At 43.4% G+C, this 543,583-nt stretch overlaps 2 protein-coding genes and 1 non-coding gene across 7 annotated transcripts in view; all 3 read right to left on the bottom strand.

Annotated features, from left to right (window-relative positions):
• The window catches only part of HGFAC (HGF activator), a 139,016-nt gene extending 105,701 nt beyond the window's left edge, over window positions 1-33,315 (bottom strand). The window contains exons 1-2 of the mRNA XM_073610866.1: window positions 33,025-33,315; window positions 549-630 (exon numbers count right to left, since the gene is read on the bottom strand). Coding sequence (XP_073466967.1) covers window positions 549-630; window positions 33,025-33,096 — 154 coding nt within the window. The 5' untranslated portion in view covers window positions 33,097-33,315. The remainder of the gene's footprint in view (window positions 1-548; window positions 631-33,024) is intronic.
• A 112,405-nt stretch (window positions 33,316-145,720) lies between these two features.
• RGS12 (regulator of G protein signaling 12) lies at window positions 145,721-465,453 on the bottom strand. Of its 5 annotated transcripts, none has more exons than XM_073610871.1 (18): window positions 465,306-465,453; window positions 419,357-421,272; window positions 383,551-383,667; window positions 250,788-250,809; window positions 219,204-219,373; window positions 215,559-215,651; window positions 212,756-212,899; window positions 209,578-209,718; window positions 204,772-204,928; window positions 202,934-203,046; window positions 200,664-200,852; window positions 197,670-197,743; window positions 191,555-191,681; window positions 190,664-190,760; window positions 189,386-189,453; window positions 186,472-186,625; window positions 183,354-183,968; window positions 145,721-150,664 (listed from the first exon to the last, which is right to left on the bottom strand). In XM_073610871.1, the coding sequence occupies exons 2-18, from the start codon at window positions 421,196-421,198 to the stop codon at window positions 150,318-150,320; spliced, it is 4,470 nt and encodes a 1,489-aa protein (XP_073466972.1). In that variant the 5' UTR covers window positions 421,199-421,272; window positions 465,306-465,453; the 3' UTR covers window positions 145,721-150,317. The 5 variants fall into 5 exon arrangements, with proteins under 5 accessions (XP_073466972.1, XP_073466970.1, XP_073466969.1 ...); XM_073610869.1 differs by having other exon boundaries at window positions 204,772-204,931; XM_073610868.1 differs by having other exon boundaries at window positions 209,539-209,718.
• A 57,422-nt stretch (window positions 465,454-522,875) lies between these two features.
• Window positions 522,876-523,066, bottom strand: LOC141124312 (U2 spliceosomal RNA). Its single transcript, XR_012240875.1, has one exon. It is a non-coding gene; the product is annotated as a U2 spliceosomal RNA (small nuclear RNA).
• Window positions 523,067-543,583: the final 20,517 nt, after the last annotated feature.

Genomic DNA, 543,583 nt, shown 5'->3' on the forward strand with positions numbered 1-543,583 from the left:
TCTCACAGGTATAGTATATGCATAGTTAAGCTGGATCAATGCAACTATAAAAATATCGATTACTTGGAATTCTTTATACCTTTAAAGCAGGCCATACATGGTCGAATTTCGAACAAATTTTCTTTTCAAAATCAGAAAGTTGTTTTTTTTTTGTGATCCGATGATGCCACCATTGATTTTCAAAATTCAGCCGACCAAGCCTTCAAATTTCACCTCATGTTGCTACAGAAAAGAATTTGTGGCTGGGAATATTCTTTTTACATTTCTCGCACGATTCTCCCATCATTGATTAGAAAATCGTTCGTTTTTCGAAAAAATTTCCAACATGTCCGATTCCTCAAATTTGATTGCCGCACGAAAATCGACCATTGCTGCAGCCCACTAATGGTGCGAAATTCGTACGGAAATTCTTAGATACGATTTTCGAAAGAAAAGGCCAGCCATACAATCAGAATTTCAGTATTTTTTGGCTAAAACAGGAAGTAACTGAAGAAATGTAAAAAAAAAAAAAAAAAAAAAAAAAAAAAAAAAAAAAGGGGGAGCCGTACCTATTCTTCTTTCTCCGACACTGAACAGTCTTCGAGAAACAATTCCTCCATCGTGTCTGATGTTAGAGCTCGCTGATTTGTGCTAAAATAAAATGTAAATATATTACTTACACAAGATACAATAACATCCCTTACAGGTTTTTTTGTTAAAATTCATCATAGTCATAGCTTACAACAAGACGTCACAAAATGTACTTATGTGCATTATCCAGTTTTCAGTCGCAGCTCATTTCCTGTCACTGTGAATAGCTGCATCCAAAAAGCCCTTGATAGGAGTATCTGGGGCTGATTGATGTCCTCCGCCAGGCAGGGAGGCTAAATCCTACATTTCTGTGCAAGTGCAACTGCTACTTACTTGTAAATCTTTAATGCCCAATACAAGAAAACCTAAATATTTGGGCAAAGCTTTAAAGCAGGGCTGTCCAAACGCTTTTCAAAGAGGGCCAGATTTGATGAAGTGAACATGCGTGGAGGGCCGAACATTTTGCCTGGCATTCTTTGAACCATTAAAATTCGGTCTAAGTGTGTTTGTTCGAGCACTAATATACACTGCCCAACAAGAATTCTCTTGCCTTTGTGGCTGTGTGTGAGTAAAGAGAGGAGCTTGGGCGTGTTATTTGGATATACCATATTTATTGGCGTATAACACGCACCTTTACTTTAAGAGGGAAGTTTCAGGGGAAAAAAAATGAAATTTTAAATAAAGAACCCTGAAGCAAAATAAGGGTCAGTGCCCATCTGCAGCCTCACAAGTGCCTATCTGCAGACCCACCATTGCCATGAATGCACTCACGAGCGCCAAAGATTACCTACAGGAGAAACTCCTGTTTACACGGCGGCCTCTTTAATAGAAAGTCCCGCCTCCTTTGATGGACAGAACAGTCGTCCAATGGCAGCGCCGGAGACGGGACCCCCTTAAACAGGAAATTTGTGTGTGGGGTGTGTGTGTGTGTGTGTGTGTTGCTCGTCCCGCCTCCTCCCTGTCCTCTCCAAGGCATATACATCTTGTGGCCCTGGCGCTGGGAGAGCGTCGGGGGCCACAAAACATATATATGTCCAAATAACCAGGAAGGCCATCGTGTCAGCACTAGGGATGAACTGGGGTTTGATCCAAACTTGGTAGTTAGTCATTGCTGGGATTATGCAGATGGAAGCCCCCCCCAACTGCATGTATACAAAGTGGAGGGATGCTCATAACATTGTGGACCTAATATTACCATGTGCTCATACAAGGTCAGTTATGTCAAAAGAATCCCTGACCCTTTGTACACATCAGCTCCAGGGCAGGGAGTCTCCTGCTCCCAGCTCTTTCACCCAGCAGTGACTTCCACCTTCAGACTAAACCCAAGCCCAAACCTAAGCTCATCACCAGTCAGCACTACAGCCCAACAATCATCATCGCTGGGTGGTGCAATAAAGTGTAGAGAGGTGTCACACTCTAAGGCCTAATGACCACGGGACACTGAGGCAACCTCTTCTGAACGATATTTTTGACAGTTTGAAACCGGCATTTAAAAAACGCCTCTTTAGCCACGTTTAGCAGCGTTTTGCCGCGTTCATGTCTAGGAGAGTTTATTTAAGATATCATAAGACCCTCCCAAAGCGCAAAAAAAAAAAAAAAAAAATGTAACCATTTCAGCCATTCTTCGAGACCAGAGTGAGTAGCAGCAGCAGCTGGAACATGCAGACATCACATCTCTGGAGGTGAGCATTTGTGAATTCTAGCTCGATTTTAAAGCCCAACCAAATTGTTTCTTAAAACTGGCAACAAAAAACACCCTTAGAACCTCAGCCAAGTTTTAATGCTGTGTCCTGTTGACTCCCCTTTTCTCTTACAGGGGTGTCACTGAGTGGAAATCTGTCACAGGCTAAATAAAAACCTGATAGGAGGATCTTTCGCCACCTATTTACAGTATAAACTACAAAGTAAAAATCCTGGCTGAAAGACATCAAATATTTTTCACAGTATAGATTTTTCTTCAAGCTGCAGCAGTTTTATGGTAAGTGTCCATTTTCCAGACAGTTATTTTGTCATTTAAAAAAAACATTTGATCACTTCAAGTGCATTTACTTATTCTCCATAAGTTACATAGTAGGTGAGGTTGAAAATAAGACACAAGTCCATAAAATCCAACCTATGTGTGATTATGTGTCAGTATTACATTGTATATCCCTGTATGTTGCAGTCATTCAGGTGCTTATCTAATAGTTTCTTGAAGCTATCGATGCTCCCCGCTGAGACCACTGCCTGTGGAAGGGAATTCCACATCCTTGCCACTCTTACAGTAAAGAACCCTCTACGTAGTTTAAGGTTAAACCTCTTTTCTTCTAATTTTAATGAGTGGCCATGAGTCTTGTTAAACTCTCTTCTGCGAAAAAGTTTTATTTCTATTGTGGGGTCACCAGTACGGTATTTGTATATTGAAATCATAGCCCCTCTCAAGCGTCTTCTCCAGAGAGAATAAGTTCAGTGCTTGCAACCTTTCTTCATAACTAAGATCCTCCAGACCCTTTATTAGCTTTGTTGCCCTTCTTTGTACTTGCTCCATTTCCAGTACATCCTTCCTGAGGACTGGTGCCCAGAACTGGACAGCATACTCTAGGTGCGGCCGGACCAGAGTCTTGTAGAGTGGGAGAATTATCGTTTTATCTCTGGAGTTGATCCCCTTTTTAATGCATGCCAATATTCTGTTTGCTTTGTTAGCAGCAGCTTGGCATTGCATGTCATTGCTGAGCCTATCTACTAGGACCCCCAGAGGTTCTCCCCCCAGTGTATAGATTGCATTCATATTTTTGCCACCTAACTGCATTATTTTACATTTTTCTACATTGAACCTCATTTGCCATGTAGTTGCTCACCCTATTAATTTGTTCAGATCTTTTTGCAAGGTTTTCACATCCTGTGGAGAAGTTATTGCCCTGCTTAGCTTAGTATCGTCTGCAAATACAGAGATTGAACTGTTTATCCCATCCTCCAGGTCGTTTATGAACAAATTAAATAGGATTGGTCCGAGCACAGAACCCTGGGGAACCCCACTACCCTCCCCTGACCATTCCGAGTACTCCCCATTTATCACCACCCTCTGAACTCGCCCTTGTAGTCAGTTTTCAATCCATGTACTCACCCTATGGTCCATACCAACGGACCTTATTTTGTACAGTAAACGTTTATGGGGAACTGTGTCAAATGCTTTTGCAAAATCCAGATACACTATGTCTACAGGCTTTCCTTTATCTAAGTGGCAACTCACCTCATCATAGAAGGTTAGTAGATTCGTTCTTGCCAAACAATTCTTCATGAATCCATGCCGATTACTGCTAATGATACCATTTTCATCACTAAAATCTTGTATATAGTCCCTTATCATCCCCTCCAAGAGTTTACATACTATTGATGTTAGGCTAACTGGTCTAATTCCCAGGGATGTATTTTGGGCCCTTTTTAAAAATTGGTGCTACATTCGCTTTTCTCCAATCAGCTGGTATCATTCCAGTCAGTAGACTGTCTGTAAAAATTAGGAACAATGGTCTGGCAATCACTTTACTGAGTTCCCCCAAGTACCCTCGGATGCAAGCCATCTGGTCCCGGTGATTTATTAATGTTAAGTTTCTCAAGTCTAATTTTAATTCTGTCCTCTGCTAACCATGGAGGTGCTTCCTGTGTTGTGTCATGAGGATAAACACTGCAGTTTTGGTTACTGAAGCCCCCCGATTCACTCGTGAAGACTGAGGAGAAGAATAAATGCAATACCTTTGCCATCTCCCCATCCTTTGTAACCAGATGTCCTTCCTCATTCTTTATGGGGCCAATATGGTCTGTCCTTCCTTTTTTACTGTTTACATACTTAAAGAATTTTTTGAGATTTTTTTTTGCTCTCCTCTGCTATGTGTCTTTCATGTTCTATCTTAGTCGTCCTAATTGCACCCTTACATTTCTTGTTGCATTCTTTATAAAGTCTGAATGCTGAGGATGATCCCTCAACCTTGTATTTTTTGAAGGCCTTCTCCTTTGCCTTTATATGCATTCTTACATTGGAGTTAAGCCATCCAGGACTTTTGTTCGCTCGTTTAAAATGTATTACCCAATGGGATGCATTGGTTAATGCCCTTATTTAATATGCTCTTAAAGCAAACCCATCTCTCCGTGTTCTTTGTTCCTAATATTTTATCCCAATTTATGCCTTTTAGCAAAGGTTTGTAGTTTAGGGAAGTTGGCTCTTTTGAAATTCAGTGTCTTTGTATTCCCTTTATGTTTCCTATTTGTGTGATTTGTGAAACTAATTGACCTGAGATTGCTGTTACCTAAATTGCCCCGTATTTCCACATCCATGATCAGGTCTGTATTGTTGGTAATCAGTAGATCCAGTATTCTAGTTGGTGCATCTACCCCATAAAACTGTCCTGCAAGACATTAAGGAACTGGCGAGCCTTAAATGAATGCGCGGTTCCCTTTGCCCAATCTATGTAGCAGAATTGTTTGGAAAGCAGAAATGTAATTCAGGCAGGATTCCGGTAGAGCTAAACAATACCCTTGTGGTTGAATGCCATAGATCAGGGGTCTCCAAACCCTGGCCCGCGGGTGTGTTTTGTCCGGCCTGCAGCCTACCCAGACTCTGCCAACACAGCACTGCCGATCTGCTGGCTTTTAAGAGCAGCTGCTGTTATCGGCAGTATGTCTGGCAGGTCCTGGACACAAAGCCCCCCCATAACCTCCCGTGCTGCCAGAGGATTGGCTGCTGTGCTGCGGATTGGCTGCTAGTAGGTGACACCATCAGCATGGCACCTCCTGGCTTCCCACCCGCTGTTTACATTATAAATCTTTCCACCTTACAGCCTTCATGTGTAGCAATGGGCAGGAGTCGGGAGGTGCAGGAGAGCCGAGGTCGGCTCGAACAGCAACAAGAGGCAAATGGGCATAAATAATATGCATATGTACATGTACAGGAGACTCTGCTGGGGACACTGATGATGGGAAAACTCTGCTGGGGACACTGATGATTCATTCATTTTTACATAACTGATTACAACGTGGCCCTTCTTTTGAAAAGTTTGGAGACCCTTGCCATAGATCATCATATTTTTATTATGAAGTTCTACAGAAGTAGAACAAGAAAATAATTGAAACACTCAGAGGGAAGAGTAAACTTGCGTTTCATTGGGTCACTCTTTAGACTGTTATGTACAGTAGAACTAAAGGCCACCCCCCTCCATCTTGGATAGAGTAAGCAAGAGTTATTACCCTGGTCAGTTTTATTTTTTCCCATGTGTGGCCTTTTAGAAAGATTTCCCTTCACTTCCTGTCCCATAGCTGAAACAGAAAGTGAAAGGAAGTCCCTCCAAAGTGACAGAATCCCTGGTTGTCACCAGAACTAGTGTCCCCATTGGAAGGTTTGCCCTCTATTCCTGTTCTGGTGAAAACACAAAATTTGGAAAATAAATTTTGTGCCCGACCGCCTGTCACCCAGCCTGGGTGCCACCATAAAGATACAGCTCCCTCAACTCTGAAACCAGAAACCAGGTATTATAGCTGAATATTGCACCCAAGAATTGGGAATTATACCATGACAGAAAGACACCTTAATAAACAAATTATAGCAGGAGACCCCAGCATCAGGTTGTTTTGAGTTGATGTTAACATCTGCTCCAAGTCTGGGGGGGGGGGGGGTGAAGCAGTCAAGGCTGGTTTGGGCATACAGGCCCCAAATCTTTATCCAGTTCCTCCAGTTCTCAGAGTCTGTGCTTCAGGGATGTCAGAACTATTGGGGTTAAAATTTCTAAGGCCTCTGCATATCATATTTTTCATATGTATAAATGAGCATATTTTAAAGGTGAATACGAGTTCATGATTTTAAACAAGGTTTCTTACAAGGAGACTTTGAGAGTCTTGTCTTAGTTTCTCCCAGATCATAAATTCCTGACCACCAGACAAGATACCAAACTAGCCATTAGGCCAGTGTTTATGTTATAGGAAGACTAATGACTCATGTTTCAAGTGAACAATGAACAGAAACATATATATTTTTCTTTTCATGACTGAGAAAATGGGGCTTATTCAAAAGCTGTTTTATAAAAAAACAAACCTTATTCAGTACAAATAATTGTATTAGCAATCAAATCTATTATTACATTATACTGGAGAGATTATATGCTTACTTCATTGAATAATTTTACATATATCTTTGGTTTATGTATTTTTTTAATATTCATATCTATTGTTGAATATTAATCATTGAACTATATTAGTCTATATTATTGATATGAAGGGTTTATGCTTAAAGTCCTAGGTATAAGGATAACTATACAAGAGAACATTATCAGTGGTAATATTTATGAATAGCCAGTGTGTTTCTCGTAACCATAACTTTACTTTCAAGGTATGTGAGAAGTTAATGGCCTTATCCAAACGTTCTCAAAACCAAATATTTTAAGGAGAGACAAAAGTCTGACATATGTGTCATGATAGAGACATCTTATCATAGTTTATTGTTAATTCTTTAAAACTTACGTCAAAGGTTATTTGGCAAGATTTTTGACATGTTAAGAAACATTCCAAAATTTTTACTACTACATTACCCCCTTGTGGTAATTATATCAAAAGTCCAATATGGCCCTATAGAAAATGGTGCTATGGTAACATCATAAACAAAATGTCATTTGACATCATTGAAAGGAAAGGAGAACGAGGAAAGAATGGAAAAATCAAGGAAGGGTAGCAAGATCCCTTGGGATATACAGCTGATCTCTCAGACAAAAGACTTCTATTTCTGGTAAAGTATAATTTTCTTCTGCCTATTGGTAATTTAATTATTTTGAACATGTATATCTCTAAATCATTTGATCTTTGTAGCATTAGTGTTGGAATTGTTTTATTTCTAACTGCAGTATGAGATACTTCTGTTCCAAATAAAGAGAAATATACATTTTGGTATATCTCAACAAAGCTGAGTTCAAAGTCTTATCAGTGGTTTAGTTGTGATGTATGCTTAAACATAAAATTCATCAGTGATTTATTTTCACCTTAAATATAAGTCTTGGTTAAATTACCACATTTGTATATGGTATAACAAATTTGTCCACATGCCATTAAAGTGGATGGAGACCCCCCAATTTTTTTTTTATCATACTGTAGAGTATAAGATTGCCTATCATTTGAGCCCAGTCTTGCCACACAGAGTTAATCCATCTCTGAGCAATCCTCTTTTATTGTTCAGTGAGACAATTCTTGACAAACTGAGAAAAACTGTCAAATACTCCCCCTTGCTGTGAGTGACAGGCGATTTACATATCTCGTGCATTAGCCTGAGACATGCAGTATTTTTAAATTCCCTCCCCCACTCCTTTCTTCAGCAGCTCTGCAAGGATTGGCTGTTCCACACCTCAGCATGATTTGGCATGCTGAAGTCATGTGGTTACTTTCCTGTCTTTTCATTGGATGTTAGAGATCATAGCAGAAGTTCAGTGTAAGAAATACACAGAGAAAATGCATATTGACAAGGGGAGTGTAGAGGTGGGCGGGGAGTCTACTGACATCACGACTCCACCCACCGAGCTCCAGACAACAGACCCACCCACAGAATCTGCAGTTTTTCGGGTCTCATAACAGACAGAGGGGAGACATTTGACAGGTAAAGATACATGCAGGAGGCATGTATATCCTTATAGATAACCCCTATGGCAGTAGTTTAGAAAGGATGACATTGGGTTTACATCCACTTTAAGAGAAGTTTGAGCTTGCAAGATATGTTTGTTTGAGAGAAGTCATGTGTCAAAAATCAACACAAATGTTTGTTTTTTTTAATCTGCGGAGCCACTGAGAATCTATTAACTATTTACAAAGCAGTTACCAAGTTTTAAGACGTTGGTATTTTAAGACTAGAGCTTGTGATTGTCTCATCTGTATATCACCCATATTGTGATATTTGGAATTATAGTTTGTGTTTGTTTTTTTACACTCACTAGATATTTTTTTTGAAAGCGATCTGTATCTCTGGAGGTGTGTGGCCCCTGGCATTAAGCCAGTTGCTGAACCTGTCTTTGCAAGTCTAACTTTATATTGTTGCCTTTGTTTTTTGACGTCATGAAGGATATTCCATCTTACCTTCAGATATTAAAAGGCATTGTCTCCTTTCCATTCTCTAGTTGGTCTTTTTTACCATCTATGGTCACCTTCAGTGCATGTTTTCTTTGGTACAGTAGAAGCATCTAGTCCTGGCAGTTTTAACATTCCTCCCCCCCCCCCCTTTTAGGAGATATAGGTAAGCAGCTGCACCATGACAGTGGAGACGCATATGCATGAGAATTATGTCAAATGTAAATGATTATATAAAACTTGTGATCTAATTTATTCAATTGTGTGTTTTTTTGATAGAAAGCACTGTAGTCTGTATGTGACCAGCATCCCCTGAGGAAGCCTGACATGTGCAAAATGTGTTGGGAAGTCCATCTTACAGTATATTGCTGTGACTGTAATTAACTGTACTTGCCATTTTATATCTACCCCCTTTCCTGATTTTTTTTAATGTGTAAATTCTTATTTTGCTCCTCAAAATAAAATAATAATTTTTTATAGATTTATATTTCTACAATTGATTTGCACGTAAAAAGTCCCAATTTCGTTTCAATGTTATTTTGCACTGATTTTAGAGAGCTAGAGAGAAAATTTATAATATATATATTATATATATATATATATATATATATATATATATATATATATATATATATATATATATATATATATATATATATATATATATATATATATTTCCTTTCTGTCTTCAGCGCAGATAAACTAATTCAAGTTATTGGGTTGATACGTGGAAATCATAGATTCTCACTTATTTCCATAAATATATAACTGTCAAATATTTCATATATCAATACCCTGACAGGGAGATATGGACCTTAATCTGAAGCAAAACCACTCCAAAAGGTCCCCCCAGGCACCCCCCTCCCAAAGAATAGAGCCCCCTCCAAAGCCAGGGTCCATAGTCAGTAAGGGGGCAAAAGGCTACCACTCAAAAAGCCCCCCCATCCCAGTTGGGTCTGTCACACTAGAACACAGACAGCAATTAAAACCCGACAGGTGTTGTAATCTTTCTCCATCCTATCCATGACTAGAAATAAGTTTTGCTGAACAGAAACAAAAAATAAAAAAGTTAAAGGGTACAAGCTGTTAAATTTTAGTTTTTCATTTACAAAAGTAACATATCTAGATATATTATATAACAAAAACAAATATTCAAGGATGGCTATACAGCTGAACGGATGCTGTACAACAAGCAAGGACATACAAGTGTGTACATAACAAGGTTAGTACAGATGTAGCATTGTCCCTCACAAGTTGAGTGGCTATGCATGTAAGCATGGGTATAGAGTGTTTGGACTTAAATGTCCTTAACATGTCACCTTTGATTATACAGATTCTGCAGACAGGTAAAGTGTACTGTCCTCCATACAAATTAGTAACTTTGTTGAGTGAGCCCACCTTCAGTACTTTAGGAACTGGTGACATTTGTGAAATAATGGCCTGTTCACATCCTGCACTATAACATTTTGTGGCCAGGTGCAGAAAGAGTTGGTTTACTAAAGGCAAATAGGATGTGCACTTTGCAAAGTGCAGTTGCACCCGGGAAGTGCAGTTTCTCCAGAGCTTAATAAATGTGGTTAAGCTTCACTTTGCAAGGAATACCCAATCATGTGCAAGGAAAATACAAAAGCAGAATTTTTATTTGCACTTGATTGGATGATAAAAGTCCGCAGAGCTTTCCCTTATTTACTAAGTTTTGGAGAAACTGCTCTTTCAGGAGTGCAACTGCACTTTGCAAAGTGCATAGTCTGTTTGCCTTTAGTAAATCAACCCAATTGCCTTTTATTCTTGTAGCGCTGGTAGATTTGCGATCTACCATATGTTAGGTAAATTTAGTAACTTGTTCGTTAAATAGGTTTAAGTTTGCCTCTGTTCCAGCTTGGCTGACGTTGTGTGTGTTTCCAGACTGACCGTAGGGTTTCGCTGTTATCACTGGTCAGTGTTGGAAGGGCAACGTGTTGAAGCGTATGGATGCTCTTCTGTCCCGGAGACAACTCGGAGGTGGTCCTCCGAGTTGCATTCTGGGCGAGGGTATTTATGGGACAGACGCCATATTGTGGGGTTAGTTTTACAGCCACCTGCTGGCCCTCCTGGCCGACAGGTATGCGTTAGAGAGCAATCTCCGTTCCGGAGGCCCACGCTGCTGCGGCGCAGGGGTGGGCCCAGAAGCTTGTCTGGGGCCTACCACAGCAGCCAAGGAATGGTCCTGAGCTGTCTATCCAGAAGGGAAGAAGCTGGACAGCCAAGGAGATCCCAGGGGAGGACCCGTCATGGAAGGATCACGCGGCGTGCTGGTCTGGAGAGGGGCCTGGTGACTCGGTTGGAGGACGTATCCTAAAAGTAACTATACAGCATGGTGTTGCCGGGTTGGCTTAAAGGTTCAAGCACTGTGACTGACGTTCATTGCAGAAAACTGATACATCCTGTGGCAGAGGATCGTACAGGTTTATCCCAAACAAGTTTGTGGCAGAGACTTTTGTTCGTGCTGCGTACTGGCTGCTAGGCAAGTGAGAGAGGCCTATCCAGGCGAGCAAAGAGTGTGTCCCACGAGGGGAGCGCATTCTATTATAAATATCCAAATTCTACCAGGACATTTGTTAAGAACCTTACAAGAAGATATTTGAGTTTCTTCTGCAGTTTCCCCTTCTGCCTCTTTCCTGCTACTTCCTTAGTAAATAGTTTAATAAAGCATTGAAAACGTATTAAAGTGTTGGTGCGTGTATCGTGCAGAGGTATACTCAGCGGAGCCCTAGACCCGGTGCCGGTAAAACAGAGGGAAGGAGAGAGAAGGTAACAAGCCCGCTTAAACCAGCCGCTTCACCGAGAGTTAGTGCTACATTCTCTTCTCCCACTACTAAGATACTGACGTTATGCTGCACTATTCTCCTCCAGTCAGCAGAGGGAGCGCTTAAGCCAAGCAAGCCTATAGACTTCTATGCAGAGCACTGAGAATCTGAGGAGATGAAGTTTGAGATGCCAGCTATATAATGAGACAAATAGACTCCCTACACTACAGATCCCAATAGGCACTGTGCAGTATGAGGAGTGCAGAGATTATTATTTTTTCAAACTGTTCAGGAAAGTTCTTCCACTGGCATAGAGAGGGCACTTTTGTCTGCCTTTTTGCCCGCCAGCGGGAGACCACTCCAACCGACATCTGAAACTGGGAGTGAGGACACCCAGGGGCAGTGTGGCATCGCCCACATCACAGCACCCACACCACTGCTGCAGGGAGACTAAAGCATCCACTTACCCTCTGCTTCCCACTGTTTATCACCGCAGGCTTTCAGGGAGAGACGGAGGCCCTCCTTTTCTGCAGCGAGATGGCCATTTGCCCATTGCCGATACTTCTAGCAGGCATTGAGAGCAGGACACCAAGTGTACCCATACTGCACTTATTCCAAACCTAGACTGCACCTATACCAACCCTATACCACATCCCAATATATTAAGTTTGCCTTTACTACCTGGTTTTATATAGCACTATTATTGGGTACTACTGTAAGTGAATTCCTGTGAGATTATATGTTTGTACCTGGTGTGTCAGAGGGGCTGAGGTTCTTAAAAAGGTTGAGGCAAAAACAGAGGACATATCCTATACAGGGGCTCCTACTGGGGTAGCGCTTCAATTCCATTCTTTTCTATGTGGTCTGTTCATAGTTTTGCACTTCCACACATAGAAAACAATCTGATCTGCCGTGTAATGGCCAACAAAAATAGTAAACACACCGAAACAATTATATTGTATGCTTTTGGCCATTTGCAGAATCAATTCTCTATTCTTGAATGTCCCCCTGTATAGTACAATGTGCCAATTGACACTGAACTGAAATGCTAAATACTGTACTATGTGAGATAGGAACTCAATTATCAAGCCTGTGGCATTGGGACATATTGGACGTCTCCAATTGTCAGTATGCTCTTGCTGGGCTTCAAATGTGTCTCTGCGCCTTCAGAGAAATATGCTCCCTCCTGGTATACCTGCCCTTATTTTATCCACTGCTAGATTTGCTCCAACTTGGATCCTCAAAAATAAGAGTAGGACTGCACTATACAGAGGAAGGCTCCTTTCTAAACAAACTTGCATCTTTCAATTACCCTTTTCTCTCCAACTCCCTCAATCTACTTGCTATTACCGAAACCTGGCTCCAAGAATCAGACACTGCCTCTCCAGCTGCCCTCTCCCACAGTGGCCTCCTCTGGACTCTCACCCAGACCCAGTGGATGAAAAGGAGGCGGAGTTGGACTTCTCTCCCCAGAAAGCACCTTCCAAGTTCCTCCTACACCTTCCTCGTTTTCTTTTAAAGTGCACTGCATTCATCTTTTTTCTCCACGACTTCTCCAAATGGCTACCCTACTTTCTCTCCTCTGAAGTACCCACTATTATCCTCGGTGACTTTAACATATCAATGTAAACACCTCAGCCACTTCTCAACTACTCATCTTAACCTCCTCTTAACATAATACAATGGAAACAAACCACCACAATGTCAACACTTTCAACCTCATTCTCTCACCTCTGCACTCCCTGCATTCTCTCTAACACCCCCTTTCCTCTGTATATCTTGAAAATGCAGCGCTAAATAAAATTACCATGTGCACAGCACCATATATGACAGTGCAAAACCTTTGAAGTGAACAAAAAATCCAATCAAAATATTATTCAATCCAAAAATTTCCTTATGCAAAAGTGCAAAATATATTACATTCATAAAGTGCAAAGTTCCTTAAATTGATCACTAAAGTGCTCCTGTGCAAACAGTTCATGCATGCCAGTGTCCCACACTGGATAGATCGATCCTGATGGCGCAGTGCTCAGACATTCACCGTTGACACCTTTACCATAAATCAGTTGGGGTCTTACCAAACCACCAGCGATCTTACTCAGGAAGATCATTCAGCACTTATTGGGATCTCCGATCCTCAGATGAAAATCTGGAAGTGTTCCCCCACCAACCTCACTGTGTTCCCCTTATGGTGACAAGATGATTCAGCTCACTGTCTCAGATGGAATGGATGGATAAATCCTCAGTTAAAATGGGTGAAAGACGTTACATATAACGAAACGATCATAGGGATGATGCACACACGCTGCTGCACAGATGCTTTTTGAAATAATGACTGTTTGAAGGATAGCACTGCCTATAGTGGAGAGATTCACAGCCAGCGTCATTTTTGTTTTATATGAAAGTGCACCGATTTTAAAATAAAACTGTTTAACTCTAAGGATTCATTCATCTATTCCATCTGAGACGATAAGCTGGATCATCTTGTCATCATAAGGGGAACACAGTGAGGTTGGCGGGGGAACACTTACGGATTTAAATCTGAGGATCAGAGATCCCAATAAGCGCTGAATAATCTTCCTGAGTAAAGAAGATCGCTGGTGGTCTAGTAAGCCCCCCATCCAATTTATGATGAAGGTGTCACAATGGTGAATGTCTGAGCACTGCACCGTCAGGACTGATCTATCCAGTGTGGGACACTGGCATGCATGAACTGTTTGCACAGTTTAGTGATCAATTTATGAACTTTGCACTTTATGAATGTAATATATATTTTGCACTTTTGCATAAGGACATTTTTGGATTGTATAATATTTTGATTGGATTTCTTATTCACTTGAAAGGTTTTGCACATGTCATATGGTGTTTTGCACATGGTAATTTTATTTAGCACTGCACTTTTAGGATATACATATTTGATTAACCTGGTATTTAGGTTTTAGTGCACAGCTGCTGTATTTACTTTTGATAAACACTAGCATGGATTTTTTTTCTATATAGTACGCACTTTTCCTCTCTCCAATCACAAGCCTTATCCCTTTCACACTCTCCCTGTCTCCTACCTCCCATGCTGCCAACCTGCAAACAGTTATCCGCAGGAACCTTTGCCACCTCAAGCCTTCCCTTTTTCATTCTGCTACTGACTGCCTTTATGATAAAATCGCACCCCTGTCCAGTCCTGACCACTTCTGTCTCCAACAACATACTGTCATCCTCCCTGGATACACTTGCTCCTCTTTCTACATGCAGAATCAGGCCTCGCCTGCTACAACCCTGGCAAACAGACACCAGAAGTCTCAAGAGACGCAGCTGTGATTTTGAGCAAGCAAGGTATAAAAACGAAATCCCTGCAAGACTTCACCCTCTAGAAATCTGCCTGTCTCAAATGCAACTCCTGCCTCCACACTGCTAAACAAACCTACTACACCTTTTTCATCAAAACCCTCTCATCCAAACCTTGTCAACTCTTTTGTACCTTTAAAGGATAAGTTCACCTTTTGAAACGTTACACCCATATTCAGGATGTAACAGGTCCCCGCTCCCCCCGAAGCCCCAGTCTAACAGCTAGCTGGGCATGGCTCTGCCAACCATCTGCATCATCCATTCACAGTGTTCTGTGAATCAGGAAACTACGAGGTCCGACATCCTTTGTGGCTGTCGGCTTGTAGTTTTTAATGAACTACCACGGCACTGTGGAGCGCTGTGGTAGTTCATTGATGCTTTCTGCTACTGTATAACTGTTTGGCTGTACGATGTATGGCCAAACAGCTTACACACAGTCTGCAAGAGCCCTGCATAGCACCCACGATCTGCTGACTGTGGGTGCAATGCTTTCCAGGCACCCAAGAAATTTTTTTTTAGAAATGCATTTTTTTTTTTACCTGCAAAAATGTGCATTTATTATTTTTTTTTTGTAAAGGTGCTTGCTTACTGCCTAGGAGATTGCCAATCATTTAAAAAACAAAATAAACACAACTTGTGCTGAGGTATCCAGCGCACAGCTTCCTCCCTAAACCAACACACTAGGTCCAACACCACACTCAATACTTTCCTCCTTCAGCCCTGTTACCACTGAGGAAGCTGCCAAACTCCTTTCCCCGACCCATCTCACCACCTGTCCCCTGGACCCAGTCCCCTCACAATTACTGCGATCACCTTCCTGCTCTAACCTAAGCTCTCTAACCCACATCTTCAACCTCTCCCTCGCCTGGTACCTTTCCCTCCCCGCTCAAAGTATGGTTACCCCATACTTAAAAACACAAACACACACACACACACACACACACACACACACACACACACACACACACCTGAACCCCACCTGTTTGAATATCTGAAGACCCAACTCCCTGATCCCATTTACCTCCAAGCTTCTTTAACACCTTGTTCACAACCATATGAACTCCTATCCCACTGGCAACAACCTTCTCAATCATCTACAGTCCAGCTTCCGCGCACGACATTCCACTGAAACTTCCCTACTAAAATTCACCAACGACCTACTAACGGCTAAAACCAACAGCCAGTACTCCATGCTCGTTTTCTTGGACCTTTCCGCCCCCTTAGACAAAGTAGACCACCCACTCCTCAACAAACTCCACTCCCTTGGGCTCCGTGATTGTGCTCTTTCCTAGTTCTACCCATTTCAGCACACTTTCAGTGTCACATACAACACCATCTCCTCCGCTCCTCTTCCTGTTGGGGTACACCACGGCTCTGTCCATGGGCCCCTCAAAATTCTCTCTACCTCTTCCCTGGGCCAGGTGAGAACCTTCCATGGCTTCCAATACCACCTCTATGCCGACGATGGATCCCATGGTCGTGATGATGCAGAGCCTGGACCGACTTCTGGGATGTCAGTAGAGAGTGGACTTCAGCCCGCTCTCTGCTGAAAACAGGTCACAGGAGTGCAGAATGAACTGCATTCCTGTGATCCACAGAAGTACAACCAAATGAGCTTTGGCTGTACTTCTCCTTTAAACCCAAAATTTTAATATATTGTTGCTTACCAATCATATGTGATGGCTGCATTTTTATTTTTTTATTTTTTTCCCCCCTCTTTTTTCACCTGGTGATCTGTGGGGGAAGGGGAGTGTCAAATGTACTAGCATATTTAGATACACTAACACATTGAAGCCAAACTCCAACTCACACTTTCTAATCAGTTACAGCAAACTTTCTTTTCCATTTTATTAGGAGGGGGCTGTACATCCCTTTGTATGATGATTCTTACTGTATCCTTTGACTTGTAAGCATCATCCTTTTGTGTCGGCACATCTGAAAATAAAATGGTTTGCTTTTCAATACATCTGGAGTTTGATCACAGGAGAAAAATAATCCTAACATTTTTGGTCCTTCGAGCCGGAACAAGTGCATTTCAGGTCGGACGGTCCTGACAAAAACTTCAGCGAGTATCAGACTTCAAAGCTCACTGAGAATTAAAAGTCCCCCCACTCAACGTTAGTGGTGAAATAGGGCGGGGGCCTGAGACCCAGATCCACTGTCTGGTTTCGAACCTACGTGATCTAGTCCTCCTATGTTTGAGAGGTAAGATAATTTAAATTATTCTTAAGTCTAAGAGTCTCTTCTTTTCTGTTTGATTCTGGTTTAATGAATTGTAATTGCCGACATTGGGACTGACTGTAAAAAATCTCAATAGTTCTGGTCATAGGCGTGCGCAGCCTGTTGCATTAGGGTGTGCACCCTTAACCGAAGCTTAAACACACATGCGTGTGTGTACGCATAATATATATATATATATATATATATATATATATATATATATATATATATATATATATATATACATACATATACACACACACACACATATACACACACACTTTTTATTTTTTTTATACATTTACATGCCGCAGATTCAATTACACCCTCTGTTGGTTTTAGTAGGTGTAGTACCCACTGACAGTGACAAATTTAAATGAATGCCGGTGCTCTGCAAGCACTGTTCCAGTGTGCAGTATGAGCTGAACACACAGCTTACACCTAGGGTGGGGCACAGGAACTCAAGTGACTCTTTGCTAGGACACAGATGGCACCTTTGCATTGTAATTGGAGAGGGGGACCTAGAATTGTGATAGGAGGCGGGCATTGTGACAGGGGGAGGGTACCTGGGCAGTGTGACAGGAGAGGGGGTACCTGGGCAATATTACAGGAGGGGGGTACCTGGGCAGTATTACAGGAGTGGGGGGGCACCTGGGCAGTGTGACAGGAGGGGGGTACCTGGGCAGTATTACAGGAGTGGGGGGGCACCTGGGCAGTGTGACAGGAGGGGGGGTATCTGGGCAGTATTACAGGAGAGGGTTTACCTGGGCAGTATTACAGGAGTAGGGGGTACCTGGGCAATGTGACAGAAGGGGGGTATCTGGGCAGTATTACAGGAGGGGTGTACCTGGGCAGTATTACAGGAGGGGTGTACCTGGGCAGTATTACAGGAGGGGTGTACCTGGGCAGTATTACAGGAGGGGGGTATCTGGGCAGTATTACAGGAGTGGGGGGGCACCTGGGCAGTGTGACAGGAGGGGGGTATCTGGGCAGTATTACAGGAGAGGGTTTACCTGGGCAGTATTACAGGAGAGGGTTTACCTGGGCAGTATTACAGGAGGGGGGTACCTGGGCAGTATTACAGGAGGGGGGTACCTGGGCAGTATTACAGGAGGGGGGTACCTGGGCAGTATTACAGGAGGGGGGTACCTGGGCAGTATTACAGGAGGGGGGTACCTGGGCAGTATTACAGGAGGGGGGTACCTGGGCAGTATTACAGGAGGGGGGTACCTGGGCAGTATTACAGGAGGGGGGTACCTGGGCAGTATTACAGGAGGGGGGTACCTGGGCAGTATTACAGGAGGGGGGTACCTGGGCAGTATGACAGGAGGGGGGGTACCTGGGCAGTGTGACAGGAGATTGGCAGGATAACAAGAGTAGGGGGCAGACTAACATAAGGAGGACAGACAGTGTGACAGGAGGACACGTGGAGGGGACACACTATTCTCTCTCACTGTGTCTTATGCTGGCACCGGCCCTCACTCAATCAACACACAGTCACAAAGAATGATAACAATTCCCCCTCAACCCCCCCTCCTCCTGCTCTGAAGGGGAGGGGGCAGGGCTGGACCGAGTTGGTTGCCAGAATCTCTCTTCTTCAGCAGAAACTCTCAGAGAGAACTTCTCTTCTTCTCCCCCCTGCAGGATACTGGCTCTGCCGATATCCAGGCTTAGGCTCCGCTGCTTCTTCCAAGGGAGAGAGAAGAGGCTGTGGGTGGGCGGAGTGCAGATGTATATCACTCCGCCACCACCTGTGGAACCTGCAGCCGGAACTACAGAAGACCCATCGGGAAATGCGGCTGGATTACTCCGCGGCCGTGGTCCCGGCGACTCCCTAGTCCCTGCTTAATCACATCCCACTCGCAGCACACAGATGTTTTTGCTTGCCCAGTGGTGACATGAGCTACACAGACAATGTCGCAGGCTCGCAGCAGTCACAACTAGCACTAGCAGTGAGAGCACAGGGATGATTAGGGTGTGCCTGGGCACATCCGGCACACCCCGTGGGCACGCCTATGGTTCTGGTGTTCGTAGACAAAGGCATTTGGAAACGTTGCCCAAGGTAAAAATTTACGTCACCCGCTGTCCGGACAGACAAAAAAAAAGGATCTGTTGAAAGGTATACCAAACGTCAGAGGTTGATTGCCTGATGATTTAAACGCCATTTAGCTAAGTGATCTAGAAAGATCGCAAGGCTAACTTTCTTCTGTGTGTTTAGTTTCTCCTTTCTCATGTTTAACCTTTCTGTTGACGCTGTAAACTTATTGAACAACAGTACTGCAGAGAGAAGTTTTAATTATTATTTGATTCTCCCTATAGTGTGGGGAGTGCTGATGTTTATACTCTTCTTGTATTCCTATTGTTACCGTGAGCCGAGGGTCACTATCACAGTGTTTTATAGGTTAATGAGAGACCTGACTAACACTGACAATGGGGAATAGTCTCTGTAAAAGAAGGTCTTGTGCTTATGTTACTGCTGTGTCCCTAATGTGCCGTTAGAAGGAGATAGGAAATTTATGCATAGCAAAGACCCTAAGTCCATTCAGTATTGTGCCAAGTTAGAGAGGACGTTTGGATTCAGTGGTAAACTAAAAAGAAGTGAAAGAGTATCAGGAGTTGGTGGATAAGCTTAAATTGTTAGGACCCAAAGATCAAAAAAGGCATGGGTTGAAAATGGCATAGTACTGGCTTCAGCATGCTAGAATTAGAGTAGAAGGAAGGAGAACAAAAAAGAAATGCCAAGCCCAACTGCCCCTAGTGGACAAAGAGGATGATCTCATTTGTTATACCCAGAGACCACTTCCTTATAATGGTCCTCCCCCTCAGGTGCAAGCCAATGCCCAGAGTACCACCCTCCCTGTTACATCCAACCCTATAAAGGAAACCACCTCTGAACAAAACCCCAACTCCACTTCCCCAATCTCTCCAGACAGTAGTACAGTCCCGGAGATGGACAGATCGATCCTTGAAACCTTAACTGACGCCATAACCCATGCACTAGGTGCCCCAGCAGGAGCCAAGAGACCAAGTAAACCTCCTATTATTAGGTATGGTGTAGATGATGGTGAGGAATACCCCTTAATAGAAGTTCTGAACCCAAGAGGACAGAATAATGCACTTGGCCAGCCATATCCCTTGACTATGACTGTTTTTTCGACCATGGACAGACAGTGACCTACAAAAGGCTACAGAACACATAAAACATCCAAAATTAGGTCCAGCTGAATTCACTGAAAACAGAGGGATTACGGAACAGTTATAAGTTGAATAGGGTGGAGGTAGAAAGAGCCCTGAGGAGAGTACTAGGATCATATTGGGCCTCGGTAAAGGGGGACTGGGACCCCTGCGCCCTAGCAAACGGACAGGGGCGAGGGGATCCATTGCCTCCAGATAGCCCAGACTTAGGAAACAGGTTGACTGCCTTACTGAACAGATGCCAGCTTAGATGGGTACAAGGGACTGATTGGCAAAAAATAAATATGACAGTACAGGAAGACAAGGAGAGTGTCAGTGACTACCTAAATAAACTACGAGAGATTTTTAAAGTGTTCTCCGGGCTCCCTGAAGCGGAGGATGTGAATAGTGCATATCAGCAACAGCTAAAGATAACTTTTGTTAATGGATTGAAACAGGATCAGAAGGAATACATTGCTAAAAATATGGTTACTTACCGAACTGCATCGGTTTTAGAAGTTTTACAATATGCTAAGCATTCTGAGAAGTATTTGAAAACGAGGGCAAAAAAGAACATGAAAGGTTTTTGTGCAAGGTGATGAAGAAGAGGAGGATGCAGAAGAGTACACTGCCGAGGCAGAACCAGAGGAGTCTCAGAGGACGAGGCAAAAGTGGTTTTAGAGGAAGGAACAAGTTGAGAGGAAGGGGTAGAGGACAAAATCGAGGAATAAAAGAATGGGTAGAAAGAAGGGAATGTTGGGATTGTGGAAAACCCGGGCATTTGGCCAGGCCCTCACAAATCGTATTGACTAGAAACGGTATGTGTGAGCCACCTGGAAAAGATAAGGCAAGTTGAAAACTTACCACAGGTGGAGATAATGGTTGAGAGAAAACGTGTAGTTTTTGGAGGACTCCGGGGGCTTTAGGACCTTAATCCACCTTGCAGATGTGCCCCATATTGATCAATCTACAAAATCTATTTTGGTACAAGGAGTAAGTGGAAAATTGGTGAGGGAATCACTGTCCGATTATGTCACCATTGAGGAGCCAGAGACAGGGGTCAAGACCACAACCATGATCATGTCTACTGTCTGTCCTGTGAATCTCTTGGGTAGAGACCTAATGTCAGCCATGTGCATGTCAGTTAGTGCACAAAATAATGTGTTTGCAGTCCAGGTAGGACAGGGACCCATGAACCCAATAGAACAAACACATTATTATTACTCCTTAGATGTGTATAAGACAGACATGAAACAGTTGATACTGTTGACAAAATGATTAATTATGCTGAAACCGTGACGGAAGGTAGGACAGTGGATTTACAGGGCTCACTGCACCATGTATTTTAAGAGAAAACCAGGGCCTGATAGGTATTACGCCTGCAGATTTTTCTCAAAGAAGGAAGTTACCCTGCAATTAACCAATGCTTACTGGAGTGTTGAGGGATTTTGTGCATCGGCATGTTGTACCCCCCCGAGGAACAAGTTCTGTTTAGGGAAATCACCCCACATCTATCCTTGGCTAAACCCAAAAGCTGAGATTGGAAGGATGTGGGAGGGTTTGTGAAGGAATGCCAAGACCTAAGAGATTGGGCTCCTGTGGGCCTACCTGATCTATACAAAAGTAAGTCGACAGGTTATTTCTGTCACAAATCCTTGGGACACAAAATTATTACAACAGCCTCGGCACACATGAGGGCTGCAGGAACTGAATGATACTTGACACAAGAGGGTCACCTGTTAGATGGGCTCCCAGACACACTGTGGACTAGAGGTCCAGCAGATGTGGGACTCATGAAAGGAGTCCAACCAGTAACCATCACTCCAAAATCACATCACAGACCCCACCTAAGACAATACCCCCTTAAGAAGGAAGCAGAGGAGGGCATAGCCCCTGTAGTAGACAAACTTTTAAAAATATGGGTGATTATTCCATGTCCTGACAGCCCTTGCAATACCCCCCTTTTTCCTGTTAAGGCTCTGCCTTCCACAGACTGGAGCATGGTACAAGATCTACAAGCTGTTAACCAGGCAGTTATAAGAAGAGCTCCTGTGGTAACACACACACACACACACACACACACACACACACACACTACTGAACGATTTAGATCCAGGGAATGAATTATTTTCTGTGATTGATATCAGTAACGCCTTCTTTAGCATCCCAGTGCACCCCGACCATCAATTTTGGTTTGCCTTCACCTACCGGGGAAAAAGGTATACCTTCACCAGGTTGCCCCAGGGCTATTGTGAGTTCCCTACCATCTTTTCACAAGCTATGTCCTCAAGCTTGGCTCAATTTGTACCCCCAGGGGGAAGCCAGCTCCTCCTCTATGTAGACGACATCTTAGCGGCGTCTCCCTCAGGAGGAGGTTTGTAGGGCTTACACAATGGCTCTGTTGTATTTCCTCCATGACCAAGGGCATAAGGTAAATAGAACTAAACTCCAGTTGTGGCAACAGTGGGTCAAATACTTGGGGTACATCTCAAAAGAAGGTTGGCACCTGGATGAGGAGAGAATTCGAGCTCTCCTCCAGGTGCCGAAACCAAAAAAAAACACAAAGAAACAAATGATGTCCTTCCTGGGTATGACAAATTTTTGTAGAGCCTGGATTCCCGGGTATTCCATGCAATACATGGGAGACCTATGGACCCCCAAGATGCTATAAAATGGAGTGAGGAAACAGACAGCCTTTACTGACCTAAAACAAGTCCTTTCAAGTTCATCAGTGCTAGCCTTACCAAACTATGACATCAGTACACAGAGTCACATGGCGGGCGCCAGAGGCAGATTTCTACAAAATTAGACAGTGTAACTAGAGCACTTCCACCCTGTGTACAGGCAGTGGTAGCTGCAGCAGTTAAGGCCTCGACATCTATAGTGCCATATCACCCGCTGACACTCAAAGTACCACATGCAGTATCGGTTATCCTTTTACAACAAAAGATATCACATTTGAGCCCAGCACAACACCTTTCCTGTATGACAATACTCTTGACACAACCTCACTTAACAATACAGAGGTGTACTACATTAAACCCATTCACACTAATATCACTTCCTACTGATGGTCATAAACATGACTGCACTACTGCCATCGCTGAAAAGGTACTGCCACAAAGTGATTTAAAAGATGTACCGTTTTCTAACCCTGACATGACACTTTTTGGTGATGGTTCCAGCAAGAAAAATCCAGATGGCACAAATGCAACTCTATATAATAGTGACACAGGATGAAATTTTGGAAGCTAGGCCATTACCAAAACATTATTCAACACAAGTAGCAGAACTTGTAGCACTGACAAGAGCATGCATACTATCAAAAGGAAAATCCGTAACCATATACACTGACAGTTAATATGCCTTTTCAACAGTACATGTTTTTGCACAAAAATGGAAAAACAGGGGGATGGTCACCTCCAGTGGTAAACCAATTTCACACAGACTTCATTCTAGAACTCCTAGATGCAACAGAGTTACCAAAAGAGCTTGCAATCTGCAAATGTGAAGCACACACAAAATATACAGACTCCATCTCAAAAGGGAAATAAAAAAGGGCAGATGAATCAGCCAAAATAGCGGCACAAGAAACACATCAAATGACAGAACAGGAAATCCTAGAGATGGATCATACAGTCCTTACTAATATGTAGCAGAATGCACCCCCCGGGGAAAAACAATATTGGAAAATAAAGGGTTGCACAATAATAGATAACATTTACACATCACCTGAAGGAAAAAATCAGTATTGCCAAAATTTTTTATTTTTTTTGGTATGCAGCAGTATTGACACATGGAGTAAATTCATGTGTCAAACAGGGGTATGATTGAGATGTTAAATAAGGTATGTACAGCCTATGGTTTCACAAACTACTCAAAAATGTTTTGCTCTCAATGTATTATATGCGCAAGACAATGCTCAGGGAGGCATAAGACCACGGAAAGGGAAGTTCCCCACACCGCAATAACCATTCCAACACATTTGCATGGATTTTATTGAATTAGACAAATGTGAAAGGAAGAAATATTGTTTGGCAATCTTAGACGCCCTGACCAAATGGGTGGAGGTATTCCCAACAGGTAGTGCAGATGCACAGACTGTGGCCAAAGCATTACTAAGAGATATAACTCCAAGGTTTTGAATCCCTGAAAAGATCTACAGCGATAATGGACCCCATTTTGTAAATAAAACTATACAACATTTGACAGAAGTGATGGGTATCCAAGTAAAAAAACCATTGCGCCTATCACGATTATGCACCCCCATGGCAACTAGCTAACTGCAACGTGCGTTCCATGACTGGAGTATATGAGGGAACTAAGGGAATAAGGGGGAACTTATACTGAGCATGCAAGACTGGTTGTGGTACTTTCACAGCCTGCACTACCTTTGGCCACCACTAGAGGGAGACTCCACTCCAATCCAGCTAGCTGACCACACAGTCAGATACGAATCTTACATACAATCTGGTGCATTATAAGGGTTGGGGAGCAGTCTAGCAATTAGCACACGCTTCTAGGGTTCCTCCAGCTATCCTGCAAGCCTGAACCCCAGTGTTAATCACTCTTCCCACTGTCCCCACACAGACAATAGCCTGCCACCACACAACAATTTGTCCGCAGACTGGTCTGCTGAGCCACCACACACACAGATCTCCATCTGGCAGATCTGTTAGCGTACAATCTGCCAACACGCAGTGCAATTGCATACTGACTGGCACATAACTTAGACCGAGTACTTAGGCACTCAAATACAACAACCTCTCCAAAGATATGAGTTCTAGCTTAGTACACAGAAGTCACTTATTAATTTTATCATTTAATATCCTGAAAGTGGGCAGTGCATATAAAAAAAAATACAAAAAAAAAAAAAAAAAAAAAAAAAAAACAGAAATTGGCAATTTGCTATGAAAATTAAAAGGGATAAAAACAGAAATAAACTTTACCGAAGATTATCCTCTTGTAGAAGCATACTGGAACATGTGGGATCTCCTAGTTTCGAACTGGCTTTGTAGAAGAACGAATTATAGCAAAATGTAAAAAATAATGCGTTTTTTTCAAAATCGTCGCTCTTATTTTGTTTATAGCGCAAAAAATAAAAATCGCAGCGGAGCTGAAGCGGTTAAAGGATACATCATAAATGAACATTACCGAAAGATAGCATACTTTGAAGAAAATAAGAATACAAAAACAAAAAAAAAAAAAAAAAAAAAAAAAAAAACACACACCACACAAATTAAAGTAAGATACATAAAAGTAATTAGGTATGCTCAGGTCCCAGGAATGCCAGTAGCGCATTGTCTAATATTAAAACAGACATTTGAAAATTCTTTATTAACGAGAGCCTAACTGTGAACAGTATCAACATTAATGAACAAGATGGGCCCAAAATTGGTGCAAGACGAGTGGTCACGGTCGGGTTTGGGAATCATCACTATGATGGCGGTTAAGAGGTTTGAGGTGAAGGCACGACCATCTTTCACCGTATTGAACAATTTTCTATAATAGTGCCGTAAAGCCATCCGGGCCTGGTCTTTTGACTACTTTCAGCTCTTTTATACATTGCAGAACTTTTAACTGTATATCCCGGTCCATTAACGACGTATGAGTTTCAGACAATTTGGGCATTGTCAATCCTGTCAGACAGGAGTCCAAGCCCTGATTAGAGGGCCGAGTAGGGGCAGAATAAAGAGTGGTAAGGCGATGATGGAATTCTTCTAGAACCCTCAGCGGGTTACCTGCAAGAACATTGTGTCTAGTACGTAAAATGATAAGAGTGTGTTTTGGGGTGAAGGTGCGCAACCTGTTGGCCAGCATTGAGTTAGGTCTGTTCACTTTGGCATACCATTTCTGGCATGCCCAGCGTAGTGTACGTTCTGCCTCATCAGTTAGACATAGATCAAGTTCTGTGTGAGCCTTGTCTAACAGTATGCGGTTAGCCGGGGTAGGAGATGGTTTAAAAATTGTAAATAGGGAGTCTAGGTGTGTTTCTAAAGGTGCGCCGTACTGATAGACATTCTCAGTTTACGTTTCACCGCCAGTTGAATTACATGTCCCCTACGAACCGCTTTGCATGCTTTCCAGAGGGTCACTAGGGAAGACACATTTTAAGTGTTAAGACTGAAGTAATTCGCTGAGGCCTGATTGAGATCAGTGAGGATTTCTTTAAAAGACAAGGGCGAATCATTCATAATCCAAGGGGAATATTCTGGTTTACAAAGTAGTGAGTGACATACAACCAAAACAAGGTCGTGGTCTGACCAAGGTGCTGCCAGGATAGAGCTCGACACTACTAAAGGGAGATGCTGCCGCAGAACAAACATATGGTCAATTCTGGAATGGGAATGGTGGGGGTGGGGGTAATGGGTATAGTCTCTGACTATGGGATGAAGCTCTCTTCAGATATCTACCAAGTCATGACTTTGTAGAGAATATTACTTTTTTAGCATCAGGTGATGGAGCTGTGTGTTCTGAGGGGTACTTATCCAAAGCAGGATTCAGCGTGTCATTGGAGTCACCCTCTAGGAGGGTGCCCCTCTGGCGGGACTTCAACAAGGAGCAGATATGAGTGGGAAAAGGTCCTGGGTTGATATTTGGAGCATAATAAAATTAGGATAGTAACCTCAGTGTCCTGAATAGTACCTTGTAGTAAAAGGTATCTACCATTTGGATCTGCAATCTCCTTACTGCATCTGAAGGGAACCGATTTGCGTATGGCTATTAGCACACCTCTCTGTTTAGTCGGACCAATAGCCAGAAAAAAACTTGAGGATACAGGGCATCGAAGTATTTGGGTCAAGAGGGTGATTAAAAATGGGTCTCTTGTAGGCATGCTATATCCACTTTTTGTTTTTTTTAACCACTTAAGGACCAGCCTCGTTTTGGATTTTAGGTGTTTACATGTTTAAAACAGGTTTTTCTGCTAGAAAATTACTTAGAACCCCCAAACATTATATATGGTTTTTCTTCTAACACCCTAGAGAATACAATGGTGGTCATTGCAATACTTTTTTTTGCACCATATTTGCACAGCGGTCTTATAAGCGCACTTTTTTTGGAAAAAATTCACTTTTTTGAAAAAAAAAAATAAAACAGTAAAGTTATCCCAATTTTTTTTTATATTGTGAAATATAATGTTACGCCAAGTAAATTGATACCCAACATGTCATGCTTGAAAATTGCGCCCGCTCGTGGAATGGCGTCAAACTTTTACCCTCAAAAATCTCCATAGGCGACGTTTAAAAAATTCTACAGGTTGCATATTTTGCGCTACAGAGGAGGTCTACGGCTAAAATTATTGCTCTCGCTCTACCGGTCGCTGTGATACCTCACATGTGTGGTTTGACCACCGTTTTCATATGCGGGCGCTACTCGCGTATGCGTTCGCTTCTGCGCGCGAGCTCGTCGGGACAGGGGGGTTTTAAAAAATTTTTTTTTTTATTATTTATTTTAAAATATTTTATTTATTTTTACACTGTTTAAAAAAAAAAAAAAAAAAAATTGTGTCACTTTTATTCCTATTACAAGGAATGTAAACATCCCTTGTAATAGAAAAAAGCATGGCAGGACCTCTTAAATATGAGATCTGGGGTCAAAAAGACCTCAGATCTCATATTTACACTAAAATGCAATAAAAAAAAAAAAAAAGTCATTTAGAATAATGACATTTAAAAAAATATGCCTTTAAGAGGCGTGGACGGAAGTGACGTTTTGACGTCGCTTCCGCCCAGCAGTGTCATGGAGACGAGTGAGCGCCATCTTGGCCTCACTCGTCTCCAGACACACCACGCAGAAGGACGCGATCGCCTCCGCCGCTACCAACGGCTCCGGTAAGCGGCGGAGGGCACCGGATCGCGGCGGGAGGGGTGGGGCCCCTCTCCCGCCACCGATAAAAGTGATCTCGCGGCGAATCCGCCGCAGGGACCACTTTTATCTGAAAGCCGGCCGCCGCACGAAAACGGGGATACCGGGGTTATGGCAGCTAGCTGCTGCCATAACAACGATATCCCCGTTCAAACTTAGGACGTATATAGTCGTGCGGCGGTCGGGAAGTGGTTAAGATATTTAGAAACCTTCACCCTTTTTTTGGGGGGGGGTGGGGGTTCATTCCCTGAACATTCAGGGACAACCAGTTAAGTGTCATGGTACATTGGAAGTTAACCATAAAGCGACTGTTCACCCACCGCGAGGACCTAGAGAAAGAAAAAGGAGTAGAGAGGAAAAGAAAGGAAGGGAGATAAGTGAAAAGGCATAAAAGGCATAAAAGGGCCAAGAAAAACTTGTAGCATGTTGTACTGAAAAAGCATGAGTACTACTGGTTGTGAGACAAAAGGCCCACAATGGGGTCAGAAGTTGGTCAAACCCTTCTTGGTTGACGTCTTAGCCAACTGCCAATGCATGGGGTTTAGCAGTGGTCCGTTGGAACCACTCGGTATCATTTTTTAGTAAAATTAACTGTATAACTATAAACACAAAACTTGGTGCACCATTTAAGGCACTAAAGAGGAACACAAATGTCATAAGGTATGTAGTTGCATATAGAAATAGGTCTCTCTGCCACCCCGGGCCTCCCTCCACTGTCGAGGCAGCCCAGGGTGAACAAGCGACCGAAACACCAAGGTAACCTTATAAAACTTATAAACCTAAAAAAGGAGAAATATACAATCGTCATAAGGATGTTAGTAATTTCACAAATAGGGTAAGAAAGTGACAACACAGTTTGGAACCACCCTACCCCCTTATGGGGGTAAGGGACCACTGTCAGCAATACATAGGCAACTGCGAGAGAGCCGAGACAACCAGCATGTATATAACAAATTAATAGAACCTGTCGTGGAGTGTCTAGTGGCTCCACTGACTTGCAAGGTATGGCAGCTCCCTGTTGCAATGACAGCATGCGGCCAGGTGAGTACACTTCGGCCACCTTGCAGAATTGTTTCAGGGGAGGCCATAATGTTGTGCTAAAATGGGCACCCAGCACATATTGTTATTCGGGCCCCTACCACCCGGGGTCACCATCTCACAGTAGGGGTGGCCCAAGGAGGGGCACTGTTCTCTTGTCTCTCTTCGATGAATAGAGTGTAGGTTCTACCAAGCATCAGTGAGGTCAGTTCGGTCTATTTCAAACTCAATGACAGCATGCTGGTCATCAACAAATGCATCACAGGGTGTGCGTCTGGGAGCAATAAAAAGGCACGCGTGGGGTTCCTTGGTTTCATCACACCAAGTCTCATTAGCCCTTAGGACCACCTTTGAATCTTTGGGCCTGCGAGCCAGGTTGGAATCTGAAGGAGCTGGGACGATTGGCGAAGGGGCTGGGATGATCTGGGCCGAGAGGATGAAGCTTCCCCATGGGAAGATGGTAGGTCCAGCTGCAATTCTTGGAAGGGACTTCGGAGGGAGAAGCGTGGGACTGGCGACCCAGATGCGAGAATGAGCGTTTAAAGAGGAACCCCCACCTATACTTTATTCCTTGAGCTTGCAGGACCTGGAGATAGGGTTTCCGACCCCGCCGTCTAGCAATCGTTACAGGAGAGAAGTCCGCAAATAGCTGAAGGCGGTTACCTTGGAAGGAGAGATCTTGCTGTTCCCTTGCAGATTGGAGGAGTCTCTCTTTAGTGCAATAATAATGATGATATCTGTCGGGGGGCCCTCTGATGGCTTAGGGGCGAGAGATCTGTGGATGAGGTCAAATTCCAGTCGCTCTAAAGGTATCTCAGGTGCCAGCATGCGGTGTTTGCGCAGCAATTTTTTTTTAAACGTGTTTTTTTGGGGGGGGGGAAGAAACGGTTTCATGAACGAAAAAAAAAAAAAAAAACACTAACAGCCCGATTTTTTTGTATAATGTGAAAGATGATGTTACACCGAGTAAATAGATACCCAACATGTCACACTTTAAAATTGCGCACACTTGTGGCATGGAGCCAAACTTCAGTACTTATAAATCTCCATAGGAGACGCTTTAAAAATTTTTACAGGTTACATGTTTAGAGTTACAGAGGAGATCTGGTGCTAGAATTATTGCTCTTGCTCTAACGATTGTGGCGTATGTAACCTGTGTGTATCTGGCTCTGATACTAGCCAGTGCCTCACCAGCCACTGACCTCACCACATGTGCATGATCTACACCAGTGGCGGCTGGTGCTCAATTTTTTTTTTTGGGGGGTGACACAAACAAACAAACAAAAAAAAAAAAAAAAAACCACCACACACACACACACCACATCAATTGCAGCCACTGTGCCCATCAAATGCAGCCACTGTGACCCCCCGCCCACTTTCTGATTGGCACTTACCCCATTTTGGTTGCGGGTCAGGCAGCGGCCAGCTGTGTCCTCCATGTGTCTCTTCTTGCTTCAGCCAATCAGGTGATGGGTATCAGACCCACGCTACCTGGTTGGCGGAGAGGCGGCTCAGTGTTAGAAAGGCAAATGAATATTTGCTTTTCTAACACACCTGGGTGGGCTCCGAGCACAATGCTCTGCGCTCCAAGTCCAACTTTTTGAAGCCTATTAGAGCCTATGGCTCTAATCAGGTGCTTCAAAAATACACCGCCGCCGCTGTATTTCAGGTGCCGGCATCCTAAAAGGGGCCAGATGCCTGAAGATGGGGTGGCGGTGGCGGCCATGGATAGATTCATGCAATGCATGAATCTATTCATTCTACATGGAGGGGATGGCCCCCGTGCACCCTTAATGGACAGGCCGCCCAATCTGCACTATACTACCAAAGTATTGGGACGCCTGCCTTTACACGCGCATGAACTTGGTCTCCCGTAGGGTTCCATATTGAGTTGGCCCACCATTTGCAGCTATAACAGCTTCAACTCTTCCAGGAAGGCTGTCCACAAGGTTTAGGAGTGTGTCTATGGGAACGTTTGACCATTCTTCCAGAAGCACATTTGTGAGGTCAGGCACTGATGTGGACGAGAAGACCTTGCTGCGAGCCAGGCCTTCTCGTCCACATCAGTGCTTGACCTCACAAATGCTCTTCTGGAAGAATGGTCAGATATTCCCATAGACACACTCCTAAACCTTGTGGACAGCCTTCCTGGAAGAGTTGAAGCTGTTATAGCTGCAAAGGGTGGGCCAACTCAATATTGAACCCTACGGAATAAGACTGGGATGCCATTAAAGTTCATGTGCGTGTAAAGGCAGGCATCCCAATATATTTGAGAGAGATAGAGAAAATTATATATATATATATATATATATATATATATATATATATATATATATATATATATATATATATATATATCTACAAAAATGTGAGGGGGTGTGTATATATATATATATACACACATATACACACACACACACACATACACACACATACATACACACACACACACACACACACACCCCCCCTCACATTTTTGTAGATATTTTATTATATCATTTAATGTAAAGTAGTGAGTGTATATCTTGTATAATAACATTGTAAATTTTTTGTCCCCTCAAAATAACTGAGGATCTGAAAAAAAAAAAAAAGAATTGTTGCTCTACATAAAGATGGTCTAGGCTATAAGATTGCCAAGACCCTGAAACTGAGGTGCAGCACGGTGGACAAGACGATACAGCGGTTTAACAGGACATGTTCCACTCAGAACAGGCCTCGCCATGGTCCACCAAAGAAGTTGAGTGCACGTGCTCAGCATCATATCCAGAGGTTGTCTTTGGTAAATAGACTTATGAGTGCTGCCAGCATTGCTGCAGAGGTTGAAGGGGGTCAGCTTGTGAGTGCTCAGACCATACGCCGCACACTGCATCAAATTGGTCTGTATGTCTGTCATCCCAGAAGGAAGCCTCTTCTAAAAGGTGATGCACAAGAAACCCCACAGTTTGCTGAAGACAAGCAGACTAAGGACATGGATTACTGGAAACATGTCCTGTGGTCTGATGAGACCGAGATAAACTTATTTGGTTCAAATGGTGTCAAGAGTGTGTGGCAGCAACCAGGTGAGGAGTGCAAAGACAAGTGTGTCTTGCCTACAGTCAAGCATGGTGGTGGGGGTGTCATGGTCTGGGGCTGCATGAGTGATGCTGGCACTGGGGAGCTACAGTTCATTGAGGGAACCATGAATGCCAACATGTACTGTGACATACTGAAGCCGAGCATGATTCCCCCTCCCTTCCGAGACTGGGCCACAGGGCAGTATTCCAACATGATAACGACCCAAAACACCTCCTAGAAGACCACTGCCTTGCTAAAAAAAAAGCGGAGGATAAAGGTGATGGACTGGCCAAGCCTGTCTCCAGACCTTGTAGGGCATCCTCAAATGGAAGGTGGAGGAGCGCAAGGTCTCTAACATCCACCAGCTCTGTGATGTCATCATGGAGGAGTGGAAGAGAACTCGAGTGGCAACCTGTGAAACTCTGGTGAACTCCATGCCCAAGAGGGTTAAGGCAGTGCTGGAGAATAATGGTGGCCACACAAAATATTGACACTTTGGGCCTAATTTGGACATTTTCACTTAGGGGTTTACTCACTTTTGTTGCCAGCGGTTTAGACATTAATAGCTGTGTGTTGAGTTATTTTGGAGGGGACAGCAAATTTACACTGATATACAAGCTGTACACTCACTACTTTACATTGTAGCAAAGTGTCATTTCTTCAGTGTTGTGACATGAAAAGATAGAATAAAATATTTACAAAAATGTGAGGGGTGTACTCACTTTTGTGAGATACTGTATATCACACACACTCAGTATGTATGTCCTTTTAGGTAACTGCCCACAAGTGGTGGTTAAATCTGTCAGTAACAAGAGAACAAAATCCCTTGTGCTTCTTAAGCATGCAATCATTTTGAAAAACAATATACCACGATAAGGCCAGTATATTAAAAGAAAAATAAACTCACCAGTATTCCAGAGATCTGGCAAAAGTTGAAGAACAAAAGAAAGGAAAATGTAAAAAGGCGTCCGGTGGCCATGCTGCGTCCTCAACTCCCACGTGTGACAATGTTTGCTGAAGGGCTCAGCTTATGTCAATAAGACCCTGGTGGTCAAATGGTCAGTCTAATGTTTTGCAAGCAGCTGTGACTTCCTGTGCAGCCATCAGCCTCCTTCAATACTTCAGGATTCAGTTGAAAAATGAGCATTTAATTATTAACCACTTGTCAAAGATGATCCTGTGGGCGAAACTGGGAGCTTAGCCGGCAGATGAGAGCTGTCTGCAATTATTGCATTTTATGGAAGATCGCACTGAGCTGCTGGAACTTCTAAATAAGCTGCACAATTGTTGTTAACAGGTTTTTTTTTTTTGTGCCAAAATTGTCAGAATAATTACCCACTGAGGATCCCAGTAATACTTGATCAGCCTCAGTGCGGAGGAGCAATTCGCTGCTACTAACACAAATAGGATTTGTCAGGCAGTAAGGGCCTTCTGTCCAATATATTATCTTCATGAACTCAATCAGTAATTCAATTAGGAAAGGATTCTCTTACCTTTCATTCACCTGAATGTTAACCCATCCTCCTCAATCCTGAAAATGGCTATGCTGGAAACTGTAGCATAGCCACTAGCCAATGTTCTGAAAAGCGATCAGTGGTGGATAGCTTTTTAGAGTGCTGCTGTCATTCAGGAGGCGATCCTGGTGCCTCCTGAAAGCCTTTTTTTTTTGGTTTTCTTTTTTTATTTTGTGTAACAGCAATTTATGATAGAGCTAATTAACCGCAGTTGTGGCTTATCCCTATTGACTTAAATGTCCGACCTTACCAGGTGGTGCCTCCTGCCAACTCGACATGCCACGTTAATTTTGAACAATCTCCTCCTGCTGTATTTTAGACTTTAGTTGGTTGGGTGGCCAGATTCAGGCAGAGAGCAGTAAAAATTTGGCTCAGCTAGCCGTATGGTTGACACGAACACATATGAATTACACAGGTTCTGTGGCTGATTAAGGTGGTAATTAAACTCACTTGTGCCTTATCTGCATTTAATTAGCCTCAGAACCTGTGTAATTCAAAGGTGTTCGGGTTTAAAGGGATGAGGTGGCAACACTAGCTAGCCGCATGAAAGAAGCCATAAAGGGAAGAGTCAACTACTTATACCTTGTACTAGCTGTGGTAAAAATATATATATTTTTTTTATATTATTTTTCGTGCACTGCAGTAATAGTACATTTTGGACTGGGCCAAATTTTACATTTCCACTGTAGGACTATTTATTTGGTGATAATTTTATTTAAAAAAATACATCCGTTTTTCTTTTTCTTGGGGGGGGGGGGGGGGGAATATTGTTTTGCAAATATTTTATTTTCTATGGACTCTATAAACAGAAAAATGTGAAAGACATTTTTGTGACCAGGGTTAATTTCAACTAAGTAGTTTTACTGTAAATAAAAAGCATACATTTTGTTGTATGATTTATCCTGTTTAAAATGGTACTAAAAGTATGTTTCTGGTACAAAGTGTGGCAAAGTTATTTGCAAATAAATAAAATCTCTTTTTCTTTTTTTTTTTTTTGTTTCTATAATTTTCCTTACATTCTTGTTATGCAGAGATAAAAAAAAAAAATAACAAACAAAGTGAATAAAAACAAAAAAAATAAGACGAAAACATTGATTATTGTTAATAAAGGGTTAAAGTGTTAATAAAGGATTAAATAGGAATTCATATTATTAAAAAAAACTAGAGCTGCGGAAATTTACAATTAATTCCTCGATTAATCTTTAATTTTTTTGATCGGTAGGCTGCCTGCCCTGGGGCCACTTTGGGCCAAGCTGTGGCTGCAGCGCAGCGCTCCGCTCCCTCCTCCACTATATGTCATACACAGTCTGCGGGCATCTGCCACTGTGTGTCTCGGAGCTGAGTGTGAAAACTTTGGCCGCGCTGTGAGAAAAGTCCCGCCCTCCTCCTAGATCAGCTTTTGTGATAGACGCAGTGTTCTGTCTATCACACGAGCTGATCTAGGAGGAGGGCGGAACTTTTTTCACAGCGCGGCCAAAGTTTTCACACTCAGCTCCGAGACACACAGCGGGAGATGCCCGCAGACTGTGTAATCCAGGCACAGGCACTAACTACAGTGAGGCTGCGATTGTGGGCACGGTGAGACTGCATTATGGGCACGGCGAGGCTGCAATTATGGGCACAGTAAGGCTGCGACTTTGGGCACGATGAGGCTGCATTATGGGCGCGGTAAGTCTGAGATTATGGGCACGGTGAGACTGCATTATGGTCACGGTAAGGCTGCGATTATGGTCGCGGTGAGGCTGCGATTATGGGCACGGTGAGGCTGCGATTATGGGCACAGTGAGGCTGCGATTATGACGTGTGACATCCTAGCCATGCCCCGCTATGTCCGGCTTCAGCCGTTGCCATAACAACGGTGCTAAATCAGCTAAAATTAATTCGATCTGTATGTGCGTTCAATTAATCGAAATTAGTCGATTAATCAATTAAAAAAAAATTAATCGATTAATCCCACACGAAAATGTTAATCAGTAACAGCCCTAAAAAAATTAACATCTAAGGTTTCTTTAACCGATGAAAATTAACTTGTAAGGTTTCTTTAACCACTTGCTTACTGGGCACTTAAACCCCCTTCCTGTCCAGACCAATTTTCAGCTTTCAGCGCTGATGCACTTTGAATGACAATTGCGCGGTCATACAACACTGTACCCAAATGAAATTTTTATCATTTTTTTTCCCACAAATAGAGATTTCTTTTGGTGGTATTTGATCACCTCTGCAGTTTTTATTTTTTGTTAAAAAAAAATTTAAAAAGACTTTTTAAAAAAAAAGTTTATTTTTTTATATTTTGTTATAAAATTTTGCAAACAGGTCATTTTTCTCCTTCATTGATGTACGTGATGAGGCGGCAGTGATGGGCACCGATAGGCGGCAGTGATGGGCACTGATGGGTGGCAGTGATGAGCACTGATGGGTAGCAATAATGGGCACTGATCGGCACTGGTTGTTTACACTGATAGGCAAGCACTGCTAGGTGGCACTGATTGGCACCACTGGTGGGCATTGATAGGTGGCACTTGTGGGCATTGATAGGTGGCACTCATGGGCATTGATAGGTGGCACTGGTGGGCATGGCAGGTGGCACTGGCAGGGGGTACTGGTGGCACAGATGAGGCAGAATTGCCTCTTCCTCTTCCTCTTCAGGACCGATGTCCCTTGCAGATAAGCCAGTGACCAGCTTTTTTTTCTCTTCACGCTGTCAGCGTGAGGCGAAAGAAAGAACGATTACAGAGCTTTTGTTTAGATCATGTGATCAGCTGTCGTTGGCTGACAGCTGATCACGTGGTAAGGGCCCGGGACCGGCCCCTTACTTGGATCTGTGATCAGCCGAGTCTCAGTGACAGGGCGCGCGGGGCGCATGCACAGGGGAGGCCCGGCATATGCCGGCTATAGGCCTCCCGGAAATTCAGGTCCGCGCTGTGACCGTCATTCGGCTATAGTGCGGACGGCAAGAGGTTAACCGATGTCTTTTGCAGATCAAAAGGTCACTAATCTTTTATTATGATACTTGAAGAAGACTAATTGTCTAGATGTCCCATAAAACCCATGCCATTGATGACATCATAATCATCTGGACTGCAAGTGGACCTACTACAATTCTACCTTCTACAATTCCACAGTAAGTAAAACAATGTCCGACTTGCATACCTAAAAAATTACAGCTTCCACCCCTGACACATAAAAGAATTTATAATCTATAATCAGGCCACAAGGTTCAACCAGGTATGTTCTGACACTGCGGACAAGAACTAAGAAGCTGGCCATAGACAGGTTTTTTTTTTTTTATTTTTTTTTTTTTACGTTCGACCAGCAAATTGTAAAAAGACATTTTCTCCATCCACACAAATGAGGTGGATGAAAGGATCCCCCCATTCCCCACCTGCATATTGTATTTTGACAGCGGGACCCTTTGCTGTCAGAATACACTGATCAGCAGCTGCAGCCACCAATCGACAAAAGTTTTCTAAGGCTCGGTTCACATAGGGGCGACTTGTCAGGCGACCTAGTCGCCTGACAAGTCGCCTCCCGTTCTGTGCTACGGAACCGTTCTAATAGGAGCGACGCAAGTCGCTCCGACTTAGAAAAAGGTTCCTGTACTACTTTGGGGGCGACTTGCATAGACTTCTATACAGAAGTCGTTTTGCAAGTCGCCTCAGAAGTCGTTTGCAGGTCGCCTCGCTGAGGCGACCTGCAAGTCGTGCCGCCCCTGTGTGAACCGGCACTAACTTGTCCATTCCACAGAAGTTGATCTACCAATTGGCTTCTGTTGAACAGGGAATACCATAAGTGTAGTGGTACCCTTGTAGGGGCTGCTAAGTGATGTGGCCCACCTGTCACCCTGCCCAGCCCGGAAATCACTTCCCAGACACTCCAAGACAATGAACAGCCCGTTGGCTTTGTTTTGTTGTTTTATTGAGGGAATTTAACTTGGATGGGGTATGGGAAATATGGGATGCCCAGTAGAATAATGGCAAAGTTGCTAGGGACAACTAAGTACATTCTTTGTACACTTCTCCAGACTCCTCCAGCACAACTCTTGATCTCCCAGGAGGAGCTAGCACATGGTTAAACCTAACACTGGATCAGCGAGGACTATGTAACTTGCCCTTTGCAGGCAGGTAATGCGGGCCCCTATGGTGTAGCAGAAAGTAGAAAGTCTTTTGTACTAGCTATCCTATTAGGGGGACTCCTGCTCCTAGTGAGTCCTCTTAAGGCCCTGTCAGCCCTCCAGCTGCCCGACTTCACTGCCTGTGACATTGCAATCCTCCCTACTGGCTCCACACCTAGCTCCGACTGTTTTCTCTCAGTCCTCTCTGGCATGCCTCTCCAGTCATCCCGACTGCACATGTCACTCACCAGCCCTCCTGGCTGCAACTGGTGGTTCCTTCCTGAAGACTTGCCGACAGTACTAGCTCCTGCTGTCCTCTCTCGCTCCTCCTGTGCCTCCTGTTCAAAGCCTCCATGATTTCCTGGAGGGCTCTGTCCTGCACCCGAACCCAGGCCCAAGGTCACCCCCCCCTAGACTGGGGAGCTTCCTCCAAGGCCCAGATAGCCTAGTACTCCATCCTCAGTTCTTCCACCCGACAACTCCTCCCCAGCTGGGCTGACCCTGGGTATTTCAAGGAGGCCTGTCCCCTGCCAATCCTAGTTGGGGATTGGTCAGGGCTCCGGGAGACACCCCAGACAGCTCCTCCTCTCTTCCCCTCCTCTTCTTCTAGAATCCTCTAGAAGAAAGAGGGAGGTAACAGTGAGGTGATGCTGTCTACGAGTCATAACTGCTACTATAAGCCACTCCCAGGCCACACAAATCAAAACAAACAGGCCTAGCTTCCAGCTTCAATTTGTCTGCACTACCAAAAATCCTGACCTTTAGCACCTACCTATGTGAAGGGTGCTACATATGCTAATTGAAATTCAGCCAGCCCATGCTGAACCAGACACATTTTGATCCATTGAACCAGCTTTGGAACACCTCAAGGGTGACTTTTTAAATCGAAGATACAACCTTGCAACAACTGACATTCAGGAAAGAAGAGCAGTCAGTATCCCCGGAACTGATCTTTTGAGTTAACAGACCCAAAAGGAAAACTGTGTTCCACTCATGGTTACATACAACCCACTTCTGGAAGTCCCATAGCAAAAAAACTGTAGCCCCTTCTTCACAGAGATCTTAGACTATCAGAAATATTTCCAAAGCTACCTCTCCTTGTATATCCACAGCCATCAAACCTAAACCTACTTATTATGAGAAGATCACTGGACACATGAGAGAAAAATGGCACAACTCCAAAGGTGTGAAACCTTCACACTTATACAGTATATTACACTGACAGGGTACCTATACCAGGCTTGCAGGAACAATACAAAATACGAGGGCGCCTTCTCTGGCAAACCTTCTAATTTGATATACCTACTGTAATTATTTACGGGTCTCTATGTCGGTGGAACTGGATAATTGTTATCTGAATCTACACAGATCCATGACTGCTGAGGCGCAATGAGCCCAGGTACATTAACTGTAACATAGATGTATAGACAAACATTCCCCCTTGCCCCCTCACCCCATTAAATAAACACGCTTACAACCATTAGGTTGGAAAGGGCAAGGCCACAGCTTTATTAAATCCACATAACATGTAAACACTTTTCAACCAGTGCCAGTCACAGTTGTACTGTGAGCACACAATTCCAAAAGGGGGGAAGGGGGGCCTGTCCTTACCATAAGTTCTGGACAGGCCGCCTACTTCCGATTTCTATCAAGGGCATAGCCCATTACAGCCATTTTATGCTGGCAAGGTGAAGAAACCGTAGCAAGCTGTGACATACCATAGAAAAAAGGGGCGGGAGGGTGGGCAGCTCTTCCAACCACGTTTGTTGAAAAGACCCAGAATCCTCTGGGGCATAACTTTTAGAGAGCTCAGGCCCAGCCCATCCCCCCTAACAACCAATCCTTGGTGACCACTCAGCCACCTTAACCAGCACCTGGCCATGCCCCCATCAGTCAAGGCTCTCTTTCACTAAGGGGCTCAAGAGGCCTTCACTATTAATAACAACAAAACGGATTTTCCCATTGCAATACATTTCTGCATCCGAGGCCATTGAGTACTGTCCGTGATACTTTTTTTATTTGCACTAACATACAATTTTTCAGGACAAGCTTTCGGGGTATGTCCCCTTCATCAAGGTCCAAGCAGTACATCCGAGGTCGCAACTTAAACGACCTCTGTGTTATGATTCTTAAAGGGAATTTTAAATTACACAAGGAAAAATTGGAGTGGGAGTGCAAATTTGTAAGAAAATTCTGAACTCTGGACATGGCCTTACCAGTGACAAGAATTTCATGTGTTATTATGATTTCCTGTAAACCACCTTCCTTGGACATCTCCACATCAAATGACTTTACAAGACACATACCATTCCCACTTCTCACTTAGGTGTGAAGTGTGACTGGAAGGCTCCTCTGTCTCACAGAAACACTAATCCCTATCTACATATGTATTACTTTTTCAGAACCCTTTGTCACTCATCTGCATCTCTTTGTTGGTTAATGTATGGAATGTATGTGTCTACCACCAGTTCCCATGCCTGAAGTAGAGGCCTATGTGCCTTGCACTACAACCTATTTAGTTAACCAATAAATAGTATCACCCTAAATCCAATATTCCAATCTTGTCAATGGCCAATATCATCCAACACTCTCCATATTCTATATATAAATGAAATAGCAAATATGATAAAACAATGCCTTGTTTTATTGCATTTATTTGATGACAATTTCAGACTATCTGCAGTTGTCCTTTTACATAGGAATAGCTGTGTTATGACAGCTGGTAATTGACAGTAATAGCAACTAAGGGAGCGGAAGCAGGGGAAGAGGAGCTGGACATTTTTTACTTTTTTTTAGGATATATGTCTAGCATTATAAATCCAAAACAAATGTAAGACTGGATGAAATGGTGATCTTTTATCAGCTTGGTTTTCAGCTTTAATTGGGATGGTGGGGACCTAAAATCACTAAAATCTCATTTGTAGTCAGTCTTCACTTGGAAATGCAAAGAACTGAGGTGTGCCCTGGTTTAGCTGGTCAGTATGCCTAAAAGAGAGCATACACTGAATAAATGTATATGAAATGTGTATGATGTATTTGAAATAATGAAAGTTGGGGGAAATGGTAGGGTGGGAGCCAGGAAGACGAGCCGACACGGGACCCAACGGCCTTTTTTACATAACTTGTCTAATTATTTAAAATAGTTTTCAGTCATATTAAATCTTCAGCTTTCATTAATATGATACCTGGTGATCATCCCATGAAGGTCCTTGTGCAGGCACTTCCTGTTATGGGGTGACAACGCACTGTCCCTGTCTTACAATTGTGCTCCTGCCTTGTCACCCTGTCACATAGGCTTCCCATGAAGACTACAGGCAGTCATCTCTACACATATTACACAATCATGGTCCACTGTTGTCACCAGCAGACAACTCTTAGAAGCCAGGGGCTGACCCAACTCACCAGGCTCCAGCTATAACTTAATTCTTACTTTTAGGTGGGCCAGTCCTTAAAAAAAAAAGAGGGGGGCGTGGCCGGGATGTGAGCCGGGAAAGACGTGTCTCTCTGGAGCTCCGTGCACATCCGTTTCAAACATCCCTTTCTCCCACTGTCACAGGCCGGGACCGCAGCACAATACCTCCGGAGGGGCTCTGGACATTGCCGGGAAGATAGCCATGTCCTCAAAAGGTCGGGGTAAGTCCCTGAAAGACCCGAAATTACAGCGCTCGGGGAAGGGGGCGGGCCGCAGATTCCCCCGGCGCCATCTTGCCCAAGGCGTCCGGAGCTCAGCACGAACGGGAGCAGGGACAGAGCCCGCGCACAGTGCCTGCAGCTATGCAATCTCCTGCTGGGGAACAAGAAGTGTCCCTCCATGATAATTTCGTGGCCGCAGCACCTGACACAATAACAAAACCCATCCTGGAAGCCATAGAAGGCTTTAAAACCATGCTGATGGTGCGGGTGGAGCATATGGCATCAGAATGCACACTGATCCGCCATGATCTGGACAAAATTAGAGGACAGCTAACGGAGGCAGAGAATAGGATCGGAGAGGTGGAAGATCAGCAAGGGTCGCAAGCTGCTCAGATAGCGGACCTACACGCTGCAATGAGATCCCTGGTTCATAAAGTGGACGACGCCGAAAATAGACAAAGACGCAATAATATCCGGGTGGTAGGCCTCCCGGAGGGAGCCGAGGGCACGCGCCCTGCCACATTTGCTGAAACGCTGTTCAAAACCCTGCTGGGCCTGCCTGACATGCCTCCAACATATGTTGTTGAAAGGGCTCATAGAGTCCCCACCGGCCGCCGCCCAGAGGGTGCCCATCCTCGACCTTTTCTGGTGAGATTCTTAAATTTCCGAGACAGAGATATGATATTAGCAGAGGCCCGGAAACATCCAGAGCTGCCGTATGAAAATACCAAAGTAATGCTTTTTCCAGACTTTTCGGCTGAGGTGCAGAAACGTCGCAGATCCTTCAACGAGGTGAGACGCAGGTTGAGAGAGAAGGATATCAAGTATAGTATGTTATACCCCAGCAAGTTGCGGGTACCGCACAAAGGCTCGGTTCATTTCTTTGACACCCCAATGGAGGCCAACGACTGGATTGATGGACTATGACTTGATGAGATTCCTTAACATGCACCACCTGCTATCCATCTTACATAAATGCAAGAAGGGGGGGTTTTAAATGCCTTATTGCTTGTGGTCCCTCCATACTCCGCTTACTTTTTCTTTTTCATTTTTCATTTTTGTAAGGAGGGGTAAGAAGGAGGAGGGGGGGGAATTCAAATTCAAATTCAAATCCCTATCATAATCTGGGATGAATGTTGCACAACCTACTCCACGTATTTTGTCGCCTTTGACTGGTTTCGGGAGTTTGTTGCTGCCTTGATAGTAATAAAAACTCCTACCTGTGCAAGAGGGGGGAAAGATACTGTCTCCGGCATGAAGGCACGGAGCACAAGAGACATGAACATGAAGTTTTTCTAGACTGACGGACTCAGGTTTTTTTCTAATTTTGTTTTTCTGGTTGTTTTTGACCTTTTTTTTTACGGTCACGCTTCCTACCTGATCAGAAACAAGTTACGGGTAAATGCTCGGTGTATAGTTCTTATTGTTTTTCGTTTTTCACCGCAGCAAGGGGTTATGCAGGGTATGAGTTGTTTCTTTTAGTAATGTGCAGCGATCCAAGTGGGGTGTTGAGTGATGGTACCAAACTTATGTACAGACAGGGTGATGACATAGCCTGGTCGCGCCTAAGAAATGTTATGCTCCATGGTAGTTTTTGTGATGTGATAATCTATAAATATGGCGGGGTCAATGGTTAACATAGTGTCTTGGAACGTCAGGGGCCTCAACGATAAATTCCGCAGGGCCCTGATGTTTCAATACTTGAAGCCACTTAAACCACAATTAGTATTTTTGCAGGAGACGCACCTAAATGGGAACAGGATTCTGTCGCTTCGCAGACCCTGGATTCAGCGAGCACTCCATGCAACTTACTCTACGTATGCTAGAGGGGTGGCTATCTTAATTAGTAAGTCATTACCATGCACAATCCATAATGTTATATCTGACCCAGGAGGTCGGTATCTAATTATTGTGGCTGATCTCTATACACACAAAATGGTATTGGTCAATGTATATGTCCCTCCTCCTTTTCAGATTCAGATATTGTATGATCTGCTGGGTAGGCTGGCCCCCTTTATGCATCTCCCCCTGCTGATAGCAGGTGATTTCAATGCCATTCTGTGTGCCGCGATGGATTCATCTAATGCATCTAGGGCGGCATCGATTGATTTGGCCACATGGGCAGATACGGCATCCCTGACAGAGGTATGGCGCTGGAAGAACCCAATTACAAAGAGTTTTTCATATCTATCTAAAACACATAAGTCTTCTTCCCGGATAGACTTAGCATTTGCTAATTCACTCATGTTGCAGCTGATAAAGGGTGCAAACTCTCTGGCCGGGGGGCTATCAGATCATACACCACTATCTGTACACATGAGTCTGCCTTCCAGACTTAGAGGAGGAGCTTGGAGATTGAACCCGGGCTGGATAGAGGTAGAGTCAGTGGCATCGCAGGTGACACCTTATATTTCTAGTTACTGGGAGGACAACCTGGGTTCAGCGTCTTTGCCCATTGTATGGGATGCCTTTAAGGCGTGCATGCGGGGGCAATACATCTCGGCCATCAAACAAGCAAGGAAAAACTTAATAAAACTTTAATAAAAAAACGCAAGAGTTACAGGAGGCGGAGAGGGCACGTGAAGCAACACATGCCAAAGATCATTCAGAGGTCACATACTCGGAGCTCTTGGAGGCGCGACGGGTGTTGGCGTTGCACTTCACAGAGTTGACACATACTTCCTGGACAAGGAGGGCGGAATCCATTTTTGAAAAGGGGGACAAAAATGGGAAACTATTGGCCATCTTGACTGCGGAGCAGAGACTTCAGACAAATATACCATGCATTAGGAACAGACAGGGTAATCTCCTTACAGATCCCAATGACATTTTAGAAACATTTGTAGATTACTATAGAACCTTATATACTCCCATACCTACTTATAGTTCACAGGATTTGGAAACATTGCTAACTTCTCTAGAAATTCCTATGCTCTCAGAATCTGATAGGGCTGACCTAGAGGCTGAGATCACTGAAAAAGAGATCGAAACTGCCATCAAATCATTCCCACCGCACAAATCACCAGGGCCTGACGGTCTATGTATTGAATGGTACAGGGCAAATATAGAGACCTTGGTCCCACGACTCAAAACTATATATCTTTTCTGTCTTAAAAACGAGATCTTGCCGGAGTCACTGTTGGAGGCTCAGGTTATCCTATTACCTAAACCAGGGAAGGATCTGTTGGAGTGCTCTTCATATAGACCCATAGCATTATTGAATCAAGACCTTAAGATCTTAACCAAAATTCTGGCCACTAGACTTTCTAAAGTCATCACTAGCTTAGTATCCATAGATCAAACAGGATTTATCCCACAGAAATCCACAGACACAAACCTACGCAGGCTATTTACAAACCTGCAGATTGATCATGTCAATAAAGGGACTAGGGTGGTCTTATCCCTAGATATGGCTAAGGCCTTTGATTCTGTGGATTGGAACTATATGTCAGCAGTGTTATGTCACATGGGGTTTGGGGCAACATTTAGGACATGGATATCACTACTTTACAGTAAGCCAAAGGCAGCAATTAAGTTGGGAGTCTCTGTTTCGCAGCCATTCGAGGTGGGCAGGGGAACGCGGCAGGGTTGTCCCCTGTCGCCGTCCCTGTTCGCTCTAGCAATAGAGCCACTGGCTATAGCGCTTCGTAAATCCCAGGATGTACAGGCATTAAGGGTGGGGGGCATTCGCGAGTGTACTGCCCTGTACGCAGACGACATGCTTCTCTTCCTACAAGACCCAGGTCTGTCTCTGGAGGGAGTATTCAAAATACTGGAGGAATTTTCGAAATTCTCAGGGTTGTGTGTGAACTGGGAGAAATCTAGTGGGATGGCCATTGATCCTGGGGCAAGGGCAGTGGCAACACAAAAGGTCCCCATAACCTGGGTAACACAGTTCAAATACCTAGGCATCAATATAACGCCTAAAGTGGCAAAAACTAAAATACAGCTGGAAGCATGGAAGCACTTACCACTCTCGCTTATAGGGAAAGTCAACCTCATTAAAATGAAGGTGTTGCCGGTTTTCTTGTACTTTCTAAGGAACTCCCCAGTCTGGGTCCCGGCAAAGTTTTTCAAAAAGATAAACAGTATATTTGGGTCTTTTATTTGGTCCGAAAAACACCCCAGAATAGGCCTTAGGACACTGCAGGAGCCCTGGGGGCAGGGGGGGCTTGCTCTCCCAGACTTATTTAAATATTTCATAGCTGGACAAATGGTTGTGGCCAGAAGATGGTTGGTGTGGGATGATGGGGACGCGGCAAATGTGTTGGAAGCAGCCCATTTGGGGTCCTTTGAGAGCCTTTCATTTTTGCTATATAGAGAAACATCGGCTATGTCATCTCCGACTAACTCAATGCGAGTAACAATCCGTGTATGGGTCAGAGTGAGGGCGTTGATGAAGTCTCAATCTGATGTGTGGTCCCCAGACACTCCCCTGTGGTTCAACCCCAAACTCCCGCACTTGAACACAATTCCCGATCCAATCATATGGGCCAGAGTTGGTATGAAACAATTGAAACATATAGTGGGTGGTAATAAACTTCTTACTTTTAACCAGCTGAAAGACAGGCACAAATTGCCTAACTGGTACTTTTTCCGCTATTTGCAACTTAGCCACGCGTTTAAGTCGCAATTTGGATCAGATTCTCTAGTTATAGGTACACCTCCCATTGAATCATTATTGAGTGAGGAAAATTTAAAGAAACCTTTATCGGAGGTATACAAAGGGCTATTTGTTGACACACCAAAAATGCTTAATAAGTGCAGAGACACTTGGAGTGCGCTAGTCCCGGATTTTGGGAGAGACGACTGGGATGATATGTGGGACCACACATTCGGAGTTTTGGTATCAACTAGAGACAGACTTATCCAATTCAAGCTGTTGCATAGGATTTATTATACTCCGGCGAAGCTGGCGGGCATATATGGCACTGGTACAAGTGAGTGCTGGCGTTGTGCGCACAGCCCAGCGGACTTTGACCACATTTTTTGGCATTGTCAAGAGATCAGGAAGTTCTGGACGGGGGTAACTAGCACTGTCCAGTCCTTGCTGAAAATGCCTGTTCCTCTCACGGTGTCGGTTTGCCTGCTGGGCTTGCTGGAAGGTATTGCACCACGGAGAGCTCAGAGGACATTGATTTCTATTGTTTTGTTTTATGCACGTAAAGCCATAGTAAGCTATTGGAAGAAGCCCGAGCCACCAACGGTACCCTTTTGGAAAGATATGATAAATAAGGTTCTCCCATTATACAAAGCTACATATTTAAGCAGGGGCTGTCCTACGAAATTTGAGAAGGCGTGGCAGTGTTGGATTGATGCTAATGAGACCCTAGCATAATGACTAAATGTATTACGAAGTGAGGGACATTATGGTAATAATTGAAATATAGGCGTGATTAGGTAGAAGATTCTTCTTTTTGTGAGTATGTTACAGTGAAATATTGTATTAATAAGAATATAAGGTTACTATCTCAAACACCATGATATAAGAATATGTTCCTGTAACCGGTAGGGTCGCTACACGGGATAGGGGGAGAGGGGAGGGGGGGGGTTAAGGGAGGGAGGGTTGGGATTGCAAGTATGTTATGTTTGTATGTATGTTTTTAAAAAACTGTGAATAAACATAATTTTTCAAAAAAAAAAAAAAAGAGAGCCAAGCTGACCCTCCTTATATACCAGCTTATTTTCTCCAGCAATGTAGGAGGCTAAGTGGTACAAGTGTACAGCAGTTCTGCTATTTCAGCTCGTTCATTTGGGGCTGCCAGGTGGGTTGTGACACCACGTCCCATTAATTCTTCAATGGTACTTTGCATAAAAAGGCAATTGTGTTTAACAGGATAAACACTTGTATCAACCTACCCGAGAATGTTTACACAGCACAGTTTGTGCAATAACAGACATTGCTTTTCCTGAGTACAATCACTTGCTGTAACATGCTGGGAAAACAAATATAGCAACATTATTCACAAAATCTCTTCCAAATAGTCTTAGAAATTGTTAAAGCTGAACACTCAGGAAAAGCAAAAACTTCCCTTGTAGTAGGCTTACATCTGCAATGCAAGAGTTAAAGTGTTATTAAAGCTTCTTTTTTTTTTTTTAATTAAAATAATAAACATGTTATACTTATGTAGCATTACCCCCACAGGGACCACTGGTAACTGGTTCCCTACTCCTGCACAGCCAGGCAACACTCATTCTCCACTTGCATCCAAACACAAGAAGTCAGTCCCTTGGCTTTGTTTTGATATTGTATTAGGGGTAACAACTTGCATGGATTGAAGGGATTTATGGGATGCCCAACTTGAATCAAAGAACAACAAGAAAAAGGGGACAACTTCCTTTCTCTGTTCAAAAAGATCCTGAACTGCTTTCTTTCCTTTCCTCACATAGTCTTTAGTAGATCAGTAGTAAATGTAAGTTACAGACTAGGAGCTATCAGTCCCTCTTGGAAATAGCACAAACATTGAGGCAAACTACATGCAGGAGTGTATCCTCTCCTTGTGTAGATCTGCTCCAAGCTACACTGCTTGCAGACACTACCAGCCCTCCTGGCTGTTCTGAAGATCTTCAGGCAAGGATAAAGGGGTTAAGCAAATCGCTCTGCTGAATGGATCTTCTTAAGCCAGCCTGAACCCAGCCTGGGGATGGGGTCTCCCCTAGACCTAGAAGACCCCTCCTAGGCCACCGAAAACCTCCTAAGCACTCCATCTTTCACCTGACTCCCCTGCTAGCATGACTAATCCATACTTAAAGTGGGGTTCCACCCAAAAAAACAAAAATACCTGAAAAATTCTAAAAAAAAAAAACCCAAAAAATTTGGATATTTTTTTTTTTTTACTTACCTCTAAATGCCTGTTGCTAGGTGGTCCCTCGTAGTCTGCCTCTTCCTTTGCCTGGGCTGGTGACATCACTTCCCCCTCGGCACAGGAAGGGCTCGGCTCTGCTCCCTCCCTCCTGTCAATCATCTGGGACCCATTACAGGTCCCAGGTGATTGAGCGGCCAATTACGGCGCGCGGCGCCGCTCGCGCATGCACAGTGGGTGCCAGGCTGTGAAGCCACAGCCCAGCGCCCACAGTTGAAATGCCAGCGCCGACGAGCGGAGGGGGGGGACGAGCGGGGCTTCGATCCCCCGCATCTCTGGACCCAGGGACAGGTAAGTGTCCAATTAAAAGTCAGCAGCTGCAGTATTTGTAGCTGCTCACTTTTAATTTTTTTTTTTTTTAATGGACCCCCTGGGTGGAACTCCTCTTTAAGGGCAGGCCCAGCCACCCTGCCAGGACAGCATGCCTGGGGATTGGCAAGGTTCCCCTAAGTATGCAGATCAACCCTCCTGCCCTCCGCCCACTAACTTCTAGAAGTTTCTTCAAACTTCCAGAACCAGGGGGAGGCCTGCCTCTATAAGTCATCCAGCCTGACCTGCATTAAACCCTGACCCAGATTCCATACCATGAGTCAATAAATTTGCCAGTACTAAACTAATAGCACACCAAAGGGTGCTACACTTATGTGCTTTGTCCACTGGTATTTCACAAAGCAGCCCCAATCCTCTTCTTCTTGGGTTCCCTGCCAATGCTCCTGGCTCCTCCTCTTCAGTGAGTGCTCCCATAAAAAGCTGCTTTTTATGGGAGCACTCGTTCAGGCTTGCTCCCAAGCTGCCATTTCTGCGTCTATTCAGTATTACGGGATTTTTTTGACAGCATCAGTAGCCAAGGACACCCGCTGCTATCAATATGCCCAGTGAGGATGGACCAAACCAGGAGAGCCTCTGCTTTCATGCACATCAATGGATCAAGTTGGAGCTCAGGTAAGTATAAGGGGGTGCTAGGGGGGATACCAACGTTAATCCCTCCATAGAGATCTGTATACCTCCACCGCTACATGAGGGGTCCCCTGGACGCGCCATTGTGTAGCAGTGGACATATACAGATCTCTAAGGGGGAATTAACTTTGGTATTTTCTCTGTGTGGATACCTGTTTTGGCAGACCCCCGGGTTGGTAAAAGTGGTTATAAATTAATGTATTGGTCGCTTGTATACAGCCTTTGCAGTAATGGCTGTATTGATGGCTTGCTTGAAGTAAACATATGAAGCCTATCTTAGGGTGATCTATATGAGGGGACTGACTCAATAATATTTGCCCTATTTTTGCAGATTTGTGGGACTTTCTAAGAGCTCATTCTGCTTCCTGTGGTGTGCCGCCATTGGGCTATTCCCTCCAGATTACGTTGTTTGTAGCATTTCTACTTGTGCAACTTCTGCTGATGAAGAAGTGGAATAATGCAAGCCATGTCGAGCTTTATGTTTATGTGAATGGATGGTGGCATCCCCTGTTGTCAGCAAATTACAGGTTGATGATTGTGTACCTTTAAGCAGGACATTGTAAACTTCCTTTATTGTGTGGGGCCACCAACCCAATCGACATAGGGTGTATGATGCTACTAAGCTTTGTCTTCTAATGTAGTTTTAATTATTTTTAACTTTAATAAGTGCATAAAGATTGTATATTTATTTTATATATAAAAAATGTGTGTGGGGCCTATGAAGTCGATGCACTGTGGTTCAATGGCCTTTTGGTTGTATGTGCTAAGTTAACTTAACAATGTGGCACTTTTTTGTATCTGCATTACCACCCAGAGATATCTCATTTGAATTTGTTTTGCTAAATTAGCTGAGGCTATGAGCAGATCACTGCACCTGAGAGAAGGAGAAATACAGTGGCAGCCATTCTAGAACTTTGAAGGACATCCTGGATGCTGGTGGAACCCAGGGCCAGACTGGGAATTAAAACCAGCCCAGGAAATAATTTTATACCAGCTCCATAGCATTATTATGCCAGCCCAACAGTAGAACATCATTATTTTCTTGTTCATAAAAGGGAAAACCATGTATTTTAAAGCACATTTGGAGAGTGTATTATATATAGATGTAGCAAGATGGACTACAATCATAAAGCACCATACCTTCCAGTATCTCAAAGCATCGCCTGTCCCTCTAGTGATCAGGTGACATCCTATTTGTGTGCCAAACAACAGGATTGTGGGATGAATAGTCCACCCATCAGATAATTGCTTTGCACGATTATGTGCCAGGACTACATATCCCAGGGATCTTTGTTGCCATTGGGGAGATTGCTGGGAGTAGCTATAAAAGAATCAAAAGCCTGCGCAGAGCTCTCTTCCTTCTGGGCCTGACGCAAGATGGACCTCTCTGTGCCAGGAGAGAGGGGTCGCGGCCTACCATGCAGAGTACCACCTTCTAACCTATACCTGAGGGGGCCTAGCTCTGCCGTTTGTCATCGGACATCCTTCCAGCACCACTCCGGTCACCTGCTAGTCAGTGTATCAAGCTTCACATCGGGAGACAGAGACAGCGGATCCACTGCACGAGTGTCGCTACATGAGTTACTGTCCGGAAGACATCGTATCAATCTGGTCGTTGGTGAGAGGGCAATCGCCCAACCTTTACCCATCCTTCCTTTGTCACAGCTACACTGGGACACTTTGCACAGATATCTCTACTCTAAGAATACTTCACTGAATCTGAACACTGTGCTTAGACACCTTTAGCTTTCCTCACTACAAGAAACCTATTGTTTTCCCGCTACACTTAATTGGATTACAGTTAACAAGCTCCTACGCACCGAATATCAGATCAGATCAGAATATCAGATCTGCAACGTGGAGTGTATTGCCATTACTGTTAGAAAGGCCTCTATACTATCATTTTAGATCTGCTCTCTCTCTCCTTAGGATAGCAGCATAGGCTAGCCAGGTTCCATCTTCTACAGAGTGTCAGTAGCATTAGTTAGCTGAAATATGTTATTAGGGGGTAACATTATTTCTTAAGGAAGCGTGTATATAATACTGTCATTGTTAATGTTTGTCTCGTGTCTTTTTTGCTGAGTTGGCACTGTTGCCTAGAACTCAGCAGATCTATTACCTCCTTTTTTGACAACATCTCCTTTAATTGATTCAAGTAAATATTCTCAGAACATAAATACACAGAGTTGTCTGATGTATTGCTCTACAGTAATACAAGGATGTCTGAACCCAGAGTGTCAGGTGGGTTGGAATGTTCACCAGGTCATGGCCGTGCAGATGAGAAGGTAATTCCAAGCAGTCCCTTAGGGGACTACATATACATAAGACAGATATGAAAGCACAAAGGGCTATATATATATATATATATATATATATATATATATATATATATATATATATATATATATATATATATATACAGTGGGGCAAAAAAGTATTTAGTCAGCCACCAATTGTGCAAGTTCTCCCACTTAAAAAGATGAGAGAGGCCTGTAATTGTCATCATAGGTATACCTCAACTATGAGAGACAAAATGTGGAAACAAATCCAGACAATCACATTGTCTGATTTTTGAAATAATTTATTTGCAAATTATGGTGGAAAATAAGTATTCTCCCAATCTTCTTCTGGATCATCCAAATGCTCTCTAGCAAACCTCAGAAGGGCCCTAACATGTACTGGCTTAAGCAGGGGGACACGTCTGGCACTGCAGGATCTGAGCCCCTGGCGGCGTAGTGTGTTACTGATGGTAGCCTTTGTTACATTGGTCTCAGCTCTCTTCAGGTCATTCACTAGGTCCCTCTTACTGATGGTAGCCTTTGTTACATTGGTCTCAGCTCTCTTCAGGTCATTCACTAGGTCCCCCCATGTGGTTCTGGGATTTTTGCTCACCGTTCTTGTGATCATTTTGACCCCATGGGGTGAGATCTTGCGTGGAGCCCCAGGTCGAGGGAGATTATCAGTGGTCTTGTATGTCTTCCATTTTCTAATTATTGCTCCCACAGTTGATTTCTTCACACAAGCTGCTTGCCTATTGCAGATTCAGTCTTCCCAGCCTGGTGCAGGTCTACAATTTTGTTTCTGGTGTCCTTCGACAGCTCTTTGGTCTTCACCATAGTGGAGTTTGGAGTGTGACTGTTTGAGGTTGTGGACAGGTGTCTTTTATACTGATAACAAGTTCAAACAGGTGCCATTAATACAGGTAATGAGTGGAGGACAGAGGAGCCTCTTAAAGAAGAAAATACAGGTCTGTGAGAGCCAGAAATCTTGCTTGTTTGTAGGTGACCAAATACTTATTTTCCACCATAATTTGCAAATAAATTCTTTCAAAAATCAGATGTGATTGTCTGGATTTGTTTCCACATTTTGTCTCTCATAGTTGAGGTATAACTATATACATATATCATATATATATATACACAGTATCTCACACAAGTGAGTACACCCCTCACATTTTTGTAAATATTTTATTATATCTTTTCATGTGACAACACTGAAGAAATTACACTTTGCTACAATGTAATGTAGTGAGTGTACAGCTTTTATAACAGTGTAAATTTTCTGTCCCCTCAAAATAACTCAATACACACCCATTAATGTCTAAACCGCTGGCAACAAAAGTGAGTACACCCCTAAGTAAAAATATCCAAATTGGGCCCAAAGTGTCAATATTTTGTGTGACCACCATTATTTTCCAACACTGCCTTAACCCTCTTAGGCATGGAGTTCAACAGAGCTTCACAGGTTGCCACTGGAGTCCTCTTCCACTCCTCCATGATGACATCACGGAGCTGGTGGATGTTAGAGACCTTGCGCTCCTCCACCTTCCATTTGAGGATGCCCCACAGATACTCAATAGGGTTTAGGTCTGAAGACATGCTTGGCCACCTATACCCTCAGCTTCTTTAGCAAGGCAGTGGTCGTCTTGGAGGTGTGTTTGGGGTCGTTATCATGTTGGAATACTGGCCTGCGGCCCAGTCTCCGAAGGGAGGGGATCATGTTCTGCTTCAGTATGTCACAGTACATGTTCCCTCAATGAACTGTAGCTTCCCAGTGCCAGCAGCATTCATGCAGCCCCAGACCATAACACTCCCACCACCATGCTTGACTGTAGGCAAGACACACTTGTCTTTGTACTCCTCACCTGGTTGCCGTCACACACACTTGACACCATCTGAATCAAATAAGCTTATCTTGGTCTCATCAGACCACAGGACATGGTTCCAATAATCCATGTCCTTAGTCTACTTGTCGTCAGCAAACTGTTTGCGTGCTTTCTTGTGCATCATCTTTAGAATAGGCTTCCTTCTGGGATGACAGCCATGCAGACCAATTTGATGCAGTGTGCGGCATATGGTCTGAGCACTGACAGGCTGACCCCCCACCCCTTCAACCTCTGCAGCAATGCTGGCAGCACTCATAAGTCTATTTCCCAAAGACAACCTCTGGATAGGATGCTGAACACGTGCACGCAACTTCTTTGGTCGACCATGGCAGGGCCTGTTCTGAATGGAACCTGTCTTGTTAAACGGCTGTATGGTCCTGGCAATCGTGCTGCAGCTCTGTTTCAGGGTCTTGGCAATCTTCTTATACCCTAGGCCATCTTTATATAGAGCAACATTTCTTTTTTTCAGATCCTCAGAGAGTTCTTTGCCATGAGGTGCCATGTTGAACTTCCAGTGACCAGTATGAGAGAGTGAGCGCAGTAACGCCAAATTTAACACACCTGAGACCTTGTAGCACTAACGAGTCATATGACACTAGGGAGGGAAAATGGCTAATTGGGCCCAACTTGAACATTTTTACTTAGGGGTGTACTCACTTTTGTTGCCAGCGGTTTAGACATTAATGGCTGTATGTTGAGTTATTTTGAGGGGACAGCAAATTTACACTGTTATACAAGCTGTACACTCACTACTTTACATTGTAGCAAAGTGTAATTTTTTCAGTGTCATCACATGAAAAAATATAATAAAATATTTACAAAAATGTGAGGGGTGTACTCACTTTTGTGAGATACTGTATATATGAGCCAATTCTGGTTAAAAGTGGTTAAAGTGTGGACATGGTACAGGAGCTGCCTGTGTGGACATGGTACAGGAGGTGGTCATAGGCTGTGCGGACATGGTACAGGTGGTGGTCATAGGCTATGCGGACATGGTATAGGAGATGTCATAGGTTGTGTGGACATGGTATAGAAGATGGTCATAGGCTGTGCAGACATGGTACAGGAGATGTCAGAGGCTGTGCGGACATGGTACAGAAGATGTCAGAGACTGCGATGACATGGTACAGGAGATGTCAGAGGCTGTGCAGACATGGTACAGGAGGTGGTCATAGGCTGTGAGGACATGATATAGATGGTGGTCATAGGCTGTGGGGACATGGTACAGGAGGTGGTCATAGGCTGTGCGGACTGGTACAGGAGATGTCAGAGGCTGTGCAGACATGGTACAGGAGATGTCAGAGGCTGTGTGGACATGGTACAGGAGATGTCAGAGGCTGTGCGGACATGTTACAGGAGGTAGTCATAGGCTGTGCGGACATGGTACAGGAGGTGGTCATAGGCTGTGCAGACATGGTACAGGAGGTGGTCATAGCCTGTGCAAACATGGTATAGGAGATGTCAGAGGCTGTGCGGACATGGTACAGGAGATTCAGAGGCTGTGGACATGGTACAGGAGATGTCAGAGGCTGTGGACATGGTACAGGAGGAGATGTCAGAGGCTGTGGACATGGTACAGGAGGAGATGTCAGAGGCTGTGGACATGGTACAGGAGATGTCAGAGGCTGCAAACATGGTACAGGAGAGTAATAACAGGAGGTGGTCAGAGGCTGCAGAGGGGTCCGGTCTTACCCGGCCGTGATGAGAGGTGCACGCCACTGCTGAGACCTCACTGAGACGAATGCCACTGCTGCCTTACATTTAAAAATGGCGCCATTACATCACTGCGCATTCGCCCACCTGCCGAGCATGTACGGGTTTTCCTGAGCCCAGCTAGCTTCAGGACAGTGATGGTGGAAGCGCAGTTGACATGTCAGCCTGGGCCCGCAGCCATATTTTTTACGGGCGCCGCTGCCCTCAAAGCGCCCCCAGGGCAGGGGTCCTTGCCGGCCTACCGAGAAACTTCCCGCTATCCCGGAACTTTTCTCAGTAAGCAGAAGGTGTTGTCTTGCCGACACAGAGCGGTGAGAGGCCACTGGCCAACACTGCACTACACCTTGACGAAATAGGGACAGAGTTGTCTGCAAGAAACACAGTGTCAGTCCCTGCATCATGCTTAAAAAAACTTAACCTTGACTGCTCCACCATAACAATTGACCCCCAACAAGCTGGCCAGCAGAAGAAAGAAAAAATAGTATATTATTGAATACTGAACTATTATTGTGTTTATTCAATACAATATATTTTTTCTTTTGCTTACATTATTGCAGTATACTTCCTGCTATTACTTAATCAGTTGCTGATGGGGTGTATATACATATATCTGCAGTAAACATTCCCTGCCCAGCCAGGTGTGTCAGAGTGTGTGGTGCTACATACAGAGTCGTGGGCACACGATAGGGGACCCAGCACATCAAGTGGATCCTTCAGGGGAAAACACTACATAAAGGAATGTGTATTTTCTTCAGACACTTGTTTGTATTCTTCTAAAGGTATTTTAGACATTTTTAGAATATCGATCCTGCTACTAAAACTCCTAGGAGTAGCAATTGATTATTAAACAGATTGGACACAAGGCCTCCATTGTGTAGATTACACAAATAGCATGTGGCAGTGATCAATGTTGAATCATTGCACTATTCTCCAATCGTGAGCTATTGATTTCTACAAGATGCTAATGCACGCTATTCCATAGGTAGGCATTTTGTCCAATATTTAGAGATTTATTGCTAATCACTAGTGCAGGGGTTCCTAAACTTCTAATCGAAGGACCCAAATAAGAAAATTATTACGATATTAGGACCCAATAGAAAAAAAAAGCTAGTGCTACATAGCTAGATTGTTTCCACACAAGTTTATATTTCTAGGTCTTCTAATTTGTAAAACAAAAAAGTAAAAACTAACACATTAATGATTCCAAAAATAGAATTCAAAATAAATAATAGAATCCTGAGAGTCATTCCAGTGTGGATTGTAAACTATAACGAGCAGGGCCCTCTGATTCCTCCTGTATTGAATTTTATTGTAATTGTACTGTCTGCCTTCACATTGTAATGAGCTGCACAAACTGTTGGTGCTATATAAATCCTGTATAATAATAATAACAATAAATGCTCATACAGATAAAAAACGATTAAAAGCCCAACTTTGGGGAACTTTAACCACTTCCCGCCCGCCAGCCATCAAATGACGGCTGGGCGGCGCGGCTCTCGTTCTGGGTGGACGTCATATGATGGCCCTCCAGAGCGACCGCTCTCGTGCGCCCGTGGGGGCGCGCATCGTGGCGATTGGTGGTGCACCGATCTCAGTAAAGAGCCTCTGACGGAGGCTCTTTACCACATGATCAGCTATGTCCAATCACGGCTGATCACGATGTAAACAGGAAGAGCCAGTGATCGGCTTTTCCTCACTCAAGTCTGAAAGACACGAGTAGAGGAGAGCCGATCAGCTGCTCTCCTGACAGGGGGGGGTCTGTGCTGATTGTTTATCAGCGCAGCCCCCCCTCGGATGCCCACCCAGGACCACCAGGATGCCGCCAGGACCACCAGAGATTGTCACCACACTGGACCACCAGATATGCCACAATAGACCACCAGGGAAATGCCAATCAGTGCCCAGGCAGCTGCCAATCAGTGCCCATCCCCAATTCCTGTCAGTGCCATCAGTGATGCCTATCAATGCCATCTATCACTGCTGCATATCAGTGCCCATCAGTGCCGCCTATCAGTGCCCAGCAGTGCCACCTATCAGTGCCACCCATAAGTACCCATCAATGCAGCATTTCAGTGACCATCAGTGCCCACCAGTGCCACCCATGAGTGGCCATCAGTGCCGCCTATCAATGCCCATCAGTGCCGCCTATCAGTGCCCATCGTCAGTGCCCATCAGTGCCATCTCATTGGTGCCACCTCATCGCTGCCGCCTTATCAGTGCCCGTCAGTGCAGCTTTATCAGTGCCCATCAGTGAAGGAGAAAACTTACTTATTTACAAAATTTTATAACAGAAACAAAAGAAAAACTTTTTTCAAAATTTTAGGTCTTTTTTTATTTGTTTAGCAAACAATAAAAACCGCAGAGGTGATCAAATGCCACGAAAAGAAAGCTCTATTTGTGGGAACAAAATTATAAAAATTCTGTTTGGGTACAGTGTTGTATGGCCGCACAATTGTCATTTAAACAGCGACAGCGCTGAAAGCTGAAAATTGGCTTGGGCAGGAAGGGGGTATAAGTGCCCTGCATTGAAGTAGTTAAAATGATCCCTTTAATTGCTCGTTTAGGTCTAGGGGACACATAAAAAAAAAATTTACCTACCAGATCCTCCGCTCCTCCCTGTTACTAACCTGTCCCCGCAGCTCCTTCTCTCCTTCAATCCAGTTGTCTAGGGTCCTGACGTCATGAAGACCAATGCTCGGAGCAATTATTGTGTCTACTGACACAATGCTATGGATTATTGTACTCCAACTTCTTCAGTGAGCATTGTGATATACTGCACAAAATGCTGCAAGACCAAAATTTTGGTGGGGGGGGGGCGGGGGGTTGATAAGCAAAAATGTGCTGCTACTGTGTGGCCCTCTGTAGGTGTTGGAGGCCACGCTTTAGATCCTCTATATTTTTCCAGTTGACCACCACTGCTCCAAAGCATTTTGTGGGGAGGAAGGTAAGACACCTTTATTGCAAAAGAGACATAAATCAATTCAAATCATTCCCATTCACATAATTTTTCAGGAATAAGTTAGTTTTTGATGAAGGGTTTCATTTCTAACCCCACTAGTAACCTAATGTTTGTACTGTCTCATTACTCCATAAGTCCAACTGCTCAGAAGCCATGGTTCCTGCACTGATGAAAGCTAACAAGCAAGGAACAGGTGTGTGCAGGCTGGACCCCTGGCTCTATAGTTAGCTGGTTTCCCTGCTATAAACGTGCAGCAGCTGGATGCACAGGGGCTTAAAGGAATGATTTGCAGGGTTCTCTCTACCTACAGTTCATAAATGATACAAACTCATTTTTTAAATAAAACTAGTAATTCTTGGAAAGTATAACACCAAACTCTATATATAATTATATAAAAAAATCAATAATGTTAAAAAACATTAATGTGGCAAATCTTACTCTCACACACAATGGGTATCAGAATGACCCTTAACAGCAGAAAGGTATTTTAACACGCTATCAGATATCATAAAAAGTCAATGACCCATACAAGGTCACATCATTAGGATTCATAGAAAAGTGTGATATTGTTAGACATTAGAAGCAAATAATGACCGAGCGGTATTGATTCACTGTGGGCTGAAAAAACCTTTTCATGTCTATGAATAATCCCAAACATAATGATTTTGTGCAGAGCATACAGTACTTGGAAACAGTGGCGTAGCGTGGGTTGTCAGCACCCGGGGCAAGGCAAGTAATTTGCGCCCCCCCCCCCCCCAACCTGCGGACTTTTAGCTATCCCTAAGTCCCTTCAAATACAATAGTACTGACCTACCTGATTCCTATACTGACCACTACACTGAGAACTACACTGTCCACTACACTGACCACTATACTATACTCGCCACCATACTACACTGACCACTATACTAAACTGTCCACTATACTGACCACTATACTACACTGTCCACTATACTACATTACACTGTCCACTATACTACACTACACTTGACCACCATACTACACTGACCACTATACTAAACTGTCCACTATACTACACTACACTGTCCACTATACTACACTGTCCACTATACTACACTATACTGACCACCATACTACACTGTCCACTATACTAGACTACACTGTCCACCATACTACACTGTCCACCATACTACACTGTCCACCATACTACACTGTCCACCATACTAGGTGGGCACTGCACAGCAATTTATATGATGGGCACTGCACATGACATGGTGGGCACTGTATGACACAGCACATTACATGGTGGGTACAGCGCATTACATGGCACAGCACATGACGTGGTGGGCACAGCACATTACATGGTGGGCACTGAATGGCACATAACATTACATGGTGGGCACAACACATTACATGGTGGGCACTGCATGGCATAGCACGTTTCATGGTGGGAAATGCAACTGCACATTACATGTTAGGAACTGCACATGACATGGTGGGCACTGTTGAACAGCACAGCACATTACACAGTGGGCACAACACACTACATGCTGGGCACAGCACATGGCAGGGTGGGCACAGCATAGCACATGACATGGTGGGAAGTGCACATGACATGGTGGGCGCTGCACATTACACGGTGGGCACTGCACATTACATGGTGGGATCACTGTATGGCACAGCACATGACATGGTGGACACTGCAAATTACATAGCGGGCATTGCAAGGCACAGCCATGACATGGTGGGCATTGCACATGACATGGTTGGCACTGGATGGCACATCACATGACATGGTGGGCACTGCACATTACATGGTGGGCAATGCAAGGCACAGCATGACATAGTGGGCACTGCACATCACATGAAGGGCAATGTAATGCACAGCACATGACATGGTCAGCACAGCGCATTACATGGTGGGCACTGCAATGTACAGCAAATGACATACTGGACACAGCACATTACATGGGGGGCACTGCAAGGCACATGACATGGTGGGCACAGCGCATTACATGGTGGGCACTGAATGGCACATAACATTACATGGTGGGCACAACACATTACATGGTGGGCACTGCATGGCATAGCACGTTTCATGGTGGGAAATGCAACTGCACATTACATGTTAGGAACTGCACATGACATGGTGGGCACTGCAAGGCACAGCATGACATAGTGGGCACTGCACATCACATGAAGGGCAATGCAATGCACAGCACATGACATTGTTCAGCACAGCGCATTACATGGTGGGCACTGCAACGTACAGCAAATGACATACTGGACAAAGCACATTACATGGGGGGCACTGCAAGGCACATGACATGGTGGGCACAGCACATTACATGGGGGCACTGCAAGGCACATGACATGACATGGTGGGCACAGCACATTACATGGGGGCACTGCAAGGCACATGACATGACATTGTGGGCACAGCACATTACATGGGGACACTGCAAGGCACATGACATGGTGGGCACAGCACATTACATGGGGGGGCACTGCAAGGCACATGACATGACATGGTGGGCACAGAACATTACATGGGGACACTGCAAGGCACATGACATGACATGACATGGTGGGCACAGCACATTACATGGGGGGCACTGCAATGCACATGACATGGTGTGCACAGAACTTTACATAGTGGGCACTGCAATGCACATGACATGGTGGGCACAGCACATTACATAGGGGCACTACAATGCACATGACAGGACATGGTGGGCACAGCACATTACATGGGGGGCACTGCAAGGCACATGACATGACATGGTGGGCACAGCACATTACATGGGGGGCACTGCAAGGCACATGACATGACATGGTGGGCACAGCACATTACATGGGGGGCACTGCAAGGCACATGACATGCGGGGCACAGCACTTTACATAGTGGGCACTGCAATGCACATGACATGACATGACATGGTGGGCACAGCACATTACATGGGGGCACTGCAATGCACATGACATGGTGGGCACAGCACATTACATGGGGGCACTGCAATGCACATGACATGGTGGGCACAGCACATTACATGGGGGCACTGCAAGGCACATGACATGACATAGTGGGCACAGCACATTACATGGGGGGGCACTGCAAGGTACATGACATGCGGGGCACAGCACTTTACATAGTGGGCACTGCAATGCACATGACATGGTGGGCACAGAACATTACATGGGGGCACTGCAATGCACATGACATGGTGGGCACAGAACATTACATGGGGGGCACTGCAAGGCACATGACACGGTGGGCACTGGGCACAAGAGAGCACATTACATGGGGGAAGCAGCAGTCTGTCCCCTAGCACAATAATTACACAACATCCCCCTAACAAATGTACTGACCTTATCATAACAGCATGGGAGATGTCCTTCCTCCCGGGCTCCTGCTGGTTAGGAGAACATCAGCGCCCCTCCCCCAGACACTGAGGATCTGTGTGTGTGTAACAGATCCTGTGATAGGGGTCAGTCATCGGCAGAGACAGGACTTGGCTGCACTGACTTGTCTCCTCCAATACTGTCCACTACACTGCCCCCCATAGTGACACTACACTGCCCCCCATAGTGACACTACACTGCCCCCCATAGTGACACTACACTGACCTCCCATAGTGACACTACACTGACCTCCCATAGTGACACTACACTGCCCTCCATAGTGACACTACACTGCCCTCCATAGTGACACTACACTGACCTCCATAGTGACACTACACTGACCTTCCATAGTGACACTACACTGACCTCCATAGTGACACTACACTGACCTCCATAGTGACACTACACTGACCCCCATAGTGACACTACACTGCCCCCCATAGTGACACTACACTGACCTCCATACTGACACTACACTGCCCTCCATAGTGACACTACACTGACCTCCCATAGTGACACTACACTGACCTCCATAGTGACACTACACTGACCTCCATAGTGACACTACACTGACCTCCCATAGTGACACTACACTGCCCCCCATAGTGACACTACACTGACCTCCATAGTGACACTACACTGACCTCCATAGTGACACTACACTGACCCCCATAGTGACACTACACTGCCCTCCATAGTGACACTACACTGACCTCCATAGTGACACTACACTGACCCCCATAGTGACACTACACTGACCTCCATAGTGACACTACACTGACCCCCATAGTGACACTACACTGCCCTCCATAGTGACACTACACTGACCTCCATAGTGACACTACACTGACCTCCATAGTGACACTACACTGACCCCCATAGTGACACTACACTGACCTCCATAGTGACACTACACTGACCTCCATAGTGACACTACACTGCCCCCCATAGTGACACTACACTGACCCCCATAGTGACACTACACTGCCCCCCATAGTGACACTACACTGACCTCCATAGTGACACTACACTGACCTCCATAGTGACACTACACTGACCTCCATAGTGACACTACACTGCCCTCCATAGTGACACTACACTGCCCTCCATAGTGACACTACACTGACCTCCATAGTGACACTACACTGACCTCCCATAGTGACACTACACTGACCTCCATAGTGACACTACACTGACCTCCATAGTGACACTACACTGACCTCCCATAGTGACACTACACTGTCCCCCATAGTGACACTACACTGACCTCCATAGTGACACTACACTGACCTCCATAGTGACACTACACTGCCCTCCATAGTGACACTACACTGACCTCCATAGTGACACTACACTGACCCCCATAGTGACACTACACTGCCCTCCATAGTGACACTACACTGACCTCCATAGTGACACTACACTGACCTCCATAGTGACACTACACTGACCCCCATAGTGACACTACACTGACCTCCATAGTGACACTACACTGACCTCCATAGTGACACTACACTGACCTCCCATAGTGACACTACACTGCCCCCCATAGTGACACTACACTGACCTCCATAGTGACACTACACTGACCTCCATAGTGACACTACACTGACCCCCCATAGTGACACTACACTGACCTCCATACTGACACTACACTGACCTCCATAGTGACACTACACTGACCCCCATAGTGACACTACACTGACCTCCATAGTGACACTACACTGACCTCCATAGTGACACTACACTGACCTCCCATAGTGACACTACACTGCCCCCCATAGTGACACTACACTGACCTCCATAGTGACACTACACTGACCTCCATAGTGACACTACACTGACCTCCATAGTGACACTACACTGACCTCCCATAGTGACACTACACTGACCCCCATAGTGACACTACACTGACCTCCATAGTGACACTACACTGACCTCCATAGTGACACTACACTGACCTCCCATAGTGACACTACACTGCCCCCCATAGTGACACTACACTGACCTCCATAGTGACACTACACTGACCTCCATAGTGACACTACACTGACCCCCATAGTGACACTACACTGCCCTCCATAGTGACACTACACTGACCTCCCATAGTGACACTACACTGACCTCCATAGTGACACTACACTGACCTCCATAGTGACACTACACTGACCCCCATAGTGACACTACACTGACCCCCATAGTGACACTACACTGACCTTCCATAGTGACACTACACTGACCTCCATACTGACACTACACTGACCTCCATAGTGACACTACACTGACCCCCATAGTGACACTACACTGCCCTCCATAGTGACACTACACTGACCTCCCATAGTGACACTACACTGCCCTCCATAGTGACACTACACTGCCCTCCATAGTGACACTACACTGACCCCCATAGTGACACTACACTGCCCTCCATAGTGACACTACACTGACCTCCATAGTGACACTACACTGACCTCCATAGTGACACTACACTGACCTCCATAGTGACACTACACTGACCTCCATAGTGACACTACACTGACCTCCATAGTGACACTACACTGCCCCCCATAGTGACACTACACTGCCCCCCATAGTGACACTACACTGCCCCCCATAGTGACACTACACTGACCTCCATAGTGACACTACACTGACCTCCATAGTGACACTACACTGACCTCCATAGTGACACTACACTGCCCCCCATAGTGACACTACACTGCCCCCCATAGTGACACTACACTGACCTCCATAGTGACACTACACTGACCTCCATAGTGACACTACACTGACCTCTATAGTGACACTACACTGCCCCCCATAGTGACACTACACTGACCTCCATAGTGACACTACACTGCCCCCCATAGTGACACTACACTGACCTCCATAGTGACACTACACTGACCTCCATAGTGACACTACACTGACCTCCCATAGTGACACTACACTGCCCCCCATAGTGACACTACACTGACCTCCATAGTGACACTACACTGACCTCCATAGTGACACTACACTGACCCCCCATAGTGACACTACACTGACCTCCATAGTGACACTACACTGACCTCCATACTATACTAAACTACATTGTCCTGCCTACAGTCTCTCTCTCTCTTGCCCCCCTCCCCCTCCCAGTAACAAGACTCTCACTTACCTTCTTCTCCTGGCTGCATCGATCCGGATGAGGAGGAGAACACAGCGGCGGATCACTTTCTTCTCTCCCCCGCGCTCTGCTTGCTGCCATGTTCAGTATCCAGCGCCCTGTGATTGGGTGTATGGGGGTCATGTGCGGAGGCGGGGCGCCTCACATGACCCCCATACACCCAATCACAGGGCGCCGGACACTTAACATGGCGGCCGGAGCCCAGGGACACAAAATTAGAAATTAGGAGGAGGCAGCCAGTGACACATACTGGCGCCCCCCTAAATATCGCGCCCGGGGCCACGGCACCCCCTGCACCCCCCACGCTACGCCACTGCTTGGAAATGGAGGGCAGACATACATAGCTCGACTTTCTCTTAAATCGCTAGTAATAATCAAGCCTGTTAAGGAAGAAGCAGCAAAAAGCACGAAGGTTGCCACAGGGATTTTCAAATAATTACATTCCTATTTCCCATTTAAAAGAACGAGCTTTACCCAACTTACTAACTGCGGATTGGTGGATGTACATTTAGAAAATGGTGCTTTGCTTACTACTTGGTGCATGTGCAAGGCAAAATGCATAGAGCCATTTATAATGGCTCTGTGCCTTGTGATCACTGTGATAGCTAATCACAGAACTTACATATGTACACTGCAGGCGTTTACATTTGACAGTCCTCCACTTCCTCTCACAACAATGGTATCTGTGTATGACCTGTACAATAAAAGAGAAGTATGTTTTTGCTTTTTTTTTTAAGAATCATACTTACTGTACCTTCTGTCCCCCAGCACCTTGATAAGGTCAGGGATTTAATTTAGAGTTCTCACTTAATATAATGCCTACGTGTAAATCTGTTATGAATGTAACTTTTGGCTGTTGAACTCAGTTGAAGCTGCTTTTGTTTTCTTGTAACTGTATTGCCGTGGTGTTGAAGCTTGTGTTCGTAGCCCAGGTGACTCCTGTTGTTGTTTACCCTTACCCTTTGTGGGGGTTGTGCTAATGCTATTGTTTGTATAATTGCCTATAAAAGGCCTTTGAAAGAGTAAAGACAGCAGTCCATTATGCTCAAGAACTGATACACGGATTTCTGACTCTGTGTCTTAATTCCTATAGAAGCAATAATTTGACAAAGCAATATAAACTTAAAGCAACTTATTTAAAAGTTGAACCTAACATTTGGCGCCCGAACAGGGACCCACCAAGTTGCTACAAGAGGTGGCTGAGCTACGCTGACGGAACGAAAGGACAGGCATTCCGGGAACCACAGATCAAAAAACCTGGCCAGGTAAGAAAAAGCTTTATTTTTCTTATATTCTGTGCTCCCCTGATTTGTGCCTATCCGTTCTGTCAGTTACGGTTCTCCTGGTTTTAAAACACCAGCCTCTGTAGTGGTGAGTCTAGAATTACTGCATATTTTAGTTTATATTGCTGGAATTATTTGTTTGTTTTGTTGTCTGTGTCTGTCTTGTCTGTCTTGTTGAGAAAGTGAATGAGCCTTGTCAAGGATGGTATGAGTTAGAAGGGGATTGCCGAACTAAGCAACGGAATGCGCCTTACCTCACATGATTGGGAACTTGAGGGCTTGTGAGCTTGGGGGTCTGATGCTTATGCTTAACCTCACATCTAACTCATAAACCATAGACGGGTTGAGAGTATAAGCCCTGTCTGCTCCATAAAGCAGGGATAAGAGTGTATGAGAGGGATCCCAGATACGGGGAGGGAATAAGGTCTCCATAAGCCCGGAGATCTAGTCGGATACCTGGCCACTTAAAGGAATGCTTGTATATGTTGTAGCCGCATTTTTGTATATGTTGTAGCCGCATTCTGGTTTGTTATTGGGCTAGCATATAAAGTAATTATTTGTTATTGGGCTAGCATATAAAGTAATTCGATTTCAGAAATCTCATTCCGGAACAGGTTTCTAGTATTCTAGCACCCTAGGAGGAAGGCAACGAGGAACTAGTGTAACTTAGCTGGTTTGTTATTGGGCTAGCATATAAAGTAATTATTCATTCTTGTATATGTTGTAGCCGCATTATATTGTACACTAAGTGTCCCACACGCTACCTAGGCAGGACTGTTAGAATGGGCCAGAGGAACACAAAACCCCGTCAGGGAATTGTGGCGCAGTGTACGGTGCCACAGATAATTAAAAACATTTATGGGAAAACCGAAGCACAAGACTTAAAGGATGTCCTTCGTAAATTTAAGGTGAAAGGAGCAGCGGGCTTAGACCCGTATGTATGGAGTGAAATAAAAAGGGACAGACAAGGAGAGGTGTTAGAGAAGCAATGGATGCGTCAGGTTCAATGCTTAATTAAGGTCTCAAATAGAGCGAAAGAAGAGGGGTGGAAGTATAATCCAGATTGTGATGGTTGGGATATGAAAGATGGAAGAACAAAAAAATGTCGAGGCTCCCAGCTCAGCCATCCCACCCCCATACACTGACGTAGAACGCAAACCACACAAGATATATCCGGTACTTGAGGGGAGAGGATGGGTTTGTCAGGATTGTGGAGCACAAAACCCAGAATGGGCAGCAGAATGTGTGCATTGTGGGGCACAAAAACCTCATCCAGAAACTGTAGCTCCTGTACGCTCTGATACACGCATTGTTCAGGTAAACAATCCAGAATTTGGACAAGCAGCCCATCCAAATGCCCCACCTACTGTCACTCGTAGAATGCAAATAAGGACTTGGGCACCATGGTCGGCAGACACCCTTATGGCATTAATACAGAGCGCCCCAGACCCGGTAGCAAAGCCAGCTGCTTTTTGTAGATTTGTGACACAGTTAATGAATACACATGAAGCGACCTGGCAGGATGGGGAGGATCTATGCAGACACAAAATGACTCTGACCCTGTTTAACCAGTTTATGACAGAAATAGGTCCACACAGACCTGCAGGACAAGTTGATGGGGAGGACAACCTGGAGGCAGGACATGTCAGACATATAGACTCAAGGGCCCCTTTTATTGCTAGATTAGAAGCTTTTTGTCAGGCAAAACAACAGGAGAGGGGGTCCATATCACCCATGAAGCAAATGCCAGGACAGACTGTATCGGAATTTTACTTATCTATGGAAAGTATGATGGCAGATGAGGGATTGGACTTGGCCCTGCCAGTCACAATCCGAGCCTTCAATAGACAATTTATGGAGGGATTAATTCCACAGATAAGTGAGAGACTGAAAGCCTGCACACCAGAGTGGAGGGCAACTAGAGATAGAGGGACGTTGTTACAAAAAGCGCAAGGCATAGAGGCGGACTTAGCAGAAACCAAAGGGAGGAAATCTCATGCTATCAACGCACTCGGGGGTCCCCAAGAGCAAGGTAGAGGTTCCTTTCGCAAACCCCTTACCTGTCACTACTGTAACAAGATTGGTCACATCAGACGCAACTGTAGGAAAAGAATAAGGGATGAAGGAGAGGAAGGTGTTGATTCTCCAGTTAATCAGAGAAGGAACCAGCCCAGGGACAACAAAAATAGTCATATCAGGCAGCAGGGAGATGGTCCACAAGCATGACTCACCCCGGTTTTAGAAAAATCCAAAACAACAATGCTTAAGACAAATATAACGGTTGGTAATAAGAAAATCTCTTGGTTAGTCGATACAGGAGCTTCACGCTCGTTACTTTCTGACTCTGAACTACTCCCTGGCCAAAAATCACCTGACACTTTACTAATAACTGGATATGATGGCATTTTAGCCGACGCCCCGCTTACAAAACCTCTGAAAGTTAAAGTAGGAAACCACATGTTCCTTTCACGCTTTCTGGTATCCAGAGGAGCCCCCACTAATTTGTTAGGAGCTGACATTTTGCAGAAAATAGGAGCTAACATTACCTATCACCCAGATGGCACTGTCACCTTAGCTATAGGGGATAATCAAGAACACATGGAGATGTGTAACCTGATACAATACCTAGAGGAGGAATCGGAATTGTCCGGCCCACCTCCTTCAGACTTAGATCAGATTTTGTCATCCCTTCCAGGAGAACTATGGGAGAAACATCCAGCTGATGTTGGACTTTTGCCCATACCTCCGGTTACCCTACAGCTGATTCCAGGAGCAGTGCTTCCCCAACAAAAGCAGTATCCACTTAGTGCACCTCAAGAGGCGGCCATAGAAATGCAGGTCCAATCCTTCTTAAAAAGTGGAGTTCTAAAAGAGGTAAAATCACCGGCAAACACTCCCTTGTACCCGGTTAAAAAGAAATTAGTAGCCGGTAGTCCGGTTAAGTATAGAATGGTCCAAGACCTTAGAGCGGTCAACAAAATACTAGCCCCGATGACACCTTTAGTACCCAATCCACATACATTACTGTCACAAATACCATCAACCAGTATGTACTTTACGGTTATAGATTTAGCGAATGCTTTCTTTTCCGTCCCGCTTGCTGAAGAATGCCAACTTTGGTTCGCATTTTCAATCAAAAATCGGCAACTAACCTGGACACGCCTACCTCAGGGTATGGCGCATTCACCTACCTTGTATTCGTAAGCATTGCAAACGGTGTTGGGAGAATGGGTACCACCAGATTCCTGTGTATTGTTACAATATGTGGATGATTTATTGTAATGCTGCCCTGACAAGGAAACTTGTTTGGCCACCACCCTTAATTTGTTGCGATTTTTGGCAGAAAAAGGTTGCAAGGTTAATAAGAAAAAGTTACAAGTGTGTCAGGAAAAAGTTATCTTTTTGGGACATTGTATATCACAGGGTACGAGACATCTCACTGAGGAGAGGGTTCAAGTGATAAAGGGAATGTTACCCCCACGGAATTTCAAACAATTGCGTATGTTTTTAGGTATCGTGTCATATTGTAGACAGTGGATACCACATGCTAGCGCTTTGATGAGGCCATTATACGATTGTTTGAAAATTGTACCGTATGTGCTTACAGAAGTAGCATATGAGTCGTTTGTCACTTTGAAAAAGCTATTAATTTCTGCCCCGGCTATTGGTATACCAGATTACACCAAGATATTTAATCTGTACATTGCTGAGATCACTGGACATGCCACAGGTGTTCTGACACAGGCACATGTAAAACAAAGACCAGTCGCTTACTTTTCAGCAGCATTAGATCCAGTATCTAGAGGTTCACCGTCCTGTGTACGGGCGGTAGCTGCAGTGTCAATTATCATAGATAAGTCATCAGAGATTGTTCTAGACAATCCAGTTGTAGTGCATACCACACATGACATACATGCAATCTTGTCTCAGGTACAGCCCAAACACATTTCAATGGCTAGGCAATTAAGATTACAGTGTACTTTACTCTTACCTCCAAATGTTACTTTTCAGCGCTGTACAACCTTAAATTTGGCCACCTTTTTGCCTCTTCAGTCACCAGATTTGGCAAGGGGGAATGACAGTACTAATAGTACTAGTGAGAAAGGAAATGAGGAAACTGACACTCTCTTGTTTAAAGAAGTAAATGAGCACGATTGTTTTCAGCTCATGGAACAGGAGACAATGGGATTCCCACATGTTACAGATACATCTATTTTAAATGCTGAGCACACTTTGTACATAGATGGCAGTAGGTTTGCTGATGACAAGGGTAAATATCACACAGGGTATGCTGTAGTGACTGATACGCAGGTAATTGAAGCACAGGCCTTACCAGCCCACATGTCAGCACAAGAAGCAGAATTAAAAGCTTTAGAACAAGCCCTAGAATACTTAAAAGAACGAGAAGGGAATATTTACACTGACTCTGCCTACGCTTATGGTGTAGCGCACGATTATGGCCACATATGGAGGGCTAGAGGTTATCTGACAGCAGCAGGTACACCTGTAAAACATGGAGAAGGGATTAAGAGAGTCCTGAACAATCTTCAAAAGGTTAAACGAGTGGCCATCATGAAGATGGCGGCACACACGAGCGCAAAAACAATTGAGGCAAAAGGAAATGCATTTGCAGATTTGACTGCAAAACAGGCAGCTCTAGGGGAAGGAAGCCCTGAGACCTTAGCAGCGGTAGAGGTGAGTATCCCAGAACCAACATGGCAGCAGCTGAGTAAATTACAGGAGCAAGCAGGGGAGAGCGAGAAAGATAAGTGGGTCAGAATGGGAGCAGCACCAGACCTTGACAATGTATGGAGGGAAGGGGGCAAAATATGCCTACCTGCCTCTCTGTACCCAGCAATGGCAGCGGAAGTTCACCTACCCACACACGTCAGTTCCAATTCCATGTATAGGATTGTGAACCAAGGATGGCTCGCCCCTGGATTCAGTAGTACTGCGAGAAACTACTGTGCAGCCTGCCAAATCTGTCTCCTGAATAACCCAGGACAGAGAGTAAAAACCCCACGAAAACACCAGGTCCGGGCCCAATACTCCTTCCAGAGACTGCAAATTGATTACATACAAATGCCTAAGAGCGGCCCCTTTGAATTTGTCCTCGTGTGTATCGATTTATTCTCAGGTTGGCCCGAAAGTTATCCAGTAAAATCAGCTACAGCTAAAGCCACAGCTAAGAAACTGATCACTGAGTTAATACCTAGGTTTGGTCTTCCTGAAACCATAGAATCAGATAGGGGGACACACTTTACAGGAGAAATCATGCAGAATGTGATGACCATGTTAGGGGTTCAACAAAGTTTTCACACCCCTTACCACCCACAGAGTTCGGGATCAGTGGAGAGAGTAAATGGGACAATAAAGTTAAAAATACAAAAAGCCATGCAAGAGTTAAACAAGCCATGGCCTGAATGTCTGCCTTTGGCTTTATTCTCTATAAGGTACACTCCAACAGGAAAAACAGGATTATCCCCATACGAAATACTTTTTGGGAATGCACCTAGATTAGGTCTATACTTTCCACAGAGTATGCAATTGCAATGTGATAGTTTGACTGCATATGTGATACAATTACAACAACGTCTAACTAAGATCCACAAAAGTGTGTATTCTCTTCCAGACCCTAATTCAATAACAGGTACACATACGCTGCTACCAGGGGATTATGTATATGTAAAGAAACACACCAGAAAGACATTGGAACCCAGGTTTGAAGGTCCTTACCAAGTACTCTTGACCACAGCCACCTCAGTAAAGCTGGAAGGAAAACCTACCTGGATACACGCATCACATTGCAAGAAACAACCCGAGAAAACAACATGATGAAATATCTACTTACATATTTTTTGTTGAAGATTGTTGTTTTACAAATATATGCATGGATTCCTGGTATTAATGTACTTGAAGTAGAGGAAACAATGACTTTCGAATGGAGCATAGATGACCCTAAAGTGGCAAATGTATCAGGATATGAGATAAATAAGGATTACACTGTGGGTAATTATACTGTTGAAGGACATAGGCGACCGTTTCATGTAGATGTAGGTATAGCATGGATACAGGCAGACCCCCTCTCAGAAGTAACTGTAACTTTCCAGTGGAACGATAATATGGGTTTCCCCTTTAACAATAGTAAGAACCATAGGTGTCATAAAATATCCCTTTCACAGACATGGAAACAAGCCGGGGAACGGGTAGTGGGACAAATGTACCAAATATTAACAGTCATGGCAGAAGGAGGGAATATAACCGAAGGGATGTGTAATCTGACAGATATTACCGTTAATCAATCCAGTACTTTCCTCTGTGCATCTTGGTGGAGGGAAGAGAGAAATGATGGGTGGTATTGGAATGCAGAGGCCTATGGATTTCACATACAAATGGAGGAAGAAGTAACGCCAATAATTGAATCTTCCATATTAACACCCGTACCAAACACTTGCATAAATGTATCGACATCACAACAGAAAACAAAAATAAAATTCAATATCACCTTTCCCCCAATACCAGAGTGTAGGTATAAGCGGGAATGGTATGATACTCTATTGGGATTAACAGGTACAGGAATGGGAGTTTTAAACTCGGTCGAAATAGAAGAAATGAACAACAGATGGAAGCATGCAGGGGGACACATAGCTGACAGTTTGACTATTACAAGCAAATGGTTACCCACCGCTTTTGAAACCCAATTGCAAGAAATACCCCTATTACAATTTTTGGGAGGGTTAATAAATCACACGATAGGAGCAGAGCTCCAGCTGTGGAATCAAAATCAACAGTTTGTAAATTTCACACAGTGCTCTTTTAACCTCTTATCCTATCATATACAAATAAATAGGGCCAGGACTGAACTACAGTTGGGAAATTATCATACCTGGATGAAATATTTTAAGGGTTTAACTGACGATGGTGTATGGTTCCAAGTAAAAGGGGATAAGATAGAATGTGAGGAGAAATGGTGTGTAGGAAGGTTTGAAGCATACCGGGTAGCAGATGTAATGGAAATGTGTAAAATAGTGGTCATGCCACTAGTAATTAAAGACGAGTTTTGGTATCCAGAAATATATGGGAAATATGTAGATAAAGGAAACAGAACCCATGATTTAACTCTATGTGAAGGAACCAATAAGGGAATGGTATGTGGCAGAAGTTCCCCAGTATATGAACCTTGCTTGTTAAAATACCAAACTAGCATATGCAAAATGCAAAGAACACAGATAAATGTGAACAATAGATTCATAGAAATAGGACCCCAGCATATTTGTATCATTACTAATGATAACCGCACCATGTCAGCATTAAATAAATCGGCGCCGTTTGCGGGATGTATAAAAAAGATTAAAATATTACAATGGGGTAACGACACCTATCTTTTTGAACCAGACGCCGATAAGATATTCTCTTCAGTCTATGAGGTACATAATCTCACTGACACTACACCCTTTATAATTTCTTTAGACCCACTAAAACAGGTTTTGGAACAATCAGAGTTGTTAAGACAACACATAGAAACACTAGAACATACCCTACAGAATAACCTTGTATCTGCAATTATTGACAAAGGTAGACTAGTACATCTTTCCTCACAGATACAACAGGATACTGCACCACATTGGTGGGATATATTTAGTGGAATGTCTTCTACAGCAACCAATACCTTTCACTGGTTGTTAAGTCCAATGGTAATTATTATTCTAATATTAATATCACTTACAATCACGAATATATGTGTATACAGGAAAATAAATAGGAAAATTAGGAGAATAGACAGGGCATACCAATAATTGTGTATTGACATCACCCTACTCCTATAAAACTCCTCTTCTTGAATTTTAAGATGTTGGTAATACCTAGGGGGATGGGTTCTACCCCTCTGACAACTCGCGGTCAGGGAAAGGACTCTGGGGAAAAACTGACTAGAACTTATTCATGAGGACCCAGGGGGAAGGAGAGGATGATGTCAAAGGGGGAAATTGATAAGGTCAGGGATTTAATTTAGAGTTCTCACTTAATATAATGCCTACGTGTAAATCTGTTATGAATGTAACTTTTGGCTGTTGAACTCAGTTGAAGCTGCTTTTGTTTTCTTGTAACTGTATTGCCATGGTGTTGAAGCTTGTGTTCGTAGCCCAGGTGACTCCTGTTGTTGTTTACCCTTACCCTTTGTGGGGGTTGTGCTAATGCTATTGTTTGTATAATTGTCTATAAAAGGCCTTTGAAAGAGTAAAGACAGCAGTCCATTATGCTCAAGAACTGATACACGGATTTCTGACTCTGTGTCTTAATTCCTATAGAAGCAATAATTTGACAAAGCAATATAAACTTAAAGCAACTTATTTAAAAGTTGAACCTAACAACCTCTAACACTGAGAACCGAGCGATCAAACACCGCCGATCGCTCGGTTCTCAGAACTCCGTGAGCAGAGAGCTGCTGTCAGTCAGCAGCTCTCTGCTCCGCCCCCCTCCTCGCTCACTGGAGTGCTGGGCTGTGGAGGGGGTGGGGGTGGCCGACTTAGGCTCTCAGCGGCTTGCCGGTCCAGGCATGTTGGCGGATCCCGACTCCATTGTCACGATCTTGCCCGAGCCTGGACCGGCTCTGTGACATCAGCGTACAGTGGGCTTCGGCCCGCTGTTTGCTGAAAACGAGTCACGGGAGTGCAGAATGACACAGGAGAAGTACAGCCACACTAACTGCCCCTCACCCCCCCGTCCCTAAACACCTGACACCTCTCACAATCCAGCACTGTCCTGGCATACTCTCTTTCTGGTCTCAAGGGAGTCACAGGCAGCAGCATGCAGGCAAGTGCATTCTGTTGTCTTAACTGCAGGTGGTGCTCAACCGCAGCAGCAATGCAAATGGAGAGGAAGTCAGGATCAACATGGTTCTTCTATGGTTCCCTGAGTCACTGGGGCAGTGATCCGATTGGATGCTGGTCACGCATGTGACTCTGGCAGCCATCTTTGGTGTGGCTGAGTCTATTAAAGACTCTGGCCCTTGGGTTTGGCAGGGGTTCACGCGTGGGTAGGGTAGGGACAGGCCACCTTTCTGTTGGGGACAGTATTAGTGGCAGAGAAAGGCTCCAGTCGAGTAGAGAAAGTTTAGGGCTTCACTCTCTTCTTGGACACCTTCCCGTTTGGGCTCAGAATGACCAGGCCACATTCCACCCTTCCATACAGATGCTGTCAATTTGGCTGAAGCCTGCTGCACTACATGCTGTTGGTATCCGTGAGTGTTCCCGGTTGGGCTTCTTCCCACCGGGTTGTTGTGAACTGTTTGCCTTACTTCAATACAAGTTCTACTATTTGCACCTGGATTGTGCGTGTTATTGCTGCCATACAACGCTGCACCCACCCACAAGCCGGAGGGAGTGGGGGAGTGACTACCCAGCACTGTATGTGTCTATGGACTCACACAGCCTAGATCAAGAGTGCACACCCACAGGTGTCTCCTTGGCACACAGTTTGCTGAGGGGACACCTAGAGGAAGGAGGATTGGACAGCACCAGCAAGGAACTCCAGAAGAGGAGGTAAGGGACCACTCTGTGCAATACCATTATACTATTGTACCATTACTAAGCTCCATGATTTGCCACCTCAATACTAGCATCTTTCTTAATTTCCAAAAACTTGTAGCAAAAATGAGATCAACTCGGGGTGTCTACTTTACAAAAAGGGGTAATTTTCAGAGTGTTTGTACTGTCCTAGCTTTTTTATTGGGTATGTTTTATAACGAAAACTAATGAAAATGTTTTTTCTTAAATATTTTGGTCTTTTTTTCTTTAGATAGTAAAAGAAAAAAAAAAAAAAAAAAAACAGTGGTTGTTGAACCCCTTCCCACTGATAGTATGCATATATGCGGCCTCACTTGACTGAGCTTTTTTCTGTGGGGCCGCATATATGCATATCTGTCTTTGTGCTGGGGAGAGTGCCGCACAAAGTGCTCCCGGCACAGACACCGGGGTCTCACCAGGAGCCCAGGGACTAACAGTGGGGGCCCGGAACTCTTGGTTCCGGGTCACCTGACCACTGTGATTGCCTCTGATTGGCTATCACAGTGATCAGTCACTGTGAAGCCCGCACCTGTGTTTTCTCTCTCTGAATGGATAGGAGGGATACATTGTATCTCTCTCTCCTTGCAGAGAGAAAAAAGAAATAAAACTGTGTGTAAAAAAATAAAATAAGCATAAAAAAATTCCTAGATCAAGGTTTGATCTAGGTCAGTGCCAGGGTTAGTGTTAGGGTCAAGGTCAGGGTCAAAAGTCATGGTCAGTATATTTTGTATTTTGGGCAGGATTTTTTTTTTTTTTAAAAGCACTTTTTATGCCTTCACGGACGTAACACATATATGCTGCCTCACTGCACTGGGATTTTTTTATGTGGGGCCGCATATATGTTTTTCTCCCTTTGTGCTGGGAGTGCACTGCACAGCACGCTCCCAGCACAGAGCCGAGAACCCGTGTCTCGTACTACCGATCGGGACCCAGATCTCCCGGGTTCCCGGTTACCTGATTGCTGTGGTAGCCTCTGATTGGCTACCACAGTGATCAGTCACTGTGAAGCCCGCCCCTGTGTTTTTTTCCTTACTGTGAATTGAGAAGGATACAATGTATCTTTCTCGTTCCTTGCAGAAAGAAAAAAAAAGGTTTTGTTAAAAAAAAAAATGAAATAATAAAAAAAAAAAAAAAAAAGAAAAATACCTAGGTTTGATCTAGGTCAGTGCCATGGTGAGTGTTTGGGTCAAGTAAGGGTCAATGGTCAAAGTCTGGGTCAAAGGTCAGGGTCAGTATATTTTGGACAGGATTCTTCTGTTTTTTCTTTTTTTTTTTTTTTTTTTTTTTTATTTGGATCAGTGTCAATTAGTGTCAGTGTGTTTTAGGTTGGACAAAAAAAAAAGCAAAATGTACACTATTGCTGCTGGGCTGTACTATGGGTACAAATAAAAAAATAAAATACACATTTATGGTATTGTTGCGATCGTCAGGAAAATTAATTTTAGGTTGTTCTTTGATTGTAGGTTATGGTAGTTACAAGAAATATACAGCTAAATTAAAAAAAAAAAAAAGACATTTCTTTGGGACAGTTTTCCTTTGATAATAAAAAAAAATCAGGAGATATCCATAACTATTTACTAACAAATGAAAGTCCAGTTTGTCCTAGAAAAAGCAAGGTATAATCCACCTGGATGCACAAAGTAGTTTACGATTTTACTAACACATGTCAAAATTGCTAAATTGGGCTTTGGCATTTAGATTTGTTTTACAACTAGGTGTGAAGGAGTTACATTTGTGTCAGTTAGTTTCAGTGTGTTTTAGGTTGGATAAAAAAAAAAAGAAGCAAAATGCGCACTATTGTTTCTGGGCTGCGGGTACATACAACAACTAACAAGGGAATTCATTTTGGGTTGTTCTTTGGTGGTAGGCTATGGTAGTAGCAAGATATATAAAGCTAAATTTAAAAATAAAATTGTACTATTTTGGCACTGCGTCACTTTAACTGACATTTGCGCGGTCGTGCGACGTTGCACCCAAACAAAATTGACGTCCTTTTTTTTCCCACAAATAGAGATTTCTTTTGGTGGTATTTGATTGCCTCTGTGGTTTTTACTTTTTGTGCTATAAACAGAAAAAGAGCAACAATTTTGATAAAAAAGCAAAATGTTTTACTTTTTGCTATAATATACATCCCCCAAAAATACATAAAAAACTATTTTTTTTCCCTTAGTTTAGGTCGATATGTATTCTACATATTTTTGGTAAAAAAAAATCGCAATAAGCATATATTGATTGGTTTGCGCAAAATGTACAGCGTCTACAAAATAGATAGTTTTATGGCATTTTTATTATTATTTTTTTTAATTAGTAATGGCGGTGATCTGCGGTTTTTATCAGGACTGCGACATTATGGTGGACACATCGGACATTTTTGACACTATTTTGGGACCATTGTCATTTATACAGTGATCAGTACTATAAAAATGCATTGATTACTGTGTAAATGACACTGGCAGTGAAGGGGTTAACCACTAGGGGGGCGATGAAGGGGTTAAGTGTGTCCTAGGGAGTGATTCTAACTGTTAGTGGGGCTGGGCTTCAACACACAGGACAGTGATCACTGCTCTCGATGACAGAGAGCAGATCACTGTCCTGTCACTAGGCAGAACGGGGAAATGCTGTGTTTACAAAAGCATCTCCCCGTTCTTTCTCTCCATGACACGATCGCAGGCACTTGGTGGACATCGAATCCGTGGGACCCGCAGTCACGGTCAGGGAGATCGCGGCGAGCACGCGCCTGCGAGACCACTTCTTAAAGGGGTCGTACCTATACACCCTTTTGCATACCAGTGGCATTCTGCCGACGTATATCGGTGTGCGCTGGTCAAGCGGTAATAAAAATATATATATACAGTGGATATAAAAAGCCTACAAACCCCTGTTAAAATATCAGGTTTCTGTGATGTAAAAAATGGAGACAAAGATAAATCATTTCAGAACTTTTTCCACCTTTGTGACCTATAAACTGTACAACTCAATTGAAAAACAAACTGAAATGTTTTAAGGGGGGTCAGTAAAAATAAAAAAATAAAATAATGTGGTTGCATAAGTGTGCACACCCTCTTATAACTGGGGATGTTGCTGTGTTCAGAATTAAGCAATCACATTCAAATTCATGTTACATAGGAGTCAGTGTCAGTTAAAGTGCCTCTGATAAACCCCAAATATAGTTCAGCCGTTCTAGTAGGTTTTTCCTGACATTTTCTTAATCGCATCCTACAGCAAAAGCCATGGTCTGCAGAGAGCTTCCAAAGCATCAGAGGGATCTCATTGTTAAAAGTTATCAGTCGGGAGAAGGGTACTAAAGAATTTCCGGGGCATTAGATATACCATGGAACACAGTGAAGACAGTCATCATCAAGTGGAGAAAATATGGCCCAACAGTGACATTTCCAAGAGCTGGACAGTGATGAAAAGACAAGAAGAAAACTGGTCAAGAGGCCTACGGCAATATAAAAGGAGCTGCAGGAATATCTGGCAAGTGCTAGCTGTGTGGTACATGTAACAACAATCTCCCGTATTCTTCATATGTCTGGGCTTTGGGGTAGAGTGGCAAGACAGAAGCTTTTTCTTACGAAGAAAACCATGCACGCCTGGCCAAATTTTGCAAAAAACACATCTGAAATCTCCCAAAAGCATGTGGGAAAATGTGTTATTGTCTGATGAAACCAAGGTTGAACTTTTTGGCCATAATTCCAAAAGATATGTTTGGTGCAAAAAACAACACTGCACATCACCAAAAGAACACCATACCCACAGTGAAGCATGGTGGTGGCAGCATCATGCTTTGGGGCTGTTTTTCTTCAGCCGGAACAGGGGCCTTAGTCAAGGTAGAGGGAATTATGAATAGTTCCAAATACCAATCAATATTGGCACAAAACCTTCGGGCTTCTGCTAGAAAGCTGAACATGAAGAGGAACTTCATCTTTCAGAATGACAACGACCCAAAGCAAACATCCAAATCAACAAAGGAATGGCTTCACCAAAAGAAGATTAAAGTTTTGGAATGGCCCAGCCAGAGCCCAGACCTGAATCCCATTGAAAATCTGTGGGGTGATATGAAGAGGGATGTGCACAGGAGATGCCCTCGCAATCTGACAGATTTGGAGTGTTTTTGCAAAGAGTGGGCAAATATTGCCAAGTCAAGATGTGCCATGCTGATACCCAAAACGACAGAGTGCTGTAATATAATCAGAAGGTGCTTCAACAAAGTAATAGTTTAAGGGTGTGCACACTTATGCAACCATATTATTATGTTATTATTTTTACTTCCCTACACCTAAAAGATTTCAGTTTGTTGTTCAACTGCGTTGTACAGTTTATAGGTCACATTAAAGGTGAAAAAAGTTCTGAAATTATTTATCTTTGTCTCATTTTTTTACATCACAGAAACCTGACATTTTAACAGGGGGGTGTAGACTTTTTATATCCACTGTATATCAGGAGATATCCATTAGCATGTATCAGCAAATCAAAGCCCAGCGTGTCCTGAAACCTAACAAGGTACAATCCAACTGTAGCTGTGATGAGATGATATGTACGGTTTTGCTAACATGTCAAAGTTGCAAAATTGTGCTTAGGCATTGACATTTGTTTACACCCTTAGCGGGAAGGGGTTTATTTCACCAGATCTGCCTCAGAGAATGATATAAAATTAATTTAGGTCAGGTGTACTGTGTGGATATAATATACACGCACACTGCATACATACTTATACCGTGTTTCTCCAAAAATAAGCCTGGGTCTTATATTCATTTTGGCAACCAAAAACACAGTAGGGCTTATTTTCGGGGTAGGGCTTGCCATTATGTGTCTTCTCTCCCCCTCTCCCTCCCTGCCTGTCAGTTATCCCCAGTGTGAACATAGTAAAAGTGGTTGTAAAATGCTAGAATCCTCACTATTACAGTAGTATTTAATGTAAAAGGTGTCTGTTTCTGTAATCTGATTGTGTCACATACCTTCTTATAGTGCCGCTCGGCGCTTCTGTGACCCGCCTAAGTGGCCTTCCCAGCCACGAGCCATGCAGAGGAAGGGGGGCCAGAAATCCCCCGCTGTAATACTGTAATAAAGAGGATTCTAGCAGTTTACAACCACTTTAAACTAGGGATTATTTTTGGGGTTGGGCTTATATTGCAGCCTTTCCCGAAAATCACAGTAGGTCTTATTTTCAGGGTAGGTCTTACTTTCGTGGAAACAAGGTACACACCTGTCCAGTTAGCTCCCATGCAACTTTTCCTCTCCTGGCAATCGGTAAGTTAATCAGAGGAACTACATCCAGTTTTCTACACATTACCGGTAAGTCTAAAATATCTCATTTTGCTAATAATTGGGGTGTCTGCAGTCATATATTCCAATAAGACCAAAACACATCACTGTGTGGAATTACTGAACCGGAAGCATGATTCTAGTACCTAGATAAGTATAGATAAGTATATAATGTATATAGGTTTTTAAAATATCATTAAAAACTTACTTCTCTGCGTTACTGCAACACATGTTACATGTGTAGACTTATTGCATTGCCATTTATTTTTAATAGCACCCCAATGCACATACATTGCAATGTAGAGTGTTGCAGCAAAATTTTGGTGTCATGTCTGGACATTTTTGTGTGTTGGAAGCCCAATGATCGGGCTGCCTTAATACAATGCACAGTAATGCCCTGTACACACAATAGGATTTTCCGACGGAAAATGTGTGATAGGACCTTGTTGTCGGACATTCCGACCGTGTGTGGGCTCCATCACACATTTTCCATAGGAATTTCCGACACACAAAGTTTGAGAGCTTGCTATAAAAATTTCCGACAACAAAATCCGTTGTCGGAAATTCCAATCGTGTGTACACAAATCCGACGCACAAAGTGCCACGCATGCTCAGAATAAATTAAGAGACGAAAGCTATTGGCTACTGCCCCGTTTATAGTCCAGACGTACGTGTTTTACGTCACCGCGCTCAGAACGATCGGATTTTCCGACAACTTTGTGTGACCGTGTGTATAAAAGACAAGTTTGAGCCAACATCCGTCGGAAAAAATCCATGGATTTTGTTGTCGGAATGGCCGATCAATGTCCGACCGTGTGTACGGGGCATAATGCATGTATTAGCAATAATGCACCTCACAAATGTATATGGGCCCTAACACTTATATTAGTTACATTATTCATCATACATATTATGTATAAAAACTTAAAAAAATGCTATATTAAGCCACAAAAGGTTAGCTGACAAATATTTGGCCTGTAAAATAAAACATTTAGCAGATATTAACATAGTACAAACACTGCAGTGTTCGTCGGTTAATTACAACTGCACCACTTGATTTGTCCAGTAGATGGCGCCACTTCAGTAGTGATCCAGCCTCCTCAATAAGATCACAAGAGTCCCTTGTCTCAAGCCAAAACTTTTTTTTTTTTTTTAGTTTTTGGAGATAGTGATGAAGCATACTGTACACTGAGCAAATTTCGTCTGGTTCCCAATGAACTGGCCAAAAAGCAACCAGTGGGATCAGTTTCAGAATACGATAGCCACAAATAGAGTTTTCAAAAACAAACAGAAAAAATTCCCAGCGCTGCCCTAGCTTGTCTGGTGTAAAATGTCCAAAATATGAAGATAAAATTTGCACCTGGGATGACAATAAAATAAAAATATCAAAAATCAATAAGAAATGTCTTCGGTTTCTATTGGAAACCGGCAGCCTGCACTGGGGTCAGGAAACCCACACTGAAGAAGGAAGGGCAAGAGAGTCGCCAGGTGACCAATAGTGTAACAAGGTTTAATAAGTATATATTAAAACACAGTGACAGATTTGAACTCACAGGATGGCCATAGGTATGTGTGTGCCCAGGTGGGCTGAGCAAAGGACCCTGCCTGGGATCGTAGAGTGGTCCTAGCGGCAGCGGGTGGCTCTGTGGAGACAGGAGAGAAGGTGATTGAACCACGGGCTGGAGGGAGCCGAATGATACCTGTCAAACCTCGAGGGGAACCGACCAATCGGAACACGATTCAGAGGCCAGTCACACCTCCTTCCTCAGTTGATGGAGAATGGAGGTTTGCCCAACGACACTGTGGTAGCAGTGCATGCTAGCACATTAACCTGCTGGGGGACCGTATTATTACTTTTTAATTATTATTATTATACAGGATTTATATAGCGCCGACAGTTTACGCAGCGCTTTTTAATATAGACTTTACTACTGCCATTAAAGGGCAACTCCCCTTTTGTGGAAAAAATATAGCCAATAAAAAAATAATATAGCACATACAATTGCTGCAGAAGCCATTTTGAAATTTAATGTTATTAAAAATTAACTTTCTTTTTCAATTTGCAGTGCTGAAATTGTCTTTAGAATTTAATACAGTATGGCAACCTGGAGGTATTATGTACACCATCAGTGTACAGGACTCCCCTAGTGATGTACTTTCCTGCTTGTGTGATTGGCTCACTGATTTTTCCAGAAGTCTGCGATAATATACAAGTCAGATTTTATTCACCCCCTGTAATAAAAATTTCAGTTTTAGTGAGATATTCTTCAACGGTTAGACATTTCTGGAGGTGCGCAGCCCCTTTCTCTTTAAAACACTGAAAGTGTACCAGGTGATTATAATGAACCAGACCCTTCAATTCTGAAAAATACATGGTGAAACAAGGAGCTACAAAAGGTAGGAATCTGCTACACAGTTTCTTAAAATCCCTGCAGTGTACATAGATCAACCAGAGGGGATTGTTTTTTTTTTTCTCAATAAAAGTGGAGTTACTTTCTGGGTTTCATGAAGCTGAGCAAAAAGGCAATGAAATATAATTATTTATCTAGACTCTCAAACTAGCTAGACCACAGAGGAACAATCATTTCCTCTGTAAGTTTGACTGGTTTATTTGGAACAACATATACAGCTTTTATTGGAGACACTTTAATTGATAAAAAAGGCCCTCCAACACGACTCACTCGAAAAGGTACAGAATATTCTGCTCCTGGGCTTCTCTTTACCTTTCTGGTGTCCATCAGTTGAGGGATAGAGCTTGGGTCCATTGGCATTTGTTATGTCAGAACTGCCATCTTCCTCATACAAGTCAATAGGAATGTAAAACCAATTTGACACAGGTCAGAAAGAGATTAAATACTTCATGAAAACTTCAGAAGCTTCTCAAACCGTTTCCAAGTGAAAAGTGAACACAGCTGAAAGCACGCTGCATTTGGCCATCAACGCAAACCCTTAATATGTGAGTAGGAGTTAACTGAGATGTTCAATCAGCTAACAGTTACATGGACTCCTTTCAAAATTTAATTGAGAGAGGTTCAGGGGCCAGATCTATTACAACCTGATTTTACTCTCTCCATTATAAAGTGCCATAAAAAAGTATTCATACCCCTTAAAATTTTCCACATTTTGTCATGTTACAACCAAAAACATAAATGTATTTTATTGGGATTTTATGTGATAAACCAACACAAAGTGGCACATAATTGTGAAGTGGAAGGAAAATGATAAATGGTTTTCAATATTTTTTACTAATAAATATCTAAAAAGTGTGGCGTGCATTTGTATTCAGCCAGTGCTCTGTGAGATGTTCAAAGCTTGGGATACTTTTTTATAACCTAACCCTGCTTTAAACTTTTCCACAACTTTATCCCTGACCTGTCTGGTGTGTTCCTTGGCCTTCATAATGCTGTTTGTTCACCAAGGTTCCCAAAAAAACATCTGAGAGCTTCACAGAACAGCTGTATTTATACTGAGATTAAATTAAACACAGGTGGACTCTATTAATTAGATAACTTCTGAAGGCAATTGGTTCCACTAGATTTTAGTTTCAGAGGGGTTTCAGAGTAAAGGGGGCTGGATACAAATGCACTCCACACTTTTCAGATTTTTATTGGTAAAAAAAAAATTGAAAACCATTTATCATTTTCCTTCCACTTCACAATCGCAATAAAATACATTTACTTTTTTGGTTGTAACATGACAAAATGTGGAAAATTTCAAGGGGTATGAATACTTTTTCAAGGCACTGTATTTACCAACAGTAGAGGGCCTTCAATACCTCTGAAATGGCAGGCTTTATGGAGTGGGTATTGTTAGAGGGTTCAAATGGGGCCAGTTATGTTTATCCTAAAGCTCTTGCCAACAACCATTATTTTTACTTTTCAGCCTGTAATTATCCAGCACAGGGTGGGTTGTATTGTCTCATATTGAGGTGTAAAAGTTTATTATTATTATTTTTTTTTTTTTAAGAATAAAGATTTATTGATTTTTTTGAAAGTAGTCACAGAATAGTGTTCCATTAACCAACACATTGTTAGAGATAGAGCGGAGACACAATGGCATCAGACAATACATCTGTCAACATCTTCAGCTTCATGTGATAAGATAGTGTGGACAGGTGTCGCCCTCGAGATCGCCACAATAATGCATAAGAACATCTCATTCAGGTTACTAGAAAGGCAGTTGTTTGAGAACTTGGAATCCTAAAGCCTCATACACACGATCGGATTGTTGGCCAACAAAAGCGTGGAAATTTTGTCCGAAGGGCATTGGCCCATACGTGTCTTGCATACACACGGCCACACAATTGTTGGCCAACAATCACGAACGTAGTGACGTACTAGACGTACTATGTTGTTTTTCAGCTCTTTAGCGCCACCCTTTGGGCTCCTTCTGCTAATTTTGTGTTAGTAGAAGTTTGGTGAGTGTTGATTTGCGCTATTCATTTTGCACTTTTCATTTCGCACTTTTCAGTTCTTTTCTGAACGGCCGTTCGTCAACCAGCCATGTTGCGGAATCAGAGGAGATAACGTGTTATTTATTATTAGCCTTGGAGTTATTGCTTTGACATTATTATTTTGTCTGAATAATAATTTGATTTGGTATATTTTCTATATTTTTGGATGCATAGAATGGACTTTTTGGTTAAGTTCTCTTGGCAGATAGCATGTCTAATTTTAATTGTTTTCTTTTTTTAATGCACAATAAAAAAATTGTGGAGAATAATACTTGGCTATGTGTTTTCTTCAAATGACAGTTTGGGAGTAGGTAATTACATTTTAAAAAATACAATGTAAAATTGACAAGGGACACCAACATAGTTGTATCTTTGAACTTAAAAACTACAGGATAATGGTGTTGTGGTAACTTGTCCAAAAAAAAAAAAAAAAAAGCAATAATAATATTATTCTTGATATCACTATAAAAAAAGCCTTTGAAAATCTGCTTGCAATAACTCCATCAGTATCACCAGCAAAGCAGCTTCATTATTATCCCATTAAAGAAGAAGAGAATTGTGCGCTGCATTTGGAGATTTCATAATTTGCCACGTCAAGAATGTTAATTCTCCATTGCGAACGCTAGTTTACAAGACCGACCGCTTCTGCTTCCGAGCATGCGTGTTTGTACTTTGGACTTTTGTCTGACGGACTTGTGTACACGCGCTCGGAAAATCCGACAACACACGGAAAATTTGAAAACCTGCTAGCCAACATTTGTTGGCGGAAAGTCCGACAACAATTGTCCGATGGAGCTTACACGTGGTCGGATTTACCGCCAACAGCCTCTCATCGAACATTTCCCATCGGAAAGTCCGATCTTGTGTACGGGCCTTTATACAAACCCATCTGCGGACCCTGTGCAGTGATGGAAGAAAGGGAAAGGAGAGATAAAGAAAAAGAGTTCAGGAGGGGAGAGGGAAGGGGAGCCAGCAGGGTCAGAGAGGACGGCAAGCATGGGTGAGATGTTTGGTGATGGGGTCAGAGAGGCGCACCATCATTTTCCAAGTTTAGTTTAGACACCCAAGTAAGATTGGCTTTGAATTTTTCTGACCCCAAGAAAACAATCCAGATAGTCTAGATGGCAATGTAGGTAGACTGTCTCTCATGGTGTTGTGCTGTCATGTCCTCTAAGCATTGCAAACGGTTGAATTCAGCACTCCACTCCTTTATTGTAGGAGGCGTTTAGAAGATGTTTGCTATTTTTTATGACTTGCATAGAGGTCAGCAAGGCTAGGACAAGGAAGGGTAGCTGTCCAGGATACACAAATGTTGAGGGGGGAGCACACTGTGACCTGCCATCACTCACAGACATTGCTATTCTGAACTCTTGAAGTTTAGCCCTGGGCTTGTGCTCAGCAGGCAAAGTGGGACAGGGCACCCTGCAGAGTGGCATCAGGTTGCTGAATGCTGAGACACTTTCTGCATTCCTGCACCTGGCACTGGAATGAAGCCACACTACTATCAGGTGGCATGATTTCTTCCCAATAGTAGAAGCATAGTTCCGGCTCTTATGATGTCACCTGGGGGGGGGGGGGTGACATCCTTCTGGAGCAGGTTAGCAGTTGGGTAAATAAATACTGCAAAGCCAGGTTTTTATTTCACTTCACACTTCACGTCTCAGAGCATCATTACCTGGTGTGTGGCTAGTGCAACTTAGATGAGGGGGTCACAAGTTGAATTTGTCCAGATGTTGTTGGTTGCACCACCACCGTGGCTTGGGTGCTAAAATGCTTTGCAGTACATTTCAAAAAACACAGAAGGACCAGAATTTCCAGTGCATTATAGCCCATTCATTTTTAATAGGCTGCCTAACTAATGTAGTGCACGGTCCTCAATGCAAAACATGCTATTGTGCAGCTCTCTGGTGGTATCAGGAGGCACGCTTGAGGACTTCTATCATTTTCACAGTGACCACCAGTGCTCTAAATGTTCAGTTGTTTTGTGCTCTAGTGAAACCACATTGTTGCTCTGCTTTTTCCATCCTGCATTCCATCTGCAGATAATAAACCGGGGTGGGGTGGTATGCAGTTTGGCATCTTCACCCTGGGCACCGGATGACCCTGTCCTTGCACTGGTGGTCAGGCTACGTTGGGTGTATGGTGGTCTATGCCATTATAGCATACATTAGAACTGTATTTTGATTATGTCCTGTGCTAAGCTCATTTTAGAGCTTTAGTGTTCTTTAATGACAGTTCATATCATGAATATGCTCTTGCTGGAAGGTGCAATGTCAATACAGAATATAATAGAATTGTATTACGATCATGTCTAGTTCACGTTGGGAGGCCAACCGTCCATGTATATATAAAATATGATAGAACCATATAATGTTCACATCAAGCAGTCAGGTGTACTGCAGTGATGAGAAAATTTGGCTTTACAACCTGGCATGATGGATTTTTTTTATTTTCTAATATATATTCATGGATATTTGTCCATCCTGCAGTGATGCAGATCACAGTTGCTTGGATCCATAAATTGTGAATCTTTGCGGAATATACAGATTTACATACTTCTACTAGGTAGAATATAAATGTGAATCAATGATTCTCCTAATTCAATCATCCCAAGTATAAGTTCTGTATTTGTGTGTAGTGTAATAGTTCTATAACTGTGTCCTGGGTCAGGTCAGAAAGAGCCGAGAGAATGAGTATCTCTCACGAGGGAGAAAAGATTATCCAGAACAATGACAAAAAGCAAAACAAATTTTATTGTACAAAATATTACACCACACAGTTAAATACTACAAAAATTACACAAGACGGGCTATGGTAGGTGACTATCACAAACCCTATAAAAATAAATGACAACGTTGTTGTTAAAAACAAGGGAACCGCGGCAGTACATACCACATTCAGACACCATTCACCACTCATGAATACTAGGGATAGATATTCAGGCTTTAGGCAGCTAATATGTTCGATTTGGTAACTCGCTTTTCAGATGCGTGGTATAACGGGGATGTGGGTATGTGTGGATGGGGAGAATTATTGGTAATGGAAGTCCATATATGGAACTGATTCAGTCTAAAGGTATACTAGAACAAAGCGGGACCAGCAGTTGTAACATCAAAGGAACAGTAGATGTGACTAGCAGGTGAGGCTAGAAAAGGTTGGCATAGAAGCAGCGGTATAAGTGGCAAAAGCAGGCATGTGGAGTCAAAGCAGCAAGGGGAGACATATCAAGCAAGCATTAGAGCGATACATATCTCACCACTCAGTCGGCATCCAGCATCCGCAGACCGCCGTGCTTAGCTCCAAGGAATGGCTTGGGGAGTGAGTCCGTGTGGAGCCATCCTCCTGCCTGTGATTCACCGTCCTCGCTGTGTATTGTGCACCGCTAGTCACAGGGCATGTGTATCGAGAAACGCCGGTCATCAGCTGTTGGATACCGGCTGATCGTCCATCCACAACATGCACGTGGTTCCGGGAAGACATGCTGACGTCAAGTGTTGACGCGTTTCACCAGCCAATGAACGCTGGTTTCTTCAGAGCAGGGAGGAGTCCGTGGAGTCGGTTTAAATAAGCAGGGCAATATGGTGAAATTACCAAACATTACCACCAGATGTCATCTAAGATCACCTCACATTGCAAACATTCAGCAAGGGAAATTCAGATAAAACCCCACAGATGGCTATACATGATCGATCAAAGTTGGTTATAAACATGGATAGAATCTGGGAGATAAATAAATAAATGAATAGCGGCCACCTAGAGGATCAGGGATACCAGGAAGATATGAATAGGAGAGCAAATTAACATATTCACATACTAGATAAAGGCAACAGAAAGGACAGTTTACTTCTCCAAAAAGGGCTGTAAGCTGCACTCTGTATTTAACCCTTTTGGGACCATAGAGTCAAGGTAATATGTCCACATTTTTTCTTTCTGGAGAAGAATGGTATCAAAATCACCACGTCTGGCAGGCAGATTTAATCTATAAATTCCCTTCACAGTTAGTCCTTTTGGGTCACGGTTGTGGAACTTAGCAAAATGCTGAGGAATCGGACGTTCATCATCCTTCTTTTTAATGCCAGCAATGTGTTCGCCAATCCTAATGCGGAGAGAACGTTTTGTTTTGCCTATATAGTTTTTATTACATGGGCATGTAAGCATGTAAAAAACCCGAGTTATTTTTACTTTGAAAGTCTTTTCCATGGATTGGCGAACACATTGGTCTGGTGTACATATTTAGAGATTTTGCAATGTTCACAGGCATGCATACCAGGAGGGGGCTTTGAACCAGTGAGCCAATGTTTGCTAGTTGTCCGTGTGTACTCAGAATGAACCAGGAGGTCACCAAGATTCCGTGATCTCCTGGCTGTCATGAGTGGTCTAGGGCTCACCAGATTGGTAATCAGTGGCGCGGATTTAAGGCTATGCCAGTGCTTCTCAAGAATTCCATGTACCACTTTCCACTGAGAACCATACCTGGTGATGATCCTAGGATAATTCTGCTCGCTGCTTTCCTGACGTGAGGGTTTAGAGATGGTGAGGAGCTCATCACGTTTTTTGGAGAGGGCTTTTTTCTGAGCCTTTTTAAGAAAGCTGTGAGAGTAACCTCTCTGTCTAAACCTCTGGTACATTTCCTCTTTGTGAAAATCCTCCTCCTCAGAGCAGTTCCGTCTAATTCGTAGGAAATGTCCTGTGGGTATCCCGTTAATTAAGGACTTTGGGTGATGGCTTTGAGCCAAAAGTAAGGTGTTGGCAGCTGTATTTTTACGAAAGGTGCTTGTAATAATTTTGTTTCCAGATCTACCAATTAGTAAGTCAAGGAAGGGAAGCATCTCAGTATGGTGTGAGTAGGTCAGGCGTATGTTCCTATCATTAGCATTTAATTCGGACATAAATTCCGTGAGTTGTTCCACTGATCCCATCCACACCATAAAGACGTCATCGATGTACCTTAGCCACAGCAAGGAGTGGCCAAAGTACATCGAGGACTTATTGACCACTTCCTCTTCCCAGAGGCCCAAATGGAGGCACGCATAGGAGGGAGCCCAAGGTGCCCCCATACTTGTGCCTCTCACCTGTTGATAGTAATTACCCATGAATTGGAAAAAGTTGTTGTTTAGCATGAAGTCCAAAAGTTCTCCAATAAATTTGTTCTGGGCTCCCTGTAAAGGATGGTGATGGTCCAGGAAGAAAATAGTGGCATCAAGGCCCCATTGATGGGGTATTGACGTGTATAAACTCTCCACATCGATCCCCACCAACAGGGCATCCGCCAGGAGTTCAAATTGCGCCAACCTAGTGAGAACATCTCGACTATCACGGACAAAGGAGGGAAGTTTATTGACGAGATGCTTAATCATAGAGTCCACATATTTACCAGTTTTCTCCAAGGGTCCTTTGATGGCAGAAACAATTGGTCTGCCTGGTGGACGGGTGAGAGATTTGTGGAGTTTAGGTATTATATAGAAAGTGGGGATGGTCATTTCATCCACTTTGAGGAAAGAATGTTACCTTCTAGTGAGCAGACCAGCTTCCATTCCCAGCTTTAGTTTCTCATTAAGAGATTTGACCAGGTGAACGGTGTAGGAATTACAACAGTTTGTATATGTGCCTCCCACTTTTTAGAGCCAAAAAGATTAGAATTGTGTTGATGTCCCAATATTTATGGACCTGACTGTATATGGGGTGACAGATTATATTGGGTCTTATAGTGTTTAATGTCTGTATGTAGTATAATACAATTGTATTTTGATCGTGTCCAGCAAACGGGTCATGTTAGATGATGTACAAATCTATGAATTATAAATTAAATTCATTGAATGAATTAGATTATCATACAAGGGTGTACCCATAGCCATAGCAGACCATGGTACTGCCTAGAGCTAAGAAGCAATTTGTGTTGTACTGAACTGCTTCAGGTTATTATATTGTTTTGTAGTATGCTGACATCTAGTGGTGGTTTAGTGCCACTGCAACTTGTTTACTATATGATTTTGGTTATCTTCGTCTGTCCTCCCCTCCTGTTTGGTTTAAAGCAGAGCTCCACCCAAAAGGGGTAGCTACGCTTGTTCGCACCCTCACCCCCCCTCCACTGCCACATTTGGCACTTTTTGGGAGGGGAGGGGGTACCTGGTTCGGACAGGTACCTGCTCCCACTTCTGGGTAAGATCACTGATCGGCGATCTACGACATATCCAGCCCCTCCTCCTTCTCCCGCTGGCTTCTGGGATCTGTGTGTGTACCAGAAGATGGCAGGACCATTCAGGAAGCGCAGCGCAACTTGCGCATGCGCAGTAGGAAACCCTTACTTACAATGCCGGGATCCCAGAACAGTTAAGTGTACTTATATATTAAAAGTCAGCAGCTACAGTATTTGTAGCTGCTGACTTTAAATTTTTTTTTTTTTCAGACGGAGCTACGTTTTAAGTTTAGTCCTAGCTAGAGTCTCCCTGTTTCTTCCATGTTCTCTCAGCCAGTGTTAAGCCGACCATAAATGGATCGAATATCAGCCAGTCCAGCAGGGAGCAGCTGAGATCCGATCCATCTATGGGCAGGATCGACTTTGGTACATCCAGCCAGTCGTTTTGGGGGTTTTTGTCTGCTAGCAGAACACAATAGCGCCATGGGAGGGAATCCAGCAATTTTTTTTTTAAATTTGCATAATCTAAAAGATGCTATAGATTATGTTATTCACAGAAACAGGTAAAGGAAAGTCATAAGTCATTGTCTTCTGACACTTCAAAAGAATGTAAAAAAAAAAAAAATCTGCCCGTACACACGATCTGACTTTTTTACAACAAACATGCAAATTAGCTGTTTTAAGGCAACATCCGACCGTGTGTACGCTCCATCGGACAAACTTTTTCGGTTTTCATCGGACAAATGTTGGCTGTGCGAACAGACAAACTTGGCGGCAACAAAAGTCCTACGTCGGCTAGTCCGATCGTGTGTACACAAAAACCATCAGACTTTAGTCCAAAGTACAAACAGACATGCTCAGAACCAATGCAAAAGATCAGACAACAATACAGAAGTTGACCAAAGGGTGGCGCCGGAGAATTCAACGTCCTCTTTTGAAGTGTCGTCAGTATGTTGAAACGTCACTACGTTCGTGTTTGTTGCCTAAAAAGTCCTGCCGTGTGTATGCAATACAAGTTCACGGCCAACGCCCTTTGGACAGAAATCCACGGAAAAGTTTGTTTAAAGTCCGATCCTGTGTACGAGGCTTTAGGTCTAGCCATACATTATACAATTTTCTTTCATTTAACCATGGAGCAGTTATTGTCTTCTATTCTATTGTGTTCTTCTGGTGGAATCACTGCACCGCCAGCAGTGATTGCAAGAAGAAAACCTGACAGGTCGTTTGTATTGAAGTCAATCGATAGAACAACTACAGTACAACCAGCCTGCCCAGAGATGGATCAGAATGTCAGCAGGTGATGATACTGTCTGGACAGAATGGGTCTATGGAGATATCTCAATGCACAAAGCGGCATTTGAAACAGAATAGTGGTGTTGCTATGGGGTTCAATCAAACTTGTTACAGCTCAGTTATCAATCATACATCCTAATTTTGCCTAGCATTTCATGTTCAGATGTGTAGCAAGTCCAGCTGAGGGGAACCAACAAAATTAATGGATGCAGGAATGTCAAAGCCAGCAATTTCTACAGGTAGCATTTACAGCAAGTAGAGTGTTCCGGGCATATATAGAGTGTATTATGTCCAGAGATTAGAATGTGTTGGGCAGTACAGTGTTCTAGGTATAGATAGAGTGTAATACAGTAATGTTCAGTGATTAGGACATGTTGGGACGTATAGTGTTCCAGGTGTATATAAAATGTAATATCACACCAATCGAGAAACATGATTATAATCATTGGTTTCTATCAGCTGTTTGATATGGTTATTATAACCATAATACAAATAATGTACATTAAGCGTGACATCGACTATGAGAGCATAAGGTGTAATTTGTGTTTTTGTTTTACTTTTTCTATTTTATTACTAACCATATTCTGTATTCTCTTTAAACCAATAAAGATTTTTGAAAAGTAAAAAAAAAAAAAAATGTAATATAATTATGTCCATTGATTAGGACATGTTAGGAGGTATAGTGTTTTAGGTATATATATATAGAACATAACATGATTATGTCCAGTGATTAGGACAGGTTGGGTGCTATCATGTCCTAGGTGTACATAGAGTGTAATATAATTATCTCCAGTGATTAGGACATGGTGGGAGGTACAGTGTTCTAGGTGTATATAGAACATAACGTAGATAGGTCCAGTGATTAGGACATGCTGTGTGCTGTTGTGTTCTAGGTATATATAGAGTGTAATATAACCACTTACGGACCGCCCGTCGTTGTTATATGGCAGCTGTTTGAACAAGGATATCGTTGTTATGGCAGCAGCTAGCTGCTATAACCCCGGTATCCTAGTTTTCAGCGGGCGGTCCGCTACAAGATAAAAGTGGTCTCTGCGGCAGATTTGCCGTGAGATCACTTTTATCGGTGGCGGGAGAGGGAGAGATCGCGTCCTCTTACTTGCTGTGCATGGAGACGAGTGAGGGTAAGATGGCCCCCACCCGTCTCCATACAGTTGCTAAGCGGAAGCGACGTCAAAACGTCACTTCCGCCCATACGTTTTAAAGGCACATTTTTTTGTTGTCATTTTTTCAAAATGACAAATTTATTTATTTATTTATTTATTTTTATTGCATTTAAGTCCAAATATGAGATCTGAGGACTTTTTGACCCCAGATCTCATATTTAAGAGGTCCTGTCATGCTTTTTTCTATTACAAGGGATCTTTACATTCCTTGTAATAGGAATAAAAGTGAAAATTTTTTTAAAAAAAACAGTGTCAAAATAAAAAATAAAAGGTAAATAAATAATAATAAAAAAAAAAAATTTTAAACACGCCCGTCCCGAAGAGCTCGCGTGCAGAAGCGAACGCATACGTGAGTAGCGCCCGCATATGCAGTGTTCAAACCACACATGTGAGGTATCGCCGCGATCAGTAGAGCGAGAGCAATAATTCTAGCCCTAGATCTCCTCTGTAACTTAAAACATGCAACCTGTAGAATTTTTTAAACGTCGCCTATGGAGATTTTTAAGGGTAAAAGTTTGTCACCATTTCACAAGCGGGCGCAATTTTGAAGCATGACATGTTGGGTATCAATTTACTCGGCGTAACATTGTCTTTCACGATATAAAAAAAAAAATTGGGCTAACTTTACTGTTGTCTTATATTTTAATTTAAAAAAGTGTATTTTTTACAAAAAAAGTGCGCTTGTAAGACCGCTGCGAAAATACAGAGTGACAGAAAGTATTGCAACGACCACCAGTTTATTCTCTAGGGTGTTAGAAAAAAAATGTATAATGTTTGGGGGTTCTAAGTAATTTTCTAGCAAAAAAAAAATGTTTTTAACTTGTAAACACCACCATCAAAAAAAGAGGCCCGGTCTTAAAGTGGTTAATTATGTCTAGTGATTAGGACACGTTGGGAGGTATAATATTGTAGATGTGTATAGAATCTAGTAGTATTGTATTATGATTGCAGCCATGTAATTTGGTCTTTTTGGAGGTGTATTGCGCCCTGTATGCATTGTATTATGATCCATGTTGGCCATGTCTGGGAAGTAATCCTCCACTTCTATATTTAGATATTTCCAAACACAAACTGCAGAGATGAGATATAACTCAGCATCTGAAGACTACAAAACAGAAACAAAAAAACTAAAATAAACCAGCAGTAAATTTATACAGTAGTATAATTCATGGTTTGACTTTTGGCTCTCACATTATATACAGCACAGTGCATGACGTACACCATTACTATTAAAGGAGCAGTGTTCAGGCCGGAGTCTGAAAATCCACTCAAAGGAAAACAGAGTCCAGCAATCAAGCATGACATTTGTATCCCTCTTCTGACAGTTTTTCAGCCCCGGCTTATGTTGCTAAGCGGTAAAAGAAATATTACTTCTGGAAGTCTGGCAGAGCCAGAGAAAATAGAGCGCAACGTGGAGGCTGTTATTGCTGGCTTCTCACTTTCCGAATGCTAGTTGCCGGACTGGTATGCTTAATCTCTGGCTTCAGCATTTCGAGGCATGGACCCAGAACAGTGATATATTTAGGGAGTTCTGACTTCCTTGATATGCATACGTCTTCCTGGTCAGTGACTCAGAAAGCAACCAGAGGGCTAGCATAATAGCCAGGCAACTTCTATTTTTTGAAGGTCAGAAATAGCTTGTTTCCCATTTCACACAAGAAAGGTTTATTTTAACACAAGCAACAGGTTCTCTTTAATGCCCCCCTTCCCAGCCATACAAAAGCAGCATTCCTTTGTCATATTCAGCTGCTCTAGTCCAAGCCCTTATAGAACTGAGGACTCTCTCTGCCTCCATGTGACATCCCCACATGGGCAATTACCAACCCCCAGCATTATATGAGAGGAATGGGAGTGAGTTATATGTGCCTCCATCCCAGAAATGACCACTCCTAATGCCGTGTACACACGGGCAGACTTTTCGGCATCAAAGGTCCGACGGTCTTTCCGACGGTCTTTCGACGGACTTGCGACGGACTTTCGAACGAACGGACTTGGCTACACACGATCACACCAAAGTCCGATGGATTCGTACGTGATGACGTACAACCGGACTAAAATAAGGAAGTTAGCCAGAAGCCAATAGCTGCCCTAGCGTCGGTTTTTATCCGGACTAACATACAGACGAGCGGATTTTTTGACTGGACTAGAGTCCGTCGGAAAGATTTGAAAAATGTTCCAAATCTAAAGTCCGTCTGATTTTCGACCGAAAAAGTCCGCTGCAGGTCCGATGGAGCCCACACACGGTTGGATTGTCCGACGGATTTGTCCCGTCGGACCAGTCCGGTCGAAAAGTCCGTATGCGTGTACACAGCATTACAGCAGAAAAGACTATGAGGGTGGATTTACTAAACCTAGAGAGTGCAAAATCTGGTGCAGCTCTGCATAGTAATCAGCTTCCAGGTTTTATTGCCAAAGCTTAACCACTTGCCGACCGCCTAACGTAGATATACGTCAGCAGAATGGCACGGGCAGGCAGAATCACTTACCTGTACGTGATCTGCCTCCCGCGGGCGGGGGGTCCCATCGGACCCCCCCCCCGGTGCCAGCGGCGGTCGGCTTGTGACTGGGAGCGTTGGGAGGCGAGGGGGAGACCATCCGATCGTGGCCCCCCCCCCTCGCGATCGCTCCCAGCCAATCGGAATCCTCCCCTGCCTGTGTGTAGTTTCACACAGGCAGAGGATGTGATGTCATCTCTCCTCGGCTCGGCAGTTTCCGTTCCAGCGCCGAGGAGAGAAGACATGTAAGTGCACAACACTACACACAACACAGTAGAACATGCCAGGCATACTTTACACCCCCGATCCCCCCCCCGATCGCCCCCCGATCCCCCCCCAACCACCCCCCCCCCCTGTCACAAACTGACACCAAGCAGTATTTGTTTTTTTTTTTTTTTTCTGATTACTGCATGGTGTCAGTTTGTGACAGTTACAGTGTTAGGGCAGTGAGTGTTAGGCCCCCTTTAGGTCTAGGGTACCCCCCTAACCCCCCCTAATAAAGTTTTAACCCCTTGATCACCCCCTGTCATCAGTGTCACTAAGCGATCATTTTTCTGATCGCTGTATTAGTGTCGCTGGTGATGCTAGTTAGGGACGTAAATATTTAGGTTCGCCGTCAGCGTTTTATAGCGTCAGGGACCCCCATATACTATCTAATAAATGTTTTAACCCCTTGATTGCCCCCAGTTAACCCTTTCACCACTGATCACCGTATAAGTGTTACGGGTGACGCTGGTTAGTTCGTTTATTTTTTATAGTGTCAGGGCACCCGCCGTTTATTACCGAATAAAGGTTTAGCCCCCTGATCGCCCGGCGGTGATATGCGTCGCCCCAGGCAGCGTCAGATTACGCCAGTACCGCTAACACCCACGCACGCAGCATACGCCTCCCTTAGTGATATAGTATCTGAACGCATCAATATCTGATCCGATCAGATCTATACTAGCGTCCCCAGCAGTTTAGGGTTCCCAAAAACGCAGTGTTAGCGGGATCAGCCCAGATACCTGCTAGCACCTGCGTTTTTCCCCTCCGCCCGGCCCAGCCCAGCCCACCCAAGTGCAGTATCGATCGATCACTGTCACTTACAAAACACTAAACAAATAACTGCAGCGTTCGCAGAGTCAGGCCTGATCCCTGCGATCGCTAACAGTTTTCTTGGTAGCGTTTTGGTGAACTGGCAAGCACCAGCCCCAGGCAGCGTCAGGTTAGCGCCAGTACCGCTAACACCCACGCACGCACCGTACACCTCCCTTAGTGGTATAGTATCTGAACGGATCAATATCTGATCCGATCAGATCTATACTGGCGTCCCCAGCAGTTTAGGGTTCCCAAAAACGCAGTGTTAGCGGGATCAGCCCAGATACCCGCTAGCACCTGCGTTTTTCCCCTCTGCCCGGCCCAGCCCAGCCCACCCAAGTGCAGTATCGATCGATCCCTGTCACTTACAAAACACTAAACAAATAACTGCAGCGTTCGCAGAGTCAGGCCTGATCCCTGCGATCGTTAACAGTTTTTTTGGTAGCGTTTTGGTGAACTGGCAAGCACCAGCGGCCTAGTACACCCCGGTCGTAGTCAAACCCGCACTGCAGTAACACTTGGTGACGTGGCGAGTCCCATAAGTGCAGTTCAAGCTGGTGAGGTGGCAAGCACAAGTAGTGTCCCGCTGCCACCAAGAAGACAAACACAGGCCCGTCGTGCCCATAATGCCCTTCCTGCTGCATTCGCCAATCCTAATTGGGAACCCACCACTTCTGCAGCGCCCGTACTTCCCCCATTCACATCCCCAACCAAATGCAGTCGGCTGCATGAGAGGCATTTTCTTTATGTCCTCCCGAGTACCCCTACCCAGCGAACCCCCCCAAAAAAGATGTCGTGTCTGCAGCAAGCGCGGATATAGGCGTGACACCCGCTATTATTGTCCCTCCTGTCCTGACAATCCTGGTCTTTGCATTGGTGAATGTTTTGAACGCTACCATACACTAGTTGAGTATTAGCGTAGGGTACAGCATTGCACAGACTAGGCACACTTTCACAGGGTCTCCCAAGATGCCATCGCATTTTGAGAGACCCGAACCTGGAACCGGTTACAGTTATAAAAGTTAGTTACAAAAAAAAGTGTAAAAAAAAAAAAAAAAAAAACACAAGCAAAAATATAAAATAAAAAATAATAGTTGTCGTTTTATTGTTCTCTCTCTCTCTATTCTCTCTCTATTGTTCTGCTCTTTTTTACTGTATTCTATTCTGCAATGTTTTATTGTTATTATGTTTTATCATGTTTGCTTTTCAGGTATGCAATTTTTTATACTTTACCGTTTACTGTGCTTTATTGTTAACCATTTTTTTGTCTTCAGGTACGCCATTCACGACTTTGAGTGGTTATACCAGAATGATGCCTGCAGGTTTAGGTATCATCTTGGTATCATTCTTTTCAGCCAGCGGTCGGCTTTCATGTAAAAGCAATCCTAGCGGCTAATTAGCAGTGGGAGGGAATGCCCCCCCCAACGTCTTCCGTGTTTTTCTCTGGCTCTCCTGTCTCAACAGGGAACCTGAGAATGCAGCCGGTGATTCAGCCAGCTGACCATAGAGCTGATCAGAGACCAGAGTGGCTCCAAACATCTCTATGGCCTAAGAAACCGGAAGCTACGAGCATTTTATGACTTAGATTTCGCCGGATGTAAACAGCGCCATTGGGAAATTGGGAAAGCATTTTATCACACCGATCTTGGTGTGGTCAGATGCTTTGAGGGCAGAGGAGAAATCTAGGGTCTAATAGACCCCAATTTTTTCAAAAAAGAGTACCTGTCACTACCTATTGCTATGATAGGGGATATTTACATTCCCTGAGATAACAATAAAAATGATTTAAAAAAAAAAAAAATGAAAGGAACAGTTTTAAAATAAGATAAAAAAAATAATAATAATAAAGAAAAAAAAAAAAAGAAAAAAAAAAAAGCACCCCTGTCCCCCCTGCTCTCGCGCTAAGGCGAACGCAAGCGTCGGTCTGGCGTCAAATGTAAACAGCAATTGCACCATGCATGTGAGGTATCACCGCGAACGTCAGATCGAGGGCAGTAATTTTAGCAGTAGACCTCCTCTGTAAATCTAAAGTGGTAACCTGTAAAGGCTTTTAAAGGCTTTTAAAAATGTATTTAGTTTGTCGCCACTGCACGTTTGTGCGCAATTTTAAAGCATGTCATGTTTGGTATCCATGTACTCGGCCTAAGATCATCTTTTTTATTTCATCAAACATTTGGGCAATATAGTGTGTTTTAGTGCATTAAAATTGAAAAAAGTGTGTTTTTTCCCCAAAAAATGCGTTTGAAAAATCGCTGCGCAAATACTGTGTGAAAAAAAAAAATGAAACACCCACCATTTTAATCTGTAGGGTATTTGCTTTAAAAAAATATATAATGTTTGGGGGTTCAAAGTAATTTTCTTGCAAAAAAAAATTATTTTTTTATGTAATCAAAAAGTGTCAGAAAGGGCTTTGTCTTCAAGTGGTTAGAAGAGTGGGTGATGTGTGACATAAGCTTCTAAATGTTGTGCATAAAATGCCAGGACAGTTCAAAACCCCCCCAAATGACCCCATTTTGGAAAGTAGACACCCCAAGCTATTTGCTGAGAGGCATGTCGAGTCCATGGAATATTTTATATTGTGACACAAGTTGCGGGAAAGAGACAATTTTTTATTTTTTTTATTTTTTTTTGCGCAAAGTTGTCACTAAATGATATATTGCTCAAACATGCCATGGGAATATGTGAAATTACACCCCAAAATGCATTCTGTTGCTTCTCCTGAGTACGGGGATACCACATGTGTGAGACTTTTTGGGAGCCTAGCCGCGTACGGGACCCCAAAAACCAAGCACCGCCTTCAGGCTTTCTAAGGCCGTAAATTTTTGATTTCACTCTTCACTGCCTATCACAGTTTCGGAGGCCATGGAATGCCCAGGTGGCAAAACCCCCCCCCCAAATGACCCCATTTTGGAAAGTAGACACCCCAAGCTATTTGATGAGAGGTATAGTGAGTATTTTGCAGACCTCACTTTTTGTCACAAAGTTTTGAAAATTGAAAAAAGAAAAAAAAAAATGTTTTTTCTCGTCTTTCTTTATTTTCAAAAACAAATGAGAGCTGCAAAATACTCACCATGCCTCTCAGCAAATAGCTTGGGGTGTCTACTTTCCAAAATGGGGTCATTTGGGGGGGGTTTGTGCCACCTGGGCATTCCATGGCCTCCGAAACTGTGATAGGCAGTGAAGAGTGAAATCAAAAATTTACACCCTTAGAAATCCTGAAGGCGGTGCTTGGTTTTCGGGGCCCCGTACGCGGCTAGGCTCCCTAAAAGTCCCACACATGTGGTATCCCCGTACTCAGGAGAAGTAGCTAAATGTATTTTGGGGTGCAATTCCACATATGCCCATGGCCTGTGTGAGCAATATATCATTTAGTGACAACTTTTTGTAATTTTTTTTGTTTTGTTTTTTTTTTGTCATTATTCAATCACTTGGGACAAAAAAAATGAATATTCAATGGGCTCAACATGCCTCTCAGCAATTTCCTTGGGGTGTCTACTTTCCAAAATGGGGTCATTTGTGGGGGTTTTGTACTGCCCTGCCATTTTAGCACCTCAAGAAACGACATAGGCAGTCATAAATTAAAGGCTGTGTAAATTCCAGAAAATGTACCCTAGTTTGTAGGCACTATAACTTTTGCGCAAACCAATAAATATACACTTATTGACATTTTTTTACCAAAGACATGTGGCTGAATACATTTTGGCCTAAATGTATGACTAAAATTGAGTTTATTGGATTTTTTTTAGAACAAAAAGTAGAAAATATCATTTTTTTTCAAAATTTTCGGTCTTTTTCCGTGTATAGCGCAAAAAATAAAAACGGCAGAGGTGATCAAATACCATCAAAAGAAAGCTCTATTTGTGGGAAGAAAAGGACGCACATTTCGTTTGGGTACAGCATTGCACGACCGCGCAATTAGCAGTTAAAGCGACGCAGTGCCGAATTGTAAAAAGTGCTCTGGTCAGGAAGGGGGTAAAACCTTCCGGGGCTGAAGTGGTTAAAGGGGTTGTAAACCCTTGAGGATTTTCACCTTAATGCATTCTATGCCAAAAACCTTCTGTGAGGCAGCTACCCCCCCAGAGCCCCCGTTTTACCTACCTGAACCCGGTCTTTCCAGCGACGGGGACAAGCACACCAGCTCCAGCCGGTGTCTCAGGTCCTGATTGGATGGATTGATAGCAGCACAGCCATTGGCTCCCACTGCCATCAATCAAATCCAATGACGAGGGAGCCGAGTCCTGCTGTCTGTGTCAATAGACGCAGCAGCAGGACACCGGAGCACTCCCCCACACGAGTGCCCCGAGGGAGAGCGTCTCTCCAAAGGGGCATTAGAGAAGAGGAGGAGCCAGGACCGCCGATGAGGAACCCCAGAAGAGGAGAATTTGTTTTTTGTTTGTTTTTTAAAACGAACCTTTAGATATCCTTTAATTGGACAAGCTGAAGTTAGAAGCCAATTGGATACCATGCGCATCCCTGATTTGAAGCAATGTCCCTCTGTCCCTCATTCCTCCTCATTTGTCCCTCATTTTGGTCTGATCTATATAGTTGTATATAAAATGCACTTTTTATCTTTCAAAAAGGGTTTCCCAGTGCTAAACCTTTCATCCAAATTCTAAATTGCTGCAATATAAATTTTAAAAGCCAATATAAAGGAATAGTAGTGGTTAAAAAAAAATCCCTTGTAGATTTAATTAACCTTTTTTTTTTTTTTTTTTTTTTGGTTAATTCGTCTTTAAGGGGGTGTGGCAGGGGGCGTGTCCTATGCCTACATACGTTTGCTAGTAGGTGTCCCTCATTCCCATCTCAAAATGTTGGGAGGTTTGCATGCGCAGCTGCACCAGATTCCGAATGCATCCGTTTTATATCCTCCTATAAGTGCTGCATTGGTGTGTGCTGGAAAAGGAAGAACATTTAGCATGTTTCTTCTGATGCATTACAGCGTGCTGCCAAGAGTTAAATGTACTGCACCGTTCAATAAAGTTTAATGCAGGTCTATTGGTGTAAATGGGCCCCTTAAAACAAACCATCTCTGACCTCTCTAGCTGCTTGTAATTTTAATTTGTTCTCAAAGATCACAACAAAGACTCTAAGACTCGGTTCACACAGGGACGACTTGTCAGGCGACCTAGTCGCCTGACAAGTCGCCTCCTGTTCTGTACAATGGAACCGTTCTAATCGGAGCGACGCAAGTCGCTCCGACTTAGAAAAAGGTTCCTGTACGACTTTGGGGGCGACTTGGGGCGACTTGCATAGACTTCTATACAGAAGTCGTTTTGCAAGTCGCCGCGGACGACGTTTGCAGGTCGCCTCACTGAGGTGACCTGCAAGTCATGCCGCCCGTGTGTGAACCGGGTCTAAAGCCCCATACATACTATCAGATTTTCTGCTGAGTTTTTCCTTCAGATTTACCAAAACCATGTCGTGCAAGGGCCTGCCTGATTGCTTACACATTGAAACTCCTAAGTTATATTATATGATTTTGGTAAATCTGAAGGAAAAACTCAGCAGAAAATCTGTAAAGCCTTGTACACACGATCAGATTATTGGACAAATTTTTGTCAGTTTTTTGTTGGATGCTAGTCTCAAATCGAAAGTGAAGAGGGTACTCGCCATCTGAAAATTTTCTGATGACAGAATTCAACGTCAGAAGTGACATAATGTGTTGAATTGTTTTGTATGTGTTCTTTCATCTCTGAGCATGCCTAGTCTTGCTCTTCAGATTTTTTTTGGCAGATAACCGTACTAATGAAAAGAAAATCAGACGTTGTGGTCACATCAGACAAAAATTTTCAAGCCTGCACATCCAGTTTTTGTCTGCTGAAAATTCGTGATTGGCTGTCAAATGCAGCATACTAACGATCAGAAAATCGTCAGATCGTTCATCGGATGAAATTTATCTTCAGATTTTCTGACCGTGGTCAGGTGGTTCCAGTCAGCTTCTGACAGCTCAGAAAAATCTGCTGTATATTTACATTAAAGGGCTGGCAGTACTAAGAGATTCTTTAATAGAGGACAAAAATAGATTTTTGTGCCCATGTTTTGAACGTTGAAGATTCACGTTTCCGCAATGTCTATAGCTATAGAGGTACAGTAAATGAGAGTTTGTTTTAAAGTGCTTCTATTGCTTCTTCAGAATGTCTAAATACTTTAGCATCGGTCTGGACAAAGGTTCATTTTAGCCTCTTCCCACCATGTTTGCATTAATGCAGCTGTTGGGTTGGTGGGTCTTAAAGAGGAGCTCCAGCCCCCCCAGCAAAAAATTAAAAGTCAGCAGCTACAAATACTGTAGCTGCTGACTTTTAATATTAGGACGCTTACCTGTCCACGGATCCCGCAATGTCGGCACCCCAGCTGATTTTTCAATTGGCTCTCGGGTGCAGCCGCCGACATTCCTTGTAAGGGAAACCAGCAGTGAAGCATTGAGGCTTCACAGCCGGATCCCTACTGCGCATGCGCAAAGCGTGCTGTGCTTTGAGAATGGCCCAGTGGTGGGGGAAGGAGGGGGGTTGAACTTCCGGGGGATGAGGTCACCCGCTACACCCCGCCCCCCCGAAAAGGTGCCAAATGTGGCAACGGAGGGGGAAGGAAGCAAACAAGCAGAGCTTCCCCTTTTGGGTGAAGATCCGCTTTAATGATTAGTGGCCACATAAATGCATTTGTAACACTACCCCCGTAGGAGTCGCTGAAGTAAGGCTTCCCCACTACTGCACAGCTAGTCACATAGCATTTTCCTTCATTCACTTGAAATGAAGGAAAACTTGAAAATGTTCAAACACATAACTAGGGACAACTTCCTCCCTATTTACAAAAGTCCTCTTCTTCCTTCTCCTGCACAAGCTTGATTTTCAATGTACAGCACCTACTGCACACTCCGGTTGGAACTAGCAGATTTATTGCTAGTTCAAAAAAATCCCATTACAGGCAGGAACACTCAATCCCTTGGCAAAAGTAGGACAATTAAAGTGAACAGCATGACATCTCTCCTTCTGCTTCTCTGTGGCCACTGATCCCAGCTCCACATTCTTGAAAAAGTGCTAGCCCACCGGGCTGCCACTAGCCACACCTGGCTGATCTTCCTCCCAGTCTTCCCGACTGACTTTCTGCCCCAGACCTGCTCGACTCGCACACACACATGGAGACCTCCCAGGGTAAGGTTGGATGAAGACTTGGCACTATGCGATCTTCAAGAAAACACTGTAACATCTGATAGTCTTTCCCCTTGTCTTGTCCCTGCACCGTGCTGTCACTCACTGTCTCTGCATGCTTCTTCCCGCTGCCTCTTCGGCTTGAATCCTTCCACTGCCTCCTATGCTAAGATCCTTCCAGGCCAGCTTTCCTGAGCTCCCAGCCCAAGGTAAACCCCCCCCCCCTCGGTAAGGGGGCCCTCAAGGGCCACCGACAGCCTTCCTCCACTGCTTCACCATCTTCCACCCGACTCCCCCTGGTGTCATGGCTCAGGTCTATTTATGAGTTACCTCAGCTCCCTGCCAGCAAACTGCTGGGGATTGGCTGAGAGCCCATAAATATTCAAGGCAGCCCCTCCAAACCTCTGCCCTCTATTTCTAGAAGGTTCTCCAACCTTTCAGATACCAGGGGGAGACACCAGAGAGCTGCCAGGATGAGTCAACCAGCCCTGGCCTCTGGTAACCCTGACCCTATTCAATGACTCATGTTTATTCCTGGCCAGAAATGCTTTTACCTACTCTCACTTCAAGTAGCACGCAGTAGAGCAGTGGTTCTCAACCCTTCTAGTGCTGTGAGGCCCTCGATAAAATTTCCCAAGTTGTGGGGGCCCCTGAAAGTAAAATTATTTTCGTAGTGTGGGTTGTCAGCGCCCAAGGCAAGACAAGCAATTTGCGCCCCTAACCTATGGACATTTAGCGCTCCCTGAGTCCCTTCCACTAGTACAGTATTATAACCCCTTATGGTACATTTTAGGATGTACCACTCTTTCTCTTTGTTCTCCTTTCTTTCCCTTTTATCTCTCTCTATCCCAATTTAGTTTTTTTTTCCCCATCCCTCTCACTAGCCGTCTTTCTTCTTTCTCTTATTCTTTCTCTCCCTTTTTCTTTGTTCCTCCCCCTCTTTTCCTCTCCCTTCCATGTATTCCTTATTTTGATTCCATCTCTTACTCTTTGGTTGAGGGGTGGGGGGAGTTGGGATAGGTGGCAGTGCTGGTGGGGGGTGGGATCGGTGGCAGTGCTGGGGGGAGTTCTGATCAGCCAACTTTGGTGCTCTTGATCAAGGTCATCTGCTGATCTGAGAACTGTAGTCGGGACTTTTAATGGCAACTATAATCACAGGTAGTGTTACTCACTGTGTCTCCGGCTTCACAGTGTCTCCGACTTTGTGGTGTCTCGTAGCAGTGACACCTATGCCGAAATCAGGGGATAGGGTCTCCTCCAGCCCCTCCCACTTCACATTCCTCACCAGTCAGCTGACCTCTAGTCTCTGCCCCCAGCCATGCCATGAACTGAATGTGCAGCTACGAAGAGGCTGAGCCCAGATGGGTGGCCACAGGCTCCAGGGATGGCCCTGCTAGGCGGCCGCGAAAAGGCTGGGACAGCAGTGCGGGCTTCAGGAACAGCCCAGGATTCGGTGACCCCTGGAAAATCGTCATTCGACCCCCAGGTTGAGAACCAATGCACTAGACGGTGCTGCACATCTATACGAAATTGTTGATGTGCTGAGAGCACACTCACTGTGACAGCCAATCAGATTGGTCACATGATCGGAATCCCCACCTCTACCTCTCAGGACTTAGATGCTCTGAAAGGAGGAAGCTGTGGAAAGGCGTTAACTACTTGTCACACTGTTTATAAATGGTGGCTGTAGCAGCCTGGACTTTGTTTAAATTTGCAGAGAGGGCGTTGGGCTTTCAGGGGGAAGTTTACAGCCACCTAACCACTTCCACAGCATGTCAAAGATACCAATACTCCACCATCTCCCTGACACCAGCACAAGGGACATTTCTCATTAAATGTAAGTACTGTTCCTTGTGCTGATTTTTTTTTTTTTTGTTAATTTCACTGAAACTTAGGCTTTAATTGTTTTATTTTATAGTTGCCTAATCTCAGTTTGCTATTATTTACCCTTCAGAAGGGCCATGATTGGCCCATATTCACAGTTGATTTAGATGACGTTCCAGAAAAGCAGAGTCCTCCTTTTCATTTTTCTTTCCATTCATCATCTCAAACAATCCGCAGCTGCTGTAATGACGATGACTCCATGTGGGTGTTTCTCATACATTGTTGGAGAAGAACAGATCACAGACGTAGGAAATTTGCTGGCCCGCTCTTCCAGAAATAGAGTTTTTGTTACTTGTTGCATAACAATGTCCTCCCGATAACGTATTTCCCCCTGGAATAGAGAAAAGTTTCCTTTTTGAGATAAAGAATTTGTAGTGTCTGCAAAAGCAAGATCTATGAAGTCAGATGAATGTACATGTGTTTATTTATGTGAATATAGGGGGGGGGGGGGTTGACAAGCAGCTATAGAACATTTTTTTTATATTTATTTGCCTAAAAACCAATACCATACAGACAGCTAAATACATTCCAGCTGTGCTATGTGAGTGCGTAATCTTGTTATTATTTTAGGTATTTATATAGCAATGACAATTTACACAGCACTTTACATATTGTACATGCACTCTTACAATCTAAGGTCTCTATCTCACTTGCATGTGTACAGTATCTCACAAAAGTGAGTACACCCCTCACATTTTTGGAAATATTATTTATTATATCTTTTCACGTGACAACACTGAAGAAATTACACTTTGCTACAATGTAAAGTAGTGAGTGTACAGCTTGTATAACAGTGTAAATTTGCTGTCCCCTCAAAATAACTCAACACACAGCCATTAATGTCTAAACTGCTGGCAACAAAAGTGAGTACACCCCTAAGTGAAAATGTCCAAATTGGACCAAAAGTGTCAATATTTTGTGTGGCCACTATTATTTTCCAGCACTGCCTTAACCCTCTTGGGTATGGAGTTCACCAGAGCTTCACAGGTTGCCACTGGAGTCCTCTTCCACTCCTCCATGACGACATCACGGAGCTGGTGGATGTTAGAGACCTTGTGCTCCTCCACCTTCCATTTGAGGATGCCCTACAGATGCTCTGGAGACAAGCTTGGCCAGTCCATCACCTTTACCCTCAGCTTCTTTAGCAAAGCAGTGGTCGTCTTGGAGGCGTGTTTGGGGTCATTATCATGTTGGAATACTGCCCTGCGGCCCAGTCTCGGAGGGGAGGGGATCATGCTCTGCTTCAGTATGTCACAGTACATGTTGGCATTTATGGTTCCCTCAATTCACTGTAGCTCCCCAGTGCTGGCAGCACTCATGCAGCCTCAGACCATGACACTCCTACCACCATGCTTGACTGTAGGCAAAACACACTTATCTTTATACTCCTTACCTGGTTGCCATCACACACGCTTAACACCATCTGAACCAAATAAGTTTATCTTGATCTCATCAGACCACAGGACATGGTTCCAGTAATCCATGTCCTTAGTCTGCTTGTCTTCAGCGGGCTTTCTTGTGCATCATCTTTAGAAGAAGCTTCCTTCTGGGATGACAGCCATGCAGACTAATTTGATGCAGTGTGTGGCGTATGGTCTGAGCACTGACAAGCTGACCCCCCACCCCTTAAACCTCTGCAGCAATGCTGACAGCACTCATACGACTATTTCCTAAAGAAAACTTCTGGATATGATGCTGAGCACATGCACTCAACTTCTTTGGTCAACCATGGTGGGGCCTGTTCTGAGTGGAACCTGTCCTGTTAAACCGCTGTATGGTCTTGGTCACCGTGCTGCAGCTCAGTTTCAGGGTCTTGGCAATCTTCTTATAGTCTAGGCCATCTTTATGTAGAGCAACAATTCTGTTGTATAGAATGTATAGCGATTCCGCCACTACTCCTCACTGGATCAATGTATATACACCAAATAAATGAACATACATGAACCATAATAAAAGTATAAAATCATTTAGACATGTATAAACTATATTTTAACCCCATACTTATTAATCAATTATACAGCATAGGAACCCATTCTTCAATGATGATGATAGACCCATGAACTAAATTAAAAATTATTATCAGTATAACAATTGAGATCCAGCTCAATGTTTAACCCTCTAGGAGCAAGGCTCTTCAATAAAGATATCCACTTGGTTTCTCTTTGTGATAAATCCCGTACACGATTAGACCCACTCCATGATTGAAACACCCAATCAATTCCACGGAATTGTATTAGTGTGGGATCTTGATTGTGCTTTTCCTTAAAATGAAGTGAAACACTGTGATGTTTGAATACCTTTTTGATATTAGCATGGTGTTCAGCAACACAGATTTTAAGTCGTTTTGTCCTCCCCATATAGAATAACCCACATGAGCACCATAGCAAATAGACCACATGCGAAGTGTTACATGTGATGAATTCATCTATAACAAAAGATTCATCTTCACTATTCGTGACACTCTGCATGCCCCTATTACTCGTTTTAACAGTCCTACAACAAATACACTTTCTGCATGAAAAAAAACCTTTTAAATCAATATAAATCAATATAAATCAATATAAATCAATACGCCCCCTAAAACGTCACAGTCCCAGCATGCCCAGGGACTGTGACATCATATGGGGGCGGGGTCTCCGCCTATATAAGTCACAACGCAGCCCTCAGAGACCAGTCCAGCCGGAGAGAGCGTCGTGTCAACATCTGGGGGAAGAGAAGAGAAGCCAAGAAGCCCAGAAGCCCAGAAGTCCGGACCTCCGCTCGCAATAGAGCTACATGAAGAGAGCGGAGGGGCCGGCCGAAGACCTGCGACACCGGGAGAAGAGGCCGGAGAGCGGAGAAGAACCAACCGGACGCCGGGAGAAGATGAAGCGGAGGGACCCCCGAAGCCGGAAGAAGACCCCCGAAGCCGGAGGAAGATCCCCCCCCCGGAGCTGTTTAATAAAATATTTTAAAAACCTGTGTAGTGTGTTTTATTACTTACACTTTTTTCCTAGGTAAATGGGTAGGGGTACCATGTACCCCATACTCATTTACATAGGGTGGGGGGCCGGGATCTGGGGGCCCCCTTATTAAAGGGGGCTCCCAGATTCCGATAAGCCCCCGCCCGCAGACCCCAAAGGGCGCCCCCCTCCCCCAAAGCACCCACCCCCCATGTTGAGGGCATGCGGCCTGGTACGGTTCAGGAGGGGGGGGGGCGCTCGCTCGTCCCCACCCCCTTTCCTGACCGGCCAGGCTGCGTGCTCGGATCGGGGTCTGGTATGGATTTTAGGGGGACCCCACGCCGTTTTTTCGGCGTAGCGGGGTTCCCCTTTATAATCCATACCAGACCTAAGGGCCTGGTATGCCCCGCGCTCGCCGCAATAGGAAGATTTGTTTTTCCTATTGCAGCGAGCGCGAGATGCAATACCATCCCCTCGTGTCGTATTTGGTCTGTCGGACCAGCCTACACACGAGCGGGCTTTCCGTCGGACCAGCACACACACGAGCGGACTTTCCGCCCGAAACTGAGTCCGACGGAAAGATTTCAAACATGTTTAAAATCTAGGTCCGGCGGGCTTTTGGGAAGAAGTCCGCCGGAAAAGTCCGCCGCCGCCCACACACGGGCGGATTGTCCGGCACACTCTGGTCCGCCGGACCAAGTATGCCGGAAAGTCCGACCGTGTGTACGCGGCATTAGGGATATATCTGATCCATGCTGGGTGATGTCCACTCCTAATAGATAAGTAGCTGTTACGATCAGTTGGCTTAACCACTTGCCGACCGGCTCACGCCGAAATATACATCGGCAGAATGGCATGGCCTAACAGTATTTAGGACGGCGCCACACTCACTCCTCATCTTATACTTTTCACAGATTCCCTGGTCGTAGCGCTGTATTATTCTTTGGACTTATATGTGAGTGTATTTCCTTACAGTTATTATTAAAATCTTATAATCGGATTTAAACTATGTGGCCCTTCCTTTCTTTTTTCCACATTAACATCATCACCTAAACCCAATGAATGCTGGTTTGAGGGATCCATCCACGGAGCACTTCATCCCCCCCCCCCCTGGATCCATAGAACCATCTACATTCTTGGGACTCCTCACACCTTCCAGGACCCGGGCACCAGTTGGAGGAATCCAGTAATCTGCGATACCACAGATATCCACAGCCTCTTACCACCCAAGCCTTATCTGACCCAATTCGGCGTATGCCCTGTCGGGTCCACCACATCTGGTAAGCCTTTTTTTCTCTCGGTGGTAGTGAGCTGATCTGCCATTTTGGGACACTGGATTCACCTGTTTATAATATGTTTACCTAAGGACTAAACATTGTCATCTTTAGTCATAACACTTATATCAGGACTTCCTATCCATGAATGGGTCTTTGTACTGGTGATCCCCTTCACTGTATACCTACTTATTTATGATATGGTTTAGCGCTACACTTTTTGTTGTTTCTTTGCATATACACTTTGTTGGTTGTGTTAGCTGCTTTTTTTCTCCCTTATGAGCAGCGCAGAATTATTTTGCATATATTGAGAGGAGTCATATCGTTTGTTCCTAAGTAGGAACAGCGATATGTCTCCTCCACCAGTCAGTCCCATCCCCATACAGTTAGAAACACTAACTAGGGAACACAGTTAACCCCTTGATCGCCCCTAGTGTTAACCCCTTCCCTGCCACTGACATTTACACAGTAATCGGTGCATTTTTATAGCGCTGATCGCTGTATAAATGTCAATGGTCCCAAAAATGTGTCAAAAGTGTCTGATCTGTCCGCTGCAATGTCTCAATACTGCTAAAAATTGCAGATCACCGTTATTACTAGTAAAAAAAAAATTATAAAAATGCCATAAATCTTTCCCATAGTTTGTAGACGCTATAACTTTTGCGCATACCAATTAAGATGCGCTTATTGCAATTTTTTTTTACCAAAAATATGTGGAAGAATATATATTGGCCTAAACTGATGAAGAAATTTGTTTTTTAGAAACATTTTTGGGAATATTTATTATAGCAAAAAGTAAAAAATATTGAAAAAAAAGGACGCAAATTTTGTTTGGGTACAGCATTGCGTGATAGCGCAATTGTCAGTTTAAGCGACGCAGTGCCAAATTGTAAAAAGTGCTTTAGTCAGGAAGGGGGTAAAATCTTCCGGGGCTGAAGCGGTTAAAAAACACCCTAGTGGTCAATTCATTATTACTTTTGTCAATAGTGACAAACAAAAAATTAACTGTATGATCACTGAATTGATAATCTAGTTTAATGTTATTGCCATTATTATTTAAATGAGATATGAATTCCAATGTGTATTTGGAATTCATATCCCATTTAAACCATAACCATAAATCATTTAGATGTTTATACACGTCTAAATGATTTTATATATTTATTATGGTTCATGTATGTTCATTTATTTGGTGTATATACATTGATCCAGTGAGGAGTAGTGGCAGAATCGCCTATACATTGTATTTTGTAAGTTTTATATACTAATGCGCTAATTGTGTTTGAGGTTGTCCAGTTCTTAACGCTGGACGCTACACTGGAATTGAGGTTCCGAGGAGTACGATCTCTCATTGGTGAGGTTCAGTTTTCACATGCTGTGTCTGCTGTGACCACACTACGCTAGTACTTTCTGCTGCAAGTGGATGTATTTATGCTTTACTTGATCTTAGCTCATGTGAGTGCAATTTTTGAAACTTTTTAATAGAAATACATTTTTCACAACGATACTGCACTATTGGAGCACTTTTGTTTTATTATATATGGAGAGTCCATGATATTGAGTATCATGTCTGGATATCGTTGGATATTTAACCCTTTTATGGTTGATGTTGTTTGACCGAGCATGAGAGTGCAGGGCATCGCTACTTTGTGAGTGCATAACCAAAGGGGAGTGGAAACACTGATTGCACGTGGTGTGGAGAAAGCTTTGAAGATCTCACATCAGGATTTATATAATTCTTTCCAGTCATTTTTTATGGGACCGTAGGCGATATGCAAAAAACAACCAATCAAACATGCATATGAGAACTAAAAACACCACGCCATTATTTATTTATTTATTTTATTTTATTGGATTACATTTTGGCCACGGACCGGTTTATTGGTTTTAATAAATACATAAATAAATATTTTAAATAAATACAACTTATTTCATCAATTAACTTCATCAACCAAATACTGATAAATTAAACCACTCTCAGCTCAGCCACTGAGACTCAAGCTGACTCAACCTTTAATTTAACATTTCCTTACAAATCCCCTTTAGCTAGTCTAACTAAAGGGATCAACCACATAAACCGGCCGCAACGAGGGGGGGGGGGGGTTAGGAAGGGAGCTCCTTGCGGAATCCGCTTCTCTGGCGACTGGCCAGGAATCCTGTCAGCTGATTCCTTTTATAGCACCTGACCTCCTGCTTCTAGAAAATTCTATTATCACCTGACTAAACTGACCAATCCTAACCCTTAAATAATATTCCAACCTTGCCAGCCTTAATCTGCAAATGGGACCACCATAATACTAAAAACCCCCTAAATTGATTAAATTGCCATCGCCACAGCCCCATAGTGCATTAGGGGCCATATAAGGCTAACCCCCCTTTTCCCTCATGGGACCGTAGGTGATATGCAAAAAACAACAAATCAAACATTCATATGAGAAATAAAAACACCACACCATTATTTTTTTAAATTTTATTTTATTGGATTAAATTTTGGCCACGGACCGGTTTATTGGTTTTAATAAATACATAAATAAATATTTTAAATAAATACTTTAAATTAATACTTTAATTTAACATTTCCTTACAAATCCCAAACGACAGGAGAGGTGACACTAACAGACCTCCTGTCCATACCAACCCAACCCGCGGCCGTCTCAATGCATGTTTGAAGGTCACAATTGAAAATATCTAAACCCACGTCTGATAGATGCACTCCATCATGCCTATAAATTCCTGTAATACCCCCTTCCAGCTCCAAATGGCGAAAAGAAAACCCCAATTAAGGAAATAAAAATTTTTCTAAAGCTTTATTGATTCTCTTAGGAACCTTTTCAAGTGGCTTAAAAGTAACCGATTGTAACCAACATAACCTTGGGACAATTTCGGAAAATATTAATACTGTATTAGGAGATTGTAAGTGAAGAAAATTAAAAGTATCCTTCATGCTTGAAATTAAATCAAATGTTTTTAATTTCCCTATGTCATTTCCTCCTAGATGGAGTATTAGGATATTAGGAGGGGGGAGCTAGCATAAAGCCCACCTAATTCAAAAATTAAATCACACCAAACCATACCCCTAAGTCCATGCCATTTAATGCAGAATAAAGATGGATCCATGCCCAGATTCTCCAAGTATATCCCATCTGCTGCTCTTTTCTGAGCCCAGAAAATATATGAGTGGCCCACAATCCATACCATAAGCCAGGTACCTGAAACCAAAATCTATGTTAATAAGGACGAATATATAGTTTATATGAATCTGAACGCCATCTACCTATTCTCTTAATTTCACTCCCTTCTAAACCCATCCAAGCAGCTTCCATAGCCGCTCCGATGCGAAAAGAATGCGTAGTTATCTTTAAATGACCTAGCTTTAAGAAACACATACATCTTTTTAAAACCATTGAGAATTGATAACTCGTTAACGGTGAACCATTATGATGTATAAATAATAAACTTTGAAAATTTGGCCTAATCTTCAAATAGGCCTTCAAAGCCCTAACCGGGCATATGTCAGCTTCCTCACATTCTCGCAAAGTTATCCAGGACCCCAAACCTAAAGGGTCTGACTTACTGAATGGAAGAAAAATTCGTAAACTATTTCCTAATATATAAACATTGGAAAATAAAGTACCAGACTGTTTCTTTTTTGAAGGCGGCAATAATTCTGAGATTCTAAAAGCCGCAAAGAACGCCAGTGTAAAAACTGAATTAAACAGAACAGATTCAAACATAGAACAACACATCCAAGGAGTAACCTTACACAATTTAGATAATAATTCCGGGGTGACAGGACAGCTATCATCCTTATGAACTCCACTTCTTTTGTACCCTTTTAAAACTTGTCTGACTGAAAAGAAACTTTGACATGACGGAAACCCATAAAGCTTCAAGAAAAAGCAAACACCTGATACCACTTTTTTAACATGCCACCAAGAATTACCTTTTTCTAATATCGAATGAAGGAAAAGCAATACCAAACTCTGAGTATGCAGACACATCAGTGTGTAAAGAGGACAAAAAGTGGACCATAATAACCATGAAGCTGTATAATTTTTCCAAGTGGAATTAGCCACTGAGCTTTGAATGTTCTTATAAATTAAATTAGATCCCATAAATGGGATGGGCAACGCTCCCCGACTACATCCGCTTCTGGCATTAACAAGAAAAAACGGTCCATCTGTTGACGAGAGATAGAATTGGCAATTATATTAAACTTACCTCTAATATACTTTGCCTTGATCCAGATGTTCTATTTTAGGCACAGAAAAACCAAATGCCGCAAGAAAACCACAACTTTAGGAAATTTGGCAGATAGGCAGTTTACTGCAAAAGCTACTCCCTGATTATCAGTGCCAACCAAAATCCTTCTATTTGCAAAATACTCAACCCATATATCTCAAGCTACAATAACTGGAAACGATTCTAGTAAAACAATATTTTTACAAAAACCCTTACTTACCCACCTGGAAGGCCATGCCAAAAAACACCAGTGAGTTTTCTAAATAAGCCCGAAGCCTATAGAACCCGCTGCATCTGTGGCTAGACAAAATTCTGAATCTAGAATAAAATCCTGCCATAAAGTCTTACCATTAAATGTCTCAAGAAAATTTAGCCATACCAGAAGATCTGCCTTCATCTCGGAATTCACCCTAACATGGGATGATGGGTTTTTTAAACCTGAAATTGAGCTATATAGCCTCCTAGAAAAAACCCTACCCATCGGCAGGACTCTCGCTGCAAAAGCTAACTGACCCAATAATGATTGCATTTCTTTTAATGTAACTTTTTTTCTTCTGATAAATTTTAACAAAACCTGAGTCAACCTATATACTTTATCGTTAGGGAGACTAAATTCCATGTCTATAGTATTCAAACCTATACCAAGAAATTCAATGTTAGTTGTTGGAAAAAAAGTTTTTTCTTCTGCCAAAGGGATGCCGAAAAAATTACACACTAAAAAGAAAGACCGAAGTAAATGAATACAATCTTGTGTTCCTGAAGCTCCCAAAAATAAAAAATCATCTAAATAATGAATGGAAAATTGAGACTTAGCTACCGTATTCACTACCCATTCACTGAAGGATGAAAAAGCTTCAAAATAGAAACAGGAAATCGAGCATCCCATTGGCAGACATTTGTTCAAAATAGAATTTATCTTCTAAAGCAATTCCTAAAGAATTAAAACAGGCTGGGTTCAGCGGTAATAATCTGATTTTCTAAGCAGATTTAATATTCGCCTTAGCCATTAATGCGTTAGGACCTAAAATGCGCAATTTATTAACTGCTGACTCAAAAGACGCATACGTCACTGCCGTCGAGTTGGAGTCTATCTGATCGTTCAATGAGTCTCCAAACAGGAATGACAAGTGATGTATTAGTCGGAATTCCCCTGGCTCTTTTTTTGGCACTAATCCTAATGGAGAAACTCTAAAGACTACGAATGGAGGGGAAACGAAAGGACCTTCAATTCTACCTCCATCCACTTCTTTTAAAAGTTTTTTTCTGACTATATCAGGAAATTCTTGTACAGATTTTAAATTATGATTTATTGAGCAACCTGCACCATTGAAGGAAGGTAGACTGAAACCATCTACAAAATCCTCAATTAGCAGCAAAGCCTTCTGTTTGTTTTGGTAAACCTGCAACCAAGGTAGCATTCTTTGTATATTCACTGGGGTTGCCGCTTTTTGGAAAATTGTTCTTTTGTCCGGCCTGAAGCTTACGAAAACATTTTGCGATAGGATGAGACCCAGAGCAAAAAGCACATTCGTGCTTATATCTACACGCATTCGCCCATTTACATTGGCTGTCATTGAAAGCGAAACACAACCCTTTTTTATATGTATTCACTGATTGATTGATATTGGTAACATTGGGTTGGCGGGCAAAAGGTTGTCTTTGAGGCAAAAATAAATTAAGCTATAAGCTAACATCCTTGGAACCCCATTGTAGAGAAGGCTCTACAGCTAATTTCTGGCGGAAAGCCTCATCATATGTCAGCCAAGAGAAACCACTAAAGCTTCTGTAAGCCTCAAGAATGATATCTATATGTTGAAATAATGCTGGGCTCCTTTCGGGGAATCTCTCACACAAAACACTTAAATAAATAACAAAAGCTTGTAACCATGAATAAAAAGATTTCAAGACTGGTTTACGTCTCTCATCCTCACTCTTATCATCCTTTTTGTCATATTTGTGTGAAAACTCCCTAGAAGGAGGAAGCATCAAACTTAAATCAATATATTCCTCTCTCTATATTTTTTCCTTAATAGAGGCGGATAGATAAAAACCTAGTGGAGAGAGAACACGCTACATACATTCCTTACTGCTGTTTTCCTGACTTTTATCCTGTGACAATGCAGATTCTTTATTCTGCGATGCCACTGGATGCTTGTCTGCTAAAACGGAGGACCATACTCCTATAACACCTTCTAAAACTATCATTGGACTGAGTGCGCATAATTTGTATCAACTGTTCCAAAGAAGAAGAAATGACAGACAATTTATCCATAGTGTTACACTTACCAATATCAGAATTGTTGCCACTAACAGTAGCCAACAAAGGGGGAGCACACCGCACAGGAATAGCACTGCCGGCTTGCTCAACCCCGACTTGCTGAGAAAACCCAGCTTGCTAACTAGAAATAGCTGCATTAAGCCCATGCTCGTTCTGAGGCGCTGGCATGGCTGACATTACTCTCTGTTCATGAGGCGATTCCTCCGCTGAAGACGCCCGAGCATTCCTCATCTGACTCTGACCTGCGGCTTCACTGACATATTGGTGTCTGCTTAATGAAGATACCGACCTCCCTCTACGGCTTCCATAACTAGCGGGCGGGACCGGGCTTACACTCCTCCGCTGCTGGCGCTTTCTCTTGCTCCTTCTCTGGCTTACTTCACCTCCATCACGGCCGACATTCTCCTGCTGTGAGACTGAATTAGCGGCGTCCGCATGAACATGCGCTGCCATTTGCTGCCTTGTCTGAGGTAAATTCTCCCCAACTCCCAACTCCAGAGCTCCGCTGTGAACACGCGCCGCTATTTGGCTTTCAGGTAATGATAAACAGAAACTAATCCATTCCTCCCTTCCAGCTGTTTCCACTCTTTCTAATAATTGACGGAGAAAAGTCTTCATTATGCCACAGCTAACTGGTGTTATTATATTATTATTATCATTATTCGCGATTTATATAGCGCCAACAGTTTACGCAGCGCTTTACAATGTATAGGGGGGACAACACAATTACAGTACAGTTCAATACAAAAGGTATAGGAGGGCCCAGCTCGTAGGGCTTACATTCTAAAGAGAGGGGGTGGTGATACAAAAGGTAATAGCTGCAGAGAATGATTTGATGGGGGTGGCTCGGGGACAGTTATGTGGGTGTGGGATAGGCTTCCCTGAATAAATTAGTTTTCAGGGATCTCCTTAAGGTGGACAGGGTAGAGGCTGATCGGACATACTGGGGCAGGGAGTTCCAGAGAATGGGAGAGGCTCTGGAGAAGTCCTGAAGGCGGGCATGGGAGAAGGTAACAGGGAGCTAGAGAGCAGGAGGTCCTGGGAGGAGCGGAGGGGGCGATTTGGGCAATATCTGCAGATGAGTTTAGTGATGTAGCTGGGGGCGATGTTGTGAATGGCCTTGTATGTTATGGTTAGCGTTTTGAATTTTACACAGTGGGGTAGGGGAAGCCAGTGAAGGGATTGACAGAGAGGGGCAGCAGTCACGGATCGATTAGTGAGGTGTATTAGTCTAGCAGCAGCATTCATAATAGACTGAAGTGGGGATAGCCTGCTTAAGGGTAGGCCATTAAGGAGATCTCCCGCTCAGAGCTCCTTGTGGAATCATCTTTCTTTTCTACTCCTTTCCCCTTATTCTTTTCTTTTTTTCCTTCCCATGCGGTCTGGTTAATGTGGGATCCCTGGCGGTCCTTTGGTGGACAGACTTAAATTAATGCAATTAATATGTTTACTAAAGCTGTTTTATGATTTAATGTCAAATGTCACTTTATTGTTATGCATATGACAGGCCTCTGCTGTGGTGTTACTGCCCCTGTTTCGTCACATATGGCGACCCATCACATTTGGCTTCCCGCTGGAATGCGCATGCGCGACGCCGCCATATGCGTTCCAACACTGTTGTTTCATCAGTTTAGGCGACCCGTTAGAATGTGTAACAGAAGTGACGTTCCGTCGCCGCCATCTTGCTACATCCTGCACTCTTCAATAGTAAGGATACACTGAGAAGGGGAAAGCGGACATCTTGTTACACCCACCGGAGTTTTGCATTTTCCCCTTATTTGTAACAGTAAACTGAGTTTATATAGTGAAATACAGTACTTAGAACTACGTCTGACTGGTTAGATGTTGAATTTTGAAAGCAGTGAACTTCTGTCAGATTAGCAAAACTATGACATAAGCAGGCTTGATGCTGCTTTTAAAATTCAACATCTAACGAGTCAGATGGAATTGTAAGTACTGTATTTCACTAGATAAACTCACTTTACTGCTAAAAATAAGTGTAAAATGCAAGACTCCGATGGGTGTAAGAAGATGTCCGCTTTCCCCCCTTCTCAGTGTATCCTTACTATGGAGAAGTGCGGGGTGTAACAAGATGGCGGTGACGGAACATCACTTCCGTGACGGTTTTAGTGTGCTCTTTTGTCCTAAAACTGTTGGAACGCATATGGCGTCGTCGCGCATGCGCACTCCAGTGGGTAACCAAATGTGATGGGTCGCCATATGTGACAAAACACATCCTCTTTGGGTCCTTTTGACATTTTGGGACATTGGAACATTTGGACATTTGGAACATTATTTTTTGACCCACTAGGGGTCCGATCTGTTTTCTCACTGTTTAAGTCAAGGGCATGCCCTTTTTCATCATGGCTGCCCCTGACTCACTGCCTTAGAGCACGGGGTTACACGGTGGCTCAATGTGATGATTCTCCCGGTGGGTATGCGGTCCTGAAGGGGAGACCGAGCAGCCCCATGGCCTCGCTCGGTGCCCCGCTGTCTTAATGGCAATGTCCTCACGGCTGTGTTGTGCAGCCAGACTATATATCTTTTGTGGACCCGGCGCTGGGAGATCGTTGGGGGCCACAAAAGATATATATGTTTAGATAATCAGGCTGGCCATTCAAAACTGGACCGTGGGCCGCACTTTGGACATGCCTGATGTAGAGCAACCAATATACAGATAGTATTCATGTTCCAGTTGTCACAATGTGGTGTGTCTATAGAACACAATGTCGGGTTTCGATTATCACCATTGGTTTTAATATGTAAAGGTCGAATGTTATATTTACCTTTGTAATAAAAATTCTTTCTGAATTTTTATTTGCGACTGTCTTTTGTCAGTTGATATACGGTACCACCAAAGTCTATTAAAGCCTCCCCCTCTCCAATTTGCTAGAGCCAATTTAGACAGGAGCCAATGATCCTGCAGCATGTCTTTCTGCCCTTACCTTTTCCTTGTCAATAAGGCCAACCCCAGAAAACTTTAAAATGCTCCTTTTAATGGGGTTGCACCAACACTGTAAGGGTTAGCTGCTCGTTTGGGTCCAGGTGGCATAGAAAAAAAGATTTACTTCTTTTGCCCAGTTCCTCTGCGCTACTAGGCTGGCCCCACTGCAATAGAGGATTTAAAGTTGGGCTTTAAAGATTTTTGGAGGATTTGTTTTACTTACTGTAGCCATATGTTTTTCATATTCTGTTTTAGCTGCTATGGGCTCAAAGGAAGTGGGTTGTACAATGTTGGCAGACAGAGGACATCTAGGAGCAGAGAAAATACTGCGAGGGACATAATTTGGACAATATCTGCTGGATATTGCAGCCAAAGCTGGCTTGGTTATTTTATTTTTTTGGCTATTCAGTTCTCCCTTGATTTTGGCCAGAGTTCTGCCTTAAAGGAAACCTCTGCATTGGCCATTCTGGGCAAAGAAACATATACTTAGCTTTCCTTCATTCCCCCTACATCCAGCACCAGATATGGAGGACCATTCGAATGCTCCCCTTCCTAACAGTTGAACAGAGCATTGAGGAAAAGTAAGTGTATGCTGCTGGGAAAGTGTGTGTGTGTGTGGGGGGGGGTAATATCGGGGCATAGTGCACCCACCTTTCTTAGACAAGAGCAAATCATGTTGACAAAAGACAGACCTTTGTCACGCCTCCTACACAATATTCATGAAGAGTATGCAAAAAACCTATTGGTTAAAGTGAAACTAATCTCTTTTAATCAACAATAACTATTTTTCATTCTTATACTGCTAGCTTTAGTAAATGGAAAGGAAAATATATTATATTTATTTGTTTTAAACCATTTTTTCACATTTCTTCAGTTGCTTCCTGGTTTCTGTCCCAGACCAAAATGATGTCATACATCCCATGAGTCCTCTTGGGCATTTTTTTCTTCTTTCATTTGGAGGCGGGGGGAGGGCTTTCTAAGCTAAACATGCCCTCCCGCCTGCATGCCCGAGCCAGGGGCAGGTGGATTCCAGGAAGTAAATGCTACATGAATCACCTGCCCTTACTCAAGATGACCACAGCTAGAAATGCTAGGGGGTGGGGGTGTTTTTCAAAGTGATTTCTCGACAAAATAAAGCTTGGAGACTTGGATGGACAGGTGAGTTTGCTTTTAATATAAAAAAAATAATGAAATAGCTTTTTCAGTTTGTGGTGCTCCGATAAAGTGTAGCTTAGCTTTAAATACCCAGGTGCTTTTTTAAACATTACTTTTCCTTTATTTACTTTTTTAAATGACCAATTCAATAATGTATAAGATGCATGATTGATTTAGCATAGTATAACATTTTTGGTAGTTGAAAAAAATACATTTTTCTATTAGAGCAAAAAGAAGGACAATATAGAAATAGGACAGACAGAGGCATTAGGTTCCAAAAGTGATTGTGGTGATGGGGATGGCGGTGAATAAGGTAGTTAAGATTCAAAGAGTAAAAAATAGCCTTGGCAAACACAGCACACTAAACCATATCTGTGTATATCACAAGTCACAGCTAAGCCTAAGGAAACAGTAACAGTTACATTTACTCCCACAGCCAACACATTACTGTTACAATATTCCTGAAAACAAGGTTGATGGAAGAGCAGCCCATGGCTGGAGATGACACAGCCCATAAAATACCCACAGCCCGGCTGGCATGTATGAGAGTTGCTAAATTGTTGGCCTAATGAATGGTGAGATGTGCCATGGAACAAAAGGAATATGGAAACCTGGCACTGTAGACACAACATACTGTAGGCCTGTAAGACTGTGGCCAAGTCATTTTCAGAACAGGGTACACACAATGATGAACCAACATGATAAGCATTAAAGGAAACTGCAAATGGATTCATTCCTTGAGAACCCTCTAGCCTTCACTCAACTCCAGAAACTGAAAGAGGCTTTTTGTAGGGATTGTAGATACAAATTCGGTAAAGAGGGTTGGGTTGCAGGTACAAACAACTACAGCGAATAAGTTGTGATGGGGTCATGGGTTTGGTGTAGGTCTACGGGTGTACTCAGAGAGGTCTTTAACGCAAAGCTAATTATATTAGATACTTGTCTTATTGTCTTATTGTAGTTAGTGATGAGCAACTAGTTTTCATAAACTGGGATTAGTCATCAATCTGGTGAACTGCTGAAGAGAAAAGGATGAGCGAATCTGGCCTGGTTTGGTTCGGTTCCAAAACAGTATGCAAATCTTGCTCAAAGTTCACAAACTTTGCCGCAAAAGTCCTGGATGGAGATAGGCTTTTGTTATGAGAATGTCCATTCTGGCTGATTGTTAGTCTAATAAATAGGCTACTGTCAAACTAAAACATTACAATCAACTGTCCTAGGGGACATGTACCAATGCCACAGCTAAAAGCACATTAGGCTAGGTTCACACATGTCTGGAGTCGAGTGCAGTTTTGTTCACCGTTTCAGGTGCAAATTTTTATTTGAATATACACCTAAACCAGACGCAAAATTGCAGAAGGCCCTTTTCGAAAATGGACTGCGGCTACCCCAGACATTTGGGAACTGGCTCCATTGAAAGCCGGTTCAGTTCATATGTTATGTGAATTAGATGAGGTTAACCGGCTCCCACCTGGCCTACAGCAGATTGACAGCCGGAAGGGGGCTTAAATGTTCTGAGTGGATGACATATGACTACCTTCAGAACGACTGCTCAAGCACTCCCCCGGTGGTGTGCAGTGTGGCGATCCGTGGAGCGGTGTGTTGCTTGGACACACCGCATTACCGATCACGGTAAAGAGCCTATGACGTAGGCTATTTACCATGTAATAAGCTGTGTCCAATTACAGCCGATCACAGTGTAAATAGGAAGTGCTAGTTATCGGCATTCACTGACAGCGTGGAGAGTTGATAAGTGGCTTTCCTCACAGCGATCCGTGATGCCCATCAGTGATGCCTGTCAGTGCCCACCAGTGGTGCTCACCAGTGTCCACCAGTGATGCCAATCAGTGCCCATCAGTGATGCCTTTCAGTGCCCATCAGTGATGTCTGTCAGTGCCCATCAATGCCTCTTCAGCAGTGCCGTCTATCAGTGCCCCCTATCACTGCCCATCAGTGCCCATCATTGCCGCCTATCAGTGCTCATCAGTGCTGCATATCACTGCCGTCTATCAGTGCCCATCAGTGCTGCATATAAGTGCCTCCTCATCAGTGCCACCTCATCAGTGCTGCCTTATCAGTGCCCATCAGTGCTGCATATAAGTGCCTCCTCATCAAGGCTCATCAGTGCCACCTCATCAGTGCTGCCTTATCAGTGCCCATAAGTGCCGCCACATCAGTGCAGCCTATCAGTGCCGTCAGTGTAGCCTCATCAGCGTACATCAGTGAAGGAGGAAAATCACTTACTTACAAAATTTTATAATCATTTTTGGTCTTTTTTTGTTTAGCAAAAAATTAAAAGCCCATTGGTGATTAAATACTACCAAAAGAAAGCTCTGTCTCAAAAAAATGATAAAATATGTTGTTTGGGTACATCGTTGTATGACCATGCAATTGTCATTCAAAGTGCGACAGCGCTAAAAGCTGAAAATTGGGCAGGAAGGGGGTGAAAGTGCCCATTATTCAAGTGGTTATTCGCATACATACATGTGAACGGAGCCTTATAGTACAGTATTATTTTTCCCTATGCATAACTGTCAACTCTCCCTAATAACAACAACACACAATATGGCTATTGTGAGCCCACCCTTTTATACTGAGGGGTCTGGGTTATCTATTCCTGCAGATTATTGGATCTCGTGATTCAGCTGACCAGGGACAAAGCCTATGGACTGCACGATTGTTCTTATTTTCAGCATCAAACCTATGAAGAAGAACAACAGTTTGTGATTTGCAAACCCATAATTGTGGTGAATCCTAACCTCATCCCTACAAAGGGGTTCTTTGTTCCCCACTAAAAAATTCCTGTTGCAAGGCATTGACATACTGCGAATGATTCAGTAGATTTGCATCTATTTTCTGAAACCCTAGTTTTCTACAATATTATCATAGCAGTGAATTATCTGACCCGTGAAGCAGACCACAGGGAAAATTCGGGCCCTACCTTCTATACATATGCACAGCTCTATAAAACAGAAATGGAAAAGGACAAGGTGCGCCAGACTCAGTGCAGTATTAAAGAACTTCTGTTTAATTGGACAAGACAAAATAGCCAAATGGCTACTCGCAAAAGTAGATAATATATAAGCGTATAAGTGGGGGATACTGTACTGGTATTCGTCCTGGGTCCACGATTAATAAAAGTAATAAAAATGGATAAAATGATAATTACCGTATTTATCGGCGTATAACACGCACCCCAAGTTTAGGAGGGAATTTTAAGGAAAAAAACTTTTAAGAGGGAAGTTTAAGGAAAAAACTTACATTTAAATGCCCATCAATGCAGCCTCATCAGTGTCCATCTGCAGCCTTGTCAGTGTCATTGCAACCTTGTCAGTGTAGCCTGATCATTTGCAACCTTGTCAGTGTAGCCTGATCATTTGCAACCTTGTCAGTGTAGCCTGGCCATTTGCAGCCTTGTCAGTGTCAGTGTAGCCTTGTCAGTGTAGCCTGGTCATTTGCAACCTTGTCAGTGTCAGTGTAGCCTTGTCAGTGTCAGTGTAGCCTTGTCAGTGTCAGTGTAGCCTTGTCAGTGTCAGTGTAGCCTTGCCCCAGTGTCATTTGCAGACTTGTCAGTGTAGGATTGATCCAGTGTCATTGCTGCCTTGTCATTGCAGCCTTTCAGTTTAAAAATGGCGCTGCTGAGATACAGAGCCGGCTTTCAGCCGATCTCGTCGGCTCTCTTCGGCTTTAGGTGGCTTTCGGCTGCTCTCGGTGGCTTTCAGAACGGGCGGGGCCGGCAGGGCCCTCTATAGGCCCGGGGCCCATGGGCTTGAGCCCCGTCAAGCCCAATGGAAAGTCCGGCCCTGTCCACTGAAGAAAATGGGAAGTTTGGGACTTTGAGTGAGGCCATAGACGTGGGGGAGATGGATAAAATAAAAGTACACATTTATTGTCATAAAAGTCATAAAACATGTCAATGACAGAAACCACATAGGTGAGAAAACATTATAATAAATGTAATTTCATGTTTGTTCACACACACTATTGAAAGTGTGTGTGCAATAAAGGCAACTAGGGTACATCTAGGTATGGTAGCCAAGTGCCCCACAGTGGTCTGGATTGATCAGTAAATGCATTCTAATGAGTTCATAATGGTACACAAAGTATATAACAACACTTGCAAAAGAGACAGTGAGACCATAGTAAATTACAAAATCAAATTGAAAAATAAAACGTGGAATGATTGAGGTGTAAGAACACATCCCAGAATGCCCAGAGTAGATGATTATTTGAATAGGGGCTAGTATATGCATCCCAAACAATGCCCAACGCATTTCGTGTGTATCACACTCATCAGGGGCGGGTGCTAATGGTATATCTACAAAATATGATAAATTAACCCCTTCCCGCCAACTGTACGCACATCTGCGTACTCGGCTTTCCGGGGTTATACCGGGATGATGCCCGCAGCTGTAGGCATCATCCTGGTACCGTTGTTTCGAGCCGGCGATCGGCTAACCGTATATAACAACCGATGCGGCTAAAAGCCACTCTGCTGTTATACCGGAGGAGCGGGAGGGGACACCCCCCCTCCCGCCGCCTCCCGCCGCTCTTATATCTTATCCTATATGTGCCTCATATAAAGTCCCACCACTCTCTCCATTGTTTCCTCGTATTAGGGATTTAGGGATGGAGGTCCATAGACTGGATTGACAGCCCCTCTTTTTTCCTGTCACCCAGGTGTGATATGATCAAGCCCTTGACATTTATTCATTCCGGATTTGTGTTCTAGAGACAGAGATTTCCTTCTATGTCTGTGAGATGTTTCAGCACAGACATTTCAGTTTGGAGTTTCCACACTGAGGTTGGTATGTCCTAGGCTTTTTCTGTCTATTGCCGGGAGCTGTGATGCGCTCTGCGTGCCCCCCGCCCCCTTCACCCTCCTTCCCACCCCCCTTGGGCGGCGGGGGATAGGTGTGTGTGGGGGGGAGGGCGGTTTCACAGCGCATCGGCGCCACGCATCCTGCTTCTCGTGTGCCGTCATCACCTGACGCTATCACGTCAAGCATGTGACTTTGCCATCTGAGCCAGCATAGCTGGGGAAACAAGCGTCTGTCGTGGGTGGTGTTCACCGCCAGCGTCGGAGCTCCTCCCCGTTCTTGTGTGACGCTGGTGGGAGTCAGCGTGCACGTGTGCAGGGCTGTTATATCTGGCTTCCCCAGGCGCAGTTCCCTGTTGTCATCCAACATTTGATGCTGCAGTCCATCTTATTACTATTGCTTTGTGCAGTGAAATTGCCCTTACCTCCTCTTTTGGAAGTCCCCCACCGGCAATGTCCACTTCTCCCTCCTTCTCCTGAACATGCCTCACAGTACTCAGACTCAAAGGAATTTGACTGACAGCAGCCTATAACTCTGCTGTCCGTGGATTCTACTGTGAGAGCAGGAAGTGAGGGGAGTGCTGCTGCAGTTAGGTTATAAGAGTCATGTGTTTGCGGAGGGGGGTAGACAGAACAGGTAGTGGCATATTTTTTTTTTACCTTAACCAATTCTGCGCTATAAAAAAAAGACTGACAACTTTTTTTTAAAAAAAGCGTTTTGAACGATAGAGGCTTCCAGTATAACATTAGTATACATCTAGATAACTCTATTCAAGTAAGTTATCACTATAACTATATCCTGGTCCAAATAAGTGTGTCATTTTATGATGTGTTATGAAGTACTAATATAAAATATATATATATATATATATATATATATATATATATATGTGTGTTTATTGGCAGGATATTTATATCAGACTAGGTGACTATTCACCCCTCCCTACGGGTGATCTGGCATTATTCGTGGGTGTCTGGACAGTGTTTGCGGTATCTTGTTGGATTCCATTCTTTCACCTTAAATCAATTTTGTGTGGGCCAATAAACTCACAACATGAGGTAGGGCACTTCGGTTTTTGTTTTAGGGAATGTTTCTTGCCTTTCTTATTCAATGCAGCCATAGATGTATATAAGATGTAAAAAAAAATTGATATTTGATGTATTAATGGGTATTTTTCTCTCTGTTTTCATTGCACAATCAAAGCTGTTGAAGCATAGGTCTTGATATTCAAAGAATCTTCACGTTCTTTCCTGAAGAAGCCATACGGTGAAACATGTGGAAAACTTGACGTTTCTACAATAAACCATTGTCATTCATAGGATGTCTTGCACTCATCCTTGTCCATAAGTATACTGAATATACTGTTTTTATTGATGTAATTTGTTTAATAAAAATTGTATATATTTTCCTTTTATATTTTGTCGCTTTGTGTATTTTTGCACCTTGAAAGTACCATATCCTCTTTATGTTTTTTCTTTCATCTAAAAACGAGATGTTGGTGCCATATTTTTGTAAACCTTAACATTGATCGCTGAGCACACAATTTACCATGTTTTACTATACTGTGGGAGGTGCTTTTACTAGGAGAAGAGATGGAATTTATTCCCTGCTTTGCAGAGACACAAATTCCATCCCTTCCCACCTGTCCGAACAGCGATCTGCCTTGTTTACATAGGCAGATCGCAGTTCTGTGTGTCTGCCTGACGATCGGCAGATGCCAGAGGATATTGGGTACCCGGTACCTGCCGATCGGTTCAGAGGCAGGAGAACTCCGGGGAGTGGTGGGAGGACCAGTGCCCAAGAAGATGACAAGGAAAAAAACTGTTCCCTAGGGCAGGATATTTGTTTTTCTCATAAAGGGAAAGTGTGACTTTGATTCGTTAACTGCAGGATGGCTTAGGAAGAAGTGTTTGGAATCAAGACTGCCAAGTAAGATGATTGAGGCATAATGCACTATTTAAATTTAATTTTTGCCTGGAGTTGGGCTTTAACATTACATGTATTTGGAAGAACGAGCTGGAGTGATGCAAACAGAGGAAAATGTCAGTATTGTGGGGAATCTGGAAAGGAGACACAGGCCAGGAGATAGATCATGTTCCTCCTCCCAAATAGTTTTATATTCATTATCATGGACAATAGCGTCATCAGCCACATTACTGTCATCGCCTTCATACAAAACAGCTCGCAGCTGCCTCATATTTTCCATTATTGAAATAAACTTTGCCGGAGATAATTGCAGAGTAAGAGCAGTTTGCAGGTGAACTTCAAACAGCAAAGTACTTATTTCCAAGGATCTTTGTCAGGCAAACACTCCAGCTCCACTGAACCCATTGTCAGACGTGATTATTAATCATTGCTCTGCACTCTGTATCCTCTCTGTTCTAAATTCTGCATTTCTAGGAAGGGGCCTTAACTATGGATGAGCAGCATCAATATACAGTATATCTCCTGCTGTCCTTTATTGGGAGACACATACCCCACTCTTCTTTGCTCCACTACTGTCCTTCTGTTACATCTGGTCTATAGATCTATAAAAATACATGTATTATTTAAAGCCAAACTGTAGCGAAACCTCTATTTTTATTGTAACACCCTCTAGTTAGTGAGGTGCTAGAGTGAGGCTTTTCTATGGCAGTGTAGGTAAGTTTAGGCAGGCCTAGACTGTTTGTTTGCATTTTGGGCTGGGAGTGGATCAGGACAGCAGCTGATGACTCACAGGCAGTGTCACTTCTCGGTTACCTCCCTCTTCCTTCTGGCATTTTCTAGAAGGAGAGGAGGGGAAGAGAGGTGGAGCTGCCTGTGGTATCTTAAGGAGCCCTGACCAATCCCCAACTTGGCAGGGGGCAGGCCTCCTTAAATACCTGGGGTCAGCCCAGCTGGGGAGGAGTTGGAGTGAGAGGGGTGTGGAAGCTGTAGGGGCCCACGGGGAGATACTATTTCTTGTATTATGTCTGCAGTCTCTGATCATCTCTTGTATCATATCTGCAGTCTCTGACCATCTCTTGTATCATGTCTGCAGTCTCTGACCATCTCTTGTATCATGTCTGCAGTCTCTGACCATCTCTTGTATCATGTTTGCAGTCTCTGACCATCTCTTGTATTATGTCTGCAGTCTCTGACCATCTCTTGTATCATGTCTGCAGTCTCTGACCATCTCTTGTATCATGTCTGCAGTCTCTGACCATCTCTTGTATCATGTCTGCAGTCTCTGACCATCTCTTGTATCATGTCTGCAGTCTCTGACCATCTCTTGTATCATGTTTGCAGTCTCTGACCATCTCTTGTATCATGTCTGCAGTCTCTGACCATCTCTTGTATCATGTCCGCACACTCTCTGACCATCTCCCTTTCTCGCTTTTTCTCCCTTCTCTTTCCCTCTTTCTCCCTATCTCTCTTTTTCTCTCTGCCTCTTTCTCCCTTTCTCTCCCTTTCTCCCTTTTTCTCTCTCCCTCTTTCTCTCTCCCCCTCTTTGCTCCTTCCGCCGCATTTTTTTCTCTCTGCTAAGCCACACCTACAAATAAATGCCCTGCCCCTCATTTAAAATAAAACTCTGCCTATATACAAAAAAAGTGTCCCTATTAATTTTTTCATAATGTTGGTAACTTTGGAACAATGGTCTCTTTTTTTGTCTGTGTTCCCACTGGGGAGATTTCCCTTTGCTTCCTGATCTGTCTGAAACTTGTCAAGTAGAATAGAAGTGAGGGAAAATCTCCCCAAACAAAAACATAGCATTAACCACTTCAGCCCCGGAAGGTTTTACCCCCTTAATGACCAGGCCTTTTTTTGCGATATGGCTCTGCGTTACTTTAACCACTTAAAGAACAGCTGCCATCATTGTACTGCAGCAAGTTGGCTCTCCTGGGCAAAATGCCATCATTGTTCGTCGGCCGCTTTAAGACCACTAGGGGGCAGCGCGAAGACGAAGCCGATGCGCATGGTCAGCAGCCTCGATGTCTGCCGGCCACCCGCGATCGCTCCTGAGAGAGACAGAACGGGAATCTGTCAATGTAACACCAACAGAAAAAAAGTAGTGCAGGACCTACTTTGAAGTCGGCACGACTTAAAGTCGTGCCAATATGAATGGTAGTCATTCAAAATCATGGAGAATGACTTGTCATGCGATTTTGCAGTCCAAAATCGTGAGACAAGTCGTATAAGTGTGAAAGGGGGCTAACAGAGAGAAGTGATTGATGCGTGAGATCTGCTGAGTGCGCTCTGATATGATCATTCATGCTGTCTTGGAGAATTTCACACTGATTCTATAGTGATGAATCATATTGGACAGTGGGAGGAAACTTAGCAGGTGAAAGCATGGATGTAGATACAGCCCTGGCCAATTAGAAGGGGATGTGTCCTATGGAATGCTGGGTGCCTGTATTTAAGTCCTGAGGAGCACATGGGCTCGGGGTTCCAGTGCAGCCCACCTCTGAAGAGAGAGGTTCTGGTGGGGGAGGAGGCAGCTGCCTCTCCCCAGCGTAGAAGGCCATGATTGCAGATCTGAGGGCCTGAAGCCTGCAAGCTACAACCCAGGGTTCCTGTGCAAGCTGACTGAAGGAGAAAGTCTATGGATCTGGTCATGTGTCACTGGTATAGAGTGTCCCTTGGAAGGAGGCTACCAGCTGTCCCTGGACATTTTGTGAATACAGAGCCCTGAAGCGATCCTTGACACTGTGCGTTGCTGAAATCTCCCTCTGGTCCCAGAAGTCAGCATACTGGGTGCATGAGCTAAAGAAGGCACTGGCTAGTGTCTTGAAGACTGGAGTCTAATGACAAAGTCCACTGAGTCTTTTCTGCTATAGAGGGACTTATCTTCCATACAGACCCTGTATGGTTCAGCAGATCATCTGCTTCCACAGTAGTAACGTGTGAATAGGTAATTTGGAGTATCCTACCAATTCCCTTCCCCTATCCAAGTCCCCCAAATAAAACCTAAATACAAATCCCCTAGACTGGTCATTGGAGAAAACGAGCGGAAGAGTGTGTGCACCTGGCTGTGTGAAATACCGTGTAACTGGCTGCAGGATAATCAGTGGGAAGCCCTTAGCAGGAACACAACATCTCCATCTTCATTCCTGTCAGAACGGTGATCTGCCTTCATAAGCAGAATGGCCGTTCCACCTCTCTGGGGAACGATTGCAGGTGGCTGGCGGACATTGGGTTTGCTGAACCCGCTGATTGGCATTCCCTGTGTCCAATCAGCGAGCAATCACGCCTCTGGCTGCACGCGCGCGACCACCTAGAGGCTATTGCATGAAATGACGTACAGGTAAGTGATTTTGCGCAATAGAGCCGACCTGCCACGGTAAATAGGCGGTGGGCAAGTGGTTAAAGTGAAGCTCCGGGGAAACAAACCTCAACCCTCACAGTCAGTCCCACTCTTTACTGCAAGGGTTAAATGCCCATTTTGCCTAGGGGAATTAGAAAAGGTTAACAACTTACCTTTTTACCTTACTCCTGCAAGCTTTTTCCTCATCATACAACCAGTCCCTGAAGCTGTTCCTCAACCACTCGCGGCCTCCCTGACATCATTACCTACAATGGTCCTGCATTTTACATGAAGCTGTTGAGGGCCCACCCACATCCTGGAGCTTCATAGAGTAGGGAAGAGCATCAGCTTCCAGGGGGATCAAAGAACGAGGTAAGTATTTTTGGTTATTCCTCCTCCCCTAGACTAAATGAGTATTTAACCTTGAAGTGCTCGGGGAGACCGACTGGAAGGGTCATTTTTTTTTTATTTCCCTGGGGTTCTGATTTAACCCATTCCTGTCCAGCTCCAGCATCCCTTTTAAGAGTAAATTCTCCAAATTAAGAATTTCACATATAGACAAAAATATATAAAAAGTGTAAAAAAGATAAATGCAAAAGTACAAACCAGTAGCAAAGTACACAAGTACTGTACTAAATAGGGCCTTACAGGACCCAGCTGCAAGAAAATGCAAAAGTAGTAAAGAAAAGTCTTCTACCCCCCCCCCCCCTACTCCCTTCTGCCATCACCCCCCATGCAGTACCATCCCTACCAGAACCTTCAGAAATATACTTCTATTCATAGGTCCACATCAGCATGGTATACAAACACAAAGGAGGCCATAACCAAGGTTTTTTTATAAATGCTAGAAGACACAGACTCCACAAATCTGAATGCCAGCTGAGCGGTTCTGAGGGTCAAATGAGCACCAGTGCATGGTAAGTCCACTCTGTTGGACCAAAGCTGTCATAAGTAAAACTCAAATATTGGTGGAAGGTGCAAATAGCCAGCATTGCCAGACTTTGTCAAACTTTTTTGAACACCCCCTATTTAAATAGGTAGCTTTATAGAACAGTAACATTGAATTGACCAACCCTTTCCAGAAACTCAGTGTGGGGGATGATGCCTTTTTCCAGTACAGTATGATTGCCTTATGTGCATAAAATAAGTGAACATCCAGCTACGTTCTGTGTACCCAGCATCCTTTTAAATGCCTCTTTATGCCCAGGGGCTGGACAGACGTTCTGGTCATGTGACCACTGTGTTTGGTTGCCAAAGTGTTCACATAATTGAGAGACCATCCCACCAGCTCCTGATCATGATTAGGGACTGAGAGCTGTCTATGACAGCTCGGTGATTGTGGTGGCTTAGCTTAGAAACCTCCGCCATCCATGTAGGGTGTATGGACATTAAAGCCCAGCTTCTTTGTCGCTGCACATATGTGTTATGTGGGTGGCAAAAGGTAAAAACTGACAGGCTTTACCCCAGACATGGTAATCTGGTGTTATTTTTTGGGGGGCGGAGCCCATTGTGGCCCTTTCACTTCTTGGCTGTGGTCCCCAGCTGGTTGAAGTCTTTAAACTGTCTTTAAAGGTCCTGAGTATCTTTCAGCTGATGATGACCATTGCTTTATTTAGGCTTAACATGCTTGTAGTAACCTTTGCACGCTCTACCCAAAATAAAGCTGGCCATAAACTGGAAGATTTCTTGTGAGCTGAACTAGGGAAATTGATTCGTTTCCAGATACACAGATAAACAGTGCAGACGAAGGAATCTCCCCTGCCAGCTATTAAATTCTGAGAGCTGGCATCCGCGGCTGTCAGAATACCCGAACGGTGAATGGATCTGATTGGAGCAATAGGGTGCTGACAGGGCCAAACTGAACAAAATTTACTCTGTGTATGGGCAATCTAAAAATACCTTCTCTCTATTTGGCCTATAAAATCCTTCTTTTTCTTTTCCCCTTCCCCTTTCCCGTCTTCCTGCCCCTGAGAACATCAACACTCCATGCATGCAACTCTCCAAGAATTGACAGGCCGCAGTCTGATAACATCACGGCTGTAAAGGCTTTACTACAAAATCTTGCTAGCTGTCAAAACATTCACTGTAGTTACTGCTCTGCCCTAACATGTTTCACCCCAAAACAAGCTTAAACATTAGAGCCTATTGTTGTTTTGAAAAGTGTTATGCCCCGTACACACGGTCAGATTTTCCGACGGAAAATGTGTGATAGGACCTTGTTGTCGGAAATTCCGACCGTGTGTAGGCTCCATCACACATTTTCCATCGGATTTTCTGACACACAAAGTTGGAGAGCAGGAGATAAAATTTTCCGACAACAAAATCAGTTGTCGGAAATTCCGATCGTGTGTACACAAATCCGACGGACAAAGTGCCACGCATGCTCAGAATAAATAAAGAGATGAAAGCTATTGGCCACTGCCCCGTTTATAGTCCCGACGTACTTGTTTTACATCACCGCGTTTAGAACGATCAGATTTTCCGACAACTTTGTGTGACCGTGTGTATGCAAGACAAGTTTGAGCCAACATCCGTCGGAAAAAAACCTAGGATTTTGTTGTCGGAATGTCCGAACAAAGTCCGACCGTGTGTATGGGGCATTAGAGTGTAGCGGTATCAGTGGATGTTTTGACAGCTAGCAAGATTTTGTAATAAAGCTTTTACTGACGTTTTAATGACGTTATCAGAGTGCGGCCTGTTATTTCATACCAAATATACAGTGCCTTAAAAAAGTATTCATACCCCTTGAAATTTTCCACATTTTGTCATGTTATAACGAAAAACGTAAATGTATTTAATTGGGATTTTATGTGATAGACCAACACAAAGTGGCACATAATTGTGAAGTAGAAGGAAAATGATAAATGGTTTTCAACATTTTTTACAAATAAATATCTGAAAAGTGTAGCATGCATTTGTATTCAGCCCCCCTGAGTCAATACTTTGTAGAACCAACTTTTGCTGCAATTACAGCTGCGTCTTTTTAGTAGGCTTGTGCGATTCGTTTTGTAACGAATCGAAATTCGGCCGAATTTAGCATTTTTCGGACACTCGGATGCATCCGAATGTCCGAATAAAAAAATAACAAATTTCAACAAATACGAAAGAAATTATAGCGGATATAACAAATTAATTCGACATGATTCGGTAATTTGTTAAAGGTCTAATGAAACAAAAGGCCAACTCAAAGTAAATCTTACAGTCCAATCAGCTGATTAATTTTGTGCTGGAGGTTGGATTACTGGCAAAGTGCATTCCTGAGAACTGAGTGAGAAGGGTGTTGTATTGTATTTGAGCAGAGGAGAAGAGATATTGTCATTGGGTGTGTTAGAAGATTCAATAAACAAACGACTTTCCAAACTACGAATCATTATCACGAATATATATATACATACATAAATATCGAATTTCAACAAATACAAACAAAATTATAGCTCATATAACGAATGGATTCAGCATGATTTGAGATTCAGTATAACGAATATCGACACTCTACGAATAATAACGAATTATACAAAAACGCATTAACATAACATAACGAATATAACAGAACGAAATTATGTATTTTACAAATGACAACAAAACGAAACTAAACGAATTTTTCCGTTGTGCACAAGTCTACTTTTTAGGTATGTCTCTACCAGCTTTGCACATCTAGAGAGAGTAACATTTTTGCCCATTCTTCTTTGCAAAATAGCTCAAGCTCTCTCAGGTTGGATGCAGAACGTCTGAACAGCAAATTTCAAGTCTTGCCACAGATTCTCAATTGGACTTAGGTCTCGACTTCGTCTGGGCCATTCTAACACATGAATATGCTTTGATCTAAATCATTCCATTGTAGCTCTGTCTGAATGTTTAGGGTCGTTCTCCTGCTGGAAGGTGAATACAAATGCACGCCAGACTTTTCTAATATTTATTTGTAAAAAATGTTGAAAACTATTTATCATTTTCCTAACACTTTGTGTTGGTCTATCACATAAAATCCCAATAAAGTACATTTACATTTAGGTTGTAACATGAAAAAATGTGGAAAATTTCAAGGGGTATACAGTAAATACTTTTTCAAGACACTGTAACAGTGGGGTCCCTAGTGACTCCTTGTATACTTCTTACAACCTCAATTGTTGAACAACATTTGCACTGCACAGTGATATGGAGTTCTGGCACTTTTGTACTGTTTGAAAACAACAAAGTGTAAATTTCTCGACTTCTAGAAGTGTTTATATTGCTGTGACCGTTATGTTAGAGTTCAGCTTGTAAATTATTGTGCAGCTTATTTTCAAACATGAAATAAAGAAAACCAATTGGCATTGATCGTGGCATTGCCCGCAGCAGGCTGCCAAATGTTTGTGTTCATTTTCCCACTTCAGAAATGTGGACAGCACCTATTTATTATAGAAAAGCACCAGGATAAGAGAATTACAGTGCTTAGAGGAGCCCCTATTGCTGTTTTTCTGTAATGTTGTAGTTGTGATTGTAAATGTTACTATTGCACGACGGCCTTAAGCCGGTCATAGACAAGGCAACTTAAACCACATTCCATCAAGCTGGTGCTGTGTCCTCCAAAGATCCCAGAGAAAAGGCTTTTACAGTGAGTACAAAAACATTCAGTTTTCTCTTTCTTTCATTGAAGGACACAGCTTCCGCTTTAGATCACCACTAACTGGGATGTCCTAAAACAGTGCCATGACAGGGTGGGCAAAAATAAAATAGAAAGCCAAACTAACTGTCTCAAAAGAAAATCAAACAGATTAGTCACACTGCCACCTGCAAAACTGTACACCCAAAACTAGAATAAGCTGATGCTTCCACATCCACCAGGTAAAACTTGGTGAACGTATGAACTGACGACTGAGTGGCCACCTTACAAACCTGAGACATTAATGCTTGATGGGGAAAGCCCAGGATTCACTTACTTCTTTTGTTGAATGTGCTCCAAACAGAAAAATTGGTTATCAATGCATGTCAGCATATGCTTAGACAATAGTTTGCCAGATCCAGCTTGATATAGTAGCAGTCAACGCTACAAAGCCCTTACATGGGCCCTCTACAACCAGAAACTGACTTATAAAAACCAGACGTTGCAGTCAAATACACCCTTGTTGTCCTAATATCCAAAGAATGTACTTTCTTAGTGTGACCCAAATTTCCTTAGGGTGAACTAAATTTACTGGTGCCGCTCAACGCTCCACCAGGTCCTCTTATGTAGCAACTGCTTGGAGTGCAGACAAGGACAGGGCTCGAACCAGCTCTAGACATCTAATGGAAAAGGGAAAAGTCCTGGAAGTCACACATCTCTGCAAAACTATGTAAGAAGGTAAATGACAGCCTCAGCCCGGGCTCCAACCAAGCCATGCCCCAACGTGTTTCACTCCGCCCGCGGAGCTTAGCCATGGGGTTGCCCATGACTAAGCTCTGTAGGGGAAGTGAAACGCATTGTTGGCGTGCCCTGGTTGGAGCCCGGGCTAAGGTTGTCATTCACCTCATTCATAAATATATTTTATACCATACAGCAAGGGGAATTTTATATTTCTCCTTGCAGATTTTCCAATAACTTCAGTTATGACACGCTCTATCGATGCAGGCCAAAATAACAAACATGGGATTGATCTCCACCCACCTCATTGATTCCCTGGCTAATGTGGTGCATAAGAGGGGTCTTATCTCTTCTCTTTATAAGATGCAGTTGGATAAATCCTTGGCTAACATTCGAATCCCTGGTAGGATAGGATGGGAAAAAGATATTGGGGAAATAGATAATGAGATGTGGCGATACTAGATCAGGTTCAAATGGTCTCCCTCTCGCCCACGCTGAGGTTATCCCAACTCTGTGTAATCCATAGATCATATAGAAGACCCACACAGCTCCATCAATGTAATCGAAAGGTGGATTCTGATTGCCCACGTTGCCACAGCACTTCAGCAGATCTGTTACATCTGCTCTGTTACATCTCCACTGCAAATGCTACAGTGGACACCATGCCAACATGGGGCATAAAAACACAAGGTGGGGGAAGAGCTACTAGACCTTGTGTCTTTATGCCCCATGTTGGCATTGTGTCCACTGTAGCATTTGCAGTGGCAAAGCAGTGCAGGACTGGCCAAAGGAGGGATTACATTGACGCAGATGGCCTGCTTAAGCATGTAGTGCAATATGGGTGAACTAAAAATCCCTGTGTTTCATTGCATAGTTTGCTGGAAAGGGTTTATAGCAGTGTACAGAGGGTCCATCCAGAATTTGTAGTGTTAATATGCGGACACACCCCTTTAGCACCTGATAATTTAAATACATTTACAAGCTATTGGCATTTGAGCACAGGTATATCTTTTCTCATGTTGGCATGGTGTCCATCATAGCATTTGCAGTGACAAAGCAGTGTAGGACTGGCCAAAAGAGATTACTCTGGCTGTCGGGTATGCGGATCAGCAGTCAGGTCAGTAAGTGGCTGGCAAGTGAGCAGAGCGGGCGAGCAGGCCAGTGGGTGAGCAGAGTGGGCGGGCAGTCATGCCAGAAAGCGGGGCCGGTGGGTAAACGGGAAGGCAGTACAGTGAGCAGGCGAGCGAGCAGAGAGATGTCATCATCCCTCATCGCCCGCCCTGCATCACCGCAGTTCCACCCTCACTGTGCAGCTGCGGGCAGCAAAGAGATTACATCATGTCTCACTGCCCGCTCTCACATGTGCTGAAAAGCTGGGGAGAGAAGCCTGTTTCTCTGCTGTCACTGTTGTTTCAGGATAGTGACAAGCTGCCTCTGGTGGCAATTAACGTAGCAAGTGACAAGCTGCATTTGGTGGCAGGCAATGTGGCAAGTGACAGTCCGCATCTGGTGGCAAGTAACATGGCAAGTGACAAGCTGCATCTGGTGACAGGCAATGGTGGCAAGTGACAATCTGCATCTGGTGACAGGCAATGGTGGCAAGTGACAATCTGCATCTGGTGGCAAGTAACGTAGCAAGTGACAACCTGCATTTGGTGGCAGGCAATGTGGCAAGTGACAGTCCGCATCTGGTGGCAAGTAACATGGCAAGTGACAAGCTGCATCTGGTGACAGGCAATGGTGGCAAGTGACAATCTGCACCTGGTGGCAGGTGACGTGGCAAGTGACAATCTGCATCTGGTGGCAAGGGAAAATCCGCATCTAGTGCAGGTGATGTGGCAAGTGACAAGCTGCATCTGATGACGGGTAATGGTGGCAAGTGACAAGCTGCATCTGGTGGCAGGTGACGCGGCAAATGACAAGCTGCATCTGGTGGCAGGCGATGGTGGCACGTGACAAGCTGCATCTGGTGGCAGGCGACAATGACAAGCTGCATCTGGTGGCAGGCAATGGTGGCAAGTGACAAGCTGCATCTAGTGGCAGGTGACGGTGGCAACTGACACACTCAGGGTACCCACTGATTCTGCATTATGGTGAGTTGAACTATTTCATTTTATTTTACAATGTAATATAAGAAATCATGCTCTTCAATCATCCTGAAACCATATTAACCATGGTGCCGTGATAATCGAAGTGCCAACACCAGCCACTGCCCCGACAAATTGCCCGTGAAAAACCTTATTTTCTGGCAGTACCCCTCCAGAGACTAGACTCTGGATCCGCCCCTGATGCAGAGACTGCATTTTGATTTACTAATCATATTTCTTAAAGCGATCTGTATGTCAGAACTGCTCAGCATTATGATGCTGCTGTCCATTTTACTATACATTTCTTTTCATTTTGCATTTTTTTGTGTTTTTCTTTTTGTGTGTATACTTTTTGTAAAACTTACAAAACTTTCAATAAAAATATTTGATCAAGAATGATCACATCACAATAGACAAAGTGCAATGTTTCGGGGGCATGCAGGACCCCTTCGTCAAGCATGTCTGTTGTAATGTGATCATTCTACAATAAATCTTTCAGATGGTATAGGTTGATTTGTGGTCTGCTAGCAAAGATGTACATTGACTTGTGATGCCTCTGGTCTTCAGCTGGTTGTTGCTGCAGGACCCATTACTTCTAAGCCTAATCCAGGAACGTGTGCAATGAGAATATTGACATTATCCGACAGAGCTGAAGTGATGTAGCAGCCCACTCTGTTAGACTATGAGGCAGGGATTTAATGTGAGTGGAGCAATGTACATTGTTGCATAATATGTTGCACAGTATAATGATGCGACATATAATTATACCAACTGCATTGAAAAAGGGCAGATAGAGAAGAAGCAGGCAATGTAAGTGCGATCTAAATAAAACATCTCCTAACTTCTTTTCCTCCAGTACACATCCATACAAGCTGTTTAAAATGTAAATAACTCTCAACTCTATAAATACTTGGTTGCCATGGAAACCCACGCAACATTATATAAGGCTAATTTTATCAGCCTTGATCTGCAGTATATTATATAAAAAAAAAGTTGGAAGTTTGCTTTAAACTTTTGGAGCAAATTACATTTCTTGATTGTCCATAAATTGCTTAGACCTTTTTCACCACATCTCTTCACTGCTTTGTAATATTTACTGAATTCAAAAGAAGAGCTTCATTAAAAGGGAAAATGTGATCCATGGTAGCATACCAGCAAGTACAGAGAACGCCAGTTGATTTTGCCAAAAATGCAATGTCCTTTCACCAGGAGTGAGTTCAGGCATGTTCAGATCCTAGTCTGGACCCACCTGAGCTATCCCGCCAGGAAGCTGTCACAGCACACTGCCAATCATAAGCAGCTAAGGCATTCCCTGCTTCATATTTGCATGTATACATGCCCCTTTTATACACTATATTACCAAAAGTATTGGGACACCTGCCTTTACACGCACATGAACTTTAATGGCAACCCAGTCTTCCTCCGTAGGGTTCAATATTGCACTCTTTGCAGCTATAACATCTTCAACTCTTCTGGGAAGGCTGTCCACAAGGTTGAGGAGTGTGTCTATGGGAATGTTTGCCCATTCTTCCAGAAGCTAATTTGTGAGGTCAGGCACTGATGTGGGCGAGAAGGCCTGGTACGCAGGCTCCGCTCTAATTCATCCCAAAGGTGTTCCATCAGAACTCTGTGCAGGTCAGTCAAGTTCCTCCACCCCAAACTCGCTCATCCACGTCTTTATGGACCTTGCTTTGTGCACTGGTGCGTAGTCCTGTTGGAACAGGAAGGGGCCATACCCAAACTGTTCCCACAAAGTTGGGAGCATGAAATTGTCTTGGTATGCTGATGCCTTAAGCATTCCCTTCACTGGAACTAAGGGGCCAAGCCCAACCCCTGTAGAACAACCCCACACCATAATCCCCCCTTCACCAAATGATTTGGACCAGTGCACAAAGCAAGTTCAATAATGATAGGGATGAGCGAGTTTGAAGTGGAGGAACTTGACTGGTCTGCAAAGAGTCCTGACCTCACCCCGATAGAACACCTTTGGGATGAATTAGAGCACAGACTGTGAGCCAGGCATTCTCGTTCAACATCAGTGCCTGACCTCACAAATGCAATTCTGGAAGAATGGTCAAACATTCCCATAGACACATTCCTAAACCTTGTGGACAGCCTTCCCAGAAGAGTTGAAGCTGTTATAGCTGCAAAGGGTGGGCCAACTCATTATTGAACCCTAGGGACTAAGACTGGGATGCCAATAAAGTTCATATGCTTGTAGAGCAGGCCCCCCCAATACGTTTGGGAATATAGTGTATATGTGGCTGAGGGGTGGGGAATGCCTGACCGATTATGAATGATGATGCGGACTGACAGCTCTCTGGTGGGATAGCTCAGGTGGGTCCAGATCTGCCTGAACTCATCCCTGATTATCACTTCCTGTGCGGCTGACCTAAAAGCATAAAACAAAGTTATCTTTCTTCTGTAAACTACTAATTACTCCCACTAACAATGTGATGGAGATGGAGAGAGGAAGATGCAATTCTGGATGCCCAGCAGTATACAGGCATACCCCACTTTTAATTTCACAATGGGGTTTATTTACTAAAGCTGGAAAGTGCAAAATCAGGCTCACTTCTGCGTAGAAACCAATGAGCTTCTAACCTTGTTCAATTAAGTTTTGGTAATAAAACCTAGAAGCCTGGAGACCTGGAAGTGAGCCTGATTTTGCACTTTCCAGCTTTAGTAAATAAACACCATTGTGTACTTAAAAGTGGGGTATGCCTGTATATCACAATTACCAGTGGTGTAACATCACTCCATTATTCTGCACACAATGGCGGTGATATGCAAAAGAAGTGGGGTGAGGAAATTTACCCCTGAGCTTAGTGAATGTGGTGGAATTTCACTTTGCAAAGAATACATAATCATGTGTAAGAATAGTAAAAAAGCTGAATTTTGGTTGCAAATGACTGGATGATGAAAGTTAGCAGAGATTCACCTCATTCATTAAACTCTAGGGGAAATTCCATTAAAAAGTGCAACATCTCTTGCAAATTTAATTTCATTTGCCTTTAGTAAATCAACCCCAATGACTGCACCATCTCTCATCTTCAAAGATACCTACACCCAAGAGCAAAAATGTAATAGATTGCAGCTTACTAGTCCTTAGATGTGGTGGCTGCATTCGTTTACTTTTTTTTCAGGCTAAAAATATTTTCAGCAAGTACAGAAAGTGAGTATGTCTGAATGGCAGAACTTCCAGGGCCCTGAGTCAAGGTAAGGTGAGATGGAGGCTTGACAGTAAGTTTTAACCCCTTCACCTGTTGATCTTACCAGAAATGCAGCATCCTTGTCGCTTCCTGTGAGAGGAGCTGACAGCAAAAAGAATCTTCTCTTTCTACTAAAACTACTAGCATAAACTACTAATCTACTATGTTTGGGTTGAGATATGCTTTCATTTGAGACCTCTTGGCTTTAGCTCTGTTGAAATGGTGGGGAATATTCCCATAAAGGAATAATACATGGATTATCTTATTTCTTCAAACAAAATACACCAGCTTCATGGCCTGAAATCTGCAGCTACCATTGTGTGTTGCTATTACTATTTTAGCTATTTTTATAGTATAAAAATGGAATCGTATTTTTAAGACCATGCATTGTTTTATAAAAGCTAGGCTTTCTCATGCATATGCTAATGAACTTGTTGGACTGATGCACAAGCTTAGGACAGGAAGTAATGCTACAGGAAGGGGAGGGGTGAGGACTTGAACACAGCCATGTGCTGAGGAAAATAAGGAACTGGTGTTTTTTTGCAGGACTCCAAGAAGTAGCCTGGAGAGATCCTGAAACCTGGAAGAAGACTCCATCACCAGGAAGAACCAAGTTAAGTAACTGTTTAGTGTATACCAGGGATCTGCAATTAGCGGACCTCCAGCTGTTGCAAAACTACAAGTCCCATCATGCCTCTGCCTCTGGGCGTCATGCTTGTGGCTTTCAGAGTCTTGCTATGCCTCATGAGACTTGTAGTTCTGCAACAGCTGGAGGTCCGCTAATTGCATATCCCTGATGTATACCTATTGCATACATTGCCCATGCTAATTTGCCGGGAAGGATAGATAGTTTGAGCATATGTATATTGTATGCATATTTTGTGATACTCTGTTGTGTATTGTTTTTCCTACAAGAGTACAGCATTTTTGTTTGGTAAATTAATATACACTATAGAGGTTTTTATGCTTCCTTGCTTTTACTGCAAAGAACCTTAAAAGACAAAGCAAAATACATTGTGACTCTACCACTGTTATCGTTATATTTCTCTCCTGTTGACAATCAACTCCTTCTGAATATAGAGAAATCCAGACACTATAAGGCCCCTCTCACATGGGCTGGATCCGGTTGTGCTTAGCAAGGGATCTGTTCGCTGATCCCCTGCTGAACTAAGCTGGGTGGAGCAGCCAGATGACAGGTCCGTGTCCGCTCCTCTTATACAGGCTGTCTGTTTATATCCGACTGCCCAATAGAGGAGAATGGAGGGTCCGATCATGTCCAGCTGAAAAATGGATAGCTAGGCCCGATCAAATCTCTCATGTGAAGGGGGCCTTTGACTTCATTCACATGGCCATACAGGGGCCGTACAGTGGGTAGAGCCTGCATAATGACATTCCTGGGATCCACTGCTGCAGCCTACAGCCTCCCATTGAGATGCATTAAACGAGGCAGCTGTACATGGTTGTGCGCCGGGGTTTGAGTAAAGCACTGACATGCTCCAATTGCACACTATCTATGCTTAGAGCATACGTTCGTGCTCGGGCGGGTGCTTTGCACAACCCTTGACTGACAGCCACATACAACCGCCTCTTCTAATGCATCTTAATGGGCAGCTGTACACAGTGGCAAAGGTTCCTAAGAATGCCATTAGGCAGGCTCTACACACTGTATTGCTCCTGTATGGCCTGAATCCTAACTGGCAAACGTAAGATAATATTAAAAAAATTAAATAAAGAAAATTAAACTTTTTTAATACATTCAGTATGTCTTAGTAGGGAATAGCATTGCAGCTAGGTTGCAGTTGAAAATAATTTAATTCAATCCAGCCACTGACGTGATACAAGGGTGGCCATCTCATCGTCAATACAAAGCATCAATTACACGTACACGGAATTTATTTACAGCGCAATGCAAGATGGAGTTCATAACAAAGGAAAACATTTACAGTGACAGGACATAAAAGTGCATAAACCTTCCACAAACACCACGTGTATAAAAAAATCAGTATATTCAACAATATTTACAAGCATATAAAAATAGCCGGACTCTAAATTTCTTATAATCGGATGCCTTTTGGAACATTTAATTAGTAACACTCTGCTTCATCATCGCACTGTATAAAATGGGCCGGGTTGTATTTACTATTATATAATCACAAACCAGTGCCTGGAGTAGCAGGAAAAAGGGAGCATTAAAGAGGAGAAATCCCCCCGAATCTCTTACAGCACTGGATAGTTCTCAAAACGGCAAAGACCACACTCCTGCTGGATGGACAGTGCTAGTTATGACTCAGGGCATGTCAGACCTCTGCAGAGAGACCACTGCTTCTACTCAGAGAGCAAGGGCTCGTCTCTTTAGTATTCTGGCAGGGGGAAGGCTTTTCTAGTCAAGCTGTGGCTGGTTTCCAAAGTAAACAAAGCACACCTTTAGCACACAACAAAGTGGGTGTAAAGTCTGATCGGCTGAGATGCAGGAGCCATTGAGGAGGGATGGGGCTAAGATGCGCTCTCTGTGTCTTATGGACGCAGAGAGCTGGCTCGGGAGTGAGCACGCATAAGTGCCTTCACAGCAAGCGGCTTGCTATGGGGGCACTCGGCAAGGACGGGGAACCCGAGAAGAGGAGGATAGGGACTGCTCTGTGCAAAACCCCTGCAGAGCAGGTAAGTATAACATGTTTTATTTATTTTTCTCCCTTTACAATCACTTTAAAGCTAAAGTTCAATTGAGCTTTATGAAACAAGTGGATTTTGTTTTCTATCAGGGGGACTGTAAGCCTGGTCATACATTATGCGTCTTTTTTTTTTTCCTTCAACCACAGGTTGAAGGACAGAAAATCGATTGATTTTGTTGCGTTGATGGAGGAATCTCCCCACTGCGCTAATGTATTCTGATAGTGAGAGGTTTCCCTGCCATAATACAATGATCACTGCTGCCAGCTATAGCTAGTGGCAGTGATCATAGGTATAAAACCCGACAGGCTGGTAGTACTAAAGTCGATAGATCGACTTCAGTACAACCAGCCTGCCTGCCCATAGAGGTATCAAAATTTGGCAGGTTGCTGCTGAACCTGCCAAATTCTGATTCCTCTATGGCTGACTTAAGAGAGATAGAATATACTCATTTGCTAGAACAGAGAGTTATTCTAAATATGTTGAAACCAACAGCAAGCTTGGGTTCATGTTATCTCTTCTGTACTGGAAAAATACCCCAAGACTGGACTTATATTTTATGATACCTCCTCAACACTAGACTAGGTTATCTGCTCCGGACAGACTAAAGTCAAATACAGCTATTTTTTTTTTCTTATTTAACCAGCAGGCTAACAGCATGGACAAAGTAATCTCCACTGCCAGCTTTGTATTCAGGCAGCTACAGCTCCCGCCTGAATATATCGGCGCTGATGAATAATGACTACAAATGATAGAATGCAGTCACTGATTGGCCGATCGTTTTCATCAGGCTCAGTTCTTTTTAAATCAAATTAAGTTGAGTCGGGTGGTGCTTACAGGGCCATTCGCAGCTCAAATGTCACCCTATTCAGTGGGAATCAAACAAAATTCAAGCCCTCAGTGGCCAGCTATGTAAAACAAGACCCTTCCTTAGAACACATGCAAATTAAATGGCTTTTGTAGATAGATGTAGGAAAAAATGATCCGCACTCCGGTTGTTGCTCTTAAAATGTCTTCATTTTATTGAATAGCCACAGTGAAGAAACGCAGATTAAGTCAGTTGACGCATTTCAGCCTATAAGGCCTTAGTCATAAGACCTTATAGGCTGAAATGACTAAGGCCTTATAGGCTGAAATGCGTCAACTGACTTAATCTGTGTTTGTTCACTGTGGCTATTCAATAAAATGAAGACATTTTAAGAGCAACAACCGGAGTGCGGATCATTCTCTACTCCAGTGACTGTGGATCGAGCACCTGGGAGCTCTGCTATCTATGTGGTGTATGGGTAGTAGCACTGACTTTTCTGTTTATACTTTTGTAGATAGACCTAAGCTTTTGTCAAAGTGGAACTTTTGGTCAGAAAATGAAGTCCTGCTAGATCACTTCAGGCTGGCCCCTTTTTCAGGTATAGTTATGTAAAACCTTAAAAATAAGTGATACTGTTTAACCGCTTCCCGACCGCCGCACGCTGATGTACGTCGGCAGAATGGCCATAATCCCGGGTTAGCGGGAACATGAACGCCGCATGCCCGTGGGTCCTGCAGACTCGATGTCCGCCGGTGGCCGGCGATCGCAAGGAGGAGAGGCAGGAAAATGGGGAAATACCTATGTAAACAAGGCATTTCCCTGTTCTGCCTAGTGACATGACAGGGATCTACTGCTCCCTGTCATCGGGAGCGGTGATCTCTGTCATGTCCTAGGTAGCCCATCCCCCTTACAGTTAGAACACGCTGAGAGAACACATTTAACCCCTTGATTGCCCCCTAGTGTTTAACCCTTTTCCTGCCAGTGATATTTACACAGTAATCAGTGGCTATTTTTAGTTCTGATCGCTGTATAAATGCCAATGGTCCCAAAATAGTGTCAATAGTGTCCGATCTGTCCGCCCCAATTCCGATAAAAATCGCAGATCACCGCCATTACTAAACAAAAATCTACCCCCTATTTTGTAGACGCTATAACTTTTGCGCAAACCAATCAATACACACTTATTATGATTTTTTTTTACCAAAAATATGTAGAAGAATATATATTGGCCTAAACTGAGATAGAAATTAGTTTTTTTATATATTTTTGGGGATATTTATTATAGCAAAATGTAACAAATATTGCTTTTCTTTTCAACATTGCCGCTCTTTTTTTGTTTATAGCGCAAAAAATAAAAAACGCAGAGGTGATAAAATACCACCAAAAGAAAGCTCTATTTGTGGAAAAAAAAGGACATCAATTTTGTATGGGTACAACATCCAGCGCAATTGTCAGTTAAAGCGACGCAGTGCCGAATCGCAAAAAATGAGGTGGTTAAAATCCAGTAATACACTGTCTCACTCTGCTCTGCACATGCTCAGCTGCTCTCCCATTTTAGGCACTGCTGAATTTGTAGAGGCCGATCTGCTGACAGCCTTGAGGTGAAATTAAACCCCCCTATCCTTTACAGCCAAGGAAGATGCTTCTGTTTAAACTGCAACTGCCATGGTGCTGCATATGTGATCAGGTATGACACCAGCCATTTGCTGGTTTGACAGTTTGGTTGAGGACACAAGTAAATGTGAGTTAGAAATCCTGGCATTTCAGGAATTTAACAGTTTTTTTGAGACAGTTAAATTGATGGGTTTATTTCCACTTTATGATTTACTGCTGTTTGGGGCTTCTGGGCTTCAGCAAAATGGCAGCCTCCAGCAAGAAGCAAGTTGTTATGGGTGAAGTTCCGCTTTAAATATAAAAGGAGGTAAGGCTCAATTCACAAGGCTTTAACTTCAGCACAGCTACTGTATTTTCAGCCATTTGACTGTAATTTTCAAATTTCATTAGACTCAACTGAAAAAAAACTGTCACTTTTTTGGCTTGTATAGGTATAGGATAGTAAAAAAAACAGACTGTCATGTGATGGGAATGTAACTGTCACATTTGTTGTGCTCTCAACCAAACTGTCAAACCATCCAATGGCTGGTGTCATAACTGATCACATGTGTAGCATCATGGCAGTTGAAGATCATACAGAGGCCAAGATGGCAGCTTCCTTGGCTAAAAATTATAGAAGGGTTTAGTTCCGCTTTAACTCCAGGGCAAGGCACTTTATTTTTAACCATGTAAGCGCAATTTTTAGATTTAATTGGACTCAACTGAAAATAACTCACTTTTTTGGCTTGTATAGGTAGACGTAAGCTAAATATCATAGAGCTCAGGCTCAAGACACAAAGCTTTAAAGTGGAACTAAACCCATTAATTTTAAAATGTAGGGGCTCATTTACACTTGCTTCGGCTTCAACACACATTAACGGCTAGTTTACACTTGCTTCAAAACAAGGCTTCGGACAGGCTTTGTTAAAGGTCTCTGAACGCTAATCAAAGCCCCTGTCACTAAATAAAATGGTTAGCTTACAGTCCTGTTTACACCTTGGTTTTGCTTTGCTTCAAAAATTATACCCCATGTCGCTTTAGTGGTGCTTCAAAGCGTCTTCAAAGCCTCCATAGAAGTCTATGGCAAAGCTCGCTTGAAGCCCCACCGAAGCACCAACGAAGCCTCACCAAAGCCTCATCGAAGCTCCACCGAAGCCTCATCAAAGCCTCATCGAAGCACCAAGCAAATACAAGGTGTAAACATGACTCTAAGCTAACCATTTTATTTAGTGACAGGGGCTTTGACTGGCATTAAAGTGGAGTTCCACCCACTTTTACAACTCTTCAGCAACCCTCACTAAACTGTGCACTGTAAACAAATTGGATATTTTTTAATTATTTTTCTCAGCACCTACTGTATATCTGCTGTATTCATTTTTCACTTCCTCCTCCCTGGCCGCGGCCCATCGCATCATTTCCTGTTTGCAATGCCTTCTGGGAAGGGGCAGCAACTTCCTCTGAAACTGCCGTTGCTATGGAAACCTTATCTGAAACCTATTACACTGCTTGTGCTGCACTGAGCATGTGCGAGATCTGCAAGGATGAGATCCAGGAAGAAATACAGTCTGGTTTCAGATGCCCACACTTAAGATGGCCACGGCCTGCTGTAAGTTTATAAAATAACAAACTACTGCTATAAACTAAAAAAACAGACCTTAGTTTACAGACTAACTTTACTAGAATACATTAAGCTTGTGTATTATAGGGGTATTTTTATTTAAAAAGTATAATTTCGGCCGGAACACCACTTTAGGAGAGCTTTAACAAAGCCTGTCCGAAGCCATGTTTTGAAGCAAGTGTAAACTAGCCCTAACTGTCACATTGGTTGTGCTCTCAACCAAACTGTCAAGCCATCCAATGGCTGGTGTCATAACTGATCACATGTGCAGCATAATGGCAGTTGAAGATCATACAGAGGCCAAGATGGCAGCTTCCTTGGCTGAAAATGGTAGGAGGGTTTAGTTCTGCTTTAACTCCAGCCCAAGGTACTTTATTTTCTGCCATGTAACTGTAATTTTCAGACTTCATTGGACTGCACTGAAAATAATGGTCACTTTTTTCAAAACAAGCATAATTATGCTGGTGTGTTAGCTTTGTGAATTGAGCTTATTGCATGGAGCATTAGAAGCTCAGTTGGGTTTTTCTGCTGTCTTTGTGCCTGCTGGGAGATACACCCTCTTTATTTTCTCTAAATCTGGAGAGATCCCCTTATAATTCCTATTGTATCTCTAGGACAGGAAATGTAGGGAATTGTCCCAGTGGGACATAGACAGAAAACATTTTGGCTAGACATATACAACATACAGATACAGAACATGGGTAAAACTTCCTGATGCTCCTTGGAGTTGACAATATAAGGGATCTGAGATATTCATGTCATCATGCTATGTCTACAATGTTCTCATCTAACCTCCGGGCCAGCAGAAATTTGGGATATATCCTATAAAAGATCTGATTGGTTGTCTGGGAAGTGCTACTATTTTTCCGTTGCACTAGCATCTGACAGTGAGAAACATTGGCAAAACAATTACCAAAATGAAAATGGACCTAATTTGAAATAATGGACCAAACCAAAGTGTATCCAAATTATATTCTGGTGATGGTTTCATACAACATACACTGATATTAGCTATGGCAGTGTTTTACCCCAAAGAGTATCTAGAGGCAAGGATTTTTTTCTTTCTTTAGTATACAGTGCGGAAGGGCCTAGAATCCCTGTTCTCTTTCCATATTTTTGTCAGAGGCCTCAGTGGGGAGATTCACATGTCTGTGTCCTGGTGACCATTGTCACCAACAGTGATTAGGCTAAATGAAGGTAAATCCAAAAATTCAGCTGGAACAGGAATAAAGGCAAATCCTCCAAAGAGGAACCTCTGTTATGGTGACAACCAGGGCTTTTTTCAGCGGGAACGCAGTTCCGGCACCTTCAGCGCTGACTGTATGTAATGGTAAGTGGTGCTGGAGGGTCTATTGATACTGGCTGCTGGGGGATCTATTCTAGCTGGAGGGGATCTATTTTTGCAGGGTGTCGGGGGGACTATTGTTGCTGGGGGTGGGTCTTATATTGCTGGGGGGGTCAGTTATTGCTAGGAGAGATCTACTGTTGAGGGGGAGGTCTATTGTTGTTGGCTGCTGGAAAGTCTACTGATACTATCTGTGGGGAGATCTGTTGTTGCTGCCGAGGGTCTATTGTTGCTGCAGGGGGTGAAATTTTGTTTCAGGTGGTCCATTGTTGTTGGGGGGATCTTTCCTTTTCTTTATGTAAAAAAAAAGCTTTGGCTTTAGAAATACTTTTAACTAAGGCATCCTATGGATGGCATTCCACCAACTGTAAATCTACGAGTCACAGAGTTTCCTGCTTTCCTCCATCCTACACAAAGGTGGCTTTATATTTTGTGTCTGGTTCTTTGTTCCTGTCAGTCTTTGCAGTCACCATCGCTGGCAAGTCAGATGTCTTGTACACACCAGTCCGCATTCGGCCCTTGCAAGTCTTTAGCTCGGAAATGTACCCCTCAAAGCTTAGATTGCCCACATCGTCCCCAGAGTCTTTCCTCCTTGTACTCGGCTTCACCCCATCTACGTCAATGACTCTTCCGGCTGGCAGAAGACAGGTTGAAGGGTTACGTTGGTTGGCAATTTTCTCCTTTGAACTATCCGGAGATTGCTCCCAGAAGCTCTCTGTGCTCCGTGATAGACTCTTCTTTTTGTCCCTGGGGCCTAACAATGAATAGAAAAACATGTTACATAAATTGTCATAATCTCTAACACAATTAAATGTAATATTTCAAATTAGTATTGCAGTGTTTGCAAGTGATTTACAAGCTTATTTTTCCTTAATTTTGTTAGGCCGGTTCAGCAAGAACTGGACGAAATTCGAACCGTTAACGGGCAGGCTGAATGTACCAAGTTGATCGATGAACTTGTGTACAACCAGCCTAACAGATTCTTTCGCGGTTTTCGCTAGTGGGTGCTAGAGCCTCTAGCAATAATCACTGTCTTCTCCCTACTTCCCTGCTGGGAGAAGACAATGGCCAGGCAGGAGGGATTCCTGCATCAACACTGTCTGTGTTGATGGGGAAGTTGAGTGAAGTTCTTTCCTGCAACCCGTGGTTGCAGGAAAGACATTTGCTCCGTGTATGGAGCATTTAATGTAGAAAAATGTAAAATAATGCATTTGGGTGGCAAAATTATGAATGTATACACTGGGGGGAGAACCTCTGGAGGAATCTAGGATGGAAAAGGACCTGGGGGTCCTAGTAGATGATAGGCTCAGCAATGGCATGCAATGCCAAGCTGCTGCTAACAAAGCAAACAGAATATTGGCATGCATTAAAAAGGGGGTCTGGAGGATATTAGTTATGAGGAAAGGTTGAGAGCACTGAACTTATTCTCTCTGGAGAAGAGACGCTTGAGAGGGGATATGATTTCAATTTATAAATACCGTACTGGTGACCCCGCAATAGGAATAAAACTTTTTTGCAGAAGGGAGTTTAACAAGACTCGTGGCCACTCATTAAAATTAGAAGAAAAGAGGTTTAACCTTAAACTACGTAGAGGGTTCTTTACTGTAAGAGTGGCAAGGATGTGGAATTCCCTTCCACAGGTGGTGGTCTCAGCGGGGGGCATCGATAGTTTCAAGAAACTATTAGATAAGCACCTGAACGACCACAACATACAGGGATATGTAATGTAATACTGACATCTAATCACACACATGGGTTGGACTTGATGGACTTGTGTGTTTTTTCAACCTCACCTACTCTGTAACTATGGCCAGCCTTACTGTATATAGTAGATTAGCCACTAGAGGGAGATCTCATTGGCTCAATGCAATCTCTGTGCCTCTCTCTCTCTACAGCTATTGATAAGATAGCAGCCATGAAGAGAATGTGCTGTTTTCAGAAACTCAGCTAACTTGCTTTGTGAGAAAATACAATAAAACACAACAATTTTGTAGCAATGCAAATCAAGAAACAAAGCCTGAGTATGTAATAAGCAAATATGGTAGACTTTACATATGACAAAGGGGTTATGTACAGCAAACTGATGCATTACCTGTTTATTTAAAACATTTGAAAATACTTTACATTCCCTTAAAAAGCAGTCTTGCAAGATATATTACAGCCCAACTGCAGGCTCAGCCTTCTGCCGGATGATCATCCCTCTCAGTTTGTTATTCTAATTTTTCTTTCTTTTTTTGTTTAAAATACTCACCTTTTGTCTACAGGCTGGTCACATGATATGCAATGTCCTCATGTTCTCTCTGCATCAATACACTGTGCTACTCTGCACTCACTGTCTTTCCTCAGTCTTCCAGGTTGAATGATGCTGGGCATTATTCAACCTAGAAGACTGAGGACATCTTGTGTCAGAAAATAAGTACTGCAGGGGGCAAATATAAAGAAGTTGGGAGCCTGGTCCCCAGTCAGGCCACCAAAAGAACATGAGGGCATTTGGACTATTACGGTACAGTAAAAAATAATACATAAGAATAGATAATCAGCAATAATGTAAAATTAGTACAGTTGATTTTATTGATGCAGAACTAACCTTCAATATGTTTATCCTTTATTTACCATAGAGGCTATTCATTTCCTATACTGCAGGGGGCAGTTATAGATCAAAGGTTTGTATTGAACCTTGAGCTGCTTTTTTGTTTTTTTATGCAAAATGGAACATTATTCAGAGAATTAAGTCCTGCTAGATCATTTCAGGCTGGCCACTTTTGCAGGTATAGCTATGTAAAACATAAAATAAGTGCCTATACTGTTTAACTTCCTCCCGCCCGGTCAATTGTAATATGATGTCCTCCCAGGATCGGGCCACGCTCCAGGGCGATCCACTGGACACAGCGGATGACAGATTATTGTACCTGCCCGCTGCCGGTACCATGTGATCACTGTGGTCAATCACAGCAGATCACAAGACATTTGTACACAATGAAAGGTGTCTATTCATGCTTTTCATTGTGTACTACTGGGATGAGCTTTGTGATTGATCACAGTGAGCACATGGTACAGACAGGGCCAATCACAGCCCAACTGTACCATGTGGCCAATCACAGCTAATCAAAATAGTAATGGTTGCTTATAACTGTAAAATTCAGTTATAAGCAATTATAGTGTGTAAAAAAAAATCCTGAACACCTCCCCAGAGTAGTACAATGTACTATGTAGTACTATGGTAACACTATATTGCTCTGGTCACTGTATATAAAAAAAAATTGCAAAAAAAAGAAAAAACATGTAATAAAAAAGAAAGTATTTTTAAAAATTGCTAAAAATTATTATAATGATTTTACATACTGTCACTGGTCTGTGTCCCTGATCACCAATACACTGGTTATATGATGATGCTGTACTGCACTAGTGACAGTATGTAAAAAAAAATGGAAAAAATTGTAAAAAAAAAATAAAAAAAAAAAAAATAATTTAATTTCTTAATTTTCCAAAAAATGGTGACAAAAAATTACAACTTCAAAAAACTTGCCATGCCTCTTACTACCCTGTTTCCCCGAAAATAAGACCTAGCGTTATTGTCAGTGATGGCTGCAATATAAGCCCTACCTCCCAAATAAGCCCTAGTTAAAGTCCTTGTAGGTCTTATTTTCAGGGTAGAGCTTATTTTCGGGGGAAAACAGGGTAGGGCTTATGTGGGGGGTAGGGCTTATATTGCAGCCATCACCGACAATCACGCTAGGTCTTATTTTCGGGGAAACAGGGTATATACCTTGAACTGTGTACTTTCCAAAAAGAGGTAATTTGGGGGATATTTGTCCTGGAATTTTCAGGCCTCAAGAAATGAGACTCTATAACTTTCCTACAGAATACATAATATACACTAAATTTGGGTTATTTTCACCAAAGAAATTTACCAGAATACATTTTGCCCTAAATTTATGAAAAAAGATTATTTATTTGCAAAATGTAATAACAGAAACAAAGAAAAAACTGTTTGTTTTTCAATATTTTTAGTCTTTTTTCATTTATTTAGCAAAAAAATGAAAAAACCCAGTGATGATCAAATACCAAAAGAAAACTCTATTTGTGTGAAAACAATTATGCAAATTTCATATGGGTGCAATGTTGCATGACCTCGCAATTGTCATTTAAAGTGTGGCAGCATTGAAAGCTAAAAATTGGCCTGGGCAGGATAAAAGTGTTCGGTGTTGAAGTGGTTAAAATCCAGTAAATAACTGTCCCACTCTGCTCTGCTCTGAAAATCAGAGCCACTAGAGGACGATCTGCTAACAGCCTAAAGATTTACCGCTGCTCAGGACTCTAGGCTTCAGCAAAATGGCAGCGTCAATCAAGAAGAAACAGGAGCAATGCTGGAGGCAATTTACAACACACACTAATTTGGTAGCATAACTATTAATGTGGAATGTATGTTCCTTGCTAAGGAACATTATATCAAGTTGTGTGTAAAATTCTTCTTCAAGTCAGCTGACCATAGGATAACAAAATATTTAGCCTGGAGTTGGGTTTTAAAATTTGGCTTACATGTGAATGTGACTGGAGGAAGAAGAGATTTAATTGTCCATTCTTTATTTTAAACAGAACATCCCCACTTTCGCCAAACCTCTCTCAGGCTCATTGCCTGGAATTCATAATTCACTGGTTCAGACAGATTTTGGGAAAGTGACTCAAGTGCATTCTAGAAGTGGTACAGCGTGCACTGAATTCACATACTTGTCTAGAACCTGTAGTGAATTTGGTGCACAATGCACCACTTTTAGAATGTATGTGGGATGCTTTAGCAAAATCTTTTTGCACCAGGGTCTGTATGCCAAAAGAGAGTTGGTCTTAATTAGCTCCACAGTTGTAAGATATGGACTGTCAGTATTTTATTTTGAATTTGGTACATTCATTGCACTACAGTGTAAAAATGGCACATTTTAGAACTACCTATAATTTGGTACAAAAGTGTTGCAGATGCTAAATGGGATTAATGCCAGAAAAGTAGCACAGCAGCTTTATTGAATTCTACCCGTGGTATTTATTGATTACAGGTGTTTATATACAGTGGAACCTTGGATTACAAGCACAATCCGTTCTAGGAGAATGCTTGTAATCCAAAGCACTCGCATATCAAAACGAGTTTCCCCATAGTCAATGGAAAGGAAGATAATTCGTTTCGCATCGACTTCTATTGCATGCAATACCGCATGTGGCCAGAGGGGGGGGGGGGGGGCGCCGGAGAGCCTCAGAAACACTCGGGGACAGCTCGGCTGAACTCGGAAACCCTCGGAAAGGCTCGGGAATGGAGTGTTTCTGAGTGTTTGCGAGTATTTCCGAGTGGTTCTGAATATTTCCGAACAGCTCTGAACCGTTCCGAGTGTCACCAGTGCCCCCACACCTCTGACCAAATGCGGTACTGCACACCCCATTAGCTTGAATCCTGCTCGTTTTGCGAGACAACACTCGCAAACCGAGTCAGGATTAAAAAAAAAAAAAAGCTGCTCGTCTTTCAAAACGCTCGTTAACCACATTACTTGTAAACCAAGGTTCCACTGTAGTGCCAAAAATTTACGCTACCCTTCACATATTGTACAGCCACATCAGTCCCTGCCCTCATAGAGCTTACACTGTAAGGTCACTATCTTGCATACATACACATACTAGGGCCAATTTAGACAGGAGGCAATTTAGCAACCAGGAAGGCAGTTTTTAAGAAGTTTACAATCTAAGGTCCCTACCTCAAATACACACATGCACATACTAGGGCCACCTTTAATAGGAAAAAGGGCCCCAAAGCCTTGTACCCACCCCATTTGTTTCATTTTGTTCAAACTAGTGGGTTGAATGGAAAAAAACCTGACAGCTCCAGTTGGAGCCGCTGTACTAACGATCCAAACGTTAGTACATCGATCACCCCCGCTGAGCTGTTGTGTTTTGACAGGGGGAACGGCCCCCTGCCAAAACACTCCGTTCAGCGCTCTCTACCATTGGCTGAGAGTGCCGATTGGCCACTGGTTTTCCAGCATGCACATCTGAGAGAAGCCGGTCAAACGCCCGGCTTCTGTCAGACCGGCTGCCATACACACGGGCCGAATGTCAGCTGGTTTTTATTTATACGAATGACATCGGCCCCTGTGTACGGAGCTTTAGAGATCAAATTAAATGTTTAAAGTAGTGTTGCACCGATACTAAGCATTTACATGAGTACTTGGACTCATGTAAATGCTCCGATACCAAAACTGATAACTTCAGGTGCAAATTGTTAAACTGTACGACATTGGAATTCGCACCTGAAAATCGTACCAGACTCTTTTTGAAACCATACTACAGGTGGGTCGCATATATGAACCAGCTCCATAGAAACGTCTTTTGGTTCACGTCATGTAAATCGGATGCGGTTCAAAACGTGTTCAATTTGCATCTATGTGAACCAGGATTGACAATAGGTATCGGTAATTGGGATTGGCGAGTACATGAGAAAAAGTATCCTGTCCTAACCCGCACCATACCGAGGCTTGGAACGCACACCGGCATCTATAGATGGAACGGCACCTAACAAACCCTAAGAGTATTTCTGGAAAGACCCAGTGCCGGTCTAAAGGCACCTTATTTGTGAGTGCAAAATTCTTATACTATTTTTATTGATGAAATAAATTTTATACATGTTGTGCAATGATGGCCGTTTGCTTTTTATGAGATCCTGAGATCACCTAATGTGGAGATGTATGGAGTGATTACTGGCATATCGTTTGGAAATCCCCAGTTATAGTCTCATGAGTGGAGTGGTTAACCCAGGCATAAACCAAGGCGCTTTTTTTATTTGATTTTGGTGAGTGTTCACTCTAGAAGGTGGTGGTGTAAAAATCACAGATTGTGAGATTTCTTCAATTACGGATGCAGATCTGTGCACGTGGGATCTGGATACCCATTTTCTGAAGAGAAACACTGGGACTTTTCTTTGTTTAACCACTTCCCGCCCGCCGTCATATGATGTCCTTGATTAAGTGTGGGTATAAATGAATAATGCCTGCAGCTACAGGCATCATTCAGATATCAGCCTTTTGACCTGGCGATTCCCTACACCGTCGCTTGATCATTCTTACGGGCGGTGAGAGGGGACCCCCCCCCCTCCTTCTACTGACTCACCGATTCCATCGGTGAGTCAGAGACAGGATCCCCTGGCCCCGTATGGTTACCATAGAGATTTCCGGCAGACCAGATGGTCCCCGGAGCCTCTATGATCATTCAGAGGCCGGGCGCGATGTTATGGCGTCATGCCCGGCCTCTGCATTCAAACAAATGACTCCGCCTCGGCTGGGAAGACGAGATCATTTCTTTTTTTTTTTTTTTTCAGCTGTCCCAGCCTAGAGGTGAGATGTGGGGTCTTATTGACCCCATATCTCACTGTAAAGGGGACTGATCATTAAAAAAAAAAAAAGTAAAGCGCCCCTGTCCCCGTACGCAGAAATGAACGCATACGTAAGTCCCGCCCACATATGAAAACGGTGTTCAAACCACAATACCACATGTGAGGTATCGCTTTGAACGTTAGAGCGAGAGCAATAATTCTAGCCCTAGACCTCCTCTGTAACTCAAAACATGTAACCAGTAAAAAATTTTAAAGCGTCACCTATGGGGATTTTTAAGTACCGAAGTTTGGTGCCATGCCACGAGCGTGTGCAATTTTGAAGCATGACATGTTAGGTATCTATTTACTTGGCGTACCTTCATTTATCATATTGTGCAAAAAAATTGGGCTAACTTTTCTGTTTTTTTTTTTTTTTAAAGCAAAAAATTGCTGCGCAAATACCGTGCGAGATAAAAAAAAAGTTTCAACGACCGCCATCGTATTCTCTAGGGTCTTTTCTAAAAAAAAAAAACATGTTATATAATGTTATAATATACAGTGCCTTGCAAAAGTATTCACCCCCTTGGCATTTTTCGTGTTTTGTTGCCTCACAACCTGGAATAACCATGGATTGTTTGAGGATTTGCATCATTTCACTTACAGAACATGCCCACAACTTGGAAGATTTTTTTTTTTTTTTTTTATTGTGAAGGAAACAACAAATAGGACAAAATAACATAAAAAGTCAATGTGCATAACTATTCACCCCCCTAAAGTCAATACTTTGTAGAGCCGCCTTTTGCGGCTATCACAGCTCCAGGTCACTTTGTATAAGTCTCTATGAGCTTGCCACATCTTACCACTGGGATTTCTGCCCATTCCTCCTTGCAAAACTGCTCCAGCTCCTTCAAGTTGGATGGTTTGCGCTTGTGAACAGCAATCTTTAAGTCTGACCACAGATTTTCTATTGGATTGAGGTCTGGGCTTTGATTAGGCCATTCCAACACATTTACATGTTTCCCCTTAAACCACTCAAGTGTTTGTTTAGCAGTGTGTTTGGGGTCATTGTCCTGCTGGAAGGTGAACCTCCGTCCTAGCCTCAAATCACACACAGAGTGGTACAGGTTTTGCTCAAGAATATCCCTGTATTTAGCACCATCCATCTTTCTCTCAACTCTGACCAGTTTCCCAGTCCTGAGTGCTGAAAAACATCCCCACAGCATCATGCTGCCACCACCATGTGGTCACAGTGGGGATGGTGTTCTTTGGGTGATGTGATGTGTTGGGTTTGCGCCAGACATAGCGTTTTCTTTGATGGATAAAAAGTTCAATTTTAGTCTCATCAGACCAGAGCACCTTCCTCCATACATTTTGGGAGTCTCCCACATGCCTTTTCCCAAACTCAAAACTTGCCATTTTGTTTTTTGCTGAAAGTAATGGCTTTCTTCTGGCCACTCTGCCATAAAGCCCAACTCTATGAAGCGTACGGCTTATTGTTGTCCTATGTACAGATACTCCAGTCTCTGCTGTGGAACTCTGCAGCTCCTCCAGGGTTACCTTAGGTCTCTGTGCTGCCTCTCTGATTAATGCCCTCCTTGCCCGGTCCGTGAGTTTTGGTGTGCGGCCGTCTCTTGGCAGGTTTGCTGTTGTGCCATGTTCTTTCCATTTGGTTATGATAGATTTGATGGTGCTCCTAGGGATCATCAAAGATTTGGATGTTTTTTTTATAACCTAACCCTGACTTGTACATCTCAACAACATTGTCCCTTACTTGTTTGGAGAGTTCCTTGGTCTTCATGGCAGTGTTTGGTTAGTGGTGCCTCTTGCTTAGGTGTTGCAGCCTCTGGGGCCTTTCAGAAAGGTGTGTCTATGTAATGACAGATCATGTGACACTTAAATTGCACACAGGTGGACATCATTTCACTAATTATGTGACTTCTGAAGGTAATTGGTTGCACCAGAGCTTTTTATAGGCTTCATAACAAAGGGGGTGAATACATACGCACATGCCAATTATCGTTTTTTTATTTCTGAAAAATAGTTTTATGTATATATTTTTCTAATTTTACTTCACCAACTTAAACTATTGTGTTCTGATCCATCACATATAATTCATATTAAAAAAACATAGAACTAAAGGCTGTATTGTAACAAAATAGCTAAAAAGCCAATGGGGGGTGAATACTTTTGCAAGGCACTGTATATAATGTTTGAGGGTTCTATGTCATTTTTTAGCAAAAAAATTATGATTTTTACATGTAGGAGAGAAATGTCAGAATTGGCCTGGGTGGCAAGTGGTTAATACACTACTATCATTCATTTCACTTATGTAATTTCCCCCATATTCTGAAGAGAAATACTGGGACTTTGCGTAATACACTACTACCATTTGTTTTACTTATGTAATTTTCCCTATATTAGTATACAATGCACTTGTTATAATTTATGGTTACTATTAATTATTGATGGATCATTGAAGAATATATATTCACTGTTTGAGATATGTGGTAAGACATATATTTTTTAGGGTCAGTGCAGTTCTCTCTTATACTGTAATAAATGGTACTCATACTCAGTCTTAAAAAACTGGTATCCCTAGTTTAAAAGGAACTTGTTAGGGCAGAAATTCTGAATTTGCCACCGCTTACGTGATTTATATGGTGCAAGCTCCTGGTGCCAACATTCTTGCTCACTATTTAATGGGTTACTGACCCAGAAGAAGTAAGTACATATCAGTGGCATCTCTTTGGTACTTGGTACATAAGGCAGCTGGTTGGGGATTAATGACTCACCAAGCAATAAAGTGATGATGATGAGGAGCGCACTTTCAAAAACTAGTGTGAATTGAAGCTCTCATATCCATTCTTGTAAAGTTTTGATGATTATAAGGAATCCTACACATATAAATATATATGGTACTGTATATTCCATGGAATGACAACAGCAGAAACCTGTCATGACTCCAATTTCAACCTGCATAATTCTTCCATCAATGTGTCAGCAGGGAAAGAATTTTTCTCCCCCTATGAAGCAAAAGTACTGCTCTCTTTTATTGATTTCAAGTGCTCATTAAGACTCATCACTGCCTACAGTACTCAGATGTCACTAAATTAAAAGCTGAAAAATGTCATCATATAACTGATTAGGTAATGTAAGGCAGCTCATGCACTGTTATGTCCCTGACCTGGACAGAGAACAGGTCTGTAAAGTACAGGAGGTGATGTGGGTACAGGTGTCCTGGGGCCCATGCAATTAGGGGGCCAAAGTAAAATTGCTACTTTTATTTTTCAGCTGTGTGCTCACATTACATTCTGTATTGAATAAAGCTTCACATTTTTTTTGTTTTCTATTTGGTGGTTTGGGGTTATTAATAATTGATCTTTTCTAAATTTATTATTAAGCCTAAGTCTCAAAGACTCCTATTTTCACAAAGGTATAATTCAATGTCAGTGTGTCTGACATGCTAAAAGAAAAACAAAATTGGTGCAATATAGTTTTGTTTACCTTGAAGCTATTTATATCAAATTTTACAGCATCCACTTTAAAGGGACCCATCACTAAAAAAAAAAAAAAAAAAAAAAAAAAATCGGACAAGAAAATAAGAAACTCAATATTCTCTCCGCCTGCCTGCACTGCCAAACACCTCTCCAATCTTTCCCCAAAATCTTCTGAGAAGGTGACACTTCTGGAGTGTTGACCTCCTGCGTGTCCACATTGCTAAGTGGTTCCTCCCACCAACGTGCATGTAATTGTGATTTGTAGGGACTAGGCTACCTGGGAGAACACGGAGTACGGCAGGGGAAACAGGAGATTGACACTCTCGGATTTACCAAATTTTGCAGGGAGATTTTTTTGCTCATCTTTATTTTAGTAACATAGTTACTTTAAAAAATAGATGCATGCACATTAGTAAAGAATAGCATTGCACTCTGCAGGCTGTCTGAAGAATTTACAACAGTAGATAAAAAACAAAACTGGGAAGAGGTTTGCCTGGTCAGGTTTCCAGTAGACCTCTTTCCTTTTTCTTTTAATGAAAAGCAACCGATTGGCTATATTGTACAGGAATTTTCTAGTTAGCTGGAAAAGCTGTGAGACAACATTCTCATGAAAATGTCAGAAGTGCTCTTCGTTACTCCCCTAGAATACCCCCTCTTATGTGGTCCAACCTTGACCAGGGCATCATATTAGACCAGGGGTCTCTAAACTTTCTAAACAAAGGGCCAGTTTACTGTCCTTTAGACTTTAGGTGGGCCGAACTAGGGCCAGTGGGGGTGGAAATGTCCTGGCGTCCAGTGGGAGTAAACAATGCCCTTTCTTTGGTGTCATTGGGAGGACTAGTGCCTCATCCTTGATGTCAGTGGAAGGAATAGTGCCCCATTGTTGGTATCAATGGAAAGAATTCTGCTCCATCTTTGGTGTCAGTAGGAGAAATTGTGCCCTTTTATTGGTGTCAGTGGAAGGAATGATGCCCCATCGTTGGGGTCAATGGAAGGAATTGTGTCCCATTGTTGGTGTCAGTGTGAGGAATTGTGAACACCCCATTGTAGGTGTCAGCAACAGGAATTATGCCCCATTGTTGGTGTCAGTGGATGGAATAGTGCACCAAGGGTCGGATAATGGCAAGCAAAGGGCTGTAGTCTGGAGACCACTGTATTAGACAATTGAACTGTGGCATAATCTTCTAAGTATTCCAGCTCAGAAGATCATGCTTGTAGTACTTGAAAGACTGTCAACTGTAGTCGTAAATTTTGCAAAAAATTATATACATTTTTTTATTATCCCATTCACCATATTGTTTTAATTCTGTAATATCAGAAGATTTTACAAAACAAAATGAAATTGATACTACTCAAATGCTCTGATCTGTTATTCCAGTTGACTGGCCACACTGTTACCAGGTGCTGGTCAGGCTGAACACCAGCTCATCAGACACGTCAAGGTCTATAACAATATGGTAAGGGGCTTAATCAAAGAGCCTGTACGAATAAGGCCCTACTGGACAAATCGCGTTAGAGGGGGGTCTCCCATGGATAGGAGACCAAGCTGATTTCTTACAAAGATAAATGTACCTTATAAATCATATTGGTACCTTGATGTAACCGAAAACTAAATTATGTGTATAAATAGACTATATTGTCAAAAGTATTAGGATGTCTGCCTTTACACGCATATGAACTTTAATGGCATCCCAGTCTTAGTCCGTAGGGTTCAATATTGAGTTGGCCCACCCTTTGCAGCTATAACAGCTTCAACTCTTCTGGGAAGACTGTCCACAAGGTTTAGGAGTGTGTCTGGGAATGTTTGACCATTCTTCCAGAAGAGCATTTGTGAGGTCAGGCACGGATATGGATGAGAAGGCCTTGCTCGCAGTCTCTGCTCTAATTCATCCCAAAGATATATTGTTGGGTTGAGGTCAGGACTCTGTGCAGGCCAGTCAAGTTCCTCCACCCCAAACTTGCTCATTCATGTCTTAATGGACCTTGCTTTGTGCACTGGTGCTCAGTCATGTTGGAACAGGACGGGGCCATCCCCAAACTGTTCCCATAAAGACCCCCCTTCTACCAAATGATTTGGACCAATGTACGAAGCAAGGTCCATAAAGTCCTGACCTCAACCCAATAGAACACCTTTGGGATAAATTAGAGCGGAGACTGCGAGACAGACCTTCTCGACCAACAGCAGTGCCTGACCTTACAAATGTGATTCTAGAAGAATGGTCAAACATTCCCATAGACACACTCCTAAACCTTGTGGACAGCCTTCCCAGAAGAGTTGAAGCTGTTATAGCTGCAAAGGGTGGGCCAACTCAATATCGAACCCTACGGACTAAGACTGGAATGCCATTAAAGTTCATGTAAAGGCAGGCATCCCAATACTTTTGACAATATAGTGTATACTGTATTTTGTGCTAAAATGATAATAAAGATAAAAAGGGAAAAATTGGTGGTATAGCCAGCTTATATATGGCTTTCATGAGGCGCAACCATAAATGAAAAGTTAAAAGCAGGTAAATTCAATGTAAATGGAGCGGTGTTGTGATTAAACTTTCCATTAAAAGGGAAGTAAGCCATACTTGTACTTTCTAAAACTGGAACAAAAAAAAAACCCTAAAATGATGTATTGGATGGACATACTTTTCGCAGTGCAGTCTTCCAGCCCTTCCCGTTTGTGTGTTCAGGTAATCATGCTTTAGGATGACAAGTCAGGATGAATGACCTCTGACTTCTGTCCAATTGGCCTTATCTCAAGGACTATCTTCCTCCACTTGCTTTTTTAAGACATTGGAAAACAATCAGAATGCTGTTTACTTCCCCCTTGTCCTAATTTATCACAGAAAGGACAAGATAAACTCCTCAACACACCAGGGAGGTGCTGTTCACTTCAGCTGAGATCCAGGGATCACTTTATCACATAAATTGTCATCTCCATCCGCCTCTCGTCTGTCATCGAGAAATGTTCCAGCTCTTGTCTGTTTTGGAAACAACTTCACTGGAGTTTAGTAAGGCTGCTTGGTTTCCTTTGTATAGATACGTTTGATTACAGATATTTATAGGCTGCAGATTTCCTGTTCCCTCATTGACTGCACCCTTAAGGATAATTTTAAAAAATGCAGTATATGGAGGCTTACAGTCCTTAGATTTGTTGGCTGCATTTGTTTTCTTTTTTTCCAAGAACATTTTTATGAAATATAGAAAGTATCTGTTCATCTTGCTAGAAATTCAGAGTCCTTCTCACTTCCTGTGATCTGCACCAAAGAAAACCTTCTTACCCAGCTATCTCTTCTGCAAACTACCACTTGCCCTGCCCCGCTCCATCTAATGGAGATGAAGAGATAAGGACATGCTTGGAGTCCATATCAGGAGAAAAGTCTAGGGTCACAACTATATCTGCCTCCATAGATACAGTGAAGGAGTGACATAGCCACCCAGGGACAGGGAGTGTGTTATTTGCAGGATTACCAGGTCAAAATAAAGCAAGAGAAGCTTGAAAAAAAAAAAGAAAACAAATTGAGCCACCATACCAAGGACTAGTAAGATGCAATGTATTACAGTTTTGAGTAGGAGTTTAAGCAAAGGTTGTGTTTTAAAGCAGCTCTGACTCAAAATGTAGGACAAAGTTCACCTTTGGAACATGTTGCACCACACCCCCTGAGGCTCCCCTCTTCCCTTCCCTGTGACAGCAGGTGGGGGTTCTTCTCCCCCCACAACTATTGTTACATTTAAAACCGGCATGGCTGTGCAGGGCTCTGCCCACACAGCTTCATCACTCATTAACAGAAATCTGTGAATGAATAAACTACAGGTCCCATCTACCACCAAGGCAGACGACTTGTAGTTCTCAGTGAACTGAGAGAGGGTTAATCAGCATGCTCCTGGTCAATTCACTCTAACTGACTGAAAGCCCATTCAGAGATATGGGCAGAAAGCTGGGGGAAGAGTGTGCAGGAGTTGGACATTGCACCCATGATCCACTGACTTTGCAGACTCCCGCAGGAAAAAAAATATAATAAAATGTACATTTTTTTCTGCAAATATAAGTGCATTTGTTAGTTTTATTAGTTAAAGATTATATGCCAAGTACAAAAATCTAAATTTTCTTTATTTTCCATTAAGGGATCCAGGAATTCTATTACAGTTGTGATGTCCAAAAGCAATTCAACTGAGAGGTAGGAAACAGCCACTGATCGGGCCATAACATTACCACATGTCAGGGGTAATGAAGGAACCTCCCTAATCAAGGATAGATAAGGAGCAGCTCTCTGCAAGGCAGCAGAACAGCCATAATCAAGCAAAGTACAAAGGATAAATCTGATTTTTTAGAACAGAATGATTAAACCATGGCCGAGGGGAAATATCTGACTGATGGAGCAATGGACTGTTGCCAGCAAGGACTAGAGAGACAGACAATCAGCAATCCACCAAAATAACAGGTGAAATAAAATGCTACCAAAACAACGGCGATAAAAAGTCCAAAAGAAAAGGCTGGCCAGTCGAAATGAGACAGAAGGCCCAAACTTTGCACATTTACCTGTAGAGAAAGATGTTCCATGATGAGCATCGGGTCCTGACCAAGCAACCAATCTTGTAGCTAAACAAAAAAGTTGTGAAAGTCCTTACAACATGACATCCCAACTAGGGGATAAAAAAAAAAAAAAAGCAACCCCTCACCCAAACTAAAGAGGATCCCTCCTCCAGACCTATGTCTGTTAAAAAGAGAAATTCTTCAGACATGAAGTAGTCTAGTAAGAATTGTAGAAATTAATATCTCCCTTATCTCTGTAAAAGATTGCACACTGAGGAGATACCCTGGAAACACAGAGGGGCGATATTCATGTGTGCGCTCTTTGTTGGTGCCACTGTGTTGGACTTGTGTGGATGAGCAGCGACCCACCCGGTACAATTCTGTCCTTTGGACATAGGTGGTATCTGTTCGCGATGTGAGTGCCGCCATTGGTCCAGCAGGGAATCTTCATGATGATTGTTTTTGGTATGTTCTCTGTTATGCAATTACCATGCTGTATGTCCTATATTTGAAGCAACTGATTTGAATTACCATTCATACTGTTACTCATTAACGTATTTGACTTTTATTGTATAATGTGATCCCTTCCTGACAATTACCCCTGACGAAGGGACGTATTCTGTCCTGAAACGCGTCGGGGCGTCTGGACCTCATATGGGAATTCATCACCATTATCATCACTGTTTTTATTGGTTTGATAATCTATAATCTACGTATTGTATATATTTTTGAATAAATTATATTTTATTTTACTATTACTTTGATTTACCATTGATTATGGGGGATACCTCCTTCTTTACTTCCAGGGGAATCGGTCCTGAAGTTATCCTGAAGTAGAACAAATGAAACCCTAAAAAAAAAAAGAACAAACAACTGATGTACAAAAACACCCTACCTGAAGGATGAGCCTTCCGCTCAATAGCTAGAGTGCCCCAAGGATTGAGAGATGACACTGGTTCCACAACACTGATTCTAAGAATCAGTCACCTTTTCCGAACCCATCCTCTGTCAAGGAGTGAGGGGAGTAATGGGCAGGCATCTCAGTCCCACTACAAAGATCATTTACCTGAAAGAGCAGGAACAAAGGAGCCAGAAAAAAAGCTGCAGATGAAGGACCCAACTCTGGATGATCAAGTTCCACCAAATCCTCCAGACTATGCTCCACACAGAGGGTAATTGTAGAAGAAACATTGGTTGTTCTGCCTGCTACCAGTCCAAGGGATGAAAGGGCCATCCAGCAATGGACACTTCTTACCAAGCAGTGCTGAACCCTCACACCTTAATAGGGAGGAGACCAGCTGAGATCAAAGGAGGTGAAGCCGTATCACCAGGAAAATCGGTGTGGTCAGCAGAAACACCCTCAGTGTTGTCCATAGAAGAATTCCAAAGCATACCCAGAAAAGATTCTGTAGCACTCAGCAGATATCCACCTAAATAGTTAGCACGCCGACTTAGGAAAGCATGTTGTGGAGGCAGAACAGTCTGTTCTGACAAATCAGATGAAAACCCTGGGTATCCAGAGACACACCAGATAAATATGAATTCTTAGGAAGGCATCAACACGTTCCCAGTTAGAGACAGCAAAGTAGCACCTGTACATCCAAAAGAATCATCTGGATATCATGCAAACACCAAACAGGAGGCTGAAGGTGACAAAGGCCACAAGAGAAGGGGAGACCATGGTAGCAGAGCAATCCTGTGCACCTCACAAGCCCCGAAGGGGATGCAAAGGGTAATTTCCTTGACAGGTAGGAAGCAAGCAAATGTCCAGCAAGAGGACCTCTTCAGTGACAACATGAACCAAACCCTGTCACCTATTGGTAAACCAAAATTGCCAGCGTTAGATCCAGGAAAGGCCATCTCCAAGTGAAGCCTGCAGATGTAAACTCCAGTCAAGGGACTTGGTTTGCTAGAGTCCAGAAAACAGACCCTCTTCAAAGAGGGTTTTGGTAGAGATTGCAACTGGTCCATCAGGATCAACTTGATTTTGGGGCTCAGGAGGATCAGAGGATAATTCTCTGGGAGATGGCACCAGGGTGCGCTTAGAGCCTCTGCAGTCAGATTGTTCCAATAACTGGTCACAGACAGACAGGAAGTCCATGGTTGACATGGAGGTCCCTGTGGACATGATGGATCCTTCAGCCTCACAAGGAGCTTCAGGAGACTCTGCAAAGAGGTCCCAACTATAGGGGTCTCCGGTTGTAGAATGCAGGTGTCTGTTTCTACTGGGGATGCCGGATAAACACCAACAGAATCCCTATGGAATGTTTGAAAGTATGGGCTGAGGTCACCCGTGGCAGTGGGTCTGTTCTTTGTGTGTACTAGCGAAGACATCTCTAGCTGTACTGCAACAATACTCACAAATCTGGTGCATAAGTGCAGATGAGGGTTTCAGGCAGCCAAAGGTGACAAACTCACTGTAGACGGGCAGTGAAAATTGATGGAAGATCCACCTGGTGCATCAGAAGCCATAGTGGGATGATTCTTACTCCAGCCAGAATGGCAGAAAAGAGAGCGGAGTATGAGTGCACAGTGCTCCACCCAACTAATTACATCTGCCCTTTATCCCTCAGCCTTAACTCTGTTGGTGGGAAATACAGCAAGGTAGCTCCCAGTGTTTTAGCCCAACCAGCCTTACTAAATGAATCTTCAGAGACAGGGTTACATCTGGGGCTGTGCCACTGCTCTGGGCATGGAAATCACTGCATGGTTAGCACTGTACACTCTGGCATGGAAAGTGCCACAGTGCAGAGTCCAGTACCAGAAGGCCACATTTTAGTACAGCATTACACGTCCAGTTCTGCGCATTCTGAGTAAAGTCTCCAAAGCTATGCTGAGATTCTGCCAATTCAGATAGTTGCTATGTTGAGACCAGCTCAAGCAGAGGTATGGCAGAGTCTTGATTAAAGTTACTGAAGAAAAATACCAGCAGTATAGCAAACCAAGGTTAGAAGGCTAGCAAAAAAGATTAGTCAGACTTTTTGGAGGTGCTGAAGAAAAGGTTTCCAACCTCCTTATGACACTAGCAAAAACTGAGGCATGCTGGGTAGGGAAGAGGTTATATGGGGGCTGGTTTACAACTTAAATGGACAAGAAAGAAATGTACATTTTGTATTGAATTGCTACTGAAAGTGAAAACAGTGCTTCCTGGTATGTGAAGGTACCTAGGCCCTCCTGTGCCTACAGTCTCATATCTGTATTTTTGCAGTGTGCCGCTTGCTGTTTTCCTTGCTGGAAGCTCTGACATGAGGATGCAAAGTCCTGCCTCTACCATGATGGCCATCTCAGCATAGAGACATAGTGGAGAACAAGGCATAGCTAGTCTGTAATGGGGGGGAATCAGTTGCAGGGAGAACATGGGCAATACCAGTGACTAGTCCTTTTTCGTCTGCCAGCCTTTTTTTTTTTTTTTTTTGTTTCCACAGTTTACAGACTTTAGTTCTTCTTTAAGAGTTCAGCAAAACAACATTTACAAATAGCTAGAAACAACCACAGTGCAACAGGATTGCAATCTTACTAGACTATTATGCATACTGTATAATTTTTCTTGCTAAAATGTTTTACCATGTAATATCATAAATCACCTGTTTGTAAATCTGTTAGAAATCAATATGGAGATTATTTTCTGAGTTTACAACTTCAAAGAAAAAAAAATAAGTGTACAAGTTAACAGAAAAACAAAAAAAAAGAAAATGATTTATAGCTTACCATGGTAAAACTGAAATTTGAATGATCGGGTTCACTGCTTATAGACATGAAGGATCAGTAATAGAAGAAAATGTATACAAATATATACCCATCAGCCATAACATTTTGACCATCCACCTAATATTGAGTAGGTCCCTATTTTACAGCCAAAACAGTGCTGACCCATTGAAGCATGAATTTTACTAGCCCTCAGAAGGTATGCGGTGTCTGGCACCAAGCCATCAGTAGCAGATCCATTAAGTTGTGAGGTGGGGCCTCCATGAATCAGAATGCTTTTTCCAGCTCATCCCACAGATGCTCCACTGGATTGTGATCTGGAAAATTTGGAGGCCAGTTAACACCTCAAAGACACCTTCTACCATTGCTCAGTGGCCCAGTTCTGATACTCATGCGAAAATTGTAGGTGCTTTTGGCTGTAGACACGTCAGCATGGACACCCTGACAGGTCTGCAACTACACAGCCATATATACAACAAACTGCAAGGCACTGTGTGTTCTGAAACCTTTCTATCGGAACCATCATTAACCTTTTCAGCAATTTGAGCTTGTTTGTTGGACCGGACTACACAGGCCAGCCTTTGCTTCCCATGTGCCTCGGCCACCCATAACCCTGTCACCATTTACCAGGTTTTCCTTCCTTGGACTACTTTTGGTAGGTCTTGACCACTGCAGACCAGGAACATCCCACAAGAACTGCAGTTTTGGAGTTGCTCTGACCCAGTCATCCAGCCATTACAATGTGGCCCTTGTCAAAGTCACTCAAGTCCTTATGCTTGCCCATTTTTTTCTGCTTCCAACACATCAACTTCGGGGACAACCCTTGCTGTCTAATCTATCCCACTCACTTTCACGTGCCAATGAGAATGTGGAATGAGATATTATTCACTTCACCTGCTAGTGGTCATAATGTATGATTGATAGGTGTATTACTGGCATTGTAGCTTAGAGTTTTACTTACCCTCTTAAAGTCTGGTTCCTTTGATGCAGTGAAGCAGCTCAAATTAAAAAAAGAAAGTCAATCTTGTACTACATACTACAAGTAGGCAAACAGCTCCCAATAGTGATGTTCCTGCAGTTTCCCAGATTTGTTGTTCCAGCATCCCCTGCAGTGAACTAATTATGTGGGTAAATGGGTCAAGCCATGTAGTGAATAAATAATCAATGAGCAGCTGCGGGGAGCAGTCAAATTTACCCATACTTGCTGAGCTCATGAGAGAAATTTGGCAGAGGGTGACTTGGCAGTACCAATGTGGAAAATAAGTAACAGGTGCAGTGATATCATCGACCATCTTCAGTATGCAGACAAATCTGGATAATGAAGTTGTCAACCAATAACCATCGAAGCATGTCCCTTGTATGTACCAAAAGCATAAAACGGAGTCTGAATAAAGCCTGGTACACACAATAGGTTTTTTTCCATTCAACCAAGCGGGTTGAACAAAAAAAAACAAAAAACAACAAACTGTCAGCTCCGGTCGGAGCCGCTGTACTCACTTTGCGAAGTAAGTACAGCAATTTCCCCCGCTGAGCTGTTGTGCTCTGACAGGGGGGCGGCCCCCCTGCCAGAACACTACGGTCAGTGCTCCCCACCATTGGCTGAGAGTGCTAATCGGGAGTCGGTCAGCTGCTAGTTTTCCAGCATGCTCGTCTGACAGCAGCTGCCGTTTACCTTTTTTTTTTTTTTTTTTTTTTTTTTTTTTAACTCGATATTCGGCCTGTATGTACCCAGCTTAAGGGCAGGCCATACATTCTAATTTTTTTTTTTTTCATTCAACCAGCGTTGTGTACAAAAAAAAATGTGCTGATCCCTCAATCCACACATTTGATGTGAATGGGGGAATCCCTCCCACTGTACTATTGCGTTCTCAGGGCAGGGAGCCTTCTCTGCCGTCAGAACACAATGATTAGTATTCCCGGCTATAGTCAGCAGCACTGATGAGAGGGTGGTTGTACAGAAGTTGATTGATACATCAACTGCTGTACAGCCAGGGTGCCCATACAGTGCCTTGAAAAGATATTCATACCCCTTGAAATTTTCCACATTTTGTCATGTTACAACCAAAAAACGTAAATGTATTTTATTGGGATTTTATGTGATAGACCAACACAAAGTGGCACATAATTGTGACGTGGAAGGAAAATGATAAATGGTTTTCAAAATTTTTTACAAATAAATGTGTGAAAAGTGTGCCATACATTTGTATTCAGCCCTCCTGAGTCAATACTTTGTAGAACCACCTTTCGCCTCAATTACAGCTAGGAGTCTTTTTGGGCACATCTAGAGTGACATTTTTGCCCATTCTTCTTTGCAAAATAGCTCAAGCTCTGTCAGATTGGATGGAGAGCGTCTGTGAAAAGCAATTTTCAAGTCTTGTCACAGATTCTCAATTGGATTTAGATCTGGACTTTGATGGGCCATTCTAATACACGAATATGCTTTGATCTAAACCATTCCATTGTAGCTCTGGCTGTATGTTTAGGGTCATTGTCTTGCTGGAAGGTGAACCTCCGCCCCAGTCTCAAGTCTTTTGCAGGCTAACAGGTTTTCTTCTAAGATTACCCTGTATCTGGCTCCATCCATCAACTCTGACCAGCTTCCCTGTCCCCGCTGAAGAAAAGCATCCCCATAACATGATGCTACCACCATGTTTCATGGTGGGGATGGCGTGTTCAGGGTGATGTACAGTGTGGAGTGTTTATAGTTTTCCTCCACACAAAGTTTTGCTTTTAGGCCTAAAAAGTTAAATTTTGGTCTCATCTGATCAGAGTACCTTCTTCCACATGTTTGCTGTGTCCCCCACATGACTTCTCAAACTGCAAACGGATTTCTTATAGCTTTCTTCTTGCCGCTCTTCCATAAAAGGCCAGCTTTGTGGAGTGCAAGACCAATACTTCTCCTGTGGACAAATTCCCCCACCGGAGCTGTGGATCTCTGCAGCTCCTCCAGAGTTACCATGGGCCTCTTGGCTGCTACTCTGATTAATGCTCTTCTTGCCCAGCCTGTCAGTTTAGGTGGACGGCCATGTCTTGGTAGGCTTGCAGTTGTGCCATACTCTTTCCATTTTCAGATGATGGATTGAACAGTACTCGTGAGAGGTTCAAAGCTTGGGATATTTTTTTTTATAACCTAACCCTGCTTTAAATTTCTCCACAACTTTATCCCTGACCCGTCTGGTGTGTTACTTGGCCTTCATGATGCGGTTTGTTCACTAAGGTTCTCTAACAAACCTCTGAGGGCTTCACAGAACAGCTGCAGAGATTAAATTACACAGGTAATTAGATGACTTCTGAAGGCAATTGGCTCCACTAGACTTTACCTAGGGGTATCAGAGTAAAGGGGACTGAATATAAATGCACGTCACACTTTTCAGATATTTGTAAAAAAAAAAAATTGAAAACCATTTATAATTTTCCTTTCACTACATAATTATGTGCCACTTTGTGTTGGTCTATCACATAAAATACATTTACGTTTTTAGTTGTAACATGACAAAATGTGGAAAATTTTTTTAGGGGTATGAATACTTTTTCAAGGCAATGTATATGGATCAAAACTCATCCAGTCCCTGCTGAACCAGTTCGATTTTGATCCATGTATGACCAGCTTAAGGCTCCAAAAACATGGCATACAAGGACTTATTGGTGCGTTTTCCTAACACTCACCAGAGGTCAGAACCTAAAGCAGGGGTGCGCAAACTTTTGAAGAACGAGGGCCACTTTCCCATAGACTTCTATTACATCTTGCGGGTGTAGTGCACTGTCTTAAGCGCACCAAAATGCCTGCATTCATGAGTTTTGCTGCGCTTTCAGAAAGCACACCAAACCTGCAGGATATAGTACCCTGTTTCCCCGAAAATAAGACCTAGCGTGATTGTCAGTGATGGCTGCAATATAAGCCCTACCTCCCAAATAAGCCCTACCCTGTTTCCCCGAAAATTAGCCCTACCCTGAAAATAAGACCTACAAGGACTTTAACTAGGGCTTATTTGGGGGGTAGGGCTTATATTGCAGCCATCACCGACAATCACGCTAGGTCTTATTTTCGGGGAAACAGGGTAAAAGTCTAAGACCCCATACACACTAGAGATTTTCTGCAGATTTTGTCTTCGGATTTACCAAAACCATACAATAGGAGGTCAAACCTTAAATCTTTCAATTTGTATGCAATCAGGCAGGCCCTTGCACTACATGGTTTTGGTAAATCTGAAGACAAAAATCTGCAGAAAAACAAATAGTATGTATGAGGCTTCAGACTCTGTGCAGCTAACCCACAGGAAAGCCACAGGTGCACTGTGCTGGATCAGTGTAAAGGCAGCCTAATAACCCTTTTTTAGTAGTACTAATATGCCCCCATTGCAAAAGCGCAGTGTATGTGATGTTTAATATACTGAAATTTTCCTCTTCCAGCTTCTGCTGGCATTGCTTTCCAGGCTGCTAGAAAGGTGCCAGGTGAAGTGCACTTTGTATCACGCCGTCTGGGACAGGAGCCGCTACAGAGAAAGCATGCGGCTCCTGCTCCCTCCGCTACCAGCTCCATGTACTCTGATGCTTTGGGATGGAGGGTTGGCAACCCATTGATCAGGTTCTGGGCTTGCTGACCCGCCATCCCAGAGCATGGGCATGCACTTCCCTTGTTTGAGGTTGCGGGCAACATCAGAGGGCGCCGTGGGCCACAGGTTGAGCACCCCCGGCCTAAAGAATCCTCAATACTCACTACAAATGAGAGCAAAATCAGCTTCACTTCCTAGTGCAGTGTGCCAATAGCATGTACATATATCTTGTGTTTAACACAATGGTAAACACAGGCTGTAACCCACAGAGATACTGGTCCAGGTAGACCGTATACAATGAGAAGTATGTGGATTGCAGACTACGGTTATCATTGATGTAAATGCAGGTTGAGGCCACATGCCGACACATTTACCATATAGTGACACACACAGGCCATTATACAGGGTCTATACAGAATAATGAGCAATGGCTTTTCGGTTATAAAATGATCAATGAAAAATAAAAAGGTAGAAATGCGCAATACTGGAACCCAGCTACTATATAGGAGGTAGAAATACCACTTCATCTGAACTTCTTGTTATGCTCCTCTGTTTGCCCCGAAAACAGTGCTTAATCATAGAGAATCTCTATTATCTCCTTGATTAAGCAGGGCAAAACATATCAAAGGAGCATAGCCATGAGGAGTTCTGGCTGAAGCTGTATTTTTACCTCACTATATAGTGGCTGGGTGCCGGTGTGCAGCATCTGTCGATTTTCTGATCTGCTTCAGCTAGCCTGGATGAGCTTGTCTGACCGTCGCCACCTGATCGATGCTTTGGGCTGCAGGGGGAAGTTTTGCTGTGCTTTGAGCAGCGCTCCAAAATTATGTATATGGGCAACAATAAAATGAGCAATGTTCAATCCTGATGGGCAAAAATAGAAAGACTATGGCAGACCTCAGACACCGCTGCTAAAGTACTTGCATTAGAGTCTATGACGGATGGCATATTATTCTCACAAGAAAGGCACCTAGGTTCATTATAAAGAAGATCCCAAACTCTTAAGCTGACACAAGCCCCAGGGTTGTCTTTAAAACACAAAAGACCTTCAAGTCTATAGAAAGGGGATGGGGTTGGTTTACTAAAGGCAAATATACTGTGCACTGCAAGTGCAGTTGCTCTAGATCAGGGGTAAGCAACCTTTGAGGTGTGGAGATCTACCTGGACAACATGGAAAAGATCAAAGATCACCTGGTGCCGTGCCTATTTTTGTATAAAATAAATTACCTAGCAAACCCCTAATAAAAAGTAAATCTTACAAAACAAATGTCACTGTAGAAATATAAAAAAAAAAAAAAAAAAACTTAGCCTACATTAAACTTCAGCTTCAGTGAGAAACCCAGCATTCACTTTCATTCACAATTGAATTGCTGGTGCTGGAGTTCATCATGAAAGCAGAACATCTGGTACTGCAGGCTGATTAGTTCAACTAGTTTCAGGACTGGCTAACTGCTCTGATTTCTGGCCAGTGTAAGTAGTATGTAGGGCAGCGTACAGAGGTCAGGAGGACGTAGGGCAGCGTACAGAGGTCAGGAGGACGTAGGGCAGCGTACAGAGGTCAGGAGGACGTAGGGCAGCGTACAGAGGTCAGGAGGACGTAGGGCAGCGTACAGAGGTCAGGAGGACGTAGGGCAGCGTACAGAGGTCAGGAGGACGTAGGACAGCGTACAGAGGTCAGGAGGACGTAGGGCAGCGTACAGAGGTCAGGAGGACGTAGGGCAGCGTACAGAGGTCAGTGGGACGTAGGACGTAGGGCAGCGTACAGAGGTCAGTGGGACGTAGGGCAGCGTACAGAGGTCAGTGGGACGTAGGGCAGCATACAGCAGTGTTGCCAACTGTCAGTATTTTTACTGGCAGGCAGTAAAAAACAGGCAATTTTCTCCTGCCAGTAAAAAATATGGCTGTGATTCTCGGCCCAGAGCCAGCCGAGACCATAGGAGTGCCTGCTACAGTGTCTTCAGGCAGCTCTGGTGGAGGCGGTGCCTGAGCATGTCCTGTGATGTCATGGTGCAAGGGAGCCAAGCAGAGCGGCCAGAGCCTTGTGTGTGGGTCTGCGGGGTGGGAGCAAGGCAGGCCAGGAGTGGGACCATCAGTGCTGTTTGGACTGGAGGGACCACCTGGCTTGGAGAGAGACTGTCAACAGTGACTCTGGAGAAAATCACATTGCTAATTACATATTGTACTTGTTTGTAGCCCAACTAGTGAAATTTGTACTTAAAACTGTAATTTTGCAACTTTTGGAAATGCCAGTAAAAACGTGGCTGTGCCAGTAAATTTTGGGTGTTGTGTCAGTAAATTTCAATCTGTTAGGTTGGCAACACTGGTGTACAGAGGTCAGTAGGATGTAGGGCAGTATACAGTGGTCTGTAGTAGGTTGCAGGATGTAGGGCAGTATACAGTGGTCTGTAGTAGGTTGCAGGATGTAGGGCAGTGTACAGAGGTCTGTAGTAGGTAGGGCAGTGTACAGAGGTCTGTAGTAGGTAGGGCAGTGTACAGAGGTCTGTAGTAGGTAGGGCAGTGTACAGAGGTCTGTAGTAGGTAGGGCAGTGTACAGAGGTCTGTAGTAGGTAGGGCAGTGTACAGAGGTCTGTAGTAGTTAGGGCAGTGTACAGAGGTCTGTAGTAGTTAGGGCAGTGTACAGAGGTCTGTAGTAGTTAGGGCAGTGTACAGAGGTCTGTAGGATGTAGAGCAGTGTACAGAGGTCTGTAGGATGTAGGGCAATGTACAGGGGTCAGTAGGATGTTGGACAGGGTACAGAAATCAGTAGTAGGTAGGGCAATGTCCAGGGGTCAGTAGGAAGTAAGGCAGTGTACAGAGGTCAGCAGTATAAAGAGCGTTGTATAGGGATCAGTAGGGCAGAGAACAGGGGGGTCAGGAGGGCCTAGTACAAAAGGGGGGGTCAGGAGGGTATGGTGCAGGGGGTCATGGTACTGGGGAGTCAGGAGGGTACAGTACTGAGGGGTCAAGAGGGCACGATGCAGGGGAAGGGGAGGGTCAGAATGGCGCAGTGCAGGGGGGTCAAGAGGGCACAGTATTGGGGGGGGTCAGGAGAGCACGGTAATAGGGGCTCAGGAGGGCAGCGTACAGGGGGTTCAAGAGAGTACGGTACTGGTGTGGGGGTGGGGGTCAGGAGGGTATGGTACAGGGGGGGTAGGAGGGTATGGTAATGGGGACTCAGGAGGGCAGAGAACAATGTCCGTTGGCATGGACCATAGGGTGAGTACATGGATTGAAAACTGGCTTCAAGGGCGAGTTCAGAGGGTGGTGATAAATGGGGAGTACTCGGAATGGTCAGGGGTGGGTAGTGGGGTTCCCCAGGGTTCTGTGCTGGGACCAATCCTATTTAATTTGTTCATAAACGACCAGGAGGATGGGATAAACAGTTCAATCTCTGTATTTGCAGACAATACTAAGCTAAGCAGGGCAATAACTTCTCCGCAGGATGTGGAAACCTTGCAAAAAGATCTGAACAAATTAATGAGGTGGGCAACTACATGGCAGATGAGGTTCAATGTAGAAAAATGTAAAATAATGCATTTGGGTGGCAAAAATATGAATGCAATCTATACACTAGGGGGAGAACCTCTGGGGGAATCTAGGATGGAAAAGGACCTGGGGGTCCTAGTAGATGATAGGCTCAGCAATGGCATGCAATGCCAAGCTGCTGCTAACAAAAGCAAACAGAATATTGGCATGCATTAAAAAGGGGATCAACTCCAGAGATAAAACGATAATTCTCCCACTCTACAAGACTCTGGTGGGCACCAGTCCTCAGGAAGGATGTACTGGAAATGGAGCGAGTACAAAGAAGGGCAACAAAGCTAATAAAGGGTCTGGAGGATGTTAGCTATGAGGAAAGGTTGCGAGCACTGAACTTATTCTCTCTGGAGAAGAGACGCTTGAGAGGGGATATGATTTCAATATACAAATACCGCACTGGTGACCCTACAATAGAAATAAAACTTTTTCGCAGAAGAGAGTTTAACAAGACTCGTGGCCACTCATTAAAATTAGAAGAAAAGAGGTTTAACCTTAAACTACGTAGAGGGTTCTTTACCGTAAGAGCGGCAAGGATGTGGAATTCCCTTCCACAGGCGGTGGTCTCAGCGGGGAGCATCGATAGTTTCAAGAAACTATTAGATAAGCACCTAAATGAACGCAACATACAGGGATATACAATGTAATACTGACACATAATCACACATAGGTTGGACTTGATGGACTTGTGTCTTTTTTCAACCTCGCCTACTATGTAACTATGTAAGTGGGTCAGGAAGGTATGGTGCAGAGGGGTATGGTATTGGGGGCTCAGGAGGGCAGAGAACAAGGGGGTCAGAAGGGTAAGATGCAGGGGGTTTCAGGAGGACATGGTATTAGGGACTCAGGATGGCAGAGTACAGGGGGGGTCAGGAGGGCATGGTGCAGGGAGGTCAGGAGGGTAAAGTATTGGGGGGTAAGGAAGGCACAAAAGTTCTTTACTTATGCAGAGTAGCGGAGGGAAGCTTTAATGGCAGAGCTGCATGTTCTGCCGGCTCTCCTCTCACATATCACCTGCAAGTGCCATGGATGGATCAGAGGGGGTTCACAATCCCCCGCCATCTGTCCGCAGTCAACAGGTGGAGATCTAGATCTTAGTAAAGGAGGGGAAGCTTTGCTGATTTCTATCATCCAATCATGTGCAAGCAAAAATTCAGTTTTTATTTTCCTTGCATGTTATTGGGTATTCTTTGCAAAGTGAAGCTTTACCTTATTTACTAAGCTCTGGAGCAACTGCACCTGCAATGCACAGTATATTTGCCTTAAGTAAATCAACCTCAATGTGTAACTTTGTAAACATGAGTTGCAGGGAGAACGTCTGTGAAGGATTAGGTTCAACAATCGCCAAACTAGGTTTACCATCACCCAAGGTCCTTCATGCAACACAGTAAACAGATGTGCCGAAGGCCAAGTGGCCTCTTACTCCAGTACTTTTTCAGCTTTCACAAATTCACCCTATACTAGAAACTTCTGGCAGATGGAGGGTTAGAAAAATACATCATATAGTAACACATTAGAAAAGAACATGCCATTACAGAACATAGGTAGACACACTTTCATGCAGAAGTATATATGTATTTTTACCAGGACTGAATAGAATGTGTATCTAAAGAACAGATAAGTTGCACTGCAGACTCATGAGGTTGAAGGTAATTTAATGGTCGTGTTAACTGAATTAGGTCATGTGATAAATATTAAATGGTGTTCTCTCATTTTAGAATGAACTTGTTAGATTGACGCTCCAAAAAGAAGCAGAAACAAAGAAGCAAGGGAGATGCAGAATGGAGAGAAGAGTTTATTACATTTTGAGAAGATCAGTACAAAATGGCACACAAATGTCTACAATCAGGGTATCTACAGAGCAAGAAGGTGTGAGCACAGGCTACAGATTGGACAGCATTGGATGGACATGCAGTATACAAGATCAGCTGTAGGAATGAAATTCATCTTAATGGGATTCTACAAGGGGGTTGTCTTTACACAGAGACATCACATTTCAGGTTAAAAAAAGCTCTGTCTAAGTGCAGCAAAGCAGCCAGTTTGAAAGCTGAATGGGAAAGCAATGTAATGTATTTTGTAAAGCTCTTGGTGCTATACAAATCCTGTAAAATATTATTACCCAAAAAAAGTCACTGTTGATGGCTTAACAAATATTCCTGGAAAGAATCATGTATTCATTTCCTGAGGCCTATTGACACTTGGACCCTACTTCTTTTTCATACACGGGGTCCAAGTGTCAATAGGCCTCAGGAAAATCAATATGTAGTTATATGCCATAGGAAAGAAGTATACTCGTCCATATCAACCAGTTTCCAATTTTACTTCTCAAGCACAAGATTTAAAAAGCGTGTCCCATTTTCCTTCTATATTTTATTCTGCATTTCTAGGTCTCCATTTATTCTACGTTTAGATTTATTAATTTTATTAATCAATTAATTCAATTCTTTTTTTCTAAAGCACAGCAATTCTGCAAAACAAGCAACTGGTAAAATTCCATACTTTCGTAGAAAGCAGAAGCTGCAGTTGTTCTATTAATCTACAGTGATGTCACAACTAAATCCTCAGACTGACTGGCTGATATGACATAAGGACAAATAGCCATGAACATGTATGGCGATAGTTTGTCAATTCCTGAAAAAGTTTTATCTTCCACTAATGGCACAAAGTGCAATACACACTAGCACTTCCACTTAACATTTGTATCATGGGTTAATTTAGCGAAAACCGATTGGTAATGCATCTGCTGTGCATAATGTCACGATAAAAGGGGCTATGCCCGCTGGGGGTCGCGATTATCGGTGCGGCCGATATTCACTTTTTTTTTTAAAGCATTGGTATCAGTCACAAAACTTACCAATATTGCTTCTAGGGGTTGTACCGGGGTACCCGCCTTCCGCCGCTCGCCCGGGCTCTCCAGTCCCACCGGGAGACCCGAGCCACCAGCCGACAGGTCCGCTGGCTGGCCTAAGACCCGAACAAAGCCCATGCTTTGTTCATCTCTGATTTGGTAACCCAGAAGTGATGCCATGACATCACTTCCAGATTACTGGCATCTTAAAGGCGCCACTTTTAAAAAATAGAAAGTATTCAAAAATGCAGATCTTGACATTTTGAATACTTTTAAGTGCAGAGGAGGGGCTTGAGGTCTTATAGACCTCTGATCCCTCCATAAAGAGTACCTGTCACTGCCTATTACGGTCACAAGGGATGTTTACATTCCTTGTGACAGAAATAAAAGTGATATACATTTTTATTTTTTTTTTTTAAAAAGGACAGTGTAAAAAAAATTTTTTTTAAATGTACAGAATATCGGCACCCGCTATCGGCCTGAAAGGCAGCCGAAAAATCGGTATCGTATCGGCCCTGAAAAAACAATCAGTCAATCCCTAATGCCTGCACTGCATGGGTTAATTGTTTTGTTCTAGGGGAGAGGACAGCGGAGCTGTACTTATCTGACCTATTGAGCCTTCCTGCACAAGACCAGCTCGTCACCCTCGTGCTCCAGCGGTCTTGAAGATGTCCTGTTCCCAATGTCAGCACCCTCCATAGTCAGGAACAATCCACTCTGGGACATGGGGGTACACGGTTTTCTAGAGGATCGACGGATCAGGCGAGTATGATCTTTGTGCTTACCGCTAGAAAAAAAACAAGTAGTTGACCCAGGCAGTGCAGGCACAGCCCCACTGCATGGGGATAAAAGGAATTTGCTCAGGGTTGGGCTTTAATTTGTTCTAATTGCCCTACCTAACCCTGTGCTATTCCTGGGACAGAGCACATTACATCTTATACAATACTGACCTACACTGCTTTTAGTAGGTGGCCAATAATGGCAGCTTTTAGTACTGGACTGGAGCCTCGGCTATGACAACATCTTGAACAGTCCACTTTGAATGCAATTTACAGTGAGTGTATGTGTCCTTTATGTGGTCTTAAAGTGTATCTAAACTCAAATGAAAATGTATATATTGCAGCTTGCCATTCCTTAGATAAGGTAGCTGCATTCGTTTTTAATTCAGGCTTTTGCTCCTTTATTTTTCACCTGGTAAACCTGTAAATACATACACTTCCTGTCCTTGGATGGCTATGCTCACTCCTCCATTGTATCTGTGGAAGGAGCCATGGCTGACAACCAGACTGAACTTCAATTGACCCTGCCTTTGTTCATCTCCAATGCATGCTGGGTTGATGGAATTAGTAGTTTACAAAGAAATATCCATTTGTTTTTGCTTGCTTTTACCTCATAGGAAGTGAGGACGACACATTCCTGGCAAGATCAGCAGATCATTTCTCTACTTGCTGAAATTTTCTTAGATGTAATGGCTGCATTAGCTTTCATTCTTCAGACTAAGGTCTGGTATATATTGCAATTTTGTTTTTTGGTTTACATATGCCTTAAGGAACAAAGGTTCTTGTTGCATACAGCAACCAGACTTCCTTTGATTTTCCAACTGCAATACTGAATAAATGGAGAAACGGATTGGCTGGTATAGACAAGAACTACCCTTTCTTTAGGCACTTTTATGCCAAAGCTTCAAAATGGCTGCTGCTGCTTCACGTGCTGGGCAGTAAAGGTAGAAGGTCTTCAAGAAGTTTCAGGAATGTATAGTGTGTGTAACTAAATCAATACCAAATCATCGAGAAATCACAGCAGAAGACTAGTTATATTGAAACACACAATCATGCATCAGAAAGGCACACTTGCTATACAAGGTTTGCTTTAAAAAAAAAATAAAGAACTGATAAAAACTATACAGAATATTTATACATAGTTTGGGTTATCAGCAAACATGCAAAACATAGGATGTGCTCGGTTTACAGAAGACCGGGAAAAGTATAGTTCCATGTGTGCTAAGAAATCAAAATTCAATTACAATCCTCTCCAACTGTTCACTTATGTGAAACCAAAAAAAAAAAAAAAAAGAACGCGAAACGCAATAAAATATATACAATTTATGCCACATTTTGATCAAGGTTTAAACATAAAAAAAAATAAAACAAATTAATGTACAAAATTATACAATCTGATCAATATTTGGCCAGTCCTTCAACAGACCTGGTGTGTTATATATATTTTTGTAAAGAAAAAAACAAATAAAATCAAGTAAAGATGATCTAATACCCTATTGTCACCTACAGACCCCAAAAAAAGGGCGAAGAGTATTCTGAATGGCACTATAGCTTGTAGCAACTATTTCATGGTTTTGGCTGTAAAATATGATTGGCTGTTCATCACCGCTGCTTTGTTAAATGTGGTCAAAAGGAGTTGCGCTTAAGAGGTTTTTTTTTTTTTTTTACAAAAAATATAATGAAATTAATGAGACTACAGCCACACTGTGACCCAGCTCAAGACAAGGAGATCATATATGTAAAGGTACAGAGAGGTGAAGTTCAAAACTACATCCACATTTAAAAGTCCTCACCATCACTTGTTCCTCTGCGTGAGAGTGAGATGAATGGAGATTTGGGCCTTTTAATATGTTAGGCATTTAAAAAAAATACCACTAAAATAAAAAAAAAAAATTGTAAAAAAACCTCCACTCTACAGGGATCTAACTGCTCTAATCTGGAAAAAGCACATGGAGTTTAAATTAAAAATTGAAATAAAATTTAACAAAATAAAAAAATCTATTTTGCTAGTCCGGCATGTGGATACTGCCCACCTCCAAAATGTTACAAATACTTTACAGTTTATTACTTTTTTTTTGCAGCCTTAAAGAGACCACATGCAGTTTTCTTTAGTTTTCTGATCAAATCCAAATCAAGTCGTTATTTCCAGTTATTTTTACAGATTATCAATTTTCAAGGAAAAGCATATTATTGTGTTTTTTTATATGCTTTATGAACTAAAATTAAGAGTTCGATAACATTTTACTTGAAATCAGCTTGAAGATGAAGCATTTTCCAGCACAGCCAATGATGTAAAAGTATCAGCACACAAGTTGTGAGAGTACTGAAATCTCATAGAAGTATCATCAATACCCTCCGACCTTACAGACAGTCTGAAGGTTTGTGGGCAGCGTTAAAACAGATCTGGTTTTGTAAACAGTTTTGGCACTTTAATTGTAAACGGTTCCTGGTGGCCTTATCGGCACTGAGCAGGGGTATGATATGCGCAGTGACCTCATTATATACATACATACTGTATAAACAAATAAAAACAAAATGTGCAAATCTGCAATATTTTAAAAAGTGCAAAACACAAAAGAAAATGAAAAGTATATACATAAAATGGAAGCGAGTGATTTGTAAAATCAGAACGTAAACTTAAAATCCGGAAATACCTGATCTCTGACATCCAGAACTATCTTGGCTGGCTGTGCAGGGAGGAGGGGGTGAAAAGTTGGCTTCGGACAGCTTACTAACGTCACGTGGTGGTGTTGGGGGCAGTGGAAGTAAAGTGCTATTGGGGCTGCTAATGTCTCCTTCCGCCACTAGGGTGAGATCCGCCACATTATCGTCTTCGACAGTCTGAATGTTGCCGCTAGACAAGTCTTTAGATTGCCGCTCGCGGCTGGAGGAGTGTCTGTCTTGGACATGAGGGATTGGAGACAGTGGAGGGTTAAAGGGAGCATACGGCTTCCTTCCAGAAGGTGGCACCATTTCGGCTTTGTCCCTTTTCCCCACTCCACTGAACTTGGCAGACCTGTCTGCACCATTTTGGGTGAAGTCTTGTTTTGTACCTAGGAACCCACGGGAAGCACCATTGGTGCCTTTGTCAAGGCTGGTGCTCTTCTCCATCTTTTTTCTGCTAGTCTGTCCTGCTTCCGGGGTTGAAGAAATCTCATTGGGATGTGACAATCGAAGGAAATCTGGAAGGACCAGGTCTTCTTTCCTCAGGAGGCCTCGCTGGTCTTCTGCCCGATTGCTCTGTGCTTTCGAAATCATCTCAAAAAAGGCTACAGGGGGGAAAAAAAAAAAGTAGTTAGAAACCACATCTCCCGAAATATTTACATTGTCCGAAAATATTTTTAGCCTTCATTCATTTTTCTTTTAGCTGGTGCATCTAGCTTCAATTTATAAATATTTTACACCAAGAGTGTCTGTAAATCCCAAAAATAGTAAAGATTCAGCCACCCAAAACTGATATTTCCACTCTATAAATGCGAGAAAGAAGACTCCTCCACCAGCCTCTTCCGCATCTCCTTAACTTGGTGGTAATATTCCTGCAACCAGAGCTGTTTCCAGCAATCCTTGGGGTGAGGCTCCTAGGCTGTGCAAATATAGCCAAGAACTATAGTGTGGAAATCTGTCTCCAATAGCTAGTATGATTAATTGCCAGCATATAACAGACTGGGAAAAACGGTTTATAAAAGCCCAGGGAAGTCGTTTAACTCTATTCTGAAGGGGGTGGATATTTAGCAATCTAGATTACTAACCTCTGATGGACCTTTGGGGAGAGTGGTGCTCACCTCATGACCTTGGGCGCTAAGGGGTGCCACCAAATTATAAAAGACACTGCATTCAGATACACGGATAAGACAAAACATTATGATCACTGACAGGTAAAGTAAAGAACACTGATTAGCTCATGACAATGGGTGGGATAAATTAGGCAGCAAGTGAACATGTCCCTGAAGCCGAAAAAAAAAAATGGGCAGGCATGAAGATTTTGGGTCAGAGCAACACCAAAACTGCAGCTCTTGTGGCATGTTTCCAGTCTGCAGTCTACCAAAAGTGGTCCAAGGAAGGAAAACCACCAAACCGGTAACGGGGTCATGAGTGGCCAAGGCACACATGCACTTTGGGAGCAAAGCTCACCCTCTGCCAAATTTGTGTCAAGCTCAGCAAGTATGGGTGAATTTCACTTTCCCTGCAGCTGCTCATTAGTTATATATTCACTACATGGCTTGACCCATACACCCACATAATTAGTACACTGCAGTGGATGCTGGGAAACTGCAGGGACATCACTATTGGGAACGGTTTGCCTACTTGTAGTACAAAATTTACTTTTCTTTTTAAATTGGAGCTGCTTCACTGCATCAAAGGAACCAAACTTTACCAGGGAAAGTAAAACTCTGACTATTAAAAGTGAATAACATGATCTCGTTCCAGTGGAACGTGAAAGTGAGTGGGATAGATTAGGCATCAAGTAAACATGTTGTTCCTGAAGTTGACGTGTTGAAAGCAGAAAAAAATGGGCAAGCGTAAGAATTTGAAGGACTCTGACAAGGGCCTGGATGACTGGGTCAGAGCAACTCCAAAACTGCAGCATATATGGTATGTTCCCGGTCTGCAGTGGTCAGGACCTACCAAAAGCCGTCCAAGGAAGGAAAACCAGCAAACCGATGACATGGTCATGGGTGGCCAAGGCACAATAGTGCACATTGGGAGAAAAGGCTGACCCACGTAGTCCAATTCAATAGAAGAGCTACTGTTCAAATTGCTGAAAAGGCTGGTTCCGAATGAAAGGTGTCAGAACATACAGTGCATTGCAGTTTGTTTTTTTTATGGAGTTGCTAGGTGCGGACTGGTCAGATGACCCATGTCCACAGCCAAAAGTGCCTACACTGGGCACACGAGCATCAATGGAAGGTGTTGGACTTGGCCTCCAAATTCCCCAGATCTCAATCCAATTGAGCATCTGTGAGATGTGCTAGAAAAAAACAAAACAAAAAACAAAAAAACAAAACATAATTCCTGGAGGCCCCACCTCACAACTTACAGGACTTGAAGGATCTGCTACTGGTTGCTTGGTGCCAGATACCATAAGCATACCTTCAGAGGTCTAGTGGAGTCCAAGCCTCGATGGGTCAGGACTGTTTTGGCGGCAAAATGGGGACTTGACTAAGATTAGGTTTGTGGTCATGTTATCGTTGGTGGTCATAATGTTATGGCTGATCGGTGTAAATCTCCTATAAATCTCCCCCCTCCCTTTCACCCTTACCATTCACATCACTGAACTAATAACCAAAGATTTCTACTACTACCATGGGCTGATAAATACCCTCATTCGTCCCCTAAAACATGAATACCCATCATACCCAGTTCTCACCCTAATGATGAACATTTGAAGACACACACACAAAGCACCCGCCAGGCACAGTACAGGGAACCACCCAGAGAACCATCCTATGTAGGAGTGACAAACATATGCACGATGCCCAACCTCTTTCCTGGGCTCTCCCTAGACTTCATACTCAACCACAGAATCCCAGTTTCTCACCTACAAACAGCACACATTCCCTCAAGGCCTCTATGTGGAATGACAGTACTCACAGTGGGCACTCAGCTGGGGGACCAAAAGGGGAACAGGAAACATTTTCTGACCGTGTTCTACCAGGGGGCCACCCCATTGTGATAGTGACAATGCCTATATTCTCTGCCACTTTTACAGAACACTAGCAGACTACATATGCCTGTAAAGTGTATAGAATCCGTACGCTTCCAGGCATTTACCTTCCGCTTCATCCAGATTAATTTTATGCTGCTTTTTTCTGCCCACTCTCATCACAGCTTCATCTTTTTTCTGTAGTCGAAAATCTCTTGTGCCTTTCCCAAATTCTCCTCTCAGTCTAATGGAGGAAGACTTCACAAGAGGCCGATCTTCTACCTGTAAGAACACAGACGAAGGTGCCACATTTACTTCAATCACTCACAGCTATTGCCAGCACGGCTGGGTTTTATTGAAGGCAGCAAAGCACACAATAAAAGTGTAAAGTGAAGAGATACTTGGTTGATTAAAGCTTAAGTTCACCTTTACAGAAAATCTGTAAGCTGAACTCGCACTGAACCCCATCCCCCCAGTCCCGGTGTACCTGAGGCCTGTGATCACTCGCTAGGAGACATCTGGTTGTCGCTTTACCGGTCCAGGGATTTTAAATCCCCACGGCATTCTCTCTTCTTTTCCCCCCGCTGACAGGACGGCTAGGCGAGGTCTAATTGGTCAGCGCCATACATGTGAAGGCAACCCATTAGAATACCTCCTATACGTACGTTTAGGAGATTAAGCCGCAATGTCTCCTAGCAGGTGATCGCTGGCCTCAGATACAGCGGGACAAGGGGGATAAGGAGGGTGTCCAGTGTAAGTTCACCTTACAGATTTTCTGAAAGGTGAACTTACCCTTTAAGGAGGGAATACTGCGCACTGCCTTATTGAATATATCTGGCCATAAAAAGCCTAATGTACAAGAAAGACAAAAATAATCTGTTTAGGTTTACCCAAGGTGATAATAATCACTTCTGATAGTAATAAGCATTTGTTTTCACTCAAGCTTGCTGCCGAATTCCCCTTCAACCTTGCCAAACACTGCCTTGATAAGAGGAAAGGAAGAGGATAACCCGTGTCCCACTTTAATTCGTAGAGCAAGCTGCATAGTCCACAGGTATCCCAAAATACAGCCAACAAGAGGCTCTAAGTGCCTGCCTGTATTAGAGGAGCTTAAACAAGCAAGTGCAATTTAAAGAATGAAGGTCACAGCAGGGGAGTATTTACAGGGGTTGCAGGGGTCGCCATTGCGACCTGGCCCCCCTGAACACCTGGATAAGAGGGTGGCGGCATGTAGAGGGACCAATCCCTCCATGTAGACGCTGAATGCCCGCTTCTCCTCTACCTCCCGTAGACATTCAGCAACTGCAGGAGGGAAATGGAGGGCATCGGTTCCTCCACATGTCACGCCTGCCACCTCCCTATTGCTGTTCTGCTGTCCCAGGCTCCTGTGTGCTTCCCTGGCCCTCCTTGCCTCCCCACAGCACTGCCAGCTTTCCTCCGCCCACCTTCAGCCGGCTACTGCGTGGAATCTGTCAGGATGGGGTGTGTAAAAGGAGTCGGTAAATGTGTCATTTAGTGACCCCCTTCCTTGTCTGAATCTGTACCGATCACTGATGCTTTTTTTTTTTTTAAATCATTCTTCTGCCCATCCTACATTAATAGAGAGCTTTTCGTTAAAATAGTTTTTCATGATCATTTTTCAACAGTAACACAAAAAGTGTAATACATTATGGAAAGCCCACTTTGGTCCAACATACTAAAGCGGAGTTCCACCTAAAAGTGGAACTTCCGCTCATTCGTTTCCTCCCCCCTCCGGTGCCACAATTGGCACCTTTCAGGGGGGGAGACAGGATACCTGTCTTTCACATGTATTATGTTCCCACTTCCTGGGAACCACAGCTGTGGATATCGACGTCACTACTCAGCTCCCTGCTCCTCCCCCTGTCACCAGGCCAGTAGGAGAGAGGAACCTTGCGCATGCGCAGTAGGGTTCCCGGCGTGAAGCCATAAGGCTACCCTGCCGGGCTCCCTTACCCGCAATGGCGGTTGCATGCACCGGACAGCTGATGGAAACCATCAGCTGCGGTGCCGACATCGCTGGACTCCAGGACAGGCAAGTGTCCTATTATTAAAAGCCAGCAGCTGCAGTATGTGTAGCTACTGGCTTTTAATTTTTGCAGCGGTGGGAGGACCTCCGCTTTAAAGAACTGGGTGCATACAAGAAAAAGAAAGGAAGTCAAACATTCCAATAACTCTCGGACCCATGAGTGGCTTCCCACTCTTTGGCCGGGTAGTCAGGTTAAAAGTGTAAAATCCAAACAGTAGACAATGAACCCCAACATCAACCCCAACAGGGAGAACCATTGAATAATATAAAATAAATAAAAGTGAAGAAAAAATATGCACAGGGCAATCTATGCTCAACTTTGAATGTATTATTAACTTCTGCCTGTTCCCTTACTTGGACTCTTGTGAGCCCTTCCACTCTATATTTAGTGACGAGGTCACTCTGGACCATCATTGTGTTAAAGGTTAATCCTTCTTGTAGGAATGAAAGAGGAGTGGGAGAAGAAATCCGAGGGGAAGGGGAGAAGGATTGGGCAAGATAAAACCCACAGAGAAAGAGATGTGAAAAGACAGGAAGAAAGTGGTAGTGTTTAGGTACCAGGCTATGGCCCTGCTATATAGGGTGCTAGTATCTCTCCCTCCAGATCAGGTAGATTCTGACAGGTATTTTATCTAATTAGAGAGCTTTTCATTGACGGAATCTATAGTACAGCTCCTATGAATGGAAGAGGGGGCAGAAAATGCAGGCATAGTTGGCACGGTCGATGAGTGCCTGTATCAGGTCCCTCAACTCTATTTACCCTCCGGAGCAACAGAAGATTACGGCTGCAGAGCACGGCAGAGGATTTATAATATGACAGGAGGCACCAGAACAAGGGTCACGTGTAACGGTCTACCTGTGATGATTTTTCAAATCAATTTTCCTATTCTCACATTGCGATGTGCCAGGTCCCACCAAACTGATTTCAAGGAGAACTATAACTATTGTGGTGGAAAAGTGACGCTGAGCTCCTGTGCTTCGAAATGGTGTCTTACCGTAGATGTGAAGTTCCTGGGGTTGGCTAATGCAGGGTTTGACTTCATCATAGGAGTCTTTCCTTTGTCTGCAATCAAACACACATTAAATATCACCATATACAGTAGGAGATTTTGAGAAAATTTAAATTTGGAAGAGAGCTCGCTAACTTCAGGAGTTTGAAAATGAGCCCAATGGGACATGATGATGTACCAGGTAAATCTGACTTACACTGATGCACAATGAATGTGACCTAGACATCTAGGCCTCAATGACCCATGGTTAACCACTTTAGGACCACCCACCGCATATATGCTCTGGCAGGGCAGCTCTATTGTGTGAAACAACGTGCCTATACGTTGGTTCATGCAATAGATAGTGTGGGCACAGGCGCCCACAGCACGGAGTCGTCGTCAATGCGTGAGTCCGACAGACCCGATGTCCGCCGGCCACCCGCGATCGCTTTACTATGTAAACAAGGCAGATCCCGTGCTGACTGGGGAGAACATGGAGATCATCTGTAATCTAGCAATCAGGAACAGCGATCTCTGTGTTCTTACTGTCAGTACTTCCCCCACACAGTTAGAAACACACTGAGGGAACCCATTTAACCCTTTGATCGCCCCTGATGTTAACCCCTTCCCTGCCAGTGTCATTTATACAGTGATCAGTGCATTTTTTATTTTTAGCACTAATCACATTTGGTGAAAAAGTGTCACTTAGGGTCAGATTTGTCCGCCGCAGTCCCGCTAAAAATCGTTGATCGCCGCCATTACCAGTACAAAAAAAAATGAAGAATTCATAAATCTATCCCATAGTTTTTAGACACTATAACTTTTGCACAAACCAATCAATATGCCACTTATTGGGATTTTTTTTTACCAAAAATAAGTACCAGAATACATATTGGCCTAAATTGATGAAGACATTTGTTTTTTTACATTTTTTTTTTGGAAATGTATTCTAGCAGAAAGTAAAAAAAATGTTTTTTTTTTTTTTTTTCAAAATTGTCAGTCTTTTTTTGTTAATTGCGCAAAAAATAAACACCGCAGAGGTGATCAAATACCACCAAAAGAAAGCCCTATTTGTGGGAAAAAAGGACAATTTTATTTGTGTACACCGTCGCACGACCGCGCAATTGTCAGTTAAAGTAACGCAGTGCCATATCGCAAAAAATGGCCTCGTCGTTAAGGGGGGTAAATCTGAAGTGGTTAAAGAGAGCTAATATAATTTGGGACTCTATCATACCAAGTAAACAGGATATGATAAGGCATTAAAGTAAGAGCGAGTTCACTTACCTTTAATTTTGGAACCATCCTTTTCCTCTAATACAACTCTCTGGCCGTCCAGGTTGGATATAGGGACGCCCAGGTCTAGGGGCTCCTGCTCCCCACTCTGAAGGGACAGAACAGAGTTAGACAGTTCCATTTGGACTGCATATGGACTATTACTAGTGTATATGTGAAGTGGAACTAAAGTACTGTAATGGCATGCAATGTCTCTTCTGCAATAAAACAAACCTACCTGTCTGCTCACGGCAATCCCTCAGACTGTAAACGGAGCTGTGCATGCCCAGCTCACCATACAGCGGCTGGGTAGATCCTGTGTACCAGGATGACTAGATCCTGAGCAAGCACAGCAGTGACATCATCCCGCATTGCCAATAAAGATGACCAAAACCTGGCACACGAAGGAGTGTTAGGAAGGGGAGTATCCTCCCTTTAGTTCCACTGTACGCAGAACACAGACTATATTACATCAACCTAGCTAAGAGGCAAAACAAATTTTATTATTTTTTTGCTTTCTCATTTTGTTTCCTGCAGAACTTATAAAACGTGGTGCTGTATCAAACTGTAGAAATAGGAAGAGATAGCCTGGCCGCTGCACAGCCTGGCCCAAATGATTAGCAGGTAAAAGCAGCCTCAGCTCGATTCATCGAAACATACTGGGGTCACGGCTTGGATGGATTGAGCGGAGGCTGCTTTTACCTGCCAACCACTCAGGCTGGGTGAGGTATACGGCGGCCAGGCTATCTCTTCCTATTTCTACAGCGTACTTTGTATCTGGACGAACCTTTCCCCACCCTGCACCCTCACTAGTCAGTGGCATCCAATTTATCAGACCTAGATAGCCTGAGCGGGGGCCACTAAGCATTTATTGTGGGTCACTGGAAGTGTAAATTAACTTACAAGTCGAGCAACAAGATCATTAAGGTTCAGCCCATATTTAGCCACAACAGGACGCAAGACTTCTGTCACCGGCTTTGTTGGTTTGGCTTTTAATCCCACTGATCGGTTAATTGGTACAAGATCCAATCTAAAAGGAAATAAAGAAACATTTAATGACAACAGACCAAGAAAGTTTTGAACAGAGTTCTACTTTATCAACTTGGCTGATTCTGACCTTTTAATACTCATCCTTTCACTGCTAAGGACACAATGGCTTGTGTGTGCCAAATTTGTCACAGGCAGGGCAGTAAAAGTCATCACTAATAAATAAAAATGCATGATCTACTGTACACCTTTACACTTTCATAGAAATGCCCAGGAATATTTAAATTTTGATAGCTGCAATATGCAGTGGCCCTTCATTGCGGTTTAAAAAATACTTTACAAATGAAACATTCTCGGTCTCTATTGTTCCTGCTTGGTAACAAGCCAAATGTTAACAATACAATTCCAGTTATAAGCACTGGACATCTGAAGAGCCTGTAAAGGTATAATAGAGCAACAGAGGTACTGAGTGATAAGAGTGTTATTATCAGGGCTTTTTTCTCAGAGAATAGGTGCAGGAACTCCCCCCAGCTGGGCGACTCCTTGTCACCACCCCCTACCCACCCCTGAGCACCGTCCCTTGGTCCCACCTCCCAGTACCGGCCCTTTTAGAGAGTACAGAACCAAGTATGTTGTGATGCCAAATAATTTGTATGGGATTTGTGAACAAGAAAAGCATTAAAATAGTTCCTCTGCAGCCAGCAACAAGAGATTCCCCCATTAATAGACACCCCAAGCAACAATAGATTCCCCAGTAATAGGTACCCCCCAGCAACAATAGACCCAATTCCCAGTAATAGATACCCCGCAGCAACACTAGACACACCCCAGCAACTATAGATCCCCTACATAACATTATACCCTCCGGCAACAATGGACTGCCCGTTACAAAATACTACCCCAGCTACAATACAGCTGGGGTCAAAAGGTTTTGAGAATGACAAATATTAATTTTCACAAAGTCTGCACAAAGTTTTTATGATGGCAATTTGCATATACTCCAGAATGTTATGAAGAGTGATAAGAGGAATTGCAATTAATTGCAAAGTCCCTCTTTGCCATGAAAATGAGCTTAATGCTAAAAATAAAATAAAAATACATTTCCATTGCATTTGAGAAGAAGGCTTCAGGGTGCCCAAGAAAGCTCAGAAGCACCAGAACCGTCTCCTACAGTTGATTCAGCTGTGAGATCAGGGGACCACCAGGACCTCCAGAGCTTGCTCAGGAATGGCAGCAGGCAGGTGTGAGTAAAACTGCACGCACAGTGAGAAGAGTTTTGAAAGGATGGCCTGGTGTCAAGAAGGGCAGCAAAGAAGACAGAAGACACTTCTCTCCTGGAAAACATCAGGGACAGACTGATATTCTACAAAAGGTACAGGGATTGGACTGCTGAGGACTGGGGTAAAGTACTTTTCTCTGATGAATACCCTTTCCGATTGTTTGGGGCATCTGGAAAAAAACCTTGTCCGGAGATGAAAAGGTGAGCGTTACCATCAGTCCTGTGTCATGCCAACAATAAAGTATCCTGAGACCCTTCATGTGTGGGGTTGCTTCTCAGCCAAGGGAGTGGGCTCACTCACAATTATGCCTAAGAACACAGCCATGAATAAAGAATGGTACAAAAACTTCCTTCAAGAGCAACTTCTCCCAACCATCCAAGAACAGTTTGGTGATGAACAATGCCTTTTCCAGCATGATGGAGCACCTTGCCATAAGGAAAAAGTGATAACCAAGTGGCTTGGGGAACAAAACATCGAAATTTTGGGTCCATGGCCAGGAATCTCCCCAGAACTTAATCCCATTGAAAACTTGTGGTCAATCCTCAAGGTGGGTGAACGTAAAAAAACCCCCACAAATTCTAAGAAACTCCAAGCATCGATTATGCAAGAATGGGCTGCCATCAGTCAGGATGTGGCCCAGAAGTTGATTGACAGCATGCCAAACTGCAGGCTTTCTTGAAAAAGAAGGGTCAACACTGCAAATATTGTCTCTTTGCATAAACTTAATGCAATTGTCAATAAAATCCTTCGACACTTATGAAATGCTTGCAATTATACTCCAGTATACCAAAGTAACATCTGACAAAAAAAAAAAAGAAGATCTAAAAACACTGAAGCAGCAGACTTTGTAAAAATTTATATTTGTGTCATTCTCAAAACTTTTGGCCAAGGCTGTAGATCCACCTATAGACCTCCAGCAACAACAGATTTCCCAGCAGCCAGCAACAATAGACCCTCCAGCAGGCAGCAACAATAGACCTCTCTGTCAACAATTGCTCCCCCCTATCCTTAGCAGGCAGCAACAATGGACCCGCACACAAAAATAGATTCCTGCCAGCATCAATAGACCCTCAGCATACCCCAGTACCCCTTGCCATTACATACATTAAGTGCTGAAGGTGCCCAAACTGTACTCTCCCACGTTCTCGCTAAAAAAAAAAACCCTGGTTATTATCACCCCCACCCCTTCCCCCATACAACCCTCCTATGTGCTACAGCTGGTCCAGCTGTATGTTTTCAGCTTTCCGTCACCCTGCCCTGCTTTGCCCAGCATTAGAATCTAGAAGACACACCGTTACCCAATACTACCAGGTATGGAGGAGCATGTGACTCCAAGCCAACCAGTGCCATCACAGGGTAGTCCATAGCCTGCAGTGGCTCAAAGGAGAGGTGTGGAGCTAAAGGAAGGTATGTTTGTCTTTGGAGATGTACATTAAAGTGAACCTGTTGCATTACACTGAATGGGCAAAGCAGATTTTTACTTCAAAGCAAACCTTTATTCTCCCCCACACACAAAGGCCTGTTTCACATATACTTCAGCTTGTATAAGAGCAGTGTGAACAGCAAGCTTTGACAAAAGCATTTGCAGAGCTTTCAACAAGCTTTATTTTAGTTTTTAAAAGTATCATTCAACTCCAGTTTGTAAATGTTTAACACAGATCCGAATGGGAGTACTGACGGCAACTTTAAACAAGCTTCAGCAGGCTTTCAACAAGCTTTAAGTGCTGCAGCCTGCTAGCAGCTTGTTTAAAGTGACCATCAGTACTCCCATTAGGATCTGGGTTCAACATTTACAAACTGGAGCTGAATAATACTTTAAAAACATTAAAAAAAAAAAAAAAACTTGCTAAAACTAGGCTGATCCCAATACACGCGCAAGTAACTTGTAAAATCAAACATTTATTCTGTTGCTTATATTTTAAAAACCTCACTTCCTGGTTGAGGCATTGATGACTTAGCCAGGGAAGGTGTCCCCTGGGAAGGCTACATCATCAGTGTCTTCCAGGGAGATCTTGTAGGTAGACTGATCTATGTAGAAAAAAAAAAAAAAATATATCAATGCACTATTTCCTGGGATCTCATGACGTCTCTGAAAAAAGCCCATTCATTTATTTTTTCTACACAGATCAGGCACTGATGTCACTCGTGAGCTGGCTCTGAAAAACACAGAAGAAGCTGGCCAAGGATGATGTCTGCTATTGAAATTGGCAGCACCAGAGTAGAGAAAGAAGAGGTGTCAGCTTGTGGCAACAAACTATCCACAGAATCATTTGATCTCTTTATTTTGCTATAGTAAGCACAGAAATGGTAGCATGAGGGGAAGGTCCACTTCAAGGTGATGGGTGGCCTCAATGACCAACAATAAGGCACAGAAGGTGGGAGGGTCAGGCTTAAAGCTTGATTTTCCTTCTTAACCCCTTGCCGCACAAGGATATAAATGGCAAAAGGTGAAGGTGGACTTTCCGATCTTGTAAACACTGATTGGCTGTCATACGATTTGAAATGCCCCATTGCAAGTATGCAGTGGGAGCTGCCCATGACAGCTTAGTGCGCACGCTATCAACACAGAAAAAGCCGCTCCCAATGGATGCACACATGCGGCCGCTCAGAGTTAACCACATGCCGACCGCTCCACGATGATATACTCTGGAAGGGCGGCTGCTCTGTGCTGGATCACGCATCTTATACGGGATTCAGCACTTCCAGGTAGAGGGCATGCCCGTCGCCCTAGCTGTGCTGTGATTTGTCACAGCACAAGCCGATTAGTGGGTGCTGGCCAACTAATGATTCCCGACACCAGCTGATCAGCTCCGTCACTTCAGGGAAGGGAGCTCTGTGATGTAAACAACACAGAGCTCCGAACACAGACAGGCAATCTTGCTGTCTTTTTATTCCCTGCAAAGCAAGAGGAAACAAAAAAAAAAAAAATTGATTTTGTAAATTTTTTATTGGATATGTTTTATCGCAAAAAATAAAAACCGCAGAGGTGATCAAATACCACCCAAAGAAAGCTCTATTCGTGTGAAAAAAAATTATATAAATTGAATGTGCGTAGTGTTGCATGACTGCACAATTAGCAGTTAAAGTAGTGCAGTGCTGAATAGCAAAAAATGCCCTGGTCATGAAGGGGGTAAAATCTTCTGGAAGTTAAGTGGTTAACCACTTCTGGACCAGCCGCCGCAGTTTTTAAAATCGACGTTACCTTACGTCGCCTTTCCTTTTGGTCACTAGGGGGCGCACGCGCCCGCAGTATGTGCTCGGTGGGCGCGATGACCGCCGGGCACCCGCAATCGCTCGCGACAGAGACAGAACCGGGATCTGTGTGTGTAAACACACAAAATCCCAGTTCTTTCAGGGGAGTAGAGAGAGATTGTGTGTTCATACTAAGTATGAACACCAATCTCTCTCTCCTCCTAGACAGTCCCATCCCCCTACAGTTAGGACACACCTAGGGAACACAGTTAACCCCTTGATCACCCCCTAGTTTTAACCCCTTCCCTACCAGTGACATTTATACAGTAATCAGTGCATTTTTATAGCACTGATCGCTGTATAATGGTCAATGGTCCAAAAAATGTGTCAAAAGTGTCCAATTTGTCCGCCGCAATATCGCAGTCCCGATAAAAATCGCAGATCGCTGTCATTACTAGTGAAAAAAAAAAAAAAAAATAAATAAATAAAAATGCCATAAATCTATCCCCTATTTTGTAGACACTTTAACTTTTGCGCAAACCAATCAATATTGCTATTTTTTTTACCAAAAATATGTAGAAGAAAACATATCGGCCTAAACTGAGGAAAAAAATTTGTTTTTTTGAAAAAAAAAAAAGTGGGATATTTATTATAGCAAAAAGTAAAATAGATTGTGTTTTTTTCAAAATTGTCGCTCTTCTTTTGTTTATAGCACAAAAACTAAAAACCGCAGAGGCAATCAAATACCACCAAAACAAAACTATTTGTGGGGGGAAAAAAAAAAGGACATCAATTTTGTTTGGGTACAGCGTCGCACGACCGCGCAATTGTCAGTTAAAGCAACGCAGTGCCGTATTGCAAAAAATGGCCTGGTCATTGAGCAGCCAAATCTTCCAGGGCTGAAGTGGTTAAAGTCCACCCGCCCAACGCGTGCGGCTTAAAGGAACCAGGTAACGCAACGCGTGTGGCTTGAAGGAACCAGGTAACGCAACGCGTGTGGCTTGAAGGAACCAGGTAACGCAACGCGTGCGGCTTGAAGGAACCAGGTAACGCAACGCGTGCGGCTTGAAGGAACCAGGTAACGCAACGCGTGCGGCTTGAAGGAACCAGGTAATGCATACATCATTGGCATACGAGCGCCTCTAGTGTGAAAGCCGTAGGAAAGGTACAGGCATGTTGCTAGATTTACATCCAACTTTCTATTTGATCAGAGCTCTTCTTTAAGTGGTTAAATGTTGAGCTGACATTATTCTCAGGCCTTACAAAGAGATACACCTTTTAAAAATGGCAAGACATTTTCATGGAGCTCATTCCTTTCAAATTGCTTTAGCTGCACAATTCCATACACAGGAAAATCCGAGTAGATGTGAAATGATCCATGGCTGTAATAACCCCAGAGAGATTGTTAGTTTGGTAGACTGCGGAGCGCAGACTCTGATGAAATACATTTATTAAATAAACTGGAAAAAAGTAAAAGTAACTGCCAGGAGGGTCCGCAACGGAAAACCTCCCAGCAGTCCAAAATGTTACATTTGGTAGATTCATTTGGTTTCTCCTACCGAAATAACGTCCGTTTTTCTATTCTTAGATCCCGGGACTCGAGAATGCTGCTGTCTTGGCTGAGAACGAGCGGCTGAGTTACATGGAAGACAAAATAAACAGAGGCACACAATAAATTACACATTGTGGGGGGGAGACCAAGTACCTTCTACACACTGCTACTTGTCAGCAGAGGGGGCCAGGAGCTTTAACACTTTCCCTACCAGCCACTACTGTACTGAGCACCAGGGGGTTTAACGTGACCCTCTCTTCCTGGCAGACGTCACCATGGGGTGCCTGCAAGGACTGAAGAGGAATACTATAGAGAACCACTTGAGTGACAGCTGATTTTGCTGATCTAAGATGGCGATAATCAGCAGCAGCCTCACGGCTTTTGGATGTCTATACAAGGTAGGCTTTTACAGTTAAACAACCTGCATAAAATAAGTTAAGTCAAGAAATAATCTTATGGGTGGATTGAAGTGGAAATTAATGGTCTGGCAACAGGATCTCTTTAACCACTTGCGTCCCAGGCCAGTTCTGACATTTCTCTCCTACACGTAAAAATCATCATTGTAAAAAAAAAAAAATATATATATATATATATATATATATATATTGTATGTATGTATGTATGTATGTATGTATGTATGTATGTATATGTGTGTGTTTTTCAGCAGAGACCCTAGGGAACTTTTTATGTTGCACGGTATTTGCGCAGCAATTTTTCAAATGCTTCATGAAAAAAAAAAAACACACTAAAGTTAGCCTTATTTTTTTTTTTTTTGCATAATGTGGAAGAGAATGTGATGCTGAGTAAATAGATACCCAACATGTCACAGTTTAAGGGCCAGTTCACACCACATGCAGTCAAGTGCATTTTTTTTTACATCAAAAACGCATGGAAAGTAGGTTATATGGTTTTCAATGGCATAGTTCACACACCAGTGCTTGCAGTTCCAGAAAAAAAAAAAAAAAAAGCACTGGACTGCATCAAAAACGCACTGGAATGCATCAAATACACGCATGCAGAAAAGCATCTGGAACACATCCGGACTGCTTTTCTATGGTGTGAACTGACCCCAAAATAGCACACACTTGTGGAATGCCGCCAAACTTTGGTAACTTAAAAATCTCCATAGGCGATGCTTTAAAAAATTTTTATACAGTTACAGAGGAGGTCTTCGCTGCGATACCGCACATGTGTGGTTTGAACGGTGTTTACATATGCGGGAGCGACTTGCGTATGCGTTCGATTCGGTATGCGAGCACGCGGGGCCATGTTCTATACTTTTATTTTCATATTGTGACATTTCTTTTGGATCATTTCTATTCCTATTACAAGAAATGTAAACATCCCTTTTAATAGGATGACAGGTCCCATTTACAGTGAGATCTGGGGTCTAAGTCCCCAGATCTCACCTTCAGGCTAGAAAGCCTGAGATAAAAAAAAAAAAAAAAAGAGAAAAAGATCACGGCTTCCCAGCCGAAGAAACGGCAGTGTTTACATCTACTGAGGCCAGACGTGTTCTCATAATGTTGTGCCCGGCTTCTGAAGGTCATAGAGCTGACCAGGGACCATCTGGTCCTCGGTCAGCTCTATGGTAAACGGCCGCCATTCTCTGGCTCGCCGATCGCATGGGCGAGCCGGTAGAAGCACCAGTGGGTGATGGGAGATGTCCCCTCCCGCCGCTTGTAAAAACAGCCGCTATGATTGTTTTTACGGTGCAGGGAATCGCCTGCAGAAAAAGATGATAAAGATGCCTGCAGCCAGGGGCGGACTGACCATTTGGGCTCTCGGGCACCGCCCGAGGGCCCCATGCCCTAAGGGGCCCAATCAGGGTTGCCAGCCTCAATAAAACCAGGGACATTATGTAAAAATCTGTGTTTTTTTAAAAATCCCAAGATTATAGCTGCCCCGCCTCTCTCTCCTATTGCCCGGGGGCCCCATGAGTTGTTGGTCCTCCCTTCCTGCAGCTGCATCATTCAGATATCCCCACTCAAAGTCCACAACGTCATATGACCTCATTGGTTGGGAAGTGGTTAAAGCCAAAGCATCAGCATGATAGTCAGGAACTAGCATTCTCAAAATGAGAATGCAGTAGTGGCAACCTCCATTTTATTTTAAACGACAGATTAACAATAATCTAACCCATAAAACATCCATTTCCAATCCGTATTTTTAATCTGCCAGGATACAACAAAATACCTCCTTATCCGATTGTTTTTTTTTTTTTACTGCTCTGCCAACTATTGGGAAAAGAGGAATGAAAGTAAAAGGAGGTAAAGTAAATTTTTACAAAGTTTTTACAGCTGCTATCTAGGGATTGCTAAAGAGCTGTGACAGCTCCCACAACAGCTTCTAAGCACCAGTATAGTTTGATGGGGTAGCAAGTGGAATTGCATTAATCTTCCTATTTCTAACCATGAAAGGTAAAGTACAGCCAAAGCTCACTTACAGTCACCAGCTAACTGCTCAGGAAGCTCTGAGAACCGAGCAATCAGCTGTGTATGAACCCTCAGTTCTCAGTTAGAGCCAGCGGTGGACAGATGTAGCATCGGACTGATGCAGCATCCACTTAAGTATTTAATGTTTGCAAAAAAAAAAAAAATGAACCCTATCTGCTCTGTGCAATTGTTTTGCACAGAGCAGCCCTGATCCTCCTCTTCTGGAGTCCCCCCCTGGTGGTCTTGGCTCCTCCTCTTATCCAAGTGCAGTCTCGATAATGAGCAGCACTGTGTCCATCTATTGACACACACAGTGCGGCTCTGCCATGCCCCAAGATCTCTGCTCACTGGAGTTGGTCGACCGCAGCAGGAGCCAATGGCTCCCACTGCTGCAAAGCCTCCTGTGAGAGAAGGGAGAGAACAGGGGGTGGGGGGTAGCCCATGCACGATCGGTGCAGATCCAGCCACTTTTCCCACAGACCAACTGAAGGATCAAAAACTATCACTCTAATCAACTTAAGAAAAAAACATGGGGGTAGAGCCCACCTTAGCAGGAAGGGTCTTACCTTGTTTCCACCGACTAAAAAGAGATCCACTGCAGCAATATTAAAGCCATGCTTCTCGCACAGGCCACTCAAGATTTCTTTAATGGAGAAACCAGCCTTCACAACCATGGCACAGGAGGAGCCATCTGGCAGAGCGATGTAGCAGTGTTTAGGGGATTTCTCAGAAGACGACACTCTGGACGATTCAAACTTTGGAGAACACAAAGAAAAAGCTGATAAAGAGCAGACAGCAGAACTAGTACAACATGGACTTATTTAATGTTTCCTGTGAGGGCTGCAATACAGCGTGCAAACATGCAAAGTTCACGATGAGCAGAAGTCTATTTTGTGAAATACAGTGGCAAGAAAAAGTATGGAAACCCCACTGGAATTAACTGGTTTCCTGCAGTAATTTGCCATAAAATGTGATCTGATCCTCATTTAGGTCAGAACAATAGACAAGCTCAATGTGATTAAAATGATAATGCACAAACAATTCTTATTTCTTGTGCCTTTACTGAACACACCCATTAAACATTAACAGTGCTGGAGGAAAAATTAAGTGACCCCATAGACTAATTACTTTAACAAAAGTTTATTGGAGTCAGTAGTTTGCACACCTGGCATCCAATTAATGAAATTAGTTTGGAGGTGTGGTTTAAAGCTACTTTGGTTGATAAAAAAGACTCAAATATTTGACAATTACTGTTCATAAGAAGCATCAGCTGATGGGGTCCCCATGCCTTGCAAAAAGGAGCTCTCAATGTGTAAAAAAAAAAAAAAAAAAAAAAAGTAGTTGATCTGTATATGGCTGGAAAGGGATACAAAGAAATCTCAAAAGTGTTCAGTTGACAAACTGTCTATTAATGGACACAGTTTAGTACTGTGGCTTCTTTTGCTAGAAGTGGGCGCCCAGCCAAGATGACTCTCAAGACCCAAAGAGCCGTTTGTCTGGGTCCATGTGCCGAGTAGTGGTTTATAACGGTTAATCAGCTGCTGCACCTGCAGGGCTCTAATAAGTGGCAGGGTCTGCATCCCTTTAGACAAGATTTACCTTTGGTCGTATCTCACCAAAAATGACATTTTTGTTGCAGGGGATGCTCAAAATCTGACTTGCATCTTAGTGCAGACGTCTGGGAAAATCAGTAAGCCAATCACACAAGCAGGAAATATTATATCTGGGGGGAATTCTGTACACAATCATCTTTAATGATCAGTTAGCTGCTGCACCTGAAGGGCTCTGAGGAAAGTGCTTTGATGAAGGCTTCTTAGCCAAAACGCGTCAGCATAGCCTGTACCTGTGTACCCATGTAACCCAATAAAGCACTTTTCTTCAAGAGCATCCGAGTCGCCAGCCCTTTTTTGATTCAAGCTCTGAGGAAAGTGGCAGGCTCTGCATCCTTTTAGACATGGTTTACCTTTGGGATTCTCTCACCAAAAATGACAATTTTGTTACAGGAGAATTGTATCTTAATGCAGACTTCTGGAAAAATCAGTAAGAAATCACACAGGAGGGAAATGACATATCTGGGAGGTGTTCTGTACACCATATGTGTACAGAACACCTCCAGGTAGGCATATTGCATTTTACAGAAAATTAGCGCGGTCGATGGAAAAGGAAAGCTAAATTTTAATAACATTCAGTTACAATATGATGTGTGTTGCAATTGTATTTACTATATTAAACTTTTTTTTTTGCTAATTTTTTTCACCACAAAAGTAGAGTTAACCTTTAACCCCATAGAGATGGCGTGGAATGACCAGACATGCTACAAATGTGTCTGAGCTGAAGCAGTTTTGTAAAGAGAAACGGTCAAAAATTCCTCTAGAACATTGTGCAGGTCTAAACCAGCGCTATCGAAAGCGCTTGCTTGAAGTGATCGCTGTAAAAAAAAAAAAAAAAAAAAAAAAAAAAACTGTTCGCTCCAATAGGCTCGCATACTTTTTTTGCCACTGTAGTATTTAAAATTGGCAAACATTGCAATGAAAAAAAAAAAAAAAAGTACGGAAATCGATTGGCTACTAAGGATGACACTGCTTCTTTCTTCAGGCACTTTGTTAGACTGTGATGTCAGTAATGGATTCCTCTAATAGGATTACAATAAATCTTTTTTCAAGGTGAGACAAGCACATTACATGCAAATTAGATTACAAAAGGTCACAAGAATCCATACGATCATTTAGCTAAAGCATGCATAATGTGAGCTCCAGGCTTTTAAAGTGTTCTTGTCAAGTAGTCCGATAAGAGTCGCTGCCTTATAAAACAATTACAGTTAGAACTTGCTCCTTACCTCCAGAGCATTGCCATTACTTCCACAATTAATCATCTCAAGGCTTGCTGAAGAGGATACAGAACCTTGAGACTCGCGCCTTCTGCCAGGACCCCCGTTGATAAAAGTGGAGTCTGCCAGGAAAATGATGAAGAGGAGACCATCAGTTGTGAACTCTGAAACTGTGCTGGTTAATGGCAATGCATTTCCATTGGGAAAAATATCTAATGCTGCACTGTGACTGAGTTATGACTAGTATGGTACTACTTACAAAGAGAGCGAAAAGTATTATTTGCTAGAAAAATTCAAACACTTTCTCAAGGAAGTTTTGGGCCTCTAGCAGAAGTTAAAGCCGGCCTCTTGTTTCAGTGGCATCTGGGCAATAACAAATCCCTACTCACAATGCTCCATCCAACCAACCTCTTGGATTTGCAAAAAAGCTTTTAACCCCATACTTAAGACGTGGGTTTTTCAACCTTTTTTTCGGTCAAGGCACCCTTTAAAATTATAGACAGCCTCAAGGCACCCCATTCTAAAATGTAAAAAACAATTCTAATAGTTTTACATAATGCGGCAGCATTGACAAATGTAGGACACCCAACATTAGAGGTGATTTATTCTTCCAAAGCAAATACACTTTTGCACACTGGTACCGACTAGTACTGCAATGTTTCTCCTCTCCCTCAGCTGCTCTCCAACACTCAGCTAATGTGACCCCAGTATTGACGGAGAGGGGATCAACACAGAGAGGGGTCAAACAAGGATGCTGTGCAGATGATCAACACCCTCAACACTGATGACATCATTGGTTGTTAGGACACCAGTGGCTGGAATGTTAAAATGGTGCACAACAAAAACCTGGGCAGGCTTGTATACATTTTTGGGCATTTTTTAGGCATTTTGCCAAGGCATCCCTGAAGAAACCACAAGGCACCCTGGTTGAAAAAGGCTGCTTCAGATTGCCTATTCAGAATGGATAGGCTTCTCTGGCATTGAGCAAAAGGTTTTTCAGAACAATACCTTTTCTAAACCCTACTTATAAGTCAAGATAAATTAATTCTGGTTGGTTGCTTTGGTCAACTTAGACACTATTCTCTCCTACATTCATTATTCATCAAGTTATTGCCCACAACTCCATAAATGCCAAACCGGTAACTTTCTTACCCCCCTTCCCTAGGCCAACTGTCTTGTTCTGCACACCCTGACCCCAGTCAACCTGCCAGCCTTTGTATCACACAAGATCAGACAATACAGCATGCCAAGACTGGAATTTGGGAGGCTGAAAAGGGACAGTAAGTACACCTTGAACTGGCAACTAGAAGAGCAGCAGACTGGTACCCTACTTTCTCTTGGTCTCTTTTTTTTTTTTTTTTTTTTTACAATTTTTTCAAATTTTTTTATTTGGTTGCCTCCACATTTGGGAAGGTTCTTCAAAAAATGGTTCTAGTGCCCAGTTGCAGAATGCCTTGAGGGGTTACTCTTTGTAAGCCACCAGCTTGTATGGATACAGTTCACACTGCATACAATGTAATTGTAATAGATTTGTTGGGCAGCGGTGTCAGTTGAGATGCGCTGAACACGTCACAATGTTTGCGGAAATGTTTTACGGATGTGTCAAGAATCTTCCTTGTGCATTTGTTCTTTCAGTAATTGCAAAGAATACAAAACACCTGCCACCCTACACCTCTAGTAGTTCAGTACTAGGGACCCAGTACAATATTACCACAACAAAATTCCATAAACAATTTCGGGGTAGCTACAAGTGGTTTACATTGCAAGCAGGGAGACTGGAATCTTTTGTGTTACATGCGAATGTATTACTGGTTGTCAATGACGTGTGTTAGCACACCGATACTCACCATTGGAAACATCCCCATTTTCTTTCTTCTTTTGCGATTTCCCAATACTTTTACTCCTAGACCAGGAAAAGAAGGTTCCCCTTTTCCTTTTCTCATTATCGTCCTCTCCTCCCGATTCCTCATTCAGAGATCGCCCTGACTTCGTCTTTTTACTGGACTGCTGTATACACAGAAAATCAGTCAGAACCTATATATAAATAAAATGGTAAGATCTACAAGACTTTATATTTTTATTTTCTTTATCTCTGACAAGACAGTAATACTCCGACATATAAAGTGATAAGAAGTGTTGCTCTACTCTACAAAAGAAATAAGTGGGGGAGGGAGTCTGATGCCATGCATTTAAAAAAGGTACCTACCACTATTAAACAGTCTGGTCCATCCCATTAATCTGGGGGGTCCAGTGGGTGGATGGAATAACCTGTGCCCAGTGAAAGCGCTCCTGAAACCTGTATATTCATTTATATGGGTCCAATATTTCAGGTGAGCGGGTATTTCTATTGGTGGTGAAGCACAGAAGTAAAAGATCTTCATGCGGCGGATGGATATTTGATCACAGAGCACTTTTTTTCCTTTATTACACTGGAATGCATGGGGAGTGGGACGTCTTGTTGTTTAATATTTATTTTTTTTCCCTTGATATTGAATAGTAAATTCTTTAAAGTGCTATAGAAGTTATAATTGAGTGGAGCAACACTGTTTATCAATGTATATATTTTTGCTGTGGGAATACATCGAGTGGTTTGCTGCAACTTATTTAAATTATTGATAGACATAGATTATTGATTTATTCATATACCTTGTGATTTTGTGCTAGCGCACAGAGATTGTTTTTGTTAATACTCCAACAACACATTCCTACACGCATATTAAATCCCATGGGCAAGATCTGAGAAGCCTCCCCTTTCTGTGCTGTTTAATGTGTGGCCTCAAGCAATGGGTGAATTCAATAGTATTTTGTACTACCAACATGCAAAGGAAATCTGGCAATGTAGACAAAAACTCACCCAAGGTCTACCCCATGATTGTAGAATGATGAGCTGAATAACAACAGTGCTCAGGCTTATTGCGTCCCATAAACATCAAAATAGCAAAAAATGTCGGCAACTCGATCGCTGCTTCTTAAATCTTTATTGAGCACTAACAGCAGTGCGACATCTAAAAAGCCAACATGTTTCGGCCGGAGCCTTCCTCATAGCATACAGATTTACAATAAAATCAAGTTTATATAGAAAAGATATCCATTCCTCCAGAAAAGGGGGCGGTGCAATCCAATTTAAAATCAATCAACAATTAAAATCATGTGAGGTTGGCAGAACCAGAGAAAAAGGGGAGGGAAAAATGGAAACGGACTGAAAACTCTAGGGGGAAAAAGTTTACCTATTGTGGAATCAAATTGTATTATTTTAAAAACAAATTCACATCCATTCTACTGTTCATTCCACTAGGAAAGTGTGGCTCCAATTGATGATATGTCTTCCTCTTTCTCATTTAGTCATCGTATTATGGTTTCTACTTTAGAAAGTTTACTATCTGAATCTGATGTGGGGTCCCATGGGATTAGAAATAGAAATATCTGTCTCCAGTGGAGACAAGACTATCCCATTCAGGCTAGGAGTGAAGTGGTAGACTCATCCCAGCAGGTAGTAGAGGTGGAGCACAGCAAACTTAAAGAGCTGACAGAGTCCCAAACACATTGTGTTAAATATAACTTAAGTAAAGGGGAACATGAGGCACTGCAACAAAAAAAGGTTGAAACTGATATAATAATCCGTCCAGCGGATAAAGGTGGAGCAGTTGTAGTTCTTCAAGCGGTGTTCCAGATGCAAACATTTTTTTTTTTAAAGTCAGCAGCTACAAATATGGCAGCTGCTGACTTTTAATAAGGACACTTACCTGTCCAGGGAGCCCGCGATGACGCCCCCCCCCCCCCAGGTCGATTTATCCATTGGCTCAGGTGCAGGCGCTGCCATTGTAAATAAGGGAAATCGGCAGTGGAGCCTGCAGGCATCACCGCCGGTTTCCTACTGCACATGCGCGAGTCGCGCGGTGCTTTCTGAATGGCCCGTCATCTTTTGGGACACACAGGTCCCAGAAGGCAGCGGGATGAAGGAGGAAATGACACCGTGGGCCGCAGCCAAGGTAGGAAGTACACTCAGTACTTCACATAAGGTAAGTAAAAATAAAAAACAAAAATATTTATCCAAAAACGAGAGGTGGAGGGGTAGTCATTCCTTTAAGAACAACTTGTAAAATAGGGTGGAACTCCTCTTTACTACAGAAGACTATAAGTTGGAAGCACTTAGACAATTAAATGATACTAGCACCTATAGGCCACTGGATTCCGATCCTACTGATAGTTTTTAATGGGGCATGTTGCAACTTTTGGATGAAGGTAAAGAAATGGGAGTTTTAGAACAGAGGATTATCGATTTCCTATTCACAGATAAACCTGTGACCCCAATATTCCACCACCTTCCAAAAGGTACACAAGCAGCAATCCCCTGTTCAGGGACACCCAATAGTAACGGACATTGGATCCCCATTAGAAAGACTCAGTGAATGGGTTGAGGAACATTTACAACCCTTGGTCAAACGCTTACCCGGTTATCTTAGGGATACAGGACATTTACTGGCACATACACATGAGATAAAATGGTCAGCCAATAGTTGTTGGATCAGAGTGGATGTTAAAACACTGTACTCCTGCATACCACACCACTTGGCACACCAAGCTGTTCTATATCATTTTACTTGTTATAAGCTGGAGTTTTGTGAATTTCTGTGCATGGCCATAGAATTCCTGCGAAAATACAACTATTTCATGTTTGACTTCAAATATTATTTACAGTGCCGTGGCGCATCGATGGGTTCAAAATTTTCCCCTTCTCTTGCAAATTTGTACATGGGTTGGTGGGAGGAGATTTTCCTCTTCTCCCAACGTAACCCATATGGAGAAGTCATTGATTGGTATTGTTGCTTTCTAGATGATTTGATATTCGTATGGAAGGGGCCAGCCCATGTATTGGGCTCATTTTGGCTCATCTCAATACCAATCATCTGAATTTGGAGTTCACCCACACTTCAGATCCGGTCACTATTGATTATCTGGATTTGACTTTGGTGGGATGTGTGGATAGTGGAATGGTCTCTACCAAAACCTACAGGAAACAATGTGCAGGTAACTCACTTCTGCTGGCATCGAGCTGTCACCCAGAGCATACGGTGCGGGCATTGCCAACAGGTGAGTTCATTAGCGCAAGAAGAAATTGTTCCTCTCATAAAGGATTTTGCTAAAGAATATAACATTGTTTCCAGTAGGTTGAGAGAACAGGGATTTAGCAGACATTTTGATAGATAGAGGCAGAAGGTTGGCAGAAAATAGAGATCATGGTGATCTGATTGGGAATTCCTCTTCCATCAGTAAGAGGACACGGTCCCGTGGGGTGGGGTGGTGTTCACTTTGTGACCACTTACAACAATACAACCAGATTGTCTATGTTAAACACTGCCTCCCTGTCTTATATGCGGACAAAACTTTGCATGATATTTTAAAGACAAGGATGCAGTTTTTCTAGTAAGAAAGCTCCTACTTAAGGTACTATGCTTTCCCCCTCTTTAATTCGTTCCATTTCATGGTTAGGGACAGTGGGTTCCTATCCCTGTGGTTATAACACCTGTAAACAGTGTAAAAGACACAGAAAAAGCAAGTCTGTTATTTCTTTTTCAACAGGTAGAACATATTCCATAAAAGTTTTATAAATTGTAATTCAAAGAGGATTGTCTACCTAATTGATTGCAGTACTTGTGGAGTACAGTATGTGGGATGCACTATTCGCAATCTACATATTAGAATCAGAACACTACAATGACACTCTTAATAGCTTAAATGTGTCTAAACACTTTAGAACAGTCCATGGTGATAATCTGGAGTCTTTCTTTTTGTGGTCTGGAACAGGTGAGAAGATCTGTTAGGGGGGGGATACACACCATACCCTACTTCAGCTGGAGGTGTGGTGGATACACAGATTGAATAATCGATTTCCTAGTGGAATGAACAATAGAATGGATGTGAATTTGTTTATAAAATAATACAATTTGATTCCACAATGGGTTCATTTTTTCCCCTAGAGTTTTCAGTCCGTTTCCATTTTTCCCTCCGCTTTTTCTCTAGTTCTGCCAGCCTCACATGATTTTGTTAATTGATTGTAAATTGGATTGTACCGCCCCCTTTTCTGGAGAAATGGATATCTTTTCTATAAAACTTGATTTTATTGTAAATCTGTATTCTATGAGGAAGGCTCCGGCCGAAACATGTTAGCGTTTTAGATGTCGCACTGCTGTTAGTGCTCAATAAAGATTTAAGAAGCAGCAATCGAGTTGCCGGCATTTTTTGCTATTGTAAAAGGAAATCTCCCTCAGCTTGCTTGCAGATCCTGAAAACACTCTGCATCTGGTTCCCACTCCACATTTGTTGGCTGATCGGGCCATTTGCATAAAAGCAACACAGAAGCTGCTAGAGCATGTGATTGGAGTTGTGCGGCTTTTCCTTTTGACATTTGTTCAGCCTGGAAAAGCAACTGCTGTAGCATAATTTTTTTTCAGCAGGAACCCTGTTTTAATAGACCCCCCCCCCATACCACAATTACTGTGAGGAATTTACTAAAATTTACAAGCCGATGAGTGTTTGAGGAGCATCCAATGACTGCAAGTGACTTTCAACATCAAACCACTTGGCAGAGACTGAGGGGGATTTAGATTTGGTACCTTTCTAGGAGTAGAGAAGTTAGAACGGTCTGAGCTCACGCTATGTTTGGAGGTTGGGCTGCTGGGTATCTCCTGGGGATCTGGCAGGGATCGCCCCTCCACTTCAGCCAGCATGCATTCCTGGTACAAGTGAGACTTCAGGAATCGAGTGTAGCTATCAAACTTCATCAGGTTAAATATCTGAGAAATAGAAGAACATACATTTTTGACAAAAATGAACAGTAAAGCCTTCAAAGTGATCACGTGATCCTTATAAAATGCACAAACTGCAAGTGCCATCGTCATTATATAGTGGTTTTAGTCTGTCTCATGTCTTGAGACAGTAATGCAATTGTGTGACCTATTCTGCACAGCGAAGATATTTGCCAGCACACCAAGGAACGACGTAGATAGCGTCCAAACGTGTAATTTATTACATGATCGCAACACAAGGAGAGTGCAACGTTTCGGAGTTAGTCACACAGGACCCCTACGTCAGGCAGGTCATCACATGCCTGACAAAGGGGTCCTGTGTGACTCCGAAACATTGCATTCTCCTAGTGTTGCGATCATGCAATAAATTACACGTTTGGACGCTATCTACGTCGTTCCATGGTGTGCTGGCAAATATCTTTATTGTGACTTGAACCAGTATCCAGCTGGTTGTTGCTGTAGCACCCATACTTGTGAGCTCATCCAGGAATGTGTGCGATGGGAATATGAAGTAGTACTATTCTGCACAGCATTACAACTGGAACCAAGATCTTGCAATCATGCATAATTAAATTGCTACTACATGCTGCTAGTAGCAAAGAGTCCATCTGCTGGCAACTACTTAAAGTGATTTGCTAACAATTTTACAGTGTTATGACAGCAACAACGTAAAAAACAAATAAAATAAAAAATAATATATTATATAAAATATATATATATATATATATATATATATATATATATATATATATATATATATATATATACACACACACACACACACACACACACTGGTTTAGAGGCACTTGCAGGTCTTGCAGAGGAGAATGATAAAAAAACAGCAATGTTTTTGATTTTCCTCCTCTGCAAGACCCATGAGTGCCTCTGAAGCAGTTTTGGATCGATATGGATTTCTCTGTGGGTGAGCACCTGGGCATTTACTTCAAGCATAGAGGGCCGTGGCTACCCTTGAAAATGTATGTATATATACAGTTGTGCTCAAAAGTTTGCATAGCCTGGCAGAAATTGTGGAATTTTGGCATTTATATTGAAAATATGACTGATCATGCCAAAAAACTGTCTTTTATTCAAGGATAGTGATCATATGACGTCATTAATTATCACATTTTTTGGCTCCTTTTAAAATCATAATGGATAACAGAAATCACCCAAATGGCCCTGATCAAAAGTTTACATACCCTGGAATGTTTGGCCTTGGAACAGACACAGAAGGTGACACACACAGGTTGAAATAGCTATTAAAGGCCAATTTCTCACACGTGTGGCTTTTTAAATCGCAATTAGTGTGTGTATAAATAGTCAATGAGTTTGTTTGCTCTCACATGGATGCACTAAGCAGGCTAGATATGAAGCCATGGGGAGCAGAAAAGAACAGTCAAAAGACATGCGTAAGAAGGTAATGAAACTTTACAAATATGAAAAAGGATATAAAAAGATATCCAAAGCCTTGAATATGCCAGTCAGTACCATTTAATCATTTAAGAAGTGGAAATTTTGGGGATCTCTTGATACCAAGCCAAGGTCAGGTAGATCAAGAAAGATTTCAGCCACAACTGCCACAGAAATTGTTCGGGATACAAAGAAAAACCCACAGGTAACCTCAGGGGAAATACAGGCTGCTCTGGGAAAAAGACGGTGTGGTTGTTTTTAAGGAGCACAATACAATGATACTTGAACAAAAGAGAGCTGCATGGTAAAGTTGCCAGAAAGAAGCCATTACTGCACAAGTTCCACAAAAAAAGCCTGGTTACAATATGCCCAACAACACCTTGACATGCCTCATTGGGCTCTTTTGTGGCATTGGCGCAGTAAAGGCTTCCTTCTGGCAGCTCAACCATGCATCTCCTTTTTCTTCAAGTATTGTTAAATTGTGCTCCTTAACCACTTCAGCCCGGACCATTTGGCTGCCCAAAGACCAGAGCGTTTTGTGATTCGGCACTGCGTCGCTTTAACTGTGACGCTGTACCCAAACAAAATTGACTTTTTTTCCACCACAAATAGAGCTTTCTTTTGGTGGCATTTGATCGCCTCTGCGGTTTTTATTTTTTTCGCTATAAACAAAAAAAGAGCGACAATTATGAAAAAAAAAAAAAAAAAAAAAATGCAGTATTTTTTACTTTTTGCTATAATAAATATCCCCCAAAAACATAAAAAAACCCCAATTTTTTCCTCAGTTTAGGCCGATGTGTATTCTTCTACATATTTTTGGTAAAAAAAACATATTGCAATAAGCGTCTACAAAATAGGGAATAGTTTTATGGTATTTTTATTAGTAATGGCGGTGATCTGCGATTTTTATCGGGACTGCGACATTATGGCAGACACATCGGACATTTTTTGGACCATTGTAATTTATACAGCAATCAGTGCGATTAAAAATGCATTGGATTGCTGTGTAAATGACACTGGCAGTGAAGGGGTTAACCACTAGGGGGCAGTGAAGGGGTTAAGTGTGTTCTAGGGAGTGATTCTAACTGTGAGGGGGCTGGGCTTGAACATACAGGACAGTAATCACTGCTCCCAAACATTCCAGGGTATGTAAACTTTTGATCAGGGCCATTTGGGTGATTTCTGTTATTACGATTTAAAAAGGATCCAAAAAACTATCTGATAATAAATGGCTTCATGTGATCACTATCCTTAAATAAAAGACAGTTTTTGGCATGATCAGTCATATTTTCAATATAAATGCCAACATTTCACAATTTCTGCCAGGGTATGCAAACTTTTGAGCACAACTGTATATACATACACATATATACATACATAGACACACATACATCCTAAAGTGGTTCGCAGATTTTCAACAGAGTTTCAATCATCGTTTTTAGAAGACTATATACATTTATAACCGGTTGATCGTTCTGAATTGCTCAATATTATATATGATAACTAGTTTGCGAACAGTCATACATGAATTGTCCAAAATGCTACATGTATGGCCACCTTAACACGAAGATGTAAATATTGAAACAGGAGGTCTCCCACCTAAAACCAAAATTACCTGCAGCTGCTGCTCTTTGAACATATCCGGGTGCGGGGCATTGAGAATGTCATCAGCAAGCTGAGCCTGACTGTCAATGTTGACTGGAGTGGTGGCCTTGCTGCTCAAAAACTTGTTAAATATTTCTCTGGCTCTGTAGGACAACTGCAAATCAGAAAGACTAATTAGAGGACAAGTCATATACAGTATCTCACAAAAGTGAGTACACCCCTCACATTTTTGTAAATATTTTATTATATCTTTTCATGTGACAACACTGAAGAAATGACACTTTGCTACAATGTAAAGTAGTGAGTGCACAGCTTGTATAACAGTGTAAATTTGCTGTCCCCTCAAAATAACTCAACACACAGCCATTAATGTCTAAACCACTGGCAACAAAAGTGAGTACACCCCTAAGTGAAAATGTCCAAATTGAGCCCAAAGTGTCAATATTTTGTTCACCAGAGCTTCACAGGTTGCCACTGGAGTCATGACATCATGAAGCTGGTGGATGTTAGAGACCTTGCGCTCCTCCACCTTCCATTTGAGGAAGTCCCACAGATGCTCAATAGGGTTTAGGTCTGGAGACATGCTTGGCCAGTCCTTCACCTTTACCCTCAGCTTCTTTAGCAAGGTAGAAGTCATCTTGGAGGTGTGTTTGGGATCGTCATGTTGGAATACTGCCCTGAGGCCCAGTCTCCGAAGGGAGCTGATCATGCTCTGCTTCAGTATGTCAATACATGTTGCCATTCATGGTTCCCTCGATGAACTGAAGCTACCCAGTGCCATCAGCACTCACGTAGCACCAGACCATAACACTCCCACCACCATGCTTGACTGTAGGCAAGACACACTTGTCTTTGTACTCCTCGCCTTATTGCCGCCACACATGCTTGACACCATCTGAACCAAATAAGTTTATCTTAACATCAGACCACAGGACATGTTTCCAGTGATCCATGTCCATAGTCTGCTTTTCTTCAGCAAACTGTTTGCAGGCTTTCTTGTGCATCATCTTTAGAAGAGGCTTCCTTCTGGGACGACAGGCATGCAGACCAATTTGATGGAGTGTGCGGCGTATGGTCTGAGCGCTGACAGGCTGACCCCCCACCCCTTCAACCTCTGCAGCAATGCTGGTAGCACTCATACGTCTATTTCCCAAAGACAACCTTCTGGATACGATGCTGAGCATCTGCCCTCAACTACTTTGTTCAACCACGGAGAGGCCTGTTCCGTTAAACCACTGTATGGTCTTGGCCATTGTGCTGCAGCTCAGTTTCAGGGTCTTGGCAATCTTCTTATAGCCTAGGCCATCTTTATGTAGAGCAACAATTCTTTTTTTCAGATCCTCAGAGTTCTTTGTCATGAGGTGCCATGTTGAACTTCCAGTGACCAGTATGAGAGCGATAACCCCAAATTTAAAACACCTGCTCCCTATTCACACCTGAGACCTTGTAACACTAACGAGTCACATAACACCAGGGAGGGGAAATGGCTAATGTGTGTATGTATATCTTTGGGAAAAGGTTAGAAGCTCTGTCAGGCTTTAACTGTAGTGGGAGATTTACTTTTACTTCCCATTCAAGTAATAGGATGTCTTAAGGACAAGATGCAATGGGATCTGTTTTTGATGGGGACAAAGGAAGTGGAGAGAGGGGTCACAGTTGTCTTACTGTTTTGGACACCGAAGCCTGATAATTTCTTGTTCTGGAGTCAATGGAATGGAAAGTGGGGGAAAACCTGCCCAACGGGTAAGGCACAATAAAAACTAGACAGACAGGAGGAGTTTTATAAATAGAAAAAAAAAAAAAAAAAAAGAAGTTTTGACTAGAGATTGGCTTTAACCAGCTGTGGACATTGGGCATGCTAGACACCCCAAAAGCTTAACTGAAGAACACAGGGCATATGTAGTATTCCCTGTCTTTCTGTCCTGCTTATGTTTCCCACCCTCACCCCATGCAAAAAGCAAAATGTAGATGATCAATTCTTAGATGTGGTAACAGCATTTGCTTAAATCTTTTGTTTTTCCCCCCTTTCATTTTCAATTGTTGATTCAGCCAGTAAATATAATTTGTCAACTTGCTTCAACAGTCCAAGCTATCCAGCAAAAGCAGCAATTGGAGAGATAAGAGAAACCATTTTATGTAAAACCTTTATCCCAAAAAGGATAAAAACAAAAAAATAAAAACAAACACACTGACAGGAGTGTTATTGGCTAAATCACCAGCTGAAAATATAGGGAGAAAATTTTGAAAAAAATAAAATGGAGCACAGCAGTTTTTTTTAGGAGGTAAATTGCAATATATAAAAGGTTTGTTTCTGGGTTTTCTACTGCTTTAAGTATTATTTTACTGAAAATTTTTTTTAATTATATTTTTTTAGGCAGGATTATTTCTGGTTTTTATTAGTTTTGTACTTTTTGAGTTGCATAAAAAAAAAAAAAAAAAAAAAAAAAAAAAAAAAAAAAAAAGGTACAAATTTGAAACTTTATCTAACACTGCTCAAAATAGAATTTTTTTTTGTTTGTTTATAAAAATTAAATACCTATTGCAAAAGACAATATAAAAAAAAACACTTTGTATTACTTGGTTAATGTAGATAATGACAAAGTTATTGTCGAATAAACAGCCCCATAGCAGAAGTGTAAACATTTCTCTGGTCCATAGGCAGTATACAAGTGTGAAAATTGAAGTGAACAACACCCAAATGGAGCTTTCACGGAAGTGTGAGGCAAATGTGATTTTTACAGGAATTAAGTGATGACGTTCAGGTTGTAGAAAAGTAGTGGGAAATACAGCAAGCAACAATATCGATAAATTACCTCATTTTTGTCATGAGCTGGAACGCGGCTGAAATATTCACAGGCTTGCCAGAACAAAATGTTCTCCTCACTGAACTCTTTCTTCAAAAACTCCTACAGGCAAATAAAAGAAAAACAATGAGAAATACTCTTTACAAGGTACTAATTGTACCCAATACAGCCTCATGGCAAAACTCCGTTATCAGGTCAGAAAAGTTGCAACCCTTTGCCCATTGCCTTTCTACAGATGTCTTCCTGCATTGTAGACATCACCAGTTACTATAAACTGCAGATCCAATGGTGGATGACTGACGCAATAAAGACAATGGTCTAGTTTAGTTTGTTTGGTAGATGGAGAATTACACCACTTGACAGTTCCTCAAATCTGTTGAGGACTCTGTTGAGATCTCTGCTCTGTCTGCAAGCCCGATGGACATTGTGAGGGGTTCCCACGCTTTCTGTTGAAATTTTAGATGTATTTTATATTATGGAGAATGCAATAGGAGACGTTACAACACACAAAAATGATCAGGAACACCCAAAACTCCCATATGGTCCAGAATAGCCTACCTATAACAAAATATAATAATGATTGTACTTGCTTCATTTAAGATTTGCTCTCTATTTGACTTTTCTATTCTTAAGCCAGCCATACATGAATCGAAATTTGGTTGGTTCAGCAGGGACAGGCCTAATTTCGATCCATGTATGTATGGGCAGGCTGATTTATTGACTTCTGTACAATCAACTGCTGTACAACCAGCCTGCTGGAAAATTTCTGCACGATCAGCATCACCAGCTATAGCCAGCAGCGTTGATAAATATACTGTATTCTGACAGGGGTGAAGTTTCCCCGCCATCAGAATACAATAGCTCCGTGGAAGTGATTCTCCCATCCTCCTTGAATGCAGGGACAGGGGAATTGGGTCTTTTTTTCGTTCAACCAGCTGGTTGAACGAAAAAAAGAACTAATACATAGGCTGCCTAAGGCTATGTTCACACATGCGACCAATGGGCAGCAAAACCAGGTAGTTGGGTCATGGATTTAACACCATGCCCCAACCCCCTGCCACCCACAATTGCCTGTCTGAACACGGACATAAAGCCACTCACTGCTGAATACATGCCGTGGCAAAGCCTAAGAAGCATGTTGCTTTTGGTGGGCAGCGCTCCCGGCAAACGCAATTAATGCCATTCTATGGTGCAGCAAGGCACGCATGGTAGTGCGGCAATTATAGGGTTAAATCTGGCTGCGAGAAGAGGACATATCGCCTCCTCACTGCCTTTCAAACACCTCTGAAACTCAAGGTGGATCACTTTTTATGTGCGAGGGAGCCTTAAAAACGAATCTGGCCAAGTCATGTACCTGGAGGACAAAGGCTAGCCCATACACATTAAATTGTATATGGCTCCAAGGCATTCATTCTGTTTTGAAGTAAAAGGGTATATGAAATTTCTTCTATTACCCAACAAATACCGCATTCAAGTATTTGGCCTCACCGCTGACTCCACAGTCATGAATCCTCTCTGTTTACAATGGTTATTCCTCTCAAGGTGAATCCGATGTGGTCAATAAGACATACTGTATATAAAGTGTTTGTCGCCTTATACTGAGAACTCAACTTTCACTTGCACATAATGGACGGAAACGCCTCCCGATCGTAATCTGGCAGGTGACCCAAATGTAAACATTCTAGAAGATTATTCCTTTTAGTGCCGCTTGTAATAAAAGAACACATACTGTATAATTCTCTTTAAAGTTCTATAAGGTTCAGGAACTAGAAGCAAGAGGTAAACAGGAGTCAGAAGAGCAACAACCACCAACGTCAAGGTCAACCCCAGAGACCATCCAGCAATAAATAATACAAGGACACTCATACAATACATATAATAATGAAAAAAAAAATCAAATATAAAATTGTCTATGTAAAATCTAAATAAATTGTCCATAAAGTAAAAGAATGCAAAGTCAAATACTGAAAGTTCAAATAGTCTCTTAAAAGAAACGTCAGCTGCCTTAGTCAATAAAGAATGCTAATCTTAAAGAGAACCAGTCACAATTGGGCTTATGCAGGAAACAATGTTCAGTCTGTAAAGAGACCCTGCTTCTGCTCAAAAAGTAATGAAAAAAGAAACCTGCAAAGAAAAAGCACCAATTATTTAAAACGTTTCTTTTACAAAAGAGTTTGACAAGATCATAAATTATTTTTTTTTACAAAACGAGACATAACAAAACTCCGTCAGATGAGTGGAATGGATTAGGTAAACTGTACAAGCACAAGTAATCATGGTGATAGAGACTGTAGTCTATTAGAGGGAGAATAGACACTATATTACCAAAAGTATTGGGACGCTTGCCTGTACACGCACACATGAACTTTAAATGGCATCCCAGTCTAATGCCCCGTACACACGGTCGGACTTTGTTCGGACATTCCGACAACAAAATCCTAGGATTTTTTCCGACGGATGTTGGCTCAAACTTGTCTTGCATACACACGGTCACACAAAGTTGTCGGAAAATCAGATCGTTCTAAACGCGGTGATGTAAAACACGTACGTCGGGATTATAAACGGGGCAGTGGCCAATAGCTTTCATCTCTTTATTCTGAGCAAGCGTGGCACTTTGTCGGATTTGTGTACACACGATCGGAATTTCCGACAACGAATTTTGTTGTCGGAAAATTTTATATCCTGCTCTCAAACTTTGTGTCGGAAAATCCAATGGAAAATGTGTGCTGGAGCCTACACACGGTCGGAATTTCCGACAACAAGGTCCTAACACACATTTTCCGTAGGAAAATCCGACCGTGTGTACGGGGCATTAGTCCGTAGGGTTTCCGATTGGGTTGGCTCACCCTTTGCAGCTATAACAGCTTTGACTCTTCTGGGAAGTCTTTCCACAAGGTTTAGGAGTGAGTCTATGGCAGTGCAATTAGCGGACCTCCAGATGTTGCAAAACTACAAGTCCCATCATGCTTCTGCCTCTGAGTGTAATGCTTGTGGCTCTCAGAGTCTCGCTATGCCTCATGGGACTTGTAGTTCTGTAACAGCTGGAGGTCCGCTAATTGCATATCCCTGGTCTATGGGAATGTTTGACCATTCTTCCAGAAGCGGATTTGTGGGGTTAGACACCAACGTGGACTAGAAGGCCTGACTCGCAGTCTCTGCTCGAATTCATGCATGCCAGTCAAGTTCCTCCACCCCAAACTCGCTCATCCATGTCTTTGTGGACCTTGCTTTGTGTACGTGTCCAAATAATTTGGTGGAGGGGGGATTATGGTGTGGGGTTGTTTTGCAGGGGTTGAGTTTAGCCCCTTAGTTTCAGGGAAGGAAATACCAAGACATTTTTGACAACTCGATGCTCCCAACTTTATGGGAACAGTTTGGGGATGGCCCCTTCCTGTTCCAACATTACTGTGGACCACTGCACAAAGCAAGGACCATAAAAGACATGGATGACAGAGTTTGGATGTGAATTAAACTGTAATTTCTACTGTAACCAGCAATGCTGCAGTCCCAGTACACTCTTCGTTAGAGGCAACTTATTTCACCTGCAGCCACTCCAAAATAAAATATCCCCCTCCCCCCCAGAACTCATCTTTCATCTGGACACCTGCAGCATTCACCTGCTGTTACCATGTCCACGTGATAAATATTACTTACCGTAAAATATCGAACACCAATTGGATCTTGAAGAAGCCTTTCGAATGACACAGCCCAGCTGGCCACCCTGCGCTCGCCGAGTTTCCGGCAGCTCTGTACACTGGGCAGGCTGGCATTGCTGCTTAGACTGTTCTCGCTTACACATCCTTTCAGATCAGTGCTGTTCAGTTCTGCCAGAGAGAAAGACAGAAAATATTTCACTGTGATAAAGAGCAGAGTATGGGTCAGAGGTTATTAAAAAACAACAAGAAGGGAATAACAAAATGCTTTTTTTCTAGCAGAACAGTCTTCCAAACTTGTACTGCCACTCTTCACAGCTAGAGCTGCCAGTTAACATAACATACCATAAAATCACTATCATTTTGGACATTTTAAAAAAAAATTTCAGTTTCAATAATTTATATAGCGCTGGCTAACATTACAATTCCACTGTCCACCCAAATGAGTAAATAACACAATGTGCCTTCAGCAGTCACAAGTTCTCCATGTTCTCTGCTGTATAATTCGAGTTGGGGGTCATAGTGTAGTGAAGAGGATGTAAACAATGTTGAGCTACAATTCATGGAAACCAATCTAAAAATTGGCCTAGTAAAGTGAGGTGGGTAAGTATACACAGACTGTTGAAGGGGTTTGAAGAAAAATCCACGTTGAAGAAAAATAGCCTGTCTCACCCACCTAACTGCTGGTAGGCCACTATGGCCAACACGGAGACCTTAAAGTGGAAGATCTGTCATCTGACAGAAAAGAGAGCAGCGCCAATCTAAGTGCAGCAATGTAAAAATATTTAATTCAAAGTAGACAATTTGTAACTCACAAGATCATAGCTTTGTCAGAGCATTGGAATATTAAGGAGGTTCATCCACTCATTATGGGAAGGCGGTCGGCGCGCAGGTGGAGAGGCAGCTGGTAGCTCCCAGACTCTCAGAACGGCTCTGGGGTGGCGATACATGTCCCTTCCGGTTGGAGAAAGAGTGGGGAGGAGCACGCGTTCAAAACATGTGTGCTCCTTCGTCAACCATAGATCTGTCACCTGCCACCCAAAAACTGAATCCCATTTGCTTAGTTCACCCATTAGTAATAAATGCTTCAAAGAGCTTTACTTTAGACCTTACTATAGGTTGTGCCTAGGCCGCTCTTCTCCCTGAACATTCTTGAAGCAGGAGCCATCTTGCCTGCATCTCAGCACTTAGGCAGGTCGTAGATGAAGCAAAATAAATTCACTTGATTCCACCATCGACAGTGCTGGAAGGGAAATCCCTCCCACCGAGCCATTGTAATCTCCTGGCCGGTGAAGCGGTCCCCACCGGGCGAACACAGTGATTATTGCTAGCGGCTATACCAGCCGCTAGTGGTAATTGTATGCAAGATCCGGCACACTGGTTGTACCAAAGTCGATCGATCAACTTTGGTACATTCAGCCTTCCCATACATGGTTGGAATTTCGGCTGGTTCCTGCTTGAGAAAAATCTGCATCTGCAAGGAGCCAAGCCTCACTTTGGACTCCAATCCAGCTTCCTCAATGGTGCATACACGTCAGTGACTAGGGAAAGAAGATGACACTTTAACAGAATTTCCTAACTCCTGTGACATTAGTGGTGACATTTGGGTATTAAAAAGTAGAGAGACCCATGAAAGTGAGCTCAAGTCCAAAAAACACTTAGTACTATACCCATGGGAGATCTTCCACCCAACTTTTCTACAATGCCCATCAAGGGTACAGCCTTCCTAAGAGGAAAGGGGCATGGCCCTCGAAACACGTCAGAAATCCAACCATTTGTCTCCAGGACTTACTGCTGTTGTGATCCTGCTGGAGCAGATCTGTTTGGCTTATTAACTTTTGTTCGTATGCGAGTATCCATTTGCTTATGTGGATTCAATAAAAATTATTTATGGTAATGCAGGAGGTGGTCGCGCCCTCCATTGTTTTTTGTCATTAAAGTGAGCGCCTATGCTGGAGATAGAGGATTTCATCCCAGCACAGTCAATCTTCACACCATGGCACAGCCAGGATGCCATGAATGTGCGAAAAATACTCCATGGATCAGGCAGACTTAAAAAACTGAAAGCTAATTTCTGATCGTTTGCCATGACTAATAGCACAACACCGCTCTCGACACTATCACTGAACATTTGCATTAGTATAAAGCTACTAACATAAGCAACAAAAACGGCAAGTGCGAAGTCAGTAACAACCGTGTATACATCAGTGTATACATCCGTCTCCACAATGGCCTGGAAATGAGGTCAAGAATATACAAGTCAATATCTATTCAGCATTCTCACACAAGAATATCTACTCCACCCTGCTACGTGAGAAAACATGTATGCCCCAGGACATGGTTACCAAGGCTGTCAGCCTATAAAAAGGTCTATAAAGCTTTGCTTTTTCATCAAATATAAACATTATAAAGCAGATACAATGCTATGACTATGGCAAGGTAAAACAGATATCTATGGTAAACTGTACCAAGTCAGACCTGTACAAAAGTCCTGTCACATAACACATATAATTATTACTCTACAAATTATAGAGGTGAGCAACACTCAGCTTCAGGTTTACACGGTGAGTAACACCACAAAACTACATGGCCGGTCTAAAAGCAGAACTGTATTCAGAAAGTGGAGTTTTGCTATATTATATGGAAGATTTAAAGATGTTAATTGCTCCCAAGCAATACCCTGAACAATGCATCTTTGCCCTCTTTCATGCCCAGGAAGCCCAGGTGCTGGGTACAGCTCGCTCGTCACCTCCCTTTCCTGACCTACCGGGCTGCATGCTCGGATAAGGGTCTGGTATGGTCTTAGGGGGGAGACCCCACGCAGTTTTTTTTTGTAATTTTTTTTTTTTTTTACATTCAGCTGTCAGCGGGCTTCCCTGCTGACAGCTCAATTTAAAAAGAAAAAAAGAAAATCGTTTAAGAACGCAGAGGCCGTCTTCCCAGCCCACTCTTTAGCAACCAGCTATATACAGTGAATGTAAAAAAGAAGAGAAAAAAAACACAAACACCACACAAATCGCGGTAAAAACGCGGTTACAAAAATGCAGAAAGCACCACAAAAAGCACTGCAGAAAAGCTCAAAAGCAACATGCATATATGTGAATCGAGCCCAAGACTAAACACCTTTGTATCAACGTACCTGAAATACAGTATATTTAGCTCATTTAACCTGAGTGTTCAGTTGGGCTTTAAATATATGTCTGAAGGCACTAGGCCTACCACTTCTGTTGGAGATGAGGATCAGCCAATCTGTTCCTACTATTTAGCACAGATCACGAGGAGTTTTGCTCTTCAGACATGCAGCCTAAAGTTGCCCTTTACTCTGTCGTCCTAGCAAGATACTTTAGGGTTGATTTACTAAAGGCAAATAGACTGTGCCCTCTGCAAGTGCAGTTGCTCCAGAGCTTAGTAAATGAGTATTCTTTTCAAAGCGAAGCTTTACCTCAATCACATGCAAGGAAAATGAAAAAACTGCAGATTTTCTTGCACACAATTGGATGATGGAAGTCATCAGAGTTTCTGCTCATTTAATAATCTCTGGAGCAACTGCTCTTGCAAAGTGCACAGTCTATGTGTCTTTAGAAAATCAACCCCTTTAAGTCAGCATTAAAAATGGGACCTTCTTCCCTCCCAACCATATGAAATGGCCACCATTACTGTAGTTGTAGCAAAATAAACAATTCATTATAACTTTCTGTTTTGGTTTCTATGTTGGCATATGCAAATACTCATCTTCTCTTACTTCTATAGTCCTGTGCCCCCATTTTGAAAAGCAGATGTCATTGGCAGCATTCTTCTTCTGTGTTTTTGCTGCTGGCCCACGCTAGATTTTGCGCGCTCGCTGTAAAATAGCTGATGCTCTTTATTATGTATGCTTTGGCATGGCTATGGGGACTAAAGCGGCATTAGGGCCCTTTCACATGGTCATTCCGATCAGGTTCGCGTGTTAGTTTTTAAGGTGGACCAGATTTAAAGCTCAATTCAAGCACAGGTGGATTTAAACTGTCTGTTTACACTCGCCTACATCTGAGTCTGCCCAGGTGCTTTTTAATTTTTTCCGGGACCCAAATGTAACGTCTGCTAATGCCTGGTACATACCAAGTTTTTTTTTTTTTTGTTCAAATCAACTAGCTGAATGAAAACAAACTGAAGAGCTCACTCTACTAACTATGCAATGTTAGTACAGCGATCTCCCTGCTGTACTATTGTGTTCTGACAGGGGGACTTGCCCCCTGCCAGAAAATACAGGTCAGCGCTCACAGCCACTGGCTGGAAGCTCTGATTGGCTGCTGCTTTCCCATAATTTTCGTTCGACAGAAGCCGTTTGTGAGATTCTGTTAAAGGACCTGTACAAAAACAGGCCGATTGTCCGCTGGTATCTACTGAACCAGCTGATTGCGGCCCGCGTGTACGGGGGCTTTACATCTGGCTGCCCACAGAGCTGTCACAGGTCCACCAGCCACAAACTAAATGGACATTAATGGAAGAAAGCAGACACTCATCCTGTTCTGCTCTGATTCAGCAAGAGATCTGCTCGTGGATTCCTTGTTGATTAGATCCTCCTCAGTTTCGTGTTAAAGGAGCTTAAAGCTGCGTACACAAGGGCGGACTTTTTCGACCGGACAGGTCCGGACTTTCGAACGAACGGACTTGCCTACACACAATTACACCAAAGTCTAAAGGATTTGTACGTGATGACGTACACCGGAATAAAATAAGGAAGTTGATAGCCAGTAGCCAATAGCTGCCCTAGTGTCGGTTTTTGTCCGTCGGACTAGCATACAGACAAGCGGATTTCTGGGTCCGGCGGATTACGACGTAAAGATTTGAAGCATATTCCAAATCTAAAGTCCGTCAGATTTTCGACTGGAAAAGTCAGCTGAAGGTCCGATGAAGCCCACACACGATCGTATTGTCCGCCGGACTCGGTCCGTCAGGCCAGTCCGGTCGAAAAGTCCGACTGTGTGTACGCTGCATTAGAAGACCTGACACGTTGCTGAAGCCATGGCAATATATAAACCACAAAAAAATAAATACATAAAAGCTTTTCTCTGACGTCTCGCATGATTTTGCAGTTTAGAAGCGAGATCTCTCTGGAAGGCATTGGTGGCGTAGCCTTCCTATAGAATAGCTGTGATGCCCTGTCTACATCACCAGTACCTCACTATACCGGAAAGTTGGGTTAAACTAAAATGTAGACAACACATTTATTCTAGCAAACAATTAGATAAGGAGATCATTTTAGCATTAGGGGAAGGACTTACGATTACATCAAACCAGACGACTATATGTGGTTGTTCTATTAAGAGTTCTAGGCATTCACCTGACATACACCTAAAAGTAATACCCTCCCAAGGGAACATATAGGGGTGCACAGCAGTACACCAATTCACTCTTAGTAACCAGATTCTCCATTCTATGCTAAATGAAAAGCGGATTTGATTCTGTGGGCACACAGTTCCCATTATCGCCAGTCCAAGCATTATTTGCACCCTGCTGCTACAGACTGTGCCCGGGAGTCAGCCGGGACTGGCATAATAAAGTGCACGAGTTAGATATAATGCCGGCTGCACAGTGATCTAACTCTGGGGATGTGCCCCTCTGACAGCAGGCAATCAAGTCCTCACACAACCCACAAAAGCTGCGGATTAAATGCCTGTCAGTATAATTATCCCCCCTCCTCCAATCTGAGTGGAGCTGCAGTCAATGGGCAATCAACATGACTAGATAGGGGAGAATAAGCCAGAGACCTATTATTATGTTAACATGCCGCGTGCAACAAAGAGGGCCTTACACAGGCGTGCACATTTAGTTCCGAATACAACCAGGCAGGCCTGTTATTTTCATTACGGTTTATTTAACGCTTGCCAAGAAATTCTGTACAGCGGATAAGTGATGCTATCAGGACAGAGAAGTTCTTCCATAGAAAACGCTCAGCTTGCCTTTAAAGTAAACTTGTCATGAGCGCAATATGGGGGCTACCTAAAGACATGCTTCTGAAAATGCTATTTATCTGGCTGTCACAATGGTCTCTGGCATCAGAATCACTGACCCAAAACATGTATGCAGATCAGGAAACACTAGAAATCCTTATCTGCATTATTTGTTCTGGGTCAGCAATTATAGAGGATCACCTTGACAGCCAGGCAACTAGCATTTAACAGAGCAATGGGAGTTTCTATACTTCTCTCCTGACAGATTTCTTTTAAAGGTAGATGTAAACTCAAAGTGGATGACAATCTGATAAAGCAAGTTTTTATCTGTATGGAGCATTAGAGAACGTTGCACAATAGATACATGGCAAGGAGATACACATCCATAAACAAACACTGAAAAAGGTTTATGAATCTCAGTGCAAAAGGTGAAATTATTAATTAAAAAAATTGATAAAAAAAGAATTAGAAATTTCAGCTATTTTTTGAGAACACACACACCCCATTAATAAATTAAAATTTTAGGAAAATATTAGGAGGGGATTTTTTTTTTTTTTTTGGGTGCAAAAAATAAATATATATATCCGAAATTATCTGAAGGGATAAACCCAAAAACCTCTCATGTACAATCCCAGATCTTACGATTTTCGTTTAAACGGTACAGTTTTCACCCAACAATACAATACAAATACAATGCAATACATTACATCACTTCCCATGTAATTCTGTATTCTGTTGTACAAGAATTGTCGTAACTTTAGTAACCTCTTCATTTCTAATATGGAGACTAGCATGCAAAGAAAAAAAAAAAAAGTGATGATCATTCGTCCGTCCATCGTGTGTACCAGGCTTTACTAAGTAGATTGTAGTACAATCTAGTTAACCAATAAATGGTATCACTCTAGATTAGCCTCTCTTGACCAGAGCTCCATGGAACCCTAGGGTTCTTCCAGAGATTGTCAGGGTTTCCTCGAGCAACGGGCAATTTCTGAATCTCAGAAAAGTTACCACTGACACCAATGAACTTTTTAGCTCTCTGTAAGGGGTGGGGGATTATTCCCTATGACCAAAAATATAAAGAGCATTCTTCTCACAGATCATCTCGCTAATGTACTGTGTAGATAAGCTGTAGATAATCGTAATCATCAGTAGGAGTTACCGAGCGTGGAAAGTTATTTAAAGGGTTCCTCCATGTTAATGTTTAGAAAGGCTACCATAGACCAACTTTAAAAACTTTCAAAAGGAAAAACAAAAGCAGAGTGTCAGCATAGTTCTATTTCCGTGGAACGTAGGAGAAAACAACAGGATAGAAACCAAGAAGTTCAGCACATGATTTCTGAAGCAGTTGGTGTTACCTAGACCACAATATCATAAATGACAGGACCGCAGTCAGCTGAAAGAGAGAAGAAACCCTATGGGCAAAAGTCAGTCAGCCAAAGAGCCATAAAATTGACTAAATCCCTAAAGCCCGTCATCAAGCAGGATGATCCAGCAAAGACAACATTAGACATTCTGTACTGCTGTAAATTCAGATATCTTGACAGTGTGACAAAAGGATACGCACAACAAACCTCAAGAAGAGAGTCGTATTTCCATCCGTGCGGCCGCCAGGAACACAAACTTTGTTGCCCAAGGGAACCCCATCTTCTGGGATCACGTCTTTAAAGTGGTTCTAAAGGCTGAAGTTTTTTTTTAACCTTCGTGCATTCTATGCACAAAAGGTAAAAAATGTTGTGTGCAGCTCCCCTTCAGCGCCCTAGGGGCAAATTTAGACCTTCGGGGGCCCAGAGCACTTCAGAATCGGGGGGCTCCCTTATATACAGAGTTGGTTTACATTCTCAAACATTTTTAAAATGCATGACACATCATTCTGGAGGTCACGCATGCACATACACAGTCATAGTGCTCCATGTGTGGTTCGCGTGAGCAGCCAAAATATGTTTTTAAAAATTAGACTTTTACAGATGATAGCTGGAAAAATATTACTTCCCAAGATACATATAGTAAAAGAGTATTTTTTTTATTATTATACATTTGAAATCTTATTTTTTTTTTCAAATTTTATATAATTTTTGTATTGAGGGAGCCCCTTTTGCCAGGGGGGGTCCAGGGCAGTTGCCCCTATTGCCCTCATTATTTCCCTAAGCCTGATCTCAATCCAGCAATGTGCACAAGAGCAGCTGCTCTCCCAGCTCTCTCTCTCCTCATTGCCTCAGATACAGCAGCAGGACCCGCTGCGGTCAATCACAGCCAGTGAAGGATCAGGGGCGAGGCAGAGCCCCGTTATGTGTGGTCAATGGAGACACAAGGACGGGGTTCACGAGCACCCCCATAGCAAGTGGCTTACTACGGGGGGCACTCAAGCAGGTGGCAAGGAGCCAGGAGCGCCATTGGGGGACCCGAAAAAAGGAGGATCAGGGCTGCTCTGTGCAAAACCATTACACAGGGCAGGTAGCACTTTAAAAACGGACATTTTCTTATTTCATCGGTCCTAATCTGGTTTAGAATAGTGAGACAATGTTTAAACAACCTTGTATAAAATGACAATCCGCTGATGAGGGGAAAAAAATAGTGTGGCCGACATCTAGAAAAAGGAAAAGCTGCCTCTGCCTCCAGTATCCAAGCCATAGACCCAATGTTTCTAATAATCCTGATAAGTTTTCGTCTTCAGTAAGGGGACATGTACAGTATCTGATGTCAGAACATACCGAAGGGTTGTCTAGACTGGCAAATGTAGCTTGCTTGTGAGATCGGTTTCAGATGCCTTCAGGATCATTCACAGTTCATTGACAGGGGTATCTGACTTGCAGTTGACCTCCTGAGCTGCATCAACCTGCTATGCATTTCCATTGACTTGTATAAGGGGGGATGAGAACAAAAGCATGTGTACGTGGGCGCAAATGGTAAAGTCATAAGCCCAGGAGAAGAAGGTGTTCCCTCTGTACTCAGAGTAGTTATAGTACCAATTATAAGAGCAACACAGGCCTGGATATATTAAGAACTGCATTTGCTTACAACCCAAGCAAAGGATTTGACTTGTAGATTATTATTTTTGAACGCCAAGAAAAACTTGCTCGACATGCTTAGTAAACTATTAGGTGGCACTTACCATCACTTTCTCTTGCGACGCACCCTACTGACCTATATCAATGAACTCCTACCATAAAGGAACTCAAGTAGGCCGCCATTTGCCCACTTCCTTCTAGAAATGCTAAAAGCCTGGCTGTCACATTGAGTCCCTGGTTTCGAAGGAACAAGTTTATTGTAATGAAAAACACAGGGAAAGTCTCACCTCCAAATCTACATTTCCGTTCTAGGCTAGAGACCCAAGGTATTAAAGCTGGTGGACTACTATCATTGCCAGGACATTAGCATTTTTAGAAGATCAGCAATGTCAGAGTTAGTAGGTCTCAAGTTTTCTCCTAACAGGAAAAAAAAATGAAAGAGAAATATGGGAGCTACACTGGCATGGATCATACTCCACGGTAGTCAGCTTTTCTTCACCAAATGACAAATGTGCACAGAGCTGATGTTCAAGCCCCCCGAAAAGATAAAAAATGATCTTCTCACTAAAAATACACTAAAATATTAGTGGACACAACACAAAAAAGACAAAATACCTGCTAAATCTAAACTACAAAACTGTATTGAGGTATTAAAGCTCTCTGTGTGAATGCGGTCTTGGGGCTCATTCACATGGGCAATGTGGTCTGTACAGTATGAATCAGCTTTTCTTTTTTTTTCACGTAGCTGCTATTTGATATTATTGATATAGCACTACATGGTAAATGCCTGTTGCTGTCTAGGAATTTTTTTGGTCTCTGATGTAAATTCACTATAGACTCTGAAAGGGTGAGGGGCCTGTAGCCCTATAGGTGGGTTTGTGTTTTAAAGGTCACAAGAGTGATATCTGTCCCATTCTGCGCCGATTCAGCAGGGGATCTGTTCACGGGTCTCCCGCTGACTGGACCGAGCAGCGCCCGTGTGAAAGTGGCCCAGGACAAGGTTCACACATGTCTTACGAATTCCGCGCCCCTTTTTCACTGTGAATTTACAAAGCAGCTGTCCAGCTGCGATTTTCCTATATGGTCCAGATGAAAATTTTTAGAGCCGGTGGCCGCGGCCTCTTTAACAATAGCTGGTTGTTAAGGAGTGGGGCAGGAAGCCGGCTGCCGCGTCCCTAACCAATTACTCATCAGTTGTCAGCAGGTTCCCCCCGGCCATGTTAAGGGCCTCGTATGGTTGTCCCCCCCCCCCCCCTTCCTGGCCTGCCAGGCTGCATGCTTGGATAAGGGAGCTGGTATTTTTTTTGGCATTGGGTACCCCTTAAAATCTATACCAGACCGAAGGGTCTGATATAGATTGGGGGGGGGACCCCACCCCCACCCCATTAATTTTTTTTCCATTTTGGTGTTTTTTTTTTATTTTGCTGTGTATCAACGATCCAACATTAGTACAGCGATCTGACATGGGGGGGTGACTCCCTCCCCCCACCGCCAGAACACTACGATCAGATTGGGAACACGGGCCGAATGTCGAAAGGTTTTTATTGAACTTGCCGATGTTTCCTGACGGTCGGCCCAGGCGTACTAGGCATTAGGGTAAATGTAGACCGAGTCTCACCTGCATCATGCTGGTCTTGGTCTGCTTACCCAGTGCAGTGCAGAGCATCCGAATAGGACATAATAGATCTATTAGGACACTGCATTGTATTGTATTCAAGAAAACCTCAAAACACTTGGCTCACTACAGTAACCAAATTTAATGAATTCTAAAAGCAGCCGCCAAAGGCAGGTGGCCTCAAACTTCCATTTACATATCCCAAGCAGAACCAACTCAGAAAACGTACAACTATGTATTTTCAGGCCTATAGTCGGACACTGATTTACAGCCAAGGGATTAGGTCAGATCAGTACTATTTTCATATGCTGCTTTTTTCCCTTGAAAATGATCATCCTTGTAACTAAACATAACATGGCTCTGTTTCTCACGTTTATATAGCAGTGATGCATTACTGGGAAAATTAATGTTATTAAAGGGTCAGTTTGCTAAAAGTTGATATTTAAGGTTTTTGGTACATAGAGAACTAAAAATTTATGTAAACCCCAACAATGAACTTCTCTTATTTTCTCCATTTTGGATTGTTAAATATAAAACTGAAAAGTTGTTCTGTTCGATCTATTTAAAAAAAGTGCAAAAAAAAAAAAAAAGTGAGATAACCTGCATTCTCCCAGCTAAATCTGGACTACAGAGCCCCACGCCCAATGTATTGGGGAAAAAAAAAAAAAAAGTCATTCTTGTCACCCTAGGACAGGGAGGTTGGTACTGACAGAATCACCAGGTGGAAAAAAAAATAAAAAAATAAAACACTTTTGTATAGTTTTCATTTAAGGTACCCCTTATTTAACTCTATGGTTAGAAGAAAAAAAAAAAAAAATAGAAGAAAACTCGGTTCCTACATATAAATTTACAACTGTTTTTGTACTATTCCTTCCCATAATAGAAGCCTATGAGTTGGCAGAATCACTGTGAACAATACCTGTGTGGCTAATGTCTTATCTCAGCAGTTGTGTTAAAGCAGAGTTCCACCCAAAAATGGAACTTCCACTTTTCTGGTTCCTCCCCCCTCCTGTGTCACATTTGGCACCTTTCGGGGGGGGGGGCGAAACCTGTCTAATACAGGTATTTTACTCCCACTTCCGGGCATAGATACCCGAGCCACCCACAGGTATCTACGCCACTCCCCCCCGTTGTCTTTTGGGAGACACACGGGTCCCAGAACACAGCAGGGACCAGTGGGATAGCGCAGTGCGAGTCACGCATGCGCAGTAGGGAACCAAGAGGTCCTGATTCCCTTACCGAGGATGGCGGCGGCATCGCAGGCACCCTGGATAGGTAAGTGTCCTTATTTTAAAAGTCAGCAGCTGCAGTATTTGCACCTGCTGACTTAAGAAAAAAAAAAAAAAAAGGCGGCACTCCGCTTTAAAGAAGTTGTAAACCTTCCTGTATAATTTGTACCTATAGGTAAGCCTAGAATAAGGCTTACCTATAGGTACTGTAAATATCTCCTAAATGTGCGCCATTTAGGAGATATTTACTGTATACTGCACTGATGATGTTATCGGCGCATGCGCTCTGAAGGAACTGCCACCCGCGCCGTGTCTTCAGAAGTCAGGGCCGTGATAGGCGGCTCCCGCGCGCATGCAGCCAGTCACCCAGAAGGAAGACAGACGAAGATGGATGCGTCCTCCAGCTAGGATGACTTGAGGGTATGGTTTGCAGGTGTCAAATAATGTATCATATTGTGCCTTTACTTTGCAGAGAAGACCCCCAGGGAAGACGGAGTTTACTTCCCCTTTAAGAGTGACTGCAAACATGTTTGCTTACTATTAACATACAACTCTTTATAACTTCATATTCACCAGAAAAATGGTGGCCATAGATGGATAAAAAAAATCATCCAATTTAGCAGGGACCAGCCGAATTTCAATCCATCTATAGTCATTTCCATCCAACAGAAGGCATTTGTTAGAATGGAAGTGTTGGAAAATTGTCTGCAGCACTGATCTGTGTAACCTGATAGTGAAGTAGTCCCCGCTGTCAGACTACAATAGCACAGCAGGATAGATTCCTCCATCCACCTTGCTTGGATCGATCTATGACGACAAGCCAGAAAAACAGAAGTGTGCTAAACAGTTAAAAAAAAAAAAAAAAAAAAAAGCAAAAACACTGATATAATTAACTAAATTTGCAAATACATCTGTTTTCCATTTAGAATCAATCTAAAAAACACACCATGACCACTTTATGGTTGTCAAGCCTCAAGGTTTTTCACTTTAATGCATTCTATGCATTAAAGTGAAAAACCCTCTGTGGGGCAGACCCCCCTCCCACCCGCTGCAGATAATCAAACCCAGTGACACGGGAGCTGGGCTGCGTTCCGCTGTCTGTATCAATGGACACAGCAGCGGGACTCGTGAGTGAGCCCGCACAGGTGCCCCCAGGGAAATTGGCTTTGCTTGGGAGCACCCAATGAAGAGGAGAGGCCTGGAGTGCTGACGGGGCACCCCAGAAGAGGAGGAAGGGGGCATATCTGTGCAAAACGATTGCACAGAGCAGGTAAGTATAGGCATTTTTTTTTTTTTTTTTCGAAAACAACATGAGGGTTTACAACCCCTTTAAAAACCTCTCACTAATAAAATGTATGTAGATTACAAAACAAAAACACACTTCGGGCTCATGCACACTGCAACCCAACAAAATAAAATATGAGCTGCCTTTACAGGCATTTGAGCTCTTACTTCTCTGCGTACAACCCTGAAGACGTGTGTACTTTTTTGTGCTCTTTTGCGTGTTTTTACTGAGCTTATTTGAGCATAAGCTTTGTTTCACAAACCCTCCCACTCAGGTCATTTTTCCTTTTTATTTTGTGCGTTTTTAGCGCTTTTTGTGTGTTGTTTGGCACTTAGGTGTTTTTTTCTGCTCAAAGGCTCCTGTAAAAAAATGCAAGTTTGGTGGGGGGGTTCTTTCTGCCTATAAGAGTATATGCCTGTAAAACTGAAAAATCCATAGTGTGCATGGAAACATTGGCTAACATGGAGGGGAGTTTCCAGGCAGAAAATAAATAAAAGCGCAAAAAAGCTCAAAAGTCTGTAGGAGCAGCTTCTTTGAGATGCAGTGTGCATGAGCCCTTAAAGTGGTTCTATGCATCAAGGTGAAAAACCTTCTTTGAGCAGCCCCCCCCCAATACTTAACTGAGCCCCATCTCGATCCAGCAATGTCCATGAGAGCCTTGCCTCTGCGGGGACTCGCACTTCTGATTGGCTTTTGCAGCAGTGGGTACCATTGGCTCCCATGGCTGTCAATCACAGCCACTGAGCCAATCAGGAGACAGAGGGGGCAGGGCCAAGTCGTGGCTTCATGTGTAAGTGAACACACATAGCTACGGGTCAGCAGTGCTCTTTCTTGGGTGCCCTCACAGCAAGCTGCTTGCTGTGGGGGCACCCAGCAGGAGAGAGAAGCCAGGAGTGTCAGCAGGGGACCCAAGAAGAGGATCTGGGCTGCTCTGTGCAAAACCATTACACAGAGCATGTAAGTATAACATGTTTTTTTTTTTTTTCCCCTAAAAATAACACACACAATACTGTATCACCTTAAAATTTTGCCTAGAGAGACTTTTTTCGTTTTGGACAAGGGGCAGCATTATTGCTCTGTCTGTCCCCATTAGAAAAAGAGTCACCCCCTGTTTGCCATGACGACTACTGTCATTAAATCCAAAAGGCAAATCCCAAATTTTAGAGTTGTCGCCGAAGAAATAAAAAAAAAAAAAATAGAACATTTTTACATTTAAATTTGGACATTGGCTCTAGGTATGGCTAATGCCGCGTACACACGGGCGGACTTTCCAACCGGACTGGTCCGACGGACTTTCGAATGAACAGACTTGCCTACATACGATCACACCAAAGTCTGACGGATTCGTACGCGATGACGTACGACCGGACTAAAATAAGGAAGTTGATAGCCAGTAACCAATAGCTGCCCTAGCGTGGGTTTTTGCCCGTCGGACTAGCATACAGACGAGCTGATTTTTCTACTGGACTTGAGTCCGTCGGAAAGAATTGAAGCATGTTTCAAATCTAAAGTCCATCAGATTTTCGACTGGGAAAGTCTGCTGAAGCCCACACACAATTGGATTGTCTGCCGGACTCGGTCCGTCAGACCAGTCCGGTCGAATAGTCCGCTCGTGTGTACGCGGCATAAGAGGGGGATTCCTAAAATTTTGGGAGATTTCTTCTAACTTCCTGTTGTGCTTCTAGGACAGCAGTGAAGACTATTTTACATGAACAACAAATAAAACTGACATGGGTTTTAACCCTTCTCCAATCTATCCCATATATATCCATATATCCATATATATATATATATATATATATATATATATATATATATATATATATATATATATATATATATATATATATATATATATATATATATATATATATATATATATATATATATATATATATATATATATATAAAAAAAAGTTTTGTTTGCACTTACACTATAACTCAAAATATGACCAAAATATGACTTGAGACCACCGAGGTGTCTCTGCCCTCGTGCGCCAGGACACAGTCTATCATTGTGGCACTATCACAAATACGCCAAAAAAAGGGTGGAAAAAAAATGTATCTTGGTAGAAAAGGAGTTAAAAAGGTGTGAGTACAACGCAGAAAGAAAAAGAAAACGTGTTACGCTACGAAACCATTGAATACAATCCTCAAAGAAAACAAGTCTACAGGAAAGCTTCTCCCATTGTATTGCGGCACGTGATAACAGAACAGGGCAGCCTTTTACCTGGGTAGAGCTGGTAGGAGCCTGTGTGCCACCTCACCAAATACTTCAAATCCCTCACAGAGAACCAGCCATCAGAATCCATGCCCGCCTCAGCTTTCCATGACTTCTCTTAATCCAATGGTGCATTGCTCCTGACAATTACTGAAACGTTAAGACAAATTAATGTAATTTTCCGGGAATACCAGCAAGTCTCTGCGGTCAGACAAATTGATTCTCTCTGTCCCTGTGGCATGAAGAGGAGAAAACTGATAGTACGCTCAACAAAGCCGCATGGGAAGCCTGCTAAATTATTGAATAAAGAGGACCTTTAGCCTGCTGCAGAAACAGGGGCCTTAATTATTCATGTCACAGTGAAACACACCAATAGGCACAGGAGACCCTGGTGACCACTTATACTTGTAATATTAGTGATGGAGGCTGAGCAGGGTTATATATTAGCAAAAAAAGAGCAATGGTAATCCACAAAAAGGACAGAATAATGATGTTCTAAAAATAAAAAAGGAAAGAGCAGGGCAATCCGGGGGCCTCAGATCCATCCAAAGAAGCCATTTTTACTCACATGTTCCCAGCAGATTAGGCAAAAACTGGCAGTATGAAGAATAGTCTGTACAGATCTCTAGAAACCAATGGGCTCCTTCCTTTCATGTGGTTAGGGCAGGGTACAATATGGAAGGGAGGAACTGACTGGCTGCAACTAACTAGAAAGCAGTCTGTACTAAAACAGCTTCAATCCTCTTCTGGATGTCCATCGCTGGGTGACTTCAAGACTTTAAGGTTCACTAACCCCTCTAAAAAAAACAAAACAAAAAAAAAAAAAACGAAAAACCCTACAATAAATGTGTCCATTACTCTATGACCTTTATGGCATTACATTTTATTTATATTGAATTAGTAAACTTAACTGAACCTTAACTTGATCCTGCCAGTGACTACCTCCTGCTTGCTAGCAGTGGCCACAATCTATGGAATCATCTACCCAGGGCTTTAATTTTCCCCAGCTGAAACATGGGGGAACACAGTTCTGGCACCTCTAGCACTGGATGCATGTAATGGCAAAGGAGTATTGGGATATACTGGAGGATCTATTGCTGCTAGCTGCTGGGGGGTTCGGGGGGGGGGGGGGTGTCTACATTTTAGTGAAGTTCTGCTGAATGGTCTATTGGTGTTGGCTGCTAGGGGGGCTATTATTACTGAAGTGGATCAAATGTTTTGGTGGGGGCATCTGTTGTTGGTAGTGGGGTCTGTTATTGCTGGAGGTATCCATGTTACAAATTCCATACAAATTACTTAGTACCAAAAAAAAAAAAAAAAGAAAAAAAAAAGGATGATTGGTTCTGTATTCTCTAAAAGGGGCAGTACTGGTACCAAGGGATGTGCTCAAAGGGGTAGGAGGTGGAGACTTGGAAGGGGGAGTACCTGCATATATTCTGAGGAAAAAAAGCCCTGCATCTACCACCGCAGTGGTGCCACCACTTGTGCGCACACTCCATGTGTCCATGGCGTACTAAACTCTGAGCAGGACTTCTGCACTGTGTTGTCACTGCATGCGCTCTTGGTCCTAATGTCTATTCTCTGAACCTCCAGGGCGGGATTTCTGCCCTATTGTGAATACAATGTTAGGAGGAACCACTGTCAAACACTTTTACCAACTTAGTCTTCCAGTGCTGCTGGTGTCGTAGGCAGCTGGGAGCCTAACGGGGTGGGTAGGTGTGTTTAACAGTGGCTCCTCCTGTCCCATAGCCCAGTTCTCACCATTGTGATTGACAGCAGCTCCTGGGTGGCTTCTGCCCTCCAAGCAGTAGAGAGAAGTGGGGACTAAGCAGTCAGGAGAGTGTAGCTAAAGCTGGTCATAGATGGACAGAATTTTTAAAAAAAATGTCTTAAGGATAAAAAAAAAAAGTAAGAAAATTTGTACGAAAATTCTCAGAACATTCTCGGAACATTTGTTTGTGGTTTGAAAGATGGTTTGCTTTTAACATCCATTTTAAAATTATTGGACTTTACCACACAAAAACCACAAACTGAGAAATTCATTCTTTTTAGAAAAAAATTTCCAGTTTGCTCCTTCGAATTTCCCCCTCACTATGGTCAAAAACAAACATCGATTTGACCCCACTAATAATTAGAAAAGCAAACAAGCTTTCTTAGAAACTTTTTTCCTAATGCCCCGTACACTCGATTGGATTTTCCAACAACAAAACCGTGAAATTTTGTTCGAAGGATGTTGGCTCCAACTTGTCTTGCATACACACGGTCACACAAATGTTGGCCAACAATTACGAACGTAGCGACCTACAAGACGTACGGCAAGCCGAGAAAAGGAAGTTCAATGGTCACGTGATATCTCCACTAGGAACGCTAGTTTTAGAAGACAGAGTGCTTCTGGCTCGTACTTGATTCTGATCATGCGTGAACTTTTGTGCAACGGACTTGTGTACACGCGATCGGAAATCGGTCCGACAACAAAGTTTTGTTGGTGGAAAATTTGAGAACCTGCTAGCCAACGCGGTCGGACTTTCAGCCAACAAGCTCACATCCAACATTTCCCGTTGGAAAGTCTGATCGTGTGTACGGGGCATAAGAGTTTTTATTTGAAATACTACACATCTATGGCCGGCTTAACAGTCCAAAGAAAAAGTAATTGCAGAGGGTTTGAATGTTCAAACACAGGGAGAAATCCTTAGTGATGCTGCCAGGCTACCAATTATGGGGAGTCTGAATGTACCCAAGTTTACTGAATCGATCAACTTTGTTACAACCAGTGTGTGCCATTTTACATGCAATTATTGCTGGTGGCCATTTTAGCTGCTAGCAGTAATCACAGTGTTCTTCTGGTGGGGACGTCCTCCCTGCAAGGAGAAAACAATGGCTCCATTGGAGGGAATTCCCCCCCCCCCTCAATACCAACTGTGATGGAGGAATCAAGCAATTTTCTTTCCTGCAACCCATGGTTGCAGGAAAGAAAATCACTCTGTCTATGACCACCTTTACACGTTCGGTGGATGCGCAGCAAGAATGCTTTGGTGGGCCCACATATTTGTATGCATTTATGAGAAGGTACAGCATATTTATTGGTGAGCACATATTTGAGTTAGTTCTGCAGTACTATTGTTTGTTTTTTTTTCCCATTTTGGAAAGCGCAAGTGAGGATTATAACCCCCATCATTGTTTGTTTTTTTGGCCAACAGTGTCCCAATAGGGAAATTCACCTTCCCTTCCTGTTCCATAGCAGGAAGTGAGAGGAAATCCCTGCAAATTATGGGAATCCTTTGGGGCCCTTCAGGTCACTAGAAATAGAAATAGATTTCCCTTAGACCCCTTTCACACTGGGGCGGTTTGCAGGCGTTATTGCGCTAAATATAGCGCCTGTAAACCGCCCCTAAACAGCCTCCGCTGTTTGTTCAGTGTGAAAGCCCGAGGGCTTTCACACTGAAGCGGTGCACTGGCAGGAGAAGAAAAAAACTCCTGTCAGCCACTTCTTTGGAGCGGTGAAGGAGCGGTGTATTCACCGCTCCTGCCCATTGAAATCAATGGGACAGCGCGGCTATACCGCGGTAATACCGCGGCTATAGCCGCGCTATACGAGGGGTTTTAACCCTTTTTCGGCCGCCAGCGGGGGGTTAAAACCGCATCGCTAGCGGACGAAAACCGCGGTAAAACAGCGTTAATATAGCGCTGTTTTACTGCCGACGCCCCCTACCGCCCCAGTGTGAAAGGGGCCTTACTTTTCTGGGGACAACCCAAAATGTGAGATTTTCTTCTACTTTCAATAATGGTAAAAACAGGAGAGTGAAACAAGGGCATAGACAACAATAAAAAGCTAATAGGTGTTCTAATCCATCTCCACCCTATTGGAAAAGTTTTAATGGACCCACGGCGATCAGACAAGTGGGAACGGGTACCTGTCAAATCCAGGTATCCGCTCCCCCTCCCCCAAAAAAGTTGCAAAAATAAAATAGGCGGGGGGGAGGAAGGCATAAAGTGGAACTTCCCCTTTAGTGTAAAGTTCCGCTTTAAGTGCTGCGTGATGGGGGCGTGAAAAAAAGCACTGCAGTGCAAGGTCCGCATTAAACACCCATCACATGATGTAGTTATGGCCAATTTTTGTTGAAATCTTAAGCTGAAATAAGCACAGTGTCCAATATAATTTGTTGTTATAAAATAGGGTTAAGAAATTACTTTTCCATTGACGTTTTTCCCTACCACAGCGATCTTCAGCAAAAGGACAGGATGCCAGCTGCCACTATAGGGTTTTTGCAAAAAGATTATACCCCATCTACCACAGGATAACCAAGTGCTGTCAAGGACAAACTCATCTCTGAGCTATCAAATAAACAAGGTAAGTAGAAGGCAGCACACGGTACATCCAAGACTCTCCAAGGAAGATTAACTCTCAGGATTTATTGGCACATTTAACAGCAGGAGAATGATACAATGTGCCTCTATTTCATTGCAGGATATCAAAGATCAGACTGCAGTATAATAGAGATAATGGGGATGCAGGATTTGCAGTTTTCTATTTATTTCTAGGAAAAAGCTCTGCACACAGAAAATGGCAATATATTTCACATATAAATACCACCATAGGCAGAGGAGACCAGTTTGTCCCAGGTACTGGATTTGATAGAGAAATGTGGGGGTCCATGCTGCCCTAACCTGCAGTAGACCCATATTTTGCTCATCTAGGAGGCCATTAAAAAATAATCAGATCTTACCCCCTCTTGAGACCTCTGGCTCCAGCACACCTAAAGCCTGGTACACACGGGCCAAATATCAGCTGGTTCAGCTGAAACCGGCCAACATTCAGTACATGTGTACAGCAGCCTGTCCGACAGAAGCTAGCCAAACGTCTGGTTTTTGTAGAACGGGCATGCCAGAAAAACATGATAGGCATCCGATCAGCACTCGCAAACAATGGTGTATCAGCCAGGCTTTTTCCCCATTCATTAACCCCTACCCCCTCTGGACATACGTGTGCAGTAGAAGGCAACTTCCAAAAATGGAAAACATGGTTTAATTTAGCCAAAACTTCCAGTGAAGCTCTGAACCTGGACAGATGCCAAGCACAGTTGTCTACCATGAAATGTAATCTCTCTAATACACAGTTGATATTCCCAGCCATGAATTAGCAGGAAAACCATGCCCTATTTTTAAATGACAGTATCGAGGAATCTTCAGTAAATCAGAAAAAGAAAACACTACAAACTCTCAAAACTCCACAAAGTAGATTTATCACATTCGTGTCCGAAGCACAATGATATCCAAACAGAATCCAAACAGTCACAAGCAAAGTAGACTAGGACTAGATGGTCCTAATGATTGGCCTAGGTATGTGAGCAACTCTACTATACACCAAGGGCCTCCTCATGCATGATACTGTAATGAAGACAAATAAGCTTTATTGCTCATATTAGCTGATAAGATTTTTCCCTTTCATTCTGCATTGAAATCAAAAAGAGAATAGCTGAATTTTTGCAAAAGACAACAAAAACGAGGTCGCTTCTAAACTGCGCCCCAACTTAAAAATTTAATTAAAAATACTTTGAAGAAAAAAGCAAAACTATTCTAGGTGTGCAGAAATTATGGCGGTCTACTTACACCAGAATGTGCCCACAGAAATGGTGTCTTCACCCCCCCCAAAAGGCACCATCCTTGGATGACTCCACAGCAGCCCACACACATCCCGAGACACCCCTGGGAGAGACCAAGAGGCTTTTGGAGTCAATCCACAGAAAAGCCTAGTACACACGATCAGAAAATCGGATGAAAAATAACGCTTTTGAATCGATCGTATGATAATCTGATCGTTAGAACGCAGCTTTCAAGACCTGATCACAACAGTTTGTCTGAAATTATCCAAAGGGAAAATTTTTCTCTTCCACAATACCAGATCATACGATTTTCATTTATTCAGTTTTCGTCTGGAAAATGAAATAAATAATAAAAATCGGAAAAACAAGACAACGCATGCTCTGAAAAGAAAGCATACATCACATCATTTCCGAAGCTGTATTCTGTTGGACGAGAATTTTTTTTCTTAAGTTGAGTAACCTTCATTCTCGTTATGAGACCAGCACGCAAAAAAAAAAAAAAAAAAAAAAAAGGGACGATCATTCGTCCGATATTCTCATGTGTATGAGGCTTAAAGGAGTTGTAAAGGCAGTAGTTTTTTTCTTAATGCATTCTATGCATTAAGATGAAAAAACATCTGTGTGTAGTAGCCCCACCAACACCACCTAATACTTACCCTGAGCCCAATCTCTCTCCAACGATGTCCACGAGTGTCTAAGCTGTCCAGGACTCTCCTCCTCATTGGATGAGACACAGCAGGGAATCCTGCGGCGTCAAAGTCAGTTAGCCAATCAGGGGAGAGACGTGGTGGGGGTCGGGTTGGGGCTCCGTGTCTGAATGTAAGCGAAGCGGCTCGGGTGCCCCCATAGCAAGCTGCTTGCTGTGGGGGTACTTGACAGGAGGGAGGGGCCAGGAGCAGCGAAGAGGGACCCGAGAAGAGGAGGATCTGGGCAGCTCTGTGCAAATCCACTGCAACAGAGCAAGTAGAACATGATTATTTAAAAAAAAGAAAAAAAAAAAAAGAAGAGGACTTTACAACTCCTTTAAGAAAGGGGCCGAAGTCCAGGCAACAAGATAGGGAAGCTCTCAAGTAGTTATTATAATTATACAAGATTTATATTTAGTGCCAACAGTTTGCACTGAAACCTTATTGACAGGCAGGTCAGTCCACCTGAAAAAGAGGCAGGTAACCACAATTACCCAACTAGGACAAAAAATACCAAACAAGAACAGTGTGCCGTAACTGGAGGGTCAGAATCACAACAATGGAGAGTGAAGGCGTGGGAGGGACCTTTTAACTGGTTTTGGTATTGTGCTTCCTATAGAGGGCGGAGTCGATCACCTCATATAGCTGTCCTGGAAGATGCTTTAGGAAAAGCCCAGTGGGCCCCTCATTGCATGTCTATGGCCAGAAAATGTACTTTGTTACTTAGAGAAAGGTGCCTAGCATCTCCAAAATAATGGTTTTGAGGTCTTCTGTGGGCTGAATCTGCTGTTTTTGCAATTAAGACCTCAGTAAAAGATTTGGGGCCTTTACCTCTTGGTGTGTAGGCCGTTTTTGTTTCTCAGAAAATGTACTTGCCTCATTTTCTTTTATAATGAATTTTTGAGAGACAAGTACCTTTGTCCACTTCATGTATTTCAATGGGGGTCCAATGAATACGAATGGCAAAGCAAATACACCGAATATTGTAGTACAGTGAGGCAACGCAGGTATGAATAGGTGTGATAGAGCCCTAAATGTTTGTTCTGTGTAATCATTTGTTTTCATTGTGTCAGAATTAGGTAGAACCAGTGCTGTATTCCCGAAAATGGGAAGCTGGGTTAGGAACAAGACAGAACCAAAGTCTAAGTCGGAGAACCTGAGGGTTGGGGGGCGAGGGGGGAGATGACAAACAGTACAAATGGAAAGTCTGAACTAAACAATAAGTAATGCTCTCAATGGATTATCTAACCAAGGTGGTTTAGTATTAGGTTTATTTCTCCTTAGTGATGGGTTTAAATGCCATTAATGGTGGCATGGCCAAGACAATGGCCACCTCTCCTATCTAGCTGTAAGAGGTGCTCATTAAAAGACCGTCTTAACTTACAAAAAAAAAAATACGTTTTTGTTCTCATTGCACAAGCACTTTCATTCAGGCACCAATTATTGTTTAAAAAAAAAATCCTGACTGTTTTCTGAACTTTCATGTTCCAGGAATTCTTTATTGGTTATTACATTTCGTGGAACATCAAGAGAACAGAGCCGTTCACCGAAGGACAATAGTAACCTTGTTCAAAGAGCAGCAATGTGGTTGATGGCTACCAAGCGAGGGCTTGGATCAGAATAGAAAAACTGCCGTCTCTTTTTAGACTTTAGATTTGAAGGAATCTGTAAGGAAAGAAATATGAAAGGATGCCATTTCCAACTTATTTCAGAAGGTGGAAATGTTATCTTGGTTCTTCCTTTAATACTCAGAATTTGTGATTCTCAACAAGCATGTGCAGAGGGGGAGGGGTTACAACCATGGAGAGGGAAAAATAGTGATGGGAGTGGCTTAACCACTTCAGCCCCGAAAGATTTACCAACTTAATGACCAGGCCATTTTTTGCAATACAGATCTGCGTCTCTTTAACTGACAATTGCGCGGTCATTGTGATGACCAATCACTGCGATCACATTGTACCCAGCCCCTTGGATTAGCTTGGTACAGTGCCCATGTGTACCGAGCTGTCTAATGACCGCTCGGCACACAGCAGTACCCAGGTGGATCAGGTGCCTGAAAGCCATTTTTTCTAGTGCCGTTCCTAAAGAACGCTGGGTAAAAAAAAAGGCAGCCGATCTGCCGTTGAAAAAATGTGCAGTGGTAGAAAAGTGGTTAAACATTTGCTGCATACAAGAAACGGTTAGTAACGACAGGTTCACTTTAAAGGATAAGTTCACTTGTGCAACATGTTCCAGCATCTGCAGCTCCCCCCCCCACCACCACCATATCTAACCCCCCTATTCCATGCTCTCAGCATTTGAAAAACACGGCCTGTGCGGGGCTCGTTATTTGTTCACAGTTTTCTGTTAATTAATGCTTACAAGTGCCACCGCCCATTGCAGCTAACAGCTTGTAGTTTTCCATGGAGCTGCAAGGGGACTGATGAGTGTCCTTAAAGCCCGTTGATCTTCTCACCCTTATGCCCGGTACACATGATCCGATTATCGGACGAGTGATCGTCCATTTTTTTTGCATGCTAATCTCACGTCGAATCTGTTGAGTTTACTAAAGTCCCAAAAATTCCCATACGACAGCATAAAAATTCAGAAGTGATGTCATGTGTTGTAATGCATTTGTATTGCATTTTCGAACGATAGGTGTACTGATTAAACGAAAATCGTACGAAAAAAAGTTTTCGTGCATGTCCGATAGAATAATATTGGATGGACTGTCCTGATCGGCTCTCGAAAGCTCTGTACCAACGTTCCCATTAACGTACGATCGATTCGAATGTGGCATTTTTTGATTCGTACGATTTTCGGATCGTGTGTATAGGGCATAAAAGGTAACTGCCTGCCCGTACCAGATACTAGCAGATAGCTTTCCTGAGAGTCTGCAGGAGCTGGACATTGCACTCAGGCAATGCGATCCACTGATCATGGGTACAATGCTCTGCAGGCTCGTTAGAAAAGGAAAAAGAAAAAAAAAAAAAAAAGTGTGCACATTTTTAAATCTTGAACTTATCCTTTAACAAAAAGAAAGGCGGGTAAACAAAGCAAAAAAAAAAAAAAAAAAGTAAAAAAACGAGTTGACCTTTTTTTATATCCTGCCTCAGCACCGGGACTACCATCCAAATGCGTTTGAGCTGTGAATATGTGCTATTAAACAGATGTCTATACTGCTCTGAAATCACCGCCAATTTCCAAATTCTATCAAAAAAGATCAGCTAGTTCTCCAGCCTTAATTTTGAAGAAATGCTAATTAAAGCTGATTATGAAAGGGGGAAAAAAAAAAAAAAAAAAAAAAAAGAAGTGTAAATGCAATCATGGAACAACCCATAAAATGTATAAATTACCAATTTCATGTGCAGGGTTGCGCACATCTGCAAGTACTTATATTTTTGAGTAAATTTATGTGACATTATCTCCAAATCATTAGAAAAAAAAAAAAAAAAAAAAAAAACACTGCAGCTGATATGAAAAGTGGGAACAAAAAAAAATATAAAAAAAGGGTTGTATGCATTTATCATTTATGGTCTGTGCATCTTTGAAAGAAAGCAAATATCTAATGTATTTGTGTTATCACTACATTTTATTTCCACCAGTCATTACACATAAAGGCAAAAGGTTGCTTTAGGTTGCAGCATGTTACTAAACCCAGGACTCTGCATTCACTATAGTTGGTCTCCCACAGTACACAGAACATGGACATTTTAGGAAATATAAACTGCTCCTCATCCGCAGTATATAGAAGTCTTGTGGCTTGTAGGAGTTTTCATTCTCCTCTGACTGTCCAATAAGGCTGTAAGACCCGACCCCGTCTGGACAGTGCCGATTGGCCCTGTGCTGATCACATGCACCCTCCCCAAAAAAAAAAAAAACAAAAAAAAAAAAAAAACTAACAAACATTCTTGCAAAACACACCAAACTGAGCATGTGCTCTGTAATATCAGCAGATGGATTGGGGACAGTAAAAGGGGAGGATCAGAGAAGACAGGATCAAACAGCCTTTTTTACACAATGCAGAGGATTAACCCCTTAGGTTCCACAATGAGTATAACAAGCATGCTTTACTGCATATACAGACTGATTTTATGGTTGTGGGTTTAGTAACACTTTAATTGATATCAGACTGGTTAATATAGAGAAGGTTGACAACAGACAGCTCTAAGTGATGGACGATCCCAAGTTTGATTATTCAGAAATGACCCAGTAATGGTCATGAACCGCATTAAATCACTAGCAAGATCCTCAGAAGGCAGATGTACTCATTATCACCCAGCAAGACTTTTTAATTTGCTAGAAAACCTCCACGTTAGCAAGTCCCAATCAGTCATGCTTCTATGGAGAACGATGTTCTATTGCCCAATAAGAAAATCCAAAAAGAAGAGTTCAGCCGGTCATGCAGAGTAAAATCAGTCTTGTTCAGGCTCATTGATTCCCCTCATCCTGATGGAAGAATCTCCCCTGCCAGCTTTTGTATCATCAAACCGTAGAAGTGCCAGTGATGAAAGGGTCCAAAAAGAGAACTTTAATTATTGCTAAAAAAAAATAAAAATTAAAAGCCAAAAAAAAAAAAAAAAAAGTCATAAAAGCAGCTTTAAAAATACACAATGACTTTTTTGATCTATATTTGAACCAGAAAAACTCTCCACAGAGAAACAACTTGACAGCAGTTGCTGAGCAGCAATTGGCTATTGTTTTCGGATAGCCGTCCCCTGTGGCTGTCAGAATAGCTGAACAGTGGATGCAACTGATTACATGCAGCCACTGTTTGGCTGATGTGTATGGTCAGGTGAAAGGCGATCGCCATCTATGGTTTGTATAGCGAAGTACCATCACAAAGCCTGCTCAGATTTGACGAAGTGAGGAGGGAAAGCTGATGAAGTCACAATCTCCGCCCTGTCCAATCACAGAACGTTTTGCACTTATTAGGAAAAAAACGCAAGATATTCTTTTAATGGCCTCCATGCTGAGCAAGCAAATCCCTGTGTTTAGTATACAGCATGGAACAGGACCCAAAGACCGTGGCGATCACTGTAGTAGTGGTGGCTACTACAGTGACTCTCAGTCCCGCAGATATGGAATAAGTATAGTTAGATAAATCCAAGCTGGACCCACACAAACCATACCTGGGGATCAGCTTTAAGGCCCCATTCACACTTGTACAACTTGTCATGCAACTTTGGACATCAAAGTTGCATGACAAGTTGTTCCCCACATCGTCCAATGATAACCATTCATATATGTGCGACTTAAAGTTGCAGCGACATCAAAATAGTTCATGCACTACTTTGGTCTGACTTTCATGCAACTTGAGGGCCACAGACTTCAATGTTAACCCTCAAAAGTTGCATGAAAGTTGTACCTGAATGTTATACAATTCAACAGTTGTCCATTATCACTGGTCAAAACCAAAGTTGTACCCATCCAAAGTTGTGTCAAAGTCAGCGCAACTTTGGAGTCCTACAAGTGTAAATGGAGCCTCCTATAAAGAGAACAAATGGGTGGAGCTGGGAATTCAGATGCCGAGATTATGCTCTTGGGATCAGAGAGTCTAAGAAGCTAGGGTGCAATTACAGTTTTCCAAATCTGAAATCTCACTAAAAGGGTGGTCTGACCTAAAAAAAAAAAAAAAAAAAAAAAAAAAAAAAAGATATTATATATTATATTACACACACACACACACACACACACACACACACACCTCTGTACAGGCTTTCATCTAGAGAGCTGGAGGAAGAGATGACTACAATTGTGTTGCATTTAAACTAAAAGTCCATCTGCCATCATGGAATACATGAATTGTGGATCTCCATGAATGAATGACACCGCTTCTTCCAGCATCCACTCTCACAATTTAAAAACAGTATGGCAGTGCAGGGCTCCACCCACATGGCCGCATCATTTCATTCACAGAGTAAATGAACTACAAGTACCACCAGCCATTGTGGCCGACAGCTTGTAGTTCTCAATGGTCTGTGAGAACGCTGATGAGCACTCTTGTAGCCCATTGATTCTTCCTGCAATTCAGTAACTACCTGCCTGTATTGGAGGTATGGGCAGACCGCGTACAGAGAGTCTACAGGATCCTGGATTGCACCCACAATCTGGGTGCAATGCTTTACAGCGGGGGTCGTCAACCTGACGACCACCAGCAGGTGTTAGGTAGCTCGCGAAGACATCCCTGCCTTGCCGACCCAGCACTTACAGAGCAGCACGGGTGCACAACTGGCCAATCCTGGACTGCGGGGCAGCACCTGCCCCTGCATACGATTAGCTAGGGGCGGGGAAAAACCTTTGGAATAGCTCGGGTGGGTTCCGGCTCTTGTACGAATGCGCCAGAGCTCATCCCCACTGCCTCGCCTCCTCTACGATCCATCCAAGGTGCTTGTGGGATGGACGAGAGTGGAGGACTGGCAGGGATTGGTGCCAGAACATGCCGTTTCCCTGCGCTACTCTGCATCTCGTAACAACTTCTGCACTCTCCTGACCCTACAGTACTAGAATATGGTACCCGATACCATACTCTCTAATACCCTGCCCTCCTGACACCCCAGCCCTCCTGATCCCCTAGTATCGTGTCCTTCTGACCTCACCCTGTTCGCTGCTCTGTTGATCCATTCCCTATACCAGTGATGGCGAACCTTGGCACCCCAGATGCTTTGAAACTACATTTCCCATGATGCTCAACTACACTGCAGATTGCATGAGCATCATGGAAATGTAGTTCCAAAAAATCTGGGGTGCCAAGGTTCGCCATCACTGCCTTATACACTGCTTTTCATACTGCTAAACCTCTACACACTGCTCTACCTCCTACTGACCCCTGGGCACTGCCCTACCTCCTACTGACCCCTGGGCACTGCCCTACCTCCTACTGATCCCCGGGCACTGCCCTACCTCCTTCTGACCCCTGGGCACTGCCCTACCTCCTTCTGACTCCTGGGCACTGCCCTACCTCCTACCGACACTAGTCAGAAATCAGAGCAGATAGCCAGGCCCTGAAACTAGTCAAACAAATCAGCCTGCAGTACCAGATGTTCTGCCTTATAGTGGACTTCGGCATCAGACTTGTGGAATAACCAATTACTCCCCAGACATGTTTATATTTCTACAGTAACAGTTTTATTGGATTTTTCTAAGCTTTCTTTATGCTGCCTTTTTTTTTTTTTTTAAAGGGCGCCGTACCCCAGTGATCTTTGATGTCCATGTTGCCCAGGTCGATCTCCATCTCTCAAAAGGTTGCCTACCCCTGCTTTACAGGCTCCAGTTTAAAAAAAAAAAAAAAAAAAGTACATCTTTTTGCATTTAATGGTGAAATGATCCTTTAAAAACTGAACAGGCAAGGATAAAAATATAAAGATACATACTCATTAAGTGATTAAACCAGTCTCTGAAAGTGCTTAGATAAACTGAGGGATTTTAGTCACTTTAAATCATAGTGCCAGCAGCCTTGAATTGTATGTAAAACACAAACCATGAAATTCTCTCTACCTTTTGGTCACTTAAATATTCAATGAAAAGCACTATATCGGTTTGACAATTACAAACAAAAACCTGCTGATACCTCCAGAAGTCTTGCAAGCTCATAACTTCCTATGCACTCTATCAGCATTGTTTCTGCTCTCTTTGTACTACAGAACACCTCTCCCTATGATGTGGAGAAGGGGACGTGTTGTGTAGTTCTGTGCTGAGTGACAATGCTGCTCCTCCATAGATGCAGGGCACATCTTACACATCTAAAGCTGGCCATAGATGGATTGAAAGATGGAAATTCAGGTGGTGCAGCAGGGACCAGCTGAATTTTCGTCCATGTGTGGCTGCCCCTGTAAACCTCTCTCCATCAGTCTATTCTGACAGCAGAGAGTCCCGCTGTCAGAACACAACATCCCAGCAGGTGAAGGGGATGAGGGGATGTTTGGGCAGCACCCTTGGGTGAGAAAAAAAAAAAAAAATATGGCCAGCTTAACCACTTGTGGCCATCCGCCCCATAGCAGTTTTACTGCTACAGGATAGCAGCTGTGCGCTGGATCAAGTATATATTACAGACGCCGGGGGGGGGGGGGGCTCGCTCCTGCTGTGATCATACACAGCGGGATTCCAGCAGGGAGTACCGTGGACTCGATGTCTGTCGGCACCTGCCGATCATCCAGCAGAGGCAGAACGGTAGTCTCTCTACGTAAACAAGGCAGATCGCTGTTCTGACAAGCCATTACTAGTAAAAATAAATAGAGAAAAACTTTTGTGCACACCAATCAATATACACTCATTGAGATTTTTTTTACCCAAAAATATGTAGCAGAACATATATTGGACTAAATTAATGAAGAAAAAAAATTTTTTTTCCCCCAAATTTTTTACTGGATAGGGTTTTATAGCAGAAAGAAAAAAAATTTTTTTTTGGTAAAATGTTTGTTTTTTCGCTATAAACAAAAAAAACCCAACCAACCAAAAAACGCAGAGCTAAACAAATACCACCAAAAAATCTCTGTGGGGGGAAAAGACGACACTTTTTGAGTACAGCTGTGCATGACTGCGCAATTGTCAGTTAAAGTAACGCAGTGCCGTATCGAAAAAAAATAAAAATGGCCTCGTCAGGAAGAGGGGTAAATCTTCTGGAGGTCAAGTGTTTAAGGACTCATAAGCCACAATATATTTTTATTCTTGGAGTTCAGATAAACAGAAAGTTATATTTGGGCATCTTACATACAGCTACCTGCATTATTAACAAAGTATTGGGTAGATTATCCTTTTACACTTACAAGCATAATAAATAAGGCAATGGGCAAAGTACAATATACATCATGTCCTCATTGGTAGTGAATTTGTATTGCTGAAACATCAATAACCTCATAGAGGCACAAGTAAATTGAAATTGGAGTAAACTAAAAAAAATAAGCATAGTTAGTAGGACCGATGGACAGTTTTGGGAAATAATCAGCAACCAATCAGAAATGGTCTGAGATCTAATTTAAGTACAAACAAATAAAATTGGTTGCTCTGAGACCCTGCACTCTATATTGCATTGTTATGCTAGGCTCTAAAGACTGGGGAACCCATGCCTTGAGCCATCAAAACAAGAGCAGAAGACGGCACTCTTTGGGTTAATCCATCTGCAAACAGCACCCACAGCTGTAAAGACCAGATTACTGCCAAACAATTACCGCCAAACAATAGACAGCAATGTAAGATGTTCCAGTCACCCTCAATGAGGTCTGACGAGCCGCATGTCCTTGCATGTGGACGCTCCTGCTAGAGGGTATGAAAGACAAGGCACAAGGTTTCTTTGTGGGAATTAATATGCAAACTTTCACTGTAAAGGATCCCCATGTAACTAAGCAAACACCTGCTGAACAGCGCGTTTCAACTTGCCCTATGCAAACTACGGGAGAGCTTTTAACCAGTGACAGCTGCGTGCAACGCAACTATCAGCCCTCCGCAGAAACCTAAATGAAATGAGGTAGGCAAGAAAATTAACATGGTACCAACTTGTTTTGCTAATCTGATAAAACCAATCAAAACATGGAGAAATTCAGGACATAGTAAATAATATCGATTAACTCTTTTGTCACACCCGCTGGGCACAAAGAACACTACCCAAGTTGGCAGAGGCATAAAATGGACAATACTAAACAAAGCCAATATTGCTTATTACCCGTCCTATCAAATGTACCATAACACAAAAAAAAAAAAACAAAACACAAAAACAAAGCCAATATTGCTTATTACCCGTCCTATCAAATGTACCAAAACAAAACAAAAAAAAAACAAAACAAAACAAAAAAAAAAACAAAACAAAAACAAAAAAAAACAAAAAAAAAACAAAACACAAAAACAAAGCCAATATTGCTTATTAACCGTCCTATCGAATGTACCAAAACGCACAAAAAAAAAAAAAGAAAAAAAAAAAAAAGGAAGAAGTACGCAAAATTTAAAAAAAATAATAATAGCCAAAAAAGCACATTACATTTTTTAAAAAAGGCACACAAATTTCATTTCTACGTATAAATAAGGGAGTAGTGGTCTTACCTCCGTCGGAGACTGTAGCAGCCTGCGGAAAAGAAGATAGAGACATGAGTGTATAGAAACAACATTACAATATCTAGTTCAAAATTAATAAATTAAAAAAAAAAAACAAACAAAAACAAAAAACTCCCCCCCCACCCCAAAAAAAAACGGGAATATCTGTCAAGCTCCGAATGTACAAAATATTCTGAAAGCGCTCTTCCAAACATATCAATCCGAAGTGCAGCTGGCTCCACCCTCCCACCAGAAAACGCAGCAGCTCCTCCTTGGATAATCAGAATTTTAATCCCATCAGTCACACGCAGATAGTTTAAAAAAAAAAAAAATGATAATATGCTGGTTTTGCATAAAAACACTAATCAGCATCGGGATAAAAATACTCCACCATCATTTGCATAGACATATATGCTGAAGAGGGAACATTCTTTTTAGAAGATCAAGTAAACCAAAAAATGATACAACTACGTCTCTTGAATCATGATACGGGAGTCATTTACCTGCTTTGAAAGGTGCGAGGATATCTGAGGTCACAGAGCCTTCCATGACCACAGGAATCTCACAGGATTCTTATGACCTCCAACTTTTTTTTCTTTTTTTTTTTTTTCTCTCATCTGTACTCAAAAAAAAAAAAAAAAAAAAAAAAAAAAGTGCCTTCTACATAACAGCTTATGAAATAAACCCTGATTTCTTGCTGTCTGGTTTGGTCTGGTTGCTCTTGGCAAATCTGTTCCTATGTAACGGGCCTTAAAGTGAAAATTTCACATTTTCTAAACAAATAATGGCACCTCCATGTAAAAGGAGGGCACAATTATTTGGGCGCACCTGCATGGGGTTGCCTCTGATTTGGTGTTAGCTGATTAGGATGGTCAGATTATTCAGGTTAACCACGTCAGCCCCGGACCATTTGGCTGGCCAAAGACCAGAGCACTTTTTGCGATTCGGCCCTGCGTCGCTTTAACTGAAAATTGCGTGGTTGTGCGACGTTGCTCCCAAACAAAATTGGCGTCCTTTTTTCCCCACAAATAGAGCTTTCTTTTGGTGGTATTTGGTCGCCTCTGCGGTTTTTATTTTTTTGCACTATAAACAAAAAAGTGACAATTTTGAAAAAAAAACACAAAAAATGCAATATTTTTTGCTATAATAAATATCCCCCAAAAATATATAAAAACATTTTTTTCCTCAGTTTAGGCCGATATGTATTCTTCTACATATTTTTTGAAAAAAAAAAAAAAAACGCAATAAGCGTGTATTCATTGGTTTGCGCAAAGGTTAAAGCGTCTACAAAACAGGGAATAGATTTATAGTATTTTTATTATTTTTCTTTTTTTACTACTAATGGCAGCAATCTGCGATTTTTATCGGGACTGCAACATGCCGGACTATTTTGACACATTTTTGGGGCCACTGGCATTTTTACAGCGATCAATGCTATAAAATTGCATCAATTACTGTAAAAATGTCACTGGCAGTGAAGGGGTTAACCACTAGGGGGCAGTGAAGGGGTTAAGTGTGTCCTATTGTGTGCTCTAACTGAAGGGGGGAGGGGACAAATCATCTGTTCATACTTTGTATGAACAGAGGAGCTGTCTGTTCTCCCCTCAGAGAACCGGAAACTGTTCGTTTACACACACAGATCCCGGTTCTCGGCGTGCCCCGAGCGATCGCAGGAGCCCGGCGGTGATCGCGACCGCCAGGCACGCGCATCGGCTCCGTGGGTGTGCAGGTGACATGCACGGGCCCCCTAGTGGCCGTCTATGTTACCGACGTAACATGATGGCGATTCGCGCAGCTGAGCCATTTTGCCGCAGTATAACTGCGGCGGCTGGTTGGCATGCGGTTAATCAAGGGATGTTTGGCACTTCCTGCTCACCTGGGGTAGGTAGGAATGGGCCAATGAGAAATTAATGGAACTCTCTGGAAGCAGTGGGGCTCATTATATAAAGGGCCCACTGTCCCAGGAGTTTTGCCGACAGGCTGAAGGTCCGGTTAAAGAAGAGGATTCCCATCCCCCCTCCCGCCGGGTGCACTTTATGTGGTATGTCACCTTACATATAAGGGGGACTGGTTATTACAAAGTTGATGAAATATAATTTGCTTGAGTTATTAAGGCTAAGCAATTTTGAGAATGATAATTTGATTGGAGTTAGAATTGTGATATGGTTATGAAAAGTAATGAGTTTGGAAACCAATAAAAGTGCCGCGGCCAATTTATGCCAATATTTGAGTGTGGCGTTCATTATTTGTTGAGTGTGTTTGGAGATTTGGGGAGGTAAAGGGTGCAGAGTGCAATCCCACGATTTGCCCCATAAATTCTTTCATACATATTCTGCCAAATGCACACAGATTAAACAGCACTGTTAAAAATATGGAAATTCAGACTTTGGTTGAACACAATGGACATGATGGCTCTCTTTTCAACTATGTAAAAGTCAGTAGTCAAGCTTTTATATTCAGTTCTAACTCGTCCCTCACTAAATCATCTAGAGAGCAAAGACTCCAGACTGTCATGGGAAAGGCAAAGTGTCCAATGTGAGATGCCCCTGGCAGCCTATCCTAATGAGGCAAGAAGTCTGAGCCCCGGGGGTACACTACTAGGTCTTTCGGGCCAGACTTGACCAGAATTTTTATTAGTGTATTACTGAGTTGTTCATTAATAGAAAGTTTATATCCAACTGCAATTTCTGTAAATGTTGGCAAAGGAACGTTTAGATGTGCTTTACAGTCCTGGGCAAAAAAAAAATTGCACAATGATACGATCCTATAGTATGATAAACCGTGATCTGCATTGTATCAGGGACTTATTTGTAGTATGTATGCTGCAGCATATTCTCTTGCAGCATTGGGTCCCGAGTTAATTCTCACCAAAGTCAATACCTGCATGAAGTTTAGTACCTCGGGATGCTATAATTTTCCTCCCATATCTCAAAAACCTAGCTAGTTTGATTGCCTGCCTGCCCACCCCCCACCCCCTTCAGTGGAGGACAGAGGAGGCAAGCGAAGGGGAAAAAGAGGCGGCAAGCAAGGGAGGGGGAGGGGGCAGGGGAGAGGAGGCGAGAGAGCAAGGGGCAGAAAGAGAAGGCGAGCGAGGGGCAGAAAGAGAAGGCGGACGAGGGGCAGAAAGAGAAGGCGGACGAGGGGCAGAAAGAGAAGGCGGACGAGGGGCAGAAAGAGAAGGCGGACGAGGGGCAGAAAGAGAAGGCGGACGAGCGAGCAAGGGGCAATAAGTGAAGGCGGACGAGCGAGCAAGGGGCAGAAAGAGAAGGCGGACGAGCGAGCAAGGGGCAGAAAGAGAAGGCGGACGAGCGAGCAAGAGGCAGAAAGAGAAGGCGGACGAGCGAGCAAGAGGCAGAAAGAGAAGGCGGACGAGCGAGCAAGAGGCAGAAAGAGAAGGCGGACGAGCGAGCAAGGGGCAGAAAGAGAAGGCGGACGAGCGAGCAAGGGGCAGAAAGAGAAGGCGGACGAGCGAGCAGGAGGGAGGGAGAGGGAGAGGGAGAGGGAGAGGGAGAGGGAGAGGGAGAGGGAGAGGGAGAGGGAGAGGGAGAGGGAGAGGGAGAGGGAGAGGGAGAGGGAGAGGGAGAGGGAGAGGGAGAGGGAGAGGGAGAGAGAGAGAGAGAGATGAGTGCTAGAGATAGGGAGAAATGAAGTGCACAAAAGAAAGTAATGAGCAAGAGAGTGCATGTGTGAGAGATAACATGGCAGAGAGATTACACTGTATGGTCATTCAGGGCCAGGGACTGATGTGAATGACTCAATGCCCTGTGTAAAGATCTGTGGAATGGTATATTCAACTATAATAATGAGAAATAATTAGAAAAAGAATTATTACACAGCACAAATCTCTGACTTGAGGAGTTGGGATAGGTTTTCCCATATTGGTAATGAATTGCAGGTGTATTGATCAGTCTCCTGATTATATCCAATCGTATATAGTCCTGAGAGGGAACAATGCCATTGTGCACCTGGATGTGTACAGTCTCATCTAAATCTTTTCACGCAGTTGTGGAATGAGATCGGGAAAATTTTAATTGTCTGACAGTCGATTGAAATTTGGCAGGTCCCTGATGAACTAGCCGAATTTTGATCAGTGTAGGGCCAGCTTTTTTGAGGCATTCAATAAATGATTTTGTATGGCAAATGTTCCTTTAAGCCTTGGCATAGAGATGCCGCTGATAGCTCCCTCTAGTGGATTACCTACAAATCTATAGCTAGAACGCTATAAACAAAAATACAGAAAAGTGGGCATGTAAAACGATTGAAGTAAAATACAGAATTACTTAAGAGTAGACAATGTAATAAGAAGCCACAATTCTCTGTGATGGGGATGTTGCCGTTGAAGAAACCTCTGTCCAATAATACAGGTAGACTCGGTATTATGCTGCTTCTCCAGCTTTAATGAAGTCTGAATAATGGGCCCAGAATATGCAGATCACTTCACTGAATGCAGAGATCGGGTGCGGACATCAGAAAGACAGTCAGGCAAATAGCATTTCCTTAAGAGAACCTTCAAGGAATTTCTGAGCGGACACTACTGACGTCCATGGTCCATTGCAGTATGAATAGGATGAATAGAAAACAATTCTCGGTGTGTCCCAGCGGTGACCTGCGTTCTTCCAGTGCAGTAAAACGCTCTGTGATCAGGACCTTCCTAGCACTTTATTCTTACTCAGATCTTTAAATTAACATTTTGTCATGCCAAGTGGTTGTTTTTTGAGCAGCAATAGGAATGGTCAAACAATCTAAACAGAGTTGAGGGCTAATCATTTGTCTATGGGTCTAGAAGTCTGTTTACATCTTCCAAGGTTGTTCCGAGCTGTCAGCGGATGACAAATGTTCTCGATATCTCAGACTATAAACACTCTGATGGGAACCTCGCCCCTTATCACATAAACAAGAAGTGTGGCATTGGGCTATTCTGGGACACGTTTACCTTCCAGATTAGGAACTCCAGCATGGAAGGAAAACATTCCACAGTGTGAGGACAATGTTTGTCTCCGGGATCAGAGCCGCACTACAATTTCATTGTGTCACTATCTCCGCAAATACCAGCAGGCAAACATCAACAATCAATTCTCTGCTCTTCCCAGTTTGGAATTGGATAATGTGCCATTCTCTGACAACATTCCTGTGAAATCATTAACTGGGCACAGGTTTGCATAGAGAAGCAGATATCTAGCGATTATGTCTTTGGGTTTAAAAGCGAACAGAAATCCTGTAGAGCCCTTTCACACGGGCTGTCCAATCAGGTCCGCCTGTCAGTTTTTCAGCCAGACCCGATCGGACCCTCCAGTCTCCCTATAGAGCGGCAGATTTCCACTGACACCCGCGGCCATCCGATCCTGCCCACAAAAAGAACAGACAGATGACGGTCCTATTTTCCCATCCACCCGGCAGATTGGATGGAAAAACGGACACGCGGTTAGTTTCAATCCTGATTTCCCCATTAAGGAGAGCGGGACCGTGTCCGTTCTGTACAGAGGAGCGAACACAGACCTGTCATCTGCCTGCTCAATGGGGATCAGCAGGGCGATCCCCTGCTGAGCAAGTGGAATCCGTTACACGAAGGCGCCCCTGTGAAAGGGGTCTTAATGAGTGCTAAAAACTACATTTTCAATTATCAGGAAGTTTCTGGCCGATTCAGAGTCAAAGAATGTCATTTTAAAAAAACAGCCAAGGACTACCACCTGCTGATTTTAGAAAGATTGGGATGACTAAAGCTGGTCATAGATGGAGAGATTTTCTTTTCTGAAACCGGTAGGACAGAGAGATTAATGCTAGCGGTCATAGTTGCTGGCGATAATCGCATGAAAAATACGACATGCTGGTTGTACCCAAGTCAAATGGTGGATCGACTGGGGTACAAGCAGCCTGCCCATAGATGGTTCGAATCTCTAACCGTCTATGGCGGGCTTATGGAAACCTTTCAACTCGGCACACATTCCGTGCCAAAATACAAACAAATTCTGTAAAATCTGAAAAGAAAAAGGAAAAAAGAAGAATCTCCCTTTGGAAGATTTGGGAACCCAGTCTTCCATAATAAAGACCAAGTATTAAAATCTTCGTTTATTGATTTCCATTCAAGTCATTTTCAGGATTACAATCCTACTGCAATTATTAAAAACAATCATTAACAAGTAAATTAATAAAATACTACCTTGCACCACAAGGCTACATATGCTCATTCATACATTTCTGTCTTGTACGATCATGTCTACATAACAGAACAGGACTGATGGTGCAATCATAGACTCTCACGCATGAGTCAGTTTACAGTAGTAAATAAAGCAAATAAATCCCAGACAGCAAATGATGATGATTCACACTGGTAGGTAAAGACCGAGGTCCAAATACAACTTTACATGCAGCCAGCAGCTGATAAGAAAAATACTTCCAAGACGACACTTTGAGGACAACCAACATCTGTTGCTCACTGTGGACCACTTGCCACAAAATGGTCCTCCTATCGCCGGTGAAAAACAAACTTACATACAGTGGAATCACCATCTGCTTTCACGACTGGTGCAAATGTCCCCCGTAAGGTGCAGAAAAACTTTAGGCGCCAATCATTCTTATCCATCAGTGCCAACGTGTGTAACACCCAATGTCTGAGCCACAGAGCAATGCCATTCATTCTTAAAGGCACACCAACGCACATTTATGCTGTAAACAAACACAACCGCCTCCGCAGTGCACCACAACATGGTGATGTAAAAAGGTGTGTGCTGTTCTGCCATGGCCACCCATAGTGTAGGTGCATGTTTTGTTGCACTGAGACTCGTAAAGCGGAACTTCATTGCAAAATGCTCCATTGTAGTCCTCCCCCAGTCTTTTTTTTAACTTACTTTTTTTTGGATCAAGGACCCACCTAGCCTCCAATTTTACCCAGGTGAGAATGTCAGCCTACACCAGCAACTACATGAGATATATAAATCTTATATCCCAGGAGGCATCAGCTTAGGCATACAGTGCTGAAAGAGGAAGGACCCACCAGCAGGGAGTCTTCACAGACATCCAGCTCCTAATGACTTTAGAGAGGAAGATGGTGGCGTGGTAACTGGGGTAAAGTGTGGAGCAGCAGACGACAACAGATCAACGCTGGCATCACTAGGCATGAGTTTTTTTTTTTTTTTTTTTTTTTTTTTTTTATGGACAACCCCAGCATAAAAAAAAAAGGTAAGACGGGGTTGAAAAGAAATTTAAAGCAGGTGGGGAAGTTTCCTTTTTCTAAGCCCATTAAAAATGGTAATGGGCTGACCCAAGGCGTTGCATTAGAATAGAGCGCTATGCAAATAATGCTTCACGCCTGTCCAGTGCACTGCAGTACCGCTTAAAGTTATGGATTTGTTTTGCTTGCTCATGTACACTGCACTAAGACAGAAGATTTATTTTCAATGAGATCCCAACGTACAAAAAATAAATAAAATTAAAAAAAAGGATTAATATTATATAATTTTTTTTTTTTTTTTTTTGCTATGAGGTGCGCATACAAGGTAGTTTGTCATTTAAAAAAGAAGGGGATTTTTTTTTTTGGGGGGGGGGGGAGAGAAGAGATCCTACTTACCCCAGTGGATGCAGAATCCCCCTCCAGCTCTAAGACTGCAAACTGAGAGATCAAACCCCGCCAAAATCGCTTGGTTTTCAGAGCTCCCTGAGCAGAGAGCTGGTGACTGTCATTTAGCGGCTCTTTGCTCTGCCCCTCCAACCCCTGGTAGGGCTGGGCTGTGGAGGGGCAGGAGCAGCCGCTCCGGCTCTCAGAGGCTTCAGGCTTGTGGGCTGATCCCGACCATAGGGTGGCGATCTTTCCCAAGCAAGGACCAGCTGTGACAGCAGCTGACAGCAGCCTTCAGCTCGCTGTCTGCTAAAAACAGATCTCGGGAGTGCAGAATGAACTGCACTCCTGTGATCCGCAGGAGAAGTACAGCCAAACAAACTTTGTCTGTACTTCTTTAATGCAGAATATTACAACACGTTGACTGTAACCACAGTTTTACCACAACACATGTGTGAAGTCAATCTAACCAAAAAAAAAATTAAATTAAAAATTGGTTCCTTAGGACCATGCCAATTACTACATCATTGACCGGACAAATTAATCACAGATCTAGCTTACACCCACAGGTTTCGAGCACAGCTCCGGATACTTTCTCCAATCTCCATTCCATCCTATTTTTGAATTTCTCTTCTCAAACAGGAGGCAGAAATCACCTTTTGTCTGCTCAGCAGCTGCTTTCACTGTTGTATTTCCTGCCACAGCTGACAGCTCTACATAAAACACCACACTCATATAGAAGTCATTAAATCATTACAGCTTGGAGAGCTCATTTGTCATACCATCAATGCCTTCAATTAGTCATCAGATGTCCTCTGAAGTGGCCAAATGGCGACAGAAAGGAACGGACGGCCTATGCTGAGTTTCCACAACAACCTCAAGTTACCCCGGCTATTGCAGGTAAATTGTCACACCTCTGGTGACAAATGGTTCAACAATCCAATGGCACATAAAAGGCTGCAATGACATGTTTGTCCACTAAGAAAAAAAAAAAAAGAAGAAGTGTAAATCAATGGAATCGAAAAGATCAGCTGTATTGTCAGCCAGATCCTGGATGAGCAATACACAATACATCACATGGAAGTTAGCCGTCAATGGAATTCTCACTTCCCTCACCAAGCTGAGGTCAGGGGGCATTGTCTGGATGGATAACTCTCATGGGACCAATACATAAGGTCCTGACTGTTGCAGTATATTTGAGGTTATAGTGATTGCCTGATGCCTGCAACAGCCATAACTTTTACTTTCTGGGTTCATTCACACTTTACAAATCCATTGTGCTGTGTTACATTGTTTGTTGCTTTAAGAAAGCCAATCCATTAACACAACAGATATAGAAAAAAACAAAAAACAAAAAAAAAAAACCAAAAAAAAAAACCCCAAACCAACGCTTACTTTGGGTTTCAGCACACAGCCGTATGATTTTACATAGAGTCTTGCTGGCAGTAAGACCCCAAAAACTCTTTTCTGTACGTTATACGCATGATTACATGCATAAAGCACTACCAGTTTCTAGGATGCAGGCGGCTCTTGCCATCTAGCATCCTTGGTTGCTAGGACACAGGCAGCTCCTTCTGCCTAGTGTCCTTGGTTGCTAGGGTACAGGTAGCTGCTCAGGGATGACAGGGTCAACTCTACAGCATGTAGAGCCCTTGCACACTGGGGCGGTTTGCAGGCGCTATTGCGCTAATAATAGCGCCTGCAAACCGCCCCAAAAGTGCCGCTGCATGTATTCCTGTGTGAAAGCCCCGAGGGCTTGCACACTGGAGCGATGCGCTGGCAGGACAGTAATAAAAGTCCTGCTAGCAGCATCTTCGGAGCGGTGTGTATACCGCTCCTTTACCGCTCCTGCCCAGTGAAATCAATGGGACGGCGCGGCTATACCGCCGGCAATGCGCCTCTGCAGAGGCGCTTTGCGGTGGTTTTTAACCCTTTCTCGGCCGCTAGCGGGGGGTAAAACCGCCCCGCTAGCGGCCGCATACCGAAGGTAAAGCGCCGCTATTAATAGCGGCGTTTTACCGCCGACGCCGCCCCGCCCCAGTGTGCAAGGGCTCTTAATCAAGCAGATTAAATTGTTGATATTTATATATGTTGGCCCCAAACAGGTCAATAGAGTACTTTTGCAATGTACTCATGTAAATGTTAGCACAAAGGTTTACCTCAATACCGCAGGATTGAGATCTGGTGACTGTGGAGGTCATTGGAGTACAGGGACCTCATTGTCATGTTCAATAAACCAGTGGTGAGATGATTTGATCTTTGTGACATGGTGCATAATCCTGCTGGAAGGAGCCATCAGAAGATGGGAACACTGTAGTCATAAAGGGATGGACATGGTCAGCAACAATACTCAGGTAGAACGTGGCATTTAAACGATGCTCAGTTGGTACTAAGGGGCCCAAAGTGTGCCAAGAAAATATCCCCCACACCATTACACCACCAGTCTGAACCGTTAGTATAAGGCAGGATAGATCCATGCTTAAGGCAAATTCTGACCCTACCATCTGAATGTCACAGTCAAGTCTGTGCGAATTGTAGCCTCAGTTTCCTGTTATTAGCTGACAGGAGTGTCACCCGGTGTGGTCTTTGCTGCTATAGCCCATCTGCTTCAAGGTTGGATGTGTTGTGCATTCAGAAATGGTATTCTGCATACCTTGGTTGTAATGAGTGGTTAGTTACTGTTGCCCATCATCTCAAATCAGTCTTCCCATTCTCCTCTGACAAGGCATTTTTATTCACACAACTGAAGCTCACTGGATATTTTCTCTTTTTCGGACCATTCTCTGTAAACACTAGAGAAGGTTGTGTGAAAATCCCAGTAGATCAGCAGCTTTTGAAATACTCAGACCAGCCCGTCTGGCACCAACAAGCATGCCATGTTCAAAGTCACTTCAATCCCCTTTCTTCCCCATTCTGATGCTAGGTTTGAACTTCAGAAAGTTGTCTTCACCGTGTCTAGATGTTTAAATGCACTGAGTTGCTGCCTTGCGATTGGCCGATTAGCAATTTGTGTTACCAAGAAATGTAATAGGTGCACCTAATAAAGTGGCCGGTGAGTGTATGTATACAGCCTTATATTGGAGGTGGTTATACCAGGATCATGGATGCAGCTACACCCATGATCCCGATACCAATCTTATCAGCTGGTGAGTCGCTTTCTTGTAATCACTTTTACAGATGAAAAATATTTATTTTTGTAGGCACAAGCTTTAAAACGGACTATGTGGTACATCTCAACAACGCATGCATATTTCACTAGGTTTTCTCTCATTCACGACACTGCCAGTACAGAAAAGTACCTGTTGGTTAGCCATTAATTGTAAAAAGCACCCGAATGCATGGTACAGTAGACAGCACAAAACCATGTGGTGTGGGGTATGCAATTGATAAAAAGGGTCATAAGAATTTTTAGTTCATTGGGGTGCATTGGCAGCTTAGCTTAGCGGTTTTGTCCCCGGGGCAGATTTGTTTAATTCTACTTCTGACACCAGTTAGGCTTCATGTACACCGGACATTTCAAAACCTCCTCTGAACGTTTTAATCAGACAGCTAGTAACCGACATTAAATAACGTCGGTTTTGGCAGTTACAGGTCGCGTTAATGAACGTTTTTGTTTGTAATGGGAAATCTCGTCTGACCACTTGCAATGGGAAATCACTCTCTCTCTCCGTCTCCCTCTCCTCTTGCAGCCCACAATAGTAATTGGATCGGTAAAGACTGGTTTTTATCCTTATAAGTGGTCAGAAATGATTCCCTTTTAAAACGCCTATGAACGAAAACGCTTATAAACGCGAGTTACCGCATTGAGGCGTTTACACGCTGTTACAAGAATTTGAAGTTTCAAATGCCTCTGAACAATGCTTTAAAAAAAAAAAAAAAAATTCATGTGTATTGGATTACATTGGTACGTATATCCTTTTTTCGGACATGTTGATGCGTCCGCTCCTGAGGAAGTGGATTTTTTTTATTACGAAACGCGTCAAGATTTTTAGGATGCACCCATGGTTTTCACATACTATTTTATGTAATCTTAGCATGCATTTAGGTTTTCTTGATAACCTCCAGAATTAAGCATCAAGATCAAGTTCCCACACATAGGAAATCAGAATGTGCCGCTATACTACCTATATGAATTGGAATCTTTGCTATGTTTGTACATATATGAAATTTTTGTAACCTGAATGTGCTGCAATATTATCCTTATATGAATTGTAACATTTATGACATGTGTATAGATATATGAAATTACTATGGCACATATATTTATTGATTTGTGCTTTATGATAATAAACATGTCAATTTCGATGCATTTGTTCACTGACCTCAAAGTCCCAAATCTTTACATGAAATTTACGCATTGTACCTGTACTGACAAGATAACAGAGGACAGTTCAGGGGGGCAGCTGAAAAAAAAAAAAAAACCCGCCCAACTGCTCCTAAACAGCCGTTTACCATCTGCAGTGCACACAAGGCCTTACATTGCTATGCTGGCCTTCAGTATGAGTTATTCCAACTCTACTAGACAACGGACAAGACAACCAGCTAGATGTCACAGATATGCTTATTGATAAGCACATATGAAGATCTCCAATCAGTTAAAACAATCACACCCTTCAAGGGAAAGTGTTCTATTCTGGAAAGATCACCATTCGGAATAAATATCTGGTGAGTTCTCAATGGCATGGATATGCTGCCAATGCTTTGTGTCCCTTTAGATAATGGCAAAATGTATCTATATTGGTGGGCACTGCAGCTCAACCAACACTATAGCGTACATCAGACACCCTAGGAATGTACATGCCATACACAAGTGTTTTTTATTCCAATTATGTAAATCTATGGTACATTAACCTCCATAGATAAATACCACCTTAGGGACAATGTACTAAATGATCCCAGAGTTATAAAAGACTTGTAATCGCAACACACAAAGGTCCCTCACCTTCTCATCACAGCAATCAAAAGTCTCTTTTCTCCCAAATTCCTTTCCTCCGCCACATCATGTCATAGGAATAAGTGTTTCTTCCTCCCGGGCGCTGCCATAACTCAGGAGGGGCGGCTCAGAACCGCACTCTGCCTGCACACGCTATGGAATTCTACAGATTTGCTCCATTACTCACTGCTTGGACAAGTACAGAATTGTCATCTCCCTGCCTAGCACATATTTAAAAACTACATTTCTTGCCCATTGTGGATACAGGTAGTAAAGAAGAAAAAAAAAAAAAAAAAAAAAAAAGCGCCATTCAGAAAACGAGGTTAAAGTATAAGAATCAAAGATTACTATTAACAAGCCAATACCGTTTGCAGAACTTTACAATATAAATGTCCCAACAACTAGAATGAACACAGCCTCCTGTATTTCAGTCTTAAAGCAGACTTCCACCCATTTTTACAATATACATCGCTATCTCCAGTGCAATTCTAAATGAATAAACACTCACTGGCAACTTTATTAAGTACATTTTGTTATAAGTGGGTTGGACCCCCTTTTGCCTTCAGAACTGCCTTAATTCTTCGTGACAAAGATTCAACAAGGTGTTGGAAACATTCCTCAGAGATTTTGGTCCATATTGATATGATAGCATCATGCAGTTGCTGCAGATTTGTCGGCTGCACATCCATGATGTAAATGTCCCATTCCACCACATCTCAAAGATGCTCTATTGGATTGAGATCTGGTGACTGTGGAGGCCATCGGAGTACAGTGATCTCATTGTCATTCTTCAAGAAATGCGTTTGAGAAGATTATAGCTTTGTGGCATTATCCTGCTGGAAGTAACCCTCAGAAGATGAGTACACTGTAGTCATAAAGGGATGGGCATGGTCAGCAACAATACTCAGAAAGGCCGTGGCATTTAATCGATGCTCAATTGGTACTAACCAACCCAAAGTGTGCCAAGAAAATATCCCACACACCATTACACCACCAGCCTCAACCGTTGATACAAGGCAGGATGGATCCATGCTTTCAGGTTGTTTATGCCAAATTCTGACCCTACCATCTGAATGTCACAGCTGAAATCGAGACTCAGTCCAGGCAACATTTTTCCCCATCTTCTATTGTCCAATTTTGGAGAGCCTGTGCGAATGAAAGCCTCAGTTTCCTGTCCTCAGCTGACAGGAGTGGCACATGGTGTGGTCTTCTGCTGAGGTAGCCCATCTGCTTCAAGGTTCAATGCGTTGTGCATTCAGAAATGATATTCTGCATACCTTGGTTGTAACGAGTGGTTATTTGAGTTACTGTTGCCTTTCTATCATCTTGAACCATTCTGTCCATTCTCCTCTGACATCAACAAGGCATTTTTGTCCACACAACTGCCGCTCGCTGGATATTTTCTCTTTTTCGGACCATTCTCTGTAAACCCTAGAGATGGTTGTGTGCGATAATGCCAGTAGATCAGCAGTTTTTGAAATACTCAGACCAGCCTGTCTGGCACCAACAACCACGCTACGTTCAAAGCCACTTAAATCCCCTTTCTTCCCCATTCTGATGCTCAGTTTGAACTTAGGATGCCTTAATGCATTGAGTTGCTGCCATGTGATTGGCTGATTAGCAATTTGTGTTACCAAGTAATTGAACGGGTATACTGTATTTGTACTGTACTTGTATGCGACATTTCCGGTCCAGCCGCAGAGGCAATGCCGTAAGGCGATTTCCTTTGTACTCCTGGGATATCGGCGTTATCAATCCCAGGAGTCCATGGGTATTGCCCAATACTGAAATCTCACATTATTTCCAGACCAAAAATGGCGTGGCAGGAGGAGTTGAGCGCCATTTACTAGCTAAATCTATTATCTATCAATTTTACTAGCTAAATCTAATCTATAATGCCCAGATGTACAAAATATAAAATTTTGCCATATTTAAAAATGTATTTTTTGGGTGCAGGGACATGCTCGTTTCCCCAATATGACTTGCCTTCCTGGTTGTACTTTTATTGATCGGTTGCCATAACAATGGGGCGGGAAGTTCTGCTGATACCGCCATTGCCATGGCAACCAGTCATGAAGAAACTGTGCCACGCAGTGTCATTACTGTGCAGGTGCCAGACCAGGAGGTGCATGCTGGGTAGCCAGCTGCTCCGATGGGCTCTGCCTGGTTCCGAGATCAGGTACAATTTTATTGGTTTAATAGAAAGAAGAAGGAACACATTAATATAATTATTCAAATAAGTTGAGGTTAACAATCACGGGGGAGAATTTAAAAACAATTGGATTATGGGGACTGGAGCTCCACTTTAAGGCATCACAGAGCTATGGGAACCGAGAAGCGTACCCATAATCTATAGGACTAAGGCCCCTTTCACACTGGCGCATAGAATTCAGCTTTTAGCTGCGAATAGATCAAGTTATCTACCGCAGCTAAACTCACACAAAGCTTTCCTATGGCCCCATTCACACACTGCATTTAGCAAGGGTTTTGTCACATTGGGGTTTGGAGCGGTTAGAAAAAATTAATTTGACTGCGTCCAGGACCGATTTTTTGCAGCTATCTGCACATAACTGCAGGTAATCGCAGTGTACCATTTCACCTGCAGATAGCAGCAACGAGGAAAGAAAAACAACAGGAAACACATCAGAAATGGCAAGAATTTTCCAACGCAGCCACATGTAAATGCAGCCGCATGTAAACGCAGCTAATCGCAACGTACAACTGCAAGTGAACGCTGTGCCAGGATTCTCTGAATTTCAAAACAGCCGCCCGTGTGCAAGGGGCCTAAGCGTTGGCCCATGTCTTCAGCTTTGTCAACCTGCCAGTTACCTCTGAAAGCTCATGTTCATTTTAATGCACATTAACAATAGAAAGGAACAGAAGCTGACATTCAGAGTTTATTTCTAACTAAGGGCCCCCAAATACAGGGTCATGGGGTTTCTCATGGTTTTCTAGAGGTGGTCCCACAAGATGCCGGCCTGAATTTTGCTCAGCCCCTGCAGGTAAACAGACTTTCACTGCTACCCTTAGTGTATGGACTGGAGGTGGTAGTCGGCGTTAGTAGAATAGGTATTTTTTTTGTATAATCGTTTTATTAAAGAAGAAAAAAAAAAAAAAAAAATTCTTTAATACAAGAGAAGAAAAAACAGTAGAAAAGAAACAGAGGATGTGTATCATTCCAATCACCGGTTCTTTATCAAATTTACAGCCATATGTGTCACGTAAAGACATGCAAGTTACATTACAGAAAAACAGTCGGATAGAGATGATGTTCCCGTACAAAGCCGGTGGGGTAATCGAATTACAGCATAATGCAATATTTAATATGTAATACAACATACAAAGTGGTTAATACGCAATGCCAAAGCATGAGTGCGTTCTGGACACAGCAATATATAGAAAAGAAAACAAAGTAAAGAATTATAGCAGAAAGTAGAATGGGTATTTAATACTTTTCTGTACCCCACGAACATGTGAGCAAGGCTTAAACACCGTGGCTTGTAAAGTTGGCGACACATGGATTGAAATGGTTCAGCAGGTGTGTAGCCCAAACCAGCATTTAAATCAGTGCATGCAGCCAATAGCCTGCAGGGCTGATCAGTGTATTCTGACAGTGGGGCAGTCCCTGCTGTCAGAATACAGACACAGCAGGAAGGATTTCTCCATCCACCTCGTAGATGGGGAGGGAAAAAAAAAAAAAAAGCCAACCAACCCCCCCCCCCCCCCCCCCCCCATTCAGCAGGCTCACAGAACAAAAATAAAAAAATAAAAAGAAGGAGTAATGTATGGCGCCTAAGTAAAGAAGTGTTAGGACTGAAATCTTGTATTTTGGTGCTTTCATTCCCCCAAATCCTTCAAGTTGACCACAATACACAGAAGCCAGCCATACATCGATCGAAATTTGAGCACTCCAGCAGGGACTGGTCGAATTGTATATTAATAGGCTGGTTGTACACAAGTCAATCGATCAACTTGTGCACAACCAGCCATCAGGTTTTTTCTGAACAATCAATATATTCAGAACACAATGGCTCATTGAGTGTGTTGATGGGATGGAGGAAAAATCGGCTCTCTTTTTTTGTTCAACCCGCTTGCTAGATGAAATCCACCCCTCCCCAAAATAAATTTTAAAAAACCCCCACACAGCATACGTGTAATGTATGGCCTGCATAATCCCAGGACAAATCCCAAAATACAAAATAACGTAGCCTTGAGCCTATTTGTTCTGACACCCTACTGGCTTCCATTGTACTTTAAGCACTGACAATTTGTGCACATTAAACAGGCGTTTGACCACATGCTGTTTCAACTAAAACAAAGCAAAGACAAAGTCCTGCCCATTACACAATAACATTAGCATAGGCAAACTTGTATTTGTTTGTAGGAAGAAAAAGGTATAGATAAATGTAGGGCTTAAGCTTCATCCTGCTTTGATCCTCTACTCTGCTTTATAGAAGAAACCCCTAAGGCCCAATACTAGGGGAATTTTTTTAAAAATATTCCTGTGCAATAAGCTGCACCACTTAAGCTTATGGTGTGACTTTCTTTCCTGCAGAAAAAAAAAAAAAAAAAGGAAGAAGCAGCTCGATTCCCCCATCAACACTGACTTAACGGGGGAATTCTTCCCACTGAGCTATTGTGCTCTCCAGGGGTGGCGGGGGGTAGAACACAGCAATTATGGCTAGTGGCTACAGCCACTGGCAATCGTGCTGGTTGTACCAAAGTCGATCGATGGATAGATCGACTTGGGTAAATTCAGCCTGCCCACAGAAGCATGATGTCCTATTTGCTACAGCAGGGGGAAAAATTCCTTCCTGATCCCCCGAGAGGCAATCAGATTTTCCCTGGATCCACTATACCTATAAAATGTTAGTACCCAATTATATTATGTACATTTAGGAAAGAATCCAAGGTTTTCTTAAAGCAATCTACTGAGCTTGACAGAACCACTTCTGGAGAAAGTCTATTCCCCATTTCCACAGCTTTTACTGGTGAAGAAACCTTTCGTATTTGGAGATGAAATCTCTTTTCTTCTAGACGTAAAGAGTGCCCCCTTGTCCTCTGTGATGACCTTAAAGTGAATAACTCAACACCAAGTTCACTATATGGACCCCTTATATTTGTATATATTGATCATATCCCCCCTTATTCTCCTCTTCTCAAGAGAATAAATTCAGTTCCTCTAATCTTCCCTCATAGCTGATCTCCTCCATGCCTCTTATCAGTTTGGTTGCCCTTCTCTGCACTTTCTCCAGTTCCCCAATTTCCTTTTTGTGAACTGGGTCCCAAAATAATTTGTACAGGGGCAAAATGATCTCTCTCTCTCTCTCTCTGGAGTCCATACCTCTCTTAATACAAGAAAAAGACTTTGCTCACTTTGGAGACCGCAGCTTGGCATTGCATGTTATTATTGAGCTTATGATCTACCAGAACCTCCAGATCCTTCACTACGGATCCCAGCAGTTGTACTCCCCCTAGTATGTATGACACATGCATAACTTTACATTTATCAACATTAAACCTCATCTGCAACATAGTCGCCCAATTAGACAGTGCATTGATGTCCGCTTGTAAATCTGAGACATCCTGTAAGGACGTTATTTCACTGCATAGCTTAGTCATCTGCAAAGACTGAAATGGTACTTTTAATCCCAGACCCTATATAATTTATAAAGGTATTAAAAAGTAAGGGTCCCAACACTGAACCTTGTTCTTGCACAATAGAACCAGGCATCTACAATATACTACCGGTTACACATGGGTTCCCTGCAGTGTGCTAACGAGTTAACATTTTGATATCAAGCACTGACCATTTCCTTTCCTATAGGTCAGGCATGTCCAACCTTTTGATTTTCCTGGCCCACACTGAAAGAAGAGGAATTGTCTTGGGCCATACATAAAATACACTAACAATAAGGAGAACTGCTCAGCAGAAAAAGTCAGGCAGATCATAAGTGAACAATCATGGATATACTGTAGATAATGTACCTAGTAATAAAAAACTTAAAATTCTTTGTAATATTTTTTATTATAAAAGTAATAGAGGGCAACATAAAACTAGTGCGATATTTGACACTGGGTTTGATAAACGGACGCATCAATATCTGGTTGGATGGATATAGTAGTAATTCTGAATAAATTTGAGGTGCTCATCAGATATTTTGGTTGTAATTTTGCCCTTCATGTGCTTCATCCTTGGAAATAGTCACTCACAAATATAAATTGCCAAAAACTGATATGGTGAAAAAGACATGGATTATGAAGAGTGGGAGATTTATGAAGATAAAAGTCCAGTAAAGAGACACGGTCACATTTTTCTTCAGCCGCATGTGTTCGTTAAAAGTGTTTTTTTTTTTTTTGGGTTAACAAACTGATCCCATTTCCTTAAAGCATGTTATACAGCACAGTGCTTGTGCTGTGTTATTGGGCCCCCTGCATACCTTAAAATGCCTGGCTATAACCTCCCCTCTGCAAACTGACCACGATAACCATGGCTGCTGAGCCTGATACCGTGGTCTGTTTGTGTGATTCCGTCAGCCACAGCTTGCTATCTGCATCTCTCCTGTGACTCCTCTGTCTTCCTCCCCCCTCCTTGTTCGTACCAGCGACCCCCCCCCACCCCACCCCCCACCACCCCGCTCCTGCTGTGCTCATATCTGATACTAAATAGTCTTATCCCCTCTGTACCATTATAGCACAAGTTGAGTATTTTGTCAGGACACCTGTGTAATGTAAAAAATCCGCCGATCTACCTGTATAAACACGGCTCCCGGCGCTCAGCTGATTGTCGGCTCTCTCCTCCTCCTCGGCTGACGTCAGTGGGCAGCTGTGAGCCGAGAGATCAGAGAGTAGAGGAATCAGCTGAGCTCCCAGAGCGGATAGATAGATACACATATACATACGATTTTTACATTACACAGGCACACATGTTTTTAAGTGTTAGGTAGGGCTTCTACAGCTTAAGCCTGGTACACACCATCAGGTTTTTTATTTGTTCAACCCAGCGGGCCCGAGGAGCCACTGTACGAACTATGCAATGTTAGTACAGCGATCTTTCCCACTGAGCTATTGTGTTCTGACAGGGGGACGCCCCGCCCCAGAACACACCGGTCAGTGCTCTCGATCAGCAGACCTTTTTCGGTCATGCCCCTTCAACAGAAGTCAGCTGAACAAATGGACTGGCTGCCATAGTATTAAACTGACTGATGGCGCCTCGATTTAATTTTGATAGATCTAAAAGATTGTGCAGATTGTAATGTAGATGGCAAGCTTTAAAGATCAGGCAATCGATATTCATGTCAAACCTTGCCTCTACACTGTGCCCATATACCAACAACTGTTGTAACAACTACAAGATATCAACAACCAAGACAGTTTGTACAGCAAAATGTTCATGTGGTCACTTGTATGCCTGTATTTGTCATCTCCTGTGTGACCCAAAAGTTTGGGTTCATCAATATAGAAGACAAATTATATGAAATAACCTGACAAGAGCCACAGACCATCTGGGTAAACTGGGCTCATTCCTTTTGAATAGCTGCACCAAAAGGGGTCCATCTGTTTAGCAGTCAGACTGCAGAGGTCATATCAGTGACAACAGGCAATTCTGACCAGTGCTAGACTAAATAAGAGGCAAGCAAGACAGTTCCTCCGTATAATACACACTCATTTATATTCAAGAAATGGCCAAGCTTAACGATTTGTTACCTGCTAATTGGAAAATCTTCCTTTCATAAAGGACTGTAGCATTTGGCCAGCAGTGAATTTAAAAGACACTCGCCTGTATAAAAAGGTAGCCAATTACTACATCTCAATTAGCACCGTCCCCAGTCATATCCTGCCATGCTTCAGATACCCTGAGATCTTCTCTTCCATATTAAGCTGATCATACAGTAGTAAGTTTTAGAACAAACATTCTTAAGACTCATTACGAGTCATCAATAGATTAGATGACTTGACAAATGTTAGAAAAGTGCAGTGAGGGAAAAAAGTATTTGATCCCCTGCCGATTTTGTACGTTTGCCCACTGACAAAGAAATGATCAGTCTATAATTTTAATGGTAGGTTTATTTTAACAGTGAGAGACAGAATAACAAAAAATATCCAGAAACACGCATATCAAAAAAGTTATAAATTGTATTTCATTTTAATGAGTGAAATAATTATTGATCCTTTTTCTTGGTGGTAAAACCCTTGTTGGTAATCACAGAGGTCAGACGTTTCTTGTAGTTGGCCAACAGGTTTGCTCACATCTCAGGAGGGATTTTGTCCCACTCCTCTTTGCAGATCATCTCCAAGTCATTAAGGTTTAGAGGCTGACGTTTGGGGACTCGAACCTTCAGCTCCCTCCGCAAATTGGGATTAAGGTCTGGAGACTGGTTAGGCCACTCCAGGACCTTAATGTGCTTCTTCTTGAGCCACTCCTTTGTTGCCTTGGCCGTGTGTTTTGGGTCATTATGCTGGAATACCCATCCATGACCCATTTTCAATGTTCTGGCTGAGGGAAGGAGGTTCTCACCCAAGATTTGACAGTACATGGCTCTGCCCATTGTCCCTTTGATGTGGTGAAGTTGTCCTGTCCCCTTAGCAGAAAAACACCCCCAAGGCATAATGTTTCTACCTCCATTTTTGACAGTGGAGACGTGTTCTTGGGGGTCATAGGCAGTAGTCCTCCTCCAAACACGGTGAGTTGAGTCAATGCCAAAGAGCTCGATTTTGGTCTCATCTGACCACAACACTTTCTCCCAGTTCTCCTCTGAATCATTCAGATGTTTATTAGCAAACTTCAGACAGGCCTGTACATGTGCTTTGAGCAGGGGGACCTTGCAGGCACTGTAGGATTTCAGTCCTTCACGGCGTAGTGTTACCAATTGTTTTCTTGGAGATTATGGTCCCAGCTGCCTTGAGATCACTGACCAGATTCTCCCGTGTAGTTCTGGGCTGATGCCTCACCGGTCTCATGATTATTGAAACTCCATGAGGTGAGATCTTGCATGGAGCCCCAGACCGAGGGAGATTGACAATTATTTTGTGTTTCTTTCATTTGCGAATAATCGCACCAACGGTTGTCACCAAGCTGCTTGGCGATGGTCTTGTAGGCCATTCCAGCCTTGTGTAGGTCTACAATCTTGTCCCTGACATCCTTGGACAGCTCTTTGGTCTTGGCCATGGTGGAGAGATTGGAATCTGATTGACCGATTGCGTCTGTAGACAGGTGTCTTTTATAACAAGCTGAGATTAGGAGCACTCCCTTTAAGAAAGTGCTCCTAATCTCAGCTCGTTACCAGTATAGGAGACACCTGGGAACCAGAAATCTTGCCGAGGATCAAATACTAATTTATCTCATTAAAATGCAAATCAATTTATAACTTTTTTGAAATGCATTTTTCTGGATATTTTTGTGGCTAGTCTGTCTCTCACTGTTAAAATAAACCTACCATTAAAATTGTAGACTGAATTTCTTTGTCAGTGGGCAAATGTACAAAATCAGTAGGGGATCAAATACTTTTTTTCCCCCTCACTGTACTTTCGATTTTGGAGAGAATGAACTTTCCAGACAAAAAAAAAAAAAAAAAAATCACTTTCACGGTCAGAATTTGATGTGTTACCAAACCCAGAAGCCTACATTCACTATATCTGGTCTCCCGCAGTAAACAGAACATGGAAATAAAATTATTTTAGTAAATATAAACTGCTAAATACCTTTTCTCACCAGCAGTATACAGCAATCTTGTGACTTTTATCAGTGTCTGCATAAAGCTTGTAGGAGGAGTTTTCAGTCACCTACGACTGTCCTATGAGGCTGCATGACTCCTGACCCTCTGTCTGGACAGTGCTGATCACATGCTGCCTCCCAAGAGAAAAAAAAACTCTAGCAATACACACCATACCTAAGTGCCCCCAATGCTCTGTTCTACCAGGAGATGGATTGGGACAGTGTTTCTCAACCTTTTCCCCCCCATCAAGGAATCTTTTAAAATTAAGCACACTCTTGAGGCCCCCCATTCTAAAAACGTAAAAAAACTAAATTTACATAATGCAGCAGCATCCAAACACATATGACACCATGTTAGAGGTGAGTTATTCTTTCAAAGCAAATACACCTTTGATCACTGGTACTGACTAGTATGCCAAAGTTTCTTTTCTCCCTCAGTTTCTCTCCCTCACTCAGCTAATGTGACCCCAGTGCTGACGCAGAGGGGCAGGGCAGGGAAAACAAGGATGCTATGCAGGCGCCCGACGCCCTCTTCATCAACTGATGACATCATAGAAGGTTGTAATGGTTCACAATGAAAACCTGTGGCTTTGTGTAACTAGGCAGGCTTGATCCATCCATTGGCTTAGATACATTTTTGGGGCAATTTTTAGGCATTTTTCCAAGGCACCTCTGAAGAAAACTGAAGGCACCTTGGTTGAAAATGGCAAGATTGGAGACTGTGGAAGAAAGGGAGGATCAGAGAAGACAGGATCAAACAGCTTTTTTTTTTACACAATGCGGAGGATTAACCCCTTAGGTTCCACCAAATATAACAAGTATGCTTTACTACATATACAGACTGATTTTACGGTTGTGGGTTTAGTAACACTTTAAAATTTGTTCAAGAAAAATTATCCATCCTGCTCCTTTCTTGTCACTGTGGCCAAAAACAAACGACTATTTGACCCCATTAATAATTACAAAACCAAAAAAACTCTCAAAATGAAAGTTTTCAAATAAAATTCTGCTAGTGTATATCCAGCTTTAAAAGGGTAAAGCTGGGTTGATTCTCCCATCCACACTAACAGGAATCTCTATTGTTGGCTATTGTACTCAGGCAGCCACAGCAAAAAAAAGTAGAACATGTTGCATTTTACCTGCACTGGAACGCTACAAAACGCATAAAAAAAATGCACTGGAATGCACATGTCCTCATTTAAGGTTAAGAAAAAAAAAAAAATGCATCAAAAACGTTCATGCAGAAAAGCATCTGGACTGCGTTTCTATGGTGTGAACTGGCCCTTAAAATCAGATTAGATTTTTATAAAATTTGTTTTAATTAAATGCTTTTGGCGTAAAAAAAAAAAAAATAAATAAATCTATCTAAAGATAGTTTTCTATTTAGGATCTATTATTTTGTTTATTCAGCATGAAATTGAGCTTAGTTATGTAGCACGAGGCTGTATATTCTGCAATATTTACATTTTTGGTAAACTCATTCAATGAATCCAAGCTAAGATAACATGCACTGCATTGATGCATTCACACAATATCACAGTAAGCATGAGATAAAACAACGTTCAGGAATATTCCTTTATCCCATTGTTTTGCAAATCTATGTACACTACAAACTGTATGATTGAATCGTTTCGGATATCGCTGTTTTACTAACCTGACAGGTTATTCTAAAGAGGAAACCTTCATTTTGTTTGCAAATATTAAAGATTCTAACTACCAGCAAGAATAAGTCCTTACATTTAAAGAGCACCTGTCATTTCAGATCCATCATGGCAGTGCCTGTTAGCGGGCATCCACTCACCTGCTGGCACCACGTCCCTCACCTTGTTCTGTTACTGCCACATCAACAGCCGTCCCATTAAAGTGAATGGGACTGTCGGTGAGTCAACAGCGGGTCAGAGGAGCAGCCGCTGTGGGACAGAGATGACAGGTGCTCTTTAAAAATTATGATTTAAATTAAGTTGATTTTAAGCCTTTTTACTAGTGATTTAAATCAAATCCACCCTGGTACATACTGTATAATGGTGCTGCCAAAAAGTGACTGCACAGGACAGGATGTAGTCAATGTTCAGCTGATCATTTTGAACCCAGCTTAGTGGAATTTGGCAAGGTGCTTACAGAGCCACGTAGAACTATTCAGTAGGAATCATCTAAAATTTGATAAGTCTATAAGGGGCCTTTATCTATTAGGAGTGAATAAGGAGAATGTGATCCTATCCATGCATGGTAAATTTAGACAAAAATCAGTTTTCTTCACTTACTACAAGATAATCCTGCAGGATCATGCAAATGAAGCCGACTGAAAGTTGGGGATCAGCGGGGGGGCTTTGTTGAGAACTCCTGGAAAACACAAATTACGTTTGCATGCAATGTGTAGTAGGAAAGCTAATGATTCACATCAGCTCTCGGCTTAGCAGACACCCAAGGGCTTGCAGGCAAAACAAGGATTTGTGTGTATTAAAAAGGAAAAAAGTATAACCCTGTAGGTTATGGGGGGGGGGGAGCCAAAAGGAACCAAAAAGCCCCCCACACTGAACGAGTGTTGTGCACTGCAAATCTTAGTAAAGAAGGTATCTGCTCGTCATACTCATTTCATTACAAATCCTATGGGCGTTACTCCTCATTTTATGATAGTAGGCAGAGGCATGAAAAATGATTCCTTTATGCCCATGTGACCAATCTGCACATCCAGAACCATTGTTTTACAGAACAGATACATCCTAGTATTAAAGAGCCATCTATTCCAAACTGCATACAGATGTTGCTCATCATCAGTGCAATGCATGTCTTCTATCAATAGGGTTTAGAGACCAAAGAGAATGTATAACAGGGCAGGTTATGGTAAGGTGGGCCAAATAGCACCAAAAAAAAAAAAAAAAAAAAAACCTTCACTGAACTAAATCCTTCTTAGAACAAATGGTATGTATCATATGTTAAAGCAACACTAAAAACAAATTGTAAAAAAAGATGGCATAAAAGATACTTACCTCTCCAGCTGCCTGAGCCAAAGAACAATGCTCTATTTTTTAAATTTATAAGAAAAATTTAGCAAAGTTCTGGATTTGATTTTTGCATAAAATCGCTGCTCAGTGACTGTGCTGCGCTACTTTGTCAGTAAAAGTCTATGGGTCAGATCTGTCCTTACGAACATCAACAGACTAGATGGCCACACATTACAGCATGATCTCACAAAGACTTGCCTTCATGAAGATGGTCGAGGGTCCCATTATTACCCTGAAAAAAACGACCCACTTGCTTTTATTGAACTGTCTGTGATGAGCTTATTTGTAGGGCTATCAGCGGTCACTAAACAGAGAATGCCAATCATATGCCCAGGTAGACAGGTGACGAATAGATGATCCCTTATAGACCTGTCCATGAAATACAACAGAATATAATTGATATATTAAAAAGGGGTTGTAAAGGTTTTGTTTTTTTTAAATAACAAACATTTCATATTTACCTCCTTCTGTGCAAGGGTTTTGCACAGAGGGGCCCCGATCCTCTTCTTCTGGTGTCCCTCAGCGGCGCTCTTGGCTCCTCTTCTCGAGTGCCCCCACGGAGACCCACATTCCCTGGGGGCACTCGTGTGGGCGCGCTCCCGAGTCCTGCTGCTGCGTCCATTGACACAGGCAGCAGGACTCGGCCCGCCCCCGACTCCCATGTCACTGGCTTTTGATCGACAGCAGCGGGAGCCAATGCAAGACCCTGTCACTGGAAAGATCGGTTTCAGGTATGTAAAAGAGGGGGCGGCTCTGCACCACCAAAGGTTTTTCACCTTAATGCATAAAATGCATTAAAGGTGAAGAACCGAGGGTTTACAACCCCTTTAAATAAGGTTACTGTTGGCTTTGGCCTCATCGGAAGGAAATTTTAAATTTCTGAAAAAGTCTAAACCAACAACGACCAGAATGTGAACTGGTACACAGATATCCACAGTGATATCAAACTGGGTATGGTAACTGTACATGAGGATCCATTGTCCCCAGCAGGATTGGTCATTTCCATCTCTGCTAACAAAGCCCAAATTAACCAGATTTGGTTATCATTGTCTATGGGCAGCAGGGAACAGGCTGAATATCAATCAAGGAAATCGTCCAAAAACCTAGGCAGGTTCTTTCCCACAGGCCGTGTCTGCTACGTTCAGCAGGAGATCCAGAGCAGTTGATCACCTTCTAAAATCAGAGTAGAACAGGATGGACGACACTTTAATATGTGTGTCTGTTCAATTTTTTTCTGTTTCAATCTTTTCATTGAGATCTCAAATAGCAAAAGGACATTATAGGGTAGCAAAAACAAGTACAAAAATAGAACTTAGATCTTAGTGTAAAGACAATAACATAAGTGAAGGATGAAAGGGTTCAACCCCAAACCCATGGGAAGTCCATAGATTGAGGAACTACATCAAAAATGATCAACCATCAAGAGTCCCATGTAGCATTACGTATTCAACTATATTCCAAGAAAAGGCCAGACCACAAATTGGTCTCACTTCAGGTCAGTATTGCAAGTCCAGCAGAGGGGGTCAAGCAGGTCTAAACCCACCCACCCCACCAACTGGGCAAGGGATAACCGTAATATAAGTTTGAACATGAGCTAATATAAGGACTACTATGGCACCAAATAGGCTTAAATATCTGTCGGGTAAACATCAAAGGAGTAGAAAAAAAAAAAAAATCTTATTAAAATATTATATTAGTTTGTCACAGCACAAACTCAGACAGAATCCTTAAAAATCATGAATAAAAAGGTCTGACTAGAGGACCAAAAAAACAAAATGTGTACCAGAATAAAAAGATGAGCAAAGCAAATAAAAGGAAAGAAAGAAAACAGAGGGAAAAAAAAAAAAAAGATAAAGTAGAATAGTGAGAACATGTCTGCATTTGAATAGCAAAGCTCTGTTGGATCTATGGGCTTCGAGCCGTACACAGACTTGTGTCCATTAGGATCAGGTTGCCCCCAACGCTTTTCCCCAGACCTGGACACCTAGCACAATATTAGTGTTTTTTTTTCCCAGGTATTTACCAAAACATATTCAAGCTATAGTTATATAAGAGATATGGGATGAAAGTGCACACTCTCAGGTTTAATTTGAGGGTATGCTCATCCAAATCGGAGGAAGGGTTAGGAATTATAGCTCTTAAGAGTAGCCCCCCCTCCTTTTTCAAGGGACCAAAATTATGTGGACAACTGAAATCACAAGCCATTTCATGGCTAGGTGTGGGCTACTCCTTTGTGATTTATTCATCAATTAAGCAGGTAAAATGTCTGGAGTTGATCCTAAGTGGCATTTGCAATCTATTGCTGTGAACCTACATCATGCTTTCAAAGGAGCTGTCCATGCAAGTGAAACAGGCCATTGTAAGGCTTTAAAAACTAAACTAATCCATCAGAGATAGCAGCAAAATCAACAGCTTGGCACATTCTGAGGAAAGAAGAACGCACTGGTGAGCTCTGCAACATAAAAAGGCCTGGGCATCCACGGAAGACAACAGTGGTGGATGATCGCAGGATCCTCTCTATGGTAAAGAAAAACCCATTCACAACATCCAGACCAGTGAAGGACGCTCTCCAGGAGGTGGGTATATCATTGTCAAAGTCCACAATCAAGAGAAGACTTCACGAGAGCAAATACAGAGGGTTCACCATTAGATGCAAACCATTCATAAGCCTGAAGAATAGAAAAGCCAGATTAGACTTTGCCAAAAAAAAACATCTAAAAAAGCCAGACCAGTTCGGGAAAAGCATTCTTTGGATGGATGAAACCAAGATTAATCTGTACCAGAATGACGAGAAGAAAAAAAAAAAAAAAGAAGAAGTGAGGAGAAGGCTTAGAACAGCTCATGATCCAAAGCACACAACGTCATCTGTAAAATATGGTGGAGTTTTCAGTGTGATGGCACGAGCATGCCTGGCTTCCAGTGGCACTGGGTCATTGGTGTTCATTGATGATGTGACAGAAGATAGAAGCAGCCGGATGAATTCTGCAGTGTTTAGAGATATACTGTCAGCCCAAATTCAGCCAAATGCAGCAAAGTTGATTGGACGGCGCTTCACAGTACAGATAAACAGACAATGATCCAACACACACTGCAAAAGCAACCCAGGAGCTTTTGAAGGAAAAGAAGTGGAATATTCTGCAAGCCGAGTCAATCACCTGATCTCAACCCAATTGAGCATGCATTTCACTTGCTGAAGGCAAAACTAAATGCAGAAATACCCACAAAGAACAACTGAAGACAGCTGCAGTTAGAACCCGGCAAAGCATCAGAAAGGAGGAAACCCAGTCTTTGGTAATGTCCATGGGTTCCAGACTTCAGGCAGTCATTGCCAGTAAAGGATTCTCAACAAAATATTAAAAATGAACAATTTATGAATATATTAATTTGTCCAATTACATTTGTGCTCCTGGAAATAGAGGGACTGTATAAAAATGGTTGCAGTTCCTAAAATTTGGAGATTTATGTTCAACCCTTTGAATTAAAGCTGAAAGTCTGTACTTCAAATTAATTTGGATGGTTTCATTTTAAATTTTATTCTGGTGGCATACAGAGCCAAAAGTATGAAAATTGTGCCCATGTCCAAATATATATGGACCTGTAAGCCAGTTATATTTGCCTGCCCATAAACCTGCATGATCTTCTGATCAGATCCTTCTGAGAAATTGACAGGTGAACGTAACCTAGACCCCAAAAAGCCAATCACAGGCCTGTTTTTAGCAGTCTGACAAAACCCTTTCACTTGATTATTTGCAAATTAATTAATTAAATGTTTTAGATCAAATCTTTCACAAATCTCTAAAAGCAATCTGCTGGCTCCTCAAAAAAAAAAAAAAAAAAAAAAAAAAAGGGAAGGTGCCCCCAGGGTTCCCGAACGCAGACAAAAGAATATTGTTTTAGATGAAAATTTACTGAAAGAGGTTTGTTCATGAATAGCAGATAAAGTTGTCTGATCATTTATTGATAGCTACCCATGCAAAGAGAACGAAGGAACAGATCATTCATCAATAACCTGTTATTTATGTGCAAGCCAAGCAGTGTCAATGGAAAGTAGACAGATAAGGCAGTAGGTATAACAAGCCAACTAATGCATGGATACTTGTACATTGGAATAGCTTCTGAATTCACAATTACTTAAGCCGGCCTTATGGAACAAAATTTTGCCAGTTCAGCAGGGCTGAATTTCGATCCATATATAGGCCAGTTGGTTGTACACAAGTCGATCCAGCAACTTGTGTACAAGCAGCCGGTCAGGTTTTTCTTGAACAATCAGTGACATCGGCTATAGCCAGCAATGCTGATCGTTGTATTCTGCTGCAGGGGAAGGCTCCGTACCAGCAAAACAGCTCAGGGGGAGCGATTCCCCAATCTATCGTGAATGTGTGGATGAAGGAATTAGTTAATTTTTTTTTTTTTCGTTCAACCCGTTGGTTAAACGAAAAAAAAAAAAAAAAAAAATCTATGGATGTCCTATTGAAGCTTACCCAAGTTAAATAAGCCATTTAAAATTCCTAAACAATCTACAGCTCACCACACCCATACAGCTTTTCTTACAAAGACCGACCACAGCCAATTCTTCCACAACTACATGTTTGTACAACTAAAAGTACTCTCCCCGTCATGTCAAACATTACCTCTAAGCAAAGGCATGGACGCATTTTAAGCTGAATTTTCATTTTCTTCAAGCAGGCGATTTGGATGTCAGGTATCAGATCAGCGCTGAACGGAATAGTCTTGCCTGAGCAATGATAGGATCCCGGTTACCATAAAAGACGACAATGATTTCCAATATCCCGGCCAACTAGTGTGTCCTCTTCTCTGAGGCAGCAATCTCTGTAAGCAACACTGGTAAAATCTGTGCTGTACACGATAATAAATAACCGTGATGATGTAATTACCCAGTCACCTGTCTTCACAAGTACAACACCAGCTACCATGTCAAGGGCCGAGTCATGTATACAAATATATGTGATGTTTATGATGACTGAATGTCCAGTACCATACCTTGAATTCTCCAGGTGTTAATGGCCAGATGTACAGTCCTGTAACATGTTAAGTAACCAGGAAAGCATGCAATGTAACACCAACATAAGTACAAAAACAAAAAGTTATGAAGTGCTGCTGGACATATTTAGGATCAACACCAACAACCAACACCAAGGCAATCTGCTAGCACCATCCATACTCTTGCCTTGCCCATGCAGCACACAGTGACCAGCTGCTTCCTTCATCACAGCCACCACCAAAATCCCCAGTGTTGGCCGTTTATGCGGATCTATATCATTACTCCTTCTGTTCTGTGACAGTGTTCAAATGTAGCAATTATCTGCTAGTCCCAAGCACTGTCACATGGAAGGTGGTCACAAGCTTCTCCATACTCAAACACTGGAAAAGGTTACCGGATGCAATGCAGGAAGGAGCAGCAGGGGACGGGGATCCTTGACAAAGATACGGTCACATTGCACTGAATAGGTGCAATGACTTTTAAATCAGAAAAATAATTAAAAATTCACTGCATTATGCCTGGCACCCAAAAAGGAGAACTCTGGGCAAAAAAAAAAAAAAAAAAAGAAGGGGAAAAGAAGTCCCTTGCAGTGTTTTTATCTAAGGTATTTCAGAACGGAGATATACTTACCTAATCCACTGATCCTCCTGTCCCCTAAAGCAGTGGTCATCAACCCTGTCCTCAGAGCCCACTAACAGGCCAGGTTTTATGTATTACCTTGGGGAGATGCAGACTAGAATACTGCAATCACTGAGCAGCAAATGATATCACCTGTGATGTATTTCAGTTATCTTAAACCTGGCCTGTTAGTGGGCCCTGAGGACAGGGCTGATGACCACTGGCTTAAAGGTCTCGTCAATGGACATTCCTGATGTCATCACACCCATACACCAGATTTGGATGTGAGGGTGGTAGGAACAGTCCACCCCTGGACATGGGGGATGTGGTTTTCCAGACGACTGAAGGATCGGGCAAGTTTAGCCTTTCGGTATGCCCACTGACAAAAACGAGCCGTTAAAGTGGTTGTAAACCCACGGAAAAAAAGAAAAAAAAAAAAAAAATTCCAAGACAAAGGCATAATGAGCTAGTATGCATAGCATACTATTTCATTATGAAATACTTACCTTGGATCGAAGCCCCTGCAGCGGTCCCGACACACCGCTGTGGCCGGCAACATGTCTCCTGGAGTTACTTCCGGGTATCGCGAGCTCTGGTGCTTTGATTGGCCGAAGCCGCAATGAGGTCACTTCCACACATGCATGCAGGAGCTGCCGGTAACAGCATAGCAGCTGAAGAAACGGCACAAGAGAGCCGTTTCTTCAGTGTGCATGTGCCGATGACGTCGGCTGATACAGTGAACATCTCCTAAACAGTGCAAGTTTAGGAGATATTCACAAGGATATAACTGGAGGAGGTCATTGTACTAACTATGCATTGTTAGTACAGCAATCTCCCCACTGAGATATTGTGTTCTGACAGGGTTATCACCCCACCAGAACACCCCAGGCAGTGCTCGCAGCCATCAGATGCTGATCAGCTGCTGGTTTTCCAGCATGCTCTTTCCCCAGAAGCTGGTCATGGCTGATATTCAGCCCGTGTGAACAGGGCTTGAGTCATCCTTTATTCAGGCATTATTTTGACCTGGTAATCCTGTGAATAACATTTCCTATCCTAGGGTGGCTACCCTCACTCCACCATCTATGGAGGGAGCCATTAGGCGGCTTCTTCTGATGGGGACTTCAAGCAGGTAGGTCTTCCTCTAATCATCCACATTTCACAGAGAGGGTAGAGGAATTAGCAGTTAACAGAATATAGTAAAAGAAACAGAACATTGGTTGTGCTTTCAGTTCAGTTCCCAGGAGTGATAAGAACACTGCATTTTAGGCAAGAGCAGAAGATTTTCTGTACTTGCTGCAAATGTTCTTGAAAACCTTATAACGAAAGCAGCTCCAAGGAATACTTTTCTTCCTCTTATCAGCTGACCGTGCATCGATCCCCAAAGATTGAAAAACGACTACTGTCAGGGAGCGAGTAGCAGAGCTCAACAGCATGAGGATGGAAGAGTTGGATGCTTGCCTTCACGAGTGCTACCTGAAGTTTCTGGTACACCTGGGTAGAGTTTTAGAACTCTAATAAACTTCGATCCTTCCTTTAACCACCACATAGGCCCTTTTGTCACCACTTCCATTTGAATTTCTGACCTCCCTCAGGGTATTCCTCCTTTCATTCTCCCTCACTTTTCTTCTCTTCATGTGGAGACTCATCTCTGCTCAAAGCTTTCTACCACTGTGCAGGTAATAGCAACCGATTACCAAGGGCCTTTGAATTATCCAGGGCTTCTGCATGGAATTTCAAAGTAGTAAAACATTTCTATTGCATATTTCCTTGGGGCTGAGGTTGTCAGGTGGTAGCCTGGGCTTGGTTGCTCTTTGTACCTTTGAGCTCGAGGCTCGGTTTCAAGATTGTTGCCATTTTTTTCCTCTTATTTTATTATTTATGTATCTGCGTCATGTAAAGGACATTGATGTGGTCTGTTTTTTCTGTAATGAGGAGACATAATCACCAATAAACTTCGATCTTTTAAAAAAAAAACAAAAAAAAAAAAAAAACACACACACCAAACACTCATGCAGCCCCGACATCTAAGGAATGGTAAACTGACTTGGAGGCTTATGCCGCGTACACACGGTCGGACTTTTCGGCTACAAAAGTCCGACAGACTTGCGGCCGACTTTCTAACGACCGGACTTGCCTACATACGATCACACAAAAGTCCGACGGATTCGTACGTGATGACGTACACCGGACTAAAATAAGGAAGTTGATAGCCAGTAGCCAATAGCTGCCCTAGCGTGGGTTTTTGTCCGTCAGACTAGCATACAGACGAGCGGATTTCTGGGTCTGGCGGAGTTACGACGTAAAGATTTGAAGCATGTTTCAAATCTAAAGTCCGTCAGATTTGCAGCTGGAAAAGTCCGCTGAAAGTCTGGGGAAGCCCACACACGATCGGATTGTCAGCCGGCTTTGGTCCGTCTGACTTTTGTAGACGAAAAGTCCGACCGTGTGTACTCCACTACCATTACTCCAGTACTTGCAGTCAAACCAAGGTGCCGACTACGCTTCAGCCTTATTTTATCCCCAAGCAGGTTCACTGCTCTGGAACTCCAATAAAGACCAGAGGGCAAAGAACTCTTTACCAGTATTGCCCGTTACCTTCTTGCAGTTGATCTTTCCCTATTACGGACTTACCAAGGCTTGTTTTAGGCAACACCTTGCTTCCTCAGTCCTCAGCTTGTCAGAGTCTCCACTCTAGCAAACAGCAGAGTAAGGAATCAAATCTCACCAGAAATCTCTCCAGACTAGCAGTCAGAGGCAATAGTGCCTTAGATCTCACACAGCAGATACAGCAGTGCCTTAGATCAGATACAGCAGTGCCTTAGATCTCACACAGCAGATACAGCAGTGCCTTAGATCTCACACAGCAGATACAGCAGTGCCTTAGATCTCACACAGCAGATACAGCAGTGCCTTAGATCTCACACAGCAGCACACATACAGCTACATACAACATGCAAGTAAATGCCTAGGCATGTTCACAGGAGATGCACTACTATTTTTCAGGAGGTATTTCAAGACAAAAAAGGTAAATACTCAAGGGTACTGTTCAGGTTCAATTAAGGCCTCATGTACACGGCTGCTGGGAAACGGACGTTTAGGAGCAGTTAAGCACGCTTTTCAGCTGCCCCTGAACTCTCCTCTAGGTTATCAGTACATGTACACAGGGTCGTTTATAGTAGTTTCTAAGCAATTGAGTTTAGAAGCATTTTTTGGAAAGCAAAAAACAAAAATAAATAAAAATGCGTTTAGGATGGATGTTCAGAGGCATTAAAACGCCAAACGCCTTTAACAGCTTGTAAACACGGCAACTCTTGTTTAGCCACATTTCGTTTACAGGGAGTTTTTCATTTTTGAATTGAAAAGAAAACGCTTCTAAAATGCAAACACGGCATGTAAACGCGGCAACACTGAAGTTTTTAAATGTCAGTTACTATCTGTCAAGTTAAATCAATCATTCAGGAGAGGTTGTAAAACGACCCATGTACATTAAGCCTTACACTTCTAATTTGTTTCTGCAACATAGCAAATCTTCACTTTATTTTAGTTAATTTATCCATCCCAATAGAGGCTTATTTAAAAGTGTCATTAAACCCACATCATTAAAAACTATCAATAAATGGTGTATTACATGCAGTTCATACTCACACAGTCACTATGTGATTCGTTTTCTGTATTCTGCAAAAAACCTGGTTGATCCTTCAGTTCTCCATTGCCCCCTTCTGTCCATGTCCCCACTGCAGTAGGGGATTTTGCTAAACAATCTTGGCAGCTAGTGCACATGCTCAGTTTTCAGTGTATTTTTCTACCCTGAGCATTTCCTCCCTATCGCATCTGAGCAGCCCATGTGACTATAGAGTGTCACATGTGGGCGTATACACAGTGGTAAATGACGGCCCACTCCTTCCCTCCTCCTCCATGCCCACTAACCAGCTAAATACAATGGGGTGGGATATTACATCTTGGTTGATGGAGGCTTCACCTCCACCTTATGCTAAGGCACAGGCTGGAGGGGCTGTGACTGGCAGAAATCCGCCCACACCATGTTATTGCCAAAAAATAAGATTTGGTTTCAAATATATATTTACATGACAATTTATTGATATTAGTTTTACTCTGCATCCCAAAGGCTGTTTTTTGTTTGTTTGTTTGTTTTAACATATGACCAGCAGCAGAGGACTAGAACTTCCTCCTGTCACTGTTTCCCTGCAAACAGGCTGGGAAAGAGCTAAGTCATGTAACAGCTGTAGATATTAAAAAAAAAAAAAAAAAACTTTTTTTTTTTTAGTTTACAATGTAAACTAAACAGTGTGTATGTTTAGTGTCTCTTTACATTAATAAATTATCTGGTAATTTAGTTATAATTTTTGTTTGTAATACCAGGTGCATCCAAATACCTTCAACACATGACCTAATAACAAGCTGTCCTCCATGTTAATACATGAAAAATAAATAAATATATATATATATATATATATATATATATATATATATATATATATATATATAATGCTTGGCATATATGGTAATAAAAAAGGCCAGAGGTTAAGGACAGAGCAACATTAAATGGATTACCTGTCTATAATGGAAATCATTCAAAGTTATTATATCACGTGTACCATATACGTCACATGACAGCATGTCCTACAGTGCACTACAAAGACTGCAAACATTGTCCTGGAACAAATCCGCTCTCAAATGACAAGACGGAACCTGTCTTAACTCAAAGTGAAATAAAAAAAAAAAATTCCGAAGAAAAAAAAAGGAAGCATGAGTTCTCTACACTGCAGTGGGTAATAGGAAGTGTGTGTCCTGCGTGTGAAGATATTTATAGTTTGTTATTTTAGGTACATACCGTATAAATAGGCGATCATTTACATTATTCACATGCAGTAGGAGTGATCTATGAAAATTGAAGTGGTTACCAGGATCAGTCAAATTCCAGGATTTATTTTCAAAGTGCGGGTCAAAATTTCCAATGACGGGCAAGATAAACCTTCGTTTATTGCTATGGGCAGATATCTCCCATCCTCTATATGCTTCACTGAGAGTGGTTGGTCAATGCGAGGTCAGGCGAGTGTCATCCCCTTCTATAAGTAGCTTATTTAAACTCACACCACACTGGCCAATCAGAAATGGTTTAAGATAAACAGATGAGAATAAACTCAAACCTGGCTGCTGTGATTAAGGCCGCTATGCACACTGGACGTTCGGCCCTGATGCAGGAGGCTCTGGTGTTAGGGGAGGACACAACACACCATCCAGCTGCCGGCAGCCTGTCAAACTCTAGGAGAGGTCACTGCAGCTGGATGGTGCACCTAGAAGGAAGGGAGAAGAAAGCCCAGAACGCAAGAAGTCTGCATTCTAAACATTTGTCCCTGGGCACATATTGCCCTAAATGTTAGTCCCCTAGGTACTCTGTGCAGCCGAGTCAGCCTCCCATAGAGTTTAACAGGCTGCCAGCAGAATGGCTGGACAGTGCAAAAATGTCAGAGCCTCATGCATCGGGACTAAACGCCCAGTCTGTATGGGGCCTTAGGAGGGCCATTCCTGCAATGCTTGCAACTATTACCGTCTAGAGGTGGTCTGTGTACATCCTTCCTGAAGAGTGATTACAGGCAAAACAAGTTTTTGCATCGAATACCTTTCATAAACAGTATTGCCACTGCACTCTTGTATGGACTTGAATAAAGGGTCATTTCAAGACACTTCAATAAAAAGTAGTAGTAGTAAAAAAAAAAAAAAAAAAAAAAAAAAAAAAAATAAAAATAAAAAAAACACACCACACAAGAGATTGCCCTTACAAAATGGTCACCGGCCCCAACGCATTCCATACTAGTGTGTGGTCTGACGTGAATGAGCCCTTAAAGTAAACCAGTTAAACAGGTCTATAGAGAGACACACTATATTACCAAAAGTATTGGGGCGCCTACCCTTACACACAAACTTTAATGGCATCCCAGTCTTACTCCGTAGGGTTCAATATTGCGTTTTCCCACACTTTGCAGCTATAACAGCTTCAGTCCTTTTGGGAAGGCCGTCCACAAGGTTTAGGAGTGTGTCTATGGGAATGTTTGACCATTCTTCCAGAAGCGTATTTGTGAGGTCAGACACTGATGTGGACAAGAAGGCCTGGCTTGCAGTTGGGGTTGAGGTCAGGACTCGCTCATCCATGTCTTTATGGACCTTGCTTTGTGCACTGGTGCGCAGTCATGTTGAACAGGAAGGAGCCAACCCCAAACTGTTCCCACAAAGTTGAAAGCATGAAATTGTCCAAAATGTCTTGGTATGCTGATGCCTTAAGAGTTTTCTTCACTGGAACTAAGGGGCCAAGCCCAACCCCTGAAAAACAACCCCACACCATAATCCCCCTTTTCCACCAAATGATTTGGACCAAGGTCCATAAAGACATGGATGAGCGAGTTTGGGGTGAAGGAACTTGACTGGCAGCAGAGTCCTGACCTCAACCCAATAGAACACCTTTGGGATGAATTAGAGCGGAGACTGCGAGCCAGGCCTTCACATCCAACATCAGTGCCTGACCTCACAAATGCTCTTCTGGAAGAATAGTCAAATATTCCCATAGACACTCCTAAACCTTGTGGACAGCCTTCCCAGAAGAGCTGAAGCTGTTATAGCTGCAAAGGGTGGGCCAACTCAATATTGAACCCTACGACTGGGATGCCATTAAAGTTAATTTATGTGCAGAGGCAGGTGTCCCAATACTTTTGTCAATATAGTGTATAAAAAAAAAAAAAAGGGAGTAGATTACTTTTGTGAAAAACGCACGTCTAAAAGAAACCATAGACAGAGAGACAGGCAGTTCATTTTGACCTTTCCCCTTTAAAGTCCAGCTTGGTCCCGCCTTCCAATCTCTTTTTTTGACCAATGAGGCCATCACAACAGAGGACTAATCAGGAGGCAAAATGGAGGTTGAGCCAAGCATGATTTTTAGGCACACACCGTTTATTTTTGCCCATGAATAATTGGTAATGATTTTGACACATAAGGAATGTAGAAATGTAGCAGTAACAATCAATCGTTAATGATCGCACAACGCTCCAGGTTTGTGCAATCAGTTACATGCGACTGCATTTTTAGCGCTTGCTAGCAATCAATCACAGGCGCCTTTACCAGACTAGAAGACAGTAGCGGATATCATCCGTGTTCAGCCAGCCACACAGGAAAGTCAGGATTGGTGCAGAATGTCATCTGCCCGTATCTCTGGGTCTGCTGATTATCTCAGATATGCGGTTGTCACTGAACGGAATACCTTTATTATACACTCAGTCTGAAGGGCTCAGGTCCGTCACATGATTATTTTCAGATAAAAATGTGAAAATATTCGAAAAGATCATATTATATGATTATTCAGCCAAAATTAGTGCACGATTGATCCAAAAAGAATGAATGCCCAACTTAGACCTGCCCGGGTCTTCAGACTGTCATCTTACTCTGTTGTCTGTAGGAAACAAAGCAATATTCTTAAAGTTTTTCAGGACAGTCTGCCAAATTTGTCAACCACCCATACTATATACACACCTTGATCGGCGCGCACCCATACTATATACACACCTTGATCGGCCTGCACCCATACTATATACACACCTTGATCGGCCTGCACCCATACTATATACACACCTTGATCGGCCTGCACCCATACTATATACACACCTTGATCGGCCTGCACCCATACTATATACACCTTGATCGGCGTGCACCCATACTATATACACCTTGATCAGCGTGCACCCATACTATATACACACCTTGATCAGCGTGCACCCATACTATATACACACCTTGATCAGCGTGCACCCATACTATATACACCTTGATTGGCGTGTACCCATACTATATACACCTTGATCGGCGTGAAGGGAGAAAGGAAGGAGCAAGCAGTCATTCTTCATATCCAAAATGATACAAACATTTGTAACATGAGAAAAAACTTCCAGTCTATGTATCAGAGTACACTGGAACAATATATAAATGTATAGGGTGTTAAAATGTTTTATGGCTTCTTTATAAATCGCTAGAAAGCTACAATCATCAGGAGACGTTTAGACCGCACACAAAGTAAACCCAAACAGTCTGATCAGATCAGAAGATCGATAACAAATCTGTAGAGCCAGTGGGATACTTTGTCTAGATTTTTGATTTTCAGTATTCATACAGTGCAGAAAATGTATGCAGTGCTTTACATATTTTACATTACCACCAGTCCCTGTCCCCAAGGAGCTGACAATCTAAGGCTGGGTTCACACTGCTGCGACTTCATTAACAGAAGTCAATGCAAGTCATGATGAAGTCGCCCCAAAGTAGTGCGGGAACCTTTTGTTGAGTCGCATTGATTAGAACAGTTCCACTGCAATTAATGGGATGTGACTTTTCATGCGACTTTAAACTCTCAAGTCACGTGACAAGTTGCGTCAGTGTGAAACTAGCCTATGGCTGGCCATACACAACACAATCTGACTGTACAGTCTCTGCTTTCTTTATCAGCAATCTATTAAAATTAGGTTCAAATCAGACAGGCCCAAACTAAATAAAGAACTATCAGACAGGCTCTTGCACTACCCAGTTGATGGCAGATCTAAAGGATTGTACAGATTGTAAAGTGTATAGTCAGCCTAAGGTCCCTGTCTCACATACGTACTATGGACAATTTTGGGTCCTTCTGCTTCCGCTCTCAGACAGCAGGAGATGACTAAATAGATCAGATCGGTATGGAGATCACTTTTATGACACCGATGTCCAAGTTTCCTCCATCTCCATTGGCGCCCTTCATTGGTGTCCTGATTGGGTGTGCAGAAAACAGAGACGGACGCACGCCTATTCAGTTTGTGTTGTGCCTGGATGTAAAGTGACGCACATTTGTTTACATCGAGATATACTGCCATCCATATAAACAGATGGACAGACTGATTCCTCGTCTGAAAAGGGCCAATCAACATAACAGCATGTTATTAGAATGTGGAGGAAACCCGTACAAGTACAGGGAGAAAACATGCAAACTCCATGCAGTTAGTGGAATTTAAACCGAGGTGCCAGGCTGAAGTGCCAACCACTGTTGTAAAGTGCTGTGCAAACTGTTGGTGCTATACAAATGCTGTATAATAATAATAATAGCTGTGCTTTCTCTATAGATTCCATTCCTGCAAACCTGATACAAAGTGTCTCTTTCTGTAGCGGAGTGCTGTGAAGTCTCTGGTGGAGATCTGCTCCTGGCATACAAGCAGTAAATGTCACAATGATTGTGTATAGTCGGCTCCCCTCTGAGGGGTCACATTGTAAAAATCTATGTGCAGAACTCAGACAAAGCAAACAATCCCTGGCAGAGCTCAGCGCCCCATGCTGACCGGCATCTCAGCGCCCCATGCTGACAGGCATCAACACCGGCTGCACCTTCCCTGCAATCGACTAATGAAGGATCCCACCCAGACACACAATGACATTATCAGTCTGCACACAGATGGGGGGGGGAAGAACCTGCAACAAAGACAACACTTCACTCTGATTGGCTGTCTATGGGGCCCATCAGAGGGATCACCCCAACACACACACAGCCCAGATCACCCCATCTACATCCCGGGAAGATCACCCCATCTACATCCCGAGAAGATCACCCCATCTACATCCCGAGAAGATCACCCCATCTACATCCCGAGAAGATCACCCCATCTACATCCCGAGAAGATCACCCCATCTACATCCCGAGAAGATCACCCCATCTACATCCCGAGAAGATCACCCCATCTACATCCCGAGAAGATCACCCCATCTACATCCCGAGAAGATCACCCCATCTACATCCCGAGAAGATCACCCCATCTACATCCCGAGAAGATCACCCCATCTACATCCCGAGAAGATCACCCCATCTACATCCCGAGAAGATCACCCCATCTACATCCCGGGAAGATCACCCCATCTACATCCCGGGAAGATCACCCCATCTACATCCCGGGAAGATCACCCCATCTACATCCCGAGAAGATCACCCCATCTACATCCCGAGAAGATCACCCCATCTACATCCCGAGAAGATCACCCCATCTACATCCCGAGAAGATCACCCCATCTACATCCCGAGAAGATCACCCCATCTACATCCCGAGAAGATCACCCCATCTACATCCCGAGAAGATCACCCCATCTACATCCCGAGAAGATCACCCCATCTACATCCCGAGAAGATCACCCCATCTACATCCCGAGAAGATCACCCCATCTACATCCCGGGAAGATCACCCCATCTACATCCCGGGAAGATCACCCCATCTACATCCCGGGAAGATCACCCCATCTACATCCCGGGAAGATCACCCCATCTACATCCCGAGAAGATCACCCCATCTACATCCCGAGAAGATCACCCCATCTACATCCCGAGAAGATCACCCCATCTACATCCCGAGAAGATCACCCCATCTACATCCCGAGAAGATCACCCCATCTACATCCCGAGAAGATCACCCCATCTACATCCCGAGAAGATCACCCCATCTACATCCCGGGAAGATCACCCCATCTACATCCCGGGAAGATCACCCCATCTACATCCCGGGAAGATCACCCCATCTACATCCCGAGAAGATCACCCCATCTACATCCCGAGAAGATCACCCCATCTACATCCCGAGAAGATCACCCCATCTACATCCCGAGAAGATCACCCCATCTACATCCCGAGAAGATCACCCCATCTACATCCCGAGAAGATCACCCCATCTACATCCCGAGAAGATCACCCCATCTACATCCCGAGAAGATCACCCCATCTACATCCCGAGAAGATCACCCCATCTACATCCCGAGAAGATCACCCCATCTACATCCCGAGAAGATCACCCCATCTACATCCCGAGAAGATCACCCCATCTACATCCCGAGAAGATCACCCCATCTACATCCCGAGAAGATCACCCCATCTACATCCCGAGAAGATCACCCCATCTACATCCCGGGAAGATCACCCCATGCACGCTGTCATGCTATTTATTCAATGATGAGCTGCTGCTTGTCAAAGCCTCCAAATAATGAACTTTTTTTTGGCCAACACACATTGAGGGGGATTTCTGAAAACTGGAGCAGATCGGATCCGTGGCGTGGCAACCAACCAGCTTCTAGCTTTTATCTTCAAATCAGAACTGTGCAAGCTGAAGAAAGAAGCTGATTGGACGCCATGCACAGCTCCAGTTTTGATAATAAGAACTAGCACTAGTTAAGAGTAAAAATTTGTAGTTCAGACATGTTTTTGTTACCTGCCAAACCCCCCCCTTAGGCAGCAGATCAGGGCGTTTACATGTCCCAGGTGTGACGATTCTCGCCCGCAGTAAAGTTTTCCTGACATGTAGTGATTGGCGGGTGGCCAGCCTGATGAATGCCACATAATGAAGCACAGCAAACGCCCTGCAACTTTGTGCATTGCAAGCAGTTGTGGTGAGTTTGGTGGCATCATGTGAACCTTCCTCACCGCCTGCCAGTACCCTCTGAAGTGCAATCCAAATGCAGATCGGGCTTCAGAGGAAAGGGAGATTTGCTGCACCTCTAATGGTGCCCATACACTAGACAGAAAAAAAAAAAAAACGTTCCAAAATCTGTCATTTGGACAGTTCGTTCGTTTTTCGGTCAGTTAATTCGCATAAAATCGGTAATGAAGTTTTTGAGCAAAAAGACAAGTTTGGAAAATTTCTGCCGAAGGAATGATGAATGGAAAAGGTTGATGTGTTTCTCGACCAAACTGTTTGCACTGGGCATGTGTGACAAAACAAATGAAGAACAGATTTATGGATCAAAACTCGGTCGTTACATGATGGCAAAATCGTTTGCTCCCACGGCTCTGATTGTTATTTTAAAATGAGTTGGAAAGATTTTTTGTATTGTGTATGGCCAGCATTAGTCTACCCCAAGCTTTTATTTCATTCAACCCAGCGTGTAGGAAAAAAAATGTATAGATAGATAAGATAGATAAGATAGATTAGATAGATAAGATAGATAAGATAGACACACACAACGCGGAAAAAAACAAAACAAAAAAACTGACAGCTCCGGTTCAGAGGCACTGTACTAACAATCCGATGTTAGTGCAGCAATTTCCCCTGCTGAGCTATTGTGTTTTGACAGGGGGGGGCGGAGACTCCAATGCCCCCCCCCTCCTCGCCATTGGCTGAGATCGCTGATCAGGAGCCAGTCTGCAGATCTTTTTCGGTCATGAACTTTCGGCAGAAGCCGTTTTTTATTGAACCAGCCGTTGTCACCCGACATTCGCTCCCGTCTATAATAGGCGTTAGGGACAGAGCCGGTCCATAAAGACTTCAATAGGAGCACCTGAAAATGAGCAATTCCTGGCCCCTCCTCCTAGTGCCGAACATTCCATTGGCTAAAAACAAAAAGCGCTTGGCCCCAAAAAAACAGGTCTACAAAACATACATTAAAAAATAAATAAATAAAATAAATTAAGTTCCAAAAGCACTTGAAGACACTCACACATGAGCCTAATGCTCATCACACATGTTACAATCTGATTGTACAATCTCCTTTAGATCTACCAACAAAGTATGTAGTGTCAAGCTGGCCTTTAGATTTACCTTCATCTATGTCAGGGATCTCAAACTGGCGGCCCTCCAGCTGTTGCAAAACTACAAGTCCCATCATGCCTCTGCCTGTAGGAGTCATGCTTGTAACTGTCAGCCTTGCGATGCCTTATGGGACTTGTAGTTTCACAACAGCTGCAGGGCCGCCAGTTTGAGACCCCTGATCTATGTAGTACAAGGACCTGCCTGATTGCATACAAATTGAAAGTGTTTAGGTAACTCATAATATATGGTTTTGGTAAATCTAAAAGAAAATTGTACAATGTATGGCCAGCCTGGTTGTGTACAGAGTGATTGGATAGATGAGGGAGGTCCTCACATTACATAGCTGTGGTAGATGTAAAGTTGATTGTACAGAGATTGTAATGTACATGGGGAGCCTTATAGTTACCAATCGTATGACTTAATGAAAACGATTGAATTTTCAATCAGACGAATAGCCGTAAACTTCCCTTCCAATCACTTTAGACTGGACTTTGATCAGATTCAATCACAGGGAGTGGATTGGTGGGGAAGGTTTGCATTGATTGGAAGCGCTGAGATGGATCGATCGGATCGGTCATATTAGGAGTTTTATGGTAGAAAACTTACGATTGTATCTTCCAACGATTGATTGTGTGTCCTATAGACTGATTGGGGACTACAGATTTATGAGATGGATAGGAGAAGAGATTGATGATGATAGAAGTGTGTATGGTCCCCATAGGAGAGGAGGACCAATCCAGGAGAAGGAATACCAGGACTGGCGCCTTGTGATTGGCTGAGCAGTGATTGTCCCTGGAAATGACAGCTGGGACTCCTCTGCAGCCAATCACATCGTCTATCCTCTATAAAGGGACAAAGGAGTTGTGGTCTCTGCACAGAGTGAAGTTGTCCCTACACACAGCACAATGGGGATCGGGGGATCACTCACCGATAGTTGGCTGGTGTTGGGGGAGTCCTCTGTGGCCAGCAGGAATTCCTCTATAAAGGTCTCTTTCATGGTGAAGTCCTCCCCCCCGTCCGCTCTCCGGAGGAAGCCGATCCGACATCAGCTCATACACAGCACTGCAGCCTCAGCGCGCTCTACCTCTGTCTGTGTGTGTCTCCAGGACACGCCCACCGAGCCGCCCACTTCATCATTTAGGACAATTAGGCGCAGACAGCCGGGGGAGTGGGCAGCTTGTATTTCCCCGCCCACGGCACGCCTACCGACCCGCCCCCCTCCAGCAGCCAGGACAATTAGGTTGAGGGTAGTGATGGGAAGTCCGGATCTTTTAATTGAATCGGTTCATTTCGAACTACTCACTGAAATGAACCGATTCAATGAATCGATTCTTCGGTTCACTTGCTGAGTCTACTGACAAGCAAGTGAACCAAATCTCTGATTCAACCTTCTTAAATGATTAGAATCAAAAGAATGATTCTTCACAGAAGGTTGGCAGGTCCTGGGGAGGTTTACTTGTATTTAGTTTGTTGCTCAGACCACAATTTGTCAGAGCAGCCAGCGTCATCAATTTTGGTGTCGCACAAAAAACTGTGTAGATGAAAAGCAGGTTTTTGTGCGTGTGAACCTCATTCTGATGGACCAACTTCACAGTTAACATTGCTAGCCATCAGATTTTTCCGTAATCTTTACAGCGCATGCACAGAAAAATTTATTGGATTTTACTACTACGGGCGGGCAAAGTACCCACGGTAGTAAAATCCAATCGTCAGGCTCCTTTCACACTTGTGCCATTTGAAAGTCGTGCAATTTTTGCCACGATTTTTACCGTGATGTTGATGCGACTTGAAGAATTACCTATGTAATCTTGAGGTCTCTGCCTCAAGTCGCATCAAAATAAGACCAAAGTAATGCAGTGACTACTTTGAAGTCGCTGCGACTTGAAGACACACAGATATGAACGGTACTCATTGGAAATCATAGGGTACCACTTGTCATGCGACTTTGTAGTCCCAAGTCGCAGAACAAGTCACACAAGTGTGAAAGGGGCCTCATTATGCACTGTAAAGACTATGGACAAATCTGATGGCTAGCAATCTTAACTGTGAAGTTGGCCCATCAGAATGCAGTTCACATGCACAAAAACATGCTTTTCGTTTACACAGCTGTTTGTGCATCACGTAAGTGGCAATATTGGCTACTCCTATAGATTGCTTGATCTGACAGAACACCTGATACCCAGGTTACTGAGCACAACACTATACTTATGTGATCATATAACAGACCCAAGATGCAATAAAGAGAACCTGTCACTTCAACAAACTATCACATAGAGGCTTGTTATCTTGACTTTGTCCTCTCTGTCTTTAAGGCTGGGTTCACACTGCTGCGGTGCGGAAACGCAGCAAATTTACTGCGGGTTCCCGCATCGCACCAACTCGCACGGCAGTTCACACTGCCATATGCGAACTGCTGGGCAGTGTCATACAATGTTAATGACACACCCAGTTCAGCCCGCATATCGCACTGTGAACTGACAATTCGGACATGTATCGGATCGCATAGGTGTGAACACCCACGCGATCCGATTCTGGTCCGAACAAAAAAAAGGGTCCTGTGCGAGTTTGGACTGAATGCGGTGCGATATCAGCCATTCTATCTGTATGGCTGATATCGCACAGCACAGACATCGCATGTGATGTGAACAGCAGTGCGTTGCGAATCACATACGATGTCTGCCACCGCAGCAGTGTGAACCCAGCCTAAAGCAGTCTGTAGTGTAGTGCTGCTACCTGATCATTGATTTGGTGTATTGTTCTACTGGTGGCGACTCATGGTTCTTTCAGTGTACTATGTTCTAACAACTCCTATGATTCTTTAACTCGGTAACCTGTATGATTCTTTAACTCGGTGTACTGTGTACTCCTGACTCTTGTTTTAAGTTTGTATCCAGTTCCTGAGTGTCACTGTGCCTTGAGCATGCTGATTGGTTGCAGGGAGGGGCCAAGCTCTCTCACTCTAGGATCATATTACCAGGCCTGCTCTGCTATGTATTGAGTGCATAGTGAACTGTTTCAAACGGATCAGTTCACTCAGATGAATCGATTCATCCAGTTCACTGAAAAGAATCGATTCAAAAGAACGATTCGTTCATGAACTGGACATCACTAGTTGAGGGTTCCCCAGTCCATCCTTTGTGTGCGATCACCTCCGATCTTTACAGCGACCATACACAGGACCGACACAACATATCCTTCATTTATAACAGCAGCTCCATCCTCCATGATACACACACCTTACAATCTACAACTAGTATAGGAGCCTGATTGTAGGTAGATCTCAGGCTGATTGTACAGAGATTGGAGAAGAAGTCATCATACACACATTACAACCTGACCGTACAATCTTAGGCCTGATTCACACCTATGCATTTTTAGTGCTTTTTGCATTTTGCAGATTTGCACTACAGATCGTGTTCCATAGGAAACCATGTTAAATGGACTATAGTGCAAATCTGCAAAATGCAAAAAGCACTAGAAATGCATAGGTGTGAATCAGGCCTCAGATCTAGGAGGACCTCCTCCCTCATCTATACAATCGGTCCCTGCACTATATGGTTGTTGGTAGATGGAAGTCGAGGTTCACACCCACACGGCTGCGTTTAAAGCGTTTTTTAGGCACGTTTTTCAGTGTATTTTGCGTTTTTAAACTAGCGTTTTTTTATGCATTTTTGCATGCAGTTTTTAGGGTTTTTTTTTCTCTTTAAACGCACTATAAAACACACTATATAAAGCTGGTTGCTAAGGATAGGGCGGGGAAGCCAGCCGCCTCGTCCCTACCAACCGATGAGTCATCAGCTGGCAGCAGGGTTCCCACTGAAAGCTGACTTAAAAGAAATAATCAAATAATTTGCAAAAAAAAAACGGCAAGGGTTTTTTTTTTTTTTTGTGAATTTGACGTCACAAGGGTCGGTGACGTCATTGGATGGCCAATATAAGAGGCGCCGGACAGCGGGGAACATAACAATGGAAGAACACAGCTTCACGACAAGACCAGCTTTTTTTGTTTTTTGGCTGGTAGCCTGCGACGGCGCGAGGAGGAGGAAGACGACACCGGAAGATGACAGCACGGGGAGAAAACGGCGGCGGAAGAAGGCGAGGGCACCGGGAGAGACGACATCGGGAGAGACGGCGGCTCAGAGCTATTTTAGTAATAAAAGAATTGTCTAAAAGCGGCTCGTTTTTTTTTTACTTTTCACTGCTTTTTTGGTGAATGGGTAGGGGTACGATGTACCCGATACCGATTCACATAGGGTGGGGGGCCGGATCTGGGGGGTTCCTTTGTTAAAGAGGGCTTCCAAATTCCGATAAGCCCTCAGCCCACAGACCCCAACAACCACCGGGCAAGGGATGTCGGGAAGAGGCCCTTGTCCTTATCAACATTGGGGCAAGGTGCTTTGGGGTGCCCCCATGCTGCCCCAAAGCACCCACCCCCCCCCATGTTGAGAGCATGCAGCCTGGTATGGTTCAGGAGTAGGGGGCGCTCGCTCGTCCCCTCCCTTTCCTGACCTGCCGAGCGACATGCTTGGATAAGGGTCTGCTATGGATTTTGGGGGGGACCCCACGCCGTTTTTTTCTTAAATTTGGCATGGGTGTCCCCTCCGAATCCATACCAGACCCGAACCCCACATCGTTTTTTTTTTTTGCTAATTTTTTTTTGCCGGCCCCCTGCCTAGCAACCAGCTATATACAGTGATAAAATAAGAAACGCAAAACACATCCAAAATGCACCACTTGCGTTTCTGGTGCAGCTCCATTGAAGCCTAATAGCCGCAAATCGCGGGGAAAAAAAACCCCGACCCTTTCCAAAAATGCACCAGCCGCAAAACGCATAGATGTGAACTAGTACCATAGAAAACCATGTAAACAGACTGTAGTGCGTTTCTGCAAACTGCAAAACGCACTAAAAAATGCATAGGTTTGAACGTAGGGTCAAGGAGATTGTACAATCAGATTGTAATGTGTGTGCTGAGCTCTAAGTGGACCTTCACTCTCTTTTTTTTTTTTTTTTCATTGAAGCTCGGTTCACATATATGCAGTGCAGGAAACACAGCGAATCCTGTGCGTTTCCTGCACCGCATGGAAATCACACGGCATTCAGGCAAACCGCAGCAGGTGTCAATGTTAACGAGACACCAAAACAGTTCACAAAACGCAGAGTGATTGACAGAATCGGATCGCATAGGTGTGAACACTCATGCAATCGGATTCCAGTGCAGGGGGGAAAGAAAGGGTCCTGCACCTTGTTTTCTGTGGATCTAATGTGGATTGAGGTATACAAATGAATGGCTCAAATCGCACCGTACAGACATCACATGTGCTCTGTACAGGTATGTGGTGCGAATCACATGTGATGTGCTGCACCTCATATATGTGAACTGAGCCCTAAAGTGGTTGTAAAGCCACTTTTCTTCTTCCTATAATCCCCGGTGTTATATTAACCGCTTCCGGACCGCCTTCCGCACATTTACAGCGGCAAGGTGGCCTGGCTGTGCGAGACAACGTACCTGTATGTCGCTTCGTGCCGTAGCCTCTGGGGGGTGCACGCGCTGATTGGACAGAGGGGGAGCCAATCAGTGGGTCCAGTGGACGCGATGTCCACTAGCCACCCGCAATCATTCCCCCAGAGAGGCAGAACGGCGATCTGCCGATGTAAACAAGGCAAATCGCTGTTCTGACATGGGAGAACATAGAGATCTTGTGTTCCTGCTAAACAGGAACACCGATCTCTGTCTTCATCCAGTCAGACCATCCGCCACAAAGTTAGCAAGCACCGTTAAGGACACACTTAACCCTTTGATCGCCCCCTAATGTTAACTCCTTCCCTGCCAGTGACATTAGTACAGTAACAATGCATATTTTTAGCACCGATCACTGTATTAGTGTCGCTGGTTCCCAAAATAGTGTCAGTTAGGTGTCTGATTTGTCCATCACAAAAAAAATAACTGCAAAAAAAGAAAAAAAAAAAGAAAACGGCATGTGAATTTATTTATTAAAAAATGCTGCTTCATACCCAATTTCGGAGCACCCCTCGGCGCTCACACGACCGCCCGCTGCCGTCTTCGCAAATACAACAGCTACAGCCGACAGGGCTGAGAATACCCAGCTGACGTCAGCCGGAAGGAGGGAAGGAGAGCTTCGGGGGGTCACGTGGGCACCAATCGGCGCTTTGAAATTAGGTATGAAGTGGAATTTTTAAAAATAAATAACATACACTGGGGCACATACTTTAATTTAACAGGGGATTAAAGGAAGAAAACATTTTTTTGCAGCAGCAGGGGAGGGGCGGGCACTGACACAGCTGACAGGCAGGGAGGGAGGAGGGAGAGAGGACAGAGGAACACTGCGGATGACAGAGGCATGTAAACTGACCACATTGTCAGGGCTCAGCAGCCATGATAAACCATGGTCAGTTTACAGGGGTGAGGGTATAGCCAGGCAGGATCAGCCAGGTATTTCAGGTGACACAGGAGGCCAAATTACACAGCACAAGCACTGTGCTGTATAACATGCTTTCAGGGAACAGGATGCTTTTTTTTTTTTTTTAGGCTAACAAACACTTTATTAATCATGACCCTCCTCCTCCTCCTCCTCTAATGAAATTGCATTTAAAATGTTTCTTTAACCCCTTCCCACCCGGGGAAGGGGCAGCCACTCAGGTGACCCCTGTGGTTGGCTGTCACAGCAATCACATGATTGGGAGCCGGTTCCGATTATTAGTAGAGACTGAGAGCAGATCCGACAGTTCAGTCACTGTGCGAGAGTATATAGTGATCATGCTCTCAGCTACTATATGTGCTGTGTATGGGCATTAGAGATGGGCTCGTGCGTGTTTGAAATTCCACATGCCCGATCCCGCTAGGAAGCCGACACTGCACATGGCTAATCACAGGCAGTGAGACATTTCCTGATCTGTGCAGCTGCAAACCAGAAAATGTCTCACTGCCTGTGATTAGCCGTGTGCAGTGTCCGTTTCCTGGTGGGATCCCGAACATGCCCGAGCCCATCTCTAATGGGCATTAGAGCCAACCCTCTAGGTGTTACATGGGAAGCAAGAGGAGTACAGCTCACACTTCCACTTCTATCACCCAATCAGGAATTGCATCTTATGGGCTATGTAGAACACACCATGTGTGGGTCATCAGGGGTCGGCTGCAAGAACCCAAAAGGAGACAGCCGGCTCCTGATGACACAAGCAATGAAAATGGCAGCACAGGACAGAGTGTGGTGGTCTTCAGCAGATTACAGCGGATTCATTGGATGTGTATGTGCTCATTCACACAATGTGCAGTGATTGATGTCATTCCACACTGGATAAATGTCAGTCACCACAAGGGCACACAGAAATGAACAGTTCTAGGTGCCCCATTCACGCCGCAACACTGCGCTCTGGATGGCTCCTCATGTCACTGCAACACACTGCACCAATGTGAAAAAGAAATGATTGAAGTGTCACTTCCTGCACTTCAAAAAAAGTTGACAGAATTTCAGCTATGGGTATGTATACAGTTGCATTGGTCCAGCGTGGAGCAATGTAACTATGCATACACCATACTTGTGGGATCCCTCTAGATCAGTGGTCTCCAAACTGTGGCCCTGGGGCCAGATGCTGTCTTTTGCTTGATTTCATCTGGCCCTTGGAGCAATGATTCATCAACTAACACCAATAAGGGGGCATAGTTCCTCCCAATGACATCAGCAATGGGGCACAGTTCTTCCAGTGGTTTCCAAACTGTGGCCCTGGGGCCAGATGCTGTCCTTTGCTTGATTTCATCTGGCCCTTTCAGCATTGATTCATCAACTAACACCAATAAGGGGGCACAGTTCCTCCCAATGACATCAGCAATGGGGCACAGTTCTTCCCAATGACACCAACAATGGGGCACAGTTCCTCCCAATGATACCAACAATGGGGCACAGTTCCTCCCAATGACACCAACGATGGGAACCAATGACACCAATGATGGGACACAATTCCTTCCAACGGCACCAATGATGGAGCATGATTCCTCCCAACAACACCAATGATGGGGCATGATTCCTCTCACTGATACCAAAGATGGGGCATTGGTCACTCCCACTGATGCCGACACACTTTCTCCTCCCGATGTCCACAGTCCTGCCCTCCTACAGTCTGAAGGACAGTAAACTGGCCCTTTGTACAGAAAGTTTGGAGACCCCTGCTGTAGAAGTTGGAAATCATTGTAGTAGGCACTTCTAATACAATTATTTCCAGTAGCTTCTAGGTCCCGTGCATTTGGAACACAGGAGGTCAGCCACACGGCATGAGCGCCATTCAGAGAAGGCTTTGTATCTTCTCAATGAATGCAAAGCATTCTCTGATTGGACATGGTGGAAATTTTGACTAAACTGTCCAATCAGAGAACACTTTGCACCCATTGAGGAAATGCAAAGCAATTTCTGAATGGTGCTTGTAAAATCTAGTGGAGATCACTAGTAGGGGTGCCTAGTATAGTGACTTCCAGCTTCTAGAGGGATCCCACAAGTATGGTATATACACGATTACACTGGACCAATATTCATATACCCATACCTGGATTTTTTCTTTAAAAAATCATCAAAGGTTCAAGAAGTTCTTGTGTTAACCTTTTAAAGGAAGGGACTGACCATTCCATATTTCCACAAGAGAGCCTGTCTCTATACCACTTTTCTATGCCCCGCACACTGCTCCTAACTTCGATGTGGTCTCAATGTCGATGTCTTACATGCACCAGACAAATGTGATGAGGTTTGAAGTGTGTCAGTTGACTTTGCTCTCACAGGTCTCTTACTGAGCTATGGAAGGAGCAGTAAATTCACAAATTGGTATGGTCCATGTGCAACATGGTGCCTGCTCTTCAGGAATAGTGGTCTTTTATAAGCATTTTCCGCAAGTTTATTTTAAGCGTTACACTCTGTAAACATTTTACTGTATGAAGGTGCCGGTGTTCTAATGATCTGGTAAATGCAGCTATTGTTCTATGTTATTGGCCATGTTAGGCTGAAGGTATCTATAAAAATCAGTCAGGCATGTCAAAGTCAAATGAAACAGCAATGGAAAGGTGAGTAGAAAGGAACGTCTGGTGTCCAATAAGATACAAATTGGAAGGTGAGTTAGAAGGTGTTTATTAAAAACAGCAACAAGCACTTCGAGCCAAAACATTTCGGGTGAACAGGGACGCTCCCTTCTTTAGGGCTTTTCACCCAAAATACGTTGGCTTGATGTACTTGTTGCTATTTTCTACAAATGCCTTCTAACTCACTTCTATCTTATTGGACACCGGGCGCTCCTTTCTACTCAGTAAATCTACGTCTAGAACGGCACCCAAAGGCGGTGCCTGAAGGAAGCAACCCAAGCCCTAAGAGGACTCACCTCCACCATCCTTTAATTGGGCACAAAACAACTGGAAGGGATTTATTCCTACTCACCCACTCACAACCAGTGACTGATCAAATCAGTCCAGCGTGCTCTACAACCCTAACAAATGAAACAGCATGGAATAGAAGAGTGCTCTCCAAACGTTCTAAAGAAAGGGCCAGTTTACTGTCCTTCAGACTTTAGGAGGGAATCGGACTGTGCCCAGTGGGAGTAAATAATGCCAGATCTTTGGTATTAGGGGGAGAAATAGTGCCCCATTGTTGGCGTAAGTGGACAAAATAGTGCCCCATAAATGGTGTCAGTGGCAGGAATTATGCCCCATTGTTGGTGTCAGTGGCAGGAACTATGCCTCAAGTGCCGGATTAAAGCAAGCAAAGGGCCACAGTTTGGAGACAACTAGAATAGAAGAACTCCATAGAGTTGGCCATGGACTTCACTTGTACAGAAAATCTGACCTCTGGCCAAACTGTTCCTTCAGCATTACATATGTAAGCATGCCTCCCCCCCCCCCATTCCATGCCCCATTCCATGCCCCTTTCCTGCTTCCGACTGATCTGCCTTCTTACGTTCAAGCTGAAATTGGATGCCAGGGTCACTTGGCATCTGGATTGGAAGAAGTGAAAATGCAGAATTTGTCAGCCTTACCATCACCAAAGGCTATATATACAGTGTAATTAACATTGGATTCCATATTCTCCCAAGATCCCATGTCTTGTGATTTGGTTCCCTTTTCCAGCATTCCTGAATATACCTGTGATTGACCCAATTGGCATGAGTCATGGATCAATTATTGCCCTTCATAGCTTATACAAGCACTGACTGCTATATCTTAGAATTCAGTTATTAAAAAGAAAGCCAGCTGTGCGTAGGAGAACTGTTCCTTCTACGGGCTTATAAAGTAAAAAAGAGAAATTACAGATAATTATATAGCAATCTATCTATACATCTATATATAAAAGAGAGAAAAATTTGTTTACGCAGAATGTAAAACAAGGCATATCTTAGAGTTTAACTCCAGGGAAAAATGTATCCTGAATACCAAACTAGCTACCTGTATACTGTTTGTGAATGGCTCTTTCAGTATAAAAATTGATACCTTGCTGCAAGCCAGCTCCTTCACATGAAGCACTGGATTTCCAGGGATGGAATATGCAGCTAGGACAGTGAAGGGCTCCAGGTGCATACATGCCCCTCCTCTCCCTTTCACAAAAAGCCTTGTATTGTTTGCACAGAATACAAGGGGTTCTGTGAATAGAGGAGAAGAGCTCATGTCACATTACCTGTCCCTCCTCTCCCCTTTTCTTCTCCAATTGCCCTGCCCCCTCCCCATGTACTGGAGATGAAGTGTTATGAACATGTTTGGATTCCATATCAGGGGAGCAACCTGGGGTGACAACCACGACTCCCACCCTAGATACAGTGGAGGAGTAACGTAGCCACCCGGGGACAGAAAGTGTCTTGTAGAATGAGCAAGTGAAAAGAAAGCAAAAGAAGCTTGTAAAAAAAAAAAAAAAAAGAAGAAGAAAACATATGGAGCCACCACACCAAGGACTAAGAAGTTACTATATATTACATTTTTGGTTTTGGGTTTAGATACACATTAAAGCGGAGTTCTGCTTAAAGAAAGAATTAAATGTCAGCAGCAACAAATACTGCAGCTGCTGACTTTTAATAGTCGGACACTTGCCTGTCCCAGGGTCCAGCGATGCGGGTGTACAAAGCCCCGCTCGTCTCCCCCTTCTCTCTGCGGCGCCGGCATTGTAACTGTGGGCACCCAGCTGTGGCTTCATAGCCGGGCACCCACTGTGCATGCATGAGCCATGCCGCACGCCGTGACTGGCTGGGCAATCATCTGGGACCTGTGACATGTCCCAGATGATTTCTGAGAGGGAGGGGGGAGAGGTGATCTTCCTTCTGGTGCCGCGGTGCGCTGGGAGGAAGTGGGAGCTGGAACCCTCTGAAAAGAGGGTACCGGTGTTCTGCCGAGAAAGTTCCCCTCGGCAAAACAGGTGACCCCCTGAGATGCCACATTTGGCATGTCATTTTTTTGGGGGGGGGAGCCGGTGTCTTGCCGAGAAAGTTCCCCCGGCGGATAAGGACCCCCCTCTACTGCGTAGGCGCAGCGCTGCGCAGTAGGAATAACAAAGGAGCCGCCAAAAAGAGCCGAAGCTGAACACCTGAGTCAGCTGTACACGGCGCCTGCGTGCGAAGACTATTTTAATAAAAAAAGAGTTTGTAACACGCCGCTCGCCGCGCTTCGGGCGTGGCCTCGCTGCGCTCGGCATATTATTATTCTGACTCTATGTCCACTTGGATGGTGGGGCTTTAATGTGGACATAGGGTAGAATGTAGTGCGCAGGCGCCATGTACAGCTGACTCATGTGTTCAGCTTCGGCTCTTTTTGGCGGCTCCCTTGTTATTCCTACTGCGCAAGCGCTGCGCCTGCGCAGTAGAGGGGGGTCCTTATCCGCCGGGGGAACTTTCTCGGCAAGACACCGGTTCCCCCCAAAAAAAAAATGACATGCCAAATATGGCATGTCAGGGGGTCGTCTTCCTTAAAGCGGAAGTTCCATGTTTGGGTGGAAATCAGCTTTAAAAAGTAATACTAAAGGCAAAAAAAAAAAAATGTTTTTTACTAAAATACCAAACATATTATACTTCCCTGCTCTGTGCTGTGGTATTGTTCAGAGCGGTCCCGATCCTCCTCTTCTGGGGTCCCCGCTCCGTGTGTCCATGGAGACACGAAGCCCCGACCAGGCCCTCCCCCTCTCTCGCTTGATTGGCTGACTGACTGACTGACAGCCACGGGAGCCAATGGCACCGCTGCTGTGTCTCAGCCAATCAGGAGTAGTGTCCTGCACGGCTTAGACATTTGTGGACATCGTTGGAGAGAGATGGGGTTCAGGTAAGTAATTAGGGAGTGCTGGGGAGGCTGCTACACACAAAAGGTTTTTTATCTTAATGCATAGAATACATTAAGATAAAAAAAAAAACCTTCTGTCTTTACAGTTTCTTTAAGCTTTGGCAATAAAAGCTGGAAGATGATCAGTTTCTATGCAGAGTTGCACCCGATTTTGCACTCTCCAGTTTTAGTAAATAACCCCCACTATGCCTTCCCCTAAAAGGGACTCAATCTCATTACTAAAGTAATGCTTTGATTGGGATTTTCCCCCATTTGCACTCGAAGGTGACAGGTACACTTTACTCTGAAAGCAGTGTACTTGCAGCTTCATAAGTATAGACATTATCATGTGATTTATCTCTAATATTAGAAAGTTTGATGATGTAAATGGTAAAAGTAGTGTTTAATTCTGGAGCCTCAGCACACCTCCCAAGATTTACACACCTTAATAAGTGGGGAAGAGGGATCTGCCCACCATTCAGGACGGTACAGAATAGACACAGTCAGCAGTGTAATTACAATGCGCTATTCAGGGTCATTGCTAGCTGTGTGCCATTAACATGCTGGATTAGAAGGAAGTCATAATCATCTGAAGTGTTCCTATTATTACTCTGACTTCCATGAATGAGTGGAGCTTCTATGTACAGTGGCGGTGTGTCACAAGACTTATGATGACAACATGCTGAGTATATTGGAGTCAGGCAGAACTGTGAAAATTGCAGTAATTCCACAACTCAGGAGACGCACACAGAAACCAAATGTCATTTCTGCTCTAATCCAAAAGAAGAGCCGTGTTCAGACCCATTTGGAGGGTGTCTCCTTTCTTACCACCCACCCCTTACCTTTACTGACAATAAATGACTACAACACCTTTATGCATCCTTAGTTTTCTGGGAGGTGAAAGAGGCACATTTTAATCGTATACTTACCCCTTAATTATACCAAAAAAAAAAAACGAAGCCCCATGTCCCTTTTAGTTATCTGTCCTTAAAGCGTAACTCCACTTTCATTGAGAAAAAAACATTCCCATCTGGATGATCTCTGTAAATTGCAAGGATTTTAACAAATGTTATTGCAGATTCCCACCTTTTGCTATGCTGAAGAAATCCCTGTGTGTTTGCCTGTGTCCATGTGGGAAAGTGAATCTAAATGGGAGTGGTTTCATAATTATCAATCAGCTGTGCACCTGCAGGGTTCTGATGAGGACAATTTTAGGGCCTGCATCCCTTTAGAGGTGATTTCCTATTGGGAGTATCTTACCAACAATGACATTTTTGTTGCAGGGGATGCCAAAAGTCTGACTTGCATCTTAGTGCAGACGTCTGGGAAAATCAGTGAGCCAATCACACAGGCAGGAAATGATGTTTCTGGGGGGCATTCTGTATACATTCTGTGTACACAACACCTCCAGGTGGCCATATTGCACTGCATGCCACAGAAAATGACAGCGGCAGCAGATTGAAAAGCAAAGGTCATTTTTAAAGCAGAGCTCCAGCCCCACCCCTATAAAAATAAAATAGTCAGAGAGGATTTTAGCTGGGGAGGGGGGAGCAAAGATTTGTGCTAAGGAGTGAATTTCAGTAGGGGGCAGATTTGTACTGGTAGGAGGGGGATTTATGCTTAGGGGGTAAGCATGCAGATTAGTGGCTGACTTTTATGGGGTGGGGGATATTTGCAGACATAATGTTCATACATCTTGGGGGGGTGGGGGGCAATTTGGTGGCATGTTCGCCCTGGGCTCTAGATGCCATTGTCCCGGCACAGGCTGTAATGCATCACAATGCGCTGCAGTGCATAGAATAAAAAAACAAACAAAAAAAAAAAAAACACTCAAACTATACACTAATGCATAATGTTAGGCGCACAGTTACACACGTTGTATGGTGTGAACAAACCCTAAAAATGTTCATGATTTTTTTATTCATCTATGATAGTTTTATAGACATTTTTATATCACCTTGTCGGTGGCTGTTCTGTTTAGTACAATTCCAAACATTATAGAGGTGGTAATGGAAAACGAATCTATTTGTTCAAAAACGTTCTTCTATGTTAAACAAATCTGCTTTTGCTTGTCCTGTGCAGCTCCAGTACGTCACGCGGAGTTTCCTCGCTTATCTCACTGTCTAGTCTGAGACATACTTACAAAGTGACTTCATAGAAGTGTCAGGCCTGTGAGGGGGAAGAGCGGGACGCACCCTACAAAGCACGTCACTATTGGGCAATCTACCATGTGGAAGAAAGATGGAGGAGACGCTCCTGAGGATTGGAACACACTTTTACATCCACAGGAGAAATTAGAATTGTCTAAGATTCACAGTACAACTGTTATTCAGCCTTTTGCATCCATACCTTAACCACTTCAGCCCCGGAAGGATTTACCCCCCTTCCTGACCAGAGCACTTCTTGCAATACGGCACTGTGTCGCTTTAACTGACAATTGTGCGGTCGTGCAACTTTGTACCCAAACAAAATTGCCGTTTTTTTTTGGTGGTATTTGATCACCTCTGCGGTTTTTATTTTTTGTGCTATAAACAAAAAAAGAGCGACAATTTTGAAAAAAAAGCAATATTTTTTACTTTTTTGCTATAATAAATATCCCCCAAAAATATATATATATTAAAAAAAAATTCTCTCTCAGTTTAGGCCGATATGTATTCTTCTACATATTTTTGGTAAAAAAAAAAAAATCGCAATAAGCATATATTGATTATTTTGCACAAAAGTTATAGCATCTACAAAATAGGGGATAGATTAATGGCATTTTTGTTATTATTTTTTTTTTATTAGTAATGGCGGCGATCTTTATTGTGACTGCGACATTATGGCGGACACACCGGACACTTTTGACACTATTTTGGGACCATTGTCATTTATACAGCGATCAGTGCTATAAAAATGCACTGATAACTGTGTAAATGACACTGGCAGGGAAGGAGTTAAACACTAGGGGGCGATCAAGGGGTTAAGTGTGTCCTAGGGAGTGATTCTAACTGTGGGGGGGGAGGGGTTACCACTGACATGACAGCGATCACTGCTCCCGATGACAGGGAGCAGTAGATCCCTGTCATGTCACTAGGCAGAACGAGGAAATGCCTTTTTTACATAGGCATCTCCCCGTTCTGCCACTCCGTGACACGACTGCGGGCCCCCCCGGCGGACACAGAGTCTGTGGGACCCGCGGGCACAGTCACGGAGTTCGCAGCGGCGTGTGTACACAATGCCGCGATTTAAAGGGGACGCCCATTTGCCGAGCTGTACCATTGTGCCAACATACATCGTCGTGCGCTGGTCGGCATGTGGTTAAAGTGGTTGTAAACCCTTCAATATACCTAGTAATGTGACTGGCCTCAGGTGATACACAGAGATGAAACAAATCCTCCTACATAAGTTGTACCTGTTTATCTGCGGTCTTCTCTTCTCTACATCTGTTCAAAATCCAGAAATGATAAAGCTCGTCTGAACTGTCAAACAAAAGAGGTGGCGGTGAGCTGAAATTACACTCTGCAGAGCTCAGTGAGGAGAGCTCTAAGAGCTAATTGGAGCTAATTGTTGCATAGCGATCTCCCGTTCTTAGCCCCGGTATAGCCGCGTCAGGGGTCCAGGGCTTAGAAATCCCCTTGGCATTCACGCGTCTTCTTCCCTGCTGACAGGACAGGCTATGCGGGTTCTGATTGGTCGGCGCCACCCAATTAGAATGCTCTGAAACGTCCCTCCTGACGGAGTGCATTTTGGAGATTCAGCTGCGGGGATTTCTAAGCCCCGGACCCCTGATGCGGCTATACTGGGGCTCAGAACGGGAGACAGGGGGTTCTGTGTAAGTTCACCTTACAGCTTTTTCTCTAAAGGTGAATTTACCTTTTAAAGATACTCTGTTGGGGGGCGTGGCCAGCGCGGCATGTGAGCAGACGTCTAGTCACAGAGCTCCCGCAGTGATCCTGATTTGATCCGGTTACCGGCACTCTATTACCCCCGTTTTTGGCTTGATCGAACGGGGAGAACCCCCTGCACATTCCGCGCCCGGTGTACCAGGAGGGCATGATGACCCGTAGACAGAGAGGAGAAGGTTCCAGGATGGATCCTCAACATGGCGCCGCTCCGTCGTCCACACAGAAACGTGACAAGCTGAAGGAGGGACAGCACAAGCAGCTGAAAGGCTCTAAGGATGGCTCCGCTGATCACCCTAAGGACATGAGGTACTATGCTCAAAAACTGTCTGAAAAACCAGGCCTAGATGCAGCACAGTCACTAAATGAATGCCCTGACTTTAATGGCACTGAGGAGGAAGAATGTATGGAAGCACAGGGAGCAGGGGCCATGTTGACACAGGGAGAGGACAGTGAGGCTGAAGAACATGAGGAGGAGGAGGGGGGTGCACAGCCCACACTGGCAGACATTTTAAAAGCAGTTAACAAATGTACAGCCTCTGTAAACAATCTACAAGTACGATTTGGTGGCCTCAAGGAGGAGGTTAGTCTCATCAGACAAGATATTCAGAAAATTCGAGAGCGTACCACTGCAGCAGAAAGCAGAATAAGTGAGCTTGAAGATAAACTACCTACACTGATTAGAGACTCCCAATCCACCACACGTCTAGCAAGAGCTACGGATACCCGCGCTGAGGATTTTGAAAATCGCCTCAGGCGCAATAACGTGCGCATAGTCGGCTTACCGGAGAAGGTGGAGGGCCGTGATCCCACGCAATTCATAGAACAATGGATGGCTGAAATATTCGGTAAGGAGGCTTTCACTCACTTGTATGCGGTGGAAAGAGCTCATAGAATACCTGCCAGACCTCTCCCGCCAGGAAACCCCTCCCGCCCAATACTGGCCCGTCTCCTGAATTATAGAGACAGGGAAATTATCCTGAAACTAGCCAGAGAAAAGAGGAATGTCCAGTACAATGGCACGCGGATTTCATTCTACCCAGATTTCTCAGCTGCAGTCCAGAAGAACCGCGCACGGTTCTCGGAAATTAAAAAACGCCTGCAGAGAGTACAAGCCTCTTATGCAATGCTCTATCCTGCAAAACTCAGAGTTACATTGAGGGGCAGAGCACATTTCTTTGAACACCCGGCGGAGGCTGCGGATTGGCTAGACGCTAATGAAAATGAGCTGCGTCAGGATAGGAGACCAGAAGCGGAGATAGATTGATATCCCTAACAAAGGCCCAGGGATCTATCCTTTTCTTTTCCCCTCGGAGGAGGGTTGTGCCGGAAACATATATTGATTCATTCTCTACAAAAATGCGAGTTCGATGACAAGTTGGATCATGGCAATGTACTTCATAGCAAGTACCAGAAAATATGTCATTGTTGTTTGGAGGGACCGGTTGTCCCACACAGTTTTGGTATATCAGTTGACACACCGGTGTCGTGGATTACAAAAAATAGTTGCCTTTCAATACGACAAGTGCATATTGATGGATAATTCATGTCAGAAGAGGCACTTTTGTTCGATTTATGCACCGTTGTGCGTTTTACGATACTTCTACACACAAGTTTGTTCCAGAGCGATCGAGGTATTACGGTCCTTGGATAGAGCCGTAACTTTCTTCTTCTTGCATTGGCAGTTTCGTCACTTCTTGGCCCCTGCTGGGTACTGCATGGTGGTCCTCCCCCCCCCATGGATGGGAGTCAGGGGGGCACTATATTGTTTTACCCTGTTATTTTCCAACTAGACACCCAAAAATGACGACAGTAACTGTCCTTTCTTGGAATATTCGGGGCCTGCAGGACCCCCTAAAGCGGACGATGGTATCATCCTTATTGAGGAAACGTCTCCCGGCTATATGTGCTTTACAAGAGACCCACCTTACTGCTGATTCTCTGTCATGCATTAATTTTAGATGGGTGGGTAAGGCATATCACTCCACTCACACCTCATATTCTCGGGGTGTGAGTGTACTGGTACCTGGCTCCATAGATTTTGTGGAGTTAGATTCTGAGTTGGATGATGAGGGGAGATATGTATTTTTATGTTGTAAATTGTTTTCCTTTAAATGTATACTGGCATTTGTATATGTACCCCCGCCGTACAATAATCTGGTGTTGAGGTCCCTGGTGACGTTCCAAATGAAGTATCCGGAGACGCCAAAGTATGTCTTTGGGGACTTCAACAACTATACAGACGCAGTACTAGATAAGCACCCGCCTGTGATGGGAGGGAGGGGGGTACACCGCACGGCTCTTAGGAAATTTATTGAGGAGGTGGGATGGAGGGACCCATGGAGAGCCAAAAACCCGGGGGTAAAACAGTTTTCCTGTTTCTCAAAAAGCTATGCATCACTATCAAGGATAGATTTATGCCTATGCTCTAGTGCAGCTGAACGACACATCTCTGAGGTGACTTATGCTCTTAGGAGTGTGTCGGATCACTCCCCATTGATAGCAACTTTAGAGGTACGCCCCCCTTCCACGATGGCAAAAGCCCCATGGAAAATGAACGCTTTTTGGCTGAGTCTCTTCCCTTCCCATGAGCAAATAGAATCTCATATAATAGACTTTTGGCGCCTACATGAGGCTGACGAACAATGGCCTGTGAACTGGGAAGCCTTTAAGGCTGTCCTGAGAGGCCTATTTATAACTGAAATTCAAGCTGTTAAGAGAAAGACACATGCTCAGAGGGAGGGAATTGAAAACATGGCAAAGGAACTGGAGAGCAAATTTATCACAGATCCAACCCAAAGTAACAAAGAGGCGTGGCTCTCTGCGCAAGATGCGTTGTATAAAATCACGACATCTACAGCAGAGAGGAAGAGATTTTTTCATAAAGCAGCATTTTACGAGGAGGGAGAGCACACTGGACGCCTGTTAGCAACCATTGCCCATGCCCATCAAACTTCCCCCTCAATTGGGGCCTTACGTACACACCTTGGAGGGCTAACCAATGCCCCGGACCAAATCTTAGCAGAATTGGTGGAATTTTATTCCTCCCTCTATGAGTCTAAACAAACATATACCCTAGACTCCTTAACCGAATATCTGGACAATATTCAGCTCCCCAGTTTACAAGTGGCAGCTAAGGGGGAACTTGACGCCCCTTTGACTGTTGAGGAACTGCGGTTGGCGACCAGTCTGTTCCCCAATTCCAAGGCCCCGGGTGACGATGGACTCCCCATCGAGGTATACAAACAATATGGCGAGCATATACTTCCACGTCTATTGAAGGTATTTGATGCAGCGAAACAGAGTGGCAGCCTTCCTCAATCAATGACTAGAGCAAATATAGTTTTGATACTAAAACCCAATAAAGACCCTCTCGACCCGGGGTCATACCGCCCTATATCTCTTTTACAAACTGATGTAAAGATATTAGCCAAAGCATTAGCAATCCGCATGAATAAAGTCATATCCAGTATAATCCACTCGGATCAATCCGGATTTATGCCCCAAAAGTCGACTGCGATAAACCTCCGTAGACTTTTCCTCAATATCCAATCCCAGGCAGACAATAGGGGAGATAGAGCGTTGCTGTCACTGGACGCCCACAAGGCGTTTGATAGCGTCGAGTGGGACTATCTATGGGCACTGATGCGAAAATTTGGAATTGGGGAGGGCTTTATCAAGTGGGTGCAGTTACTCTATTCGTCTCCTATAGCGGCCATTAGAGAGGGAGGAAGGATTTCATCACCCTTTAAACTATACAGGGGTACGAGGCAGGGGTGCCCCCTGTCTCCGCTCCTGTTTGCTATGGCTATTGAGCCCCTAGCGGCTACGGTACGCGCTAATCCCTTGATACAGGGTTTTAGATACGGAGACATTCAGGAGAAGGTAATTATGTATGCAGATGACACCATGCTGCTACTGGGTGATACATCTAACTCACTGACAGAAGCAATGAGAGTAATTAGACAGTTCGGGAAATACTCAGGCTTAGTTATTAACTGGACCAAGTCCTCTCTGCTGCTTCTGGACCGTGACCCGCCCACAACCCAACAAAATATGCAGGACATACCAGTCTCGACATCCTTCAAATATCTGGGTATACAGATTACAGCCCGTATATTGGACTATGTGAATCTTAATCTAACCCCATTGATCAATAGATGTCGTGATCGGGTCAAAGTGTGGAGTAAATTAAAGCTGTCCCAAGTAGGCAGAATAAACTTAATAAAGATGATCCTTATGCCACAACTACTATATGTGCTCCACAATTCTCCAATGGTTATTACTCTGAAAAAGTTTAGAATCATCAACTCCCTTTTCCGTTCATTTATATGGCTTTCAAAGCCTCCTAGAATTAAACTAGAGCAGCTACAACGTCCTAAAGACAATGGAGGTTTAGCATTGCCTAACCCCTGGGTGTATTATTTGGCCTCCCAGCTACAGCACATTGCTAGAGCCATAGGTCCCGGGGAGGACCTGGAGATGAACCTGAGAGACCCTTCGGCCCACATACTCCGGTTCACTTCCAGGAGAGAGGTAGTGGATGGATTAGAGGCCTTACAATATAACAAATCTAATAAGCTTTTCCCAACTTATGCACTTATGCAGAAAATCTGGAACAAGGTCAGGATGCTGCAGGGGGTGGAGGGCTTCACCAAGTATAGCCCCATCTGGGAAAACAATCACTATTCAGAAATAGCTAAAATACCCTATGGATCTAAATGGCAACAGTACGGGGTGTCCCATATAGTCCACATACTTAGAGACGGTAAATTGAGACCCTTCTCGGAGCTCAGGGAGGCCTTTCAATTGCCGGGCTCTATGCTCTTTTATTACAGACAACTTAAACATGCAATAGATGCACAAAGGGGCCCCGATATTTGGAACCTGCAACCCACTCCTATTTTCAACCACCTACTTGCCATAACCACTTATAGAGGATTTATATCTGACTGCTATACCATGCTTCTGAACCTTTTCCTAGGGGACGCGCCTCTGAGGGTCATGTCCCACTGGGAACAGGATGTTGGCTCATTTGAGGAGGAACAGTGGGAGGAAGCCTTGCTGGCAGTTTCCACGTGTTCATTAAACGCTGCTCAAAAGCTCTCACAGCTCTATATTATTTCCAGAGTGCACTACACACCGGCTAGACTGGCCCGTATGGGTTTGGGCACTGATCCCACCTGCACCAGATGCTCCAGAGACCATGGAGATCTCATACACCTCCTGTGGAGATGCCCAAAATTGCACCTCTATTGGAACGAGGTCATTAACACCATTAATAGAGTTTTCCAAATAGTGATACCTTTGGATCCCAAACCATGTGTGCTGGGGATTGTGGATGATCTACTGACTGAGGATATCCTTAGACAGGCTATCAGAAGAGCTTTGTTTCAGGCCCGCCTGCTTATCCTCAGGCACTGGAGGTCCACGAGTCCTCCCACGGTACAAGAATGGATTACACAAATGGGGGCCACAATCCGTATGGAAAAAATTATATACCAGCATAGGGGAGCGACACAAAAATATGAGAAACTATGGGCTCCATGGTTGGATACACCAGGTCTAGCGCCAATAGATTTGATATATGATCGCTTATTCTAAAGGTGGCCTTTATTAGCTTCAATTCTCATGGGATATATGTTATGCACTATATAATTAGCCAGTATGCTAAGAGGTGATAAGCAAATTATCCATTGAAGGAATGTGGATAGCCCACAGAAGGATTTATCTGATGAGAGGTTATGTTCCCTCTTTTCTCCTCTTTGTTTTCTCTTCATCCGATGTAATGGAGTATGTACCCCCTTTTTCTGTACTTTTTTTTGTTCTTTATCCTAATACATATGTAAGATGTGACTTCTGCCATGTAAATTGCTGTATGAGCTCTGGAACTGTATACACTTATTCAATTTTAATAAAACCTTTTGTTTGAGAAAAAAAAAAAAGATACTCTGTTAGTTCTTTTAATAACAGAAGAAGGATTATACTCCCCTCTTCAGCAGCCCTAGTCGCCTACTTCCGTTTTGCATGCCTGTGTCTCCACGACACGCTGCAATTCCATCATCCAGCCCCTATGTCACTAAAGGACCCTGCTGTAACACAGGTCAGAGGAAGGAGCATATTCCACATGAGTAAACAAATCCCATTGGTCAGACACTTATGACTTCCATAATGCAAAAGTCATGATATTTGCAGAACTAGCACAGTTGGTGAGAATACTTACCTGTTCCTTGCTTCTTCCCACAGCACATGGTCAGGAGTAAAGTGCTCCTCCTTCCGGTGAGATCTCAGAGTATTGTGCAACCCAAATCTCCTTAAAAAACAATCTTGCACTGTGCTGCAGCATCTTATCGTAGGATTTAGAGTACTCATCATTTTACGGGATCTTGTTAGCAGAATGACAATGTCACCCCAGCCCCCATAGAAGCGGGGAGAGAGGTAAGTTTGCCATCTACCTTTGTTTCTTTCCTACATGTGGAGGGAGGGAGCTGCTGAGCAGGAAGAGTTCAATAGACCGAGTCGGGCAGCACTGCACTGTGGGAACTATAGTCCAGATGAGAGAAACTCTACTGTAATCAAGAGCTTTTGAACTGCATTTTCCAGAGGGAAATTGCCAGGAGGGGTAAGAGCTGCATTTTCTCAGGCTGTACACAGGACACAGCTTTCTCTTGAGAGAGCCAGGAGTGTGCACATCTCTGTACAGTGTGCAGCACCATGACTGCATAACAGTGACCTGAGTGGGATCTGGAGTGCTGAGTCCAGGCATACTGACAGCCAGTCACCTGGGTGCAGAGCAGAGAGTGGACTAATCGCTGTGTGTGACCGGATGGCGAGCTGCAATATTGCTGGGACTGATAAGCTGCTGCTGTCGAGATTTACTATCTGCTGTAAGAGAGACTAAGCACTTTAGGAATTGACAACACATCAATCTAGTAGCCTAATTGCTGCCTGCAGGCTTGGCTGGGATAAAAAAAAATATGTGCCCCAACAGTACAACTGGGCCCCAACGCTAGCAGGCTAAAGAGTTAGGACTAAAGACTATCCCTTTACAGCTGCTACACAGAGGCCTTCGCCCAATACTTATATTATGGAGGTAAGTCTCAGGGGACATAGCACCCTATGCTTACCATTCTCCTAGAGTGCACTCTAGACTAGTTATATTATTATTATTCACATTGCAGTTGATGCACTGTTTATTACTGACTTTGCTGATCTACACGTTAATCACAGTCTACTGGCATAAAACGTAAGTTACCTAGCAGACTATGTCTGAACCTATCTTCTGTATGTTCATTTATGCTCAAACCACAATGTATTCTAACCTGTACCAATACATTGAGTTAATTTACCACTAAACAGTATTGTGTCCATTTCCTGGTGATAATTCACAGCCAAGTTAACCACTTCAGCCCCGGAAGGATTTACCCCCTTCCTGACCAGAGCACTTTTTCCAATTTGGCACTGCGTCGCTTTAACTGCTAATTGCGCGGTCATGCAATGCTGTACCCAAACGAAATTTGCGTCCTTTTCTTCCCACAAATAGAGCTTTCTTTTGATGGTATTTGATCACCTCTGCCATTTTTATTTTTTGCGCTATACACGGAAAAAGACCGAAAATTTTGAAAAAAAATGATATTTTCTACTTTTTGTTCTAAAAAAAATCCAATAAACTCAATTTTAGTCATACATTTAGGCCAAAATGTATTTGGCCACATGTCTTTGGTAAAAAAAATGTCAATAAGTGTATATTTATTGGTTTGCGCAAAAGTTATAGTGCCTACAAACTAGGGTACATTTTGAGAGGCATGTTGAGCCCATTGAATATTCATTTTTTTTGTCCCAAGTGATTGAATAATGACAAAAAAAAAATTACAAAAAGTTGTCACTAAATGATATATTGCTCACACAGGCCATGGGCATATGTGGAATTGCACCCCAAAATACATTTAGCTGCTTCTCCTGAGTATGGGGATACCACATGTGTGGGACTTTTTGGGAGCCTAGCCGCGTACGGGGCCCCGAAAACCAATCACTGCCTTCAGGATTTCTAAGGGCGTACATTTTTGATTTTACTCCTCACTACCTATCACAGTTTTGAAGGCCATAAAATGCCCAGATGGCACAAAACCCCCCCAAATGACCCCATTTTGGAAAGTAGACACCCCAAGCTATTTGCTGAGAGGCATGTTGAGTCCATGGAATATTTTATATTTTGACACAAGTTGCGGGAAAGTGACAATTTATTTATTTATTTATTTATTTTTTGCACAAAGTTGTCACTAAATGATATATTGCTCACACAGGTCATGGGCATATGTGGAATTGCACCCCAAAATACATTCTGCTGCTTCTCTTGAGTACGGGGATACCACATGTGTGGGACTTTTTAGGAGCCTAGCCGCGTACGGGACCCCGAAAACCAATCACCGCCTTCAGGATTTCTAAGGGTGTACATTTTTGATTTCACTCTTCACTGCCTATCACAGTTTCGGAGGAGCTTTGGGTGTCTACTTTCCAAAATGGGGTCATTTGGGGGGGGTTTGTGCCACCTGGGCATTCCATGGCCTCAGAGACTGTGATAGGCAGTGAAGAGTGAAATGAAAAATTTACGCCCTTAGAAAGCCTGAAGGCGGTGCTTGGTTTTCGGGGTCCCATACGCGGCTAGGCTCCCAAAAAGTCTCACACATGTGGTATCCCCATACTCAGGAGAAGCAACAGAATGTATTTTGGGGTGTAATTTCACATATTCCCATGGCATGTTTGAGCAATATATCATTTAGTGACAACTTTGTGCAAAAAAAAAAAAAAAAATTTGTCTCTTTCCCGCAACTTGTGTCACAATATAAAATATTCCATGGACTCGACATGCCTCTCAGCAAATAGCTTGGGGTGTCTACTTTCCAAAATGGGGTCATTTGGGGGGGGTTTGAACTGTCCTGGCATTTTATGCACAACATTTAGAAGCTTATGTCACACATCACCCACTCTTCTAACCACTTGAAGACAAAGCCCTTTCTGACACTTTTTGATTACATGAAAAAATTATTTTTTTTTGCAAGAAAATTACTTTGAACCCCCACGCATTATATATATTTTTTTAAAGCAAATGCCCTACAGATTAAAATGGTGGGTGTTTAATTTTTTTTTTTCACACAGTATTTGCGCAGCGATTTTTCAAACGCATTTTTTGGGGAAAAAATACACTTTTTTACATTTTAATGCACTAAAACACACTATATTGCCCAAATGTTTGATGAAATAAAAAAGATGATCTTAGGCCGAGTACATGGATACCAAACATGACATGCTTTACAATTGCGCACAAACGTGCAGTGGCAACAAAATAAATACATTTTTAAAAGCCTTTAAAAGCCTTTACAGGTTACCACTTTAGATTTACAGAGGAGGTCTACTGCTAAAATTACTGCCCTCGATCTGACCGTCGCGGTGATACCTCACATGCATGGTGCAATTGCTGTTTACATTTGACGCCAGACCGACACTTGCGTTCGCCTTAGCGCGAGAGCAGGGGGGACAGGGGTGCTTTTTTTTTTTTTTTTTTTTTTCTTTATTATTTTTTTGCTTTTTTATCTTATTTTAAAACTGTTCCTTTCATTTTTTTTTTTTTTGTTATCTCAGGGAATGTAAATATCCCCTATGATAGCAATAGGTAGTGACAGGTACTCTTTTTTGAAAAAATTGGGGTCTATTAGACCCTAGATTTCTCCTCTGCCCTCAAAGCATCTGACCACACCAAGATCGGTGTGATAAAATGCTTCCCCAATTTCCCAATGGCGCTATTTACATCCGGCGAAATCTAAGTCATAAAATGCTCGTAGCTTCCGGTTTCTTAGGCCATAGAGATGTTTGGAGCCACTCTGGTCTCTGATCAGCTCTATGGTCAGCTGGCTGAATCACCAGCTGCATTCTCAGGTTCCCTGTTGAGACAGGAGAGCCAGAGAAAAACACGGAAGACGGTGGGGGGGGGGGCATTCTCTCCCACTGCTTGTAAAAGCAGTCTAGAGGCTAATTAGCCGCTAGGATTGCTTTTACATGAAAGCCGACCGCTGGCTGAAAAGAATGATACCAAGATGATACCTAAACCTGCAAGCATCATTCTGGTATAACCACTCAAAGTCGTGAATGGTGTACCTGAAGACAAAAAAATGGTTAACAATAAAGCACAGTAAACGGTAAAGTATAAAAAATTGCAGACCTGAAAAGCAAACATGATAAAACATAATAACAATAAAACATTGCAGAATAGAATACAGTAAAAAAGAGCAGAACAATAGAGAGAATAGAGAGAGAGAGAATAGAGAGAGAACAATAAAACGACAACTATTATTTTTTATTTTATATTTTTGTTTGTGTTTTTTTTTTTTTTTTTACACTTTTTTTGTAACTGTAACTTTTATAACTGTAACCGGTTCCAGGTTCGGGTCTCTCAAAATGCGATGGCATCTTGGGAGACCCTGTGAAAGTGCGCCTAGTCTGTGCAATGCTGTACCCTACGCTAATACTCAACTAGTGAATGGTAGCGTTCAAAACATTCACCAATGCAAAGACCAGGATTGTCAGGACAGGAGGGACAATAATAGCGGGTGTCACGCCTATATCCGCGCTTGCTGCAGACACAACATGTTTTTTGGGGGGGTTCGTTGGGTAGGGGTACTCGGGAGGACATAAAGAAAATGCCTCTCATGCAGCCGACTGCATTTGGTTGGGGATGTGAATGGGGGAAGTACGGGCGCTGCAGAAGTGGTGGTTTCCCAATTAGGATTGGCGAATGCAGCAGGAAGGGCATTATGGGCACGACGGGCCTGTGTTTGTCTTCTTGGTGGCAGCGGGACACTACTTGTGCTTGCCACCTCACCAGCTTGAACTGCACTTATGGGACTCGCCACGTCACCAAGTGTTACTGCAGTGCTGGTTTGACTACGACCGGGGTGTACTAGGCCGCTGGCGCTTGCCAGTTCACCAAAACGCTACCAAAAAAACTGTTAACGATCGCAGGGATCAGGCCTGACTCTGCGAACGCTGCAGTTATGCGTTTAGTGTTTTGTAAGTGACAGTGATCGATCGATACTGCACTTGGGTGGGCTGGGCTGGGCCGGGCGGAGGGGCAAAACGCAGGTGCTAGCAGGTATCTGGGCTGATCCCGCTAACACTGCGTTTTTGGGAACCCTAAACTGCTGGGGACGCCAGTATAGATCTGATTGGATCAGATATTGATCAGTTCAGATACTATACCACTAAGGGAGGTGTACGGTGCGTGCGTGGGTGTTAGCGCGACCGGCGCTAACCTGACGCTGCCTGGGGCTGGTGCTTGCCAGTTCACCAAAACGCTACCAAAAAAACTGTTAGCGATCGCAGGGATCAGGCCTGACTCTGCGAACGCTGCAGTTATGCGTTTAGTGTTTTATACAGTAAGTGACAGTGATCGATCGATACTGCACTTGGGTGGGCTGAGCTGGGCCGGGCGGAGGGGCAAAACGCTGGTGCTAGCAGGTATCTGGGCTGATCCCGCTAACACTGCGTTTTTGGGAACCCTAAACTGCTGGGGACGCTAGTATAGATCTGAACGGATCAGATATTGATCCGATCAGATACTATACCACTAAGGGAGGCGTATGCTGCGTGTGTGGGTGTTAGCAGTACTGGCGCTAATCTGACGCTGCCTGGGGCGACGCATATCACCGCTGGGCGATCAGGGGGCTAAACCTTTATTCGGTAATAAACGGCGGGTGCCCTGACACTATAAAAAATAAACGAACTAACCAGCGTCACCCGTAACGGTTATACGGTGATCAGTGGTGAAAGGGTTAACTAGGGGGCAATCAAGGGGTTAAAACATTTATTAGATAGTATATGGGGGTCCCTGTCGCTACAAAACGCTGACGGCGAACCTAAATATTTACGTCCCTAACTAGCGTCACCAGCGACACTAATACAGCGATCAGAAAAATGATTGCTTAGCGACACTGGTGACGGGGGGTGATCAAGGGGTTAAAACTTTATTAGGGGGGGGTTAGGGGGGTACCCTAGACCTACAGGGGGCCTAACACTCACTGCCCTAACACTGTAACTGTCACAAACTGACACCAATACAGTAATCAGAAAAAAAAAAAAAAAAAAACCTGCTTGGTGTCAGTTTGTGACGGGGGGGGTGATTGGGGGGGGATCGGGGGGCGATCGGGGGGGGGATTGGGGTGTTTTGTGTGCCTGGCATGTTCTACTGTGTGTGTGTGTGTTGTGCACTCACATTGCAGTCTTCTCTCCTCGGCCCGGAACGGAAAATACCGAGCCGAGGAGAGATGACATCATTTCCTCTGCCTCTGTGTACAATACAGAGGCAGGGAAATGATCCCATTGGCTGGGAGCGATCGTGAGGGGGGGGCCACGAATGGATGGCCTCCCCCTCACCACCGATCGCCGGGGGAGATTTGCCGACCGCCGCAGGCACCGGGGGGGGGTCCGATCGGACCCCCCACCCGCGGGCAGGCAAGGACGTACCTGTAAGTCCTTTTGCCTGCCCGTGCCGCTCTGTCGACGTACATCGTCGTGCGGCGGTTGGCAACTGGTTAATGGTATCTATACCCGTGTTCTTATAAGTGCTTGCAGTAACTTTCATTCAACCAAGTGTGTCAGAGGGGCTGAGGGTATTCTTGTAGTCGAGATGCAGAACAGAGAACCCAAATTACCAAGTGGCTCCTGAGGGAGGTAGACCATGATTGAAGCTAAAACTACAAAAGGGTGCTGTCAGGACTGGTTACCCTGTTGCACATAAAGCAGGCACAGGTATTTAGTCCCCTGAACAGAAAGTACAGGACAGAAACCTGTGCTCTTTATTTGAAGAGACAGCCCTGAAAAGTTATAACATTCCGTACATCCCTATGAGATAAACTGATAATTCTCTCACTCTACAGAACTCTGGTCCGGCCACACCTGGAGTATACCGTCCAGTTCTGGGCACCAGTCCTCAGGAGGGATGTGCTAGAACTGGAGAGAGTCCAGAGAAGGGCAACAAAGCTAATAAAGGGACTGGAGTACCTCAGCTATGGGGAAAGATTATGAGCACTGAACTTATTCTCTCTGGAGATGAGATGCTTGAGAGGAGACAAGATTTCAATGTACAAATACCATACTGGTGACCCCACAATAGGGATAAAACTTTTCTGCAAAAGGGAAATTAAAAAGACATGCGGTCATTCACTAAAATTAGAAGAGAAGTGATTTAACCTTAAACGATGTAGAGGGTTCTTTACTGTAAGAGTGGTAAAAATGTGTAATTTTCTTCCACAGGCAGTGGTTTCAGCAGGGAGCATAGATAATTTCAAAAAACTATCACCTAAACGACCACAACATACAGAGATATACAATGTAATACTGACATAAAAGCACACACACAGGTTGGACTTAACTTGTGTCTTTTTTTCAACCTCACCAACCATGTAACTATATGTAACTATGTAACTATGAAAAGCTGTTTTTCTTGGGGTTGAGCTTTAATGTTATTTCAGTGGGCACATAGTTGTTTTCCTGGAGAGTATTGTTAGTTGATTAGAATGAAGGTTAAACCAATATTTGGCTGTTTGACTGGCGTTGCCCTTTAAAGTGGATCTAAAGCCTAACTGCATGACATTTAGTCTGTTACAGCACTATGTATCATAAGCAACTGCCATTTTGTATTAAATACTGTTTTTTTACAGAGTTTTGTTTGCATCTCAATGCTGCTGCTCTCCTCCAGGCTTTCAGCCATTTCCGGTCCGCTAGCACCTGAATATGCATCACTGCTCCGGACCAGCCACCTGATGTTCAAAACGGTGAACTATGCATGCGTAATGTGCTTGTAGTCGCATATTTTGTTCATAAACGACCTGGAGGACGGGGTAAACAGTTCAATCTCTGTATTTGCAGACTATACTAAGCTAAGCAGGGCAATAACTTCTCCGCAGGATGTGAAAACCTTGCAAAAAGATCTGAACAAATTAATGGGGTGGGCAACTACATGACAAATGAGGTTCAATGTAGAAAAATGTAAAATAATGCATTTGGGTGGCAAAAATATGAATGTAATCTATACACTGGGGGGAGAACCTCTGGGGGAATCTAGGATGGAAAAGGACCTGGGGGTCCTAGTAGATGATAGGCTCAGCAATGGCATGCAATGCCAAGCTGCTACTAACAAAGCAAACAGAATATTGGCATTAAAAAGGGGATCAACTCCAGAGATAAAATGATAATTCTCCCACTCTACAAGACTCTGGTCCGGCCGCACCTAGAGTATGCTGTCCAGTTCTGGGCACCAGTCCTCAGGAAGGATGTACTGGAAATGGAGCGAGTACAAAGAAGGGTAACTAAGCTAATAAAGGGTCTGGAGGATCTTAGTTATGAGGAAAGGTTTCGAGCACTGAACATATTCTCTCTGGAGAAGAGACGCTTGAGAGGGGATATGATTTCAATTTATAAATACCGTACTGGTGACCCCACAATAAAACTTTTTCACGGAAGGGAGTTTAACAAGACACGTGGCCACTCATTAAAATTAGAAGAAAAAAGGTTTAACCTTAAACTACATAGAGGGTTCTTTACTGTAAGAGTGGCAAGGATGTGGAATTCCCTTCCACAGGCGGTGGTCTCAGTGGGGGGCATCGATAGTTTCAAAAAACTATTAGATAAGCACCTGAACGACCGCAACATACAGGGATATACAAAGTAATACTGACATATAATCACACACATAGGTTGGACTTGATGGACTTGTGTCTTTTTTCAACCTCACCTACTATGTAACATATGACCAGCTGACAACACAGGAGCACAAGTGTTGTCAACCTTTAACAAGAAGTGTCTGAACAAGGTTCTTCATGGCAAGATCACCAACTATGGTTTACATGAAAACGGCAGATTTAAAAAAGATGGAAAAACAACTTTTGAAATTAGATTAACATATTAAAGTCATGAGATTTTACTAATTGCGATTAGATCTGTATTTCCTAGAATGAAGCATAAAATCTTATTTGGAAGAGCATTAGCCAGCGCTGGGCACGTCTGTAGAGAAAACAGCGGAGATAAAAAAAAGGAAAGGACAGAGCAAAACAGAATATTTTGGATATCTTCCACTGAATAGGAACAAAAAGTAACCCTATGATGGTTTTGGTGTGTTCTGTATAAAAGAACTGTCAAATTTCACTTCTTGTTGAGATTCACAACACACGTCATTTGGTTTTACCGGCTACTGGGGATTCTCATTGACATCAGCAGCAATTTTCTTCAGAACGGCCAGCATCACCCTTACTGACCCTAAGTAATAGCTCTGGGCATTTTAAGTTATTTTTTTAAGGGACAACATTACATTCATTGGTTCATTTACATTATTTGGTAAATGTGTTGTTCAACCTACTGTAGAAAAAAACAACATTCTATTGACAATGATCAGAAGAAATCAATCTGATCAAGTCTCCTAAACATGCTCTGCTGGGATGCAAGGTGGAGGAAGCCTCAAAAAATCTGACGATTCCTCACTTTTATATTTGTATCCAATAAAATCTCCATAGCCGGAAACTGGAAGTCTTCTACCATACCATTTGTCCAGCTCAAGCAGAAGGTTTCCTGGTCTATGATAAATGAAAGGTCAGCAATCCTAAATGACAAAATGAAAGTGTCTGAAAGGGTCTGTGGATCAAATGATCCCCGGACTATACCTGACTAGTATGCCTTCTAGTGGCGTGTTCCAGAGTACAGGGTCCCCCCCCCTCCTTTTTCTCTTTCTTACAATTCTTTTCCTTCCATTATTTGTGCGATTAAAATATTCAATATACAATTTTACAGTTGTGGAAGATAGAGCGTCCTCTCCCCATGGTGGAAGGGACTTGCACTTCCAAATGTAGAGGGCGTACCCTGAACTCCATCAAGTCAAATGGTTTTCATAAAATTAGCATGACATACTGAGATTATTAGGTTTCACAGTCTCTCCATAGGCTAGAATTGCTAGACTGTAAATAGTTGAGAATAAATCATAAGCCCGCAGTTATGTTTTTCGGATGTGATGAAGATACTGTAGGCATTGTAGAGGGAGTAACCCTTAGCTAATGTGGAGCTTGGTGTTACACATCTTCAGTTCTTTCTTTGATTGATTATATTGCAAACTCTTTTTGTTTTTGTCATAATGTATATTTATTTCATGTTGTGGAAATTGCCTAATGTTTGAAATCTTTATTGACATTTCTTTACGCTTTGTGAAAATCTTCATTTTCATTTCAATATTGTTATTGATCAGAAGATGTTCACTTGTCCAAATCGCAACCCCATTTACCCAAGAACAGAGAGAGCGCATTATAGGATAAATACACACAACCTCTAAGCACTTCGGATTACAAGAGCGTGGTTTTAATTGTTGTCCAGTGGTACAGGGGGGTTCCAAAACCCTTGACTTGATACAGTAGATGGCATGAGAAATCCATTCTGCTGGCATGGGTACTGCAAGGGGGATCCATCCTATATGTCTGGTTAAATTGTCCAAGGATAATTCCATTCTGGTGCGCAGTTAAGGGACACAGTTGCTCTTAGACGGATATGAAAATACCATGGAACCCCTTGACCCCATATCAGCCCCAATCCATTGTGGAATACAAAACTTCAAAATACCATGCTTTTTAGATGTTGCCAAAATGCTCATCCTACAAAACTGGGAGAAACCCACTCCCCCATCTCTAGGGATGGAATGGTATACACCAGGGGTGCTGAACCCATGGCCCCGTGGAGCCCTCCGATGTGGCCCATGACCTCATGCTCTGGGGTGGCAGGTGGGTAAGCCCAGATCACATCAATGGGTTGCAGACCCACCATCCTAGAGCATCAGAATGCATTGAGACAGGGCCGGAGGAAGCAGGTGGTCACGGAGGGAGCAGGAGCCACTTAAGTCGATGCTTCTTGTGTAGCACTGGCTCCTGTCCCAGGAGGAGTGATACCAAGTGCACTTCACCTGGTACCTTTCTAGCAGCCTGGGGAGAGATGCCAGCAGAAGCTGGAAGCTGGAAAAGGTTAGTGTATAAAAACATCACATACATTGCACTTTAGCAATGGGCTTTAAAAAAAAAAAAGGGGGGGGGGGTTATTAGGCTGCTTTCACACTGATCCACATGTTCAGTAAAGTACACCTGCGGGTTAGCTGCACTGAGCCATAGATTTGCATCTCTACTATTACACCCTGCGGATTTGGTGTGCTTTCAGAAAGTGGTCCACACTCGCAAGATGTCATAGAAGTCTATGGCTCAGTGCAGCTAACCCGCAGGAAAGCCGGAGGTGCATTGTACTGCACCTGTGGTGTGGGTAAACCGCAGCGCATCAGTGTGAAAGTAGCTTTATAGGGGGCTCAGGACAGTAAGGGCTCATTTACATTTGCGGTTTAGTGGCTGTAAAACCCCATAGTTCATTGTGGCCTGCGCTCAGTTACCAAATTAAGTGGTCCTCCCTCTTCAAAAGGTTGAGCACCCCTGGTATACACCAATTAACAAAATGCAGGATATGGAGGAACCCACCTCAATTCTGAAAGATCCCCAACAGAAATACCGTAAAACCTGGTGGGTTGTTTGGTATAATTATAAAAGATAGCCTGAAAGGGAAATCTTGGACAACTTGGAGATCTTCAGAATACTTTTCAACGATGAACCCATATCTACGCATCATGTCACAAAATTCTAGCTCCCTGTCTTGATCAGATAGGTTGAGGAATCTGAAGCTACCTTAAAAATTCTATTCATTATATACAGTATATTCTCTATTCTATATTCAATCTATGAATATTCATAAAGGGCAACCACCAGGGAGACTCTGCCCTTGCTTCCATGTTTTTGCATTGGCTTGATGTACCTTCTACTCTTGTTCTCCTCCCCACAGTTTTTTTTTGCCCGATTTCTTTATCTAATCTACTCTCTTATTGGCCCTTCACAGATAATATTAGAATCATACTACCCCTTCTCTTTTGGAAAGTTCAGCACTCTAAATATTTGTGCCCTGTGGAATACAAGGTAGCGGTCTTGGAGATGATGACACATATACAATACAGAAGCAAATTCTTCTATTTCCATATCTAGATGGAGGTACCTTTGAGTACCATATACAAGATGTGTGATAAAATGATGTAGGGGGTGATAGAACCACAGCACATGGCGGAGAACGCAGGCATCCAACACTTTCAGAAGAATGTCAGATGCTGAGGAATTTTCAGCCACAATAGATTTTCAGCAAAGCGAAAATAGGGCTGGACGCCTGCCTGAGAGGTATTATACCTTGTTATTTGCAGGGCCATTACTTGCATTTCTTCTACAATAACAGTGTCACGTTAAAGGTCACGCGTTCTGGTATAACCAGTATGGCAAACTAAGCAGTATAGAGTAGAAATGTAAATCTGATCATTAATATATGCTTTGTTGCATCCTTTATTTCTTGTCTCAAGTGTCATCTTTGTACCAAAGTGACAAATCTTATTTCACCTAAGTAAACGCGCCCTTAAACAAGAAGGCTGTAGACATGCAGGCATGATATGACTGCTAGGAGACATAACTGTCTTGGGCTGCTTTTATGCTCAGTCTGGCTGAGTGTAAATGTTTCAGTTTTTGTAGAAAGGGGAATGCAAGAGATCACTGACATGGGTAAAGTTTAGTTCATAATTATGGTCAGTATAATATACTGTATAGTGGGTTTTGTACATGTGTTATTTCTTTTTTTAACCACTTCAATACTGGGCACTTCCACCCCTTGCTGCCCAGTCCATTTTTTAGCTTTCAGCGCTGTTGCATTTTGAATGACAATTGCGTGGTCATGCTACACTGTACCCAAAAATTTTTTTTTGCATTTTTTTCCCCCACAAATAGAGCTTTCTTTTTGTGGTATTTGATCACCACTGGGGTTTTTAGATCTTTTGCGCTTTGTAAATAAGTATGTTTTTTTCCTTCACTGATGAGGCAGTACTGATTGGCACTGATGAGGTGGCACTGATGGGCACTCATGATCAACCCCTTTATTTGCAGCACTGATGAACACCGATAGGCGGCACTGATAAGCAGCACTGATGGGCACTCATAGGCAGCACTGATAGGTGGCATTGGTGGGCACTTATAGGTGGCACTGATGGATGGCACTGATAGGCAGCAATAATCAGGAGGCACTGACAGGCATCACTGATGGGCACAGAGTGCCATCCCTAATGAGCACCGATTGGCATACCTGGTGGTCTCCAGTGGGCATCCCTGGTGGTCTCCAGGGGACATCTTCGATGGGTCTGCACTGATAATCAATGCGCTGATTATGTGCAGACCCCCCCCATGTCAGGAGAGGAGCCGATCGGCTTTCCTATACTCGCGCCTGTCAGCACAAGTAGAGGAAAAGCCGATAAACGGCACTTTCTGGTTACCATGTGATGAGCAGGGGCGGACTGACCATTCGGGCACTCGGGCACTGTCTGAGGGCCCGAGCCACTAGGGGGCCCCATCAGGGTTGCCAGCCTCAGTAAAACCAGGGACAGTATGTAAAAATCTGTGTTTTTTTACATCTGTCCCTTAAATGTCCCTTGCCGACATCATGAGATTATAGCTGTCCCGCCTCTCCAGTACCTCCTCAGCCAATAGAAAAATGCTGTACACGCCCCCTTCTTTAGCGCCGCTTATTTGTCTGTAGCAGAGGAGATGCCGACAGCTGGAGGAGAGGAGAGGGAGGAGGGGACACAGCCTGCAGTGTTGGCACAGACTTCTGCCTTATAGAAGGTAAGCTAACTGGCTCCAGCTAAATGCATTCTTGTCAGTGGCTTACCCTGGTGTGTGTGTGTGGGGGGGGGGGTGCTTCCTCCAGCATGGCTCCTCCTGTCTCTGAGGCTAGTAGATCTTTTGCTGTGTAATAAGTGCACTTCTCCTGGAGGAAGGACTTTCTGAATGTCTCCCCCAATCTCTACTACATCTCCCTATGCATTACCTTCCCACCAATACGCAGGCACAGTCCCCTTCTCTCCTGTATTACCACCTAATGTGTCTGTGAGCTGCTGGGGCACTACAAGTACCAGCATGCCAGGAGATGGAGGCAGCAGCAGTCTGTTCCATCAGGATGATTTCTAGATGGAAAGTGCTGGTGTGTGTGTGTGTGACTGTGTGTATACTGTGTGTATGTGTATATTGTGTGTGTATGTATGTATGCATGTATGTGTATACCGTGTGTATACTGTGTGTGTATGTATGCATGTATGTGTATACTGTGTGTATACTGTGTGTGTATGTATGCATGCATGTATGTGTATACTGTGTGTGTGTATGTATGTGTATACTGTGTGTATATGTATACTGTGTGTGTATGTATCTGTATACTGTGTGTATGTATGTGTATAGTGTGTATATGTGTATACTGTGTGTGTGTGTATATGTATGTGTATACGTATACTGTGTGTGTGTATATGTATGTGTATACTGTGTGTCTGTGTATACTGTGCGTGTGTCTGTATGTGTGTGTACTGTGTGTATTAGAGCTGCACGATTCTGGCCAAAATGAGAATTACGATTTTTTTGCTTAGCATAAAAAGATCACGATTCTCGGGACGTAAAATCTTTTACATTATACAAAAAAAAATTGGCCTAACTTTACTGGTTAATTTTTAATTCATTAACGTAATTTTTTCCAAAAAAATTGCATTTGAAAGACCGCTGCGCAAATACAGTGTGACATAAAATATTGCAACAACCACCATTTTATTCTCTAGGGTCTCTACTAAAAATATATATATATATATAATGTTTGTTTCTAAGTAATTTTCTAGCAAAAAAAAAAAAAGGTTTTAACTTGAAACCAACAAATGTTAGAAAAAGGTTTAGTGTTTCCTTATTTACACTGAAGTCTATTCCTTTGACAAATTGTTACAATGTTTATACTTAAGTTTCACTGCCAAAGAATGTTGTGATTCTTGGCAGACTGACGTTTTTTTTTTTCTTCCTTTCTTTTTGGCTGTTGCTTCAGAAGAGCAGAGAGAATTCTTTGCATAGACAGAATCATGAAACACTTTTCTCAAGAACGCAACGGGGAAAAAAATCACAATAACGATTCTTGACGATTAACCGTGCAGCTCTAGTGGAAGCGGTTAATATTTTTTCACAGATTTGGTCAAAATGTGTACACACAATACTTATTGGATAGGTAGTGTGAGTATCTGGGTTGGTCCATGGCTGTCGTTTCCCTTGGCCCTTTCTCTGATTTTTCGGAGGATAGGTGTTACCCTGCCTCAACCCCGGGTGAGGCAGTTTGTTCCAGACCACCATGTAATCTAATTGCTGGAATTGGGCATAACTTATGGGTTACTCTGTAAGTATTTTTCAGTAAGCGGTTGTCTCTGATATTTCCTTTCCATTAGAACAGTGGTTCTCAACTCCTGTCCTCGGGACCCACTAACAGGCCAGGTTTGCAAGATAACTGAAATACATTACAGGTGATATCATTTGCTGCTCAGTGATTGCAGTATTCTAGTCTGCATCTCCCCAAGGTAATACTTAAATTCTGGCCTGTTAATGGGTCCTGAGGACCGGAGTTGAGAACCACTGCATTAGAAGGTTCTATATATTAATAGTTACCTTATTTACTTGATTTTTTAGTAAATACGTGCATCTTACCCCTGATGACTGGCAGGAAGCCAAGAAACGTGTCAGATTTCCAACTAAGGGTGCCTATCTAAGCTTGTTTTAATGATGAATTCCAATAACACTACTCTTCCTTGTCTGTACCTGTATCATGTGATGTATTTTTAAATTGCAAATTTATTGATTTATCTTTGTAAGAATTGTATTAACCATGTCCATCGATTTGTTTGCATAAATTCATTACTATTATTATAAAGATTATATTAATCTTTTATGATTATATCTGCATTAAATGTTATAATATTTTTGCTTTAAAAATCATGGACTACCCTTAGGGGTTAATGAAGAAAAGAAAAAAAATTTATAATTTTTGGGGGTTATAGGTCATTTTTTAGCAAAAAATACTAATTTAAAGCGTAACGCCACTTTTGTTGAGAAAAAAACCTTCCCCTCTGGGTGATCAATGCACATTGCAGCAATTGTAACACACTTTGTTGCAGATTCCTACCTTTTGTTATTCTGAAGAAATCCCTGTTTGTTACTTTGTGCCCCTGTGCTGAGTGAGTCTAATGGGAGTGGTTTAATAATTATCAATCTGCTGCTGCAGAATCAGGGCTCTAATGAGGAAAATTTTGACGCAATTTCCTATCCTATCTTACCAATAAATACATTTTTGTTGCAGGGGATGCCAAAAATCTGACTTGTATCTTAGACCCCATACACACATTAGATTTTCTGCAGATTTTTGTCTTCAGATTTACTAAAAACCATGTAGTGCAAGGGCCTGCCTGATTGCATACAAATTTAAACTGTTAAGGTTTGACCTCATATTATATGGTTTTGGTAAATCTGAAGTAGAGCGGCACGATTCTGGCTAAAATGAGAATCACCATTTTTTTTGCTTAAAATAAAGATCAAGACTCTCTCTCTCGTGCGCTATTCTCACGGTGTAACATCTTCTTCCACATTATACAAAAAAAATTTGGGCTAACTTTACTGTTTTGGTTTTTTTTAATTCATTAAAGTGTATTTTTTTTTAAATTGCGTTTGAAAAACCGCTGCGCAAATACGGTGTGACATAAAATATTGCAACAACCACCATTTTATTCTCTAGGGTCTCTGCTAAAAAAAAAAATATATATATCATGTTTGGGTGTTCCAAGTAATTTTCTAGCAGAAAATACAGATTTTTACTTGTGAGCAACAAATGTCAGAAAAGGTTTGGTCTTACAAGCGGAGTTCCGCTTAAAAAAATAAATTTAAAGTCAGCAGCTACACATACTGCAGCTGCTGACTTTTAAGAATCGGACACTTACCTGTCCCAGGGTCCAGTGATGTGGGGGAACGAAGCCCCGCTCCTCACCCCTCCTCTCTGCGGCGCCGGCGTTGTAACTGTGGGTGCCCGGCTGCTGCTTCACAGCCGGGCACGCACTGCGCATGTGCAAGCCGCGCGGCGCGCTGTGGCTGGCTGGGCAATCATCTGGGCCCTGTGACATGTCCCAGACGGTTGCCGAGAGGGAGGGGGGAGAGGTTAACTTGCTTCCGGCGCCGCGGTACGCTGGGAGGAAGTGGGAGCTGGAACCCTCTAAAATGAGGGTTTCCGCCCCCCCCTCAAAAAAAATGACATGCCAAATGTGGCATGTCAGGGGGTCACCTTCCCCTAAAGCGGAAGTTCCATTTTTGGGTGGAACTCCGCTTTAAATGGTTAAACTTCCTTCATTTACACCTGGAGTTCTTTCCTTTGATAAAAGAATGAAAAGATACTTTGTTTCTACTTATTTTGTGTTGTGATACAACTTGGCAGGCTGTTTTTTTTTCCCCCTAGCTGTGAGAACTCTCTGCATTTGTTAGAAAGAATCGTGACATGCTGTTTTGAAGATCGGGAAGGGAAAAAGATCGCGATTTCGATTCTTAACAATTAATCGTCTAGCTCTAATCTGAAGACAAAAATCTGCAGAAAATCTAATAGTGTGTATGGGGCGTTTGTGCAGACTTGTGGGAAAATCAGTGAGCCAATCACAGAAGCAGGAAATGATGTTTCTGGGGGGCTGTATACAGAACACCTCCAGGTTTCCATATTGCTTTGCATTTTGTAGAAAATGACAGAGCTGCAGATTGAAAAGGAAAGGTCATTTTTAATAACATTCAATTGCAATATGACTCGTGTCGCAATTGTATATGCTATATTTTTATTTATTTATTTTTTGCTATTTTTTTTTTTCCCCTGAAAGTGGAGTTTCCCTTTAAACTTGTAAACAGAACGTTCTAGAAAAAGCCTTGTGGGCAAGTGGTTTTAACAACTGTTGAGATAACCTATGAGCTGCTCAGGGAGTTCATTGTTTTCATTTGATCAGCAGACTCGTATTGTGAGCACAAGCAATAAAAACATAACCATTGTATATCACTGCAAAGCAGAAAACAAAGCCCGAGTATGTAATGAGCAAATATGGCTGCCTCCGTGTACTTCTAGACTAACAAAGTATACATATAAACAATGTTTACAAACATTACCACACAGAGATACATTTGCATTGAGATTATCTTTTTTTTACATTTTTATCTAAAAACAAGGTGAATGTGTCTTTTCAAAGTACGACAAAGACGTCTTACATTGTTGTGAATTCTATTTTGGCAGTTACTCAGTAAACTTAAATGGTTGTAGAGAAGAAGATTACATTTGAGAGAATAAGTGCCGCTGATGACAATGTAAGTGCCCTGTAAAGGAGTCTTTTCAGTGCGATGGTCGTGGAGCAATATAATAAAACAGCAGGGAACATGATGACAGATCCTCTATGGGCTCTCCTGATGGGAAGACAGGAAAATAGCTGGCATCAAGATCAGCACAGAGAAGACGCCGATATAATACTGGCCTCTCGCCGTATCATACACGCATAAAGCCATTTATACTGCACTGATGGAGCCCTATGCCAGTTAATCTGTGACACATTCTTTCACTATGACAGTATATAATAACACTGAGCTGTATGAACTGCCGACCAGTGCTTGTGATCTAATAAACGTCTTTTAGAAGAGGTAAGCGTCTCTGTAGAACTCCGCTAGAATCACAACTATACAGTATGTTATTGTCAGTATTTATTTGGTTTATTTTATGTGGCTTTATTTGTATTTTTATCCACTTTAAGATGCAGACCAAGCTGTCCAGCAAAGGTGACGGCAACAGGAGCAAAAGGAGAAGTTCACCTTTTAAAAAAAAAAATAATAAATGCACATTTTTTTTGCAGGTTAAAAAAAAAAAAAGTGCATTAATTTTTTTACCTGGAGCCTGAAAAGCATTGCACCCACGATCAGCAGACTGCAGGTGCCATGAAGGACTCCTTCAGACTTGTCAGTGTACAGCCATGGCCAAACGTTTTGAGAATGACACAATGGGAACGCGCTTCCTTTATCAGCCATTGGCTTTTACGGCGGAAGGACTGACAGGTCTTCTCTACACTCCCGCTGGTTATACAGGGCAGCTCGACGCCAGCTCCCTCTATACCGCTTGCCTTCTTCCCATAACGGATAAAGATCAGTGCTCCAGGTTCACACTTGGACTTTTCATCCACTGCGAAATGTCATCAACCCCCACCACACGCGCTTGTGAGTGCCATTGCTGTTTATATATCGTTTTTTTTAGCTTTTAATAAATTGTGCTACATGATGCTTACTTGGCGCTTTTTTTCCCTTCCATTAATTTTCACAAAGTCTGCTCCCTCAGTTTTTATGATGGCAATTTGCATATACTCCAAAGAGTGATCAGATGAATTGCACTTAATTGCAAAGTCCCTCTTTGCCATGAAAATGAACTTCAATAAAAAAACATTTCCGCTGCATTTGTGAAGAAGGCTTAAGGGCGCCCAAGAAAGTCCAGCGAGCGCCAGGACCGTCTCCTACAGGTAATTCAGCTGCGGGATCGGGGCTCCACCAGTGCAGAGCTTGCTCAGGATTGGCAGCAGGCAGGTGTAAGTGCATCTGCATGCACAGTGAGGAGAAGACTTTTGGAGGATGGCCTGTTGTCAAGAAGGGCACCAAAGAAGCCACTTCTCTCCTGGAAAAACATCAGGGACAGACTGATATTCTGCAAAAAGGTACAGGGATTGGACTGCTGAGGACTGGGGTAAAGTAATTTTCTCTGATGAATCCCCTTTCCGATTGTTTGGGACATCCGGAAAAAAAAAACCTTGTCTAGAGAAGAAAAGGTGAACGCTACCATCAGTCCTGTGTCATGCCAACAGTAAAGCATCCTGAGACCATTCATGTGTGGGGTTGCATCTTAGTCAAGGGAGTGGGCTCACTCACAATTTTGCGTAAGAAGACAGCCATGAATAAAGAATGGTACAAAAAAACATCCTCCGAGAGCAACTTCTCCCAACCATCCAAGAACAGTTTGGTGATGAGCAATGCCTTTTCCAGCATGATGGAGCACCTTGCCATAAGGCAAAAGTGATAACTATGTGGCTTGAGGAACAAGACATCAAAATTTTGGGTCCATGGCCAGGAAACTTCCCAGACCTTTGAGAACTTGTGATCAATCCTCAAGAGACGGGTGAACAAAAAAAACCCCACAAATTCTGACAAACTCCAAGCACTGATTATGCAAGAATGGGCTGCCATCAGTCAGGATCTGGCCCAGAAGTTGATTGACAGCATGCCAGGGCAAATTGCAGAGGTTTTTAAAAAGAAGGGCCAACACTGCAAATATTGACTCCTTGCATAAACGTAATGTAATTGTCAATAAAAGCCTTTGACACTTATGAAATGCTTGTATTTATACTTCAGTATACTATAGTAACATGTGACACAAAGATCTATAAAAACACTGAAGCAGCAGCAGACTTGGTGAAAATGAATATTTGTGTCATTCGCAAAACTTTTGGCCATGGCTGTACAGTACAGGTCTGCTCGTACCTGGTACGGGCAGGCAGACACACACTGACAGGAAATGAGAATGAACTACCACAGCGTCCAACAGCGCCCTGGTAGTTAATCGAAACTACAAATCTTTGCAGCTGTTGGGACGTGTAGTTTTCCAATTCACAGAACACTGTGAATGGATGACGGGGCCGGGCAGCCAGAGCCCCGCGCAGCCGCATTTCTTCAGATAGTGGCACCTAGTGGGGGGAGAAGATCCCCCGCTCACTGTCAAAACAGGGACTCGGGGGGGGGGGGGGGAGGGGGGAGCAGCGGGAGCTGGTGCAATTGTAAAATGTTACACCCTGAATATGGGTGTAACATGTAACAAAAGGTAACTTATCCTTTAAAGTAAATTATACAACTTTTTTAATGGAAAAATTAATCCCTTCCTGTCCCCCCAAACACGATGCCCCAGGATATAGTTCTGCTCAAACGTTTGTATACCCTTGGAGAATTGGTAATATACAGTATGTACCATGAGTGAGCAGGCAAAACACATTTCTTTTATTTCTTATGGGGTTTATACTCAACTGTAGGTCATAACAGAATGGCAAATCAAAAAAAAAAAAACATGGCAACAAGTAAACAAATGAAAAGTCCCCTGTTCAAAAGTCTGCTTACCCTTAGTACTTAATACTGTGTATTGCCCCCTTTAGCATCAATGACAGCGTGCAGTCTTTTGTAATAGTTGTCTATGAGGCCACAAATTCTTGAAGGTGGTATAGCGGTCCATTTGTCTTGTCAAAATGCCTCCAGGTCATGCAGCCTTTGGTCGTCTTGCATGAACCGCATGTTTGAGATCTCCCCACAGTATATCAATGATATTAAGGTCAGGAGACTGATGGCCACTCCAGAATTTTCTCCTTTTTCTGCTATAACCGCTAAAGGGTCAAATTGGCCTTGTGCTTAGGGTCATTGTCGTGCTGGAAAGTCCAAGAACGTCCCATGCGCAGCTTTTGTGCAGAAGAATGCAAATTGTCTGCCATTATTTTCTGATAACATGCTGCATTCATCTTGCCATCAGTTTTAACAAGCTTCCCTGTGCCTTTAGAGGTCACACACCCATCAGACATCAGTGAGCCACCACCATGCTTCACAGTAGAGATGGTATTCTTGTCGTTGTTGATCCCTCTCCAAACATAGCGCTTATGGTTGTGACCATAAATCTCTATCTTGGTCTCGTCACTCCAGACTGGGCTTTTTGTGGCATTGGCGTTGTAAAGGCTTCTGTCAACCTGACCATGCAGTTCAAGTATCATTGAATTGTGCTCCTTGAAACAACCACACCATCTTTTTCCAGAGCAGCCTGTATTTCTCCTGAGGTTACCTGTGGGTTTTTCTTTGTATTCTGAGCAATTCTTGTGGCTGCAATCTTTCTTGGTCTACCTGATCTTGACCTGGTATCAAGAGATCCCTGAATTTTCCACTTCTTAATAAGTGATTGAACAGTACCGACTGGCATTTTCAGAGCTTTAGATATCGTTTTATATCCTTTTCTATCGTTAAAAAGTTCCATTACCTTGTTATGCAGGTCGCTAAACAGTTCTTTCTGCTCCCCATGGCTAGTATCTAGCCTGCGCACTGCATTTATGTGAGAGCTAACAAACTCATTGACTATTTATGCACAGACACTAATTGCAATTTACATAGTTACATAGTAGGTAAAGTTGAAAAGACACACGGCCAACAAGTACAACCTATGTGTGTGATTATATGACAGTATTACATTGTATGTCCCTGTATGTTTCAGTAATTCCGGTGCTTATCTAATAGTTTTTTTAAACTATCGATGCTCCCCGCTGAGACCACCAACTGTGGAAGGGAATTCCACATCCTTGCCACTCTTATGCCCCGTACACACGGTCGGACTTTGTTCGGACATTCCGACAACAAAATCCTAGGATTTTTTCCGACGGATGTTGGCTCAAACTTGTCTTGCATACACACGGTCACACAAAGTTGTCGGAAAATCCGACCGTTCTAAACGCGGTGACGTAAAACTCGTACGTCGGGACTATAAACGGGTCAGTGGCCAATAGCTTTCATCTCTTTATTTATTTTGAGCATGCGTGGCACTTTGTCCGTCGGATTTGTGTACACACGATCGGAATTTCCGACAACGGATTTTGTTGTCGGAAAATTTTATAGCAAGCTCTCAAACTTTGTGTGTCGGAAATTCCGATGGAAAATGTGTGATGGAGCCTACACACGGTCGGAATTTCCGACAACAAGGTCCTATCACACATTTTCCGTCGGAAAATCCGACCGTGTGTACGGGGCATTACAGTAAAGAACCCTCTACGTAGTTTAAGGTTAAACCTATTTTCTTCTAATTTTAATGAGTAGCCACGTGTCTTGGTAAACTCCCTTCGGCAAAAAAGTTTTATCCCTATTGTGGGGTCACCAGTATGGTATTTATAAATTGAAATCATATCCCCTCTCAAGTGCCTTTTCTCCAGAGAGAATAAGTTCAGTGCTCGCAACCTTTCCTCATAACTAATATCCTCCAGACCCTTTATTAGCTTAGTTGCCCTTCTTTGTACTCGCTTGATTTCCAGTACATCATTCCTGAGGACTGTTGCCCAGAACTGGACAGCATACTCTAGGTGCGGTCGGACCAGAGTCTTGTAGAGCGGGAGAATTATTGGTTTTATCTCTGGAGTTGATCCCCTTTTTAATGCATGCCAATATTCTGTTTGCTTTGTTAGCAGCAGCTTGGCATTGCATGCCATTGCTGAGCCTATCATCTGCTAGGACTCCCAGGTCCTTTTCCATCCTAGATTCCCTCAGAGGTTCTTCCCCCAGTGTATAGATTGCATTCATATTTTTGCCACCCAAATGCATTATTTTACATTTTTCTACATTGAACCTCATTTGCCATGTAGTTGCCCACCCCATTAATTTGTTCAGATCTTTTTTCAAGGTTTCCACATCCTGCGGAGAAGTTATTGCCCTGCTTAGCTTAGTATCGTTCACAAATACAGAGATTGAACTGTTTACCCCATCCTCCAGGTTATTTATGAACAAAATAAATAGGATTGGGCCCAGCACAGAACCCTGGGGGACCCCACTACCCACCTCTGACCACTCCGGGTACTCCCCATTTATCACCACCCTCTGACCTCGCCCTTGTAGCCAGTTTTCCATCCATGTACTCACCCTATGGTCCATGCCAACGGACCTTATTTTGTACAGTAAATGTTTATGGGGAGCTGTGTCAAATGCTTTTGCAAAATCCAGATATACCACGTCTATGGGCCTTCCTTTATCTAGATGGCAACTCACCTCCTCATACAAGGGTAATAGATTGGTTTGGCAAGAACAATTCTTCATGAATTCATGCTGATTACTGCTAATGATACCGTTCTCGTTACTAAAATCTTGTATATAGTCCCTTATCATCCCCTCCAAGAGCTTATATACTAATGATGTTAGGCTAACTGGTCTGTAATTCCCAGGGATGTATTTTGGGCTCTTTTTAAATATTGGTGCTACATTGGCTTTTCTCCAATCACCTGGTATCATTCCAGTCAGTAGACTGTCAGTAAATATTAGGAACAATGGTCTGGCAATTACTTGACAGAGTTCCCCAAGTACCCTCAGATGCAAGCCATCTGGTCCCGGTGATTTATTAATGTTAAGTTTCCCAAGTCTAATTTTAATTCTGTCCTCTGTTAACCATGGAGGTGCTTCCTGTAAGGATAAACACTGCAGTTTTGGTTACTGAAGCCCTCCGATTCCCTCGTGAAGACTGAGGAGAAGAATAAATTCAATACCTTTGCCATCTCTCCATCCTTTGTAACCAGATGTCTTTCCTCATTCTTTATGGGGCCAATATGGTCTGTCCTCCCTTTTTTACTGTTTACATACTTAAAGAATTTCTTGGGATTTTTTTTGCTCTCATCCGCTATGTGTCTTTCGTGTTCTATCTTAGCCGCCCTAATTGCACCCTTACATTTCTTGTTGCATTCTTTATAAAGTCTGAATGCTGATGATGATCCCTCAACCTTGTATTTTTTGAAGGCTTTATCCTTTGCTTTTATATGCATTTTTACATTGGAGTTAAGCCATACAGGACTTTTGTTCGCTCTTTTAAATTTATTACCCAATGGGATGCATTGGCTAATGCCCTTATTTATATGCTCTTAAAGCAAACACATCTTTCCTCCATGTTCTTTGTTCCTAAGATTTTATCCCAATTCATGCCTTCTAACAAGGTTCATAGTTTAGGGAAGTTGGCTCTTTTGAAATTCAGTGTCTTTGTATTCCCCTTATGTTTCCTATTTGTGTGATTTATACTGAAGCCAATTGACCTGTGATTGCCGTTTTCCTAAATTGCCCATATTTCCACATCCGTGATCAGGTCTGTATTGTTGGTAATCAGTAGATCCAGTAACGCTTTATTTCTAATTGGTGCGTCTACCATCTGAACCATGAAATTGTCCTGCAAGACATTTAGGAACTGGCGAGCCTTAGATGAATGTGTAGTTCCCTCTGCCCAGTCTATGTCTGGATAATTAAAATCCCCATTATGATAACACTTCCCATCCTTGCTGCTAAACCAACTTGTGATAGGAGATCCGTCTCCCCCTCCTCCCTCAGGTTAGGGGGCCTATAGCATACCCCCAGTAATATTTTCCCCTTAGCTTCATCCATTTGGAGCTCTACCCATAAGGATTCCACCTCCTCCCTAGCTCCCTTAGTGATGTCATCTTTCACATTCACTTATACATTATTCTTGATATATAGGCATACCCCTCCCCATTTTTTACCCTCTCTATCCCTGCGATAAAGGGTATACCCTTGAATGGTTGCCAGCCAATCATGAGAGCTGTTGAACCAGGTCTCTGAAATTCCCTTAAAATCCAAATCCTCCTTGTACAACAGTATCTCTAGTTCACCCATCTTGTCCAGGCTCCTGGCATTGGTTTACATGCCACGTATTTTAGACCGGTCGCATACTATCCTCTTATTGGGTGTTCCAAGATTGCAACTAGGACTTGTTACTATATTTACCTTGGGTTTATGTGTTTAGTCAACCTACCACTAATGCCCTCAATACTACCCTCTGAAATATGTTCCGCGCTTACTATCTCTACCTCTGGGCCCTCCCCCCTGTCGCCTAGTTTAAAAACCCCTCTAACTTTTTGGCCATCTGTACAAAGCCACAGATGTGGGAAATTTACTTTAATTGCCAGTTTACCCAGTGTGTGTAACCTTGTGTGTCTGTACCAAGACCAAACATTCCAGGGTATGCAGACTTTTCATCAGGGCCATTTGGGGGATTTCTCATATTATGATTTAAAAAGGAGCCAAACACCTATGTTATAATAAATGGCTTCATATGATCACTAGCCTTAAATAAAAGAAATTTTTTTGGCATGATCAGTCATATTTTCAATATCAATGCCAAAGTTCCACGATTTCTGTCAGGGCATGCAAACTGTTGACCACGACTGTATGTTAATCTACACCATCTCTTCGATGGCTACAAGCCAACACTGTCAAACAAGGTTATCATTGACAGGTTGATCCTCACTAACAATCAGAAACCAAAAATCAGAGTGGTTTCCAAACATATGGCCACTATGCCAGGCATGAGATCATATGCAAGCTGAAGGCTTCCGTCGGAAAAAAAATATTTTAGTTTGCAGAGGTCATTGCAGCCTGTAGATGAAATTGTGCTTCTGTTTAATACTGTAATTTGTTTTTATACAATTCTAGTATAAAAAAAAAAATGTAAACATTTGTAAAACTTCCTGTTTTGGCCATTGGACAGGAACTGAAGGGAAATTTACCCAATGGGACGCAGATAGCAAAAAACAAAAAAGAAACCTGACAGGGGTATAGCCTTCTGTTGCTCTATCCAAAACGAAAAAAACAAAGTTTTGCCTTTAGTTGCACTTTTGGTTAATACTTTAATTCCAAACTCTAGACACATTTAGGCTGGGCTCACACTTATGTGACTTGGATGCGGTTTTACTGCATCCAATTCGCATAACAGGAGAGTGTGACCGGCTCTCAATGGAGCCGGTTCACACATCTCTGGGGCGGCCGTGGAGCACACAGCAGAAGGGTCCTGTGCATCTTTTGCTCCGTTTCAGGTCCAAATTCAGGCAAAAATTTGGACCTGAAACGGTGAACAGGGACACACCGGACCCCCTGCTGTGCCCTGTGCCACACATAGTGTGAACCCAGCCTCAAAATTGCCTCCCCATTCATAAAGAAAAATCTATTGCTTGTTTATTTCGAAAAAAGGCTAAAATAGAGTAATACTTACCCTAAAGTGGTTCTAAAGTCTAAATTTTTTTCTTACCTTAATGCATTCCTTGCGTTAAGGTAAAAAATATTTAGGCATAGTTTTTGGCCCCACCCCTTTAAAGTGGATCTAAATTCCATGATACCTACCTCACTTCAACAGTCCGACATCCCTCACCAGCGAAAAAAATCTTCTACTCACTCCTGTGCATGTGCGGGAGCACAGACGTGCCAGTGCACAGGCGCTATTTCCCGGAGTGTAAACTGAGCTGCACTTGCACAGCTCAGTTTTTTTTCCCAAAGCAGACTGAGCAGGAAGGTAGGTGTCTTTTACTGCAGAAGAGATATTTCATTTAATAAAGAGCCTGACAGTTTTTAAGCGGTATTTTAGCCTTTTTTCTTCTGTTTTCACCTGGTGATCTGGCCAGTAACACACATCCAGTATTATAGTGCTCCCACTCTGGATGAAGGAGCAAGGGAGCACCTTTGGACAGCAGCATTGTCAGTCTGGGGGGAGGGGAGTGCTAGATGTAAGATTTAGATACACTAATCAATTGAATCCTAACTTCAGCTCACACTTTACAAACAGTTACTCAAACAGTTTTGTTCTTTTTGGGATAAAGGTTTTACATAAATAAAAAAAAGGCAATCATTGTCAGCATCCCTGTCAGTGTTAAATGGTTTGTCTCATCACTGTAACTGCTACATCTGCAAGACAGCTTGTTCTTTTGAACAACAACAGACTTACTGGCCAGATCATCAGGTGAAAATAACCACATCTAAGAATTGGTAAGCTGCAATATACAGTAATAAATGTTTGCTTTTGGGTTTGACAACGCTTTAAAAGTGGGACTTTATTTCTGCTTTAAAATCAAAATACATTTTGGCACAGTCTATGACAGGAAATCGATTAATCCGTTCAGCGTGAATTTTGTTTCCTAACAAATGCCCAGAACATAAAATGAATTTTGTCTCAGTCATTTATTAATGTGCTGGAAAAAATGTGTGACTTCATTTTGTACTAAAATTTATTTAAGGAACAGAACCAAAACAAGAATGTAAATCAAGAAAGTCAGAGAGTATGCTCCTATCTGCATACTTGTTTGGGTCAGAGAGTCAAAGTACAGAAGCAAGGGGGGGGCGTGGCCGGATGTGATCGCAGCAGGAAGTGTCTACTAGGAGCTCCGGCATTCCTCCGTGAAAATATCCTGATAGCAGCTGACTGACCATCCATCGCACGTTGGAATTGTGTTCCTGTGTTTGCGGAACTGACAGGGAACACAACGATGCCGTCCTCAGCGTCAAATAAGCAAAACAAACAGAATATACAGCCGCTGTTGGGTCAGAGGCAACTTCGCTCCCAGGACAGCATGGCGGCTGACTCCGCCCATGCCATCTTGGTTCCCGTCTCCTCCACACAGCGCGCTAAAGCACAGATAAAGATGGCACAGCAGGTACTGGAGGTCCCTCCAATCCTACCACAAGAGATAGAGGTTGACACTGCAGCCATAACGGATCAGATCCTGGAGGCAATAGCGGCTCCCAAAATGGAGCTCATGAGTTGCAATCTCATCCAGCATGATCTTGATAAGATCAGAGGCAGACTGACTACTGCAGAGAATTGTATCTCTGAAGTGGAAGATGCTTCTCACACACAGGGCTCTCAACTTGCTGAGCTTAAGGATATAGTCCGGTCGTTACATCACAGAGCAGATGATGCTGAGGACCGCCAGCAAAGGAATAACGTAAGAGTGGTGGGGCTACCTGAAGGGGCTGAGGGGTCTGCCCCATCTAATTTTGCTGAGCAGTTTTTCAAATCTCTACTAGCTTTGGGGGATCTTCCCCCCACATATGTTGCTGAAAGAGCGCACAGAGTGGCCACGGGAGCCAGGCCATCAGGCGCCCCGCCAAGACCGTTTCTGGTCCGGTTCCTCAATTACAGTGACCGAGACATGCTGCTGGCTGAAGCGAGGAAGCATAAAGAGTTGAAATTTGAAAATGCCCTAATAATGCTATTCCCGGATTTCTCAGCGGAGACACAGAGGCGGCGGCGCTCCTTCACGGATGTGAAGAGAAGGCTCTGAGAGAAGTAACTGAAATATAGCATGTTATACCCCAGCCGTCTACGTGTACAGTACAAAGGATCTGTAAAATTCTTTGAAACGCCACAAGATGCCTGCGACTGGTTGGACCAGAACCCATGACGGCTTACTCTCAGGGGAGTTGCTCTCTTGGATAAGTTGTTTCATCATGTTATATTTTGCCGCGTTACGGAGTTCTTTTTACACCCTGGAACTTCCATGGGGTATGTTGTTGTTACACTGAGGCTATTGCTGTACTGCGCCTCAAAGTCTTTGCTTCTATAGTATTACAGCTCTCCATACCAACTGAGGACATTTGCTGAAAAAGATGTGCAAACTTTGATGGGATAAAAGAGCTGCGTGTTGTTGTGTGCGCCACATTATGTATTCTCCGCTGCTCACTACAGCTTCCGAAAATCTAGAGTGAGTGCACCCAGGTTATTACAACCTGTTGCAAGCGGTCAGCTGCACATTCTCCTACATGGTCTGCCGATGGAGTCTCGTGAAGGACATGGAAATTTCTACATCTTCCAATGCCGAACTGTCGACTCATAAGGTTGAACTCCTCGTCGATATGTGGTGGTCCTTTTAAATGTATCCCATCATAAAATTCTCTTGGTAAACATATACTTGCCCCCCTTTTCAGGTTAAAATGTTGTATGATTTGATGGTGACATTGGCCCCTTATCTACATCTCCCAACGCTTCTCATGGGGGATTATAATGCTATTTTAGACCAGGTGCTGGAATCCTGCAATGCTGCTAGTCCAGCCTCGGTGGACCTCTGCTCCTGGGCGACTATGGCGGGCCTGACTGAATTATGGAGGTGGAAGCATCCAAGTGTCACATCTTATTCCCATTTGTCCTCCACCCACAGATCCTCAGCTAGGATTGATTTAGTGTTTGGTAGTGCTTCCCTCTTAAAACATGTATATGAAGTGGAATATTTGCCTGGGGGTGTCTCAGATCATATCCCGCTTATGACCACTCTGGCCTTCCCTTCGGGGGGGTAAAAGAGGAGGGTGGAGGCTATCGCCAAGTTTGCTGCAGGAAGAATAGGTGATTGCCCACGTTCAAAAATCCATGGACACCTATTGGTCGACTAACGAAGGCTTGGCAGACCCCCCTCTGGTGTGGGATGCTTTTAAGGCAGTGGCGAGAGAGGAGAGCATTTCTGCCATAAAATCAGCCAGGAAAGACCAGAATCAAGAGGGGGAGTTTCTCCTGGGCAAAGAGCGAGAGAGAGTGCCCATGCAGACTCTCCATCAGAGGCCAGCTATGTGTCCTTAATGGAAACTAGACGCTTAATCGCACTACACTTTACAAACCTAGCCCACTCCAAGGTCAGACAAAGACAGGAAACAATTTTCGCAGAGGGGGATAAGAATGGTAAGCTTTTAGCTAACCTAGCCGCTGAACAAAAGACACCCGTTAGTATCCCTGTAGTGAGAGGCAGAAGTGGGACCCTAATTACAGATCCGGCACATATTCGAGAAGAATTCGTACAATTTTACTCGTCATTATATTCACCCATCCCTCCCTATGATCCTTTGGAATTGGATGGTCTGTTAAAGAACCTTTCCATGCCGAGATTGATGTTGTACAGTGATCCTCGGACAGCAATCCAATTAGGTATAACGGTTTCAGACTTTTTTGCAATAGGTAGGGGAACCAGACAGGGGTGTCCGCTCTCCTTGTTCCTATTTGCCTTGATGATGGAACCCATTGCCAGGGCACTGAGACAATCTAGGGAGGCGGGGGAGATTAAGGTGGGGACGATTAAAGAATGTGTAGCACTTTATGCTGACGACTTGCTCTTGTTCCTCAGGGACCCAGGGCCATCTCTTAGAGCTGCCCTTCGGCTCCTGGACGAGTTTGCCTCCTTTTTAGGCCTGCATGTGAACTGGAGCAAGTAGCCCATTTTAACACTAGGCCCCCGAGGTTCAGAACACTGAGGGATGATACGTTGCCGCTGCGGTGGGTTTCCTCTATCACATATTTAGGTGTCAAAATAACTGCAAACATCAGGGACTACATGACACTAAACCTACTCTCGCTTGTGAATAGACTGAAACAAAGAACTCAGGTCTGGAAAAACTGCCCCTTTCATTATTGGGCAGAGTTAGCTTGATTAAAATGAAATTTCTATCAGTAATTTTGTATTATCTGCGTCACTCCCCCATGTGGATCCCCAAAGCTTTCTTTAATACTATCAATGGAATAATAGGTTCCTTTCTATGGTCCCCACAGTCGCCTCGTATTAGTATTAAGGTCCTCCAGGAACCGTGGGGGCAGGGGGGGTTGGCACTTCCGGACTGGCATAAATATTATCTGGCAGGCCAGATGGTGTTTGCCAGATGCTGTCGGTGTTGCCAGATGCTGCGGTGTTGGCAGACATCACTAGGGAAGGGGATCTTATTACCTTTGATCAACTAAAGGGAAGACATAATTTGCCAAACTCCTTTTTCTTTCGCTATCGCCAGCTGCGCCACGCTTTTCGGGCGCAGTTCAGTGGCCAAACAGTTGAGTTTCTTCCCTCAACATTAGAGACCCTAATAAAGAATGAGAATCTATCCAAGCCCTTGTCGACCGTTTACAAATCCCTATTTAAAAAAACACCTCAAGGGGTGTCTAAATGCAGAGAAAAGTGGGAGAAGGAAATTCCGAACATTCAAGGGCAGGATTGGGAGGATATGTGAGATCACCCTTTTAAACATTTGGTTTCCGCTAGGGACTGTCTAATTCATTTTAAATTTATGCACCGCATTTATTTCACCCCAGCCAGGCTGTCCCATTTTTGATTTTGATGATTTTGCAAGTTGTATTCCTGCATTTTTGGTGAATTTTCAATGCTGGGCCCTGCGTGGCCAATGCCGGGTTAGGTCTCTTGCCTAATTAGCTTAAGGTGGTAAGATGTTTTGTATTGTACTGCAAGAAAACTTAATAAAAAGATTTTGTAAAAAAAAAAAAAAAAAAATTACAGAAGCAAAGGGTTAACAGAGTTTTCAGGATGAGAGGCTAGCCATGATAGCCCTCCAAGGTTCTTCTTGGGGATCTAATGACCAAACAGTTCTGGATAGCATGTGGAAGAGTTAGAACCCCTGGTAGGTTTTAAAGTGGTCTGTGTGCCCAGCGATTTGATTCTCCCCACCTATTTGTCTTGATCACCATCTCCACTGGGTAACAAAGTCATGGGATTTTCACAATTTTACAGCTGTCACAGAGCATGAATAGAGGCAAAATCTTTCAATGAGGACACCTACTACGGAGATGTCTATCTAAGAGGATTTTTCTTCACTCTGGAGAGTTTTTTCAGACAGGCACGTAAAGGGAAAATGGGAGAAAAACACAAAAAACTTGACGGGTCGGGTTTAACAACAAACTCCTTGTAGGTGGGGTGCAGTAGCAATAATACACTTAGTCCCAGTGCAATGAAAGTACTTGTATTGAAATAATGCAGACAGTTCATAAATAAGCCGATGGGAAGATAGCTGAACCAGGAACATTCACAGTTTTGACAGCATGTAGAGTGCAGGAATCAGCCAAACCGTCGACACCTGTTAGGAGGGGAAGAATGTGGCCTGACCATCTTGTGCCCAAGCAGGGGGATGACAAGAGATTTTGCAAGCCCAACACTTTCCCCTCTCGTCAGGAAACTTTCCCTGCTGCTAGTTCTGTCCCTATCAGATGGGGTACCTGTCCCTACTCTACCAACTCGCAAAATGCGCACCAAACTTTGGAGCCAGGGCCTTAAAGAGGCGTTGTCTGACCCAAGATGGCTGTTAGAGTCACATGGGGTGGCAGCATCCAATTGGATTGCTTCCCCAGTGACCCAGGAAATCATAGAAGAACCATGTTCCTCTTGACTTCCTTTCCAACTGCAGTGCCACTGCAGAATAGCTCCACACCTGCAGTGGAGAAAGTAGACTACACCTGCCTACATCCAGGAAATCTAAAAATTTTCCCTTGCAGTGTAGGTGCAGCCCTTGTTTATGCAAAGGGGAGAGTAAAAGAACGTTTACTTCTCTGATCCTCTTCAGATGGCGCTCTTCTATGCTCCATCGATGGACTGTCTCTCAGCATCATCCCATCCAATGCAGAGCTATGGACTCTGTATTGGTCTTGATGACATCATTACCCTAGACCACTGGAGCTTGGGGGAGAAGATGCTGCAGGAATCAGGTAAGTAAATCCTTTCTATGCCCCTATACCTAAACAAGCAGTTAACCTTCTATTGTGCGGGTGCAGCCACACTGCAAGGGAGAATTTCCAAGTTTCCCTGAGTTGGGTTTTAACCATTTCCTAATCTATTGAGGGAAAACGTTTTGAATTTAGCCCAAGTTCACACTGAGCTGCGGGAATGAAGCTGAGCTGCGGGAATGAACTTGCAAGACTTCACTCCAGCCGAACTTGCAAGACTTCACTCCAGCATGTCAGTCCCGATTTCGGCTGCAATTTCAGAGACATCTGCGCAGATGTCAATGTAAATCGCAGCCCGAAATCACAAAAAGTAGTACAGAAACTACTTTTTGAAATCGGTATAGCGCCGCAAGTGCAGCGTCGCATTGATTAGGACGTGCCATTGTCGGAAATTGCCGCCAATGTGAACCAGGACTTAGAGATACTTTTAGCAGCTCCAGTGATGCACTGCAGAGGTGGACTAGCTTTGCACAGAAAAGTACCACAAAAAGGTACCTCTTATACAAAGGACAACTTTACTCTCAGAAACACATTACATTTTTCCTTTAAAGTGAACCTGAGCCTTGTCCATGCAGGGTAAAGCAATGGGTTCGCTTCACTACCCTCCCCTCCATCACCGCTTATAATCACCCTACCACCTCATTTTCCCCCCAGAATACGAAGGAAATCTACCGTATATACTCGAGTAGAAGTTGAATTTTTTAGCCCTTTTTTTTTGGGCTGAAAGTGCTCCCCTAGACTTATACTCAAGTCACCGCCGTCTGTCTGCATGATCAACGTGTCATGCAGGCAGACGGCGGCCGGTGTGTGATAATACTGTTCGGAGGCTATTCCAGCTTTCAAAAGCTGCGCCTCCTGCTCGTCTGTGATAGGCTGAACAGCAGTCAGTGTACAGCCTATCACGGACATTCTCTCATCCTCGTCCGTGGTATAAGAATAAGAGGATGTCCGTGATAGGCTGACCGCTGACTGCTGAGTGTTCTGCCTATCACAGACGAGGGGGAGGTGCGGCTTTTGAACAGTGGAATGGCCGCCGAAGTGCATTATGCGCTGATCGGAGGATGGAGCTCGCCACAGGGAGGACGGAGCTCGCCACAGGGAGGATGGAGATTGCCACAGGGAGGATGCACAGGACACAGGTAGGCTGCACAGGGACACAGGACACATGCACACAGGACACATGTACAGGACACAGGACACATGCACAGGACACATGCACAGGACACAGGACACACGCACAGGACACATGTACAGGACACATACACATACACATGTACAGGACACATGCACAGGACACATACACATGTACAGGACACATGCACATGTGCAGGACACAGGACACATGCACAGGATACAGGGAGGCATGCAGCTGCAGATGGGCATTGTTGACCCTCTTTTCCACTTACAGTCGCTGCTGCATTTCTCACCCTCTTCTTATACTCGTGTCAATAAGTTTTTCCCAGTTTTTTGTGGTAAATTAGGGGCCTTGACTTGTACTCGGATTGACTTATACTCGAGTATATACGGTAAACAAAAAAAAAAAGTCACATTCTCCCCTACATCTGGGGGGTATTGGGCACTTCACATTACTCTGGCAAGGGAGAGAAAAGGAGGTAAGTATACGCAGTGGGAATTCTGCTGTCTTGTGGCCTTCCGCAGCACCGCTTATGGGATTGTAGGCCACCAACAGGATGATAGGAAGCACCGACCGGCCCTATGGAAGCCCCTTATGTTGCGGTGTCATAACACTACTGATTGAAGCCTTCAGGACCCTGCAAGTATCCCCATCTAATGGGCTTCCTTAGCAGCCTCCATGTCACCAGGGAGTACATGGTCACTGCATAAAGGACCCACTCTACTACAATACAGACCAGAAGAGAGAAGACTGGTCTGTCATGTGACTATGATTTCAGGTACGTAAACAGGGCTTTTAGGTTGTTGTTTTTTGTTTCATATAATCTTAATCTTGTAATTAGCTAAATAGGAGTGTGGTGGGAAAGGGTGTCCTTTTAACCAGAGATCAGCTTTAATGTGCCACTGACAGGGTAAAAAAAAATATCCAAATCAAGGTACCTTACAAAAGAGGATCTCTCCAACAGTTTGTATCTCCTACCTCCTCTACGCTCCAATGCCGCAGTTTACGTCAGTCTCTTTGCCATTTGACACTTCTAGGAATGTTGGATGTCTCTGTCCCTTGCCGGGCACATATCTTCATACCCCTACATCTCTACAGGACTTATCAGGGATGTAGATTTCGAAGGAAAGAACAATGGCGGGGGACAAGGGCATCCAAAATGTTGAATGCACAAGAGACTGATGGAGGCCGCAATGAAGGGGAGATAGTAGACAAGGGAATTAGAGGCAAATACGCCAGATCTTCTCCTGCAGGCCACCTTTATATAGATTTTTGCTGCTTTGCTTAGCACAGAGAAAGCACAGGTTTACTTTAAAAGACAGCCTATTCAGAAGAGTAAAATTAAACACAGCTAAGGTCCTCTGAAAAAAACACGGAAACACTTTTAAACACTTAACTGTGTTGACCTCTGACCGGCGTTCTCCTCCGCTTATTGCATTTAATTCAATTTACATGAGAGCTTAGTGCAAGACACGGACATAACAAAGACTATTGAATCATATGAGGGCTCATGTGCCTTGGAGAAGCAGAATGAGATATGTATGCCAGCACGCAGGTCGCTGACCTACAACACAGCGGTCAAGGCAACTGCTCATCTCTATGCAGGATTTCCAGGAAAAGCGGTGGTGTACTCTGCTTCCAATCCACACCTTAAAGTAAAGCAAAACTGCAAATAAGGAACAGCACCATTTATGTGAAATGTTTTAATGAAAAATGAAATATAATTTATACAGTGAAGAGTAGTTCCTGTACTGAAGCGCAATACAGATTACTGAATATAGCTGTACCAGCAAACCAGCAAACCTACGAAATTACAAGATGGACATCTAGTGGCAGCGAGTAGGAAATGCAGTCTCACAAGTGTGCATTGGCTGTAAGGAATAGCATCATCTTATAGACATTACTTTCAATTACTTTGCAAATCTAAAAAAAAGGGAGGGTGGGGCCTGCTGCTAATTAAGAGAAAATGTTATATACTCTGAATATAAGAGCCTAGTTATTTATTTATTGCAGGTATTTACATAGTGCTGACAATATACACGGCACTTTACACATAGTGCATTCACATCAGCCCCTGCCCTGAAACAGTCTACAATCAAAAGTCCCTATCTTACATGGAAACAAAGGTTTTCTTAAGCCTAAGGGCAGCCAAAATAAACAACATAAAAGGTATGCACATAGGACATGACTTACAGTCATGAGTAGGTGTCCCCTGTGTGCACTTGCATAGACTACCTAAACAATGACTTTCATCTGTTTTAGGAATATTTCACTCTATTTGGACATGTCTGTCAACTTGGAGCCTGAGTAGTCTAAGGACAAGTCCGTTCTTTTGGAAAGTCCGCCGTAACTCCGTCGGGAACTAGGTCCACCGGAAAGGCCGGTCGTGTGTAGGCAAGCCCATTCGTAAAAAAAAGTCAGTTGGAAAGTCCGCCCGTATGTACGCTGCATAAAATGTTTTTAAGTTTGTTTTGAATGATCAATTCAGGTTCTTGCAGACTGGAGCTTCTCAAGGTATGACTAGCCAATATACGCGGCTTTTTAAGAGATTCCAATCAAAGTAGCCATTGCATAGAGCAGCAACTGAATTGAATGTAAAATGAACACTACATCACTCAAGTGTTAAAAAAACAAGGCAAAGGATCTTGACTGGAAATGAGGTGGGTCACTGATAAAATCCATTCAAGGATCCACTCATGGTTTTGCAGCCCTCTTCAGATTGGGAAATCTTTAAAACTTTGTAGGCAGGTTTTTTATTTTAATGCATTCTATGTGTGTAGCACCCCCCCCAGCACCCCCCTTATTACCTACCTGATCCCCTTTTCTCTCCAGCGATGTCCACGATCCCCTCAGCCATCCAGGACACTCCTCTTGATTGGCTGAGACAGAACAGCGGCACCATTGGCTCCCGCAGCTGTTAATCAAAGTCAGTCAGCCAATCAGGGGAGGGGGGGGCGATCCAGGTCAGGGCTCTGTGTCTAAATGGATACACAGAGCTCTGACTCGGCTTGGGTGCCCCCTGTAGCAAGCTGCTGGCTGAGGGGCACTCAAAGAAGGGAGGGGCCAGGAGCAGCACAGAGGGACCTTAAAAGAGGAGGATCTGGGCTGCTCTGTGCAAAACCAACTGCACAGAGGAGAGAAGTATAACATGTTTGTTATTTTTAGAAAAAAAAAAAAAAAAAAAAAACAAGCCTTTACAATCACTTTAATTCTAGGCAAACAACAAAAGGTGCATCAGCCCAGAGCATTACCTCACGCACTACTACTAATTATAATATATTATATATATTTTTTATATATATATATATATATATATATATATATATATATATATATATATATATATATATATATTTATATTTATTTATTTATTTCAGGTACTTATATAGCGCCGTCAATTTAGGCAGCGCTTTACATATACATTGTACATTCACATCAGTCCCTACCCTCAAGGAGCTTACAATCTAAGGTCCCTAACTCACATTCATACATACTAGGGACAATTTTAGACAGGATCTAATTAACCAGGATCGATCCGTTAATCCCCGCTGAGCCAGCAGATGACAAGTCTGTCTCTGCACACTGTGCAGAAATGGATCTGTCAGATCTCCGTTCTCCTCTATGGGGGGGGGGGCGGATCTGATGAAAACGCCTGTCCGTTTTCATCCGATTCGCCAGACGGATTGGAAAATAGGGTTTCCATCCGTCTGGATTTAGCGGAGCGGATGTCAGCGGACATTTCACCGCTGACATCCATTGCTCCATAGAGATGTATGGAGCCTTCGTTCAGGTCCGCCTGAAAAAACTGACAGGCGGATCTGAACGGTCCACGCGTGCGAAAGGGCTCTTACTGTGTAAATTTGCTGTCCCCTCAAAATAACTCAACACACAGCCATTAACCTCTTCCCGACCAGCCACCATAGTTATACTGCGGCAGCTTGTCTCCCCTGGACGAGCCGTCGTAGCTGTATGTCGGCTCTCTAAGACGCTGTAGCAGCCGATGCGCGTGCCCGGCGGGCGCGATGACCGCCGGGCACCCGCGATCACTAGCAACAGAGCGAGAACTGGGATCTGCGTGTGTAAACACACGAATCCCGGTTCTGTCAGGGGAGAGGAGACAGATCTTGTGCTCCTACTAACCTGTCCTGTCAATCTTCTTATAGCCTAGGCCATCTTTATATAGAGCAACAATTATTTTTTTCAGATCCTCAGAGAGTTCTTTGCCATGAGGTGTAATTTTGAACTTCCAGTGACCAGTATGAGAGAGTGAGAGAGATAACACCAAATTTAACACACCTGCTCCCCAATTACACCTGAGACCTTGTAACACTAACGAGTCACATGACACCGGGGTGGAAAAATGACTAATTGGGCCCAATTTGGACATTTTCACTTAGGGGTGTACTCACTTTTGTTGCCAGTGGTTTGGACATTAATGGCTGTGTGTTGAGTTATTTTGAGGGGACAGCAAATTTATACAAGCTGTACACTCACTAATTTTAATTGTAGCAAAGTGTCATTTCTTCAGTGGTGTCACATGAAAAGTTGTAATAAAACATTTACAGAGCAGAGGAGCCGCCATTCCAGGTTCTGATCCCACATCCTATCTAGGCTTGGCCTTAGGAGAGTTGCGGACTTCACGCTATCCCTTTAGGACTAGCCGACTTGCACATGCTGATTACACCTGGTGCCCAGATCGGCACTGTAACATGCGAGTGTAATCACCATTTGTTGTTGTCATTTGCTTTTAACTATTAAAAATACTACATTACTCCAAAGACATGCTGGTAGGTTAATTGGATCCTGTCTAAATTGGCCCTAGTATGTATGAATGTGAGTTAGGGACCTTAGATTGTAAGCTCCTTGAGGGTGTAGGGACTGATGTGAATGTATAATGTATATGTAAAAGCGCTGCGTAAATTGACGGCGCTATATAAGTACCTGAAATAAATAAATAAAATAAATTATGAAACCTCCCTCTATGTCTCTTGTGCAGTAATTTTTCTCATCCTAGTTTCATCTCAAGAGGGGTCAGTGGAGTGGAATTGTGCTGTCAGTGGAATCAGTTGGTATTCCAGAAGCGCTGTTTGACCTTCCTGTAAAAAGGGGTCATAATTCTCTGGTGAGTGGCCACCCATCTCTTGAGCACTTGTGGTGAAGAACTAAGAATCCAATTTTGAGCATCACAATTTGGTGTTGGGATTTATCATATATGGACTTTTAGCTTGCTATTTATTTGTATTTGCATTTTTGATTCACTGCGCCTCATCCTTTAATATAATTTTCTCGCAGCATTTGGTCACCTGTTCACTTTTAAAGGGGCAGCTTCCATTATGGTTTGTGCAGATTTCACAGGGCGCCATTCATTGTTTTACTGTATTTATATATATATATATATATATATATATATATATATATATATATACATATATACACACACACACACACACATATACACACGTCTCAAAGCTGGTGAACCAACCAAAGGTCGGTAACTAGTAGTTGCAACTTGGGATCAAACAGAAGCATAGTTGAGGAACATGCCAAAGGACAGTAACGAGTGGTTGCAGCTTGGGAACAAGCAGAAGCATAGTTGAGGAACAAGCCAAAGGTCAGTAACGGGTAGTTGCAGCTTGGGATCAAGCAGAAGCACAGTTGAGGAACAAACCAAACGGTCGGTAACGTGTAGTTGCAGCTTGGGATCAAGCAGAAGCAGAGTTGTGGAACAAGCCAAAGGTCAGTAACGAGAGGTTGGTTTGTTCTTCAACTACGCTTCTGATTGATCCCAAGCTGCAACCACTCGTTACTGACCTTTGGCTTGTTCCACAACTCTGCTTGATCCCAAGCTGCAACTACATGTTACCGACCTTTTGGTTTGTTCCTCAACTATGCTTCTGCTTGATCCCAAGCTGCAACTACCCGTTACTGACCTTTGGCTTGTTCCTCAACTATGCTTCTGCTGGTTCCCAAGCTGAAAACACTCGTTACTGACCTTTGGCTTATTCCTCAACTATGCTTCTGCTCGATCCCAAGCTGCAACAACACATTACCGACATTTGGTTTGTTCCTCAACTAAGCTTCTGATTGATCCCAAGCTGCAAAGGTCGTTAACGTGTAGTTGCAGCTTGGGATCAAGCAGAAGCATAGTTGAGGAACAAGCCAAAGGTCAGTAACAAGTGGTTGCAGCTTGGGATCAAGCAGAAGCGTAGTTGAGGAACAAGCCAAAAAGGTCAGTAACGTGTGGTTGCAGGTTGGAATTAAGCAGAAGCGTAGCGAAGATAAGGACCACAGCAGAAGTGACAAGAGGGAGATTTTGGCTGAAGAGAGCACAATAATCTGCCAAACAGGAAGTGCAAAGGCAGGGCTTAAATAGGAAGTTCATGGGAGGAGTAAATGCAGCAAATCTTTATGTGCCCTGCATAGTGCTGCTTTGTGATCTGCCAGCATGGGCTTCCTGGATGATGAGGTGGGTTTAACAAAGAAAAAACGAATGAGGAGAACGGGCATAGGGGCAGTAGCAAATTCCATAGATGAAAATCAGAGGAAATGTTTGGAAGTAAGCTTGTTGTAGATGTTATAAGGAATTGTAATACATAGTTCAAGGACATGAAAGGCAGCTGTTGGTGCCCCACCAAGGATGGCTCCCATTCAGAATATTCTTAACGACCAATTACAGACAGTAGCCAAATATGGGTCTCATTACTCTACAATATATGAATACAAATGATATATCGTGGCTCTGACTGTTTAACTGAAACACAGTGTTCATCAATCACACAATTAGAGCCCAGAACGGACATACTGTCAGCGGTAAAGGAGGCTGAATTGGGATAATGGGCTCCCACTGGTGGGGTTTAGGATCATGTCTGTTTTAAAGACTCTGGCTTTTGTGTAGCTGCGGGAATCCATTACCATCGTACCACATGCTATTACTATGCTGTATGTGCCCCAGGAAAGCTGTGATCAAGAACATATAAATAAGCTTTTATTAAGAGAACAAAACTGTCATCTCACAGTGTCTGCCAGAGTGCTCGTTATATAGACAGACCAATACAAGGAAAAAATATAAGACAGCTTTCAATGCGGCTTATTTAAAGCATGATGGATACGATAACCCTTCCTTTCAGAAGCCGTTTTTTGTTTGTTTTTAAAGGTGGCTTCACACCGTCCTGCCACGTTCTGGCTGCAGCACAGTGTGCCCGAGACTTTGGTGCGGGTTAGCTGTACTTTGCCACAGACTTCCATTATATCCTGGGGTTTTGGTACACTTTCACAAAACGCACCAAAGCCGCTGGACATACCTGGAGTCTATGGCAAAGCGCAGCTAATCTGCCCCAAAACCAAGGGTACAATGCACTGTACCTATGCTGCCACCACAGTGCAGTGGGGCAGCGCAAAGCCACCCTAAGCCCCCTTTCACACCAAATTCGTATTTGAAATCATGCAATTTCACTTGATTTCAAAGCCACATGTCACTGCGATTTCAGGAGCGACTTGGCTGACATCTGTACGACTTCATGCACAGATGTCTATGCAAGTCGCACCTGAAATCACCAAAAATAGGGCATGAAATAGTCATATCAGTGCCGCACCGCAAAGTCAACATTGCACCAATTTAAACAGTTCTATTGCTGGCAATAGGGTGCGACTTGTCATGCGATTTGGACCTGTCAAAACGCATGACAAATCGCACCAGTGTGAACTGGGATTAATTATTTTTCTTTAGTATTGACTTTCAGGTGTAATTAATAAAACTATTTTTCAAGTACAACATGTTCAGATTTAGCCCTGGTTCAAACTGCTGCGATTTCTCATGCGACTTGCAACACAGAAAGTTGCATAACAAGTCAAAACACATTTCAAATGGGTGCCATCCTAATTGACAAAAAAGTGACAAAAAGAAAAAAAAATAGTTCCTGCACTACTTTTCTGTGTATTTCTTGCAACATAAGTGCCATAGACTGCAACATTAAAATAACAAAAGTCACAAGGAAATCCTTTCTTTGTCTTATCTTTGCGACTTTGGCTGCGACTTCAGAGGGTTTTGTAAGTTCAATAATATGTGTCACACTTTGCATTATGATTTGTCCAAGCCAAAGTTGCAAAACATCAAAATCGCACTGAAGTAGCATCAAGTCGCAATGCAAAGTCTCACTGAAGTTGCACGAATTTGGGGTCGCAGCAGTGTGAACCCAATCTTAAGGCAGTATTGATTCACCAAAAACATATATTATATTGCAGGATACCAGTCTTTAGATATGGTGGATGCATTAGTTTCCTTTTTTTTCCTTTTTTTTTTTTTTTTTTTTTTATACCTGGAGATCTGGTCAGTAACACACTTCCGGTCTCCACTCTAGATGGAGGAGCAACAGGGACACCTCTGACCAGCAGCATTGTCGCTCTGGGGGAAGGGTAGTGTTAGCTGGACTAGCAGATTTTGATGGACTGGACTAACAATTAAAACCGAACTGTAGCAACATTTTTTAAGCAGTTACAGAAAACGTTTTTTGGGGGGCTTTTTTAGGATAAAAGCTTTACATAAATGAAAGCTGATCATTCTAAGCACCCCTGTCAGTGGGAAATGGTTTGTCTCAACCCTCGAACTGGTCTGTTAAAGGAAGTTGAAAAATAACAGACTTACTTGCAAGATCACCATAAAAAAAAAAAAGCCTTTAAAAATTAAAACGAATGCAGCGACCACACCAAAGAAACGGTAAGCTGCAAAATTTTTTTTCTTTTGTTTTTGTTTTTTTGGGTAGGGGGTGTTTAATACTGTGTTCTGTGTTGCTGCCTCCTCATCAGTGCCCATCAGTGCAGCCTCATCAGTGCCCATCAGTGCAGCCCATCAGTGCAGCCTATCAGTGCAGCCTATCAGTGCCCATCAGTGAAGCCTATCAGTGCCCATCAGTGCCCATCAGTGCAGCCTATCAGTGAAGGAGAAAACTTGTTTACAAAAAAAACTAAGAAACTAAGAAAACCTTTTTTTTTCAAAATTTTCAGTCTATTTTTGTTTTTTTTTAGCAAAATATAAAAAAACTCAGTGGTGATTTAAATACCACCAAAAAAAGTTCTATCGGTCTAAAAAAAATGGCAAAAATGTTGTTTGGGTACACCGTTGCATGACCGCACAATTCTCCTTTAAAGTGCGATAGTACTGAAAGCTGAAAAGTGCGATAGCGCCGGAAGCTGAAAATGTATTTTTACTCTGTATTCCAAAGGCTTATTTATTTATTTATTTATTTTTATTTATGCCTCAAAGAAAAACTGCTATTACAAGATTAGTTAGAAGTTTGTCCCCCCCGCAATTGCTATTGATTGTTTTGGAGCAGGCCCGGATCTAGGAGGGTGCTGGGTGGGCTGCTCCCCCTAGATTTCAAAAACTTTGAACTAGAGAGGAAACAGAAGACAGTTGCTAAAACCTGACAGGGCTCCTCTGTAATTTTGTTAGAGATCTATGGGAAGCCCTATTACATAAGCCTACAACATACATCATTGAAAACCAACAAACTTTGATTACACACATCTTCATGGCTACCAAGAAAACCAGATTGAAATCTTCGAAATGCCCAATCTCAATTTTCACAAAATGAAACAGGATTACGAGCACGGTGGGGAATGAAAAACTTCAATACTAAATAACTCTCACAATACATTTCTTGAAATTTGGCAACCCTGGGTGTCCTACTTATGGTTGCTACCTCATCTCTTTAAACCCTGAACACATATTGATTACACAGGTTCTGTGGCTGATTAAGATGGTAATTAAACTCACTTGGTGCCTTATTTGCATTTAATTAGTCTCAGAACCTGTGTAATTCATAGGTGTTCGGGTTTAAAGGGATGAGGTGGAAACTCTAGTCCTACTGCAGCCCTCAAAGTTTTGATACACCCCTTGTGGTCTCTTAACCCAATTTTATAGTACATGAGCAAGGGGCTGTGCGCACTTGCCCCGGATTTCCTTTCCCTTTCTATTTTTTTTTTATCCCTTTTTCTCTTATTACACCTTCTTTCTTTTCTCCCCTTTCTCCACCTTTTTTTTCTTTCCTCTCTTGCCGCCCATTCCCTCACCTATACCCACCCTGCCATCCTATTGTCTACCTTCCCCACTTGAAATACAACGGATATACTAATGCTCAGTTTTTACATAGTGCAAGGCAACTGCTCCTATCGTTATAATTAGGTCTGACCTTATAGTACTGGACTTGACCCAGGAGAAATGTGTAAGGCTAATGTTATAACTACACACAGAATTCTCCTTTATAGTTTTTGGGATTGGGACGTGTATTTTTTTCTATTATTTTATGACCATGGGTTTTCATAACCTTTTGACTCTTTGCAATCCATGATGGTACTTTATGTTTTATGATGTTTTAGGTGTTATACTTGTCTGTATATGCTGATCTATACACCTTAAAGCCAATAAAAAAATGTGAAAGAAAAACCTGACAGGGATTCAAACAATTCCCTGATCTAGCCAAAGTTTAAGTGGTAGTAAAGTCCACTTTTTGATTTATACCTACAGGTAAGCCTAAAATGCCACATATACACAATTGGAATTTCGGCCCACAAAAGACCGATAAAAATGCGACCATGTGTATGCTCTATCGGACTTTTGCTGGCCGAATTCCAGCCAGCAAAAGATTGAGAGCATGTTCTCAATTTTTTGGTCAGGAAAAGTTCCTATCCGAAAATGCGATCGCCTGTGGCAATTCTGACGCGCAAAAGTTCTACACATGCTCGGAAACAATTCGACACATGCTCGGAAGCATTGAACTTCATTTTCTCGGCTCGTCGTAGTGTTGTACGTCACCGCGTTCTTCACGGTCGTAATTTCAGCAAACTTTTGCATGACCGTGTGTATGCAAGGCAAACTCGAGCAGAATCCCGTCGGAAAAGCCATCATATCTTTTTCAGACGAGAAGTCCGATTGTGTGTACGCGGCATAAGAAAGGCTTACCTATAGGTTAGAGCTGCACGATTCTGGCCAAAATGAGCATCACAATTTTTTTGCTTAGAATAAAAAGATCACGATTCTCTCACAATTCTTGCGATGTAAAATCTTTCACACTATACAAAAAAAATTGGGCTAACTTTACTGGTTAGTGTTTTTTTTTTCTTTTAATTTATTAAAGTACCGTATTTATCGGCGTATAACACGCACTTTTTTCCCCTTAAAATCAGGGGAAAATCGCGGGTGCGTGTTATACGCAGAGCGCCACCGACATTCATACATAGCCGAGTGTACTCGGCTAGGTTCGGCTAGCTCCGCCCACAGTCACGCCCAGTCCCGCCCTAAGATGGACATAACACAGGGACTGGGCGTGACTGTGAGCGGAGCTAGCCGAACCTAGCCGAGTACACTAGGCTATGTATGAATGTCGGCGGCGCTCGGCTCCTCCCACAGGACTATGAGAGGAGCCGAAAGCAGCCGAGAGCTGCCAAAAGACACAGGACCGGCTCGGTGCCTCTCGGCGGCGCCATATTTAAAAACTGCAGTGACACTACAAGGCTGCAGTGTCACTGGGCAAGGCTGCAGATGACACAACAAGGCTGCAAATGACACAAGGCTGCAGATGGACACTGATAAGGCCGCATTGATGGGCATTTAAATGTAAGATTTTTTCCTTAAAAAGTTTTTTTCCTTAAAATTCCCTCCTAAACTTGGGGTGTGTGTTATACGCCGGCGCGTGTTATACGCCGATAAATACGGGTAATTTTTTTACGAAAAATTGCATTTAAAAGGCCGCTGCGCAAATACCGTGCAACATAAAATATTGCAACAACCATTTTATTCTCTAGGGTCTCTACTAAAAAAAAATATATATAATGTTTGGGGGTTCTAAGTAATTTTCTAGAAAAAAAATGATTTTAACTTGAAACCAACAAATGTCAGAAAAAGGTTTAGTGTTTAAATGGTTAAACGTTCCTCATTTACACACAAAGTCTATTTCATTGACAAATTGTTACAATGTTTATACTTCAGTTCCACTGCTAAAGAATGTTGTGATTCTTGGCAGACTGCCTGTTTTTTTTCTTCCTTTCTTTTGAGGGCTGTGGCTTCAGAAGAGCAGTGAAAATTCTTTGCATATTAAGAATCGTGAAACACTTTTGTCAAGATCGCAACGGGGAAAAAAAAAAATTGCAATAACAATTCTTGCCGATTAATCGTGCAGCTCTACTGTAGGTACAGTAAATATCTCCTAAACATGCACCATTTAGGATATAATCACTTTAGTAGCAGCTGATGTCACCGGCGCATGCGCACTGCACTCTAAATGGAAAGTGCCGTCCATTCAGAGCTCTGTGCCGCGGGCTTTGACTCACATGCGCATGTGGGGGAGTGATGTCATCGCTACTCGGCCAGATGGCTGAAGCTGGCAAACCCAGAAGGAAGACCAGGTGAAGATGGAAGTCCTGTCAGCGGTGACAGTGTGCCGCAGGAGGGCTTCATTTTAAAGGTAATTCTGGGATAATGAGCTAGTATACAGTGCATACTAGCACATTATGGCACTGTCCTGCAGGGACACCATTTTTTTTTTTCTTTCTTTGCGGTTTACTACCTCTTTAAAAAGAACAAAGTTCTGGCTAGACATGTACCCAATTTTTACCAGTGATGGGTACTTGTTCAAGCAAACTGCAAATCTTTCTTTCTTTTTCTACTTTGCAGAGTTCTGGTGTCAGCAGGGTTAATTAAAGAATTGCTGATCTGGTATTTTACAGGCAGAATAGCCTGTTAGTGGACACGGGAACTACATATTTATTTGTGTTGTGATATTCAAAGGTCAGCTCCTTGCTCTGAATTCAATATGCATGCTCAGCACCAATCTCGGCATAACGCATCCTTGATCATCCTCTTCTCATTCGGCATGCAGTGCACAGACCTTCTAGCATTCTACAAATGGTTTTATACTTAGAAACATTAATATATACTTCAGGAGGACAAAATTGTACCACTAAATTCTAATTCAAGTAAAGTCCAAGGAATTTTACAACATAAAAAGGTAATAGAAATTGAACACAAGCCTCGAAATACATACCATGAATATTGACTGCTTATATATGTGTCTACATTCTACTGTCTAGAACAGGGGTCTTTGAACTACGGTCCATGGACAAATTCCAACCTGCTACAAGATTATATCCGGCCAGCAGCTAGAGTCAGTGGCAGCACAGTGGTGTAGTGGTTAGCACTTTCGTCTAGAAGAAAAAGGGTCGCTGGTTTGAATCCTACCTGCCTGGCGTTTGCATGTTCTCCATGTGGCTGCGTGGGTTTCCTCCCACACTCCAAAGACATGCTGGGAGGTTAATTGTATCCTGTCTAAATTGGCCCTAGTATGTGTATGTATGAATGTGGGTTAGGGACCTCAGATTGTTAGCTCCTTGAGGGCAGGGACTGATGTGAATGTACAATATATGTATAAAGTGCTGCGTAAATTGACAGCGCTATACAAGTAGCTGAAATTAAATAAATATCCTCAATGTGCACTGATTGAAGATTAAGGTCAGCAGAGGCGGTCTATGGTCTCTGCTTCTGATGTAAGGGGGGATTCAAACAAGGACCCTGATGTAACGGGGACCCTGATGTAAGGGGAACCCTGATGAGGATTGTTAAAATACACAATGCAGCCGTCGTACTTAAAAGGGGTTGTAAACCCTCAAGGTTTTTCACCTTAACGCATTCTATGCATTAAGGTGAAAAACCTTCTGTAGTGCAGCACCCCCCCTTAACCTTACCTGACCCCGATCTTTCTAGCAACGAGAACAAGCCCAGCAGCTCCAGCCACTATCTAGTGTCCTCATTGGATAGATTGATAGCAGCAGCAGCCATTGACTCCCGCTGCTGTCAATCAAATCCAGTGACACGGGAGCCGTGGGCTGGGCTGAGTTCTGCTGTCAGTGTCAATGGACGCAGCAGCAGGACTCGGGAGCATGCCCGCATGAGTGTCCCCTTGGAATGCGGGTCTCCGAGGGGGCACTCGATGCGGGGAGGAGCCATGAGCTGGGGGAACCCAAAAGTGGAGGATCTGGGCCACTCTGTGCAAAACTCTTGCACAGAGGAGGCAAGTATAACATGTTTGTTATTAAAAGAAACCTTTACAACCCATTTGAAAGTTTGGAGACCCTCAGTCTAAGACTACTAGTTGCAAAGCCTATGAAAAAAATTAGGTCAGGTATTTTCGAGGCTGTCCATTGTAATATCCTTGCTGTCTCTTAGATACAAACATGTTTGGGTAGCACAGTGGCTAAGTAGTTAGCATTCCACCTAGCAGCACTAGGGTTGTCAGTTTGAATCCCAAATACAGCACTACCTGCCTGGAGTTTGCATGTTCTCTCTGTGCCTACATGGGTTTCCTCCAGGTACTTCAGTTTCTTTCCACACTCCAAAGACATTCTGGTTGGTTAACTGGCTCTTGTCTAAATTGGCCCTAGCACTGTATGCATGAATGTGAACTAGGGATGATTGTAAGTTCCTTGAGGGCAGGCACTAATGCGAATGTACAATATATATGTAAAGTGATGCGTAAATTGATGGCACTACATAAGTACATGTAGTAAATAAAATACAAACAAGGCACAAGAGGCTGTAACAAGAGGCTACGGTCCTGCTCAGAAAGCCTGTAAGAAGTTGTAAGACATTAATGCATTGGATTATTTATAGAAGTCAGAATAACGTGATGATAGGAGTAAGGCCGCTGTCATGCTTCTACAGATGATGGTTCTGCAGCTGTCATCCTAATTCTAGATTTAGTTTGGTCAGCAGGTTTGTTTTGTAAACCAAAACCCTTGTAATCAACATAATTGGCTTTTGTAGTGATCACATGATCACTGACAGCACTAGTCTTATGATCAGGAATCCTAATCATGAGACCAGTGCTGACAGTGACAACGTGGTCTTGGAAATAAGAGCCGGGGACAGCGCACTTTAAAAATTTTTTTTTTTTTTTATATTTATTTTATTTATTTTTAGACTTAAAAATTGTGTTTAAAAAAAAAAATGTTTTTTTTTTTACTTTTATTGCTGTCACAAGGAATGTAAACATCCCTTGTGACAGTAATAGGTGGTGACAGGTACTCTTTATGGAGGGATGGGGGGTCTAAAAGACCCCCCAACCCTCCTTTACACTTCAAAGTATTCAGATCGCCGAAAACGACGATTCTGATTACTGTGTATTTATTTAAATTCGGCGCCATTGGCAGCCGAGTAAACGGGAAGTGACGTCATGAGAAGATTGAGAAGGCTGGAACGAAGCCACCCACGGCTTCGTTCCAGCCCGCCCACAGCCGCCGGAGGCAGACGATTGGACACCGGGCCTCCCGATCGCACGGGAGGCCCGGTAAGAGCGGCGGGAGGGGGGGGGGGATGTCCCCTCCCGCTCCTCTGGTATAACAGCCGAGCGGCTTTTAGCCGCATCGGTTGTTATATACGGATAGCCGATCGCCCGCTCTAAACAACGGTACCGGGATGATGCCTGCAGCTGCGGGCATCATCCCGGTATAACCCCCGAAACCCGAGTACGCAGATGTGCGTACGGTCGGCGGGAAGGGGTTTTGACATTGCCCTTAAAATCCCATTCTTTGAGGTTTTCTTTATACTGTTCAGGGATGGTGGCAATTATCGCATCAATCCATGGGAGTTCATTTTTTTTCCACATTGATTTGAAGACCAGCACAGATACTACCAGGCACCTCGAGATGCCTGATCTTCAGCTCTGTTTTAAAAAGGTTAAGCCCAAAGCCCAACCTCTGTTAAAATCCATGTGTTCCCTTATGCCCTCAATAAATTGTGCAGGGAAGGATCTGCCTATGCCAAAGGTTTCGATCCTGAAATTGGGCATACTCTGCAACAGTTCCTTAAAAGGTAAATCAAAAGGACCATCTGTTTGACCTTAGCACAACATTAGGGTTTCTTATATTGCAGTTCTCTTCAACATGGACCTTCACCCTCCCCACCCACGTTCCATAAGTTTCCCACACTTTTTTACCCTAGATGAAAAGGACATTCAGTTGTCTGTAGCCTCCTGGGATACTCCCACAACTCCCCCCAGGAGGCCCGAGTACTCTATAGACCAGTGGTCATCAACCCTGTCCTCAGGGCCCACTAACAGGCCAGGTTTGCAAGATAACTGAAATACATCACAGGTGATATAATTTGCTGCTCAGTGATTACAGTATTCTAGTCTGCATCTCTCCATGATAATACATAAAACCTGGCCTGTTAGTGGGCCCCGAGGACAGGGTTGATGACCACTAGACAATGCACTGCTGCTTGTCATTAGGGGGCTGGCTGTTGCTTCGTGGTTCTTGCAGCAGGCCTCCTAAATACAGGTTGGGTCCCAATGACATCAGTGAGACGACAGTGTGGGACCGGCTACGCAGCAGTAGAACAGCAGATCCCTACAGAATATTGTTGGATTTGCTGCATAGATGTATGTTTTTTTTTAGCACAACCCGATGAAAAAGGTAGGGGATTGGGAGGGTCTAAGTGGGAGTGAAGTTCCTTTAAGTAAGTTTTCTTATTCTTGAGCTCAGACAAGAATTTGAGCCCCTAAAGCACATAATCCTTGGTTTTACATCCCTCACCCATTCAAACTCTCTGGTGAGCATTCCACTGTAAACCTGAAAGAAGACACAGGAGTTAAAAGATATAAACGCCTGGTGGCCTAGTATGGATGGCTCCTCATTCCCTCGCAGCCCTATGTAATCTCCAGTTACCATGGTGACTTCAGGCCCCATAGATTACACTGCAATATTATTGCTATATTTTTTTCTCCATTGTCTCAACAGAACAAGATTACAGTGTTACCAAAGTCAAACTCAATTGCAGTTTGGAAACCTCTAAGACCTTCAGCTCCCTGGTGGCTATAACTATTAGGATATTTCCTTAACGACAGTGAACAGAAACCAAGAAGTATCGACTTGTACGTTTAAAGTGGCAGTACGTGAGTAATTGATTCGAAACTTGCATACTAAAACAACAATACAAATAAAAGATCTGATAAAAAAATATGTAAAAAAAATGTGTACATTAAACCAATACTAAATGGATTTTAAAACATTGATAATATAACTGCCTGAAACCTGTGCTTATATTGAATAATTACACTGTGCACAGCCAAGAGTTTAAGTTTTGCTCAAGGTCATCCAGTGCCCAGGGTGAAGATGGCAAACAGTGACCCTTCCCCGCAAGATGGAGGAGGAGGTGGGGCTAGCAGAGGGCCAAAATGTATTTAATGTTTGTGGCATGTGCTGAAATAGCACCAATTGTTGTTTGTGCTACACCACAGCAAACAGAAGATGTTAAAATTGGTGTGCAAAATATGAGGCTAACAGTGGTCAACGGTGGTGTCACTGAAAGGAGAAAATGTCCCTGCATCGGTGGGGTCACTGAAAGTAAAAATGCCCCTGCAATGGTGGTGCCACTGGCAAGAAACAATGTCCTTGCATTGGTGGTGTCACTGCAAGGGAAAAATGGCCCAAGGGACTTTTTGAGTGGTGCTAAGGTAAAATGGTGCAACAGATATAAATAATAAAAAAATACAATAAAAATATATTATTTCAATTTACATAAAACACACACATATACACATTATTTGTGTAGAAATAAAAACAGTTTCACCAATGTACATTCTAGATGCCAACGTGATAAATAAATCATTATTAATTTGCAGGAACTGTAATCTCTATGCATTTTGCAGGACAGCGCCCATTTCATCAGGAGACAGCCACAGTTGGTTTGTACGTGCATATGAAAGTTACTTAGGTTGAGATCAAAACTACATGGTGAAAATTAAAAAAGGGTTACATTTAGATCTTCAATGCTGCGAGAACCACAGCAGAGGTTCCTCCCCTCCGGGAGCTGAGGGTAAGTGACCAGGAGGCCGGGCATAGAGGAAGGACCTCCACTGCAGAACCCCTTATGAGAATAAGAACAGTGAGAAAGCCCAAAGAGCACAGCAGCATGGAGAGCTGCTGCACACATCCAAACGGTCAGATATTTGGCCATTTGGATTTGAAGACAAGAAAACTGCACTCTGCCTTCACTCCCCAGTGGCACTGTGCTGAGACAGAAGTGTGTTCTCAGCGGGCGTTTGGTCATTCACCTACAGCAGGTATAATCCTCTTCTTCCAGTAACTATGGAGGAGTCTGCTCCTTCTGACAGGAGGGACACTGCAGTCACTCCAGTCAGCGAGGCACAGCAGAATGAAGTGTTTGAAGCTCCCAGTGTGCCCCACCCCACACAAATCTCCCGACACTTCTCCCGAGATATGTGCCCTGCTAAAATAAAGTCTCCTGTCATGCCAAAATAAGGTATTGTGCAGCAGAGCTATTTACATAAAAGGACTGGATGGACAGGAATACAAATCCTTTGACAAGTAAAATAGTTCCCATATATTTCAGTTGTCTCATGCTTTCACAAGTCAATTTCCCTCTGGAGAAGCTCAGATGGTGTCTTCGGATCTGGAAAGAATCCTATGCTATGAATGCTCAGAGAAATCCACCTCCATTCTCTATGCACATCTCCTTAGGGTATCCTCTCTGGAGCCATCGGCCCTTTGTCAGCATTGGTCCATTGATGCTTCGGAGTTGGATTCTGGGGACTGGCAGGGCATATGGGATTATCCATTCAAGATTCATGTTTCACTGAGAGGTCGTCCTAATCACTTTAGGCCTATCTCACCCTCATCATTTGCATAAAATGGGACCTGCCCACTCTTCAGAATGTTGGCGCTGAGGCTGTCCTCAGGGAGACTTTATCCACATATTTTGGGCCTGTCGGGCAATAACTTTATATTGGACACAAGTGCTCTTGGTTATTCAATTCGTGATCAACATTACCATTACTCCCTCCTCAAGGGTGTGCCTGCTTGGCCTGGTGGAGGATCTAGCTCCTAAAATGGCACAGAGAACCCTGATTGGTCTCTTATATTCCGTCAGGAAAGCTATTACGCTATGCTGGAAAAACAGACTCCTTCCCATCTCTCTTTCTGGAAACAGATGGTTAATAATGCCCTCCCCTATTACAAAGACACGTATGCTAACAGAGGTTGCCCCAGGAAATTTGACAGATCTGGACCAAATGGCTAGAGGACCTGTCCACGGCTGTGGATAGTTAACACTGGCATGTTTTTACAGTTTAATCTCTCTAGCTCAGCGAGTGCATTAAGATCCCCCGGGTTTCCGTAATTGATGTGGCTAGGGTGGTTAGAGGTACACAGGTCTTCTAGTTTTTTGTGTTGTATATCATTACAGTCCTCAAGGCTACTGTGTATTATATATTCTACCTTTTCTGCCTTTGCTCCCCTGCGTGGGCTCAGTGCCTGAGACTGGAAGGTTTTGTTGTGTTGTATGTACTTGTGTATGTTTGTACTACACTGAAATCCCAAAAAAGGGTTAAAGTATGGAGTTTACCAGTTCACTGTAATGTATTTCAACAATTTATTCAACAGCGTTGCACCGATAGCATTTCTACGTGAACCTGTACTCGTGCAAATGCTCCGGTACTGAGACCAATATCTTCACATATGTGCAAATTGGATGCGTTTTGAACCGCATCCGATTCATATGACATGTGAACCTACAGCCTTTACAATGGAGCCAGTTCACATATGTGCGGGTCGACCGGAGTGTGGTTTTAAAAAAAGGGTCCAGTATGATTTTGAGGATGGTTCAGGTGTGAATTCCGTTGTCATACACTTTGACAATAAACGCCTGAATTACACCTAAACTGCTGAACAAAGTCGCATCAGAGGGGGCTGAAAACCCGCTGTCAAAACCGGACCACACATGTCACTAAACATAGGTATTGGTAATTGGTATCGGCAAGTACTTGAGAAAAAGTTTCGGTACTCATACTCGGTCTTAAAAAACTGGTATCGGTGTAACCCTAATTCAGCTGTCAGAATGGAGCCCCACTTTTACTTTTTTAAATGACTCAGCCAGTGTTTCAAACAAACCAGTAGCTCTGATAGCAATACTCACCTCCTACTTGGCACTGTCCCCCACAGCAATTCCTATCCAACACTAGATGTCCTCAGTCTTCCATGTTGGAGACCGAAGGACATCCTTTGGGTGATGGTTGTAACCACGTGTCACAGCACACTGATGCAGAAAGCAGCACTGATGTCATTATACTGCTCTTTGCATAATTAAGGATTGCCCACCACCAGAGAAGATCCAAAGAAGAGGACCCTGCTCTTCACGTGACCAGAGGACATCAGGCATGCTACCTAAGCAAAATAAATAGGGCTGTTATACAGTGCCTTGAAAAAGTATGCATACCCCTTGAAATTTTCCACATTTTGTACAACCAAAAATGTAAATGTATTTTATTGGGATTTTATGTGATAGACCAACACAAAGTGGCACATAATTGTGAAGTGGAAGGAAAATGATAAATGTTTTATTTTTATTTACAAATAAATATCTGAAAAGTGTGGCATGCATTTGTATTCAGCCCCCTTTACTCTGATACCCCTAACTAAAATCTAGTGGAACCAATTGCCTTCATTGCCATTAGTAATTTAATCTCAGTATAATTAAATCTCAGTATAAAATACAGCTGTTCTGTGAAGTCCTCAGAGGTTTGTTAGAGAACCTTACTGAACAAGCAGCAACATGAAGGCCAAGGAACACACCAGACAGGTCATGGGTAAAGTTGTGGAGAAGTTTAAAGCAGGGTTAGGTTTTAAAAAAATATCCCAAGCTTTGGACATCTCATGGAGCACTGTTCAATCCATCATCCGAAAATATAAAGAGTATGGCACAACTGCAAACCTACCAAGACATGGCCGTCCACCTAAACTGACAGGCTAGGCAAGGAGAGCATTAATCAGAGAAGCAGCCAAGAGGTAACTCTGCAGAGATCCACAACTCAGGTGGAAGATAATGTCCACAGGACAACTATTACTCAATTCTGGCCTTTATGGAAGAGTGGCAAGAAGAAAGCCATTGTTGAAAGAAAGCCATAAGAAGTCCTGCTTGTAGTTTGCGAGAAGCCATGTAGGGGACACAGCAAACATGTTGAAGAAGGTGCTCTGGTCCGCTACGACCCAAATTTAACTTTTTGGCCTAAAAGCAAAACGCTATGTGCGGTGGAAAACTAACACTGCATATCACCCAAAACACACCATCCCCACCGTGAAACATGGTGGTGGCAGCATCATGTTGTGGGCATGCTTTTCTTTAGCAGGGACAGGGAAGCTGGTCAGAATTCATGGGATGATGGATGAAGCCAAATACAGGGCAATCTTAGAAGAAAACTTGCTGGAGTCTGCAAGAGACTTGAGACTGGGGCAGAGGTTCACCTTCCAGCAGGACAATGACCCTAATCATACAACCAGATCTACAATGGAATGGTTTAGATCAGAGCATATTGAGAATGGCAAGACTTGAAAATTGCTGTTCACAGACGCTCTTCTTCCAATCTGACAGAGCTTGAGCTATTTTGCAAAGAAGAATGGACAAAAATTTCACTCTAGATGTGCAAAGTTGATAGAGACATACCCAAAAAGACTTGCAGCTGTAATTGCAGCGAAAGGTGGTCCTACAAACCATTGACTTAGGGGGGCTGAATACAAATGCATGCCACACTTTTCAGATATTTATTTGTAATACATTTTTTAAAACAAATTATCATTTTCCTTCCACTTCACAATTATGTGCCACTTTGTGTTGGTCCATCACATAAATTCCTAAAAAAAAGACATTTAGTTTTTGGTTGCAGTACCCAAACATGGTAATAACTTTGTTTATGGAAGAGACTGAAGAGTTCTTGGTTATTGATAGATTGGCGAGTTGTCTATAAGGCTGCAGTTTACTATGACAAAAAAGAGGGTTCTCTAATCCTTGAAAATATGCCAGCATTGTTGCACCTGGCCTCAGGTATAGATGATTTAGTTGCTATTTCATTGCATATTTAACCTTAAGTGTTTCTTGTAAGTTGTACATTTGGCTCTGGTGATGAAAGAGTTCTTCAAGTTCTCTGTGTCTGAACCACAATAAATGTCACTTTTTCAATAATAAGCCTTATTTATGATCTAATATGCTGGATAATTATACTCAGCATTGCATAACAGGTCCCAATTCTGCGGTTTTGCTTTGCTAACACCTCATTGATAAAGCTGTGTAGAATCTCAGCCCAGTTGATGTGCGGAACATACATCTGAACTTTTATAAAGATACACAAAGGAGCCCAATTCCCAAACACACATTACAGACAGATAATATGCTTATGATCATCATTACATAAGATGTTAGGTTTCTAAAGACGCAATAGGAAATGCGGTAAGGAAGAGTTTAAAATTGTCCTACCATATTAATAAGACAATAAACAGAGACCCAAGGAGGCAGCTTAATTGCAGATGGAGAAGGCACACCTATATAATGTTCCCTTTCATGGTTGAATAAATTAATTTTAAGCATTCCCTTTTTAAATTCATATATACACACACACACACACACACACACACACACACACACACACACACACACACACACACACTATATTACCAAAAGTATTGTGACGCCTGCCTTTAAAGGCACTGATGTGGACGAGAAGGCCTGGCTTGCAGTCTCCGCTCTAATTCATCCGAAAAAGATGTTCTATCGGGTTAAGGTCAGGACCAGTCAAGTTCCTCCACCCCAAACTCACTCATCCATGTCTTTATGGACCTTGCTTTGTGCACTGGTGCGCAGTCATGTTGGAACAGGGCCATCCCCAAATTGTTCCCACAAAGTTGGGGGCATGAAATTGTCCAAAATGTCTTGGTAAGCTGACGCCTTAAGGGTTCCCTTTACTGGAACTAAGGGGACAAGCCCAACCCCTGAAAAACAACCCCACACCATAATCCCCCCTTCACTAAATGATTTGGACCAGTGCACAAAGCAAGGTCCATAAAGACATGGATGAGCGAGTTTGGGGTGGAGGAACTTGACTGGCCTGCAGATTCCTGACCTCAACCTGATAGAACACCTTTGGGATGAATTAGAGTGGAGACTGCGAGCCAGGCCTTTTCTCCAACATCAGTATCTGACCTCACAATTGCGTTTCTGGAAGAATGGTCAAACATTCCCATAGACACACTCCTAAACCTTGTGGACAGCCTTCCCAGAAGAGTTGAAGCTGTTATAGCTGCAAAGAGTGGGCCAACTCAATATTGAACCCTACAGACTAATACTGGCCATACACTATACGAAAAATCGGCCGAAATTCTGTCATTTAGGCAGTTTGTTCGTTTCCTTGCCAGTTAATGGGCACAAAAATCGTTGGGACGTTTTTGAGCCAAAAAAACGAGGAACGAGTTTGGAAATTTTCTGCCGCACGAAACGATAAATTGAAAGGTTAATGTGTTTCCCATCCGAACTGTCTTTACTAGGTACAGTATATGTAAAAAAATGAACAAAAAAGGCATTCATTCATGCCCACTGAACGATTTATCGGTCATTGCATGATGGCACTATAGTTTGTGCTCATGGTCGAATGTACATTTTTCGAAAATGGGTCTGGCCGATTTTTCGTATAGTATATGGCCAGCATAAGACTGGGATGCCATTAAAGTTCATGTGCGTGTAAAGGCAGGCGTCCCAATACTTTTGGTAATATAGTGTATGTTTTATGGGGGGCGGCAAGAGGTTAACCACTTCCTGTCCGCCGTATGCAGAATGATGGCTGGAAAGTGGTTTAGTTATCCTGACTGGGCGTCATATGATGTCCAGTAGGATAACAAGCTAGCGCGTGCGCGCCCGCGGTGGCGCGCAGCGTGGCGATCGGTGGTGTGGTGTGTTGATCATGGTAAAGAGCCTCTGACGTATGCTTTTTACCATGTGATCAGCTGTGTCCAATTACAGCTGATTACAGTGTAAATAGGAAGAGCCGTTTATCGGCTTTTTCTTCACTTGTACTGGCAGACGCTAGTAGAGCCAAAAATAAATCTATCCCCTATTTTGTAGATGCAATAACTTTTGCGCAAACCAATCAATATACGCTTATTGCGATTTTTTTTACCAAAAATATGTAGAAGAATACATATCGGCCTAAACTGTGGAAGAAATTTGGGTTTTTTTTATATATTTTCTGGGGATATTTATTATAGCAAAAAGTAAAAAATATAGCTTTTTTTCAAAATTGTCGCTCCTTTTTTGTTTATGGCACTAAAAATAAAAACCGCAGAGGTGATCAAATACCACCAAAAGAAAGCTTTATTTGTGGGGAAAAAAAAGGACGTAAATTTTGTTTGGGTGCAACGTCACACGACTGCGCAATTGTCAGTTAAAGCGACGCAGTGCCATATAAAAAAAAAAGGGCCCGTTCAGGAAGGGGGTAAGTGGTTAAGGAGGACAGGAATGTTGGATAAACAAGATTCATTTTCCCCAACACATACACTCTTTTTTTTTCTTCAATTCAATATATTTTAGTAATAGTTCTGAAATCACAGAAAGCCCTGAGCAGTCAAAATAATCCGACACTTATAATTCAATTTCAGCAATTTTCTGCTAGTAGAAAAATCGTTTTTTCTTAGATGAACACATTAAATCGGGATGACATACGGTCGTGGTTTATAGTTTAGAATTTACATCATTGTAAAAATGGCTTTTAAATGAGCCCAGTTATACAAATCAAGGTCATTGCTAGAAAGTAGGCCGAGGCAAGTCTGCGGTGTGGGCTGAAGAACGAAAGGGAAAGCTAATTAGTTTTCTTTTAGTGGAGGACAATGGTGGCTGTGTTACGGTGCCCAAACCTGACACAGCGGCCACATCTTGGGCACGAGGTCAGGGGATCCAGCTGCGCTCTGTTCTGCATGTCTGCTTTTACTGCCTCCTGCACAGAGGAAAGCCTGTCTGTAGACCTCCAGTCTGCTCACGTGCTCATTACTGGCTTCAAAGCTTGTAACTCCTGCCCTGCAAAACCACATTCAATTTCTCCACAGAGGCCCAACAATTACACTACTGGCAGATTTCAAGACACTTTCTACTGAAAAAAATCGAGTAAATTAGATTTCTTTTAAGTTCTAAGCCCTGGGCACAATCCATCGGAGCCCTCTGCCAACACGACCTGCATTCAGACATCGCACAACTGGCATCCACTGCCATTTCTGAGTGCAGACTGAACTGACAGCTCCATTCAAAGGAACATTTTAAATAGAAATAAGACTAAATCTATTCATCATGAGTGTTCTTGTTTGAATCTTGGTGTGCTTTGTGTATTTCTTCCAGATCTGAGCAGTAATCTAATGTGAAACTTTACCTCTGTGCAGAGCTTCCTGTAATACAGACCGGACACTGCTGCTCTCTCTCCTAGTGCAGGGTGATTGGTCTTGTCTCCGCCCCCTCCTGTAGTTTTCAGTAGGAGGCCTGTAGTGAGTGGAGCCCGCTGGGTCACTCCCACAACTCTACAAAGGCTATGATATGAGGTCACTGCTACTCTGCAAGGTAATATCTGGGTTTGCAAAAGCACTTGGTGCACACAAAATCATTTTATATTTGTGGATATTGAAGAAGCTGTTTTTTTATGAAAGTCTTTGAACTCAAAGTTGAGGTTTAAAGCTGACTTTGCTGTAAAATACAAGGTCAGCTCAACATGCCCTGAGCCCATTCCATTTACAAATATCACCTACTGTAAGTTGATGTAATATGAGTCTGCAAAGAATAAAAGTTACAGTTATAACGTAACTAATGTCACTAATCATAAGATCTTCACGTCATCAATGGGCAATGGTTTTTTGGAAAGGTCTTTGATGCACAGTGCCCAATGGCAATCTAGTTAGTTGTTATACAACTAAAGGGGCGTGGCTACGCGGCAATCGTAGGAGTCTGACAGAGTGAGATCTGACGAGAGACGGAGCGGGGACCAGCTGAGAGTACGAACGGTGAACGGGTGAGACGATCGCCGGCGTCCACACTCCCTGGGTCTGCTGTGGCCGTCCCTGTTAATGTTACTGCGTGCTGTGGTTCGTTTTTGCTGTGATACAGTTCCAATTTGCTGTGAAGTGCTGAGTTGTTTTTAGCTACCATGTGAGTGCATATGTATGGTTTTAAGTTTCTGATTAAATATTTTAAACGATATCACGCTATTTGGAGCATTTTTTTCCTTTTTTATGTGGAGTTATATTCTAAAAAGAAAAGTGTATGGTACACTCAACAGCGGATATCGGTGGCTGCATGATAACCCCCATGTTAGTGGGTTAAGGTCTTTTGCCGGCCAAACACGAGAGTGGGAGGCCTTAACAGCTGGTGAGTGAGCAATTCACTAGGGAGTGGAATCACGGCACTGAGTGGTGGTGTACACAGAATCACAGCAGTTGCAGACTGAAGACACTGGCACCTTTTGAACTTTTTGCAACTTTTTTCCACTATTTTATTTATTGATCTTTATCATTTATTAATAGAAGTGGACTCTAAGATTTTCTTATATTATTGGATTGTTTTCCTTTTCCTCTTAAGGTTTATCATATATTGTACACACACTTTGTACATGATTTGTGGAATTTCTTTGATTTTATTATATATTGCTGTCATCACAATATTGTTTTTCACCATTCACGGGTGGCACTTGTAATAATTTGTCATTTGATGTTTTAGGAATGTCACATTAGGATTTTTATCATTTTTGTAGTAGTCACTATCACATTAAGTTATTGATGTTAGGTGTGACAATTGTTTTTTCACTATTCATAAATCCGCTCTCTGTTATAGGGATCTAGGATTGGTTTTGGTGTGGACACTCACCTATATCCCACTGACAGGGGATAGCGCCACTCTTCATCTAGTGAAGAGTGGCTTGAAACTTCGCACATTTTGTCATGTTCCAACCTAAACGTAAATGTATTTTTTTTGGATATTATGTGATAGACCAACACAAAGTGGCACATAATTGTGAAGTGGAAGGAAAATGATAAATGATTTTCAAAATTTTTTTACAAATAAATATGTGAAAAGTGTGGGGTACATTTGTATTCAGCCCCCCTGAGTCAATACTTTGTAGAACCACCTTTCACTGCAATTACAGCTGCAAGTCTTTTTTGGGGATGTCTCTACCAGTTTTGCACATCTAGAAAGTGAAATTTTTGCCCATTCTTCTTTGCAAAATAGTTCAAGTTCTGTCAGATTGGATGGAGAGCGTCCGTGAACAGCAATTTTCAAGTCTTGCCACAGATTTTCAATTGGATTTAGGTCTGGACTTTGACTGGGCCATTCTAAACCATTCCACTGTAGCTCTGGCTGTATGTTTAGGGTCATCGTCCTGCTGGAAGGCGAACCTCCATCCCAGTCTCAAGTCTTTTGCAGACTAGCAGGTTTTATTTTAAGTTTTCTTCTTGCCCTGTATTTGGCTCCATCCATCTTCTCATCAACCCTGACCAGCTTCCCTGTCCCTGCTGAAGAAAAGCATCCCCACAGCATGATGCTGCCACCACCATGTTTCACGGTGGGGATGGGGTGTTCAGGGTGATATGTCTGGATGTCACACCACTTCCTCAAACTCAACTTGTCCAAAACCAAGCTTATAATATTTCCTCCCCCATGTACCTCTTCCCCTGACTTCTCTGTCAAGAGCAATGGCACAACCATCCACCCATCCCCACATGTCAGGGTGCAATGTGTTATCCTGGACTCTGAACTCTCCTTTCGGCCCCACAGCCAATCCCTTTCCAAATCTTGCCGCCTCAACCTCTGCAACATCTCCAAACTACGTCCCTTCCTAACCAATGAAACCACAAAGCTCCCGATTCACTCCCTGGTTATCTCTCACCTTAACTACTGCAACTCCCTCCTCATTGGCTTACCTTTAAATAGACTATCCCCCTTTCAGTCCATCATGAATGCTGCTGCCAGACTCATCCACCTTACAAACCGCTCAGTGTCTGCTACCCCTCTCTGCCAATCCGGCCATTGGCTGCCACTCGCCAACAAATTCAATTCAAAATACTAACAATAAGTTAGTACAATAAGTACAAACCACAACTCTGCCCCCAGCTACATCACTAGCCTAGTCTTAACATAGCAACCTAATCGTCCTCTTCGTTCCTCCCAAGACCTCCTGCTCTCTAGCTCCCTCAACACTTCCTCCCATATTTGACTCCAGGACTTCTCTCCCATCTTCTGGAATACCCTACTCCAATCTGTCAGACTATCTCCAAATCTATCTACTTTTAGGTGATCCCTGAAAACTTTTCTATTCTGAGAAGCCTACCCTGCCTCCACCTACAACAGGCATATGCAAAGTCCAGCCCATGGGCCAATTGCAGCCCACGGACTGGTTTCGAAAGGCCCGTCTGATATTTTGGACATGTATACCTTTTGTGGCCCCCAATGAATCCCCAAGCACCAGGGGCCACAAAAGATATACATGCTGGCTGCCTTGGAGGGGACAGGGAGGAGGCAGGACGAGTACCGTACATACAGGTGAATTTCCTGTTTGCACGGCGGCCTCTGTAATAGGAAGTCCCTCTCCTGCGCTGCCATTGGACGACTGTTCTGTCCATCATTGGAGGCGGGACTTTGTATTCAAGAGGCCGCAGAGAAAACAGATTCTCCTGTTACCATTGTGCAGTGTGTTGTGGTGTCACTATTGTGCAGTGTGTCGTAGTGTCACCAGTGTGCTGTAGTGTCACCATTGTGCAGTGTGTCGCAGTGTCACCATTGTGCAGCGTGTCGCAGTGTCACCATTGTGCAGCGTGTCGCAGTGTCACCATTGTGCAGCGTGTCGCAGTGTCACCATTGTGCAGCGTGTCGCAGTGTCACCATTGTGCAGCGTGTCGCAGTGTCACCATTGTGCAGCGTGTCGCAGTGTCACCATTGTGCAGCGTGTCGCAGTGTCACCATTGTGCAGCGTGTCGCAGTGTCACCATTGTGCAGCGTGTCGCAGTGTCACCATTGTGCAGCGTGTCGCAGTGTCACCATTGTGCAGTGTGTCGCAGTGTCACCACTGTGCAGTGTGTCATAGTGTCACCATTGAGCAGTGTGTCGTAGTGTCACCAGTGTGCCGTAGTGTCACCATTGTGCAGTGTGTCGCAGTGTCACCATTGTGCAGTGTGTCGCAGCGTCACCATTGTGCAGTGTGTCGCAGCGTCACCATTGTGCAGTGTGTCGCAGCGTCACCATTGTGCAGTGTGTCGCAGCGTCACCATTGTGCAGTGTGTCGCAGCGTCACCATTGTGCAGTGTGTCGCAGCGTCACCATTGTGCAGTGTGTCGCAGCGTCACCACTGTGCATTGTGTCATAGTGTCACCATTGTGCACTGTGTCGCAGTGTCACCATTGTACAGTGTGTCGCAGTGTCACCATTGTACAGTGTGTCGCAGTGTCACCATTGTACAGTGTATCAGAGTGTCACCATTGTGCAGTGTGTCGTAGTGTCACCATTGTGCAGTGTGTCGTAGTGTCACCAGTGTGCCGTAGTGTCATCACTGTGCAGTGTGTCGTAGTCTCACCAGTCTGTCGTAGTGTCACCAGTGTGTCGTGGTGTGTCACCATTGCGCAGTGTGTCATACTGTCACCATTGCGCAGTGTGTCATACTGTCACCATTGCGCAGTGTGTCATACTGTCACCATTGCGCAGTGTGTCGCAGTGTCACCATTGTGCAGTGTGTCGCAGTGTCACCATTGTGCAGTGTGTCGCAGTGTCACCATTGCGCAGTGTGTCGCAGTGTCACCATTGCGCAGTGTGTCGCAGTGTCACCATTGTGCAGTGTGTCGCAGTGTCACCATTGCGCAGTGTGTCGCAGTGTCACCATTGTGCAGTGTGTCGCAGTGTCACCATTGCGCAGTGTGTCGCAGTGTCACCATTGCGCAGTGTGTCGCAGTGTCACCATTGTGCAGTGTGTCGCAGTGTCACCATTGCGCAGTGTGTCGCAGTGTCACCATTGTGCAGTGTGTCGCAGTGTCACCATTGTGCAGTGTGTCGCAGTGTCACCATTGCGCAGTGTGTCGCAGTGTCACCATTGCGCAGTGTGTCGCAGTGTCACCATTGTGCAGTGTGTTATACAGAATTGGCTGTAACAAGCAGTAAGGGTCTATTTCTCATGTCAGATGCTGATCTAGAAGTAAGACCACTAGCCTCCCATACCGAAGACCAGGATTATTCTGAGCTGGACACACTCTGGTTCCTGCAGTTAGAAAGACAGAATCGGGCAGAGTTGTGAAGACAGGGAGTAGGAGATCACTATGCTACCATTGTGCGTCCTGTGATTAGGAAGTGCCGGGTGTGTCCTCAGAAAGCAGCTTACATCTATTGGACAAAAATGTGGAAATGCACCATCCATGCCAAGTAAAACCACAGAGCCTAGCCATGGAACCCTCAACTGATTGTGAGCCAGGCCAGCTACACTGTCCATGTTTCTTTCTATTCTCCATCCTAACATTAAGCAGAAGCTTTATTTAGGATTCCTGTGGGTTAGATCGCATATCAAGCTCAGGGCAATTTTATACAATAAGTGCTGCGAACATAAAACACAGAAAACTAGACACCAGCAAAATGTACAAGCAGATCTTCCACAGGAGATTCCCTGGAACACTGACCTCAGCCAGAAGATGGGACCTATTATATTGGCAACACTGAAATGTCCCCATCGTCCTGTAGTCCCTCTGTTTTAAAATGGGCCCCACGTCATATAAAAACTATCTACTTAGAAATAAAGGCTTTGATAGGTTACATCTCCCAGAACGTAGAATTTTGGTGCCAGAGATGTAAAAAACATTGTGTGCGTTTTGCATTGCTGATAGCGCTGTGGGCAAAATGACAGTATTCCAATTTCCTGAAAACGCACTAACAGCAAGTGGCGGAGTGTCCCTTCCTAGGCACCCGACCTAGGGTGAAAAAGAGAAGACTGTCGCAGTCATCAGATCTTTCCATTCCTACATACACTATACTGTCAAAAGTATTGGGACACCTGCCTTTATACGCACATGACCTTTAATGGCATCCCAGTCTTAGTCTGTAGGGTTCAATATTGAGTTGGCCCACCCTTTGCAGCTACAACAGCTTCAACTCTTCTGGGAAGGCTGTCCACAAGGTTTAGGAGTGTGTCTATGGGAATGTTTGACCATTCTTCCCAAAGCACTTTTGTGAGGTCAGGCACTGATGTTGGACGAGAAGGCCTGGCTTGCAGTCTCCGCTCTAATTCATCCCAAAGGTGTTCTATCGGGTTGAGGTCAGGACTCTGTGGAGGCCAGTAATGTTCCTCCACCCCAAACTCGCTCATCCATGTCTTTATGGACCTTGCTTTATGCACTGGCTCGCAGTCATGTTGGAACAGGAAGGGGCCATCCCCAAACTGTTCCCACAAAGTTGGGAGCGTGAAATTCTCCAAAACACTGACGCCTTAAGAGTTCCCTTCACTAGAACTAAGGGGCCAAGCCTGACCCCTGAAAAACAACCCTACACCATAATCCCCACTCCACCAAATGATTTGGACATGTGCATAAAGCAAGGTCTATAAAGACATGGATGAGCGAGTTTGGTGTGGAGGAACTTGACTGGCCTGCACAGAGTCCTGACCTCAACCCGATAGAACACCTTTGGGATGAATTAGAGCAGGACAGTGCCTGACCTTACAAATGCACTTCTGGAAGAATGGTCAAACATTCCCATAGACACACTCCTAAACCTTGTGGACAGCCTTCCCAGAAGATTTTAAGCTGTTATAGCTGTAAAGGGTGGGCCAACTCAATATTGAACCATGCGGACTAATAGGGCATACACACGGTCGGACTTTGTTCGGACATTCCAACAACAAAATCCTAGGATTTTTTCCGATGGATGTTGGCTCAAACTTGTCTTGCATACACACGGTCACACAAAGTTGTCGGAAAATCCGATCGTTCTGAACGCAGTGATGTAAAACACGTACGTCGGGACTATAAACGGGGCAGTGACAATAGCTTTCATCTCTTTATTTATTCTGAGCATGCGTGGCACTTTGTCCGTCGGATTTGTGTACACACGATCGGAATTTCCGACAACGGATTTTGTTGTCGGAAAATTTTATCTCCTGCTCTCCAACTTTGTGTGTCGGAAAATCCGATGGAAAATGTCCGATGGAGCCCACACACGGTCGGAATTTCCGACAACACGCTCCGATCGGACATTTTCCATCGGAAAATCCGACCGTGTGTACGGGGCATTAGACTGGGATGCCATTAAAGTCCATGTGTGTGTAAAGGCAGGCGTTCCAATACTTTTAACAATATAGTGTATCTTCTTCCATTCCTTTGTTCTCTCCCCCTTTTCCTTCCCAGATCCAGGAGCTGGGTCCCTTCCCCCTTAACTAGTGGCTAGCTATGATTAAGCACCAAATTACGGTGTGAAACGCGTCAGTTATTATTCCAGGCCTTTGCAACATGAACTGACTGTATTTGAATTTTTATCTTCAATAAAAGTGCCTTATTGGTGTGCGGCCATCCAGGACTTGTTTTGCCCCCCCTTAACTAGTACCTTGAGTGTCGCTCATCCTTAAGCCGAGAAACAGTTTATCTGCCTGCTGATTGGCCTGTAGTACCAGACAGGAAGCTATTAACACATATGGATGTCTGCACATTTATTACACAAAAAAGAACAAGACTCGACTCTACTCCCTTATTCCCCTGAACTACGGTACTTATCCACCTCAGATATTGCTCTCAAAATACTGTAATTCTTGGCATGTTGGGAGTACCTGGAAGATAATTGGGGTTGATTCACTAAAACTGGAGAGTGCAAAATCGTGTGCAGCTCTGCATAGAAACCAATCAGCTTCCAGGTGATCTATTTATCAAATCTTAATTGAACAAGCTGAAGTTAGCAGCTGATTGGCTACCATAAACAGCTGCACCAGATTTTGCACTCTCCGGTTTTAGTAAATCAACCCCATTGTGTTGTCCTAATTCCAGGTCTTACTACCAAACTTTGGTTGCATACCTCTGCTAATGATAACGTCATTCATGATGTACATCATATATACTCCATATAGTAACAGACTATATTCTTAACAAAACATATAATAGTAAGAATTCCCACACAAGTCACCTTACCTCCAAGTTATCAAGCGATCGCGTGACACTGAATCTTTTTGATCTTCCAAGAGACCTCCGACCTGAAGAGCGTTGCGTCCCTTGGACCAGCCCGCTTGTGTGGCCAAACTTTGAACTCTGCAAAAAGAGCAATTTTATTATTATACAATTATTCTATGGATGCAACAGATTCTTAAAGATCTGAATGTTTCGATTAAAAAGGATCGGCCAACAATTTAGCTATTCTTCCAATTTTGCTTTAGGCACAGCAAATTTTTAACAACACATGGCCCATGGAATGAACGAAAAGATTACGACGTGCTCAGCTATAGGAGGAGGCACTGTGCACAGCGGCTATGATTCAAAGATGACAGTTTTAGACCTTAATAAACAATAACATTTTTCTTCACAGAAAGTTTTATCGTTTCTTCTGAAATTACATCCACTAAAAACAAACCTGAGACAGATGACTCTGACCCTTCTGGGTAATAACATGCTGTTGTCCACAGCTCTCTTGGCTATAGAAAACAACGACGGGATTCTCGCCGCTCAGAAAGCTGAAATTTGTCCACATAGAAATAATGGGACTCCAGGGTTCACTTATATTTACAAATGGAATACTCACATCTACCAGCAGGTGGCACTGCAGGAAAAAATCTACAGCCCACTCTTCCAGATTTCCTGAAAGTTCAATAATGTCCCTTCCCTCCTATTATTACAAGGAGTACTGTGAATTATTTGTTGGAGAGAAGGGATTTCTTTGTAATATGCGTGTATCTTGTTATTATGCTTATTATGCTTCATTTATGTTTTTACTTTTTTTTTTTTTAATTAAATTAAAAGGGAACTTTAGCCATAACAACTTGATAAAAAAAAAAATGTTGTTTAGCAGGGAACATACATTCCACATTAATAATAATGATTTCAAAATGAATGTGTGCTGTAATTTCAAAATTCATGTGTGCTGTAAATTGCCTCCAGCATTGCTCCTGTTTCTTCTTGCTGGAGGCTGCCATTTTGCTGAAGCCCAGAGCCCCTGAACAGCAGTAAATCATAAAGCAGAACTAAACCTAAATCGATTTAAAGTGGTTCTATGCATTAAAGTGAAAAACCTATGCTGCAGCTCCCCCCAGAGCCCTCCTCTTTCTTACCTGAGCCTGATCCAATCCAGTAATGTGCATGAGTGCAGCAGATCCAGCCGCTGTCTCTCTCCTCATTGGACAGATTGATAGCAGCAGCAGCCACTGGCTACAGCTGCTGTCAATCAAATCCAGTGACACGGGAGCGGGCTGAGTGCCGCTGTCTGTGTCAATGGCGCAGCAGCGGGACTCGGGAGTGAGTCCCGCACAGGTGCCCCCATGGAAAGCGGCTTTCCGTGGGGGCACTCGATGAAGAGGGGGGGGGGCTGGAGCACCGGCGGGGTACCCCAGAATGAGGAGAATCGGGGCTGCTCTGTGCAAAACGATTGCGCAGAGCAGGTAAGTATAGGCATTTTTGTTATTTTTATATATAGATATAGAAAAAAAAAAATTTAAAAAAGGAGGGTTTACAGACCCTGTAAAATAGTTACATTCCTGGAATGCCAGGATTGCTAACTGTCACATTTGCCTTTTGTCCTCAACCAAACTGTCAAACCATCAAATGTCTGGTTTCATAACTGACCACATGTGCAGCACCATGGCAGTTGCAGATCAAACAGAAGCAGCTTCCTTCGCTTTATAGGATAGGAGGGTTTAATTCCACTTTAAGGCTTTCAGCAGATCGGCCTCTACAAACTCAGCAATGCCTAAAAATGGAGAGCAACTGAGCATGTGCAGAGCAGAGTGAGACAGTATACATGTATTACTGGATTTTAAACAGTATAGACACATATTTTTAAAAGGGGCCAGCCTGAAGTGATCTAGCAGAACCTTATTTTCTGACTAAAGTTCCACTTTAATTTATAGTTTTCAACATGGGAACTTAAAAGTTGATCTCCAGAGAAAACAAAAACACAGAGCTGCATGCAGGCAGGCTATGAAAGTGAATGCAGACACAGCAGCTGCAAGGACACAGCCAAATGTCAAAGTTGTCTGTGTCAGGACCACACACCACCTTTTGTGAATGAGGCCTAAAAAGTCATCATTTGTTCACATGCAGGAGCATGCGAATAGGAGTCGTCATTAAGGATAAGCTAGTGGACTGGGTCCTCTCTGGACTTCACGTCCCAACAAGATCCTTTCCTCTTTACTCCAGCCACTTGGCGCGTGAAATCTGACTGTACATATGATCACAGTGGCTAGGATGTGCATTCCTGTCTGTTGGAGGAATACTAACCCACCAACGGTTAGGAAAAATGGAAGAGCTTATTCACATTGCCCACAAGTCCCCTTTTATGAAAATCTGGGCATGAGGGATTCATTTCAAGATTACGTCTCAGTATATGCAGGTCATGTTCCCCGGCCAATATGATCAGGCTGGTTGATCCTATGAGCCGCTTAGAGAGATGAAGGTTCCCTGGAGGAGGTATGAGTGGATTGTGGGGTGCATGGGGGTCCTGGGGGTGGGGGGAGGCAGGCAGCCGCTATCCACACTCTCATGACTCTGGTGCCTCAACTGTTCTAAGTACTGGAGCAAATAGCTGTCCATGTGGCAGTGCTACTGAGGTAGCTCCATCGAGTGAGTTGCCTAAGGGAGAGGCCATTATGAGGTGGGTAGGGGTCCTCTCCCATGTGGAGATTGTCCACGACTTGTCCAACTCCTATATTTTTTAATATATTGTTCTGTTTTTCAACGCTTAGTATCCCCTTTCCCGTTCATGCCTTGTTCACTCCTCCAGGGGAGGAAAAATTGCCTTTTTCTCTCCTCCAGGAGAGAAGAAATGGCCTTTAGAGTTGGTGGAATACGTGGACAACGTTGCGGTGTTAAGTTGAGCCAGCGCAGGGGATGCATTTTATCTATAGGCTTTGGTGAAGCTTTATCAGGACTTTCTATCTCCGTAAGTGTAACATGGGTTGGGCACGATACCCTGGTCTGCCCAAGGGCCTGACATCATGACTGCACAGCCTGGGGTGCAGGTGGAGGTCGGGCGCTTTTTTTTCCCCCTTTTTATAATTTTTTTTCCTCTCTCAGTTTTTTTCTTTTCTTTCCTTTTTTTTGTCCAAGTATGGATATAATGTCACACCATTAAGATGTTGGCATGCATTGTAAATGCAAATCTTTCCTATATAGGTTTTTCTTGTTGGCCGACTCTCCATTATAATTTTCCTTCACTTCCATCTCTGTTCTAGTGTCATGCCACCTTGACAGATAGCGAGTGAAATTTCCATTCAGAACACGCAAATGGTAATAACAATTTTACAGTAGTTGTAGCCCCTCCAATCTCCAATCCAAACGACAGTATTTTGTCATATTATCATTCGGGTTCCCGTTTGGAGAGATTTTAATTTTATTTTCTGTCCTGGTAGTGCCTAGAGTACCCATCAGTAAGCCTGCCAATCCAGTCTATAATAAGGTGGTATTAAAGCAGAACTCCAGCCAATTATTAATGTATTTCCTAGACAGATTGGGTAAAACTTTCCAACAGGGGGTATCAATGGAGTAAAAACCTGATGGGTGTTCCAAGCTCTGACTGAAGTTCCATATTCCTGGTGACATGACAGCAAAGTTTATGTGGATTATGTAATCTGGCCATTTTAAGTACTTGCCGCCCGTAGGACGTCCATGGACATCCTTGGGTTTCAGTGGTTATAATCGGGATGATACCTGCACCTACAAGCATCATCCCAGCATTTCCCTTTGTAGCAGATAGTGACTATTTAGCCACTCAATCACTTCTGCGGGTGGCAGAAGGGGGTCCCACCCCCCTCCCGTCACCACTTTCCCGGGCTCTAACGTCCGATCGGTGATGGCTACACAGAACAGAGAGAGAGGAACTGATGTTGTTCCTCTCGCTCTGTGACACCAGAAACCAAGAGCAACGAGTATGTTGCCACTTCCGGTCCTGCCTCTTTGTTTACCTTGCCGTTAGCGGTCAGTAAAGCAGCAGATCAGTTCGAACAGTGTCTGATCGACCGCATTGGAGGCCAGAGGAGAGATTTGGGGTCTAATAGACCCCAGATCTCTTCATAAAGAGGATCTGTCATGGCCCATACTGTTACAAGGGTTGTTGTTCATCCCTTGTAATAGCAATAAAGTTAATCAAAAAAAAAAATAAAGTGTAAAAAATAAAAGTTTTGTATAAAATAAATAATAATATTATTATTGCTTACGTGCAAATGTGCAAATGTGAACGCATACGTTACTCCCACACGCATATGTAAACAGTGATTGCACTACACATGTGAGGTATTGTCGCAAACGTCAGAGCGAGAGCAATAATTCTAGCACCAGACCTTCTGTGTAACTCTAAACTGGTAATTTGTAAAGGAATTTAAAGCAACGCCTTTGGAGAATTTTAAGCAATGTAGTTTGCTGCCATTCCACAGGCAGACGCAATTGTAAAGCATGACATGTAAGGTATCTATTTACGCAGCGTAACATCAGCATCCACATTATACAAAAAAATAGGGGTACTTTTTTTTTTTTTTAATCCAATAAAGTGTATTTTTTCCAAAAAAACTGAGTTTGAAATACTGCTGTGCAAATGCTGTGTGACATAAAAAATTGCAACACCCATCATTTTATTATATAGGGCCTCTGCTAAAAAATACATATAATGTTTGGGGGTTCTAAGTAATTTTCTTAGGAAAAAAAAGTTAATTTTTACATATAGGAGAGAAGTGTCAGAATTGGCCTGGATATGAAGTGGTTAAAAATGTTGCTCTGTAAAGATGGTCGATGTAAAACACCATGGAGCATACCGCAATCACAAGACTGCTGGATTTTCCAAGCAAGAAATCTTGGAACAGACCTCTAAAAGCTGGGAGTGTCTCTGCAACTGTCCTACCAGACCTGCCAGGATTTTGAAGAAAGTATACTGATGCTGAGCCAGAGATTTCTCATACAAGCCTGCCTGACAATATCAGAGAAAAACATAGTTTCAAGCTCATCATCTGAGCAGGCTTTTTTTTTACTGGTCAAAAACATTGGCAAACCACCAAAAAAGGACTATGGTGAAAAAAACGTCAACACACAGAAAATGATGGAACTAGGCAAAGAAGGAAATCTGTGCCTGCATCAATATTTTCTATGGATTTCTTCCATTTCTAGTGCAAAGCACTACAGATAGCACTCGCCTGGCAGGACCAGGTAACGCTTACATGGCGGGACAACATGACACCCACATGGCAAGACCAGGTAGCACACACATAGGAAGAACATATAGCAACCAAATAGGAGAAATGGGTGGTACACACATAACATTAACATTACAGTTAAAAAATAAATTAAAATGAAATGCCATGCATACTTTTTTATTTTTAAAATTCATAGTGCTATCCTTATTTCCAAAACCTGTCTAAGCAACAAAGCCACAGATACACATCCTGAAGTGCTGTTCATGCTTACAGCATTTGGTGGTGCAGAAAGACTGCTTTGTAGGATCTCAATAAGTGCTGGTATGATGAGCAGGATGGTGTGCCAAGCTTGTAAAGGGCCTGCACATTTCTGGTGCAACAAGACCACCATTGCTTAGGCAGCTGCTAATGAAGCGTTGTCACCTTATAACAGGAAGTAGGTAGCCAAGGTATTAGTGCCAGGATAATTCAGTTTATAAAAAAGAAAATATGACGGAAACAACTGAGAACCTACATAGACATTGAAATAAGTGGAGGGTAAAAAAAATTAAGGAATTTTTGAGTACATCTCAAGTCTCCTGCAACTCGCGGGATACTTCCGCATTTGACGGACACCCGCGAGTGCGGCACGATCTCCCGGCTGAGCCTGCACTGCCACTCAGCCTGGAGTAATCACAAACAGCAGGTGTCTCCCACTGTGTCATGCAGCTGCAGTCTTAACTGTTCGGCGGCCGTCCAAAGCGCCGCCTCCTCATCCATGAGAGACAGAACACTGATTCAATTTCCCAGTATCAGTGTTCAGTTGACCGTCTATCATGGATAAGGAGGCCGGGCTTTGTTACAGTAGACGGCTGCCGAACAGTTATGACTGCAGCTGCATGACACAGCGGGAGACACCCGCTGTGTGTAATCAAGGCACTGGCGAGGCTGCAGATGGGCACTGATGAGGCTGCCAATGGGCACGGATGAGGATACAGATGGGCAGGGATGAGGATACAGATGGGCAGGGATGAGGATACAGATGGGCACGGATGAGAATACAGATGGGCACAGTGAGGCTGCAGATGGGTACAGTGAGGCTGCATTGTTGGCACTGATGAGGCTACAAATGGGCACGGTGAGGGTGCATTGTTGGTGAGTGCGACACAATATTATCTTTTAAAGTATTATTTTATTATGGCATTATATTATTAATTATCTTTAAAGTATTATTTTATTATAGTATTTTATTATGAAGGGGGGGGTGGTTGTCGGCACGGAGTGTGACTTCCCTAAAAATGAGCTTGCCACCCCCCTGAAATGAGTTTTTGTTGGGATGTCTGAGTTTTGATACCCTTTCAGTTCCAGGGAGTCCAGGGCACCCATATGAGTGATCACTACTGCGTCACATTTTTGCAATATCCAAGGTTCATATCCGCCTATCATCTCCATGGCTTAGGACATTGGAACTACACTATATCTGAGCACCAAAATAAATATTTCATTCATTTTTATTATTCAAAGCAAACTCACCCATCCAACCCTTGTCTCCATGCTTCTTTTTTTTTTGCTGGGAAACAACTTAGAAAAACACCCCCTAGCATTTCTGGCCATGGCATTCTTGAGTAAGGGCAGATGATTCATGTAGCAATTACTTCCTGGAATCTATCTGCCCTTAGTTCAGGCTGGCATACAGCAGGGTGTGCTTAGCTGAAAAAACCCTCCTCCCCTCCTGAAGACTCCTGGGATGTATGACATAATTTGCCTAGACATCAAAACCAGGAATCAACTAAAGAAATGTAAAAAAAACTGTTTAAAACATGTAAATATAATATACTTTCGTATCCATTTACTAATGCTAGCAGCATGAGGATTCAAAATAGTCAAATGTATAGATGGGGACCCCTGCTCCTTATTACCAATAACCCTCTCTTTCCCCAGGCTTGGACCACACACAGGCATTCTCCTGGTGGGTTGCTAAGGGGGTTCATTCACACATGTCAGGCACTTTCTAGCCACCAGATCATTCTCCTTGTGGGCCTTGTTGCAGGAGTCCCATGACATCCCAGAGACAGAATTCTTCTGCTACCTCAAACATTAGCATTGGCTCGCTACGCAGAACCTCCACGTACCCATTCCAAAAAACTACATTTGAACCCACATGCCAGCACTCTCCGAGATCCCTGGGCCTCATATCAGATCTCTATGCTTCTCTGAAAAACAGTTTCTCCTCCACCCCCCTCACCTATGTAGCTCAGTGGGAACGAGACCCGGCAACTGAGATAGACTTGGCAGACTGAAATGGGGCCTGGTCATTTGTGGCCAAGTGCTCATTCAATACAGCCATCTTGGAAGTGGCATATAAGGTGCTTTTCTTTGTTGGTACTGGGTCCCTACCCACATTCCCATGCCATTCTGTCAGTTTTCAGGGGTTTGGCCATCGGGGTGATGTAGACTAATTTGTTTCTGGTCCCATGTATTTGGCCTCCTTTTTACTTTGCTCCACCTCCCCATACCAAAAGAAGCCAAGTTTGCCATACTGCATTGTCCAATTCCGGGCCTATTTGCCTATCAGCGGAAGCTCGCTAGCTTCCTACCTACTTTTGTCAGCCAAAAGAAAAATTGCCCAAGCCTGGAAAAAAAAACATCTGTCCCCTTTCAGGGGTTGAAAGATCGCATGATCGCGTTGATGCTTAACAAACATATGCCCAGCATTCGCAACGACTCCCATGTCAAGTTCCTTAAAGTTTGGGAACCATGGCTATCATATGTCTTTTTCCTACTCTCCCCCCAGCCAGCTTGGGCCGCCTATGACAGATGGTCCCAATGCTCCCAAGCCCTTACCTTTACCCCTTCTCTCGTCCCCTAACTCCCTGGCCCTCCTTTTGCTTCCTTTAGCCTTTCCTGACTCCCTACTTTCCAGGGGCGCATTATCTCTTTCTTTAGCTCCAAGTTTCTGCTTAACTTTCTCCTAATTTCCAATCTGCCTCTCCTTTTTAGTCTGTATATGGCACAATTGCATGGGTATTGGCGGGCCCAGGGGATGCCCCATTATTTTGGAGAACCTCCTCAGGACCCCTCGGCCCTGACGGCTTTATGAAACAAGCCTTTTTTTCCACTGCTGTGTTAGCTCTCGTTTTTTCCTTCATTTTTACTTTGACTCTTTTTGGCTGCCTTTGTAAGCTAACCCTTGTGATAACGGTCAATGCTAGCCCCTGCGTGCGCAAAACTACCGCTAAACTTGAATAAACATTATTGAAACGGAATGTGTGGATGGGAAAATCTGGTAATTTTTTTTTTATTCAACTCACTGTTTGAAAAAAAAAACAACGAATGTATGAGCTGCCTTAACCTACGCAACAAAGTAAGATTGTGGCTGCGGGGTATACAGGGGGAGGAGAGGTTACCAGGGGACTTTGGGTTCCAACTAGGACAGCTTATACCAGCACAAGGGATATGTCTCAATAAATGTAAATATCGCCCTTTGCTATGATATAAAAACAAAAACAAAATGCAGACTTTAAGATAAAGAAAAGCAAAGTAAAAGGCTTTCATCAATAATAATAGCCATCTACAAAGTGAGTGACATCTCAGGAAGCACAGCCATTTAGTAATTAAACAATAAAAGGATGCTTTCAGCAAATAAAACACAATCACAACATTGGCTACATATTAACTAATAATATCAGTAACCGGATTTGTAGATGGGAAATTCTATGAGCAGGCGGTAATAAATCAAGCATCTGACCAGCATTGTTCGCTGCAAGATTTATGGTAGATTTACAATAGCGCAGTTTCCAGCCTCCAGTCCAAACAGAAACAATGTGACAAGACTGCGGGTCTAAAAATAAAGCAAACAGCGACATTCTCTGTATTGTGTGTTATTTTCTGCGCTGTGTGCCTAGACTACGTGAGATATCTGCAGGCCTCAGTAACAATCACAGCTCCTGACAATAAACAGAAGCTACCTTCAGGTCACATGTGGATTCCTTCAAAAGTTCTTCAAATATTTTATAGCAGGGTGGATAAAAATCAATGATTAAAAAACAAATAATAATAATAATAATTTGTTTTTTTTAATTTAAATCAGATTTTTTTAATTTAAAAATCTTTTTTTTTTTTTTTTTTTTTATCAAATTTATTTTATTAAAATGCTTTTGGAGTAAAAATCTATCTAAAGATAGTTTTCTATTTAAGGTACATTAATACCGTATTTATCGGCGTATAACACGCTTATTCATTTTAAGAGGGAAGTTTCAGGGAAAAAACTTAAATTTTTAATAAGGAACTTTGAAGCAAAATAAGGGTCAGTGCCCATCTGCAGCCTCATCATTGCCATCAATGCAGCCTGATCAATGCCCATCTGCAGCCTCACAAGTGCCATCAATGCAGCCTCATTAGTCTACATCAATGCAGCCTCACCATTGCCATCAATGTAGCAGTCTTGCCATTGCCATCAATGCAGCAGCCTCACCACTGCCATCAATGCAGCAGCCTCACCATTGCCATCAGTGCAGCCTGATCGATGCCCATCTGCAGCCTAGAGGGGACAGGGAGGGGGGCAGGACAAGCGCCGACAGATTACATACAGTGAGAATCTCCTATGATAGACAGAACAGTGGCCCAATGGCGGCCCAGGAGACAGGACTTTCTATTACAGAGGCCGCCAAGTAAACAGGAGATTCTCACTGTATCTGATGGCACTCGTCCCGCCCCCTACCTGTCCCCTCAGAGGCAGCTAAAATTGAAGCATTGGCATATAACACGCACACGCTATTTGCACCCAATTTTCATGGTGAAGAAGTGAGTGTTATACGCCAATAAATACAGTAATTATGTTTATTCAGCATGAAGTGGAGCTTAGTTATGCATCATGAGGAGGCTGTATATTCTGCAATATTTACATTTTTGGTAAACTCATTCAATGAATCCAAGCTCTGCAGGCTGAGATAACACGCACTGCATTGGTGCATACACACAATTTCACAGTAACATGAGATAAAATAAAGTTCTATGTACACTACAAACTGTATGATTGAATCGGTTCTGATATCGCTGTTTTACTAACCTGACAGTTTATTATTTTAAATAGGAAACCTTCATTTTGTTTGCAAATATTAAAGATTCTAATTACCAGCAAGAATGAGTCCTTACATTTAAAGAGCACCTGTCATTTCAGCTCCATCATGGCAGCGCCTGTTAGCGGGCATCCATTCACCTGCTACCGCCACGTCCCTCACCTTGTTGTGTCACTGCCCCATCACCAGCCGTCCCATTAAAGTGAATGGGACTGTCGGTGAGTCAACAGCAGGTCAGAGGAGGAGTCGCTGCGGGACAGAGATGACAGTTGCTCTTTAAAAATTTTGACTCGTTGCTGGTAGGTGGAATCTTTAATATTTACAAACAAAATGAAGGTTTCCTATTTCGAATAATGAGCTGTCAGGTTAGTAAAACAGCGATATTCAAAAGCGATTCAATCATACAGTTTATAGTGTACTTAGATTTGCAAACCAACGTGATAAAGGGAATATTTCTAAACTTTTTTTTTTACTTCATGGTTACTGTGAAATTGTGTGTATGCATCAATGCAGTGCATGTTATCTCAACTTGCAGAGCTTGGATTCATTGAATGAGTTTATCAAAAATAAATAAATATTGCAGAATATATAGCCTCATGCTACATAACTAAGCTCAATTTCATGCTGAATAAAACTAAATTATTAATGTATCTTAAATAGAAAACTATCTTTAGATAGATTTTTACTCCAAAAGCACTTTATTAAAATAAATTTGATAATAATCAAAAAAATAAGATTTAAATAAAAAAATCTCCGATGTCTCCTCTGTAGTGCCGGTTCCTCTCCCATGCAGAGTGATACCAACGGTACTCCATTATCCCGGCAAGTCATCTCCAAAGTGTAGCCAGAAGCAGGAAAGAAGAGATCTTCAGGTCCGTGTGAAGCAATACACCGGGCATAATAGTATAGGGCTGCTTTTACACTGATGTGCTGCAGTTTACCCACACCGCGGGTGCAGTGCAGTGTACAGGAAGTCCCCTAGTTACGAACGGGTAAGGGACTGCCTGTTTGTTCTTAAGTCGGATTTGTTCGTAAGTCGGAAGCGCATGCGCAGAACGGCAGAGATGTCGTTTTCCGCTGTTTTCCGACGTCGTATTCAGATGTTTTCTGATGTGCCTGCCGACGCCGCCTCCCGTTCGTAAGTAGGAGTCGTTTGCAACTCGGAGGTTCGTAACTCGGGGACCTCCTGTACCTGCAGCTTTGCTGCACTTAGCCATAGACTTCTATTATATCCTGTGGGTTTGGTGCACTTTCTGAATGCGGGAGTTTTGGTTCGCTTTCAGAAAGTGCACCACACCTGCAAGATATAATAGAAGTCTATGGCAAAGTGCAGCTAACCCAGGGCGGTCGCAGATGCACCCGTGGTGCAGGTAAACTGCAGCACATCAATGTGAACGCAGCCTTATAGGGGGCTCAGAAAAGTAAGGGTTCATTTATATTTGTAGTTTGGAGGGTGGTAAAACCCCATAGTTAAGCAGAGTTTTTACCACCTCTGCCCCCACCACACCCCCTTTAGCTGCAGTGGCCAGGGGTGTACACATGTCAAAGCCGCAGCAAGAGTTATACGCCCTGTCATGGTTGGTGAGTGTAGCACCTGCCAAGCATGACCCATTGAAATGAATGAGGTCAAGGTTCCTGCAAACTTGTGCAGTAAAGCAAAACAAGGGGTTAAAGCAGGCAGCATTGTGTTGCTTTCTCACCACCTGTTTTAAACCCTTGGACACCGCAGAAGCATGCAGTTGCAGAAAGCTTGCAGAGTGGCCCCATGTACTTGAATGGGACGCGATTGGCAGGCGGTAGCACCCACAAAAAGCAACAGGGGGTTAAATTCCTGCTGCTGCATGTGCATACCTTCGGCTGCTGCCTCAGCAGCTAAAGGGGTTAAGGATTGGGGGTGGTTAATCAGCGAACCAACCACAGGGTTTTACCACCACCCTAACGTTATGTGTAAATGACCCCCAAAAGGTGCCGCTGCTGAATGCAACTAGGGCTCCTTCACAAGTGTAGCAGGCACTGCTGCTCCTCTGAAAAGCGATCCAAGTGTGTTTGACAGGTGGTGAGGAGGTGATATGTTGACTTGACAACCTGAATTAAACCCATGATTGTCATGCAATGCATGCAATTGCGAGACGGTAGTACGGTAATTGGAGGCTTAAATCAAGTGTGAGGAGACCACACTGTGCCGGGTGATCTTTGACTTCTCAAATTTTGTTCAAGTAGATCTCCACCCCTTTATGGTTGCCTACCCCTGGCTTAGAATAACATGGGCTGCCTGCACGCAGCACTTGCCAGCTCCAGCCATATAAACAAATGGCCAATTCATGGTGTAAGGGCAGCAGCACCCATGTGAATGAGGCCTTTTTTTTTTTTTTTTTTTTTTTTTTTTTTAATTAGTTTTCACTATTTGAAAGTTTGCAAGATACCCCCAAACCATACATCTTCTCAGAGCACAGAACCTGCAGAATAAAAGGATGGTGAGAAGACCCCACCACTGGTCAGCCAATAGGAAATGCCCACACAAGCAATTTCATGGACATCAGAAAAAGCCCCCCAATCCTCATGTAATCAATAAAGAAGACTCAGGACTCGAGCCTCACATGACTGCTGCTGAAAACTACAAACCATTTGCCGCAATAGATAACACAGGGGTGTGGGTGGAGCTGCGCGTAGGGCAGGCCGTTTTTAAATTGTGACAGCGGATGCGAGGAGAAGAACCCTGCCCCCCTGTCACAGGCAGAGGATTGGGCGGTCTGCTGGAGCATGTTACATGTTACACCCTAAATATAGGTGTGACGTGCAACATGCTCCCAAAGATAAACTTGGCCCTTAAAAAAAAAAAAAATAAATAATCATATTTCATACATCTTGGCAATACAGCACATTTCCCCATGTTTTATCCCTTTAAATACCCTGCAAGTACAGACAAAATATTTGATTTGCCATAAATGCACTTAAATCCTAATAATTTGCTGTGACCTGATAACACATAGCTATAGTGTGGACTTAATGGTGTCAGCACTGCCCAGTTGTCTTGCTAAACTACTGAATCCCTCCCATTGTCTTCCTCTCCACAATATAGTGACTCATTATTTCGTAGTCCAAGATAAGAATTGAGAAGGCAAATTAGACTTTTTGAGATAACAAAGGAAGTGTGCAAAGTACACAGGATTTTTCTTTTTTGCACTTATGAAACATATATAACAAAACACTTTCCGTGGTATATATGGATGAACTCCAGCCTTATCTTCAGTCTTTCACAGTTGTACAGGCACCTCTCCTGTACTGAAGTAGCTTACTCTGATTTTATTGCAAGCTGTGAACTTCTAACAGTGTGTATTACAAGCTGCACCAAGTCAGATAGAGCCCATCTAATGTCCAAGCTGAAAGATGTCTAGTATCATCTAGCCCAGGTGTTGGCAACTTATCAGTTGCATTCTACCGGTTAATGGTGGGCAGCTGACAGGCAGGTTACATCCCCGCTGTGCAGACCCTGCAGGGCATACTACTGACCCCTATGCTCTTCCCTGAAAACTATCAACCCCTGTGCTCTGCCCTCTAATCTACTGACCCCTATGCTCTTCCCTGAAAACTATCATCTCCTATTATTATTATCATTATAATACAGAATTTATATAGCACCAACAGTTTGCGCAGTGCTTTAGGCCCCTTTCACATGGGGCGGATCCATTTTGACAGACTCCGCTTGCTCAGTGGGGATCGCTCCGTTGATCCCCACTGAGAAGGCGGATGACAAGTCCGTCTTCACTCACGGTGCTGAGATGGACCTGTTAGAGCCCCCCTCTCCTCTATGGGGAGATCGATGAAAAACGGACAGCCTGTCCGTTTTTATCCAATCTGACTCGCTGGACGGATGGCAAACGTATTGTCATACGTCCTTTTTCAGCGGATCTTGTCTGATCGGATGCCAGGTGAGTATCCAATCCACACATATCCGCTGACATCTGCCTCCCCATAAAAGTCAATGGGTGGCCCAATCGGATGCGCCTGAAAAACGGACAGGCGGATCCGATAGGCCCCTTTCACACGATCGGACCTAACAATATAAAAAGGGAGACAATACAGCAAAACAATTCAAAACAAGAGGGTTAGGAGGGCCCTGCTCCTGTAAGCTTACAATCTAATAGGGAGGGGCTGGTGAAACAAAAAAGTATTAACTGTAAGGGATGAACTGATGGGAAAAAGTAGATTTGGTTGTTAGCTGGAGGCAGGATAGGCCTCCCTGAAGAGATGAGTTTTCAGGGATCGCCTAAAAGTGGACAGAGTAGTAGGTAGCTGGACAGATTGGGGGAGTGAGTTCCAGAGGATGGGAGAGGCTCTAGAGAAGTCCTGGAGATGGGCATGGGGGGAGGAGACAAGGGAGCTAGAGAGCAGGAGGTCTTGGGAGGAGCGTAAAGGACAGTTTGGGAGATATTTGGAGACAAGATTGGTGACGTAGTTCAGGGAAGAGTTTTGTATGTTATTGTTTTGAATTTTATTAGTTGGGCAATGGGAAGCCAGTGGAGGGATTGGCAGAGAGGGGTGGCGGACACTGAGCAGTTGGTAAGGTGGATGAGTCTGACAGCAGCATTCATGATAGACTGAAGAGAGGATAGCCTATGGAGAGGTAGGCCAATGAGAAGGGAGTTACAATAGTCAAGGCGAGAGATAACAAGGGAGTGAATACGTTTGCTGAGTGGTTTCAATGGTTAGAAAGGCACGTATTTTGGAGATGATACGAAGGTGACGTCTGCAAGATTTTGACAGCGATTAGATTTGGGGCTGAAAGGACAGGTCAAAGTCTGAGATTACACCTAGCACCCTGGCATGAGGGGAGGGACTGATGGTTGTATTATTGATCTTGATGCAGGCATGTACTGGCCATCGGGACTACCGGGAGTTTCCCGGTGGGCTGATGGCTCAGTGGGCCGGTCAGGCGCACTCCTGGAGCCGCTTCTCACTGACAGTGAGTGATCGCGATTTCACTCCTGTCACCAAGGAGCCGGCTGCTGACACTTGCTGGAGAGAGGATTAGGTTTTCTGCTCCCTCCAGCCTGCAGCGGGAGATAGACAGCCGGCAGACTTTCCTTCCTCTCTCCTCTTGTCATGTCACTTATCACATGACTGGAGAGAGGAATGAGAAGCTTCCTTCAGAACTGTGAGTACACGTGGGAGGGGGAGGAGAGGGGGGGACACTCTGATGTAAGGGGGTGCTGATGGGGACACTCTGATATAAGGGGTGTGCTGATGGGGACACTCTGATATAAGAGGGGTGCTGATGGGGAAACTCTGATGTAAGGGGTGTGCTGATGGGGACACTCTGATGTAAGGGGTGTGCTGATGGGGACACTCTGATGTAAGGGTGTTGCTTGTGGGGACATCCTGATGTAAGGGTGTTGCTTGTGGGGACACTCTGATTTAAGGGTGTTGCTTGTGGGGACACTCTTATTTAAGGGGTGTACTGATGGGGGCACTCTGATGTAAGGGGTGTGCTGATGGGCACACTCTGATTTAAGGGGGTTGTTGATGGGGACACTCTGATGCGAGAGGTGTGCTGATAGGGACACTCTGATGTGGGGGTTGTTGATGGGGACACTCTGGTGCAAGAGGTGTGCTGCTTGGGACACTCTGATGTGGGGGGGGAGGGTGCTGATGGGGACACTCTGAAGTAAGGGGGGTGCTGATGGGGACACTCTGATGTATGGGGGTGCTGATGAGGACACTCTGATATAAGGGGTGTGCTAATGGGGACACTCTGATGTAAGAGGGGTGCGCTGATGGGGGCACTCTGATGTAAGGGGTGTGCTGATGGGGACACTCTGATGTAAGGGGGTTGCTGATGGGGACACTCTGATGTAAGGGGTGTGCTGATGGGGACACTCTGATGTAAGGGGTGTGCTGATGGGGACACTCTGATGTAAGGGGGTTGCTGATGGGGACACTTTGATGTAAGGGGTGTGCTGATGGGGAAACTCTGATGTAAGGGGGTTGCTGATGGGGACACTCTGATTTAAGGGGTGTGCTGATGGGGACACTTTGATGTAAGGGGGTTGCTTGTGGGGACACTCTGATTTAAGGGGTGTGCTGATGGGGGCACTCTGATGTAAGAGGGGTGCTGATGGGGACACTCTGATGTAAGGGGTGTGCTGATGGGGGCACTCTGATGTAAGGGGTGTGCTGATGGGGGCACTCTGATTTAAGGGGGTTGTTGATGGGGACACTCTGATGCAAGAGGTGTGCTGATAGGGACACTCTGATGTGGGGGTTGTTGATGGGGACACTCTAATGCAAGAGGTGTGTTGTTGGGGACACTCTGATGTGGGGGGGGGAGGGTGCTGATGGGGACACTCTGAAGTAAGGGGGTGCTGATGGGGACACTCAAAATTAAAGTGGGCAAGCCTGGATGAAGTCCAGGGCCAAATATTTGTCCCAGTCCAGTCCTGTCTTGATGGTGAAGTCAGAGGAGGCGCACGGGCGGGAGGAAAAATTACGCGCTCGGTTTTAGAAAGATTGAGAAGAGTTTGAGAATGTGATGTGATATCCATGCTGTAATGTCAGTTAGTAAGTTAGTAATGCGAGAGGAGACTGATGGAGTTAGGTGAGGAGTAGACAGATAGATTTGGGTGTCGTCAGCATAGAGATGGTACTGAAAGCCATGGGAGTTTATCAAGTGACAAAGGGAGGAGATGTACAGTAAATGGCAAAGAAGAGGACTTCTATGCTCTGTCCTGCAAACTACTGACCCATTTACACTTCCATACAAACATCATACCCCTTTACACTGCCCTATATGCTACTGACCATTGAATTCTGTGTTACAAACTACTGACCATTGAACTTTGCATTATTATCTACTGACCTCTGCATTGCCTACAACTGAGTTCTGCACTCTACATTATATACCGTACTACGGTCTTCTGAAATCTCTGTTTCACTCTCTCAACCACTGCACTATTCTAACCAAAATCTATACTGTACTGCCCAGCCAGTTCAGAATTTAAACCAGTCTGCCAGGCGTAAACTCAAATCAGACAATCGGGCCAGAATTCAAACCAGACAGCTATGCCAGTCCTGAGGCCTTCCCCGACAGAACTCATCCCAGCCAGACTTAAAACCTTCGGAACAAGCCAGTCTGAAGTACCAATAGTTCTGCCATTATGATGGACTTCTGTATCAGGCTTGGTGTGATCAATTAAACTCCAGACATGAAAAACATCATAAATGAAGGTGGAAGTCAAGTTTTGTAGGTAGATTACCAATTCTCACTGACTGGATTTCAGTTCTTTCAGTCATGGAGGATCAGGATCACACATAGGAAGGTCTAAATGTAAATGAAGCCTGCGCCTTGGACTCCCACTCCCCCATACATCAAGGGATTTTAGTATTTATCTTGTTGCCAAAAGCCAGTCCACGGCTTGCATTAGAGCTGAGGGCTCTTGAGAAGAGTACTGAGGCAGGGAGTTGTGCTGTTCTCAGGAAGCTATGTACAGCCCCCTGCTGGCTTCTCTTACTAACCATAATCTGCCTGCATTGGATAGAGAAGCACAGACATCACTGGGACCAAAGCATGCAATAAAAATGGAATTGCTTTTTTGAAAATGTCATTAGCATGTGGCCTTTTGGCTAAGTTCAAGTGTAGTATAAGTTCTTATCAGTGGCCAGTAGGGTGCTGTGCTGTTTTGGCTTGGATGGGGCTGAAATAGCTATTGATATAGTATCTCTGCTGGTGTGATGGGGGCTCTGAAGGCTAGTACCGGCTGGAACAGAAACTGGGGTGCCCACAGGCTGTTGGGGCACAGGAGTAATTCCCCTGGGAAAACTGGATGGGCCCAGTTCTTCCTGATTTGAATGGATCTACCTGGTCTGGCCATGGGCTGGGGAGGCAGAGAGTCTGCAGTGTCTGTGCCTCCTGGGAGTGGTCGCCCTAGGGGTGCTCTTAGTAACAATTGGGTGTGGGACACCAATCGAATGGCACATGGCCATGGTCACCAAAACTTTTTCTGCACTGCGCCTTTTAGGGATGGGCCTTTTGACTAAGTCCAGGGCAATTTTTGTCTTCCAGGCCTCAGGGCCCAGCCAGTGCACATTGCACAGCCACTTATTTATTTTTATTTATTAAAGTTTGTCACTCTTTCACTTCTTAGTGAGAAAAAAACACACACAGATGGAGGGTGTAAGTCCTCGGGCTTGCCCTGATGTGTAGGGGGAGGATTTGTGGCCTTTTGTTTCCCCTGGGGGGGTCTCTCTGTGGGAGAGCCCCTCCACCTAGTATTCGATGGTCGGTTTTGGGTGATCTAGAAGAATGGGTTCTGACAGGCCTTCTGGCTAGGGGGACCAATAGTTTCCTATGTCCCTGTCAGGAGCCTTGCGCCCCGCAGGATCAGGGAGTGGTCCTACCCCTTCAGAGGGTAGACTAAAGCACACCATTAAGAGCACTTTTTAGTGTGTGTTTCACATGCACATTTTTTGTTCACTTGATGGTTTTTCCGTATTTAGGTTTTTGCACCACCGCGGATTAAAAAAAAAAATATATATATAGCACATTGATATGGAAGGGGGAGAGGGACCAGCAGGCAAAATATATGCAAATTAAACATTAGTTTGAACAGCCCAAAATACTAAGAGATACACTATATCAGTGTTTCTCAACCTTTTTTCAGTCAAGCACTCTTTACTATTCCCCAATATATCTCGAGGCACCCCATTCCAAAATTAAAAAAAATAAATTAATAGTTTTACATAATGCAGCAACACCCATATGCATAGGACACCCAAAATTAGTGGTGATTTATTTTTCCAAAGCAAACACCTTTGCACACTGGTACTGACTAATATTCCAATGTTTTTCTTCTCCCTCAGTTTCTCTTCTTCACTCAGCTAATGTGACCCCAGTGCTGATGGAGAGGGGAAGGGTAGGGTCAAACAAGGGTGCTGTGCAGGTGCTCAACGTCCTCCTCCTTATCAACCGATGAGGTCATAGGTTGTTTGAACACTCGTGTCTAGAAGTTTGTGATGGTGCACAATAAAAATCTGCGGCTTTAGGTAATTAATAGGCAGGCTTGATCCAACTGCTGGCTTGTATACAATTTTTGGGCAGTTTCTCTGCATTTTGCCAAGGCACCCCTGAAGACACATGAAGGCACCCTGGTTGAAAAGGGCTGCACTATATTGGGTATAAGTATTGGGACGCCTTCCTTTACATGCACATAAAAACTTTAATGGCATCCCAGTCTTAGTCCGTAGGGTTCAATATTGAGTTGGCCCACCCTTTGCAGCTATAACAGCTTCAACTCTTCTGGGAAGGCTGTCCACAAGGTTTAGGAGTGCGTCTATGGGAATGTTTGATCATTCTTCCAGAAGCGCATTTGTGAGGTCAGGCACTGATGTGGACGAGAAGGCCTGGCTCGCAGTCTCCGCTCTAATTCATCCCAAAGGTGTTCTATTGGGTTGAGGTCAGGACTCTGTGCAGGCCAGTCAGGTTCCTCCACTCCAAACAGCCCTTTGCAGCTGCTCTAGCTGCAAAGAGTGGGCCAACCCAATATTGAACCCTACAGACTAAGACTGGTACACACGATCAGTTTATCGGACACATTTTTGTTGCATGCTAGTCTCATATCGAAAGTGAAGAGGTTGCTCAACATATGAAAATTCTCGTATGACGGAATTAATTTTCATAAGTGATGTAATGTGTTAAATTGTTTTGTAAGTGTTCTTTCGTTTCTGAGCATGCGTAGTCTTGCTCTTACGATTTTTTTTGGACAAAAACTGTACTAAATCAAATGAAAATTGGACGGTTTGTTCACATACGACAAAACTTTTATAGCCTGCACATCCAGTTTTTGTTGTCCGAAAACTCTGAATCGGCTGTCGAAAGCACCATACTAACGATCAGAAAATCGGCAGATCGTTCGTCGGAAGAAATTTTACGATCATGTGTTGGGCCTTAAGACTGGGATGCCATTAAAGTTCATGTGCGTGTAAAGGCAGGGGTCCCAATACTTTTGACAGTATAGTGTATGTAGGAATGGAAAGATCTGATGACAGTGGCAGTCTTCTCTTTTTCACCCTAGGTCGGGTGCCTAGGAAGGGACACTCCGCCACTTGCTGTTAGTGCGTTTTCAGGAAATTGGAATACTGTCATTTTGCCCACAGCGCTATCAGCAATGCAAAATGGTATTATAGTGTATATTGTTGGGTTTTCATACATTACAAAGACAGTACTTATACAAGTGTATTTACTTTAAATAATGAGAGGGAGCATGTCATTTACAGTTTTACCATTCCTACAGAAGAAAAAAGTGTGTTGCGTTCGTGGATAGCTGTTAGGTCCCCTTTTGTCCTGTTTTTCCTTTCCCTCTATTGCACATGTGCCTTGCTAGTCCTGATCCCAGCATCTCTGAGATGGCAAAGTGAGAAGGTCAACACGCCAGAAGTGAATTAGTAATTCATCCCCAATATGTGACGAACGCGGGTGTCAGATCCCCGCCCTCCTCGCTAACTTGCAACGAAGGACCGGCCAACCTCACACCACGCTGTCACTTACGTAACAATGCCACTCTCAGCTGCGCCCAGCACAAAGATTTTCCAGCTTGCGGGACCACAATCTAGGTGCGAGCAGCCTGAGAGTGATTGTCACTGGGCTAATTACACAATTAACCCTTTAACTGCCACCACCCCCGTTTAAAAGACTGAGCCGGGGGAGACTCGTAATTTTAGCAATACCAATTATAATTTTAGAATAAGCGTCTGCCACACACGCTGCCACCACGGACAGGTCTGCTCAGAGTCTTACTCTACAACAGTAGCGCCCTTCAAGAGGCAGGTTCGTTTATAGCTTGCATTAAGAGCTTTAGAGACAAGGTTAACACTTTTCAACATAAGGGTTTATTATGAAAAGGTCAAAGTTGATGCAAATAAAATATTTTACAAAAAAAAGATGTTTCAAAAAATAAAGACAATATACAGCCACAAAGCAATAAGGTAGAATTGGGAAGAAAGAATACTTGCAATTAATGTCCGAGGGTTGATCAGCGTTTGATCGATGAGCTAGGTAATCGGTTCTCGACTTGGCAGATGTTTCTTCTTGGATGGTAAAAGGAGAACTTATACTAGGAGAACTATTAAATTTATAATCACCACTAACGGCATCCTCCGAAAACAGAAACACGCAACAGCAACTCACTGGAATAGATCTCAGTAGAAACTTCACTCTGATCTCTTCAAAACTACATTATCAAGCAAAATTCTTTTGCTAAACTCAAACCTCTCAACCGAACAAACATTCAACTTCCTAAACAATACATTACTACAAAACAGCAGACTCCGTGACGCCAAAACGCAGAACACTTATCCGCAAAAAAAACTCCAGTTGGTTTAATGGTACTCTTACCCTACTCAAGCAAGAACAAGAAATCCCACCAAGGAAAACCATGCCAACTACAAAACATGCACTGTGAAATACCACAAGGCAATCTTCAAAGCCAAAAAAGAACATTTCTCAGACACCATCTCATCCGCCTTAAACCGCCCACGTGAACTCTTCAAAATAGTTGCTCAGTCAATGAACCCGACCTGCTTAGAGCCCCCATCAAACGATACTCAAGAATTCTGCAATGAGTTATCAGACTTCTTCATCGACAAAATCGACTTCATTCGAAAATCAATCCATCAAAAAATAACAACCAACCTCACTCAACCAAAGCAAAAAGAGGATAGCGTTACGAACTCACTCAACCGCCAAATTTCTTTTTGTCCCCAATCACCACGGACATGACTAAAAACATCATCAGAAGCCTTCGAGACAGCACATCACTGAACGACATCATCCCCACAATGTTTAAAGAATGTGCCGATATCTTGGCCCCTACCCTAACACATCTCATAAATCAATCATTCAAAGAAGGGATTGTGCCAACCTCCCTCAAGCAAGGCATCGTCAAACCCCTGCTAAAGAAACCCAATCTCGACCCCAAGGACCCTAACTGCCGCAGACCAATAACCAGCCTCAACACCATCTCCAAGATTATAGAGAAAGCAGTAGTACAGCAGCTACAACACCTGGATTCACACTAACTCCTGGACCCTCTGCAATCAGGCTTTCGCCCAGGTCATGGCACAGAAAAAGCACTTCTGAAGATATGAGACGATGCCCTTGAAGCAGCAGACGACGGAGAACCGAGTCTCCTGGTACTGTTAGACCTCAGCGCAGCATTCGATACAGTGGACCACAATACTTTACTTGTCCGCCTCGCTGAAGCTGCAGAAGCTACAGATTCTGCTCTAAAATGGTTTACATCCTCTTTAGAGAATCGCTCCCAGACAGTGAAACTAGGAACATTCACCTCGGAAACCCGGGCAGTCTCCTGTGGAGTCCCTCAAGGCTCACCCTTGTCACCAATACTATTCAACATCTACATCCGCCCACTTCTCAATATCATCAGGAAAACCGATCTCTGCTTCCACTCATACACTGACGACACCCAACTCTACCTTCGCATCAACGGACAAAAAGATCTTCATCAGCAATTACAGAAATGTCTCACTTTAATAGATGACTGGATGACAAGTAGCTCCCTCAAACTCAACGGTTCAAAAACAGAACTTCTCCTACAAGCTAACAAAAATTCCACAACAAAGACTCCGTGGACACCACCCACCATCCTCGGACAGACCATCTCTCCAAGCACCAAAGCCAAGAGCCTCGGAGTCATTTTTGACTCAGGAATGACAATGGATGCACAAATAGGATCAGTGGTGAGCGGATCCCACCATCTCCTCCGCCAGCTACGCAGACTAATCCCCTTCATCCCAGAAGAGGACAAAGCGGCAGTTGTGGGAACAATCATCAATTCCCGACACGACTATGCAAATTCGCTCTACGTAGGACTACCCCAATATCAGCTTGCGCGCTTACAACTCATCCAAAACACGGCGGCAAGACTGTTAACAGGAAAAAAACCCTGGGAATCCATCTCCTCATCCCTAAAGAGCCTACACTGGCTAACCGTGAAGAATCGGATCACTTTCAAGACCCTCTGCCTCACCCACAAATGTATACAAGGAAATGCTCCGCTATATCTCCGGGAGAAAATAAAACACTACACACCGAATCGCAGTCTTCGATCAGCCAACCAAAACCTCCTTATCATTCCCAAATACCGCTACAAAGCAAAGGGAGAACGAAGATTCGCAGTCTAAGGACCCCGGACTATGGAATGCTCTTCCTACTAACATCCGCATGGAAGAAAACCACCAGGCCTTCAGGAAAAAACTAAAGACCTTCCTCTTCTAACAAGCTGACAACAGAGAATGTACCTCAGCGCCTTGAGGCGATTCAGTTTGCATTTGCTGCGCTTTACAAATCATTCATTCATTCATTCACAATTATTACACGTTGGCTCCTTTTCTGGGAAGTTTCACTCTTAACCATGGAAAAGTATGCAATTCATAGAGGAGAAAGCTGCCAAAATAAAGATGGCGCCATCATTTGAGAACACACCAACAAAACGGAACTAAGGTGCACAAAGCAAGCAATGATCTGAGAGAATACATTTCATAGTTATTGCATTTGTACAGATTCATCTTTAAAAGCCACAAAACAGGAACTGAGCACCTAATTATATTATTTATGGTATTACTATACATGGAATTGTGCCTGAGTGGTGTTTTTTTTTTTTTTTTTTTTTAGGACATTTGGAGCCCAAAAATCATAATTATTTATATACTTTTGTCTCTGACCTGCTGTAAAAGAAATGCATACAATCACACTCACAGGCTATAAATATATGTCTGTTACGGCAGTACTACTACACTTACACTAGATTTATCTACTCCAACAGCTTTTACTGCAAGCATTTTGGCAAGGTCCGCACAGAAAGGCAACCCCACATATTAATATCCAGTAAAATGAATGGGCTGACGGCGTCATATGTTTTCTATAAGAGACACACTGAGCCAAGATAGTTCTACATAAATACAGACGCTCTACTGTGTGATGCATGGATGGCATCTGACCAACACGGCTGCCAAGAAAACAAAAAGAAAAACCTTCTGATCTCTGAACAACCTCCACTGTCACAGGAGGGCCATGAAGTCGCTGTCATTCCCATTCATTCTTCCCATATTGCTCAGCATTGCCCAGCACAAAGCGCAGTGGGGAGTGGGGTATAATATAATGTTTGTTAAAGACCACAGGGTGCTTTCTCCAGTATTATAAAAGGAATTACATAAAAGTACACTTTTAAAATTATGAGTCATTTAGGCCTTTGTACATATGGCAAAAGTGAACGAGTGAGGACAGAATATGAATGTATACAGTACATATATCCTTAAAGTGGAGTTCCACGCACTTTTACAACTCTTCAGCATCCCTCACTAAACTGTGCACTGTAAACGAATTGGATATTTTTACATTTTTTTTCTCAGCACCTACTGTATATCTGCTGTATTCATTTTTCACTTCCTCCTCCCTGGCCGTGGCCCATCGCATCATTTCCTGTTTGCAATGCCTTCTGGGAAGGGGCGGCAACTTCCTCTGACACTGCCGTTGCTATGGAAGCCTGATCTGAAACCTATTACACTGCTTGTGCTGCACTGAGCATGTGCGAGATCTGCAAGGATGAGATGCAGGAAGAAATACAGTCTGGCTTCAGATGCCCACACTTAAGATGGCCACGGCCTGCTGTAAGTTTATAAAATAACAAACTACTGCTATAAACTAACAAAACAGACCTTAGTTTACAGACCAACTTTACTAGAATACATTAAGTTTGTATATTATAGGGGTACTTTTATTTAAAAAGTATAATTTCGGCCAGAACACCACTTTAAGATGGAACTTAACCGGTTGATTTAACTGTTCCCCTAAACAGTTACATTCAAGGCATGCCGAGAATGATAGGAAAAAGGGGAAGCGGTAGAATTAGGCAGTTTCAAGTTCCCCTTGGGAGCTCTGCTCTCAGGGGGACCTTCGGGTACTCACATGGCTTAGGAGAAGTCACAGGTGACCTCTCCTAGGGTCTTGTGTATTAGCCCGCGAAAATCCGGTTAAAATCTGGATTTATCTGGCCCCTAAAAGGGCTATAAAAAGGGGGTTCCGTCCAGTCAGGCTCAATCACCGCAGAAGACGTAGCTGTGGTGTTCTAGGAGGTATCCTCAAACAGTGTCTTCTACTGCCAGAAGATGAGTCTGAGGCGGCAGCTAATAGAGCGGGCAGGAGAAGAGGGAGGAGAAGCCTGGATTTGGCAGTGCCTGGACCTACCAAGATCGGCGGGTCAAGAGGCTCCGGTGGGAGCTACAACGGCCGCCGAAGAAGCTTGGATCTCGGCAGCCAAAGTGGAGCTGACCGCAAGAGAAACCTCCATCTGGGAGCCCGCGTCGCAAGAAGAAGATAAACAGGTGGATCTTCTGGAAGAGGTTCCGTGACGGAGAAGAGGAGGCGCCAACCCTGCCCCAGTGAGTGAAGCAGCGAAGAGGAAGGGCGTCCCACACCGAAGACACTCCTGCTCAGTGCCTCGTACATCGGAGAACGGAAGGAGTGGGCGGTCTTCTCCGCATCCTGTCCAAGTTACAGGAGGCGGGGCTAGAGGCGTGGCCAACATCGGGTCAAGAGGCGTGGCGCAAACCTCAGCCATGGACACGGCTGGAGGCGGAACCAGAGGTGGGTCGGCCAGTGTTCAAAGGGGCGGAGCTGCAACACAGAGGCCGCTTTCTACAGCAGGAGAATTTTCATGGCAACAAAGTTCACAGTCGGACGCCGGAGCTGGGACAGTCTCCATGGCTGCTAGTGGCTCGGTGCCTTTGATACAAGACAAGCATGGCTTCGCCTGCTCCCCACCCCCAGCAACAAGGAGCTGGTGAGTCATCTTCATTATCTGTTTTATCCAATATAGCTGAGCTATTGGCTAAGCTGACTAAAGATATGCAGCCAGCTACTAGCCAAGCTCAGGCTATGCCACATTATGCTGATCAGACAAATGATCTTTCTGTTATGGGAGTATGGTCGCCATCTAGTGGCATATCGGCTTATGGCGTCCAGACTGCTCAAGTTCATTTTGATACAGGTATACCTTCCTTATTTCAAGCAGCAAAAATGCCAAACTTACCAGAAACTTGTTTGAAAGAATATCTTTCTTGTGAAATAACTCAGTTTTCACCTTTCTGATATAGTTAAAGAAAAAAATCTGGCGAGGAGAGTTTATGGATATTTTGTCTCTATTACCGTCTGCAAAAGATTTCGTTAGTAAATCTGACAGAAAAGAGGATGAGGATAGAAGGAGACATATACCCAAGTCTTTTAACAACTGGTTGCAGGCTTTTTGTATTTTTGTGGGAACTTTGTGTGAAAAATATCCGGAAAAAAGAGTTGGTCTTTTTCAGCATTTAGACATCGTGCTTGAAGCTTTCAAGAATTTTGGTGGTTCTGCATGGTACAGTTATGATGAAGCTTTTCAACAAAAACTATCGGTACATCCTAACTTGAAATGGGGAGTAAAGGACGTTGGCCTATGGCTTAAGCTTTTTCTACCCCAAAGATCAATCTATGCCAGGCAGAATACAAATACTCAACTCTCCAGCAACTCAGTGTATAAAAAAGCAATCTGTTTTAATTTCAACGATAGCCAATGCAAGAGGCCGAACTCATGTAAGTACTGGCATGAATGTGCCTTTTGTGCAGGAACGCATCCAGTGGCGAAATGATTTAAAAAAATATCCGCAACACATCAACAACCAGGGGATTTTTCAAAAAGCATTAACGCCGGTGAAATTGCGAAATATGCTCCCATGGCTCAGAACATTTCCAGACAAGTTGATGGCCAAGCTTCTAATTGAAGGTTTTCAAGAGGGGTTTTTATTATCCACATTTTCAGGTCATGGATGTACTTTGGGAAAGAAAATGTAAAAATCGGTAGGTAATTTTTCAGATATAGTTTTGTAAAAAAATTTTGAAATAAAGAAGGGAGATTGGAGGGTCCTTTTAGCTCCCCCCCCCCCATTTAGGAATTTTAGGATTTCGCCTTTGGGTATTGTCCCTAAAAAAGATACAAATTCTTTCAGATTAATACATCATCTGTCCTTTCCTAAGGGTCAATCTCTTAATGATCAGATTTCGGAGACCCTTGCGTCAGTGACTTATGCTACTTTTGATGATGCTGTAAAAAAAGCTTAGATTTTTAGGGATGTTTAGGGAAGGGTGCTCTTTTGGCTAAGGCTGATGTTAAATCCGCTTTTCGCCTTTTACCTATTAACCCGTTATGTTTTAATGCATTAGGTTAATAATAATTAGATAATTGTTTACCGATGGGTTGTTCTCTATCTTGCTTCTACTTTGAATATTTTTCTACTTTTTTAGAATGGGTGGTTAGTTCAGAATCCAGTTCAAAATTCATAATTCATTTATTTAGATGATTTTCTTTTTCTAGGCCCATCTAATTCTACTGAATGTTCCTTTTTATTAGATACATTTTTTAAAATTTGTTCTCATTTCGGTATTCCTTTGGCTTTAGAAAAGACAAAGTGGCCTTCTACATGTCTGGAATTTTTAGGTATCACTATTGATTCTAATCTAATGGAGTTTCGTCTACCAGAAAAAAAAAGTAAACAAGCTCAGGGCTTTACTATTGGTTATAATTCGAAAAAAGGAAGTGTGTTTAAAAGAAATGCAGTCTCTTCTAGGTCTATTGGCTTTCGCATCTAGGATTATGCCAATTAGGAAAGTGTTCTCTAGAAGATTATATCTTGCAATTTCTGGATTAAAATCCCCATTTTCACATATTAGGATTACACATGACATGAGAGGAGGAACAGGGAGATGCTGATGTAAACAGCATCTCCCCATTCTGCCTAGTGACAGTGTCACTGATTTCTGCTCCCTGTCATCGGGAGCAGAGATCAGTGACGTGTCACAGCTAGCCCATCCCCCCTACAGTTAGAACACATCCCTATTACTGACTTAACCCCTCCCCGCCCCCTAGTGGTTAACCCCTTCACTGCCAGTGTCATTTACACAGGAATCAGTGCATTTTTATAGCACTGATTGCTGTATAAATGACAATGGTCCCAAAAATGTGTCAAAAATGTCCGCTGTGTCCGCCATAATGTCACAGTCACAATAAAAATCGCTGATCACCGCCATTACTAGTAAAAAAATAAATTATTTTAAAAAATGCTATAAAACTTTCCCCTATTTTGTAAACAATATAACTTTTGCGCAAACCAATCAATAATCGCTTATGGCGATTTTTTTTTACCAAAAATATGTAGAAGAATACGTATCGGCCTAAACTGAGGGAAAAAAATGTTTTTTTAATTATTTTTGGGGGATATTTATTATAGCAAAAAGTAAAAAATAATGCGTTTTTTTCAAAATTGTCGCTATTTTTTTGTTTATAGCGCAAAAAATAAAAACCAAAGAGGTGAACAAATACCACTAAAAGAAAGCTCTATTTGTGGGAAAAAAAGGAAGTCAATTTTGTTTGGGAGCCACGTTGCACGACCGCGCAATTGTCAGTTAAAGTGACGCAGTGCCGAATCGCAATGTGCTCTGGTCCTGAAGGGGGTAAATTCTTCTGGGGCTGAAGTGGTTAAAAGCAATTAATGTTGCTGAAAAGGACAATGACTTGGCGGAGTCTTTATCTCATCTACAGATGGAGCATTTCTTTCAGCTGTTTCCCGGATGCAGACCAAGTGATAGTGAAGTGTCCACACAATTTATGGGACCTTGTTTAAGGCCCGTTTATGAAAGTATTAAGAATTGCGTGGCACCTTCAACCTGGGCTGGATATCAATAGGCCTGGTTATAATGGCTTTCGTTTTTATATTCGATCCAAGAATCTAACGGTTCTTTTTCGGAAGGTTTAGTGTTGCTATTTTTGAATTTTTTATTTACTAAAAAATATTCATGTTCAAAAAACATTGTCTGGAGTCTATTTTTTTCTTAAAATTAATAATTTACCTTCTTGAATGCAGTTTTTTTTGTTAAATATACTTTGAAAGGCTATAAAAAGACTAAATTTTAAAACGGATTCACGTAAACCTAGCAGTATTTGCTATCACCTTTTCTGCTGCTCTTATGCAGCGTAAACACGGTCAGATTTTCCGACGGGAAATGTTTGATGTGAGCTTGTTGTCGGAAAGTCCGACCGTGTGTATGCTCCATGGAACATTTGCTGTCGGACTTTCTGCCAACAAAACTTTGTTGTCGGGAAAGTCCGATCATGTGTACACAAGTCCGGTGCACAAAAGTTCAGAATCAAGCAGCAGGAGCCGCACTGGCTATTGAACTTCCTTTTTCTCGGCTCGTCGTACGTCTTGTACATCACCGCGTTCCCACGTTCGTAATTGTTGGCCAACATTTGTGTGACCGTGTGTATGCAAGACAAGTTTGAGCCAACAACCTTCGAACAAAAATCCACGGTTTTGTTGGCAGAAAGTCCGATCGTGTGTACAGGGCATTAGAGTTTCAGAGTTATTTTCAATTCATTCTTCTGACATTATTATTTCTAATACAAATGTAAAAAAATGTTATTGGGAGGTCAAAAACAGATCATTTAGGAAAAGGTACTTGGATCAATTTATACGCCTATAAGGGTTCTCCCATCTGTCCAGTTACATTATTACACAATTATTTTCTTATTAGACCATTAGGGGTCAAGTTTTTTCATTCACGAGTCAGGTTCCCCTCTTTCTAAATATCAATTAGTTTGCGTAATAAAGAAATGTTTAAAAACCTTAAATTTACAAAAATTCTCAGCTCACGTCTCATTCATTTAGAATTGGTGCAGCTACGGAGGCTTCAAGGTTGGGGTTAGAGGATAAATCCTAATCAAATTTTTTGATTCATTACAGGTAAATGCCGAATAATTTGGATTGTTGGACATTCGTACGTTTTTTGGGCACAACTAGGAGCTCAAGAAAGAGTATATACTGAAAACCTGGGCTTGGATCCAAATAAATTTAGGGTTTTTGGAATGGTAGGAGTTTTATGGCATTTTTATTAATAATGTTTTTTTTTTTTTTTACTAGTAATGGCGGCGATCAGTGATTTTTATCGTGACTGCAACATTATGGCGGACAGATCGGACCACGATTTTGGCACGATTTTGGGACCACATTTATACAGCGATCGGTGCAATTAAAAATGCATTGATTACTGTGTAAATGTGAATGGCAGTGAAGGGGTTAATCACTAGGTGGCACTGTAGGGGTTAAGTGTGTCCTAGGGAGTGATTCTAACTGTGGGGGAGGAGCTATGTGTGACAGGACACTGATCACCGCTCCCGATTACAGGGAGCGGTGATCAGTGTCAGTGTCATTAGGCAGAACGGGGAAATGCTTGTTTACATTAGCATTTCCCCGTTCTTCCTCTCCGTGAGACGATCGCAGGTAGCCTGCAAAGCGCTTCTCAAAGGGCAACGTAGAGGTACGTTAATCTGCCTGTACGTGCCCTTCTGCCAACGTCTATTCCCTCATACTCTTTTCTGTGATCCAAATTACTTTTTATTAACTTGACACATTCTCATCTTTTTTTAACCCATTAGTAATGGTCCTCCTGTATGTTAAAGCTGAATTCCAGGAAATGGAAAATTAATTTTGGTATCCTTTTAAGGCCTCATGTACACTGCTGCTGGTAAACAGACGTTCAGAGGCAGTTGGATGCTTTTTTCAGCTGCCCCTGAACTCATCCAATGTTATCTTATGTGTACATGTACACAGGTTAGTTTAATGTCGTTTTTAGGCAGCTGCGTTTATAGGCTTTTCTTTGAAGGCTTTTGATAGGCTTTTCTTTGAAGGCAAAAAAATGAGTTCAGATGCCAAAGTTTCCTATGCTTCAGATGCCAAAACGCAGCTAAACGCGGTACCCGCGTTTTCGTTTAGAAGCGTTTTTAAAGGTGCCCTATTTTTTTTACATTACAAAACAAACAAAAAATGATAGTAAATGATGAAAAACCACGAAAAAAATATTTTAAAAACTTGTAATTGCTTGAAATGCTTTATAGACCATTTATATACCCCCAATGAGCCCATGATCCAATCCAATACACCACTAGCATTGCTGTTAGCCAAAGTAGAATTGGAATTTGACCTATATGTTTGGTAGATTTGAACCAGATGACCCCAACAATGAACTTGACCCCCGACTTGATCAAACATAGTTGGATGAAATTTAATATCTGGCTTTTTTAATTGCATTTTGCCCTCATGTTAAATTCTAGGTAGCTTCGACAATGATTCACAGGACTGTCTCTTCCCCTCACCCCAACCTGTTATCTTGGACACCCACCCTTCATCCAAGTTCTAACTTATCTAATCAGTGTCTTTACCCAGTCTGATATTTTCTAAGTTCCAACTTCAGCAGGCATTTCATACCAATGTTTACGCAGCCCCCCCCCCCCCCCCACAACATGACTCTCAGGTTAGGATTTCCCCCTGAAGAACAAGGTTAAGGTTTACCATTAGGGTTAGGGTTTCTCCCTGAAGAACAAGGTTAGGGTTAGAGTTTAGGGTTTCCCCCTGAAGAACAAGGTTAGGGTTTACCGTTAGGGTCTTAGGGTTAGGGTTTCCCGTTAGGGTTAGGGTTTCCCCCTGAAGCACAAGGTTAGGGTTAGGGTTTAGGGTTAGGGTTTCCCGGTAAACTGGTGAATACAAACATTTTCAAAATGTGGTCTAGTTGCAAAGGAAAAAATTACAGTCAGTAAAAAGAATAAGACTTACTAGTGCCAGTGAGCACCTATGATCACCACACTATTACAATTACCTAATAAAAAAGGTCAAAGGGGACATGGAGAGCTCATTAACCCTTAGGCTCCATGCACACTGGCTCAAAAATCGCTGCTTCTACACAGTGGCAGCTGGTGGTAAAAATTTTAAGGGGGGGGGCGCAAAACAGACCTGGCCGGCTCTTACACTACATAGTAGTTGGCAGATCTATAGGAGATTGCACAGGACTTTATTGTGTATGGTCTGCTGAAAAAGGGGATTGGACAGAGTATGGTCAGCTTTAGGACAATACCAAGAAATAAACTGCTTTCATATAGGAAAGAGGAGGGATAGCCAGGATATACACAACCAGCAGGAAGGGGTGTGCAGGGATGGATGGACAGGTAGGTGAGTGGATGGATTTATGGATGGATAGGTGGGAGGATGGATGGATGGGTGGGAGGATGGATGGATGCAGCGAGGGCGGAGATATTTAATGATTAGGAGATGGTAGATCTGCCTGTCAGTGTTCTGATCCCTCACAGATCGGTGTACAATGAAGGAAGCTTGTCTTCCCCTCCTGCTGTCATCTCCTGTCCTCCCAGCACAATGTCACCATGCCATCCAGTATGATCAGATCACCCCTGCCAGGGAGAAGCTCTGATCTCTGCTCTCAGACTGGGAGTAAATGCAGCCTGGTGAGAGGAGAGGAGAAGACAGCCCGAACAACTAGCATAACATTACCCACTGAGTGCCCGGCTGCCCTTCCCCCTACCTGCCACACATTTACATTAGCAGCCCCATCCAAATGTACTGCCCCGGGAATGTGCTAAAAGCTTCTAAACCCTTCACTGCCTCTGCACTTCCCCCTCCTCCTCCCCAGATCCACTACACAGGCAGCTGCTGCGATCACACTGCAGGGCTGAGAGCACAACACAAGTAGTCTGCTTAATCTTACCTCCTAGCAGCTTCTTCAGTGATATGTCCCGTTCACCGCCTGACTCCTCTGCTCGTGTCTCGTGTTCCATCGGACCAGCCAGGATGAGTCACTCAAAAAACCAGAAGGGATTGGCGATAAAAGCACCGTCCTACGGACCCGCCAATCACTGACCACCACAGGACACATAATGCCAAAGTGGGAGTGCTGACAGCGCAGAGCTATTGGCACCAGCCAATAGATTTGCTTGCCCGGAATCACATGATTGCAATGACGTAATGCTTCCCATAGCACCTATGTGTCTGGCGCCACACACACACACACACACACACACACTTAAAAAGGGACATTTTAAAAAAAAAACTTATGTTTATTTTTTTTATTGTTTGATGAGTAGCTTTGGGGGGGGGGGGGGCAGCGCCCCCTATGGATGGGCCGACACTGCTTCTACAGGAGTTTTGTGTTCTCCCTGTAGAAGTAGCTCAATGTTCTCCTAAGTGTCCATGCACATTAGTATCATTACAGGCATATTTTAAGCTCAACGTTTAGAGGCAGGAAAAAAAAAAAAAATTCTAGTTTGCGTTTCTGATTGGAACTTTCTGGCAGAAAAAAAAACGCAAAACTCTCCTAATCTTTGTAAAAAAAAAAAAAAAAAAAAAAAAAAAAAAAAAAAAAACAAAATCCTCCATATGACTGTTTTTTTCTTGCCAAAAAACTGGCACTTTTTTAAGCCCAGTGTACATGGGGCCTCAATATGTTTTAGTTTACTGAAGTCATGCTGGTGAAATAACAATTCTAACAATTCTAATTGCTTTCTATGGCTTATAGCACTTTGCCTTATTATATCTCAGCTCCCAGCAAAAAGCTAAATACATATACTGTATACAAACCTGAAAAAAGATTTGCAATTCTGTGAGCCATTCCTGGAATTCACAAACCCATGTTTCACCACCTGGTGGGCAATTAAATCCTCCTCTGCCTCCAGATGATGACTGGACAGTGAAGGACTATCTTAAATTGACAGCACTGTGCAACAAAATAAAATGCATGTGTTCACAGTGTTGAGCCTTCTTTGCTTCAATTTTGTTTCACGGGGAATTATGGGAACCTAATTTAAAAACATTGTTCAGGCACTTATACTAAAAGTATTTAAAATGACATTGAGCCTAGGTTCACACTGATGTGAGTTAGAAATCGTTCAGCTGAGGTTGAAGAAGTTAAGGGGGTCGATTTAGTAAAACCGGAGAGTGCAAAATCTGGTGCAGCTGTGCATGGTAGCCAATCAGCTTCTAACTTCAGCTTGTTCAATTAAGGTGTCACTAAACCCACATCATAAAAATCTATCAATAAATGTTGTACTGTTTTACATGCTGTTCATACTCTTAGTCACTATGAGATTCGTTATCTGTATGCTGCAAAAAAAAAATGGTTGATCCTGCTGCTCTCTATCTCCACTGTCTGTTTATGTTCCCAATTCAGCGAGGGATTTTGCAGCTGTGGTGGCAACTCTGCACATGCTCAGTTTTCAGTGAGTTTCTTTGCTGCAGCTGAGCATTTCCTCCCTATCATATCTGAGCAGCCCATGTGACTATAAAGTCACACATGTGGGCGTATACACAGTGGTAAATGACAGCCCACTCCCTTCCTCCTCCATGCCCACTAACCAGCTAAACACATTGGGGGCTGGATATTACATGTAGATTAATGGAGGCTTCACCTCCCTCTTATTCTAAGACACAGGCTGGAGGGGTGTGACACAGGCTGTGACTGGCAGAAATCCACCAACACCATGTTATTGCCAAGAAATAATAAAGACGTGATTTCAAATATATACTTGTATGACAATTTAAAAAAAGTTTATTGAGATCAATTATTTATTTTTACTCAGTATCCCTGTTTTTTTTTTTGTTCTTTTTTAAAGGCTGTTTTTTTAATTTTGAACATGTGACCAGCAGCTCCTCCTGCTTAGGTTTCCCTGCAGACAGGCTTGGAAAGAGCTGGGTCATGTGACCGCTGTATATCGATTAGGAAAAAGGTACTTGGATAGTTTTTTTTTTATTAAAATAAAAACAAACAGTGTGTGTTTAGTATCACTTTAAGCTTTGACAAAAAAAACCTGGAAGCCTATTTATTTCTATGCAGCGCTGCACCAGATTTTGCATTAACCTTGATGGTGTGGGGTTGTTTTTCAGGGGTTAGTCTTGGCCCCTTAGTTCCAGTGAAGGGAACTCTTTAGGCGTGGCCCCTTCCTGTTTCAACATGACTGCGCACCAGTGCACAAAGCAAGGGCCATAAAGACATGGATGAGCGAGTTTGAGGTGGAGGAACTTGACTGGCCTGCATAGAGTCCTGACCTCAACTGGATAGAACACCTTTGAGATGAATAAGAGCAGAGACCGAAAGGAAAGCCTTCTCGTCCGCATCAGTGCCTGACCTCACAAATGCGCTTCTGAAAGAATGGGGAAACATTCCAATAGACACAACCTTGTGGACAGCCCTCCCAGAAGAGTTGAAGCTGTTAAAGCTGCAAAAGGTGGGCCAACTCAATAGTGAACCCTACGGACTAAGACGCCATTAGAGTTCATGTGCGTGTAAAGTCAGGTGTCCCAATACTTTTGGCAATATAGTGTGTGTACACACATCTATCTAGATAGATAGATAGATAGATAGAGATATGTAGAGAGAGATATATATAGATAGATAGATAGAGAGATAGAGATATATATAGATAGATAGATAGAGATATCTATATATATATATATATATATATAGATAGATAGATAGAGATATCTAGATATCTCTATCTATCTATCTATATATATATATATATATATATATATTTATTTTTTTTTAAGTAGAAAAGTAGATTTTTATGACAATGTATTTTACACCTACATGCCACCAAGCGAGTCAAACATTCTTACCTTTCGGTGTTCTCTGGACTTCTTAGCGGCATGTAAAGCCCCTAAAATATTATGTATGTCAAAGGCTTTTTTAGACCAATCATCTTTGCACGCAGCGGGTTGTACAAAGTTTCCTTCCACTCTGTATCTGTCAGCAGGAATCTTACTCATTGGAGGAGGTAAAGTTCCACAGTTGACACTGGACCATCCATCTGTGGAGTCAGCATAGGACTCCTGATCACTGACATTCCCTTGCTGCCAATCTCGTATTACATGAACAGGCAACCATTTCTTCTGGCCTCCAACATCCAATGGGCCAGCTTTCTTTGGGGGATGTGGTGGTCCTCTTGGTGGAATAACAGGAACCTCAATTCGTGCCGATGGACCCAAATGCTTCTTGTAGTTCTGTGGTTTATCAGCTGCTGGAAAATGGCTATCATCCTCATTGGAATATCCATTCCAGTGTAGAACTGATGGATTCTGTGCTCTGCCACCAGGATTCTCCCATAGTCCGCGAGGGATGTGTTTATTGGGGGCACTTCCCAAGTCAACAACCAACACCCTGTTTGTTTTCTCCTCCTGGTTAAAGTTCCCAATTCCACTATCACTATTACTGCTGGTGCTGTTATTTTGATGGGCATCAGCATCATTGTCGAGGAACGCCCTTGCCCTCATACCTTCAATCAACTCACCCATGTCTCTGTAAAGAACAGATACAAACTGCAGAACTGGCATTGAAGATGGTGGGAACTCTAAGCACCCATTGGTGTCTGGATCTGGTGTACATTCAAATGCAAATCTCCTGGCAATACCCTGATGTATTTTATGGTGGAATAATTCCGGGTCCACCATAAACACATGACAAGATGTCCTCAAAATCCCTTCTTCATCTTGTGCCAAGCTTTGATCATCATTACTTTGCATGGTGACAAGTCCAAAAAACCTTTTGTCATCAGGACACACAGCACTGAACGCCAGCTTCTCAGCAGGGTACACAGCTATTATACCCACCTTATCACTGCAAAGCTGAATGTTGTCATGCATGATTTTCATGAGCACCAAGGAATGTATTTTTTGTTCAGCTCTTAGGCGTCTCATACACCCACGGATAGCCTGCAAGCTATCATACTCAAGGTTGGAACTTGTGGAAGGAAGTTCGATAGAGCCAAGATAGCCAACGATCATACCAACATTTAAAATACTTGCATCCAGCTCAAAGTCCTCCAGGTTCTGAACCCCATTGGAGAAAACAGATTCGATGTTTACCATTTTTGATATTTCGTCTGTTGAAAGAAATTCTGCACTGCGTTTCGTTTTCTCCCTTTTCATTTCATAATGTGAAGCAGACATTGACCTTGACCTCTGTTTTGGTGCATGGTTGTCTGTCTTTCCACCAGATACTGGGTTCTCAAAAATCATGCTGAATATTCCTCCGGACTGCATCTCTTCTACAACTCTCTCTGCTCGGTTTATGCCCATGGCTTTTGAATCAAGCCTTGGTTTCAAGCAAGTCTTACCCTCATAATAGGCAATTTCTTCATCACTAGAGCATAAATCCATGTGACGGGCTCCTTCAGAGGTGACCATATGAAGAACACCAGAACATTTTCCAATTAATTTGACCACATCTTCATGAGATGCCTTTTTGACATTAATGTCGTTGACTGCACAAATCTGATCCCCAGGTTTAAGTCCTACAAACTCAGCAGGGCTATCCTTAATCACATTACCTATGACACAAGGTGACTGTCCAGAAAGAGTAAAACCATAACCAGCTCTTCCTCGCGCTACCTCAACCTTTCTAAGACGCTGGGTGTTGTGCATTTTTATACGATTCTTGGTGGGATCAAACGGCTTATACATTTCATTTACATAAGATGTTGAGGAATCTTGCTGACAAAAATACCAGACCACTTCAACTTGTCTGCCGAGGACTCCTGGAAAACACAAATACAAAACACATTAAACATCTGTCTTCCATTGAATCCCTTTCCTGGGCCAATAAACATTCAGTACAGCTAGACAAAAATGTTAACAAATATTTCCTCACTCCTCACTCTGCAAGCAAACCATTAAGAGAAAGAGTACAAGTACAAAAAGGTAAAACATGTTAGTGCATTAATTATCATCCATTTAATTCCATCTCGAGAATAAACTTATATTTGAAAAAAAGAAAAAAAATATATGACATGTCATTTTCAAATCTGAGCAGATTAAATGCCTACAAAATAGGTAGACCTACAGGAAATCTACAGTATTTTTTAGACCCCTTTCACACTGGGGTGGCGGGTGTGTTAGCGGTAAAGGGCCACTAGCAGGGCGCTTTTAACCCCCAAGAAGGGGTTAAAAGCGCCTGTGTTGTGGTGCTTCTGAAGCACTGCCCATTCATTTCAATTGGCAGGGGCGGTGTAGGGGTGCTAATTACAGTGCTCCTACACTGCCCCAAAGATGCTGCTTGCAGGACTTTTTTTCGGTCCCACAAGCGCACCGCCGCAGTGTAAAAGCACTCGGGATTTCACACTGGGGAGGCAAGAGAGGCAGTTTTCAGGTGCTTTACAGGCGATATTTTTAGCATTAAAAACGCCTGAAAACTGCCTCAGTGTGAAAGGGGTCTAAAGGTGTTTTCTTTTAAGATGAATGTGACTGCAATCAGTTCAATATAAATATATCTGAAATAATATGCTTGAGGTGTATATAAGAGCAGCAATACTGAAAAGCAGTGCTGTTTCACAGACCAACATTTGAGACAAAAGGTATGACGAAGGCAGGTCCAAGATGATACGATTTTCTTTCGTATAACCATGGGAAAAAAGAATTAAAAATCGATCATTTCCCCTATCAACACAGTCAGTGTTGATGGGGGAATCCCTTCTGCAGAACTATTGTTTTCTCCTAGCGGGGGAACAGGGAGCCATCTGGCAATAATCCCATCCTAAAAATCTGACCTAATGGTCGTACCCAAGTCCATCAGCCTGCCCATACATGGTTGGAATATCAGCTGGTCCCTGCTGAACGGAGATTTAAACAGTCTATGGCCAACTTAAGGCAGGCCATATTTTAAGCAATTTTCTTTCCTTCCACTATGGGTGGAAGGAAAGAAAATTGCTTGATTCCCCCATCAACACTGATTGGCAGCGTTATTGTGTTCTGCCGGCGGGGAGCCTTCCCTGCTAGAAGAACATGCTTAGTGTTGCCTGCTATAGCCGGTGGAAAAAACTTGACAGGTTGGTTGTACACAAGTCGATCAATGGACTGACTTGTGTAAAACCAGGGTGCCCATACATGGATCGAAATTCAAACTATCCCTGCTGAACTGGACACATTTCGGTCCATGTATGGCCAGCTTAATTCTGGATACTTGCCATGTGATATCCACCTGCTCATCAATGGAATAAAGTAGGCTACAGGCATGAGTTCCAGATGCTGGAGATGCGTCAGGATAGAACCAGGATCCCAGGACATGACCATGGACCAGGCAGCTATGGACTAGTACAGGGCTTCTCAACTAGGGTTCCTCCAAAATGTTGCTAAGGGGTTCCTTGAGCAATCAGCAATTTCTGCCTCTCAGATAAGTTCCTGCTGACACCACTGATCTTTTTAGCTGTAGCGGGTCATTCTTCCCAATGATGACAAGTGTAAGGAGCATTTTTCCCGCTGACCATCACACTAATGTTTTAGGAGTTGTAGATCTAGTCATTTTTAGCAGGGGTTCCCTGAGACTGAAAAGTTAATTCAAGGGTTCCTCTGTGTTGAAAAGGTTGAGAAAGGCTGCTCTAATAGATGGACACAGTGGCAAAGACAGATTGCAGAGCAGGATCTGCAGGTAGGATAAGGCTTTAGGAGGAGCTTCTACCCTTTAATCCACCAGACTGGTAAACACAGAGTCGTATCAAGATAGGAAGTGGGTATAGCAGTTAGCTATGTGATCCAGATATAAGGAAATGGTGTAAAATTGTCACTTTAGAAATAAGCCCCTTAGATTTGGTTTTATAAGCTAAAACTGCCCAATCTCAACAATATACTTTGGTAGAATCTTGAAATGGTCATCGCTATCATAACTACAAACAGTACCGAGATAGTGTAAGCAATGTTTGTTCTCAAAAACTAGCAAGTCCACACCACAGATAAAAGAAAAAAGGAACATCTTCCAAGAACTGGAGCTAATGAAATAAAACCTCAAGTGTTCTGTAAGCTAAAAAAAATTTTAAAAAATAAAAAAAAGTCAAAATCTCTGGTTACCTACCTACCTACCGCAGGACATAAAAATCCCACAAATGACAAATCCTTCCTTGAGAAATAGCCAAAAGAGAAATACCTTTTGCAATTAATCTACGTCATATGTGCCAAACGATTACCGCCTTCAGGATATTGCATTTCAGACACAGGCAATTAATTCTGGTAACAAAATCAACTTGTACTATTCCATTATTACCATGGCTGGACACATCCTAGAAGCCATGTCACCATCGCATAAAAAAAAAAAAAAATGATGTGTTTTATCAAACACGTCAACGTTCACCAATCAGCCATGACAATATGACCACCGACAGGTAAAGTGAATAACATTGATTCTCTTGTTACAATGGCATGTGAATGTGGGTGGGATATATTAGGCAGCATATGATTGAACATGTTGTCCCTGACGTTGTTTTGAAAGAAGCAGAAAAAAAAAAAAAAAGGGCAAGCATAAGTTTTTTAGCAACTTTGACAAGGGCCAAAATTGTAATGGCTAGATCAGGGGCCTCCAAACTTTGTAACAAAGGGTCAGTTTACTGTCCTTCAAATTTTAGGGGGGGGGGGGGCAGACTGTGGCCAGTGGGAGAAGAAAATGTCCTGGCGTTAGTAAGAGTAAACAGCCCCCCATCATTGGTATTAGGGAAGTAATAATGCCCCATCATTGGTATCAGTGGGAGGAATAGTGTCCCATTGTCAGTGGCAGGAGCTATATCCCACTTTTGCTGACAGTGGGGGAGTGCCCCCAAGAGCCAGATAAAAGCAAGCAAAGGGCCACATTTGGCCCCCAGGCTGCAGTTTGAAGACCACTGGGCTAGACAACTGGGTCAGGGTAACTCCAAAAGTGCAGCTCTTGTGGGAGGTTCCTGATCTGTAGTAGTCAGGACTTATCAATAGTTGTATAAAGAAGGAAAAACAGCGACAGAGTCAAAAGGAGCCAAGGCTCATTGATGCACGTGGAGAGCAAAGGCTGGCCAGTGTAGTTCGATCCAATAAAGAGCTACTGTAACTCAAATTGCTGAAAAAGTTAATGCTGGTTCCAATAGAAAGGTTTCAGAACACACAGTGCATCAGTATGTTGTGTATGGGGCTGCGTAGCCGAAGACCGGTCAGGGTGCCCATGCCCACAGCCAAAAGCACCTATAATTGGCATTTAAGCATCAGAAGAGAAACCACAAAGCAATGGATGAAGGTGGTATGGTCCAATGAATTTCCTTTACATCATGTGGATGGGTGTATGTGCATCGCCTACCTGGACAAGAGACGGCACCAGGAGGCACTATGGGAACAAGACAAGCTGGCGGAGGCATAAAGGATCTGCTACTGACAGCTTGGTACTAGTTACCACAGCATACCTCCAGAGGTCTAGTGAAGTATATCCCTCAACAGGTAAGGGCTGTTTTGGCTGCAAAAGGGGACCTACGCAGTATTAGGTGAGTGGTCAGAACGTTTTGGATGATCAGTGTATGTTGTACCATGGTAATGCGCACTGACACGCGTTATGATGTGCAAATATACAGTACATTGCAGTGCACATTAAAACGAGCGATAATCCATGTCAATCTGCACTCAAAATACATCAAGGAGACACTACAAAATGTGTGTATGAGGACTAAAGGATACCAATGATGAGAAAAATGCAAAGGCTGCCATTGTTACCTCCTTTTGAAAGTCCAATTTACTTCAAGTCCCTGAAAAGTCTGCAGCAGGTTATGTCAGCAATGGAACTATATATGTATTTCTTGCATGACAGTTTTCAATTGAATCCTTTCTATTGTTAAAGACTAATTCTGTTGGACAACATTAAAGAAATATAAAGAAAGATTTAATGGATCATAGTATATCCAAACACTACAGTCTTGTATGATCCGAGTTATTTAAAGTTAAATTAGCACAAAAGAAACCTTTTTTTTTCCATTTTGGATAGAGTAAGGGAAGGTTATAACCCCAGTCAGGTTTTATTTTGCCATCCGGGTCCCATTGAGGAGATTTCCCTTTACTTCCTGTGCTATAGCCAAAACAGAAAGTGAAAGTAAATCCCTCCACAGTTAGGGAATCCCTGGTGTATCACCAGAACTAGTGCCCCTATTGGAAACTTTCCCCTCTATGCCTTTTCTGGTGACAACCCAAAAACTTGTGTCAAAAAATAAATTCATCCATGCACTCAAAATGCCTCTCAGCAAATAGCTTGGGATGTCTACTTTCCAAAAAGGGGTCATTTGGGGAGGGTTGTGCTATCCTGGCAAACCTTCAAAACTGTAATAGGTAGTGAGGAAGTTATAGCCTTTGAAAGCCTAAAGGCGGCCATTGGTTTTCGACCCCCGTACACGGCTAGGCCCCCAAAAAGTCTCACACGTGGTATCCCCATACTCAGGAGAAGTAGAAAAATGTGTTTTGGGGTGTCATTCCACATATACCCATGGCATGTATGAGAAATCTCTCATTAAACTGACAACTTTGTGTAAAAAAAAAAAAAAAAAAAATTGTAATTTTTCAAAAAGTTGTGGCGAAAAATAAAATCTTACATGCACTCCACATGCCTCACAGCGAAAAGAAAAAAGAAACCAAAGGATGAGGCCCAGTTCACACTGGTGCGACATACACTTAGACTTTGGGAGCTCATGTCGCATGACGTGTAGTGTACAAATTTCCCAATGAGAGCCCTCTTAACTAGTCTGACACAAGTCGTTAAGACTTTGAAAAAGGTTCCTGCACTACTTGGTCCGATTTCAGGCTATTCAATATCACTGAAGTCGGATCATCATCTTAAGATTAAAGTGGAGGTCCACCAGAAAAAAAAAAATTGCATCAAAAAATCCCTAAAAAAATGAAGGAAAAAAAAATAATTATTTTTAATTCACCTGAAATGGCTGATTCTAGGCAGTCTTCCTAACCTGCCTCTTCCTACTCCGCGGTGATGTTCAGTCTTCTCCTCCCCACGTGGTCTTCGGGGGAATGGGGCGTGGTGTGTTATGGGAACTGTGTGTGTCCCACAACACATCGCGTCCCATTCACAAAGCGCTGCGCGACTCGCACATGCGCAGTAGGAAATGGGCAGTGAAGCCGTAAGGCTCCACTGCCCGTTTCCCTTAGGATGGCGGTGCCGGAACCGGAGAGCCGAGGGACGGGTCGGCCTCGGGCGGCCGACATTGCGGGCACCCAGGACAGGTAAGTGTGCTTATTTAAAGTAAGCAGCTACAGTGTTTTTTTTTTTCCCCGGCCGGAACCCCCCTTTAACTGATCCGACGTTGGCATACGACTTGTGCTCTGAGGATCTTGAAGAGAACTCCCCCCCGACAAAAAAAAAAAAAAAAAAAACGGCACCCCCCCCCCAGACCATACCAGACCCTTCAGTCTGAAATATTAATTCTTGATTGTATCTCAGAACCCGATATCTTCCGCTAAATATTAAATATCTTATACCAGATATCATTCACCATTGGACAATTATACCATATATGTATGATAGTCCATATATGTATCATAGTCCCCTTACAGTCTGGCTTTCGCTCGCAGCACTCCACGGAAACTGCCTTACTAAAACTTACTAACGATTTACTAACTGCTAAAACCAACAGCCAGTACTCCATACTCCTACTACTTGACCTCTCTGCAGCCTTTGATACTGTTGACCACCCGCTCCTTCTCAATAAACTACATTCCCTTGGCCTCCGAGATTCTGCTCTATCCTGGTTCTCTGCCTATTTATCACAGCGCTCCTTCAGTGTCACCTATAACTCTGTCTACTTCTCTCCATTGCCCCTTTCTGTGGGGGTCCCCCAAGGCTCGGTTCTTGGACCCCTTCTCTTCTCTATCTACACCTCCTCCCTCGGCCACTTAATAACTGCCCACGGCTTCCAATACCACTTATACGCTGATGACACCCAAATCTATCTGTCTGCTCCTCACCTCACTCCTTCAGTCTCCTCCCGCATTACTAACTTACTAACATATCAGCATGGATGTCCCACCACTTCCTTAAACTAAATCTCTCTAAAACTGAGCTATTAATATTCCCCCCCGCCCGTGCCCCCCTCCATGACTTTTCCATCAAAATCAACAATGCAACCATCAGTCCCTCCCCTCACGCCAGGGTACTAGGTGTAATCCTAGACTTTGACTTGTCTTTTCAGCCTCAAATCCAATCGTTGTCAAAAGTTTGTAGAATTCACCTCCGTAACATCTCTAAAATTTGCCCCTTTTTAACAAATGAAACCACCAAGCTCCTCATTCACTCCCTCGTTATCTCTCGCCTTGACTATTGCAACTCCCTTCTCATTGGCTTACCTCTCCATAGGGTATCCCCTCTTCAGTCTATCATGAATGCTGCTGCCAGACTTATCCACCTTACCAACCGCTCAGTGTCTGCCAACCCTCTACTCCAATCCCTACACTGGCTCCCAATCACCCAGCGAATTAAATTCAAAATACTAACCACAACATACAAAGCCATTCACAACTCTGCCCCGAGCTACATCACTAATCTTGTCTCCAAATATCATCCAAATCGACCTCTCCGCTCCTCTCAAGACCTCCTGCTTTCAAGCTCTCTCATCTCCTCCTCTCATGCTCGTCTCCAGGATTTCTCCAGAGCCTCTCCCATCCTCTGGAACTCGCTACCTCCATCTATCCGGCTATCCCCTACTCTTGCTAACCTTCAGGCGATCCCTGAGAACTCATCTCTTCAGGAAAGCCTATCACGTCTCCAACTAATTTCCTACCACTTCCACCAGCTCATTCCCCACAGTTACAACCTTTTGTACCACCTGCCCCACCCTATTAGATTGTAAGCTCTTCTGAGCAGGGCCCTCTTAATCCTCTTGTATTTTATTGTATTATAACTGTATTGTCTCCCTTTTATATTGTAAAGCGCTGCGTAAACTGTTGGCGCTATATAAATCCTGAATAATAATAATAATAATAAAATAATAATCTTTTCTTGAGGCATCTCCAACACGTTTCCGAATTATTATAAATATTATTACCGTATATACTCGAGTATAAGTCGTTCCGTGTATAAGTCGAGGCCCTAATTTACCACAAAAAATGGGAAAAAACTTAGTGACCCGAGTATAAGACGAGGGTGAGAAATGCACAGCTACTGTAAGTGGAAAAGAGGGTCAACAATGCCCATTTGCAGCCTCACTGTGCCCATTTGCAGCCATAGGTCCCCCGAACTTCAAACTCAGTAGTTAAGGGTTCCTTGATGCCCCCTAGCTGCAGCCAAAATTTGGGGTCTCTGAACCCAAAGGGTCCGAAATGACATTGCCGCAGATGGACACAGTTGACCGAATTTGGGGCCCCATATCTTGGGGTCACTTAGTGTTAGGAACCCCAAATTTGGTGTGCAAACCCAGTGGAACTAGCTCCATAAAATATTCAAAGCTGTGGTTTCTAGCACCAAGTGTTCCCGAGATACAGGGCCCCAAAAATCGGTTCAGAAAATGTCAAGCAATTTTCTGCAGTAGAGAATGACATTTTCCGAACCGGATTTGGGGCCCCGTATCTCAGGGTCACTTTGTCCTAGGAACGCCAGCTTTGGATATGTTGTGGTACCAGGTCCACTGGGTTTGTACACTAAATTTGGGGTTCCTAGCACTAAGTAGCCCTGAGATACAGGGCCCCAAAATCGGTTCAGAAAATGTCAAGCACTTTTCTGCAGTAGCAAATGACATTTTCCAAACAGATTTTGGGCCCTGTATCTCGGGGCCACTTAGTGCTAGGAACCCCAGCTTTGGATATGTTGTGGTACCAGTTCCACTTGGTTTGCACACCAAATTTGGGGTTCCTAGTGGCCCTGAGATACGGGGCCCCAAAGTCGGTTCGGAAAATGAAATTTTTTGCTGCAGAAAAGTGCTTGACTCAAGTATAAGTCGAGGGGGGCACTTTCAGCACAAAAAAAAGTGCTGAAAAACTCGACTTATACTCGAGTATATATGGTATTTATATTATGTAAGTCCACTAGACTCCAATACCATCTCATCATGGTTTTATAGTTCCTTTCTTGATTTCCAATCGCTATTGAGGTTTTATGTATCAAGGAGAATGCCTTAACCCATTCTACCAGTGAGATCGAACTCCCTATTTCGTTCTCTATTTCGTCTGAGCTATCCTTACATTTTCAATCCTTTTCCATTTAAGAAAGTTTATAGCCTCTAATGCTGGTGGAAATTCCGGGTTCGAGAATAAGGGAGTCATTGGTCCCATCAATGTGGAAAGGTGTCCCCTTTTCAAGATTTTATCCCATATCCTCAAAGTCGATGACGTAAAGAGCGTTAAATCTTTTTTCCCCCCGGTCAAAACTTGGATTTAATCCATGGAAGGGATTTAAAGTTGCAAATTAATATATCTTCCTCCAAGGTTACCCATTGTTTATACTTTGCATTGTGGTACCAATTTATAATCCTAATTAAAGACGTGGCTGGTAGATATTTTGTAAAATCAGAGAGAGCAAGGCCTCCGTTCTCTTTTGTTCCAATTAGAATATCTCTTTTTTATTTCGTGATGTTTTATGAGCCCAAATAAAGCTTCCTATAGCTTTACGTAGCTGTGCCATTCAATTAATTGGAGGGGTTAAAGGTATAGCTTGAAATACATACAGTAATTTTGGGAATATATCCATTTTTACTGTATTAATTCTCCCCATCCATGAATGGACCATTTTATCATATATTTGGAGTAATTTCATGATTTTGTGTACCATTGGGGAATAGTTCAGTTCCTGCAGTTTGGTAGTATCTGTTGGGATATATATCCCTAGATATTTAATTGCCACTTTTTGCCATTTAAAAGGAAAAATCTTCTGAAGGAGTTCCTGATCTTATTTGGTAGTGATATATTCAACATTTCTGACTTGTCGTAATTAACTTTGAAATTGTGTGGTTTGATCGCTGTTTACGTATGCATGCAGGACCGAAACATGCGTTTGCCTTTGTGTGCGAGCACGTGGGGGGGTGGGGGCACTTTAACTTTTTTTTTTTACACTGTCCCTTTAATTGTTGTTGAATTTACCATAGAGGTACAAAGAAGCACCCATGCAGGGGACAACACACATGCAGATCACTTGTATCGGTATCATCCAATGTTTTTTTTTAAACCACTAATACCGCGTACACACGATCGGACATTCCGACAACAAAATCCATGGATTTTTTTCCGACAGATGTTGGCTCAAACTTGTCTTGCATACACACAGTCACACAAAGTTGGTCAGAAATTCTGAACGTCAAGAACGCGGTGACGTACAACACGTACGACGAGCCGAGAAAAATGACGTTCAATAGCCAGTGCTGCTCTTCTGCTTGATTCCGAGCATGCGTGGCACTTTGTACGTCGGAATTGTGTACACACGATTGGAATTTGCACGAAAGGATTTTGTTGTCGGAAAATTTGAGAACCAGATCTTAAATTTTGTGCGACGGAAATTCCAATGGAAACTGTCCGTTGGAGCCTACACACGGTCGGAATTTCCGACAACAAGCTCCGATCACACACATGTGTATGGGGCATAAGGGTTTGCTTACATACGGCAAAACCAAAAGTGACAAAATGCTCGTCACTTACGGTTTCTTAGACCATAGAGATGATAAAGGCCGTTCGGGGCCAGTGTCAGCTGAAGTTTGTTAGTGTATCTAAATCTGGTAGTGCACCTTACACTCCTCTCCTCCCAGAAATGCCATTGCTGCTGTCCAAAGGTGTCTGTTTCTCCTTCATCCAGAGTGTAGGCACACTAATGCCGCGTAAACACGATCGGAAATTCGGACAGCAAAAGACCGATGAGAGCTTTTGGTCAGAAAATGCAACCGTGTGTATGCTCCATCGAACTTTTGCTGGCCGAATTCCAGTCAGCAAAAGATTGAGAGCAGGTTCTCAATTTTTCAGTCGGAAAAAGTTCCTATCCGAAAATGCGATCGTCTGTAGCAATTCCCACACGTAAAATTCCTACGCATGCTCGGAAACAATTTGACGCATGCTCGGAAGCATTGAACTTCATTTTCTCGGCTCGTCCTAGTGTTGTACATCACCGCGTTCTTGACAGTCGAAAGTTCATGTGAAATTTTGTATGACCGTGTGCATGCAAGGCAAGCTTGAGCGGAATCCGTTGGAAAAGCCATCATATCTTTTTCCGACCAAAATCCAGATCGTGTGTACGCGGCATAATACAGAGAATGTGTTAGCTCTTTAAGCCTGAGCAGCCCATTACCAGACCTGAACTCTGTCACATGAGGAGGAGTAGTTAACCCTGTGTAAGCTCCAACACAGTGGCAAGGAAATCTTACCAAGAGAGGAAGTAGAAGTAGTGGAAGATTTTGCATACTGCTTACACAAAATGTCATTACCTGCCCCCAATTGTACCCAGGCCCAAGATACAGTTCTTAGATATATTTCTGCAGTAGATCACTCTATTCAGAGCATAACAGGAGCAGGCAGCATTGCACAATGGGAGAACGGTCCAGTTGCGATCTGGTCTCAGGTTTTGTAGAGACGATTCTGGAAGAAGACAGCATGGAGGTATGTGTAATTAACTGAGTGTACTTACCTCCCGCTGTTCTTTCCAGAGGAGTTCAATAGAGAGCTGCCACCACTCTTATTAAAACTGTATATTAGCTCAGCCTGTGAGTGACAGCATTTTATATCAGCTTATATGTTTCATTAGTCAAAGGTCGCCGAATAGAAAATGACATTTTTATATGCGGCACATAATAGACAGAAAATTATAAACAATAAGAAAAGGAGACTGAAATCAAGAAAGAGACAAGAGTTTAGTGGTGTACATACAGTGCTTTGAAAAACTATTCATACCCCTTGAATTTTTCCACATTTTGCCATGTTACAACCAAAAACGTAAATGTATTTTATTGGGATTTTATGTGATAGACCAACAACAAAGTGGCGCATAATTGTGAAGTGGAAGGAAAACGATAAATGGTTTTCAAAATTTTTTACAAATAAATATGTGAAAAGCAGTGATGGGAGTAAGTCACACATGTGCAAGTCACAAGCAAGTCTCAAGTCTTAACCTTCAAGTCACAAGCAAGTCCCAAGTTACTGTGGCGAAAAGCAAGCAAGTCAAGTCGAGTCCCTGCTAGAAGTCAAGCAAGTCAAGTCAAGTAATTTATTTTGGTCAAGTCACAAATTAAGTCAAAATACTGATCTACCCCGAAGCCTGGACTCGGGGGGAGCTTTCTTTTGTGGGGGGGGGGGGGGGGTGAAAGTCAAAGTCAAGTCGCAAGTCATTAGTGACAAGTCAAAGTCAAGTCGAGTCATTTATTTAATTTTGTCAAGCAAGTCGCAAGTCCTCAAACAGGTGACTCGAGTCTGACTCGAGTCAAGTCATGTGACTCGAGTCCCCCACCTCTGGTGAAAAGTGTGGAGTGCATTTGTATTCAGCCCCCTGAGTCAATACTTTGCAGAACCACCTTTTGCTTCAATTACAGCTGCAAGTCTTTTTTGGGGATGTCTCTACCAGCTTTGCACATCTAGAGAGTGATATTTTTGCCCATTCTTCTTTGCAAAATAGCTCAAGCTCTGTCAGATTGCATGGAGAACATCTGTGAACAGAAATTTTCAAGTCTTGCCACAGATTCTCAATTGGATTTAGGTCTGGACTTTGACTCGGCCATTCTAAGGGCTCTTTCACACGGACGATCCGTATGTCCGTTTTTCATCCTTCCGTTTTCGGATGAAAAACGGACATACATGTATCCCTATGGAATAGCGGATATCAGCGGATGAACGTCCGCTGACATCCGACCCGCTCCGATCCGAAAAAGTGTAACGGAGGAAAACCCTACTTTTCCATCCGTTATCGGATCGGGTGACGATGGACTCTACGGTCCGTCATCACCCGATCCCCCATAGGGGAGAGCGGCGCTCTGACAGGTCCGTCGCTGCACAGTGTGCAGCGATGGACCTGTCATCTTCCTGCTCAGCGGGGATCGGCGGAGCGATCCCCGCCGAGCAAGCGGGTGTTCACGGGGCGGATCATCACTGATCCGCCCCGTGTGAAAGAGCCCTAACACATGAATAAGCTTTGATCCAAACTAGGGCTGCAACTAACGATTATTTTCATAATCAATTAGTCAAAACAATAAATCAGCTAACTAATTGATTAATCGCATAAAAAGTTTTGTGTATAGATAGTAAGGCCTCTTTCACACGGATGATCCGTATGTCCGTTTTTCATCCTTCCGTTTTCGGATGAAAAACGGACATACAGTCATCCCTATGGAGCGTCGGATGTCAGCGGTGACATGTCCGCTGACATCCGACCCGCTCCGATCCGAAAAGTGTAACGGAGGAAAAACCTACTTTTTCCTCCGTTTTCGGATCGGATCGGATGACGACGGACACTACGGACCGTCATCATCCGATCCCCCATAGGGGAGAGCGGCGCTCTGACAGGTCCGTCGCTGCACAGTGTGCAGCGATGCACCTGTCATCTTCCTGCTCAGCGGGGATCGGCGGAGCTATCCCCGCTGAGCAAGCGGATGTTCACGGGGCGGATCATGACTGATCTGCCCCGTGTGAAAGAGGCCTAAAGTTGAAAAAAAAAGACAAATTTCTTGTTCAATATCTATTTGCAGTGGTAAATATACATAACTAGCTATATGTTTAGGGAACAAAAGATCTAATCCACTGAGAAGAACAAATTGAAGAGATATACTTAGAGGTTGAATCTGGTACATATCATCAGATTCAGAGAGCAACATTTTTATTTAAAGAAAAAAAAAAAAAAATGTAAAAAGACCTAAAAACACTGTTTTACAGATTTTCAGACGGGATTGTAATAAAATATTATGCATGGCAGACTCCCTTGTCATAGGCAGGTACCTTGATGCAAGTCATATACAAACAAGTTCTTCCTTCAAAAGATTTTCATTTTAAGAACGTTTGTTTGCTTTTCTAATCATTAGTGGGGTCAAATCGACGTTCGTTTTCAACCACAGTGATGGGAAAATTGGAAGAAGCAGAATAGGAAACGTTTCTCGATCTAATCAATTTTCAGACAGTGTATGTGGTTTTTGTTCAGAAATTGCCTTCATCTTAAAATTAAATGTTAAAAGCAAGTGAAATTTTCAAATGACACTCATCCCTTCATCATGGTTTTGAACAGAGCAGCCCTGATTGTCCTCTTCTGGGGTCCCCCACCAGCGCTTCTGACTCCTCTTGCCTTCAGAGTGCCCCAATAGCAAGCTGCAAAGTATAGTATAGAGTGCCCCTAGAGCAAAGTACAGTTGTGCTCAAAAGTTTGCACACCCTAGCAGAAATTTAGAAACGTTGGCAATTATAATTGAAAATATGACTGATCATGCCAAGAACTGTCTTTTTTTAAGGATAGTGATCACATGAAGCCATTTATTATCACATATGATTTTAAAAGGAGCCAAAAAACTAAGGATAACAGAAATCACCCAAATGGCCCTGATCAAAAGTTTACATACCCTGGAATGTTTGGCCCTGGTACAGACACAGAAGGTGGCATACACAGGTTAAAATAGCTATTAAAAAGGTTCATTTCCCACAATTGTGGCTTTTAAATCACAATTAGTGTCTGTGTATAAATAGTAAGGGAGTTTGTTAGCTCTCACATGGCTGCACCAAGCAGGCTAGATACCAAGCCATGGGGAGCAGAAAAGAACAGACAAAAGACCTGCGTAACAAAGTAATGGAACTTTATAATGATGGAAAATGATATAAAAAGATACCCAAAGCCTTGAATATGCCAGTCAGTACTGTTTAATCCCTTATTAAGAAGTGGAAAATTTGAGGCTCTTTTGATACCAAGCCAAGGTCAGGTAGACCAAGAAAGAAAACTGGCAGAAGAATTGCGCAGGATACAAAGAAAAACCCACAGGTAACCTCAGGAGAAATACAGGCTGCTCTCCAAAAAGACAGTGTAGTTGTTTTTAAGGAGCACAATTTAACGATACTTGAACAAAAAAGAGCTGCATGGTTGAGTTGCCAGAAGGAAGCCTTTACTGTGCCAATGCCACAAAAAAGCCCAATGAGGCATGTCAGGGTGGTGTTGGGCATATTGTAACCGGGCTTTTTTGTGGACCTTGTGCAGTAATAGGTTTCTTTTTGGCAACTTGACCATGCAGCTCTTTTTGTTCAAATATCATATTGTAGTCTTTAAAAACAACTACACCATCTTTTTCCAGAGCAGCCTGCATTTCTCCTGAGGTTACCTGTGGGTTTTTCTTTGTATCCTGAACAGTTCCTGTGGCAGTTGTGGCTGAAATCTTTCTTGATCTACCTGACCTTGGCTTGGTATCAAGAGATCCCCAAATTTTCAACTTCTTATTAACTGACTGAACAGTACTGACTGGCAAATTCAAGGCTTTGGATATCTTTATATATCTTTTTCTATCTTTGTAAAATGTCATTACCTTGTTACACAGGCCTATTGATTTTTCTTTTCTGCTCCCCATGGCTTAGTATCTAGCCTGCTTAGTGCATCCATGTGAGAACAAACTCATTGACTATTTATACACAGACACTAATTGCGATTTAAAAAGCCAAAAATGTGGGAAATTAACCTTTAATAGCCATTTTAACCTGTGTGTGCCACCTTCTGTGTCTGTACCAAGGCCAAACATTCCAGGGTATGTAAACTTTTGATCAGGGCCATTTGGGTGATTTCTGTTATCCTTATGATTTTAAAAGGAGCCAAAAAACTATGTGATAATGGCTTCATGCGATCACTATCCTTGAATCAAAAACAGTTTTTTGGCCTGATTACTCATATTTTCAATATAAATGCCAAAATTTTACAATTTCTGCCAGGGTATGCTAACTTTTGAGCACAACTGTAAATAAAAACGTCTGCTTTTAGAATCACTTTAAATCACTTCCTTCTCCTACCCAGAACTACATGTCCCATGAGACATTGCTCCTCACACATTCATAAGTTCTGTCACTTACTGACATGTACGGATGGTGTACTAAGCTGTGTGTGCGCTGCACTGTATTTTCTGATATGTAAACAAATAATGCATTCTGTATGCAGACCAACTAATTGTCTGACAAACGAATCCGTTATGAAAATAGTTGACAACCATTTTCAGAATTGATTATAATCGATTATGTCGATTAGTTGTTTTAGCCCTGATCAAAACCATTCCATTGTAACTCTGGCTGTATGTTTAGGGTCGTTGTCCTGCTGGAAGGTGAACCTCCGCCCCAGTCTTACATCTTTTGCAGACTCAAACAGGTTTTCTTCTAAGATTGTCTCCATCCATCTTCCCATCAACTCTGACCAGTTTTCCTGTCCCTACTGAAGAAAAGCATCCCCACAACATGATGCTGCCACCACCATGTTTCACAGTGGGGATGGTGTGTTCAGGGTGATGTGTAGTGTTAGTTTTCTGCCACTCATAGGGTTTTGCTTTTTAAGTTCAAAAGTCCAATTTTGGTCTCATCTGACTCCCGGGTACCTTTTTTCACATGTTTGCTGTGTCCCCTGCATTGCTTCTCGCAAACTGCAAACGGGACTTCTTATGGCTTTCTTTCGACAATGCCTTTCTTCTTGCCACTCTTCCATAAAGGCCAGATTTGTTGTCCTGTGGACAGATTCTCCCTCCTCAGCTGTGGATCTCTGCAGCTCCTCCGGAGTCACCATGGGCCTCTTGGCTGTTTCTCTGATTAATGCTCTCCTTGCCCGGCCTGTCCGTTTAGGTGGACGGTTATGTCTTGGTAGGTGCCATACTCTTTCCATTTTCGGATGATGGATTGAACAGTGCTCCGTGAGATGTTGAAAGCTTGGGATATTTTTTTATAACCCAACCATGCTTTAAACTTCTCCACAACTTTATCCCTGACCTGTCTAGTGTGTTCCTTGGCCTTCATGATGTTGTTTGTTCACTAAGGCTTGGTTGACACTGGGGCGACCTGTCAGGCAACTTAGCCACCTAACAAGTCACGCTCCATTTAGTGCAATGGAACCGTTCTAATCAGAGCGACTCGAGTTGCTCCGATTTAGAAATAGGTTCCTGTACTACTCGGGGGCAACTTTGGAACGGCTTGCATTGACTTCTATTACAGAGTTTATACGGTGTCTGAATTACACAAATAAACAGCGACGCATTTACCTGAGAAACAAATAACACTGTAATGTGAACTGTCACTTATCTAATAACTAGACACCTTAGTTACAAATCCTGCAATTTAAGCTGGCCACACAGTAGTACATTTTCAAACATTTGTATGAAAATTTCTCATCAGTACATTTGATGATTTGACGAACATTTTATTTCATCATTCAGCCTGGGTTCACACCAGGGATGCACCAATAAAGATAACGGTATCGGTACTGGTGAAAATACTGAGTATTATCATGTGTATGGGTACCGAGTACTTCAACCTGGGTTCACACAGAAGCAGTGGAGGAAACTGCATGTGATTCGGACAGGAATCGCACCGCATTTCTGCTCAAATTGCTTGCAATTCTTGCAGTGCGATTTAAGCCCATTTATTTTATATGGGCTCAAATCACACCGCAAAGGTGTCGGTAACGAAAGTATCGTTACTTGTACTTGCCAGTAAAAAACGGTATCAGTGCAACCCTATTTATAATCCAATATAAGCTTACATGAAAATTTTTCATGTTGTGAGTGCTGCCTGTCTGCTGGCTGCTCCTTTCCACAACTTTCCGGATTCCCTGCATGCTTTGCAGCTTCTCCTCTGCTGTTTATTTTCTGTTTCTAAAGACTACATACCCCATGGTACCTTGCTGTCTGCAAGCAATGATTCCTATATGACTCCGCCTCCTGAAACTACTCCTCTCAGCACCTCTGTAGTACAGAAGGCAGGCTCTGTGAAATGTATGACGCAGCAGTGCCTACTCATAGGACTACGTGTCACAGGATTCAAGGAAAAAAAAAATGTGTGGAGATCTTCACAAAGTATGTTTAAAAACGTCAAAATCGTTCAGATTACTAGGATTAGACGAGAGATAATTGAAATACAATGTGGAAAAAAAATGGTTAAACATCTTTGACCATAGATACACTTTGAATGAAAATTTGTTATGCCTGAAGTTCAGCTTTAGGCTCGGTTCACATTGCCTGAGACTTCCTTTAGACTTGACCCAACTTGGATGCTTTTTAGGAGCCTGTACAAGTGCTGAAATCGCACCCTGCACAAGGGCTGAAATTGCACCCTGCACAAGGGCTGAAATCGCACCCTGCACAAGGGCTAAAAATCGCACCCTGCACAAGGGCTGAAATCGCACCCTGCACAAGGGCTGAAATCGCACCCTGCACAAGGGCTAAAAATCGCCCCCTGCACAAGGGCTAAAAATCGCACCCTGCACAAGGGCTGAAATCGCACCCTGCACAAGGGCTGAAATCCCACCCTGCACAAGGGATAAAAATCGCACCAAAGTAGTGCAGGAACCTTTTCTAAAGTCAGAGCGACTGGTGTAGAATCAGTCACGACGACTCTCATAGGGAAACACTGCATTTGACATATCATGCGACTTGGGATCCCATGTCGCAGCAGTGTGAACCGAGCCTAAGGCTACAGTCACACTAGACTTTTGCATTTGGTTTATTTAGACACAAAAGCAACTGTCTGGGAAGTACACAGCTCTATTGTTTTTACTGGGAGGCAACAAGATCCTGGATAATGGCTCATTCACACCACAGCATATCCAATGTGCGTTGCAATGTAATGTGTTATAATGCACTGGCGTGCATTTTATGTGCATTGCATTTTTTTTTTGCCTTGCAGTGCATTGCGTTTATACGCAGTTGAATGTGTTACTTGCTCTGCGTTATTGCATTATTACATGCTGTACTTTTTTTCGGTACTGGGCAAATGCAACGCGACATGCTAGTGTGAACTGCATTCCTAGGGAACCATTATTATTTCATTGCCATGCATTGGGAATGCACTCACAAATGCATTCCAGCGCATCTGGGTAGTACCATTATGAGGACAACCCCAACACCTACCCCTACAGGTCACTAACAGGCCTCATACACACAGTCGTATGAAAATATGTAGTACTTTGTATGCCAAAACAGGAAAAAAAGCAGATAGTGTTGCGTGCTTATGAGTGTCCTGCGTTTAGATGTGTAAAAGAGTAAACTCATTCTACTGGCTATTAATTTATTCTAGGTATTAGAATAAAATGATGCGCATATGCCCAGGTTTATGCGCGCTTAGGCACACATGGGCAGCACAGTGGCTACGTGGTTAGCACTTTCGCCTGTTAGCACTAAGGTTGTCAGTTCATGGCACTACCTGCCTGGAGTTTGCATGTTCTCCCTGCGCCTGCGTGGGTTTCCTCCAGGTATTCTGATTTCCTCCCACACCCCAAAAGACATGCTGGTAAGTTAAAGTGGATGTAAACCTTCACATACTGTATACCAGTGAAGCGAACAGCCTCAGGTGATACACAGAGATGAAACAATTCCTCCTATATAAAAGTTTTACATGTATATCTCCTGTCTTCCCTTTCTACAGGCATACCGCGATTTAAAGCTGAGTTCCACCCAAATGTGGAACTTCCGCTTTAAGCACTCCTCGCCCCCTGACATGCCACATTTGGCATGTCGGGGGGGGGGGGGGGTTGGGGGTTGTACCCTTTTTTTTCGTGGGACTTCCTGTCCCACTTCCTGATTCCTATCTTCGGCCGCTTAGGCGACTCCTCCTCTCGCCCTAGGCGGCCCCTCCCTGCCAGCAATATTCTGGGACACAACTTAGGTCCCAGAAGATTGACTGGCCAATAGGAGAGCGCAGCGCGACTCGCGCATGCGCAGTGCACACCTGGCCGTGAAGCCATAAGCTGTCATGGCTGGGTGCCCACAGGGGAGGAGGGGAACAGGAGCGAGGCTCCGGGCGGCCACATCGCTGGACCATGGGGCAGGTAAGTGTCGGTTTATTAAAAGTCAGCAGCTATGCTTTTTGTAGCTGCTGACTTTCAGTACACACACACTTGCGAGTACGGATATACCCGCGAGTGTACGTAAAGGCTCGACAAACCCCAGGTCGCCATGGCGACCAGAAACCGCACCCTGGCGCCTAGGCTGGCACCAGCCCACTCACTGCAACTCCCGATGCCCCAGACATGCAGTGCTATGATATTTAACATTGACCGCCGTTCCTCCTCCCTTCTGCACACTCAGCGCGGCGCTTGATGCTTGCCAGAGCCGCTGAGTGTGTGAAATTGACACGTAACTGAGAGAGTATCTGTCAGAATTGAGCTTGGATGTCAGGGTGAGCGGGACCCGGCCGGGGTGGGACCCAGCAGCTTAAGACCCCTTTTCTTAAGCAGCCCAATCATTGGCTGGTGTTTGATAGCTGCTGGGTCCCGCCCACCCCCCCACATTAAGCTCAATTCTGACAGCTCCTATCTCCTCTCTGTTATTTGTCAGTTTCACACACAGTAACACTCAGCTCAGTGTGAAACCTGCCAATGCCACCTGCCACCGCCAACCAGTGCCACCAATCAGTGCCACCTGCCAGTGCCAACCAGTGCCACATGCCAGTGCCAACCAGTGCCACTGCCAATCAGTGCCACGTGCCATCGCCAATCAGTGCAACCTGCCAGTGCCAACCAGTGCCACCTGCCAGTGCCAATAGTGCCACCTGCCAGTGCCAATAGTGCCACCTGCCAGTTCCAAACCAGTGCCACCTGCCAATGCCAACCAGTGCCACCTGCCAATCAGTGCCACCTGCCAGTACCAGTCAATGCCACCTGCCAATGCCACCCAGTGCCACCTGCCAGTGCCAACCAGTGCCATCTGTCAGTTCCAAACCAGTGCCACCTGCCAGTGCCAATCAGTACCATCTGTCAGTTCCAAACCAGTGCCACCAACCAGTGCCACCTGCCACTGCCAATCAGTGCCACATGCCAGCGCCACCTGCCAGTGCCATCTATGCCACCTGCCAATGCCACCCAGTGCCATCTGTCAGTTCCAAACCAGTACCACCTGCCAGTGCCAATCAGTACCATCTGTCAGTTCCAAACCAGTGCCACCAACCAGTGCCACCCAGTGCCACCTGCCAGTGCCAATTAGTGCCACCTGCCTAAGCCAACCAGTGCCACCTGTTGCCAGCCTTACTCTTTCTGGCCAGCCCATAACCCTGATGTAACAGCGTTACATTGAAGTTATTGACTGGGTGCTCCGTTGTGAGTTAGGGTTAGGGGGCAAAAATGACTGACCTTACCCCTGAGCTGACAATCCATACCACTCTAAAAAAAAACTGTCTCCTAAATTTTTTAACTGGCTCCTAGATTCAAAGCAAATTTGTCAAGCCCTGATGTAAAGCACCTCGCAAATACAGACATCCAGTGCCGCGCAACCGCAATATGGCCTGGAAGAGGCGGAGCTGCCGCCCAGAGCTGTTGCAAGTGAAAAGGCAAAGTTCCCGCCAGCCCCGAGTTGCTGCCTAAACGTAAGTGAATTACTGTACAGTACAATAAACTTCGCTTCCTGCCCCCCCCCACTACAGTCCATGGCCCGCTACTATAGACCTATACCCCCCCCTACAGCCCCTGACCCCCCCCCCTCCCCAGATGTAAAAAAAAAGTATTGCTTCACTTTAAGTACATTTTCGTTTTACATACATGCTCTGGTTCCATTGTGTACTCTTGTACACCCTTTCAAGAGTGCAGATCTGTGTTGAAAATCTTTCTTTATCTGCCAGCAGTATATAGGGGTTGGTGGAGACGCTGTACTTACACTGTGTGAGAGCTGATTGGAGGAGAGGGGCACAACCCCCTCCACATAGGCAGAGGAAGGAAGGAACACGCAGAGCTGTACTCTGAATAGACACACTCTCTGCTTATCTCCCTCTAAGCTCCCACCCCGACACAAATTTTCAGCTCAGGTTATGTCATGTGTCGGAGAACTTGTCAGAAATGACTCATGATGAGAACAGAGGAACTAAGCACTAGCGTGAAGCAACACTTAGAGCTTTGAAGAGCGATAAGTAAACACTACAGATATATGTGTGCTTAGGACAAATTTCATGAATGGGGTTTACATCCACTTTAATTGGCACCTGTCTAGTATGTGTATGTGTATGTAAGAATGTGGGTTAGGGACCTTAGACTGTAAGCTCCTTGAGGGCAGGAACTGAATGTGAATGTACAATATATATGTAAAATACCTATTATAATAATAAAAACAACAATAACAACCCTTTCACACTGAGGTGCTTTTCAGGCGCTTTCACGTTACAAAAAGCGCCTGGCAGGGTGGTGAAAAAACACCCCTCTCCATTGAAATGAATAGAAAGCTCTTCAAAAGCGCCTGAAAAGCTCCTCAAAAGCGCTCAGTGTTTTACTAGCAGTTTAGAAGCGTCCTCAGTGTGAGAGGAGCCTTATAAACCACGCTGGAAAGCTCCTCTCTGGGTGCAGGTTTGGGACATTTGTTTCCCATAGCTGCCAACTGTCCCGGATTTCCCGGGACATTCCCGGGACTTGGACTTCATTCCCGGATTTGTTGTGTCCCGGGAAATGTCCCGAATTTGAATCCGCCGCCGCCGCTAGAGGTCGGCGGCCGGCGGAGACATTGTCTCCGCCGGCCGCCATTTTGTTGAAGTTCAGGAAGACGGCTGGGGGGGGCTAGACGAAGCTTCTGCGTCGCCGCCCACCCCCTGCCTCGCTCCGCCTCGGCCCGCCCCGCCTCGCCCCGCTCCGCCTCGGCCCGCCTACCCCCCGCCCCGCTGCCAGTCTGATATGGAAAGGGGCGGGGGTTCTAGGTGGGGGGGAGCGCGCGCACCGCTGTGGGACACCTGAGGTGAGTGGGGGGGGGGCACTGGGGACACCTGATGTGAGGGGGGGCACTGGGGACACCTGATGTGAGTGGGGGGGGCACTGGGGACACCTGATGTGAGTGGGGGGGGCACTGGGGACACCTGATGTGAGTGGGGGGCACTGGGGACTCCTAATGTGAGTGGGGGGCACTGGGGACTCCTAATGTGAGTGGGGGGCACTGGGGACTCCTAATGTGAGTGGGGGGCACTGGGGACTCCTAATGTGAGTGGGGGGCACTGGGGACTCCTAATGTGAGGGGGGGGCACTGGGGACTCCTAATGTGAGGGGGGGCTCCGCCGGGGACACCTGATGTGAGGGGGGGCTCCGCCGGGGACTCCTGATGTGAGGGGGGGCTCCGCCGGGGACTCCTGATGTGAGGGGGGGCTCCGCCGGGGACTCCTGATGTGAGGGGGGGCTCCGCCGGGGACTCCTGATGTGAGGGGGGGCTCCGCCGGGGACTCCTGATGTGAGGGGGGGCTCCGCCGGGGACTCCTGATGTGAGGGGGGGCTCCGCCGGGGACTCCTGATGTGAGGGGGGGCTCCGCCGGGGACTCCTGATGTGAGGGGGGGCTCCGCCGGGGACTCCTGATGTGAGGGGGGGCTCCGCCGGGGACTCCTGATGTGAGGGGGGGCTCCGCCGGGGACTCCTGATGTGAGGGGGGGCTCCGCCGGGGACTCCTGATGTGAGGGGGGGCTCCGCCGGGGACTCCTGATGTGAGGGGGGGCTCCGCCGGGGACTCCTGATGTGAGGGGGGGCTCCGCCGGGGACTCCTGATGTGAGGGGGGGCTCCGCCGGGGACTCCTGATGTGAGGGGGGGCTCCGCCGGGGACTCCTGATGTGAGGGGGGGCTCCGCCGGGGACTCCTGATGTGAGGGGGGGCTCCGCCGGGGACTCCTGATGTGAGGGGGGGCTCCGCCGGGGACTCCTGATGTGAGGGGGGGCTCCGCCGGGGACTCCTGATGTGAGGGGGGGCTCCGCCGGGGACTCCTGATGTGAGGGGGGGCTCCGCCGGGGACTCCTGATGTGAGGGGGGGCTCCGCCGGGGACTCCTGATGTGAGGGGGGGCTCCGCCGGGGACTCCTGATGTGAGGGGGGGCTCCGCCGGGGACTCCTGATGTGAGGGGGGGCTCCGCCGGGGACTCCTGATGTGAGGGGGGGCTCCGCCGGGGACTCCTGATGTGAGGGGGGGCTCCGCCGGGGACTCCTGATGTGAGGGGGGGCTCCGCCGGGGACATCTGATGCAAGGACGGACTCTGCTCGGACATCTGAAGCAAGGACGGACGGCTGGTGGCAGGTGACGTGGCAGGTGACACGCTCAGGGATCCCACTGATCCGGCATTATGGTGAGTTTAATGATTTCATTTTATATTACAATATAATAATAGAAATAATGCGCTTCAATCATCCTGACACCATAACAACCATGGTCCCGGGATGATTGAAGTGCTAACACCAGGTGTTTGGAGTATCCTTATCTGCTGATTGTTAAACTTTCTAGAATACACATATTTCTATTGTTGTGTAGGATCTGGGGCTGCTGTCCTGTCATTTCCCTCTCTCTCCCCCTCTCTTCCCCTCTCTCCCCCTCTCTCCCCCTCTCCATCCCTCATTCATTTCAGACTCTAACCACACCCTCTAGAGCCACGCCCATTTAAGCCACGCCCACAATTTTGCGTAAACCACGCCCATTTTTCGGCTTCGCGCACCGCACTTGTCTATTTTTGCTAGGCCACGCCTGCTGACGAATGCCCCACCCCCCTAATTATTGGACAGCTCCGCCTACAGCCACAAAAGTGTCCCACATTTTTTTTTTACAATGTTGGCAACTATGGTTTCCTGATGCCCCTGAGAACTGCTCCAAGACCCCTTTCACACGGAGGCAGTTTTAACGCTAGAAATAGCGCCTGTAAACTGCCTCCCCAGCGTGAAAGCCCGAGAGCTTTCGTGCGGTGCGCTTGGAGGACATTAGAAAAAGTCCTGCAAGCAGCATCTTTGCATTGCAATGAATGGGCAGAGCTTTCAAATCGCCGCAACAGAAGCGTTTTCAACCCCTTCTTCGACTGCTAGCAGGGGTTAAATGCACCCTGCTAGTGGGCGAAAAGCACTGCTAAAATGAGCGGCGCTTTAGCGCTTACGCACGGGCAGCCCCAGTGTGAAAGGGGTATTAATTACGCCTGTAAACGACACAACGCGCATACTCACATTAAGATAACCTAGAGCTGCTTTCAGGGGCAGAAGAAAAATAAAATTGTAAAAATGCCAGACGCTTCTAACATCAGCATTTTTTTCTGCCCGTGTGCATGAGATCATAATCTTTCCGTCCTCGCAGTTTCTTATGCAGTATTTGTGTGGTTTCTTTGCATACATTTTTATATGGTCAGTGTACAGTTTTAGTTAGAACTCCCATCTATACAGAACCCTGAACATTCCAGGACCTCACATTTCATACACTGCGGAGGCGTCCTATATCCCTGAACTCCCGCTGTGTCAGCAGATTACACAAACCATACCAATGTGTAACTGGCAGTCTATTCCGACCGAGGAAAACGCTTCCTTCTGAGGTAAAAGTCTTTGAAATAAGACTCCAGGTGAATTAATAATGAAGCCGGTGCGGTGTTGTCTTTCACTTGTTCTAGTCACATGACCTGTGCAGGTGAAAGGGTAAAGTAACGAATGCACAGCTCTGTTTGAATATTGGCGCCAAAGTACACACCGCACAGCTCGTTATGACATCCTCACAAGGGAGAGCCGCTCACAAGTCTGAATCACACAAATAAAACAGCGACGCATTTACCTGAGAAACAAATAACACTGTAATGTGAAAAGCCATGTGTCTTATAAGTAGACACCTCAGTTACAAATCCCGCCATTTAAGCTGCCCACACACTAGTAGATTTTCAAACATTTGTATGAAAAATTCTCATCAGTACATTTGATGATTTGAGGAACATTTTCCTTGAACATTCAGCTTGGGTTCACACTATGCGATGCACCGATAAAGATACCGAGTGTTTTCAGGAATACACATACTCGTGAAAATGTTTCCGATACCCAAAACCGATACTTTGCGTCCACAAAAAAATATGAATGGGCGCAAATCGCACAGCAAAGAATTGCATACGATTCGAGCAGGAATGTGCTGCAATTCCTGTCCAAATCGCATGTGGTTTCCCGCACTGCTCCTGAACCCAGGCTTGTAATAGCGATTTTGAGCCAGAGTTCACACAGGAGCGGTGCAGCAAACCTCCCTGCATGACAGGTTCCACCAGCTCCGGCACCCGATCCGACTGTGGACATCTGCCTCTCCTGTGGCTTTGTTCCCCGCATCTCCAGTGGCTCTCTCCCCCCAGCCTAAGGGTCGGTTCACAGACCCTTACAGCGCGACTGCCTCAGTTGACCCAGGACACCACTCAGCGGCGACTTGCAAAACGACTTCTGTATAGAAGTCAATGCAAGTCGCCCCCAAAGTCGTACAGGAACCTTTTTCTAAGTCGGAGCGACAATTAGAACGGTTCTATTGCAGAGAACGGGACGCTACTTGTAAGGCGACTAGGTCGCCTGACAAAACGTCCCAGTGTGAACCGAGGCTAACAGTAGAGACTACAGGGATTCTAATTGGTCAGCACCGTCACATGGACGGCGCTGACCAAATCAGAAGCTGTCTAGCTTGTAATGGCATCTGACAGGAGCAATCTGGTACAGCGGGACCGGGGAGGGGGGAATGGGGTCCAGTGGATGGCTGGATCTGCTGGAGGCTGGAGGAATAGAGCCGCTGGAGATGCAATTCTTTGCAGTGCGATTTGCGCCCATTCATTTTGCATGGATGCAAATCACACAGAGAAGTATCGGTACTCGGTATGGGCGAGTACTTGACCAAAAGTACTCTTTCTCGCCGATAAAAAAAAGGTATCGGTGCATTCCTAGTTCACACTTGTGCGTTGGGCGACACCGCATGTGATTCACATAGTGGTCCAATTTGAGCCATACATTTTGCTTGGCTCAAATCGCATCCACACCTAAATGGTGCAGGACCCTTTTTCTTCCTGCACCTGAATCACATGCGATCTGATTCTGGCAATCGCAGTGCAGTTTGTGAGCTGTTTCGGGGTATCACTAATCTAACATTGACACTTGCAGCAGATCGCATGGATGGCATGCGATTGCAATGCCATGTGGGAAATGCACAGGATTCGCTGTGTTTCCAGCATCACATCAGTGTGAACCAGGGCTCAGTTTTGAAATGGTTTTTCCCGAACACAAACCACATTCATTATTGGGCTCCTTTCACACCTGTGGTGGTGTTTACTATCCCCCTGAAAAGCAAAGCGTGGTGTATCAACTTTCAGAAGACAGTGAAAGGAGGTTTGCAGGCATTCAGGAGGAGATGCTGCCAAGTCCTGATGTCTGTTTTTTTTTTTTTTAGTTGGTGGATGGCAATATTGCTGTGAGGGAACGTGTTGTAAGCATTTGGCTCATGAATGCGGCACAACCCCATTCACTTAGGCTCGATTCACATCTATGCATGTTGCTTTTGAGCGTTTCTGCAGTGCTTTTTGCGGTGCTTGCCGCATTTTTGAACATGCGTTTTTACCGCGTTTTGCGTTTTTTTATACTGTATCCAGTGTAAAAAAAAAAAAAAGAAAGGAAAAAAAAAACGCAAAATGCCGCAAAAACGCAGTAAAAACACGGTACTTGCATTTTGGACGCGGGTCCATTGAATTCTATTACATGCAAAACGCTGTGTTTTGCATGAAAAAAAGTCCCTGACCCTTTCCAAAAATGCAGGGGCACAAAAATGCATTGATGTGAACATGTTCCATAGCAACCCATGTTAAAAAATTCCCATGCATTTCTGCAAAATGCAAAATGCATCAAAAAAACGCATTAGTGTGAATAGAGCCTAACGTGGAATAGTTTCGTGGGCAGTTCTGTCTGTCAGATTCTGCATGCAGCATTAAAGAGGAAGTAAACCCTGATGGGTTTAACTTCCTCTTTTCCTCACTGCAAAGCCTGCAAATGAAAAGCATAATGGGCTAGTATGCATATAGTATGCAGGTACCTGGTCATGTGATCTCCTCATGCTTCCGGTTTCCTGGTTGTCGTTTTCGTCGGGTGGAATGCACACCGACCACGGAGGTGGTGCTACGGCATTCATGCTGAGATCCACTACAGACGAGCGAGCAGCCCCAGTGCTGGGTAGTGCCAGGTAGGCACCAACTCATGTAAGCAGCCATTAGGCTTCACCTTCTTGCTTTTAACCATTTTATTAAACTGAATTACTCTATGGAAGTTTCCATTGTATTTTCTATGTCCTATGTCTAATCATCCGGGGAAGAAGTTTTTTTGCCTATTGTTATCCAATCTCCGTATGTGAACAGGCACAATCCTGCACAAGCACTTATGACTCTTTTTAATTAAAGAAGTCATTGGCATCTGGTAAGCAGATTATTCACCCATCACTGTGGGGTGCACTGAATTCTTGGTGAAGGAATTTCCACATTTCATATAGAAGATTCTACTTATATTGAGAAGATCGCTTCTCTCTGCCATTCAATTGTGGTTGTGTTTTTCTGCAATTGGGACTTTACTACTACCACTGTTGTTTTTTTATCATGTGTGTTATCACCTATGTTCTACACAGCATTCTTTGTTTTCCAGTCTCTTTAGTGTTTTTGAGACCCTTTTATTTTTTGCTATTGAGACAATGTTTTATCACTAGTCTTTATTATTATTACTAGTTTAGTCACTAGCGCCCCCTATCTACTACTAAAGCTGAATTAAAGCCTCTCAAAAGCTGCAGGTGCTTCAAGCGAGCTTTGCCATAGACTTCTATGGAGGCTTTGAAGCACCACTGAAGATACATGGGGTATGATTTTTAAAGCGAAGCCGAAGCAAGGTGTAAACAGGACTGTAAGCTAACCATTTTATTTAGGCTACTTTCACACTGAGGCCTGCGGGCGCCGGCGGTACAGCAGCGCTAAATATATAACCCCCCGCTAGCGGCCAAAAAAGGGTTAAAACCACCCGCAAAGCGCCGCTGCAGCAGCGCTTTGCGGGCGGGTTTGCAGCGCTGCCCCATTGTTTTCAATGGGAAGGGGCGCTTTAGGAGCACCGCTCCTAATGCGCTCAAAAGATGCGGCTTGCAGGACTTTTATGACCGCCCTGCAAGCGCACCGCTCCAGTGTGAAAGCCCTCGGGGCTTTCACACTGGAGTGCATTGAGCAGCTCTTTCGGGGCGCTTTGCAGGCGCTATTTTTAGCACTTTAGTGCCTGCAAAGTGCCTCAGTGTGAAAAGGAGCCTTAGTGGCAGAAGCTTTGACTGGCATTAAGAGAGCTTTAAAAAAGTGTGTCTGAAGCCATGTTTTCAAGTAAGTGTAAACTAGCCCTAATGGTGCGAAATTTGAACCGAAATTCTTAATTACAGTTTTCAAAAGAAAATGTGTTGGGAATTGGACACATGTATGGCCGGCTTAAAGTGGCGTTCCACCCACTTTTACAACTCTTCAGCATCCCTCACTAAACTGTGCACTGTAAACAAATTGGATATTTTTTTATTTTTTTTTCTCAGCACCTACTGTATATCTGCTGTATTCATTTTTCACTTCCTCCTCCCTGGCCGCGGCCCATCGTATCATTTCCTGTTTGCAGTGCCTTCTGGGAAGGGGAGGCAACTTCCTCTGAAACTGCCGTTGCTATGGAAACCTGACCTGAAACCTATTGCACTGCTTGTGCTGCACTGAGCATGTGCGAGATCTGCAAGGATGAGATCCAGGAAGAAATACAGTCTGGCTTCAGATGCCCACACTTAAGATGGCCACGGCCTGCTGTAAGTTTATAAAATAACAAACTACTGCTATAAACTAACAAAACAGAGCTTAGTTGACAGACTAACTTTACTAGAATACATTAAGCTTGTGTATTATAGGGGTATTTTTATTTAAAAAGTATAATTTCGGCCGGAACACCACTTTAAGTGGAGAGAGCTATTCCCCAGCTACGATAGGATAACACCTTGCCTTTCCGTTAATCAGTCACAAATGTTCCTGGTAATGGTGGAAGTTCAGAAGGAATCCGAAGGAATCCCTAATGTGCAGTTCAGACCAGGAGAGCCAGGCTGGCCAGCCCAGTAAAATACATCGGCATCGAACGTCCTCACTCTGGCTTTGATACTTGATGTTGTTTAGGGTTAGTTCAGGATGTGGTTAATTAACGTTCGGCCTCCATGTCACATACCTTCATTATAACCCCCAGACCCTGAACAATAGGTGTGTGTGGTGACTCCAGGCCGTGTTGTGTCCTTCTCATTAGGCAGAGGATGCGTTGACAGCTCGGCACCAGCTAAAATCCTTCCAACCATTGCATGTCAATCCACAGCCTGCACTGTTTGTTCCTCTGTGGCTGAAAAATACAAACAGCGTCTTGCTGTATTCCCAGGGCGATCTGACACATGCCAAACCGTCTCTGTGGAAACTTACACAGACTCAGGCCGATTGCCACTTTTTTTTTTTTTTCACTCTTGCAATTCTCCTCACTCCATAGAAGCTGAGTAAACAATGATTTGCAAGGTCAGTGCCTGCGGTTTAAGGCAAGGCCAATGAAGGACAACCAGCACAACTCTTTACTGTGACCTGATTACTAACAAAGTACAACATGCAATGGAGTGCAAAAACCTGCAGAAGCCAAACCTAAGACCGTTCTGCGGCATTATACACCATATTAATGAACGCCGATTTCTGATTTGTTACTATTCTCCCCACGACAGGAAACAACAAAGAAACCCATTCAATCCATTACTAGCAGTAGTAAAAGACATTTAAAGGCTCATACACAGGTGGTGTCATTAAAAGAATCTACACTGGGTCTTGCCGTTAAAAGCTGGCAGAAACATCCAGGGTAAAAAATACATGTATTACCACATAAACTACTTACATTTCTATACATATACATTGATACGGTGTCTAGAAGGGTGTCATTCTTCATCCACTAGAATACATAAAGTATACACACATATACACCTGTATCCATTTGTTTGGAATGTACAGTGCACGTTAGTTACGGTCACATGCATACAACATAATCCATCTCAGGAGTGAGCAAGAGAGGGTGGCTACATTCCTACATACAGAGGGACCATGGAGAACAAACGTAACCACCCTCTAATAGGAGGTCAGATCACAGCAATATTAAGGAATTTGGGGATTTGGTGGAGGCTGAACACAATAGATAGAACAATAGACTTTGTGTAAAAGGCCCGTACACACGATACGAAAATCGGAAGTAAAACGTCGTCCGGCGATCGATCTGCCGATTTTCGGATCGTTAGTTTCGACAGCCAATTCCGTTTTTTCGGCCGACAAAAGCTGGATGTGCAGACTAGAAAATTTTTGTCGTACGTGAACTCAACGTCTGATTTTCATATATTTAGTACGGTTTTCATAAGAAAAAAAATCTTAAGAGCAAGACTACGCATGCTAAGAAACGATAGAATACATACAAAACTGTAACACATTACATCACTTGTGAAGTTGGATTCTGTTAAACGAGAATTTTCGTATGATGAGTAACCTCTTCACTTTCGACATGAGACTAGCATGCAACAAAAAACGGATGAGGCTTTAGGGCTGGTTCACATCACATGCAGTCCAGTGTGTTTTTTTTTTTTTTCTGCATCAAAAACACATGGACAGTAGGGTACATGGATTCCAATTGCAAAGTTAAAGGGGTTGTAAAGGTTTGTGTTTTTTCACCTTAATGTATCCTATGCATTAATGTGAAAAAACACCTTGCAGTCTGCGGCCCCCCAGCCCCCCCGTTTTACTTACCTGAACCCCGAATTTCCGTCGGCGCGTCCCCGCCGTCCCTCTCTCCACGGGTTCCCGGCTCTTGATTGGATAGATTGATAGCAGCGCAGCCATCAGCTCCTGCTGCTGTCAATCAAATCCAATGAAGCGGGCACTGGGGGGCGGGGCCGAGTCCTGCATTCGGCCTCTATGGACACCGAATGCTGGACTCTGGAGCGCGCCGAAAGTTAACCCCCTCGGGAGATCGCTTCTCCAAGGGGGTTATCTAATGCGGGAAGGAGCTGCCGAGGATGTTTGGGGCCGCTCTATGCAAAACGAGCTGCACAATAGAGGTAAGTATGACATGTTTGTTATTTTAAAAAAATAAAAAAACGATCCTTTAGTATCTCTTTAACACCGCTGCAGTGCATTCCAGTACAGTCAACAAGTAGAACATTATGCAATTTTTTTGCAAGGAACTGTATTGGAATGCTGTAAAAGGCATTAAAAATGCACTAGAACACATCAAAAATGCACCGGAACGCATTACACAAAACAAACACCAATGCTACTTAAAAGCAACCACACCATCTTTTTCCAGAGCGGCCTGTATTTCTCCTGAGGTTAGCTGTGGGTTTTTCTTCTGGCAGTTGTAGCTGCAATCTTTATTGGTCTACCCAACCTTGGCTTGGTATTAATAGATACCCAAATTTTATTTTCCACTTCTTAAGTGATTGAACAGTACTGACTGGCATATTCAAGACTTTGGGTATCTTTTTAGATCCTTTTGCATCTTTATAAAGTTCCCTTACCTTGTTACGCAGGTCTTTTGACAGTTTTTTTCTGCTTTTCATGACTCAGTATCTAGCTTGCTAAGTGCATCACGAGAGCTAACAAACTCATTGACTATTCATACACAGACACTAATTGCAATTTTAAAAGCCACAGTTGTGGGAAATTAACCTTTAAAGTGGAAGCTGACCCTAATACTAAAATATCTAAATCTACTGGAATCCATAATCTAAGACTAACCTATCTAACCCCGTAAAGAAGAAATCGCTATACATACCTTTTCTGAAGCCGCTTTGGTCCAGTCTCCAATGGCCCCCACCTGTCCAATGAGGAGAGAGACAGCGACTAGAGCTGCTGCGCTCGTGCACATCACTGGATCTGATCAAGCTCAAGTAAGGAGGGGGGGGGAGCTGCAGCACAGAAGGTTTTTCACCTTAATTCATTAAGGTGAAAAACTTACTGTGCTGCAACTCCCCCCCCCCCCCATTTTTCCTTACCTGAGCCCGATTTGATCCAGCAATGTGCATGAGAGTAGTGACACATGCCGCTGTCTGTCTCCTTGTTGGACAGATGGATAGTCAAATCCTGTGACACGGGAGCGGGGGCGCAGCAGAGACCTGCTGGCGGACACAGCAGCAGGGCTCGGGAGCAAGCGCACATGGCTGCCCCCAGGGAAAGCGGCTTTCGGTAAGGGCACCTGACGAAGAGGAGGGGCCTGGAGTGCAGGCAGGGGGAACCCCAGAAGAAGAGGATCGGGGCTGCTCTGTGCAAAAGCATTGCACAGAGCAGGTAAGTATAGGCATGTTCATTATTTTAAATAACAAAAAAAAAAACGCTTTAGAACCACTTTAACCAATATCATTTTTTTTTTAACATATAGAAAGATACTTCTATAAACATAAAAGGATAATACGGTAACTTTGGATATTCAAAACCCTACTGCCAATTATCTGCAGCTAACATCCAGAATTCCATATGCTTTACATTCAATTATTAATGATGAACAATACCGTGCCACTAAACGAAGCAACAAAAGAGGGACAATTTAAATAATAGATATTCACTTCTTGGGAAATCATGTCTTCAGCCCTTATTTACTAGAAAAGCTGTAAAAGTGTCTCTAAAACAAAAGGCGCTTTAGCGCTAACGGCTGGTGCTGCCAGTGTGGAAGTACTCTCAAAGCATCTGATCAAACCGATCTCAGCTTGATCAAATGTTTTGGAGAGGGGAGGAGAGCTCTGGGGGCTAACAGACCTCAGATCTCTCCATAAAGAGGACCTGTCATGGCCCTTGCTAACACAAGGGATGTTGTTCATCTCTTGTGATAGCAGTAAGGTTCAATTTTTTTTTTTAAATAAAATGTTAACGCGCACATAGGTCGGGCACGCATTTGTAAACGGTGATTACAATTTTGTTTCTTGGGGGGGGGGGGGGGGGCGTTGTGTATACATTCTGTGTACAGAACACCTCCAGGTAGCCATATTGCAATGTATTTTCAGAAAATTGCAGTGGCTGCAGATTGAAAAGGAAAGGTCATTTTTAATAACATTCAGTAACCATATGACTTGTGTCGCAATTGTATACGCTATATTATTTATTTTATTTTTTTATTTGCTATTTTTCTCCCCAACGAAAGTGGACTTACCCTTTAAAGTGTGACATGTTAGGTATCTATTAACTCAGCATAACATCATCTTTTATATCTTACCAAAAATTGGGTAATATATTGTGTTTGTGTGCATTAAAATGGATTAAACTGTATTTATTCTTGAAAATTTGTGTTTGATAAACTGTTGCGCAAATATCTTGCAACATAAAAAATTGCAACAACCACCACTTTATTCTCCAGGGCCTCTGGTTTAAAAAAAAAAAAAAAAAAGCACTAGGCGCACTTAGCGTGCAAAGAGCAGGTAAGTATAACATGTTTGTTTTTTGTTTTTTTTTGACATGCCTGAACACGCCTAAATGTGCTTGCAGGTTTTTACTGCTACTTATCTCATGCAAGCAGAAAAGCTGTTTGGAAGAGCTGGGCCCGGTGTGCATGAGGCCACATACTTTTTTTTTTCAAATACATTGCAATGCATGCGTTAGCATGCTGCATTTTAACATGCGCCTTTCTTCTCACTGAAACATGCAAAGGGTCTACGGCAAGGCAGATGAGCCAAACTGGTGGTGACCTGCTGTTTCTCCTGTGCTGACACAGATTACTACACACTGCAAAAAATAGGTCCTACACTGCATATCAGAGCAGTGCACCATTGTGAACTGCTCCCATCCACATACCTTATTTTTTACAGGTCCTTGCCTTGGCATGCGTTGAAAAACGTGCCAAAACATCTGGTGTGAATGGACCCTACATAGTGACTGTTTGGTGAAGTGAGGACCATGCAAAATATGTGCTGATTCATTTACAAGTGCTTGTATTGATTGCAAACTTTTTAGGTATGACATCTCATTTCTTTCTATAGACTTATACTATTATTGTGTGAAGAATAGGACAAACAGCAATGAGCAAACTAGCAACCTAGTTGTACAATCAATCAAAAACCATTCGATCAATTAATCCTCTGCAAGAGAAATAAATGAGATATCCCCTAACTGGCTTCTACTAATGAGCAATGCATATCATACCTGTGGTTCAGACTAAAGCCTCGTACACATGATCGGACGTTCCGCAGACAAAACCTCGGACTTTTGTCCGAAGGCACGTGCCTGGATTTTGTCTTGCATATAAACGACAAGGAATTGTCGGCCAACAAACACGAACATAGTGACGTACTACGTGGTTTTTCAGCTCTTTAGCGCCACCCTTTGTGCTCCTTCTGCTAATTTCGTGTTAGTAGAAGTTTGGTGAGTGTTGATTCGCGCTTTTCATTTTGCGCTTTTCATTTCATTTCTGAACGGCCGTCCGCAAACTAGACATGTTGCGGAATTGGAGGAGATAACGTGTTATTTATTATTGGCCTTGGAGTTATTGCTTTGACCCAAGTCCAGTCCAGGAGCAGGAGGAGGAGGAGTTATTAAAAATTGGTTGCTCTATTAATCGTGACCAATTATGTCATATGCCTTTGCTGCGGGAGCTCCAGGAGAATAATCCGGATGATTTTCGGTATTATCCCTGGATGATGGACCCCTGCTTTCACCAACTCTTGGCATTGTTGACCCCCTATATTAAGAAGCAGGACACATGCATGAGGCTTTTATTTTATTTTTTGGTTGAATAATAATGATTTGATTTGGTATATTTTCTATATTTTTGGATGCATAGAATGCACTTTTTGGTTAAGTTCTATTGGCAGATAGCATGTCTAATTTTATTTGTTTTCTTTTTTTAATGCACAATAAAACAATTGTGTAGAATAATACTTTTCCAAATAAAAAAAAGGCATAATAATATTATTCTTGATATCACTAGAAAAAAAAGCCTTTGAAAATGAGTTTGCAATAACTCCATCAGTATCACCAGCAAAGCAGCTTCATTATTATCCCATTAAAGAAGGAGATAATGTGCACTGCATTTGGAGATTTCATAATTTGCCACGTCACGAATGTTAATTCTCCATTACGAACGCTAGTTTACAAGAACGACCGCTTCTGGCTCGTCCTTGCTTCCGAGCATGCGTGTTTGTACTTTGGACTTTTGTCCGACAGACTTGTGTACACATGCTCAGAAAATCCGACAGACATTTGTACGCGGAAAATTTTAAAACCTGCCATCCAACATTTGTCCACGTAAAATCCGACAACTTTTAGATGGAGCGTACAAACGGTCGGATTTTCCGCCAACAGCCTGTCATCACACAATTCTCGTTGGAAAATCCGATCGTGTGTAAGAGGCTTTACTCTTCAGTGCTGTGCACATGCTGCAAGCTTGCTGAAAGCAACACTAAGGGAGCTGAGAGCCTCATGGGTCACATGAGCAAAGGATTGTGTTTCACAGAAAAGGAAAGTAGATTTGGTTCCTGATCACGTCTGCTAAAAGCTGTACCTAGACAGCAGTAATATGGGACACATGTATTCAAAGAGAAGGAGTGAGGATAGGTGAGCTGCCACTGATGAATTAAAAATATAAAATAAATACATTTATTATTAATAATAAAAGTATTAATAACAACAACAACAACAGTAATAAGAAAAAAAAAGAAGAAAAACAAAACTGCAAATCCCTTGGCTGCCATCTTCATTCGGGCTTCACTACAAAGCAACCTGAAATAAGCAAACAGGATAAGAAATAGACTCCTCAGACTTCACTGTCTGCATGATTATTCCAGGTCAGTAACACACTAGGCAAAGAAGCCGTGCTCAGGATGACTGCCCTGGAACCTGCACCTTAGAAAAAGTCACCAATTACAACTTTCATCTTTGGTTCCTTACAGGTTCTCTTTATTATGCCTCACCAAATGTAAACACTATTTGCATAGAGGTTTTTTAGTAACTGTGCAATAAATCTGATCTCCTACAGTCCCTCTGCAGCCACTTCCTGTCCGTATGCATGAACCCCAGAAAACTGCTGCACTATAATGCTCAGGGTGGGTTTCCTGATGGTGACAATACTGGCACAGCGGCTTGTGGTCTCTGTCTGATGGAGGTTGGGAGCATGTTACAGGGTGACAACGCACGAGAACAATAGGAAGAAAGAAACAGGGTTGAGATATATATATATATATATATATATATATATATATATATATATATATATATATATATATATATATATATATACACACACACACACACACACACACACACACGTGAATGCCTACTGAGGAGGGGTTTATGAGGGAGTGATATGGATTACGTCCATAGTTGATAATGGTGGTAGCCAATAAGATTCCAGCTTTTATAAACACAAACTCAAACAATGAATGGCTGATACCTGCACTGGATTTCTGCACTTTCCACTTGTAATAAAGTAGAATTGCAGCCAAAATCCTTCCCCTTTATACAGAGTAGGGGAGAGTTCAAATCTACGTCTAAGCACATAATACCCAACCTGGAGTATCTATCAGAAGGACACGAGTACAAACCATAAGACCTGATATTTCTTCTAGAGAAAGGAGAAAGGAGAGGGACAACCATCAGAAGGCGAGGGGTACTTATAGTATGTCATCAGTACTACAGAGGGATGGAGTAGAATAATCCTTAGGGGAGGAATACTTACAGTAAGACCTGTAATCAGTTATACAGAGGGAAGGTGGGGGACAACCACCAGAAAAAGAGGAGTACTTACAGTAAGGACTGTCATCAGTACTACAGAGGGATGGAGTAGAGTAATCCTTATGGGAGGACCACTTACAGTAAGACCTGCAATCAGTACTAAAGAAGGAATGAGCAGAGTAACTATCAGGAGGAGGACTTACAGCAAGACCTCAGAACTCCAGGGGGTGAAGTGGAGTAATCCTTAAGACAGGAGTACTTACAGTAAGACCAGTCATCAATACTACAGAGGGATGAAGTGGAGTAATCCATATGGGAAGACTACTTACAGTAAGACCTGCAATCAGTACTAGAGAAGAAATATGCAGAGTAACTATCAGGAGACGTACTTACAGTAAGACCCATAATCCGTACTACAGATTGACCAATATAAAAAGAAGAGTACTTACAGTAAAAGGTCGCCATACAATCTGATTTTACAATCTCCTTTAGATCTACTATGTAATGTAAGAGCCTGCCTAACCGGATACAAACTGGATGTGTTGTTTAGGTTTGTCTGTTAGAGTTTTGGTAAATTTAATGAAATTGTACAATCAGATTGTATAGTGTGTGGCCAGCTTAAGACCTATAGTAGAGGGAAGGAGTGGCGTGACCATTAGAAAGAGAGAAAGTACTTACAGTAAAACCGGTAATCAGTACTACAGATGGAAAGATTGGGGTCCAACAGGAGAGGAGTACTTAGAGTAATCAGTACTACAGAGGGGAGGAGTGGTGCAACTATAAGAAAAAGAGGAGTATGTACAATAAGTTCTGTAATTACTACTACAGAAGTAAAGATTGGGGGTCCGAAAAAAGGAGAGGAGTAGTTACAGTAAGACCTTTAACCAATATTGCAGAGGGGAGTAGAGTAACCATTGGAAGCAGAGGCGTACTTACAGTAAGACCTGTAATCAGTACTATAGAAAAGGAAAGGATTAACCATTACAGGGAGAGGAGTATGTACAGTAACCATCTGAAAAAGAGAAGTATTTACAGTAAGACCTATATTCAGTACTAAGAAGACTTGAAGTGGAGTAAGCTTTTGAAAGTACTTGCAATAAAATCTGTAATCAGTACTACAGAGGGAAAACATGGATAACTATAAGAAAAGGAGTATGTACAGTAGGACCCGTAATCAGTACTACAGAGAGGGAAGGATTAACCATTAGTGAGAGAGGAGTACCCACAGTAAGACCTGTGATCAGTACCACACAGGTAAAGATTTGAAGTCCAGTAGAAGGAGAGGAGTACTTAGGGTAGGATCTGTAACCATTATTACAGAGTGGACTAATTATCAGGATTACTTGCAGTAAGACCTGCAATCAGAACTACAGACAAAAGGGAGGGGTTACCATTAAAAGAGGAGTACCTACAATAGAACCCTAATCAGTACTACAGAGAGGAGAAGAGTAATTAATAGAGGGAGAGGAGTGCCCACAGTAAAACCTGTAATCAGAAATACAGAGGGAAAGAGAGGGATAACTATCAGAAGATGAGGAGTACCCACAGTAAGACCTGCAATCAGTACTACAGAAGGAAGGAGCAGTAGAAACCACCAGGGGTAGTACTACAGATCAAAGGAACAAAGTAACCATCAGGGATAGCACTTATAGCACCAACTGTGATGAGTACAACAGAGGGAAAGATTGGAGGTCCAATCGAAGGATAGAAGTAAATTCAGTAGGACCTGTAATCAGTAATACGGAGAGAAGGAGTGTAATAACTATTAGAAAATAGCACTTACAGCAGTAAGACCTGCAATGAGTACTACATAGGGATAGAGAGGAGTAACCAATAGAAGTAGTACTTACAGTAAGCTGGTAATCAGTGCTACAGAGGGAAGCAGTGAAGCAATTAATCACAGTAATGCCTGCATATGAAATAGATGAATTCTTCCAAAATAGAGGAGTAGATCCAACAATCCATATTCAGTAGACAATTGTACCAGAGACACCTGTGTACTCATAATAAAGATTTTACTCTGAATTACACTGAGTAGTAATGGAGCTATTATCAGCAAGATATGAGGGAAGCATTCTATAGTACACAACACTTGAGTAAGCAGATAAGAGTACAACCTACATACAGCAGATAGGAGTATTGTTACATAGTTACATAGTAGGTGAGGTTGAAAAAAGACACAAGTCCATGAAGTCTAACCTATGTGTGTGATTATATGTCAGTATTACATTGTATATCCCTGTATGTTGTGGTCGCTCAGGTGCCTATCTAATAGTTTTTTAAATTATCGATGCCCCCCGCTGAGACCACTGCCTGTGGAAGGGAATTCCACATCCTTGCCGCTCTTACAGTAAAGAACCCTCTACGCAGTTTAAGGTTAAACCTCTTTTCTTCTAATTTTAGCGAATGGCATATTCATAACTAAGATCCTCCAGACCCTTTATTAGCTTTGTTGCCCTTCTTTGTACTCTCTCCATTTCCAGTACATCCTTCCTGAGGACTGGTGCCCAGAACTGGACAGCATACTCCAGGTGCGGCCGGACCAGAGTCTTGTAGAGCGATAGAATTATCGTTTTATCTCTGGAGTTGATCCTCTTTTTAATGCATGCCAATATTCTATTTGCTTTGTTAGCAGCAGCTTGGCATTGCATGCCATTGCTGAGCCTATCATCTACTAGGACCCCCAGGTCCTTTTCCATCCTTGATTCCCCCAGAGCTTCTCCCCCTAGTAAGTAGATTGCATTCATATTTTTGCCACCCAAATGCATTATTTTACATTTTTCTACATTAAACCTCATTTGCCATGTGATTGCCCACCCCATTAATTTGTTCAGATCTTCTTGCAAGGTTCTATTTCTCTTTCTTTCTTACTATCTATGTACTTAAAGAATTTCTTGGGATTTTGTTTACTCTCCTCCGCTATGTGTCTTTCATGTTCGATCTTAGCCGCCCTGATTGCACCCTTACATTTCTTGTTACATTCTTTGTAAAGTTGGAATGCTGATGATGATCCCTCAGCCTTGTATTTTTTGAAGGCCTTCTCCTTTGCTTTTAGATGTATTCTTACGTTGGAGTTTAGCCACCCAGGACTTGTAATAGCTCTTTTATAATGTATTTCCCATTGGAATTCACTGGCTAATACCCTTATTTATATGCTCTTAAAGCATACCCATTTTTCCTCTGTGTTCTTTGTTCCTAAGATTTTATCCCATTTAGTATTTTCTAGCAAGGATCGTAGTTTAGGGAAATTGGCTCTTTTGAAATTCAGTGTCTATCAAAAGAATGGGGAACACGATAATACAGAAAATGAGAGCATTGATAGTATCAGAAGATGAGGAATGACAAGAACACTTGTATCATTTCATACTATGGGAGTAGTGCCATTATCAGAAAGAGAGGAGGGATAATAATAATAATAATAATAATAATAATACTGGTATTCAGGAGTGCAGAAGATGTGAGTAGTACAAGTATCAGAAGGAGAGGAGGAATTACAATAATATTGGTATTCTGTGCTAGATACAATTGGTGTATATACATATCAGAAGTATAGTAATCACAATACTTGCTGCACTCAGTAGTAGAAAGGATTGGAGCTGAGTTAGAAGATATGGAAGTAAATTGGTATTGGTACTCAGTATTAGAGGATAGGAGCAGAGCAATGATCAGAAGGAGAATTTGAATTATATTAGTACCGGTATTACAGAGGATGGAGCAGATTAACTATCAGATGGAGATTTGGAATTATCTTAGTACCAGTACTCAGTATTACAGAGGAAGGAGCAGAGTAACTGTCAGATGGAGATGTGGAATTATATTAGTACCAGTACTCAGTATTAGAGGATGGAGCAGAGTAGAGTAATGATCAGAAGGAGATTTGGAATTATATTGGTAACAGTACTCATTATTACAGAGGATGGGAGCAGAGTTATCAGGAGATATGGAATTATATTGGTATTAGTACTCAGTATTGCACAGGATGGGAGCAAAGTAATGATCAGGAGGCGATATGGAATTTAATTGGTACCAGTATTACAAAGGATGGAGCAGAGTTAATATTACAGTTACTTATATAGCGCCATACATTTACGCAAAACTTTACTTATATATTATACATCAGGAGATATGGAATTATATTGGTATTAGTACTCAGTATTACAGAGAATGGGAGCAAAGTAATGGTCAGAAGGAAATAAGGATTTATCTTGCTACTCAGTATTACACAGGATGGAGGAGAGTTAGTATCAGAAGGAGATATGGATGTATATTGGTATTAGTACTCGGTGTTACACAGGATGGAGCAGAGTAACGATCAGGAGTACCGCAATCATAAAACAAGTTGTACTCTGTAGTAGAGAAAATAGGAATTCCAAAACTACTAGTATTCAGTAGTACAGAAGATGGGAGCAGTATGACTATGAGTAGGACCATTCTCACACTACATGTGTTGACTCTTTTAGTACAAAAACAACACTGATCACCTGGAGGACACACAGAACACAATCGGTGACATTACAGCACTGCGGTGATGTGCGGTGTACGAAGCTGCATCTTTCTCCAGCAGACATCAGCACCGGTCACTCACTACACAGAGAACATGGGAACAGCGACACTAAAATCTGCAGCAGCTGTGTATAGTAACCAATCAGCTTCCATCTTAAAGTGGAACTAAAGTTGAAAAAGATAAAAGCAAATATGAGCATTCAGCGTTTTATTACAGAAGGGACGTGCAATGTCTTTCTGCAATAAAATACACCTACCTGTCTGCTCACTGTCTTCTATAAAATGTACACAGAGCTGCGCATGCACTGTTCAGCTTACATTCCAGGACATTGCCTGTGGGCTTTGAGGGCTGCACATGCACAGTAGTGACATCACCCCCCCCCCCCCCAGCCAATCAAGATGGCTAAGGACCGGTACCCAGAAGAAACTGGGGAGAAGATGCCGGAGAAGAACCTCCTGGGTGTCAGACCATTGAAACAGAGCCAAGTATTTTTTTTTTACATTAGTTCTATTTTAAGCTTTGAAAATGAAAGATAGAAGCTGATTGGTCTCTAGGCACAGATGATCCACATTGTAGGTGCTCCAGTCTTAGGAAATTCCCTTTAACTTGCAGAAAGTGTGATTGGGCCCTTAGAATGACAGAAGTACCAGTACTCAGGAGTACAGAGGGTGGGAGCAGAGGCATTATCCAAAGAAGATACAAATGACCATAGTACTAATACTTACTAGAATGGATAGTAGACATTACCATAGTACCAGTACCCAGGAGCAAGGTTTGTAGAAATGACCATAATATTAGTACTTAGTAGTAAGGATAGTGGTGTAGTAGGAATGACCATAGTAATAGTACTCAGTAGTATATATAGCAGGAATGACCAAATTACTAGTATTCACTAATATGTATAGCAGAAATGAACATAGTACTAGCACTCAGTAGTAAGGATAGTAGCAATGACATTAGCATTATTTAGAAGTAAGGACAGTAAGAATGACAATAGTACTACTACTCAGAAGCAAGGATCGTAGAAATTACCATAGTACTTAGTAGTAAGGCTAGTTGGAATTACCATAGTACTAGTACTCAATAGTAGAAGGAATGACCATAGTAATAGTATTCAGTAGTATGTATAGCAGGAATGACCAAAGTACTAGTATTCACTACAAAGTATAGCAGGAATGAACATAGTACTAGCACTCAGTAGTAAGGATAGTAGCAATGACCTAATCACCAGTACTTAGCAGAAAGGACAGTAGGAATGACAATAGTACTAGTACTCAGGAGCAAGGATAGTAGAAATGACCATAGTACCAGTAGTTAGTAGTAAGGATAGTGGTGCAGTAGGAATGGCCATAGTAATAGTACTCAGTAGTATGTATAGCAGGAATGACCAAAGTACTACTATTCACTAATATGTATAGCAGGAAGGAACATAGTAGTAGCACTAAGTAGTAAGGATAGTAGCAATGACCATATTACCATTATTTAGTAGTAACGACAGTAAGAATGACCATAGCACTACTACTCAGAAGCAAGGATAGTATAAATGACCATAGTACTTAGTAGTAAGGCTAGTTGGAATTACCATAGTACTAGTACTCAATAGTAGTAGGACTGACCATAGTAATAGTATTCAGTAGTATGTATAGCAGGAATGACCAAAGTACTAGTATTCACTACAAAGTATAGCAAGAATTAACATAGTACTAGCACTCAGTAGTAAGGATAGTAGCAATGACCTAATTACCAGTACTTAGCAGAATGGACAGTAGGAATGACAATAGTACTAGTACTCAGGAGCAAGGATAGTAGAAATGACCATAGTACCAGTACTTAGTAGTAAGGCTAGTTGAAAAGACCATAGTACTAGTACTAAGTAGTAAGGATAGTAGCAATGACCAAATTTGGATCCTGTCTAAAAATTGTTCCTAGTATGTATAAATGTGAGTTAGGGACCTTAGATTGTAAGCTCCTTGAGGGTAGGGACTGATGTGAATGTACAATGTATACGTAAAGCGCTGCGTGAATTGACAGCGCTATATAAGTACCTGAAATAAATAAATAAAAATTTACCAGTACTTAGTAGTAAGACTAGTTGAAAGACCATAATACCAGTACTTAGTAGTAAGTATAATAGGAATGACCATAGTACTAGTACTCATTAATAAGTATAGCAGAAATTACCATAGTACTACCGTAGTACTCAGTAGTAAGGATAGTAGCAATTTCCATATCACCAGTACTTAGTAGAAAAGACAGTAAGCGGAAACTATCATAGTATTTAATAGTAAAGGTAGTATAGTAGCAATGAGCATAGTACCAGTACTCAGTAGTAAGGAAGATGGGAACAGTATAACTATGGGTAGGATATGTGGACAGTACTTGATAGTAAGTATAAGAGGAATCACCAGAGTATTAGTAGCCAGTAAGGACAAAAGTAATGACTATAGTACTAGTCCTCAGTATAAGTATAGAAGGAATGTCCATAGTACCAGTTCTTAGTAGTACGAAATGCCCATAGTAGTTAGTAGTAGTGAGTAGTAGTAGAAGTATGAGATGCGGACTCAGTAGATGGGAGTATAATAGAAGGATGATGATGATGATGATGATGGGGATGATGGTGGGCCCGGCCCCCCTGCTCTCCCCTCCTCCAGCCCCGCACACAATAGATCCTCCGGTGATCACACACAGGCACAGAGCGGAGGGTGGCCCCTCCCTCCCCCATCACTCACCGGCTCAGTCCCGGTCAGTCCCGGTCAGTCCCGCTCCCCCGGATCGCACACACCGCAATAATCGTCATTTGAAAACTTCTCCCTCCCAACGTTCAACTTTCTTCCCAGCTGACAATAGCCGCCTCCTCCCCTCCCCGGCCTATCCCCACCCTGTCCGCCCCGCTCGCTCCTCCCTCCCCGCCGTCTCCTAGGAGACGCTTGTGTTGATATGAACGGAGGGCGCCCATTGGCTGAGTTCTGCACACTGAGCTGTCACCGATCCAGGGCAACCTATGTATACCAAGGGGCGGATATGGTGCCCACCTAGACCGCCGCTAGGCTGTGGGTTACCTAGAGATCCCCATTGTCCCCGGTGTGACCCCAAATCCTGTGTAATAAAAGGAACATTTCATTAACAAAAGTCTTCCTATTGATATACATACATCATATGAACACACAATGAGTGCTCTTTATTATAGAATTAATGACAAAACTGCTTCTTCATTTTGGATGGAGTAAGGGAGGGTTATAATCCATGGCGGTTGTCATCTGCGTCCCATTGGGGAGATTTCCCTTCACTTCCTGTCCCATAGAGAGAAAATCCCTACAAACTGAGGGTGTCACCAGATCTAGTGTCCCCATTAGAAGATTTCCCCTCTATTCTTGTTCAAGTGACAACTCAAAATTTATTTTTGTTTTTTTTTTTACTTTCACTCTCTGTGATAATGATAATCAGGACAAATAGAGAAGATCAATCTCCCCAACAGGGACACAGACAGCAATAAACACCTGTCAGGGGTTCTAATCCCTCTCCACTCTGTCCAAAGCAAAAAAAAACAAAACAATCTCGCCTTTATTTTACTTTTGGCTCCACCCAAAAACATAGCTCCCAACTGTCCCTGATTTCGTGGGACTGTCCCTGATTTGGAACAATGTCCCTCTGTCCTTCTTTCCTCCTCATTTGTCCCTCATGTTGGTCTGATCTATATAGTTGTATATTAAATGCAATTTTAGCTTTTAAAAAGTGTTTTCCTTTGCTAAACATTTCATCCGATTTTTAAATTGCTGCATTTATACATTTAAAAAGCCAATATAAAGGTTGGGATGTGAAGGAATGTGATGTAGATAATAATAATAGTAATCTGAAAATGTCTATTTTCTTATGTGCATACATATTTTTCTCCTTACTCATTATATAAGTATACAGATTTGCTCTGTTCCTATATTTTCTCAAGATGGCGGGTACCCCCTACATCCCACACATCAGAAGAACGCGGAACTGAAGATAAGACCAAAGAGAACCAAACCTCGTTATGAAAATTCTCCATCTTCTTTATCTTCTTAACCAATGAGATGTACCTATTAGACTGACATAGCAATGACGTATTTGTGTGTATAAAACATTAACACCGCCTTGAATAAATTAGAAGTGTAATGAGTTAGCAATTCTGAGCGTGTCTCAGAGTGTTTTACTTTTATATGCATGCATATCCACACTTTTCAAATTAGAGACAGCAGCAGATAACCTTGAGCTCGATTGAAGCTCTTAAATCATTTCCATAACAGATGGTGCCGAAACCCGGGACCTCAGGCTACAGTCGAAGTTATACCCCGACAAGCATTCGGGCGTTAATTGAAACTGATAACAGAGGGGGTCTTTGCACAGCCCTAACAGTACGGTAAGTCTAATTGATATTCTTACCACTGTACGACTCTCTTATCTTTCGGTTGACGGCTGGATTCTGTCGGTATGCTGAGACTGTCTTAGAGGCAGGTATTTCCTCGCCTGAGGTTGTTTTAACGAACCTGCTGATGGGTTTCTGCTGACTGTATTTGTTCACTGTCTGCCATTCTTTGGGCTGCGAAACTCAGCAGTCTAAGGGTGCTACATGTGTGAATGGGTAGTCTCATCGCCAGATGAGCTTTCGGCCTCTGGCATGAGATTGTTTCCCGTGTGGCAAACGTTATGGACGGGTTACTCTGGGTTCGACGAACCTTTGAGGGGAATTTCAGCTGCTGGCTTTGCAGCCTGGAGTGCTACATGTGAGAATGGGTAGTCTCATCTCCAGATGAGCTTTCGGCCTCTGAGATGAGATTGTTTCCCTTGTAGCAAAACGTCTATAAACGTGTTTATTTTGCAAGGTGGTCTGCCCTTGTGGTTATTTTAGCCTGCTGAAGTTTTGCGGTTCGAAGAGTGGCAGGTGTAATGTCCTGTCGTGATTGTATTTGTGGTTTATTGTTTGTTATACATGAGAGGGGGGGGGACTGGTGAAAGTCAGAGAAGGAGGCTACCCGAAGGATCTGTTGGGTCACAAGCCGTTGCTCCCTACTACCCCTGACGTGCTTGTACTGAGATTAAACGTACATTACCCGGTGACAGGGAGGTTTGGGCAGCCCCTCGAAGTGATAGAACAGAGAGCCAGGGAGGAGGGTTATCAAACCATTAGTTGTCCTCATTCCCCCTTCAAACCGTCAGCCGAGACTGCGGCAGACGAAAAAAAAAAAAAAAAAAAAACAGAGTTAGAGACCTTGGTTACGTCTTAGGAGGCCCTGAGAGAGGAGGGGGAGATGGGTCAGAACAACTCTAAACTGGAGAAAGGAATTTGTTGATAAGAACGCTGAGAAAAATATTAACTCCTTGGTTGTATGTATTCCCCTCTCAAGCCGTTAGCCGGGTAACAGAAAGTGATATTGCAAAGAAGATGTTGAAATAGTTAACAAAGTTGAAAGAAGTGGGGAAAGTTATGTTGCTGAAGAGACAGGGAGAAAAATCCTGTGTGATAAAGAAAATTGGATAAAGGAAGTTAAGAAAGATGGCGATTGTATTATGTATGTGTATCACAGAGCTGATGATATGTTGGAACTTGAAAAAAAGGAGGGGAGGGACAGCACTGCCCTCCGTCTAACAACCACTCCTTTCTCACCACCCAAGCACAACCCACTGTGACAACTCAGCCCGGCGGCCATCTTAGTGCACCCATGCCTTCACTTTCTACCCAGTCCAGTGCAATTCCTGCCGGCGGCCATCTTGGTACACCCAGTAAGCTTAAACAGCCTGTACCAAGCCCTCCCTGTTTTAAACCAAGATGGTTCATACCACACACCTGTCTTCCCCAATACGGGAGCATCACATTCCCAAGCCGGATATGTTAATGATGAAGAAGCATCTGAGTGGGAAGCCCGACAGCAGGCAGCAAGGCCACCCACTGATTTAACCCCCAATCCGGCTCCAGACTCTTAGTTCCGAGAGGATCTCAAACACATGCTGGCAACCGTAAAGAACAGTGTCCCTTGCCAGCCCTTGCCCCAACAACAGTCTCGGTTACCAGAAGGGGCACCAGTGATGTATGTCGCTTTTACTCTATCACAAGCAGCGGCCTTAGTGACAAGTCTGCCTGACCCAGAGAAGCAGCCAATTCCCTTCTACCACAGGATAGTGCAGATACAAGAAACTTACTCAGCTGCCTGGAGAGACTTGATCAGCCTATGCCAAATCAAAGCAGGATATGTCTTTTGGCCAGTCATGCAGATGGCCTTCAATGATGCCTGCCTGACAAGTGCCACTTCCTACACCTCAGGCGTGGAGTTCTGTGCACAACTCCACGACTGGGCAAAGGAGAAGTTGACGGATCAGAAGACCACAATCCAAGATATTACCCAAGTTAAAGGGGAGTCTGTGAAGAAGTATCATGCTAGACTCATAAAGGCACACACACACATGTTATCAACTGCTTTTGTTTCAGGGCTCAGAGAGGATATCAGAAAAGGCCTGATGGTGGCCCGCCCTGAATACCATTCAATGAAAATGTCTGATTTATTGTTGGTGACCAGAGGTATAGAAAATCAAAAAGGTAAAAAACCAACGCCCCTCATGGTAACCCATGACGAAGATCCCGCCTACACTCGTCCACCACCACTGCCCAATACCAGGGTAAGGATCACCTGTTACAACTGTGGGAAACGGGGTCACATAAGGAAAGAATGCAGAGCCCCAAAATATCCCAAACGAGACAGGGAACCCTATGCAGGGCAACGGGGACATGAACCACCACCACCACGCCCCAACTCTCACTAGGAAATGGGCAAACCCGTGTCACCCCTTATGGCAGTGTCCTCAAGTGGAACTGGGGGACCCTTAGCAAAAGTCACGTTACCCATACAAGGAAAACCTACCACCTTTCTCATTGACACGGGTGCAGCCAGAAGCGTGTTGAGGGCGGTGAACCTGCCTAATAATTCTTTCCTTTCCACTTCCTGATTTGCTTGCCAGATTTGTGGTGTCCTCTACATGTCCCTTGAATCTACTAGGAGCTGATGTGTTGTCCAGACTACAGGCCTCAATCAGGACACGCCTGAAGGGGGGATGAAGTTACATACTCCCCTATCTTTAGAAGACTAATCTGCTTTGTGTTCTCTGCCTCTCCTGATGACACTTACTGAAGCAAAAACTTCAAGTTCAATACTGCAGGAAGTACTTGACAGAATCCCTGCGTGCCTATGGTCCACAGGACCGGAAGACAACGGTAACTTAAAGGTGCCACCAGTTTCAGCCAAGCTAAAAGAGGGCGCTTCATTGCCCCGGAAACCACAATAACCCCAAGAAGAGAATCCTAAAAAGAGAACCAGGTACCTACTGTGGATGCCTTTGACTGCAAAATACCTCACAGAGGTGGACCTTACAAACGTTTTCTTCAGTGTCCACCCTCACCCCTCCTGCTGTTTTTGCATTCATCCACGGAAAGAAACGGAAACATACCTAAACAGTTGTGCCACAAGGGGTACAGAACTTTCCAAGCCAGTTTGCAAAAGCTATGGCTATCATCCTTGACACATGACAAAAGGAACACCCGGAAGTGATTCTCTTCCAACATGTTGATGACCTTCTCTTTTGTGCAGCTGACTTACCCCCTCTTGAAGTCACCTCAGAAAGCCTGTTGTGCTATCTTGCCAACCAGGGGTGCAGAGCCTCAAAGCCCAAATTGCAGTGGTGCTCAACACCTGTCATTTTCCTTGGACTAATTTCCTAGTGCAGAGCATGGATTCCAGAAGCCTTCCTACTGATGCTCTGCAATCAGACCCCTTCCAGATGTCTCCTGAAGAAATATCTACGTTTGAGGCCCTCAAGTGTGCCATCTCAGGCGATAGGGCTCCCAGCCTACGACAAAACGCTCAAGCTCTTTGTATCCAAACGTCTGGGACATGCTGCAGGTGTACTCACCCAATCACACGGCATCAGCCTACGCCCTATAGGATATTATTCCTGTCGGCTGGATGCGGTAGCAAGAGGAGGCCTATTGTGTCTGTGAGCTGGCTTCGCTACACAAGCCTTGCTTGACAAAACTTTGAACTTGGTCCTCGGACACTGCCTCGTTGTGCTTGCCCCCCATGATGTTGTTGCCATATTCAACCAAGATCCAGCCGAAACACTTGTCCACTACCAGACACTTGAGACTCCAGTGTTCCCTCCTACTGGACAGCATTACTCTATTAAGTTGTCAAACACTGAACCCTACCACACTTCTTCCACTTCTCGAGGGGGGAAAGGAGGAGGAGGAGTAGAGTCTTGACTTGTCACCCCATGACCACACAGGACACGCGGTCACCACTGAAAACACTGTTCTACAAGCTGAAGCCTTAACACCGGTGATGTCTACACAGGAGGCAGAGCTATAAGCACTTACTACAGCACGTAAATGGGCAGAGGGAAAAAGAGCCAACATTCATGGACTCAAGATATGCTTTCAGCATTGCCCATGATTATGGTGTTATCTAGGACAGAGGATTCCTGATGGCTGCAGGAACACCTGTGAAAACTTGATTGATGCCTTGCTTCTCCCAACCCAAGTGACTATTCTGAGTAAAAGCACACGACAAAATGAACTCAAAGGAAGCTTAAGGCAATCATCGAGCCAATACAGCTGCCAAACAGACAGCTGGTGGTCCGCGGGAAGTGGACAGCAGGGTGGTAGAAGAAGACCACCCCGTGCTTACCTTACAGACTTTCCCAGTGGACAGAGTTTATCTAAAAGAACTACAGGAAACAACAAGTCCGGATAAGAAGGAAAGCTGGAAACGGAGAGGAGCAACTCTCAGAAATGGACTATTCGAGTGCAACAAGAAGCCTTGTCTACCCAGGAGTATGTACCCAGCTGTGGTGCAATGGGCACATGGAGCTGCCCACTTGACAAAGACTTTTATGAACTCTCTTATCAACAAGTGTTGCACCAAGAGTTACTCCACTGACCGACAGCTTCTGCAGATCATGCATTATCTGCACCAAATGTAACCCAGGAAACACAGAAGAAGCACCTGGCAAAAGCCCTATACCCCATTCCAGAGGATGCAAATTGATCATTCTCAAGTGCCAAGAAGTGGCAGATTCGAATACGCCCTAGTGGAAGTGGTCACGACTGCCAGGACCACAGCTAAGAAACTACTGAGTGAGACAGTATGTAGATTTGGGGTCCCAGAGGTGATATTGAGAGATCAGGGACCAGCCCTAACAACAACCCTTACAAAAGAGATTTGGGCAGCACTGGGGGTTCAGTTGCCACTACACATCCCATACCACCCTCAAAGTAGCGGGAAGGTAGAAAGGATGAATGGGACACTAAAAACAGGATGTTAAAGATGGCCCAAGAGACTAACATGAGTTGGCCAGATAGTTAGCCCATTGCCCTGTTCAGTGTCAGACACACCCCCAGGGGAAACATGCCCTATCCCCTTATGAAATTTTGTTTGGTTTAGCTCCCAGACTTGGTTGTTACTTTCCACAACAGTTACAGTTACAGTCTGATGTGTTGACTAATTATGTAACCACATTATCACGAGAATTAACCTGAATGCATGTCCAGGTGTTTTCTTCCATTCCAGATCCTGAATCAGATACAGGAACACACCAACTACTGTCTGGAGATCCTTGAGCCAAGTTATGATGGTCCATTCCAAGTTTTGCTGACCACAGCTACCTCAGTCAAGTTGGCCAGGAAGAACACCTGAATGCACGCTTATCACTGCAGGAGAGCGTGTTTTCGGGTGCTGCATATCCTTTTTCTGTTTGATTTAGGGGGGAGGGGCCCAGGAGGTGGCCATCACAAAAATGATAACATAATTACGTTTTAGTGTAACTCTTCAGGTACACATGTGACCACCTTTACCTTAGATTACTGTGACATAGTACCTTGTCCGTTTGACCCTTCATGGTGATGCCATTGGTACAGTGAGATCCCTGACGGTAAGGACATATATGTATGCCACACAGACAGTTACCGGGGACAGAGTTGTGGTTTCTGTGGGGGCCAGTGGGTTGGAACACAGGGCCAGACTGGGCGACCACAGAGTGCATTAGACAAAAAAGATGAAAATAGAAAGCCCCCATATCCTAACCAAAGATACCCCTGATACATACACTGACCCAGCACACAGTCAGAGGAGGAAGCGAACAGCTCTCTCCGGAAGCTTTGATCCTCATGTATACATACATGTCATAGGGGTTACAAGGGGGGTCCCTGATGAGTTTAAAGCCAGGGATCAGGTAAAAGCTGGTTTTGAGTCTTTGATCCCCATAACAACTGTCAGCAAGAATGTAGATTGGATTAACTACATGTCATGGTTATGCAATAGAGTTTGTCGATCAGCATACCTGTCTCCATGTGTTCATCTCTAGAGACCAGCTGACCCTCACCAGACTGCTTTTGTAACCTCTCCTCTAAGCATGGCCCCACCCCAGGCCCTATCAGGGAACCCTATATTAACCTGTGCAATGCAAGCCAGCAGTGCTGATCAACCATTGTGTGTTAGCCTCTGTGTGTACTTGCTGTGTTTCCTACATCTGATTCCGGTTACCGACCTTGGCTTGTACCTTACTTTCCTTGTTGTTCCAGTCTGCTGCCTCCTTCCTCTTCTCCTGTAGTGTGAGCGTGAGCTGTGAGACCCTGGGGACCGCGACCTGGAGCCAGACTGCAGCGCAGTCCATCCTCACCACTAGAGGCTCTGGTGAACACCTGCTGGCTCTTAGACTCCGCGCCCTGGGGAATCTATGCTCTAGCTCCCAGTGGGATCTGTGTCAGTGATCCAGTAGACCTGATTCCTGAACCTCCCAGGGTACAATCCGCAGCAGTCAGCAATAGGGACCACTACCTTGCGGTGCATTCCTGATCCCAACGGTGTGCATCTGTCACCCAGCCTCTAGGTGAGCTGACACTACACATATTATAACCAACAGAGATTTGTAAATTACTCTAAAGATGCCCTCCAGGGAATTTCTGATCAGTTAGCCCCCACTTCCTACATGACATTCCAGGACCGGATGGCCTTAGACATGGTGCTATCTGGGAAAGGAGGTGTTTTGTAAAATCATAGGAAAAAACGGGAACCTGTTGTACATACATTCCTGATAATATTGGCCCAAATGGTAAGGTTACTCTAGCTATAAAGAAATTAGAAGATCTGTCATTGGAGTTGAAGAACTCAGGTATCACAGACCCATGGGATCAATACTTTAGCTGGATGAGTGGGTGGCAGAAGGTGCTCGCCCAGATACGGGTAACGGTATTAATAATCCTGGATCTTTTAGCCCTGATTATATGCTGTATTCTACCTTTTGTAAAAAAGTTAATGAGCAAGGCTGTAGACAATAGCACACCTACATTTCTCCACCAAGAAGAAGAGGACCTCCTTATGATGGAAGATGACAAACCCTTCACTCCTCTACAGTCACTCCCTGTCCATAATCTCACAATCCTATAGGGTTTTAGGGATAGATAGCGCCTGACTGCACCTCTCCAGCTGTATCGAGGAGGGAAGTGAACAGTTGCTGCCCAATTCTATATACAGCCTAAAAGAGTTGCTGAGGAGAAGGGCCAGGCTAAAAAGTAGGACCTTTAGTATTAGGGACAGAAAAGAGAAAATAGTCATTTTAGTGGGGATTGTGAAGGAATGTGATGTAGATAATAATAATAGTAATCTGAAAATGTCTATTTTCTTATGTGCATACATATTTTTCTCCTTACTCATTATATAAGTATACAGATTTGCTCTGTTCCTATATTTTCTCAAGATGGCGTGTACCCCCTACCTCCCACACATCAAAAGAACGCGGAACTGAAGATAAGACCAAAGAGAACCAAACCTCGTTATGAAAATTCTCCATCTTCTTTATCTTCTTAACCAATGAGATGTACCTATTAGACTGACATAGCAATGACGTATTTGTGTGTATAAAACATTAACACCGCCTTGAATAAATTAGAAGTGTAATGAGTTAGCAATTCTGAGCGTGTCTCAGAGTGTTTTACTTTTATATGCATGCATATCCACACTTTTCAAATTAGAGACAGCAGCAGATAACCTTGAGCTCGATTGAAGCTCTTAAATCATTTCCATAACAGGGAGGTATGCAAAAAGGGAAGTTCCACTTATATGCCTCCTGCCCACCTTGTGGGGGGGGGGGAGCAGGTACCTGGTTTTGACAGGTACCTGCTCCCACTTCCTGCTGAGTTTGGCGGTGAAGTTCGGCTCTCGCCACAGCAGGGCCATTGAGAAAGTGCAGCGCGATTCACGCCAGTGCAGTAGGAAACCGGCTGTGTAGTAGGAAATCGGCTGGTGGCGTCAGCCACCGAAAGCCGATTCAAGAATCGGCTTGGGTGAGGACACTGCGGTAGGGTTCCCTCTTTTTCTTCAAGTCAAACCCGAACACTTTAGCGGCGTACAGCAATTTTTTTTTGGCATACACTATAGGATTGTAACAGTCCTGGGACACCTTTGGGCACTCCAAAAAAAATAGTAAGGTGGCATGCATAGTGCCTCCTCACCCTCCTGTCAGGCCCTGTTCTGAGCCACATTCCTGTCTGAATATTGTGTCCGGGTCTCAGGCGAACTGAAACCCAGACACATGATTCAAAACCCAGACTAGAAGAAATACAAAAAAGATGCGGCGCTTAAAAAATGTTTAGTGAAAAAAATTTTTAAATAAAGAAAAAAGACTATGGCGCAGTCTTATCCCCATAGAAAAACCAAAAAAACTGAATAAATACACAAAATCAAATAAGTGATAATAAAATATATAACAATTGAATATAGGGATGAACGCTAATATCCAAAAGAACAATAAATGGCAGCATGTGAACAAAAAATTAACATAAAAGGAAAGAACCCCCAAGTATGAAGTCCACAAGATGACAAAGTAATCCTGAAAAAAGTGATTAGGAAAAAGTGCCGAAAAAAGCAGGTGAAGATGCAAGTGAAGATAATCTTCTGTGTCTCGTCACACCCAGGGTGTAAAATCAAATGCGCTTACCAGATCCTGGTGACTGCTATTACGGCAGTCTTAATCGTCTGGCCAATTGGCCAATCCCCAGACGACGTCCTATCGTGACGAAACGCGTAGGGAGGAGCCTACGACGGCATCACGTCCGTTCTCGGATGGGCTTTACACAAACCTAGGAAGTGGAGGCAACAGACGGAGACGCCGCAGTTTTTTATACTACAATATTTCGCTGGTTTATACTACGATCTTGTAAGTGCAATTCCTTTTTAATAAATCAATTGTTTGGATGAATTACGCTATGGATTGCTTTCTGTTTTATACCCCTGGGAACCATCTGCTGCTTACGGTTGCTGTACGCTAAGGTTGTGGGGAGACCGATTTCCCTGTGCTGATTAAGACTGCCGTAATAGCAGTCACCAGGATCTGGTAAGTGCATTTGATTTTACACCCTGGGTGTGACGAGACACAGAAGATTATCTTCACTTGCATCTTCACCTGCTTTTCTCGGCACTTTTTCCTAATCACTTTTTTCAGGATTACTTTGTCATCTTGTGGACTTCATACTTGGGGGTTCTTTCCTTTTATGTTAATTTTTTGTTCACATGCTGCCATTTATTGTTCTTTTGGATATTAGCGTTCATCCCTATATTCAATTGTTATATATTTTATTATCACTTATTTGATTTTGTGTATTTATTCAGTTTTTTTGGTTTTTCTATGGGGATAAGACTGCGCCATAGTCTTTTTTCTTTATTTAAAATTTTTTTTTACTAAACATTTTTTAAGCGCCGCATCTTTTTTGTATTTCTTCTTGTTGTGAGGTTTGGGACTAGACCTTTGGTGCAGGCTGCTTTGATTTCACAGTTTATATTTATATTTGTTTGTATCCTTTGAGCGCAGCTTTTTTTCTTGTTTTTCCATCAAAACCCAGACTGCCCGGGTGAATCCCAGACAGGTGGCATCTCAACACCATGGGATTCCTGGAGGTGAGTGCCCTAATAGTAAAAGTCAGCAGCTACAGTGTTTGTAGCTGCTGACTTTTATTGTTTTGGTGGTGGTGGGGGGGCTGGAGCTCCTCTTATAAGTGGAAGTAAAGTTGATTTTTAAACAATTGGCTGACAGCAGGGTATTTATGACAGGAGAGACCCTATTGGTCTCTTGTGCCATAAATGCATCCTTCTGCCTGTCAGCTGTCATGTTCATTGACACATGTGCAGATCGGCAAACATTTATGGTCCCAATCCGCGGCAATGTGACTCCCGTGCGAATGCGCGGGAGTGGCTTCATCGTGGCCTGGCCTATCAAATTGTTGAAGGCACGGGACCCAGAAGGAAGACCAGGCGAAGATGGAAGCGTCGAGGGCCCGCCGGATCGTTCCCAGCGCTGCGCTGAAGGACACCGTATGACAGGTAAATCTGCCATAATGTGCTAATATGCTGTGCAAACTAGTACTATATGACACCCACCTGGGGGGCCGTATTAAAAAAAAATTTATAGCGGAATTTAACCCCTTCGCGCCGACCGTACGCAAATTTGCGTTCATGCCTTGAAGAGGTTATACCGGGGTTTTTTAGAGCTGGCGGTTGGCTTTTTAGTGATAACAACTAATTCGGCTAAAAGCTGCTCAGCTGTTATCCTAAAGGAGCGGGAGGGGACAGGGGACATCCCCCCCCCACCGCCTTCCACCGCTCTTCCCGGGCCTCCCATCCCACCAGGAGACTCGAGTCACCATCCGGCGCATCTGCCGGCTAGGCTAGGACCAGAACGAAGCTGGATTCTGCTTTGATCGGGTCTCCGGGTCACTTCCGCTTTATTCGGCTGCCAATGGCGCCGATTTAAAAAAAATTACAGTATTCAGAATCGCCGATTTTTGCAATCTGAATATTTTTAAGTGCAAAGGAGGGATTTGGGGTTTTTCAGACCCCCGATCCCTCTATAAAGAGTACCTGTCACCACCTATTACTGTCACAAGGGATGTTTACATCCCTTGTGACAGCAATAAAAGTGATTAGATTTTTTTTTTTTTAAAGGGACAATGTAAAAAAATAAAATGTAATTAAATTTTAAAGAGCCCCTGTCCCTGCGTGCTCACACAGCAAAGAAAACGCATAGGTAAGTCACTCCCGCAAATGTAAACGGTGTTCAAATCACACATGTGGGGTATCGCCGCGATCGTCAGCATGAGAGAAATAATTCTAGGAAAAGACCTCCTCTGTAACTCTAACTTGGTAAGCGTTACATTTTTTTAAAACGTTGCCTATGGAGATTTTTAGGTACCGTCGTTTGTTGCCATTCCACGAGTGTGCGCAATTTTAAAGCATGACGTGTTTACCAAAAAATTGGGCTAACTTTACTGTTTTTTGTTTTTTTTAAATTTGTAAAAGTGTCTTTTTTCCCAAAAAATGACGTTTGAAAGACTGCTGCGCAAATACCGTGTGACATAAAATATTGCAACGATCGCCATTTTATTCTCTAGGGTCTCTGCTAAAACAATATAGATAATGTTTGGGGGTTCTAAGTAATTTTCTAGCAAAAAATACGGATTTTAACTTGTAAGCAACAAATGTCAGAAATACGCTTAGACATGAAAGGGTTAAGGTCCCTTACCCCATATCCATACATAGACATACCTGGGGTAATGTATACAGGAGAAAACTAATGTCTCAAATTATAGGGGAGGGGAGATATAAACTTTGTGGTTTCTTGTATCTTAGTTGAAATGCTCATTCCTCTGACCCCAATCCCATACCCCTGCAGTGGTAAGCTTCTGGTCCTGCAGGGGTTAATAACATACCTGCACCTCACACAGTCACTTGCATAGGCATGCGCAGGGGGTGTGCCAGGTGTGCCTGGGCACACCCTAATCACTACGTGTGGTGCCGACTCCCCCTGCTACCTGGGTTTCCCCCCTGTGTTGGTCCCCTCACCCCGTAGTGCTGTTGGCTTCCCTCCTCTCCCCCTTCTGCTGTGGTGGATGTTTCAGGATGGAGAACAGGGGAAGGGGCTGGTAAATATGTAATTTACCAGGCCCTTCCTTTTCTAAATGAACACAGTGAACACACTCACTCACGGTGCTCATTCACACCTGAAGCATAGTAAACTTTGTTTACTATGCTTCAGTTTGTGAATGAACAGGAAGCCACTTAGCACAGAACACTTCCCATTCATTCACTGCCCCATGCAAACGAGGCTGCAGAGAAAGGCATGTGTGTTTGAGCTTTGGGGTGCACACCCTAATGCAATAGGCTGCGCACACCTATGGTCACTTGTCAAGACTACCAGCTATGCTTTCCTTTCTGCCCCCTACTCCATTCATAGAAGCTGTTCTATCAAGTGGTGGGCTGCTCATTAGGGGTGCAGGGTTGCCGCCCCCTAATCCATGCGTCTGGCCCCTAATCTCCATGCAGGGCACCAGACGCATGGATTTCAATGGGTTTTTACTGTTTTGTTTTGTTTTTAGAAGCACGTGACTAGAGCCGGAGGGCGCCATTTTCGAGCACCAGCCGCCACTGGTTCTATCTACAGTCTGTGAATGGAGGAGGCAGACATTTCATTCATCCACCCCTCCTCCATTCATCCTCCACTTGTCACTGATGGAAGTTATATCTAAGAATGAAGGAGAGCGGCAGAAAAGGCAAGTATAGTCGGCACTTGATGGCGAATGCCTGTGACAGATCCAGTGACTGTGGGATATAGCATCAGTGGAAGATTACCATCCCCCAAGGGTATGTAATTGGGGGGGGGGGGCGGTAGGCAAAGGGCACAAGATTTCAACTCAGACAGCAGCCCCCTGCTCACAGGACACTCTACCCAAAGGAACTATACTGCTACATATGAGAAAAAGAACTCTATTTCTATTATTACTGTTTATGCCATGGACTGAACTCATCCAAATTATATAGCACAGCAAAACGCAGAATAAACACATGCCTTGCAACCTGAGACTAGATAGCCTAGCAAAAGCAAAACAATGGAGGACGGCATGAGTGAACTATGGCCATGGGGCATTCACAACCCTGCTTTGTTGTACCTACTAGACCATGTCAGTTGATAGAGCTGCTGGGTGTTCTTATATGTGAGGACCATCACCAATCAGACCTAGCTGACCATCACCGATCAGACCTACCTGACATCACCTATCAGACCCAGCTGACAATCACCGATCAGACCTACCTGACATCACCTATTAGACCATCACCTATCAGACCTACCTGACCATCACCGATCAGACCTACCTGACCATCACCAATCAGACCTACCTGACATCACCTATCAGACCTACCTGACCATCACCGATCAGACCTACCTGACCATCACCAATCAGACCTACCTGACCATCACCAATCAGACCTACCTGACCATCACCGATCAGACCTACCTGACCATCACCAATCAGACCTACCTGACATCACCTATCAGACCTACCTGACCATCACCGATCAGACCTACCTGACCATCACCAATCAGACCTACCTGACCATCACCAATCAGACCTACCTGACCATCACCTATCAGACCTACCTGACCATCACCGATCAGACCTACCTGACCATCAACTATCAGACCTACCTGACCATCACCGATCAGACCTACCTGACCATCACCGATCAGACCTACCTGACCATCACCGATCAGACCTACCTGACATCACCTATCAGACCTATCTGACCATCACCGATCAGACCTACCTGACCATCAACTATCAGACCTACCTGACATCACCTATCAGACCTACCTGACCATCACCGATCAGACCTACCTGACATCACCTATCAGACCTACCTGACCATCACCTATCAGACCTACCTGACCATTACCGATCAGACCTACCTGACCATCACCGATCAGACCTACCTGACCATCACCGATCAGACCTACCTGACATCACCTATCAGACCTATCTGACCATCACCGATCAGACCTACCTGACCATCAACTATCAGACCTACCTGACATCACCTATCAGACCTACCTGACCATCACCAATCAGACCTACCTGACATCACCTATCAGACCTACCTGACCATCACCAATCAGACCTACCTGACCATCACCAATCAGACCTACCTGACCATCACCTATTAGACCTACCTGACCATCACCGATCAGACCTACCTGACCATCAACTATCAGACCTACCTGACCATCACCGATCAGACCTACCTGACCATCACCGATCAGACCTACCTGACCATCACCGATCAGACCTACCTGACATCACCTATCAGACCTATCTGACCATCACCGATCAGACCTACCTGACCATCAACTATCAGACCTACCTGACATCACCTATCAGACCTACCTGACCATCACCGATCAGACCTACCTGACATCACCTATCAGACCTACCTGACCATCACCTATCAGACCTACCTGACCATCACCGATCAGACCTACCTGACCATCAACTATCAGACCTACCTGACATCACCTATCAGACCTACCTGACCATCACCGATCAGACCTACCTGACATCACCTATCAGACCTACCTGACCATCACCGATCAGACCTACCTGACCATCACCTATCAGACCTACCTGACCATCACCGATCAGACCTACCTGACCACCACCGATCAGACCTACCTGACCATCACCTATCAGACCTACCTGACATCACCTATCAGACCTACCTGACATCACCTATCAGACCTACCTGACCATCACCTATCAGACCTACCTGACCATCACCTATCAGACCTACCTGACCATCACCTATCAGACTTACCTGACCATCACCTATCAGACCCACCTTACCATCACCTATCAGACCTACCTGACCATCACCTATCAGACTTACCTGACCATCACATCCAACAGTTTAAAGTGGAACTTCACTCTCTCAATCAACATTGACTATTTTTAATCCTGATGCTGCTAGCATTAGTAAATAGATAGGAAAGTAAATTATTTTTATTTGTTTTAAAAAAAAAAAATTTCTTCTAGGGATGCACCGATACCGAGTATTTTCTCGTACTCGGGAAAATGTTCCCATACCCGAAACCAGTACTTTGCGGTGCGATTTGCACCCATACAAAAGGAAGGGGCTCAAATCACATTGCACAGAATCGCATGCAATTTGCACTGCTCCTGTGTAAACCCAGGCTCAAATCACTGTGATAAACCTGGGTTCACACAGGAGCTGTGGGGAAACCACTTGCAGTTCATACAGGAATCGCACTGCAATAATGTCATTCATCCCAAGAGTCTTCAGGAAGGGAGGAGGGGTTTTCTCAGCTAAGTACACCCTCCTGCCTACATTCTTGAGCTGAAGGCAGCTGGATTCCAGGAAGTAAATGCTACATGAATCATCTGCCCTTACTTAAGATGGCTGCAGCCAGAAATGCTAGAGGGGTGTTTGTCAAAGTGATTTCTCCGCAAAATAAAGCATGCATGGATGGGGGACTTCGCTTTAAATATTAACCACTTAAAGACCGCCTACCGCAGATATACTGCGGCAGGGCGGCTCTATTGCGCGAGACTACGTACCTGTGTGTCCGGCGCACACTGATTCGCCAGAGGGGGAGCCAATTAGAACGTCTGGCGGACTGGCGATCCGTGGGCCTCTGTGTATCAGATTCCTCAATTCTACATAGGAACCGATCAGCGCCGCCTCCAAAGAAGATGCGGGGTTGGCCGGGTCCTCAGCAAGCCACCATTTAACAGTTACCAAGACTGCAGCCCAGTAATATTTTATAAAACATGGTAGGGCCAAGCCACCTAGTGTAATTGGCAATTGTAAAGTTGTTTTGGCTGCACAGATGGGCTTTACCATGTGATCACTGTGACCAATCACAGCTAGCAACACAATTATATACAATGGATGGCTTGAAAGGAAGCCATCCATTGTTTACAGCTGTCATGTGACCTGCTGTGATTGGTTACAACAGTCATCGGCTGTGTCAGCCAGTGACAGATTGCGCCACTGTGCGGCCCGGCGGTCGCACGTGGGGTGTGATCCGGAAGGACATCATATGACGTCCACCCAGATCGACGAGAGGCCGGCCTCAGAGTCAATCACCCATAGGCCGGGCGGGAACCGGTTAAGGGGACGTGGCAGGGGGTGTGTGTCCTATGTCTACATACTTTTGCTAACAGGTGTTCCTCATTCCCATCTCAAAAAGTTGGGAGGTATGATGTCATCCCACACTGGCCAATCAAGATGGCTGAAGACCAGCACCTGGAAGAAGCCAGGTAGAAGATGCCAGAGCTGGTGAGGGACCTCATGGGTGCTGGAGCATAGGAAACCCAACAGGGTTCTAACCATTCCCTATTCTATGCAAAATGAATCTGCTGTAGCTATACCACCATGCAAGTCTGCCTGGCACATAGTCTCTGGAATTGGAACTTCCATAGAAGAGAGCAGTATTTACTGTACTTACTATGGTACATATGGTGGGTATGCTCATTGCCTTCAATTAAGACTACCCATCCACAGAGTCCCCGCAGCAGCCTGTGTTATGAAATATACTGCGGTGAACACAGAAAGGACAGGACTTGGTACCATTTAGCCAATGCAAGGATATATTTCTTTGTTGAACAACCTCCTATTAGGCTGAAAGAATGCTGGGGGGTCAGAAGAAGCAGGAACTGTCTTTCTGAACAATTAAAACCTCGTCCTCAAGGAGGATGATGAGAGCTACCAAAGTAAACCTGTACTAAGAAGGCTACAAAGGCTGTTAACCTTGCTTACTAAAAAATGATAATTGTATGGCTGTCATGTAAATCCGATGCCTTCATTATCTTCTGAGTCACTGACCTGGAGCAAATAAGCATATATGAAGTTCAGACTTAACTTGCTGCATGCTGGTTCTGGCTTGGTGATTTAAAAAGTTATGAAGTCAAAGACAGGCAAGCAGAATTTTCAGTTCTACAATGGAAGCCATTTGATTTGAAATATTATATTTCATCATTTTTCATTGTTAGAATGTCCATATGGACAAAGGAAATATGAGCAAATAATGTGTAAATGTACAAATAATGTAAGGAATACATAAATATCTGGCTCATTTAATATACTGCAAAAAGGAATGGCTTCCAGTAGCATTTTGCATGAAATCAGGTTACAGCTTAGCATGAACACCGCCGGTCTCAGTAATGACCACATAGCGTGCGTGAAATAATCTGATGCCAGACGAGTGATACAAAGCTGCGTGGAAGAACAAGATAGGCTAGAGGTGGATTTACTTACTTGAAGGGTACTGAGTCAGGTACACAAAGTACCAAATTGTCAGGAAGTTTCCAGCCCGGCTGGGTCATCCCTAGTTAGTTGAACTGGTGGCACTTATTTGACAATCTAATAGTGATCATGGGGTGGGAGGGATGGTTCAGGAATGGTCTGCCTGAGACAGACAAACTCTTGTAAGCTTGCAGAGACTAATCCATCACACATGTCCATACGTCTGTGCATAGTCTAAGGATGTGAATAATAGTCTTAGGAAATTTATCGTGGAAACAGAAGGATCAGAGTAATTATATGTGATGCATTTAATATAACTGACTGAGTTGCTATAGGAATCTATGTTGCTTTACTTTCATATAAAGGTTTGTATACAGCAGCATTGCAGGATGGTTCACATGAAATGTCAAACTTATTTTGCATGAGATGCTGCTCAAACTGACCTACTGCTAATGTAATGTGTGGCCTCAGTCAGCACTGCTCCAACCACGCTCCTTGACATGTTTCGCCACGCTCCTTGACACGTTTCGCCCCGCCCACTGGGGCTTGGTCAATTAAAATTGTCTATTAAAAATGAGCAATGTACAATTTCCCTAGAATTTCAATAATATTACATGTCAATTTTCAATGTGCCCCCTTATATCACGTGTCTCCATTAGAGACCCCCCTACATCAATTGTGTCCATAAGCGTGCCCCGTTACATCAGGTGTCCCCATCAGAGTGCCCACCTACATCATGTGAGCCCATCAGAGTGCCCCTTTACATCGTGTCCTCATTAGAGTGCCCCTTTACATCATATGTGCCCATCAGAGTGCCCCCTTATATCATGTGTCCCCATCAGAGTGCCACTTTGCATCATGTGAGCCTATCAGAGTGCCCCTTTACATTGTGTCCCCATTAGAGTGCCCCTTTACATCATATGTGCCGATCAGAGTGCCCCCTTACATCAGGTGTCCCCATCAGAGTGCCTCTTTACATCATGTGTGCCCATCAGAATGCCCCGTTACATCAGCTATCCACATCAGAGTGCCCCCTTACATCATGTGTGTCCATCAGAGTGCCCCCTAACATAGCTTGGCAGGCAGGAGGTGGAGCCGGTTGCAGGTCTGGAAAGAGGAAAGTCCGCTTCCATTCTCCTGTGATGCTTGGCATGCATGTGACATCACTGGTTGTTAGGATGACAGTGGTTGCTTTTAAGATGACACAGGGAGAATTGTCATTTTTAATTGTGACCTAGAGAGGAAGGGGGGGGGTCTCATTGAAGGGTAGACATGTGTGGTTAGTTTCGTACTAATCGAAAATTCGTATGAATTACCAAAAATTTGTACATTCGGAAGCATCCAAAATACGAATTTCTATGTTTCCGAATTGTATACAAATACGAAATTTTGTTGACGAATTTCGGATCAAAATTCCGTTGCAATGGAAGCGGGAAGTGGGAGCCCCTCATAATGAGCACAGCAGGGGTACAAACTCAGGAAATCAGCACAGCACAGGGATGGTGGGAGCCCCTCATAATGAGCACAGCAGGGGTACAAACTCAGGAAGTCAGCACAGCACAGGGATGGTGGGAGCCCCTCATAATGAGCACAGCAGGGGTACAGCCCCAGGAGGAAGTCAGCACAGCACAGGGATGGTGGGAGCCCCTCATAATGAGCACAGCAGGGGTACAGCCCCAGGAGGAAGTCAGCACAGCACAGGGATGGTGGGAGCCCCTCATAATGAGCACAGCAGGGGTATAAACCCAGGAAGTCAGCATGGCACAGAGATGGTGGGAGCCCCTCATAATGAGCACAGCAGGGGTACAGCCCCAGGAGGAAGTCAGCACAGCACAGGGATGGTGGGAGCCCCTCATAATGAGCATAATGAGTCGACGACTGACATATTGAGAAAGGTATTCTTTGCTTTTTAAATTCATCATAACGAATGTTCGTAATTGTTACGAAAAGTTTACGAACCTAACGAAAATTTGTATTTCGTACGAATCCAAATTGAATTTCGGACACGAATTATGAAATACGAATTAACGGCTAATACGAAACGGAACTAAACGAAACAAATTTATTGACGGCGCACATGTCTATTGAAGGGTTTGCTAGGGTTTTCTTGTACAATAAAGTCTGGTCAATTTTAACACATTTGCTGAGTGTTATTGAATTTGCCCTTTTCTTCTTTTTTGTTAATTGTAATTATTGTAGCACCCTGGAGTTTAGACAGGGTTGCTCCTCGCAAATTTACTTGCCAAGAATAATTATCCTGGTTGATTGCTTTAGATCTATTGATTTCTCCCTAAGTTTGGCCTTGTTGCACTATTCTCTTCTACCACTAGGTGGCCGGGTACTTGGTGGTACTAGATATGAGAAGGGCAACGCAAGGTCAGATTATGGGTATATGGGACATCTCAGCCAATGGGCAGGAGTTTTCTTGAATCTCTTGGCCTGCTGGGAGAACCTATATATTTGGGTGGAGTCAGGTGATCTGTGTTCTGTGCCACCCGAATGGGTGTCTGGGTAGATGTGTGTTGTACTGTCCGGGCTGCTAGGCCGGAGATGGGGCCTATCCTGGGCACATCTGGCTGCTAGGCTGTCTGAGGGCCTATCCAGAAGAAAGAGAGCAGCATCGTGGTCGGAGGTAGAGGGGAAGCTGTCACCAGTAAGGGACTATCTGCCTTATTACCAGGGACCACAGTGAGTAACTGAAGCAAGTACCGGAGCAGTATTCAAACCAACCGGGGACAGTCAAGAATCTGAAAACTTCAGTGGGTATCAAGCCAGGGACACAGCCAGTGGAGGTGACGCAGAGTAGCCTTGTGTGTCAAGCCAGGGACCGAGCAGACCAGTGGGGTGAAGCTTGAGAGGTATCTTGAGTGCCAAGCTAGAGACCCAGCAGAGAGGCGGGGGTGACACTTGAGGAAGATACTACCATGAAGATTGGAGGAGCTCAAGGGATTCAGTGGCAGTGAATCAGTGGGTCTAGTGAGAGACTAGGAGCTCAGTGTGCTAAAGAACTACAAGGAGCGATTGTAGTGAAAGTGAAAGAACTGTTACGTTTGTGTTAGGAGACTGTTGCCATAGAAGACAGCATTCCTGCACATGCAGAAGTGGCGTCTTGCTGGATGCCTTTCCCTGCATGGTTGTCCTCCTATTGAAGTCTCAGAGTCTGCCAATTAATCTTGCAACTACCTAAGGGTTTCCTGGCCCTAACCCTCTCTCCCCCAAAAAAGTTTGTTAAGAGAAATAAACTTTCTTTTGCATTTAAGAAGTGTCTGGCGCAAAATAATTTTTACTACTCTGCACCCACCATGCCTCACAACCCACTACATACAGAAGGATGTCAGCTATCTCTGGCCCTGGAGGTTCTCATTAGATCAAAGGATGCCTGGGACCTTGCTACAATATTATTGTAGGTAATGCACCCCACAGATTAGAACAGCCTTTTTCGAGCTTTGCAGCACAGAGAGGAACCCTTGAAATAACTTTCCAGGCTCAAGGAACCCCTGCTAAAAATTACTATATTTAAAACTCATGATACATTAGTGTGATGGTCAGTGAGATGAATGCTCCTTACACTTGTGTCATTGGGAAGAATTACCTCCTTGCAGATAGCTAAAGGACCAATGGTGTCAGTGGGAACTTATCTAAGAGGCAGAAATTGCTCATTGCTCAAGGAACCCCTAGCAACCTCTTGAGGAACCCTTTTGTTCCATGGAACCCTGGTTGAGAAACCCTGGATTAGAGGGTAAATGCAGGCATGTGGCTAATGCCTTCTTTTTATTTTTTAATTGATTATTTAATATTATCTTTTTAATCAAATATTTCATATTTACATTTGCAGTCAGTAGGGGAAGCCCCAAGTTCCTTTTCACATATTTACCAGGCAAATATTAATGCAGTATTTAAGCCTTTTAAAACACCTTCAAACCCCCTGTATTCTGTGTATATATATATATATATATATATATATATATGTGCTGCCAGCATTGCTGCAGAGGTTGAAGAGGTGGGGGGGTCAGCCTGTCAGTGCTCAGACCATATGCCGCACACTGCATCAAATTGGTCTGCATGGCTGTCATCCCAGAAGGAAGCCTCTTCTAAAGATGATGCACAAGAAAGCCCTCAAACAGTTTGCTGAACAAAAGCATGGATTACTGGAACCATGTCCTGTGGTCTGATGAGACCAAAATAAACTTATTTGGTTCAGATGGTGTCAAGCATGTGTGGCGACAACCAGGTGAGGAGTGCAAAGACAAGTATGTCTTGGCTACAGTCAAGCATTGTGGTGGGAGTGTCATGGTCTGGGGCTGCATGAGTGCTGCTGCCACTGGGGAGCTACAGTTCATTGAGGGAACCATAAATGCCAACATGTACTGTGACATACTGAAGCAGAGCATGATCCCCTCCCTTTGGAGACTGGTCCGCAGGGCAGTATTTCAACATGATAACGACCCCAAACACACCTCAAATATGACCACTGCCTTGCTAAAAAAACTGAGGGTAAAGGTGATGGACTGGCCAAGCATGTCTCAAGACCTAAACCCTATTGAGCATTTGTGGGGCATCCTCAAATGTAAGGTGGAGGAGCGCAAGGTCTCTAAACATCCACCAGCTCGGTGATGTCGTCATGGAGCAGTGGAGGAGGACTCCAGTGGTAACCTGTGAAGCTCTGGTGAACTCCATGCCCAAGAGAGTATGTACTGGAAAGTATTGGTGGCCACACAAAATATTGACACTTTGGGCCCAATTTGGACATTTTCACTTAGAGGTGTACTCACTTTTGTTGCCAGCGGTTTAGACATTAATGGCTGTGTGTTGAGTTATTTTGAGGGAACAGCAAATTTACATTGTTATACAAGCTGTACACTCACTACTTTACATTGTAGCCAAGTGTCATTTCTTCAGTGTTGTCACATGAAAAGATAGAATAAAATATTTACAAAAATGTGAGGGGTGTACTGACTTATGTGAGATACTGTAGATAAGACAGATATGAAAGCAAGCACATAGGGCTAGGGATAGATATATATATATATATATATATATATATATATATATATATATATATATATATATAAAAAAGCGAATTCCAATTAAAAGTGGTATCGTGCCCATCAATGCAGCCTCACTGTGCCCATTTGCAGCCTCACTGTGCCCAATTGGAGCCTCATCAGTGCCCATCAATGCAGCCTCACTGTGCCCATCTGCAGCCTCATTAGTGCCCATCAATGCAGCCTCACTGTGCCCATCTGCAGCCTCACTGTGCCATCAATGTAGCCTCACTGTGCCCATCTGCAGCCTCACTTTGCCCATCAATACAGCCGCACTGTGCCCATCTGCAGCCTCACTGTGCCCATCAAATGCAGCCTCACTGTGCCCATCAATGCAGGCTCATCAGTGCCCATTTGCAGCCTCACTGTGCCCATTTGCAGCCTCACTGTGCCATCAATACAGCCTCACTGTGCCAATGAATGCAGCCTCACTGTGCCCATTAAATGCAGCCTCACTGTGCCCATCAATACAGCCGCACTGTGCCCATCTGCAGCCTCACTGTGCCCATCAAATGCAGCCTCACTGTGCCCATCAATGCAGGCTCATCAGTGCCCATTTGCAGCCTCACTGTGCCCATTTGCAGCCTCACTGTGCCATCAATACAGCCTCACTGTGCCAATGAATGCAGCCTCACTGTGCCCATTAAATGCAGCCTCACTGTGCCCATCAATGCACCCTCACTGTGCCCATCTGCAGCCTCACTGTGCCCATCAAATGCAGCCTCACTGTGCCCATCAATGCAGGCTCATCAGTGCCCATTTGCAGCCTCACTGTGCCCATTTGCAGCCTCACTGTGCCATCAATACAGCCTCACTGTGCCAATGAATGCAGCCTCACTGTGCCCATTAAATGCAGCCTCACTGTGCCCATCAATGCACCCTCACTGTGCTCATCTGCAGCCTCATCAGTGCCCATTTGCAGCCTCACTTTGCCCATCAATACAGCCGCACTGTGCCCATCTGCAGCCTCACTGTGCCCATCAAATGCAGCCTCACTGTGCCCATCAATGCAGCCTCATCAGTGCCTATTTGCAGTCTCACTGTGCCCATTTGCAGCCTCACTGTGCCATCAATACAGGCTCACTGTGCCCATCTGCAGCCTCATTGTGCCCATTTGCAGCCTCACTGTGCCATCAATGTAGAGTCACTGTGCCCATCTGCAGCCTCACTGTGCCATCAATGCAGCCTCACTGTGCCAATGAATGCAGCCTCACTGTGCCCATTAAATGCAGCCTCACTGTGCCCATCAATGCTGTGCTCATCTGCAGCCTCATCAATGCCCATCTGCAGCCTCAATGTGCCATCAATGCAGCCTCACTGTGCCGATTTGCAGCCTCACTGTGCCCATCTGCAGCCTCACTGTGCCATCAATGCAGCCTTACTGTGCCCATCTGCAGTCTCACTGTGCCATAAATGAAACCTTACTGTGCCATCAACGCAGAGTCACTGTGCCCATCTGCAGCCTCGCCAGTGCCTGGATTACAATACTCCCGCTGTGTCATTGAACTTTCTTATGTTTTTTTAGCACAGTAGCACTTGCGGAAGGAACTTCTGAAAGGAACTTTCCAATTAGACATTTATGCCTATTTGCACATTATTTTTGAGCTTTCACTGGCTACATGCTTGTTACTAATTTGCATTGTTTGATTAATTTTGCACTTATCTTTTATGAACAGCATTTGCACTTTATTGTATTCATCCAGGCCTGTCAGCACTGTGGTATCTATACCCTTATTTCAATTTTTTTACCTTTTGTCATGTACAGCAGCGGCAAACTTAATCATTAATTAGCACCTTTAGTGCATGGGGATTGATTCTTTACGTGGTAGCCAATCGGCTTCTATCTTCAGCTTGTTCAATTAAGCTGGAAGCTGATCGGTTTCTATGCAGAACTGCACCAGATTTTGCACTCTCCAGTTTTAGTAAATCTTCTCCTGCGTCTGCAGTGCTCTGTAAAAGATTGCTTTGTTGTTATGCCTTGTTTTTACTTGGAAAGAAAAATCTACTAAAAATGATTGAAACAGAAACAGTAGTTTTGTGTTGTATGACGATTCACTTCGAGGCACTTTCATGGGACTGGAGACAAACTTACCTTACAACAATCCAGGTAGCAAATTACACCATAATTCAGCCCTAAAGGGGTGATATATCCAATAACAATGGTGGTAACATGTAATCTGTAGCCTTTTCTAAAGAGTATCAAAGTATGCATACAGAAGTCATTTACAAGTGTCATGAAGGAATGTTGGAAGGCGTGCTAGCAGTGTCATGTCTTTGTGTGATAATCAGTAGAGCCTTCTCACATCTGTGTTATGTGTTTGCATGCAAGGGATGATATCTTATCTCTCTGTTGATTTTTTTTCTTTTTGGTTCAACTGAGCTGGTTTTAAATATAAGTGGAGTGCCCAATTACATTGCTTGATAAGGAAATACAAAAACATGTAAGAAAAAAAAAAAGAGATAACTTTAAAAGGAGAACTGCAGTAAACTCTAATTTTATCAAAGTAGCCCGGGTAACCCTCCTGCCCCCAACCCCCCAAAGATATCAGAAAACCATGATTTTTTTTAGGTTCCTCCTCAGTATGGTGAAAAGTAAAAATGTAGGTGACACCTTTCATGTGGCTAATTGAATATGTCTGTTAAGGATGAGCTCCGGCGTGTTTGCATGCTGAACGTCCTGAGTACGCCAGGAAGTCGGAACGGCGCAGCGCTAATCACAATCAGTGAGACATTTCCCGATGTGCGACTGCAGAGATTGGGAAATGTCTCCCTACCTGTGATTAGCGCTGCGCTGACTTCCTGTCAGGCTCGGCACGTTCAGCATGCAAACACGCCGGAGCTCATCCTTAATGTCTGTCAGGAGTCCTGTATGTGCATTTAGGCCCCTTTCACACTTGTGCGACTTCAAAGTCGTGTGATTTTGACAAGACAGCTGTACGACTGTGGATCTGACTTTGCCCTGCGACTTGAAGTCCGACTTCAATGAACAGGGATCCAACTTTGATCCCCAACAATACTAGACACTGTCTGGTATGAATCTCCACGCACTTTAGGGGGAACTCCATGTAAAAAAAAAAAACGGCATGGGTTCCCCCTCCAAGAACATACCAGGTCCTTCGGTGTGGCATGGATTTTAAGGGGAACCCCCACGCCGAAAAAACGGCATGGGGGTCCCCCCCAAAATCCATACTAGACCCTTATCCGAGCACACAGCCCGGCGGGTCAGGAAAGGGGGTGGGGACGAGCAAGCGCCCCCCCACCCTCCTGAACCATACCTGGCCGCATACCCTACAACATGTGGGGGTGGGTGTTTTCGGGAAGGGGTGGCTCTGCGCCCCCCACCCCAAAGCACCTTGTCCCCATGTTGATGAGGACAAGGGCCACTTCCCGACAACCCTGACCTTTGGTTGTCGGGTTCTGCGGGTAGCGGGGCTTATCGGAATCTGGAAGCCCCCTTTAACAAGGAGGCCTCCAGATCCCTGCCCCCCACCCTATGTGAAAAAAGTTTCAAAAATAAAACACAGTACACATGTTTTTAAAGTAATTCATCCAGGTCGCGGGCAGCTTCTGCGGCTTCCCGCTGTGTCTCCTCCTCGGTAGCTTCCCCCTGCTTCTGCTCCTGGCCGGCCAATACAATCACTTCTCCTCTCAGCCAATTGGGTCTTAAGACCCACTTCCTGATTGGCCAGGAGGAGATCAGGAAAACAATAGTGAATATTAATTCGCTATTGCCAAACAAGTGGGTTGGCTCAGGGAGCAGTGCTCTGCGCCCTGAGTCTACCCTTTTTAAAGCCAATTAGAGCCTCAGGCTCTATTCAAGTGCTTAAAAAAAAAAACCCATTGAAATCTATGCGTCCGGCGCCCTGCATGTCATTTAGGGGCCAGGTGCATGCAAGAGGTGAGCGGCCGCCCCTGACAGAATGTTACCTGGGACCCCAGACTCCAGGGGGATCTATGGGAATGCTAAAAAAAAATCTATACTCTAGTGCTCTTCCTACTAAGTGAATTTCATCTTTACTAGTCTTTCGAGCCCTTCTAGGCAATTTTGTTGCAGTAAAATGTGCATTACTGCAACATACAGCAACACCATATACATGCATTGGTTTTGCCATTAATTTTGAATGCCATCCATAGCACTAAGGCAACACACATGCAATTTTTTTCAGAAGGTGATTGGTGATGGCAGAGATTATACTGCTACATTAAAAATTCAAAACGTCAAACACTGTTCAAATCCTATATAAATAAATGGATGTTTTGCAAACTCATGTCAGAAGCAAAACACAAATGCCTATGTACAACGACCCTTAAAAAAAACATTTGTTACCCCAACATTTCATATTCATTTCATATATTTTTTTAAAGATAAACACTTCATATTCCTGATATGTGGCTGCTGTACCATGTACTTGTATGAGAATGTATCCTGTTCTCTTTGTATTGCTTCCTTTATGTGAAATCCCTGGTGTTCCTGCCTGACCACACTAAGCAAGAGAGCACACCAGTTCTCTAGCTATGCTGGGAACTCAGTGTACTCTCCTCCAATGATCAGACTTGTCCTGACACGCCCCTGGTGCACAGCCATTCACTGGCAAGCTCAGTGAGCTGCGGTTTCTCCTCCCCCAGCTCTTATGCAGCTGAGAACAGAGGGAATGTGATCACTTATAAAAAAAAAAGGGAAAAAGATGTTTATATTTTTTTATATCTATACAAAAATGTTTTTCCTTTCATTTCTATTTTAAGCTGAATGGGTTGTTTTACAAGGTGATCTTTTACAATCACTTTAGGTATGTTCTCATTAAACTTGTGGAGGCCAGTGAACTGAAAACATACCAGGACTGTAGTTAATCCACCACCGTGTAAACAAATGTGGTTTACACTCTTAGTAGATGCAAAACAATAACTTAGCTTTCAAACTTGGGCGATCAGTGCTGGTAGTTCTCGTCACAGAGATCCCAGCACTATGATCCCCGACCTAAATAACAGCTATTATATGGCTGACGTGTTGGTGATAGATTGCCTTGATCCATTTGGTTGTTTTTCTATTGAAATCTGTCAGAAAGTGGCTGTAATAGCAGGAAGTTTGCTGTGTGTAGCCAGCATTAGGACCCAATCACACTAATCCTGTAAGCTCAACCTTGTTTACGTACTCTCCTCTCCTGTGCTGGGAACCTCAGCATTGAAACCAACCGGTTAGCCATTTAGAGAGATACTGTGATCAGCTGTGTTTAATTTTTCTTCTTTTCCAAAATAGACCACAATGTCTTCCTGATCCCCATCCTTCTATCATAAATATGATCTGAGCATTCATGTTTATGGCACAATCCTATGGAAAGATCACAGGTTTATGATTTTTTTTTTCTTTCTTTCCCTACATTTTGATGAGACTGGATTTTTTTGGCATATAATGCAATTAATTTATCCTGGTATTTTTGTCTTGGTTTTTCTGCAAGAAAATAATGTATCCTCCTTGTTAAAGGAATGGTCCAGAGTTTACATCTGTAGTGGTTGGGTTCCTGATGAAGTGACGTGTTTGCACTAGTAGAATGCTGAAAGATTGGTGTCGGAGTAATTCTGGACATTAGAGGTGTGTCTGTTATTGTTATATTTGGTTACTAGAGAGATTGATTTATTAGTGTGTTTGACAGAGATGAGCTGAGGCATCTGGAGTCATTTGTATTGTTTGTCAGTTAATGAGGAAGAAACATTTCATCATACAGATAAACAAAAAGCACACTCAAATTCCATTATGGGTTCTGTCTGCAATTAGAAGGATTAGCTGAACAAGCAACAAAGTAGCTGCAAGTCATGTCGATTCATCCATATCTATCCCTGGATACTCCTGATTTTAAAGTATTTTAACTCTACTAGAGCTGGTAAAGAAAAAGCAAAAGTAGGAAGTGAATGCAACAAAGACATCAGTAACACAGATGACAATAGAAAAGGCACAAATGTACTTTATATCACTGAAAGCATGCAGCCATTCTTTGTCCATTAATTGTTTATTTTCAGAGGAGATTCTAGCATATTTCAATATAAAGGCTAGAGTTGCATTTTGGTCTCCAGGTTGGATGTATGGTTGCCACCTCATCCCTTTAAACCCAAACACATATTAGTTACACAGGTTCTGTGGCTGATTAAGGTGGTAATTAAACTCACTTGGTGCCTTATCTGCATTTAATTAGCCTCCGAACCTGTGTAATTCAAAGGTGTTCAGGCTTAAAGGGATGAGGTGGCAACTCTAGTTGGATGGGCCCAATGTTTTCACTCCACCGTTACATCTGAAGGGAATCTGAGAATGTCTTTATGTGAGGAGGATCATAGAATGGCCATGGATGGGCAAAGTCTACAGGAGAACAATGAGCTGGGAAACATTTGCCTATCCTTGGCTCCAGCTGGACCTGCCATGCAGTATCTTGTGACCCAGCCAAGGGCACTTGTGCAGTGCAGTACTTCCTCCCTTTTTTTATGTGTGAAGGAGAAAAGATCAAGAAGGATCAGCACAGAGTTCAAACGCACATCACATTGGGCTGTCAAATCACCAGCAATATTGAACAATGTTTGACCAACCATGAAGCAATCAACTAAAATGGGTTAACAGAGGCAGAGCCAAACTCACCTTAAGAACCTGATGACACGGAACCTCAGACTAGGGCATAGGGACATATGGTGTAACTGAGGTACAGTAACCATTGATAATGGGTCAGATTCTTGTCTACATGACATGCTCATTGCTCTATTCAGGGCCTTGTCTGTCACAGCGAAACTCATAAGTCTTTAATCTATACTGTAGCTCAAAGCCATCTGTACAGTAGTGACATCCTTTACTTTTAGGAACTACCTTCAAAGTCTTGCGGGAATGTGTGCACATTTCTGGTGACATGTCTCCAGGCATTCTTCTGCAGCAAACAGGTTCCTAAGAGATCCAAACCACAAACTACATAGGCATGTCTTAAGTCCACTGACTTAAAGTCTTAAGTCCTCTAATCAACCAAATAACCAACTTTGAGCAGCCAGCATTTCCTAAGATCCTCTGCCTGAGTATACAAAGGTCTCTCTCCTGCTCTCAAATGGTGAACTGAGAGGTGTACAGTGTAGGAATTCCTCCCTGGAGCCAGCGGCCTTGCTGCCCCTTGAGGACAATGGGTATTCTTATGGACTGCAAAACAACAACAAGAAAAGGGCGCACTGACCTAGCCCATTACAACAATACATTTTATTTCAGAATAAAAACAATAATTGTTATATTTATAAACGCATAACATATGCGCATGTCATAGCAAGTGAAACAAATCGCCTTCAGGTCTGCTGCGTTCTACCAATAGTGTGGGAAGAGCAGGAGGCCTCCGTGGTGGCTGCTGCGTTTCAAGGGCGAACCCTCTTCGTTAGAGCCAAAGTTGTGAATCAGATTGCATCACCCTGGTTTTCTTAGGAGGAGTCTGCTGGATATATCTCCCTACCACAGCCACAGGAGTCAGGCCACAGAACCTTTCTGAGAAAGGTCTTGGCTTACTTCCTTGTTTAGTAATGTCAGAGGCTTTCATACGAATAGCCATAACAGACAGACATATTTAACATAAAAATAACATACAGTGCCCGTCTTTTTTGAATAAAGCCTAGTACACATTAATAGTTTTCTGAACAAAAAAAACAAACCTGGAGGAGCTGCTGTACTAACCATGCGATGTTGGTAAAGCAATCCCCCTGCTGTGCTATTGTGTTCTGACAGGGGGATTCCCCCCCCCCCCCCCCCCCCCGTCAGAACACTCCGGTCAGCGCTCTGAGCCATTGGCTAAGAACGCTGATCGGGAGCCGATCGGCAGGCCTTCTTTGATCATGCCCCTTCGACAGAAGCTTCTGTCCGACCAGCTGCAGTTCTCACACAGGCCGAATGTGGGATGGCTTCTTTTGAACTGGTCGATGCCGCCTGACATTCGGCTCATATGTACTAAGCTTAAGACAGGCCATACATGGTGTGAATTTATTCACGCGATTCCCCCCCCCCCCCCCCCCGTCAACACAGTCAGTGCTGACAGGGGAATCCCTTCTGCTGAGCAATTGTCTGCACCCCGCAGGGCGGTGGGGGTAAGCCGCCCCCCGCTGGGAGAAGACATTGATTATCGCTAGCGGCTATAGCAGCCACTACCGATAATCGTAAGCGAATCCAGCAGGCTGGTTGTACCAAAGTTGATCAAGCAATCAAATTGGTACATTCAGCCAGCCCATTAATGGTTCGAATCTTGGCCAGTTCAGCAGGAGATTTGAACTGTGTATGGCCGGCCTAAATGTGAAAATAGAACTGTGGGGGAACAATCCCAATAGCAGTCATAAAGTCACTATGAAGTCCATGGGGTGAAGGAGGGTTTCCCACAAAATCTGAAAGTCTGTACCCCTTCCTTCAACCCTGCTACTGGAATAGGCAACTTGTCAGTGTTCAAGGTATTGATGACTAGCTTCTTGTAGCAAAGGTTATAAAGAATTGATAAAGAAAGGAGGCCCAGAGAATTATGCAGTAGATGGAGTTTACTGTTTGTGCACATTCTTGTATGTTTATGAAAAAGATGAATGAATATCATCACAAAAAAATTTAATAATTTCATTGTAATTACCCATGTGCATCTTTCCTATGCAAGTTATAAATTGATCTGAGCGGTTGCCATTTTTGCTTTATTATAGGCAATATCTATAAAAATGAGCTGCCTATAGCAACCAGTCACTTTCTTCATGGTTCTCTGATAAGTGAACAATTACACTGTCAAGCCTCGTACACACGAAAGGATTGTTGGCCAACAAAACCGTGGACTTTTGCCCGAAGGGTGTTGGCCCAAACTTGTCTTGCATACACACGGCCACACAATTGTTGGCCAATAATTCCGAACGCAGTGACGTACTACGTTGTTTTTCAGCTCTTTAGCGCCACCCTTTGGGCTCCTTCTGCTAATTTCGTGTTAGTAGAAGTTTGGTGAGTGTTGACTCGCGCTTTTCATTTTGCGCTTTTCATTTCGCACTTTTCATTTTGCGCTTTTCATTTTGCGCTTTTCATTTCGCTCTTTTCAGTTCACGCTTTTCAGTTAGTTTCTGAACGGCCGTTCACCAACCAGCCATGATGCGGAATCAGAGGAGATAACGTGTTATTTATTATTGGCCTTGGAGTTATTGCTTTGACATTATTTTTTGGTTGAATAATAATGATTTGATTTGGTATATTTTCTATATTTTTGGATGCATAGAATGCACTTTTTGGTTAAGTTCTATTGGCAGATAGCATGTCTAATTTTATTTGTTTTCTTTTTTTAATGTACAATAAAAAAATTGTGTAGAATAATACTTGGCTATGTGTTTTACTTCAAATGACAGTTTGGGAGTAGGCAGTTACATTTAAAAAAATACAATGTAAAATTAACAAGGGACACCAACATAGTTTCTACAAGATACATAGGGGGTTATTTACTAAAGGCAAATCCACTTTGCACTACAAGTGCAAACTACAAGTGCAAAGTACACTTGAAATTGCACTGAAAGTGCACTTGGAAGTGCAGTCAATGTAGATCTGAGGGGGACATGCAAGGAAAATAAAAAAACAGCATTTTAGCTTGCACATGATTGGATAATAAAATCAGCAGAGCTTCCCCTCACTTCAGATCTACCCCTCAGATTTACAGCGACTGCACTTCCAAGTGCACTTTCAGTGCAATTTCAACTTGTAGTGCAAAGTCGATTTGCCTTTTGTAAATAACCCCCATAGTATCTTTGATCTTAAAAACTACTGGATAATGGTGTTTTGGTAACTTGCCCAAATAAAAAAAAAAGCATAATAATATTCTTGATATCACTAGAAAAAAAAAGCCTTTAAAAATTTGTTTGCAATAACTCCATCAGTATCACCAGCAAAGCAGCTTCATTATTATCCCATTAAAGAAGAAGAGAATTGTGCGCTGCATTTGGAGATTTCATAATTTGCCACGTCATGAATGTTAATTTTCCATTATGAACGCTGGTTTACAAGACCAACCGCTTCTGGCTCATCTTTGCTTCCGAGCATGCGTGTTTGTACTTTGGATTTTTGTCCGATGGACTTGTGTACACACGCTCGTAAAATTCGACAACACACATTTGTCTGCGGATAATTTTAAAACCTGCTAGCCAACACTTGTCCGCAGAAAATCCAACAACAATTGTCCGATGGAGCGTACACACGGTCGGATTTTCCGCCAACAGCCTGACATCCAACATTTCCCGTCGGAAAGTCCGATCGTGTGTATGCGGCTTCAGTCTTTGTGTTTCCTCCGGATAAAGGAGATGCATCACCTGGAACCTGAGTGAGGATTTTACACTATGTGGAGCACTTTTTGGATTTTTGGAGAAATCTTCAGATCTTATAAGGTGCCTTGGGGTGATCTTGTTGGGAGACTATCTGGACCTGGAGAAAGACCTTGGCTGGGCTAAAGCCACAAGCGCTAACGATCCCTTATAATGAGGGATCAATAGGAGCCGGTAAGCGAGCCTTTCAGCTATTGGTGGAGGCATTGATATTTAAGATCACTACGGTGGTGGATGGTGGAGACTGACATCGGGATTTATTTTCACATCACTTGTGGACTGTTCTAATCATCTAATTTTTACATTTGTATAGACATGATGATTGAATGGCGTGACCTTTATCTATTTTATTTTTATAATTACACAGCCACATTTTAGAAAGGTATACTTTTTCATGACCTTCTGACAAGTGGACAATAGAACAACCACATTTCAGAAATGTATACATAAGGAATGGTGTACTTTTTAGGTAACACTGACACATGGCTGCCCTGTTCTTCAGAAACCTTTGTGACATAATAACCGCATTTATCAAATACTGGCGGTTGTTTCATTTAACCGTGTTTGCCAGCTCTTTGCTGGAGCAGACTTTGTACTTAGCTTTATAGCTTCACAGAGTCATATCAGTGGCGCGTTAAATTTAAAAGCAGCTGCCTGTCAGGTACATTGCACTTCCCTAGGTCACCCACCCACATGGTTGCACCACGTGAAAGATTGAAAGGTGATCCAGTGCTGAGTCCATTATTAATTCACCCACAGCCTTGTCTCAGTGTCCCTCAAGCTGCAAACACAGCAAGGGCTGAATGTTTTATTTCTCATCATGTAACACTATTACCTGGCACATTACCCTTGGCAATTCTCACCTACAAGGGCACTGAGTTTATTGAGATATTATCATTTTTCATCCTTTTCAAATCACAGGAACGATTGAAATAACTTTCAGGTCTCATAGTACCCCTGCTGTTAACCACTTTAAGACCAGACCTTTTTCTAACATTTGTTGTTTACAAGTAAATATCTGTATTTTTTGCTAGTAAATTACTTAGAACCCCCAAACATTATATATGTTTTTTTAGCAGAGTCCCTAGAGAATAAAATGGCGGTCATTGCAATATTATGTCAAACTGTATTTGCACTGCAGTCTTTCAAACGTAATTGTTTTGAGGAAAAAATACACTTTAAAGTGGGGTTCCACCCAAAAAACAAAAATACCTGTAAAAATTCTAAAAAAAAAAAACAAAAAAAATTTGGATATTTTTTTTTTTTTCACTTACCTCTAAATGCCTGTTGCTAGGGGGTCCCTCGTAGTCTGCCTGTGCCTTTGCCTGGGCTGGTGACATCACTTCCCCCCAGGCACAGGAAGGGCTCCGCTCTGCTCCCTCCCTCCTGTCAATCATCTGGGACCCATTACAGGTCCCAGGTGATTGAGCGGCCAATCACGGCGCGCGGCGCCGCTCGCGCATGCGCAGTGGGTGCCAGGCTGTGAAGCCACAGCCCGGCGCCCACAGTTGAAATGCCGGCACCGACGAGCAGAGGGGGGGGGACGAGCGGGGCTTCGATCCCCCGCATCGCTGGACCCAGGGACAGGTAAGTGTCCAATTAAAAGTCAGCAGCTGCAGTATTTGTAGCTGCTGACTTTTAATTTTTTTTTTTTTTTTGACGGCCCCCCCTGGGTGGAACTCCTCTTTAAAGAATTTAAAAAAACTAAACAGTAAATTTGGCCCTATTTTTTTGTATGATGTGAAAGATGATGTTATGCCGAGTAAATAGATACCTAACATGTAACACTTTAAAATTGTGCACACTTGTGGAATGGCGACAAACGACGGTACTTAACCGCTTCTCGACTGCCTCACGCAGATATACTGCGGCAGAAGGGCACGTACAGGTGGATTAACGTACCTGTACCTTGCCCTTTAAGAGGCGGCTCGCAGGCGCGCGCCTGCTGGTAGCTCCATGACCGCGATTGCAGGTCCCACTGACCCGATGTCCGCGGGGATCCCCGCGATCATCTCATGGTGAGGAAGAACGGGGAGATGCTAATGTAAACAAGCATCTCCCTGTTCTGCCTAGTGACACTGTCACTGATGGCGATCAGTGTAGTGTTACACACAACCCCTCCCCCCTACAGTTAGAAACACTCCTTAGGACACACTTAACCCCTACAGCGCCACCTAGTGGTTAACCCCTACACTGCCAGTGACATTTTTACAGTAATCAATGCAATTTTTTAGCATTGATCGCTGTATTAATGCCAATGATCCCAAAAATGTGTCAACATTGTCCGATGTGTCCACCATAATGTCGTAGTCACGATAAAAATCGCTGATCGCTGCCATTACTATTAAAAAAAAAAAATTATCAATAAAAATGCCATAAAACTATCCCCTATATTGTAGACGCTATAACTTTTGCGCAAACCAATCAATACACGCTTATTGCGATTTTTTTTACCGAAAATATGTAGAAGAATACGTATTGTCCTAAACTGCAGAAAAAAAATGTTTTTTAAAATATTTTTTGGGGATATTTATTATAACAAAAAGTAAAAAATAATGCGTTTTTTTCAAAATTGACACTATTTTTTTGTTTATAGCGCAAAAAATAAAAACCGCAGAGGTGATCAAATACCACCAAAAGAAAGCTCTATTTGTGGGGAAAAAAAGGACGTCAATTTTGTTTGGGAGCCATGTCGCACGACCGCGCAATTGTCAGTTAAAGCGACGCAGTCCCGAATCAATCGCAAAAAGTGCTCTGGTCAGGAAGGGGGTAAATTCTTCCGGGGCTGAAGTGGTTAAAAATCTCTATAGGCGACAATTTAAATTTTTATTTTTTTTTTTACAGGTTACCTGTTTAGCGTTACAGAGGCAGTCCTGTGCTAGAATTATTGCTCTCGCTCTAACGATCGAGGCAATACCTCTCATGTGTGGCTTGAACACTGTTTACATATGCGGGCGCGACTTAATTATGCGTTCGCTTCATATCGATTCATTTTTTCACTGGGCCTTTATTCATTTATTTATTTTGATCACTTTATTCCTTTAAGCATGACAGGTCCTCTTTATTGAGAGATCTGGGTTCAAAAAGACCCCAGATCTCTAATTTTCCCCTAAAAGCAAAGAAAAACTATTATTTATTTATTTTTACACTTTGAAAAAAAAAAAAAATCATGTCTTTAAGCTCGGGAACCGGAAGTGATGTCCGAGGTCGCTCTGGTCCTCCAAGGGCATAGAGCCAAGTGGGGGCTATCCTGCCCTCATTCGGCTTCATGCCTAGCCATCCGCCGCATCGGATCGGTTTCAAGCTTACGGACGGCTTCGGTAAGCTCGGAAACTACCCGGAAGCGGCTGGGGGGGCACCTCTTCCGGTGCCTATAAAAGTGATCCTGTGGTGAATCCGCCGCCTGTATCACTTTTATCAGAAAGCTGGCCGCCTAAGGGAAAAACGATACCAGGGCTTTGGCAGCTAGCTACTGCCATAACCCCATTATTTAATGTCAAAATCATGACATATAGTGGGGACGGAAAGTATTCAGACCCCCTTAAATTTTTCACTCTTTGTTATATTGCAGCCATTTGCTATAATCATTTATGTTAATTTTTTTCCTCATTAATGTACACACAGCACCCCATATTGACAGAAAAACACAGAAGGTTTTCGTCCAGGATATCCCTGTACTTGGCCGCATTCATCTTTCCCTCAATTGCAACCAGTCATCCTGTCCCTGCAGCTGAAAAACACCCCCACAGCATGATGCTGCCACCACCATGCTTCCCCTTTGGGTGATGAGCAGTGCCTGGTTTTCTCCGCACATACCGCTTAGAATTAAGGGCAAAAAGTTCTATCTTGGTCTCATCAGACCAAAGAATCTTATTTCTCACCATCTTGGAGTCCTTCAGGTGTTTTTTAGCAAACTCCATGCGGGCTTTCATGTGTCTTGCACTGAGGAGAGGCTTCCATCGGGCCACTCTGCCATAAAGCCCAGACTGGTGGAGGGCTGCAGTGATGTTTGACTTTCTACAGCTTCCTCCAATCTCCTGACTGCATCTCTGGAGCTCAGCCACAGTGATCTTTGGGTTCTTCTTTACCTCTCTCACCAAGGCTCTTCTCCCCTGATAGCTCAGTTTGTCTGGATGGCCAGCTCTAGGAAGGGTTCTGGTCGTCCCAAATGTCTTCCATTTAGGATTATGGAGGCCACTGTGCTCTTAGGAACCTTAAGTGCAGCAGAAATTTTTTGTAACCTTGGCCAGATCTGCGCCTTGCCACAATTCTGTCTCTGAGCTCTTCAGGCAGTTCCTTTGACCTCATGATTCTCATTTGCTCTGACATGCACTGTGAGCTGTAAGGTCTGATATAGACAGGTGTGTGGCTTTCCTAATCAAGTCCAATCAGTATAATCAAACACAGCTGGACTCAAATGAAGGTGTGGAACCATCTCAAGGATGATCAGAAGAAATGGGCAGCACCTGAGTTAAATATATGAATGTCACAGCAAAGGGTCTGACTACTTAGGACCATGTGATATTTCAGTTTTTCTTTTTTAATAAATCTGCAAAAATGTCAACAATTCTGTGTTTTTCTGTCAATATGGGGTGCTGTGTGTACATTAATGAGGGAAAAAATGAACTTAAAAGATTTTAGCAAATGGCTGCAATATAACAAAGAGTGAAAAATGTAAGGGGGTCTGAATACTTTCCGTCCCCACTGTATGTATATATACATATATATATATTAGGGCTGCGGAAATTAACAGTTAATTCCTCGATTAATCGTTAATTTTTTTGATCGGTAGGCTGCCTGCCCTGGGGCCGCTTTGGTCCAAGCTGTGGCTGCAGCGCAGCGCTCCGCTCCCTCCTCCACTATATGTCATAAACAGTCTGTGGGCATCTCCTGCTGTGTGTCTCCGAGCTGAGTGTGAAAACTTTGGGCGCGCTGTGAGAAAAGTCCCGCCCTCCTCCTAGATCAGGCCGCGTGATAGACGCAGTGTTCTGTCTATCAGACTAGCTGATCTAGGAGGAGGGCGGGACTTTTCTCACAGCGCGGCCAAAGTTTTCACACTCAGCTCCGAGACACACAGCGGGAGATGCCCGCAGATTGTGTAATCCAGGCACAGGCACTGACTACAGTGAGGCTGCGATTATGGGCACGGTGAGGCTGCCATTATAGGCACAGCGAGGCTTCCATTATGGGCACGGTGAGACAGCATTATGGGCACGGTGAGGCTGCGATTATTAGCACGGCGAGGCTGCGATTATGAGCATGGTGAGACAGTATTATGGGCATGGTGAGACTGCATTATGGAAATAGTGAGGCTGCGATTATGGGCATGATAAGGCTGAGATTATGGGCACGGTGAGGCTGAGTTTATGACGTGTGACGTCCTAAATATACTGCGGCAGAAGGGCCGCTGAGTGTAGTAATTCCATCTGTCACCCTGCATCAGCTTGACATTCACTTCTAGTCACTCTCCAGACAATGAACAGTCCATCAGCTTTGTTTTTGTTATTTTATTGAGGGATTAAATTTGGATGGGGTAAAGGGATTATGAGATGCCCAGAATCAATAGTATTAAACAATGAGATGATTGATTGGAACCTCTTTTCACATTCTCTAAAGCCCCAGACTTCCCCAGCACAGTGCTTCTTTGTAGACTGTTACTTTCTCTCCTGTGCAATACTTGGTTCCTGGCACAGCTAACATCTGGTTAGGCCCAACTCTGAATTAAGCCCAACTTCAGGGATTTGCCATTTGCTGGCAGGGACCACGGGCCCCTTTGGTGTAGCAAACAATGACGAAAGAATGTCTTTTAGTGCTAGCTGTATTTGAGGTGGACTACTGATCCCAGTCAGTCCTGTGCAGACTCTGACAGCCCTCTTGGCTGCAGCCGACTGACTTCAATGCCAGGACCATCACAATCTCTCCCGCTGGCTCTACATCCACTCCTGGCATGCCTCTCCCAGCTCTCCCGACTGTGCCTGTCACTCACCGACACTTGATGGATCCCAAGGTATTTAAGGAGGCCTGCCCCCTGCCAATCCTAGTTGGGGATTGGTCAGGGCTCCTTTTTGTAAAGTAGACACTCCAAGGTATTTAGAAGGAGGCAGGGTGAGTTTTTTTGAAATTGTCATTTTTGTTACAATTTTTTTGAAAATTTGGAAATTAAATACATTTTGTTTTGTTTTTTCACATTTTGTTTCCATACTGTCACCAGAACAGTACAGTATCATCATATGATAGGTGTGGTCAGGGAAACTAACTGATGATAGTATTAAAAATTTAGATTTTTTTTGACAATTCTTTTTTTACATTCTATTATAGTGACACTGTACTGCTCTGGGGAGGTGATCAGGATTTTTTTTTGTACACTGATGATCACTGTATAAGCAATCACTTTTACACTGTAAATGGCATCTATTCACGTGCCATTGTTTACAACTGACATGTGACCACATTGATCATATAGTACCAGGGCCATGCACAGCGGCCCAGTACAACAATCTGTGTTCTGCTGTGTCTGGTGCCCCTGGGCACACCCGAGGCGCAGGAGCAGGAGGACGTCCCCACCTGGGATACCAGAGCACCTGCCCAGCCTGTTGCAATAATACAACAGGGTTGCAAAGTGGTTAAAGCCCAACTCCAGGCACAGTCTATTTTTGTATCCATCCCTTCCATGTTTCTCTAACTCATGCTGCCAAGTGTTATGTTTTGCTTATGTGGTAAAGCTGTTTTACTCACTTACTGCTTATAATAATGGGAGGGGGGGGGGGGGGGTGGAATGGGCGAAATTCCTCTTTAATGTGCATTTATATTTTATCACTTATGGATAGGGTTGACTATTGAGTCTAATGCAGAGCCCCCTTGAAGGGGATTTCACTTCACTTCCTGTCTCAGAGGCATGACAGGAAGTAAAGGAAAATCCCATCAGCTGTGTTACAATTTGGAAAATATCCTCTCTACTCCTTTTCTGGTGGCAGCCATAATATTTTCCTCCAAGTTGTAACAATAGCCTGCATGATAAGCTCTCCTCTACAGGGACACAGACAGAAATATAAACCAAGTAGAGATTCTAAACCTTCCTCATTCTATCCAAAACTAAAAATCAATTGCAGCCTCACTGTACCATCAATCGCAGCCACTGTGCCATCAAACGCAGCCACTGTGCCCATCAATTGCCACCACTGTACCATCAAACGCAGCCACTGTGCCATCAAAAGCAGCCACTGTGCCCATCAAAAGCAGCCACTGTGCCCATCAAACACAGTCACTGTGCCATCAAACGCAGCCACTGTACCCATCATTTGCTTCCACTGTGCCATCAAACTCAGCCACTGTGCCCATCAAATGCAGCCACTGTGCCATATCAAATGCTCCCACTGTGCCATCAAATGCTGCCACTGTGCCCCATCAAATACAGCTACTGTGCCCATCTTATGCAGCCACTGACTGTGCCCCATCAAATGCAGCCACTTTGCCCATCATATGCAGCCTCATTGTGCCCCATCAAATGCAGCCTCACTGTGCCCCATCAAATGCAGCCTCACTGTGCCCCATATAATACAGCCTCACTGTGCCCATCAAATGCAGCCTCCCTGTGCCCTATATAATGCAGCCTCACTGTGCCCATCAAATGCAGCCTCACTGAGTCTCATACTTACTTACCTTACAGGCAGCTCCGCTTGGGCTGTGCGTTCCACGAAGCTTCCTGTGTCACTTCTGGTCCACCACTAGCATATAGAAACCGGAAGTGACCAGTTAACTAGAAGAACAAAGCTCCCGCCCATAGTATTTACAGGCGGAAGCTGTTCGGTGCTTTGGAATGCGCCACAAAGCTGGTCAAGAGCCTGCAAATGAAGCGCCTCATCTGCAATCTCATGATTGCATTGACGTGGCACTTCCCATAATGCACTGTGTCCGGCGCCCGAACACAGTGCACTTAAAGAACTTTTTTTTTTTGTGACTGCCGGGTTGGGGGGGCAGCGCCCGTGCGCCCCCTATGGACGGGCCCCACTGCTTTAAAGTAATGATTATATCCAAACAGAAAAAGCTGCACTTTAAATTGCAAATAGACTTTTATTATTTTCAGCTTTAAATGTGACTCCTATACCCTCAGTTTTACCAGTTCTAAAATATTCACTGGAATACATTACAATAATAAAAATTCACCGCTGTAATTCAATGAGCCGTTTTACGTTCTTTCAGTAAGACTCAGCAAAAATGCAAATACTGTACGTGTTTTATTCAGTTCAGGGGAATATGTGAGTTTTGTTTAATTGGTTTTAAAAGGAATCTTAAAATGAAAAGTAATGTAATTTCAAGTAATACATAAAACATTAATGTGGTGAATGTTCATTTAACAAGGTTAATATAATTCTTATTTCAGTTTATTAGTAGACCCCTTTTATTATTTTAACCATGGCATGCAGAATAATTGATATATTTTACACAGTCCTCTTGATATGATCAAATCATATACTAGGCAGACACAATGGGGTCGTACGATTAGCACACCAAATGTTTTCTGGACATTCATCCATCTAAATTTTATGGCAATCATTTTCAGAGGATTCACCCTATGTATCTCTATTAAACATTGCATAGCTATTCATCCAGTGAAACTGCTGGTACATTCCTTCTATGCAAATAGGAATTACTGAATGTTCTCCTTTCATTTCTTCTACAGGTCCAATGTTATCCATTAAAAAAAAAAAATACAGGAAAATAGCAAATTATGGCCACTAGGTGGAGCTGAGGATGAGCATTTATTTCCTAGGATACTCAGTTCCATCTAGAGGCCACAATATGATATTTTTCTAAGCCAATCTATTGTTTTAGTGATTGACATTTGTCTCAGCGTTAAAGTGGTTGTAAACCCTTACAATCCACTTTTTGCTACAGGTAAGCCTATAATAAGGCTTACCTGTAGCTACCCCGGATATCTCCTAAACCTGCACAGTTTAGGAGATATCGCCTGTATCTGCATGTGCCGACGTCATCAGCACATGCGCACTGAAGCAACGGTACGTACCTGCTGTTGCTTCAGTGAGTGTGCCATTACCGGCAGCTCCCGCGCACATGCGCAGGAGTGACATCTTTGCATCTCCGGCCAATCACAGCGCTGGAGCCCGCGATACCCCGAAGGAACTAGCTCATTATGCCTTTATCTTGCAGGTCTTTTTTTTTTCTATGTGGGTTTACAACCACTTTAATACCTATAACGATCATCAAAAGCATGTTATGGACATATTTGTTACATATTCACTGTTGTATTCTATGCTCCCGACATGTTTCACCCCTCAAGGGCTTTTTCAGGGAATTTGATGATCGTTATAGGTATTAACACTGAGTCAAAAGATAACAAATGTCAATCACTAAAACAAGCAACAGTATATACTCATTACCTTCATTGAATTCACATGTGTAAGTATTTACTACGTCAGGCCATGGCACGCTTACCCTTGTTAAAATGCCGCCAAGGGTAAGCGTACCATGGCCTGACCTAGTGAGTACTTACACATGTGACTGTAACGACGTTAATGAGTATATACTGTTGACTGTTTTAATGATTGACATTTGTTATCTTTTGACTTCTATAACTACCTATAATGATCATCAACTCCCCTGAAGAAGCTCTTGAGGGGCGAAACATGTCAGGAGCATAGCTTGTAATATGGCTGTGTATATAACTACACCAGTGAATATGTAACAAATATGTCCATAATATGCTTTTAAACCTTTGTAAATCAATAAATGTTGGAATTTTATATTTTTTTCTTTGGATATATGTACACAGATTCAATAGCACCTGTAAAGTCCCAATAGCAAACCTCATTTTCTTTGAATAATATTTCAGGGGTGTGGTGTGTTAAATAGGTGTGCTCACTTACCCACAGCAAAATATTTGTTTTCACCTGTGGCCAGTAGCACACCTCCTGTATTAGAGTGCTCCCATTCTGGATGAAGGAGCACAGGGGCACATTTAGACAGCAGCATTGTCGGTTTGGGGGGAGGGGACTCTTAGGCCTCATTCGTATAGCTGTAATGATGGTATTATATGTGTTTTCTAGGAGAACAGTTCCTGCGTAATGATCAGTAAAATACTTTGTATAGATGGATTTAGATGCGTAAAGATGCCTATGCGTACATCATTTATTTTTATGATACTATAATTTTCCCCATTTGTTTGGACTTTTATGCGCTTACAAACGTGCATACATGCATTTACACACATACGCACGTAAGGCGCATGCTCTTAGACACAGATTTTTGGATTCTCTGTTAGGCTCGATTCACACTAATGCGTTTTTTGATGCATTTTGCATTTTACAGAAATGCATGGAAATTTTTTATCATGGGTTCCTATGGAACATGTACATCAGTGATGATCCGCCCCGTGAACATCCGCTGGCTCAGCGGGGATCGCTCCGCCGATCCCCGCTGAGCAGGAAGATGACAGGTGCATCGCTGCACACTGTGCAGCGATGCACCTGTCAGAGCGCCGCTCTCCCCTATGGGGGGATCGGATGACGACGGACCGTAGTGTCCGTCATCACCCGAACCGATCCGAAAACGGATGGAAAAGTAGGTTTTTCCTCCGTTACACTTTTCGGATCGGAGCGGGGTCGGATGTCAGCGGACATGTCACCGCTGACATCCGACGCTCCATAGGGATGAATGTATGTCCGTTTTTCATCCGAAAACGGAAGGATGAAAAACGGACATACGGATCGTCCGTGTGAAAGAGGCCTTAGGGATCTGAAAGCAGCTCATATACACACCTGTGTGAATGTCTCCATTGAAAACAATGCAGCTGTGTTCAGATCTGTAATTAAAATATGCTTATTTATGAGTTTTTGTACGGCTGTGTGAATGAGGCCTTAGATGTACTAGCAGATTTAGAGACTCCCCTCCTGTATTAGAGTGCCCCCACTCTGGATGAAGGAGCACAGGGAGCATTTTTCAACAGCAGCATTGCCAGTCTGGGGGGGGGGGGGGGGGGTTGTTAGATGTAGTAGCAGATTTAGATACACAAACAAATTGAAGCCAAACTCCAGCTCACACGTTTTAAGTAGTTACAGCAACAGTTTTTTTTTTTTTTCTCTTTTGGGATAAAGGTTTTACATGAATCAATAAAAGCTAACTATGGTAAGCACCCTTTTCAGTGTTAACTGGTTTGTCACATCCCTCTATCCGCTACATTTGCTGGATTGCTTGTTCTTTTGAAAAACAACAGACTTACTGGCAGAATCAAAGGAAAGAAGGGAATGTTGCCTGATGCTGCACATCCCAGGGATCCTAGGAAGGTGAATGGAGTGGCAACCAGGCCACGCCCCCCAATGTGTTTTGATCCTGTTCAAATTTATTGTGATAGATGAATCTTGATTGATATTGTAAAATCTCTTTGTATGTGGCTGATAATGTGTGACACTATTGCAATTGCAATTCCCTTCTTTTTCTGGGAACAGATGTCTCTGGACCGGATTTCCCCTTACTTCTCGTTTCAGTGAAAACTCAAAAATTCTCAGTGACAATGGTCACCAGTACACATAGAGAGGGAGAATATATCCAATGGAGACAAAGACATCTAAATACTTAAAAAAGGGGTCTAACCATTCCAAAATAAAAAAATTAAAGTTTTGCCTAAAGATCCACCTAAATCTTATTGTATTTAAAGTCGCATTAAACCCAAAATCAAACATTTATTACATTGCAGCTTTCCAATTCTTAGATGTGATGGCTGCATTCATTTTCTTCTTTAGGTTTCTATCTCCTTTCCATCTGGTGATGCAGCCCGGAAGTCTGTTTGTTTTTCATAAGCTCAAGCTCTCCAGAAGAATGTATCAGTTTACATGGTGGAGACAAACCCATTAACACTGGCAGGGGTGATTAAACTGATCAGCTTTTATTTATTCATGCAAAACCTGTATCCCAAAAGAAAAAAAAACTGCTGTAATTGCTTATAAAGCGTGTGAGCCGGAGTTTGGCTTCGATTTGTTAGTGCATCTAAATCTCAGGACCGTTGCAAGGATTTTTGTCTACTTAGGCGAAGGTGCATTTTGCCCCACCGTCCTCCCAGCATCCCCCCCCCCATCCTCCCACCAGCCCCCCACCACCACCACCGTCCTCCCAGCATCCCCCCCCCCCATCCTCCCACCAGCCCCCCACCACCACCACCGTCCTCCCAGCATCCCCTCCCCCCACCATCCTCCCACCACCCCCTACACAACGGCAGTCCTGGAGCCGTTTTTTTTTTTTTATTTTTTTATTTACATGTTTTAAAAATCATTTTAGGCCTGAAGATCACTTAAAACCCCCAAAATATTATTTTTATTTTTTTGAAAGCAGACACCCTAGATAGTAAAATGTTGGTAGTTCTAATTTTTTTTTTTTTTTTTTTATGTTACATGACATTAGCGCAACTGTTTATGAAAGGCAACATTTCAGTAAAAAAATACATTAACCACTTCAGCTCCAGAAGGTTTTACCCCCTTCATGACCAGGCCATTTTTTGCGACACGGCACTGCGTTGCTTTAACTGACAATTGCACGGTCGTGTGACGCTGTACCCAAATAGAATTGATGTCCTTATTTTCTCACAAATAGAGCTTTCTTTTGGTGGTATTTGATCACCTCCTTTTTTTTTTTTTGCGCTATAAACAAACAAAGAGCGACAATTTTGAAAAAAAAAACAATATTTTTTACTTTCTGTTATAAAACATATCCAATAAAATTTTTTAAAAACAATCTAATTTCTTCAACAATTTAGGCCAATGTGTATTCTGCTACATTTTTTTAGTAAAAAAATCCCAATAAGCGTATATTGATTGGTTTGCGCAAAAGTTATAGTGTCTACAAACTATGGGATAGATTTATGGATTTTAATTTTTTTTTTAATATTTTATTATTAATGGCGGCGATCGGTGATTTTTAGCACGACTGCGGTGGACAAATCTGACACTAAGTGACATTTTTTGAGGACCAGTGTCACCAATACAGTGATCAGTGCTAAAAAAAAAAAGCACTGTCACTGTATAAATGACACTGGCAGGGAAGGAGTTACCATCAGAGGCGATCAAAAGGTTAAGTGTGCTCCTAGGGGGTGCTTTCTAACTGTAGGGGGAATGGATGCACTAGAGGAAAACAGAGATCCATGTTTCTGTTTAGCAGAAACACAAGATCTCCCTTTTCCTCTCTGGCAGAACGGCGATCTGCCTTTTCTCTCCTCTGTCTCTGCTCTGAACGATCGGCGGGTCCCAGCAGCCATTGCAGCCACCGGACCCGCCGATTGGTACATGATACAGGTACATGATTTAGCGCAGCATGGCCGCTCTGCCACAGTATATATGCGGTGGGCGGTCCAGATGCAGTTAAAGCTAATTTCTGGACACATAAATGCAATTTATTCCCCATTTCATGGTAAAATATAAAAGATCAGGTTGTGCCGAATAAATAGATACCCATGTCAAACCTTAAAATTACATGCGCCTGCAACGTTTTAACCGCTTGCTGATCGCTCTATAGCACATTTACTGCTACAGGCTAGTCGAGCTGCGTAGGATCACATATATATATATATATGATCTTGCACTTCCGGGTATCGCACAGCGAGAGCTGATCAGTGGGTTCCGCAGACCCAATGCCCACCGGCACCTGCTAATCGTTCAGTACACAGGCAGAACGGCAGTCTGCCTATGTAAACAAGGCAGATTGCCGTTCTGTCAGTACAGAAGACATGCACCCAGTCAACCTGTAAAGCGCGAACACCAGTCCATGCCTTCCACTAGTAAAAGCACCTCCCCCACTACGCTGAAACACTAGCTAGGCACACAGTTATCCCTTTGATCGCCCCTGATGTTAACCCCTTCCCTTCCAGTGTCATTAGTACAGTGACAGTGCATATTTTTAGCACTGATCACTGTATTAGTGTCACCTGTCCCCAAAAAAAGTGTCAAAAGTGTCAGTTAGGTGTCCGATTTGTCCACCCTAATATCGCAGTCCTGCTATAAGTCACTGATCGCCCCCATTACTAATAATAAATAAATAAATAAAAATTCCAAAAATATATTGTGGATGCAATGACTTTTTGCGCTTATTGAGATTTTTTTTACTAAAAATATGTAGCAGAATACATATTGGCCTAAATTGATGAAGAAATTCGATTTTTTACGTTCTATTGGATATGTATTAGTGCCAGGGCTTTTTTTCAGGGGGAACTTGGTTGAACTCAGTTCCACCACCTCTGGCTCAGACCCTTTGGTGCCTGCTCACCACTAACACTTGTAAACACAGAAGTCTGGTTTCTGTGTTTACAAGTGACAGCTCTGCACTCTGTGTGTAACTCCTCTGAACTCTGCACTCTGTATATAATGCAATCCTGATATTTAATGCCCCTTTAAGACCCTTCTACTGTTTGTGAAATATGACCACACCCACTATTTGATGTGATTTGGAGGGCGTGTGTGGGGGGAGGGATTTTGGGGGGGTCGTGGTTGAGTTCCAGCACCTATTGTTTGAAAAAAAAAAGCCCTGATTAGCGCAAAAAATAAAAACCACAGAGGTGATCAACTACCACCAAAAGAAAGCTCTATTTGTGGGGAAAGAAAGGACAAAAATGTTATTTGGGTATAGCATTGCATGACCGCCCAATTTTCAGTGCCGTATCGCAAAAAACGGCCTGGTCAGGAAGAGGGGTAAATCTTCCGGAGGTGAAGTGGTTAAAAGCCCCTACAGGTCAAGCGAAACACAGAATGAATAGGGCCCTTATATTTGCAAAAATGACAGCTATTGAAAATGATAAAATACGGAAATCTGAACAGGTTTGGCAACTCTGGGTCAAGCACTGCTTACCCCCCGATTTCGACAAATCCTTATTATTACCTCGGTAAATGTGATCTCTTTTATTTGTTTAAATCATGTCCTGGATAGGAGCTGCACTACCGTTCTGTGAGTCTTCTTCTTCTCACCTGCACTTGTACTATTTCTTTCCTCTGTCCTTTGGGGTAACGATTTAGGTCACTGGACCCGCTCACACTCATACTTTTTTCTCTCACTACCCCTTTTCTTTCCTGGTACGTCACAAACTGATAAAAAGCTTTAATTATCTACAACACCAGCGATGACTGATTGCTCCTTAAGCCCTGGTTCACATTGGTGCTTTTTGACATGCGATTTGACATGTCGAATCGCATGTCAAATCGGGGGCAATTGCCGGCAATGGCACCGTCTTAATTGGTGCGATGCTGCATTTGCGGCGCCGCACCGATTTCAAAAAGTAGTTTCTGTACTACTTTTTGCGATTTCGGGCTGCAATTTACATTGACATCTGTGCAGAAACCCGCACAGATGTCTCTGAAATCACGGCCGAAATCGGGACTGACATGCGGGAGTGAAATCGTGCAAGTTCAGCTGAACTCGCACGGCTTCATTGCCGCAGCTCAGCATGAACCTGGGCTTACTGTTTGCAAACTATGCAGGTAATCGATTGTAAGCATAGCCTAACTTTGTAATGCTATGTTTCTATTCTTCTCATACGAGAATGTGTATGCTCGGATGTTTATTATCTCATCTATAGGATGCATGACACCGGCTCGCATATGTTTGAGTACCATATTTACTTCCTATTGTAATGTAAATCTTAATAAAATTCTTTGACAAGAAAAACCCCTACAGGTCTTCAGTTTAGAGTTACGCAGAAGCACTGGTGCTAAAATTATTGCTCTCACTCTGGCGTGCGCGCTCATATATAACATGTGTAGGACAATCGCCATTTTCATATGTAGGTGCCCCAATGCACGCATTTTTGTGGATGTGGGGGGGGGGCTCTAAAAATGTTTTAATTTTATTTAATACTTTTTTATATGTAAGTAAGGTCCTTTGCGCTATCAAAGTGAATGTATAATATAGTACTCTGATAAATTGCAGCTAGATCTAGAACTAAAGTGTATGAGTGAACTAAATTGGTATAAAATAAATAAGTGATCAGCGCAACTTAATATTATAAATATAGATGATTTAGCACTGTGTAATAATCTGTGCAAAAATAGCTAAAAAATGCAACCGTGCAAAAAAACGCTGAAGATGCTGTGCAAAATTGCTAGGTGCAAATATGAGCTTGTGCTCAAATAAAACAATACCAATGAACGCTCATACTATAAATATATGTAGATGATTTAGCACTGTGCGATAATCTGTGCAAAAATTGCTCAAAAATGCAACTGTGCAAAAAAAAAAAAAAAAAAACAGTAAAGATGCTGTGCAAATGTGAGCTTGTGTTCAAATAAATCAATACCAATGAACGCTCATGGCGCTCTGCAAAATACAAATATGAATCTGTGCACATAAGATGATTTCAGTGCAAAAAAATTATATAAATATCAATAATATGCATATGCAATATATCAATGAGACACATCTAATTAATATAGATGAATGTAGCAATAATCTGTATAATCTCTCTTTATCACACTGCTGACACAACAAATAGTGGTGGCCTAATGATAGATGATTTAGCACTGTGCGATAATCTGTGCAAAAATTGCTAAAAAATGCGACTGTGCAAAAAACACTAAAGATGCTGTGCAAAATTGCTAGGTGCAAATATGAGCTTGTGTTCAAATATCAATGAACGCTCATGGCGCTGTGCAAAGTACAAATATGAATCTGTGCACATAAGATGATTTCAGTGCAAAAAATATATATATATATATATAAATATCAATAATAAAATTCCTATGTATATGCAATATATCAATGAGACAAATGTAATATATATAGATGAATGTAGCAATAATCCGTATAATCTCTCTTTATCACACTGTTGACACAACAAATAGTGGTGCTGCAATTGTTCATGAAGTGAGGATAAATAAAGTCTATGATAAAACAAAGTGCAGACAGTGCTTCAATAAGTGCTCTTCAATAAAATCGCCGGTGTGTCACTCTTTGTGTGTATCACTCAGTGTTCACTATGCCGCGTACACACGAGCGGTCTTTCCGACAGACTTGGTCCGGTGGACCGGACTCCGTTGGACAATTCGATCGTGTGTGGGCTCCAGCTGACTTTTTTTTCCCAAAAGTCCGACGGACCTAGAAGTAAAACATGTTTCAAATCTTTCCGATGGACTCGAGTCCGGTCGAAAAATCTGCTCGTCTGTATGCTAGTCCGACAGACTAAAATCGACGCTAGGGCAGCTATTGGCTACTGGCTATCAACTTCCTTATTTTAGTCTGGTCGTACATCATCACGTACGAATCCGTCGGAGTTTGGTGTGATCGTGTGTAGGCAACTCCGTTTGTTAGGAAAGTCCGTTGGAAGTCCGCCGAAAGTCCGTCGGATAGACCGTCGGACCAGTCCGGTCGAAAAGTCAGCTCGTGTGTATGCAGCACTAGACTCTTACCTCCATATGGATAGTGAAAAGCAGTGGAGATGAGTGTAGCTGGAGACCTTTCCAAGATGTTGTGATGGTAGATGGCCCTCTCCAGGTATTGTATATTAGATGGTGGCTCCGGCTTAGTCCATACGGACGTTCATTCCCAGCAGATTTGTACAGGGGATAAAGAAGAATCTCCCATAGTGTAGAATATATAACTGATTGATTTATTTAAAAGCCAAGTGGAAACTTACAACAGAGTAGTGAAAAAACAGCAGATCTGTAATTTGGACGGCGTTACAGGTGCCTCTTACATCACTTCCAGTTCTCGTGTGGTCCAGGCACTTCCTATGCATTACGTCACATCACGTGACTTCCTCAGGGGATCGGGGACTAAATATTTTTATCCAAGGGTGATTACGGATTCCCTCATTTATTCCATAAATGTATTAATTTGTCTACTCCTTTGATTAGCTAGTCTATTAAAACTCTGATAGTTAACCGCGATTTATTCAGACCCAACGGCCAGAGTTAGAGCTAATGGGGTAATCTCGGAGGCCTTTCCAATTACTAACGGGACCCGGCAGGGATCCCCATTGTCGCCGTTGCTCTTCGCGTTGTCCCTAGAGCCCTTCCTATTCACATTAGGTTGAACCCAGACATTACCATGGTAGAAGTTAACAAAGAACAATTTAAAGTCTCCGCATATGCAGATGACCTGATGTTTTCCCTCACAAACCCAACCATCTCTCTCCCCAACCTTATGAAAGAATTTAACACTTATGGTCAACTCACTAATTTGAAAATTAATTTTAGTAAGTCAGAAGCGATGGGCCTGGGAATACCTCAACCACAACTCACACATCTTCAAACTAGTTTCCACTTAAAATGGTCCATTACATCCCTCAAGTACTTGGGTACACACATACCTCTGACATTCTCCCAACTGTTCAAGCTTAACTTTCCTCCCCTTTTAAAAAATGTCCAACAATTGCTAGATAAATGGAATAGTGGTCTGCATTCCTGATTTGGCAGTTGCAACATCCTTAAAATGACAATCCTACCCAAATTCCTATACCTTCTGCAGACTATCCCAATACACATACCCGCAGACTACTTTAACCAAATACGAGCAGTATTCATAAAATTCCTCTGGGCAGGGAAAAAAACGCGTCTACATCGGAAGATCCTCTCACTGCCCAAACTCAATGGAGGCCTGGCAATGCCAGAACTCCGGACCTACTATAGAGCGACCCACCTAGGTAGGCTTATCGACTGGTGCCGACATACAAATACCAAACTATGGACGCAACTTGAACAAGCACAGAGCGCGACTCCCCTACATAGAGCCCCCTGGTGCTATGCCGCCCTTCCAACAGATCTCAAACGCCACCCGTTAATAGGTAACACAGCTCGGGTTTGTGCTCAACTGGTTCACTCTTCCTCCCTCTTTTCCCGTGACTCACCACTACGGCCCATATTGGGTAACCCTCTATTTGAACCAGGCCTGCGGGATGGGAGGTTTCGGGAGCTGAGGGAAGAGGGATTATATCAAGCCTCACACTTCAGCACTATGGGCAGATGGAGAAAGACTGCGGAGCTGTCTGACCCAGAAGGACAGTTCCGTTTAGATTTTCTGAGAGCACTGCAGCTCCACCACTTCCTACGCAGCATGCCACCACCCAATGATAGCAACCAAGCCCCCACGCCTATGGAAGAACTATTTACGGGGACAGGGACCTTGCTACACTCACTCTCTCTAACCTATAGCATGTTAATGTTACCACCGGGGGAATGTCAATTGCAGAGCCTCACCAAGTGGGAAAGAGAACTAAACTGCCATTTTACAACCAGCAAAACACAACACATCCTGAAATTTACACACAAATCCTCTTTATGTACCAAGGTTCAGTAAACAAACTATAAAATCCTTACTCAATGGTACAGAACCCCAGCGTTACTTAAAACGATTTTCCCCTTGGCGTCAGATGTTTGTTGGAGATGCCAAGAGGGAAAAGGCACACTCCTCCATATTTTCTGGTCCTGCTCCCGGATCCAGAACTTCTGGAGAGAAGTCCGCCAGATAACCCAAAAATTCACAGACCGCAATGTACCGGATGACCCGGCGTATTTCCTTCTGCATGCTACTGACACCCCTGCACGGATTTACAAGAAATCAGTCATACGCCACTTATTAGATGCAGCAAAGGCTTGCATCCCACTCTATTGGAAGTCCCCTCACACAACGACCAAAGCCTTTTTGCTCCAAAAAGTTGAAGAAATAAACCAGATGGAGGACTTAATCCTTACAAGCCAAAACAGACAAGAAACGTACTCCAAAACTTGGCAACTATGGAATTTAAATATTCAGAAGAGGGACAGGCCCTCCGAGGTCGGTGAATATCATTCTGCAACATGTGTTTAGGAATAGCATATGATAGGCGAAAGCCAACATACATGCTCGTGAATTACTACCCTTGTCTCCACCCCCCTCCCCCCCTCAAACATCCCCCCCCCTCTTAACCCTTAACCACCTTTTTTCTTTTTCTGCTCTGTTCGTGGCTTCGCCCACTACTAACCTGTTCTTCCTCCCCAGGTATTCTTTCCTTTTAAAAAAATAAAAATAAAATGAACAGGGAACCGCTCACAAAGGGAGCATGATATCCTGACATACCATAATCAAACACAAGGCACACAGACAGATAGAGGACCAGTGGAAAGCATGTTCTGGGTCAGGCTACATGTAATAGAATCAATAAGACAACCAATACTGCTATACCTTTACCTGCCATACAAGTTTATAGAAAAGAGATGCCTCTTGTATCATTTCATGCCAGTATATTGAAATTAATATATTTGAACCTTTGACTTTATTGATGTTAAATGTGACCACACTATTGTTGTATGTCCCGGTGAACCGGTTTTCTGATATAAATAAACAATTTAAATAAAACTCTGATAGTTACTGTTGATAGCACAATAATATAAGGTTACTTATGAAAACAAACACACTGCTTAATAAATTTAATTTAAAATCTTATTTATTTCCCAAGAAAATAGGAAAACGCTAACATGAAAATACTAAAGGAAGATATTACATAGCATATAACAACAAGAAACATCAAATATACTTATCGCAAAGCTGCCCTATAGATACAGTATCCTCGGCTGGGCTTGAGATGGTAACAGAGAGAGAGCCATGAGGCTAAGAGAGCCATCAAGAGCGGAAAAGGGCCGACTCCCTCCTGTGTGCACTTTTTATACTTTAATCATACACAGTTCAGACCCAACCCCATTGCCTGCCCATTTAAGTTTCTAACGAATGAAAGTATTTCCGGGGCAGTACTTCGAAATATATTATATTTCTGTCCGTCCTGTTGTATTGGTCTCTATGGGCAGCATTGTCCATGTATCATATCTCTGTATCCCGGGTCAATCTTCAAATCTCTGTTGGTCCTTTGATCTTTGCCCTCTTTGAAGCTCGCTTGCATAGCGTTATAACATCAGATGGTCCGGAGCCAAGCTTTTGTTCAGCCTTGGTGGAGGCCTGATCTCCTCTTTCAGATATGCTACAAAGCTTTGATGTGCAACTTGTTACATTCCAGACCTGGTATTGAACTAAAGAGAAACTCCAGAAATATGATATTAAACCATGTTGCCTTCCAACAATACGTAAAACATTTTTGGTTTAATTTGTATTTATTTTTACATTGCTATTACATAGGGGACCAATAGCCTCCTATGTGATAGCATATAGGTGACAGGTTCTCTTTATGGAGACACCCAGGGTCTAGTAGATGTCTCCTCTCTGATCCAATTCAGCTAAAGGAACACCGACCGTGTTCCATCAGCTGCTTCCCCAGCACTGATCCCGGAGAATGACAGCTCCGATTCAGGAAGTGACATCATACACCTCACTTCCTGTGTACAGGAGGGAGGCTGAGCGGACAGAAGTTTAATGAACTCCCGACTTCCTTCCCAGTGACAACCGGTCATGACTGCACCGGGGCCCGCAGGTGGGACAGCATGGCGGGTGGGTACTGCGGGGGGAGGGCGGTGATAGGTGGCTTCACAGACGCTTGTATCACTTCCACATGAAAGCCAACAGTCGGCTTTACTAAAGTGTGTAAAAAAAAATGTCAGCAGCACTGTAAAAATCCGAATCCCTATCAAGTGGCTGGGGATTTGGATTTTACTGCCCCCCCCCCCCGTCCTGGTGCCCTATGGCAGCGCCTTCAGCCACCTTATGGTAGAGCCGGCCCTGCTAAAACTGCTAATACTTTTAACTCTACTCTCCACCCAGAATGGCAATGCTGCCCCCTGTGCTCATTCATCCAGAGTTGTGCCTCACTAATACAGGAAGTGTGTTACTGGCCCAGGGGCGGCTCCAGACTTTTTTTTGGGGGGTGCTGTGTGGGTGCTGAAAGTATAAGTGGTGGTGCTAATGCGGCACACGTTGCCCTTTTGTAGGCATGGTCAAAAGTGGGTGTGGCCAAAAGTGGGTGTTTTTTCATCGTCTCTCCCATTGTATAGATAAAATAGGACCTTCAGGCACACATAATTGATTTTAGAGAGAGTGCCCCCTTTTAGAGGGCCCAGAGCACAACGGTGACCCCATAGTCCAATGGTGCACTGTTATGGGGACACCTGATCATCATAAGTAGCAGGCACAGGCACTCCTGATCTGTGTGGCATTCTAATGATTGCTGTACATGTCTCCAAGCCCAATGAGAGGGCTGATATCAGAGGATTTCCCTCAGTGTCCACTGCTTAGTCCAGATCAGGCCCCTCAATCAGTGTAATGCAGCAGCTGCTATAGATCAGAGGACTGTAAAGCCCCCCTCCCTTCCAGGCTCAGCAGCTGCATTATAAACAGAACAATGCCTGCAGTGATCAGCCTCACTCCTCCTGAGCCTTCCCCCTTGGAGCACACCATGTGACACACACCATGTGACACACATACACCATGTGACACACACCCCCCTCTTGTCCTCTGACACTGACAGGCTCAGTAAGCCCTGTAGACTTCAATGCACTAAGTGCAGCAGCTCCGTTATCCTCCCTCACTCCTCCCCCACCATATAAGTAAACACAGCTTCTCTCCTCCTCTCTCTCCTCAGAATACCGGCTTCCTCCAGGTTTCCTGGGGCACTGCACAGGGGTCGGCTCTCTCTGCTGCTTCCATCTAAATTCTTCTTTTGGCAGCAAATGCAGGAGACCAGCACTGAATCAATCCGCCACTAATGCAGGCTCCTCACCACCCAGCCCCCGCCGGGTCTAACTGATCATTAGCGGCTTATTCGGCTGTATCCCTCCACTTCACAAAAGAGTCCCTCGCCTCTTACAGACAGAATTCACAGCAGGTACCAAATAATTTGTTTAAAATCCTGTGACTGTACTGTAATACTTTTGTGGAAATTTTGGGGGTGCTATGAGGGTGCTTGAAGATATTTTGGGGAAGCTTCCGCACACCCAAGCACCCACCTGGCGCCGCCACTGTACTGGCCAGATGATCAGGTGAAAAGAGAGGGGAAAAAAGCCAAAGAAAAGAAAGCTAATGCAGCCATCACATCTAATGATTGGTAAGCTGCAATATAATACATTTTTGGTTTTATTACCACTTTAATTATTATTACTATATTTTAACATATCAGCTGCCTCACATTCCTAAGGGTGATTAATGTGCTTATTTTTTACACAGAGAGCAGACGGCCAACCTCTGTGATGGCTTCTGACAAGCATTGCTGTCTGTAGTAGTTCTTGGCATAAAACACCACAATCAACTTTTCTATATTTTTCGGATTATGGCTTCCTAGCTGTGAATGACAGATCAGACCGCTGTGCCAGTCTGTAAGCAGCCTCTGTTCCTCCTGCCAGGCTGTATAGAAAACATCTGCTAATTTGCACAGACGTTGGGCTGCGGATAAGAAATGCCATGGTCACATGCCAGGCATTGATCAATGGACGGGTACTGGCAGATCATGCCAAAATACAACTTCTATTATTGTATAATTCACTGTTTGTTCAAAGAAGAGTTCTGTTCATTGTTGAAATGGGTTGAAAAGAAGTTTTCTGGCCTGTAATAAAAGTGGTGCTTCTCTCCCCAATTCATGGCGACACACATGGCCTTTGTTAATTGTCAGCAATGTCAGCATTGCAATCTATTTTTCAACTGAGCTGCATCCCATTCCCATGATATTGGCTGTATAGAAACCATAAAACAGTACCAGGGTGCTTCCAACGGTCAGATTTTATTCATATGGTTTAAACATTATTCCTAAAGAATTAAAAAGAAAAAACTTTTATTGTAACAGCTTAGAAAGTGTTAGCTGGAGGTAGACTTCCATTTGTTTACTTAAACACTTCAGCCCTGGAAGGTTTTACCCCCTCCATGACCAGGCCATTTTTTTTTTTTGTGCACCGGTCCTGGAGGTACTGCAATACCAGGTCGATGCGTGGAGTGGACAGAGCAAGCTCTTCTTCCATCTCCCTGTTCTAAAAATCCATTTAATATATGGTCCCCAGATAGGGGACGTATCAGATATTAAACTGATAAGAACAGATACTACACTTGATCTTAGCCAAAAGGCCGAGAAGCGATGACCAGGCCATTTTTTGCAAAACGGCACTGCGTTGCTTTAACTGACAATTGCACGGTCGTGCAACGCTGTACCCAGATATGATCAATGTCCTTTTTTCCCCACAAATAGAGCTTTCTTTTGGTGGTATTTTATCACCTTTGCGGTTTTTAATTTTTACACTATAAACAAAAAAGACCCACAATTTTGAAAAAAAAAAAAAAAACAATATTTCTTAATTTCTGCTATAAAACATACCCAATAAAAAAATGGAAAAAAAAATCGAATTTCTTCATTAATTTAGGCAAATATGTATTCTGCTACATATTTTTGGTAAAAAATCCCAATAAGCGTATATTGATTGGACAAAATGTATAGCATCTACAAACTATGGGATAGTTTGGGTCCCATAATTTGTAAGTCATGTATTATTAAATGACCATATAAGATGAACCTGTCCTCTTTCAGAATGTGAAATGTGAAAAAAATAGCATCTACTGGCAGGATCAACAAGTACACAGTTATGCCGCGTACACGGGCGGACTTTTCGACCGGACTGGTCAGACAGACTTTCCAGCGGACTTTCGACGGACTTTCTAACGAATGGACTTGCCTACACACGATCACACCAAAGTCCGACGGATTCGTACGTGATGACGTACACCGGACTAAAATAAGGAAGTTGACAGCCAGTAGCCAATAGCTGCCCTAGCATCCGTTTTTGTCCGTCGGACTAGCATACAGACGAGCGGATTTCTGGGTCCGGCGGAGTTACGACGTGAAGATTTGAAGCCTGTTCCAAATCTAAAGTCCGTCAGATTTGCCACTGGAAAAGTCCGCTGAAGGTCCGGTGAAGCCCATAGATGATCGGATTGTCTGCCGGATTTGGTCCGTCGGCATCCGTCAGACCAGTCCGGTCGAAAAGTCCAACCGTGTGTATGCCCCATTAGGCTGAAAAAAGACATACTGTATGTCCATTGCCTTCAACCAACATAAAATTATGTTTCACAGGGATTGTGGTATATGTATCTAATGCCGCGTACACACGGTCAGAATTTCCGACAAAAAAAGTCCGATGGGAGCTTTTGGTTGGATAATCCAACCGTGTGTATGCCCCATCGGACTTTTTCTGTCGGCATTTACGACGGAATTAGATAGAGAACATGTTCTAAATTTTTCTGTCGAAAATGCCGATAGAGCTTGTCCCGTTGGCAGGTCCGACTGTGTGTACGCGGCATTACAGTTACAGCCACACTTTTTCTGTTTTTTTTTTTTTTTCTTTTTTCTTTTGTAAGAAAAGGTTTAAATCAGCCCACCCCCTCCAGAGTTTTATATGGTTTGTTCCACCCCTGTAGCTGTCACTTTTTAAAACAGTATGGTCTGCACATAACTGAAAAAAAAAAAAGATGTGAACTAACAAAGAAATTCCCATATTGAATACTATTGTTAGAGGCATCAATCCCGTACAGTTATCAGAATACAATACGTTTTGCTATAGTGGTGCTTTAAAACAGATTTGTATGTTCTCTCTCCACATATGTGTAGCGCTGGTAGATTTTTATCTACTGCTGATAGGTAAATTTAGTGGGTCGCTTATTATAGGAAGTTAGATTTGCCTCTGTTCCAGCTTGGCTGACGTTGCGTGTAGTTCCACATTGTGCCGGTGGGTGTCGTTGTCACCATGGGCGGGTGTTGGAAAATTAACGTGTTGAAGCAGATGAGTGCTCCTCTGTCCCGGAGATAACTCGGTGGAGGTGGTCCTCCGAGTTGCATTTTGGGAGAGGGTATTTATGGGACAGACGCCATGTTTTAGGGTTCGTTTTCAGCCACCTGCTGGCCCTCCTGGCCGACAGGTATGCACTAGGAATTCCATCTCGTGGTCCTCCGTGCCGGAGGCCCACGTCGCTGCGGCGTGTGGCTGGGCCCAGAAGTCTGTCTGGGGCCTACCACAGCAGCAGAGGAATGGTCCTGAGCTGTCTATCCTGAGTGAAGAAGCTGGACAACCGAGAAGATCCCAGGGGAGGACCCGTCATGGAAGGATCATGCAGAGTGCTGGTCTGGAGAGGGGCCTGGTGACTGGGTTGGAGGACGCATTCCGAAGTAATCTTACAGTATAGTACTGCCGGGTTGGCTTAAAGGTTCAAGTACTGTGGAGCCACACAGCACTGTAAATGAGACATTGTCAAAAGTTACTAGTTCACTTCAGACACCGGCTAGGTCTATGGTGAGCAAGTCATTGGATTCATGTGTGTCTCCTGGTATGGGGAAAAATAGATCCTTACCGAAACTTGCACGTCTGTAGAGAATGTTGAACAAGCGTGTTGCTACGGAGTATGGTTTGGAGTTCCCATATGTACCTCAGGACATAATGCAAGTGATTGAAGTTAACCGGGAGCTTTGGTACAGTGAAGCTGTTTGGGACTATTTGTCTGTGCCTAAGCCTTTCTGAAAAACTGGTTGTTCTGTTGCTATGGATGAACGTTTCAGTGGATGTTTTATGCACTGGAATTATGGTCGGCACATTCATGCTGACAAAGTGGTCATTTGCAGACCTGGAAAAGATGACGTTATGTATTTCATCACTACAGTGGATAAACTGGGAAAAACACTGACATTGCCAGATCCCCGGTTTTATTGGTAATTATGGACAAAAGAACTTTGGGGTAGTTAGTTAGTTAGTGTCAGTGCATAGAGATCTTCGTGGTCAAGATCTGAATACTCATCTCAGTGTTTCAAATCCAAGGACTTCTTTTTGCTAGCCGGATTTCCTTCATTTAAGAAAAATTGTGTATATATAGGGATGGACTCCTAAAGATTATTCTGATATAAATAATGGGAAGAGAGTTTCATTTTTTTCAAATGAGACTTTGCTCCTGAAACAGTATAGGTCGCATGTATGTTTAATATGTTTTCTTTTTCAGGAACTATTTGATCCCCTATCAAGCTGTTAGGCTTTTCAGCTAAAATAGATAGTGAGGTTGTGTACAGTCATAGGATGGTTTTGTTTGCGGATGTGAACATAATGTTTTACAAATGTAAATCTTATAATGTCTTTCTACTGTGTTTCTTTCTTCTTTAACTAAATCCAAGTTTTAAACTCAAATACCTACTCTCAGGCTTGGGAGTTATTGTTTTGTGACAGACGTTGAGGACAACGTCAATTGTACTGGGGGGAGTATGTAGCACTGGTAGATTTTTATCTACTGCTGATAGGTAAATTTAGTGGGTCGCTTATTATAGGAAGTTAGATTTGCCTCTGTTCCAGCTTGGCTGACGTTGCGTGTAGTTCCACATTGTGCCGGTGGGTGTCGTCGTCACCATTGGCGGGTGTTGGAAAAGCAACGTGTTGAAGCGTATGAGTGCTCCTCTGTCCCGGAGATAACTCAGGGGAAGTGGTTCTCCGAGTTGCATTCTGGGAGAGGGTATTTATGGGACGGACGCCATATTTTAGGGTTTGTTTTCAGCCACCTGCTGGCCCTCCTGGCCGACAGGTATGCACTAGGAATACCACCTCGTGGTCCTCCGTGCCGGAGGCCCGCATCGCTGCGGCGTGTGGGTGGGTCCAGAAGTCTGTCTGGGGCCTACCACAGCAGCAGAGAAATGGTCCTGAGCTGCCTATCCTGAGTGAAGAAGCTGGACAACCGAGAAGATCCCAGGGGAGGACCCGTCATGGAAGGATCACGGAGCGTGCTGGTCTGGAGAGGGGCCTGGTGACTCGGTTGGAGGACGCATTCCGAAGTAATCTTACAGTATAGTACTGCCGGGTTGGCTTAAAGGTTCAAGTACTGTATCTGACATTCATCACAAACCAATACATCCTGTGGCAGAGGATCGTACGGGTTTTATTCCAAACAAGTCTGTGGCAGAGACTTTTGTTTGTGCTGCGTGCTGGCTGCTAGGCAAGTGAGAGATGTCTATTCAGGCGGGCAAAGATTAAATCCTACAAAAGGGGAGACTATTCAACTACAAGTGTTCAATTGCAAAGAATGTTCTGAAGAATACTACAGAAAGGTATTTGAGCTTCCCTGCAGCTTTCCTTCTACCTCTTTCCTGCTACTACCCTTGTTCGTTTATTAAAGCATTGGAAAACCTACTCAAGTGTTTGGTGCTTATATCGTCCAGAGGTAAACTCAACGGAACCCTAGACTCGGTGCCGGTGAAACAGAGGTATTGAGAGTGAAGGTAACAAGCCCGCTTAAACCAGCAGCTCCACCGAGAGTTATTGCGACATATGGTATATGTTGATTAGTAACCTGGGTGAATAATTGCCACGATAACAACATTTCCAAAATAAGCCATATGAATAAGGTATTATGTAAAATTACTGCTTTCCCGTGGGTTTTCTTGGGTTGTAGTTCTTGTGTTATGTCATACATTTAATTATTTATTGTGTCTATGAGTTTTTAGGGCTAACCTCCACACAACTTACCTCAGTAAAATGTCTAAAATACTCACCTTCTTAACCAATAACACAGCACAAAGCTACCTTATTTACTTTCGCTATCTCTCACCTTGACTATTGAAACTTCCTCTTCATTAGCCTACCTCTACAGAGACTATCCCCCCTTCAGTGTATCATGAATGCTCCTGCCAGACTCATCCACCTTACCAGTCACCCCTCTCTGCCAATCCCTCCACTGGCTTCTGATCGCCCAACAAATAAAATTCTAAATAATAACATACAAAGCCATCCACAACTCTGCCGCCAGTGACATTACCAACCTCATCTCAGAATATTACCCAAACTGTTCTTCTCACTCCTCCCAAGACCTTCTGCTCTCCAGCCCCCTCGCCCCTCCTTCCCATGATCACCTCCAAAACTTCTCCAGAGCCTCTCCCAGCCTCTGGAACGATCTACTTCACTCTGTCCAGCTATCTCCTACTGTATCCTCCTTTAGGTGATCACTCAGAGAAGCCTATCCCACCTCCACCTAAAAAAATCGAATTCTCCATCAACTCACCCCCGGCACAGTTAACACTTTTATGCCGCGTACACACAAGCGGACTTTTCGACCGGACTGGTCCGACGGACAATTTGACCGTGTGTGGGCTTCATCGGACCTGCAGCTGACTTTTTCGGTCGAAAATCTGACGGACTTTAGATTTGGAACATGTTTCAAATGTTTACGTCGGAACTCCGCCGATCCCAGTTCCTATCGAAAAGTCCGCTCGTCTGTATGCTAGTCCGACGGACGAAAACCGACGCTAGGTCAACTATTGGCTACTGGCTATGAACTATCTTTTTTTAGTCCGGTCGTACGTCATCATGTACAAATCCGTCGGACTTTGGTGTGATCGTGTGTAGGCAAGTCCGTTCGTTGGGAAAGTCCGTCAGAAGTCCGTCGAAAGTCTGTCGAAAAGTCAGCCGGACCAGTCCGGTCGAAAAGTCCACTCGTGTGTACGCGGCATTGGTATTAGTTGCTTTCCCTCTAGATCAGCTTTTCTCATCCAAGGTTCCTCCAAAGATTTCTAGGGGTTCCTTCAGCAATCAGCAACTTCTGCCTCTCTGATGAGTTCCCACTGACACTAGTGACCTTTTTATCTATATGTAAGGGGGGAATTCTTCTGCTGTAGATGTAGATATATTGTAATTATTAGCAGGGGTTTCCTGAGCCCAGAAAGTTATATTAAAGTATAACTAAAGGCAAAACTTTTTTTCTTTTAGTTTTGGATGGAGTGGAGAGGGATTAGAACATCTGTTGGGTTTTTTATTGCTGTCTGTTCCCCAGTTAGGGAGATTCACCCTCTCTATTTGTCCTATTTACCATTATCATTGAAAGTGAAAGTAAAAGAAAATCCCAGTTTTGAGTTGTCCCCAAAAAAAGTAATGGTGGTGAAATCTTCCAATGGGGACAATTCTGGTGACCTGGGAGTCCCCAAGGAATTCCCTTAATTTGCAGGAATTTCTTCTCACTTCCTGTTTGGCTATGGGACAGGAAATGAAGGGAAATCTCTGCAATGGGACACAGATGGCGAAACAAAAAAATCTGACAGGGGTTATAACCTTCCCTTGCTCTATCAAAAATGTAAAAAAAAAGTTTTGCCTATAGTTCTACTTTAAGGGTTCATCCGTGTTAAAAAGGGTTGAGAAAGGCTGCTCTAGATAGAGTAAGCTCTCATGAGCAGGCAATCCTAACCCTCTTATTTTGAATTGCATTGTAACTGTACTGTCTCCCTTTATTCTGTAAAGTGCTGTGCAAACTGGTGCCATTATATAGATCCATAATAATAATGATTATTTGCTTAAAGTGGTTGTAAGCCTCAGACATGAAATATGAACAAAGTATATCCCTTTATAGTGTGTACTTGTCTCAATTAAGAGCACTAAGTGTCATTTCTGTCTGCTGCTTTGTTCCTCTGCTATCAGCATGAATCACTTTTGACAAGTTTTCCTGACACCAAGAGAAAAAAAGGTGACGGGGGAGGGATCTCCAGCACATTGACAGCCTCAGCTCTGTTCCTGTGTGGAGGGGGGGTGTGTCTCTTCCCTCCAATCATCTCTCAGAACTCTCCTCACTGAGCTCTGCAGAGAGTAACGTCAGCGCTTTGCCCCCTTTTTTTCTGACAGCTCAGACAAGGTTTATAAATTCTGGACTTTCAATTTCAACTTTTTGTAGAGAAGAGAAGACTGCAGATAAAGAGGTACAATTTATGTAGGAGGATTTGTTTCATTTCCGTGTATCACCTGAGGCCAGTCACTTCACTGGGTATATGTGAGGGTTTATAACCACTTTCTCGATATTTTGATTTTATGTCCCCTTTAATCCAGAGGAATCACAAAAAAAAAGATCTCAGCGTTGTCATGGAATTGGACACTCTTTTAGCGTTTGTGAATTGTTTAGTTGAAATCTTCTCCCATCTCGGCTTTAACCTCTATGCGACTCCCAGCTTCTTCCTGAAATTGTTCAGCAGCTCAGTGTACAAGCTGTTCCCTGAAAACACCTCGGGAGCTTGTAATGAATAATCAGCAAGCAGAACAATGTACACTGCTGGGAGGAATCGCCATTAAACAGCTTCTCTCTCACGCTGTCGCCTGGTTTATACTGCAGAACTCCATCTGCTCCCATCAGGTTTTGCAGTGGTTGAATCTAATGAATACTATGAGATTTATTAAAAACAAATTCTAATGCTTGTCATACACCTAACAATAAACCATCAATCATACGTGTCTCCATTTCAAAGACTCTTTCACAACAAAGAAAAAAAAATCGAAATCTGATTATATCTTCTACCAAAAATGGTCTTTGATGAGCAATCAGGTCAGAATAAGTGTGTGGCCCATGAAATGCTAAACTGTAGCAACCTATCAGAATTCATCCCGAAATCGCTCCCTTTCAAATCGAATCCTAATTGGCTGACATGCGTAAAGGCAATGAAAGCAAGAAATGTGCTTTACATCGATGCTTCATGGTTTGTTGAAACGAACGTCTGTTATGGTGCTTCGCTGTGAAATGCAAAACGATTGGCCGGGCACTACATTGCAATTTGTGCGTTACAGTAACACACTGTAAAACACACATTTTACCTAACATTTTCACAATGCGAATGCGGCCCAAGGGATGTGATAGGTTAGGGAGAAAACTCGTCATAGGCGTGCGCACAGGGTGTGCCGGATATTCTAGGGCACACCCTAATCACCCCCATGGCGCAGATTCCTCCTGCTACCCAGGCCCCTGTGCCCCCCCCCCACAGTTCTAATGGCTTCCCTCCTCTCCCTCTGGCTGCTGCAGGGGGATGTTTCAAGATGTAGAGCGCGGGAAGGGGCCGGTAAATATGTCGTTTTCCAGCCCCTTCCTTTTCAGAATGAACATAGTGAGTGATCGGGACCAATCGTTCACTGTGTCCATTCATATCTGAAGCGGGGTGGATAAAAATCTACGTTAAAGAGGGTATATTTACCTCCTCTTAAGAGGACTGCATATTTCCGATTACGGACATATCAGACAACACAAGAACCCTATATGGACGGCTAGCTGAGTCATCATTGATCCCTCAATGGAGATCTGCACCTTCCCGCAGTCCTCACTATACAATCTGACGTGTAGAGGTACTATTCCCACAGTTCCCGGGGTAAATGTTTCTAGAAGGCCCTTGGTCCCAAACACCACGTGGTAACAGATTAATACATGGATTGCACCTGCTCCTGAGGAAGTGAATTTCATGAAACGCGTAGAGCACAATAGGATCCAATATTTCTGGTTTTATTATGTACTTAGATGTTCGTCTTTATATCAACGTGTGTCTATCATGGATCGATACCATTATGATTCTTTATAAATCAGCTCTTAAATTTCACATCCTTATAAGTGTGTTATGGCTCAACTGTATCATTGATGTATGAATATTATCTTATGAATTGCTTCAATCATGTTGTAATAAATTACCATCTGCTGATTAGGTTACCCAATAAAATAATTGTTTTTAATATGTATTTACCTTTTTGTATATGAATTTATACCATATTTATATGTAATATACCAACTGTTGGGTACACACCTCATATAAAGTCCAAAACCTTTCTTTCTGTCCTCTCTTAAATAGGGATGGAGGCACATTAGTATATGAGCCTCATTTAAAGTCCCAAATTCTTCTTTTAATGCAGGTTTTGTTTTTTGTTTTTTTACTGTTTTTTTTATTTAAATCAGATTTTTTTGATTTTTATCAAATTTGTTTTAATAAAATGCTTTTTGAGTAAACATCTATCTAAAGATAGTTTTCTGTTTAAGATACATTAATAATTTAGCTTATTCAGCATGAAATGGAGCTTAGTTATGTAACATGAGGCTGTATATTCTGCAATATTTATTTTTGGTAAACTCATTCAATGAATCCAAGCTCTGCAAGCTGAGATAACATGCACTGCATTGATGCATTCACACAATTTCACAGTAACCATGAGATAAAACAAAGTTCAGGAATATTGCTTTATCCCATTGTTTTGCAAATCTATGTACACTACAAACTGTATGATTGTTGGAAGAGTAATGCATCTGTACCAGGCTCTAAGTGTGAAGGAGAAAGGGCAAGCAGTAAAAATTAAAGTGAAACCTTCTAAGCAGTTTATAAAACTTTTGATCTTTTTGCACATAGCTTGAAGTGCTTTATTCCTCCCTTGAGGAGCAAAATGGCAGCAGGTCGTAAAAGAGACCCAGTTTTGGAATATTTAATGAAGTTCCTCTACCTATGGGTAAAGCAGGTATGTGTGCAAAATGCAAGCAATGCAACAAAGAGATGCAAGGCCTAGTGGCCCAAATGAAACAACATGAGAAGACGTGCTGTGATGAAAGGACCGTGTTTGAAGTTTTTTTTCTTAATGTGGACCCAGCTGATATATTCAGTTTAAAGAGGAACTGCAGTCCGCTCACATAACTTGTAAAAAAACAACTTTACCATTCTGAAGCTTCCCTCCAACCTTTTTGCATATTATTTTCTATATACTGTGATTCTGTACTTGCCAAATATGCTGCAGAAATCTCCCTCCACTAAGTCTGGCTGCATCCATTTTAACTGTGGGCAGCTGAAGCCACTGCCTGTTCACTTCCTGGATTTACACAGAGCCACACCTCCAGCTCTGCAGCCCTGCAGCTCTCATTGGCCCTCTTATGACTCATCCCCCCTCCCTTCCTGGCAAACTCTCACGAGAGTGAGAGAGAGAGAGAGAGAGAGCTGTGCATGATGTCATAATGACCAGACAAGAAACAAGTGGGCTGTAGAAGGTATTTGCTGGCAGAAAAAAAAAGTTTTACTATCCAAAGTTAAAACAACAAGAGCAGAAGATTTAATAGATGGAAAGATGGAAAAATGACTGAAGGTCCGCTTTAAGTTATTTTGTTTGTTTTTTCAAAGATATTTTGTTTATGCACTTCAGTTACTAAACATTGATGTTTAAGCAAATACAAGAATATGTAAAATAATGTTATTATTTTAATTAAGTAAAAGAATTTTAGTAGTTCTCCAATTATGTGTGATTAACCTATTAACCTAAAATCAGTTCTGATTTGGCTGTTTTACTAACCTCACAGCTTCTTATTGTAAATAGGAAACCTTCATTTTGTTTGCAAATATTAACCACTTGCCGCCCGCCCACCACCAAACGATGGCTGGGCGGCGCAGCTCTCGTAATGGGCGGACGTCATATGACGGCCCTCCAGAAACACAGCTCTCGCACGCCCGTGGGGGCACGCATCGCGACGATCTGTGAAGAGGTGTGTCAGTCTGATACACCGCAACACTGATCTCGGTAACGAGCCTCTGACGAAGGCTTTTTACCACGTGATCGGCCGTGTCCAACCATGGCTGATCATGATGTAAACAGGAAAAGTCATTGATCGGCTTTTCCTCACTCGCGTCTGACAGACATGAGTAGAGGAGAGCCGATCGGCTGCTCTCCCGAGGGGGGGCTGTGCTGATTTTTTATCAGCGCTGCCCCCCCTCGGATGCCCACCCAGGACCACCAGGATGCCGCCAGGACCACCAGGGATGGCCACCACACTGGACCACCAGGTATGCCACCCTAGACCACCAGGGAAATGCCAATCAGTGCCCAGGCAGCTGCCAATCAGTGAGCATCCCCAATGCCTGCCAGTGCCAGTGCTATCAGTGATGCCTAACAATGCCATCTATCAGTGCCGCATATTAGTGCCACGTATCAGTGCCACGTATCAGTGCCCAGCAGTGCCGCCTATCAGTGCCACCCATAAGTACCCATCAGTGTCGCCTATCAGTGCCCACCAGTGCCACCCATGAGTGCCCATCAGTGCCGCCTATCAATGCCCATCAGTGCTGCATTTCAGTGCCACCCATCAGTGCCGTCTACCAGTTCCCATCAGTGCCGCCTATCACTGCCCATCGTCAGTGCCCGTCAGTGCCACCTCATTGGTGCCACCTCATCGGTGCCGCCTTATCAGTGCCCGTCAGTGCCGCCTTATTAATGTCCATCAGTGAAGGAGAAAACTTATTTACGAAATTTTGTAACAGAAACAAAAGATTTTTTTTTTTTTTTTAATTTTAGGTCTTTTTTTATTTGTTTAGCAAACAATAAAAACGCAGAAGTGATCAAATACCACCAAAAGAAAGCTCTATTTGTGGGAGCAAAATGATCAAAATTCTGTTTGGGTACAGTGCTGCATGACCGTGCAATTGTCAATTAAACAGCAACAGCGCTGAAAGCTAAAAATTGGCTTGGGCAGGAAGGGGGTGTAAGTGCCCAGTATTGAAGTAGTTAAAGATTCCAACTACCAGCAAGAATTCCTTACGTTTAAAGAGCACCTGTCATTTCAGATCCATCATGGCAGCGCCTGTTAGCTGTTGTGTTACTGCCACATCACCAGCCGTCCCATTAAGGTGAATGGGACTGTCGGTGAGTCAACAGCGGGTCAGAGAAGGAGCCGCTGCGGGAAAGAGATGACAGTTGCTCTTTAAAAATTATGTTTAAGTCAAGCTTTTTTACTAGGGATTTAAATCAAATCCACCCTGAACTGAAGCATGGTAAACTGTGTTTAGTATGCTTCAGTTTGTGAATGAACAGGAAGCCACTCAGCACAGAGCATTTCCCATTCATTCACTGTCAAGTGAAGCTGAGGCTGCAGAAAAAGGGACTGGGGAATATCTATCCTGAGTCCCTTTCTCTGTGCCAAACTTGAGGCATCAGGGGTCTGTTCAGATTCCTGATGTTTCACCATTGCCTCCCAATGGGGTCTCTAAAAAAATTGTAAAAAAATAACAGGCATGTGTGTTTGAGCTTTGGGGTCCACATCCTAAAGCAATAGGCTGCGCACACCCATGAGACTCATACATAAAAGGGGATTCCAAGAATGGATAAGGCCAAGCTATCAGCTAAGCTCTTTCTACAGAAAGGATAAACAATCGCTTTTTGCAAAGTATAGTAAAAACGTTCAGAACCTCCCGAAACTCATTGATGAATAGAGTGCCAAGTTCTACACATCCAGGAATATGATGGCATAATGAAGCTGCTGCAGGAAGAAATTCTGTAATGGAGCTCCGACTGTTCTGTGATCTCAAACAAATTCATCATAAATGCATTAGACGCTTACATCTAGTAAATCCGCCTTGGTTTCATTATAAAGTGCAATCATGCGTAGCAGTCTAGATAGTGTGTTTAAGCAGTATAATAATTCTTCATTACCACAGTGCTGTCCATGTGCTGAAGTTTACAGCAATGTGCAGTATTTCCAGATGTCCAGACAGAAAATATCCCAAGTAAGAGGCAGAGAGACAGATTGATGGGCGCCCTCTAGTGCTTATTTATAAAGTGTACAGAAAAGTACTCAAACCTTATGTTGCTGGCACAGTATTGTACATAAATTGCAGGGATATGCAATTAGCAGACCTCCAGCTGTTGCAAAACTACAAGTCCCATCATACCTCTGCCTCTGGGTGTCATGCTTGTGGCTGTCAGAGTCTTGCTATGCCTTATGGGGCTTGTAGTTCTGCAACAGCTGGGAGGTCCGCTAATTGCATATCCCTGATATATTGGTTACCCTCCTTCCATGCCCTTTATAATTAAAGAGGAACCATGGGCATAATAATAATAAAAAAATAAAATAAATGAATGATGCAGTCAGCCACTGGTCATCGTTTTACCCCCTTGTCCTACTGTAATTATATTACTGGTTGATCTTGGCAATACTGTACATCCGTTATTTTTCCACTTCTTTTAACAGGGTGACAATGCTGTTTGTTCTTTAGTGAAATCATTCAGGGATGTGAAGTCAGGGGAGGCAGAGCCTCATCTGCCATGAACATAAATATATAAAAAAAAGGAAAAAAAATTATTATTGTCTTCGGGGGTCATAGCTCAGGGATCTGGGCTCAGAATCCTACCCCACCACTGGTCAAAATTTGGGGCTCCTGTCATCTATGGTTCCAGAGATACGGGGCTCCTTGCACAGCCTGTCAGAAGCTACATACAGAGCGGCCAGTTTAAATACAAGCTGGCACACTCTGTTTGAGAGGATGAGCTCACAGTGCCTCTCGCTTCTTGTCAGAGGCACTGAGCTCAATGGACAGCTTGAAGTCTTGGACCAATGGTAAAGTACCCTTAACCCCAGCTGTCCAATAAAAATGCTACAGTGGAGGCACGCCTCTCACTGCAGTGTCAAAGAAGGAGGCATGTGTCTAAAAGATAAATGCTCCCTTCCAGCCCAGCCCTCTTAACTAGAAGGTAAAACATGTGTTTATGTGTATAAGAATTACCCACAATCCCATGTTTTTCTCACGCAGTTAAGAGGGAGAATGAGAATCTGCTGTTGTTGAAAAGGTACAAGCTAAATCATATATTATTATGTTATATGTTATAAGATAATAATTTATTATTAATCTATTTTACTGTGAAATTACTGGTTGGAACTTATAACTTGAAACTTCAGTAATTTGTCCATTAAGCCACCTGCGTGAGTACAGTTTTTGAAAATATAGTAAATTACCTTAAAAATAATATATAATAATTACTTGTATATTACTTATGGTAATTAACCCCTTGCCACCCAGGCCAATTCTGACACTTCTCTCCTACATGTAAAAATCATAATTTGTTTGCTAGAAAATTACTCAGAACCCCCAAACATTAATATATATTGTTTTAGCAAACACCCTAGGGCAGTGATGGCAAACCTTGGCACCCCAGATGTTTTGAAAGTAGATTTCCCATGATGCTCAACTCCACTGCAGAGTGCATGAGCATCATGGGAAGTGTAGTTTCAAAACCTCTGGGGTGCCAAGGTTTGCCATCACTGCCCTAGAGAATAAAATGGTGGTCGTTGCAACTTTTTATGTTACACGGTATTTGTGCAGCAATTTTTAAAACGCTTTTTTTTTTTGGAAAGAAACTGTTTCATGAATAAAAAAAAAACAAAACACTAAAATTAGCCCAACATGTCATGCTTTAAAATTGCGCACACTTGTGGAATGGCGCTAAAATTCAGTACTTAAGAATCTTCATAGACAACGCTTTAAATTTTTTTACAGGTTACAGTGCCTTGCAAAAGTATTCACCCCCCTTGGCTTTTTACCTATTTTGTTACATTACAGCCTTTAGTTCAATCTTTTTTTTAATCTGAATTATTTGTGATGGATCAGAACACAATAGTCTAAGTTGGTGAAGTAAAATTGGAAAAATATATACATAAAACTATTTTTCAGAAATAAAAAACTGATAATTGGCATGTATGTGCGTATGTATTCACCCCCTTTGTTATGAAGCCCATAAAAAGCTCTGGTGCAACCAATTACCTTCAGAAGCCGCATAATTAGTGAAATGATGTCCACCTGCAATCTAAGTGTCACATGATCTGTCATTACATATGCACACCTTTTTGAAAGGCCCCAGAGGCTGCAACACCTTAGCAAGAGGCACCACTAACCAAACACTGCCATGAAGACCAAGGAACTCTCCAAACAAGTAAGGGACAATGTTGTTGAGAAGTACAAGTCAGGGTTAGGTTATAAAAAAATATCCAAATCTTTGATGATCCCTAGGAGCACCATCAAATCTATCATAACCACATGGAAAGAACATGTCACAACAGCAAACCTGCCAAGAGACGACCGCACACCAAAATTTATGGACCGGGCAAGGAGGGCATTAATCAGAGAGGCAGCACAGAGACCTAAGGTAACCCTGGAGGAGCTGCAGAGTTCCACAGCAGAGACTGGAGTATCTGTACATAGGACGTCAATAAGCCGTATGCTTCATAGAGTTGGGCTTTATGGCAGAGTGGCCAGAAGAAAGCCATTACTTTCAGCAAAAAACAAAATGGCACATTTTGAGTTTGTGAAAAGGCATGTGGGAGACTCCCAAAATGTATGGAGGAAGGTGCTCTGGTCTGATGAGACTAAAATTGAAATTTTTGGCCATCAAAGAAAATGCTATGTCTGGCGCAAACCTAACACATCACATCACAGTAGTCATGATTGTTGTAGATCTGCATTGCTGGACAATATGATTGATGCTGGATTTACATTGTGGGGCTTTTTTTTTAAAGAACTGTGTGTGTGTTTTATTTACTGTCAACTTTAAAAAAAAAATTGTGAATGAGTAGCCCTTACTTGTTCAAATAAGGGGAGCCAGCCTGGGTGCTCCCTTATTGTTAAAGGGGGCTTCCAGGTTTCTGACAAGCCCTCTACCCGCAGACTTCCACAAGCACTAAGCCAGGGTTGTGGGGAAGAGGTCCTTGTCCTCAATAAAATGGTGACAAGGTGCTTACCAGGAGGTACTTGAATAAGAGTCTGGTGTGGATTTTATGAGGGGACCTATGCTTTTTTTCTTTCTTATTTTCTGCATCAGGTTCCCCCTTAAAATCCACACCAGACCTCCTGTAAAGATAAGAATCTGGTATATATGAAGGAAAACCCTTGCCGTTTGTTTACAAACAGAAGTAAGTGGCTGTAACTATTAGTTCCTTAAAGCAGAGTGCCACCCAAAAGTGAAACTTCCCCTCATTTGTCTCCTCCCCCCTCTCCGGTGCCACATCCGTGGGAACAGCCCCGACTATTGATGTCACCGCTCGGCTCCCTCTTCCTCCCTCTGTCACCGGGCCAGTAGGAGAGAGGAGCGGAGCCTCGTGCATGCGCAGTAGGGTTCCCGGCGTGAAGCCATAAGGCTACACTGCCGGGTTCCCTTACCCGCAATGGCGGCGGCAGCACCCGACAGCTGATGGAAACATCAGCTGCGGTGCTGACATCGCTGGACTCCAGGACAGGTAAGTGTCCGAATACTAAAAGCCAGCAGCTGCAGTATGTGTAGCTGCTGGCTTTTAATTTTTGCAGGGGTGGGTGGAACACCGCTTTAAAATTTAGGAGGCAGCTTTTTTTTTGTAAGTTTAAATTCTGCTGTAGTAGGTTGTATACTGCCACTTCACAAGCAGGTTAAGGACACCCCCAGGCATATTATTTTAAGGAATTTCAGGATTTTTAATGTTTCACTTTAAGCATTATTAAAATTGCTGCTTCCTGCCAAGCGGGATTTAAAAAAAAAAAATTTTACTTCTTTAACAACTCCATGCCTTTTAGCCTAGAAAATAGCCAGAACCGATTTTTAACATTTGGCTCCCATGGACTTCAATGGGGTTCGGATTTGGCAACCAAACTTCTCTAATGTTAACCTAACCAGCATCAAACTGAACAGTCAGCTCATCCCTATTATTGAAAAAATAAATCCTGGAATTTAGAGTGTGCAATTTAGAGTGTGCAATTTACAATACATCCATGGCATCCTTGACTGGATCCCAATATGAAAGAATGGCTGTTAGTAGTAGTCTGCCTGCACATCTGGTCTTGACACTCTGCACTGAAGTCGTTTAGACCCCTTTTACATTGTGCCGCCCCAGGCGTCAGCGGTAAAGCAGTGCTATTTTTAGTGCCGCTATACTGTCGTTTTAGCGGCGCTATTCAGCCGCTAGCGGGGCAGTTTTAACCCCCGCTAGCGGCCGAAAAGGGGTTAAATTCGCCCGCAAAATGCTGGCGGTATGACAGCGCTACCCCATTGATTTCAATGGGAAGGAGCGTTTGAGGAGCGGTGATTTCACCGCTCCTTCACCGCTCCAAAGAAGCTTCTGGCAGGACTTTTTCTGACGCCCTGCCAGCGCACCGCTCCAGTGTGAAAGCCCTCCTGCAAAAAACCTTTAGGGAGGGAGAGAGAGGGAGGGAGGGAGAGAGAGAGAGAGAGAGAGAGAGAGAGAGAGAGAGAGAGAGAGAGAGAGGGAGAGAGAGAGAGAGAGAGAGAGAGAGGGAGAGAGAGAGAGAGAGGGAGAGAGAGAGAGGGAGAGAGAGAGAGGGAGGGAGGGAGAGAGAGAGAGAGAGAGAGAGGGAGGGAGAGAGAGAGAGAGAGAGAGAGAGAGAGAGAATATTTAAGGGATTTCATGGATTTAAAAATCAGTTTGTTTACAAATGGCCATTTCTTAAAAATTCCAGTAATTATTCACTTTGGAGAACTTATACAATGAGTATAATGCACCACCTACGTTTAAGAAGAAAGATAAACAATGAAAGGTGGTTGATTATGCAAAGTAGAATAGAAACAATGGAGTAACCAAAACTAAAAGACAGCCCATCCATAATTGGGAAAAAAAAGAATCTCCAATATTTGGTGGACAGCACATACAGAAAGTGAGAGAATTCTACTAGGAGAAATGAGAGAGGGGGAGACCTGGATAAGAGAGAAGGGCACCACGGAACAAAAGTATGATAGGTACCCACATTTTTCAGAGGAGGAAATTAGGGTCTTCCATCTGTTTTTTTTTTTTTCCCTCCACCCCAAACTCGCTCATCCATGTCTTTATGGATCTTGCTTTGTGTACTGGTGTGCAGTCATGTTGGAACAGGAAGCAGCAATCCCCAATCTGTTCCCACACAGTTGGGAGCATGAAATTGTGCAAAATGTCTTGGTATGCTGACACCTTAAGAGTTCTCTTCACTGGAACTAAGGGGCCAAGCCCAACCCCTGAAAAATAACCCCACACCATAATCCCCCTGCACCAAATGATTTGGATCAGTGCACAAAGCAAGGTCCATAAAGACATGGATGAGCGAGTTTGGGGTGGAGGAAGTTGACTGCCCTGCACAGAGTCCTGACCTCAACCCAATAGAACACCATTGGGATGAATTAGAGCGGAAACTGCGAGCCAGGCCTTCTCATCCAACATCAGTGCCTGACCTCACAAATGCACTTCTGGAAGAATGGTCAAACATTCCCATAGACACACTCCTAAACCTTGTGGACAGCCTTCCCAGAATAGTTGAAGCTGTTATAGCTGCAAAGGTTGGGCCAACTCAATATTGGCCCCTACAGACTAATGCCCCGTACACACAGTCGGATTTTCCGACGGAAAATGTGCGATCGGAGCGTGTTGTCGGAAATTCCGACCGTGTGTGGGTTCCTTCCGACTTTTTCCATCGGATTTTCCGACACACAAAGTTTGAGAGCAGGCTATAAAATTTTCCGACAACAAAATCCATTGTCGGAAATTCCGATCGTGTGTACACAAATCCGACGGACAAAGTGCCACGCATGCTCAGAATAAATAAAGAGATGAAAGCTATTGGCTACTGCCCCGTTTATAGTCCCGACGTACGTGTTTTACGTCACCGCATTCAGAACGATCGGATTTTCCGACAACTTTATGTGACCGTGTGTATGCAAGACAAGTTTGAGCCAACATCCGTCTGAAAAAATCCTAGGATTTTGTTGTCGGAATGTCCGATCAATGTCCGACCGTGTGTACGGGTCATAAGACTGGGATGCCATTAAACTTCATGTGCGCGTGAAAGCCGGCATCCAAATACTTTTGACAATATAGTCTAGTAGCATGGATTTATTATTTGTAATGGATCCATAAATAGTTTGAATAGAAAGAATGGGCAAATATTTGGCAAAAGATATGCAGCAAGCAAAACATTCGAAATGAAAATGGAAAGACACTCATATGAGAAAAGAAATGGCTGCACACCCTGGATAATATTATAAAAGTAAGGGATTGTCCCCCGTGAGGGGTTTTCTAGGCAGCAAAAAAGGTAAAAAAATACACTGCATGAAGTTACGTAAATTAGATTTTTAATGATAACAAAGTATCAAAAGAAGCTATAAACAGTCAATCAAAACATGAGCTGGGGTATAAAGAATAAAAACAGCATCACTGACATGACAGTACACAATAATATACAGTATTCAAACATTGAAGTGAAATTGATACATGAATCGTGTATATGAATACTGACGCGTTTCGACCCCACTGGGTCATCTTCAGAGGATTGTTGTAAACTGTAAGAATATTTACAAGTCTTGAAGTTCATAATAGAAAAATAAAAAGAGAAAACAGTAATGGACACGTTCATATATAGTTACCAATCATATTGTGTTAAGCCATGTTTGATAGCCTTAAAAGGAAAACTCCCCTTGCTTGATCCAGGCATCCTCAACCGGTCCGCATGATCACAGGAGGGAGCCAAACTGTTCATACGTGTCTTACGAGGAGTCACACATATAAGGCAATTCCAAGAGCCTAGGGGAGTGGCGGAGGGGGATAGGCAATGCCTGCAATAGAGGTATTATATGCTTATAGTACTCAATATCAAAAGTAACAAAGGTAATGAATGGACGACTAGAGAGAACGGTTTAAAAGGTTTGTGTGTATATATGTAGTTAACATGTCTCTACTCTATATGTATTAGGTATCCCTTGTTGTAGCCAATGTATCTGTGAATGAGAGGAGGGAGGGAGGAACGAAGGGGAGGGAAGTATGACGTGTGGTAAAACTGGTGAGGAAGGAAGGAGGGGAAGAAAAAAAAAGGGGGGACAGGGGAGGAACAAGGGGCTGGAAAGGAGGGGGAGGGAAAGAGGGAGAGGAAATGAGTGAAGGGGATCCAGATACACTGGGTTAAAAAATGGCTGGGAAATGGTGCTATGTGTCAAGAGTGAATATAGGCAGTGTGTGTGTGTGAAAGTGACATGTGATAAAGTGTTAAAGAATAACAGGACAACCAAACCATGAACAAAAAGAAGAAAAAGAAAAGAAACACACCGAGACTACAAAAAAAGTGAATATGTTGTGAGAGGTGGGGGTGAATTAGGGCCATTGTGAACTAAAATAAGTTAGTTCCCTTGTGTATTGCAGGAAAAGTAATTCCAGCAAGGGAAGAAAATATATATATTTATATATATATATATATATATATATATATATATATATATATATATATATATATATAAAGTCGCAAATGTGTGAGCGTCCAGATGGAAAATCCCCGGAATGTTCCATCCCCTTATATAGGAAAACATACCATTGATAAATTTGCCTCAATAGTGTGCAGGTGCCTAGGATCCACTCCCCACATTCACCCTCCCCGGCAGGGTTCGCGCCGCACCTGCGGCAGTCTATGTGTGGCTCCCCCAGCGTTCCGGAGGAAAACAGTCTCGGCTCTGCCGTCATTTCCGCCACGTCGATGCTCACACTATAGGTAGTAACGTACAATATAATGCTATCCATGTTTCGTGCATTTTTGGTTCTTGGCCTTTTTTCTTCCCCCTTCCCCTGACTAACTTGGTCCTTGACCTCCGGTCCGCCGTTGTGCCTGGTGTGGAGCCGCTGCCACTGCGTGTCTTCCTGGCAGGGTAGGGAGGCACTAGGGCCCTGTGCTTCCCTATGCACCCAACGGGTGGCATCACCACCTGGGGTGTAACTATTCCCTGCCAGCGGCATCCCGGATCATTCCCGAACGACGTGATTATGCCTGCGCACGCGCAAATCTTTGCGCGTGCGCATGACATCACAATGTTATGCAATTGCGGAGGAAATGACGGCGGAGCAGAGACTGTTTTCCTCTGGAACGCCGGGGGAGCCACACATGGACTGCCACAGGTGCAGCCCCTCTTGGGGAGGGTGAGTTTTTTGTTGCATTCCCCACAGTTCCATCTGGACGCTCACACATTTGCTGTACTTTTTGAGAACTGATAAGCTTTCCTTCATACTTGTATCAGACTCCATGGTGTGCGCTTCACGCCATGGATGTCTTTTCACATCCTAACA

The sequence above is a fragment of the Aquarana catesbeiana genome, linkage group LG01 (assembly GCF_042186555.1).
Source record: "Aquarana catesbeiana isolate 2022-GZ linkage group LG01, ASM4218655v1, whole genome shotgun sequence".
Taxonomy (NCBI): Eukaryota; Metazoa; Chordata; class Amphibia; order Anura; family Ranidae; genus Aquarana; species Aquarana catesbeiana.

Excerpts from the sequence above, each read along its gene's own strand:
- RGS12 (XM_073610867.1), bottom strand. The coding sequence starts at position 421,198 with ATGTATAAGCCGTTTGATCCCACCAAGAATCGTATAAAAATGCACAAC. Across the intron at positions 209,719-212,755 it reads TCAAAGAGCAGCAGCTGCAG|ATATTTAACCTGATGAAGTT; the intron begins GTAATTTTGGTT and ends TCTATTTCTCAG. Across the intron at positions 197,744-200,663 it reads TTTTAGTCGGTGGAAACAAG|CCGCTCGTTCTCAGCCAAGA; the intron begins GTAAGACCCTTC and ends CATGTAACTCAG.